General features: G+C 47.2%; 9 protein-coding genes and 2 long non-coding RNA genes across 42 annotated transcripts in view; 7 read left to right on the top strand and 4 right to left on the bottom strand.

Moving 5' to 3' along the window:
• Nucleotides 1-30: 30 nt before the first annotated feature.
• On the top strand, nucleotides 31-21,944 carry GTF2H3 (general transcription factor IIH subunit 3). Its single transcript, XM_082354006.1, has 13 exons — nucleotides 31-142; nucleotides 3,118-3,197; nucleotides 8,372-8,478; nucleotides 8,892-9,058; nucleotides 11,636-11,698; nucleotides 12,592-12,621; nucleotides 12,769-12,797; nucleotides 15,527-15,601; nucleotides 16,380-16,433; nucleotides 19,554-19,622; nucleotides 20,020-20,155; nucleotides 20,269-20,305; nucleotides 20,393-21,944. The coding sequence occupies exons 1-13, from the start codon at nucleotides 130-132 to the stop codon at nucleotides 20,460-20,462; spliced, it is 930 nt and encodes a 309-aa protein (XP_082210132.1). The 5' UTR covers nucleotides 31-129; the 3' UTR covers nucleotides 20,463-21,944.
• Nucleotides 21,945-23,372: 1,428 nt separating this feature from the next.
• Nucleotides 23,373-51,853, top strand: TCTN2 (tectonic family member 2). Of its 2 annotated transcripts, none has more exons than XM_082354004.1 (18): nucleotides 23,373-23,772; nucleotides 23,950-24,057; nucleotides 24,490-24,566; nucleotides 26,006-26,201; nucleotides 28,963-29,063; nucleotides 33,232-33,422; nucleotides 33,940-34,066; nucleotides 35,721-35,862; nucleotides 37,153-37,218; nucleotides 38,119-38,253; nucleotides 38,508-38,585; nucleotides 43,101-43,181; nucleotides 44,134-44,245; nucleotides 46,420-46,526; nucleotides 49,211-49,367; nucleotides 51,022-51,147; nucleotides 51,301-51,389; nucleotides 51,634-51,853. In XM_082354004.1, the coding sequence occupies exons 1-18, from the start codon at nucleotides 23,388-23,390 to the stop codon at nucleotides 51,753-51,755; spliced, it is 2,400 nt and encodes a 799-aa protein (XP_082210130.1). In that variant the 5' UTR covers nucleotides 23,373-23,387; the 3' UTR covers nucleotides 51,756-51,853. The 2 variants fall into 2 exon arrangements, with proteins under 2 accessions (XP_082210130.1, XP_082210131.1); XM_082354005.1 differs by having other exon boundaries at nucleotides 23,373-23,688.
• Nucleotides 51,854-54,916: 3,063 nt separating this feature from the next.
• On the top strand, nucleotides 54,917-93,256 carry ATP6V0A2 (ATPase H+ transporting V0 subunit a2). Its single transcript, XM_082353231.1, has 20 exons — nucleotides 54,917-55,258; nucleotides 61,451-61,529; nucleotides 63,525-63,622; nucleotides 65,426-65,563; nucleotides 66,580-66,668; nucleotides 67,848-67,974; nucleotides 74,684-74,766; nucleotides 76,263-76,356; nucleotides 77,089-77,301; nucleotides 79,330-79,480; nucleotides 79,758-79,894; nucleotides 80,201-80,388; nucleotides 80,488-80,578; nucleotides 81,635-81,753; nucleotides 83,176-83,386; nucleotides 83,997-84,116; nucleotides 85,448-85,567; nucleotides 87,358-87,475; nucleotides 89,369-89,540; nucleotides 90,194-93,256. The coding sequence occupies exons 1-20, from the start codon at nucleotides 55,142-55,144 to the stop codon at nucleotides 90,291-90,293; spliced, it is 2,565 nt and encodes an 854-aa protein (XP_082209357.1). The 5' UTR covers nucleotides 54,917-55,141; the 3' UTR covers nucleotides 90,294-93,256.
• LOC309610423 lies at nucleotides 68,239-74,672 on the bottom strand. The gene is made up of 2 exons (XR_014233930.1): nucleotides 73,300-74,672; nucleotides 68,239-72,659 (listed from the first exon to the last, which is right to left on the bottom strand). It is a non-coding gene; the product is annotated as an uncharacterized lncRNA (long non-coding RNA).
• A 726-nt stretch (nucleotides 93,257-93,982) lies between the features above and the next one.
• DNAH10 (dynein axonemal heavy chain 10) lies at nucleotides 93,983-242,323 on the top strand. The gene is made up of 80 exons (XM_082353905.1): nucleotides 93,983-94,457; nucleotides 96,008-96,084; nucleotides 97,679-97,861; nucleotides 101,631-101,731; nucleotides 102,846-102,954; nucleotides 106,854-106,969; nucleotides 110,587-110,803; nucleotides 112,370-112,527; nucleotides 113,253-113,483; nucleotides 117,114-117,304; nucleotides 118,408-118,606; nucleotides 122,024-122,218; nucleotides 124,778-124,948; nucleotides 126,458-126,634; nucleotides 127,449-127,574; nucleotides 128,471-128,643; nucleotides 129,241-129,392; nucleotides 135,500-135,664; nucleotides 136,292-136,499; nucleotides 138,644-138,800; nucleotides 141,873-142,349; nucleotides 142,448-142,606; nucleotides 145,036-145,152; nucleotides 145,236-145,338; nucleotides 146,156-146,334; nucleotides 149,135-149,346; nucleotides 150,363-150,516; nucleotides 152,394-152,627; nucleotides 154,677-154,799; nucleotides 157,126-157,359; nucleotides 158,880-159,103; nucleotides 164,314-164,583; nucleotides 164,730-164,913; nucleotides 166,572-166,706; nucleotides 167,871-168,023; nucleotides 170,868-171,056; nucleotides 173,184-173,330; nucleotides 173,913-174,104; nucleotides 175,730-175,848; nucleotides 177,412-177,570; nucleotides 180,497-180,632; nucleotides 182,987-183,109; nucleotides 184,542-184,676; nucleotides 184,995-185,211; nucleotides 187,646-187,765; nucleotides 188,829-188,974; nucleotides 191,220-191,372; nucleotides 193,562-193,822; nucleotides 195,288-195,460; nucleotides 196,522-196,615; nucleotides 196,947-197,114; nucleotides 197,967-198,155; nucleotides 202,975-203,146; nucleotides 206,972-207,175; nucleotides 208,011-208,091; nucleotides 210,383-210,580; nucleotides 211,125-211,286; nucleotides 213,842-214,016; nucleotides 219,548-219,729; nucleotides 221,781-221,917; nucleotides 222,973-223,190; nucleotides 224,382-224,603; nucleotides 224,785-224,932; nucleotides 226,775-227,054; nucleotides 228,040-228,269; nucleotides 229,022-229,295; nucleotides 230,803-230,907; nucleotides 231,321-231,475; nucleotides 232,048-232,202; nucleotides 233,796-233,979; nucleotides 234,593-234,793; nucleotides 235,490-235,699; nucleotides 235,833-235,928; nucleotides 236,653-236,824; nucleotides 237,436-237,567; nucleotides 237,749-237,960; nucleotides 238,052-238,219; nucleotides 240,167-240,347; nucleotides 241,282-241,427; nucleotides 241,915-242,323. Exons 1-80 carry the CDS (start codon nucleotides 94,018-94,020, stop codon nucleotides 242,059-242,061), a joined length of 14,172 nt encoding a protein of 4,723 aa, XP_082210031.1. The 5' UTR covers nucleotides 93,983-94,017; the 3' UTR covers nucleotides 242,062-242,323.
• An 808-nt stretch (nucleotides 242,324-243,131) lies between these two features.
• On the bottom strand, nucleotides 243,132-273,643 carry CCDC92 (coiled-coil domain containing 92). 4 transcript variants are annotated; one of them, XM_082353279.1, is made up of 6 exons: nucleotides 273,505-273,642; nucleotides 272,893-273,056; nucleotides 248,672-249,230; nucleotides 247,163-247,309; nucleotides 246,516-246,557; nucleotides 243,132-244,541 (listed from the first exon to the last, which is right to left on the bottom strand). In XM_082353279.1, the coding sequence occupies exons 4-6, from the start codon at nucleotides 247,290-247,292 to the stop codon at nucleotides 243,763-243,765; spliced, it is 951 nt and encodes a 316-aa protein (XP_082209405.1). In that variant the 5' UTR covers nucleotides 247,293-247,309; nucleotides 248,672-249,230; nucleotides 272,893-273,056; nucleotides 273,505-273,642; the 3' UTR covers nucleotides 243,132-243,762. The 4 variants fall into 4 exon arrangements, with proteins under 4 accessions (XP_082209405.1, XP_082209404.1, XP_082209407.1 ...); XM_082353278.1 differs by lacking the exon at nucleotides 248,672-249,230; XM_082353281.1 differs by lacking the exon at nucleotides 272,893-273,056 and having other exon boundaries at nucleotides 273,505-273,641.
• LOC309610417 lies at nucleotides 253,068-259,959 on the top strand. Its single transcript, XR_014233924.1, has 2 exons — nucleotides 253,068-257,787; nucleotides 257,826-259,959. It is a non-coding gene; the product is annotated as an uncharacterized lncRNA (long non-coding RNA).
• Nucleotides 273,506-309,398, top strand: LOC309610395 (uncharacterized protein). Its single transcript, XM_082353303.1, has 7 exons — nucleotides 273,506-273,657; nucleotides 274,951-275,087; nucleotides 289,266-289,359; nucleotides 298,834-298,987; nucleotides 304,748-304,836; nucleotides 305,358-305,421; nucleotides 305,527-309,398. Exons 4-7 carry the CDS (start codon nucleotides 298,903-298,905, stop codon nucleotides 305,742-305,744), a joined length of 456 nt encoding a protein of 151 aa, XP_082209429.1. The 5' UTR covers nucleotides 273,506-273,657; nucleotides 274,951-275,087; nucleotides 289,266-289,359; nucleotides 298,834-298,902; the 3' UTR covers nucleotides 305,745-309,398.
• Nucleotides 309,399-493,536: 184,138 nt separating this feature from the next.
• RFLNA (refilin A) lies at nucleotides 493,537-512,415 on the top strand. 5 transcript variants are annotated; one of them, XR_014233879.1, is made up of 5 exons: nucleotides 493,537-494,320; nucleotides 498,355-498,667; nucleotides 509,310-509,419; nucleotides 510,833-511,603; nucleotides 511,823-512,415. XR_014233879.1 is itself a non-coding variant. In XM_082353283.1 (4 exons), the coding sequence occupies exons 2-4, from the start codon at nucleotides 498,461-498,463 to the stop codon at nucleotides 511,164-511,166; spliced, it is 651 nt and encodes a 216-aa protein (XP_082209409.1). In that variant the 5' UTR covers nucleotides 493,537-494,320; nucleotides 498,355-498,460; the 3' UTR covers nucleotides 511,167-512,415. The 5 variants fall into 5 exon arrangements, 4 of the variants coding, with proteins under 4 accessions (XP_082209409.1, XP_082209412.1, XP_082209411.1 ...); XM_082353283.1 differs by having other exon boundaries at nucleotides 510,833-512,415; XM_082353286.1 differs by lacking the exon at nucleotides 493,537-494,320 and having other exon boundaries at nucleotides 498,177-498,667; nucleotides 510,833-512,415.
• Nucleotides 512,416-517,460: 5,045 nt separating this feature from the next.
• Nucleotides 517,461-562,500, bottom strand: part of NCOR2 (nuclear receptor corepressor 2) — a 223,504-nt gene continuing 178,464 nt past the window's right edge. For 4 of the 24 annotated variants that reach the window (XM_082353168.1, XM_082353185.1, XM_082353166.1 and 1 more), the window contains 29 exons: nucleotides 562,051-562,101; nucleotides 560,307-560,931; nucleotides 553,037-553,157; nucleotides 551,975-552,146; nucleotides 547,399-547,563; nucleotides 546,172-546,326; nucleotides 545,401-545,503; nucleotides 545,090-545,194; nucleotides 544,687-544,790; nucleotides 541,274-541,424; nucleotides 538,581-538,721; nucleotides 538,104-538,190; nucleotides 537,108-537,406; nucleotides 535,138-535,492; nucleotides 533,763-533,984; nucleotides 532,940-533,191; nucleotides 531,948-532,097; nucleotides 531,690-531,821; nucleotides 531,395-531,599; nucleotides 528,622-529,163; nucleotides 527,370-527,519; nucleotides 526,998-527,143; nucleotides 526,305-526,498; nucleotides 525,253-525,402; nucleotides 524,473-524,621; nucleotides 523,644-523,697; nucleotides 520,432-520,653; nucleotides 519,186-519,365; nucleotides 517,461-518,594 (listed from right to left, as the gene is read on the bottom strand). In XM_082353168.1, the coding sequence (XP_082209294.1) occupies nucleotides 518,413-518,594; nucleotides 519,186-519,365; nucleotides 520,432-520,653; nucleotides 523,644-523,697; nucleotides 524,473-524,621; nucleotides 525,253-525,402; nucleotides 526,305-526,498; nucleotides 526,998-527,143; nucleotides 527,370-527,519; nucleotides 528,622-529,163; nucleotides 531,395-531,599; nucleotides 531,690-531,821; nucleotides 531,948-532,097; nucleotides 532,940-533,191; nucleotides 533,763-533,984; nucleotides 535,138-535,492; nucleotides 537,108-537,406; nucleotides 538,104-538,190; nucleotides 538,581-538,721; nucleotides 541,274-541,424; nucleotides 544,687-544,790; nucleotides 545,090-545,194; nucleotides 545,401-545,503; nucleotides 546,172-546,326; nucleotides 547,399-547,563; nucleotides 551,975-552,146; nucleotides 553,037-553,157; nucleotides 560,307-560,931; nucleotides 562,051-562,101 (5,564 nt within the window). In that variant the 3' untranslated portion in view covers nucleotides 517,461-518,412. The remainder of the gene's footprint in view (nucleotides 518,595-519,185; nucleotides 519,366-520,431; nucleotides 520,654-523,643; nucleotides 523,698-524,472; nucleotides 524,622-525,252; nucleotides 525,403-526,304; nucleotides 526,499-526,997; nucleotides 527,144-527,369; nucleotides 527,520-528,621; nucleotides 529,164-531,394; nucleotides 531,600-531,689; nucleotides 531,822-531,947; nucleotides 532,098-532,939; nucleotides 533,192-533,762; nucleotides 533,985-535,137; nucleotides 535,493-537,107; nucleotides 537,407-538,103; nucleotides 538,191-538,580; nucleotides 538,722-541,273; nucleotides 541,425-544,686; nucleotides 544,791-545,089; nucleotides 545,195-545,400; nucleotides 545,504-546,171; nucleotides 546,327-547,398; nucleotides 547,564-551,974; nucleotides 552,147-553,036; nucleotides 553,158-560,306; nucleotides 560,932-562,050; nucleotides 562,102-562,500) is intronic. The other 20 variants (XM_082353183.1, XM_082353178.1, XM_082353184.1 and 17 more) reach the window with 20 other exon arrangements.
• Nucleotides 547,575-551,962, bottom strand: LOC309610388 (uncharacterized protein). Its single transcript, XM_082353282.1, has 2 exons — nucleotides 550,281-551,962; nucleotides 547,575-550,244 (listed from the first exon to the last, which is right to left on the bottom strand). Exon 2 carries the CDS (start codon nucleotides 549,625-549,627, stop codon nucleotides 548,683-548,685), a length of 945 nt encoding a protein of 314 aa, XP_082209408.1. The 5' UTR covers nucleotides 549,628-550,244; nucleotides 550,281-551,962; the 3' UTR covers nucleotides 547,575-548,682.

A 562,500-nucleotide genomic window follows, 5' to 3' on the forward strand; every position in this document is an offset into this window, starting at 1 on the left:
GTGGCTACGGCGCGCGGCCTGAGTCCAGTCCTCCCTTACGTCACTCGGAGGCGCCGGAAGTCGGGGTGCGCCGTATCCCGGAGGCCCGCTTGACTGCAAGTGGCTGTTCGCTGAGGGACACGGGCAGCTATGGTCTCAGACGGTGAGGGCCGTGCCGACGGGACCCGGACCCAGGGGCTGAGCGGACTTTACCCGGCCAGGACCGGCCAAATGGAGTATCAATATATTCTGGGGGCTGGGTGGAACTTGTTTGGTCTTTAGAGGAGTAGCGAATGTATTCATTCAGTAAATATTTTTGGAGCGCCTCTTGTGTGCCCGGCGTTATTTCATGCCCTGGGAGATACATAGAGAACGTTACAGACTCGTGGAGGTTACAGTCTAGTGAGCGAGACAGACAGTAGGCAAGTAAATAAAAATAATTTCGAAGGGTGACAAGAGCTGTGACGACAATATAAAGTGATGATGGGGTCGATTGTGATTAGGGGGTGATCAAGAAGGAGCTGCTTTCGATAGGAGTCCAGGGAAGGCCAGTGATATTGAAACTAAGACTTGAGTGACTTTATGAAGACCCTGTGGCAAGTTGAGCCACTACATTGCAATGGGAAGACGGAAAGGGGGCACCCGGGGGTAGAGGAAGATGGAGAGACTTTAGTTCACACATTAAGCTACCAGTTATAGAGCCTGATATCTTAAAGGGAGAAAAAAGAGGCCAGGGTGGTGGGAGCAGGGTGGGCTAGAAGGATGAGATCAGAGAGCTAGCCAGGTGCAGGGCCCCTGTGGGGCTTGATCTCTATTTTAAGTGTAATACAAAGCCGTTTTAGGGCTTTAAGCAAGGCAGGTTTACTATCTGATTTACAATTTATTTTTTTTTGGCCACACAGTGGCTTGCGGGATCTTAGTTCCCTGACCGGGGATCGAACCTGTGCTCCCTGTAGTGGAAGCGTGGAGTCCTAACCACTGGACCTCCAGGGAAGTCCCTAATTTATGATTTTAAAAGATTACTTTGGCTGCTGTGTGGGAAATGGACTGCGGAGAAGAAATAGGTCCTTTCAGAGGCCATAACAATTGTGCGTGCATCCTTCATCTGTTTTAATCAATATCACAACCCTGTGAGGGATGCAGACCTGGTATGGCCCCTGTCTACAAACGCGGAGGTAGAGACCCAAAGAAGGAGATTCATAGGGACATTCCATGTGTATGGATACACACCTCTCCTGACAGGCAACATTTTCTGTTTTTCTCAAGCTTGATAGTAGCAAGGAAGGCCCTGAGAGTTGGGAGGCGGGACCTAATGGAGAATAAGGCCAAAGGCTTTTGGGTAGAGCAGTGAGGGCCTATGGGAGACACAATTATTAAGTGCCTCTTCTGTGCCAGGCACTTTCTTCTGTGATTTATGCAACATTACATTATTCATTCCTCATTCTTTAAGGAGTCCACGGTTTAGAGGGCAGAGTTAGGAAGAGAGATCGGAAACACAGCTAAGTGTAAAATGAGGTAGTGAGTGCTGTCATTAGAAGAGAAGTGATGCCGTGGGTGCTTCGAAGTAGGCAGTGGGGCTTTGAAAAGCCACAGTCATTGGAGTCAAGCAGATCTGTCTTCAAAGCTGGGTGTTAGCTTTGCTACTTGCTAGCAGGCCATGTGACTTAGAGCAAGTTACTTTCTCTTGCAAAAGAGAAATACAGTATTTCCCCTAATCTAAGACAGTATTGATTATGAAATGTGCTTTTATTTTATTTAATATACCACTAAGAGAAAATAAAATGCGATCAGTCATAATGGTAAGATACCATCCTCGTCAAATGTAAAAAAAAAAGAAAAGAAAGGAGGGAGTACATCTTATAAGTGGTGAAACATAGCAAAAGATAGCAATAAGTCCCTTGCTGAGTTGTCAGCATGGGATGGGATGATAGGATCACATGTGCTGGACCTGATGCAGAGGGGCTGAGATTTCCAGTCTCCTGAGATGGGGGAGCCAGGACCTGTTGGAAGACCTAGGGAGGACTTCTGGGTAGAGAGGTAGCATTGGTTTGGGGCCTTAGAGAGTAAATAGGATTTGGGTATGTAAGCAAACATCAAAGATGGGGTGGGATTATCCTGATACAGGGAACAGGGAGCAGGGAACTGGAGGATGGAAAGTATCGGGGCAGGAAAGGCATTGTTGCTTTTTGTTATTAAATGAGCATCCTGGGTTTTTCGTAACAGTGTGTGCTTATGGGTTCATGTGTCTGTCACCTCAGTTAGAATGTAGGCTCCTTGAGGGCTTGGACTCAGTATCCCCAACACCTAACACTGGTACTTAGTGTAAATGTTTGTTGAATGAATTAATATGTTAAGTTAGCCTCTTTAGTTGTGTCTGTCACTTTGTAGAGAGTAGCCTAATTTTTTTCACAGTAAAATCTTGACATAGCAAGTGCTTTCCACTCTGGTTTTCACCTGTTTTTTCTTTTTTCTTTTTTTTTGACCTCACGGTTTATGGGATTTAAGTTCCCCGACTAGGGATCGAACCGGGGCGCTCTGCAGTGAGAGCTCGGAGTCCTAACCACTGGATCGCCAGGGAATTCCCCTCGTTTTCACTTCTTAAAGATTGGTTCCTAAGTATAATTGGCCTTGCTGCTAGGTGATTTGATGGACCTGGAGCCAAATTGATTCTGTGTCTCCCTTTAAATCTACCCCCCTGCCACCCCATGCCTGAAATTCTACTAGTGATTCTAACTACCGGTTAATCAGTGCCTTCAGTCCTTGACCAGCCATTTAAAATGCATATGTCTTTGGATTCATGAAATAGATATTTATTGATCATCCACCACATGCTAGGCATTGTGCTCGGAGCAGAGGATAAGCAGTGACAAAAGAAACAAAAATCCCCCCTCACAAAGCTTACATTCTAGTGCATGAAAGGTACAGATGTACAGAAGGCAAGCAAGAGCTTGCTAAGGGCCCCCAGAGCTTTAAATCTTTAAAAGAACTTGGCCTTGTGTTAATTTCATGATTGTAGGATGATAAACATGTAAAGGCATGTAGTGATGCTCGCTCTGGATTTAATTTACAAATTGAGAATGTTAGCTTTGTTTCACTTTTATGAGGCTAATGTTTTTTATTTTTTGTTAATATTTTCAGAAGATGAATTGAATCTTCTGGTTATCATAGTTGATACCAACCCAATTTGGTGGGGAAAGCAAGCATTAAAGGAATCTCAGGTAAGATTGCTTGAGAAGGCTTTTGGATAATTCTGGTTTGACTGAGTATATGTTTATGTTGCTTTTTTATTAAGGTATAATTTACATACCATAAAATTCACCCATTATAATGTACAGTTCAGTGTTTTTTTTAGTAAAAATTGCAGTAAAGTTGTATAACCATCACCACAATTCCATTTTAGAACATTTCTATTTCCCCCAAAAGTTCCCTTGTGCCTGTTCGCAGGCACTGCTTCTACCCCCTAGTTGTAGGCAACCACTGATCTGCTTTCTGTCTCTATATTGACTTTTCTGGACATTTCATATATCGATTCCATATAATATGTAGTCTTTTTTAAAAAAAACTTTCTGTTTTGAAATATATTTTTTTGAAATAGTTATAGACTCACAGGAAATTATAAAAGTGGTACAGAGAGGTCCTGTGTGCCCTGGCTTCAGCTTCTCCCAGTAGTAACATCTTATATAACTGTAGTACAATAGCGAAACCAGGAAATTGACATCAGTACCATCTACAGCCTTTATTCAGATCACAGCAGTTCTGCATGCACTTGTGTGTGTATGTTTAGTTCTTGCAGTCTTATCACATGTAAGATTTGTGTAACCCCAACCAGAATCAAGATAACAGAGCTGTTTCATCACACAGGAGCTCCCTGGCGGAGGCATCCTGCATGGTTGCTGTAACTTTCTAGTCCCTGGTACTAATCTACTAATCTGTTCTTCATCTCTAGAATTTTGTTATGTAAATAGATCAGACAGTATGCAACCTTTGAGGCTGGCTTTTTTTCACTCAGCATAATGCCCTTGATCCATTCAAGTTGTTCCATGTACAAAAGTTTGTCCTTTTTATTGCTGAGGAGTAGTCCATGGTGTGATGTGCCGTAGTTTGTATAATCATTCACCTATCAAAGGACATTTGGGTTGTTTCCAATTTTTGGCTATTACATAAAAAGCTGCTCTGAAAATCTATATACAGGTTTTTGTGTGGATGTAAGCTTTCGTTGCTCTGGGAAAGGTGCCCAGAAGTGCAACTGCTGGGTCGTATGTTAATCACATGTTTGATTTTATAAAAAACTGCTTTACTGTTTTCCAGAGTGGCTATACCATTTTACATTCCCACCAGCAAAGTATGAGAGGTCCAGTTCTTTGTATCTTTACCAGCATTTGCTGTTGTGACTTTTTTATGTTAGCTGTTTTTATTGTTATTATTATTATTAGCCACACCTTGTGGCATGCAGGATTTTAGTTCCCCAACCAGGGATTGAACCTGGGCCCTCAGCAGTGAAAGCACAGAGTCCTAACTACTGGACCGCCAGGGAAATCCCTCGTTAGCGTTTTATAGTTTTCATCAGACAAGTTTTGTAGATTTATACCTAAATACATGTTTTTTAGCAATTGTAAATGAGCAGTATGTTTCAAATGTTGGTTGCCACCTGTTTAATATTAGTATATAGAAATATGATTGATTTTTGTGTGTTGCTCCTATATTCTGGGACTTTGCTTAACTTACTTATTAGTCCTAGCAGTGTTTTTGTAGATTCCTTGGGATTTTCTAAATAGACAGTCATGTCATCTGCAAGTAGGCACAGTTTTATTTTTTTCCTTTCCAATGCACATACCTTTTATTTTCTTCTCTTGCTTTATTGTACTAGTAGGACTTACAGTACTACGTTCAATAAGAGTGGTGAGAGTGGACATCCTTACCTTGCTCCTGATCTTAGGGGGAAAGCATTCAGTCTTTCACTGTTAAGTATGGTGTAAACTGTAGATTTTTTTTGTAGATGCTCTTCATCAAGTTCAGGAAGTTCTCTTCCTAGTTTTGCTTGGAGATTTTTTTATCATGAATGGATGTTAAATTTTGTCAAATGATCTTTCTGCATCAATTAATGATTTTTCTCTTTAGCCTGTCAATATGGTGGATTACACTGATTGATTTTCAAATATTGAACCAGCTTTGCATTCCCAGAATGCAAACTTGGATTCAGTTTTTATCTATTTTATGATAGATGCTGGTCTATAGTTTTTTTTTTCTTTTTTGTACTGTGTCTGGCTGATTTTGGCTTAAGGGTGATACTGGCTTCATAAAATGAATTGGGAAGTGTTCTCTTCTGTTTTCTGGAAGAGATTATTTAGAATTGGTATCAGTTCCTTAAACTTTTGGTATAGTTCTCCAGTGAAATTGTCTGGACCTGGAGATTGCTTTTTGGTGAAGTTTTAAACTATGAATTAAATTTCTTTAATAGTAATTAAACTATTTGAATGATCTTTTTCATATTGGGTGAGTTTTGGTAATATGTAGTCTTTTGATTTTGGCTTTTTTCACTTAGCATAATATTTTTGAGGTTCATCCATGTTGTAGCATGTATTGGTGGTTCCTTTTTATTACGGAACAGTATTTTATAGTACGGATATACCTCTTGTTTATCTGTTCACGGACATTTAGATTGTTTCCCCTTTTTGACTATTATGAATAATGCAGGTAATTCACAAACAAGTCTTTGTATGAGCATATGTTTGCATTTCTCTTGAGTAGATAGAGACCTACGAATTGAATTACTGGGTCATATGGTAAGTTTAGACTGAAATTTTTAAGACGTTGCCAAACTTTTCAAAAGTTGGTACACCCTGGGACTTCCCTGGTGGTGCAGTGGTTAAGAATCCGCCTGCCAATGCAGGGGACACAGGTTCGAGCCTTGGTCCAGGAAGATCCCACATGCTGCAGAGCAACAAAGACTGTGTGCCACAACTGCTGAGCCCGCGAGCCACAACTACTGAAGCCCATGCGCCTAGAGCTGGTGCTCCGCAATAAGAGAAGCCACCACAATGAGAAGCCCGTGCACTGCAATGAAGAGTAGCCCCCGCTTGCCGCAACTAAAGAAAGCCAGCCCGCAGCAACGAAGACCCAACGCAGCCAAAAAATAAAATAAATAAATGAAATAAAATAAAATAAAAAGAAGTGACAAAAAAAAAAAAAAGTTGGTACACCCTTTTCCATTCCCATCAGAAATGTATGAGAGTTCCAGTCTTCACATCCTTGCTGCCACTTGTCTGCCTTTTTGATTATAGTCATTCTAGTGTAGGTGGTAATATCTCATTGTGGTTTTAATTTGCATTTCCCTAATGACTAATGATATTGAGTCTTTTGTTCGTATGCTTATTAGCCATACATATATTTTCTTTGGTGAAATTTGTATTCAAATATTTTGCCCAATTAAAAAATTTTTAAGTTGGACATTTTCTTAATGGTGTCTTTTTTAAAAATAACTTTACCAAGCTAGAGTTGACATACAATGAGCTGCACATGTTTAAAGTGTTTAATTTGTTATGTTTTAAGTGTTTAATTTGTTATGTTTTCACTTATGTATACATTCATGAAATTATCACCACAATCAAAATAATGAACATATAGATCCATCACCCCCAAAGTTTCTTCCTGTTGCTTTGAATTCATCCCACCCACCTCTCTGCCTGTCCCCTCCCGAGGCAACCACTGATCTGCTTTCTGTCACTATAGATTAGTTTGCATATTTTAGGTATTTATATATATGGAATCAAACAGTTTTTTGTTTGGGGTTTTTTTTTTCTTTTTTGGTCTGGTGTTTTCACTCAGCATAATTATTTTGAAATTTGTCCATGTTGCTACATGCATCAGTGGTTCATTCCTTTTTATTGCTGAGTAGAATTCCATTGTACAGCTAGACCAGTATATCACTGCATATTACCATATTCTCCAGGAAGACTGTCTTATTTTGAACTCTCATCAGTGGTGTATGAGGATTCTGGGTTGGTTTGTTTGGTTTTTTTTGGTACCAACACAAGATGCTCTGTTTCCTTATTTTATCTTTTGCCAGTATGATGTACCAAAATGATCTCAATTTGCTTTTCGTATATTTAATGGTCCTTTGTATTTCTCCTTTGGGGCATTGCCCATTTTTCTCTTTGCGTATTCCTTTTTTTTTTTTAATGGTTTGTGGACACTTTATATTAAAGGTTAACTCATCTGTCATACGTTGCAATTATTTTTTTCCAGTTTGTAATTTACCTCTCACTTTTGTTTAGTCTTTTTTTTGCCATACAGAAATTTTAATAGGTTTGTTTTACATTTTCAAAAATAGAGTGAGTGAAATTTATCAGTTTTATTTTCTGCCTGAAGTATTTCTTTAAGAGAAACATGCTTGATTACATGATTATAAAAATATCCACCTGTGTTTTTTTAGTAATATTAGTACTTGTCAGAATGTAAACTCCATGAAAGAAGGGGTCTTCTCCTGGCACATAATAGGTGGTCAGGATACTTAATGAATGAATTCAAAAGTTTTACAATTACCAATTTAATCAGTATTTATTAATTGTCTATTCCATGTGTAGCAATAGTTTGCTAGTAATTTTATCATAGAAGTTGTGATATATTTGCTATTCCCTGAATGTTATGCAGAAAACATTTGTGGAATATTGTACTGATGTAGAATTGGTTTCATAAGTAAAATTAGAAAACTATAGTTTTCTTTCTGTTTTTCAGGTTTATCCACATTTTTGCTATGAATATATTTATTTATGAATAAATAGGTTGTATGAATTAACAGTATAACAGCTGGAAAAATAACAGTGAAAATGAATGTCTTTGCATATGATTTCTTGTCTCAGTTGGAACTTTTGTCTTTCTTGGGTTTATATTTCAAATTGGACTGCTTTCATTTTCGTGGAGGATGGAAATGCAGCTGGTAGACAGTTATGTAAGGGAGGAGAAAAAGTAAGGGCAGTTCTCTATAACCAGTATTAGTAAAGATTGGTGCTACTGACTAAATTACATTTAGGTCAGCTCTAGCGCAAATCAGTCATCATGTTTATAAAAAAGGACCGTATCTCCTTACTTCCCCAGTTCCATCCCATCCCCCAACAACAATTCTTCCTTCATTTTGCTCTGCTCTGTGGGATCTGACCTGCCATGTGTTGTTTTTCTAAGCAAGTCAGAAATGGGCAAGTCTGTGCTGTTCAGAATCGGAAAGCTGTAGGTTTCAAATGTTTTTGCTTATGACTTTGGAGGGGGGGAGCTCCAGAGCAAATTTTTAGAAGTGAATAATTGTCTAAAATTTAAATGAAATCTTAATCATTTCAAGACCTGACATAGCTATTTGGATAGCTAATTTACCTTTCTTTTGTCTTCTGTTTTTCAACAGTTTACTTTATCAAAATGCATAGATGCAGTGATGGTGCTAGGAAATTCTCATTTATTCATGAATCGTTCCAACAAACTTGCTGTCATAGCAAGTCACGTTCAAGAAAGGTATGACCATTATGATTACTCTTCCTGTTCAGTGCTTAGGGACGCTTGGACCAGATATTACTGGGGTAGATAAATATACCTCAAATAATAAACTAGTAGTAGGTAAGAGTTTGGTATGAAGTATTTCAAGAGACTGTAAAGCATTTCAAGAGACTGTAACCCAGTACCTTCTTTATTCTTCTCGTTTTTTAAGAAAACAGTGGAATCATCAAAACATTCTGTGGTGGTAGACTCATGGTTGCCCATTTGCCTATTTTCTACATTCTTTAAAACTGAAATTTATTATGGAATCTTGAGAATCTGGAATTGGTGTGGTTTTTGTTATCTCTGCTGGATTTCATTTTGATGTTTAGTGAGGGCTCCAAGTCCTCGTGTAACTAGGCTCTTTTTGGTTTTTTGTTTTTCTGTTTCAGCCGATTCTTATATCCTGGAAAGAATGGCAGACTCGGAGACTTCTTTGGAGACCCTGGCAACCCTTCCTCTGAATTTACTCCCTCAGGAAGTAAAGATGGAAAATACGAGTTGTTAACAGCAGCAAATGAAGTTATTGTTGAAGAGATCAAAGATCTAATGACTAAGAGTAACTGCTTTCAGCTTTTTTTTTTTTTCCTTCCATTATTCCTATTTGCAAGTGGAGTTGAATGTGGAGGTCCTTGAGGCTTTGAGTCCAAAACTTTGAGGATCTCGATACTATTTACTTCCTTCTCTTTTCTTTTCTTTTTTTTTTTAAAGGAATTCCTTTATTTTTATTTATTTTTATTTATTTATTTTTGGCTGTGTTGGGTCTTCGTTTCTGTGCGAGGGCTTTCTCTAGTTGCGGCAAGCGGGGGCCACTCTTCATCGTGGTGCGCGGACCTCTCACTATCACGGCCTCTCTTGTTGCGGAGCACAGGCTCCAGATGCGCAGGCTCAGTAGTTGTGGCTCACGGGCCTAGTTGCTCCGCGGCATGTGGGATCTTCCCGGACCAGGGCTCGAACCCGTGTCCCCTGCATTCGCAGGCAGATTCTCAACCACTGCACCACCAGGGAAGCCCTCTCTCTTTTCTTTTAAAAAATCTTTTCCATCAAAGCCTGTGCATTAGTTGCCTGACCTCTGCAGCATTGACACTGTTCGCCGTCCTCTGCTTCTTAAAATACTCTGGTTTCTGAGGATAGCCTGTTGACCTATTTTTCCTCTTTTTTGGACCATTCTTTCTTCCATTTCTGACATTTTCTTCTTTCTTTTTGTTTCTTAAAAATATATACATTTTTTTATTCTGCCGGGTTATTTTCTTATTTTCTCCCTCTGCGTGTTCTCATCCACTCTTGTCATTAATTATCATTTATGTATGAACACTTCCCAGTCTTTGTCTCTAATCTAGCCTTTCTTTCAAGCTGCAAATGTCTCCACTTAAACGTCCCACAGCCTCATTAACACGGCCCAGACCAGTTTCATTATCTTTTCTCTCAGTTAGACCACCGTTTCCATTTCCTATTTCTGTCACCCCCCGGCCACCTACTTTTCCAAAATTTTCTTTTTGGACTCCTTCCTCCTCATCCAACATCTAATCAGCTATGAGATCCTATTAATCTGTCCTCAGCAGTATCTCCAAAGTCTGACCCCTTGTTACCTGCCATGTAGCGGAGCCTTGGCCGTGCTGACATTTTGGGCCGGGTAATTCTTTATTGTGGGGCTTTCCTGTGCTTTGAAGGATACGTAGCAGCATCCCTGGCCTCAACCAACTGGATGCCTAATATCCCCCGGTTGTGAGAACCAAATGTCCCCCGTGGGGCACAGTTGCCCAGGTGGAGAGCCTTTGCTCTAGATCGTTGTTATCAACTTCTTAACCGACTCCGGTCTCTCTCCGTTCCAGTCTTCCCACTCAGCCTCTAGAGCTGTCATCCTAAATGTCAGAGCTGCTGTTCCCGCCCTTAAAGACCTTTTGCTGATTCCCTGTTGCCTGCAGGCAGTGTTTTCAATCTGTCTCCTGTGTCCAAATCACCTGTGGGGAAAAGGCAATTCTAGAGACAGAAAGTGGATTAATGATTTCTCCTGGGGCTGGGGAGGAGCAGAGAGGTGATGGGAATGGGCCCAAGTGATCTTTTGGGGTGGTGGAAATGTTCTACAATTGGATTGTGGCGAGGATTTACATCCCTACAAATTTACTAAAAATCATTGACTTGTGTGCTTAAAAAGATAATCTTGTGATCTGTAAGTTATACCCCAATAAAACTGTTAAAAATCACCTGGAGGGCTTGTTAAAATGAAATACTGAACCCCACTCCATAGTTTCTGATTCAGTGGGTTTAGGGAGGGCCCAAGAATTTGTGTTTCTATTGAGTTCCCTGGTGATATTCCTACAGCTGGTTCTCGAATCATGTTTTGAGCAACCACTGGCCCCCAGGGCAAAGTCCCAACTTCTCAGTGTAGTGTTCCAGACCTTTCCTGGTCTGACCTCCCCATGGGGTATCAGCGCTCCTGGACCGGTTGCAGGCCCTGTTCGCACAGCGTGTCCATCTGGGCTCCCCACCTTCTTGCGCTGAAGGTGTAGAATTTTGATTTTTATGAGAGTGACTGTTTTTCACTCAAGTCTCCGAATAAGTTGTAAACCTCGTCCCTGCCTCCCACAGCCAGGGCACTTTCTCCAGTCCTCTTTTCACGGCTTTCCCAGGCAGGTGGGAGGTGGTGGGAAGGGCTTGGGGCCTGGCCAGGGGCCACTGTCCAGGCTGCCTGCAGTTGCACAGGGCCTCTGCTACCACTTAGGTCATTGAGCAGCCACAACCTTTCCCAGTAACACCAGGATATTTTTTATTATCTGTTTCTTATAACATAAAATTTACCATTTTAACCATTTTTAAGTGTACAGGTCAGTGGCATTAAGTACATTCACGCTGTTGTGCAAAATCACCACCGTCCATTTCCAGAACTGTTTCATCATTGAAAACTGAAACTTTATACCCATTAAACAACAACCCCCCATTCCTACCCCTTCAGCCCCCAACCACCAGGGTATTTTAAATTGAGAAAATGTTTAAAAATTGCTTATCTATGTTTTTAAACCCAGTTTGAAAATGTCATCTGATTTCATTCATGAAGAAGAATGCTTTGGTTTGAAAATGATTTTAGGTCAAGAAAGTACCTAAAAATTCCCTTTTTAATGTTTTTTGTTGTCTACAGGTGACATAGAGGGTCAACATACAGAAACTCTGCTGGCAGGATCCCTCGCCAAAGCTCTTTGCTGTATCCTTGGTGTTTTAATCATTCAGAAGGTGTTTTTTGGTAATAAAGAGATCTGAACTTGTGATAGTTCTCAGAACCTTGGGTGCCCATGTTAATGGAAGGCATGAGTATTCTAAAGTGGTAGATAATCAAAAAATAGTTTATCTTGGCTTTGACATGTTTTTAGGACAAGCTGTAAGAATGAGAAAACTCTAGTTTCTCCAGTATGTCTTGCTCATAATGCATTATTCTTCAGGATGCTTCTTTGCTTCCTATTAGACAAATTAAAAAAAAATTTTTTTTTGTCTCTCTTGTGTTGGAAGCAGGGTTTGATTTTAAAAAGCCATTTACTAACCCTGGGGCTTATTAAATGAGTAGCTGCTTCTCTACAGGAGAATGCGTTATTTTGCACACCTTTATAAGCACTTTGATTATCTATGTTTGTGTGATATTTTCTCAGTCTTAAGTAATTTAGTTTGTCAGTTTTGTACAGTATTGAGTCTGTCCAGACCTTGATTGAGGGTATCTGATCATCTGGGTATGCTTTTCAAATTCATTATCTCATTTGATGGTGTATTGATTTACTTGTGTTCCCAGTATTCAAATCCAGGACATGGTGGATAATCATAGAACAAGCAGGTAGATAATCAAAGAACAATCAAGTCTACTTATTTTAATTTTCTGGGACAAAGATCATATTTTGGTCAGGTTACAAAGCCCATTTGATTACAGAGTTAGTAATTGGAAGCTCCCAATCACTCTTGTTTTATGTGTTTATCGTGGGCCTTGGAACTTTTCCTTTTTTCAGCTGGGTGGATGCTGGATTTATTTAACTAAAATTGAGGTTATTTTTCTGTTTACTATTAGTACTTATGAAATAATATTTTTAAATTCCTTAATGCTAAGAAAATAAGACATTCATAGAATGAACAAGGATGTTAAAGGTAGGCGCCTACATTCTTCTATGAGACTGTAATCTTTATTTACTACTATAACTTTGAGGTACTGTTTAAAAATTGGTGAGAAAACCTTATATGTAATATGTTTAATAAGATTCAGTTAAATTGTAAACTGTTTTTATCTCTTTACAGATAATCAGGAAATGAAGTCAAGGATATTGGTAAGATTAAAAGATATCAAAACGATGTTTTTATACCAGCTAAAGCCAATTAGAAAACATAATGGGAAATAAGACCCATTTATAATAGAAACAATAAATATTAAGTACCCAGAATTAATTAACAAGCAATACGTAAAATTGATTATGGTGAAAAACTAAAATTCTGAGAGACATGAAAGAATTGAATAAATGGAGAGCCATATTTTTTTTCTTTTTAAAATTTGTACTTTATTATTATTGTTTTTAACATCTCTATTGCAGTATAATTGCTTTACAATGGTGTGTTAGTTTCTGCTTTATAACAAAGTGAATCAGCTATGCGTATACATATATCTCCATATCTCCTCCCTCTTGCATCTCCCTCCCACCCTCCCTATCCCACTCCTCTGGGTGGACACAGAGCACCAAGCTTATCTCCCTGTGCTATGTGGCTGCTTCCCACTAGCTAGCTATTTTACATTTGGTGGTGTATATATGTCCATGCCACTGTCTCACTTAAAAATATGGAACGCTTCACGAATTTCCGTGTCATCCTTGAGCAGGGGCCATGCTAATCTTCTCTGTATTGTTCCAATAAAATTTGTACTTTTTTAAAATTGAAGTATAGTTGATATACAATATTATTTATGTTACAGGTGTATGATACAGTGATCCACAATTTTTAAAGGTTATCCTCCATTTATAGTTATTATAAAATATTGGCTATATTCCCCATGTTGTACAGTGTATCCTTGTAGCTTATTTTATGCATAACAGTTTGTACCTCTTAATCCTTTACCCCTATATTGTCCCTCCCCTCTTCCCTCTCCCCACTGGTAACCACTAGTTTTTGGAGATCCATATTTTATTCTTTAATGTAATTTTTCCAATATTAAACTGTAAGTTCAATGCAATCTCAGAATATTATCAGATTTTTTTTTTCCTGGCAGAGTGGGGGGATTTAAGAAAGTCAACAGTTTATCGGAAAGAATAAATCAATGAGAATAGCTAGGAGCTTTCAGAAAGAAAATAGTAGGCAGGAACTTGCTCCAGTTGACTTAAAGAAAGACACACAACGTAAGAGTTGTGAGTTGTAAGTTTTATCCAGAGTCTTACAGCCCAGGAGACAGCCAGTCAGCTGTGAGGAAACTCCCAAAGAGGTAGGGGAGAAGCCAGTTTATCTATGATTTTTTTGGCTAGGAAATTCTTGCAGTCAAGCATATATCTTGGTAAAAGATGACTGCTAATCACGAAGAACAGATATCTCAAGTTAGTGATTTTCGTGCTTTTCTATTTCTTTTTTCAGTTCTTGCCTGCGAAGAGGCAAGAATCTGGGGTCATTGAAATTCTTCCTGAGATATGCATCTAACTATCTAAAGGCCTATTTATCCAAAGCACAGAGTCCCTCATCCTGAACTCCTCTCAGGGTGCGCTGTCGGTGGGCAGCTGCAGTGAGTTCCCAGTTAACCCTTGTAGAACTGGGTAGTGAGCAGTTCTCTTTGTTCTTCTTTGTGCACACTCCTTTAGGCATTAAAACACATTATAAAGCTACAGTAACTGTGGTTCTGGTATAGTAGTAGGCAAACAGATAATGGAAAAGACTAGAGTCCAGAAGCCAGGTACACAGTGGGGTTTGACATGTGATAAACAAAGCACTTCAAATTAGTGGGAGGGAAATGGATTATTCAATAAAAGGTACTGGGCCAGTTGATTGGCCATTTGCGGGAAAGCAAAGCTAGATCTCACTGCTTATACCTAAACACATTCTAGTAAAGATCAAACATTTCAATGTAAAAATTCAAGTCATAAAAGCTCTAGAAAAAAATATCTGTTTATAGTCTTGTGTTGATGAGTATCTTGCTAAGCATGATTTGAAACTTTAAAAGGAAGTGTAAGACCTCAAAAAAATAAAACCCCCAAAACAAGGATGGGGAAAAAAAAAACTATTAGGAAAAAGTACTTTCAGTATAGCTACCTGACAGGATTAATGTAATATTTCTACAATAAAAAAGAGCTCTTGAAAATTAATTTTTAAAAGTCAGGGTTGACTCTAAAGAAACAAGTGGGAAACGAGCAATCGGTAGAAGAGGAAATGAAAATGACCAGTTAGCATTTGGAAATACGGTCAGCCCTACTAGTGGTTATTCCCTTGCACCGCCCATGGGAGGATAAACTGGTACAGCTTTTCTGGAGGGCAGTTCGGTAATATGTATCAAAATTAAATGTGCAGACACTTTAGTAATCTCACTGACTATTTTAGGAGCTAATCGGAGAGTTGTGCAAAGGGTAGACGAGAGTGTTCGTTAGAGCATTGTCTAAAACCGGGGTTTGGAAACTGCTTAAGTGTCTTCTGTAGATAATAGGTTGAACAGTGGAAATCTATGAACTCAGCATGAAGGATGGTTACATCCAAATTTATTGATGTAAGATTTTCCCCCCAGATATTGTGGACTGAAAAAGCAGGTTGCAGAACACTAGATAGAGTATCATCCTGGGGGGGGTGTGTGTGAGTATATACACATGCCCACATAAGTGCTCTTTAGAAGCTATTAACAAGGGTTCTTTCTTGAGGGATAGGATTTGGGGGAGATTTTTGCAGTCATCTTTACAGTTTTAGGTATTATTAAATAATAACTTCAAAGACAAATTAGAAAGATGATATTGGTTGTAATTTGTAGTATACTGTGATGACATTTGAGTGAGAATACTAGGATGTGGCTGAAAGGTATTAACATGGATGTGATTTTTAGGTGATTAAGGCTGCAGAAGACAGCACGTTGCAGTATATGAACTTCATGAATGTCATCTTTGCAGCACAGAAGCAGGTGAATTGAGAGCCTTCTTTTTAAAGAATATTGGTTTCATAATGAAGGAGTTAATTTTATTGTTTGAATGACCTACTTAGAGAGGTATTCTGACTAGATACTTATTAAGGGATTGGGAATCTGGAATCCATATTTTGTACAATACTAGTCATTTCTCTATTTTGGGTCCTGGACCCTTGAGAATCTGATGGGTCCCCAGAAAAATATGCACTCAAACAGTTTTGCAGATAGTTTTGTGGAATTCCTGTAACCCATTTAGCCCATCCTTGGACCCCAGGCTAAGAATTCTAGGTTTTATAGTTTGCTGCATACCTTGCTTCAATTTCTCTGTCTCTTTGCTTCAGGGAGGTCTTATAAAGATTTGATATTTTTACTTTGCAAATAACTGAAGTGTTCAGATGAGTTATCACTAATACGTTTTCTTCTTTGATATGTTAAAAAAAAAACTTCCTTAAAACTTCAGTTTTAACCTAAAATGCTGCTATAGCCATGTAAAATATTCTCCATCTTGGAGTGGCAGCATGATGTAGTGAAAAGACCATGGACTTTGGGGACAGGCAGACTGGGGGTGACAGCACTGCTTCCCCTTGGCTCTGTGACCACCGCCCGGCCAAGGCCTGGGTGCTTCAGCCGTAAAATGCAAATCAGATATCTACCTTGCAGAGTTATTATGCATATTAAATGAGCCATTTTAAGAATAGAGTCTGGCATATAGTAGGTTCTCACTGTAAGGTAGTCATTATTATTCCTATAATATTTTTTAAAATGTTCATTTCAGAATATTTTGATTGATGCCTGTGTGTTAGACTCCGATTCAGGACTCCTCCAACAGGTATGTTTTATTTTATTTTATTTTATTTTTATTTATTTTTAAAAATAAATTTATTTATTTATTTATTTATTTTATTTCGGCTGCATTGGGTCTTCGTTGCTGTGCACGAGCTTTCTCTAGTTGCAGCGAGCGGGGGCTATTCTTCGTTGCAGTGTGCAGGCTTCTCATTGCGGTGGCTTCTCTTGTTGTGGAGCGTGGGCTCTAGGTGCGCGGGCTTCAGTAGTTTTGGCTCACGGGCTGTAGAGCACAGGCTCAGTAGTTGTGGCGCACGGGCTTAGTTGCTCTGCGGCATGTGGGATCTTCCCGGCCCAGGGCTCGAACCTGTGTCCCCTGCGTTGGCAGGCGGATTCTTAACCACCGCACCACCAGGGATGCCCAACAGATATGTTTTAAATGAATGCTTGGTGTTGGTGGTTATGAAAGCACGGTGTGTTCTCTTACTTATTGTTGAATGCTTTTCATCCACCAGTCTTCACACATTTTTATTTTTTAATATTTTATTTATTTATTTATTTACTTATTTAGGCTGTGCCGAGTCTTAATTGCGGCACGCGGGATCTAGTTCCCCGACCAGGGATCGAACCCGGGCCCCCTGCATTGGGAGCTCGGAGCCTTACCCACTGGACCACCGGGGAAGTCCCCACACATTTTTAGGGATTAGCCTGTATGATGCTTTAGATTAGAGCACCAACGTCTCTCTGGTTTCTTTGATATTTTTATTTACATTTTACATAATGATTTTATTGAATTTTTAAAAGTAATTCACACATTAAAATGAATTCAAGCAACGCGGAAAAGTATTTTTTAAAAGTTAAAAAAATCCCTTCAAATCCTATCATCTGAAAGTTACTGTTGTTAGTATTAGGTGAACAGCGTGACAGATCTCTCTGTACCTACAGATGGAAGAATAGATCACTAAGCAAAGAATTTTATAAAAATAGGATCATATTCCAGATCTGCGCTATTCTTTATGGTAGCCATATGGCTGTTGAGCTCTTGAAATGAGTCTGATCTGAATTGAGATGTGCATAAGTATACACACTGAATTTCAAAGACTTAGTATTGAAAAAAACAATGTAAAATATCTCATTAATGATTCTTATACTGATTACATGTTAAAATGATAACAGTTTGGATATATTGAGTTAAATAAAAATGCTCTTAAAATTAATTTTATCTCTTTTTTTAAAAATAAATTTATTTTTTGGCTGCATTGGGTTCTCCTTGCTGTGCACGGGCTTTCTCTAGTTGCGGCGAGTGGGGGCTACTCTTTGTTGCAGTGCACGGGCTTCTCATTGCGGTGGCTTCTCTTGTTGCAGGGCACGGGCTCTAGGTGTGCGGGCTTCAGTAGTTGTGGCACACGGGCTCAGTAGTTGTGGCTCGTGGGCTCGGGCGCAGGCTCAGTAGTTGTGGCACATGGGCTTAGTTGCTCTGCAGCATGTGGGATCTTCCTGGACCAGGACTTGAACCCGTGTCCCCTGCAATGGCAGGCAGATTCCTAACCACTGCGCCACCAGATGTTATTTTTAATCAAAATATGAAACTGAATTTTACTTTAACTAAAAAGGGAAAAGGAAAAAAAACGGAAATAAGACTGAAGAAATTACTAAACTTTTGATAAATGTTTTTGACCACAAGAAATATTATTTCCTAAAAGATCAGTTAAAAGCACAAAATTGTAGAAAACTTTGAGTTTAGGTTACTGCTGGGGATGCGTGGGGAAGGGGAGATACAACCAGAAAGTACACCAGCTTCAAAGGTTCTAGAATTAACCTATTTCTTAAGCTTGATGGTAAGTGCATGGTGTTTGTTGGGAATGTGAGAAGGTACAGCCACTTTGGAATACAGTCTGAAACTTCCTCAGAAAGTTAAACGTAGAATTACCAGTTGAGTCCACAATTCCATTCTTAGATATATATTTAAGAAAAATGAAAACGTGTCCATACAAAATATTATACGTGAATATTCATAGCTGTGCTATTCATAATAACCCAGAAATGGAAACAAGTCAAATGCCCATCAGCGGACGAACGGATAAATAAATTGTGGTCTATCCATGCAATGGAATATTATTTGGTCATAAAAGGGAATGAAGTACTGATACATGCTACAATATGAATGTACCTTGAAAACATTATCCTAAGTGCAAGAAGTAAAAGGACATATATTGTCTGATTCCATTTATATGAAGTGTCCAGAATAGGCAAATCCATAGAGACAGAAAGCAGATTAGTGGTTGCCAGGGGAAAGGAGGGATGGAGAATGACTGTTAATGGGGATGGGATCTCTTTTTGGGGTGATGAAAATGTTCTGCAAGTAGATAGCGGTGACAGTTGCACAACTCTGTGAATATTCTAAAAACTAGTAAATTGTACACTTTAAAAGGGTGAGTTTAAAGCACTTTTTTTTTTTTTTTTTTTTTTTTTTTTAATAGCTACTTTATTTATTTATTTTATTTTATTTTTGGCTGTGTTGGGTCTTCGGTTCATGCGAGGGCTTTCTCTAGTTGAGGCAAGTGGGGGCCACTCTTCATCGCGGTGCAGGGACCGCTCTTCATCGCGGTGCGCGGGCCTTTCACTATCGCGGCCCCTCCCGTCGCGGGGCACAGGCTCCAGACGCGCAGGCTCAGTAGTTGTGGCTCACGGGCCCAGCTGCTCCGCGGCATGTGGGATCTTCCCAGACCAGGGCTCGAACCCGTGTCCCCTGCATTAGCAGGCAGATTCTCAACCACTGCGCCACCAGGGAAGCCCAAAGGGTGAGTTTAATAGCATGTGAATTACATCTCAAACTGTTACTAAAAGATACAATGAGAATGAATAAACATGGCAAGAATAGAACTTTATCAGTAGCAAACAAACAGGAAAAATGGCTTGTACTCTTATACTACAGTCTGCAAAGGGTGAAAGGGTGTGGGCCAAGGGGAAAACACAAGATATTTGAACATCTGGAGAGGTAGCTGCAAGTTTCTGGTCCTCCCGCACTCTGGGAAGAGATTCCCTTTTAATTTGCTGTGTCGTATCTTCCTCTCCTTTTGGAGACCTGAAGAGTTGCTGGTGAGAATGACCTCCCGCTGGAAGGCTAAGCGAGTGCTAGTTTGGCTGAGAGCACTTTGTCTTGCAGGCTTGTGACATCACAGGGGGACTGTACTTGAAGGTGCCTCAGATGCCCTCCCTTCTGCAGTATTTACTGGTAAGGAAATGTCAACAGTGAACCTAATGCCTTGAGTCCAGTGAGACCCTGCTTCCTGGGGAATGAACGGGAGTAAGATGGCTGATGCCTAGTAACTGGAAGAAAGGGGCAGAGGGGTGACCTAGGGAATTCAAACTTAAGGGAGTCTTTGGACCCTGTAAGCTGTATGTGGAATGTTGTATGACTGTTGACAGAACAGTGCCTGTGTGTGGTGGTGCTCAGTAATTGTGGAATGGATAGAAACACATTTCTAATAGTCGATTTCTCATAGACTTTCAAGGAAAATCTAATTTAGTATTCTTAGTGTTTACTGGCTAATATCTGATATCTATGTCCTGGCTTCGGGTTATTTTCCCCCATGTTTTAAATAAAATTTCCTTGCTTTTTTTTTTAACAGTGGGTTTTTCTTCCTGATCAAGATCAGAGGTCTCAGTTAACCCTCCCACCCCCAGTTCATGTCGACTACCGGGCTGCTTGCTTCTGCCATCGAAATCTCATTGAAATCGGCTACGTGTGTTCTGTGTGCTTGTCAAGTAAGTTCACGTAGCGCTGAGTTTTTCTATGTTGTGGAGGAGTGTGCAGAAAACATCCCCAGCTGTGTGGCTGTTAGACTGTCCTGTTCATTTTTCGTTTTTTCAATTTGCAGTATTCTGCAACTTCAGCCCTATCTGCACTACATGCGAGTAAGTATCTTTGAGGCTGTGTGGCTGGCTTGCCCTTGATAGAGATTTAGAGCATTAAAAAGTATTTTCTTCTCTGTATTATTTCAGGACAGCCTTTAAGATTTCTCTCCCTCCTGTACTGAAGGCCAAGAAAAAGAAACTGAAAATGTCCGCATGACAGTAGAAATTGTTTCCCCATCACTTAGAGCTATTAATAGAAATTATACAGCAGAACCTTTGTTAGGAAGGCTCTGAAAAAAATAGAGAGATGTGTAAGATAAATGTTAATGAACTTTCTTACAGGAAATATACTAAAACATCATCCTCATCCTATGCTTCTTGGGGGCTGATTGATTTGAGGGAGTCATTCTATGCAATATACCCTAAAATTTCTTCTGACTGGTTTTTGTCCAGAAATGGAGGAAGAAAGCACAAATTTGTGATTTTTTTTTTTTTTTTTAATGAGATGATTGTTTGTCAAAGCCAGTCTGTCCTGATTATAAGCGTCAGAACCTACCAAGTCTAGGTTCTTACTGTGAAACGTATGACGTGAAATTTGAACACAGTTTTGGAAAAAGTGACTATTTATGGAGTAATGGCATTAATCAAGATAGAACATGTTACTTGAGTCAACACTTAACTTCGACAGTAGTCACGTAAATAAAATCCTTGTTTTCTAGATTGAGATTTAGCTCCAGATATTAGCAGATACTTATTCTTTTGTCTGACATTAGTACATGTTTGGACAGAGTTATCCAAATGATAGTTTGTCACTGAAAATCTCTAAAATCGGATTTTAAATGAGTAAGGAGAGTGAGTGCAGTAGTCTGGTGGGAACTTCTTCTTTAAGAACAGTTGTGTGAAGAGCTTATTTTTGAAAGCCAGTGTCTGGGTTCTGAGGGGGAATTTCTTGGAGAGAATGGATTCTGTACAGTGAAGTGTTGCCCCACACAGAATTCATCCCTTTTTTAATGAGGAGGGGGAAAGCATTAATACTGGAGAACTGTTCTCTAGAAGCTTTGGACTTAATACTGAAAAATTCTGTAAGTTCCAAAGAAAAATTATTTGCAACAATAAAAAACTTATTTTTCTATATAACCTTGAAGTTATTAAAAGTCCTTTTAAATTCCAGCAGAGTGTAGGAAGCGTTTTTAGGAATGGTGGCCAATTTAATTTGTTTTTAAAAAGTAAATTGACAAAGACCTATTTGTGTATACAACCTTGTATATAAATAAGATTTTAATTTTCTCTTGATACCATCTCAGAAACTGAGTCTCATTTAAGCAATTTGGTGTTTGGTTGGATTATTTCAGTCGATTTTATATTCTGGATTTACAATTTTGTTAACAAATACACAAAGATTTTGGTGATCACTTTGCAAGTATTTGCTAATCTTTAAGAATCTGTTTGTCTTTTAAAAATAATATTTAATATTTCACAGCCTAACTATGTGTAATGGAGATCTCTATTTTAAGTCTAGGAAACAAAGCATCATATATCTAAAGATGAATAATTTCAAACAAGCTGATAAGGTTTTTGTTATTACTTTTTCATTTGACATGTTTTATGAACTGGCCTAATTCTGTTTAAATTTTATTTTTAACAGTTGTGTTTGTGGTTTATTTTGTATAAATGTTTATAATAAAATAATTTAAATTTTCATATTTGCTTATTTCCTCTCATTCATTGTTTATTTCATGCTCATTCAATTCATCTTCAACTCTGTACTTTTTACCTGGATTTGGTCACATGTCAGACAGTTTTTTATTCAACTCTGAAGAACTTTAATTTCAAATCTTGCCAGAACTCTCACAAAAATATTGTTACAAATACTATACGATTATAGATTGGTATGAAATTTTTAATACAAGGTTTCTTACACACCATACATGGATTCTCTCAGTGAATTGGTTCACCACTGCTCTGATGGCTAACAAAATGAGTGAACATTTATTGAGTGCTTACTATATGCCAGGCATTAGCCTAAGCTCATTAGATGTGCTACCTCACTTAATTCTCACACAATCTTATTTGGGAGAGACTATTATCTCCTTTTTAAAGATGAGGAAGGACTTCCCTGGTGGTCCAGTGGGTAAGACTCTATACTCCCAAAGCAGGGGACCCGGGTTCCATCCCTGCTCAGGGAAATAGATCCCACATGCCGCAACTAAGAGTTCACATGCCACAACTAAAGATCCTGCATGCCTCAATGAAGATCCCGAGTGCTGCAACTAAGACCTGGCGCAGCCAAATAAATAAATAATAAGGGGCTTCCCTGGTGGCACGGTGGTTAAGAATCCGCCTGCCAGTGCAAGGGACACGGGTTCAAGCCTTGGTCTGGGAAGATCCCACATGCCGTGGAGCAACTACGCCCGTGCGCCACAACTACTGAGCCTGCACTCTACAGCCCACGTGCCACAACTACTGAGCCCACGAGACACAGCTACTGAACCCCGCGTGCCTAGAGCCCATGCTCCGCAACAAGAGAAGCCACCGCAATGAGAAACCTGCACAACAAAGAGTAGCCCCTGCTCCCCGCAACTAGAGAAAGCCCGCACACAGCAACGAAGACCCAATGCAGCCAAAAATAAATAATAATAATAAAGATGAGGAAGCCCAAGCTTAGAGAGGTTAAGTGACTTTCCCAAGGTCACTTAATGTAGAAGGACGGTGAAACTCAAACCAGGCAGTCCGACCTCAGAGCGTGCACCCTTAGTTACCGAACTATAATAACGCTTGAGATACTTTGAGGCTACCGACATAAAAAGGAATATTTTTTCAGGCAGAATTTTGATGCTTTTGCATCTCTCCTAATGCTGGGCAAAACCTCTTGTGTGTTCTTTGATAAGACCTGCTTTCGGAGTTCTGAGAGCTCTGTGTGGTACAAACAAAGCCTTCAAAAAACTGGGAGAATAATAAGAACAATTCAACAACACAATTATAGCACTGCAGCCTCACCCCCTTTTTGTCCCTCCCCCCAAATCACCATAAAAATCAAGTTTATTAAGTTGCTTGTTTACAATCTAGTGTCAGTAGGCTCGCTCTTGCATTAACTCCAGGTTGATTGAATTAACTGCAGGTTGGAGGAACTCTGGCTTTTAAAATGAACGCGGCCTCCTACTTTTTCGTGATCCTTTGCGTAGCGCGAAGGCGGCCGAAGGACTTAAGGCCCGTGGGCTGGGCAGAGATGCTGCGGCTGGGTTTGAGGGCGGGCGCTCTCTGCTGCTGGTCCAATCACGGCGCGCCGCTCCGCCAGACCGGCGGCCGATTGGTGGTTGCCATAGCTCCGGGTGTTCGCTTGACAAGATGGCGGAGAGTTAGCCGGAGCAGTGGCTTCGCGTCCCCGCGCTTCCAGGCTTCTAAGGCGGGCGCGGTCCTGCAGTGCAGGCCCAGCGAGACCCCAGGCATGCGTTTGCCGCCGCCGGTCCCTCTGCTCTTGGGGCTCCTCTTTCTGCAGAGCGTCTTGAGGCCTCTGGGGGGGGACCTGGGTGCGTAAGGCGGGGCAAGGGCCTGCAGGACCGGGGCTGAGGGAGGGGACGAGGCTTCTGAGGCCAAATTTGGGGCTCCTCCGGGACCTGCGGAAGACCCCGCCAAAGGAAGCCACCACCCAGCGTAGGCAGGGGCTCTGCAACTATTAACTCCACTTTGTCCCTTTTTCCCGCTAGTTTTCATGCCTCCTGTCATCCGCATGTCCGGCCCTGAAGTCAGCGCTTCCCTGGTTGGAGGCACCGAGGATGTGACCGTGTCCCTGACCCAGCTGCGGGACGAGATGGGTAAAGAGCCCGGCCCTTCCTGTGGGGAGGGAGGAGGTTGGGCCAGGTCCAGGCCGCCCAAGAAGCCTGGCCAGGTGGCATCCCCTGGGTCCCTTGCCGCTGTCCACTTCAAAGTCGGGATGGGGGCTACTGTGGAGCAGAGGACCGAAGGACAGGTTCAGTAAAAGCAAGCTTGAAATCTTACTAGTTAGCCTTCGCTGAGCTATCCGCTGTGCTTAAATGCATCACCTCATTTTCCTAATACGAACAGTAATACCTTTTAATCCGTTTAACAAATGAAGACACTGAAGTTCAGAGAGGTGGTCACTTGTCCAAAGTCACACAGCTTGTAAAGGGTCCAATCCTAGGCTCGGAAAGGGATTCCTGACTTAAGAGTGCACCCTCTTAGTGGCTGGGCAATAGTGCCTTGCATTCTAATCTTCTCTCCCGTAGGATTCTTGCCAGTTCCTGACTGCGGAGTGCTGAGCAATGAGACTGGAGACTGGAGTTTGACTGTCAGCCCCACTGTGGTAAGGCCAGAGGTGAAAACCTTTTGGGTAGCATCTTCGGAGGCCCACATCTGGTGTTCCTGCAGTGTTGTTCTCTCTCTCTCTTCTTTTTTTATTTTTTTATTTTTGGCTGCAACGAGCAGCTTGCGGGATCTTAGTTCCCCTACCAGGGGTTGATTGAACCTGGGGCCATGGCAGTGAAAGCCTAACCACTGGAGTGCCAGGGAACTCCCCCTGCAGTGTTCTCTCTCTCTTTTTCTTTTTAAGAACATACATTTATTTATTTATCTATCTATCTATCTATCTATCTTTGGCTGCGTTGGGTCTTCATTGTTGCACGCTGGCTTTCCCTAGCTGCGGCGAGCTTGGGCTACTCTTTGTTGTGGTGCGCGGGCTTCAGTAGTTGTGGCACACGGGCTCAGTAGTTGTGGCTCATGGGCTCTAGAGCGCAGGCTCAGTAGTTGTGGCGCACAGGCTTAGTTGCCCCGTGGCATATGAGATCTTCCCAGCCCAGGGATCGAACCCGTGTCCCCTGCATTGGCAGGTGGATTCTTAACCCCTGCGCCACCAGGGAAGCCCTGCAGCGTTCTCTTAATCGAACAAGATAGAGCTTTCTTGGGACTTCCCTGGCGGTCCAGTGGTTAAGACTCCTGCGCTTCCACTACAGGGGGCACGGGTTAGATCCCTGGTCCAGGAACTAAGATCCCACATCCCGCGCATCGCAAACAAGCAAACAGAAAGCTTTCTTAGCGCTTGGAACCACCATGAAACTGTGGACTATCAGATCTCATAGACGTCCATCCAACCCAGAGGTTCTTAGGGGTCCTTGGATGAGTTTCAAGAAGCCTGTGAACCCTCTGAAACTGTGTGTAAAATTATGCGTGTGTGCATTTTTTCTGGTGAGAGGGTTACCAGCTTCCATCAGATTATCAAATGGATTTGTGACTCAGCTTCATAAACCACTGATCTCACCCAACTCTGAGCTTATGTGTAAGGACACTCAAGCCTGGAGAGATGAAATATTTTCCATTTAATGAATGTTTTATTGAGTGCCCAGTATATGCAAAGCATCAACTCCGGAGATAAAGGATGAGAAAGACAACCTTTGCTTGCACCCCAGGAACCGGGACCTGTTTTTGTGGACTTTTTTGTGTGCATTTAATCTTCTGCTGGTAGGATGGTAAAGGTGCTAGACAAACTGAGTTACCTTATCAGACCTGTGTTCAGCTTTCTCTAAGCAGCCACAACTTGCTTGCTTTTATGTTCAGTTGAGGATTAGGAATCAGGGCTTGCATATTGCTGTAGGTTTACAGGGTAGAATTGAGCAGAGTGATGTCATCCTTACGTACAGTTCTTTTGTAAAATGAACGGAGGTTGATTGCGCGTTCCATCATGTGTTCTTATAATCATAGATGCTGTTTTGAGTCACTATAAAAAGTACAGCAATATTTCCCTTTCAGAATTCTTTGGAAGTGACTGTGAGGTTGAAGAGGGGTCTGCCCTCATGTTTGTCTAATGAGACCGATCCGTTCCCGGAGGCCCCGTGTATTGTCCAAACTCTTCTGGTTTCAGCCTCCCGTCATTCATCCTGTTTAGCACATCTACTCGTTCAAGTGGAAATTTATGCCAACTCCTCTCTGGCCCAAAATGCATCAGGCAAGTAAAGTCTCTGACTATCAAAACGTTTACTGCAAACATATTTTTTTTCTGGCCGCGCCACGCAGCATGTGGGATCTTAGTTCCCCGACCAGGGATGGAACCCGTGCCCACTGCGGTGGAAGCTCGGAGTCTCAACCGCTGGACCACCAGGGAAGTCCCTGCAAACATTGTTTGATTGTGTGTGCCATGCAATTTGTGTGCGTCAATCATGAGTGTGTCTTGCTTTCCTAAACTTATTTTCATTTTGTTTAATTTTCTTATCTTAAAAGTTCCCACTTTGTGTTATTTTAGTTAAGATTTATTGTATCTTGGGAATTCCCTGGTGGTCCAGTGGTTAGGGCTCAGTGCTTTCACTGCCACACGCCCGGGTTCAATCCCTGGTCAGGGAACTAAGATCCCACAAGCCGAGGCGCAGCCAAAAAGAAATAAAAAAATAAAAAAGATGTATTGTATTTTGATCTACTGTTTGTATCTTTGTAAGCTGTTTTAAATCCTTTTTGGGAGAAAGTAAAGTTTTTTTTCCTTGTATTGATTCCTGTGACTCCATCTCAAAACAAAACAGAAGGAAGGGAAAGACTGATGAATGAGTTTATAGAAAAACAGCAGATTTTCAGTGAATGCTTTTGACAGACAGCTGCCTTTCCCAGAGGCAACTTGCTTAATTATGCTTATAGGAGCACATTTTCCTCTCTTTAAGAACAAACAGAATAATAACGTACAATTTGCTGTTCTATACCTTTAAAAAGTAGTGTAAGTTAGAAAATTTTTTATAGGAATGCAAGTAAGTTCTCCTCATTCTTTTTCTGTTCTTTTTAATATAATATAATTCTTATATTCCTTTTAATAGCTGCATAGCATTCCCTTGTGTGGATACACCATTGTTTATTTGCTAAATAACCATTGTTTATTTAATTAAAAGTTTTCCAGCTTTTGATACTGTAACTAGTGCTACAGCAAATATCATTGTGCACATACATCTCTGGACATGAGAAAATGATTTTGTGTTACTCTCCCTTTCACATCACGGCAGTGTCCTAAGAACAGAAGATGTGCTGATGTTGAAGGGTCCACTTCGATAGGTGCCACCACCATGTCCCCTGTTGCCTGCGACAAACTCTAGCACCTCTTACCTTTATGGTCACCTGGGATGAAGGGAGAAGTGTTCCTCTTTAGTAGCAGAGGTCTGCCACTTTGAGACTCCCACAGTGCCGCTTCGCACATCACATCCTGTAACTGTGGTCCTCCTTGTGGTTTTGGAAGTTTAGAAGGATTAGATAAGTTACGGTAATGACATTCAGTGGGCTACTCTACCCTTAGTGTATTTGCTTGGAAAGATCTCCAAGATATATTACTAAATGCAAAAAGCAGGTGCAGATGGGTGCATATAGCATGGAATGAGAATATGTATATTTATATCTGCATAAGGAAATTGTGGAGGGGGACTCCCCTGGCAGTCCAGTGTTAGGACTCTGTCCTTCCACTGCAGGGGGCTCACCCATCCTTGATTGGGGAACTAAGATCCCACAAGCTGTGCGGTGCAGCCAAAACAACCCAAAAAACAAAAAAACCCAAAACTGACAGGAGGGCTTAATGGTAGCTATATCACTCAAGGCAGTGACTTTTTTTCTTTTAAAAAATATGCTTGGCTATATGTAGGTAATATTTCGGAATGTCTTTGTACAAATAGCCAAACTTAGGAAAATTAGAGTATCTGTATATTGGTCATTATGAGATGTCCACTCTGACCCACGAAGGTGTGAAAAATTTTGCACCCAGTCAGACAGAGTTCAGAACAAGAAAAAGGATGGAAGGACAGCCAGGAGGTAAGTGGTATGCCTGGTAACAAGGAAGGTAGCAAACAACGTCAGAGACATATAGATACATACATAAACGTCTGTCTATATATCACATAGCAAAACCCTATTCTAAAATGCCTTGCTTATGTCACACGGGTTTGATTAAACTGAGGGTCAGACCCTTACCCTTGTGACATGGTATGTTACTCGGACCTTCTTATTCTTTATTCCTTATAGCATAGAATGTATAATAGTTGTTCTTTAGATGCTTCAGCTGTTGTGTCATTGAAGTTGACTGTTACATAGAGTTTAAACAAATAATCGCTACATAGTTTTCCAACTATTAGTCTCTGGATTCCGAGTTAGGAGGCTGAAATGTAATATAATATATTCCTTTTCCGATCAATGTAAAGATTACTGATTTCCCCCACACCTGAACCAGAATCAGGATGTGAAAATTTGGATTCACAGTGTGGTGGGACTTGAGGTTGAGCGTGTAGCATAAATAAATGTGATCTTGTGGTCAGATGGCTTCCTGATAAGCTGTCTGAAATGTCACCTTGGCTTCAGTTTTATCTGCTGAAAGGGGTAATGAATTTGAAGTAAATGCTTAAAAGCAGTCTGTGTTATGAAAGGGATCGCTCAGTGTACTGAAAAATAAAAGCAGTGCATTACATTTATCTTAACTCGTAACTTTTAGTCACTTGGTTATCTTCAAGTTCAACTGTGACTTCTTTAATTCGTGTAACTGGCATATTTTCTTCTATTTGGGTTTTTGTTGGAGGAGTAGATACAAGCCTCAGTTATGCTCTATGCATAGCTCATTTCAGGGATTCTTCAATGTGGAATATTGGTAATGGTGGTTTGTAAAACAACGATTCAGCTTTCTTTGAATGTCAAAACTGTGGCAATGCTTTGTCAGTGTTTCACTGCTGAACTTCTCTGTTGTTTGTACTTTTCAGAGAACGTGACTGTTATTCCTAACCAGGTGTATCAGCCCCTCGGTCCTTGCCCTTGTAATTTAACAGCCGGAGCCTGTGACATTCGCTGCTGCTGTGACCAGGTATGGTCTTTCTGATTATTGGGCACGAAAGCTATGGTACCTGCTGGCATGTGAAGAGCACCAACAGTTCCCCATCAACTGCTTTTTAAAACCTTTTTAAAATACAAAACTAATGGGGACTTCCCTGGCGGTCCAGTGGTTAAGACTTTGCCTTCCAATGCAGGGGGTACGGGTTCGATTCCTGTTTGGGGAGCTAAGATCCCACATGCCTTTTGGCCAAGAAACCAAAATATAAAAACAAAAGCAATATTGTAACAAATTCAATAAAGACTTTAAAAATGGTCCGCATCAAAAAAAACAAAAAACAAAACTGAGATTGTATTTCGTGTTGCACATTGTTTTCAAATTGAGTATTTTCTTTTTTTTTTTTTTTGGCTGCATTGGGTTGTTAGTTGCGGCACACGGGCTCTCTCATTGAGGTGCATGGGCTCAGTAGTTGTGGTGCACGGGCTTAGTTGCCCCACGGCATGTGGGATCTTAGTTCCCCAACCACGGATCGAACCCACGTCCCTTGCATTGCAGGATGGATTCTTTACCACTGCACCAGGGAAGTCCTGAAATTGAGTATTTTCTTATCCAGCATGTTCAGCCTAGTTTATGGATGAAAAAAATGTATCTCTTTGGATAAAGTCCTGATTGTGATGATACTGGGAGATGGTTTTAATGTCTTATTTAGAAGCCTTTAAGAAAATATAAAAAGGAAAGAAAATACATTTTTTCAATGATTTTTAGTAAATTTATAGGGTTGTACAACTGTCAGGACAATCTAATTTTAGAACGTTTCCATCTCCCTCAAAAAAGAAACCTCATGTCCATTTGCAATCACTCCCATTCTTGCCCCTCATCCCCAGGCCACTTTTTTTTTTTTTTTCAGTTTTCACTAGAAATTAAGTTGGTTTATTTATTTATTGTGGTATAGTTGATTTACAATATTATGTAAGTTTCAGGTGTACAACATAATGATTCACAAATTTTTTTAAAAATTAATTTATTTTTGGCTGAGTTGGGTCTTCGTTGCTGCGCGCGGGCTTTTCTCTAGTTGCGGTGAGCGGGGGCTACTCTTCGTTGCGGTGCGCGGGCTTCTCATTGCAGTGGCTTCTCTTGTTGCGGAGCACGGGCTCTAGGCGGTGGGCTTCAGTAGTTGTGGCACGCGGGCTCTAGAGCGCAGGCTCAGTAGTTGTGGTGCATGGGCTTAGTTGCTCCGCGGCACGTGGGATCTTCCCGGGCCAGGTCTGGAACCTGTGTCCCCTGCGTTGGCAGGCGGATTCTTAACCACTGCGCCACCAGGGAAGCCCTGATTCACAATTTTTAAAGGTTATACTCCATTTATAGTTATTATAAAATATTGGCTATATTCCCTGTGCTGTATAGTATATCCTTGTAGCTTATTTATTTTATGCATAGTAGTTTGTGCCTCTTCATCCTCTACCCCTGTCTTGCCCCTCCCCACTTCCCTCTCCCCACTGGTAGCCACTAGTTTGTTCTCTGTATCTGTGTGTCTGCTTCTTTTTTGTTATATTCACTAGTTTGTTTTTCCAGGCCCCTATTAATCTACTTTCTGTCTCTGTGGGTTTGCCTCTTCTGGACATTGCATATAAATGGAATCCTACATTCTGTCTGTCCGGAGGATTTGTGTCTGGCTTCTTTCACTTAGCGTCACGCTTTCAAGGGTCACCCATGTTGTGGCATGCATCAGTGCTTCATTCCTTTTTATGGCTGAATCATATTCCATTGAATGGATATATCACATAGGGCTTAACCCATTTATCAGGTGGTGGACATTTGGATTGTTTTCACTTTTTGGCTATTATGAATAATACTTCTCTGAATATCTGTATACAAGTTTTTGTTTGGATGTGTGTTCCCATTTCTCTTGGTTATGTTACCTAGGAGTGGAATTGCTTTGTCATATGGTAACTGCCATGTTTAACCTTTTGAGGAACTGTTTTTCAAAGCGGCTACATCATTTCACATTCCCATTAGCAGTGTATAAGTGTTGCAATTTTCCATATTCTCACCAACAATTGTTAGAATAATCTTGATTATAGCCATCCTCGAGTGTGTGAAGTGGTATTTCATTGTGATTTTGATTTGTATTTCTCTAGTGGCAAATGATGTTGAACATCTTTTCATGGCTGTTTGTATATCTTCTCTGAAGAAATGTCTGTTGAGACCCTTTGCCCATTTTTCAATTGGATTGTCTTTTTGTTGTTAAATTATAAGAGTTCACTATACATTCTGGATACTAGTCCCTTATCTGATGTATGATTTGCAAAAAACTTCTCCTCTTGTGTAGGTTGTCCACTTTCTTGTTGGTGTCCTTTGAAGCCCAAAAGTTTTTTAATTTGATGAAGTCCAGTTTATCATTTTTTTCTTCCAGTTTTATTTAGATAGAATTGACCTCCAGCACTGTACAAGTTTAAGGTATACAGCATAATGATTTGACTTACATACATAATGAAGTGATTATCATGTTTGGTTTTTTTAAATTTTTATTTATTTATTTATTTATTTTTGGCTGTGTTGGGTCTTCATTTCTGTGAGAGGGCTTTCTCTAGTTGTGGCAAGAGGGGGCCACTCTTCATCGCATTGCGCGGGCCTCTCACTATCGCGGCCTCTCTTGTTGAGGAGCACAGGCTCCAGACGCGCAGGCTCAGTAATTGTGGCTCACGGGCCCAGTTGCTCCACGGCATGTGGGATCTTCCCAGACCAGGGCTCGAACCCGTGTTCCCTGCATTGGCAGGCAGACTCTCAACCACTGCGCCACCGGGGAAGCCCTATCATAAGTTTGATGAACATCCATCATCTCCTATAGATACAAAATTAAAGAAATAGAAAAAAAATTTTCCTTGTGATGAGAACTCTTAGGATTTGCTGTCTTAACAACGTTCATATGTAACCTACAGCGTGTTAATTATATTTCTCACGTTGTAGTTACATTCTTAGTACTTACTTATCTTATAACTGGAAGTTTGTGCCTTTTGACCACCTTCATCCAGTTCCCCCTCTCTCCACCCCACTTTTTTTGTTGTTGTTGTTGCTTGTGCTTTTGGTGTCATATCTTAGAAACCATTGGCCAATCCCAGGTCAAATACATATTTTTAATCCTTATTTTAGATTGAAGGAGAATAAGAGATGCAAAAGAGGCACATGTACGAGGACCCCAGTCACTCCCACTTTTGGATGAGTGCAGTTATTTATGTCATGGTTGGTTTTACAAAACGGAAAAGGAAAGCTTAGGGTCTATATTGGAACACTCATACTAGCAATTGTATTTCTAATAACAATCATGTTTAATTTTAAAAATACAGCACATCATAAATCTGTTCAGGTATCAACAGAAATGTCAAATGTATTCTCTCCCTCTTTCTTTCAGACTGCATCACTGTGCCCTGTTTCTAATTTCCTTCATGTTTGTTATATATGGTGTATATGTATACGTATAGCACTGACCACTGGAATCGTTTAGGATTCTGGGTCAGTGACATCTTCAGACAGCTTCAACTTACCTACCACTTTAGACATGATCAATTTTTAATTTGAATTGCCCTTGTTTAAAACAGTCGATCATTTACTTTTCTACCTTCAGTAAACAAGGGATTTAGAACGTATTTAACTTTTAGCTCTCTCAGTCCTTTGAGAAGCAAGGAAGAATACAGATGAGTAAATGAAAGCGTGAATAAAGTGACTTCTTGACATTAATTGGGTCGTGATATCACGACAGTGAGAGCTTCAAGGATTCTTATGGAATATGGACTGTCTGCCCTAACTCTAAATGTCCTTAGGTTTCTCTGGGCTAGGGATTTGAATGGTGATGACAACTGAAAATTCTCCATTTGTTGTCTATTCCATATTATCTTTTCTTTTTCTCATCTTGTTTTTTATTTGTGTGGCATATCTTTGGTCCCCAGTTAAGACGTGATTTCCTTGAAGGTTTGAAGTTCCTGACTTGGAGGCTTGTAGGGCACTGACTAAAATTTTAGCACGATTTTACTTCCTGTGAGCGCAAAGCACCCTTAGCCTGAATGCAGGCTGTGTTTGTTTCTGCTTCCTCGGCGGGGTCCTGCTGGCCTCAAGCCGCATGTTCATCACACTGGCCAGGAGATCCTGATGGCGGGCACAGGGGAAACTTTCCTCTTTTCACTTCTCCTTTACATCTTCTTTCCAGGAATGCTCATCAGATTTAACAGCGCTGTTCAGGGAGTCCTGTTTCCCCGGCGTTTTTGGAGGAGACGTTAATCCTCCCTTTGATCAGCTCTGCTCCGTTCAGATGGCACGTGGAGTCCCTGAATGGTTTCCGTTCCTGTGTGTGCAGCTTGCCAACTCGCCTTTCCTCGGGTACTTTTATCACGGTTCCGTGTAAGTGTCCAAGGGGCTGCCCAGGAGAGGGCCATGCGCCCAGGTGGCCCTAGAATATGGGCCACGTCCTTCTCAGGACCTCTCCAGAGACTCCATGCTTCAATTCCTCCATTCTAGATTCAGTTCTAGATTTCAGTTAGTAAGTTTATTTTGTGTTAAGTATTTGAAAGAATTGGAAAAGAAATTGATTCACTGAATCAATTGAATCACCGAAAAGAAATTGATTGACACCACAGATAGTCAATAGTGATTCTCTGGGTTGGCGGAAAGAGTGTGGGCTCATGGGGGACTTTAACTTTCTTTTACATTTCTGTCTTGTTGAAATTTTACAACTTTATTATTATTATTATTATTGAAGTAAAATTCATGGAACATAAAATTAACCATTAACTACTTTAAAGTGTACAGTTCAGTGGCATTTAGTACAAATATTATTTTTATAATTAAAAAAACAAAGAAAAAATTTAAAAGAACTGTTTTTAGCACATTAGTGATGGTTTCTCTCATTGATTTGCAGTTCCTCTGGACAACATGCTTCCTTTGACATGTATTTGCATACTGATCTAAAAGACTTTTCAGACTTTGGTTACAAACAAGGAGATCCAGTTATGACTGTAGATAAGGCATATTTTACTATTCCGCAGGTAATCATTTCAATTTTAATATGCTAGAGGCTTTTCTCATTTTCCCCTTCCTCTTGTTAATTTAACTCATATTACTCTAAAAAAAAAATCGCTTCCTAAGTTACTTATTTTTCTCCTATGGACTTTTCAGGCACTCAACTATTTAAGGCCTCTGGATTTTTTTTTTCCTTTTAATAGTCACTCTTTTTTTTTTTTTTAATTTTTATTTATTTATTTATTTTTGGCTGTGTTGGGTCTTCGTTGCTGCGTGCGGGCTTTCTCTAGTTGTGGCGAGTGGGGGCTACTGTTCGTTGTGGTGCATGGGCTTCTCATTGTGGTGGCTTCTCTTGTTGCGGAGCACAGGCTCTAGGCACGCGCGCTTCAGTAGTTGTGGCGCAGGGGCTTAGTTGCTCCGCGGCATGTGGGATCTTCCCCGATCAGGGCTCGAACCTGTGTCCCCTGCACTGGCAGGCGAATTCTTAACCACTGCGCCCCAAATAGTCACTCTTAATCTGTCTTTGCTAAATCTCAGAGTGAACTTACTAAATAAAGCCAAAAGACTTTCTAGAAATTTCCATGGAAGTAACTGTCGTTTTTCACTTCTATTAATTTAATAGCCAATTTCTAGTAAGCTATAAATATTTTAAAATTTGTATTTGTTTATTTTTTATTGAAATATATTTGGCTTACAATGTTGTGTTAAATATTTAATATAATATAGAATTTTGAAAAATATTTTAAGACTATAGAGTTTTATGTGAAATCTTTATTTTTTTTTAAGTTCAAAATTAGGAAAAAATATGGGAAGAAAACATGGGAGGCTAAACTATTTCTCTTTACTATCCATAGGAATCTATTTTTATTTATTTATTTGTTTTTAAATTTATTTATTTTTGGCTGCATTGGGTCTTTGTTGCTGCACGCGGGCTTTCTCTAGTTGCGGTGAGTGAGGCTTCTCCTCATTGCAGTGCGCAGGCTTCTCATTGCGGTGGCGTCTCTTGTTCTGGAGCACGGGCTCTAGGCACACGGGCTTCAGTAGTTGTGGCTCGCGGGCCCTAGAGCGCAGGCTCAGTAGTTGTGGTGCACGGGCTTAGTTGCTCCGTGGTATGTGGGATTTTCCCGGACCAGAGCTTGAACTCGTGTCCCCTGCATTGGCTGGCGGATTCCTAACCACTGCACCACCAGGGAAGTCCCCATTTTTATTTTTTTTTATTTATTTTTTTGGCCTCGCCGCTCGGCTTGTGGGATCTTAGTTCCCCGCCTAGGGATTGAACCCAGGCCCTCAACAGTGAAAGTGCAGAGTCCTAAACCACTGGACCATCAGGGAGTTCCCAGAATCCATTTTTATGGTTTTAACAAAAATCTGGTTGTAATGAGGGGGAGAACATGAAATTGAGTATAATCATGTTTCTGCAAAGTAAATGATGCAGGGCAGGGAATTTTGTTTAGCAACTATACTTACTGTGACCCCTCAGCCAGTGGCTTCCAGACTTTGCGTAGCAAGGCAGCTAGACATTTCACTAAAGTCGGTCAATTAGTCAGTGCCCTAGCCTTTGCTGAAGGTAACCCGGCAGTAGGAGCCGGCTGCAAAAAGAGTACTTTTACAAGACACTGATCTCTTTTTTATGATTAGAAGGGAGGTCGTAAACCTGTCGGGATTTCCCCTGGCCCTCAGGTATCCCTGGCTGGGCAGTGCATGCAGAATGCCCCGGTGGCCTTCCTTCAGAATCTTGATGTTCAGTGCGTTACTAGCCTGGAGGCGTACCCAGAACGAGACAGAACCACCAACGTGAAGGTAAAGAATGGCACTATGGGAGGTAAGTGACGTTCGTTCAAAATAAGAACACACACCTGAGTGTTGAGATAAACTCTGATCTCACTTCTACTGGGTCAACTTAGAATAATATTTCACCTGCCAACTGAGGAAGGTGTTTTCTTTGGAAAAAGTTCAGTGCCATAAGACAGCATATTGCATATCTGTTCTTTTTTTAAAAAATCGAGCTAAAATTCTCATAACACAGAATTAACCATTTTAATGTGTACAGTTCAGTGGCATTTAGTACACGCACAGTGTTGTGCAACCATCACCTCTACCTAGTTCCAAAGCATTCTCACCACCCCAGAGGGAGGCCCTGCACCCATTTAACAGTTCTCCCCCTTCTCCCTCCACCCTGAGCCCTGGCAGCCACTCTGTGGATTTGCCTGTTCTGGACACTTCATATAAATGGACTCATACAATATGTGGCCTTTTGTGACTGGCTTCTTTCACTCAGCACCATGTTTTTGAGACTCATCCGCACCGTAGCATGGATCAAAACCTCATTCCTTTTTTTTTGAATTTTATTTTATTTATTTTTTTATACAGCAGGTTCTTACTAGTCATCAATTGTATACACATCAGTGTATACATGTCAGTCCCAATCGCCCAATTCATCACACCACCATCCCCACCCCCCCACCCCCCCCGCCGCTTTCCCCCCTTGGTGTCCATACGTTTGTTCTCTACATCTATGTCTCAACTTCTGCCCTGCAAACCGGTTCATCTGTACCATTTTTCTAAAAACCTCATTCCTTTTTATGGCCAAATGATATTCCATCATACGAATATACTACACTTTGTTACCATTTATTAGTTAACGGACATTTGGGTCGTTTCCAGCTTTGGGTTATTGTGAATAATGCTTCTGTGAACGCTTGTGTTCAAGTGTCTGTGTGGACACACGTTCTCACTTCCCTTGGGTGGATACCTAGCCGTGGAATTGCTGAGTCACAAGGTAATTTCTGAGGAACTGCCAAGCTGGTTTCCACAGTGACTGTACCATTTTACGTTCCAGACCAGCAGCGTGCTGCATGTTGGTTCTTACACAAGAGTGACTCTCCAGATTATTTTCACTGACCTTTGAGATTCTCCTTCTCAGTTATAATTAGATGCCAAGAATAGTGGGATTCCCATTTGATGGCGTTTGGGGAGTTGGGGGGAGCTGAGTAGTTGGCATACAGGGCGGGCACAGTTACCGTATTTGCTTGGCAAGCTTTCATTCTCATAGATAAGTGTGATCATGTTAGGTCATGTACTCCTGTGGAAGTTCATTTATGTATCTTTTCAGGCATAGTTACACCAAAAGTAATCTATGAGGAAGCAACTGACCTAGACAGATTCATCACCAATACAGGTATTTTAATGTTACACTTTTATATCATTTCTATGGGAATATATGTCATTTCTTGCATGTAATATGTAGTCCCAGGGTAAAATACACTTTTATTGAGAATCTTAGGAGGTTCACAACCATTAGAAAGACATCCCACTACCATTTTGCTTGTTCCGTGTTCTGTCTTGCCTTTTTGGGGTAACATCTGTGACCTGAGCCAGACCCTTCACAGTCCTGGATGACGTGGGTTCCAGGGTCCCTCCTCATTCTCACGGCCTGTGGACCTTTTCTTAAATGTTTTTCAGAGAGTTAAAGAGTTCTTTAGGACCTAGCATTTTCACTTCTTTCTTGCTCTTCTTTTTCTGATCATTAAACTTTGCATTTGTGAGGCAGCCAAATAAGGTACGTAGAGTTTGGCCGATATTTCCAGGACTTTGTTTTTAATGAAGGATATGACTAGTGGTTCTTTTCAACGTGCTGTAATTCTAGAACTTATTATTTACTTCATCGGATATTAGTACAATGTAGTAGTGAACTATACAGCAGGCCCCTGCTCTTAAAAAGCTGACATTCTGTAATCTTTCATTTAACAAACATTCTTCCAAGCATGTGCTCTGCATCAAGCTATGAGCTGGGGACCAGGGATGCTGAACTGAAAAGGACAGAGCTCACTCAGGATATGGGGATGGTATAGAGAAGGTGGCTAATGCTGACTTGGGCAGAGGACTGGGGAAGGCTTCCGGAGGAAGTAATGACCCTGCTGTGTAAGGGAATTGGGTAGGCAGGGCAGGGGTGGGGTGTGGGGGGAAGGCCACCCAGGCAGAGAAAACCACCAACTTGAGCCCAAAGAAGGTCTTTAATTTTTTTTTTGAAGGTCTTTAATTTATGAAAGTATTCTTTTTTTTTTTTTTTTTTTTGCAGAAACACTTTTAAGTACTGGATCAGCCCCCAGGAATGTGAATGTGGAAGAACATTATATTTTCAGATGGAATAATAATACAATCAGTGAAATAAATGTCAAAATCATTAGGGCAGAAATTAATGCCCACCAGAAAGGTAACTTTGTGGAGGGCAGCGAGAATGCTTTCAGTTTAAAATATTTTCTCCTTTCTTCATGATTTTCATAATTATAACAGATAAACTAATTCAGACTTGTTTTTCCTATTTGTATTTATGATTTAATCAGAAAACAGTATTTTTTTTTTTTTTTTGCATGTCAAAATGCAATTATAAGGTAAAGAAAACACTATGGGGGATAATTTCTTTTCCTAGTGATGTGGTGACATATTTTTACTTTGTTTTATTTCTAGGAATCATGACACAGAGATTTACAGTGAAATTTTTAAGCTATAACAGTGGTAATGAAAAGGAATTGTCTGGAAATCCAGGTGAGATAGTATATGTCAATCACTGATCTTACAAACATATTTTAGTTCAACACTCCTGTGCTATAAGGATGATTATAAATAACTCCACCTTTAGTTTGTGACTCTGACTTTTTTCTTTTTCTTTTGTGATACTGTATTCTTTTCCTGATAACAGCTTAATTTTTAACATAAAGTGTTGTATATTTTAACAAGTTGTTGTAAACCTAAAACATCCTCTCTCTTTAGCCACTGGTCTTTTTTTTTTTTTTTTAATTGATGTATAGTTACAATGTTGTGTTAGTTTCTGGTGTACAGCAAAGTGACCCAGTTATACACATTTATATATACTCCCCCTCATATTCTTTTCCATTATGGTCTGTCACAAGACACTGAATATAGTTCCCTGTGCTACACAGTAGGTCCCTGTTGCTTATCTTATATATATAATAGTTTGTATCTGCTAATCTCAAACTCCTAATTTATCCCTCCCTCCCCCTCTCTTTTTTTTTTGGCTGTGCTGTGCGGCCTGTGGGATCTTAGTTGCCCCACCAGGGATCGAACCCACACCCTCAGCAGTGAAAGCACAGAGTCCTAACCACTGGATCTCCAGGGAACTCTCGTCTTTTGAAAAAGAAAGTAAGGCATTTAAAGCATTAGTAAGGGGGACTTCCCCAGTGGTCCAGTGGTTAGGACTCCACACTCTCACTGCCAGGGCCCAGATTTGATCCCTGGCTGGGGAACTAAGATCCCGCAAGCCACACAGCATGGCCAAAAAATAAAAAAATAAAGTGTTGGTAAAATTAATTTTTAAAGAAATAAGCTGCAGATGATGGGTTCCTAACCTGGAATCTGTGGAGAGACTTCCCGGGGACTGTGAACTCCTGGTCATGTTGCGCATTTTGTATTTACGTGCAAATATATCACCACCCGGGTTGTCATGTATTTGTTTATTTCTTTTGTTCACTGCTGCCTCCTCAGGGCCTAAACCAGTATGTGGACTGCACTGTTGGTACTCTAGCCACTAGCCCCACGTAGCTGCTGGGCACCTGAAATGTGGCCAGTGTCATATGTGGAAATAGTAATATTTTGTATATATTGGGTGGAATAAAATACATTATTCAAATTAACTTCACCTATTTCTTTTTTTTTTTAATTAATTAATTTTTTTTGGCTGCGTTGGGTCTTCAGTGCTGCACGTGGGCTTTCTCTAGTTGTGGCAAGTGGGGGCTACTCTTCGTTGTGATGCGTGGGCTTCTCTTCGTGGTGGCTTCTCTTGTTGTGGAGCACGGGCTCTCGGCGCGTGGGCTTCAGTAGTTGCAGCACATGGGCTCAGTAGTTGTGGCTCGCGGGCTCTAGAGCGCAGGCTCAGTAGTTATGGCGCACCGGCTTAGTTGCTCCACGGCATGTGGGATCTTCCCGGACCAGGGCTCGAACCTGTGTCCCCGGATTCTTAACCACTGCGCCACCAGGGAAGTCCCTAATTTCACCTATTTCTTTTTCTCTTTTTTAATGGGGCTACTAGAAAAAAATTTAATTTCTAAAAAATTCTAAAGATACATATTATTCTAAAATCAAATATGAGGTTTGCATTATATTTCTATGGGACAACTGTGGCTTAGACCATAGTAGGTGTTCAGTAAATACTTGTTGGATAAACCTATCATCGTTTCTTAAAAAAATTTCTCCGTCCTTTTGCTATCCTTTTTTTTTTTTGCCACCCTGCATGGCCCCGGGATCCTAGTTCCCTGACGAGGGATTGAACCTGGGCCCTGGCAGTGAAAGCGCTAAGTCCTAACCACTGGACCACCAGGGAATTCCCTTACTATTCTTCAACAGGCAGTAATTAATCATGAAGGAACAACTTTTTTACTTTTAAATAAGTTTTTATTTTGCATGATCTTCAATACTTATATATACTGATTTAATCATACACGACCCATTTTATATATATATATATTTTTTCTTTTAAATAGGATTTTAATGTACTTATTAATGTGGCGCTTGGGATTTATTGTTGGCTTTAAAAGTGGGCTCCTGGAATTTAAGGGTTTTCATTTCACTGACTTAATTTGACAAGATTTCTGAGAAACACCATCAGAATATGTGAAAAATGTTGACACTGTCATCAAAAAAGAATAAATTAAGAGCCAGAACTGATCAGGCAGTGAAACAGCTTGAATAGATACAGCCACTGTCTCTAGCGCTTTCTGAGTCAGGACGGGGTTTTCAGAGGACTATATGCCATGGGCCCTGTCCTCAAGGAATTCACTCTCTCATTTGGAATGACAGCACCAAGTTACAGGAAACAACAGTGAACAATCCAAGATAATTAATAAACGGGTGAGGGACTTCGGGACAGTTACTCCAGGATTCAGAGGAGTAGAACGTTGACCGCTCTCCCGGACTTTGCATCACTAAGGAGCAGTGTTGAGTGCCCAGCGCCTGCCAGGTTCCGTTCTCAGTGCTGGAGGAAAAGCAGTGAGCGAGTCAGAGCCCTGCCCCTGGCGGGTTTCCACGCAGGGCTGCGAGGAGGAAATTGCGCCTTGAGAAGCAGATAATTGGAAAGGGTGCTGGGGACAGGAATAACCTGGGGGAAGCCAAGGAGGAAGGCGTGAGCGTGACGTGTACGCGGGCAGGGTCAGACCTGTGGCCAGAGGGGAGGCCTCTGGTTCAGGAACGGTGGGGCGTCGTGCTGGAAACACAGACACCATGCATGAACCTCAATTGCATCCCAGTTTGTAAAAACAGCGATAAAACACATTTTTGGAGGGGACCTAGGAGGAAATATGAGTATGAACTGGATATGATATGATTATAAGGGATTATTATTAATTTTCTTAGGAGAAATACTGGCATCATGGTGATGTAGGGGAATGTTTTTTGTTTGTTTGTTTGTTTGTTTGTTTTCCTTTTTGGCTGCACCCCTTGGCTTGTGGGATCTTAGTTCTCCGACCAGGGATTGAACCCGAGACCACGGCAGGGAAGGTGCGGAGTCCTAACCACTCGACCGCCAGCGAATTCCCTGTAGGGGAATGTTCTTAATTTTGGGAGATGTGTGATGGAGGTTCTAGGGGTGAGGTGTCATGATGTCTACAACTTATTTTCACGTGGTCCTGCCCCTCCCCTCCAATGTATATGCTTTTATAATAGATAAGACATATATGGCTAAATATTAACAGTTGTTGATTTTAGGTGGTGGCTGTATTGAGTGAGGCTCACTTTCAACTTTTCTGTACTTGTGAACTTTTTCATATTAAAAAGGTGGAGGGACTTCCCTGGTGGCGCAGTGGTTAAGAATCCGCCTGCCATGGGGCTTCCCTGGTGGCGCAGTGGTTGAGAATCTGCCTGTCAATGCAGGGGACACAGGTTCGAGCCCTGGCCTGGGGGGATCCCACATGCCGCGGAGCAACTAGGCCCGTGAGCCACAATTACTGAGCCTGCGCGTCTGGAGCCTGTGCTCCGCAACAAGAGAGGCCGCGATAGTGAGAGGCCCGCGCACCGCGATGAAGAGTGGCCCCCGCTCGCCACAACTAGGGAGGGCCCTCGCGCAGAAACGAAGACCCAACACAGCCAAAATAAATAAATAAATAAATAATTAAAAAAAAAAAAAGGAATGAAGATACATTAGTATTAAAAAAAAAAAAGAATCCACCTGCCAATGCAGGGGACATGGGTTCGATCCCTGGTCTGGGAAGATCCCACATGCCACGGAGCAACTAAGCCCGTGAGCCACAACTACTGAGCCCACGTGCCACAACTACTGAAGCCCACGCACCTAGAGCCTGTGCTCCACAACAAGAGAAGCCACCACAGTGAGAAGCCCGCGCGCCGCAACGAAGAGTAGCCCCCACTCACCGCAACTAGAGAAAGCCCGCACGCAGCAACGAAGATCCAAGTCAAAAATAAATAAATAAATAAGAAAAGAAAAGCACTTGATGACATTAAAATTAAACAACAAAAAAAAGGTGGAAACAATAAACTGGATTACTAGGAGATGGATGGGAATAGGATCTAAAGAAGATCTTGAGGTTGAATTGGTTTACTTGGCAAATCGTTCCCTGAGAAGGTAACTTTGGTTTAAGTTTCCCTCACGAGCCCCTGTGATAAGTGGTATTAATCACTCAGCAAGTATGCATGAACCGGCCTGCCCAGCAGCTAATTGCTCTCCAGGGTGAGAGGTCCAAGACCAACTCCTGCCTGCTTTTCACTTTTCAGATTTTTACTTTAAAAATGTGTTCCAAAAAAATCACATGGACATCTTTGTTTTAGAATCTGATTCAGTGACAACTGAATCACTTTGCTGTACACCAGAAACTAACACAACATTATAATCAACTATACTTCAGTAAAAAACCAAACCAAACCAAAAACAAATGAAGGTGACGTCCTTTTTCTCGAGGGTATTCTGAAAAAGCTTTGCCTGCATATTTCCTTTCATTGTGGATTCCTCCTTTCCGTGATTTGATGAGGTAGCGCCTGTTGCGTTAAAATAACTTTAGAGGGAAAGGTGCTCACTCTCCTGTGTTGTTTGTCTAGGTTACCAACTTGGCAAGCCTGTTCGAGCTCTAAACACCAACAGGATGAACAATGTCACGACTTTACACCTTTGGCAATCCGGTAATCTGGTTTGGTAATATGATTAGCTCTCTGGTGAACTAGAATTGGAAATATTACCATATTTTGAATCTGATTAAGGAGCCAATTACTTTAAAGCCCAGTTTGTTCATTTAGCTTGGGGGTGGTTGTTTTCCATGCTTCTGCAGCTTTCTTTGCTTTCGTTCTTTCTTTTTTTTTTTTTTTTTGTAAAAAATGTTCACATTGTTTGCACTGGAAGTGCTGGTTTTTAGTAATAGAGATTTAAGTATGAAAATGGCTGGAGAGTCCATTGTCTTTGTAGTCATTGATTAGCCCAAGATAGTGCTAATCGGAGAAATGAGAATAGTTTCATTCCAAACTATGGAAAATCTTTGCAACAGTGGTAATTACCCACATCTGCCAGAAGGCATTAAATTTCAGGTTCAGAATAAACCCTTGATCCTGTCCAGCTATTTCGATACAGAAAGATGCCTTTTGTTCAGCTTTCAAAGGATTAGAGTAACAATGACCTCAGTTCTCGAAAATTGGAAACTTCATTTCTTTTCTGTTTTAAAATTAATTAATTTATTTTTGGTTGCGTTGGGTCTTCGTTGCTGCGTGCGGGGTTTTCTCTAGTTGCGGCGAGCAGGGGCTACTCTTCGTTGCGGTGCGCGGGCTTCTCATTGCGGTGGCTTCTCTTGTTGCGGAGCACGGGGTCTAAGCACACGGGCTTAAGTAGTTGTGGCACGAGAGTTCAGTAGTTGTGGCTCGTGGGCTTAGTTGCTCCGTGGCATGTGGGATATTCCCGGACCAGGGCTCGAACCCATGTCCCCTGCATTGGCAGGCAGACTCTTAACCACTGTGCCACCAGGGAAGTCCCTGGAAACTATTTATGCTTTTTGTTCTCTCTCTGTTTTTTAAGAAAAACTTTAACGTAAATATTTTACTTACTTTTATTTTGTAAAAATAGGAGGATAATCTTTTTATTTTATAGCTGGAAGGGGTTTGTGTATATCAGCAACTTTCAAACCCATTTTATTTGGAGAAAATGCAATATCTGGGTGCCTTTTAGAAGTTGGAATTAATGAAAACTGTACTCAGCTCAGGTGAGTGTCTCACTGATGAATTTATCTACATTTTGAGTGGTTTGCTTAAATTTAATTCACATGAATACTAACAACAACATGAATGTGAAAAATTTCAGTCTGAATAAAAACTTATGTAAAAGTGATAGTAAACAATACAAACTTCCAATACAATTTAGAGTTGATTCAAACATCAATATAAGTGAAAATAGACATTCTTGGGACTAAAGCTATTTCATCCATATTTATGCAAATTTCTCTGGGAAGTTTGTTCACATCGTTGGAACCCCATGCTTCTAGAAATAGAAAAAGGGCTGGAGCCAAGTATAATCAGTGATTAACATTTAAAGAATTCTTAAGCTGTGTTACATGATGTATAAAGAATTTTCCACTTAATTATCTGGGTGGCATTTGGAAAATTTATGGATATGCATATGCATTCTTTTTTTTTTAATTGAGGTAAAATTCATACAACATAATCATTTTAAAGTGAATAGTTCAGTGGCATTTAGTACATTCATAATGTTGTGCAACCACCACCTCTATTGAGTTCCAGAACATTTTCATCTCTGCAAAATGAAACCTGTACCTTTTAGTAGTCACTCCCGATTCCTCCCTCCCCTCAGCTCTGGCAACAGGCAATCTGCATTCTGTCTCTATGGATTTACCTACTCTGAATATTTCATGTAAATGGAATCATACACTATGTGACTTTTTATGTCTGGCTTCTCTCACTTAGCATCCTGTTTTTGAGGTTCATGCATGTTGTAGCATGTGTCAATACGTCATTCTTTCTCATGGCTGAATTTTATTCCATTGTATGGATATACTACATTTTGTTTATCCGTTCGTTAGTTGATGGATATTTGGGGTATTGCCACCTTTTGGCTATCGTGAACAGTGCTTTGAACATTCATGTATCAGTTTTTGTTTGAACACCTGTTTTCAGTTCTTTTGGGCATATATGCAGGAATGGAATCGCTGGATCATATGGTAATTCCATGTTTAATGTTTTTGAGGAACCGCCATATTGTTTTCCACAGTGGTTGTACCATGTTACAGTCTCACCAACAACGTAAAAGGGTTCCAATTTCTCCACATCCTTGCCAACACTTGTTTTTTTTTGGCCATGCCGCTCGGCATGCGGCATCTTAGTTCCCCGACCAGGGATCGAACCCGTGCCCCCTGCAGTGGAAGCGAGGGGCCCTAACCACTGGACCGCCAGGGAAGGCCCCCTCGCCAACACTTGTTATTTTCCATTTTTTGAATAATAGCCATCCTAGCAGGTGTGAAGTGGTATCTCCTCTCCCAAGTGGTGCAGTTCTTTGGGGAGCAGGGAAAAGGTGGGGGGCATTGTGAAGGGAAGAAGAGCTGGGGGTATACATGACCCCCGGCCGCTCCTGCTCGCAGGGTGTGCGGCAGCCGGAGCCTCTCCCTCGTGGTTCGTAGGATTTGTACCCTCCAGTGACGTTGCTGGAACAGAGAGGTGCCGAGTTCCAGTTCTTAACCTTCACCTAAGTTTATAGCTCAAAATTCTAACTAAATATTTAGGTTCCTTTTACTGTTGGGTCACTGTGGCCCATGAATTTATCCTGGTAACTTGATATGTGATCTACCCACCTCCCAAGTTTTGTGACACTCAAAGGAACCTGTAAACCACATGATACCAACATAAGTTACTAACATTTTAAGTCCAAAGTGAAAGATTGTTTCTGTATGTCCTCCCCTTGCTGTGTAAGTTCATCCCAGGAAGGCCGTCCAAAAGAGGTAAGACTCCCAGCCAGATCCTCTGGCAGTTTTTTGTTTAGACAGCCAGCAAGCACAGCCTGGACACTTTTTTTTGTTTGTTTTTGTTTTGTTATTTTTTAACATCTTTATTGGAGTATAATTGCTTTACAATGGTGTGTTAGTTTCTGCTGTATAACAAAGTGAATCAGCTATATGTATGCATATATCCCCATATCCTCTCTCTCTTGCGTCTCCCTCCCACCCTCCCTATCCCACCCCTCTAGGTGGTCACAGAGCACCCAGCTGAACTCCCTGTGCTATGCGGCTGCTTCCCACTAGCTATCTGTTTTACATTTGGTTGTATATATATGTCAATGCTACTCTCTCACTTCGCTGGACACTCTTTGAAAGGACTTCAGGACGAGACCTGCTGGCCATGAGCTGAGAAATGTCTTCCTCTCTTGCAGGGAGAATGCTGTTGAACTACTTGGTTCATTAATACAAGTGACTCATGTTGCAATGAGAGGCAACTCCAATTACGACAATCTTAGTGATGGCTGGCTTGAAATAATACGTAAGTGAAAGCTGCACATGTGTAAAATGTGTACCTTGGTTGCTATGATTACATAGTATCAGGTGTAGTGTTACAGCCTGACCTGACAGGTTGTCTTTCTTTGCTGTGGCCCAACGGACATTTGTTTAGAGGTTAGCTTTCCGGGCAGGAGGCTTTTCATGTCTTTTACCTCTTATTCATGATGGCTTTTTTTTTTTTTTTTTTTAAAGAGGATATCTACAGGAAGTTCAAACTGCCCAGTTGTTTTACAAGCTAACGGTCTTTGGAAAAGGAAGTCTTAATGAAGTTTGAGGATTTTCAGTGCATGTCAGTTTGCATTCCTATTTTTGATTGCCAGGAATATGGACAGTTGAGAACTGGCTTTGTGATTTACAAAAGCAATTTTGTTTCCTTAAAATAAGGTGCTAGAAAACATCATGCTAAGTGAAAGAAGCCAGACCCAAAGGAGCACATACTGTATGCTTCCATTTATATGTAGTGTCCAGAACAGGCAAATCTATAGACACAGAAAGCAGATGGGCGGTTGTTCAAGACCTGGGCTATCGGAAGGCATTGAGGGGTGACTGCTAGAGAGTACAGGATTTCTTTCTGGGGCAATGAAAATGTTCTAAAATTGAATCTGGTGCTGGTTGCACAACTCCTTGAATATAATTAAAAACCATTGAATTGTACACTTAAATAGGTGAACTATATCGTATATCTCAAAAAAGGTGTTAAAAAAGAAGGAAAGAAATTAAGGTGCAACAGAGCTAGTAATAGGACGGTCACCGAGCCCTGATAAAAAGACTTGGCAGTCCAGTGCCTTTGGTGAGAGGCATTTGCTCTGAGTGTTGGGGCCACAGGGGAATGGTGTGTGAGGAGGAGGAGCTGCACCACGGGTGGCATGTGGAACAGACTTCGCCCTGACAGGCCCGATTTCACCTCCAAATCCAGAACGTCCAGCCAGTCACTGAGCTCTAGCTCACGCACGTGGTCTAAGGTCACAGTTTGTTGTGGCTGGGCTGGAGCTAAAACCCAGGGTTCCTCTTCCTCTCCTCCCAGCCAGCAAGTCTGGTAATGTTGCTCCAATTTCTCGGGGAGTCTTGAGTGTGTAAAGGCATTGAATAGAAAGAAAGCTTCTTCTCTTGGGACTTCCCTGGTGGTCCAGTGGTTAAGACTCTGCACTTCCAGTGCTGGGGACGGGACACGGGTTTGATCCCTGGTCGGGGAACTAAGATCCCACGTGCCACGAGGTGTGGCCAAAAACAAAACAAAACCAAAAAAGTAAGAAAGCGTCTTCTTTTGCTCTCATTACTGGAGTTGCCTCTTGGGGCCTGAAAGAGCTAACTGACTCCATAGCCTCTGCTTTTCTAAGTCCCCTCCTGTCCCTGCGGCTGCTGCTGGGCCCCTCGCCTCTGCCTGGCTGCAGGAGGAGACCTCCTTGGGTCCCGTCCTCAGCCCTTCCACACCCTCCAGGGTCACATCAGCTCACTAGGCTGGAATTCGTACAGAGGGCCATCCAGAAATGTGCGTGCTCTTTCCCCACCCCTTGTGATTAGGGTCTGGACCATTATGACCCCCTCTCCCCTGTCCCCTGGGGTGGCCAGGGATCACGTAATATGTCTGTGTGCTTGAGGTGCCCCTGACCACGCTCTGACTCAGGCAGGGAGTCCTGCTGGCCACGATTTGCCAGTCCAGTCCGTGCTCAAGTCACTAGGCGCAGAGTTAGATCCTTATTTGGAAACAGAACCTGGAGGTCGGGGCTTGTCAACCCCTTGTGAACCTCTAGGCCAGCTAGGTGGGCTGTGGAGTGCCTGAGGGTTGGAGGGAAGGGGTCAGTAAAGCATCTAAGAAGTAAAAAGCATGGGAAATTTCAAGGCAGAGAACCAGAGCTGGTGAGGTGGGAAATCAGAGGTGATGGCGTTTTGTTGCCTTCAAGGTGGAAGCTGTTAGCTTCTATTTCGTGTCTAAGATGAAAATCAATCCTGATCCTGGTTGATAGAAGAGAAATGATGTTGAACACATATATCAAGGAGGAGAAAACTGGAAACAGTGTCGCCAACCTTCCAAATCCCTGAAGGAACAAAGAAATCCCCTCCAGAGTCACCGCCATAGGACTTGGCGCCATAGGACTTGCCTTCCATATCCTGTAACTGACCTTGCTGTTTTTTCCCCCCTAAGGGCCGGTTTTCAAGATGAATGAAAATTAATCTCTTATTCAGTTTTATTCTCTTCCATTTGTATTACTGCTTTGGCAACACATCAGGAAATTGCTTTTGAACTATTTAATCCGTAGTAACTAAAGTTGTTAGTATGGACTTTAAATGTCTTATACAGCTTTTACTAGAATGGTGACTGCATGGGATAAGTCTCATGGCATTTTACTGCAAGTATATTGTATTTCTGTTAAAACTCTGGGTGGATTTCAATGAGGAGCTTGGGAACTGAATCATGATTTAGGGTTTTATTATGTGGGTCAGGGATTTTAAAGTTCCAGTGATGGACCTAACATCCAAGGGAACATTTTGAACACGAGGGGTAACACAGTTACAGAGTGACATGTAACTAGAGCCTGTTAGAGATTAAAGCCTCATTCGTTGTGATTCCTATCTAATAATATTTCCCATTTTGGGAGTATCACAGAATTGTAGGAAAACTGTTATTAAATTATTCTTTCCAATATGCACAACTTAACATTTCTCCAGGTGCAGACGCCCCCGATGCAGGTGCAGACCCCCCTGTCAGCAACGCGAGTGGCATCTGCCTGGATGTCCCCGCTCAGCTGAATATCCGCATCCTCTTCTCGGATGCTGGCGCCGTGGAGGGGATGACTCAGCAGGAGATACTTGGCGTGGAGACAAGGTATGATCATATCCGGGGTAAGTGGGGTTTAGAGACAGTAAAGTTGAGGGCGCTCCGAAGAATAGGGGAATGCTAATTTAGAATCTGACTGGTTTATTTACAAATTGCAGTGATGAGCAAATGATTACATGTATAAGTGGAATATGGATAAACTGTGTTTGTAATGGAAACTCATTCTCACTCACAAGTATCCGTAAAGCTACGTATAAGGGAGTCTGCCAGGTATTTCAGGGAGTACAAAGATGAATAAGGGGCTGCTTAGTGCTCGGCATATTTTGAAATTCATGAATATCATTGGCATACTGATCGGGGAATATTGCCCAGTGGTTAGAGATTTTGGTGGCAGATGGGTGGGTTCAAATCATGGCTATTCCAGGGTGAGCTGTGTGACCTTGGACAGTTACTCAACCTCTTCTGAACTGCAGTTTCATCATCTGTAAAATGGTGATGTACCTTTACATGTCAGACCTCTTATCACCTTTAAGTGACAGGGTCCCAACTGACACTGACTTAAGCAGAAGGGGGGTTTATTGGTTCAAGTTATGAAAAGTCCATACACAGTGAGTTCATGGTTCGTGGTTCCCATGTGGTCAAGGGTCTTTCCCCCTTCATCTCTGGGTTCCTCTTTTCTTTGGGTGGGCTTCATTCTCAGGGAGGTTTTCCTCAAGAGCTGGCAAAGATGAACACCAGCAAATCCAGGCTTATATCAATTTAGCAAGTCCAGGGAATTCCCTAGAGATTCAGTGGTTAGGGGAAAAAAAAAAAGCTCTTCCAGTTTAGCAAGTCCAATGGATGGAGGGTGCCTCCTTTCCCCATCTTTCTCAAAAATGTTCTGGGAAGACTTTTATTGGTCCAGTTTTGGTCATGTGCTCCTTTCTGAACCAATTACTGTGGCCAGGGGCATAGCTCTGATTGGCCAGGCGCAGGTGATGGGCACATCCCTAGGTTCAGGTGGGTCCCTTCTCGTCCACTCAACTGAGAGTGGGGAAGGGGTAGTTCCGCCAGGGAAAACTGGGGTGCAATTACTAGAAGAAAGTCAAAGGGATGCTGGGTAGGCAGAAATAACATGGAAAACCCTTAAAAATCATTAGCTGCTACTACTGTTGTTACTATTGTTGTTGTTATTACTATTATTATAATATTGTTTGAGACAAACAAGTGATAAAACAAATGAATTTTAAAAGCACCAGTATGAAATGAGATGAGGGGGGAGGAGAGATGAAACAGAATTGGCAAAATGCTGGCAGCTATTGCAGCCTGTGATAGGGCCATGAGGGTTCATTATACAACTGTCTCTGCTTGTCTGTGCATTTGAAAATTTACATAATACAAAGGGGGAAAAAAATAGCACCAGTAGAATGGGAAACTTCTTTAGGAGAATCTCAGCTCATATTGTTGTTGTGTCAGTTACCTGATGTTCTTTTTTTAAAAAAAATCTTTATTGAATTTGTTACAGTATTGCTTCTGTTTTATGTTTTGGTGTTTTGGCTGCAAGGCAAGTGGGATCTTAGCTCCCCGACCAGGGATCGAACCTGCACCCCCTGTATTGGAAGGCCAAGTCTTAACCACTGGACCACCAGGAAAGTCCCCCGATGTTCTTAACAGACCGGAAACGAGCGGTGGATTTGTTGTCTGCTTAACCTTTCCCTCTCAGGTTCTCCTCGGTGACCTGGCAGTTCCAGTGTGGGCTGACTTGTGAGGATGAGGCCAACCTTTTCCCCATCAGTGCATCTGTCCAGTTTATTAAGATACCTGCACAGTTACCCCGTCCACTTACAAGGTAATACAGTTGCTGACCTAGGTGACATTAGTAAGAAGCAGAAAAATATATGTTCCAAAATCAGAAGTTTATTTCTTTAATTAGGTTTTGATGCTTCTCATCAAAAGCATGTGCTCTGCTGTAGCTACTGTAACTTCCTAAAATGTTTTGTAGATTCCAGATCAATTTTACAGAGTACAACTGTAACAGAAATGAGGTTTGTTGGCCGCAACTTCTATATCCGCTGACCCAGTATTATCAAGGTAGGGTAAAGCACATTTCTGAAATGGTTATCATTATGTTGTGTCAATTAAAAAACTTAAAAAAATAGTGTAAATGTCACAGAAAACTTAAAACATATAGCAAAGCTTTAAAAAGAAAACACTTACTGATCATGTTGCCACTTAGAAAGGATCACTATTTATGCTTTGGCTTATTTCTACCTAAATAATTACCCAGAAAGTTAAGAAGTCGGAACGTTGCTGAATTTGGTTCTTTGTCTTGCAGGGGAGCCTTATTCTCAGTGTGTTGGCAAGAGCTTACTGTTGGCATCCTTCGTCGTATTAGCGGTGCTCCTCAATAACCCCTGGAGTGGAGTACGCAAAGCGTGGAACTCAGCTACCACCTGACCTCTTACAGATCGTCGGCTTTTACTTCACGGATTTGTTGTCCTCCCGTGTGCCGCTCTACAAAATCTTAATAAATGAAATGTTTTATTTTTATAGAAGATTTTATCAGGTGCTCTGCAAATTTGATTCACGTATACAGCTACCCAGACGTTCAAAGCAATGCAGAAGGGGCGTCCTCACCGCGATACCAGACTGAGCAAGACGCACGAGAGGGTCAACCGTGTCAATAAATGTTATTAGGAACTTTAGTTTTTTCACAAATGATGAAAGTCATAGGAGTTTTGGTCCAAATGTTATTCGCACCACAGAGAGTCAGTCTTTTAATTTTTAACATATTTATGTGGAACCGGTTAGTTCCCACTGTTCCAAAGACAGGATTAAGAACGCATTAAAGCCTTTAAAAGTGTATATTAGTGCAAAAGTCTAAGAAAATGGATGAGGCAAGATGGGGGGGCTGCGGGAGGGGGACATGGCTAGGTAAGTAAACAGAACCGGGAGAGAACACAAGCCCACGAGACAGTACGCCGAAGATCTTGCATTTAGCAAAGGCAGGTCCCTCATGTAATCTTCAGTTTGCCAAAAAACCAAAATATGATTAGCTATAGGAATCATGGGGCCCATAGATTAAAAAACAAGCTGGCTTTCAACGAAGGACAGTTTTTCCTAGTTGAGAGAAATTCCTCTTGGGGCCCCCTGGGGGACAGACAGCACGAGGCAGCAGGGCGAGGGAAGCAGAACTGACGTCTCCCACCACAGCCCAAGAGCGGCCACACGGCCACCTCCAGTGAGGTTTCTTTGTGGGCCAGATAAATGTAGTCATCGTTTCACATGGGCTTTGTGCACCGTGGATAAACTGAATTTTGAAAAGCGGGTCTCTCCCCTCTCACTCTGCTTGATTGAATTTTGAGTGCCTCCTGACATCCCGGTGCTACCTACGTTGTGTTGTTGCATTTTGTTTTTTGTTTTTTTTTGGGGGGGCCGCACCGTGCGGCTTGTGGGATCCTAGTTCCCCAACAAGGGATTGAACCCAGGCCCTCGGCAGTGAAAGCACAGATTCCCAACCACTGGACTGCTAGGGAATTCCTGGTTGTTGCATCTTCGCTCAACATTCTTGCCCAGGGGAGTTTCAAATCTTCCTTCCCCTCTAAATCTACAAATCTAGTTCTAATTTTTCCTAATTCATATTAAACATGTAACAAATGACATAAGAAATTCCTCCCCCCAAGTACCACTGTTTGTATCACACCGTGGAAACACTGGATTTCTCCCCCCTCTGCCTCTTTCTTTGATGTGGATCTCTGTGGGTTGAGGTGATCACAACCCACTAGGAGTTGAAATTGTCTTGTCAAAGAAAACGAAATACCCAACTGATTCATTGTAGAGATTCAGAAAGTCTTTCTATGGCAGTTAGTATAACTAGCTCTGGAAAGTTAACTTAAAAATTTCCAAATGACAGGTAATGTAGCCTGATTTTGTGGGCTTTGTTAGGGTGATTTTGTACTCAAGAAGGGAAAAACTCTGGCAGTAGAACGGGATGGGGTGGGGAGCATACTATATGGTTTTGCCTTGTCTGAGCTTATACATTCATACATGCATTTGGTAAGTATTTATTGAGTGGCTACTGTGCTGGGCACTGGAGATACCAAGACAGTGTCCCTCGTCCAGTGGAGCTGTTGACTGAAAAAAACAAACAAACCCACAACCTGAAAGTTGAGAGTTCTGTTTTATTCGGGGATCTTACTGAGGACTACGGCTCTGGAAGGCAGCCTCTCAGATAGCTGAGGAACTGTTTGGAAGAGGTAAGGGAAGAGCCAGGAGTTTTTGTTTAAAAAAAAAAAAACAAGTAGTTGAACATCAAAAGATTACAGCTAATCATAAAAAAATCAGTCATCACAAATTAAGGATTTTAGTGCTTTTCTATGTATGGGAAGATGCAAGAGCCTGGGGTCATGGAAATTTTTCCTTTGATATGCATCTTAACCATCTAGGGTCAGTATCCTGTTTTTCTCCATTCTGAATCCCCTCAGGGTGAACGACTGGGGGCAGCTGCAGTGGCTGAGGGCTTGACGGCTGCAACATCCTTTGTTTACTGAAATGGCAGGCAACATTGTTTTGTCCACAGAGTTTACATTCCAGTGGGGGAAAACCCGCAATAAAAGAAGATAATGTCAGACAGTGGTAGGTGCTATGAAGAAAATAAAACAGGACTCTGGTGGAGTGGGGTGGTAGGGCTACTCTCGCTAGTGGTCGGGAACAGCCCCTCAGAGGCAGGGACATTTGAGCTGAGACTTGTAGGAGCTAATTTTGAGGTCTGGGAGAAGGGTATTCTAGGCAGAGACAGGGGAAGGGTCAGCAAGTTCAAGTGCACCGACCTGGAAAGAGAAAGAAAGGAGTAGGGGAGCAAAGGGAGCCCAGGGCAGGCAGGTGGAGACCAGGGCTTGTGGAAAGCAGAGGCCAGAGCCGGTGGGGTCTTGCTGGCCGTAGTGAGAAGTTTGGATTTTACTCCGAACGCGGTGGGAGAAGCCAGAGGATTTTCAGTAGGCTCACATCCCATTTTCGTCCTGTCAGAGATCTCTGTAGCTGCTGTGTGCAGAAGCGTATAAGGCAAGAGCAGCCTGGCATCAGACCCTGCCTTCTGGTCCGCACACAGGCCAGGACCCCAGAGAAAAGCCAGCGGCAGGAGCTAGCTGCAAACACCGCGCAGGGTGTAATTCTGTTGATAGGAAATGTCCTAACAGGCAGCTCTATGGAGAAGAAGTTGTTTAGCTGTTGCCCGGAGCTTGGGGACGGGAAGTGGATTGACTGCAGCCGAGCAGGAGGCATTCTTCTGGGGTTGATGGAAATATTCTAAAATTGATCGTGACGATGGCTGCACAACTTTGTAACTTTACTAAATATCACAAAATTGTATACTCTAGTCGGGTGAACTTTATGGCACGTAAACTCAGTAAAACTCCTTTTAAAAAGCTGTGAACAGCGGAGCGAGTGGCAGCTTTTCGTCGGAGTCCGGACAGATTCCCTGAACCGCCGCATTGCCGCCGGGTTTGCGCCGTTTGGCGCCGCCGCCTGCGCCGCCGTCGGCCGCAACTCCGGGCGCCATTGGTCGGCCGGCGAGGGGCGGGCACGAACGGGGGAGGGGGGGCGGAACCGGAACCGGCTGTAGCCAGGGGGCGGGGTCTCGAGGGCGGCTCTGGCGGCGCCTGGAGCGGCGGCCCCGGCGGCAGAACCGGGCGCAGCTGGTGCAGCCCGGAGCCCCATGGTGCTGGGCTGCGGCCAGGCCTCAGGAGAAGCCCGAGCTCCGGGCCGCCCCGGCTGACCGTGCGGGCCCGCGCGGCCCGGAGCCGCCGCCGCCCGTCGGGCCCCGCGGGGTCGCGGGCCGGCCAGCCATGGGGTCCCTGTTCCGGAGCGAGACCATGTGCCTGGCGCAGCTCTTCTTGCAGTCCGGCACGGCCTACGAGTGCCTCAGCGCCCTGGGCGAGAAGGGCCTGGTCCAGTTCCGAGACGTGAGTGTCGCCCGGGAGACGCGGGCCGCAGCTGCCCGCGGAGCTCCCGCATCGAGCCTTTCGCTCGGGCCTCCTTTCCGTGGGCGCCTGGGCTCCCATTTCCCAGACGGGGAAGCTGAGGTCCACTTTCCGGCCAGAGCTTCCGCAGAGCGGGGCCCGAGCCCAGGGTCGTCGAATGTGTGGTCCGCGGCCGCCCAGGCCGGGTTAGTTAGGAACGCTCCGCGTCGTCTTCGTCCACTCGGGTCGTGCCATCTGATGCTTCGGGGCACCGACTCTGTGTCAGGCACTGGGCTAAGCGGGAGAACAAATCTGATAGGGCCTCTTGCAGCCCTTCTGGAACTTACGGGGCAGCGGGAACGGGAGAAATATTAAGAAAATGAGTACGAAAACAGGAATATGTTTGCTATGCAGGAAACAGAACGGGGTGATGAGATGGTGCCTCAGTTGGGGGTGGTCTCTCTGAGGAAGTGTTCTTGGGCTGAGACCTGAATGGGCAGGAGCCGGCCCTGGGAAGATCTGGGGGAACAAGGTCCCAGGTGGAGGGAACTGGGAGAGCCAGGAGCCTGAACTGGGAATGCATTTGGTGTAAGCTCCTGCGGGGCGGGATTTTTGTCGTTTTTGTTCACCGATGCCTGATGACGTACATAGCACTGCCTAGGAAGGAGTTGGAGTGCAGTCAGAATTTGTTGAATGGGACCTGTCTCCCCAGCAAGTAGTAATAAACCCTTGTTCATATATCTGTTTATTTGTTTATTGTTTGTCTCCACCATGGACTGTCAACCCCCCCGGGGTGTGGGGTAAGGGCCTCGCCTGCCTTGTTCATTCCTGATTCCTGAGTACAGTCCCTGACTTTGTGGGCATTAGTATGCGTTTGTGGAATGAATGGACAAGCTTTGATTGAGTGCTTGCTCTGTTGCAGACACTGAGTTTGGTGCTGGGGACTCAGGGGGTGAACAGGGTGGACAAAGTCCCTGTGTTTTTGTTGCTCACAATGTAGGAGAGACGCACTCTGATTATGAACTGTGGTAAGTGCCGTGAAGGAAAAGAGCGGTGTGAAAGGGAGATTATGAAGCAGGACCTTAACTGAACTGGAATTCACGCGAATGAACATTGTATTTCCTGGGACCCAGCTTTCATCTCCTCTGGTTTCCCTTTGTCTTTCTGAGGGCTGCTTAGTTTCAAGAGGGAACACCCGTACCCAAGGTCTGGTGTGATCCCTGGGTTGGCCTCACAAGGCAACTGCCAGGTCAGAGAGAAACTCCTGAATGTCAGGCGAGGCTGCAGAGAGGGCCCATCTCTTCCTGGTTCCTGGAGGCATTTGGGCTTCGGCACGTGGTGCCCACTTTCCTGGCAGGTGCTGCTGTGCTGAGCTGTGAGTAAGCAACACCTGGAAGATTCAGGAAGCAGCTGTGAGAGAAATGGGCTTCCTTCTTTATAACAGGTAGATTTCTTCCATCCTGTGAGTACTCAGGCCAAGAGGCTTAAGTCAAGCTTAAATCTTAGAGGTTTGAACAAACACCCTAATTACCGCAAAAGATGCAAGTTTCACTGAGTGCCGTTACGTTGGGTAGTAGAGGACACTTGGGATTCTTTTAAACTGAAAATTGGGGAAAGAAAAAGAAAGTGCAGTTCATCTTTTTCCAGAAGTAAAATAAAGCTGCCATGTTAAAATGAGCTCTTCTTTGTGTGATGCTAGGTTTTCAGAGCTCGGGGTGGGGTGGGGTGTGTGTGTGTGTGTGTGTGTGTCTGTCTGTCTGTCTTTGGGATGACTGTCAAGCAGCACAGGTGCTAGTGCAGAAAGCTCTGTCACCTGACACTTTTTCTGCTCTCTTCTGGAATTTCTTCCTGACTTTGCGCTCACCAGGTGGGATCCCTGATGTCTGTCTTTTCTGATTTGCAGAGGCTGGAGAGTTTCCGCCTTTCCTTTTAGTGATCCTTCTAAGGGAAAGGAGGCAGGGCAGGGGTTTCTGTAGTGACAGCCAAAGAGAAGACCTGGAAGAGAAAGGTTATTTAACTCACCAGTAGGACTCAGTGAAGGGCAAGTCCATCTCACTTTTCTAAGGGTCTGGAATTTGAGGACAGCGTTCACCTTTTGTCCGTTAGCTGCTGGAGTGGGAAGATCGATGGCGTGGATACCGGTCAAAACCACCAGGCAGCCTCTACTGGTTTTTCTAGGTTAAATGTTAGTGTTACAAATGAATCTGCATTAAAATGTACTTCATAGGGCTTCCCTGGTGGCGCAGTGGATAAGAACCTGCCTGCCAATGCAGGGGACACAGGTTCGATCCCTGGTCTGGGAAGATCCCACATGCCGCGGAGCAACTAAGCCCGTGCGCCACAACTACTGAGCCCATGCTCTAGAGCCTGCGAGCCACAACTACTGAGCCTGCGTGCCGCAACTACTGAAGCCCGCGCGCCTAGAGCCCGTGCTCTGCAACAAGAGAAGCCACCACAATGAGAAGCCCACGCACAGCAACGAAGACCCGACGCAGCCAAAAATAAATAAATAAATAATTTTAAAAAAATGTACTTCATGGCGTTAGCCTGGAATTAAGGGTGCTGTTGCCTCCCTAAAAAGAAAATAGAAGCAAAACTTTATAAAAGAAACCACGCAACAGAAAAAAACAGCTAACATACTGTGTAAGATGGTGACGGCGGATGTCAGATCCAATCGTGTGTGTTGTTGCCACAGAAATTTGCCTCTTCGTGAAGATTCTATATGTGGAACCATAGTGTCCAATTTGAGTTAGTGTTTGATATTGACGGAAAAGACAGTGAAACTGAGAAGTCATGTCATTAATAGACAGCTTTTGATGGGTAGCTTCCTCTGCTCATTCTTAGTTCTGTTGAGATAGATTGTGTCTGAATCATTAGGAACTCGAAAGTGGTTACTACTTCAGATTAATATTACTTCCAGAAATGAATGCAAATGTGACAAACAGAAGTGAAATTCAAATTTTTATCTTTCTTCTGGTTAACTCTTTAAAAAAAATTTTCCAAAAACTGAACAAGAACCAAGCCTTTGGGGTAGCCATTCTCAGGTTGTTCAAGCAGCTTCATGCCAAGCTGTTTCTAATTCTCCTTTTTGGGAGTGCCCAGTATAACACTGCACGGAGTAAAGGTAGAATTCTTGCCCCAAACGCCTTTCAACATGAATGATTACTGTAATTTAAAAAATTGTGAAAGTAATATACGTCCATTGTGGGAAATTAGGGAAACATGAGATACTAATTTCCATGATCCCATTACCTAGAAACGAACACTTCACCTTTTTGGTTCATATTGTCCAATCAAACATTATTTTTCTAATAATAATAATATTATTATTGTTATTTTAATAAATTTATTTATTTTTGGCTGCGTTAGGTCTTCGTTGCTGTGCGTGGGCTTCTCATTGCAGTGGCTTCTCTTGTTGCGGGGCACGGGCTAGAGGCGCACGGGCTTCAGTAGCTGTGGCTCGAAGGCTCTAGGGCACAGGCTCAGTAGTTGTGGCGCACGGGCTTAGTTGCTCCAAGGCATGTGGGATCTTCCTGGACCAGGGCTTGAACCCGTGTCCCCTGCATTGGCAGGCAGATTCTTTTTTTTTTTTTTTTTTTTTAGCCTTTTTAAAACACCTTTATTGAGATATACTTCACATACAATAAAATTTACCCATTTAAAGTGTAAAAAGTAAATGTATGTTGTTTTTGTTTCCTAGTTAAAAACAAATTACACTATTTTGTGGGAACATTAAAGCATAATATCATCAAATAATGTCAAAATGATAATTACTCATAATTCCCCCTCTAACTAAATTATTTGTAAGATTCTATTCTACTCTAATAATTTTCATTGTACATCATCTTCAAGGCAAGGTACATAATTGTTTTAAAATACACTCAACAGCTATACCACAAGGTATGCAGTAAGTCTCTTTTTCTTCATAAAATATAATCTTGTAAAAAGTTAGCCCTGAAGCAAAATAGGCAGCCAGATCTTTCAATGCTATCAAGGCAACATCCAAGACTACAGTGATGAAGAATCAGCAAAATGGATGTTCAAATCCAAAAAGTAAGAGAAAGTACATTATTTCAAAGAATGAGGCTTCTGATTCACAGATATACATTTTGAATCCACAATAATTTATGCAAACTCAGTATATCTATTTTGACAAAACAACATTGCAATCATCTTAGCCATTAATAATGTCTCTGGACAAGGCATTGTTGAGCAGTGTTAGAAAAGCCATGATGAGGTAAAAAGAACCCTGATTTCGTGGTTCAAATTCTGGCCATACCTCTTAACCATATGTGTGACCTTGAGGCTGTCTTCATCCCTAATAATTCCTACCTCTCAGCCAAGCACTCTCTCAAATGTCATGGACACACATATCCTAGGCACATCACTGGGGGCTGGCACGGACAGCCAAACCCTTTCTCCACACACACACTGTTGGTTGGCAGGCAGATTCTTAACCACTGTGCCACCGGGGAAGCCTTCTAATAATATTTTAAAATGTATGTACATAGGTATTTTTAGATAATTGGAGCCACACTGATAATATCTTTAGTCTTTTTTCACACACAAATCATGTATGACTAATTTCCGCATTTTATTAAATATTGTTTTACAATTTTTTTATGGCTTTAAGCTTTATATGGTAAGATTTTTTTGTTTTAATAAATTTCTTTATTTTTTGGCTGCGTTGGGTCTTTGTTGCTGCGCGCGGGCTTTCTCTAGTTGCAGTGAGCGGGGACTACTCTTCGTTGTGGTGCGCAGGCTTCTTATCGCGCTGGCTTCTCTTGTTGGGGAGCACGGGCTCCAGGTGCGTGGGCTTCTCTTTGCGGTAGCTTCTCTTGTTGCGGAGCACGGGCTCTAGGTGCATGGCCTTCAGTAGTTGTGGCACAGGGGCTCAGTAGTTGTGGCTCGTGGGCTCTAGAGCGCAGGCTCAGTAGTTGTGGCACATGGGTTTAGTTGCTCCGCGGCATGTGGGATCTTGCCGGACAAGGGCTCGAACCCGTGTCCCCTGCATTGGCAGGAGGATTCTTAACCACTGTGCCACCAGGGAAGTCCTGATAAGATGTTAAGTAAAGGAGAGAGTATATGGGAACAGTGAACTTCTGTGGACCCATATTATAAACCAATGGCGGGACTTCCCTGGAGGTCCAGTGGTTAAGACTTGGCGCTTTCACTCCCGGGTCCAGGTTTGAGCCCTGGTTGGGGAACTAAGATCTCAAAAGCCGTGTGGTCCAAAAAAAACCCCCAAAAACCCACCCATCAGACAAGATCATTTTGAAGCAAATCCCAGATGTATAATTTCACTCATAAATATTTCAATAAGTATCTCTAAAAGGTAAGGACCCTAAAAAAAATCGTAACCACAATACCATTATCATACCTAAAAATTTTAATAATAATTTCTTAATATAATCAAATACCTCATCATTTAAAACATAATTTTTAATAAGTGCATAGTAATCAGTTATATTACTGAACCATAATTTTTATACAACTTTATTGATGTGTATCATAAAATTCACCCATTTCAAGTGTACAATTCGTTTTTAGAAAATTTTCTAAGTAGCGCGTCCATTGCCACAATCCAGTTTTAGACCGTCAGTCACATCATCCCAATAAGGTCCCTTATGCTCATTTACAGGTCATCCCCCTCCCTACCCCAAGACCCAGACAATCACTAACCTACTTTCTGCCTCTAGGTTTTCCTTTCTTGGACATTTCATAGAAATGGAGTCACACATTATGTGGTCTTCTGTGTCTTTCATTTACATCATGTTTCTGTACATCCTCTGTCATGTTGATGTGTCAGTTTGTTCCTTTTTACTGCTGAGTAGTGTTCCACGGTGTGGGTATAGACTATGATTTCTTTAACCAGTTTTCCACTGTTAATCATTTTTTCTCTATCCCTGAGGTTGATGCTCTTTTAGATAAATTTTTGTCCGTATCCATAGTTTGTTCCTTTAGGTTGAATTTCTTCACGGGATATTTCTGGGCCAGAGGATATTTTTCAGGCTTTTTTTTTGGTAACAGTTGCCAAATCGCTTTCCAGAAAAGATGTGTCAGTTTATACTCCTATTCAGTAGTATATAAGGATGTGCTTCCCCCCAAACCCTTGACTATCATATTTTATTTATAAAATCGAATTTATTTTTAAATTGTAGAAAATTCAAAGCAAAATTTTCATCTTTTTCTCAGCTGAACCAGAATGTAAGTTCTTTCCAAAGAAAATTTGTTGGTGAGGTGAAGAGGTGTGAAGAACTAGAGCGAATATTGGGTAAGTTTATTTTAATAACTTAAATATTTATTGTTATATAAGTAAACTTTGTTCACTTTAGAAAAATTAGAAAATCTAGACAAGTAGAAAGGAAAAAAGAAGTCGTCCATATTCTCACCATTCATGTATTCACTATTATGTAGGTTTATATATTTTTTTACTATTCATCTATAAAAGTAAGGATTTACATACATAATGGTCAGGTTATTTTTGTTATTAGCTTTGTTTCTCATTTGATGGTACTTTAACATCTTTTCATGTCAATAAACAGATTGACTCATCATTGTTTATAATGGCTGCATAGTATTTTGTGGTATTAATGTGCTATAATTTATTTAGCCAATCCCTTGTAATTTATTGTAACTTAAAAACATTGTATACACATTAATATATTACTTAAAATTATACCAGAGAACAGGGGAGGTAGGAAATGGCAGAGACATTGGTTGATAATTTCCTTTTTTTCAGGGCTTCCTTTACAGAGATCAATGTTCTCTGACTGTTAACCATTAAAACTCAGCCGTAAAACCTTTAACGTCTTAGCCTAAAATAAAATAGTGTTTATCAATTCAAACCTTGAAATTCTGACTGAAGTAGAGAGGGGAGAACGATGCCAGTAATTGTCTAAAGTACCAAATTTGTTTTTAGAGGGATGAACAGAAAAACCTGGGGGTGAGGGTGTTGAGGAGGGGAGAGAAGATGACTTTTGGAATGATTTCTAATAGCAGTTAATTATTGTGGATTTTATATTTTTTAATTGGGGATTTTTAAGATCGAAAGAAACCTGTTAATCATCTGAAGTCTAGTCCTCTGCATATTGTTTGAGGTCGCGGTTATTTGTGTGGATCATGTAGGGTAGGGTGATACCACATTCCCATCCTTGCCATATATATAAGTCATTGGACAGGTCGTATATTTGGAATGAGTTTTCAAAGGCAGGGCAGGAGTCACAACACATTAGACGTGTCCAGGACTTCCTGTAGCTTAGACTGTTTTAAAAAGAATGCAGACTTAAAAAGAAAATGAACTCTCAAGTAAATTTAGGTATAAAAAAAAGGTTAAAAAAATTTACATCCATTTCCAGAAAGCTCTTAAACCCCATGCTTCCTTTGCTATCTTATGGGTAAGACATCATCGCTTTTCTTCCTCCCTCCTCCCTTCCTCTTTCTCTTTCTCTTTCTCTCTCTCTCCCTTTCTTTCTTTCTTTCTCTTTCTCTTTCTCTCTCTCTCTTTCTAATAAAATAACTAGTTAACACTTCTCCAAAATATTATATGTGGTAATGACTTTACCAGGCATTCTGACTTTTATCCTAAGGAAAAGAACGCTTCATGGAATTGAAAATGTAAACTAAAGAAATTAAGTTTTTTTTGGCTGGTTCATTATTAGTTTCATGAATCTAGTTTTTAATGTAAGTAGAGAAGGCAGTGGAAGTTGCTCTTAAGTTAAAACATCACGGCTAACTGGGGACTCAGGAGAACCTGGCTTTCTGCCCTGTGGTCTCCTCCTTATAGAGGAGACTGATAGAGGATGTGTTTTTCCTGATGGATGTGTATTTCCTCCCAATGGCGTCTGCCGGGAGGTTGCACTGATGTCTCTGGTGGGGACGATTATAGGTCCATCATTGGATTATTCCTGCACTTCCAAGTGTGTCCTTAACCTTCTGCTTCCTTTACAGGTGCAGAGGCAGCTGTGACTCCAAAGTTCTTTAACTAGAGTTTTAGAAATGAAGGATGTGGGGAATTTCAGAAAATGTGTATCCAGGTTACTGTTTGTTTTGTCACTGCACGCTGCTCTCTCTAGGCAGAATTATTTTGCAGATCTTTGGAAACAAGGCTGCAAAAGTCATCCTATCAGTCAGTTGGGACAGGCAAGATTTTATGCATTTAGACATTAGTTTTTAGATGACCTGGGAAAGGTTGGGATGTAAAATGTTCTCACTGAGATGTCCTGTAGTAAGTTTTTGAGTCTAATTTGTTTAACTTTTATTTCCACAGCATATTTGGTGCAGGAAATTAATAGAGCTGATATTCCCCTCCCTGAGGGAGAGACCAGTCCTCCTGCACCGCCTCTTAAACAAGTGCTCGAAATGCAGGTAACTAGTTTCTGAAGAAGCGGTTTTAGGTCACTAACCTCAGAGACTGCTTATTCACTTACTTTATATTGTCTAGTGCTTTTCTGCCTTTCTTCTCAAAACCGTGGAATGAAAAGCAAAGGACCGTATTATGGTTAATTCTCAGTAACAGGTTATCTGTGATAAATTTTAACTGGAATTCAGTTTTCTTTTAAAATGTAAGACAGGGCTTCCCTGGTGGTGCAGTGGTAAAGAATCCGCCTGCCACTGCAGGGAACACGGGTTCGAGCCCTGGTCCGGGAAGATCCCACATACTGTGGAGCAACTAAGCCCGTGCGCCACAACTACTGAGCCTGCGCTCTAGAGACCGCAAGCCACAACTACTGAGCCCGCGTGCCACAACTACTGAAGCCCGCACGCCTAGAGCCCGTGCTCTGCAACAAGAGAAGCCACCACAATGAGAAACCTCTGCACTGCAATGAAGAGTAGCCCCCACTCGCTGTAACTAGAGAAAGCCCGCGTGCAGCAACGAAGACCCAACGCAGCCAAAAATAAAAATAAATAAATTAAAAAAAAAAAAGAATATATTAGAAAAAAATAAAATGTAAGACAGATGGTATTGAACAGAGACTAACAAGAATTAGGTTGTGAGATCTGGGCTCATGTGATGTGACTTCTGGGCCTGTGCGGGCCTTAGCGTGCCTCTCCTACTGCAAGTCATCGAGGCTTCAGGCCTGTGCCCTTCACGTTCTCCCCAGTTCACCCTGACCCTTCCCCCTCTAATTTTCAGAAGCTCGTGTGAAGGTGCCAGGTGGTTCCCCATGGGCAGCAAATGGGATTCCTTCTTCTGGAGTCCCCCACCACCGTGAGAGCACTGGCTTCTACATTCGCATCCCTGCTTCCCCCCCATGAGTTATCTCTTGAGGTTTTGGTCTACTCATCTGATAATTCATCACACTGGGAAATAGACTAGAGCCCTTTACAGCTCTTCTAAAACAATTAGTACTGTATAATTAGGACCATTCCATTGCTGGCTGCTCTGTTTGTTTTTCTGGGAGGATGTCATTTAACAGTTGGTATATGAATGGACTCTAGAGAGAACTGTACAGTCAGATGAGAGCAGTCATCTGGTCTGGCCTGTTTGGTGTGTCGCTTTTGATGTCATTACAAATACAGTGATTACTGGCTGCTTATCGTTTTTATAAGGCAGAACACAAGTAACTGAATGTAGCATGTCAAGTGATTTGTTTGAATACCGTTTTTATTGAGTCAGTGGGTTGTTTTACAGATTTCTGCTTCTATTGTCTTAATACTTAAGGATTGTTAAGGATGCTTGGTATATAACTAATTGTTAAAGAAGATTCGTTCTCAAGTATTTTTATGTTTAATTAATTGTGTAAGTGCAGCTGCATAGAAACTCTTAAGCTAGAGACCAGGAATGATATGTTTGGGAAAGATTATCTAAAATTTTTCTGTGTTGCAAATAAAAGGAAATGTAGTCTTGAAAAGGGAAAACTCTTTGGTGTATTGGTAATGGGTAAGCAGATGAAGGGAAACCAGAAGAGAGGACAGAACCTGAGGTTAGAGACTGGGTCCAGCCGTAGGGCTCTCACAGTCATCACGGCGTCCGCGTGCTTGCCGTCACAGGTGCCTGAATTAATACGAAGCAGTAAGTGATGGACTTTAAAAAACCCGTGCGTGTTTTCATATCCCCATCGAACTCTCATACATGATGGCTTTTTAAAACCTCTGCTGGTTCTGGGGTACCGTGAAAAGAGTGTTAGAACCAGACTTGGAAGTAACCCTGCTGCCGTTTCATTTCAGGAGCAGTTGCAGAAGCTAGAGGCTGAGCTGAGGGAGGTCACGAAGAACAAGGAGAAGCTGAGGAGGAACCTCCTGGAGCTGACGGAGTACACGCACATGCTGCGAGTGACCAAGACCTTCGTCAAGCGCAACCTGGAGGTACTGGCGACGCTCGGGAGGGAGTGCATTTCTTTCTTTCTTTTTTTGGGTGGCGCCACGCGGCATGCAGGATCTTAGTTCCCTGACCGGGGATCGAACCTGTGCCCCCTGTAGTGGAAGCACGGAGTCTTAACCACTGGGCTGCCAGGGAAGTCCCAGAAGTATATTTCTTTTATAAAATTCTCGTTCCCGTAAAGTTCCGGGTTTTGTTATCAACTCCTGTAGAGGTGTTGCTTTTTAAAAGAGATAGAGGGACTTCCTCATTGGAAGAGATACTCCTTCCTCAACAAGGAGTAGCCCCCGCTCGCCGCAACTAGAGAAAGCCCGCGCACAGCGACGAAGACCCAATGCAGCCAAAAATTAAAAAAAAGAAAAAAAAAGATACATTTAAAAAAAATGAGATACATTTTGAGCTTAGCTTTATCTTTCAGTTGGATTATATGACATTAAAAGAAGCTTTAAGCCTCTCCTGTGTTGGTTGGTTTTAACCATAACTACTTCCTATTCATGAAATGCTTTAGTTTGCAGTTGAAAAAAATCTTATGGTGGTGAGAAAAAATTGAACACTGTAAGTCGAACTCTAAAATTTAGTTTGTTTTTTTTCTTCTCAAATTGCTGAGAGTAATGGAAGTAAAAAAAAATCTGTATGGGAATAAAGAACAGCCTACGCAGTAGTACAGTACTCAGCTGAGTATCAGAGAGGGGAGAAGTATGTCCCTCGTGAACTTCGTTTCACTTCCCGTAGCGGTGACCTCTGATACAGTTACTCTGCCTTGGATTAAGGCAATGACATAAATTATAACTGTACTTTCATGTAAATGTCTTCAACTAGCTTACAAATAAGGGACAGGGAAGTTATGGTCTTTATCTGTCAGAGCTGAGTTACATGTCTGAGTTACCTTGGGGCCTTGGCACCCAGGTCTGAGTTCCCATGCCCCGCACACTTGTTTGGAAACGACTTGAGAATTAAAGTGTCACTTTCAGTGAGACACACTTGGTTTCATATCTCTTTGTAGTTTGAACCCGCTTACGAAGAATTCCCTCCCTTGGAGAACGAGTCTTTGTTGGACTACAGCTGTATGCAGAGGCTGGGGGCGAAACTGGGGTAAGTGACAGCCGGCGGGGGGAGATTTACACTGTCCTTCTTGTCAGTGGGAGACGAGCTCCGTTGAGTGGAAGGACGGCCACCGTCTGAAAGCCTGTGACGGAGTGAAAGAAAGTGAATATTTGTTTAAGAAAACACTGTACTCCTGTATTTGTTGAGTTGAATCACTCAGCTGTATTGACTTTTTAGCTCAATACGATGGGAATTTCTTCTTTCGGTATAATGAGGTGGAAAGAAGGAATTTATGCCAGTTGTGCCATTCTTCGTTACTCCATAGCCTAAAATAATTGGTCATTGAAGCGTCAAGTCCTATTTTGTTTGGTGGAAACATAGGGGCTAAACTGAGTTAGTTTATTTATTAATCGTATTTTAAGGGTCTCTTTCTACTGTTCACTCTCTCTGTTTACTTGAACTAATGGTAACGTGTTTCCTCATGTGATTTGTGATTTCTCTTTATTGTGAACTGTTCCTCCATTCTTTATGTGTAGGAATTCAATGATGTTTAGTTTGAGGCTGTATTCTTTCAGAGAGAACTTATTTTTATGTATGTCAGGTACTTGGGAGCGCTCCACCTACCGGGAATCATGTTGTTAATTTCTCAGCTTGAGTTTCTTTGTTTTTCTGTTTGTTTTCTCTCTGCCCGATGCATCCTAACACGTGCTTGTAAATTCTCAAGTAATGCTCTTCCCTTCTCTCCAAAACCAAAGCCGAAATAAACAAGTTTGCTTGTTGGCTCCTTGCAAGGTGGAGTTTTTCCTAGTCCACCCGTTCACTTAAGGTGTAGCCCTTTGTTGGGGGGCAAGAGTCCCAACTTTGGGGGGATTGGGGGTTCAGTTCCATCTCTTCACCTGATATCGACCCAGTGCCCATCTCCTGTCTCCCTTGCTGGCATTGAAACCCAAGGCCTTAAGATACCGGGTCAGTGTCATACATCAGGGCACAGCTACGAAGTCCTGTTTTATTTTTGGATTCCAAGAATTTCTCTAAATTATGGGCTCAGATCTACATTGAAGAGGATGTTTCAAAAACATTTTATCCAGCATTTCAGATATTTTGCAGTTGGAGGGCTTTGAGGATATCGCCAGCGCTTTGGCAGGCGTGAAGGTCTTCGCTGCCCTCTTCGTGCGGTTTGGTAGTCCTCATTGGGCTTACTGGACCACAGCCTTTGGTGTCTCACAGATTTGTGTCTGGCCTCATTAACCAAGGGAAAGCCGAAGCATTCGGGAAAACGCTGTGGCGAGCCTGCAGAGGGCACAGCATCGTGACGCACGCAGAGCTGGAGGGGCCCCTGGAAGACCCTGAAACGGTGAGTGGGCACCCCCTCCCTGTTCAGCAGCGGCGGACTCGTGCTGAAGCTGGAGGCACAGCGCAGAGCGGAGCACGTCAGTGAGCTGTCCGCCACGTGCCTTGCCATCCTTGGATGCGTTTGGGGGGCAGTTCTTAACATGGAGGACTCCGTCCCGCGCCGCCATAGTATGCCTGGGACGTTGCCGTGGCTACGTCGCCACCCTCCCAGCCTCAGATCCTGTTTGGGTGTCACCAGCCGTCCCAACACTGTCTGTTTTGGGGGTTTTTTTGGCATTTATTTATTCATTTATTTATTTGCGGCCGCGTAGCACGCGGGATCCTAGTTCCCCGACCAGGAATGGAACCCGGGCCCCCTGCAGTGGAAGCTCGGAGTCCTAACCACAGGACCGCCGGGCAAGTCCCACAATACTGTCTTTTATAGCAAAGGATCTCGTTTAGAATCAGGCTTTGGACTTAATTGTCATGTCTCTTTGGTCTCCTTCATTCTGGGATAATTTCTCAGTCTTACCTTGACCTTCGTGACCTGGACATTTAAAAATTATTACAGACCAGTGGTTTTTGTTTTGGTAGAATGCCCCTCTGTTTGGGTTTGTCTGATGTTTTCTCATGATTAGATTCAAGTTATGTGTCTTGGGCAGGAAGTGATGCTGCTTCCCATCAGGGGTGCACGGTTCCTTTGTCCCGATACTAGTGATGTTCACCTTGATCACTTGTTCAAGGCAGTGACTCCTAAGCTTCTCCACCGTGAATTTATTCCTCCATTTCCTTTGTATTTAGTACGTGTTTTGGGGGAAGTGCTTTGAAACTCTATAAGTACTCAATTTCTCATCAGATTTTCAGTGCATTAATTTATTTCCTGTTTTATTCAATGAGTTATACTCTGTTACTGTAATTCTTTATTTTGATATTCACATGCTTTAGATTTGGCCATTGGAGCCCATTTAGCTGGCTTTTATTTTCTTTTTACATGTTCCCGTTATTTTTTGAATGCTTTGCCTTCTTGCATAACAAGATGTCCAGATTTCATCTTGTCATTTCCCTCATGCAGCTATCTGGAATCGGCCATTTCTCCAAGGAACCTGGTTCTCTTTAGTGGAGAATGGTGATTAGAAGCCAGGGTGCGGTCTCCGGGTGTGCCCATGGTGACCGAGGTGTCGCTGTCCCCAGCTCTGTCAGTGGACGGCTGTAGGACGCACACACGCACAGGGCTCACACCCACACTCACAGCTTTATTTCTGTACCTGTGTGTATATATGAAAACTGTGAGTTTACATCCGATTCCAGTCCAACACCACAGGGTTCACTCTAAGTTTCTCTGTTTCTGTGTTTGTAACTCCTTTCTTCAGTGGTGGCAAACTTGGCTCCCATTATTGTTAATATACTTATTTGATCAGTCCCCTTCTATGTGACCAGTCTGCCCATTGATTTCCCATCTCTGCTGCCCCGCTCTTCTCTCTGCATGGAGCTCCGAGTTCCCCAGCCCCCAGCCCCGGTTGTCCCCTAGTGTGGACGCAGGGCCTCCTCACTTTGCTTGGACTCTGACTTTGCCCTGGGCCACTGTTGCCCTTCCCCTCCCCTCTCCAGGTCCATCCCCGAATGCACATCTAAGGCTTCAGGAATGAATTATTCAGGAAGGGAAGCAGGGCGGCCAAAGCCATCATTACCTTTTAAAATAGCTGTGATTTTTTTTTTTTAAAGACTTCACCATAAAAATAACTATTATATATTGCTCTAAGTGAGGATGAACTGGTCTACTAAGGGTAGAAAAGGAACTTGGGATTCTCAATTTTGAGAAAAGCGTTCGTGTTTTCTTTCCTAGGTTCGCCTCAGGATTTTTGGCTCTAAGATTAATAGTTTTGACACCTAAAGGAGTTTGGCTGTGAAATAATTTTCATAAGGTTCAGCCTAAGTAAACCACACACGTTGGAAAATCTAATCAGTCAAGCTGTTCGTTAACCATATACCTGTAATATTTTTTGTGGCTCCTGAAACTGCCAGTAGCAATATGTTGATTATCCTTCATCTGTGACCATTATGACCTCCCTATGTAAAGGTGAAGATTAAAAATGTTCTGAAGTAGCATTTACATGTTCTTTGAGTTTTTTCTTTGATTAAAAGAACATATCCATCATTCTCATGCAGAGCATTTACTCTGTAAGAAAAAATTTTTTTCTATACAATGTCTAAGCTCTTTTGTGCTGAGTTTTTACCACATTTGTTAAAGGGCATTAAATGTCTGTGAAGAAATATGGAGACATGGTTAGAGATATATATATATATATATTTTAAATTCTTTACTTTTCTTCATTTCTAATTTTTTTGTGGAAGTATAATTGGCAGATATGTATCTCTTGGAACTACAACTCCTCCCTCCCCCACGATTACAAAGGAAATGCGTGCTCGTTATTAGAAAATTGGGAACAATATAGAAAACATGAAGAAGAAAATCAGTCACCTGTAACCCTCCTGCTTGGAGAGGGTCGCTGTTTATGTTTCAGTGTGCATTCTGTTAGTCCTCGTTCTGGGGAGGATATGAGATTTGATTTGGTAACTTTTACTCGGGTTCTAGGATTTATTTATAGTGTCATGTTTAATACCTTTTGGGTCGACCCCTTAAAGTCCTTACAGACCCCAGAGCATATCTCTAGCCATTTTCTCCTCTGTCAGTATCATTTCTAGATGCCGGCCAGTCTCTCTGTCAAAGCTGGACTCAGGCAGTTTCATGTGGTTTTATGATTTGTATTTTTTATGTTGCATACATCCGTGTTCCATATTATGTCTTAGGTGCTTGTGTTCCCTGACACAGTACTATTTTTAAAATTGTTAAGGAATCTTCAAAATCAAATTCACTATAAATACCATTTCTTTCTTCCCCCTGGGTAGTTTCTTTTTTTTTTTTTAAACGCTTTTTAGACATGAATATCCTAGTTTATTAGGTAAGAATTTCACAAACATTACTTTTTTTTTTTTTTTTTTTTTTAATTTTATTTTTGGCCACGCTGGGTCTTTGTTGCTGCATGCAGGCTTTCTCTAGTTGTGGCGAGCAGGGGCTACTCTTCGTCGCGGTGCATGGGCTTCTCATTGCGGTGGCTTCTCTTGCTGTGGAGCATGGGCTCCAGGCGCATGGGCTTCAGTAGTTGTGGCTCACGGGCTCTAGAGCGCAGGTTTAGTAGCTGTGGCGCACAGGCTTAGTTGCTCCGCGACATGTGGGATCTTCCCGGACCAGGGCTCGAACCCGTGTCCCCTGCATTGGCAGGCGGATTCTTAACCACTGCGCCACCAGGGAGGTCCCCCCCGGGTAGTTTCTTCATAATTTATTTTGAAATAATTTCAGTTTACAGAAAAGTTGCCAGAAGAGAACAAAGTGTTCTTCTATCTCTTCACCCAGATTTCCCAGTTATTACCATTTTGTCACATATACTCCACTCACTCTTTCTGCATATCTATCCCCATTTTCATTAGGCTGCTTCCAGACCTTCTGCGAGGAAGCCGGTGGACATGCGTGTGTTGCCCCCTCACAAGGACGCTATTTTATATAACCACCGTACAACACTCCAAATGAGAAAAATCAACACAGATGCAAGACTTGGTCCAGTACAAACATGCCACTCAGATTCCCCGCAGTTTGCATTGTTTCCTTTCTGGTCCACTGCCCTGCCTGGGACTATGCTTTGCATTCGGGACAGGCATCACATTCTGCAGGATGACCCTCCCTTGGGGCCCATTCCGTGCTTCCTCATGACCAGGCTCGGATCACACGTTGCTGGTGGGAACACCATGGAGTCAATTATCGGGTCCTCTCAGCACCTCCCACCAGGAGGCACGTAGTATCGTATCGGCCTGGTCATGCTGGTGTCGTCCAGGTTTCTCCACCTTCATGTCACCATTTTGCCCTATTTAATTGATTAGTAGTTGGTGAGGAGGTATTCCTAGGTTACTGGGGCCTTGTTCCTCAGCAGACCTCTGCCCACCAGCCTCAGCCTCCACGATGACTCTCGAACCCATCACCTCTGTTGCGGTGGCCAGGTGGTTACTCTGTTCCCACCCTTCCTTCTGTGCTTACTAGTTACCGTTCTGCAGAAGGCAGTGCTTTCCCTGCCCTCTCAGTCACTCGCTCATTCATCCACGGACTTAGGCATTCCTATTTATTCAATGACTTGTAATCTGTTACGATCCCTTTTATTATTTATTTTAAAAATTTTATTTATTTATTTTTGGCCGCACTGGGTCTTTGTTGCTGTGCGCGGGCTTTCTCTAGTTGCAGTGAGTGGGGGCTACTCTTCGTTGAGGTGTGTGGGCTTCTCATTGTGGTGGCTTCTCTTGTTGCGGAGCACAGGCTCTAGGCGCACGGGCTTCAGTAGTTGTGGCAGGTGGGCTCAGTAGTTGTGGCTCACGGGCTTAGTTGCTCCGCGGCATGTGGGGTCTTCCCGGACCAGGGCTCGAACCGCTGTCCCCTGCATTGGCAGGCAAATTCTTAACCACTGCGCCACCAAGGAAGTCCCAGTCCTTTTTACTTTGATGCCCAAATTATCCGTGATTTGGCCACTGGGAGTCCCTTCGTGCGTGTTTCTCTGGCCTTTGGCACGTCTGCAGCATTCACTGAGCAATCCCTTACTTTCTGGCGCCACGGGATGGTCCCTGCCTCTGTCTGGAGTCAGCCATTCCTTCAAGGACCGCTGGTTCCTTTTAGTAGAGGATGGAATTTAGAAACAAGGATCTGGGTGTTTGAGTTCTCATCATGTACTGAGTGTCGTTGCTTCTGGGCCCTTTCAGCAGTCAAAACATGGACACACACACACACGCACACACACGCACACACACACACTCACAGACACACACGGAGCTGTATCCACTTCTACAGCTACCTGTGCACATTTATCGTAAAACCGTTTGTTCAGACTCTAACCTACGACTCTGGACGTCTCTTTTTCGGTGTTTTTCACTCTCTTCTGACAGTGAGAAATCTGGCTTCCCTTATCCTCAGTACAGTTCATGAATTGTGTAATTTACTTATTTATTCAATGTAACCCGTCTCCCAACCTCTCAGCCATCTCCTCCGCCCGCCACCTCCCTGGCCTCCCCCTTTCCCGGCCGCCCTGCGTCCTTGCCTTCAGGACCCAAGTGCCTCTGCTCTGCCTGAAGCTCCCCAACCTGTTCCCCATCGCCTCTGCCCCAGAGCTCAATTCTTGGATTGCTTCTCTCCTCTGTGCCCTTAGGGATCCCGAGTAACTTCATGGCTTTAAATACCATCCCCCGAATGTATACATCTGGCTTGGACCTCTCCCCTGAATACCAGACTTCTATTTAACTGGCTCCTCCATACCTTTGAAGTTTCTGGAAGACATTTCCATGTGACACCTAAAACTGAACTCCCAATCTTACCCCCCAAGACCTGCCCGTCCAGGCTTGTCTGTCTCAGTACGTGCCAGCTCAGCTCTTATCCGCCCAGCATCCAGAATGCTCCCTGTAAAACGAGTCAGAGCGTCTCACCACCACACCCCAAGTCCTCCTGTGGCTTCCTGTCTCACGGTGTCCCATCTTGTCACCCCTCTGGCCATCTCTCTTCAGCCAGGCTGGCCTTCTCGCTTCCCCTCGTCTTGCTTCTGCACGAGCTTTTCCTCGGGCTCAGGAGGCTCTTCCCCAGGATCCACGTGGCTCGCTCCCTCACCCCCTTCACTCCTCTAGGCCCAGGTGTCCCCTTCTCAGGGAGGCCTTCCCTCCTTGCCCGATTTAAAAGCTCAACCCCCAGCCTCTTTCTCCCTGTCACCCCTCCCAGCTTTATTGTCTTTATCGCCCTTATCTCCATTTGGCACATTATGTACTCTCCTAGTGTCTCTTGCTGCTAACTTGATATAAGCTTCCCTCCCCTCCCTTCCCTCCCAGGTCAGGGATTTTTGTCTGTTTTGTTCACTGCTGTATTCCTAGCACTGGGAACCAGTGCCTGGCGAATTGGCCAAAAACCTATTCAGTTCTGTTTGTAGAATATTTGTAAATACAGTCAATTGTCATTACTTGTAGTAGTTAACATTGTACGGTCTCCGTGAGAACTGAACCCTTGCTCCTAGGGGAAGCACAGGGTTAGTTCCTGTGAGTCTCTGGTCATAACGTTTTTGTCAGCCGATCAATACATAACCTTGTTTTATTTAAAGACACCTTATTTAATATATACTGTTGATTCATTAGCATTGAACTCACTGGCAACCGCACCATCACGCCTGTCTGAACAAAGCTTATGGGACACGCGTACGTGCACGTCACGGCCTTCTTGTGCTCAGGAACGCTAGACAGCTCTGAGGACCATTTTGAACAGTGAAATCACCCACAAAAAGCACAAAACTGTGAAAAACTTGGCACTAAATAGACCACAAAAAGGACACTTGTTTACAGTATGAGCTGAAATAAGGAGGCAGAGGGTCACCTTGTTTGACCTCAGCAGGAATACGCACATTGGGTGACTCAAAATTTTTGTCACTCTGCATGTCCGCAAATGAGTGAATAAATGCTTGAGTATTGATTTGGGGGTTACGAATGATTTCTGGGGTAAATTTGCAATTATGGAGTCCGCAGATAATGAGGATGGACAGTGTTTAGTGTTTGTTGAATGAATGAATGAATGAATGAATGAACTAGCTCTTTGACAGAGTGTGAGCTGCCAGAGTTTTCAAAGTTCTAGACAGAGAAGTAACAGCTATCTTTATTCTTTGTAGGGAGAAGTCATAAAATGGTATGTGTTTTTGATATCCTTCTGGGGAGAGCAGATTGGCCACAAGGTTAAGAAGATATGTGATTGGTAAGAAAAAGAAACATTTTATTTCATTTATTTCTTTATCCTCAGTAACCTAGTTTTCTTGAAATATGTCTCTGAAGAGAAAAACAGGGGTAGCAAAGGCTGCTGAGTTTCATTACATGATTTCTTTGCTCTAATACCATGTTTTAAAACGTTTAATTTGTCATCTCTCTTGCCAGTGTAGTACTTAAAATAATTTAAAAGTAGACACCATGTTAATAACATTCCCAGATTTGATTTTTTTTCCCTTGGGAATGAAGGCTCAAGTTCAACTGGCGGAGGAATCCAGTTTTAATATTTGGTGCCTTTCTGTGGCCTTTAGCTACGCGTAGGCTTATCTGTCCTCCTGGAGCGTACAGCTCACCCTTTCTCAGCCCTCTGCAGTTACCTTCTTTGCGCCCTGGGGAAGGGGGCCTGGCAGGTGGTGGAGAGGGTGGGCTCGGAGGGGCCTGCCTGCCAAACGAGATGGTGCAAGTAAAAGGCTCCCGTACTGCATAAGCCTTCGGTAAATGTGGAGCAGTATCACAGCAAGAATGGGTCTGTGACTTAGTCTTGTCACCAGTGGGAAAACAAGCAAAACCACACGAAAACTCAAAAGAATGGCCTTTTGTTTTCTTATACTCGGGGAAGTTTTAGCTGGCCTGACTTCTTGCTGGGGTAAGTAAGGGTGGGGTTTGGTTATTTCCTTCGGATTCAGCGTTCACCAGAGTTTGATACTCAGTCACTGGTGTTATGGAAAGTAACTTTAGGTGATACGTGGACTAGCCTATTCTTACTTTAATAGGTTTATATTTATTTTTTATGTAGATTAGAAAAACTATAGCCAGCACACAAACCTGTGACTTCACAGATACTGCTTAGGTTAAGGCTGGAGTAAGAATTTAATTTTAGTAGCCAGAGCTTAAAGAGGAACATAAAGCATGGCATTAAAACATGAAGGCAGCATGGGAGTCGCAGCAGCTGGGGGCGTGTGGCTGCAGCTGGGGGGCGTGGCTCTGCCTCCCCTGCGTCCTGGTGTCACACGTGGCCCCAGAGGACGTTTACTGAAGCCCATGTCAGAGGCAATGGCTAGGCATCCAGAGTTTTCTCCTCCCCCGATTTTCTCTTTTTTGTAAAAGGTAATTATCGTTGTATGTTCTTTGTCTTTGATTTATATTTTACACTTGTTTAATGATTTCCAGCCCAAGGATGGTGGTGAATTTCAGAAAGCTGGAACTGGGAATGAGCTTTTGGGAATCATCGAGGGTAGGAATGGAATGTGGAGCCAAGACAGAGTTCACTAAATCTGTGGAATTCCGTAGAAAATTTGTTGAGTGTCCGTGTGCAAGGCCTTACCATGGCTGGGTGCCTGTGTCTGCACCTTTTTCTCCCAGAGGGCTGCTTTTATTCTGGTTTGGAAGGAAATACGCCCAGGAGGTAGACTGAATGTAGCTCTAGTTTCTGACATAGCTTCTTGCAGTTCTGACAGCCGCGGCACTGTGTTGAATCCTGTCTTCTAGTTACCACTGCCACGTTTACCCCTACCCGAATACCGCCGAGGAGCGGAGAGAGATCCAGGAGGGCCTGAACACCCGGATTCAAGATCTGTATACTGTGAGTGAACCAGAAACTTGCCTCCTTATCCGAGGGTTTGTAAAACATTTACAAGTACATTTACTTTCTTCTATAATATGGAAAATTTGGGTTGTGGACAAATCAAGGTGTTTTAGGGAGTTTGGAATGGCACCTCCCTCCTCTTCGTGGGAGTTTTATTTTAGCAGCCTGTTAGAAACCTAGATGGTTTCTAAATGATGGGGCTTTAAAGAAGAGTCTGGTCATCTTTGATCTGTCGGAGTGTAATTCTTGATCAGAGAGGACAAGCGAGCCCCATTTACAGTGCTGGCTGTAATTTTACCTGCACTATTTTAATTCCCATTTCCGCTTGGGTCAGCGAGGGCTCTTGGTAACAAGCAGCAGACTCTGACCCACTTGAGTGAAAGGGGATTTCTTGGCAGGATGGGGTGGGATGGGAGTTGGTGGCTCACGGGTTTGACAGGGAGCTGGGCCGAGGCTGGGAGTGGGTAAGACCCAGGCCCCCAGCTCTCTGGACCCAGCCAGGCCATCGTGCCACCACAGGGACCACGACTTCTAACCATTTCCTGTGCGTGGGGTCCTTTCTGGAAAGGCAGCTCCAGGGCCTGGAGGAGAAGGACTGAACTTCCTTAACTGTCCCCAGAGAGGCAGGTGCCTGGAATCCGCCCCCCCATCACTGAGGAGAAAGTCCCTCAGAGGAGGTCAGGTGCCCAGTGGACACTCTGCTGAAAGTCCACGTTTGTCCTCACCCAGGTGCTTCACAAAACCGAGGATTATTTAAGGCAAGTGCTCTGTAAAGCCGCCGAGTCAGTCTACAGCCGCGTCATCCAGGTGAAGAAGATGAAAGCCATTTACCATATGCTGAACATGTGCAGCTTCGACGTGACCAACAAGTGCCTCATTGCCGAGGTCTGGTGTCCCGAGGCCGATCTGCATGAGCTGCGCCTTGCTCTGGAGGAGGGCTCGGTGAGGCGGCCCTCCCCTCCCTGCCAGCCCTTCCCCGCGGGAAATAAGATAGAGGAGGAGAGGACACCGTGTTGACTCTTTTGAACTGAAATTACGGAGAGTTGGTCCCTCGAGACTCTGTGTGCACGTGCATTTTTTTTTTAATTGATGTATGGTTGATTTACAATGTTTCAGGTGTGCAGCAAAGTGATTTGCACAGGCATTTTTAATTTGCTCTTTTGAGTAAGGAATTCAGTCACATGGTTTAAAAGTCAAAAAAAAATTAAAAAATATAAAAGACCCAGTGAAGTGGCTTCCTCCTATCCAGGGCCTCATATGTCCAGTTCCTCTGCTCAAAGGCAGCCCTTGTTTTACTTCTCTTATGTCTTTGAGTTTCTTAATCATAGATAAGTAGATAGGAATATATAAAGGGAGAGAATTCCCTTCCTTCACAAAAGATTGTGTGCTATTCACACTGTTCTTTTCTCAAAAGAAAACTTCCCTGTTTTTTTATAGCTATTTAATAACCTGCTGAATGGATGTACCATGGCTTATTGAACTAGTTCCCTGGTCATTTAGGTGGTTTCTAACTTTATGAATACCAGTGCAGTGACTAACACTTGACCTTTGACGGTTCAGACGTGCACAAATCTATCTCTGGGTAAATTCCCAGCATGGAATTCCTGGATCAGTTTTGGCAAATATTGTCAATTGTTGTATTTCTCTTATTTTGAGTGGGGTTGAATATCTTTTTGTATGTTTAAGAAGAGCCTTTGAATTTTCACTTTTTTGGTGAAGGCTGTGTTCATATGCTTTGCCCATTTTCTACTGGGTTGTTGGTCTTTTTCTTATTAATTTCCTTGGCTCGTTGTCTGTGATACGAGAACAAATATTCTCCCCAATTTGTCACTTGTCTTTTGGTGTTTCTTTCTGTTTGTTTGCTTTGGTTGTGCAGAAGTTTTTTGTTAAATATAGTTGAACCCATCCATCTCTGCTCTTACAGCCTCTGAACTTTGAATAATAGCTTCTTTCCACTCCTGGGCTATGGGGTCAGTCTCCCACGTTCCTGTGAGGGTTTTTTCTGTATCAGAACTTAGTTCTTGGAGAGATAAATTAGGAGGTTGGGACTGACATATACACACTACTATATATAAAATAGACAACCAACAAGGACCTACTGTATAGCACAGGGAACTCTACTTAATACTATGTAATAACCTATATGGGAAAAGAATCTGAAAAAAAGTAGATGTATGTGTATAACTGAATCACTTTGCTCTACACCTGAAACTAACACAACATTGTAAATCAACTTTACTCCAATATAAAATAAAAAAACAAAAAAAAATCTTAGTTCTTTACTGGAAATAGCAGGTTTACGAACTTCAAGTGGCAGTTAAGGAAACAAGTTTTCATAGGAGATTTTGGTTAATCACCTTGTCTCATTACATAATTCTGTTACGGCACAAACGTAAAACACGCAGTGCTGAGAAAGAAGGAAATACATAAATTAGTTATTTTGGAGTATGGAACATCTCTTTTATTTATATATTTTAAAGCTCTAGATGATTCTTATTTATTGAGGTAACATCGGTTTTGAGGGACACGACTAATACTCCTGTTGTGTGTGTGAGTACATATAAGTAGTCCCAGGATCACCAACATACAACTGGAATTTAGTGGTCTAGCTCTTAAAAATGTTCAAGAGGAATTTAGAGACAGCTACAGTATTACCTAACAAAACTGAAAAATAGGCAAGAATAAACCAAAACGTCAGTACGGCAAAACTTTGTTTTTTTTCTTGTCATGCCTGTCCCTGCCTGCTTCCCACCACTCAGCCTTGCTAGGTTCTTCCTTCTCCAGCACCACGGCCCCCAGGAGCCTTCCTCACTTCCTCCTGTCACTTCTGCTGTACTTGAACCTCCAGGAGGGTGGTCAGTACTTCCCCACGTGCTCAGGACCTTTGCATGGCAGCCAGCTAAGATTTGTTGAAAGAGCTCTTGGGTGGTAATTTTTTCTTTCTCTGTCTCTGTTTTTTTCATGTGAAAGAGAGAGAGCGGTGCTACGATCCCCTCATTCATGAACACAATCCCAACAAAAGAAACACCCCCGACTCTCATCCGCACCAACAAATTCACCGAGGGGTTTCAGAACATCGTGGATGCCTACGGGGTTGGGAGCTACCGAGAAGTGAACCCAGGTTGGAAGCCTGAATTTGCCAGTCTTCGTGTTTTATACATTTTATACATCACTGCTGCTTTTTTTTCCCTATAAGAATATAATAGATATTTGGAAAAATAGGCTCACTATTACTGTCTTGTTATCTTATTTAGTATAAAGTGTTAATTTTAGCCTGTCAGTTCTCTCCTGAGAATTTGGGAGAAAGTCAAGATCATTATACAGTATGTGGTCATGTTTGAATTAACTAGAATTTTCTGCCTTTGCTGCGAATCAGAAATCGCTTGCTTTTCCCGCAGCTCTCTTTACCATCATCACTTTCCCCTTTTTATTTGCTGTGATGTTTGGAGACCTTGGACATGGCTTTGTGATGTTCTTATTTGCCCTCCTGTTGGTGTTAAATGAAGATCATCCCAGACTAAGTCAGTCGCAAGAGGTAAAAACATAAACACTCGGGCTCATTATATCTGTTTGGGCAGCATTAGTAGTGACTCTCTTCTGTTTAACTGGAAAAAGAGACATTTAAAGATGTTCAGTTTTGGGCGATAACCATAACCCACCTGAGACATGGCTGCGGGGGGTGGGTGGGTCTTCACCCCTGTGTGACGGGGGCGTCTGTGCCGTGAGCTTGCTTTTGAGCAGCCCTGAGAGGAGCGGTTGAGAAAGCGCCCAGACTAAGTGGGTCACATCGGCTCGTTTTCCCGGTGGTCCTGTTTCGCTCCCCGTGCTTCGTTCCCCACAGATCATGCGGATGGTTTTCAACGGTCGCTACATCCTCCTGCTGATGGGGCTCTTCTCGGTGTACACGGGCCTCGTCTACAACGACTGCTTTTCCAAGTCCGTCAGCCTCTTTGGCTCCGGGTGGAACGTGTCTGCCATGTACAGCTCCAGTCACAGCCCAGCGGAGCAGAGGAAGATGGTGCTCTGGAAGTGAGTGTCCTGCTGCCAGACCGTGCCTCAGGCAGAGGGCAGTTTCTCCGAGTCTCCCTCCCCCCTCGCAGGCGGCGCTCACCCTGCTTTTTGTTACAGTGACAGCGTCATCAGGCACAACAGGGTGTTGCAGTTGGATCCCAGTGTTCCCGGAGTGTTCCGAGGCCCTTATCCTCTTGGCATCGATCCCGTGAGTGTCCCCACCCCCCCCCCCCCATTATCTCGGGTTCCTCGGTGCTGCCACCTAATTTTTTTATTAAAATTTTTGGCCGTGCTGCACGGCTTGTGGGGATCTTAGTTCCCTGACCGGGGATCGAACCTGCGCCCTCAGCAGTGGAAGCGCGGAGTCCTAACCACTGGACCTCCAGGGAGTTCCCAGTGCCACCTCGCTTAGACTGTCGCAGCGGTTTCTCAGACTGTTCAGCACGGTTCAGGTGGTCGCACGCGAGGGGGTGGTACTCTGGGGGTTTCTGCCTGGACACCAGAGGCTCACTGTGTGTTCCGAGTCAGGCTGGTGTACAGAAGAAGCTGACGGTCCGTTTGGGAAGCCAGGGGCAGTGCCTGAATACAAGACCACAGGGAGCTGGGGCTACAATCTGTCCTACTTCCTGACCTGTGTTACTCTAGTGAAAAGTGGCACTTCCGGAGCCATGTAATGTGCGCTGTTTCTTTGATTTCTTCTTTGTACATGTGAATTGTTTTTTTACCCTTTGATGTAGAAAGAAATAGTATGGAATTTTAGAGTGGAAAGGGAGCTTAGGCTTATCATGGTGCTTATTGCAGAGGTGGTTTGAAAGGGAAAAAGTGTGGGGAGAAGGAAAGTGAAACTGTGGCTCCAGGACCGGGGTTGCCCCTGTCCTGCCCCCAACACGGCTCCGCAGGCCGCTGCTTACGAGGCCCAGGCAGCATGTCCCTAGACCCGGGGGTCTTCACGAGGAATCTCAGCCTTAAAAGAAAAGCTTAGGAACTCCCTCGAAATTGGTTTGGAGTGATGTGATACAGTAGGGAAAAAAACTCAGTGACCAAAGTCTAGCATTCCCTAATCTGAGCTCTCCAAGGTAGCTCTCTCCTAGATGTTCATTCTCATCTCTAAACATAATCGGTATAATTTAATGTTGTTGCCTAAAGTCTTAATATAATTGGAAACTTGAAAAAACCTGACAAGTTTCCTTAAGGAACAGCACTTCTCTCCTAAGGCAGTTGAAGGAAGTTAAAGTTTTCTTTTTTGGTTTTGTTTTGTCTTTAGATTTGGAACTTGGCCACAAATCGTCTCACTTTTCTGAACTCTTTCAAAATGAAAATGTCTGTGATTTTTGGAATTATTCACATGACTTTTGGAGTCATTCTGGGAATATTTAACCACTTGTAAGTACAGATTATTTTTTAACCAGTATTTATAAGCCAAGTTTTTGGTATTTCTTAAACTTTCCTTCTTGATGGTAGACTACGTGGATCTTAAAGGCAGCCAGCATAGTGGTTTGTTGTATTAATATGATTCTGTTTTTTATTTTTATTTTTAAAAATTTTTGGCTGTGTTGGGTCTTTGCTGCTGCACGCGGGCTCTCTCTAGTTGCGGCGAGCGGGGGCTACTCTTCGTTGCGGTGTGCGGGCTTCTCATTGCGATGGCTTCTCTCGTTGTGCAGCGTGGGCTCTAGGCGGTGCGGGCTTCAGTAGTTGCAGCACGTGGGCTTAGTGGTTGTGGCTTGTGGGCCCTAGAGCACGCAGGCTTCAGTAGTTGTGGCACATGGGCTTAGTAGTTGTGACTCAGGCTCTAGAGCACAGGCTCAATAGTTGTGGCACACGGGTTTAGTTGCTCTGTGGCATGTGGGATCTTCCCGGACCAGGGCTTGAAGCCGTGTCCCCTGCATTGGCAGGCGGATTCTTAACCACTGAACCACCAGGGAAGTCCCATGATACTGTTTTTTTTTTTAAAATTTATTTTATTTACTTATTTTTGGCTGCATTGGGTCTTCGTTGCTGCACGCGGGCTTTCTCTAGTTGCGGCGAGCGGGGGCTGCTCTTTGTTGCGGTGCACGGGCTTCTCACTGCGGTGGCTTCTCTTGTTGCGGAGCACGGGCTCTAGGCGCGTGGGCTTCAGGAGTTGCGGTATGTGGGCTCAGTAGTTATAGTTTGTGGACTCTAGAGCACAGGCTCAGTAGTTGTGGTGCACAGGCTTAGCTGCTCCGCGGCATGTGGGGTCTTCCCAGACCAGGGTTTGAACCCGTGTCCCCTGCATTGGCAGGCGGATTCTCAGCCACTGCGCCACGAGGGAAGCCCCGATTCTGTTTTGATGATAAGGTTTTTGGCAGCGTCATTGATTCAGCAAATATTTGTTGAGTACATAGAAGGTGCCGGGCACTGTTCTAGGCACCAGGGATTGAACAGTGAGGAGGACAGAAAAAGGTTTTCACCCTCATGGACTTTACGCTCAAGTGAGGGAGACATGCAACATGTACATTCATGTTTATTTCCAGAGGTGATTTTTGTCATATCCTTTTTTCATTTTCTAAATCGGAAAACTTTTGTTTGTTTCTTAGAGCTGGTATATTAGGGGAAAGAAATTATGTCTTTTTTCTCTAGCTGGATCTGACAGTGAAACAAACACTAGTCATCTCTACTGTCCTCACATCTCTTTTCTTCGTGGTTACATCTGAATCGTAAGACAGATGATGTTATGCTGAGATAGACTTTGTCACAGAGAAGTTAAGATTAATTTACTCTTTCCTTTTTCTCTTAGTCCAGTGTTGTTCATGGGTTGATCAATTCCTTTTTTTTTTTTTTTCCTAGACATTTCAGGAAGAAGTTCAACATTTATCTGGTTTCCATCCCAGAACTTCTCTTCATGCTCTGCATCTTTGGCTACCTTATATTTATGATTGTCTATAAGTGGCTGGTTTATTCAGCAGAAACCTCCAGAGTCGCTCCTAGCATTCTGATTGAATTTATTAACATGTTTTTATTCCCGGCTAGTGACACAGGTGGTCTTTACCCAGGGCAGGTAAGCAGTTGTGTTTTCCACTGTGAAGAACTCAAAGGAAGTCCTCCTGATAGCCTTTTTGTTTTCATTAGTAGAATGATTAAAGGTGCTTTCCACAGGCCTCCCAGGCACCGAGGGGCTTCCTGCTCCTCTGTGTGTTATCACAAGAGGGTGCCATCCTGCTCTGAGTGCTGTCTCGGGGGCCCTGGTCAGACTGTGTGATCCAAACTCGCTGCCCCTCAGTAGCCATGAAAGCTGGTGGGAAGAGAATGTATTACTGGAGGGTTCCTGAGGGCTGTCCATCCATCCATTTTTCCAGTTGCTTTAAAATCAACCTCTGACTAAGCCGGGTCCTCAGAGAACTGGCACTTGGACCACGGCACGCTGGCCCTCTCCAAAAATGGCTTTTCTATAACTGTGCTTTTGTGTGATGCCACGCACATCAGCTGTGAGTTTAGGAAACGAAAGGAAAAGACACCCTGGCAAATGTAATTTAGCTTGCGTTTACTTTATGTTCCTTGTTAATCAATAAAGAGACATTTTACTTGGTTTTCACTAGTTTAAGTACACCAGTGACATTGTTAGCGCATCTTCACGTTTTAACCGGCTTCCTCCCCTTTTGCACCAACAGGAGCACGTCCAGAGGCTGCTTCTGGTCATCACAGCGTTGTCTGTCCCTGTGCTCTTCTTGGGAAAACCACTCTTCTTGTTGTGGCTTCACCATGGGCGCAGTTGCTTTGGGGTGAGCAGGGTAAGTGTGGGTTTGGCTGCCTGTTTGTAAATGGTGAGTGAAGTCTGTTTTTAGTTGTGAAAGGTTTTGTAAAGAAAATGCCTTCCATGGGGTCCCAGACTCTGATTTAAAAGCCAAAGCTTCCTTTATCGAGAACTTTCGCGTTGCCTGTTCTGCAGAAGCGTGGTGCAAAGAGCCTGCCGTGTCTGGGCACGGGAAACAGGTCCTCTGGTAATGAACCACAAAGCTATCAGGAGATGGAACTGAATCCCTCAGTACTGCTTGTCATAATTAAAGCATTTTTGTTCCTTATTCTTGCCTCTTGATTTTTCAAGTTTTTTTTTTTTTTAATTTAAATAACATAATTAAAGGAAATGTGGAAAATATAGAAAATAGTGCCCTTAAGTTCTCCTACCGAGTTATAACCAGTGTTAACCATTTGTTGAGTTTCTTTCCAGACTGTTTTCTTGTGTGTCTAGTTTCTCATTTTATTTTATTTTTTATAAATTGTGGTAAAATATACATGACATAAATATTCCATCTTAACCGTTTTTAGGTGCACATTCAGTGGCATTACGTACATTCACATTGTGCAGCCGTCCCCACCATCCGTCTCCAGAACTTTTTCACCTTCCCGAACTGAGACTCTTTACTCATTAATATTAACTCCCCATTTCCCCTCCACCCAGCCACTGGCACCCACTCTTCTACTTTCTGTCTCTATGAATTTGACTACTTTAGGTACCTTATATAATTGGAATCATATAATGTTTCTGCTTTTATGACTGGCTTATTTCACTTAGCCTAATGTCCTCAAGATTCCTCCATGTTGTAGCTTGTGTCAGAATTTCCTTCCTTTTTAAGGCTGAATAATATTCCATTATATGGATAGACCACATTTTGCTTATCACTTCATCCATGAATGGGCACTTGGGTTGTTTTCACCTTTCAGCTACTGTGAATAATGCTCCTAAGAACATGGGTATATAAATATCTGTTGGAGTCCTTGCTTTCAGTTCTTTTGGGTATGTACCCAGAAATGGTAATTCTTTGTTTAATTTTTTGGGAACCACCAAACGTTCCACAGTGGCTGCACCATTTTACGTTCCCACCAGCAATGCACAAGAGTTCCAGTTCCTCCATACCCTAATCAACACTTATTTATTTTCTTTTTTTTTTTGTTACAATAGCCATCCTAGTGGGTATGATATGCTCATTTTCTTTTAAAGGACTTTTTTTTTTATTCCTGAAGAACTGAATCTTTAAAAGAATGAAAGGGGTGCTAACTTTGACTTTGTCACAACCTTGTGATTTCAAAGGCACTGACTCTGTATTCTTTGGGTTGTTTTTAGAGTGGTTACACACTTGTAAGGAAAGATAGCGAGGAAGAAGTTTCTTTGCTGGGAAGCCAAGACATAGAAGAGGGAAACAACCAAATGGAAGATGGATGTAGAGAAGTGACGTGTGAAGAGGTAACCTTTTCAGTTACTGTTGGTGATGTTAGGTAAGGAGCCAGGCTTGCACAGAGATGATCGTCATTATGAGAGTGATAAGAATCATCTTAGAAAACAAAATTCAAAGCAAAACAACCGTTACTCAAAGCTTTCCACATGCTGTTCTGGTCATACAATTGTCATCATAATATAATGATTCTGGGTTAACATTTTGTGAGTTTCAGTCTTACAGTGGGATTTATAGTGTTAACATTACAAGTTGTGATGCTGAGTGACTTAAGGTGCCGTGAACATTGCTTTGAGAAGACTCTCGTCTTCATTAGAACTTGCCCATAGTTGTAAGAAAGAGACCCTGTTCACACTGGCTTCAAGGGGAATCTGCTGGCCCACGTCAGGGTGGGGCAGAGTGGGCCTCAGGAGGGTGGGGCTTTGGATTTCCAATCCCAGCAAGTCTGATTTGGTTTTTCTTCTCAAGTTTGCTTCATATTCTGAAGCCAGTTGGCCCCTTGGTGTTGGAACCGTGGCCACAGTGAACACTGGGCTTATTTTCTTCAATCAGAGAAAAGCGCCTTCCCTGCTTGTTACCATGAGGAAAAATCCCAGGGAAGTGCTGTGATTGGCCTGGCTGGGGTCACTTGCAATCCCTAGACCAGTGACTGCTGCAGTAGTCTGCATGGGCTGCCACGACCACAGACTCGGGGGCTTCAGCTACAGAAATGTATTTCCCACGGTTCTGGAGGCTGGAAGTCCAAGGTCAAGATGTTGGCCGGGTTGGTTTCTCCTGGGGCCTCTCTCCCAAGCTTGTGGACGGCCGCTTTCTCGCTGTGTCCCCACATGGCCTTTTCACTGTGTGTGCCTCTCTGGTGTCTCTTCTTCTTCTTATAAGGACACCAGTCCTATTGGGTCAGGCCCCACCCTTACGACTTCATTTAACCTTACTTACCTCCTTAAAGGCCCCATATCCAAACACAGTCACACTGGGGATTAGGGCTTCAACAGACAAATTTTGGGGGGAACACAATTCAGCCCGTAACAACTGTGCGAGACAGGGTTAGACGGCAGAAGAAGCACTTCCTCCCAAAGAAGGGAAGCACAGTCCTGGCAGACGGAACAGAGCACGTCTGTTACTCTGGTCTGCTTTATTTTCTTGGAAACTTTTTTGGCTGTCCGATGAGGACTAAACAGAATTTTTTATAGTCAACCTTTTGTAATTATTATGTAATTTAGTGTTTTAATTTGGGACAATTAATAATTAAGTTTTTAAGATCATAAAAAAACAAAAAGTGGAGCTGGAAAGAATGTGGGAGCCATCTTGCCCAGTGTTTTACAGCCTTTTCACTATCAGGGACTCTTTTATAATTTCCCCTTGTCCGACTTGTATTAAGATGCTCTTACCTATCAAACACACGCACACGTTCACAGTCTCCTAATCTTGTAGTTGGTAGATGTCTGTCTCTCATTACACGTTTTGTAATTACTAAGAGTACCTCAAGAACCTCGTTGGGCTGCCTGAGGGCCGTGGGCATTGTGCCATCACAGTTCTGGTCCAGCCTCCCTCGCCTTACGTGCAGGACCGCGGCCCGGGGACGAGGGGGCGGGAGCTCTGTGGGTCGGGGAGCTGTTTCGTGGCGGAGTTGTGAGCAGCGCTCAGATCTCGTGATTGCCTGTTCCTCACATGCCAGCACATCCTCACCTGTATTCCAGAGGCCAGTCCTTTCACTGTAACCTGAAAGTGGAGCGGACTTGTAGCTTGTGGAAGTTAGCGTGTCATGGGTGGAGTCTAACGCATGTTGTGTCATCTCTCTCAGTTTAATTTTGGAGAAATACTAATGACGCAAGTAATTCATTCCATTGAGTACTGTCTGGGATGCATCTCCAACACCGCTTCGTACCTGAGGCTCTGGGCGCTCAGTTTGGCTCACGCACGTAAGTTTTGCTTAGACCTGTAGCTCCCAAACTCTGTGTCGAGACACCCCGCAGCGCCTCGGTGAACTCATGGGGGCGCCATGGGACACTGAAAAATTTTGATGGAAAGGGCACTATTTTTCAGATCCTGTGTGAACAGGGACTGTTAAGTTGTTTGGACTTGACTACTTACTGCACTGGTCTCCTGGGTATTTCTTTTGGCCTCAGGGTGCTGTGAAAAAAATTACTGGGACACGAGGGGCTTCAAGGACCGAGAAGGCTTGGGAACGTCTGGCAGAGGCATTTCGTTCCCTCTGCTCTGACCATTATTGTTCTTGTTATTAACTGTTACTGTATTCAGCGCTGCCTTACCAAGTGTGAATGTCTAGTTATGTCAAACAAGTCTTAAAACAATGCTGATTAATAGTTTTGATGCATGGATTTCAGTTACCTGCGTTTAGTTAAGTCTCAGCAGTCCCCCAAGAACATGGTTGAAATTTCAGTTACTACAGTAAAAACTGTGTGTATGGGTACGAAGCGCAGGCTTCACTGCTGGCCCTTCAGCCCACAAGTCACTACGTAAATAACACAGACGCGCATCACGATCGGCGACCAGCCACGTCACTTCTTTCAGAGTCTGTTGTGATCGGTCCCTGTGCATCTGCTGCTTAGTTCATGCACAGACAGCAAAGCGCATGGTGGTGTTGGCTCCTTGTGGGCCAGTGGTAAACCCACGTGGCATTTAAAAATGGATCACTGAACCGAGGGAATTGGCCAACAAAGATGAAAAAGTGCAGCAGAGGAACAAACAGTGATACGCTGGAAGTGAAATGCAGACGGAATGTAGCTGGAGTTTAGGAGGAAGAGCTGACATGGGAGTGGTGACACTGGTGCCGTTCGAGAGGCGAAATCTGCAGCCAGAGGAACTTGGTGATGTACAGAAAGAAGATGTAGGTGTCCCAGAAGTGATGCCACAGGAGCTCTGGGAGGTATTTCAGGACATTGAAGGTGCAAAGCATACTGTGTTAGAAGCTGCTCCAAACTCAGAAAAGAGTAGGACAGCGTGCCAGGTATTAGAGAAGATGCTCACTCCGTGTCAAGGTGCCCAGCAAGCCCAGGTGGCGTGAGAAGGAGGCTGTTCAAGCCACCCTGACAAGTTCTTCTTACCAAAACCCCCCAGCAAGTTAAGGCTCAATGTTTCTAATGTTTTAAGAATAGATTTACTCATTTTTTTCATTTCTCTGTGCATTTATAACCAACAGTAAGAGAGTTTTTAATGTTTTGACAAAACTTTTGAAAGGTCCCAGAACAACTGTAATTTTTCCCATTGACCATTAAGGATGCATTGGACGGTCATTGTTCTGCTCCTGCATTACTGTGCAAAGACTGTGCTTGGGAAAACTACCAGATGATAGAGGTTTTTGTTGTTGTTGTTACATTGATATTTTTGTAAGCATAGCCGCAAGTCTAGAACTTGCTGGCTGGAGGGGGTCCATCATCCTCATATTACAGAGGAGGAGACTGAAGCCCAGGGAGGGTTGGTGCTGGCGCAGGGTCACCCACCCGGTCAGTTAGTAGCCGAGTCAGGACTGACGCCCAGCTTCCCGCTGCCTGGCCCAGTGCTGCGTTGGGACAGAGCCAGCCGGACCCCTGTGTGGGTCAGGATCTCTCATTGGCAGGCAGGCAGGCCTCTGATTTCTCTGGAATGTCAAGTCTTCCTCCGTGTTTGAGATGAGCAAGTTGCCGGTTAACTTTTACGTGGGAAGCCGATTACGTCTGTCTTATATGGGTGTGTATTTATTTTAGGGATAACAATTCAAAATTGTTTCAGAAGGAAACCCAGTCTAAGTAGCTAATCGAGGTGACTCACTGAAGGTGAACAGAAGTTAACTCTGCAGAATGCTTGCCTTGCAGAGTTGTCTGACGTGCTGTGGGCCATGCTGATGCGAGTCGGCCTCCGGGTAGACACGACCTACGGGGTCCTGCTCCTGCTCCCGGTCATCGCTCTCTTTGCAGTTTTGACAATTTTCATCCTTTTGATCATGGAAGGGCTTTCTGCATTTCTTCACGCCATCCGCCTCCACTGGTGAGTTTGGAATTTAGCTTTGGAACTGGTACTTAAAAAAAATCTAACACCCTCCTCCCCCAATACATACATATACGTGTAACAGTTCCAGTGATATGTGTATGTATACATATATTATTTAGGCTAGCTCTTCCCTTCCCGGGATTGGGATCTGTATTCCGATCCCCTGAGTTAAAATTGTATTTTGTTTCTGAGCTTTTGTCGCCGACACGTAAAAGCAAGTTTACGCTTGCTGAATAATTTTGTGTATTTCACACTTTCGATTCACTTTGGGTCTGACAGGTTGCTTTATCTTATTGTAAACCATATTTCTTAATGTTTTACAGTGTATATCAGATTACTTGTCTGTGTATCCAGTTACTGAGGAGGGAGAGGTTCCTAATACTCATGTGTATGTCCATAGGGTGGGAGGTGACGTGAGGTGTCAGCGTTTTCTTCATGAGAAAGGCAACAAAGGGCCAGTGTGTGTGTGTATTTTATCTAAGTAAAAGTATTTGTGCCAAGAGCATGTATGGAATGAAGCAACTTCAGACGCACAGGAACTTTTTTTTTTTTAACTTATAAATGTTGTTTAAGAAATGTAGCAAGTGTTATTCAGAATCTTTCATTAATACATGGTTTTTTGTTTTGTTTTGTTTTTTTTGTTTTTTTAGGGTAGAATTTCAGAACAAATTCTACGTTGGTGCAGGCACCAAATTTGTTCCTTTCTCACTCAGATTACTTTCTTCGAAGTTTAGCGACGACATGGCATGATCATATTGCTGTATCCAACAAGCTTTCAGATTTAAGGAGAATTATCATGTTGTAGAATTTCCTTATGTTAAATTGACGATAGGAAAAATTCCATCTTCATTAACTGCCTTATGAGATAGCCAAATGATTCTGTAAGATATACCTCTTCCTCATATGTTAAATATTTTGTAAAGTTTCTCAATTTCAGATATAGAAATTTCTTTCAGTTTTTATGATGAGCAAATATAAGTTAATGCCAAAAGTTATGTTAAAGTTATTTTTAAAAATATAGGCTTGGAGGAGAGAAGCCAGTTTTGAATGGCTAATTGAAAGTGGTCTTAAATACTTGATTCCTTTTCAACTTATTTAAAAAAAAACTAGAGTTATTCTGTCACCTGAAGTTGTCAGATAATATTTTCCAACAGCTGAAGTTAAGTAGTTTTTAAAAAAATTTAATGATGGTTAATCAAAAGATTCACATTTATTTTGCTTGGTTAAAAGTATGCAAACTTTTTTTATCGTATACTATCTAGAATTACAAGTAGAATTGTTTCTACGATTTTGTCTTGTTTTAATAATTGGAGAAAATGGGATAAAATAACATACAACAAATGGTTATCCCACTTGTATATTTTTTTAAGGACTCTTATCCTGTTATCCTTACATAAAACCAATTATGATAATTGTATGTTTGGGAAGATAAACTGTGTACTGAGCCTTAAAATCCAGTGTGACTATAGAGGATGTAATATGGATATGATTCGAACTTAGTGACCAGCTTGGCTGATGTTCCTGAACCAAAAGGGGTTTATACTGAGTGAAGGAAAGGTAAAAAGTAGTATTTTGTATATTTTTATAATAAAATATAAATTAAGATATTTTACCATGAAGAGGTTGCAACTATCCTTGAGAACAGTATAATTATAATGATTCACTTTCAGACTAATTCGAAATAAATGTCTAATAAAGGCATTTAGAGTTAAACTTTTAAAAACTATTTGAATCAGTTGAAAACCAATTCTTACTAAGCCATTAATGTATAATCTTCAGATTAAATTCATCTTTTCACTTGACATTTGAGTCAGTCCTGTTGAACATTTTGATCTGTCCTGTATTCTTGTAAATTATGTTCGTTTTTCATATTTTACTGTAATTGATTTTAGATAATTATTTTCAAAAAGAAACCTGCAGTATTTTCGCTTTCTTAACATTTTGAGTAACTCACATGAAGAGGCCCGCTTGTCTCCTTCACCTTGGCTGGTGATAGAGAGTTTAGGGTTTTCATTACAAGCTAAGATCATGGTAACCCTGAATTTAAGCGTATCTTTTCAGGTAATTTCAAGGCCTATTTGCTGAGAGGCATGAATTGAACATCATGACATAACTGTGACTCTGACATTAAACCTTTTAAATTGTAGTAAAGATTCCATGCTACTCCTCTCATATGAGATGCTGTCCCTCATAATATCAAACATAAAACGATGCTGATGAAACTCTTAAAAATGCTACTGCTGTCAACGTTAAGTTTCCTCAGAAAGGCACTTGGACACTTCTTTTGGGTGAATACGAAATCTGAATAATGCCTTCCAGGTTTCAAATGTGTCCCTCACAAGTTCTTATTTTTATTATTTTACTCCAAGATGGTAACTAATTCATCCTTAGGAAACCCACCATTTTAACTGACAAGTTAACTGACTAGTAAACAAGAGACGTACAGGATCTGCTAGAATTCTTTTCTGTCCCCATTGGCAGTTGTCACGGGGGCCACTTTTTAATTCCAGTGAACGCCTCTATCAGGGCATAGAACAGAGGGTGAAGAGTCACTTTTCAACTGAAACCTATGTAGTAGTTCTGTAGAACGTAATGGTATAAAAGACGGATTGTTAGTCCTAATTTTTGTGAAAGAACTCTCTAAAATTACAGTTTGATGGTGTCTTTTAGTCACCAAGGTAAATTTTCTTTCTTAATATAAAGCTACTGGTTCCAGTGTCATGTTACCAGAGCAGTTGCTCTGTTTTGTTTGTTAAGCTGTTTGGTAGAACTATTATGTATACAGTTCTTAAGACATAACTTCATTCCCTTGATAGCAGGCATCCAGAGGGAAAATGGTCAGTTGTCTGGATGATGCTAAGTTCATCTGTTTATTTTCCTAACACGAAAAGTCGCGACTGCCACGTCTTCCAGTTTTCATGCAGGTGTTCATCCTAACATAAAAATCCAAGGGATTTCTTCAGTAAAATAGAGTTTGATTTCGCCCTGCAAGGGTGAAGAAGGTCCTGGTGGTGATGTGATTGTGCTGAGTGAAGGAGTGCAAAGGGGGTTTGATGGGGGTCACGCTGAGCCTGTGGGCTGGCAGTTTATTGTGGCTAGGACTTTGAGGAGACTCACCCTTCACTGAATGCCACTCTGTCCTCATTTCTGGAATGCGTATTTTATAACATTCTGATCTGAATTTTCGTTCTGCAGCAGTTTAAAAAGGCGTAGACTATAGGATAGGTAACTCTTACGTTTACGAATTAAAAATTCAGACACTTCAGGGCCTGATTCATTTTGGAAAACAGAAATAAAAATAACTTCAACTGTTCTGCAGTCTGCATTTAAAAACAACTTTGTTAAAAATTTAAAGCCAGGTTTGCTTGTATGCCATCTGGTATATCTCCAGCAAGGTTATTAAGAAATCTTAATTCAAGATGATGAAAATAAGACAGTTCGGAGTAGTGATTTTCCAACAGCCAGGCCAATGATGCTGAACTTTGGTTTAGAATTTTAAGAAATACTTAGAACATTCCACCTGTTCCTTGATGGGAAAATCCAATAAGAAGGCTAGGTTCTTAGGGTCAGCCCAGTAATCTAGGGGCTTAATGAGGGAAAACGACTGAACAAGTTAAAGATCCACAGATGTATGAAGGGACAAATTTGCATCTTCCTATCAGTATTGAACTTCCCTTTACTAATGAAAAATAAATATATCTCTATTTTTGAAACGTGGGTGTTTTGCTTTATTAGGCTTTGGATTGGCTACAAAGCCGAAGAGCTCGGCTTCTCCTACTCTGTAGCCAGTGTGCCTTCTTGGGGCTCCCCCTTCCCTGATCCTGGTACACCAGAAGGAGCTTGCCCCTTCTTGGGAATCTTCGCCGTGTATTTGCTCTTCTGACGCCCTTTGATCCATAGCGACCCGAGGGTTCAGACTATAGTCCTTTTGCCTCGCGTCCAACTTTGCCTCTACCACCTCCGAGATACCGTGACCTTGTCTGTCACGTATCTTGCCACTGTTTCCTTATCGACAAAGCGGGCAGGACAGTCGCAGACACGGTGGCGGTGAGAATCACAGGAGGCCTTGCACATGCAGCACTTACAAGGCTCCTGGCGCACCTCCAGGTCTGCAGTCGGCTGCCTTCCTACACGTCTTTCCGTCCCGGGGGCTTGCGTGCGGCCGTCCAGCTCATCTCGGTCCTCCCAGGAGGAAGGGGGCGCCCATCCGGGGGAAGAGGCCCGGCCCCCCTCCGCGCGCAGGCTGGGGCGCCGTGGCCCCTCCCCAGGCGCTCCGCGCCACCTTCCCGGGTCCCGCTTCGCGCTTCTGTGAGCGCGGGACCCGGGTGCAGGGGCGCCCGGAGACCGTGGGTCCCCGCGCCCGCTGCGGCCGTTGCCGGGGCGCCCGTTGCTAGGGGCGCCGTTGCCACAGACGCCCGCCCGGCGCTCTGCTCCCTGAGCCCGGTGCTGCGGTTGCTGCCGGCTCTGCGGCGCCATGGACGACCTGCGGGTGCTGTGGATGCGCGACCGAGTGTACACCGCCTTCGGCATCACAGACCCCCAGCTCTTCGAGGAGTTGCTGAGCCGCAACGACGGCGAGGTCGAGGACCTCATCCTGCACTTCCTCAACCAGACCAGCGACGAGGAGGGCGCCTCGACTCTCTTCTTCTACCGCAAGGTGGTGCCCGAGGAAGTGGAGATGGAGATCGGTGAGCCCCGCGGCCGCCCTCCCGCCGCGCCCCCTCCTGCCCCGTTCCCGGCCTCACCACCGCGGGGACTGCAGACCCCCGCCCACCCCGCTCTTGGCCTCCCGTGCCGTCCGCAAATGCGTATTGTCGCCCACCGTGTGCAGGCACAGTCCAGCCACTGGGTGAACTGGACAAGCTCACTTGGAAAGTCGGACCTTGAATTAATAATCACGCAAACACTCATTTAGCGCTTACTCTGTGCCAGGTACAGTTCCAAATGCGTATATCAGCTATTAATCCCATGACGTGGGTGTATTGTTATCCCATTTTACAGATGAGCAAGCTGTGGCACAGAGAGGGTTAACTAGCTCACCCACACAGGTCACATAGTAAAGACTCAGAAGAATATGTGTCGCTGTCCAATGACGTGTCATAGACGGACAGAGAAGTGGCCCAGGGGCTGAGAGGGTCAGTTCATCCTCACGCTCTCAGATGGTGACAGGGTCTCCCAGAGGTGGAGAAGCGTGCCCCTTCCTATTTTCCCAAGCTCCCGACGTGCTATTATAAAGTAACACCAAATCAAGGTTTTAAAAAAATTACAGTTGATTTAAACGTTTATGTTGAACAATTTAGCATTTTAAATAAAAATAATGACAGTGACTGATGCCCAGAACCTTCTGTGGAGGTGGCTGGTCCAGCCCAGGGACACAGAGACGGCCTGGGTGGGGGTGGGGGGGAGACAGGACAGAGTGCAGGGGACACTCAGAAAGGAGACCGAGAGACACACAAGTTCTCTCCCAGTAGGAGCACCAGTATCAGTGCAGCTGTCACGGACCGGGTTTGTGTGATGTGTCCCATCAATGTCAGTCTCCTGTGCTATTGTCACATCTTCACGAGACTTCTGGATCCCCTACAGGATCTTTCACAGGGTGGGATGGCAGAGCCAGGCAGAACTTTTTTTTTCTTAAAAGGTTGTAGGCACATTTATTTTAAATGTACATTCTTTGCACAAAATAATACACATATTCACTGTAGAAAAATCCAAGCCCATAAATAAACAATAACAAATTGCAAATGACACCCAGAGGGATGACCCTCGTAACATTTGGAATCTAACTCTATCCCCCCCTCCCTTCCCCAGCAGACCTTTGGACCTGGATGTTACATTATAATAGGACCTTGAATTTAGACTCTCATGATCACCAAGTGAAATTCTGGATACAAAGATGCACTAACAGGATTGACTATTTTACATGTACCATATTTCAGTAACCCTGACTTTGTATACTTAAAAATATATATATACCAAGACCCTAAGAAATGAATGCGACTTGGCCTTCTTGTGACCTCTGAGGGCTTCTGTTAATAGTTCGTGGCTGTTTTCTGTGCTGTGTATACTACCACATGTTCAGCCCAGTGTCTCCTGGCAGGATGCCCCCGTTCTGTGTGGAATGAGATTTTAGTCTCACTTCCGAGGGTCCCCTTGCTTAATTCCTCCAAAGTGTCCTCGGAACTCCTCCGAGCACTATGTCTGTTTCTGGTCTGTCTCTAACCCACCCCTCAGCCCACCCCAACGTTCTTCCCCTCCTTTTCTGGGTCTTCTCACTGTCATCACATCTTGAGAATGGCAGTGTATTCCCTGCTGAGGATGCCGGCCCCAGAAACTCAAAGCTACTGCTCCTGGGGGCACTAGAATGGTGTTGAGTGTTGGGGGTTGGGTTCTGGACAGAGGTGGGGAGACGGGACCTCCTCCCCAACTCCGGGTTTCAAGTTGTCACTCACCCTCTGCTTATTAAGCCTGCAGACTCGCAAAGACCCTTGGACAGTTTTATTGGATCCTTTATGGGGTCTCTGGTTTGTCCAGAGGACCTGGAGTGGGGTCAGTGCATGTCCCTTCATCCCTCTTTTCTCTCTATTTCTGCCTCTCCTCTGGTCAAGACCTCTCTGCTCCTAGTTAAAAATTATTTGAATGGAGACAGATGCTGGCAGGGTGGTCTTGAGGAAAGAGGGGTGTCTAGACCAGCAGCAGCTAGTCCAAGATGCTGTTCTAATAGCTAAGCATGTGTTGTTTCTTGAAATAACAAAATGGAATCATCCTGTCCATATCACTTAATAACTTGCTTACATTTTTACACAGTAATTTTTAGAAATTGCAAAATTACACAGTAATTTAAAAATTACACGGTGTTAAGTAATTAATACTTACTTCCAGTAAGTATTACTGGAAGATGTTCTCTTAAAAATTCACATAACATAGAATTTAGAAACACAGAAAATAAAAAGTGAAAAAATAATCCTTCACTCTTCCCTCAACCCTGCTCCCATTTCTATAAGTAACCACTAGTGGTAGTTTGGTGTATATCCCTCCAGATCTTTTCTCAGATCAATCTATCTGTCTATCTATCTATCTATCTGTCATCATTTATATCTTTCCAGATAATGGTATGTATACAATGATAATATGTAGATATATATAGAGTTCCTGAAATCATAAATAAGATCACTCTTTATATAGTATGTTGTGACTGGTCCTCCCTCAAAGATATCTTGCAGAATTTTTCATGTCAGTACCTGTAGATCTATGTAACTTTATAGATGTACCATATTTTATTTATCCATTCCCTAATGAATGGACATTTATCTTTCCGCAGTATTTTATTTTACACACAACGTCACAACGTGCGTCTACCTTTGTACGCTTTCGGTATTTCGTGGGAGAGATTTCTAAAAGTGGAACCGTGGGTTAGGCGGGTGCGTGCATTTACAGCTTGGATGGGTCCTGCCAAACTGCTCTCTAGAATGGCCCTCCCAGTCCACACCTGGCAACGGTGATGAGGTGTCCATTTGCCAACATCCTTGCCAACATTGGGTATTATCATTAAAAATTTTGCCAACCCCATAGATGAAAGGTGGATGCACTTCCTCGTTCTCATGTACATTTGTATCATAATTAGTGGAGTTGAGCCTCTTTTTTTATGGATGATGGTCATTTATATTTCTTTGGGGTGCTTGTGTGATCATCCTGTGTCCTTCATCTCCCTGGAGAATTTGCACAAATCTTTCTTTCATGTCCCTTAAGGCTGTTTCCAGTAACTGGGATGTTTCTGTGGGACTGTGTGTTGGTTCGCAAACCACCCCCATACACGGAGGGCAAGGAGAGACCAGAGAAAGAGGCAGCCACTCCGGATCAGTAGGTGACGGTCTTGGGCGTGGCTGGCCGAGATCACTGCCCGCCCGCCGGCATCTAAGAGTTTATAGAGAGGCCTTCCCGGGGTTCAGGCACCCACACTGTCTGGCGGTCTCAGCCACACCTGATCTCTCCAGGTGCATTCTTGAGACGGCGCTCACGGTGGGCATGGTGGGCAGGGTGGGCATCCCCAGGACAGGGCAGGGGCAAGGGGCCTCTGATTGCCCGGGGTCAGCTCGCGGGTTGGGCAGAGGTCCTGTCTTCTCGATGACTTCCTCCAGCTGACCGTAATAGGCACGACTCTCCCGGGGCCACGGACCAACCCTCAGTGCCAAGGAGAGCAGTAGAACAGTTATGTTTCTTTTTTTCTTTTGCTTTATGTGGCTATAAAGACGCCGAGATTCCTGGCCCGTCTGAGGAGGAAGAAGAGGAAGAAGAGACCCAGTCGGCGGATAGAGCATCAGGTCTGGAATTGGGGGTGAGCGGCACTGGGGGGCATGCGTCCGGAGGGAGGGGTCCACGTGCCCAGACGAGAATCAGTTTCTGCTTTTTACTTTTGTGAAGCTGCGACTTGGTAAGAAGTACAAGGAGAAAGTGCTGGGTGTGCATAGGTTCATTTTTAACTACCTGGGGCTGCCATAACCAAGGACCACAGACTGGGTGGCTTAGAACAACAGCACTGCCTTGAAGGAGACAGTGCAGAGGCTACAAGTTCAAAATCAAGGTGTGGGCAGGCCCTGGGGGAGGATCCTTCCTGGCCTCCCCCAGCTTCTGGTGGCTGTAGGCTTCCTTGATGTTCCTTGGCTTGTAGACACATCCCTCCAATCTATGCCTCTGTTGTCACATGGCTGTCTGCCCTGTGTGTGTGTATGTGTATATGTGTGTGTATGTGTGTGCGCGTATGCGTGCATGTGTGTATGTGTGTATGTATGTGTATGTGTGCACACACGTGTGTGTATGTGTGTGAATGTGTGTATTTGTGAATGTGTGTATTTGTGTGTTTGTGTGTATACGTGTGAATGTGTGTATTTGTGTGTTTGTATGTATACATGTGTGTATATATGTATGTGTGTGTATGTGTATGTGTTTTAATATATAGCGTATGTGTGCATGTGTGTATGCGTGTATGTGTGTATGTGTGCGTGCGTGTATGTGTGATTGTGTGTATGTGTGTGTATGTGTGTATGCGTGTGTGTGCGTGTATGTGTGTGATTGTGTGTATTTGTGTGTATGTGTGTTTGTGTGTATACGTGTGTGTGTGTGTGTGTGTGTGTGCGTGTGTGTGTGTGTGAATCACCTCCTTTCTCTCATAGCAACACCAGTCATTGGATTCAGGGACCACCCTCTCCACTATGACCTGTTGACGAAAATAATAAACAATCAATAATAAGAATAGAAAAGATTTTTATTCGAGCCAAACTGAGGACTATAGCCTGGGGCCAGCTTCCCAGGTTACTCTGAGAAGCTGCTCTGGGGAAGCAGGGTTTTCAGCAGAGTTTTATATCTAGTCAGAACAAAGAACATTAAACAAGTCGGGGATACATTTCTTCAAGGTTTCAAAAAACAAACAAACAAACAAACAAAACAACAGACCAGCATGTACATATACAGCACATACAGCAAGGCCTTGGCACCTGGGAAGGGAGTCGTATTATCAAAGGAGGACCAGCGCTGGCGTCCCAGGAAGGGAGGCATTTAATCTTTATTTTTTATTTATTAAAAAAATTTTTTATTGGGGTATAATTGATTTACAATGTTGTGTTAGTTTCTGCTGTGCAGCAAAGTGAATCTGTTATACAAACACATATATCCACTCTTTTTTAGATTCTTTTCCCCTATAGGCCATTACAGAGTATTGAGTAGAGTTCCCTGTGCTATACAGTAGGTCCTTATGCGTTATCTGTTTTATATATAGTAGTGTGTATGTGTCAGTCCCAATCTCCCAATTTATCCCTCCCTCCCTTACCCACCCCCGGTAACCATATGTTTATTTTCTACATCTGTAACTCTATAATCTTTATTTTCAACATGGACATTGTTTACTTCTGGTCAGTGTGCCCTTTTCTTTAATAATGAAAGCAGATGTACAACCTCTGTTTGATAGGCCACATACAAGCTATTTAAGTTAGCATCAAATCCAAGTGAACTCACGTAGAAGCCAGAACGACTTCTCTGTGTCTCAATATGTGAACGTTTATTTTATCAGACCTCATCTTGACTAATTATATCTGCAAAGACACCGCTTCCAAATACGGTCACTTTCTGAGGTTCTGGGTGGGCACGAATTCGGGGCGGGGGGAGCACCCTTCCCCGCAGAACAGCACATAACATAAAAACACCCAGGCTTAGCGCGGTAGTGTCTCCGACAGCTCAGCCAACAGCGCACGGCGTGGGCTGTGTAGAGAAGGCTTCCACTGTGCCAGCTACAGATGCCATTTCTTTGGGCGAATCTGAGGCCCGAGTCGAGGCTTTTGCTGCTAAGGAATTGAAATGTCTACATTAGAGAGGTTGCTGTGACACTCCCGGCTGGGCCGTGACGCTCGGTCCCCTGCAGGCTTTGAGTTACTTTCCTGTAGTGATAATAGCAGCCGTGGCTACATGCGTTGACCCTGTTCTCTGGGCTGCGTTCTCAACCAGGGGTGATTTTGGCCCCCAGGGGCATTTGGTGATGTCTGGAGACATTTTTGGTTGTCACAACTAGAGGGCAGGGGCTCCTGGCATCTCATGGGTTGAGGCCAGGGGTGCTGCCAAACGTCCTACGACGCTCAGGTCTGGCCCTTACGACACGGAACGATCCAGCCCCAAGTGCCGGAAGTGCTGAGATGGAAACCCTGCTCCGGACCATCACGTCGCCAGCGGAGCTAAACAGCCCCCTTCCTCCCGAAACTCACCTTCACTTACAGCAGCAGAAGCTGTGGGTTAGACGCTGCACTTTACCAAGATCCTGAGTATTTGAAAACCAGAGGGGAAAAAGGATTGGGGCGATGTGCAGTGTTTCCTATAGTCATCTTAGTTTTTTCAGAAGAATTTATTTTTAACCACAACATAATCCCCTCCCTAGTAAAGATTGGGGGAGGGGAGAGGGAGGACTACATGTTTAGAAGTACAGACCATCCATTCTTACTGAGACTTGTCTAGGTTGGATTTTGATAAGGCAGACGGTGGTCATGAGGGCCACAGCCACGTTTACTGATGGCTTCCTGCTTCAGCACCAATAAATCCGTGATCAGGAAAGACTTGGGAGAGAGGAGGCTGCTTGAGAAAAGGGTCAGGAAACTCTTCTCTGACACAGCAAATTAACGTTCCTTCCAAGTGTATTTTTTTCTTTTCTCTTTTCTTTTTATCGTGGTAGAACATATGTAACATGAAATGCCATTTTAACCATTTCTAAGCATACAGCTCGGTGGCATTGAGTACACTCATCAGTGTGTTTTTGAGTCCAGGCTGTTGCTCTTGCTGTAATAATGCTGCTTCTCCCGGCCGTAGACTGTTTCCTCTGCCAGCCAGCGTGCCCGACACTCCGCCAACCTATAATCGAATCCTCCCAAGTCTGACCCAGTAGATGTTATTGTCCCAGTTTATGGATGAGAAAACCCATTGCAGAGAGGATTCCGACCCCACACGTTGATTTGATTCCAAAGTCGCACTGACTTTGTCCAGTGCCTTTCGAAGGAAGAGCCAAACAGTTCGGGAAAGCTCTCCCTTCTCTGCAGGCTTCGTCAGAAGCTCTCAGGGCTGTGACTGGCAACTGTGAGGTTTCCAGGTCCACGTCGATAACCGTAGACTTGCAAGGCATACATACGTTCATTTTATTTAGATTACTTTTCTTTCCGTCCCCCATCAGTTTCAAGTTTTATAGTGAAGAAGGAGTAGATGCTAACATGTTAACTATAAGTCTCATCCTAAGGATAACCCCCCCCCCTTTTAAGTAAAAATCTCAGAGAAGTCACTCATTGGACCCTGTAGCTGGAACATGCACACACACGCACACATGCATGCACGCACATTTTAAATTTCCGACTGAGGACCCATCAAAACTGCAGCACAACTCTCCTAATTATAATGTAAGTCAAGGCTTCAGTAGGATTCGTTTGTAAAAAATGTACGTTCAGCTTTTTGATTATGTGCCGATTGAATGAAATATGCTGTTGTCCAAGATGCAGGTCTGGTCTTGATGGTAGGAAAACTCATTTTCCAAGTATTTCATCTCATGCATTGAATCATGTTTTGCAGCTAAGAATTTGCAGCTGAGAACGTATTCCATACCTCAGCCTTCCACTGGCCTAGAGGGTGAAGAAATGGACCAAGAAAGGGTAGAGAACCCCCATGTCAAAGTACGCATGGCTCTTTCTCCTCTTGGGTGGGGTAATGGGAATTTCACGCCCTCGGATGAGTCTGGGTAACCGACACAGCTCATACAAGGAACGTATTGTATTGGAGTGGAGATGATAGAATCCTGTGTCTGGGGGTCCCCGAGATCACCCTCGGATTGAATGATTTGCCACAATGACTCACAGGACCCAGGAAAGCTTTTATACTCATGGTTATAGTTTATTTCAGTGAAAGGATGCAAATTAGTATAAACAGAGAACAAGGCACACAGGGCAGAGTCCAGGAGAATTAGACACAAGTTGTCCTTTCCAAGTGGGGCTTCAAGGACAGCATTCATTCTCGCAGGAGCCATGTGTGACAACACGTAGGACATTGTGCCAATCAGGGGGGCTCACCCAAGCCTTGGTGTCCAGGGTTTTTACTGGGGGTCAATCACGTAGGTGTGAAGTGCCCACAGTTAGTCTGCAGTGCCCCCCGGGCGCCCCAGAGGCCAAACTGATGCGGGGTGACCCAGGGCCCCAGGGCCCCAGGGCATTCAGCATAAATCATGTTGTTAGTGTAAACTCTGCAGCACGACCCAAGGCCCCAGGTATACAGAGCTGCTCAGATCAGCCAGGATGTTCCAAAAGCTTAGAGGTCATCACCCAGCAGCTGGTTCCGGGCTAGTCTTGAGAACCTTTGGAATGTGCAGGGTTTGGACAACCCAGGCCTGCTGAGTTACCATTTACTGCACAAATCCCAGGGAGGGAGCCTAAAGTTAGGATGTCAACACATTTGGCCTGAGCTGTGCTAACTGAAATTAGGTTCAGCTGCTCTGTGAATATGCTTCCCCACAAAATACCCGAATTCAGAACAGGTTTGTTGCAATTTGTGGCCCAGAAAAGCTCGATCTGGGCATTTCCCAGGTCACTTTATTCAAGTGTAGCTGCAGTGGCCAGTTGGTGAAAGAGTCAGGCTTAGAGTTCAGCGTCTGGGTGAATTTCAGCTCATGTGTGTGGTCTGCTGGGAAATGAGTTCAGCAGTGCATGGAGTGGAGAGCTCAAGTGTACGTGAATATTAGGTGATTTGGATGCACGGTTGTATCTCCACGTGACTTTTTTGTTCCCCGTGTTTCAGAAAACTGTTAAGCAAATCGTGGAAAAGACATATCTCCATGTGCTTCGTACTCCTGTTCCTGAGGAGTTTCTGAACCAGAATGTGGTATATTTTCTCAGAAATACAAAAGGTACCTTTCCAGCATGAGCGTGTGTGAGTGTGGGTGTGCATGCACGTGCGTGTGTATATGTCTGAGACTCATTTTTAATTTTTACATGTCCTTGAGAAGATAGCTTTTTTATCAGTACTGTCAATCCTCATTATTCACGGATTCCATATTTGCAAATTCAACGACTCACTCAAAAATTTTAAACTCCCAATCAGTATTTCGATGCTTTCATGGTCATTTAAGGACATATACAGAGTGGGGAAAATTTGAGTCACCCAACACTCATGGACCCAGCTGAGGTTGGGCAAGGCCGTGCACTGCCTTCTTATTTCATTGAATGCTATAAACAAGTGTCTTTATCGTGTTCTGTTTAGTACCACAGTTTTCTAATTTTTGTGGGGTTTTTGGGTGATTTCGCTGTTTAAAATGTCCCCAAGGAAGGTCCTGAAGCGCTGGCTAGCGCTCAGAGAACAGGAAGGCTGTGATGTGCCTGGCAGAGAAAACTCGTGTGTTACCTAAGCTTCGTTCAGACGTAAGTAATGGTGCTGTTGGCCATGAGTTCAATGTTAGTGAATCAACAGTAGTGTTAAATAGGTGTCTTTAAACGGAATCACACATAAAGAAGGTTATATACAGGCAGACCTCGTTTTATTGCGCTTTGCAGATACTGCATTTTTATTTTTTACAAACTGAAGGTTGGTGGCAGCCCTGTGTGGAGCAAGTCTATCAGGGCCATTTTTCCAACAGTATTTGCTCACTTTATGTCTCTGTGTCACATTTTGGTGATTCTCTCAATATTTCAAACTTTTTCATTATTTATTATATTCGTGATAGTGATCTGTGATCAGTGATCTTTGAAGTTACTCCTAGGATGCACTGAAGGCTCAGACGATGGTTCGCATTTTTTAGCAATAAAGTTTTTTCTTTTCATTTTTTGGCCGTGCCACACGGCATGTGGCATCGTAGTTCCCCGACCAGGGATCAAACCTGTGCCCCCTGCAGTGGAAGCGAGGAGCCCTCACCACTGGACCTCCAGGGAATTTCCAGCAATAAAGTATTTTTAAATTAAGGTATATACATTGTTTTTTTTAGACATAATGCTATTGCACAGTTAATAGACTACAGCATAGTGTAAACATACTTTTGCACTGGGAAACCAAAAAAATCCGTGTGACTCGCTTTATTGCGATATGCGCTTTATTGTGATCTGGAATCGAAACCACAGTATCTCCGAGGTCTGCTTACATTGATGGTTGATGAAAATGTTGTGACCAGAGGTTCACAGGAACCTAGACCCGTATTTCCTGTAGGAACAATGGCTCAGCATCCACTAATTCTGTGTTCGTGGTGACTTCATAGAACATAACTACTGCAAGTAATGAGAATTGACCGCATTGATATCATCTTAGTTCTATTTATAACAATTAGAGGGAGATTCAAAATGACGTCACCCTGAGTTATAAGACGAGTTTTGGTGGGCTTTCTCCATGTTACTGTGTGATTTTGTTTTATTTCATTTTTTTAAATGTTTTGGCCGTGCCTCGTGGCAGGTGGGATCTTAACTCCCCGACCAGGGATCGAATGTGCACCCCCTGCATTGCAAGTGCAGTCTTAACCACTGGACCTCCGGGGAAGTCCCGGCTGTGTGATTTTTTTTTTTTTTTTTAGACGGAGGTGCCACTCAGAAGCCAAGTTCATCCTGCAGGGTAACTTCTTGGCTGGATGTTCCCGCTGTGCATTCCCACTGCACTGCCCAAGTGATTGTTCTCTGGTCTCTTCTGACCCCTTGCTCTTCCTCTTGCCGTATTCCATCCAGGCTGACTCTCCGCTCTCTCTGCCTGCGCTTCCCCCATTTCTTCTGCCGTTGCCTCTACCTCCCAACCTGTGCATAGCATACCCTAAATTCTAGAACAAACATTCTGTTGCTTTTCTTTTCCTTTTTTGAACTTTGATGGCCCTTTGGATCCCGACCTCACCGCTAAGCTCTGAGCTCCTGTAATTCGTTCTTCCCAAGTGAGTGGGAATAAGAAGAAAGATGACAGATAGAGGCTCAGCATTAAACAGCGACTCCCGTCACAGTTCTTGTCCGGGGAGGGGCCAACCTCAGCTCAGTGCTTCCCTTTTTAAACTTTATTTATTTATTTATTTTTGGCTGCACTGGGTCATCGTTGCTGCGTGTGGGCTTTCTCTAGTTGCGGCGAGCGGGGGCTACTCTTCGTTGCGGTGCGCGGGCTTCTCATTGCAGTGGCTTCTCTTGTTGCGGAGCACGGGCTCTAGGCGCACGGAGTTCAGTAGTTGTGGCACAGGGGCTTAGTTGCTCCGCGGCATGTGGGATCTTCCCGGACCAGGGATCGAATCCGTGTCTCCTCCATTGGCAGGCGGATTCTTAACCACTGCGCCACCAGGGAAGCCCAATGCTTCCCTTTTAACAGTAATCACAACCCAATACAGTAAGTCCCCTACATACGAATGAGTTCCGTTCTGAGAGTGCGTTTGTAAGTCCGGTTGGTTTGTTAAGTCCAACAAAGTTAGCCTAGGTACCCAACTAACACAATTGGCTATATAGTACTGCACTGTATTAGGTTTATAATACTTTTCACACAAATAATACATAAACAAACACAAAAAATAAGGAAAGCAGTTTTAATCTTACAGTACAGTCCCTTCAAAAGTACAGTAGTACAGTACAACAGCTGGCATCCAGGGGCTGGCATCGAGTGAACAGGCAAGTAGAGTTACTGACTGGAGGAAGGAGAGGAGGTGGGAGATGGTAGAGCTGAAGGATCGTCAGCAGTGGGAGATGGAGGGCAAGCTGCAATTGCACTCACGCCTGACGTTGATGGCGCAGGGTCTGGTTCCTTGCTGGAACCAGATGCACGTTCGCACCTTTGAAAGTTCTCCACCTGAAGGTTCGTATGTAGGGGACTTACTGTAACAACAATAATCAGCTTTGGGCAGGGCGGAACGGCATTTACCCCGGCTTTATTACTGTTTACTCTCATCATATTTTTTTTTACAGTTATCTTTCACTGATGTCAAGCTTTCTTTTTTTTTTCATACTTAGTTTTTACATAGTTTCCCTTTAAGTAAATTTATTTCAGTAAAGAAGCATCTGATAGAAAGAAACCTATTAGGCAAAGAATAGTGCGCGTCTACACAGATGCAGGGAAAGGCATGTAGACTGAAGCCTGTGAAATAATTGCAGTTGATATGTTTGCTGTGTTTCCCAGTTAGATTGAGAGAAGGGTCCAAGGGACCTTTAAAGTGTCTACCGAGCTGATTGGTGCTGACTGATTTTTTGATCAGGGGGGTGGTGGGGAGACGGGGAGGGAGTGAGTGCACATCAAAGAAAACCTGGCCGAGAGGTGGACTGTTCCCAAACATGTCTTTTAAAACCCCACGACTTGGGAATTCCCTGGTGGTTCAGTGGTTTGGACTCAGCGCTCTCACTGCCGGGGCCCGGGTTTGATCCCTGGTTGGGGAACTAAGATCCTGCTAGCTGTGCGGTGTGGCCAAAAAATAAAGAAAAAACAACAACCCGCCCCCCCAAAAAGCCCATGACTTGAAAGGTACTTTGGTGATGAATTGGGGAGGCATGGCTGGGAGTGGGGAGACAGAGCAAGCAAGGAGCCCAAGAAACGTTTCTAGAAAATCCACAGTGTTTCTATCCTTGTTCAGCTGTAGACAATCCAACTAGATCAGCTCATGTGTGTGGCTCTTGGGTGCTGCTTGTGTGAACCTCTGAACCACAGCATGACCCTCAGCGTGTATTTGTTTCTCAGTGAGCGCATATCCTGACCTGTGCCTGGAACGTTCCTTTGTAGTTACTTGCGGAGGAGCAGCTGGTTCCCGTACACTGGGAAATGTTAGCTGTGTCCACTTCCCTCCTCATTTCATTCCCCAAATCTGTTCCTGTTTAGAGACCATCTCTGAGGCGACAGACATGAAGGAAGCTCTGGAAATTATGCCCAAAACACTGGAGTATGGAATTATAAATTCACATGTGCTTGGTCTCCTGAAGGATATTATATGTCAGGTAAGTACAGACGGAAAAAAGAATCTCAGTACTGTTTAAGAGTAAGGCCATCTGGGCTTCCCTGGTGGCGCAGTGGTTGAGAATCTGCCTGCCAATGCGGGGGACACGGGTTCGAGCCCTGGTCTGGGAAGATCCCACATGCCGCAGAGCAGCTGGGCCCGTGAGCCACAACTACTGAGCCTGCGCATCTGGAGCCTGTGCTCCGCAACAAGAGAGGCCGCGATAGTGAAGAGGCCCGTGCACCGCGATGAAGAGTGGCCCCCGCTTGCCACAACTAGAGAAAGCCCTTGCACAGAAACGAAGACCCAACACAGCCAAAAATAAATAAATAAATATTAAAAAAAAAAAAAAAGTGATATTTAAAAAAAAAAAAAAAAAAGAGTAAGGCCATCTAATTCACTGATTCCACGAAGAGGTGGTCAGCAGCTCTTAGATTCCAGGTGCTGTCATGGGCCCTGGGGACAGGGGAGCAGTGAGCAGTCCAGATGACAGCCCTGTGCTATGGGAGCTTATACTGGGGGAAAGACACCAAACACCAACACATAAACTGGAAAATATCAGGTAGTGACAGGTGGCATTAGGAAAATAAACCCTAGTAATGTGATAGAAATGACCTGTTCATGCGTGTGTGCATGCATGTGTGTGTGTGTGTGTGTGTGTGTGTGTGTGTGTGCAGGGCGTGGTGGTAAGGGACGACCTTGCTGGGGAGGTGACATCGGAGCTTTCTTTATAGACAACCAATAAAATAGCCCATAAGCAACCTTATTCACTAATGATAAGTTATTAGGGATATGTAATAGGGTGGGACTGAGGTGGTCAGGAAAGACCCCTCTGAGGAAGTGGCATTGAATTGAGGGGGGAATGAGGTGAAGGCATCAGACATGTGAGGATCTGCAGGAAGAGCATCCTGGGCAGAGAAAACAGCACATGCAAAGGTCCTGAGGCAGGAGCAGACTTAGCTTGCTCCAGACACAGAAGGATGACCAGTGCAGCTGGAGAGTAGTGAGGGAAGTTTGGAAAGGAAGGTAGGTTTGAAGCATGGGAATAAAATGATCTGGTTTGCATTTTTCTTCTGGCTGTTGTGTGAACAACATATGCAGGGGCAAGAGCGTATGGGACCAGTAGACCTAATAGCAGGCCATGGAAACGTCCAAGTGGTGGATGATGGTTGTTTAGGCTCCGGAGTTCAGTCAGGGGAGGGAGCGGGAAGCAGACAGCATCAAGAATGTGTTGGACATGGAGCCAACAGGACTCGCTGATGACTTGGATATGGAGGTTTAGGAAAGAGCATCCAGAATGATTCCTAGGATTTGGGTTTGAACAAGCAGGGAGATTTTGGAGTCATTACTGAGATGGGGGGGTGGGGTGGAGGGATCTGGAGAAAAAACCCAGAACTCTATTTTGCACATGTTAAGCTTGAGATGCCTCCTAGACATCCAAGTTGAGGTGTGAAGCAGGATGTGTAAGTCTGGAGCTCAGGGGAGAACTCAAGGGGTTCTTCCAGAAATATTTATTGAGCATTTACTGTATTCTATAGCAGTAATCAACATAGTCAAGGTCTGTGCCTCACAGACCTTACATCCTAGTCAGGAAGATTTACGTTAAACAAGATCAATGAGAAAATATACAGTATGTTAGATAGTGACAGGAGTTCAGGAGAAAGATGAACCTGGGAAGGGGGTTAGGAAATGTTGGCAGGTGGTAAAAGTAGGGCTTTTGAAATTTTGGATGGGGTGGCCAGGAAGACCTCAATGTTGTCTTTTGCTGGGACTATTGCAGTTGGCTTCTGATAGATTTCCCAGCTTCTACTTTTGCCCCTACACTATATTCTCCACATGCCAACCAGAGAGATCCTTTACAAAACGGGAGCCACTGACATGGTGTCAAGCCAAGGGAGAGAATATAGAAGGAGGAGAATGAGATGAGAGGGAAACTAGGGGGCAGGATGATAGGGGGCCAATTTATTATTTTTGAAAATTGGGCAAGTAAAGGGAAGGCTCTAACCATTTATTCTGCCTTGTCTATATGAACTGGATAATCAAATAGATAAGTGTCTCTTTATAAAAGCATTTCAGCTATTAAAAAAAGAAAGTTTAGAATGAGACTATTTCAGTAGTGCAGCTCTCAGTGTGTTGAAGGATCTAGGTATTGAACATCAATGGATGCTAAAATCAAAAAAAAAGAAAAAAAGAGAGAGGACTTCCTTGGTGGTCCAGTGGTTAGGACTCTGCACTTCCACTGCAGGGGGCACAGGTTCGATCCCTGGTTGGGGAACTAAGATCCTGCATGCCTCATTGGGTGGCCAAAAAACCCCCCAAAACCAAAAAAACACCCCCCCCCAAAAGAGAGAAAAACCAAACATTATTTGTCTCCTGATAGAAGAAACACCAATAGTCTTGGCAAAGGGATTCTGAGCCAGTCTCTGGACCCAGCTGCCAATTTGCAGGAAAAGACAAGAGGAGCTTGTAGAGTTCCACCATGAGAGTGCAGTCAGCAAAATCCAGGCTGGGAAACTCAAAACATTCTGGGTTCTTCAATAAATTGGAAGTACATGTAGATTAAAAGAGTCTTAAAAGATGTATCAAATTTTAAGAAAAACGGACAAAACTAAAAATCAAAACCCAACCCAATCAACCAACCCACCAAACAAACAAAGAAGCCAACCAACCTGTGGGCATTTGTACATCACTTTCTATGTGGGGGTAAGTTATGTAATTGTATTCAAGTGATATCATAAATTCATGCTTCCGTCAACTTGGTTTCCCAAAGACCGTGTGCTCAGTATCTTCTTTATTTTAACCTTCACACAAACTTGGAGCTCAGCTGATGGGTTAACACACAGTTCTCGCTTCCCTGTGCCGTAGTTTCTAACTCAGCTGCCCTGTGGCTGGCGGCAGCTAAAGAAATACAGTATTATCTTCTGAGTAGTCACCTCAGGCTTGGTTCAAACTCCTTACCCTTGGGCCATTCTCAGTCAAATATAATTTCTCTTTCTTTAGATCTGTGCTCTGGGCTGGAGTAGTTCACCATGTCACTGTATTGTTACTTTCTATTATAGCGTATTCAAAGCCAGAGGCAACTTGAGTGCATGAATTATTGAACATGACGTGTGATTTGCTTCTTTTTTTAAAAATTTTTATTAGAGTATAGTTGATTTACAATGTTGCATTAGTCTGCTGTACAGCAAAGTGAGTCAGTTATACATATACATGTATCCACTCTTTTAGATTCTTTTCTCATATAGGTCATTACAGAGTATTGAGAAGAGTTCCCTGTGCTATACAGTAGGTCCTTATTATCTATTTTATATAGAGTAGTGTGTATATGTCAATCCCAATCTCCCAATTTATCCCTCCTCCCTCTGCTTTCTCCCCTGGTAACCATAAGTTTGTTTTCTACATCGGTGACTCTATTTCTGTTTTGTAAATAAGTTCATTTGTACTCAGCCATAAAAAAGAACGAAATAATGCCATTTGCAGCAACATGGATGGACCGAGGAATTGTCGTACTGAGTGAAGTAAGTCAGACAGAGAAAGACAAATACCATATGATATCGCTTATATGTGGAATCTAAAAAAATGGTACAAATGATTTGATTCTTAATCTTGGCTTTTCAGGTTTTCTTGCCAGCCTTGTCCTTCAGTCAGCACAAGGATGCGAGCCTGGGATTCACATCTGGAGAAGTCTTGGACTCTTTTGAGTACAACATAGACCTACCTAGCATGCCCGGGGAAGCAATAGAATATCACAGCATTCAATTAATACGGGATGAATTTTTAATGAACATCCAGAAATTTGCAAGTAATATTCAAAGAACAATGCAGCAACTTGAAGGTAAGGCTTTATTTTTCTCCTCCTTAGTTAAGCAGGATGCGTTTACTTTAAGAAGAATTTAAGAGTTCAGGAGGTTTTTTTTTTGTTTTAATTTATGATCGCTCTTGTTTACCTGCTCGTGATATGAAAGACACCAAGCTGGACATTGTAAGAAACACAAAGAGGAATGAAGAATGATGAATCCTTGTCCTCAAGGATCTTATAATCTGGTGCCCAAAGAACTATGGCAGAATAAGGAGCTTGAGAGAGATATTAGGGTCTTTAGGGCTTGGCAGAGTGAGACCATGTTGGAGAAGTGGTGGGGGAATCAAAGAGGACTTCCTGAAGGAGGCAGCATTTGACCTCATCTGAAAGGATGAGCAAGGCGTTGGTAGGTGGAGTTGGGGAGCAAGGGCATTTCGGGCAGGGAGAATGATGGACCTTTGGCGGTTCTCTTTCCATTCATTTTGCTAAGTACTCTATGAAATTCAGTTTGCTAAGCATTCTGTATTTTCAGTCTGAAGACCTAGCCTTTCAGTATGAAAAATTCTCTTGATAATTTCCTCCACTATTTGTCTCTGTTTTCTCTTGTTAATATTCCTGTTGGATATGTGCTGTTGATTCTGTTTCCTATCTTTTCACTTGCATTTTCCATCTCTTTGTGTACTCTACTTTCCTGAAGAGTTCCTCAACTTTTACCTTCACAACTTTTGATTAGACTTTTCACATCAGCTATCATCTTTTTAATTTTTAAGACCTCTTATTTTGTGATTGTACCTTTTCCATAGCATTCTGTTCTTGTTTGATGGATGCCATGTTGTCTCAAATCTCTGAGACTAATAGTTGGGATTAAAACATTTTTTTTGTCTGTTCTTTACATTGTCTCAATTTCCTCTGAAGTCATTGTTTCTGATTTATTCTTGGACTGTCTGTTTCATGCTGGAGGCTTTCTCGAATATCTGTTGAGCTCTGGTTGTTTGTTCAATTTTTAATTTAATTTAATTTAATTTTATTTGGCCGCATTGGGTCTTAGTTGCGACATGCGGGATCTCTATCGCGGCACACAGGATCTTTCGTTGTGGCATGTGAGCTTTCTAGTTGTGGTACACAGGCTCCAGAGCATGCGGGCTCAGTAGTTGCGGGCTCAAGTTGTGGCGCACGGGCTGTATAGGGTGCAGGCTCAGTAGTTGCGGTGCGTGGGCTTAGTTGCCCCATGGCATGTGGGATCTTAGTTCCCCGACCAGGGATCAAACCTGCGTCGGAAGGTGGATTCTTACCCACTGGGCCACCAGGGAAGTCCCTGTTTGTTCAATTTTTAAATTGACATCACGTAGGTTGTAAACTCAGGACCGTCTTAAATAGCTGAATCATTTTGATCGCGCTTAACACTGGAGCAATGATCTAATTATCTAAAGTGTTTTAATTACATTCTAATGAAAGAGAATGAGATATACAAATATTAGGACAGGGAAGTACCAGGCCATATACTGATGTCTGGAGAGAAGAGCCAGCTGATTAACTTGAACATCATTGTCTGTAATCATTTTCCCCAAACTAGTGGCTGACTGACTATTTTTATTCTACTAGGTGAGATCAAGTTAGAAATGCCAAGCATCAGTGTAGAGGGAGAGGTGTCTGACCTGGCAGCTGACCCAGATACCGTGGAAATTTTGGAGCAATGCGTGATAAACTGGTTGAATCAGATATCAGTAGCTCTTGAGGGCCAGATGAAAAAGACGCCTCAGGTAATGTGTGCGATGCTTTTGAAGATCCCTGATCCAGTTCATGCTTGCTGTCCCGAGAAAGAGCCAGGAGTCTGGGGATCTGAGCGATCTAGCCTCTTTTCTTACTGTTTTGTGACCTCCTTAAAGATATCAAAGTAAACATACCCAAGATGTCATTCTTGGGCTTTCTGAGGTTAGTGTGCTAATACATGACTCTCTGTTATTGATAAAGATAATACTGTGTATGGGTCAGGATGTTTGGGCTAAAAATAAAAAAAACAAACCAACCAGGAAACCCAACTCAGCTGGCTTAAATAAGACAGAGAATTTATTAGCTCACATAACTGAAAAGTCTAGAGGCAGTGCTGGATTCAGGTATGGTTTGATCAAGACTCCGGGACTCTAGCTGTGTTGCTCTGTTAATTTCTTGGTTCCAAACTCCTCTCTGAGGGGGCTTCCTCCTCAGGCTGGTTTCCTTCATGGTGGCAACCGGTAATAGTTTCTGACCCCACATCCACATACCACCTTGTCCAGAGAAAGATGGAGCGTCTACCATTCCCGACTGGAGTCCTGAGATTCACTCTGATTGGATCATCCTAGGTCAAGTGCCCGCCCCCGAAGTCCTTGTATGGATTAGCCCCTAACTAGAGCATTTGGGAGGAGAGGCATGGATGCTGGAGGAACAACCACAAGTGTGGACTCCCCGCTAATGATGATGCTGTTTGTGTGCTCCTGTCATCTCTCAGGGGAATGGTCCTCTGGCTGAAATTGAATTCTGGCGAGAAAGAAATGCCACCCTAAGTGCACTCCATGAACAAACAAAGCTTCCAGTAGTCAGAAAAGTCTTGGATGTGATCAAGGAATCCGATTCTATGCTTGTGGCCAACCTGCAGCCCGTCTTAACTGAATTGTTCAAGTTCCACATGGAGGCCTCAGACAATGTGCGGTTTCTTTCCACGGTGGAACGTCATTTCAAAGTACGCCGGGTGCACTGCACTTTGGAAAGTCAGCTCTGTAAACTAGATTTCACTTCCTTTTGTTTGTTCAGCATTTTTTAAAAAATTTATTTTATTTTACTTATTTATTTTTGGTTGCATTGGGTCTTTGTTGCTGCACGCGGGCTTTCTCTAGTTGTGGCGAGAGGGGCTACTCTTCATCGCGGTGCATGGGCTTCTCATTGTGGTGGTTTCTCTTGTTGCAGAGCATGGGCTCTAGGCACGCCGGCTCAGTAGTTGTGGCACGCGGGCTCTAGAGCGCGAGCTCGGTAGTTGTGGCGCACGGGCTTAGTTGCTCCGCGGCATGTGGGATCTTCCCGGACCAGGGCTCAAACCCGTGTCCCCTGCATTGGCAGGCAGACTCTTAACCACTGCACCACCAGGAAAGTCCGTTTGTTCAGCATTTTAAAAATTGTAGTAAAATATATATAACGTGATATTTATTATTCAACCACTTGTAAGAGTTCAGTAGCATTAAATACCTACCCATTGCTGGGTACCCCTCATCACTATCTTTGTGCACTTTTTCACCATCCCCAACATAAACTCAGCATCCCTTTAAACAACTCCGACTTCTGCCAGCCCTTGGTAACCTCTTTTCTAATTTCTGTCTCTCTGAATTTGCCTATTCTAGGTATTTCATAGAAATGGAATCATACCATCTTTGCCCTTCTGTGTCTGGTTTATTTCACTCAGCATAATGTTTTCAAGATTCATCCATGCTGTAGTTATATGTCAGAATCCCATTGCTTTTTAGGGCTCAATAACATTCCATTGTATGTATACACCACATTTTGTTTATCCATTCTTCTGTTGATGGACATTTGGGTTATTTCCACCTTTTGGCTATTGTGAATAATGCTGCTATGAATATGGATGTACAGATATTTGTTTGAGTCTGTGCTTTCAATTTGTTTGGGCATATACCCAAGAGTAGAATTGCTGGGACATCTGATAATTCTATGTTTAACTGTCTGATAATTCTATGTTTAACCGTCTATGAAGATTCTCTGTTTAACTCCTTTCCTCAGTGACTGCACCATTTTACATTCCCACCAGCAGTGCACAAGTGTAATTTCCTTTTTCGGGATTCCCCTCCCCTCTGATTTATCATGCACAGTACCGTATTCCAAGGCCAGGAGTCATTACTCTTGTCCCAATAATGAGACCAGTAAAAGTCCTGTTTGTGTTGCTGAGAGGTTAATATGTGTGTGGTGAAGCGCTGTAGAGGTATAGGCCCAGGTCCCGAGTATCCCACATCTGCATATGTGACCTCTCTGAGCCTGTTTCTTTCTCTGGAAAACTGGGATCATGAGAGAACCTACCTCAAATGGTTGCTGGAAGGTTCAAATGAACTTATGACTGCAAAGCACTTAGCACGTCAAGAGTAGTATCGGGGAAGCAACTGTCCAACAACTGTATGAGTGGTCCACGGATAAGGATCTATATGGTCCTGTATAAGTGGTACAACAGGTTATCAAATCTGAGGGCTTGAGGTCCAAGTGGAATCTGCCATGGAGTTGATGTTAGTGGCAATATCATTTCCTTCTCTGAGATTTATTTATCGTCTCTGCAAAATGAGTGGCTTGCAAAGATCAGTGAGAGTCAAGCTTACATCACTCATGCATCACTTTTGTAATTTTTGCCATCCCTTTGTGCATCTGAAACTTACTTTTCTGTAAGTTGACTTTTTAAAAATATTTATTTTATTTATTTACTTATTTTGGCTGTGCCAGGTCTTAGTTGTGGCGTGCGAACTCTTAGTTGCAGCATGCATGTGGGATCTAGTTCCCCGACTAGGGATTGAACCCGGGCCCCCTGCATTGGGAGCATGGACTCTCACCCACTGGACCACCAGGGAAGTCCCTCTTTAAGTTGACTTTAAATTTGTACGTGTGTGTGTGTGTGTGTGTGTGTGTAATTTAGCCTCAAACAATCATACCTGTGCAGTCATGGGTTTGATATACCAGTCGTTTCTAATATGCAGTAAAATAAGTATATATATATATATTTATTTATTAAAAATTTTTTTTTCTTCTGTCATTTGACTTTTGATATGGTTTGTGGTACTTAAAAATTTTTTTTTAAAAATTAATTAATAATTAATTTTATTTTTGGCTGCATTGGGTCTTCTCTAGTTGCGGTGAGCAGGGGCTACTCTTTGCTGCAGTGCACAGGCCTCTCATTACGGTGGCTTCTCTTGCTGTGGAGCATGGGCTCTAGGCGTGCGGGTTTCAGTAGTTGTGGCATGCAGGCTCAGTAGTCGTGGCTCACAGGCTCTAGAGCACAAGCTCAGTAGTTGTGGCGCACAGGCCCAGTTGCTCCGAGGCATGTGGGATCTTCCCGGACCAGGGATTGAACCCATGTCCCCTGCATTGGCAGGCGGATTCCTAACCACTGAGCCACCAGGGAAGTCCCTATATTTTTTAAAAGTTTTGAGTGCTGTCAAAATCATGTCCCTTCCTGCTGGGGGACACATACCCTGGAAAACACTGGCACCTCTAGGTCACCTCTAGAAGACCAGCTTTGATTCATTCAGTGGCACTCTTGCCACTAAATATAGTATAATTATATATGTATATAATATGTATACACACACCACACTTCATATACACGTCTGCAAATTGCTTTATTAACTTTAATTGTAAATCTTATCTTTCCATGTCAGCACCTACAGACCTATCTTTTGTTTGTTAAACATTTTCTCCCATAATGAGGACTTTTCTAAAATTAACAAGAATGTCCTACACTGTTGGTGGGAATGTAAGTTGGTGCAGCCATTGTGGAAAACAGTATGGAGGTTCCTCAGAAAACTAAAAATAGAGCTACCATATGATCCAGCAATCCCACTCCTGGGCATATATCCAGACAAAACTATAATTCAAAAAGATACATGCACCCCTATGTTCATAGCAGCACTATTCACAACAGCCAAGACATGGAAACAACCAAAGTGTCCATCGACAGATGAATGGCTAAAGAAGATGTGGTACATATACACAATGGAGTCCTACTCAGCCATAAAAAGGAATGAAATAATGCCGTTTGCAGCAACATGGATGCAACTAGAGATCATCAAACTAAGTGAAGTAAATCAGAAAGAGAAAGACAAATGCCACATGATATCACTTATATGTGGAATCTAAAATATGACACAAATGAACTTATCTATGAAACAGAAACAAAATCAGGGACATAGAGAACAGACTGGTGGTTGCCAAGGGGGAGAGGGTAAGAGTGGGAGTTTGGGATTAGCAGATGCAAACTGTATATATACAGAATGGATAAACAACAAGGTCCTACTGTATAGCACAGGGAACGATATTCAATATCCTGTGATAAACCAGAATGGAAAAGAATATGAAAAAGAATGCAAAAAAAATTTTTTTAAGTTGAGAGACCTTAAACAGATGCCCATTTTTCCTGAAAGTACTAAAATCCAGAAATACACTTACATTTAATTAAAATACCTTTTAAATACAAAAAAAAAAAAAAAGAAAGAAAAAAAAGAAGAGGGAAATTTCCTGCACACTTCTTGCTTTCTTACACTGTTGGCGCCAAGACGAAGGTGGCTGGCTTTGCTCTCTCTTTTCCATGTGCCTCTCCGGTTAGAACGTAACACATGGATCCAGCTTTCACGTTGTCTTGGAAACAATCCCCTCCATGATGAGTGCCCTGAGGATGGTGTGGACCATCTCCCGACACTACAATAAAGACGAGAGGATGATTCCGCTCCTGGAGCGCGTCGCCTGGGAAATCGCGGAGAGAGTCTGCAAAGTGGTGAATCTTCGGACTTTGTTCAGGTAAGAAGTAAAGGCACTGTGTTTTTCTTAAGATCTTAAACAGCTTTAGCGAAACATAATTCACACGCCGTACAAGTCACCTGTTTAAAAAGTACAATTTAATGCTTTTAGTATATTCACAGAGATGTGCATCCATAGCCATCAATGATTTTAGAATATTTTTTTCATCCCAGAAAGAAATCTTTTCCCTTTAGCTTCACTCCCACCCTCCCCAACCCCGCAGCCCTGGGCAACCACTGACCTACTCTCTGTCTCTGTGGATTCGCCTCTTCTGAACATTCCTGCACGTGGAATCATACAACACGGGGTCTTTTATGACTGGCTCCTCCCACTCAGCATCATGTTTTCAAGGTTCATTCATGGTGTAGTTTGCATCGGTGTTTCATTCCTTTTTCTGGCCAAATAATACTCCACGGTGTGGATTACTCAGGACCGTCTTCCTTGGTTATCCTTGGAGAGACCGAGGCGGATTGTCCAAGGGAACCTCACTCCTGGACCCCAGAGCCCCTCAGCTGGAACAGCCTCTGAGGATCAAATGTGGAAGGAGACACAGATCAATTTTTTACTTTCTTTTTTTTTTCTGGCCGGGCTGCTCGACATGCAGGATCTTAGTTCCCCAACCAGCGAACGAACCCGTGCCCCCTACAGTGGAAGCATGGAGTCCTAACCACTGGACTGCCAGGGAATTCCGTTTTTTTTTTAACTCTCTTAAAAAACAATCTATGTAAGTGAAATAGGTACCAAAATCTCAGCATTATCATTTTACTCCGCTCTTGCTTCTGGCTTAGGACCCAAGGCCACCTGCTCCCCTTCCAGCTCAAACAGAAAGCTTACCAGGCTTTGCACATTGCAGGTTGGGGGCAGCTGCATCAAAGGTCAGCCTGGGCCGCGGCTTGGAATCCTGCCTGCAGCCCCACCAATCACATCCCTGCCAGTTTCATCAGAACAGCAGCTCACCCGGGAAGGTTTCTGCAGTGAGACCATGACATCAGAGAGGCTCCGCTCCTTGCTTAGAATTGTCCCCTTAGAAGCCTGCTTCCCCCGGGGAGCGGGGAGCGTGGCTCAGACCCTCGTGCCCATCACAGCATCTCTTTGCTTCCCAGAGAAAACCGAGCGAGCGCGCAACACAAAACCTTGGAGGCCAGGAACACCCTCAACACGTGGAAAAAGGCCTATTTCGACATCCGGGCCAAGATCGAGGCTTCAGGGAGAGAGGCTCGGTGGGAGTTTGATCGGAAACGGCTGTTCGAGAGAACGGATTACATGGCGACCGTCTGCCAGGATCTCTACGACGTCCTGCAGGTGAGCGGGGGGCTGGGGGGCGTTCTCTTCAATGCATGCAAAGGTGGTTAGAGCTGGGATTTGCCCGATGGAAGGCAGTTTGGCTTTTGACAGTGGGCCTCTCCGTGTCAGGTGGGAGGCAGAGAGGGTCTGGCCGGAAGAGAAGCCTGCAGAGCAGACACAATGTACCGGAATGTCCCAGAGCACACCTGACCTTTGCAGCTCTCCCTTGAGTTTTGTGACAGCCCTCCTTCTCCCCTTGCTTTTGGTTTCCTTTCCTTTTCTTTTCTGGCTGCACTGCGAGGCTTGCGGGGTCTTAGTTCCCCGACAAGGGATTGAACCCGGGGCCCACAGCAGTGAAAGTGCCGAGTCCTAACCACTGGACTGCCAGGGAATTCCCTTGGTTTTCTTTATCTTTTAATTAAAAAAAAATTGAAATATAGTTGATGTACAACATTGTATAAGTTACAGGTATACAGTATAGTGATTCACAGTTTTTTGTTTTTTTTTTTTTAATTTATTTATTTATTTTTGACTGTGTTGGGTCTTCGTTTCTGTGCGAGGGCTTTCTCTAGTTGTGGCAAGCGGGGACCACTCTTCATCGCGGTGCACGGGCCTCTCACTGTCGCGGCCTCTCTTGTTGAGGAGCACAGGCTCCAGATGCACAGGCTCAGTAGTTGTGGCTCACGGGCCCAGTCGCTCCGCGGCATGTGGGATCTTCCCAGACCAGGGCTCGAACCCGTGTCCCCTGCATTGGCAGGCAGATTCTCAACCACTGCGCCACCAGGGAAGCCCTGATTCACAGTTTTTAAAGGTTATACTCCATTTGTAATTATGAAATATTGGCTATATTCCCCATGTTGTACAATATATCCTTGTAGCTTATTTTAAACCTAACAGTTTGTACCTCTGACTCCCCACCTCTATATTGCCCCTCCCCACCTCTAGTAACAGCTAGTTTGTTCTCTGTGAGTCTGTTTCTTTTTTGTTATATAGTCACTAGTTTGTTGTATTTTTTAGGTTCCACATGTAAATGATTATCATGTAGTATTTGTCTTTCTCTGTCTGATTTCATTTAGCAGAATACCCTCCAAGTCCATCCATGTGGCTGCAAATGGCAAAATTTCATTCTTTTTTAGGGCTGAGTAGTATTCCATTGTATATATACGTACCACATCTTCTTTATCCATTCCTCTGTCGATGGGCATTTAGGTTGCTTCCATGTCTTGGTTTTCTTTTGACTCTGGCCACGCCTTCTCAGTGTCTTTTGCAAAATCTTCCCCCTCTGTCTTTCCATTAAGTGTTGGAATTCCTCAAAGGCGGTCTGAGACCTTCTCTCCCCTGAAGCCGCATCATCCCTGCCATCGCCACAATGACTACCCATCTATCTGCCGGTGCTTCCTGTTTATCTGAGCCCACTCTCTTTTCAATGAATGTACGCAAGGCTTAGTGGCTGATGGGTTGAATTAGCCAGCCCTTGTCTCATGAAGGTCCATCCATTCATTTACTCTCTAAATATTTATCAAGCACTCACAACGTGCCAGGCACTTGTCCTTGCTGCTAGAGAAATGATGATGAGCAAAGACCAGGGCCGGCTGTGTGACCGCAGTGCCCAGTGCAAACAGAAATGTTGACCCCTTATTCAACAAGCAGGAAAAAAATGCTGTTAAAAGTCTTAAAATATAAAAGCTTTTCCTTCTGACATGTCTCGCCTTGGCATGGCCTTGTTTGTTGGTTTGTTACGACTGTAGCAAAGTAAAGAAAAGAAAGTAAAAGAAAATTAAACATTTAAATTATTTGCATGAACTTTACGGTTCTTCTTTATATTGTGCAGCGTCAGCTTAACATGCAAAGAGAAGGGCATTTGTCTGGTGTGTGGAATCACTGAAATGACAGTTTGTATTTTGCAGCTCTTTCTTTTTTTAAATAAATTTATTTATTTATTTCTTTTTGGCTGCGTTGTGTCTTCGTTGTGGTGCATGGGCTCCTCATTGCAGTGGCTTCTCTTGTTGCAGAGCACGGGCTCCAGGCACGCGGGCTTCAGTAGTTGTGGCTCAAGGGCTCTAGAGCGCAGGCTCAGTAGTTGTGGCGCATGGGCTTAGTTGCTCCGCGGCATGTGAGATCTTCCCGGACCAGGGCTCGAACCCATTGGCAGGCGGATTCTTAACCACTGCGCCACCAGGGAAGTCCCTGTTTCGCAGCTCTTAAGTGCAGATGTAAACGCTTCACATGACTAACTCGGCTGGTTTCATTTCACTTCTTGATGTGTGCAGTTCTACCAGCGTTCTCTGCTTCAGCTCACTGATGGGGAAGGAAGGCTGAGAGGAAAAGGAGTTGTGGGTTTTCCTATCTCCATCATTCCTTCTGAGCCGTCATTTTCAGCGTGAATAGTTGGCCGATATGGTGAAGTACAGGGGTGAGAAGCAATATGGTAGGTAGGGTTCCTTGGTCGGGTATGTTTCTTAGCCTTTTTTTCTGCGTTGGAAGCGAGCTCTGTTCTGCAAGGAGAAGGTGGCCTCTCTGAGCTGTTGGTGTCCTCCTTTACTCACCGTAGCTGCCACACGCTGACCGGTACTGGCACTGAGTCTCCCTGAACTCTCGTGCATCATGGCTCCACCGGGATTCTCTGCTCATGGGACCTCACACGCTGCGTGTCAGTGGGGTGTTGTGAACAGCACACACGCAGACTTCACTTATCGCCTCTGCTCACACGTGTGCCCGATTGTCCCCGAGACTTCATTTACAAAACACAAGTTCAGAGATAAAATGATTGAGAATTTCAAGATGGCAATAGCAGAGCCTTAAACCCAGCACGGGACCCTCTGGAGCCTGGGGCCCTGTGCGCCTGCCCGGGTCCCACACCTATGAAGCCAGCCCCGTCTGTACATAGTCTATGGCTCATGGAGCTTACAGTCCAGTAGAAGAGAAACATGGTAGACAATAATCGCACAGATGCATAGCTACAGCTGAAGTGAGTGCTAGGAAAGAAGACTAGAGGGGGCTGTGGAAGTGTGCACAGGGGCCTGGCCTGTTCTAAAGGGTCGGACTTAATGAAGGCATATTTAATAATGAGTAGTAGGTACCTGGCATTTCACACTGCAGGTGCAAATGCCCTGAGACAGAAAGGGACGTGGGACTGAAAGAGGCCTGGGGTGGCTGCAAGGTGGCAGGGGGAGAGCAGTATGGGAGCACATGGAAGGAGTAGGTAGGGGCTTGAGCATGCAGACTTTGTAAGCTGTGTCAGGGCATCTGGAACGGGTCCTTCGTGCAGTGGGCATAGTACCAAAGGGATTAGGCTTTGGTGCTCCAAAGGGAGGAGGTTACCTGTGTGACCAGATTCTTGCCCGCAGGTAAACCTAGATATGCAACCCGTTGGTCATTAGAGCAATCATGAGAAAACCAAGTGGTCACCTCCTCGTGTTTTGTTTGATCGGACAGGTCCTGGAGGAATTCTACAACATATTTGGTTCAGAGCTAAAAGCAGTGACTGGGGATCCCAAGCGCATCGACGATGTGCTGTGCCGGGTGGACAGCCTGGTCACCCCCATGGAAAGCCTGACCTTCGACCCCTTCAGCATCAAGTGCTCCCAGTACTGGAAATACGTGATGGACGACTTCAAGATCGACGTCCTGGCAAGTAACACACCCTTCGATTCGATTTTGGAAGTGGATACCATGTTTTCTCCATGTTAAATCTGTTGGGTTATTTAGTTATGTTTAGGGTTTTTGTTTTTTGTTTTTAAATCATAAAAAGGGATACCTGCTTTTTGGTGAAAAATGGAAACAATGCAGAAGAGCATAAGGTAACAACGAACACTTCTCAGTGTCCTCTGTCCCCACCCCTACTCCCCAGGTGGAATACGTTTGAAGCGAGCTAGACACCGTAGAATGGCTACCAAGGTGGGTTGGGTGTATAACTGGAGAGGTTGTAGAGCGGCCGGGGTGAAGAATGGGACTTAATTCGGTAAGCAGTAGGGAGCCATTGAAGGTTGTTCACCAAGGCAGTGATGTCATCAGACTTATACCGAAGAGGGTTTTTCTGGCTGCAGCATAGGTGGGTCTGAGCTAGGGAAGGAGAGGGGGTGGGGAGGTGGTATAAGAGCTTACGGCCCTAGGTGTGGGCGAGTCGGGGCCGGTCAGAGAGAATACGACCTCACTGCCTGCGGCCTGGGCAGGATGGCCCACCACGCTCACCTTTTAAGACTCACGTGCGGAACACCACCAGGAGCGTCCCTGTTTTATGTTTTAAGTAAGTGTTTCGATAACCCCAGAGCATCTTTCATATTGTCACTGAAAGTGGGATCCCCTGCTCACTGCTCAAAAACCAATAGAGAGGCAAGGTTGGTGGAAAGGAAAGTTTGCTTTATTTTGGCTGCTGGCAACCAGGGGTGGGGGCGGACTCCTGTCCAAAGGTTGACTCCCCCCGACTGAGGGTCAGTGGGCAAGAGCTTTTATAGACGGAGGAGGGGGCTACGTGCAGAAACAGCACAGTCAGCCCTGACAGGCAGCTTTTTTATTTATTTATTTATTTATTTATATTTAAAAATTTATTTTTATTTTATTTATTTAATTTTATTTTATTTTTGAGTCTTCGTTGCTGCACGCGGGCTTTCTCTCGCTGTGGCGAGTGGGGGCTCCTCTTCGTTGTGGTGCGCAGGCTTCTCACTGCAGTGGCTTCGCTTGTTGCGGAGCACAGGCTCAAGTGCATGGGCTTCAGTAGTTGTGGCACACGGGCTTAGTTGCTCCTCGGCATGTGGGATCTTCCCAGACCAGGGATCAAACCCATGTCCCCTGCATTGGCAGGTGGATTCTTAACCACTGCACCACCAGGGAAGTCCCACCATACAACCTTTCTTGTCCAACCCTTCATTTTTCCTGGAGTTAATCATTGCTTTTATTTGCATTTGCTTGGTTAGTTACATATACACTATTAATCTTTCCAACTGCCCTAACATCTTTTTCACACACCTATCGATAGTGAGTTCCATCTGCTGAGACATATCAGTGCTACTGTTTTTCCAGAGACCTTTCTTCCAGAGCTTGCTGTCTTCCTGCTCCAGTCTAGATTGTTTGCTCCTCAGACGTGTTGTGAAGCAGTTGCCCTAAGACTTCCTATCTTCTCTCATCTGTGTTGGATCCTACTTTCTAGAGCTCACAGCTTCCTCTTTCCTTGTTTGTTCCTTTGTTTTGCTGGAGCACATTTTTTAGTAGCTTCCTGAGAAAGGTTTCATGGGACATGCATTTTTTCTGAGTCTTGCATGTGTGAATTCTGAAATAGTAGGTATGGAGTTCAAGGTAGAAAATAACTTTTCTTCAGAAATTTGAAGATGTTCTTTATTGGTTTCTAGTTTCCAGTGTTATTAGAAGTCTGATGTCGCTCTGATTTAATTTTTCTAGACTTAACCTTCCACTCTGCATAGAGTGGGCTGGGGATGGAGCTATAGAGCACGTGTCCTGAGTGGCCTAGCTGTGTGGGGTGGAGAAGGGGTCCTCTGTTTGCCCCTCCCCTTCCTGGTGGCCTGGTGCCCTCTAATGCTCAGCCTCGCAGAGGTTTCCATGGGACAAACAGGTGCCCCCCGCCTCCCCCACCCATGGCCAGCGTTAGGTAGTAATTCCCTGCCTTCTATAAGGTTAGTTACTCTCCTTCCAAAAATTCCTGAACTATCTCCTCTCCCGTTTCTTTGTCTATATGAGTTAATACTTTAAAGATTTCCTTTTCTATCATTTTGAACTAGTGGAGGAGAGAGAGCAGAAAACGAATGCTGCCGGTCCGCCATTTTTTTCTTTTAATATTTATTTATTTAGGTTACGCTGGGTCTTAGTTGTGGCATGGGGGATCTTCACTGCGGCATGCGGACTTCTTAGTTGCGGCATGCATGCTTCTTAGTTGTGGCCTGTGAACCCTTAGTTGCGGCATGCAAACTCCTGGTTGTGGCATGCATGCGGGATCCAGTTCCCCGACCAGGGATCGAACCTGGGCCCCCTGCATTGGGAGCACAGAGTCTCACCCACTGGACCACCAGGAAGTCCCCAGTCTGCCATTTTTAACTGGATCTCAGCTTCCACCAAAGCACAATGGAAATCCTTCTCAAGGCACTGATTTGGTTTTTTGCTCCTTTCTTGCCATTTTGTTATTTTTGTGGGGTAATTACAGGGTCATAAGGGTTTTTTCTGGGCTTTTTTTTTTGGCAGGTTATTGAGAAAGAAGCAAAAAATTTTATTGACGAATCTTTTAAGACACTTCGATCAGCTGAAGCAGCATTTGACATGCTTTTAAAATTTAAGCATATTCGTTCACGGGAGGCCATTAATCGACAAATGATGATGAAATTTAATGATATTCTTGCACAGTACTGTAAAGAGGTATGGCTGCTGTAGCAGTAAAAATACACTTGGCAAAATGTAACAATTGGATCACACTGTTGTCTTTCTCATCTAAGTTCAGAGAAACTGTAATTTTCCCAAAGAAGCTTGTCGTATAACCAAAATGAAGTGGGTTTGTTTATTTAGTGGAGAAATTCAGTAAGAATTTATGAAGTACAATATTGTATGCCTCACATTGTGATGGATCCTGAGTGAGTTAGTCATAATAATCATCACAGTAATGACAGTGTAGTAGTCATAGCTACCCATGTGTGAAGGTCAAGGGTGTGTTCACATACACATTCCTGTTGTAAGGACCCTTGTTATACATTGGACCCACCCAGATAATCCAGGATAGTCTCCTTATTTTAAGGTCAGCCGACTGGCAACCTTAACTCCATCTGCTACCTAATTCCTCTTTGTCAGGAATGGATCAGGACCATTAATGGGGCAGGTATTGTTTTGCCTCTGACACCTAATTACTCACATAAGAGTGTGAAATACTTATTTAAAAATGCAAGCCCAGACCATATGATCCAGCAATCCCATTTTGCGTATATACCCAAAAGAATTGAAAGCAGAGTCTCGAAGAGATATTTGAATATCGATGTTTGTAGCAGCACTATTCACAGTGGCAAAAAGCTGGAAATCACCCAAGGGTCCATTGATAGATGAATGGATAAACAAAATGTGGTCTATCCATACAATGGAATATTATCCAGCTTTAAAAAGGAAGGAAATTCTGCCATATGCTACAACATGGATGAACCTTGAGGGCTTTGTGTTAATTGAAATAAACCAGTCATAAAAAGACAAATACTCTTTGATTCTACTTATATGAGGTACCTAGAGCAAAGTCATAGAGACAGAAAGTAGACAGGTTGTTCTACTTTGTTGTTGTAGGGGCTGAGGGAGGGAGAAGTGGGGAGTTACTGTGTTTAATGTGTACCCAGAGTTTCAGTTTTACAAGATGAAAGAAGTTGTGGAGATGGATGTACCACAGCATGAATGTAGTTAATTCCACTGAAATGTACGCTGAGAAATGGTTAGGATGGTAAATTTTATGTCATGCATATCGTACCACAATTTAAAAAATATTACATGATAAATAATTATAAAACCTCAGTGGCACGTGCACATACACACACACACACACACACACACACACACACACACACACACACACACACACACACGCAATGCAGGCCTGGCCACCAATCATGTCTAGAACAGATTTCAGAATTTCCAATAGGTTGGTCAAATGATCGTACACAGTCTGTAAGTATAAGGAAGTTTGGATCATTGCATGTTTTAAACCAAACAAAAAAATTCCTACAGAGTATAGGAAAACGTAGTAAATAATAAGTAGTAAAAGCCCTATTCTGTACCTTAGACTAGTTCTTGACGTTCCATCTTCATTTCTTTAAAGATACAAATCTCAAGTTAAATCTTTTCTTGGCTCACAGACTGATGCTTATCACTTACGGAATACGTTTGATTGCTTTGCAGATTGACATCGTTAACAAAATCTTTGTTCAGAACCTTGACAACCCACCGCTGTATAAGAATCACCCTCCCGTAGCAGGTGCAATCTACTGGGAACGGTCCCTGTTCTTCCGGATTAAGCACACCATCCTCAGATTTCAAGAAGTAGAGGGGATCTTGGACAGTGATGGAGGAAGAGAAGTATGTTGCTTCTGCTGGGAATGTCACCTTTTGTATTTCACGGTTCAATTCTAGATGGGCAGCCTCCCTGGGCGCTGATCCTTCAGTCCAGGCAGCTGCCGGCATGGGGTGGGCTATGTAGAGTTGCCTGCGTGAGAAGCAGCTCAATTTCAAATCCATGTCTGCAATTTAGAAGGTCTTTTCTGCGGTCCCTGGGGACCACATCTCCAGACCTACCTATGACATCTTCCAGGTGGCAGTCACATGACTTCCCCCTGACCTTGATCTTCAGCCTCTCCAGAGGGTGACCAGCAACTTTCTGATAATACTGTCCCTCCCCCACCCATGCATTTTTGTCTGTTATATCACAGGGGGTGGGAAACCTTTTCTTTAACGGTCCAGAGAGTAAGTATTCTAGGCATTTGAGGGTCGGATGGCCCCTGCTGCAACTACTCAACTCTGCCTTTGTAGCAAGAAAGTGACCATCGATACCACATAAATGAACAGGTGAGACTGTGTTCCAATAAGACATCACTGTGGACGCTGAAATTTGAATTTCGCATGGTTGTCACGTGTCAGGAAGCACTGTTGTTCTTTTTGAGTTCCTTCATTCTTAGCTTCTGGGCTGCACCAAACCCACAGGCTGAGGTTTGTGAGCCCAGTTAATCAGCCTAGATTTCAAGCCCTACCATGGCAGACAAACCCTCCAACGTTTGTGCAAATCTGCCTGCTTCCTTTTGCAAAATGTGTTAACTGATAATTTTTTTTTAAAAAAAGAGAGGAAAAAAATGTTATTTTCAAGGACAAAATGACCATTGCCTGACTTCTTTGGTAGGTAAAGCAAAAATATCTGGAAGTGGGTAGGACAATGAAAGACTACGAAGATAAAAAGTATGAGCAGTGGAAAGAGACGACAGAACAGGTCCTGCCAACTCTCATGAAGAAGAGTCTGCTCACTAAGGTGTGTCTTTCCAGATCCACGTCCTAGATTCCGGGGCGGCCAAGTAAGGTGATGGTGGCTACTATTTCCTTGAGATGTGATGTGTTGACTCTCATGAAGTTGAGAGGTATTTCCAAAATCAAAGGCACAGAAGGGCAGAGGTTGACCCGGGAGAAGAAGAGAGGCAGAAAGGGAATAGATGGAGGAAGCAAAATGTCACCGTCAGGGAACACGCTGGGGTTAGGCAGCCCTCCTGACTCCTTGGGCAAGTGGCTTAACTCTGAGCTCCAGTGACCCAGTTTGTAAAATGAGTTGGATTAGACGATCAGAAACATGCAAAGTATTAGCTGAACCGTATATGAAACAGCTGACCGTTGATCATTTTTAACCTACAGAAAAATGTCACTTCCCTTGATTCATCCGCATCTTTAGCACAGGGTCCGGCACGTAGCAATTGCTCAGTAAATAAACACTAGCTAGGAGGTTCAAGGGAAGACCTGGGCCTGGCGGTTTTCGGTCTTCGGTACTAAAAGGAGTGAAGAGGCCAGGTAGGGCCTGTCAGGAACTGGACAGCTCGTGTCCTATTCAAAAGGGGCAGCTGCTACCCAGCTTCTGTCTGTTCTTTGCCATTTATCATCAGCTTTTCCAATTTTTCAAGGGAAACCAGATTTCTGGATTTTTACATTCAGTTGCCCAATTTTCGAACGTGGGCGACTAAATCGAATTCTTTAAAAACTCTGTTCACCAAACAAAATATGAATTCTAGCTAGTTCCGGCCAGCTCCCCAGTCTGTCAGGGCAGCAAGGACCCTCCATTGATCTTTTTCAAATTCACGTTTAACTTGGGTTGCGTTGATCTAATTCCTTCTTGGACCGCCCTTCCGACGATGTTTTATAAAAACACAGTCTCTCCCACAGACTTCTGCTGCTGGTGATGACGCCCCGAACTCTGACAGGGGGGCTGGTTTTGCAATCAACTTTTCACCTGCTCTCAGGGAGATTATTAACGAAGCAAAGTACTTGGAACAGCTGGGGTTCCCTGTCCCCGAATTAGCAAGGAATGTTGCCCTCCAGGAAGACAAATTTCTTAGGTAAAATGATTCTTCTCTTAAATCAACAGTAAACATTTTTTGTCTTGGGACCCCTTTGCACTCTTCAAAATTATTGAAAACACGCCCCCTACCCATGCCAAAGCTTTCATTTTTGTGGATTTTATAACTGCCAATATTTGCCACATTAGAAATAAAAACTAAGAAATGTTTAAAATATGTGTTTATTCATTCATCTAAAAATAACAACGATAAATCTATTTCATGTTAACCTAATAACATTTTCACTTTTTCATTTTTTAAATTAATATTTACTGGGGTATAGTTGATTTACAATGTTGTGTTAGTTTCAGGTGTACAGCAAAGTGAATCAGTTCCACATATACATATATCCACTCTTCTTTAGATTCTTTTCCCATGTAGGTCATTACAGAGTATTGAGTAGAGTTCCCTGTAAGTAACATTTTTAAATAAAAAGTAACCAATATTTTCCAAAAAAGAAAGTTAGTGGGAAGAGTGGCATTCTTTAAAATTTTTAGTCTGGTTAATGGTCTTTTGTATCCTATCTGTAAGGTTATTAATCTTTTTATGAGCTCCATTGTATTTTTCTCACGTCAGTGACTTTCCTGTAATGTGCAGGTACACGGATGGGATACAACGTATGTTGGATCATTATCACATGCTCATTGGAACGTTAAATGAGGCAGAGGCTCTCCTCCTTGACGACCATTCCCAGGAATTAGTAAGAGTGTTTAAGTCTGGATATAAGAGGTTAAACTGGAACTCACTAGGTAATATAATTCATCTATCTATTGCCTTTTAGACTTTGGGATGTAAAAAATCATTCTTTTAGATTGTCTTAGTTGAATTATAATTTTTCTATGTATGTAGATGTGGTTAACAAATACATTTTCAGCATCAGTAAAGTACACTTTGTGGAACATGGAATCCATCTCAAGGCTTTAGTTGGGGGTGAAGGTGAGGTGGACGGGGTGCCGTTTTGACATTCGACTGACCCAAAGCTTTCTCCTCCAAAAATAAAGTGACTTATACTTTTTTCCCCTAAAACTGAAATTTTTTTTTAAAATAAATTTATTTATTTTTGGCTGCATTGGGTCTTCGTTGCTGCACGCAGGCATTCTCTAGTTGTGGCGAGCAGGGGCTACTCTTTGCTGCGGTGTGCAGGCTTCTCGTTGCGGTGGCTTCTCTTGTTGCGGAGCACGGGCTCTAGGCGCCCGGGCTTCAGTAGTTGTGGCACGTGGGCTCAGTAGTTGTGGTTCGCCGGCTCTAGGGCGCAGGCTCAGCAGTTGTGGCGCACGGGCTTAGTTGCTCCGTGGCATGTGGGATCTTCCTGGACCAGGGCTCGAACCCGTGTCCCTTGCATTGGCAGGTGGATTCTTAACCACTGCGCCACCAGGGAAGCCCTAAAACTGAAATTTTAATTTCCAGATAATTACAGAGTCACACGCAGTTGCAAGAATTAATACAGACAGATCCTGGGTACCCTTTGCTTGGTTTTCCCCCAGTGGCAACTTCTGCAAAACTGTAGTGCAAACCACAGCCCAGATCTTTACATCGATATAGTCAAGACACAGAACATTTCCACACCACAGTGATTCCTCATGTCGCCCTTTTAAAGTCACACCCACTTCCCTCCTACCCCCATCCTCTACTGAACCCCTGGCAGCCACTAATCTGTTTTCTGTTTCTATAATTTTGTCATTTTAAGAGTGTTACATAAAATATTATATGACCCTTTTGGTGTTGGCTTTTCTCACCCAGCACAATTCTCTGGAGATTTTTCCAAGTTCTTGCCTGTTTCAACAGTTTGTTCCTTTTTATCAGTGAATAAAAAACTGTGGTATCAATGTTTCATTCACCTAGATATCCTAGAGAATATATAGGTTGTTTCCACGTTTGACTATTATGAATATACATTTGTGCTATAGAATCACTTGTGTACAGGGTTTTATGTGAACATGAGTCTTCATTTCTCTGGGATAAATGCCCAGGGTTGTATGGTACTTGTGTGTTTAGTCTTTTTTTTTTTATTAAAAAAACTGAAGAATAGTTGATGTACAATGTTATATAAGTTATATATACAGTATAGTATACAGTATAGTGATTCACAATTTTTAAATGTTATACTCCATTTATAGTTATTATAAAATATTGGCTGTATTCCCTGTGTTGTAGAATATATCCTTGTAGCTTATTTTATACATAATAGTTGGTACCTCTTAATCCCCTACCTATATTGCCCCTCCCCATTTCCCTATCCCTCTGGTAACTACTAGGTTGTTCTCTATATCTGTGAGTCTGCTTCTTTTTTGTTATATTCATTAGTTGTTTGTTTAGTCTTTTTTTTTTTTTTAATGTCATAGTGTTGTCCAGAGTGGCTATACCATTTTACATTCTCACCAGCAATATACATTTCACGATCTCTAGATCTTGGCCAGCCTTTGGTATTGTCACCATTTTTAAAAATTTAGCCATCTGATAGCTGTGTAATGATAGCTCGTTGTGGTTTTGCTTTGCATTTTTCTGTAATGGCTAATGATGTGTTTGTTTGCCTTTATATATCCTCTTCTTATGTGTTTGTTTGCCTTTATATATCCTCTTTGGTGTAATGTCTTTTTTTGTTCTTTTGCCCATTTTCTAATTATATCACTTGCTTTTTTATTGTTGAGCTTTGAGAGTTCTTTATATATTGTAGATACTAGTCCTTTATTGGATATGTGGTTTGGAAATACTTTCTCCCACTCTGTAGCTTGTCTTTTCATTCTCCTAATAGCATCTTTTGCAGAGCTATTTTGATGAAGTCCAATTTATCAATTTTTCCTTTTATGGATCATGATTTTGGTGTCAAGTCTAGGGACTCTTTGCCTAGCCCTAGATCCCAAAATTTTTCTAATTTTTCTAAATATTTTATAATTTTATGTTTTACAGTTAAGACTGTGATCAATCTTGATTTTTTTCTTTTTTTTTTTTGTACAAAGTGAGAGACTTAAGTTGCGGTTCATTTGTTTTTCCAATTGTTGTAGCATTGTTTCTTGGAAAGGCTAACTTTTTCCATTAAATCACTTTTACACCTTTGTCAAAAACTAGTTGAGCATATTTGTATGGGTCTATTTCTGGATTCTCTATTCTGTTCCATTGATCTATGTGTCTGTCCCTCTGCCAATATCACAGAACCTTGAATCCTTAATTATTGTGGCTACATAGTAAGTCTTGAGATTGGGTAGACTGGTAACCACTGATCTTTTTATTGTCTCTATAGTTTTGCCTTTTCCAGAATGTCATATAATTAGAATCATACAGTGTGCAGCCTTTTCAGATTGGCTTCTTTCACTTAGCAATAAAATTTAAGGTTCCTCCATATAATTGTGCATTTCTTTTTATTACCAAATAATATTCCATTGTGTGGATGTACTGTAGTTTATCTGTTCACCTGTTGAAGGACATCTTGGTTGCTTCCACATTTTGGCAATTATGAATAAAGCTGCTAAAAATGTTCATGTGCAGGTTTTTGTGTAGTAGTGATTTCTTTGTTCTTCTTTTTTTGTTTGTTTTAAAATTACAGATTCAGTTTCCTTAATAGTTATAGGACTATTCAAGTGATTATTTCCTATTGGGTGAGTTGTGCAGCTTGTGCTTTTCAAAGAAGTGATGCATTTCATCTAAGTTGTCAGATTTATTGTGCAGATTTGTTCTTATTGTTCCCTTATTATCTTTTTAAAGACTGTACATCTTTAGTGGTCCCTCCTATTTAATTCTGGATATGGTTAATTTGTGTCTTCTCTTTTTTTCTTTTCAGTCCTGCTAGAGATTAGTCAGTTTTACTGAAGCTCTTTGTTTCATTGATTTTATCTGTTGTTTTTCTGTGTTTAATTTTACTGATTTCTGCTTATCTTTATTATTTCCTTCTGCTTGCTTTGGATTTATTTTACTCTTCTTTTTCAAGGTTCTTGACGTGGGAACTTAGATCATTGATTTGAAATCTTTCCTCTTTTCTAATGTATGCGTTTGGTGCTATTAATTTCCTTGTCAGCACTGCTTTAGCTGTGTCGCACAGATTCTGATAGTTGTATTTTAATTTTTATTCAATTAAGTGTATTTGAAAAATTTCCCTTGAGACTTCCTCCATGACTCATGGATTATTTAAAAGTGTGTTGTTTAGTTTCGAAGTGTTTGGAGATTTCCCCTGTTATCTTTCTGTCATTGTTTTGTAATTTGAGTCCACTGTGGTTGGAGAACATACTCAGTATAATTTCAATTCTTTTAAATTTGTTGAGGTTTGTTTTACAGCTCAGGATATAGTCTATCTTGTTTTATGTTCTGTGGCCACTTGAAAAGAATATGTATTCTACTTTGCTGAGTAGAATGTTCTATAAATGTTGATTAACGTTGTTGGTTCATGATGTCGTTGAGTTTTTCTATATCCTTGTTGATTTTCTGTCTAGTTGTTCTGTCAGTTACTGAGAGAGGAATGTTGACATGTCCAATTATAATCATGGATTTACCTATTTCTTTTATCAGGTCTATCATTTTTTACTTCACGTATTTTACAATTCTGTTGTTTTGATGCATGCAAGTTTAGGATTGCTATGTCTTCTTCTGAATTAAACCCTTTAATCATTAAATAATATTCAACTCTCTCTGATAATTTTCTTTGTTCTAAAGTCTACTTTACCTAATATTAATATATCCATTCTGGTTTTCCTTTGATTAATGTTTGCACAGTATATGTTTTTCCATCCTTTACTTTCAACTTGCTGATAGAATTGTATTTGAAATGAGTTTCTTGTAGACAGCATATAGTTGGGTCATGTTTTTAGCCTACTCTGTCTTGGTGCATTTAGACCATTTACATTTCATGTAATTATTGATTTGTTAGGGCTCAAGTCTGTCAATTTTTTTGTTTTCTGCTTGTTCTTTTTGTTTCTCTGTTTTTCTTTTACTTGCCTTTCCATGGGCCACTGGAACATTTTCTATAATTCCATTTTGATTTATCTATAGCGTTCTTATAGCATTTTTTTAGTGGTTGCTCTAGGTTACATATACATAACATTACAGTTTACTGGTTTGAGTGAAGTATAGAAATCTATAGAATTTTTCCAGTTTGAATAAAGTATAGAAACCTTAACTCCCCTTACCCTCTCCCACTTATGATATAGTTATCTTAAATATTTCTTCTATATACATTTTGGACCACAACAGACAGTGTTACAATTTTTGCTGCAACCGTCAAATCTAAGTTAGGAAGCTCAAGAAAAGAAGGAAAAAACTATTGTATTTTCCTATATTTTTACCTACTGTGCTCGTTCTTCCTCCCTGATGTTCCCAGGGTCTTTCTCTTACTGGGTCCTTTCTATTTACAAAACTTCCTGTGGCCATCCTTTTAGCATAGGTCTGCTGGTGACGTAATCGCCTAGTTTCCCTTCTGAGAATACCTTGGTTTCCCCTTTGTTACTGTCAGGTGGAAGTAGAAATCCAGGTTCCCTAGTCAGCCTTCACTGACAGTCGAGGGGAAGCTCCACATAACTGCTGGGAGGGGTGGGGGTCCCAGCCCCCCTGCAGTCTCTACTGACACTCTGGGGTGGCAGGGGGCAGTGCTCGTTGCTGGACTGTGGAGGTGAAAGTCCCATCTACCTCCACGGCCTCCTCTGATGCCACCACGGCAGGCATAAGGGGACAGGGGTTTGGGGCACCTCACTGCAACATTCTGAGGGTGGAAGTCTAGGCCCCCTCCACCTGGCCCTTCTGGCATGGGTGAGGGCAGGGTCACATTTTTATCTGTGGTGTTTGGCTGGAGCAGAGCAGTTATTGTCTAAAATTTTGTCTTGCTAGGGTGTCCCTTTCCTGGTCCCTTGGTCAGAGAAAACAGGATTTTCTTGAGGCTTTTTTTTGGTGCATGTGTGTCTGTACCCATGGGCACTTATGGGTCGCCGGCTCCTTCAGCTCCAGGTCTGGGATATAGATCCCAGGAAAAAGATCCCAGGGCCCTCATCACCACATCATTCCTCAGATCCTGGGCTCCCCACTGGTTGGCTATCTCTCCCCATTTCAGAGTCTTACATTTGTTTTATGGCTAATGTGCAGGGTTCTTAGTTGTATTTAGCAGGAGTAATAAGGAAAAGTACATACTTCTTCTTCCTTTACTTTTAAGAATAAACAAGGCATTTATGTTATTATTTTTCCTTCTTCCTCTTTCCCTTCCCTTGCTCCAAATCTTCTCCCCTTTTTTCGTTGTCATTTCCTTTTCTCCCCTTCCTCCCTTCTCCTTTGTACAGAGAACATGTGTGTTTGGACTGTGGGTTCCAGCGTGAAACCTCTGGATTAAAAGTCCAGCTTCTACCCATGTGACTCAACTTCTCGGAGGCTCCGTTTCCTCATCTCTAAAATGGGCATAATCTTAGTACCTGATTCATAGGGCTGTTGTAAGGATTCGATCATGTAATCAACATCTCATGCTTAGGCCATCGCCCAACTGATCATAAGTGCTTAACTCAGGTTTACTATTCACATTCTTGCTGTTTACTTTTCTAAGCAACAGGCCAGAGGGTTGCCTAACTGTAGGCAGGGTTGCATGTAGTGGAGGGTTTGTGTTGCCATGGCAATGAGAAGGCAAGAGGGTTGTGCCTCCTCTTTCTCCCCACCGTGCTTCAGATACGATGATGCTAAAAAGCAAACAGGAGAAATGTATCGTTTGGTTGACCCTGAGCACCGGCTCCTGGTTCTGGTCCCCAGGGACCATGTGGATCTTTGTCACCTCAAAGACCCAAGGGCATGGAAGGAGCAGGATCCTTCCTGTGAAGGGATGTTGGCGGGAGGGGTATGGAAAGGAAGAGTTGAAAGCCAACTATCTTTCTTTTGTTCTTTCTCTTTTTCTCCGAAGGTATTGCTGACTACATAACTCGGTGCAAACAGGCCATTGGGAAATTTGAGTCCCTCGTCCACCAGATTCATAAGAATGCAGATGACATTTCTTCCAGACTTACTTTAATAGAATCCATAAATCTCTTTAAGTATCCAGCACCTAAAAGTGAGGAAGAACTCCCAGGTAGATCTGACTTCTTGTTTCTTTGATTATGGAAGGAATGGAAAAGCCTCTTGGGCATGATTGTGCACACACACACACACAGACACACACACACACACACACACACACACAGTTTATTCCACAAATGGAATAAAACCATGCCTCATGATCTCAGGCATTTACTTGAAAAGATCATGGGTAATTCTTACTTTTTGCCGTGTTTTATGTATTGCTTACATAGTTTTACAAATTCCTAAGTCTATGAAAATCAATAGTACTTTTGTCAATAACTTTGTAACAGTACAGTGAACTGTGTTTTATGGGCTCACATTTACTTGTTCAAACGGGGTATTTTAAGCTGTCTTGGACTAGTCAACAAGGAATTCAGGATTAGTTAACAAGCAATTCAAGACAAGCAAGATTGCCCAAAGGCAAAGCATGCACAAGTGGCGTTCATTCCCATGTTGTCATGTATTTTTTGCTTTGGATGTGTCTTGCTTCGGGTGGTGTTGATTTATTTTCTGCTTTTGGTCAAGATTGGAGGCTGCTTTCGTATTTGCAAGATATACAGCTAACGTTTGGGTTGCTTCTTGAGTAATGTCCCTTCCCATGTTTGTGAAGAGCTGTAACAGTTGTCTTCTACTGCAGGCATGAAGGAATTCTTTGAGCACATTGAACAAGAAAGGGCCAAAGATGTGGACCACATGGTCAGGTGGTATCTTGCCATTGGGCCTCTACTGACCAAAGTTGAGGGGCTGGTTATCCAGACCAACACGGGCAAGGCCCCCAAGCTGGCCTCCTACTACGAATACTGGGAAAATAGAATTTACGAGGTCTTGACAAAGCTCATCCTGAAGTAAGTTAATGTTCATATTGCATGTTTTAAAGACAGTGTGCATAGATTAAAATATCTTACACATATGAATAGTTAAAGAGAAGCCACAAGGTACAGAACAAAAATCAGCTGGACAGTAAGTCTGCTTTCTAGCCAAAGGGCACTCATAAGATGGAAGGCTGACTTCCTATTTTGGCTCATGTTCTTTTTTTTTTCAGTTGACACTCAATATTTATTAAATGTGAAAGTTACAGATAAAATTTAAAACCATATTTGAAAAAAGAGAACTGTATGTGATATATATATCAGACCTCTGATAGGGAGAATTTTCTATTCTGGAAGAAAAGGAAGAAATCATAAGAGAAGAGATGGACAGACGTTGGATGCAAAAATTTTAAATGTTTTTTCACAAAATAAAAGGATAGAATTGGAAAAGAATTTACAGCAAATGTGCTTTTATGCATTAACTTATGGAAATACTTTTGTAATATAATGAGAAAAGTGACTACACTACAAGAGACACAATGAGATTTTTCACAAAAATGAATTACAACTATCAAAAAATTTAGAAATTGATCCTTGTGAGTAATCATAGAAATGAATGATAAAACAACTATTAAATTAACAAATAACTTTTTAAAAATTTATTTATTTTATTTTTTTATTTTTGGCTGTGTTGGGTCTTCGTTGCTGCGCGTGGGCTTTCTCTAGTTGCGGTGAGTGGGGACTACTCTTCATTGCAGTGTGCGGGCTTCTCATTGCGGGGGCTTCTCTTGTTGCAGAGCATGGGCTCTAGGCGCGCGGGCTTCAGTAGTTGTGGCGCACGGGCTTAGTTGCTCTGCGGCATGTGGGATCCTCCCTGACCAGGGCTCGAACCCGTGTCCCCTACATTGGCAGGTGGATTCTTAACTGTTGCACCACCAGGGAAGTCCCCTGGATGTAGTTTGACAAACTTCACTTCATTGATCCTTTAAATAAATCTGTTTTCTACATATTTCATTTGCTTTTTAATGTTGCTTCTAACTTTGACTCTTAAAGCAGCCACTTAGGAATTCCCGGGCGGTCGAGTGGTTAGGACTCCGTGCTTTCACTGCCAAGGGCCCGGGGTTCGATTCCTGGCTGGGGAACTAAGATCCCACAAGCCGCCTGGCACAGCCAAAAAAAAAAAAGCAGCCCCTCATATAGGGCTACCTCCTGAGTTTTCTCTTTCTAATACACTATGTTTTCCCTTGATCCATTCATCCATTTACCCATCAATCCATCTATTCACTCATTCATTCATTCCAAGGTTTATTAGAGCCTGGACTGGACCAGATAAAGCCCCTATTTTTCTGGAGCTTCTCCATCCTCATAGGAGAGAGATGCAAGACTCAAGGAAATAAATATTCTCTGTGAAAGAAATAAAGCAGAATAATGTTCCGGGGAGAGACTGGAAGGGCTGTTGTGATTGGTTGGTCAAGAAAGGCCACGGAGAGGCCACGTTTTAGCTGAGCCCTGAAGATAAGGAGCAAGCTGGAAAGGGAGGAGCTTTCTGGGAGAAGACAAAGGCCAGTGTAAAGACCTGGAGGCCACGTGGGAGGAACAGAAGGAAGGAATAAAGAGAGTGAAGGGAGCGGGTAGGAGAAGAAGCTGAGCAGGCAGGGGCCAGATCATGAAGAGCCTGGCAGGAGCTTGCATTTATCCTCAGAGAGAGAAGAGTTACATGTTTTATACACTCTCTCTGGCTGTAGGGATTACTGAATTGGGGTGGGGGTGGGGGGAAGAGGGAGACCGGTTTGCAGGCTAATGAAGTGTCCATCCCTGTGTTGTCCCTGATTTAATCCTGGAAAGGACAGAGTCTGGTGGGCCAGGTGGCGGGGGGGGACATGAGTGTTCATTTTTCCTGAACCAGAGTCAAACAGCTTTTGGAGTTCCCATTACTAAGTATCTTCCAACTAATAGGTATTCTAACTTCCCCAAAGTAGAAATGAACTATTTGTAAAATTTGGGCCATAAAAAGGGTATATAATGAAACTCACCCCACACTGTCCATTACAGCCGTAGAATGTGCTATTCCTTGTCACAGGCTTTTTACAGGTGGCGGCTGGGACTCTAGCCATTTTCACCCGCTGTCAGATATCTTTCACGCTGCTGAGTACTGAGTCTGTTTTATTAACCCCTCCTAGGAATTTGCAGTCTTTTAATTCTTTAATCCTTGGAAACGTCCCTTTGTTCCAAACGGAAACCATTTTGACGGCGCCCGAGATCATCCTGCACCCCAGCGCAAGCGAGATTGACAAAATGTGCGTCTACTGTGTTCGAAATTGTGTGGAGATGACCAAGGTAGGGACGGAACTGTGTGTAGCTTCCCGGTTGACCCCTTGTCACAGAGGGCTGGGCCTGCCAGCTGCGGACAGCAGGTGACCCAGGAGGTCAAGAACACAGGCTCCACCGTGTCCTTTGTCCAGACCGTTTTCGTCTCTTCCTGGCTCCTCCTCTGTAAATCTCTGAAGTTTGGGGGTGTCCCAAGGCTCGATGCCGGCTCCCTTCTCACCTCTCTTTGTCTTCTTTGTGCATTCTCACAACCGGTCCCATGGCCGTTATTACCAACCCTATGGAGGCAAGCCCGCTGCATTTCCATCTCCAACCCAGAATTCTCTACTACACAACACATGTTTCTCGTCGCCTACCGGCTGTCTCCCCTTGAACCTTAGACTTGGTGAGTCCAAGATGGAATTCTTGGCTTTCCAACGTGCAGCCTGGTCCTGCCCCTGTTTTCCCTACTTCAGGCAGCGGCGCCAACATCCACCCAAGTGGTTGAGTCGAAACCCTGGGAGCCATCCTTGATCCCTCTTTTCTCCCATCCACCCATATCCAGCCCATTGGTAAGTCTGGTTGACTCGCTCTCCCAAACACGCCTCTGATCTCCCCTCTTCTCTCCTTTTCCACGTTACCAGTCCATCCCAAGTTCATCGTCCCTCACCTGGACTATTGCAGTAATGTTTCCACAGGTGGTCAGGATTATCCTTTAAAAACATGAATCGTTTCATGTTATCCCTGTATAAAAGCCCCCGATGACTTCATGTTGCACTTAGAACATAATCCAAACTCCTCATTCTGGTCTATGAGCCCCTCTGCAATCTAGCACCTGCCTGCCTTTCTGATCAGCTGCTACCTGTACACACCCCACTGTGCCCCAGCCTAATGCACCTCCAGCAGGTAACACCACTTCCTCCTTGAAATGGTGGCACTCCTGTTCCCTCTGCCTGGAACCTTCTGTCCCCCCAGACCTTGACTTGCTGGCTCCTTCGGGTCCTTCTCTGTTACATCACCCTACTCCATCTTCTTCCTAGCCCGTATCACTATCTGACCTTTTCTTATTTATTTACTTGCTTGTTCATGCTTTGACTAGCTCATGCCACTAGAATGCAGGTTCCACGACACCATGAACTTTGTGTGTCTGTTCACTCTGGAACCCCCAGCACCTCGCACAGCTCCTAGCACATAATTGGCACTCAGTCAGTGCTTGTCAAATGAGTGTCGGTTGGCAAATAACCCAAAGTTTACGTCTTACCAACATTGGGAAAATAGGGCCATCTTTGTGGATAAGAGATGTCACACCCCCTCAAGACACTAATATCTTTCTTTTCACTTGGTTTGTTCAGAAAGTCAAACATATCTCAGGCGTTTAAAAAAATTTTTTTTTAATTAATTAATTTATTTATTTTTGGCTGCATTGGGTCTTCGTTGCTGTGCGTGGGCTTTCCTCTAGTTGCGGTGAGCGGGGGCTACTCTTCATTGCGGTGTGTGGGCTTCTCATTGCGGTGGCTTCTCTTGTTGCGGAGCACGGCCTCTAGGCACGTGGGCTTCAGTAGTTGTGGCACGTGGGCTCAGTAGTTGTGGCTCGTGGGCTATAGAGCGCAGGCTCAGTAGTTGTGGCGCACAGGCTTAGTTGCTCCACGGCATGTGGGATATTCCTGGACCACGGCTCGAACCCGTGTCCCCTGCATTGGCAGGCAGATTGTTAACCACTGCACCACCAGGGAAGCCCTCAGGCATGTTTTTTAGCATAAAACTAAGTGTAGATATTACAAATAGGGAATTTCATTTCACTGTACTTGGAAATTAATGAATAAATTGCACATGTTTTATAATCTATGCAAATAGGTCATTTATTAAACCTTGGTCATATAAATTCTCTTAACTTTTAGGTGTTACATTACCAAGTCTTTGAACAGGAAAACAAAACAATTTCCAAGGGGTAAATAAATAGGAAAGACTCTTTGTGAAACATTATGGATATTAATCATAGTTTTTCATGCCAATTTATTCCCACCCCCACCATAGATGGGTTTGAGGCTTTGTGGTGAAGACTGTTATTTTATCTTCATAACTGCTTTCTTTTATTTATTTTTATTATATTTTTACCAACGCTTGTTTTAAATGAAAATAATTTTTACCTATCCTCTTGGAAAGTGTTGGAAATGCCTTTCATTAACAAAAATCTCTGCAAATAAACACTTATGGCGAGGTGATTTAAGTTGGCTTGACTGCACTATTTGAACTTCAGGATTCATATTTCATGACTGAAAACAATGAGCAAAAGTTTTAAACTAGGATCAAATTACCTCATCTATTAAGTGGAAATGATAATACAATCCATGTTCTAGAGTGGGTTGGGAGAATTAAATGGCATAACATGTAAAGCACTTAACACAGTACTTGGCAATTAGCTCTAAATAAACGTTAGCTATCAGTTTGGGTATTAGTATTACAGTGAGCTGTAGAATTAGTAATTGTTGTTATTCCCATTCTACAGGTGGCCAGACTATGGTTCAGAGATGTTATGTATAACCACCCATGGTTTGCTTGAAAGAAGAGGGGCTCTTGACTATACAGCAGGGAGACGTCCGATGACAGATTTGTTCTGGGACACTGGAAACTAATGTTGTTTTATACATCCGAACTTGGCTGTGCTCAAGCACATGTCTGATGATTGGCTGGCTGTTGGCTGGGGGGCCCTGGTTCTCCTGGGTCTCCATCATCTCGTAGGCTAGCTGAAGCTCGTGCATCTGGTGGCTGCAAGGTTTCAAGAGCATGAGAGTAGAAGCTGCTGGGCTACTTGAGCCCCAGGCTTGGACCTTGCATAATGCCACTTCCCCTATCTGTTGGTCAAGTCATAGGCTAGCCCAGAGCGGGAAAATAGGTACTCCCGATAGACCATTTTGTCAACAGACAGAATCTCTTGATGGGAGGAACAAAGGATTGTGGTGATTTTTTGCAACCTAGCACAGCTTATCAATAATAAAGTGATATCCCTTACTAGCAAGACTTATTACTGAACATGATATGTCCATAGGAAGCAAAATAGATACTAAAGGACTGTCTTTTTTCCCCCAATTCCTATTTTGCCAGAATTTTGTTCGCTGGATGAATGGCAGCTGCATAGAATGCCCCCCTCAGAAGGGAGAGGAAGAAGAACTTGTTATAATCAGCTTTTACAGTGATATTTCTCAGAACCCTCAGATAATTGAGCAGGCCGTTATGATCCCCCAAAACGTCCACAGGATTCTGATCAATCTTATGAAGTACCTGCAGAAATGGAAGCGGTACCGACCGCTCTGGAAACTGGACAAAGCCATTGTGATGGAGAAGTTTGCTGCCAAGAAGCCCCCTTGTGTCGCCTATGACGAGAAGTTGCAGTTCTATTCCAGGATCGCCTCTGAAGTGATGCATCACCCCTTGGTCAAGGATGAGCACTGCATCCGCCTTCAGCTCGGACCCCTGGCGAACACCGTGCAGGAAAACGCCAAGTCCTGGGTGGTTTCACTTGGGAAGCTCCTCAATGAGTCAGCCAGAGAGGAGCTCCATAATCTGCACGAAGAGATAGAGGTAGTGGGGCCCCGGGTTTCATGGTCGTCAGGGCTTCATTCGGTGCTGTATTTTTTTCCCCATGCTTATTTAGTGTCCCTTTGAACTCTCCTTTATAGTTCCTGACCAAAAACCTGAAGAAGAGCCCCAGTACCCTTGAAGATCTCAAGTTTGTCCTTGCAACAATCGCAGAAATTAGAAGTAAATCTTTAGTGATGGAACTAAGATACCGGGATGTCCAGGAGAGGTACCGCACCATGGCGATGTACAGTCTGTTTGTAAGTGAACTCTTTCCTTTTCTCCCTCCCTCCCTCCCTCCCTCTCTTCCTTCCTTCCTTTGTGTGTTTTTGTTTTTATTTATTTATTTATTTATATTTTAATTTTTTTGGCTGCGCTGTGTGACATGTGGGATCTTAGTTCCCTGACCAGGGATCGAACCTGTGCTCCCTGCAGTGGAAGCACGTAGTCCTCACCACTGGACTGCCAGGGAAGTTCCTATTTTATTTTATTTTTTAAAAACACAACATGATTATATTTTAACACACAACCAAAATACAAAATACCATATTAAATTGATGGCAGTAAAATATGGTATTTCATTTGCATTGCATGACAAATGGTTAACATCCTTAGTCATAAATGAGTTCTTACAAACCAGTGACAAAGACATTGATATACCACGGGAAATGGAAAAAAAAAAAAAAACGGAAGAAAATGAAATAACACAAGTGACTAGTAAGGATTAAGCATCTATGAAGATGACTGAGCTGAACAATAACAGAAGAAAAGCAATTTCTTTGTAATATCATATTACCAAAGATTAAAAATCTAACATTTATACAGTTTTAGGAAACAGACCCACATAAACACTGGGGGACAAGATTGATGAGGTCCCATCTATATATTAATAGTAGGGGAAATCTAGTTTGAACTCAAACTATAAGTTTTGGATAGCCTTAGTCCTAGCAGTTCCAATTCATTGGAATTATTTCAATAAATTAGTTGGATAAATTTACAATTTATATCTAAACCAGGTTTACTGCATAGAAAATTTGTAGTATATAGACCCACCAAAAATGACTTGCATATTAATTTGTTTCCCAATACACCCAAAAGGATGTGCACAAAATTTCTTTAATAGTTGTTTTTATTTTATTTTAAGTGAACTCTTTTCTTAAGCTTTTTATGGTTGGGTTGAATTCTAAGGCCCTTTTCAGAAAGACTTCTCAAATATACAATAAAGCCAATTGTTTATGACTTTAAGTACTAAAATTTAAATGTAAAGCATGGTTATTTAGAATAATGACAACTTAGAGATTATTTCTCGATTTTGCATGGCTCAAATAGTTTTTTGTAGACTGGTCTGTAACTGCACACTGTTTTGGTTTTCCCTCTTTCTTTTCTTTCTTTCTTTCTTTTTTTTTTTGATGTTAATTTTCTTTTATAAATAAATGGCTGTTGCAAAAATGATAAGGGGGAAGAAGAGGGGTAAGACGATAAAAGAAACTGGTAGAAGATAAGAATTCAATTGTCTTTATTTAGGGTTGTTAAGTGTGGTTTCAAAGACCTTTAGAAAGTCCGTGGATGAGTTTGAGGGTGTCTGGGATCTCCTTGAAATCGTATGCAAAATTTTGCGTGCTCTGCATCACATAATACCTAGAAAAGAATCCACTGGAGAAACAAAGTAGAAGGGAGAAACAAAGAGCTGTTATAAGCCTGCATTTGCATAAAATTTGTATTTCAGCATTTACATGGCTTGAGTGCTTTAATCACCTTCACTGAGCATTAGCCTTGGCTGAAAGCTAGAGATCCTCTCATCAGAAAATGCATAGTAGTAACAATCATTTTGTAGTGTACAGAAATAACGAATCCCTATGTTGTGCACCTGGAATTAACATAGTATTGTCAATTATACGTCAATAAAAAAATAATAAAAATGAAAAAAAGAGAAACTTTTCCTTAAAAACTATCTGTTTACCCTGAGATACAGTTTATATAACAAGGGCACATTATTTACGCTGTATTTACATGTTTTCAGAATAATAAATTAGCTCTCTAGCATCCTCCAAAGATAAAAAGAAAAATGCACAGTATGCAAAATTTATATTTTTATAATTAAAATAAAGTCAAAATTTTCAGTTCTGTCTTTTGTTTTCTTTATCAAGTAACATTATTTAGAATTCTATGTCTTAGAACTCCATTAGTGTCTGCTTATACTGTCTGTGTATCTCTTGGTTTCCTTCAAGTCATTTGTATCCTTATCGTCCTATTATTTCTGATTGAGTTCTGGACATCGTATATGAAAAATTGTAGGGAGAATTGGAGGCTCCAGATGATGTTATGTTTCATCATAGGAGATTTATTTTTGCTTATGACAACACAGCTGGGTGTGTTAACAGGTCAAGATAACCTTATTTTAATCAGAGATGAGGTTGATTTGAAACTCAGTTTTACTTTATGAAGGGCTTATCTCTCTAGGTTATTTCTCTCTCTTTCTGCCTATGTTATCTACCTCTTTTAAAAAATTATTTTCTCCTGATTTTATTTTTATTATAAATATCTAATTTGTATAATTCAACCAGCATTTGTTCAAATGACCTAGCCTGCCATTACGCAGAAGCAGAAGTCCTGGAAAGCAGAAGCTTTGACCAGAAATTTCATTTCCAAACTGCTGATCATTTATTGTTTGTTCTTTTTTTTTTTTTAGCCTTCCGATGCAGAGAAAGAACTGGTTGACAAGATTGAGAGCATGTGGTCAAATCTGTTTAATGACGCATTGAATGTGGAGCATACTCTGGGAGGCATAAAGAGAACGTTCACAGAGGTACCTTGAAACGCTTTACTTTCCGAGTAAAGATGTTGAAAAATATCCAGTGGGCTAAACTAACGCAACCCTGCTTTTCTCAGATCACTCGAGGTGAAATATTAAACTACAGACAGCAGATAGAGGGCTTTGCAAGACGTTTTTATCATGAAGGCCCTGGTTCTGTTGGTGAAGATCTTGATAGAGGTAAGGGTATTCATGTTGGTCTTACTGAGGCATTTGAATGTGTTTTGCTTAAGAATTTTATGGGAAGATGGGATGGAGCAGTGGTGTGTAACCTTGCCTGTGCACTGGGTTCATCTGGGGATCTCTAAAAACCACTTCTGCCTGGGCACCAGGTCCACAGAGTTGATTCCACTGGTCTGGAGAGTGGTCTGGACTTCAAGGTTTTTAAAAGCTCCCGTGGAGATTCTAATCTGCAGGCCAAGCTGAGACCACTTAGAGCGAGAACACTCAGGAGACAGAACTTTCTAGCTGGAGGAGCTTGCACATGTAACTGGCCCTCTGGTTTTAGTCAGAATGATGGCAAGATAAAGTCTGGTCATTCTCAATTTGTCTTCCTAGTTGGCTTCTATGGATGAGATGATAGTTTTGCATATTTTTCATGATTTCTTATTCAATTTTGTATACCTTAAAATTGTATGTATTCCAAACGAACTTATTTATAAAACAGAAACAGACTCACAGACTTCAAAAACAAACTTATGGTTACCAAAGGGGAAAGTTGGAGGGGGGAGGGATAAATTAGAAATTTGGGATTATACACACTACTATAAATGAAATAGATAATCAAGGACCTACTGTATAGCACAGGGAATTCTATTCAATACTCTGTAATAACCTATATGGGAAAAGAATCTGAAAAAGAATAGCTATATGTATAACTGAATCACTTTGCTGTGCACTGAAACGAACACAACATTGTAAATCAACTCTACTCCAATATGAAATAAAAATTAAATTAAAAAAATTGTGTGCATTCATTTATCTGCTTATTTACTAGGAGTAGACCTTTTAGCCACTTTTGAAAAAGAGCTGATGAGACACGAAAAGAACCGTCAGGAGTTGGCTAACGCTGAGAAGCTTTTCGATCTTCCGGTTACGATGTACCCAGAGCTGCTGGAAGTGCAGAAGGAAATGAGCGGGCTGAAGACCATTTACGAGCTCTATGAAGGACTGAAGGTAAGCGTCCACCCACAGACTGGGTCTCGCTGGAGGGAATGCAACTCAGCGGACTTTGAGACCGCAATCGTACAGAGCCTGGGGCAGATTTCATAGAAACTCTCACTTTGGCTCTTGGGAGGAGGTCATGGGGAGTGACTGCTAATGGGGTTTCCATTTGGGGTGTGGAGAGAGTTCTGGAACCCGATGGAGATGAGGCTGCCTAGCATTGTGAATGTCCTGGTTGCCACTGTACATGTTCCTGGCAGAAAGCAGGTCAGTGGTTGACTAGGGGTGGGGTGGAAGGAGAAGGGTGGGAGGACGTGATTACAGAGAGGCAGGAGGAGACCATCGAGGGTGATGGTGATGGATACATTCCTTATCTCGACTGAGGTGATGGTCTCACGGTATGCGCACATGTCAAAACTTACCCAGCTGTACACTTGACATATGTGCAGCTTACGGTATACCCGTGAACCCTCCATAAAGCTTAGGAAAAACAGAGAGAAAGGGAAGAGAGGCATTAGAAACGCCAAGTGTAGGTGACTTTTCCAGTGAGTCTTGTTTCGGAGGGAAGCAGGGAGATGAGGAGTGATGGGTGGAGGGGACGTGGGGTCGGGATACATTTCTTTTAAGGTGGGAGAAATTGCAACGTGAGTTTGTATACTGATAGGAGTGATCCAGTAAGGAGGGGACGCAGGTAATAGGAGGGAGAAGGTAGTCTTCATGTCTGGTGTCCTTGAGTAGGTGGGACAGGGATGGGATCAAGAGGTGGCCTCAAATAAGAGGCAGACTCATCGACCGTCATATGGGGAGGACAGAGCCTTCGCACAGAGACGCTTCTAGCGGGACATGTTGAACGTTCTGTTCTGATCGCGTCTGGTGCCCCAGGGTTGTGCACAGCAAGGTCATCAGCAGAGGGGACCGCGGGCGGGGATGCTGGCTGGTTGAGGATGGTGGAGTGGGGGTGAAATGACCCTCTAGAAGAATGGGGAGCAAGAGGGCCAAGGAGATGTGGGGTGACCGATGGTGCCCACACAGTCCTGGATTTCGACTGAGGCCGTGGGCAAGGTTGAGTTTTGAGCAATCCTGGTTGGTTGCCCGGGTGTAGGTGTTGGGTCCTGATGAACGCGGGGTTGTGGGCTTATCCATAGTTGTGGTTTTAACAGATGCGCTCGGTGGAGAGAGTGTCAGGCAAAGGCATGGAGGGTGGATGAAGGAAAGGCGTTATTATAATGACTGACTGGTTGTATATTTAGGGGTAGAAACTCCGAGAAGTACTTTAATTCCTTTATGATTTCTTTCTAATTTGTTTCTCATTAAATTTTTGCAAAAAGGAGGTAATGAATCATGGGAGTCATCTCAAAATAATCCAAAAAACGGTTGGAGCTTTTAATATCTTTCTAGAAGGCAAGAAAAGAAGAGAAACGAAAAAATGTAAATACATCATATGTAGTGCCATTTACACTTTAAAAAATTATCATACACGGGACTTCCCTGGTGGTCCAGTAGTAAAGAATCCGCCTTCCAATGCAGAGGACGCGGGCCATATTCCTGGTTGGGGAACTAGGTTCCCACATGCCGCGGGGCAACTAAGCCCGTGCGCCACAACTGCTGAGCTCACGCACCTCAACTAGAGAGCCTGTGCGCCACCACTACAGAGCCCACGCACTCTGGAGCCCACGCGCCACAACTAGAGAGAGAAAAAAACCCGCACACACAACTAGAGAGAAGCCCGCGCCCTGCAACGAAGAGCCCAAGTGCCCGCGCATCACAATGAAAGATCCCGCATGCCTCAACAAAGATCCTGCGCACCGCAACTAAGACCCGATGCAGCCAAAAAAAAAAGAAAAAAATTTTTCATACACATATTTCATCAATTAACATAATTTCCTGTCAAATATATTTCATGACTCAAGCAACTCTGTCAAGCCTGGATGTCACAGGTTGCAAATGCCAACTCTACAACATGGTAAATTTTACACAAGATTGTACTGTTTACATTAAATCTCAGGGAGCTGGAACACAAAGTCTTTTCTTTATGATAACCAAGCAGGATTATCTAAATTGTAGGTATTTTGTAACCTTAGCTTCTCTTATCAGAAAAGGACAGCGTGGGCTTCCCTGGTGGCACAGTGGTTGAGAGTCTGCCTGCCAATGCAGGGGACACGGGTTCGAGCCCTGGTCTGGGAAGATCCCACATGCCGCGGAGCAACTGGGCCCGTAAGCCACAATTACTGAGCCTGCGCGTCTGGAGCCTGTGCTCCGCAACAAGAGAGGCCGCGATAGTGAGAGGCCCGCGCACCGCGATGAAGAGTGGCCCCTGCTTGCCACAACTGGAGAGGGCCCTCGCACAGAAATGAAGACCCAACACAGCCATAAATTAAAATAAATAAATAAATAAATGAAACTTAAAAAAAAAAAAAAAAGAGTCAATTTGGAAAAAAAAAAAAAAGGACAGCGCCTGAATGAAGTACATATTTAAGACCCAAGTGACTCCCTGATTCAAAAATACCTGTTTCTGACATCCTGCTTATTCCTTTTCCCTGAAGGAAAGGAAAACATGTTTTTGGATCCTACATATCCTCGGATACAGCATTATTTTTGTGAGGGCTTAAAAAAGTTGGAATGTTCTGTTTGTGTTTTAGAGCCTTGGAATCAATCTTTCTTTTGTGAATTTGAGGTTGTTGTGGGGAGATGGGTGATGATATTTGGAGAGAAGTGAGCATGACCAAGGGTTAAGAATGCGCTCTCCCGGTCAAGCCACCTTCAAGTTTCCAAAGGGGTCTTGTTGATGGGACTATTTCTTGCCCATTTCTAGGTTGCAAAGGAAGAATGGTCTCAGACGCTCTGGATCAACCTAAATGTTCAGTTTCTCCAGGAAGGAATTGAAAGTTTTCTCAGGTCCCTCAGAAAGCTGCCCCGGCAGGTCCGAAATTTATCAGTGGCCTACCATTTGGAAGCAAAAATGAAGGCATTCAAAGACTCGATTCCTTTACTTCTTGACTTGAAGCACGAGGCTTTAAGAGACAGGTTTGTGGGAGGCGCTTTTACTTTAAAATATGTCTTTGTTTAGCTCTGATGACGAAGGACAAGATTCCAACAGCAACACAGGGCTAGAAATATGCAAGTAATATTTCTATAATACCGCTTCTATGTAAAGTTTCCATTAAATTATCAACCACAATGATTCTTCTATATCAACTCTTGCACTAGACCTGGGACTAGAGAGAGAAAAAACGGTAGATTCTCCTTTCTGACCATCTCTGTGCACAACAAAAATCAGTGATTCTACGATTACTGCTTGTATGCTGGGCACCTGGCATTCTGCCGGTCTTGTTTAGCTGCTTTATTGCATTCATCCCATATACATGGGACCATAAAAGTGGGCAAATGTGAACCTTCAACGGAGGCCAGATTGGGTCAAGAGCAGTGCTGCTTGGTACTGTGTCTGTCCTGTTCCCCCTTCTTAACTTTATCACTCTGCGTTTTTTTTCATAGTGCTCGAAACAGTGTGCGGTTACTTAATTTATAGATTTGTTTTATCGGTCACTGACTGTCTCCCCAAGTCGCTGGTAGTGTTCCCCAGGGCAGGGGCCTTGCCTCTGAGTCACTGTGAACCCCCAGCAGCCAGCCCACTGCCTGCACAGAGTTAGTGCTTGCTGAATGTTTATCCAACACACGAGTGCTCGTAATTTGCACCAGGGTCTCAGACAGGCTGAGTGATCCAAGAGAGGTTGGGATCACCCGTCTAGAGACCGTGCAGAAGCAGTTACCAACAAACGAAAAGCTGTGTATTTTCTTAGGTGGTAGTGAAGACTAGCCATCTAAGAAAATATCTTCTAGATGTTGTTTCCTGGGTTTAATTCCGGCAGCCAGTGGGATCTTGGAAAACTTTGGACAGATAATTCCAGTGATGTCCTCGTATTTCCGAATTCCATTACAAGAAGTGTTTATGATGGGATTTTATCCTGTGGTTAAAGAGGGAATAATTGAATCCATCACTAAACTCAGCAGACAGAGAGATTTTAATGTGGATGCACCTTTAGGCACTGGAAAGAGCTTATGGAGAAAACGGGCGTGATGTTTGAAATGACTGAAACATTCACCTTGGAAAACATGTTTGCTGTGGAGCTTCACACACACACAGATGTTCTCAACGAGATCGTGACGTCGGCCGTCAAGGAGGTAGCCATTGAGAAGGTAGGACTATTTTCAGTTGTAAAACGGTACAGAAAAAATAGAGAATTTTTTTTTTTTAATTCAGAGAGAAGACCCGTTTGCTCTGATACCTGTTATGTTTGAGCAAGGAAGAATGATCTGTTCTAGAAATAGAATTTCTGCCCCAGTTAAATGGTTTAGTTCTTAATTATAGTTTCACTCTTGACTTATTTATTAAAGAAATAATGGGTGTTCCAGGTAGAAAACTGAGAAAATAAACAAATCATTCATAATTCTACCACCTGAAGATAAATTATCTTTATTATTTTTTATTATTTTTATTTTATTATTATTATTATTATTTAAAAAAATATTTAATTTTTTGGCTGTGTGGGCTCTTAGTTGTGGCATGCAAGATCTTTAGTTGTGGCGTGTGGGCTCTTTATTGCAGCATGCATGCGGGATCTAGTTCCCTGACCAGGGATCGAACCCGGGCGCCCCGCATTGGGAGCACGGAGTCTTAACCCCTGGACCACCAGGGAGGTCCCTGAAGATAAATTATTAACATTTTAGGATATATCCTTTAACGCTTTATTTATTTATTTTTTTAACAAGCTTTTAAAATTTTTATTTTATTTATTTATTTATTTTTGGCTGCATTGGGTCTTCGTTGCTGCGAGCGGGCTTTCTCTAGTTGCGGCAAGCGGGGGCTACTCTTCGTTGCGGTGCGCGGGCTTCTCATTGCTGTGGCTTCTCTTGTTGCAGAACACGAGCTCTAGGCGCACGGGCTTCAGTAGTTGTGGCATGCTGGCCTCAGCAGTTGTGGCTTGTGGGCTCCAGAATTCAGGCTCAGTAGTTGTGGCACACGGGCTTAGTTGCTCCGTGGCATGTGGGATCCTCCCGGACCAGGGATTGAACCCATGTCCCCTGCATTGGCAGGCAGATTCTTAACCACTGCTACCACCAGGGAAGTCCCTCCTTTAACACTTTAAAATGCATATACAGGGAATTCCCTGGTGGCAGCAGTGGTTAGGGCTCCGCACTTCCACTGCAGGGGGCCCGGGTTTGATCCCTGCTCGGGGAGCTAAGATCCCGCATGCCGCAGCGCGGCGCAACCAAAAAAAAAATGCATATACACATATGTACACATGTACACATATATCCATGCATACACATACACACAGATGTATAAAATACATATACATGCACATCCACATACATGAGTAGTATGCCCATATACATACATGCCCACACATATATACACATAAAATGCACCTATGTACATGTACATAAATACATATGTATCACACATACATATATGCACACATGTATACACAGGCACAATATACACATGCACATACATATACCCATAATATACTTACGTACATATGCACACATATACACCACCTATATATACACATACTTTTATATACACATATGCATAAGTATTGACAGGGTGTTTTTGAAAATGTCATAAAAATAGGCATATTAATTTGTAATTTGATTTTTTTGCTTCACAGTAGAGTAAACAGAGGGGCAGGATCTCATGAGGATGTAGACTGGAGGCAGATTACAGAATTTAGACCCTGGTTCTGGCCCTCAGTAGCTGAGTGAATGTGGCAAGCCAACCCCGCTCTGAGCCCCAGTTTCTGCCTCTGTAAAGTGTGGGTAATAATAATCCCTCCCTCACTGAGGTGCTTTGAGGACTAAGGAGATCGTGAATGGCACGTGCTTACCTGTCGCAGAGCAAGTGCTCGGTAAATGATGACTAGGATTACCAGAATCTCTGCTTATTCGGAACACTGACTGGAACTCTGGGTTTGAGTTGATCCATGGCAAACTCAGCAAGTTGCTGTTGGGTTGGGGTTCTGTTTTTTCAATCCTTGTGCCTGAATCATTCTTTTCATATTCCTGGCCAGGCTGTGAAGGAAATCCTGGACACGTGGGAAAATATGAAATTTACCGTGGTCAAGTATTACAAAGGCACCCAGGAGCGAGGCTACGTCTTGGGGTCTGTTGATGATATTATCCAGTGCCTGGATGACAACACTTTCAACCTGCAAAGCATCTCAGGAAGCAGATTTGTGGGGCCTTTTCTGCAGACTGTTCACAAATGGGAGAAAACGCTTTCTCTAATAGGGGAAGTCATTGAGGTGAGGAAAAAGACACGCAAAAGATGGGAAGGAGCTGAGTCATACCAGGAAGGAAACTTTGTGTGAGAATATTTTGTGCTTAGAAACTAATGATCCTCTTTCATACTTTTTCTGTCTTTGATTTATTTTGGGGGGAGGGATGATTAGAAGCATCAGAGTTTTTATTTCAATGAATGCATTTTTAATTTCCACGACTCCTAATCAGTGCTTTTTCTTTTTTTTTTGATGTGGACCACTTTTTTATAATTTACTTTTTTTTTTTAATAAATTTATTTATTTATTTATTTATGGCTGTGTTGGGTCTTTGTTTCTGTGCGAGGGCTTTCTCCAGTTGCGGCAAGTGGGGGCCACTCTTCATCGCGGTGCGCAGGCCTCTCACTATCGCGGCCTCTCCTGCTGCGGAGCACAGGCTCCAGACGCGCAGACTCAGTAATTGTGGCTCAAGGGCCTAGTTGCTCCGCGGCATGTGGGATCTTCCCGGACCAGGGCTCGAACCCGTGTCCCCTGCATTGGCAGGCAGATTCTCAACCACTGCACCACCAGGGAAGCCCAGTGCTTTTTCATATGTCCTTATTCTTGTTTAATACTGTCCTGTTCTTGTTGCAAGAATGCTTTCACCTCTTTTATCACATTGAAGAATTTAAACATATTTAAAGCCCTTTTCTGATTTCCTTCTACTTTTTATTTTCTTAGGACAATCCCCCCCACCACTTTTTTTTTTTTTGGTGACTCTCTTTCATGGTAGGGGGTTTTTCTCTGTGTGATTTTGATTTTTCTTATATTAGGGGGTTTAGGGCTTTCTTGCTTTGTGTCCAGACCTCTGTGAGCAACCCAGGATCATTTCACCAGTTTTGTGTGGCTGCCTTGTTTTCTTCCTCAGACTGTAGGCAAGTGCCTTATACTTGCCACACCCTGAGCTTGGGGTGGGATGAAGCCAGGCCTGCTTCACTGGCTAGGAGTGTGGTCATGCATGGGCTTCCGTCACTTGCTTTTTGTCTATTACTTAAACTTTTTTTAAAACTTTTAATTTATTTTTTTTAATTGAAGTATAGTTGATTTACAGTGCTGTGCCGATTTTCTATTACTTTTTATTAGTGGCATCTGTTAGCCTGGATTTAGTACTGCTTTTTTTCTTTGTTAGGACCAACTTTTTTTAATTGACATGAAATTTATGTAACATACAATTACCCGTTTTACAGTCCACAATTCAGTGGCGTTTAGTCCATTCACAATGTTGTGCAACCACCACCTCTATCTAGTTCCAGAACATTTTCATCATCTCTAAAGAAATTCCCATACCCATTAAACAGCAATTACTCCCTACTTCTCCTCCCTCCAGCCTCTGACAAACATCAGTCTATTTTCTGTCTCTGTGAATTTACCTATTGTGGGTATTTCATATAAATGCAATCATATAGTATGTGACCTTTATGTCTGGCTTCTTTCACTTAGCGTCATATTTTCAAGGTTCATCTATGTTGTAGAATGTGTCAGTGCTTCATTCTTTTTTGTGGCTGAATCGTATTCCATTGTGTGGATGGACCACATTTTGTGTATCCCATTCACCTGTTGATGGACATTTGGGTTGTTTCCACCTTTTGGTTAATGAAATAGTGCTTCTGTAAGTGTTGGTGTACAACTACTTTTTGAGTCCCTGTTTTCAGTTCTTCTGGGTCTATGCCTAGGAGTGGAATTGTGGGTCACGTAGTATTTGGGTCAGTTTTTGCTTGGGCTTCTGCACAGTTTGTCCTCTGGGTCACAGGGCTCCAACCACTGCTCCCAACTAGAAGCTTCCTCCCTGTCCCAGGCTGGGGTGGAGAGTTTTCTTTTGCTTTTGAGTGTGGCTGTGTATTTTAGAATATTTAGCTACGCTTCCTCTATCATTCCTATATATTTGGAAAGGAGTGTATGCACTCACTCTGCCCTCTTGCCTGGAAAGTCTTTTGACCTGAGTTGGTTTAAATCTGTCCCGTGTTAAGGTGGGATTTTACCATACACAGCTCGAGGTACCTGGGAACCTGTGTTGATGGTAACATTGTGCATTTACAGGTTTGGATGTTGGTTCAGAGAAAATGGATGTATCTGGAAAGCATCTTTATCGGTGGAGATAACAGATCACAACTTCCAGATGAAGCAAAGAAGTTTGACAACATCGATAGAATATTTAAAAGGGCAAGTGACTGGCTTCTATTTTAGTCTTGAAAGAAGAACAGTGATTTGAGATACTTTTACTTACATATTTGCATGTAGTATTTTGTCTATTAGCAGCTTCTCAATTTTTTCTATCATTGTATATGAACTTAATCTCTTCAGTAAAAGTTTCTGTTTGATCTTAAGCCACTGGCCTATGGCACTAGAAGGTTTTCATATTTATTTTTCATTATAAAAGTAGTACTTGTGGGACTTCCCTGGTGGTCCAGTGGCTGGGGCTCCGCGCTTCCACTTCAGGGAGCGTGGTTTCAATCCCTGGTCTGGGAACTAAGATCCCACATGACGCATGGCAAAAAAAAAAAAAAAAGAAAAAATAGTACGTGTGTAAAAAGCTTGGGAAAATGTAGAAAAGCAGGGAAAAATGTATCTTCCATAGTTCCATCACCTTTAATATATATTTCTTTTATCTTTTTTCTATGTCTATGGGTTAAAAACACACTAATAAAGACATTTTGTATAATCCTATTTTATAATTTTCTCTTAATATTACAAGAAACATAGTTTATATTATGAAACTATCTGAGAAAATGTTTTAATGCCTTTATATGTTCTGGTGAGTGGCTTGACATTAATTTAGTTGATTATTGTCTAGTAACTGGACACCTTGTTTGAAGCAAAATTCTTTGCTTTCATAAATAATTTGTAGTTTGTGTCTAAAGTTTTTTCCATATTTAGGGTATCTTACGATAGATTGTTTACAAGTAAGTTACCCATGAAAGACTATGCTCGTTTTAAAGTCCTTCCAGAAAGGGTGGTACCAGTGGTCACTGCTGCTAGTAATTAGTGGGGTGAGGATTTTCACCCAGCCCACCTGACCTCAAAGCCCAGGTGCTTTGCTACTCAGCGATGCTGTTGTACTCTCCAGCTACGGGCAGCCAGCTCACGTTTTGGATCTCTTTTGTCCATTAGAGTTCATGATTTTTTTTCTTATCCATCTGCATAAGCTTTTTTTTAAACTTAAAATAATTACGCAACAGATACCTATTCATTATAGAAGGACTTAGACATTATAAAAAAGCAAAAAAAAAAAGAAAGAAAAAGAAAGGAAAAAATAGCTACAATCGCATGCCCAAGATAACCATTTCAATAGTTCAACATGTATCTTTCCAGAATTTGTTAATTCCTATGTAAACATATCAATAAATATGTAATTATTCTATGAAATAGGATCATTCTTTTTTTTTTTTAAATTTTTTAAAAAATTTATTATTTTTAATTTTGGCTGTGTTGGGTCTTCGTTTCTGTGTGAGGGCTTTCTCCAGTTGTGGCGAGTGGGGGCCACTCTTCATCGCGGTGCGCGGGCCTCTCACTATCGCGGCCTCTCTTGTTGCAGAGCAGAGGCTCCAGACGCTCAGGCTCAGTAGTTGTGACTCACGGGCCCAGCTGCTCCGCGGCATGTGGGATCTTCCCAGACCAGGGCTCGAACCCATGTCCCCTGCATTGGCAGGCAGATTCTCAACCACTGCGCCACAAGGGAAGCCCCCAGGATCATTCTTATCAGTATGATCTTTTAAAAATTTAACATCCTCATCATATATTTCAGTAAATAAACATCTAAATTGTCACAGCAAATGATTGACCTAATTCCCTCTCGTTGGACATTTAGGCTATTTCCTTTTCTTTCCTTTCCTTTCTTATCATTATGTTTTTGCCATTATATAGAGTGGGGAATATTCAGGTGCATACAAATTGCTCAGAGTGAAACTGCTGGCTTTATTCATCCAGCAAATGCTGATGGAGGGTCTGCTGTGTGCAGACACCGTTGTAGGCACTTGGGGAAACACTGAACAAAAGACAGAAAGATCTCTACGCAGGGCAGCTGACCTTCTAGCGGGAAGATGGAAAAAAAATAAACATCGGAGATAAGTAAGTTATGTATATATAGTACATTAGAAGGTATTTACTTATTTATTTTTAATTTTTTAAATAGATATTTATCTATTTATTTATTTAGCTGTGCCGGGTCTTAGTTGTGGCACGCGGGATGTTTGTTGCCACATGTGGGATTTTAGTTGCGGCACGTGGGATCTAGTTCCCTGACCAGGGATTGAACCCCGGGCCCCCTGCATCGGGAGAGCGGAGTTTTAGCCACTGGACCACCAGGGAAGTCCCTGAAGGTGCTTATTTAAACACTTAATGGTTTTTGCCAATTTGGCCTCCCTGAAGGTGGAGGTTCTGGTTTGTTGGGTTTGCTCTGTTGTGCCTGGACCCTGGCAGATGCCCACCTGGGACAAGAGCCAGGCTCCTGCTTCCCTGGCTTGACAGCTGTCCTCTTGACTTTGTCCAGATCATGGGCGAGACCTTGAAAGACCCCGTGATCAAGAGATGCTGTGAGGCCCCGAACCGCCTTAGAGACCTGCAGAACATCAGCGAGGGCCTGGAGAAGTGCCAGAAGAGCCTGAACGACTACTTGGATTCCAAGAGGAACGCCTTCCCCAGGTTCTTCTTCATTTCTGATGACGAGTTACTCAGCATCCTGGGCAACAGTGACCCCCTCTGCGTCCAGGAGCACATGATCAAGGTCAGCCCCCCGGGGCTCCCAGGAGAGAGGTGGCGTAAGCTCTGTAACTGCAGTTTGTTGTATTCAAGTCTTCTACACAGTTCGGTTCAACCCAGGGGTTTAAGACTGTGAAACGCTGCTGGGGTTTTTATTTGAGGCATAAATCTGATGAAATCCACTGTAGTCTGAAGTCACACCAGCACTCAGCTGCTATCTGTTGCTCTTTTTCCACAGTCCCCCAAACAACATTATTTGGAGAAACTAAAACAATACAGAAATACACAAAGACTAATATAATAAGCAGAGAGACAATACAGGATAGTGGTATAGCACATCCAGCCAGGTTTCTGAGTTCAAATCCTGGCTCTACATGGATTTGCTGTGTGACCTTTGGCAAGTTACTTAACCTCTCTGGGCATCAGTTTTCTTATCTGTAAATGCAGATAACTCCAATTATAAAAATTTATAACGATAAAGATTAAGTGGGTTAATGTTTGTAAAGTACTTAGAACAGTGCCTGCCTTACAGTGTTGGCTAAAGAACCTTATCTACCCCCCAGAATTGACACTCTTGTTACCAGTTAGTCATATTTGCTTTGTCTCTTTTTTGGTAAAATAAATTTGTAGAGATAAAGTTGACATACTCTTTATTCCATCCCCGTTCACAGTTCTTCCTCCACTTTCAAGAGGCAGCTGCTATCATGACTATGATGTAATTCCTTCCAGCCCGTGTTTTCATACTCTTATATAAACGTATGTGTATCTGTGAGCGATATTGAATGGCAGGAAACACAACAGACAAAACTGTCTCTTGTGATAGAGAGTCAGAGCTGGGCGAGGAATAATCTTTGGTCAACTAATCAAAGCTCTATATTTAGTATCAGCCCAGAGCAAGGTTTCTCAGCCTTGGCACTATTGGCATCGGCCAAATAATTTTTCTCTCTCTCTCTGTGTATATGTGTGTGTCGGGGGTGGGATGGGGGGCTGTCCCGTGCATTGTAGGATGTTCAGCAGCATCCCTGGCCTCTACCCAATAGATGCCAGGAGCATCCATCTCCAGCTATGACGACCAAAAATGTCTCCAGATGGCACCCAGTGTCCCCTGGGGGCAACATCATCCGTGGTGGAGAACCAGTGTTTTTGAGCAATTCCTTTATTCCAAATAAATAAAGCACTAAGGATCAAGTACTTAATGCAATACTTTTCCTTCGATTAATGCTGATTTCAGCTGGTCCGTATATCCAGATACCTCTCCATATCAGCATATACCCTAGAATCTCAAGAGTGTGTGTTGGAGGGAAGTCTGTCTTCTCTTTCTTTCTTTTTGTTTAATCTACCACAGAGCTTTGCATAGTTCAGGATAAGCGAAAGTACCCAATGAACGTTTGTCATTGAATGAATGGACATCTATTTAGCATGTGGTCTCTGATGCTATTGCTGGCATCCTGGCAGCACTGATGTGTGATGAGGCGCTGCAGGCTGTTCTTTGATTCCAGAACCCAGGGAAGGTATTACAGGGTGGCTTCTCCCACTGTATTGCAGATGTACGACAACATAGCACTGCTGAGGTTTAATGACGGGGACAGTGGAGAAAAACTGGTGTCTGCCATGATTTCAGCAGAAGGAGAGGTCATGGAGTTCCGGAAGATCATCCGGGCCGAGGGGCGCGTGGAGGACTGGATGACAGCAATTTTGAATGAAATGCGAAGAACTAACAGGCTAATTACCAAAGAGGCTATCTTTAGATACTGTGAAGACAGAACCAGGTAAGATTGTAAGTGTGATTGTGTGTTACTTTATCATATTTATGGTCACAATGGATCAATTTTCAAGGTTTGGAGTAGATCAACTGACATTTCAAATGAGGTTTTCTTTTCCTGCCGTAGCTAAATTAGCTGATGTATATCTGTCCTGTAAGGATCACCTCATATAGCCCGTCTCAAAGTGTGGTCCCCGGACCGGCAGCATCAGGATCCCTGGGAGCCTGTTAGAAATGCATATTCCTGGGCCCCACCCCAAACCTGCCCCAACAGAAATTTTCAGGGGACTTCCCTGGTGGTCCAGTGGGTAAGACTTCATGGTCCCAATGCAGGGGGCCCGGGTTCAATCCCTGATTGGGGAACTAGATCCCGCATGCATGCCGCAACTAAGAGTTCACATGCTGCAATCAAGAAGTCCATGTGCCGCAGCTAAGATCCTGCGTGCTGCAACTAAGACTTGGTGCAGCCAAAATAAACAAACAAACAAACAAATAAATATTAGGAAAAAAAAAAAGAAATTCTTGGGGTGGGGCCCAGGGATCTGGGTTTTCACAATATCCCAGGGGATTCTGAGCTCAAGTGTGCAGAACCTAGTGACCCACCAGAAACCAGGTGTTCATTAAGGTGGATTCTATGTGTAGGTTAATGGGCAAAGTTGTTTCTAAAGTAGTTGATGAATTTCAATCATTCTTTGATTTTTGTGGCCTAGAAGCTTCCAAGCACTGAGCTGAACCATGCCTGATCCTAGTGGCTAAGAGGGCTGAACTCAAAGCACGTAAAGCATCTTTGGATAACTTTCCAGGAGAGTTGTGTATTTGGTAGGGCCTTTATGCAGACATAAAGTCTTTATTATCATGAGAGCACCGTCCTCTTGGTTTCGCATGCTGCCTTTTTGATTTTGCAAACTGAAAATGTCTGTTTAAATAAATTATTAGAACAGAGCATAATATTTGTCTGATTAGGATCCTGCTTTTTCTTAGGTTTTGCACCATATGAAAAAATTGGTTTACTTCTTTATGTAATCAGGTGTCCATATATATATATATATACACATACATACACATTCAGTGGTGTATTGGTAAACTAGCTCTCTGGGAAAAAAAAAGCTTTGCTGTAGAGCATTTCCCAATTCCCATGGTGTAAATACTCCCGCATGTCTGATTTCAAGAAGGCTAAATGGAGGGAATTCCCTGGCAGTCCAGTGGTTAAGACTCCACCCTTTCACTGCCAAGGGCCTGGGTTCGGTCCCTGGTTGGGGAACTGAGATCCAGCAAGCTGTGCGGCGTGGCCAAAATTTAAAAAAAAAAAAAAAAAGCTGAATGGAATAATGGTAAGAAGTTTAACACCCCGCTTGCAAAATTCCTGAATATTTGTCAGTTACCTCTCATGAGCTGATAGGAGGTGGCCTTAGCCCATCATGGGCTGTATTCATTCATTTTACTAGCATTTATTGGATTCCTGCTCTGGGCTAATCACTGTGCTGATGCTGTCTCAAAACTGAACTAGACAGAAACCACTGCCCTTCAGAAGTAGAGATCGCAGAATATCTAAAAATCTCTGCAATGTTCCCAAATCGTATGAATTTTATATCTGCATTTATTCATTTTATTTGCCTCATAACTACTACTTTGCCAGGGTGTTGCCATGTGTGACAACGTGTGGTTGGTGGAAGACAGAGTTAAGAGAATGCAACCTGATTAACTGGGAAATGTCCGAGCCACCCCTTTCCTCACCTAGATACCCCTCTGCTAAAGGGAACTTGTCGCTCCTAATGAAGGGGGTGAGTCACTGAAATGATAATGCTGATTTACTTGAGCGGACATGTTTCAGCGTCACTGAGAGGGCAGGCCCAGGTGTATGTAGCTCCAGAGCACACCCGCCGTCCTGGGATTTGCCAAACACCGTCACGTTCATCTTAGCTCTGCCCTGAACCGCTTTATTTTCTCTGGTTATAGTGTTTCCAGCTCTCCTGATTTCCTGCTTCCCAGGTTTGCTGCCTTTCGCAAGGTCCATCTTTGTTCGTCATTTCAGTACCGTCCTCTGGACCTCCATCACCTTTGTCACATCTCTCTTGTGTGTCGGGACCATAAGTATACATACTATTTAGGTTTTAGAGGCACCGCACACTTTTAACGCAAGACGTTAAAGCCAAATACTTTTTATTGTTTTAAATATTCTTTAAAATTTATTTTGCCATTAATTGTCCATCATCAAGATAATGACTCGTCATTTGCAGTCACTTTTACTGGATTGGAACTTATAGCTCTGGGTCCATTATTTTTTTAGGTACGATTTAGAAGAAAAGTTTGCCCTAATGTGTTTCAAGGCACTTACCAGCTTTGGAAATTAGTATGTCAGTAGGGGAAATCCAAGTGGCTGATAAACATATGAAAAGAGGAAAGACTTCACTGGTCATCAAGGATCTGCAGATTAAGGCCGAATGAGATATTGTTTTGTTCACCTCTCAGATTGGCAAAAAATTCAAAAGAATTTAATGCCTAGCGCTGGAGAGGGTGTGGTGAGAAGGACAGCACTATGCATGGCTGGTGGGGGACGGATTGCTACAACGTTTTAAAGTAATTTGACTATTCCTATTAAAATAAACTATCAAAAAAGTGCTTTTGTACTGGTTGCCCTGCACTTGGGATTCTGGTCCGTAACAGTAGAAGCCGCTCTGACTCCTCAGGAAGTGCATAAAGCGGGGTTTCTCACCATCGGTGCTGTTGACATCTGGGCCCGGATAATTCTTTGCTGTGGGAGACCGTCCTGTTTATTGTAGGTGGTTTAACAGCATCCCTGGCCTCTAGCACCCACTAGATGCCAGCAATACCCTTTCCCCCAGTTGTGACAACCAAAAATGCCTCGAGACAGTGCCAAACGATGTAGAGAGATGTTTACCGTGGTATTGTTTGTATTGGCAAAAGAACTGGAAGCAACTTGAATAGACATGAGTGCGGAAACGTCTGCTTAAATTGCGATACTTTGATGCTCTGAAATATCGTGCAGCTTTGACGAGGACCGGGTCAGACCTATGTCCGTTGACCTAGACGCATGCCCACTAGAACCAATAGGTGAGAAAAACAAGGTGCAGTGTAGCTTGTGTTCCCTGATGCCGATTTTGGAGAAACAGCCCTCACAGCCCCTTCTCCCCATTTGTGTATCTTGAACTTTGAACAGGCTTGTATGAGAATGGAAAAGAGTGCCGAGTGACACTCAGGAAACTATAACAAGGAACCACGGGGGGGTGTGGTCAGAGATAATTTTTTTGTTGGAATTTTTAAAAATTTAAAAATTCTTACAATATGCCCATAATGTTAAATAATTTTTAAACATCTGTAAAGACACATCTTTAAAGTGATCTGGCATCTTTTACACAGTCGTGCACCTGTAACTTTTTCATGTGCATGTCTCTGTTGGCCTGGTGTTCTACTGTCTGGCCAGAAGAGTTTTATTCTCCTTTGCTTACCTGCAGCTCATACTTTGCCGTCCCTATTCCGGATCAAAGAAATAGATTTTTTTTTGAATATAATTCTCTCTGCTATACAGTAAACCCTTGTTTCTTATCTATTTTATGTATATTGGTTCGTATCTGTTAATCCCATACTCCTAATTTATTTCCCCCCTTCCCGTTTAGTAACCATAAGTTTGTTCTCTATGTCTGAGTCTGTTTCTGTTTCATAAATAAGTTCATTTGTATTATTTTTTAGATTCCACATATAAGTGATATCATATGATGTTTGTCTTTGTCTGACTGACTTCACTGAGTATGATAATCTCTAGGTCCATCCATGTTGCTGCAAATGGCATTATTTCATTCTGTTTTATGACTGAGTAATATTCCATTGTATTAGGTTGCTTCCATGGCCTGGCTATTGTAAATAGTGCTGCTGTAAACACTGAGGTGCATATATCTTTTTGTTTTGACCGCACCGCGCAGCTTGAGGGATCTTAGTTCCCTGACCAGGGATTGAACCCATGCCTCCTGCAGTGGAAGCATGGAGTGTTAACCACTGGACCTCCAGGGAAGTCCCCATATATCTTTTTGAATTAGAATTTTTGTCTTTTCCGGATATCTGCCCAGGAGTGGGATTGCTGGATCATACGGTAACCCTATTTTTAGTTTTTGAAGAAGCCTCCATACTGTTCTCTGTAGTGGCTGCACCAGTTTACATTCCCACCAACAGTGTAGGAGGGTTCCCTTCGCTCCACACCCTCTCCAGCGTTTATTGTTTGTAGACTTTTTGATGATGACCATTCTGACCGGTGTGAGGTGGTACTTCATTGCAGTTTTGATTTGCATTTATCTAGTAATTAACATTGTTGAGCATCTTTTCATGTGCCTGTTGGTCATCTGTATGAAAGAAATAGATTCTTTTTTTAATATTTTAATTTTATTGGAGCATAGTTGATTTACAATGTTGTGTCTACACAACATTGTAGTTTTAGTGTGTACAGCAAAGTGATTCAGTTATACATATACATATATTCATTCTTTTTTAGATTCTTTTCTCATCTAGGTTATCACAGAATATTGGGTAGAGTTCCCTGAGCTATACAGTAGGTCCTTGTTGGTTATCTGTCTTACATATAGTAGTGCGTGTATGTTCATCCCAAGCTCCTGATTTATCACTTCCCCACAAGTTTCCCATTTGGTAAACATGAGTTTGTTTTCGATATCTATGTCTGCTTCTGTTTTGTAAATAAGTTCATTTGTATCTTTTTAAAAAATTAGATTCCACATATGAGTACTGTCATATGGTATTTGTCTTTCTCTGTGTGACTTGCTTCACTTAGTATGATCATCTCTAGGTCCATCCATGTTGCTGCAAATGGCATTATTTCATTCTTTTTATGACTGAGTAGTATTCCATTGTATACATGTACCACGTCTTCTTTATCCATTCCTCTGTCGATGGCCATTTAGGTTGCCTCCATGTCTTGGCTATTGTAAATCGTGCAGCAGTGAACATTGGGGTGCATGCATCCTTTCGGATTATGGTTTTCTCCGGGTGTATGTCTAGGAGTGGGATTGCTGGATCATATGGCAGTTCTAGTTTCAGTTTTTTAAAGGAAGCTCCATACCGTTCTCCATAGTGGCTGTACCGATTTACAACAGTGTACAGCAGGATTGCCTTCTGGAAGAATTAGATTCTTGACAGGACCGTTTTCGGTCCCAATCCTGGGAAAATCTCGTTGAAGACATGCTTTTCCCTTAGGGTCGACTGGATGCTCCTGTACCAAGGGATGGTGGTGCTGGCCGCCAGCCAGGTGTGGTGGACCTGGGAGGTGGAAGATGTCTTCCGCAAAGTGCAGCAAGGGGAGAAGCAGGCCATGAAGAACTACGGCCGGAAGATGCACCGGCAGATTGATGAGCTGGTCACTCGGATCGCCACGTCCTTGAGCAGAAACGACAGAAAGAAATACAACACCGTCCTCATCATCGACGTGCATGCCCGAGATATAGTTGACTCTTTCATACGGGGCAGGTAAGGACCTGCTCAGGGCACTGGCGTCTGGAAACCTGTCTTCTGTCGTCCTCTGGCCTCTCTCAGCATCTCTCCTTCCTCACCCTTGCCCACCTTCTGCTGCATCTCTGTCTCTCTTCACTTATCCCCCGTCGCTCACCTTCCAGCATCCTCGAGGCCCGGGAGTTCGAATGGGAAAGTCAGCTGCGGTTCTACTGGGACCGAGAACCAGATGAGCTGAGCGTCCGCCAGTGCACGGGGACCTTCAGCTACGGCTACGAGTACATGGGTTTGAACGGGAGGCTGGTTGTCACGCCCCTTACGGACCGGATTTACCTGACTCTCACTCAGGTGATTGGCAGCCTGGCTCTCTTGGTGATCGTTCCCCTGGGGTTATGTGTTTTTCTCTAAGGGTGTCTATGGTAATGGTGATGGTGTACTGGGTTGACCAGTGTCCCCTACCCTGCCCCAAATTCAGGTCTGCTCAGAAGCTCAGATGTGATCTTATTTAGAAATAGGGTCTTGGCAGATCGAATTAGTTAAGGATTGGGGTGAGAACATCCTGGATTAGGGCCCTAATACCAGTGACTGACGTCCTTGTAAGAAGAGAAGAGAACACAGAGACACAGAGAAAGTGATGTGAAGACGGAGGCAGAGACAGGAGGGATGCGGCCACAAGCCAGGGACACCTGGGGCCACCAGAAGCTGGAAGAGGTCAGGAAGGATCCTCCCCTGGAGCCTTCGGAAGGAGTGTGGCCCTACGCACACCTTGATTTCAGACTTTTAGCCTCCAGAACTGTGAAAGAATACATTTCGGTTGTTTTAAGCCAGCCAGTTTGTGGTACTTTGTTACGGCAGCCCCAGGAAGTTAATGCTGAGAGTAAGGGATGTTACACTTTGAAAATCTATAAAGGAGTTTCCGTTTGGAATATGACCTACGTGCCGCCTTTTGGGATTGGGCTGTTTCAAGTTCAGGCGGCCCCTAAAACCACCCTCCGGTTCAATAGTTTGCTAAAAGGAATGACGGAATTCAGTAAAGCCATTATGGTCATGGTTATGGTTTTCGCAGCTAATGGGTACAGATCAAAATCAGCAATGGGAGAAGGCATAGGACAGGGTCCAGGAGATGCCAGCCTTCAGTTTCCTCTCTGATGCAGCTGTCCAGACAGCATCATTTCTTCTGGCAGCTCTGTGTGGCCGCACGTGTGAAGTCCTGCCACCCAGGGAAGCCCACCGAGCCTTGGTGGCCAGCACTTTAACTGGGGGCTTGTCATGCAGACATGACTGACCCCCTGAATGATTGACCTTAGTCCCCAGACCCTGCAGAAGTTGACCTGATGATACCATGTGGCCCAAGGCTCCCACCATAAATCACATTGTTAGCCTGTCCGGCGTGGCCCAAGGTCCCCAGATAAACAAGGGCACCCTTCTCAGGCAGGGCATTCTGAGGGCTTAGAGGTCAGCTCCTAGGATCTAGAGACAAAGGGCCAAACCTTTCTTTGGGCAAAATTAATCCTTCCCTGCACAGATGTCCGTGTTTCTGTGAGCCTCAGCTAGGCATGGTCCTCAGGGTGGGTACAGAGTCCAGCATATTGCAGAGTCCCTGGTGCACTGGTTCCTATATAATGGGGGGCGGGGTGGGGAGTGGTCAGTGAGGTCAACGGAGAAAGACAGAAAAGAAATGTTAAAAATGGTGACTGTCAGGGACTTCCCTGGCAGTCCAGTGGTTAAGACTTCGCCTTCCAATGCAGGGGGTGCAGGTTCGATCCCTGGTCGGTGAGCTGAGATCCCACATTGCCTCGGGGCCAAAAAACCAAAACATAAAACAGAAGCAATATTGTAACAAATTCAATAAAGACTTAAAAAAAATGGTGACTGTCAGAAAAGGTGAGTGTGAACTGGTCCATTGCCATTTATATATTCCTGCATAGACTGTCACAAACTGGGAATTGACACCTGTTTCTTTCCGTGAATCAGACAACGTATGTTTTGCATTTGGCTTCTAACAGGCGCTGTCCATGTATCTGGGTGGGGCCCCTGCTGGCCCAGCAGGTACTGGCAAAACTGAGACCACCAAGGACCTGGCCAAAGCCTTGGGCTTGCTCTGTGTTGTAACCAACTGCGGCGAAGGCATGGATTACAAAGTAAGGCCCTGGCGTCACTTCTGGTACGGTCTTCTTAGGCAGAGAGCTAAAAGGGGGTCAGGGTGGGAAGGCATTTCACCTCATACGCTTCCATGAGATGACATGGTGACAGCTGGAGGAACATAGTAGGAAACGTTTCACCATCACAGTCTAGGAACTTGGCTGTATCTCTTTGTTAGCAGCATGTAGAGCAAGAGTCCCAAACTAAATGCCCACTGGAGTCAGCTAGATAGTGTAAATGAATAAAGCAGCAGACAGACAATAGAGAGTGGTGGGGACTGTGGCCAACTGGAAAGCAAAGCTCCATCTAAAGGGGGAGCCGCTATTGAGCTTAGGTCAATTGTTGCCACTTGGAAAAGTGGACCCAGTGTTGTTAGATTTTCCAACATCTCAAGAGAAGCCAGAAATCTGGGTTTTTACGTTAAAATCCTTAATTTGTGAAATCCTTGAACTTAATTACAAAACAGAAATAGAGTGACAGATGTAGAAAACAAACTTATGGTTACCAGGGGGAAAGGGGGGGAGGGATAAATTGGGAGATTGGGATGGACATATATACGCTACTCTATATAAAATAGATAACTGGTAAGGACCTACTGTATAGCACAGGGAACTCTACTCAACACTCTGTAATGGCCTATATGGGAAAAGAATCTAAAAAAGAGTAGATGTATGTATATGTATAACTGATTCACTGTGCTGTACAGCAGAAACTAACACAACATTGTAAATCAACTCTACTCCAATAAAAATTGTTTTAAAATTCCTTAATTTGTGACATCCTGTGAGTGGGAGCTGGCCCACGAGAGGCCTTGGAAGTCTTGCCAGGAAGATCCACTACTGGGGTGGCTCTTCTCTGCCAATCTGATGATTGTCATTTGCTTTTTTATTTTTAAAATTTTCATTGGAGTATAGTTGCTTTACAATGTTGTATTAGTTTCTGCTGTACAGCACAGTGAATCAGCTATACATATACATATATCCTCTCTTTTTTGGATTTCTTTCCCATTTAGGTCACTACAGAGCACTGAGTAGAGTTCCCTGTGCTATACAGTAGGTTCTGATCGTCGTTCGCTTCTAATTTAGAAAATGGTATCCATACATGGATTGCTTGCAGTTTTCAAGATGAAAATTGCCCTTGTCCTGACACTTCTTTCATCCTAGGCCGTCGGGAAGATTTTCTCAGGCCTTGCTCAGTGTGGGGCTTGGGGCTGTTTTGACGAGTTTAATCGCATCGATGCCTCTGTGCTCTCAGTCATCTCGTCCCAGATCCAGACGATCCGAAACGCTCTGATCCATCAGTTAACCAGGTTCCAGGTGAGGATAAGTGTGAAGCCAGCCCAGATCATGTCCCCAGGCTGGGAACGTGCTGAAATATCAGGTGGTGGACAGTCGTCTATCCAGACCAGGTTCCCCCTAGATGAAGATTTGCCCAACTTCTGCTTTCAAATGGAGATCATTGGGTTTCTCCAAATTATCAACATCTTTGATAATTAAGGACTGTAATAGTCTAAGAACTTCAAAATAATTCCAGACATGTGATTAATAGTTATAGACGGGTAGGACAGGATTCTCAAATAAGTGATGTGTAAGACCCCCTTTCAAGGTCAAAAAATATTCTTCCCAAATTTGAGAAAAAATGACTTAAAAAAAAAAAATCAACGTTCCATTCAATCAAAATATCTTCAGTAGAAATTATCACAGCGGGCTTCCCTGGTGGCGCAGTGGTTGAGAATCTGCCTGCCAATGCAGGGGACACGGGTTCGAGCCCTGGTCTGGGAAGATCCCACATGCCGCGGAGCAACTAGGCCCGTGAGCCACAATTACTGAACCTGCGCGTCTGGAGCCTGTGCTCCGCAAGAAGAGAGGCCGCGATAGTGAGAGGCCCACGCACCGCGGTGAAGAGTGGCCCCCGCTCGCCGCAACTGGAGAAAGCCCACACACAGAAACGAAGACCCAACACAGCCAAAAATAAATAAATTAACTAATTAATTAAAAAAAAAATTAAAAAAAAAAAGAAATTTTCACAGTGAACAAGAAAATTTGCCTTCGTACCTGGTAAAATTACGGCATTGTAATGAGGAAGATTATTAAGGTTGTTATCAAAGTGAAAAGGCAAACTTAAAAATTTTTTGAGAATTTACTAATCTCTCCCCGTCCAACCATACATTTGTAGGCTCAAGTTTGGGATGTCTGTATTAAGTTACATCAGATCAAACTGGTTGAGAATTTGGAGAAACAGGATCTTATGTAATTTAGGTAGCCCGGAGTGAGTTCTCTGACAACAGGGACCAGAGTGGCTGGGCCGTTTCCCTACACTGTGATCCCAGCTTGCTCTCCTGCTCCTCCGGCCACTGTCCTCGCCCCTGCGTGCCCTGAACACTTGTCACTTTATGCCACTTGCTCCACAGACATTCCATGCCCTGGGACGCCATATGCATCCCTATCTGCTTGGAATTGTCCTTTTTTCTCCTTCACCTGAAAACTCCTGTACATCCTCCAAGGCCCCACAGAGCTTCCTTGGGAGATTCAGGACCCAAATTCAGCATCGGTTGGTGAGGATTCCATTGTGGGCGCCTCTGCGGCCCTGCACCCCACCCGCCTTCTCCCTGGACCTCAGGGCTCATGGTCAAGGGATTATGTACACTGGGTACTGTTAAACCTTAGAGGCTTCCGGATGGATTTCTATTAATTAGTTCTTGTGAAACATTTTAGGGCTGAGCTTACTACTCCCATGGGAGGCACATTGCGCCTGCAATGCGTTTGGGTTTCTAGAAGCTGTTTTGTTTTGTTTCGTGTTTTGGGCCGTGCTGCGTGGCATGCAGGATGCGGGATCTTAGTTCCCTGACCGGGGACAGAACCCACGCCCCCTGCAGTGGAAGTGCGGAGTCTTAACCGCTGGACCGCCAGGGAAGTCCCTAGAAGCCTGTGTTTTTAATTAATTAATTTATTTATTTTATTTATTTATTTTTATATTTATTTTTGGCTGTGTTGGGTCTTCGTTTCTGTGTGAGGGCTTTCTCTAGTTGTGGCAAGTGGGGGCCACTCCTCATCGCGGTGCGCGGGCCTCTCACTACCGCGGCCTCTCTTGTTGCGGAGCACAGGCTCCAGACGCGCAGGCTCAGTAGTTGTGGCTCACGGGCCTAGTTGCTCCGCGGCATGTGGGATCTTCCCAGACCAGGGCTCGAACCCGTGTCCCCTGCATTGGCAGGCAGACTCTCAACCACTGCGCCACCAGGGAAGTCCCTAGAAGCCTGTGTTTTTAAGAGCAGGCCTGTGTCTTGTCTCCAGGGGTTGATCCGGGACTCACATGAGGTACTGAGGCGTGGGTGAGGGTAGTCTCAGTGCAGAGACGGAGATGTGAGAGACAGGACAGCAGCCTTCATCTCTGGGGAGTGTCAGCTTTCAGGCTGCGCTGCCCTCTTGTCACTGAGGCAGCCTGTGCCTCCTAAAAATAAAACATCTGTCGTCTGTCTCTCTGGTGGACCACGAAAAGAAATAAAATAGTAAAATCTTAGTAGAGAGGAAAGTTAAGACAGTTGAAATTCAACTGTAGGCTAACGAGACTCAAAATATAGAGACTTCTGCATTTTGTTGGTCCATGGGGCCCCTGGAGGACAAAGGCTGGTTTCCTGAAGGATGCTGAGGTGGGATTCTGTCGGAAGGGTCCAGGGGACACACAGGCGGCCAGACCAGCATGAAGGTGGGAATGGGGAGAGAAGTGACAGCTAACATGAATGAAAATCCGCTTTGTGCGAAGCAGTGGGCTGGGTGCTCTTGAATATGTTGTCTCATTTAACTGCCACAACCTTGCAGAAAAGGAAACAGAGACTCAGAGAGGGTAAGTGACCTGTTGGAGGTCACACAGTGCCTCGAATCAACCCCCGGCTGCACACTTTCCCAACATCAGCTACTTCTCAAGTGGACAGACCCTTGATTCACATCAGAGTTTGGGGGTCGGCTGAGGCGGGCACCGCAGAACATTGAGGCCGTAAGCACGAGGACTCTGCATTTATCACCGGGAAAGGGCAAGAGACAGATGGTGGTGTCTGTCTTGTACCCATGAAAGGAAGAGCCGTGCGGCTCCCCAGGCCTCCTTGCCCTGTGGTAGGCTGGCCAGCAGCATAATCCTTCCTTCCGTCCTTTCCTCTCGTCCCCTAGTTTGAAGGGCAGGAGATCTCCCTGGACTCGAGAATGGGCATCTTCATCACCATGAACCCCGGCTACGCGGGCCGCACGGAACTGCCCGAGTCAGTGAAGGCCCTGTTCCGGCCCGTGGTGGTGATTGTGCCTGACCTGCAGCAGATCTGCGAGATCATGTTGTTCTCCGAGGGCTTCCTCTGGGCCAAGGTGAGGTCCCTTAGCGCCAGGCGTCCCTGCACCCGCCTGGGTCTGCTCGCAGACGGGGGCCCTGGGGCGTCTTCATTCCGTGTGGCTTTTCAGATTGTTTTGCTTTGTCTCTCGCCCTTTTCTCTCTCTCTCTCTCTCTCTCTCTCTTTTTTAAAGCTGGGAGTGCCTCATTTTTTTAAATTAAATTAAATTAATTTATTTGGCCACATTGCGCAGCATGTGGGATCTTAGTTCCCCGACCAGGGATTGAACCTGTGCCCCCTGCAGTGGAAGCGCAGAGTCTTAACCACTGGACCACCAGGGAAGTCCTCCCTTTCTCTCTTTTTAAAATTATAACTTTTATTTTGGAATCATTTGACTCACAAGAGATGGCAGCAGTAGTCCAGAGAGTTTCAGGTACCGCTCACCCAGCTTCCCGCAGTGATAACTTCAAAACCAGGAAACTGGGACTTCCCTGGTGGTCCAGTGGTTAAGACTCCGTGCTCCCAATGCAGGGGGCCTGGGTTTGACCCCTGGTCAGGCAACTGGATCCCACATGCAGCAACTAAAAAATAAGATCCCGCGTGCCGCAACGAAGACCCGGTGCAGCCAAATAAATAAATATTTTTTTAAAAATCCAGGAAACTGATGCGGGTGCAATGCTATTAACTCAAGTGCGGACTTTATTTGGATTCCACAAGGTTTCACCTTCTCTCTCTCTCTGGTGTGTGTGTATAGCTCTATGACATAATCACATGTGTAGAATACAGTAAGTCCCCTACATACGAACAAGTTCCATTCCGACAGCATGTTCATAAGTCCAATTTGTTCATAAGTCCAACAGAGTTAGCCTAGGTACCCAGTCGGCTCTATAGTACTGTACCGTAATAGGTTTATAATATTTTTCACACAAATAATACATAAAAAACAAGCAAACACAAAAAATAAAGAAAACATTTTTAATCTTACAGTACAGTATCTTGAAAAGCACAGCAGTACAGTTCAGCAGCTGGCCTACAGGGGCTGGCATTGAGTGAACAGGCAAGAAATAAAGATACTGTACTACTGTACTCTATACAGTACTGTAAAGTACACAAAAAAGCACAACCACTTGTAGAGGATGCACGCACGTGACAATGTACGCCAGACACGTGAACTGACGTGATCGGACATGCAAATGCACGTTTGCATCTTTGAAAGTTCGCAACTTGAAGGTTTGTATATAGGGGAGTTCCTGTAACTGGAGCCACAGTCTGGACATGGAACTGTCCCATCGCCACAGAGAAACTCCCTCGTGTCAGCCCTTAGCAGTCACATGCTGCCCCCAACTCTAACTCACACCTGCCAATCATTCTCTATCACTATAATTGCATCACTTCTAGAATGTTCTATACTCGGAATCATACAACATGTAACCCTTTCAGGTGGGCTTTTTTCACTAAGCCTTGTGCCGTTGAGAATATGTGGCTTTAAAATATATATAGAGAGAGATAACTCCTTTATCATCTCTTAAAATATGTATAAAAAGATTATATACATACATTTCCCCAGAAGGTTCTGGAAAAAGTGCAAAATAGCGAATATTTTTAAGATAAAGGATTGTTAGGTTGCTTCTCTGCAGTTTTTTGGTAACGGCTCTTATTGCCAATCCTATTGTCTATGGATTTTGAGCCAGAGTGGAGAGATCTCTGCTTCTTAGTTTCAATGAGCAAAATCCCCATGCCATCCATAGGGACCAGCAAGTTTTGAATCCTTGATGTAGACCAGGTGGATGACTTGTCCTCAAAAACAGTTACAAGAAAACTTTAATAACATGTTTAGGTCAAAGGAAGCAAATTTCTGGAGTGTAATCTCTATGATTTAAAAAGTTGTATGAATTCTGTTCTTTAAGGTGGTTAAGATTTTCCTTGGCTTTCAAGGACTGTCATCCAACTCTGTCTGGTAAGGCTGGTGTTCTTTTAAATTAGGTCGTAATTTGTCACTGTTAAAAACGGAGGACACATCCTGGTATTTGTTGGAGGCAAGATTTGCTGGTTTGTAGAGCAGCTTCATCTGAACATCTTTATGTCAGTTTTCTTTGTGTCATGAGGTTCTGGTGTTTTCAGGGCATTTTCTTCATTTATTTTTCATTGTCTTCTATCACAAAAGACTCTGGCTAAAAAGATGACCGTTCTGTATAAGCTGGCCCGGGAGCAGCTCTCCAAGCAACATCATTATGATTTTGGACTCAGAGCCCTTAAATCAGTGTTGGTGATGGCTGGTGAGCTGAAGAGAGGTTCTTCTGAACTTAGGGAGGTAGGGGCCACGTGCTCTAAGTTATCTGGTTTTTTAATTTGGTTCCTGTGTATTGAATAAATGCTGGGATGGAGGTGACGGGGAGCACAGGTATCAAGAGAAAGTTTTATTCTTAGCTGTCACTTCATTTACTTGTCTGGCCTTCATTTGGTCTCTTCTTCATTACATTGTTCTCTTCTAATTTGGCTTATTACCATAAGGTCCAGTTCAATGTCTTCATGGTGCCAATGTTTGTGATACTTAAATGATAATAATCAACCTACAATTGCACGATGATGGGCTGGAGGGGTGGGGATGAACAAAATTCTCTAGAAAGCACGAGCATGAGTTATTTCCTCTTTGCAATAAAAGCCAGAGGGGCGGTCATGTTTCTTTCACACGGGACTTACTCCAAAACATAGTCTGATCAATGCCACTCTGTGGGCAATAGACTCGTGTGTTTCTCCAGAAACTCTACTTGGAATGCTTTATGTTTTATATTTCATATAAAATTTCATTGTCTACTTCATAAGAGGATTTCTAGTCTAGCCCTGGGGGCTCTCAGAAACGTCTTTGAAGATGTCTGTGTTTCGTTCCATCCAGGATGTGGTGCTTATGAGGGCCCTTCGAGACATGAATCTGCCCAAGTTCGTGTTTGAAGACGTCCCTCTCTTCCTTGGTTTGATTTCCGATCTGTTTCCTGGACTAGACTGCCCGCGGGTTCGCTACCCTGATTTCAATGATGCTGTAGAACAGGTGCTCCGGGAAAATGGCTACGTTGTCTTGCCTGTCCAGGTAAAATGGTGCTGAGGATGAGAGTTCACTGACTTTTTCTGGGTCCTTTCCATTTTTTTTCTTTTTCATTTAAAAATAATTGTGGTAAAATACACATAACATTTACCATCTTAACCATTCCCCACCCCCATTTTCTTTTTTTGTTGTGGTAAAGTACACATAAGATTTACCATTTTATCCATTTTTAGTACAGTTTAGTCATGTTAAATATATTCATGTTGTTGTGAAAGAGTTTTGCATCGTGCAAAACTGAAACTCTGTCCCCATTAAATAATAACTCCCCATCCTCCTCCTTCAGCCCCTGGTAACCTCTATTCTACTTTCCGTCTCTAGGCATTTGACTCCTCTGGGGACCTCATATGAGTGGAATCATACAGTGTTTGTCCTTTTGTGTCTGGCTGATTTCACTCAGCATAGTGTCCTCAAGGTTCATCCATGTTGTAGCATGTGTCAGAATTCCCTTCCTTTTTGAGGCTTCCTTTTTGAGGCTCCACTGTATGGATATATCACCTTCCAAAAATGTTTTTGGCATAATGTGATCAGATAAATTAAGTATTTTGTTTTGGGGCCCAACCATCTAATCTTCTCTCCCCACCCCACCTTTTTTTCCCCCAGAGTCACACTTGAAAAAATTTTAAATTAGATATTACAAGTAAAATTTTGATCATCTGAAGCCTGTGAGATTGTATATGTTGTCTGTAAGCCATACATTATTGCCAAGGTGTTCTGCTCAGGGCGTGAATGCCCAAAGCTGCAGGTTTGGGCTGGCTGCCTCTGGACGGGCCACCTTGGGGCATCAGGCTACCCAGAGGCCTCAGGCCGGGGCAGCGGGTACTGACCACACATGAGAGATCTCTGTGCACCTTTCCTGGCCCTGGTGGTTTCCTCTAGAGGTGGTTGTTTAAAAAGATGTGTTTTTCGTGGGAATGTAGAATGGTGTAGCAGCCACTTTGGAAAACAGTCTGGTGGTTCCTCAAGAAGTGAAACATAGAGTTACTATATGATGAACAGCAATTTTATCCCTAGGTATAAACCCAAGAGAAATGAGAACGTATTTATCCACATGAAAACTTGTCCACTAACGTTCGTAGCAGCATTATTCATAAGTGCCAACAAGTGGAAATAATGCAAATATCATCAATGGATGAAGAGATAGACAAAATGTGGTCCATCCATACAATGGAATATTATTTGGCCATAAAAAGGAAGGAAGTACTGACACAGACTACACTGATGGGTGAACCTTAAAAACATGATGCTGAGTGAAAGAAGCCAGACACCCAAAACTACATACTGCACGATTCCATTTATATCATTCCATTTTTTTGTCAAGAACGGGCAAATCTATGGAGACAGACAGTAGATTAGTGGGTGCCGGAGGCTGTGGGCAACGGGCTTGGGAGACATGACGAATGAGCACAGAGGTTTTTTTGGGGCAGGGGTGATGAAAATGTTTTAAAATTGAACGTGGTAATGGTTTCACAACCTTTCAAACATGCTGAAAACCACCGAATTGTTGAAACACTTTAAATGAGTGAGTTGTACGGTGTGCAAATTCTAGTTCAATAAAGCTGTTTTTAACAAAAAGCTATGTTTTAACCCAGCTGCCAATGTTTGTCCCACAGGTGGATAAGGTGATTCAGATGTTCGAGACCATGATGACCCGCCACACGACGATGGTGGTGGGGCCCACGGGAGGGGGCAAGTCCGTGGTCATTAACGCCCTGTGTCAGGCCCAGACCAGGTGAGTATGGCGTCCTCGGGGAGGGCTTGGTTTCACGGTGAGGTCGGTGGCGGTATTTAGTCCCACTTTGCTCTCTGATTTCCTGGGAGGTTACATTTGTCCCAGACACCCCCCTTTAAACCCAGAGCATCTTTTTTTTTTTTTTAACTTTGGCCTCGCCACGTGGCTTGCGGGATCTTAGTTCCCTGACCAGGGATTGAACCTGTGCCGCCTGCAGTGGGAGTGCGGAGTCCTAACCACTGGACGGCCAGGGAAGTCCCAAACCCAGAGCATCTTAACTTGTTTTATTGCTGATTTAGTTGATATATTTTAGAAGGCAAAACAGTTAGCTTTTTGTGCATCAGACTGTGAATAGGTTTATTTGTGAAATGAGTATTTCAAAAACTATCTTATAAGGATGTTTTGAAAGTTAACTTAGGTCGTATTTTCTTGGCGTTCAGATTGCTCCTTTAAAGTCAGTCAGGACCCCCCGCCGTTATGCGACACTGTTATGGTATCAGAGTGGCCAAAAAGAGTGTCCCCTCCCCAAATGCCTTATCATCACCAGCCCTGCAAGAGCTATACTGCTCGAAGGAAGAAGTGATTTCACACTCCTAATATAGAATATCACAAAGACCTGTGGTGAATCGACGCCCTTATACTGAATATGGGCTTTCTGACTTCTCACATTTCTCCTAAGCAATAGCTGCATTCCAGAAAGATTTCAAAGCATGCTGATGTTCCAGCAAAAATCTAAATCAAGCCTTATAATCTTTGTGACTTTACCAGTTCTAGATAGGCTATAAAATCCAATCGAGTAAGTGACTGTCATTCCTTCTTCCTTCTTCCTGTGTTTCTCATGAGGAAATCAGTGGGTGATGGCTTACTGATTTTGAGAGGGTTATTCCATAGCCATCCTGTATTTCATTCTTTAATTAATTCATTGTTAGACAATTTATAGAACTGTCACGTACAGATGTGAGTATAGATATGCCACTATTATTTTTATTTTGTTAATTATAAACTATGTTCTGTGTGAACTTTAGTTTTCTGTAGATGAATTAATCCCACGGCACTGCGGGAATTTACAGGCATTATAGTGGGAAATACCCTGTCCACATGATTTGTAAAGCCAGCAACGCAGAGCAGTTGTCGTTCTGTAAATATGAGGGATTGAACATCAGGAGTTCAAAGGTTTTACGTTATCCTGGTGACTATAATCTCCTATACACTGGTTGTGAAATAGTTACATAAATGTGCCATATGCATGAATATGTAAATACACAAATATGAAATATACATGAAGGTTAGCGTCTGTTGCCCTCAGAAGTCAAAGCCGTGTTATCAGTTCAGACCTCACTTGTGCTGGGGCCACGTTCCTGGTGAAAGGTGGTTCCCTTGCGTTTAGTATAAGTCGTTAACAGAGAGTGGGAAGCCCAGTGCAGAGTTTGGATGGTTTGCATTTTAAATTTTGGATTGGATCGAAAACACAGGGGATCTAATCCCCCGCATGGGTGACCTAGATTGTTCTCCTAATGCGTTTAGTCTGCCCGAGCCACGGCTGAAGCCTCTCCTTCGATTTAGGCTTGGGCTGGTGACAAAGCTGTGTGTCCTGAACCCCAAGGCTATGAGTGTCATAGAGCTCTACGGCATCCTGGACCCCACCACCCGAGACTGGACAGATGGGGTGCTGTCCAACATCTTCAGGGAGATCAACAAGCCGACGGATAAGAAGGAGCGAAAGTGAGTATCTCTGTAGGGAGGGGAGAGCCTGGGTGGGTTCATAGTGAATTAGCCAAAGCTTACAAAGAAACAAATGATGTATAGTATTGCAGTTTCATGCTTGGAAGCAAACGGACTCAGGAGGCTCTGCTCACGAAGGGCCAGGTACCACCTCAGTGCTGTTTATGTGTTGTCTAAATCATGCTCCTTGACTGCGATGGATCCCAGCTTACCATGGAGGAAGCTGAGATCCAGGGAAGGGGAGGAAAGAGCTTGCCCTAAGGCCAGAGATTTGAACTTGGGACATCAGAGTCCAAGCCCTCAAACAGAGACACCACACCAGGCTGACGATACGGCAAGGTAAGTCAAGGAAAGGCAACAAAGCATCATGGAAAGTGCTGGAACACCCTTCAGAGCTGCACTTTCTCACCTGCAGGCGTGGCTGAGGCTGCCTGCCCTGCGCCAGTCACTGCCCACCGCGGTGAGGGTCTAGTGAGGCCGGGAGGGGAAATGCTCTATTGGAACATCCGGTAAAAAGCCTTCTCCAGTGTTAGTTGTTCCCGTGACACCTGTCAAGTAAACCCAGGGATGATCCCGATTGTATATTCTAGTCCAACCCCATTAATTAAAAAACCCTTAAATAACGAGTCTAACGTCTCAACTGATGAGTTTTGGAACAGACTCTTTTTAGCAATCCTCCCCTGATTCTGGATCAATCCAGGATTTCACACTGTGCTCGGTTGTCCTATCTCCTTGACGTCTTCTAATTTCAAGCAGTTCCTTAGGTTTTCTTTATCTTTCATGGCCTTGATGTTCTGAAAGATTCTAGGCCAGCTGCTGCACAGAATGCCCTCAGTTTGGATTTGTCTGTTGCTTCCTCGTAATTGGATGCAGGCTACGTGTCCTTGCAGGAATCTCTCAGAAGTGACATGGTGCCCTTCTCGGCGTCTCATCGGAAGCACGTGATACTGATTTGCCCCCTTATTGGTGATTTTAACTTTGATCATCAGGTTAGGGTGGTATCTGCCATTTTTCCTTCTGCAATTGATATGCAAGGTGTGGGGAGATACCCTAAGACTATGTAAATACCCTATTCCTCATCAAACCTTCACCCGATGGTTTTAGCATCTATTGATTGTAGCCTGAATCTAGTCTTCCTACGATGCTGTAAAATGGAGACTTTCTTTTGGGACAGTTGGTGAAATTTGAGCATGGATTGTATATTAGCTAATAGTATTCTATCGATGCTAAATTTCCTGATTTTGATAATTGTACTGTGGTTATATAAGAGAAGGTGCTTGTTCTTAGGAAACACACGCTTAAGCACTTAGGAATACAGGGCGTCATGTCCGCAACTTATTTTCAGATGATTCAGGAAAACAGAGAGAGAGCAAAAGAGCATCCATGGGGCAAAATTAACAACTGGAGAATCTGGTTGAAGGGCATATGGCGGTTCTTTGCACTAGTCTATTCTTGCAACTCTGTAAGTTTGAAATTATTTAAGATAAAAAAGTTAAAAAAGAATACTGGAAGAAAATAAACCAAAAGGTTAATGCTGGAAAAATCCAACTACTCATATCAGTGAATTAAATGGAAGCAATATCAAATCAGCATTCCAACACAGTAGAATCCCCTGTCCAACACAGTCTCCTTTGGGGATGGGCTTTGCTGTGACGTAACCCATTACAGCCACAGAACTGAAGGGTCGCGTAGCTTGAACACCGGAGGCCCTGAAGCCAAAGTAGATCTCCTGCCAGGACAGATGGTGTGTAAACCAGGGCTTTGCAAATGCAGATGCTCCTAGGGGCCCAGCAGGTAGCATCAGGGAGTGAAATGGGCCAAGTTACATGGTGTATTAGCTTCTGCAGGGCCTCTGTAACAAATTACCATTAACTGGGTGGCTAAAAAAAAAGACCCCAGAAATTTATTCTTCCTCATTTCTGGAGGCCAGAAGTCTGAAATAAAGATGAGGTAGCACTGCCTCTGGAGACTCTAGAGGAAGGTCCTCCCTTGCCTTTGACAGCTTTAGTGACCCCAGGCATTGCTTGGCTTATGGCCACATCCCTCCAATCTCTGCCTCCGTCTTCATGTGGCTTCCCCCGATGTAAGGATACTTGTTGGATAATCCAGGATGATCTCATCTCAAGATCCTTACCTGAATTATATCTGCAAAGACCTTTTTTCCAAATAAGGTCACACTCACAGGTTCTGGATAGACCTATCTTATGGGGGCCACCATTCAATCCAGTACACATGGATATATGAAATCCTTCTAACTTGACCATAAGAGGACTAGGTGTCCAAACCAGTGGTAAATAGCAGCTGATGCTCAGATTTAAGAAAAGAATGAGGTGGACTGGGGCACTTTGTCTTCATGGGCAGCTACTACCAGCAGCAGTGCGTTGTTCCCATGCGGGAATGCAGGTCTGTACTGTCAGACCTTCCTGTTTGCCAGGGAAGCAGGGAATCCGGATTATTGGGTCAGGTTTCCTGATTCTTAAATGTTGGTGACTAACTCAAATAGTTTATATATAATTAATTAATTAATTAGTTAATTAATCTATATTATTATTATTATTTTATTGGGTCAAACCTCTGGACCAAGTAGGGTGCTCTATCTCAGATCCTGGTTAGAAAACCCTGGGGGACTTCCTTGGCGGTCCAGTGGTTAAGACTTCACCTTCCAATGCAGGGGGCGCGGGTTCGATCCCTGGCCGGAGAGCTAAGATCCCACATGGCTCGTGGCAAAAAAACCAAAACATAAGACAGAAGCAATATTGTAACAAATTCAATAAAGACTTTAAAAATGGTCCACATCAAAAAAAAAAAATCTTTAAAGAAGAAAAAAAGAAAACCCTGGGAAAAGACGTTCAACATGAACAAGGAGGTTACACCAAGTTCCATAATTGGATGCCTTACAGGGCTCACTTTTCTCTGGTTGCCGCAGGTATATTTTATTTGATGGTGATGTGGACGCTCTGTGGGTGGAGAACATGAATTCTGTGATGGACGACAACAAGCTGCTGACGTTGGCCAATGGTGAGCGTATTCGGCTTCAAGCACACTGTGCCCTGCTCTTCGAGGCAAGTAGTAATGAAAAATGATTTCAAATATGTCTTTCTTTTAATTAAAATTTAAAATGTTTATTTTTTAACTTTTAATTTTTTATTTACATTTTTAATTTTTTAAATTTATTTTTGGCTGCTTCGGGTCTTCATTGCCGCACGTGGGCTTTCTCTAGTTGCAGTGAGTGGGGGCTACTCTTTGTTGCGGTGCGCGGGCTTCTCATTGTGGTGGCTTCTCTTGTTGCGGAGCAGGGGCTCTAGGTGTGCGGGCTTCAGTAGTTGTGGCATGCGGGCTCAGTAGTTGTGGCGCACGGGCTTAGTTGCTCTGCTGCATGTGAGATCTTCCTGGACCAGGGATCGAACCCATGTCCCCTACATTGGCAGGCGGATTCTTAACCACTGTACCACCAGGGAAGTCCCTAAAATGTTTATGTTTTAAAAAATTTATTTTACTGAGGTACAGTTGATTTACAATGTTGTGTTGATTTCTGCTGTACAGCAGAGTGATTCAGTTATACATTTATATACATTCTTTTTCATATTCTTTTCCATTATGGTTTATCACAGGATACTGAATATAGTTCCCTGTGCTATACAGTGGGACCTTGTTGTTTATCCATCCTATATATAATAGTTTGCATCTGCTAATCCCAAACTCCCAATCCATCCCTCCCCCATCCCCCTCCCCCTTGGCAACCACAAGTCTCTTCTCTATGTCTGTGAGTGTGTTTCTGTTTCGTAAATAAGTTCACTTGTGTCATATTTTAGATTCCACATATAAGTGATATCATATGGTATTTGTCTTTCTCTTTCTGACCTACTTCACTTAGTATGATAATCTCTAGGTCCATCCATGTTGCTGCAAATGGCATTATTTCATTCTTTTTCATGGCTGAGTAGTATTCCATTGTATATATGTACCACATCTTCTTTATCCATACATCTGTCGATGGAAATTTAGGTTGTTTCCATGTCTTGGCCATTGTAAATAGTGCTGCAATGAACACTGGGGTACATGTGTCTTTTTGAATTATAGTTTTGTCCAGATATATGCCCAGGAGTGGGATTGCTGGATCATATGGTAGCTCTATTTTTAGTTTTTTTAAGGAACCTCCATACTGTTCTTCACAGTGACTGCACCAACTTACATTCCCACCAACGGTGTAGGAGGGTTCCCTTTTCTCCACACCCTCTCCTGCATTTGTTATTTGTAGACTAAAATGTTTATTAAAATAGTTATAAATATAGATGATTGAAGAAAACCCAAACAAAGCAGAAGAATTTATGATGAGTACAACTCTGTTCTCTACCTGCTGCCCTCATCCCTCCTTACTGTATCCCAGAGGTAACTACATTTCACACTTGAGTTGTTTCTTCTGATGGTTACTCTACTAGTGTCTAAAGGAACCCACTTTGCGTGCTATTTCTTCCTTTATCAAGGTTACACATTATCTGTTGACTGACTGCTATGAAAGTGAGGGTTCATCTTTTATACCATCAGCCCACCTCCCCTCCATAGAATACTATACTGCTAAGTCAGTTAAACCAGTAAACATATTTACATCATTATGAATAAGGAAATACTTACTGTAGAGCCAACTAGTATACTGTGATATACTTGCTAGCAAAGCAAGAAATCCAGGGACTGTGATACATTTACATTCTTTTAGAGCCATTTTTTTTGGCTGGAGTTTATAGTTGCCTTTTTTTTTTCTCTCTCTCTCTCACTATTTGCCTTTATCTTATCTTCATTTTTCAAACTTTCTGTCATATCCTCTGAACCTGTTTCACAGCTGTGGTCCTGAGACTTGCTTTCACTCTAGCTTAATGCTAATGCCATTCTTAACTTGGCCTGCAAAATTTGTCAGTGTATGAGTATTTGTGCATATCATTATTTTATTGACTGACTGAACTGTGTCTTTTTTTCAGATAAAGAGAGACTGGTGTGTTAATATTGCTGTTAGATGCATACTTATTAAGTTTCATATTCCCTGATCTCAATTATGTTATAAAAAATAAAGAAAAAAGACTGAAAGGAAAACACTCCAAAACAGTGTTTGTTTCTTGGTGGTGGGATTTTGGATAACTTATTTTCTTCTTTATACTTTTTAATTTTGGTCAGATATTCTACAGCATGTTAATTTTCATATTAATTTTATGGTAAAAGAAACTTAAAAAGTGCTACATCAGAGAAGCATAATCTTCCCATGATAAACCTAAGTGTTCAATTAGAAACCTCATAAAAGCTGTGTTAACTGGGGTATGACTTGGGTTTTATGCATTTGTAAAAACTCTGTACAAGCAATGGCTTTAAAACATGTATTCCAGTTGTCTATAGCTGCAGAAAATACTGATTTTGTTTATTTCTCCAGGTTGGAGATTTACAGTATGCCTCCCCTGCGACTGTGTCTCGATGTGGAATGGTTTATGTGGATCCTAAAAACTTGAAATATCAACCATACTGGAAAAAATGGGTTAATCAAATACAAAACAAGGTGAAAGTTATTCCCAAAATGAACTTACCAGTTACTAGTATTGGTGGCTAGTTGGATAAACATAACTCAGAGGGATGTTTGTTGTTGAAGGCCATGACCTTGAACTTGACCTGCCCAGGATCTTGAGCACTTAATGTTATCAATAAGTTGGATAAAAACATGGAAGACACCCTTATTAGATTTCCAGATAATTCGCAGCAGGTGGGATAGGTAGTTATTTTGATAGTCTAGACCAGGGGGCGACAAATTTTTTCTGTGAAAGAGTAGAGAGTAAATAGTTTAGGCTTTGTGGGCCATATGGTTTCTTCTGCAACTACTCAACCCCGCCACTGTGGTATGAAAGCAGCCACAGTACATGAATGGGCATAGCAATGTACGACTAAAACTTTATTTACAAAAAGAGGTGGCAGGCCAGATTTGGCTTATGCGTTGTAGTTGGCAACCCCTTATCCAGCCAAGCCCAGGAGTTGGGAGACTTGTCTCTATTAGGTGCCCAGCTCCTCCTGCTTTGCTCAGTTGGATGAATACAGTGTGTGAAGGACCTAGTTTGTCATGGAATTGAGATCTGATGGTTTCAGTTGACCTCAAACCCTGTGACGTATCACATGGCTGCTCAAAAATGTGTATTGTCTTAATGGTAGGCTTCACTGAAAGCTGCAGAGATAGATGTGACAGTCATGTGAACGTTGTGGCTTGACCACACCTGGGACACCATGACCACACAGGATGCATCTCTAGAAGGACCACTAGGCTGATGGTGAATTGGAAACCAGGACATAATTACCCCAAAGAAGACCAAGGGAAACATGATGGGACCATTTGAGGCACACTGTCAAATGGGGGATGACCACCCATGCAATCCCTGGTGGTCATCAATGCCTTGGTAGGGAGAAGGACCTTCCACTGCTTTGCACTCTTTGCTCAATGACTGTGGCCATATCATTTGAACTCTAAGATAATCAGTGCTTTTTCTATCAAATGGGACCTTTTATGGCACCTCCCTCCCAGGTCAGTGAAAGCAAAGGCTTCATGATGAAATGGAAGAGCATTATAAAGGACAAATTTCTCTACAAATATATGAGTTATCAGAGTTTACTCACCTGCCAAATTTCTCATTCATCAGAAAATATTTCTCACCCCCTCTTTTTTTAAAAAACATTTATTTATTTATTTGGCTGCGCCAGGCGGGTCTTAGTTGTGGCATGCGGGATCTTTAGTTTAGGCATGCGAACTCTTAGTTGTGGCATGTGGGATCTAGTTCCCTGACCAGGGATCGAACCCGGGCCCCCTGCATTGGGAGCGTGGAGTCTTAGCCACTGGACCACCAGGGAGGTTCCCTCTCACCCCCTCTTTTTACAAGTAAAGCTTCCCACGAACTTCCATTTAAATAAAGGAACCCTTGAAAATGCTTTGAAATTCTGCTCTTTTATAGGTGGATCAAGGTGATTTACAGAGTCTGTTTGAGAAATATGTACCCTATCTCATTGATGTGATAGTGGAAGGAATAGTGGATGGAAGACAAGGAGAGAAGCTGAAGACAATAGTTCCACAGACAAACCTAAATATGGTAAGTAAGGATCTTTGTTGGCAAAAAAGAAATTCTTCCCTAAAGATGGACCCCCCCCCCCAGTGGGCTTTCAAGGGGAGCAAAGATGCCAGATGGGTAAGTTCTAACATTGCCAGCTACTGACAAGGAAGACACAATACTTCCTTTTGTGGCCCTGTGCAAGACAAGATACTGGGCTCCATCTCTTGAAACCAATATGGCGGGTCATACAGTTCCCACCGCTTTGGGATCTGGGATCCCGGGATTTATGACCAGAACTGACCCTGGTGGGGGTGTGTGGAATATATGGACTGACCCAGGTGTTTTCCTGTGAACCAGGTAACCCAGTTAACCAAGATGCTGGATTCGTTACTAGAGGGAGAAATCGAGGACCCCGATCTTCTGGAGTGCTACTTCTTAGAGGCTCTGTACTGCTCTCTGGGCGCTTCCCTGCTCGAGGATGGAAGAGCTAAATTTGATGAATGTATTAAACGCATCGCTTCTTTGCCTACTGCTGATACGGAAGGGGTTTGGGCCAACCCTGGGGAACTGCCAGGTAGGAACCAAAGGTAGCTTGTTTTCCTACTCAGAATGTTTTTGGTTAGGTTTTTAAGAGGATGTGACCTTGCTTTTCCATATGTATGCCCGTATGGGTTTTCCAGATTGTTTGCTTCTGTAGAGAAATGTGCAACGGTCAGAGCACCCAGTGGTACCCTCAGGAGACGTTCAAATGCGTGAACTGCTATAGCAGAGCCCAGCTCCCTTGGATGGCCTTTTTTGCTGAGTCTAACCTTTTCCCCCCTAGCTTAGGCGCTTGCTTCCTTCACTCTGTTTAAGCTCTTTAAAATTTTCACATTGTGCTTGCCTTTGAATTTCTTCTCCTTTGGGCTTCTCTCTTTTTTTCTCTCTCTCTCTAAAGTTCCACAGCTTAATTCATCTGCTCTATTCCTGAGTATTTGCACAGTAGACAATCATGTGTGGATTTGCGGATCATTCATAGGAGATCATTATATTAAGGTTTAACTGTTTGCATGAAAAATGTGCATCCTCAAAGAACCATATATGATGAAAATGTGGCATTCTCCAAGAACTATAGCTAACACTAGGATCCTTCTTTGTCTGTCTCTTAATGACATTTGAATATGGCTTGGCAGGGAGACCTCAGTTGTATTCTATAATCATTACCTGGGCTGTTCTTTTTAAAGCTCGAAGTAAAATGATCGTAGGTCTTTCTAGTGGAGAGTCATTGAGCAAATAAAAGATGTTGTAAAAGTCTTTGGTCTTTGTTCAGACACCAAGGGAGGAAAGGGGGGGATGGGATGAATTGGGAGATTGGGACTGACATATATACATTAATATGTATAAAATAGGTAACTAATGAGAACCTGCTGTGTAGCACAGGGAACTCTACTTCACTTCGCTGTACAGTAGAAACTAACACAACATTGGAAAACAACTATACCCCAATAAAAAAAGTCTATGGTCTTTTGGGGAGTAGTTTGCTCGTACTTTCTTGGGGCCCTGAGTCTCCTTTGGCGGCAGGCTGCGGGGGGTGCTTCCCAGCTACGCCTACCACGCCGGCTACGTGCTGCTGCCATCAGAGACGATGCTGGTCCCGGTCTGGTCTTTCTCCCTAGTTTGCTGTCATCTTGGGGACTTGAATGGCCGTGTAGACAACCCCGTTCCAGATGCCTTCTGCACTCAGCTCCAGGATCCGTGTCCCTTGACCTCATCCTAGCTCATAACACCTGGCACTGTTCTGTCTGCTTCATAAATGCATACCTCCCACTCCCTGCTTCACAGTCGGCTTCTGTGATTCCTGCCACACGTGATCCCAGTTGGCCTCGTGGGGACTGTCCCCCGCCCCCCGCCATTCTTGCTACCACCTTCTGAACCTTCTGAATCCTTTTCTGCCGCCCTATCGCTTCAACCCCTCTTGCCTAATTGCCCTTCTGTCGAATCTCTCTGAGAAAACCCAAGCCTGCTTTCTCTGCCTCTCCAGGGGCTGAGGGATACTGAGACAATCACACAACCACAAAGCCTGGCACCTCCATAAATTCAGTCTTGAACTTGAACTCCCTCTCCTGTCCCCACAGGGGCAGTTCCTCTCCCTTTTTCTCCAAATCTCCACATGGCCCTCTTCCCTCTCTCTTCAGGTGACCTTCCTTCTTCCTTCAACAGGAAAAATGGACACCGTCAGATAGGAATTTTTCCAGCCCCCATCTTCTCCTGTCTCCTTTCTCAGGGGAGAGGAGACCAGCTCCCAGCTGGACCCACCCTGTGCTTTGAGGTCTACCCCCACCCTCCTCATCAGGCTCCTGGCTTCACTGGTTTTCTCCTCTTTCTCCTGTATTTTCCATCTGTCCCTCTCTACCAATCCCATCCCACCGGCTCTTAGACATCTCTACCCAAACTGCTCCTCGCAAACTGCACATGCACTGCCTTCTCGTTGCCGGATCTGGTGACCCCTTCTGGTCTTTGCTTCCCCGACCTTGTCCCAGCATCGGACATGGTACCACTTTCTGCCTTCTTGAAACATTCTTCCTCCATCCTGCTCCATCCTGGCCATGCCTTCAAAGTCTCCTTTGTTGAGTCCCCTTCCTCTGCCCCTCCCTCACATCAGGATTTGGTCCTAGGCCCTCTTTTCACTCTTCATGAGACTTTTCACCATGTCCACAGCTCTGACTTCCAATCCCCTCCCTTCTGAGCCTTTTCCTGGGTTCCCTAGCCCAGTTATATTTAAATCTATCTATCTATCTATCTTTATCCATCCATCCATTTTTATCTATCTCTATCTACCCATATCTCTATCTACCCATCCATCCATCCATCCATCCATCCATCCGTCTATCCATCCATCCTTATCTATCTATTCAATTAAGTTTCTGTCCAGGGAGCAAATAGCATTAGTTCATTTCAAGCATGTGCCAAAGCTGATTCTGTATTTCCATGTCCACGATCGAAGTGAAACAGACCACTGTTTGTTACAGGTCACCTTCCAACCTTGTTTGACTTTCATTTTGATCCCACACAGAAGAAATGGATACCATGGAATAAATTAGTTCCAGAGTATGTTCATTCCCGTGAGAGGAAATTTATTGACATCCTGGGTAAGTGAGAACCAAACCCTCGGTTTAAGCGTGTATGGTTCTCATTCTGTGAGGAAGGGAAAAAGATCCTGAGGTCCCTGTGGTACTCTGAGTCCCACCCGGAGTGCTGGTTGGGAGAAACTGAGGAACGTGAGCCATGGGCTTTTCCAAGAGGGCGGCACTTTGGATTCCTTTTATGTGCTGCTGGCTGTGGGCATCTTCAGATGTCTGTGCCTCTCAACTCTTTCCCTGGGCAGGCGGATCCTGACAGGTCGGGGCAAGAGGTAGGGTGCTGGTCTGCTTCCCGTCGCTTTGCACAGGCTCCCTTCTGCCCCACAGAGCTGGCTGGGCGTGGGGAGGGACGAAGGAAGGAGTGAAAGAGGAATGAACAAGGCAGTGTTTTGTAAGAGATGCTGCCTTGAGAAGTTGCGTACCGTGGGCGTTGTGTATTGAGTCGTATTTTACGTGCACACCTCTGGCTATTTGGATAACATAGAGGCTGAAGCATTTCACAAAACGAATATCTGATTTTGGTTTGTATAGAGTTCTTTTAGAGTGAGGTGTACATATTTTCTCAGGAACCAATCAGGATTAAAAATTGCCAATGCAGGAGTAAGCCAGACCTGAGTTTGAGGCTTTATGCTCTCTTCAGAGGAAGTTGTGGGTCAGGAAACCAAATCCTGATAAGTGATAAGTGAGTGACATATGCAGCGGAGAAGCTGAGTTTTTAATATCCTGAGTATAAATCAGAATTGGATATTAAAACAGTTTGGGTGTTCTACACCTGGATATGGTGATGATGACACAGCTGTAGAAATGCATGAAACTCATCAAATTATACACTTAAAATTGGAGTGAATTTTATGGTATGTGGGTAATACCTCCATAAAGCTATTAAAAATAATGGTTGGGGTGCTGAGGTTCTCCTAAGATGATTTCACCCTTATATACATTTTCAAGGTCACCTCTTGGGTTTTTGCTGATGCTTTTTATGGGATTTATGGGATCCTGTGAAACTCCAGGTTGCCCAATGCACACCTTGTTGGCATTTCTGTGATGCTCCTGTTCTTTATATATTCTTTAGTTCATACGGTGGATACAACCCGTACTACCTGGACGCTGGAACAAATGGTTAAGATTAGGCAACCTGTTCTTTTGGTTGGTGAATCTGGCACCTCCAAGACAGCCACTACCCAGAACTTTCTTAAAAACCTGAACGAAGAGACTAATGTAAGTCATTATTTGTATCTGTTATCTATTACCATGTAACAAATTACCCCAACACAAAACAGCTCATACAACAAACACTATGTCAGTTTCTGCAGGTCAGGAATCTGGGAGTGGGTTAGCTGGGTGGTTCTAGCCCAGGCTCTCTCATGAGATTGCAAGGTTGACCAGGGCTGTGGTCATCTGAAGGCTTGACAGTGGCTGGAGGACCCTCTTCCGAAATGGTCGGCCTCAGTTCCCCACCACGTGGGCCTCTCCAAGGGCTGCTGGTGTCCTCTTGACATGGTAGCTGGCTCCCCCCAGAATGAATGTACAGCATAGCAAAGCAGATGCTGCAATGCTTCCTATGACCCAGGAAACCACACACCATCGCTTCTGCCACATTCTGTGGGTCACACAGAAACCACCGTGGCCCACCCTGATACAGCGTGGGAGGGGGCTACACGGTGTGGGTGCCTGGAGGTGAGGGTGCTTGGGAGTCGTCTGGAGGCTGGCACTCACATTCCTCATCACCATTTTGTGGTTTCTCCCCTCCTTCCTCCAGCCACGTGTCAAATGTGGGAGGGTCTGGGTGCCCCAGGGCAAACAGCAGTGAACAAGGCTGTTAAGGCCCGATCTTGTTAGGAGGGGAGACAAACGCGAAAATGAGTACATGAAACCTGATCGTGCAGAATGTGCCGGGTGCACCGAGATGTTATGAAGGAGCGTGGCATTTCTCCTTTCCGTGTACTCACAGTGCTCCTGCATGGCCCACCTGCTCACCATTGCAACTCTCTTGGCTTTAAACAAGTTCTACTTTATGTTTAATAACCATGTAAAGACTCTTATCTCCTCCAAGAAGCTACCTGTGATTTTCAGGATCTCCAGCTGTCATATATTTGTCCCCAGTCCGCACACTGACTCAGTTCCTTGTTAATGTTGCCCGTCATTTAAGCTCCCAATTCCTGTTCTGGCCTTCTGGAACCTCAGAGGGGAGGCAGTTCCCCACGGCTTTCCTCTGACTCTCCCTTAGGCTGGTGCCTGCAGTAGCAAAGAGGCTCCGGGAAGCCACGTGGCCCTCTGGGCCGGGGAGTGGTCAGCCCGGCTTTGCGATGGGCACGTAAGGGATGTGGGCGGGGCTGGGATGCACTGCCCACGAATGGATGGTCAAGGTCACTCACATACCGGCACGTGCAAGCATGATTTATTTAGCTCTGAGGATGCCATTGTGGAGGGCACACGAAGGATGTTTACAGCCAGAAGGACCTACCAGTTAATGGAGCAAAGGGAACCCGCGTTCAGAAGCCCCCCCACCCCCACCGTGACCCTCCCCACCGGGACTCAGCAGCCGGTGCTTATCGGCCCAACAAGACAAATCTGGATACGTTCATGACAAAGAGAAGCGCACTCACCTTCAGATGTTCAGCTCAGGTGCACCTGCACTTGTGGACACCTTGTAGAAGGGTGTTATCTAAGGCAGCGGTTCTGAAAGTGCGGTCCCTGGACCCGCAGCATAAGCATCACCTGAAAACTTGCTTAAACCCCTGGGACCTACTGAATCGGAAACTCTGAGGATGGGGCCCCATCAGGCTGCCCTCCAGGTGGTTCTGATGCATAATTAAGTGTCGGAGCCACTGATCAGTGAACTCTCACCCATCGCTCTAAGAAGGGGCAGGGGAGAAGCCCCAAGTACGAGTGTGTGAGGATGTGCGCCCCGCACAGGGATCGGGGGACCTCCCTCACCTTTCTCTCCGTGGTTACTTCCAAGGACTAACCAGTGATTGTTCATGCTGTCTTTGACTTATTTATTAAGATGTAGCAGGCATGATAGTAACTTATGTTTGAATATTGCTTTGCAATTTGGAAAACAGCTTGGTGTATTTCATCTTACACAATAAAGTCACTCTATGAAGTAGTCCAAGAAGATGTCGTTAAAATCATCTTTCAGATGAGAAAAACGAGGCTCTGAAAGGTTAAGTGACGGCTCTGAGGTCACCTGGTTAGAACTGTGCGGAGCCAAGCCCACCAGCCAGTCCGCATTGTCACACCTGGCAACCAGTTATTGCTTCATACCACCTGCCAAAAGGAAAGAGGAATTCTTGCTTTAGCGCTAAAAAATAGAATGAAGTTCAGACTCACGTTGGGTTATAAAAAAGTTAGTTCAGATACCAACGAATTTGCAGAATAGATGCTAGCTTACGATCAAACATTCCCTGCAGGCACCGTGAAAAAAAAGACCACCTTTTGGAATAATCTCTTTCTGTTTCAGATTGTGTTAATGGTCAGTTTCTCCTCCCGCACCACGTCCATGGATATCCAAAGAAATTTAGAAGCCAACGTGGAAAAACGAACCAAAGACACGTACGGCCCACCCATGGGGAAACGCCTCCTGGTGTTCATGGATGACATGAACATGCCAAAGGTTGGCGGGGTTAACGGCGGGGGCGGGGCAGTGTGCTGTGTTTGTGGCCGTGTGTGTGCGCGGAGTGGGTGAGTGTGAGAACGCCTGTCTTTATTCTGCACAATGTCTGCAGGGCCCAGGTTACGAGGAGCCAGCTGAAGGGACAATGTGACAGGAAGTGTCTTCTTAACCAGAGAGACCCTTTCCTTAGATTGTATTCCGTAGTTTCTCAAAGGAAGGAAGTAGGTAGCAAGGCAGCCTCTGAACTACATGCAGCATATGTTTGAGCGAGAGATTTCCAAATGAGCTGTACTTCAGGTAGGAATGCTGCTCTCAGCCCCATTTACATGGGAAGCATGAGGGCAGGCACTTCCTCAGGATTCCTCTGGATTTACCAAGGAAAGGGAACTTTCGCCTGCACAATGGGTGTGTTTCTGGGGCCAGAGCCTGAGAGGTGCAAAGTTTTCTTAGCACTGGGATTTAGATTTATATCTTTTCTGCAGAACCATTTTTTCGCTGAAAAATCTGTCTTCCAGATGGACTGTTTGCAAAGCCAGGATCCATCCATGCATCCATCCACACATCCATCCATCCATCCATCCATCCGCACATCCATCCATCCATCCATCCATCCATCCATCTGCACATCCATCCATCCATCCATCCATCCATCCATCCATCCATCCATCCACACATCCATCCATCCATCCATCCATCCACACATCCATCCATCCATCCATCCATCCATCCATCCATCCATGCATCCATCCGCACATCTATCCATCCATCCATCCATCCATCCATCCATCCATCCATCCATCCACACATCTATCCATCCATCCATCCATCCACACATCCATCCATCCATCCATCCATCCATCCATCCATCCATCCATCCATCCATCCACACATCTATCCATCCATCCATCCATCCATCCATCCATCCATCCATCCATCCACACATCTATCCATCCATCCATCCATCCACACATCCATCCATCCATCCATCCATCCATCCATCCATCCATGCATCCATCCGCACATCTATCCATCCATCCATCCATCCACACATCCATCCATCCATCCATCCATCCATCCATCCATCCATGCATCCATCCGCACATCTATCCATCCATCCATCCATCCACACATCCATCCATCCATCCATCCATCCATCCATCCATCCATCCATCCATCCATCCACACATCTATCCATCCATCCATCCATCCACACATCCATCCATCCATCCATCCATCCATCCATCCATCCATCCATCCATCCATCCACACATCTATCCATCCATCCATCCATCCATCCATCCATCCATCCATCCATCCATCCACACATCTATCCATCCATCCATCCATCCACACATCCATCCATCCATCCATCCATCCATCCATCCATCCATCCATCCATCCATCCATCCACACATCTATCCATCCATCCATCCATCCATCCATCCATCCATCCATCCATCCACACATCTATCCATCCATCCATCCATCCACACATCCATCCATCCATCCATCCATCCATCCATCCATCCATCCATCCATCCATCCACACATCTATCCATCCATCCATCCATCCATCCATCCATCCATCCACACATCTATCCATCCATCCATCCATCCACACATCCATCCATCCATCCATCCATCCATCCATCCATCCATCCATCCATCCACACATCTATCCATCCATCCATCCATCCACACATCCATCCATCCATCCATCCATCCATCCATCCATCCATCCATCCATCCATCCACACATCTATCCATCCATCCATCCACACATCCATCCATCCACGCATCTGTGCATCCATGCATGCACCCATCCATCTATGCATCTATCTATCTTTGCATCCAGACAGCCACCCACACACTTGTTTTTCCAGCCAGCCATCCAACTGATATATTTATTGAGCACCTCCTATGGGACTGGTGCTGTGAAGTGACGAGCAAAACGTATATAGTTCCTGCCCTCAGGGACCTTACAGTCTAGACAGGGACACAGATTTTTTAAAAAATTACAAATGAATATATAGAACTGCAAACTTTGAGAAGCCCAATGAAACTCAAACCAGAGTGCTCCGAGAGAGTGAGAGGAGAGATGAGATTTAGTTTAGATGGTCAGCAAAGGCGTTGCTGAGTTCCGCTTTATGATACCACTGTTCTTCCTTTTCTGTAAAAAAAAAATCAAGGTGGACGAATATGGCACACAGCAGCCGATTGCCCTGCTGAAACTGCTGTTGGAAAAAGGCTACCTGTACGACCGGGGGAAGGAGCTGAACTGTAAAAGCATCCGAGACTTTGGCTTTATTGCTGCGATGGGGAAAGCGGGGGGAGGCCGCAACGAAGTTGACCCGAGATTTATTTCGCTATTCAGTGTCTTCAACATTCCGTTTCCTTCAGAGGAGTCTTTGCACTTAATTTATTCCTCCATCCTCAAAGGCCATACCTCGGTAATTTGATTTTAATTAGAAGTCTAAACCGGAGGGCCATGTGTTGGGTAGAAACGTGGTAGCAATGTGTGCATCTGGCACAGCAAACACAATGCCTGCAGCCCACGGTGCTTCTAGGAGACTGTGAACATGTTTTCATTTCTTTCAAAACCAGAAGAAAGGAATCAATATAATTCAGCCTGGATTATATTCATCTTTATACCACGGCAGTCATAATATGTATGTAAGATAATATATTTAATTATAGTTAAATAAAATAATGTATAAATATAGTTTTATTTCTATAAATAACATGTAATATATATAATAATATAAAGAATATAATATATATAATAAGATATATATAAATAATGTATTTTTATGGAGGAAGGGACCCATGAAGGCATAAGTGCCTGGCGCCCATGGAAGTTGTGATGTGGCCCTGAGTTACATAGGCCACCTTGAGTGACAGCAGTGAACCAACTAGAGGACTTGGGCTCTGGAGTCCGTCCCCATTCTGCTCCTTGGGCAAGTCCCTTGAGAGCTCGTATTTCCCATCCTCCTCTGGAACAGGGAGATAATTCTGGTACCCACCTCACTTAGGTTTTGGGAGAATGAAAGGAGAAAATGCATGTAAAGTGTGTGGCACAGTGCCCAGCACATGTCCGATACTCACTAGATACTAGTTATTCCTGTTATCGTTGTGATTTACGTGACCCCCATGAATGGAACCCGTTCATTTAAATAACGACCTTCTGATCCCGGCATTTGCCTTCTAAAGCAGGCTTGCACACTTAAAGTCTTGAAGGGCCAGTCGGGAAATGTAAAGGTGTGGGATCAGTGGTCACCCGGCGTGTTCATGCCCTGCGTTAAGCCATTCGCTTCCAAAACAGTGAGGTCTGTGCTAGTCAAATCAACCTCAAACTGAGGGCTGGTTTGGGGCTTTGGTTTCATATCACGTTGACTTGTCAGTTAATGTGAAAATCTAGGGAAACAAAAGCAGATCAGATGATTAGTTTATCTGGTTCTTTAATTGTTTTCTTACCTCCTCTCAAAAAATTATGGTAAAATTCATGCAACATAAGATTAGCTATTAAAACTATTTTAAAGTATACAGTTCAGTGGCATTTAGTACATTCACAATGTTGTACAACTATCACCACTGTCTAGTTCCAGAATATTTTTATCACCCCACAAGCAGTTATTCCATCCTATCCTTCAGCCCCTGGCAACCACTGATCTGCGTTCTGTCTCTATGGATTTTCCTATTCTGGAAATTTCCCATTAATGGAATCATACAATATGTGGTCTTCTGTGTTTGGTTTCTTTCATGTTTTCAAGGTTCATCCATCAGTGTAGCAGGTGTCAGTGCTTCATTCTTTTTTATGGCCCAATCATATTCCATGGTATGGATGGACCACATTTTGCTTATCCATTCATTCACTGATAGAAACTTGTTGGGGGGGGGTGTCTTTTCATTCTGTAGGTGTTTCATGAGAGCATTGTGGCTGTAAGTGACAAGCTGACATCCTGCACGTTGGCACTTTACAAAAACATTGTTCAGGATCTACTGCCCACCCCATCCAAGTTCCACTACATCTTTAACCTTCGAGATCTCTCGCGGATTTTTAACGGTCTTGTCCTCACTAACCCAGAACGGTGAGTTTGTTTTCTCTCACTAAAATGTGTCCCATCAGTACGATGGGTTTTCTTATTCTTTTAAGACAGGGGAGCTATCAAGGAATGTGGTGTGAATCCATGTATCAATTAATTACCCAGTGTCTTTTCGTTTACGTCAAACGAAGAACAGAGTCAAATGCTTGCTTAAGACCTGATGCCTCTTGAGCCCTTGAGTTGAAGGCAGGTGGAGCCAAGAGAGGCAGATGTGTGGCCGTGTGCACAGGTGTGTGCAACCCCGTGGTAGGACTGCTGTGACAACCATTTGTTCTCAGTTCTAAAGGTGAAATTTGCCCGCGTGGAGCCTTTCCTTCATACAACTGAATTGTTGCCAGTTGCCAACTGGTTCTATTATCAATATATGTGTCTTTGGGAGAAGTTAAGCACGGAGGACAGAAGGGATTTTAGTCTGGGTCTAGAAGTTGACTCGAAAGCTAGACGTATTTGTGTATTTACATTAATGTAAACTTTCATCTATGTAGATTTGCAGGGATGCTCCAATTTCGTGGATTCGTGTTATGAATCCACAAAATACTGAAAAACGAATTAGGAACTTTCCCTGTACCCACACTGCCTCTTGGGTGCCCTTGAAGGTTTCAGAATGGCAGTTCCGGAGAGAGCAGCTCTAGGTATTTAGGGTGGAGTGAGAGCTCTTTGCCAGAAACCAGAAAAAGACCCAGAACTGGGGTCAGATGGAGTTGGTTTCTTAGAAAAAGGAGCTGCCAGTGGCTCTGCTACTGATTTTAAATTCATAAATTCCAGCAAGTAGGAGTCCTGTCAGGTTCTCAGGTCATTTACGTCACTTATAGACAATGTTCTTTTTCTTCCCTGCAGTAGGATAAGTTATGAATGACAACCTTATGGTCTTTACACTTAAATTGTTAGCTTGCATTAAATTTCAATTAATGTGAAACCAGGGGGGAAAAAAGCCTATGGGAGTGTTGTCCTTTTCTGCACCCTGTGTACCCATCTGAAAATAGTAGCATTCAGCCTGCTCTTCTCTAGATAACTTTGTGGCTGGTTTTGCCCCTTCCATCCTGTAGGTTCCAGACGGTGACCCAGATGGTGAGAGTCTGGAGGAACGAGTGTCTGAGAGTCTTCCACGACCGGTTAATCAATGAAACAGACAAGCAACTGGTCAGTACATTGAATAGGTACCAGCAAATGCAAAATAAAACCTCTAACCACAAAATTCTTCTCTGGATGAAAAGAAAAAGTACAAAACAAAAAAAAACCCAATGTGTTTTTTTTCAATGTATTTTTTGTATGGGACACTGCAGGAAAATAGAGACTAATAATGAAAGTCAACAGGTAAAGGAGGGTGGATTATTAAGTACCTTGCAGCCAATGGGGAGAAAAATCGAATGCAAATTACTTCAGATAATCCTAGCATACACTCTTTTTCTGACAAGTCTTAGCACGTCTATGGTGTTGAGTTTGGCTTCCTGAAGTGGTCTTGTATTGTCAGGTCGAAGAGCACATAGGCAGCTTGGTCACGGTACATTTTAACGATGACGTGGAAGTGGTGATGAGGGACCCCATCCTGTTTGGAGACTTCCGGATGGCTCTGCACGAAGAGGAAACGCGCATTTATGAAGACATTCAGGACTATGAGGCAGCCAAGGCTTTGTTCCAGGTGCGGACAGGGCTCACCTCTCCCGGGAGCGCGTTGCATGGGTGCCCAGGAGGTGGAGCAGGAAGAACACCCGTGCCTCTGTCTCTAGGTTCAGAATGTGGGCTTGTGTCTGATCCCGTGGTGTCCATGTCCAGTGGTGCACGGGAATGGTCTGATGAATTTGTTCAACACACAGACCCCTGGGGCCCATCTTTGTGCGTTTCCCTTCATCAAGCCCACGAAGGGTGCCAGGGTTCCGATGCACAGCCAGCTTTGGGAACCACTCATCTGACCCCCAAACATTCATCTTCATCTTAATTCACGAGTCGAACCTTGTAACTAGCATTGGCTTGCTGCTGGCCAGTCACAGACCAGCAGATCGAAATCTTGATCGTAAAAGCTAGTCTCTTAAACCTGAATGACTGAATAATTTCAACAATTATAGACATTCAGAAAAATCTCTCCTCTGTTCTTAATCACTCTGGCACAAAAGGAGAGAGTCTGTCTCTTAAAAGCCAGTGATTCTTTTTTTTTTTTTTTTAATTAATTTATTTATTTATTCTTGGCTGTGCTGGGTCCCCACCCCTGTGCGAGGGCCCTCTCCAGCCGCGGCGAGCGGGGGCCACTCTTCATCGCGGTGCGCGGGCCTCTCACCATCGTGGCCTCTCTTGTTGCGGAGCACAGGCTCCAGAAGCGCAGGCTCAGCAGTTGTGGCTCACGGGCCCAGTTGATCCGCGGCATGTGGGATCTTCCCAGACCAGGGCTCGAACCCGTGTCCCCTGCACTAGCAGGCGGACACCCAACCACTGCGCCACCAGGGAAGCCCAGAGCCAGTGATTCTTAAAGAAAAAAATTTTTTTTTCTCAAATTCAGGAAATTCTTGAAGAGTATAACGAAAGCAACACCAAAATGAGCTTGGTTCTCTTTGACGATGCTTTGGAGCACCTGACCCGTGTGCACCGCATCGTTCGGCTGGACCGAGGCCACGCCCTGCTGGTCGGGGTCGGGGGCTCCGGGAAGCAGTCTCTGGCCAGGCTGGCTGCCTTCACAGCTGGCTATGAGGTGAGCCGAGCTCCCCTCCCACCCCCCAGGAATGGGTTTGGTATGCCAATTTCCGCAGTTAGTAGCTCCTGCAAATATTTGAGCTATCTATAACAGATCATAACACGATGTTTTCATAGAGTATAAAGTGTTTTTGTTGGGGTGGGAGGTTGATATTATTTTAACTGAATATTTGAAGCATCTAACTATTGTATTGTGTTTGGAATGAAGAATATGTCAAATCAAGTTCGAAAGTCAAATACGAGCAAATCCTGGGACCTGTGACCTGTGACCTATGCTCGTGTAGAGGAGGGGTTGCCCTAAACCTCCATGGACCCAGTGTTGAGGGTCGGCAATGTATCAGCACAACCAGCATGCACGGTTCTGGGACATTCTTAGAATCTTTAAAAAAAAAAAAAGTTTTATTGAGATACATTTCACAGACCATACAATTCATCCACTTAAGGTGTACAATTCAATAGTTTTATAAAAATATGTTCAAAAGGTTGTGAAACCATTACCACATTCAATTTTAGAACATTTTCATCATCCCAAGAAGAAATCCCAAGCCCTTTAGCTGTTGCCCTCTATCTTCCTGTCCTTCCAACCACCCCAGCCCTAAGAAACCACTAATCTACTTTCTGTCTCACTCGACTTTCCTATTCTGGATTTTCATACAAATAGAATCAGAGCATGTGGTCTTTTGTGACAGCTTCTTGCGCTTAGCATAATGTTTTCAAGCTTCATCCATGTATCAGTGCTTCATTCCGTTTTGTGGCTGAATCATGTTCCCTGTGTGGTAGACCACGTTTCGTTTATCCATTCATCTATTGACAGTCATTTGGGTTATTTCCACCTTTTGGCAACTATGAACTACGCTGCTCTAGGCATTCATGTACAAGATTCTGTGTGGACATATGTTTTCATCTCTCTTGGGTGGATACCTAGGAGCAGAGTTGCTGGGTCATAACAGCAATTCTCTGTTGACTCATTTGGGAAACTGCCAGATTGTTTTCCAAAGGGGCCTCACCATTTTATATCCCCCTAGCACTGTATGAAGGGTCCTGTTTCTCCACACCGTCCTTAGGCTCTTACAGATAGTCCTGCAGTGCCCACAGGTTAACTCGCCCGCCTGGCCCATCACCCTGGAGACGTGCACCGTGCAATGAGAATCAATTTTGAAGAGGAGTCGTCTCCACAACTCACCCTCCCACACGGTCCTTAGTTCTCTGGTATCCGATCCTGTTCATTACTAGGGTCTTGCATTATCCTCAGTGTCTCTGTTTTTGCTGAAAACTAGCCCCAGGTGCCTTGACCGCCCCCCCCCTCTGCCCCCCGGCGTGCCTGCTCTTCCTGGGCAGAACAGGGTCGTTATTCAGCCTCAGTCATTACCAGGCGCTCAGCTACCCCTGATGCCTACCCCGGATCCCTTTGATCCATCCTCTCGGAGGGGATACCTCTTGTTGGGTTTCCGTAATCCTTCTACTCGCATTAGAAGGTGTTCTTTTGCACAGACTGTCTTATTCGTCTTCTCATGTCTTCTGGAATCAGATTGAACTCAGCATCATTATCATCATCACAGAGTGATCACTGTTGTTGTGGGATCACTGGTCTCTATATACACGTAATATGTCCTCATCGCAGCTATTCGGAAAATGCAGGAACATCCAAAGAAAATAAAGATCATCTGTAATCTCACCACCTAAGGATTACCACTGTTGGTTCCTAGTAACATTTTGGTGCATATCCTTCCAGAATTTTCCTATGAGTCTACAAATATATTAACTTATTACTAGCAATGGGTTAATGTTATATGTAACTTTTTCTTAAGAGGGTCTTGTAAAATTTTATTTTCAAATTATATTTTTCAGAGTATAAAAATACTATATACCTTTTCCACTTAACATGTCAACATCCCTTGTCATTTGACATCTTTCAGAATCCAAATTTGATGAATGTGTAGTACAATATTTTAATTAAAAATTCTTCTTTAGTTGGACGTTTAGAAATATTACAATTTTGCAATATTATATAATTAACATCTATATGGAACTTTTGTAATCTGTTTTTTTCCATTTAACTCTAGATCACTGACATCTTTTAAAGTCAATAGCTATATATTTGCATTTTCCTTTGAAACACTGCACAATGTTCCCTTGTGTAGATGTGCCACACATAAGCCTCTCTGTTGGTGGACATTTAGCCTTTTCCTTGTTTTGTTATTATAAACAGTGCAGTGATGAACATTCTTGTTCTTTGCACATCGATCAGTTGTGCAAAGAACACAACTGTTGTTGTTGTTGTTTCCATGCAAACATTTTCTTTTGAAATTGGGAAATTGGAGGGTTTAAGGGTATATGTTTTTAAAAGACTTTTGATCCATGGCACCAGATTTCACATTAGAAAGGTTGGACCTGAATTCATGGTGGAGTTTGCCTCCTTGAATCAGGAGTAAAAAGGACCTAGGGAATTCCCTGGCGGTCCAGTGGTTAGGACTCAGTGCTTTCACTGCTGGGGTGTGGGTTCGATCCCTGGTCAGGGAACTAAGATCCCGCAAGCCTTGCGGTGTGGCCAAAAAAAAAAAAAAAAAAAAAAAGCCTGGAGATGGAGGACCAGAGGAGAAGCAAAGGATTTTTAATTTTATCCATAACTTTGCTAAAAATAGTTTTGAAGCAAATATGACTTTTGGGTTTTTAGCAAATGTTAAAGATGGGTGGGGGGTACAGTGTCATTCTATTATTCACTGTATTTGGTTTATTTTTAAAAATGTCTTCATTAATAACCAATCAGTCCCACAACAAAGGATTAAACTGATTTATGCTACCAGCAATGTCCTTTTCTCCCTACTCTGCCAACACCAGGTATTGTCATTCTGATATCTGCCAGGGTTACAGGTGAAAACTATTATAGTTCAAATGAGAATTTATTTCTTTAATTAATAGTGCAGTTTGAATATCTTTTTATACGTTCATTAGATATTTCTCTTTTCCCTTTCGTGAGTTGCCTCTTTATATGCTTATTGATTTGTTAGAACTCTTTATATAGAAGAGCAGTCACGGTTAATTCAATGAATCTAGCTTGCAGTATTTCACAAATATTAACCTTTGGTTGAAAGTATTTCTAAACTAACTTGGTTGATGTACCTTTAAAATTAGATAAAATATGTAATCAAAATCATCCATTATTCAAATGTAATTGTTTTACTATTGTTTCCTACATTTTTCTGTAGGATATAATGTTACCCTCTGGGCAAGTTGACTTTTCTGTTGATTAGCCCTGGTAAAACTGATGCATTTTTGGGACTTCCCTGGTGGTCCAGTGGTTAAGACTCTGCGCTTCCACTGCAGGCGGCACAGGTTCGATCCCTGGTTGGGGAACTAAAGTCCCACATGCCATGGTGCATGGCCAAAAAAACAAAACCAATAACAAAACAAACAAACAAAAATGGATGCATTTTCCTTTGAGGTAGTGCTTGTGCATCTTGGGCTCGAAGAATGGCGGAGAGGATGTCGGGGGGAAGAGGAGGAGGAGTGGGATATGTTGGGCCATCCCTGTGTCCTGGGAAGTGGAGGGGCAGTTGGGTAGGGGGACCAGAGAGAGCTGTTCATGCCAGGGGTGCCGGGACCTGCTGAGGGGGCGGAGTGAAAGCTACCCTCGGGGAGGATGAACCGGGTCTGCAGGCGGCAGGTAGAACTGGAGACCTGATTATATGTGGCTGAAGGGCTTCCATGTTGCCCTGAGTTTGTGCCTGTGACTGTGTGAGAGGGTGTGCGGGTGTCCACGTGTGTGTAACCGTGTGTGAATGTGTGTGAGGGACTTTGAGTGTGAAAGTGGGTGAACATCTGTGTGTGTGCCCACGAACATGGAAGTGTGTCGACTGAGCGCGTGTTTGAGAGTGACTGTGAGTGTGAACATGTGTGGGTGTGAAAGTGTGTGAGTGGCTGCGTGTGAGCGTGTGTGAGTGCCTGTGAGTGTGAAAGAGGCTGTGTGTGTGTGTGTGTGAGAGAGAGACTAGAGGTAGAGGGGAGGGAGGAAATGAGGGATCTTTCTGTTACCATAAATCTGAGCTTTTTCTAAACCGTTGGTCGCAGTTAAACTTCTACACGTGTGAGCCGGAGGAAATGCTTGAACAGGAAAGACTTGGCTTACATTTGTGTCCTTATTTCCATTTTAATCTATTTTGTGTGTAATAGGATTTTTGAATTTAAGATTTTTAAAATTGCTTCTTATTCGGTTTTTTTTAACACATCTTCCCACAATTTATCTCGTTTTAAATAAGTTCGCACAGTGACTGTATCCACAGCCGTTCCCTCTGTTGCTTGGCTCACCCTCTGCCTTCCCTCCCTCCCAGTAACTCAAATGGCTCTTTTGTTTTTTTGGCCGCCCCATGTGGCTTGTGGGATCTTAGTTCCCCGACCAGGGATGGAACCCGGGCCATGGCAGTGGAAGCGCCAGGTCCTAACCATCGGACCTCCAGGGAATTCCCATCAAATGACTCATTTTAATGACTGAGGGTGTCCTTTGCATTACCCCCACCCTTCTTTTTGCAGCCATATTCATAATCCGTCTGGACGGGCCTTGTTCCCTGCATAAGCTCTCACCCCGCACACGTGTGCGCCCGCACAGAACGTCCACTGTGGTTTGTCTGACAAAAAGGGATGTCAGTTTTCTGTGTCCTGCGTTTCTCACTCAGCCGTATTTCGTGAAAATGGCCCAGGTCATCCAGATTTGCTGTCGCTGGTCCCTCTGTGACGGCGGCTCAGCCCGAGCTGCGCTGCCTGGAGCCGTCCTCTCCCTAGGGCCGGTGGTCTCACGGGGATGCTGTGCTCCGTGTCGGCAGGTGTTTGAGATCCTTCTGAGCCGCGGCTACGCTGAGAGCAATTTCCGGGAAGATCTGAAGAACCTTTACCTGAAACTTGGCATTGAGAACAAGATGATGATCTTCCTGTTCACGGATGCGCACGTGGCCGAGGAGGGTTTCCTGGAGCTCATCAACAACATTCTCACCTCAGGTACCGGGACGCTGGTCTCGCACGGGGTTTGCTGGTCTCCGCTGCTCAGCTTTTAGCGGAGGCCGTCCGATAAGCGTTACCTTTTTAAAGCACTTCCTACCTGCAGAGGAGGCGTCATTCAGGCTCTCACAGGTGGGTAGGCGCAGCACAGGCCAAGGGTACAGTGTGTACGGCGGGAACGTGGTGAGCTGGTGGACGGGACGCAAACCAGGTGAAGGGGCCACACCGCGCAGGGCCTTGTGAGCCATTTAAAGGAGATTGGATTTTATTCCGGGTGCAGTGCTGTGGTACAGATTTACAGTTTTATTTATTTTTGTTTTATTTTTGGCCGTGCTGCATGGCATGTGGGATCTTAGTTCCCCGACCAGGGATTGAACCCATGCCCCCTAGGGCCTTGGAAGCGAGGAGTCTTAACCACTGGACCACCAGGGAAGTCCCCAGATTTCCATTTTTAAAAGATCCCTCTGGCTGCCCTGTGGGAACTAGATTAGAGATGCATTAGACCCCGAGAGGGCAGCCAGCTTGGAGCTGCTGCCCAGGTACAGGTGAGACATGACGGCGACTTGGACGAGGGTGGGGCAGTGGGAACGGAGAGAACTGGTGGATTCTCGAGTTATTTTGGAGGTAGAGCCAATGGGACTTGGATGGACCGGACAAGGTGAGGAAGAGAGCGTCAAGCATGATTCTCGGGTTCCTGGCTTGAGTGAGTGATGAGTGGCTCCGTTTACCGGGGAGGGAAGACCAGATCGGGCTTATGGAGTCCACTACACCTACGGGCTGTTAGGTAGTGTGTTTGTTTTCGAGCCACAAGAAGGGTGGCTTAGACAGCAAACGTCTATTGTCTCACGGTCCTGGAGGCCAGGAGTCCGAGATCAGGGCGTCGGCAAGGCTGGTTCCTTCTGAGGGCTTTGAGGGAGAATCTGTCCCACGCTTCTCTCCTGGCTTCTGGTAGTTTGCTGCCCATCTTTCACATTCTTTGCCTCATAGATGCATCACCCCAATCTCTGTCTTCGTGTTCTCTTGTTGTTCTCCCTGTGTCTTTCTCTTTGTCCAAACATCCACCTTTTAGAAGGACACCCATCATATTGGATTAGGACCTACCTTAATGACTTCATTGTAACTTGATTACTTCTGTAAAGACCCTATTTCCAAGGATAGATGGGTCTGATGCTCAGAAGAAGGGCCTCAGGCGGAGATGTCAATTTCAGAGTCACGGGTCTGTAGTTTGTAAAACCTTGGGGATGGATGGAATCATCCCGGGGGAGAGTGTGAGAAGCAAAGCGAGTCCAGGACTGAATTCAAAGAGGAAGAGTGAACCAGAGCAAGAGAACGCAGAGGAGAAGCAGGAGCAAGTTCCTCTTTATATCTTGGAGTCCACATGGCTGTGATTTATTACAGCAACAGGGCACGCAGCACAATCGGCACAGGGAAAGGCACGTGGGGTAAAGTCTGGGGGAACCGGGCACAGGTTTCCAGAGCCCCCTCCCTGGGGTGTCCCACAGGACACACTCAGTCCCCCAGCGAGGAGTTGTGACAACACGTGTGAAGTATCCTCAACCAGGAACACCCAGTAGAGACTCAGCGCTCAGGCTGTTCACTGGGGGCTGGTCAGGTAGGCACCTTCCGCCTGGCACATACCAAATTCCAGATTTCCAGGGGGAAAGCAGGTGGTCAGCATAAACCGCAGTTTGTACCACCAGCTCAGGCATGGTAAGCCCCTCTGATTGGTGAATGGTGGTAGGAACCCTCGTGGAGTCTAAGTTCCCAGGAGCCAGCCAAGGGCCAACACTGAAAGCAGTCTTTTGTAAGGGGAGCAGCCTCGGGCCTGCTGTGTTAGCTCTTTTCTCAGGGAACCCATCTGATACTTAATAAAAATGTTTTGTACTAATTTGAAATGGTACAAATAGTGAACAACAAAAAAACAAAAAACCCAACAAAAACCCCAAGGCCCAACTAGCCAGAATCTGGCTGTTTCTCGTCCTGAGGGGGCTGTCCCCTGCCCGTCTCCATGTATTTAGTTATACCATAACTCTCATCAGGTCTAAACCTTGGAGTGTGTCGACTCTTAGCCTCTCCCACATTTGCGAATGCTTTTTTGTCTCTAAAGCCTGTCACTTCCCTTGTGTTCCCTTTACCATCTAAGCCAGACCCTCGTCGTGGCTGACCTTGACTTTTTGCAGACATCTCCGTATTGCTGTTCCTCCTAAGATACCACTCTCTGCGCATTGCACTTGTTCTTTCTTTGCTCCGGGTCTCCGTGGACTGACTTCTCCTGTCTCTGCAGCCTGGCCGCCTTTCTCTTCTCATTTTCCAGGTCTACTCTTTGCATCCTGCCTCTGCATCTTGCCCATGCCTGGCACACTCTCTCTCTCCATCTCTTTATCAGCCTCCATGGTTGCAAGTGACAGGAGCTCAACCCAAACAAGCTTACGTAAAATTCGGGAGAAATGAAGGAGATGGTATTGATTCTTGGAACTGAAAAAGTCCAGGTTGGATTCAGGTGCTCAAATGAAATCATCAGGAACTGGTCTCTCCCTCGCTCTTGGCTTTACTGTTTTTCTTTTATTTGCATTCTTGGGTTTTCCCAAAGTAGTTTTTAAAAATGGCACTAGAAGCTGCAGACTTGCATCCTCCTTTCTTAGCCCAGTGAATGAGGGTTTCTCTTTCCCAGGAGTTGTGGCCAAAGTGCCTGGCAGGGCTCTCATTGGCTGGCTCAGATCACATGCCCATCCCTGAGCCAGTGACTTTGGCCGGGGTCATGCAGGGTTCTGATTGGTCAGGCCTGGGGTAGTGTCATGACTACCCAAAACCACATCCAGACTTAGAATGGATGAGAAGTGATTCTCCAAAGGAAAAGAGAGGCCTATGACAGGAAAGGGGGGAATGCATGGGGGCTGGGGGCAAAATCAACAGAACTCCACTTTCCAGTCCAGCACCAAGGAAACTTTCCCCCCAGTTTTAGCTCTAGTGCCTTGCAGGGTCACCCTCCAAGAAGCCTCCTCGATGGTGCCAGTTTCCTGTCTCCTGAATGCCTGGGGCACCTACTGTCTAGGCTATTGATGTGGCATTTAGCACATGTGTCCTTGGGTTGGCAGCAGACTTTTCATACATGGGTCACAAACTTGTAATCCGGGATGTAAATGTCAGCCCTGTTCTCTATCTGTCAACCCCACTGCAGGGCTCGGGGTGTATTTTCTATGAAGACTGAGTAGGGTCCGGTGGGTCCATTTAATAGTACCCCAAAGGATCGAGGGCAAATAGCTCTGAAGCTCTTATGCTTTGCTGCAGAATGAAGGCTTTGCCTCTCCTCCTTGGCACTGGTGACATTAGGGGAGGGATCATTCTCTGTTGTGGAGGCTGTCCTGGGTATTATGGGATGTTTAGTAGCATCCCTGGCCTCTACCCACCAGATGCCATTAGTACCACCCCCCGCGACACACACACACAGCAACACACACACACACACACACACACACACACACACACACACGTTGGGACAACCAAAAATGCCTTCAGACGTTGCCAAATGTCCCTTGGGACGGGCAGAGTTGTCCCCAGTTGAGAACCCCTGCTCTGATGCTCACGGTAACCCGCCCAGGTAAGCAGGAGGCATTTGTTATTTCCATTTCACAGATGAGGAGATTGAGGCTCAAAGGGAATTACACACACGGCAAGTGAGCCTTGGGTCTCAGAGTTGGGACCCAAGCCCTGCTCTCTGGACTCGGCATCTACTGCTCTTTCGTGACGCTGTGCTTCCTGCCATTTCAGTGCCTCGAGAGATAATAACCCTGGAACTTAAACAAAATCCTGGCCTTTGTTTTCTAGGAATCGTGCCCGCACTTTTCCCAGAAGAGGAAAAGGAGTCTATCCTCAGTCAGATTGGACAAGAGGCTTTGAAGCAAGGGATGGGCCCGGCCAAGGAGTCCGTGTGGCAGTACTTCGTGAACAAGAGTGCAAATAACCTGCACGTCGTCCTGGGCATGTCGCCGGTGGGGGACACCCTGAGGACCCGCTGCAGAAATTTCCCAGGTGCCCTTGAGCAGAGCCTGCAAATCCGTTTTACCCCTTCAGCAGGGTGCGTGCCTTAGGGAGGGAATGACATGTGAGGTTCCACCAGCAAAGTGACCCATGCCATGGTCATTAGGTTGAAATGTGGGCCCTGCCGTGTCGGATGAGCCCCGAGTGGCCCCTCACATCTGCCAGCAGGCTCTCGTGTTGCCGCTGGGTGGCTGTATCCTTCTGACACGAGGAAATGCTCACGGTCCCAGGTGCAAGGCCCATAGCGAGTGCAACGTAGCTCTCCGCGCCCTTCCATCTGGGAAAATTCTGGCAGCCTCATGGAAGATGCAGTACCTGCCCCTAGAACAGAGGGAGGCCGTTTTGCTCCCCCAGCGGACATTTGTCAATGCCTGGAGACATTTTTGGTTGTCACAACTCTGGTGGGGGGGGGGCAGCCACGTATCCAACTGGTATCTAGTTGATAGAGGCCAGGGGGCTGCCAAGAATCCCACAGTGCACAGACAGCCCCACCAGACAGGATTATCCGGCCAAGTGTCGGTAGTGCCGAGGTTGAGAAACCCTACTTTTGATCATTATTTTTGTTTATTTACTTATTTTTTAAAATTTTTGGCCGGGCTGTGCGTCATGCGGGATCTTAGTTCCCTGACCAGGGGTCGAGCCTGCGCCCCCTGCATTGGAAACGTGGAGTCCTAACCACTGGACCGCCAGCGAAGTCCCTTGATCATTATTTTTGGACCTGCCCAGCTCGTTCACCAATGTGTTGGGTACCAAAGACGGTATCCGTGTTGTCGAGCATCTCGGAGTTGCAGAGCGATCATCTCTTTTGTTTCTCTTTCTTTTCAAGGTCTAGTAAATAACACTGGTATCGACTGGTTCATGCCCTGGCCTTCCCAAGCTCTGCGTGCAGTGGCTAAGTCATTTTTAGGTAAGTGACAGCTAATGTGGGGACCATGTTAACAGTATAACAAAGCAATATGTTATCCTTTTTCTGACTCTGAATTTTGGTCCAGTAGATTCTGTCACCATTAACCCCCATGGCCGTGAATGGTGTTTTAGTTTGTTAGTGTGTTTTGATTTATATTGTGTCTTAGTCCAAAGAGATTTCGGGGGTTTTACAAGGACAACGTAGGATAAAAATTGATTAGGTATCATCCAAAGTAGGGGTCAGCAAACCCCGGCCTGAAGGCCAAATTCAGCCCACCGCTTGTCTTGGTAAATGCAGTTTTATTGGAACACACGTAATAAACATACTGTCTATGGCTGCTTTTATGCTACAACCACAAAGCTGAGTAATTGCCACAGAGACTCTACGGCCCACACAGCCTAAATATTTACTGTTTGGCTCTTTACAGAAAAAGTGTGCTGATCCCTGACCCCAGGGATGCCTGAAGGACCTTTCGGTAAACTGATTATCCATCAGGGCTGATTTTGCTCTACAGTTTCCAAGCCCTGAGGCCTTGATTATTAATTTTAATCTTCAAAATAAGAAAGCAAGTCAATTTATCCTCAGGGAAAAACTTTTTATCTGGACCTAACTTGAGCAGATTTATGACACTGGGTGACCTTGTAAATAGCATCAGCCTTATAAATATGTATTCAATAAATAAACAACTAGTCCCACTTGATAGGCAGATTGCAGTCTTTTGGGGAAGAGCCCTAAGAGATTGACTCTTTCCTGATGATATAACTCAGGGATCAGCAAACTTTTTCTGTAAATGACCGGATGATAAACATTTTCAGCTTTGCAGGTCATATGGTCTCTGTTGCAACTACTCAATTCCACCATCGCATCAGGAAGGCAGCCCTAGGCAATATGTAAATGAACGGGCATGGCTGTGTGCCAATAAAACTTTATTTACAAAAACAGGTGGTAGGCCGGATTTGTCCTGCAGGCTGTAGGTTGCCAATCCTGATATAGATGTGCCTTAGCTTTCATAGGCTTGTTAGCCACCTCCGTGCATTAGCACTTAGCTTTGCTTTCAGTATTCAGTGATTCAGTATCATAAATAATGCTGCATGGAGTTTGCTCAGAATTTTTTTCCTTAGGTTATATCCCTGGAATTGGGATGACTGTACCCATAAGTATGGATATTTGTGAGGCAAAGCTTTTCATGCATGCTGTTAAATTGGCCCATGGCTGTGGTTTGCTAATCCCTGGTATAATTCAAGATCAAATATGCAGAATCTGGATGAATGCATGCTTTTGGTCATACTTCCTTCATTTTCTGCTTTGAGGTGAAAGTATTTTGCAATCTGTGAGATAATCCAAGTGATGTGGTTTTGGCACTGGGAGTGATTATTAATTCTTTCATCAGACTTACAGGAAGACCTACCTTGTGCCCAATATGTGCTGGGTACAGGGGATACAGCAGGGGCACTGAGCAAATTTCTCTCCTGGAATCTCAAGCCCCTCCTACCACACTGTCTTAGCCTTCCTACCAGTAGGGACAGAGAATTGGCTTTCTGTATTCTTAGAGAAATTGCCAGAGCGTGGATCAGTATTGTGGTCCAGAAAAGCCAGTGACAAGTGATAACTGCTCTTTTCTATTAAAACATTTTTATATCGTATTTTATTGTGGTAAAATGTATATAATATAAAATTTGCCATTTTAACAATTTTTAACCATTTTAAGTGTGCTCTGTTACACTAATTACATTCACAATGTTGTGCAACTGCTACCACCATCCATCTCCAGAACCTTTTTCATCTTTAAAACTGGAACTCTGTCCCCACTGAACACTCACTGCTTGTCCTCCCAGACCTGCCCCCAACCCCTGGTAACCTCTAATATACTTTCTGTCTCTACGAATTTGCCAACTCTAGATATTTCATGTAAGTCAAATCATGAAACATTTGTCCTTTTGTGTATAGCTTCTTTTACTTAGCGTGTTTTCCAGGTTTATTCATGTTGTGGCATGTGTCAGAATTTCCTTCTTGTTTAAGGCTGAATAATCCATTTACGGACAGACCATATTTTGTTTATCTATCCATCTGTTGATGGACACTTGGATATGGTTCCCACTTTTGGCTACTGTGAATAGTGCTGCTATGAACATGGGCGTCCAAGAATCTCCTTGTGTCCATTTTTCAGTTCTTTTGGGTACAAACTTAGGAGTGGAATGGTTGGGTCACATGGGATTTCCATGTTTAACTTTCTGAGGAACTGCTCCTTTCCTTTCTTTATGAGCCACCCTTTTCCGTTCCTTCCTCTTCAGGGACTAATCCACTGATCCCAGTAGAAAATATGGAAGATCTGGTAGAACATGTTGTTTTGGTCCACGAATCTGTGGGTGAATTCAGTAAACAATTTCTACAGAAACTGAGGCGCAGCAACTACGTAACTCCCAAGAACTACCTGGATTTTATTAACACGTATTCAAAATTACTGGATGAGAAAACTCAGTATAATATAGGTAAGACTCGGGAATGGGACGGTTAACAGGAATTGTTATTACTTACGAATAAAGATTCAACTGCTGATCTTTTCCTTAAGCAGACATTTCTTAGCAAGATTGGGCATACTCAGGATTGAGGCAAAGCAAAGCACATTTTGGATTTTGCATTTCAGAGTGATTCGTCTGAGTGGGCAGGACCCTGGCATGCTTTTATTTTTGTTTTTCTGTGCTGGGCCATGCACTTTCTTAGCTCTAAATTTTCATTGCATTAGAGATACTATTTGATGAGGGCAACGTGCTCTGTTGGAAAATGTTTTTTAAAAATGCTCTGGCTCTGGTTGTTGTCCAAACAAATGGTTATTTTCAGAAATACATTCATTTTGGAAGATGCCATCCCCAAATGGCAATGGAGGTACTGATAGATGCTTGACATCTCATGAAAATGATTTTTTTTTTTTTTTTCTGGTGAGCCCAACTTGGACGAATCGCACTGGAATGCTTGTCTGGGTGTGTTGGGGACAGCGCCCCCTGGAGGGTGAATACCTGTGTTCTCTTTCCTCAGCTCAGTGCAAGCGTCTGGAGGGGGGGCTGGACAAGCTGAAGGAGGCCACCGTCCAGCTGGACGAGCTGAACCAGAAGCTGGCCGAGCAGAAGATCGCGCTGGCGGAGAAGTCGGCTGCCTGCGAGGCCCTGCTGGAGGAGATCGCCACCAACACGGCCACAGGTGAGTGCGGGTCCAACTCTGGGGGTCGGGACACCCCACGCCCCACCCCGCCAAAAAAACCCCAAAACAGGACAGAGCTCCACTGGGGGACATTCCTGGGAAGCCACTTGTAGGAACTGGCATCTTTTTTTTTTTTTTTTAACATCTTTATTGGAGTATAATTGCTTTACAATGGTATGTTGGTTTCTGCTGTATAACACAGTGAATCAGCTATACGCATACATATATCCCCATATCCCCTCCCTCTTGTGTCTCCCTCCCACCATCCCTATCCCACCCCTCTAGGTGGTCACAAAGCACCGAGCTGATCTCCCTGTGCTATGCAGCTGCTTCCCATTAGCTATCTGTTTTACGTTTGGTAGTGTATATATGTCCATGCCGCTCTCTCACCCTGTCACATCTTACCCTTCCCCCTCCCCATATCCTCAAGTCCATTCTCTAGTAGGTCTGTGTCTTTATTCCCGTCTTGGAACTGGCATCTTTTGACCCTCCCATTGCTATTTTTTTCTGAGTTGGCGTCAAGCCCCCTATAATAGGCACTAAGACGTTACCATAGGCAGGACCCACAGCTGGTAGCTTGACGATTTGCCAGGATGAGGAAGAGTCATCTCTTTACCCTCAATGAGCTAGTGAACTGGGTCGGTTTAAATGACCTTGGCCTGAGCATCATTCACTTGGGACTTTCTTGGTTCTAATGTGAACCTGTTTCCGGGTTCTTTCTTGGGCCCCTCACCTGATCTTCCTGGCCTGGCGGCTGCTCTTGGTCTGCTTCCCTCCTGCTCTAAGGAATTGGCTGTCTTTTTATTTATTTATTTATTTGGTTGCGCCGGGTCTTAGTTGCGGCACAGGGGATCTTTGTTGCGGCATGCGGGATTTTTTTTTTAGTTGCGGCATGCGTGCAGGATCTAGTTCCCTGACCGGGGATCGAACCCGGGCCCCCGGCATTGGGAGTGCGGAGTCTTAACCACTGGAGCGCTAGGGAAGTCCTGGAACTGGCTTCCTTTACATGACTCTCACACAGGACAGCTCCGAAGCTGCAGCTCTGCCACGGCCCCTAATCCTTCTCCCTGGGTCTTGGGGCTCCCGTTCCTGTCGCCTCTCAGAATCCCGTGTTCTGATGCGTCCTCCCCAGCTCGTCCTCGGATTTCTGCAGAAGCCACTCAACCTTCCTGCCTCTGGATATTCTCTTCCCAGCGCATGTTTGTGTCGCTTCTGTGTACGACCTTGGTTCAGTTCAGTTCCAGCTGTATCGTGTCAGGCCCTATCCACAGGACCCATTTTTCATTACTCTGGTCACAGCACCCCAACTTGGCTTTGGCACCCTGTCTGCTCCTGACCCGCAGTCTGGGCTGTCGGGTTGGGCTTGTTCCAGCCCTGGCTGGATCAGTTAGACCTTCTCCTGGAGTTCACATTTTGAATCGGCCAACCTGAACGCTTGCTTGTTGACTTGTGAGGCTGAGTCCCGAGAGAACGCCCCATCAGGGAGAGACTGCTGAATTCAGCATACGTTTATTGAATACCTACTGTGTTCGTTTCCTAGGGCTGCCATAACAAAGCACCACAAACTGGGTGGCTTAAAACAACAGGCGTTTACTTATTCTCTCACGGTTCCGGAGGATAGAAGTCTGAAATGAAGGTCTTGGCAGGGCCCTGCTCCTTCCAAAGGCTCTAGGGGAGGATCCTTCCTGGCCTCTCCCAGCTTCTGATGGTGGCCCACAATCCTGGGCGTTCCTTGGCTTGTAGACGCATCCCTCCCATCTCGGCCCCTCCATTGTCACGTGACCTTTCCCCCTCTATGTCTTCACATGGCCTTCTTATAAGGACACAGTCATTGGATTTAGGACCTACCCTAACCCAGTATGACCTCGTGTTAACTAATTACATCTACAGAGACTCTCTTTCCAAATAAGGTGACTTTCTGAGGTTCTGGGTGGCCATGAATTTTGAGGGGGACACTATTCAAGCCAGTACACCTACTACGAGCCAAGCTTTGTTCTAAACGCTGGGGTCACGGCCCTCGGGGAGATGCTTACGTTCTAGTGAGTGGGGCCGATCAACAAGCCAATGATCAGATGAAATTTCAGATTGTGATTAGTGTCATGAAGCAAATAAACAGAGTGATGAGACTGAGAGTGACCTCAGGGGAGGGTGGCTTTTGAGCTGGGCTGAATGAATGTAGGAAAAGCTGATGAAGAGCCAGAGAGATGTCAGTGAGCCAGAAAAACAAGGAGGGCAGCTCTGATGTCCTCAGCTAACACTGGCCAAGCAGGGCTGGAGGCTGTCTTGTGGGATGGAGTGGGGCGGGGGGAGGGGGACACAGGCGGGCCAGTCAAGGAGGGTCAGAGTCGCAGCAGCTGTCCCTGTATTGGGGACCCCAGGCGCCGTGAGGACATCTGTCCCAGTGGGAACGCCCAAGGCCGCCATATTGGCCGAAGCTCATTCAGCACCCTCCGCCCAGCGCCCACCTTTGAGGGCTGCGCTGCTTTGGCTCAGGAGCGGTGGTCCATCCTCCCCATGCCCCAGGGGCTTCGCTGACCTCCCCCTCCCCCCCATAGCGGAGGAAAAGAAGAAGCTGGTGGAGGAAAAAGCCGTGGAGATGGAGGAGCAAAACAAGGTCATTGCGGCGGAGAAGACTGAGGCCGAGACGGCCCTGGCCGAGGTCATGCCCATCCTGGAGGCCGCCAAGCTGGAGCTGCAGAAACTGGACAAGTCAGATGTGACCGAGATCAGGTAATGGCTGGCGCTCTCCCAGCGTGCTTGGCCACCAACGTCACTCCTGACAGTGATGATGAGATAATCACGGTTGTTCGGCATTTCTGCGCCGGCCGCTGTGCCAGGAGCTTTCCGTGGTGGGGATTGTTATCGTCTTCATCTGCAGACGAGGGACGTGGAGCCCAGGGAGGTGAGCTGACTCGCCTCAGGCCTCCCAGCCAGTTGGTGCCATGGCCCACTGGCCTTGAACCCCGGCTGACTCACAGAAGGAGACTGGGTTCCAGAAGGGGCTGGTGGGAGAGCTGGAGCCTTGTAAGTCAGTCCTTTTTACGGGAAGGACAGAGGAGTGTCTGCCCTAAAAGAGGCAGGGCCCTGGATGCAGGCAAGGTGTGCCGCAGGCTGAGAGCGGATGGGAGATGCCCTCATCCATTTCTAGCCAAATGATAGCCTTTTACAGGTGGGGAGAGTAGTGTTTTTTGTTTGTTTGTTTTTGGTTTTTTGCCCTACAGCGTGGCTTGTGGGATCTTAGTTCCCTGACCAGGGGTTAAACCTGGGCCCCGGCAGTGAAAGCGCTGAGCCCTAACCACTGGACCGCCAGGGAAGTCCTGGGAGAGTGGGTCTTTACTGTGGCCCCAGACATTCTGCAAAGCAGTCTGTAAAATGACTCCATCCCCCGCAGCCAGAGGGCCCATTTGCTGTCCAGAAGAGGGGTCTGGTGTGGAGCTTTCTCCCCTCCCCCCGTGGGGCGTGGTCCCCCCAGGGCACCGTTCGTGGATCTCGCTGGTAAGTTTAGCACCGCTAGTGAAGCCAGGAAGAAACGGTGTCCCGTCTGCCCTCTCCACCATCCCCCGCCCCCGTCATCGTGCTGCCAGGCCCCCCACGCGTGTCCCTGCATTAGGAGCCTCAGCTCTCTCCTCACTCCCCATCACGGCCTCATCTTCAGAAGGGGTTCCATCCTTCTGGTCCCACAGTCAGGTCTCCTGTGAGAGAGACTCCTGTCTCCAGGCTGGAAGCTGACCCTGCGTTTTGTGTTCCTGGCGGGATGGTGCTGCATCTCTGAGCTCATCTCTTTTGCTAAGGGCCGAGCAACATCCCTTGTCCAAGGTTGTGCTCTGGCTATTGGCTCATTTGTGAAACATGTGGATTTGAACAGAACGTTCAGCCAGTTCCAGGGCAGGGGGCCCGAGTAACTCCTGGGGGGTCATCCAGAGCTGCTGCTGCTGTTAGCAAGAGGTCATGATTTCAGAGCTTTGCAGTGTGATTGCAATGAAGGTATAAGGATGGATGTTTTAAAACTGCAGTAGCACGCACTGGAAGTTTAGACTGAGTTGTGGGAGAGACCCTCAACATGCACGTTTCCAAGGGAAACATCCAACCACTGGTTATACAGATTTGGGGCACTACTCCCAGGTCAGCAGCATAAAAACATTCTGAGAGCAGAGAGTTGGGAAGAAGTTTTGAGTATTTATTTGGAAAGAGTATTTATTTAATCCAAGAGTGGATTTCCATGGGACCACATGGAGCGTTTGATATGTGTCCCCTGCAGTTAGATGGGGTGCCTGCATCACCCCCGAGAAAATGAAACGGCCTATGGCCCAAAAGGAGAAATTTTTAAAATGTAATTATTGGAACAGGTAATATGTTGATGCATGGCTTTGCTTCTTACTGGCTGTGTGACCTTTGGCAAGTCACCTAACCTCTCTGTGCTGCAGTTTCCTTGTTTGTAAAATGTGGATGATAATAATTGTCCCCATGGCATCGGGGTTGTTACGAGGATCCAGTGAGCTATTACATAAAGAGCTCTCAGAACTGGGTTGAGCACAGAGTCAGTGCCATGTAAACATTAGCTAGGGTCATGGTTCCAACATCAAAATGATGTGCTATGAAAAGCTCCCTCTCACCTGTCCGCCATCAGCTTAGTTCCCCTCACCACATGACAGGTAACTGTTGCCATTCATTTCTTACATATCCATTCAGAGAGCTTTTGTGCATGTTCAAGGCAACCAGATATGCAAGTGTCTCTTCAGTTCCCGACGTTGGACTCTAAGGGTTGTAGAACAAGGGATACTTCTGTAGCCTTTTTTCTTTCCTTTTAAAATATAATTGGTAATATACTATACATATTTTTCTGCATCTTGGTTTTTTTTGCTTGAGACCTTGGAGATCTTTTGCATGTTGTTATATGAGAACTTCCTCAATATTTAAAAATAGCTCATCATAGCCCATTGGATGGCTGTACCATCATTTATTTAATCAGCCTCAATTTATGAATTTTTAGCTTATTTCCAGTCTTTTGCCTTTACAAACAGTGTGGCAAAGAATAACCCTGCCTTACTTCACTATGCACAAGTCCACTGGAAGGATACATTTTCAGAAGTGGAATTGCTGGGTTCCAAGGTGTGTGTGTTTATAATGTCTATAGCTGTTGCCTAATGCCCACCCGTAGGTATGGAACGGATTTACACTCCCAATGGCAATACATGCGAGTACCTGCTTTTTCATGGCCTTACCAACAGAGGGCGCTACTAAACACATGGATTTTTACTTGTTTTATAGATGGAAAATGGTATTTGTGTAGTTGTAATGTGCATTTCCCTTTTGATGAGTGAGGTTGGCCTTTTTTTCATATGTGAAAAATGTGTGTAAGAGTCCTGTGTATTTCATTTTCTGTGAACTGTTTATGTGCTTTGCCCATTTATCTTTTGGATTATTGTTACTGTTGCTTTTTTTTTTCTTATCCATTTCCATGGGCTTTTTATTTAATGGGGAGACTAGCTTTTTATCCATGATGTGAGTTGCAGATAGTTTTCCCAGTTTGTCATCAGCCATTTGACTTTATTTAGGAGGTTTTTGTGTGTGTTTGTGTTTGCCTTGTATAAATTTTTAGTTTTATATGGCAGATTTCAGCAATATTTTATTTTGTGGCTTTCGCTATTACCTCATACTTAAAAGGCCTTGCAACTGGAAGATTGTAAAATAATTTCCCCATGGTTTCATCCTGTACTTTTATAGTTTAATACTTTTATAGTGTTTACATTTAAGTCTTTGATCTCTTTGGGATTTTTCTTTGGGTTTAATGAGTTTGGATCCAGATGACTACAGTCTGGCTTTGTTTAGGCCATTTGGATGTTAAGAGTGATGAGCCAGCATTTAGGTCTTGACAATTTTATAATCCTTTAATTCTTTAAATAACACTTCCTTTCTGTAATACTCAATCCCCTTTGCAGAAATCATTAAGTGTTAAGGCAGGAAGATTAGGAGTAATGAAGATTAGCGGTGGATGTTTCTCTGGAGTATAAAAGGCTCCCTTTGTTACTGGCCTGCAATTTTACTTTTCTTCCTTTCCTTCATTCAGTATCATTGGGTGCCTACCGCCCGCCCACCCTATGCTGGCACCGGGGCTGAGAGGCAATGGGCCAGGCAGGGAGTCTTCACCGCATGGAGCTGACGGTCTGGGGGAGGCACGGGTGTGCACATGGGAATCTCACGTGTACAATAAAATTACCCAGGAGGAGGTCAGGAAGGGAGGGTCTTTGTTGCTATGACTGTGGATAATGGGGGACCTGAACTAGTCTGGGGGGTAGGTAGTCAGGGAAGATGACCCCCAGGAAGTGACATTTAAACTGAGACGTGGGATGGAGGCTGGAGCGGGGCTGGAAGGAGCTTGACTCGGGGGGAAAGCGGAGACGGTCAGAGTGTCTGGGGTAGAGTGAGGGGGTGGGGAGTGGGGCTTGTGATGGGTATTCTCCTCCAGCGAAGGCAGCATGGCGTCACCTCTGTCTGTCTGTCTCTCTCTCCCTGAGTTTCTTTTCTTTTCTTTTTAAAATTTATTTATTTATTTATTTTGGCTGCGCTGGGTCTTAGTTGCGGCATGTGGGCTCTTAGCTGTGGCATGCGGACTCTTAGTTGTGGCATGCAGGATCTAGTTCCCAGACCAAGGATCGGACCTGGGCCCCCTGCAGTGGGAGCGTGGAGTCTTACCCACTGGACCACCAGGGAAGTCCCCCCCTGAGTTTCTTTTGTGATAGAAGAAAGGAATCAAATGAAACAGAAACGCTTTCATTTCTCAGACTTGTAACTTTACTTTTTCGAACCCCTCGGTTATCTGGCACCACAACACTGTGTTCTGGATAAACGAGGTTCCTGGGCATGGTCTGTAAACTGGTAACAGAGAACTTCACTCAAAGGATTTGGGAGCTGAAAGGTTCCAGTTCCACTTCCCCATTTGATAGATGGGAAAGCTGAGAACCCCGGACCGTTCCTAACTTTCCGGAGGGCTCAGGACGCCACCCCAAGGCTTTTTCTGACTTGTGTCTGAAAACATCTCACTGATGATGATAATAATAATAATAATAATAATAATAATAATAATAATAATAATAATAATAATAATAATAATCCCTCCTTCTCAGATTATTCAGAGAGCAGTGGCCGGGGCCTGACCTTCATGAGCCCTGAAGGGAACCTTTTAAAAACAGTTGACAGCATGCCTGCTTTCGTAAGCGCCTAACGCCGCATAATTGAACCTTTCCCTGGTGACTCAGGACCATTACTTTAATCGTCGGGCTTTGTGCTGGAGTCATTGCCCTGGCTTGTCCCTAAGCTGTGTGGCTCCTCAGGCAGTGGGTGGGGGTCCCGGGGTCAGGAGGGGTCTGGGGGTTCAGAGCCTCCACACTGCTGGGCGGGTCAGGTTGTTCTCTCTCTGTGTCTCCCTCTCCCTCCCTCGGGGGCACTCTGGCCTCTCCCCAGGCTGCGCCCTGCTCTCCAGGGGCTCTTCCTTTCCCTTCCTTTCCTTTGCTTTTTCTTCATTGTTTTCCTTGTTCTTCTGTCTCCACGGCTTTTATGGCTTTTATAGATTTTGCCCGGCGCTGGTAGCCCGCCAAGCGGGCCCACTGGGTACAGTCAGTGTGCGACTCGTTCCTTCTTGGGTCTTTACGCTGATGCAGCCTTTCCGTCTCCTGATCCTTTTGGGTTTCCAGTTCTCCAGAGGGTCGAGGGTGCTGGACATCCGAGTGTTGGAGCAGCAGAGTGATGGTCTAGCTTCATCAAAGACAGAGACAACAGCTCCCATAGCCTGAAGGATGCCAGGGTGCGGGATGGGCTATGTGGACACAGGCAGGCCATCCCAACACTTGAGCACTGTTTCTTTGCCTCGTAAGTGGAAAATAGGATGATGATGATAGTGATAATAATGACAGCGGCTACCACCTAGTGTCTGAGCAGTCACCCCAGGGTGTCACTAAAAACACAGACTCTCAGGCTCCACCCTGAGCTGCTGATTGAGGGGTGGCCCGGGTTTGCACTGAATGACACCCTGCTGTGTTCCTGGCGCCCAGTCCGATTCCAGGAGCCCGATCTGGCACATGATGGATGAGACCCAGTCCCTGCCCTTGGAGAAGCCCACCCCCAGGAGCGCAAGTTGGTGTTGGGACGTGGCTTCCGTTGTTTCCACGCAGTATCGCATCCGAGAAACGACTCACCATCTTTCGGGAACTCTCCTTCAGGCCAGGTCCTGCGTCTGATCCACGTGTGCGTCCCTTTCTCCCCAGGTCATTTGCTAAGCCCCCGAAGCAGGTGCAGACGGTCTGTGAATGCATCCTCATCATGAAGGGGTACAAAGATCTCAACTGGAAAACCGCCAAAGGCATGATGTCCGACCCCAACTTCCTGAGGTCTCTGATGGAGATTGACTTTGATTCAGTTACCCAGAGCCAAGTTAAAAATATCAGAGGTGAGTGTAGACAGATGTAGGATTGTCAGCCTGGCGGCTCAGTCTCTGGGGCCGGGAGGGAGAGCGAGGAGGGGGCTTGTCGCAGGCAGACCCGCCCATCGTGGTCAGATGGTGTCGCCGTGGCGTTGCCGGTGGAAGAGGCGGGATGATCGTCCCCAGAGGAAGACAGCGGCAGGGAGGGTGGTTGCTGGATGGGCAGTGGCGGTGGATGCCCGATGAATGTGTGATTCAGCAACGGGTCTGGTTTTCCCTAGTAGGATACGTGACTGTCTTACGGAGCCCACCCTGCCTCGTCTCCTGTGCATCTTGTCCGATGGGCGTAGTGGTGCCAAGAATTGGTCTTACGGGCAGAGGACTTGAATAGACATTTCTCCAAAAAAGATACACAAATTGCCAATAAGCATATGAAAATATGCGTAACATTAGTCACTAGGAAAACGCAGATCAGACCACAATGAGGTACTGTTCAGACCCACTGGGATGGTATCATTTAAACAAAACCACACAAAACTACAAGTGGAGGAGGGGAGGATATGGAGAACTTGCAACCCTCGTACAGTGTTTGTAGAAATGTAAAATGGTGTGGAAAACAGTTTGGCAGCTCCTTAGACAGTTAATCATAGAATTACCATGTGTCCCAACCACTCCACGCCTATGTATAGACCCCAAAGAATAGAAAACAGGTATTCAAACAAAAGCTTATACACAGATGTTCCTGACAGCACTATTTGCAATAGCCAAAAGGTGGAGACAACCCAAATATCTATCAATGGATGAATGGATAAACAAGAACAAACATATCCACACAATGGAATATTATTCAGTCATAAAAAGGAACAAAGTGCTGCTGTGTGCTACAGCATAGATGAACCTCAAAAGCATGATGCTAAGTGAAAGAAGCCAGGCATAAAAGGTCACGTATTGTAATTCCATTTATATGAAATATCTGTAGGTAAATAGGTAAATCCACAGGGATGAAGAGCATATTAGTGTTTGCCAGGGTTTGGGGAGGGGAAATGGGTTGTCACTGCTTAATAGCTATGAAGTTTCCTTCTGAGATGATGAGAATGTCTTGGAACTAGATAGAGGTGAGGCCTGCAAAATCTTGTGAATCTACTAAATGCCACTTTAACATGTTTATTGTTTAACATGTTTATTTAACATGTTTAATTGCACACTTTAACGTGTTCATTTTATGTTATGTGAATTTTACCTCAATTTTTTAAAATGGGTATTCGGGGAAAAAAAACAGAATTGGTCTAACCTTGACTTCCCTTGTGCCTTTTGCCAGTATGAAGTCTTCTGTAGGTCCTGGAGGGTGGGTGAGGAGCGGGAGTGGCACCACCCACCCCATCCCCCCATTTCAGTTACAGATGCCTGCATTCCCCCTGAGCCTGATTCCTGACCTGCCCCAGAGCTTAGCCAGTGAGAATGATGTTCGTCTTTTTCAAAGGCAGTAAAAGTTCATCGGGTCACTGTTTATCACGGTGGTTTGTTCGGAACTTGACCATCAATGCATTTTTTCAGCCACTTAAAAAAAACAAAACAAAGCTAATCGAAACACAAAGGATAACAGCAACTACAAAAACCCAAGGGACTCTCTTTACCCGATCGTTGGATGGGCTTCCATTTATGTGAAGTTACTCCCAGGGTGAGGGTGCAGGTGGAGGTGATGGTGCCCTGTAATAACCTATGAACCCCAGTTAGCTGCCAGCTCTGAGCCACCTTGGTGCCCAGTTGGGGGGTCCCCACTGATGCCCTGGGTCCCCGGGGGCTGCTGGGTGTCACACGGAAGTTCCTGTGTCATAGGATGTCCTGGGCGGCAGTAACATGTGCCCCTCACTCACATCTTAAACATCCACTTACACAAAATTCATTCGGGGTTGGACCCACCTGTTGTCCGTGGGAAAGCTGTCCGGATCCCGCTCACAGGCTTACCGAGGAGAAGGAACTAGTTACACTTACTTTGTTAGTAGGCAGTTTATTTCCCATTTTATTTTCCCAAGACGAAGCTCACCGCTCATCGAAATCATTGCGTCTTTGACCTTTAGGCCTCTTGAAGACCCTCAATACCACGACTGAGGAAATGGAAGCCGTGAGCAAGGCAGGCTTGGGGATGCTGAAATTTGTGGAAGCTGTGATGGGCTACTGTGACGTTTTTAGAGAAATCAAGCCCAAGAGAGAAAAGGTATTGCCCATCTGTAAGACCTGCACACTTCTGCCAAGAGATCGTTTTGGAGTCAGAATGAATGTGTCCACAGCTTTACTGGGGAAATTCTGGCAAGGTTCTGATTTTAAACTGCATAAATATTTTTTCCCCCAGTAAATAATAACCCTGAATTATAGCTCTCATTTAGATGTAATGTGAACTGACAGAACCAAAGTCTGAAAGATTTTTGAAGAAAAGAGGGTAAAATCACTCTCTAGGGCTAAAGCAGAGTTTCTCACCCTGGGTGCTACTGACATTTTAGACTGGATCCTTCTTTTTAGGGGGGCTGTCCTGGACACTGTAGGATGTTGAGCAACATCGCTGGCCTCTACCCACTGGATGCCGTTGTCCCTTCCCCCAAGTTTTGACAACCAGAAATGTTTCCAAACATTGTCATGTGTCCCTTGGGGGGAAAAATCGGTCCCTGTTGAGAACCACTGGGTTAAAGGAACATGCAGAAGACACAATACAAAGAGAATTGTATGAGGTTGATTCTACTGTTTTGAGCCATATTTTGACATTGCTTTGTAAGTCAGGATTTTATCACTCAGAAAACTTAGAACCCATAGTAGGACCAATACAGTCTTCAGTGCATTCTTTTGAGTTTTTGGCTTAGAATCACAGGGTCCTCTTACTGGGACCTTAGTACACACGAAAATTAAGCCGTCTGCTAACTCGGATGCAGGACGTCTTTTTTCTAATGGGATGTAGGGCTTTTGCATCAAACCACTGAAGAAGTCACTAAGAAAAGAAGCCGTGTGCCTCGCTATGACATAGGGTGGCCCCAGAGGGTAGGGACAGCATTAGAAATGCAGGTGGAGGACTTCCCTGGTGGTCCAGTGGTTAGGACTCAGCACTTTCACTGCCGTGGGTCCGGGTTTGATCCCTGGTCGGGGAGCTAAGATCCCACGAGCCTCACGGCATGGCCAAAAAAAAATTGCAGGTGGACATAAGCCCAGGTGTGAGACTGACTGTCTTATCCCCACCTCACGGCCGTCCTTTTCCCCGTCGTTCTGCGAACTGTCTTCACGTAGGTGGCCAGGCTGGAGCGGAATTTTTACTTGACCAAACGTGAGCTGGAGAGGATCCAGAATGAGCTGGCAGCGATCCAGAGAGAACTGGAAGCCCTGGGGGCCAAGTACGAGGCGGCCATACTGGAGAAGCAGCAGCTGCAGGAAGAAGCCGAGATCATGGAGAGACGGCTGATCGCGGCCGACAAGCTCATCTCGGGGCTGGGGTCTGAGAATGTCAGGTCAGCCTGGGTGACGAGCCTTCCCGCTAAGCAGCTCTAAGCCAGACTTTGTGGTTTGTGAGTGAACAGCCGCAGTGCAATTTCTCGCCACGTGGAGTCTTTATTCCACGCCGCATTTTGAGCTGAAAACCGTGTGAAAAAGTTCTGATTTTACTATTATCATGTTTAAAGGTGGCTAATGGCCATTTTATAGATTCTTTTAAAAATAGGTATTCAGTGTTATTTACTGAGTGACTGTTAAGGGGAGGCCTGGCAGCGGTGGAGACAGGGGGAAACCAGTGACCTAGGGCCTGGGAATGTTTGCTTCTTGATGACCTTTAACCCCAAGTCCCTTCTGGATGGGTCTGGAGGAGGAGCCCACTTCTGTCTCTGGACCCTTGTGGCTGGTTCAGTCCTGAGCTTCAATTTTCAATAGGTGGAGCTGTTTGATGCTTATGGGCAAGAGGCCCACTGGGCCATAGCTGGTCCACTGGATGTGACAATAGTTTCTTACCTGGCGCCTGTAAAAATGGTATAGAAAACACTGGAAAATATTGTTTGCTTATGGGAAACAAACCATTTTCAATATGTCTATTTTTTTGTTTGTTTGTTTTTGTTTTGGCCGCGCCGTGTGGCATGTGGGATCTTAGTTCCCCAACCAGGGATCGAACTCTTGCCCCCTGTACTGGGAGCACGGAGTCTTAACCACTGGACCGCCAGGGAAGTCCCTCAATATGTCTAAAACCTAGAAGACTTTGACCATTTACCAGAAGAGGCCAAATGAAACACCTGATTTCTTTTATCTTAGACAGAATTTTGTCACCAAGCAGGACTAGGGCTCGTGCTCAGCTGGGCGTGTTTTTAAGCTATTGATCAGGCGTTTGGAAACAATGCGATTACTATCTAATACGTATCTTTGAGACAAAATGCAGCCCCCAAACATTTATCGAGGCCTCTGTTAGGTGCTGGGATCTGCCGAGCTCTGCCGAGCTCTGGACTTGAACAAAGCCTTTGAAAACGTTGGGTTCACTAGGCAGGGAAATGGCAAAGTGAGCTGGCGATCTCTGTCCTCTAGAAGAAAAGAACATCTCAGAAAATGTTTCCTTCTGGCTAGCCCCCTCCCGGCCGTGTGTCAGGCTGGCTCTTCTAGAAGGTTCCTTCGGGTTGTGCCGGAATGTGACTGCTCACGGCAGCCCCCGCCTCCCACGCCAGGTGGCTGAACGATTTGGACGAGCTGATGCACCGGCGCGTGAAGTTGCTGGGCGACTGCCTGCTGTGCGCAGCCTTCCTGAGCTATGAGGGCGCCTTCACGTGGGAGTTCCGCGACGAGATGGTCAACCACGTGTGGCAGAGCGACATCCTGGAGCGGGGGGTCCCCCTGAGCCAGCCCTTCCGACTCGAGAACTTGCTCACGGACGACGTTGAGATCAGCAGGTGAGGGCGATCCCGGGCTGGGAGGACGGCGGGGCACAGAGCCCGGGGGGCATGCGGCTGACCCACCTGCACAGAGACGGCAGGGAGCACTGCCCGCCCAGCTCCCCTGCCTCGGAGGCTCCCCGTCGGCTCACAGCTCGGCCAGAAAAATCCCCACCTCCCCTGTCGCTGCCCCTTCCAGGTGGGGCTCCCAGGGGCTGCCCCCCGACGAGCTCTCGGTTCAGAACGGCATCCTCACCACCCGGGCCAGCCGCTTCCCCCTCTGCATCGACCCGCAGCAGCAGGCCCTCAACTGGATAAAGAGAAAAGAGGAGAAGAACAACCTGCGGGTACGGCTGCCCCCCCCCACACCCCCCACCCCCCACTGCTCCACATCCTCGCCCTCCTGCTGTCCTTGGGGCCCAGCCTGGTTCTCCCCTGTCCCAGGCCTCCAGCAAGGCCGAGCTGAAATGCCACCACCCTGAGGCCCCAAGCAGAGCCCTCCCCTTCCTGGCCCGCCCACCCTGTTGAGTCTTGGAGGGCGGCTTGAACCACCTCGGATTTGACTCTGCCCTTTGCCTATTCATTGCCCTGTGGGTCCCCTGAAGGCAAAGACGGTGCTCTGTTCATCTTTGCGTTCCCCCTACGCAGTGCAGAGCCAAGTGGCCTTAGATGCTCGGTCACTTTCATTTTGGGGGGCAGGGGAGGGGCTTGATTGAGATATAATTCATCTACCATACAATCCACCCATTTGAAGAATACAGTTCAGTAGCTTTTAGTATATTACACATCGAGTTGTGTAACAATCACCAGGATCAGTTTTTATCACCCTCCTCCAAAAATGCTGTATCCTTTAGCCATCACCACCCCCAAAACTTCCATTTCCCCTCCTGCCCCCTAACCCCCAGCCTCTGACAACCACTAATATATTTTCTGTCTCTATAGATTTGCCTATTCTGGACATTAAGTATGAGTGGGATTGTACAGTATGTGGCCTTTTGTGACTGGCTTCTTTCATTTAGCATAATGTTTTCAAAATACATTTTCCCTGCTTAGGCGAATCCAACGTTTTCAAAGGCTTTGTTCAATTCCAGGGCTCAGCAGAACCCGGCATCTAACACGGGCCTCGATAAATGTTTGTGGGACACATTCTGTCTCAAAGATATGTATTAAGTACAATACTAATCACATTGTTTCCAAATGCTTAATCAACACATATTGTAGCATGTATCAGTCCTTCATTCCTTTTTATGGCTAAATAATAGTCTGTTGGATGGATGCACCACAATCTGTTTACCTACATATCAGTTGATGGACATTTGGGTTGTTTCTACTTTTTGGCTGTCATGAACGGTGCTGCTGTGAACATTCATGTGCAAGTTTTTTGTGGGCATGTGTTTTTAATTTTCTTGGGTGAAATTGCTGGGGCGCAGTTACCTTTTAACTGAAATAATGAACAATTCATGATTTTCCATTTTTATCTTTTCCTTGTTTTTTCTGGTCCTTGCTTCCAGGTATGTACATGAAGGTAGGGGAAGCATCCCAAGGTCGGGGGAGGGGAACATCCACCCCCAAAATTCACATATAACTGTAGTGGGACAGATATCATCAGTGCAGGAATATTCCTTGACGTCCCTCTTCCCTGAGCCTTCCAGAGAGTTCTGCAATTGCCAGACCTCTCCTAGCCCCAATCCTACTCCTATCCCCATCCTATCTCTTAAAGAGGGAGGGTTCAACTTACGGGGTGAGAGGCTAAGTACATCAATGTAATAAAAGAGGGTGGAGAGGAAGGAAAGAGGAGGTCCCAGGGGCTGAAATAGAGGAAAAGTTTTTACAGATGTTTTGAGAAAAGAGATAAGACAGCAGTCCTAAGGTTTGGAGAGGAGTGAACTTTTTTTTTTTTTTTTTTGTGGACTCTGTGTTTGGATCCTTTTTGAGGTCTTCTGAGAGATGTGATGAGATTCTCTCCTAATCACTTTTGGCTACTGACCTGTGCTTTTTGAATGAGAGGCTGCTCAGAGCCCGAACCTCATGGTTTATACGGGTTACATGCCCTGCTTCTCTCCCTGTTCTGTTTTCCCCTCTGCCTCCCTTCAAGGTGCTGACATGTCCCCTGCCACCTCCAAGGATTTGTTTCCCCTTGAATCTGGCGAGTGAGCTGATTTTTAGCATCTGCCTCCTCTCCCTTCCAGGTGGCTTCCTTTAATGACCCCGACTTCCTCAAGCAGCTGGAGATATCCATAAAGTACGGGACGCCTTTCCTGTTCCACGATGTGGATGAGTACATCGACCCTGTGATTGATAACATCTTAGAAAAAAACATCAAGGTCTCCCAAGGACGGCAGTTTATCATACTGGGAGACAAGGAAGTAGATTATGATTCGAATTTCAGACTGTATCTGAACACCAAGCTGGCCAACCCCAGATATAGACCATCCGTGTTTGGGAAAGCCATGGTGATCAATTATACTGGTAAGGATGTACAGAGCCTTAGTGCCGAATTTTAGGTGGAGACCACAATCTGAGCTCAAGGCTTTCATGGGACATCACTTCATTTGGTGAATCATTCTCAGAGTCACATCTTTCATAGTCAACCAATCAGTTCTTTTTGGTTTGCTTTCTGAGGCTGCACCGTGCGGCATGTGGGATCTTAGCTCCCCGGCCAGGGATCGAACCCATGCCTCCTGCATTGGGAGTTCAGAGTCTTAACCACTGGACCCGCAGGGAAGTCCCAACCCATCAGTTCTTCATGAGGAAGCCACACCACAAGGTTTGGGGGCCTTTAGAAGGCAATGAGTTATGTGTCTTGAGATGTGCTGAGTCTGGACCACGGGGCTCAGACATTCACCCTCGGAGTGAGGTGAGACCCCTTTCTGCTGCAGCAGGTAGTTATACTGTATTTGTGTATTTAAATACACAGTATGATTTTGGATCTCCCTCTTCCTCTCAATTGAATTCGGTTAGGAATTGAATGCCACTTCCCACATTTTCTAGGGTGGTCACACGGGTTCCTAGGTAGGTTAATCAGGTTTGGGTACGCGTTAGGAAGTCCCCTGGCGGTCCAGTGGTTAGGACTCGGTGCTCTCACTGCCAAGGGCCTGGGTTCGATCCCCGGTTGGGGAACTAAGATCCCATAAGCCGCGTGGCTTAAAAAAAAAAAAAAAAAAGTTTGGGTATAAACCCGGATGTCTAACGAGGGTCCCCCAAGATGTGGGCGCCCTGGGTTTGACTTCAGTGCGTCTTCACACTTGCTGCCCACTACTCCAGGTAACCGCATCTCTGTTTTGTTCTGGCCCGTATTTCTCACCTGGGGCTTCGGTGGGAGAGCGAGTCCTCGCGTTCTGGGATGCTGGGCCCGCCCTGCACTTGCCCCAGGCGCTGCTGTGTAGGGAGACGAGACGGTGCCCAGGCTGGCAGGGGGACGCGGTGCTGAGGGCCTCCCCTCGCCCCCCCGCAGTCACGCGGAAGGGCCTGGAGGACCAGCTGCTGGGCGTGCTGGTGGCCTGCGAGAGGCGAGAGCTGGAGGAGCAGAGGGGGCATCTCATCCAGGAGACGAGCGAGAACAAGAAGCTGCTCAAGGACTTGGAGGACTCCCTCCTCCGGGAACTGGCCGCCTCCACGGGGAACATGCTGGACAACGCGGAGCTGGTGCAGACCCTGGAGGAGACCAAATCCAAAGCCACGGAGGTACGAACCGTGCGGAAAGGTGTACCGGTCCTGGCCACGGAGGCCCAGGGGCGTTCCCAGGGACCCCTGTGCACCCACTCAGCCTCTCTTAATTGAGAGCGATAGAAAACCTGGGCCTACGTGGCTTAGGTCCAAAGGGAACTCATCGGCCTAGAAAACAGAAAAGTCGAGGGATGGCTTCAGGCAGGGCTGGATCCAGGACTCCAAGCATATCATCCAGGGCTCAGTTTCTCTCCATTTCTGGACCTTCTGCTGTGTTGGCTTCATTCTCTGCCTCCCTGTGGAGCCAAGCTCCCCTCCTGGTCACAAGCTGGGCCTGGCTTCATGTCCACTGAGGTTCAAGTCCAAAGAGAAGAATGAGAATCTTTTCCTGTCACTGAAGTCACGTGCTCACCCCAAACCACTCCCACGGGCTGGGGATGCCATGTGTGGATTCGCTGGACCTCACTCACCTGATCCCCTCCTGGCCTCGGGGTTGGGCCCCACATGTGAATGAAAGGAGGAAACTGTGGGTCTCTAGATCAAACTCAGGGACTGTTACTAGGAGGAGGGGGCAGGGGGGCAGGGGGGTTCTAGCCACAAATATCTACCACATCTCGCGAGAGGCTGGGGGCCCTTCCTGTCAGCGCTGCATGGGTTTCTTTGCTGCCGCCCTCCCCCCCCACCCCCGCCCTCTGCCTTCTTACTTTCTCGCCCATCTCGTACGTCTTCCTGGTTTCGGCTGTAAGTGGCAACGTGTGCCTCTTCTTCAGGTATCAGAGAAGCTCAAGCTGGCGGAGAAGACAGCCCTGGACATCGACAGGCTGCGGGACGGCTACCGGCCGGCCGCCCGGAGGGGCGCGATCCTGTTCTTCGTGCTGTCGGAGATGGCCCTGGTGAGCTCCATGTACCAGCACTCCCTGATCGCCTTCCTGGAGGTCTTCGGCTTGTCACTCAAGAAGTCGTTGCCTGACTCCATTCTTATGAAGCGATTAAGGAACATCATGGACACGCTGACCTTCAACATCTATAACTATGGCTGCACAGGTGAGCACCTGCTCGCACCGATTTAGGACCGATGCACTCTGTGCGCGTCTGTCTGTGTGTCCAAATTTCCTCTTCTTATAAGGACACGAGTCGGATTGCATGGGGGCCCTCCCTAACAGCCTCATTTTATTTTTTAATTTTTTTAAATTAATTTTTATTGGAGTATAATTGCTTTACAATGTTGTGTTAGTTTCAGGTGTACAGCAAAGTGATTCAGTTATACGTATACGTACATCCACTCTTTTTTAGATTCATTACAGAGTATTGAGCAGAGATCCCTGTGCTATACAGCAGGTTCTTATCAGTTGTCTATTTTATATATAGTAGTGTGTATATGTCAATCCCAGTCTCCCAATTTATCCCTCCTCCTGCCCTTTCCCCCTTGGTAGCCATGAGTTTATTTTCTACATCTGTGACTCTATTTCTGTTTTGTAAATAGGTTCATTTGTACCATTTTTTTTAGATTCTACATATAAGCGATATCATATGATATTTGTCTTTCTCTGTCTGACTTACTTCACTCAGTATGACAATCTCTAGGTCCATCCATGTCACTGCAAGTGGCATGATTTCGTTCTTTTTTATGGCTGAGTAACCTAATCAACTCTTAGAGGCCCTGTCTCCAGCTCTGAGGTACTGGGTATTAAGGCTTCAACTTATGGATTTTGAGGGGGACACAGCTCAAAACTGTGTTGGGTAGGAAACAGGTTGAGGGCTATCCTACAGGGCTCACTTAAGTAACCAACCCTTCTAACACATATAAGGTAGAATTCAAATCACACATTTTGACTTACATGTTTTTTTTCCTTCTGTTAAAAAAAAAACAAAAACAAGAACTCTAGTGCTTTGCGTCTTCCTATCCATAAAGAGTGTGTTGATGGCACAGGCTTACTCTGCAATAGAGATCGGCCAAATCTGTCCCACCGCCTGCTTTTGTAAATAAAGTTATATTGGCACACAGCCACACCCGTTTCTATACAGATCGTCCATGGCGGCTTTCACAGTACAATGGCAGAGTTGAGTAGTTATGACAGAGACTGTCTAGTCTGCAAAGCCAAGTCGATTTACTCTCTGGCCCTTTATAGAAAGTTTGCTGATACCTCTTCTCCACTGTAAGAACTTTTGCTTTGAGTCAGGCAAACGACCAGCACTTCATTCAGAAGGTGGCCCTGAACCTCCATCATACGGTCCTTCATCTGCTTGGGGGGGACCCCCCCCTCCTCTTCCCACGAGGGCGTGGTAAGTGCCGCCCGGAGACGTGACCATTTCAGGTGCGTACGAGCGAGGGTCACTGCCCGTTGCACTTTTGGGCATGACGTGTCAATTGAGCTCATAGTTTTTGCACGCAGGTGTTCACGGACACCAAATGCAAAGATGGCTAAATGCAACTAACTGTGCAGTTGAGGTGCTTCAGTTCATTTCTCTGAAATTTAAGCATGGTGTGCATAAGAAACCCTGTGTTTAAATGCATTTGTTTTATCCAGACCCGTCTGTTGTTTCTCTTCAGGGTTGTTTGAGAGGCACAAGTTACTTTTTTCTTTCAATATGACTATCAAGATAGAACAAGCAGATGGGAGAGTCCCCCAGGAAGAATTAGATTTCTTCTTAAAAGGTAATGAATTTACCTCGTTTCATGCTTCCCAACTCCCTGGACCCACGTTGCACATGTGTATGAGTTTGTTCACCAAAACAAACAATAGCAGAAATTTGCCTTCCTTAAAACTTGGCTTCCAATAGCACTGCTTTAGTAAATATCTCAGTTGACTGTTCCAGCCTCAGAGATAGTTTGAGTTAACTCAGAGCAGCCAGCCTCTGCCTTAAGGCTGCCCTGAGGCTGGAAGCCATGCAGAGCTTCCTGGCTGGAGTTACGGACGGTGACAGGGGAAGCCTAACCCTCTTCTCTTTCCAGCCCCCTTTTGAGAAGTGGATTTTCCCCCAAAGTGAGGGAAGCCCAGGAATGGAGCTGCTTACTCTTCCCCGTGTGTTGGTGTCGGCTGTTTACTTCTCTTATCCTGTTGTGATTAGGAAACATTTCCCTGGAGAAAAGCAAACGGAAAAAACCCTGTGCTTGGTTGTCTGACCAGGGATGGGAAGATATCATTCTTTTATCAGAGATGTTTCCAGACAACTTTGGGACTCTTCCTGATGATGTGGAGACACATCTGACTGTCTGGCAGGAGGTGAGCAAGTGTTCTCTTTCTCCTCCTTCCCTTCCCCGCATGTCACTAATCTCCACACTTAATCTGTAGCCTAACTCCCTATGAGTGTGAAGATCTGCCTCCGAGTGGCTCGTGCAGAGTGTAGCCAATGCCCTCTAACTCCCTGGATGGAATTCTCCTTTATCTAGTTCAGCTAGTTTTGTGGGAGAACTATCCAACTATCTCTCCATCTGTCTATCTATCCATTTGTCCATCCATCCATCCATCCATCTGTCCATCTGTCTATCTATCCAGTCATCCATCCATCTGTCCATCTGCCTCTATCTGTCTGTCCATCCATCCGTTCAAGAAACTTTTTGAGCATCTGTGGATGGACCATGTCCCTTGATGGGCAGTGGGAACTCAACAGTCCATAAGACTCAGTCCATCCCTTCCTAAAGTTCAGAGTTTGGGGGGTAGAAAATGACAGATCTGACTAGACGTGGCCTGTAGATTTCATCCCTTTACAGGGGCTCTTGGGACCTTCACATAAAAAGGGGGGCCTATATCATTTCTCAGTTGACGCCAGCATGAATGTTCTTTGCTTTTCCCAGTGGTATGACCTGGATTCACTTGAGCAGTTTCCATTCCCCCTGGGTTATGATGACAACATCACCCCTTTCCAGAAGTTGCTTATTTTGCGCTGTTTCCGTGTGGATCGGGTATATCGGGCCGTGACCGACTACGTGACTGTAACAATGGGAGAGAAGTGAGTTGCTTGTGTTTGCTTGGCCCTTTCTGTGGGGTAGAATATCTAATGTCACCCCTTCCTGGACTCACGGATGGCAGTGGGGGGCCAGCTCCAGCGAGGGCTGCCTTTGAGCATGATTTGGTAGCCACTCTAGAGCAACGCTGTTTAAGAGAAATACAGTGTGAGTGACATACGTAATTTCAAGTCTTCTGGTAGCCACATTCAAACAGAAGCAGATGAAATTAATTTTAATGACAGTTATCATAAGCATATAAAATATATATTAATATATAATAATATACATATAATATTTACTAATAATAAGTAACTGTATTTAATTATTAAATGATACAAATGAACCTATTTACAAAACAGAAACAGACTCACAGACATAGAAAACCAACTTATGGTTACCAAAGGGGAAAGGTGAGGGGGAGGGCTATATTAGGAATTTGGGAGTAAAATATACACACTACTATATATAAAATAGATAAACAACAAGGACCTACTGTATAGCACAGGGAACTATACTCAATATTTTGTAATAACCTAGATGGGAAAAGAATCTGAAAAAGAATATATATATATATAATCACTGAATCACTTTGCTGTACACCTGAAACTAACACAACATTGTAAATCAATTATACTTCAATTAAAAAAAGTAAATTTATAAAAAAGGAAACAGTCAAAATTAATTTTAATAACAATCATCATAAGTTATATATATTAATATATCATATAATATAATATAAATAATATGTATTAATAATGAATTATATTTAACTCAAATATTAAAATATTATCTCAACATGTAATGGATTGAGATATTTTGCATATTTTTTTGATATTAAGGCTTTAATCTCCTGTGTGAATTCACAGGTACAGCACATCTCAGTTTGGACTAGCCACACTTCAAGTGCTCAATAGCCACACGTGCCTGATGGCTCCCATATTGGTAGCTCTGGAATTGAGGGCGAAGCCGGATGGGTAACTTAGGGTGACAAACTCAAATCTGCCTCCACGGCCGGTGGGTGATGGAGAGGACTGAGCGTGGCTGGGCGAGCACTGGGGCCCACTGGAGAGGTCAAGCCCTGGCCAGCAGCCCCTTAACTCCTGCTGACTGATGCCAGGTGGCGGCGGGGACCCAGATCTCTGACTCTTCAAAGGAAACTAGAAATTTGGATTTCTACATGATATCTCCCAATCGTTATGTGCTGGCAACTAATTTTTTAAAAATCTCGAGATGCAGGCCATTCAGGACACGCCTGTGGAGCCGCCGGTGTGGGACCTCTGGGCTCAGTGCCCAGGGCACGTCCACCTGGAAGGCCGGCTTGTCAGGAGGCATGCAGCTCAGTACAGCTCCTGAACCACCCAACCTGGATGTACCGGGCTCTGCAGAGAGGTCCCCATCACCCAGGAGCTTATTACCGTCCAGTGAATGAGATGTGTGTAAAAACTGGATTCCAAAACAAGGCTGAGCAAAGAGCCATACCAGAGGAACAGTCAGAAGGTTCTGGACACTGGGAGGAAGAGCGCTGGTCGGACTGGCCGGCCCCTGCCTGGTGCTGTCCTCCCGGGAGCGTTTTCCAGTTGTGTTTCTTTCCCCAGGTACGTGCAGCCTCCGATGATCAGCTTTGAAGCCATCTTTGAGCAGAGCACACCCAACTCGCCCATTGTGTTTATCCTGAGTCCTGGCTCTGACCCTGCCAGTGACCTTATGAAATTAGCCGAGCACAGTGGTTTTGGAGGGAACCGCCTCAAATTCCTTGCCATGGGTCAAGGTCAAGAAAAGGTAAATTGTTGTTGGAAGGAACAAGCTCTAAATGTGGGTGAGGTCACCGGCCCTGTTAGGAATGAATTAACGAATGTTTGGCTTTAAGCTAAGAGTGCCGCCCCACACACACAAGTGCCGTGCATTTCCGGTCTACGGAGCAGTAATCAAATGTCACAGCGATGACAGTGTGAACAGCAGTATAGTTCTAGAGCTAACCTGCTGTGATTGCCCAGCCTGGTACCGTCGGTATGTTCTGCTGCTTCCAAAGCCCCTTCACATCCAGTCTTTCTCTCCCTCAGCCCTTGCAAGAGCCGCGTTTTGGATCACGGCTGTCACTGCCCCAGTGGCAAGGCCAACTGGTCAGGGGGCAGGTGCCACTGTGTCCGAGGTTGGAGCTCTGGGGGCTGAGGGAGGCCAATGAGTGCAGCCCAGCGGACCTGGGTGGCCCCGGAGGAAGTCTAAAGGGTTGCTTCTTCAAAGGCTCCCTCTGTAGCTCCTGGACCGCTGGCTCCTCTGTGGCTTCTGCTGCAGCGGCCAGTAGTTTCCTGGTGCCTGCAGCGGGTCTCTGGGAGAGCACGGGGTGGTGTGGCAGTGGGACGCCGACTCTTCCTTTCTGTCTCTGTCGGAGCAGGTGGCCCTACAGCTGCTGGAGATGGCGGTGGCTCGAGGGCAGTGGCTGATGCTGCAGAACTGCCATCTCCTGGTCAAGTGGCTGAAGGATCTGGAGAAGGCCCTGGAGAGGATCACCAAGCCCCACCCCGACTTCCGCCTGTGGCTCACCACGGACCCCACCGAGGGCTTCCCCATCGGGATCCTGCAGAAGTCCTTGAAGGTCTGGCTGCAGGACAGACAGACATGCCCACGGCTCGGTTCCTTACCTCACTCCCGTTTTGCTGTGTGCGTGTGTGTGTTTAGGATAGAGTTGGGACCCCATGGACACCCCTCCCCTTTCCCAATTCCATTTCTCCCTCTCCCGTCAGAGGGAAGCACTGTCCAGAATAGGGTGACAATTATTGGGTGACAGTGACGACTCCCAGGCCCGTCTGTATCACTTCTGCGTGTCCTCAAAACAATTTCTGGGTTAGTTTTCATGGACTTCACATTTATCCTTTTTAACTCTAATGATCAGCCCTCCCACAGCCCGCAGAACTGGAGTGCTTGTGTGTGTAAGTTTCAAGGAGTTTACGTGCCCTGTTTAATTTAGTCTCTGGGAACATTTTGGGGAATGGTTTCGTCATCTCTCTCTTCCTCCAGGACAGGGAGAGGGAAAAATTAGCTACTTCTATTTTACATTTGAGGATCCCATGGATCAGAGGCGGTTGAAAGAGCCTTCCTGGGGTCGTTTGATGAGTCAGGGCAGAGCTGGAACAACGTCTAGTTTTTAACTCATTCACGTGGGCCCTTGGGAATAAGGAAGATGGCTTTGCAAGGACGGAGGGAAAGCCAAAACGTCTGCAGTCTGCACACTCTTCAGAGCCCTGCTCGAGGGCCTGGGGTTTCCGTCACCATCGGTCTTTGCTTCCGACAGGTTGTCACCGAGCCACCCAACGGGCTGAAACTCAACATGAGAGCGACGTACTTCAGGATCTCTCCTGAGATGCTGGACCAGTGTCCACACCCTGCTTTCAAGTCCCTGGTCTACGTGTTGGCGTTCTTCCATGCTGTGGTGCAGGAGAGGAGAAAGTTCGGGAAGATCGGGTGGAACGTGTACTACGACTTCAACGAGTCTGACTTCCAGGTGAAGAGGCGGCTACTGCCTGTCCCCGGGGACACTCCCTCCTTAGTTGTTCCTGCCCACGTTTTCAGAAAACAGTCAGAACGCGAATGACTATGGGTTTTCGGATACCCAGGCCTGTTCCTCCTCTTTTCAGGTCTGCATGGAAATTCTGAACACATACTTAACAAAAGCTTTCCAGGAGCACGACCCTCGGATCCCGTGGGGCAGCCTCAAGTACCTAATCGGGGAGGTAGGAGCACCCCGGGCACCGTCTGCAGGCCCCCGGGGTGGGCTGGGCTGTGGCCTGGTGCCCCTGGTCCATGGCCCCCGTGCCTTCTGCGACTCCCCTCTTGCTCCTGCTGCCCATCAGCTGAAGGCCCCTGGGTCTCTGTGAAACACCCCCCCGGCCCCGGTTCATCACCCTGTTATTCTTTGTCCTAAGTGAGTGACCTTCACCTGGGAGTTTGGACTCATCGCCCTGGGGACTTATGTTCCTTGCTGAGGATGCCTCAGGCATGTCACTGGAGCCCTGCTCCTGTTCAGCGGGCCTGGAGGTCCACTCTGGAGGCCACGACCTTATACAGCGCTCGTGGGAAAGCTTCCCCGGAGGCCTGTGTGTGGCTCAAACAGAGACATCACTGTTCCAAAGACAAAAGCGGCTGCTGGCTCCTTGGGTTGTTTTGTTTGCTTGTTCGCCATGTTTTGGGGAGTTGGCCAGTTGCACACTGGCTCCCAGCATTTCACGAGGACTGCTATCACCTTGGGCTCTATGAGTCTGCACACAAGCCCTCTTGTATATAGTGGCCCAAAGGCTGTGCAAGTCAGCACGGTTTGAGCTGTACAGTGGCCGGGCAGCAGGAGTCTCACTAAGGGCGCATCCGGGCTTGACCCTGGATGATCCGCTGGGCCCGGGGCCTCAGGGCCCACCCCGTAGGTTCTGGGTCCTGGCCGTCTCTCACTCCCTGTAATGTCAGGTCATGTACGGAGGACGGGCCATCGACAGCTTTGATCGGCGTATCCTGACCATCTACATGGATGAATACCTGGGAGACTTCCTTTTCGATACTTTCCAGCCATTCCACTTCTTCCGGAACAAGGAAGTGGACTACAAAATCCCCACGGGGGATGTCAAGGAAAAATTTGTTGGTGAGATTTCTCAGCCATCAGAAAGTATGTTACATGTTTTATTCTAAGGGAGCCCGTACATTTCAGCTGTTCTGGTTTCTGTGGTTGGCTTGATGGTTCTTCTGACCCCTTTCCTGGTGGGACTCTTTGACTGCTCTGGGGTGTTTTCTTACGCCTTTTAGTGGGGCCCAGGGGGCTCTTCCTAGCCTCAGAGCTGATGGAGTTAGTTCAGACTTCCTGTCCTGGAAGGATGGTAAATATATCAGAATCTCCCTGGAAGGGCAGAGTGGCCCCTGGGAAAGTCACTGAGCCATTTTCATAAAAGATACACGTAGAGGAAGTTCCCTGGTGGTCCAGTGGTTAGGACTCTGCACTTTCACTGCTGTGGGCCTGGGTTTGATCTCTGGTTGGGGAACTAGGATCCCGCAAGCCGCGAGGCATGGCAAAAAAAAAAAAAAAGATGCACACAGAACTGTGTTGGGCGTGGTGGTGTAGAATTCTTATTTTAAAAGCATGTCACCCTCTCAGAGGTGGAACGTAGTCTAACGTGTGTGGGGACGTCGAGGCTGTGGGCCCTCAGCAATCGGAGGTGGCACGGCGGTGTAACCGCTGTTTGTTCTCTCCCATTACAGAAGCCATTGAGGCCCTCCCTCTGGCCAACACGCCTGAAGTGTTTGGGCTTCACCTCAACGCTGAGACTGGATATTACACTCAGGCAGCTCGAGACATGTGGTCTCACCTGCTGGAGCTGCAGCCTCAGACGGGTAAAGTCCCCTGCAGAGGACTGTGGTCATCGGACTGGGGACAAAGGGCACTGGTGCCAAGTGCTGCTTCGGGTTCTGATAGCTTCCGTACTGTTGGTGCCCTTCTGAGAACCAGAGGCACAGGCTGCCCCAGTCCTGCACTCAGGTGCCTTGCTCTCTCTAAAAAGTGTCCTGATTTCAGGGGAATCCAGCACTGGCATCAGCCGCGATGAGTACATTGGCCATGTGGCCCAGGACATAGAAAACAAGATGCCCAAAGTCTTTGACTTGGACCTGGTCAGGAAGCACCTGGGGACGGCCGTCTCCCCCACCTCAGTGGTGCTCCTGCAGGAGCTGGAGCGCTTCAACAAGCTGGTCATACGGATGTCCACGTCCCTGGCTGAACTTCAGAGGGTAAGCCTGTTCCTCAAGTGCAAATTCCTGCCTCGGTGGAGTGCTGGGTTTCCCGCTAGTCTCGCCTGACTGCTCTTGATTCTATAAACAGGCCTTGGCTGGAGAAGTTGGGATGAGCAGTGAATTAGATGATGTAGCCAGGTCTCTCTTTCTCGGGCAAATCCCTAATATCTGGAGAAAGCTTGCCCCTGACACCTTAAAGTCCCTCGGAAACTGGATGCCCTACTTCCTGCGGAGGTTCAGGCAGTTCATGACATGGGTGAGTGAGAGGCAGCGGTCTGCTTGCTGGTTCAAGGCTTGGCCTGGACCCCCTCAAACCACTTCCCGACTCCCTCTCCCCTCCCCAGCGGTACCTCTGTCAGGAGCTGATTGGGTGCTCTGGAAATGGTCTCGGACTCTGCAAGCATATCTGTTTTTTTTCCTTTTCTTCCTTCCCCCCTCCCTTCCTTCCTCCCTTCCTTGGGGACTTCCCTGGTGGCGCAGTGGTTAAGAATCCGCCTGCCAATGCGGGGGACACGGGTTCAAGCCCTGGTCCGGGAAGATCCCACATGCCGCGGAGCAGCTAAGCCTTTGTGCCACAACTACTGAGTCTGCTCTCTAGAGCCCTCGAGCCACAACTACTGAGCCCGTGTGCCGCAACTACTGAAGCCCATGCTCCCCAACAAAGAGAAGCCACCGCAAGGAAGAGTAGCCCCTGCTCGCTACAAATAGAGAAAGCTCACGCACAGCAACGAAGACCCAACCCAGCCAAAAATAAATAAATATATTTTTGAAAAAAAAGACTGAAGCATACTATGCACAACTTGATTTATCCATCTAAGAGTCTATCTTGGCAATTGTTCCATCTAAGCACATCTAGATGTCATTCCTTCTAGGCTACTCCATCTCACAGATATCCCGTATCCTTTCCCCTGATGGATATTTAGGTGGTTACCATTGTTTTTTTGTTTTTTTGTTTTCTTTTTGGATTTTTTGTTTTGCTAGTACGAACAACATTCTGGTGCACATGCCTTTGGAGACTCGTATGAGTATATTCCATGGGTACAATGGAAGAGTTGGATCCGAGTGTGTGCATTTTAAATTCTGACAGCTCTTGTCAGATGGTTTTCTGGAGAACTTGAAACCACAATGTACGAGAATGATTATTTCCTCACCCCTCTGCAACATGGTGTGTTCTTAATATTTTGGATCTTTTTCTCCTTCATAGGTAAACAATAATATCAACTATGTTGGTTGTGTATTTCTTTAATTATGGTGAGGCTGAGTGTATTTGACATGTTTATAGACATTTTGTATTTTTCTGTGAACTGTCTTTGTATCTTGATTTCATTTTCATCAAGTTCTCCACCTTTTTAAAAAAACTTATTTATTTATTTATTTTTGGCTGTGCTGGGTCTTCGTCGCTGTGCGTGGGCTTTCTCTAGTTGCAGTGAGCGGGGGCTACTCTTCGTTGCTGTGCGTGGGCTTCTCCGGTGGCTTCTCTTGTCGCAGAGCATGGGCTCTGCGCATGGGCTTCAGTAGTTGTGGCACACGGGCTTAGTTGCTCCGCAGCATGTGGGATCTTCCCGTGGGATCAAACCCGTGTCCCCTGCATTGGCAGGCAGATTCTTAACCACTGCGCCACCAGGGAAGCCCTCAAGTTCTCCACCTTCTAAAATTGATTTTTAAGAGCTCTTTGTACAACAAGGGAATTAACCCTTTAGTCTGCTGGTGTTGCAGATATTTTCCCAGCTTGCCTTAAGCTTTTTGATTTTGTGGTATTTTTTCCATAGGAAAGTTTTACATTTTAATGTAGTCAAATAGATCAGTCTTTTCTTTTATGGCTTCTGGGTTTTGTATTCCCCACTTCAAGATTCTGAAAACATTCATTGGAGATTTGATTTGTACTTTTGTGGTTTATTTATTTATTTTTGTTTTGTTTTTATTTTTTTGGGCTCGCTGCGCGGCATGTGGGATCCTAGTTCCCCGACCAGGGATCGAACCCACACCCCCTGCAGTGGAAGCGCTGAGTCTTCATGTGGTGTATTTTTTATATTTAAATCTTTGCTCCACCTGGAGTTTGGCGATCCAGCTTGTTTTTCCCAGTGGGCTGCCAGTTGTCCCAACACCATCTTCCTGCCCCTAACGTGAACTACATCTTTTGTCAGCTTTGACCCTGGCATTGGATGGCAGCCCCAGGCTCTCAGCAGCTGCCTTCTCTCTCCAGGTCACCGAGAGTGAGCCCAGTGTGATGTGGCTCTCGGGGCTGCACATCCCAGAATCCTACCTCACGGCCCTGGTGCAGGCCACCTGCCGGAGGAACGGCTGGCCGCTGGACCGCTCCACCTTGTTCACGCAAGTGACCAAGTTCCAAGACGCAGACGAAGTGAATGAGCGGGCGGGACAAGGTACGGCCAGCTCCCTGCGGGTTCACGGCCTCTCATGTAGGGCCTCCCTCCCCAAGCCACCCTCCAAAGGGCTGAGCACAGTGTGGGCCCGGAAAGTCAGACTGCTGCAAATACTGGCCATGTTTGGGTGCTGTCCACGTGGGGCTTGACGTCTCTGAGGGTGAGTCCAGATGTTTCTCATCCAGTTTTTCCATTGAGATGTGGGCTGATGTCAGGGGAGAGCTGAGCCACACTCGCCCAGCTTGACTGTGGGAAATGGGCTCCTAGGTTAGAAAGAACTGGATCGCCAGGTGGCTTCCCTGCAACCCATGAGGGCCCAGGGGCATGGGAGCCAGAGAGCAGGATGGGCTAGGTGGGAACCGTTCAATTGCGCTATAACGTCAAGTCCCTTAGACACTGGTTACTGAGTGTGTGAACTGCGGCTGGAAACTGTGGTTTCCCGGGGGGTCGTGTCTTAGAGGACATCTCACTGCAAGCACAAAAGCCCTCTTCAGCTAGCTTAGGGAGAGGGGCTTTATGGTGAACATTCAGGAGCGCTCAGTCCCCTTTGGAGAAGGCCAGCGAGGTCTCAAAGGGACTGGCAGTGTTGGGGTGGCCATGGTGCCAGTTGACTCTGGGGCCCGAGGCCAGTTAAGTCTGTGGGCCTTGATGCCACATTGCTGGGCGGAGGCGACCACCCCTCTTCCATGGGCTGTGGCCATATGGAGGGTCACGGGGTCTCCAGGGTGTCCCATCTGGGCTCTACAAAAGGAAAGTGGGCGGGGTAGAAATGGTGGCCACCCGTTTTGGGAAAAGGCCGGGGCTGTGTCTGGGGAAGGAGAATCAGTTAGTTACCCTTTTGTTTGTCCATATGCGCATCTGCTAGAGCTGCCGCATGCACGGCAGAATGACACTTGCCTCCGCCTAAGTCCGCCTCTCTTCCTGATGCCTCTAGGATGCTTTGTCTCAGGACTCTATCTAGAAGGCGCCGACTGGGATATAGAAAAAGGATGTCTTATCAAGAGCAAATCCAAGGTGCTGGTCGTCGACCTGCCGATCCTGAAGATCATCCCCATTGAAGCCCATCGCCTCAAACTGCAGGTGAAAGGCCGACGCCTGCCCCGTTTCCCCTCTTCTCCTCTGACTGGAGGTAGACACCAGGTGGTTTCCAAGAGTCTTGCCTTTTAGCACAGGGGCTCTTAACCTTTCAGGGCTGGGGGAAGCCTTTGAGCCACGTCCCGGGGAAAAATGCACGCGTGCGCATGCGTGTGTGCAGAGCCTTCCGGGGGCGGCACGGGTTCAAGGTTGGAGGCTGTGGTCCAGCCCAGCTTGAGGAGCGACTCCTCCCTTCTGGTGAAATTCTGCGCGCATTGCGTGGATCAGAAGGTAGTTACCTCCGGTGTGGATGGCAGGCGCACCTGCGGGACGGCCTGCTCTGCCCGCCGACCCCGCTTCTCATGGGTGTCAGCAGAGCCCGGCACCTCGCGGGGCCCCTCCGCACCCTTAGCGCTCAGACGAGCCTTCGCCCTCCCCGGGACCCGCGCTCCCCTCTGCCCGCACCGGCACCTCACGCCCCTTTCCTGTGCAGAACACTTTCCGGACGCCCGTCTACACCACCTCCACGAGAAGGAACGCCATGGGGGTCGGCTTGGTTTTTGAAGCCGATCTCTTTACCACGAAGCACATTTCTCACTGGGTCCTGCAAGGGGTGTGCCTCACCCTGAATTCTGATTAACCCTCTGGGTGAGGAAAACGGCACGAGATTCTGTCTGTGGCCGGCAACGGATGTGCTGGGAATTCGTGAAGACGCATCATCTGCTGTCACTTCTTGGGGCCTCTCGAGGCAGGAGGGGGGTTGACACTGATTTTTTTCTTTCATTTGAAATCAGCCATTTATATCTCTTTCCACATAAGTTAACCTGAATGGTTTTATTTTTTCAAATTTAAAAAAAGGATTCTGTGGTATTCAAAAAGTAAATTCAAAAAGAGCATTTTAAGACGTGTCGAATTTGCTTTTCCTTCTCAGGGGAACCACTTAAGCAAAACTGCCTGGCATGTCGATGGCACAAGTGAGAATTCTAACGTGAACTGTCGAAGGTGGTTTTTTGATAGTCCAGGTCTGTTTCAGCAGACGCCTCTCTGGAGCGAGGGCTGCGCGCTGGGGCGCGGGGTAGAAGGCCTCGGCTGCTGCGCGGAGGCAGCAGGGCCCCCTTCCCTGGGCTGATGAGGCCGGAGTCACCCACACCCTTCCAGAACTCTCCAGCCCGGCTCCCCGGGCGCTGGCCTGGCAGCGTGTGGGTGAGGGTGCTGAGCCTGGTGTTTTGATTCCTGCGTGAGCTCCTGCCCCCAACCTGCCTGGGGCTGTGAGGGGCTGCGTGCAGATGTAGACCCTGAAGGACCGGCGGCTACCGGGCGTCCCTTCCTCCTGCGCACCTGGGGCTACTCCGGCCAGGCCCGGCCGGGGGCGAGGAGCGGCTTTACCCTGCGAGGGAGGAACGGGGCTGAGCTGAGCGCTGGCAGGACACGAGGGCGAGGCCAGTCACGGGGACAACTGGCTTTTGCTAGAACCTCCGAGGCGCAGAACGTTCTAAGGGATGGCGCAGGGCGGTGAGACACGGCAGGGGACGCGTCGTTCCGGAAGTGAACCCCACCCCGGGACGCACCCCTGGGTGAGCCCACTGTCTGGGCAGCAGTTACTGGGGGCGAGGGGCAGGAGCGGGTGCTATTTCTTTCCCTCCCACTGTCCCCCCCCCCCACCAGGCCCGCCCTCGGGTGGTTTAATAAAAGACACAAAACAGAAAGAAGGCAGGTTTAGAAAATAAAGTTTGTTGGGATCTTGAACATTTTGGATAAAACTAACAGAAAACAACACACATTCAGGTCGTGGTGATATGAGTGACGTCATCTTATTTAGTTCCCGTGACTTAACAGACATCTGCTCGGTTATCCGTGCCGCCCCCGGGGGAGGGTGTGTCGGGAGGTTACGGGGGTCTCCTGGAGGGCGCAGGGCTGCTCCGCACAGGCCGCCCTGGAAACGGGAGGGATGAGGTCAAGGTCGTTATGTGTTGCTCCGACTTTATAATTGGGCGTGTGACTATCTGATGTCGTTAACGTCGAGCAGCGACGCAGCCTGCGGCCCGTGCTTTGTCCGCGAGCGCGCTGAGGTTCCGCGGAGCGGGGCTGGAAGCAAGCGAGTCGGCGCACAGGTGTTCGGCCGCAGCGATTAGTAAATACGGATTGCGCAGCAGGGACACGATCGTGTTTTGGCGTCAGTCAGAGGGCAAGAGGAGCAGGAGGAGAGGAATCTGTCGACAGGTGCGGGAAAATGTGGCATGCACGGGAATTTAAAGAGAAAAGGGACAGAGGAGGCGCGGCGGCGCTTTCCCCGGTAGCGGCCACAGTGCCCGCAGCGCGCGGTGGAGGGCCGCGCGGGCCTTCACACAGTTCTGTCCGTCCCTGAGGGCTTCCTCACCACCTTGCCGCCTCCGTTCACCTGGTCCACCGCCAGCGTCTCCACCTCGGGCGGGGCCTGCGCCGGGGTCACGTGGTGGATGCGGTGCGCCACGCCCACGTGCGCCTTGTGCGGCTTCTCGCGGGCGGGGCTGGGCTGCTCGCCGGCGCCGCGGTCCGAGGCGATGGGGGGGATGACGAGGGGCCGCTCCTTGATGAGGTGGACCTCGGCCGACTCCCTGGCCAGCAGGAACGGGGTGGGGTCGGGCATGGCGTCCACCGGCTCCCGCAGAAGCAGTTTCCGGCTGTCGGCCCCGAATCGGTAGACATCCTCGAACTCCGGGTGCAGCGGGGCCGAGAGGCTCTTCTTCATGCGGCGCCGGGGCGTCTCGGGCAGCCTGTCCTTGGGAGGCGCCGGCTTGTAGCTGGCCAGCGCGGGGCTGCCGGCCGCGCTGCCGTCCGCGGTGCCGCCGGAGCTCAGGAGCTTCCTCTTGGTGGCGTGCAGCTGCGACGTCAGGTAGGCGATGGTGCCGGCGCGCTGCTCCAGCTCGCTGGTCAGCACGCCCAGCTTGTGGCTCTTCACCTTCAGCTCCTCCAGGTACTTCCTCTCGCGCTCCTTGATGGTGTTCTCCAGCACGGCGACCGCGGCGTTCTTCTGCTCCAGCTGCTTCAGCAGCTCGTTGTTCTCCTCCTCCTTCAGTTGCAGCTGAGCCTCCAGCTCTTCACATCTTTTCTTGAGTTCGCTGCTTCTAGAAGATCCGTCTCCTGGAAGGACAAGCCGAGGGGGCGGAGTGAGAACCCGAGGGCAGGGCGGCCAGGCCCTGGGGGGCAGGGAGACCTTCTGTGCAGGGATCGCCTCCCCTCCCCACGGTGGCGGTTCTCCTGCCCAAGATGGGTGCGGTGCCCACAGGCCACACGGAGGGTAGGACCCCCATCGCTCATGCCACCTCCGTGTCCTCTCCCCCGAGGAAAGGGTGGGGGATCAGGTGGTCTTTGAGGCCCCATCCAGCTCTCCAGCTTATTGCATAAAAGGATGTCTCCAAATTTCAAAAATGCTGACGTTAAAATGGGCAATTTCAGAGTATGAGACCTCTCCAAAGGCTTAGGATTAAACTGTTAGCAGAGCCATCTGTCTGCTCCATTCAGAGCACGGTTTGGAAAGGCAAATGTAGACTTTCTTTATGTCTAAAGCACCAAAGCTCTGAAACTGCGGAGGAGACTGGATGCCAGGCTGCCACCTTTCCCCCGACACGGGTCCCCTCTCTGCGTGTCTCAGAGCACGGCATCCTTGGGCCTGAGCTCAGGCCCTGCCTTGGTCCTTGGCCTGCCCCTAATACCACACAGGCCGCCCTTCGGCAAGACTCTCCCTGGCTGTGCTCGTGCCGGTGCAGGGCGGCTGAATGGGGCTGGTGGTCAGGCGGGAACGCGTGTGTGTGGGCGCCTCTCGGATGAGGATGCGGGTTCGGGGGTGTTAGAGGAGCCACTGAAAAGCTCCTCTGAGAGCCGAGTCTGTGTGTGCTCCTGTAAGGCAGTGCTTCCCACCACTGGGCAGGGCACCAGGCCCACCTGAGGGGCTTGCGCTCTGCCCCCCACAGGAGATGCCCCGTGCCAGCTGTTAGCGCGAGCCCCTGATGAGGGGCCGGGTTGATGGGCGGGTGGCCTTGGGACTCAGGGCTGAGAACCACACCTGGAGGGGATATAGGGCAAGAATGGTGTTTCTACAGATTAGCCTGGGCCCAGAGGGGACAGGAAGTAAGGACAGCCTGATTTTGGTGGCATGGATGGCAGGGGTGCGGGCTGGAGTCCCCGACTGGAGGTGGACATCCTGCTGTCCTGAACCCCTGGACGCCCAGTTCCTGGCCTGCCCCGTCCCCAGGCCCCTCCCCCACCACACACAGGAAAAGGGGGTCCTGGCTCCCGGAAGGCACACTTAGGAGACCTGGCACGGGTGACGCAGATGGAAAGTCAGTGCTGGATGGTGCTCTCGGGCCCAGGGGAACGGTCACGAGGACCTGGACACGCTCATGAATAGTTAACTGCTCGTGTGAGGCCTGTTTAGAAAAAAAGTCATCTCGACTCAAATGCGGTTTCTACACTTTTAAAAGCCTCACCCTGTTCTGGGGAGCAGCTATTTGGGACAGGCCACAGAGGCCCCGGCTTCTGTCTCCTCTGCCCCAGCTGCCATCAGGCTGATAGCTTTGGGGGTCCCTGAGGATTCTGGTTTTGGGGGAGCATTTCTGGGACTACAGTCTAGAGAAAGACCTTCAGCGCTGCTCTGGGGGCCCCCCAGTAATGTGACCCCTCGCTCAACCAGTCTGTAGAGAGCACACACTTTGTGCCAGGTCCTGTGCTAAGCTCCACGGACACAGAGGAGGCGGCACCCCGCTCCGTCTCCTCTTTCCTTCGGTTTAAATCACATCTATTTCTTGATTACAGAAGGGACACATACTCACTGTAAAAAATCAGAAAACCCAGAAGAACACAGAACAGGCATTCCAAGTACGTGTGTCAATCAGAAGAAAATAAAAGCACTCACTCCTCCCGCCCTACCGACAGTCCCTCGTCACACGGAGGGGTCCAAACTGCCCTCCCACCTTTTCTCAGAGCCCTGGTCACACGTGCAACTCTTCACAGCAAGTGTGTTTTCTTCTACGTGTGTAATTAGTGAAAACAGGTGGACCAGCATGTGCCTCAACAGGAAACAACACTGGCATCAGCTTTTGGGAAGGGAGTTCTTACCTGTCTGATCCGAACTTTTAAGTGTCAGCTCATAGGTTAAATCTGAAAAGGAGATCATATACGTTAATTCTGTATGATCACAGTATATTTCAAAACCTTCGTCAACTCTGAAAACGCACAACCGATTCCCACGATCAGCCTGCGAGTCCTGCCCGAACAGGGCAGAGTTCGGCAGCGTTAGAGGCAAGCGTGAGACAGCAACTACCAGCGGCCACTGTCTTGCTAGGGTTCAGAGGGGACCCTCCTTTCCCCTAATACACACTCCAGCATCCACAATTAGCAGGCAGCTTGCTCTGTGTATTACACTTTGGGCACTGGTTCCAAGACGCACTGTAAATTCTAGCCATTGCATTTGGATCCTTCAAGTCCTCAGTAAGCTGAGAACTGGCTTTACAGCTTTACTCTCGGTGCGTGTGGCCTTGGCAAAGAGGATGAAGTAACGCATTCAAATGGACTCCAGGGATGATAGGGTTAACCAGAGAGAGAGAGGAGAGAAGAATAAGACCCCCTTCCCACTCACCCGGCACAGCTTTTGCGCCAGCCAGTGTGAGATGAGCTCGACGACAGGTCCTGCTTTGCTCTACAGCCCTGGCAGGCCTGGGACTGTCCCCCGCCCTGGTCCCCGGAGCCCGCTGGGGCCCCCGTACCTGTGCAGTGTTGCTGCAGCCTCCTGATCTCGGCGTGCAGCCCCTTGAGCGTGCTGGCGTGCTCCCGCTGGAGGAACAAGAGGTTCTTCTGCGCGCTGTGCAACTGGTTCTCCAGGTTTGTGGTTGCCATGCTGACATCCAGATGACCTGCGGGGGACACAGGGCCTGGTGGCTGTCCCCGACAACGAGGGTCTCGGGGTGGCGGGCTGGAAGAGGACGCCGCCTGCCGCCTGCCCTCCTTGGCTCTGTGGGCTGGAGGGCAGTGTGAGGCCCCGCTCCGGATGCAGAGGGCTCCCTGATTCCAAATCCTAGGCTCTCCATGGGCTACCCGACTTCAACAGACTGAGACCGAAATCTCTCGGAGGTGAAGCACCGGCTGCCTCCTCTCAGGAGAACTGGGCGCGGGGAAGTGGAATCTAGAGCTGGCAGGCCAGGAGGAGGGGGAGGACGAGCGTGGCGTTTCAGAGGGAAGCCCCCCTGGACCTCACAGAGTTGAGAGCCCCCCAAATCCTTCTTTTCTCGGGAATTTCCTGAGAACCATCTCACGGGGCCACGTGGTGGCTGCAGGAGTCTGGAGGCCGCACCCAGACCCTGCCATCCCCCACCACCCCGCCGGCTTCCATCCTCCATCAGCCACTCGCTCAGGGCCTTCACTGTGACTCGAGAAATGTGGTGAAGTCAGTCGGCCATTCTGTAAAAGCTAGCCCAGTAATTCAAGACGCCTTGCACGGCACTGAAAAAGGCTGAGGATGAAATGTGGATTATTTGCCTATAAATTATTCCTCTGAATACAGAGCCTCGGTGCCTTTTTCCTAATCTGCTGGGCCAACGAGTGCCCCCAAAGGAAATACCACCTCTCAGAGGGCTTCCGGTGGGTGTGTGGCAGGGTGGCACGAGGGTCTGCTCTGGAGGTGGCAACACGCCGGGCGACACCAAGCACTCTCTGTTATCTGTTAAGTCCCGCAGCTTACAGATATTTACACCCCAGCTCTGGAGCTAAGAACGGCGCGTACCTGGAACCCAGGGCACGCGTTTTCATTCACACAAGGAGGCTGAAGGAGGAAAGGAAAGTGAAGGAGTGCAGAGAAGGACGGAGAATGTGCCAGACAAAGCCTGGGTGAAGAGTGCACACGGACACGTCCTGGAAGGGACACACCTGTCAGGGGAGAAGCTGGCGAGAGAGAGCTGTGACTAAGAAGAAACAGAAAGCGCAGTTTCGGGTGGGAGTGCTCACTGCACCTTATTACAGGAGGTGATCTGGCAAAGTGTATCTGGAGCCTTAGAATTTATCTTCCCTCTGACTTAGCGGTTCCATTTCTAGGAACCCACCAGAGGGAAATAATGACCTCTGTGTGAGAAGATGTAGCTAGGAGGACGGTCATTACAGTGCAGTTTACAGTCAGAAAAGCCTGGAAACAACTCAAAATCCAGCAAGAGGGAACTGGTTGAGTAAATACAGGATCATTTCTATGGAAGGAAGATCAGACTTCCCCAGGCCTTGAGCTCTACCTAAACTCTGGCTGCAGGCCAGGCCAGAGCTGAGTTTCCATCCATCAGAGCTTTCCTCAGGGGAGCTGACAGCAGCCTTTCCACAGGAGCGAGGAAGGTTTCCGCCCCCGGAATCGTCTCCCTGCTGTAGCCACAAGTTCCTTGTATGAGGCCGCCGGGCCAGACACTAATTCTAACTGGAGCCCCACGGTGCCTGAGATCCCGACCCTGTGTGGTCAGCACGTGGCCTTGGGAGGAGGACGCTGGCCTAACAAAGGAGCCAGCCCACAGCAAGGCAAGTCCGGGGCGCGAGCCGTGAAGGGCTGCAGAGCGTCCGAAAGCTGGACAGCCTCGACATCAAACGGAGGCAAATGCAGGACCGCTTCTGGAGCTTCTGGTAGAGATGCCCACGTTTACTTCTGCTCAGCAAACCTGAGTCGGTCACTCTGGCATCAATTCCGTTGTCTCACCAGGAACGTCAACTCCTAGGCGCTACAGTGGGCTTCGCAAGTGGCAACGCCAGAGGAGATGCCTTGTTCTCCTCTTTAAAAGGACAGACCCAAATCTGCGCTCCTGGTGGCTAATGGAAAAAGCAGAGCCTGTGTTTTAGGGGTTTGCCATTGACGAGAAAGAACAATTTACATTTGATCCAGAACTTAGTGGGTCTGGAAGGGTAAAGAACGAGCCGGGTGTACGGTCGCCCCCTCACTGCCCAGCGGCCTGGAGCATCCACCGCTGCGTCTTGGTGACCCTACTTGGAAAACAGTTCTCAAGTCCACTTGCTTTTCTCCGTCTCTACACCTAAGCCACACCACCCTCACCTGAATCGCTGCAGAATCCTCCCTCTGTCCTCTCTCGCCTCGATTCCATCCCCACATCGTAGCAGAGTGAGTTTAACAGAATCTTCGGGGGTGCCCACGGCTCTGAGTGGGGCTGGTCCACATGGGCCCGGGCCTGGCCCTGTGCCCTCTGTGCTCAGCTGCTCAGTGAGCCTCCAGGGCCTTGGCTGGGCCTCGCCTCCGCACCCCGGGGCCTTGTCTTGGGCTCCTCTGCCCAGAGTGCTCCTCTCGGGTCCTCCCTTGGGCCCACCGTTCCCGTGAGCCGACGTCTGTGTGTCCTTTACTTCTCGGCCCAAGTTCACTTCCTCCCGGAAGCCCTGGCCCCCAGGCTGGGCGAGGTCACGCACTCTAAGCCTTCATGGCCTGCCCACAACTAGTTAACGGTCTCCCGCCTCCACGGGCAGACTGCAGGCTCGGTCACCGCTGTACCCCAAGCCCTTGCACGGTGCCTGGCACCCAGGAGGCCCACCGCCAGCACCTGCTAACCCAGTGGGCCCCAGCGCCGGGTTGTCCAGCGTGGGTGCGGCACCAGGGGAGCTTGAGGCCTTCAGGGCTGAAGAGCCTTTGTTTCCACGAGCTTCTGGCTTAACTTACAGGCATGCCTTGCACAAAGAAAGCATGATATACTAAAACTGCAGAACAGTTTCGTCCAGCACTGATGGTACAAAATGAGGTGTCCCCGAAACCAGAAATAAATATGTGTTCTATGATCTACCATGGGGGCAGGGAGGGGAGTGGAAATGTGGCCTCAGCAGGCACCCCAGTCCCATCACAGTTTAGTATTAAATTTTATTTGTAACAAATTTAATATGATTTAAATAAGTATTCACATTCTAACTGCCTTGGTGAGTCGGCGACTTGAATGGCACTAAATCTGTAATTCATTAATTCACCGTCATAACTACAGAAATAAAAGCGTGCCCTTGAAGCTTCCCATTAGCCTGGGCAGGCAGTCTGGGGAAGAAGGAACACGAGGTGAATAGAGGAGCGCGATTATATAATGTGCAAAGCCGGCAAGTGAGCTTTGATGGCTCCGTTTGGAGCCCTGACAACCAGAGGACAAGGGTTTTTCAGCCCCGTGATATTCCATTTGGAGGTTGGTCTCTCTTCTTCCACACTCTATGCTGACTTAAAAGGCCCGGAAGAGGAGACGCCATCTGTGTGGGGCGTTCTCTGGCTGTTGGATATACATGCACGAGACAGGTCCACTTAGGTCCAAGGAAACAAGTCACACCTCCAGATGGGATCCAAATTACTGTAGGATTTTCTCATCAGCTCAAAAGGGTACACAGTATCACTGACTTCCTGAGGACAGGGAGTTGCTGCTGCTTAAAAGAAGGTGATGGTTTAATGTCTTCTCATTAGTTACTGATGACATGGAATCACTGCAACGACTTAGTCCTTCCCAGAAGCTGACGTGAATGAAGCTACAGAAGCATCCTGTTTAGGCCAAGGAGACACAGCTGAGAGATGCAGATACTATGGAGGAAGGGATGGAGTTCATCCTGGGAGGCTTGATTCAGCATCTCTGGCTATGGGAGCCGGGGACATGAAGGAGCATTCACGACCCCTCCCTGAAAGGGTCAGCGTGATGGGTGAAGGTAAGATGCAGGCGTCCGCTGCAGATGAATAATGCATCCTGCTTGAGTAAAAGGCACTCAGGCCCTCTCAGCCGTGTGTCAGCCAGTAATGCAGGGCGACACCCATAAAGCGTGGCTGACGAAACACTGCGCTTTCCCTGTCGAGAGGGCATATACTACATGTTGTGGGCTCTTTGTGTTGCAGCTTTTTGTCTCGAGGCAATCCCATTTCGTTTCTCAGTGTTATCAGGCGCCATCGGCAATTTTACAGTTATTTGCTCGGTCAAAGCCAGCCTGGTCTGGACACGGGCCCTCTTCTCTCCCCGGAGATGCAGCCCTCACTGTGGAGGATGGGGTTCCAGCCACGGCAGCAGCCAGAGGGCAAGCCCCACTCTGCCCGCTTCCTCCCATGGAACCCTGGCAGAAGCAAAGGGCACGGGCATCTCAAAGCAAGACCACCTGTGGGGCAGGTTACCTTGATCGTGATTCGGAGGTTAGGCCACATCTATGTTTTTTCCCATGGCAAATTCATTAGAAATTAAATTTCTGTGAATTTACTGTTCCCTCTATACGTTCAGAAAGTTAACACTTGAAAAGGGCCAAATTCTATAGAGATTGGCACCTGGCCGAGATGGCTTCCCGGAGCGGGCAGGGATACTAACCTCACCTTGTGGTGACAACATGCTTTTAATGACGGTTCTCAGAGAGACGTGAGGACCCCGACCTCACTGGGTCTGCTCTGTATCCGCATGAGGACAAATTGCCTGTCAGTAGCTCATGTCCAGTTCTCAACCTAATTCAAAGTAATGTCCTTTCCTCCCTTTTGGGGCATTAATGTATAAATGATGACGTCATGATCTTATTTAGGGACCACCTCCGCTTGCGCGAGCACGAAGTGCTTCCCCATCACTTACGTCGTTTGTTCTCACAAACACCCAAGGAAAAACAGGAACGTCCTACCCACAAGTGAAAACATAAATCAAGAAATGCTGCATCTGAGCCTGGAGGCTGCTCCTAGCCCTCAGATCCTGTGGGTGAGAATCTTGAGGGCGGGGGTGGACTTGAACTTCAGGCAGAAATTCAGATGCTTCCCACAAAGCATGCACCCGCTCTCCAGCGCTCTGAAGCTGAGGGGGCAACGAGCGCCATCCGCTGCAGCAGCCTCTTGGCGGGAAGGGACGCAGCGCTCCCCCAGCGGAGCACTGGACGAGCCTGGAGGAGCACCTCCCTGCTCACGGAGGTGGGATCCACCGCTCCCTACGCCCCAGGTGGGACAGTCAGCGACCGGGAAGGCTCTGCTGACCACCCAATACGGCAGAAAGACTCACCAACAAGTCTTGCTTTTTTTTTTGGCCACGCCATGCGCATGCGGGATCTTAGTTCCCGCTGCCTCGTCCCTCTGATGCTCTTGGGGTCAAGCCCCATGTTCCCAGTGGCCCTGCCTGCTCAGCTGCCCACCCCTGCCCCGGCCTCGCCCCATACCACCTACACTGCTGCCCTCTCACCCCTGGCGTCTGCCGCAGCCCCAGCACGGGGCCTCTGCACACCGGTTCCCGCGATCTGCACTGCTCTTGGCAAACCACCTCCCGCCCCCCCCGCCTAATCAGCCCCCATTCTCCCTTTGTGTCTGAACTCCCGGATTACATACGGGCTTCAGTTACTTTTATACGGCTCCCCGATGGTACCGACTGGAGATCTCAACAAGGATTACATGGCATTAATCAAAAAGCACTGCAGCAGCACTGATTTGAACATGACCTCATCCTGTAATTTCTTCACACGCCAGAAACAATGTTTTAAAGTATCCCTGGACCACATTTCTTAGACTAAAAGAAACGGAATATCTTTGATAGGAAAAGGTCTCACCATTTAAAAATGGGACACTTCTTTGTTCCTGGGCAATCAAAAGTAGACTTATCTTTTCTCTCAACACAAAGCTCGTGGAAATAGGGTAATAATTTTAGAACCTGAAAAAAAATAGTACACCCAGTACTCACGTGGTGCTGTGAATTAGTTATAACAAGCTATTTTAGATTCTAGTCGTGAATAAGTTATAAGCCATTCACATCTGGTTCTCCTGCCGCGAACCGTCAGAATGACTGGCGTCCCACTGCCTCTGCACGTGCTCGGCAGGGCCTGGGACCCGGCAAGCGGCTTGTGCACAAGGACCTCTGTGGCTTTTTTGTGGGAACTTTCTGTGTAGCTCTGGTGTCCTTTAGCTGAAGCACTGTCATGGAGTAAATGAAGGTTGGCCAGAGGACAAAGGCAGCAAGTGTAGTGATTAAATGTAAGAGGAGAAGAGATGGTTCCCAGCAGGGAGGTGGTGTCCTAAGTGGATTCATGGACTCAGGAAATGTTGAGGGTGGCAGAGACCTTCAAAATCAACTATTCCAACACCTCTTTATTTCAAGATCAAGAACCTGTGGCCCAAAGAAGATTTGCTTAGCACAATGGGATAAAAAAAAGAGCAGAATGGCCAAAGTCTTGAGGTGCTGGAGCGTTTGGGGTTAAATCTGAACCCTATCTTGTCACCTAAACCATCGTAATATCTAACTTAAAGGGTTAAGTGCTAAATGCAATCACTTATGGTGTCTGGCATGTAGTAAGTGCCCAATAATTGTTAACTATATTATTTTATGTAAATATTGATCAATATATAAATATTGTTTACTTAGTCCCACACTAGGGTATTTCCTGAACATTATCTAAGTGTGGAAATGAGCTAGCAAAGGATTCCAGTTACTTCCAAAGAGGGAAACATAAAAGCAAACAGAAGCATTTTCTGCTGGCCTTTTCCATTTTCACTGGAGAGGAGCCATTCAGGGAAGCGAATAAAGAGAGTCAGGCAGAATCAGGCACCCTAAGGGACAGTAAAACCTACTTCCTGCGTTGAATCAATCTATAGTACTCTACGAGAAGCTAAAAAAAGGTCGAAGGCTAATTAGGCCGTCAACTCTCAATCCAAAATACCTGCTTGTAGGAAAGGAAACTTACCATCTCTGAAAAATGAAGCCTGATGTTACTCTGAATTCACAACAATCCTAGATAAAGAAACTGTTCTAAGTTGCATGACCCCGTTATTTCTACTTGCACGTGTATTTAAGAAGTTCAGCTGGTAAGTTATTTGAGAATCCCAAAGAGTTAGGACACTAAGAAAAAGGACAGCATTTCGAGGAAGCGTAAGCACTCAACAATCACTCCAAAAACATTCTGGTAAAAAGAATGAACACCATTAAAAAGTGGAAGTAAAAAAACGTTGAAAGCAAAAGATGCGATTATTTTTTTAAAGTGACAAAAAATCGTGTTTAGTTATCATTCTTAAGCAACTGGGATATTTTTAAAACTAATACAATAGGCGGGTCAAGAGCTCAGCACAGGAGTCAGAATCCTGGGCTCCAATTCGGACTCAGCCACGTTCGAGCTGCAGCCTCTCTGTGCCCTCACCTTTTTCTCCCATACCATGAGGAACAACAACAGTACCTACAAGACATAGTGATTGGGGGGATAAAATGAGCTATCTTAGATAAAGCACTTAGCATGTGTCTGGTCTACTGTGATAAAGTGGTAACTGAACTAAATTTGCACTCATCCAAATGCGGAAACTTTGGATGGAGATGTTTTTGGGGTCCTGTTCTCTGTCTGGGTGGGCAGTGCACATCATCTTTTAATAGGTGGTCTCTGAAAGCTAAAAGAGGAGAACGCCAGTAGAAACCAAAAGAAGAAAAGCATCTTTTGCAAGATAACCACCTCACAGAGTAATCTGAATGTCTGCCAGTGAGGAGTTAGCGTGGCACATCTGAACTATGATATCATTAAAAATGATAATGTGGATCTATATTTATTGACAAGGAAATACATCTATAATAGGTTAAGTCAAAATAGTATATTAAAAGCTGTATATATCATATTTTTGTAGATGCAAGTAGAGAAAAAATTCTAGAAGTATACACAATGAAACATTAAAAGCATTTATCTCTAGATGATGGATTGTGGGTGACTTTTACTTTTTAAAAAATTCAATTTTGGTATTACCTAAAGCTTCTTTAATGATGAAAGTATATTAGTTTATAGTCAGAAAAAATATAAAGCAGTTTCTCTTAAAAAACATAACCACTAACTATCCACTAGCAAAGTGGTATCAGATGTTTTAATGATGTTGTTCCAGGGTAGTCTTGGGATGCTTTACCAGAACCAAGAAGAATTAACGGGAAGGCAATTTTTATAAAAGCAACAATTTAGTGTCTCCGAGATATGCAGAAAATGATCATGACGAGCCCTTGAGTACCTCCCCACCCCCATGCATTGTACATTCCTGTAATTCTGACATTATCCATCATAAAGTATAAGGCTCATCAACAATTCTTTAGACACTGACAGCCATTTCCTTCTGAAAGAATGTACAGCCTGACATTAAAGTTGTAATAGATGTGATTACAGGGATCAGCAATTAGGGAAATACGATATGTGGTTGTCTGGGAAGGCTGCAGTCACTGGAGGCGTACGTGATGGATTTATGAACCGTGTTTCTCTGCAGTCTGATTATCTCATACTTTAAGAGTTTCTATTTGACTTCTATTTAAAAACCATGTCACGTGTCTGTATACTGGTAGGGGCTCGGTCCCTCTGTGTGAAAACGTCTCAGGAAGAAAGCAAGTCTGTGTTTCAGGTTGTCTAAAAGTGCCTCCGAGTGGGCTGTGGGCAGGTAGAGAAACACATGCACTCCCACGGTCTGAAATCATACAGTACCTTCTGGGAGTGCCCAGGGCCTCCCGGAAAACTGGGCGACTTCATGGCCAGAACGCTCATGCCCTGTGGCAGACCCCACCCCAGGAGGCAGACGCACCAGCACCCCATCTCCTGGCCGTGAGGGGCTGCCATCCCAGGCATCACATCAGCACACAGTCGGCTCGGCACTTCCTGTTTCAGGGAAGTTGCTTCTAGGGCAGGAGGTGGCCAGGTGGCCGGTGGGTCTGTGGTGGCGCCGCTTGGCCCTTCCGGCTCTGCCTGCATCCTCCTCCTGCCCTTTCTGGGCAGCCTCCAGCTGACTGCCCTGCCCCCCGGCCCTGGGAGCACCCAGATCGCCTCATTTCAGAAGCGAGAGCAGGAAACATTTGCAACTAAAGAGAGATGCCATTTGTGAGCTTCTGACAACCTTGTCATTTACCAAGATGAGCCTGAGCCAATAATTTAGGGACACATAAAATCTCACGACTTACCACACAAATAGTTCTACCGAGTGGTATCTGCCTTTAAATGGAAAGGAAAATTAGCAGGTCATATCTGATGAGTGTTTCCATTTCTACATCTGACTGTGATTACTGCAGATTTTAATTGTCTGCTGGTTGATAACTAAAAGGTGTGGTGACCCAAATGCCAACCTGTCCTTTTACACTGATGAGATAGGAGCTGCTTCTTAAACCTTAGTGCCTGATGACCACTATCCTAAATTGTATTTCCGAGGCTGAGATGTGTGCACTTGCTTTAAAAATCTCTCTCTATGTGGTTTGCCAAACAGATGAACCATTTCAATTGATTTAACTGATAGGGCTTCTTTTATCCATTTTGTGGGCCTAATTACAGTATAGGCCCACAAAAAGAAGGAAAGGTATTCTTATTATTATTACTGGCCGCACCATGCGGCATGCTGGATCTTAGTTCCCCAACCAGGGCCAGGGATCGAACCCGTGCCCCCTGCATTGGGAGCATGGAGTCTTAAATCACTGGACTGCCAGGGAAGTCCCCGGAAAGAAAGGTATTATTAACCAAAGCTCTATACACTTTAATTTAGCCAAACTTTTCCTTTATTACTTACACTAAAGTAAACTAGTCGGTTGTTTCATTAGTGCTAATAGAACATATTTAGCTAAACTCTCACTAAGCATCTAAGAAGATGATCACTGATAGAGAAAAGAGACTTTATCCTCGTGCTAGTCTGGAAAGAACCCTGCCCGGTCCCAGCCATGTCATCTTGGACAGCATTACAATTTGGCTAGGCAACTGAGCAAAAACAAGACACCTCCCGACTTGCCCTTCTACAAAATGGGCCCACACGAGTTATTTCAGACAAGTTTAAAGAAGAAGGATAGTAGAGAGCTTTGAAATCATTAAAACAGTCCTAAATTGACAGTAGTCAATTCAGCGACTAAAGGAACCAGGGCCAAGCATTCAGTTTTAGTAATTACATATCCTCTGGTGATCAGTGATAAAATATTTTTATGGGACTTTTTCCCCTATAGAATAACAGCTGGAGTACAGATATTTTTAAAAGAAGATAAACCTATGCTTTTCAAAAGGCATCTACCTGGATCTTCGTTTCCTAGAACTTTTTTGATGGCCGCAGCACGTCCGCCTAAGGACGCTTGACCTCTTGATTGTCCATCGACTGCTGCGACAGTCCCGACATAGATTAGCCACATCTTTCAAAGCTTCCTTTCTGTGAGCTTCCTGTGCCGTGTAGAATAAATGAGGCACGTTTACTGATGACATTTAGGGTGACTCCCATAAAGTTCTCTCTACTCACAATGATTCTTTATTGTGTCAGGGATCGGGAGAATTCCCAGAATCCTATATTCCACTTCTTTAGTAAGTCACGCATTGAGTTCCAGGGGAGGAGAAAACCTCCCCACAAAAGACTGCTCTATTCACAAGGTCTGGCGTTTAAAACGAACAAGCAACACTGAGATCCAGATGAAGCTGACAACAGTGAGAATGACGCAAGGTATGCAGGTGCCGTGCAGGTATGCAGGTGCTGTGCAGGTATGCAGGTGCCGTGCAGGTAATTCAGGGTTTGTCTTTGCAACCAAATTTGGATCGTATTAGATAAACGAGCCATTAGTACATTAGCCCAGTAGAAATAACTAAAAACAAATAAAGGTAAAATAAGAGGGAGGGCAATTGTATTTCACAGATTACCTGTCAGCTATGGGAGGACAGCAGAAGAAATTGGGGAAAGAAAAAAATCACTGCATTTTATATTCATTTGGAATTTCAAAGAAGGGGATGCAATTCAGTATTTTCTCATTCTTCCTGTCCTTGACCTTGACACTATTTTTCTTTTGCACTTCTGTTGCTTTTTCCATTTGCATGACAGCCTTTGTTTTGTTTTCCTCTTGTATTTGACCTCATACTCCCACAATGGGATTAATTACAATCATGAAACTCTTTCGGGGCCCACTTTAATTTAGATACTTTTAATAATAAGCACACGATGTATCCATATTTTTGGAACTTGGCAATTTTGGTTGAGAGTGCCCAGATTTTCCATTTGAAGTCCAAAATCCTTAGGCTGGGTGTTTCAGCTTCTTCTGGTTGATCTGATTCTGGTGGTGTCTATCAGGCAGTTGGGAGCCAGTGGAATTTGTTTTTCCTCCCATTTTTCCTAATGGGCAGGATGGTCACCTCAGATCACACGGTTTCTTGCTGGTTGTGTGGGAGGGTGTGAAGCAGCTTCCATCTCAGTGAAACATCCGCGCCAAGATGCTTTTCCGCTGGCTTTCCCCTGCTTTTCTAGCGTGTGACCATCGCAGTTTAAAGTGAGCTTGCTGATGGAGATGGTGTTGGTGATAGATCTGTTCCATCTCCCCCACTCTACCCTGACACAGCCTCTGGGTCGGTCTAAGGCACTTGGGCAAGAAAATACTCAAAGGCATTTTTTTTTAATCGTGAAAAGCTGAAAATCATTCATAAAAATCAACATTACGGCTATTATTTACCAAGTGTCTGTGCCAGGCTCATAGGTTAACCACCTAATTCTTGAAACAATCACACAAGAGAGGTACGATACCCATTTTTTAAAAACATCTTTATTGGAGTATAATTGCTTTACAATGGTGTGTTAGTTTCTGCTGTATAACAAAGTGAATCAGCTATACTTATACGATACCCATTTTTTATGGAACTAAGGTTCAGAGGAGTAAGACCTTTGCCCAAGTGTACATGAGGTACATGAGCCACATGCAATCTGTTTCCAAAGGCTGGCACCTCCTCTGCCTCCAGACGTGTGGAGTTTGGAACCAGAAGGTCTCATGACAGCTCTGGGAGAAGATGTCAGTTCTGGGTGCTCTCTGTACCCTGTGGAATGTTCCGTCCCAGTGTGGCTGCTGCAGAATGCAGCAGCAGTGACGATGCCAAAAGTGACAAGAGTTGCCACTTACCTAGCGTACCGTGTGCTCGGTACTGTGCTGAGTGCTTTCCGTGCCTTCTCATCAAATCCAACAGCTCTGAGACAGGTACTTACTATCTTCCCAACCTTATGCACTGAGGCATAGAGAGCTCAGAGCCTTATGGAGATCACACACAAACTGGGTATTCTCCTGGTGCTTTGGAGCTCCCTCTTCCCATTTCTTTTTAAGGAGGGAGAAATTGTGCTAACGTAGGTCTACACTTTTATTAGGAAAGATCTAACCCTTGGCTCAGAATTTCTCTTGGCTGAATCTTAAAGCATCCAGTGACAAGACTTTACCAAGGCGTAACTGTCTCCATCGGCTGCAGTCCAGCTGGAAGTAAACTGCAGAGGTGAGCTGTACGCAAGGACGCGCCAGAGCGACGCAGCAGGCAGGGATGAGCCCCCGGGCTCTGGATCCGGAGCCAGGGTGCCGCAGTGTGATTCCTAGCCCTGCCACTTATTAACGATGCGCCTTTGGGCGAGTTACGTGTAACTGCCCAAATGGGAAAACAGCCAAACGGGAAAACAGTACCTACTTTATTGGGGTCGTTGTGAAGATTAAATGAGTTGATCTACAGAGGCGCTATCCGGGACGTCCCTGGCGGCCCAGTGGCTAAGACTCCGTGCTTACAATGCAGGGGATACGGGTCTGAGCCCTGGTCGGGGAACTAAGATCCCACATGCCACGTGGCAAAAAAATAAAAATAAAAATAATAAAAAAATGAGGCGCTGGGCTTCCCTGGTGGCGCAGTGGTTAAGAATCCGCCTGCCAATGCAGGGGACACCGGTTCGAACCCTGGTCCGGGAAGATCCCACATGCCGCGGAGCAACTGGGCCCGTGAGCCACAACTACTGAGCCTGCGCTCTAGAGCCCACGTGCCACAACTACTGAGCCCGTGAGCCACAACTACTGAAGCCCGCACGCCTAGAGCCCGTGCTCTGCAACAAGAGAAGCCACTGCAATGGGAGGCCCGCGCACCGCAACGAAGAGTAGCCCCCGCTCGCCACAACTGGAGAAAGCCCGCGTGCAGCAACGAAGACCCAATGCAACCAAAAATAAATAAATACATAAATTTATAAAAAAAAATAAATAAATAAGGAGGTGCTATCCAATAGAACTTCCTGCAGTGGTAGAAATAGTCTCTTCTCTGCTGTCCAGTGAAGCTCATGGACACATGAGCCCTTGATGTGTAGCTGGTGTGTATGAGAAAAGGAATTTTTCACTTTATTTATTTTGATTTGAATTAATTCAAATTTAAGTTGTCCCACGTGGCTAGGGGCGACCATATTGGGCGGCGCAGATTTAAAGCGTTTACAGCTGTGCCTAGAGCTACGCGCTGGCTGCTGTCGGTGCTCCGACACGGAGAGCCACCCCCAGGCGCTCCCTGGCTCGCAGCTACGCCGCTGTGGAGCCCGCGTGGCTGCTCTCCGCACTGCAAGAACGCTTCAACTGGACTTTATTCTGTCACTATCGTCCTCCCATCCCATCTTGCGTCTTCATAGCATTTATCATTACCTAAAATGAGGTCATTTGTTGCTCTTTCTTACAGGACTAGAATGTAAGCTCCATGAGAAGAACAAGGGCTTTCTGTCTGTCCCCTGCTATGATACCAGCACCCAGGGAAGGCCTCCCTCTAGTAATCTGAGGTGGCCCTTTAAGAAAGCGTTCTCTCTAGTTGAGAATTAGTGGTAATCTCACCCAGTCTCTGGTCTGACACCCACCCCCCGCCCCCGCCCCGGCAATTACGTAGTGTAGTTTGTATTAGTGACATGAGAGGACTTCGAAATACTTCTCTGACTGGCATGGGAATAAGGCAGAGGAGGAAGGAGAGCTAGTTCATGCATGTCTTTGGGAAGCTCGCAAATAAAAAGGCCAGAAAACTATCAAGCCATGTAAAAATGAAATACAGTTTAATTTCAGTGGGAGGGAAAGTGTGCACTTGTTCAGGACATTCTGCAGAGCCTGTGACACATGGGATCTCACTGGGTGCAGCTTATTTACACCTGGACAGTTATTCCTGTTAGGGGCCGACTGTGTGGGTTCCTGGTGCTGACATGGGCACCAAACCCAAGAGGTGGCTCTGCCAGCGTGAACTGGGCTGGCTTTGCGCTTTCTCAATTTTCAGTGGTGGCAGAAACTCAGAAATTCAGGAAACGCGCATGCCGAGCTCTGATGCTTTTCCTGGTCAGTGACAGAGAGAGAAAAAAGAGGACAATGCAGCGACTTTTCCATAAAGCTAACTTTATTCAATTCAAAGGACAAGTCTTTATTTTCATTTTAGAACCTCCCAATTAAAAAACGCACCGTTCCATGAATTCTACAAGCCTAGAAACCACTCGAGTCACCAAGAGGTTATGGTGATGGCCAGGAGTTTAACATCATCATTGATTTTGTTTTTTAATTTATCTTTTGGAGTTTACGAGGCACATTGCAACAGGCCCAACAACCAAGCTTCCTTTTACATATGCACCTCGAGGTTAAAGGTCAAGCCGGCATATGTTCTAAAGTGCTAGCTGTGTACTCAGTCCTATGCCTATAGCTTATTGGGGATATAAGACTCAGCCACCAAAGTACAAAGAAAACAAAGTATAATTAAATCCTCCTGGGGATGCTCAGTAAGGAGCTAGGGGAAGGGTAACCCATCACAGCACCTGAAGCTCTTTCTCAATTACCTGCCTGCCTCTCTTATGAGGCTTTGTGAATTCCCGGCAGGTGGGGACCATGCCCCAGTCATTTTAGCGTTCCTGGTACCTTACACATTGCTGGGCACATGGAGGTGCCTAAGAAATGTCGAGTGGCTAAGGACTGCAGTGACCAAGATGGTCTGAAGAGGCTGGGACTGGAGCTGATCCTTAAGGATGGGCAGGGTTTACACAGGAGGAGGTTAAGTGAGAATGAAGTTTTGGAAGTCACAGTGAGACCATTACACTGTCTGACATGGAAAGAACATTCTGGGGAGTGGTGGAAAATAAAATCAGATAGAAAAGCGAGGACTGGATTTGAGTTGCTTATTAAAAGCCGCTCAGAATAGTTGAGATGAAAGAGAGAGGAAACGCGAAAAGTTGAGCTTTTACCCATTAGAGCCAAAGTGCTACCAGAGGAATTGAGTCTGGTGGGGATGATGCAGGGGGAGGGGAAGGGAAGTGCAGCAGCAACACAGCCTGAAGCTCCAGGAAATCAGCATAAACATAGTAAACAACAGAACTGCCTCGTACTGAGGGCTCACACGCCGGGAGCACCAAGCTACGCATGTTATAAGCACTCTGACAACGAGAAGTCCTCCTCCTACTTCACACATTAGCAAACAAGCTGAAAGGGTTAAAGGACTTCCTTAAAGTCTCAGCTAGCAAGTGGCTGGGTGGGGCTTCATCCCAAACCAGGCTGACTCCACCGCCTCGCCCTTAGCCATGAACTCCACTGCTCTCCCCAGGTGAAGGTGAAAGGCCTGCGTGCCTTATGGAGCCAGAACGTCCTTTGCTCCGTATTCTACTTGTTAAAACGCCTCTTCCGCTCTTTTCTGCTCCTTTCCCCATATTTCAAGTTTTAAGCTTCTCCAGTCTACTCTTTTTTGCTCAGTGCTAACCAGGAGAATTCCAGTGCTTATTCTTGATGCTTGTGAAAAAAACATCTCAGAATAAGAGAGAATGTTTCTTCGCTCCTAAAGCTGCAGAAAAGCAGACACTATTCTGGGTTAAGAAGCTAGTTCTGTTAAAGAACCATAAACTTACTCTGCTATTCAGTGTGGAAACGTGTGTAAAGATATACACTTCTGTTTTATTATCAAACAAGTATTTTAAGACATTTCAACTTCAGAGATTATTGCTGACTCATTTAAAATGTAACTCAATTTCTAAAAGTTTGCTTTTCTAATTGGTTGCCTTACTTGATAATTTATCATCGTAGTAATATAATTTAAAGAGATATCCGGGCTTCCCTAGTGGCGCAGTGGTTAAGAGTCTGCCTGCCAATGCAGGGGACATGGGTTTGAGCCCTGGTCTGGGAGGATCCCACATGCCGCGGAGCAACTGGGCCCGTGAGCCACAACTACTGAGCCTGCGCGTCTGGAGCCTGTGCTCCGCAACAAGAGAGGCCGCGGTAGTGAGAGGCCCGCGCACCGCGATGAAGAGTGGCCCCCGCTCGCCGGAACTGGAGAAAGCCCTCGCACAGAAACGAAGACCCAACATAGCCAAAAATAAATAAATAAATAAATTTATAAAGAGATATCTGTTTTGAGGATACAGAATTTTTTAATTTTTAAATTTTTTTAAAAAATAATCTTTTATTATGAAAACACCTTTAATCCCCCCTTTTTCTTACATCTTTATTGGAGAATAATTGCTTTACAGTGTTGTGTTAGTTTCTGCTGTATAACAAAGTGAATCAGCTATATGTACACATATATCCCCGTATCCCCTTCTGCTTGAGCCTCCCTGCTCTAGAAATTTTAGGGCTTCCTGGTTAGAGGAGAGGCTTGGGATTTCGCTCTTCATACAGGAGGTTGAATTAAGTGCAGACACTAACACATTCTTTATTCAGATGGAGTTTGAGTCTGCCCGTTCAGATCAACAACTGGTGTGACAACTCGGATGGCTACCAGCATGGGGAGGAGAGAGAGAGGAGGACAGGGGCTCCTTGCTGAGATAACTATCATCCAGCAAAGAGTGGCAAAGGTAACGCCCATCGGGTCTTGCTGAGGAGCTGGCCTGCTTCCGCAACCTGACTGACCTGCTTGGAATACCCTCCACGGAAGGTTTTCGTTTTCCTCAGAGAATCTACACAGTCACTGTTCTACAGCTGCTGCAAGATACAGTTGGTTATATTGGTCCCGAGAATACATGGAACTGGTGTGTGAATTTTATGACTTGAGACAAGTGTAGGCTGTCAGAACTTGAGGGGGGGCATCTCGCTGGTGAACCCCATTTGCGGGTCTGACTGAGTTAGGCAGTGGTGCCCCCAGGGAGACTGGAGGTCTGGAGACACTGTGGGTTGTCACAGCTGGGGAGGGGGCACATCTGGCACCTGGTGGGTAGAGGCCAAGGGTGCTGCAAAACAGCCTACGACGCACAGGAGGGCCCTCACGATGCAGAATGGTCCTGCCCAATGTCTCAGCACTGGGTCAGAGTCAACCTAATCTGAGGCAGGCCTTTTTGGCCTTCTGACTTGAGGTTTACGCTGCTCTCCTTGGGTTTCTGGGATTGCTAGTAAACCGTGGGTGATGGAGTGCTCAGGAGGGACAGGTCCCAGCCACGTGCAGCCTCCTTCCTATAACAGAGGGCTCCTGACCTTGGAGGAAAGGCAACCATCAGTGAGAGACTACCAGGTTGCCTGTTGGAGAGGGTTTCTTCTCCACGTCTTCAACTCTTGGTGAGGCAGGTGTGCAGAAAGGCACCGCTTTACCGGCCTCACTGTCCTGGGTCAGGATATGTGAATCTCCTTTCTTTTGCTCAGAAGAAAAGGGGCTGCGGGTAGAATGTGTCTAAGAATATAATCATTTTCCTCCTGTTATCGGATGGTATGAGATGTTGCTTTTCCTCTGTGAATGCTTAAGTGAACTGAGAAATGGAGAGGGTGAATGTAAGAGGATTCTTAAACCCCCAAATAGGGACTCCAGATTTACGGTTAAAAAGCTGGATATTTCTGCAGACATTAAATGTATGTATCGAAGTTGACCCAATATACACTTTCAACAGGAGTACTCTGATCTAAACAATCAGGGAACCTCTAGGAAATGATGATGTTTAAAGGCTGTAACATTTCTTGAATGCAAAGGAATTCCTGTTTTTAAGAGGACCACTAAATACTTGCATAAATCTTATGAGGCTTCTAAAGACTCCTAAGAAATTTATGAAATCATACCAAAACTCTTAATATTTTACATGTACTGACACTTTAAGAAAAGAGTTCCAGGCTGGGAGAAATGAAAGTACAGGCTCCACGGCCACCCAGGAAACCCTGTTTATGAAAAAGGGCCATCATTTCAACTTCGTAATTTGCAGAAATATGTTGGAGAAGTTAAAGAAATGTGTTGAGCTGGTAATTTAAAAAATGGTTTTCTGCTTGGAAAAGGTCACTTCCAAAGTAAAAACAATTACTCAGGTTATAAAATCCCAGTTTGGAAATAAGATACAGGTGCAAACTGAAAAGCTATTTATCTTCTTTAAAAAGCTTCTGTACTAAGAACAAGAAAGAAGGTATTCCAGTAGAACATGGAAGACACATGAAGAATTAAATTATTAAAACACTCTTGGGGCAAATCCTTTCGCATATTGTTTAGTGACTTTGGGGATGTAAATGAAGGTTCTGTTTCCCTCTGCCGGGGGATATAAAGGATCACAGTTCACTCTTTCACTGAAGAAAACACCTTTCTCTGAGCCCCTCTGAGCAAGGCACCTCAGAGGTCATCTGGGAGACGGCAACGAATAAAACAGATGTGAACCCGGCCGCCACAGACCTGACAGGGGAGGGACAGACGATCCTACACATATCAATTCATACCAAGAAGTGGGATTTCTGCCAAAAGGCTACATTAAACTGAACTTCCTAAATTCCTTACCGACCATGATTTAAGAGTGGGTAAACCTAAACATGAGCATACAACTAAAATGAGCTATAACGTAAGAAACTGGTACCTTTATCATTTGCTTTTTAAAAATCTCAGACAATATTACATTGTGTTAGCCTATGAAACTACTTGCATTAGCTGAGTAATGTTTTAAGATGCCATACACTTCTCTGAAAAATTTTTAGTATCAACAACTGCATTAGTTAGTGTAAATTACATGTTATTTTCTAAAATCCCTAATTCTCTTTGGACTGATAGTGAGGTAGTTAATAATTTATATTTACCTGAAGACTTGTAAAGAGATTAAAATTCAAATAGGAAAAAACACACCTTATCACCTCACAATCCCTGTGAGTCATCTGCTAGGTATTTTTGAACACTTATTCTTAAAGCCCAAATTAAGAAGGTAAAATCAATCGACATATATAATGGGCATCTGATATGTCTGATAACATTTTAAAACCACAATTTAAAATCTCTAAATAATATACTGTCATTTAAATATACTGTTTGGAACCATGTTATGTATGTGTGAATCGAGGTATATTTAAGTTAATCAGTAAAAACTTGTGTATAATTGAGGAGAAAAGACTAGTAGCTCACAGAAAAGAAAATTATTCTCTGGTATGCAAACTGTTGTCAACAAAGAAGGATCTGTATTCGTCTTGCCTCTGTATGGTCTGTCCAAAGGCAAGACATATTGCCCCCAGTGCAACATGTGATCCTGCTTTTCCTTCTTACTCTTTTTTTCTGAGTCTCGTTCTGACTGTGGTCAACTGTGAAAACAGCGAGGGCGCCTCACTTGGGGAGGAACTCACGTTTCTAATGGTCCTCGTGTTACCCTACGTTGGGGCCATTTTAGAAACATTCTCCCTTTGATGAATACCACGGTGAAGGCTATCTTTGACGAGGCATCCTTTCCAGACTGACCAGTTCCTTCTGGCAGCTCTTATCCATGCTGTACTTGTCCCAGATCAGGTCCTCCATGGTACAAGGTCCTTTGGAGGCTGGCAGGGAGTCCTTGTAACCAGACATTTTGGCATTCCCCAGACAGCGCCTTAGTAGCTCCAAAGGATTTAATTTCCTCATCTTGTTCCTGTGCCCATGGCCTTGTACATGCACACGTAAGGGGATGCTAGGGATAATTCGACAGGAGTGGGACGCTCCAGTTTCCCCAGTGTAGTTCAACAGCATTGTATGAGCTACGTTATTTGTCAGGCTCACATCAGGGGGGCATGTAGACAAAGAGAGCAGCTTAGCTATCCCCTTTGGGGGGGTGGCATTTGTAAATATATTCAAATTTGTCTTATTCAAACAGGGAGATGATTTTCATGTGACCATTTAGTAATCTCGCCAGATGTAGAACATACCTATGTACCAAGGCTGACAAATGACCATCAAAAAGACTCCTGAAATGTTTTATTTCTGGATTTGGCACATTAAATGTGTCTACTTATAATTGGCGTCCACAATTTACAGGTCAGATTGTAAATAAAGCTGTAAGGCCCTACACATTTGCTATATCATGCAGAATCAGAAGAGGTGGTTAAATGTCAAGACGAAATTGTGAAAAATAACCTGGCAGGATTATGCAAAAACTGGACGGAAGCAGCCAGATGCCCTACCTATACATTGTGAACATGAGAGCTTTAACAAACAAAAAACTGGGACCTTCATCTAAAAAAGTGAGTAGGCTTATGAGACTTCCAAAGGCAGACTTTTAATGTGCTAGATGAAGCTGTGCTCTGTCACTGGGCAGCACTGGTAAAGGGTGTCGACGCATTGCATGCACAAGCGCAGGAAGCCTGGGTGACGAGGTTCACGTTAGGGTTCAACAGTCTGCGCTGTCACGCCAACCTTCCCGCAGGGATTTACAGTTCTGTGGGCGACCAATACGAACGTACCAAAGCCTCACAGCATCTCTGGTAGGGAGACACTGGCCTCAACTGCTTAACAACTTCTAACTTCACTCGGTTTTCCTCTAAGGCTCAGAGATGTGGATAATCTGCTTCCCACTTGAGTTTCAGACTTGTGATGATAAGCTGCCCAGGAAGGTCCAGTCCCGGTGGCCCCCGAGCCTAGGTGGGAAGGCACTCTTCTCCACCCGCAGCCTGCTGGGGGGGAGAAGTCAATGCACCTTTCCAGACTCAGTCAATGATCATCCTAAACTGCTCTGAGTTCCATCCTACAACTGTGGATGAGACACGAGAACACCTCCTAACTGTCTCCAAGAAGGTCTCACCTCTGGCCATATTTGTTCCAACTTAGATTTTTATTTTGTCTTCCCCCCAAAACTCTGCCTTTGTCCTCAAACAATAAAGTTGGGCTTTGCTCATCTCTGAACCAGGTCCTAATACCACAGCCTTACTATACTGAGAACACTGCTTCTGTCAAAGACTGACTCCAGCACTTTCTTGATGGGAACTAATTGCTCACTTGAAACCCATCACACAATGCAGAGGCTGAGAAGGATGACACAGCCTTTCTCTCTGTCATCAAAGACTATGTCCCCGCCTCCCCTGACCCGGTGCAATAGGGCATGTCTGTGAGCAAGTATCTCAGTGGCTGAAAGCTGCTGCTCTGTTCCACCAAGATTTTCTTGTCTGGTCACCAGGACTTAACCAAAAGATAAAGATGACTCACTATCAAAGACAAGGATTGACCCCCTCCTTGGAAAGAATAGGCCCTACCTAATAACCTCTGCTATGTACTTGTCTATGGGAACAGAAAATTAAAAAACAACAAAGCCTTTCTTCATCTTTCTTGTCAACGTGCAAGACATATTTCTAAAAACTGGATCTGCTCCCAAATGCCACAGCACTGAGGGAAAAATAATACCAGTGCCCTTTACCTGAGTTGACACTTGTGACAGCTGGAGAGACAGGGGCAAAAAGAAAGCCTCCTTCAATGTCTGGAGTATGGCAGGAATCTAACCTCCTACACTTGATCATCGTAAAAAAATTAGATAGAAACCATTAGAAAAATATGGCGGTCCCTGGATTATTAAGCCACGACAGTGATGGAACTGTACCTTGGGGAGCTAATGTTTTCACACTGACGTTGCACCAAAGATGGCCCTATAAGAGTATGGTGCCACTCATTTCTAGGTGGAATGTGTAACTTTAAGAAAAACAGTACTGTAATAATACTGGGAATTATAATTTATACGTGGCAGCAATGTGTGAGCAATGTCACATAAGAAATGCCTCATAGGGACTTCCCTGGTGGTCCAGTGGGTAAGACTCTGCACTCCCAATGCAGGGGGATCGGGTTCGATTCCTGGTTGGGGAACTAGGTACCGTATGCTGCAACTAAGAAGCCTGCATGCCACAACTAAGACGTCTGCATGCCACAACTAAAGATCTCGCGTGCCAGCAACTAAGACCCAGTGCAGTCTAAATAAATAAATAATTAATTAAAAAAATTATTTTAAAAAATGCCTCATAAACCCTCTCACCTACATGGTAAATAACAGGGGTCCAGGGTGCATTTAGAAGTAGGGTGGGAAGGAAATCTCAAGAGCAAAGGATAATGGATCCTATACTATCTAAATGTAACATATTAAGTGTTGTCAAAGAGGCAACAAAGAGAAACATTGTAGCAGCAGAGTATCACATGCCTAGAATTCCATTTATTAAAAGTGTTCTTCTTTTATCTCTCCTTTATTGTAAACTTTAAGCATCTCCGGCTTATTCTTTTGTGCTAGCGGATGGAATTTCACTGCTCAATCCTGAGAATCTGGCTAGGAGAAAGAATCTTGAAAAGAGGAGAACACTTATTCCCTCTTCCCTTACAGCTCCAGAGGAGTAGAGACTTCTTGCTTCAAACAGTTATTTCTGATAAAGTGGTAAACCGGGATAATCACAAAAGTATTCATTTCAGTCTGCTCCCCAGTGTGGAAACTCACATAAAAACATAAACTCCTGTTTTCTGATTAACAAAGAAGTCTTTTAAGACATCTGTGAGACGCCTTCACAGAGCATGGTGAGGACCTGTAAAATGTAACCTTTCACTTCTAAAAAGGCCACTTTCTAACTGGTTGCCTTACTTGATAATTTGTTGTTCTGCTCATAATATTTAAAGTAGCATCTGTGATTATTTTTTCCCTGAAGGAATAAATACTTGTAAGATTTCCTTATTTTATTTTTTGGTTTACCAGAAGAACTTGGTATTCTTCTCTTTTCCTTTCGTGCGTAAAGTATAAATAAACGATGCATCTCTGGTTCAAACAAAATTTTAAAATCTTTGTCTTATTTAAACTATCACACCCAAATTCAGCTGGTGGATAAGAGCCACAAAAGTATGGGACAAACTCATCTGCTAAAGAACAAAAGGGAGGAACTATGTTTTAAAGGTTTTTTTAAAATTAATTACACGTATATATTAATTCAGAACTGTTTTTTCGCCCCTCTAACTTCTTCCTAAATTGGAGAGGTCAGAATCTGGTTTAACTCAACTGGCCTCGTTACCATCATGTTCCACTTAAATCCTTGTGCAGACAGCATTTGTTGGGTTCTCTGCTGTTTACAGGAAGCTCTGCTCTGCTCCTGGGCCACAGACAAAGAGTCCTATCCCCACTTATCCACTTAATACATGCATTGTGATTGACAGTCAATAGCCTAATCTTTGTTATAACAGATAGAGCATCATTCTTGTGGTTGATAAATTATCATTCCCAGACTTCTCTTAGTACAAATGGGACACGTCTTTTTCTTCTTCAAACACAAAACTCCAATCCACCTAATCTTTTCGGTCCACTATAATGCTGCTTCTCCTCAGCTGTGTTTTACCTGCCAACATGCATTTAAAAATGAGGTAGACAAACTGAAAAAAGTCCAATGCAACTTACTGTTAGTGGATATGAATGGACTTCTTGCTGTGAAATTTGAGTCATGTTTGAGCAATGAAATAAACAGAAACTAAAATGCACAGCAAGCAAAAGAATCAGCCCTTAATCAGTATCTTTCAAAAAATAATTTCAGCTAAGAAAAAAATCTATTCACCTGCACAACCTGCTGACTCTCAAAAGAATGACTGACATCATTCCATTTTTAAAAAAGAGCTTAAAAAAAAAGACTCCTCTGCTTGCCTTCATAGAAAAGGGTAATTTTCTTCTTGATTAAATGTTTATTACAGAATATAAAAGCCAAAAGAAGAAATACAAATCAGCGTAATTAAGAAGAGTCTTTTAAAATAAAACACTGAATGTGAGGGTGCTTTATTACCTGTAAAGCCCCACACAAATGCAAAGTAGGATTAGAATCACCTCTGATATCAGGGTGGCCTCTACCCCAGTAAAAGTCTTCCTAGGGTTGAAGTAGGTGTCTGGGATGTTGTCATGCCCACCACTGCAGAAGCCAGAGTAAGAAATAAAAAAGAACCACAATGCCCTCCAATTCAGTTGCCACTGGAGTCCCTCAGCGCCCCCCCTCACGAGGCCTCTCCCACGCTGGTGTGATACCTCCTAGTAGCCATTCCTGCCCAGCGGGGGACCAGCTTATCTGGAAACTCTGCAGGGAAAGAGCAGCCCCTTTTGTCACTGGAGGTTCTAATCATAAGCAACTTGTGCTTTTATGTCAAAGTGAAGTCTGTCTTCCTATAAGTACTACTTGTCTTCTTTGAAACTCGGGGAAATATAAAATCCCTTTGCTGCATGACAGACCCTGAATACTTGAAGACAATTAGGACACACTCACTTCCCTACCCAACCTTTCTGCAGGTTTAAATGTCAAAGCTGGCGATGTGAAAATTGGTGTCACTAAGCTAGTACCTACCTAACTAGTCTGGAACGTCAATCTGAGTCAAACATTTATTGCACCCTTGGTGTGTGAAGCATATAAAGGCGCCTAGTTTCTGCCCTTTAAGGATACCCAATCCAGTAGCTACAACTAATCTTAGTTAATAAACATAGTGTGCCCAGTATATCTTAAGAACTTTTTATGGCTGACCTTGTTCCAGATAAAAGAAAAAAGGCTCATGTCTTTTCTTGCCAGAAATATAAGAAAATTATAAATATAATATAAAAATAAGTATTTCTTAAAAGCCTCAACACTGTTAACATCAGTATTGCTGCAAATGCACTCCATCAATTAAGTAATGATGATGTTAAAATGAATTTATACAACGAATGACAGATGAAAGAGTTAAGCGCCCACATGAGTGATTTTCTGTCGTAAGTAAAAGGATTCATTTTCTAAAAAAAAGATTTAACAATAAAAATATCTAATTTCCAAGAAACCTGTTTGTTAGACTGTTGTATTTACATGTGCTACAGTAAAAAAAAATCTGATACACACAAATTACTGTCTGGTACTTTAGATTTTAAATATACCTAAACTGAATTTACTGAGTAATTATAACATGATGCAGAAGAGCAATAAAAACTATTTTATTTTAAGGTTTTCCAATAGTGTGTATGTATACGTAAACACATGTGTATATACACATAAACATACCACAAGCTTTAAAACCTTCTCCAAAAATATTTCACATAAGATGAACATTTAGCCAAAAGAAATAAATTCAGAACATCTTTGGAGGTAAAAGTCACTTTAAATGTTAGCATTCTTTTCCTTACAATTCAACGGCAAGAAAATGCAAGGGAATTCTTGACGGTGCAAAACAAAACAAAACTCATTTAATAAAACAATAACAATGCTCTTTAAATAAACGTCAAACTTAAAAGTATTAAAACGTCAATTCTAGCTTTAACACTCTTACAGGTAGGTTTCTGGAAATGTGTAATATATTACCGTATGACAGCCTGGCAGCTTGTATTTTGTTATAAGACCGATTACTGCAACCTAAATTACACAGCACGATCATACTTCCTCTCAGGCCACTTCATTTGCATAATTGGAATAGATCATACGGCTCAATATCAAAGCTTGAAATTAATACAGGTCAGCATGAAAACGTAAGTTAGATAAACTAGACTAACTCGCTGTAGCAGATGGCAGCTCTGTCGCCAAGCCTGGAGCTCTGCTGCATATTTGCATTATGCTCAGTTTCATGAATCACAAGCAAATCGTTATCTAGGGTAAACTAAAGCCCATATCAAAGCTTTAGAGAGGGGCTGTAAAGATAGAGTACTTACGTAAAGGGTTATCAGGACAGAAGACAATGCAACTTATCTGGGAGGGTCTCTAACGTCCACGGGGTGGTAAAACGCATTTAAATAGGCGATGTGGATTCAGACGGCCTCCTCCCCACAGCATCCCAGACAAAGCAGGGCCAGGCCCTCGGGCGCTCCTGGTGCACCTGCAATGCGGATCCCTCACGCTACAATCCCACCCCGGGGCTGGCAGGAGCGGCCCCTGGGCTGCCCTCTCCTCCCCCTTCGGATTGGCTTGGGTGCGCGGTGGGGACGGACTGCAGCCTCGACTGGAGCCCTGGCAAGGGCATCCTCCTCCCCATAACGGGCTGGAAGACCCTGCAGGCAGCCGGCGCGGGGGTCGCTGCGCCTCACTTTTGCCCTCTTTTCCACCTCTTGGTTTTTCCCCCCGAGATGTCTCCGCAAGGGGACACCCTTCCCCACCCCATGGGTCGGGAGGACCCCTCCCCCTGCAGTGAGGGCTTTAAAAATTATCTAAATGAGTTTCTGCCGCGACAGGTGCCTCCGCCCCCCCGCCGGCGCCCGCAGAGCCTCCCTGCAGGTACCGCCAGGTGAGCGGGGCTGGACTCGGTCACACCTCGGGCCCCGCCTCACCTGCGGGCGCGGCCGTCGCGGTCCTTCAGGCGGCTCCCCCACTCGGCGCGGTCCTCCGGGCGGGCGGCAGCGGGGGCCGGCGGTCCATGGGCGGGGCGGCGGGCGGGGCTGGCTCCCGGCTCCGGCCCTGCCCCGGCCCGGCCGCCGAGGGAGGTCAGTGGGCACCGCCCGCCGAGCGCATCTCGCCGGCTCCCACCCGAGCGCTCGCCGCGGTGCACGCTGGGAGCGGGGGCCGGGGCGGCGAGGCCTGTCCGCGCTGACCGGGAGGGCGGCCGAGGCGCCGGCGCGGCGGCGGGTTTGTGTCTGCGGGGAGGGGCGGGGGAGGCCGATCGATACTCACTTCCCGGGGAGGGGGCGACGCCCCCCTCCCGCAGCTGTGCGGGGTTGGGGAACGGACCGAGGGGAAGGGAGGGTCTGGCCGGTGGGACGCAGGCGCAAAGCTCAGGTGCGGCCGCACTGCGGTTGCCCGGGGTAACGCGGGCCCGGGTGGGGCGCGGGGGAGGAGGAGCGAGGCGGGCGAGCGGGAGCGCGCGCGCGCTGGGCGGTGGGGGTTGGGGGGTACCCGGGACCAGCCTGGGATTGGGGGGAGGGCACGCGCGGGCGGCCGACGGGGGCGGGGGCAGGGGAGGGGGGAAGGGGAGCGGGCCGGGCGGCGCGCATGCGTGCGGCCCCCGCTCCCCTGGGGCTCGCTGGCCTCGTGCGTGCGCACGCGCGCTGTCCCCCGGAGGCGTCTGGGTGTGCGGAGCGCGCGCGCGCGGCTTGGAGGCGCACCTGTGAGGTGTCCCTTGAGGAGAGGGAGGGTGGGTTCGCGGAGTCCGCGGCCTGGGGCGCTTCAACCCCTCACTTGGAGTGAGTTGTGGGGCGGCCGGGCTGCAGTCTCTTTATTTCTTCTCTGAATCAAGGCGGGGGCGGGGGCGGGGGGCGGGGGCCGGGGAGTGGGCTCGGGGTCGGAAGAAGGATGAGTGGATTAAAGAGAAGAAAAACAACCCATCACTTAGGATGGGCCTCGAGCCGGGGCGGGTGCCCGGGCATCGGTGGGAAAGGTCAGAGCAGCTCCGCGCAGCCGGGCGGCCTGGCGGCCACCGGGCCGGCCCCGGGGAGGGCAGCCTGGCCTTTGGCCTCGGCGAGCCGGCGTGGGCCCGCAGTGCCGGGGAGCGGGGAGCGGGGGTTACAGATGGCGGCAGGGTGCGCGGCGGCGGAGGTGCAGCGGCAGGGGCGAGGCCGGGCGGAGGCCCCGCGGGAGCCGGACTCCCGAGCCGGGCTCCATTGTTGTTGGAGCCGAGGGAAGGGGGAGCAAAACAGCTTTAGAAACCCGTGAAGCCGCGCCTTGGAGCCTTTCCAGGCGGGTCCGCGGAGAGGCGGTAATGGCCGCGCCGTGGGATCAGGGAGCCAGGCTGTGCCGCGGAGAAGCTTGGCTGCATGATGTGATGTTGTGTTTTTTTTTAGAGCGCCTCGCGTCCCGGCAGAGCCAGCCGAGCATCCTACTCAGGTGATGAGGAACCCTCCCGGCACCCAGCGCAGATCGCCGCTGCCGCTGGACGCCTCCATTGTTTGACCATAACAAGGGCCGGATTCTCACCCAGGTAAACTGGATGGCAGCGCCGTCGAGCTCCCTCTCACCTCCCACATCCAAAGGAACCTCCTCTCCTCTTTCAGGACTTTACTCCAGTTTTCTCCCTGTGCCCTGCTTCTGATTAACTCAACATATCCACCTCCCAGACATTTCCCCATCTGGCTTAATCTTCCCGCATCTCTCTGCCAAGTCACCTCTCATTTCCCTCAAAACTCAGCTCCTTTGTGAAACCTTCCTTGCCGAACTCTAGCAACTAAATCTCTCTAGGAGGAGCCTATTCCGGACTTTTCTAGTTGATAGTTTATTGGTTGTCTTATTGCAACAAAGGAGACTAGATGTTTTTTAAACATTCTGAGCTATTGTTTTTTTTTTTTTTTAAAGGAACGTTTTGTGATAGTTTATTGTTTTAAAAGGATCGAACTGTTTTTGTTTCTATAGTTTGTCCTTTTTTTGAGGGGGGGGCCCTACTTCCTTGATAGGATGCACAGCTTTTTAGAACAGAAAAATGACCTTCTTGTTCAACCCACAGGTTAATTTAAATTTTAAAAATTAGTTTTAAATTAGCAAAGTAAAGCATTTTCTTTGTAAAAATTAAAACATCACAGAGATGGGCTAAAGTCTTTGACTACAAACCTCTGTCCCCAGAGATAACAGCTATTATGTTTGGTGTGTATCTTTCTAGGTCTTTAAAAATGTTTTTACGATCTACAAAATGTGTGTACTTGTATTATCTTTGACTGTTTTAACAAGTACAAGTGTACTCTAGCTTTCAGTTTTAGCATATGATGCATTCACTCATTCTGCAGAACTGCTGCATCATGTTCCATAGTTTGAGTACACCATAGTTTATTTAGCCATTTCCTGGATTGATGGCAATTGATGTTTTAACTTTATACTTAAACAGCTTCTTTGGTTGTGGTTCTCTAGTGAAATGAAATTTTAGTGAAGGGAGCACAAATCTACACTAATTACAGAGCCTAAGCTTTTATGATGGAAGTTCTCTTTGGTTCAGAAATTTACATGTGGGAGCCTCCACCCCTCCTCCCGTTGTAATTGTGACTCTACTACTTTCAAGTCCTGTGACCTTGGGGAGGACATTTAATTACTCTAAGCCTCAGTTTTCTTTTCTACAAATGGTGATAATACCTGCTCTATCTATTCCACCAAGTTCAGTCATATGATGTATGTGAAAGTCTTTGTAGAGTGTAAAGTGGTGTATAATGTTGATTTTATTGGCCTTTGTGATCTGAAGGAATTTTTAATTTACAATATAATTTATATTTTCTTTTTTGACCAGATATGTATATTACAGAATACTACAGATAGCCAACTTTGAATGCTGTTTAATTTCTGATTTTGCTATATTTTTACCAAGTACTGTTAATACATTAGACTTCTGAAAGAGTATTTTACAAAGCACATTTTTCATAGTGCTTTACATACCTTAAAAAATAAGGCCTAAAAATTAGTTGCCTGTGAATAAAGTATCAGCAACTTGAACACTACGCAAAACTCTCATAATATGTAAACAGAACTTACTTCCTAGTGATGTAAATTTGTGTATGTGTTTTTCTGAAGCAGCAGCAGATTCAGGTTAGTTTTTATGTCCTTTGAGTAAAATGGATTCTTACAGAGTTTGCAGGCAGTATCAGAGTTTTAACAGTAAATATTTATTGAATAATGTGATGGGTATTGTTTTAAGATGTAAGAGATACCATTAGGGGCTTTGTAGGTGTTTTTCTTTCATTCATATATGCATGAACGTCTGTAGTGTGGCCAGCAAAATCAACTTGACCCTGTTCTCTTGTAATTGATCTATGGGGGGAGAGGAGATCAGAAATTAAACACAATCACGCAGCTGCATGTAAAATCATAAACTGGTATCTGCTATGAAAGTGAAGTAGCATTGGCTATGAGAGAGTATAAAAAGGGGACCAAAGTTTAGATTGCAGAAAGAGGGCCTAGGAAAGACTTTTTTGCAAAAATAAGATTTGAGCTGAGATCTGAAGGGTGAGTAGGCGTCAGTGTAGAATGAGATGGGGGATAATTTTCCAGGCAGGGGAACAGCCTGTAGGAAGACCCAGAAGGGGGGAAGCGTTGCCCATTCCGGGAACTGAAAGAATGACGTGTGGATAGATTATGGTGGATGAGGGGCAAGTGTGGCTAGGCAGGGGCCAGATCGTGTAGGGTCTTGTAGGGCAGGTTAAGGATGTTTTATTTCACCCTGAGTGAAATGGGAAACCATTACAAGGGTTCGGTTTTAAGTAGGGGAGTGACATAATCAGATTTGCATGTTTAAACAACTACTCCAGCAGCTGCGTGCAGAATGTAGGGGTGGAGAGTCGAAGTGGGGGAGACCAGGTAGGCCATTTCAGAGGCCTTTCTAGAAGAGAGGTGGTCTTTCCCTTCCAGTTCACCTTGACTTCAAACTACCAGCTAAACTAAGGTCAAGATAGGTATTTGATTTTAAAAATAAATAATTGATTTTAAAAATAAATAATTCTTTATTTCTACAAAGTAAGCATAAAAATGCACTTTTTTTATGCGAAAGGCACACACTATGTTAAACTAATTATTCATACTACGCTTAACAGAAAAGTATCAAGAGTCAAATTAAAATTTGGGATATTTAACATGTTTTTGGTAAGTTTTGTCAAAGCAGGAATACGTGAAATAAGACTGAGGTGAGGCTCTAAAATGAAAAGAAGGGAAATACTTGTAGATGCTATTGGCTTAAAAAAATGAGAATAATAGAAAAAACATTAGACAAAAAAATCGAGAACGTGACTGGGCACACAATGTGTATATAAAATTCATAGCTTTCTGAATACTAAAAATAACCTGGCAGAAACTAAGCGGAAAAACAACCAAAACAGCAGGCTCTGTTCACAATGCAACAAAAAACAAGAAACAGGTAAGCACAGCCTCATCGAGACAAGTGCGGTCTGCCTGGAGGAGACCAGAAAATATCCTGAAAGATAAGACAGAATGTCTTAAACAGAAGGACAGGCCGTATTCCTGGATGTGATGTTTAAACGTTATAGAGATGCCCTTTTTTGGGTGAACTGGACAGAATAGTGAGTAATGAGGTGGGACAAACCCTATCTGATTGTTTAAACATATTGTAGAATCATGTTTGTTCTGTACAGGTCACTGGAACCTATTCAGCACCCCAGAGATAAACTGTATATGGGAATGTAATAAATGACCAACCATCATGAATGCCCTTCAAATCAGGAAGAAGATATGGAAGTAAATATTAAACATCTGGAAAAAGGAGTTATGCACGCTGAGGTGGACAGAGCACAGGCTTTGCAGTCAGACAGACTTGAACTGGATTATTTTAAGTGAGGAAAATAATACCCACCGTGCAGCTGTTGTGACAGAGAGAGATACAGATCTTCGCACCTATGGGGCCCTCAAATCTGTTGCTAGTTAAAATCAATGTATTAGACTATGTACACATTTAAAACTTCTTTAAGAAGAAAGAGAAAACAAAACCCTAGGATCAAAAACTAAACCACAAAGTAGGAAAATACTTATGACAAATATAAGTGAAGAGTTAATATCTTCAACCTTCAAAGAACTCACACAAATCAATGAGGAAAATCATGAAAATCTACACGTGGTTGCAGGATGTGGATAGATAGTTCACTGGATAGAAATATATTTTGTTCAACATTTGGAAAGATGTGTAATCTCACTCATAATCAAATAATTGGTAATTACTCCTATAGAAAAGTAAAATTCTATTCTCAGTAGCAACAAAACCAGAAAACATTTAAGAGTAAAACACAAATGTACAAGAGCTTTATGAAAAAAGTAAAAACCTTTACCTGAAGAATTTAAAAGCTAACCTAAATAAATGGGCAGACATTACATGTTTCTGGAAGGGACGGCATTTTTGTAAAGATTGCAATACTCTACATATTAAACTGTAACTTCAGTGTTATTCCAGTTGAAATCCCAGTGAGACTTACTTTTGGACACTTGATAAATTGCTTCTAAAATTTGTCCAGAGGACTAAATGTGCTAGAGTGGCCAAGAAATTGTTCAAGCGGAAAAATAGTGATGAGCGATTTGCCATGCCAGATATCAAAACATACTGTAATGGTACAGTAATGTAAATGGTGAGCACAAGAATAGACAAGTTGGTACATGGAACAAAGTAGAATCCAGTAACAGACCCATATATATATATAGGAATTTATTGTATAATAAAGTTGGTATTTTGAAACAGTTGGGCAGTGGTTGGTTGATGCATTGTATAGGGAAAAATGACTATTTGGAAAGAAAGATTCTACTTCCCCATATTCAAAAATGACTTTTATTTGAATTAAAAAACTAACTCAAAGACAAAAACACCTATAAAAGTACTAGAAGAAAATATAAGAGAATTTATTATGTTGGAGGATGTATTATGTTGGGAAAAATGTTTTTGGGGTAGACCATTTAGGTAAGACCAAGGCCCAAAATCATAAAATAATGATAAGTTGGAACATCATCAAAGCTGATATTTCTGTGTGACAAAAAAACATCACAAGGTGACAAGACTGGGGAAAAAGTTTTGGTAACATGTATAAACAAAGGATAATAGAATTGACACAATTAAGAAATGAATGGAGGATATGAATAGTTCTGAGAGAAATGAAAATATCAAAGCAATGACAGGAAATTCAACCTCACTTGTGATTAGGGGAATGGAAATTAAAACAGTGAGTTTTTTTTGGGGGGGTGTGTGGCTCTCAGGCTAAAATTTAAAAGCTACCCAAGGATGTAGAGAAAAATGTACCTCGTATATTCTTGGGAACATAAAATTGGTTCGACCTTTCCAGATGACAGTTTGCTCAAACCTGTCAAAATTTTAAAAACACCCATATGCTTTCATCTAGCAGATGCACTTCAAGGAATTGATGATATTCTAATAAGAAGATACAAGTTAGTTTGAATGAAGTCTGTCGCAGCATCAGTTAGAATGAGGAAAAGCTAAAGATGAACACAAAAAATTTGGTGCCTGTATACTATGGAATGTTATGTAGCTTTTTAAAAGAGAGGTAGATTTGTATTTATTGACATAGCCTGGATAGATGTCTAGAATATATTTTTGAGCAGGTTTAATTCCGTTTTTTTGTAAGATACAAAACAAAATAGTGTGTGTGGTTGTGTGTGTGTGTGTGTGTGTGTTCTGAATAAAAATAGAGACAGATCTAGAAAGATATGTGACTACTTCTGAGGGGAAGAGAATAGGGGAGACTGAATTTTTATTTCTGGGACTGATTTTATATTTATTTCACAATGTTTTGGATTGTTGCAGTTTTTTTTTTTTTTACAATGAGCATTTACTTTGTAATGAAGATTTTATAATTTCTCACTTAATATAAAGGCCTAAATTTAGACTAAAAAATTTTTAAGACCTAGGACTTATGAGGATGTAGCAAAAATGTCACACTCTGATGTTACATTAGACATATGTATCAAGAGCCTTAAAAGTAATCATATTCCTTGATGTAGAAACCACCTAGGAGCCATCAAAGGAATATTTTTAAATACAGAGAGGCTTTACATAGAAAAGATATGTATTGTGGAATTATTTTTAAGGGTGCATTTCCTATAATTTTAAGGGTTAAGTTATGGTACATCCACTGGATAATATACTACTGGCCGTTAAAATATTTATGAAGAAAATGTATTAGAGTGCTTATGACAATGTTGAAGGAAAATCAGGATGCAGAATTGCATACGTGATATGATTAAAACTCTTAGTTAAACAGAAGTCCCAGCAACCCTCCACAAAAACCTATGATGGAAAAATGTCTAGAAGAAATTAAATGAAAATCTTAAAAGTTGTGGATTTTGGGTAGTAGGATGTTGGATGATTTAAACATTTTTGCTTTTTTTATTTTCCAGGATTATATGTTATTACATCTATAATTTGTTATTTCATTTATTTTGGAACATTTATTTTTAAAAAGTACATCATATCTAGAACATGTGTTAGCTGCATGGTTAATAGATATGTGCCCTTTAAAAAAATAGATTTGTCTTATATATTAAAGTGTCCTCTAAAATGTTCTCTAAAAACTAATATCTAAACATTTTTTGAGTGATACATTTGGAGTAAGTGAATGAATTTTGTCGCTTCCAACTTTTGAAGGAAAATTGCTTCTTAGCAATATGCAGAATAAAAATAGTACTCATTTCTTGTAACTGTAGAATAAATGCAGAAACTTAAAACATGGGCCATGGAATTTCCTAGTTTGACTCTTGTTAACTCTTTGTGTTCCTAACACACAGATCCAGTCACAGAGCAAGTTGCATTTAACTGAGTCAGGATGAGTAGGACTTAGCCAGCTGGACCAAGGGCTAAAGCATTGAGAGCCTGATTATTATGCAGGGCCTGCAAGTGACTCGGCAGAGTGGAGCTCAAGGTACCTCGGGGTATGCAGTGTAGGTGAGGCTGAAGGGGTTATCCTAAAGGCATGTGCATTTGTTCCCTTGCCAGGGGTTAACTGTGGACCTGCGGTAGGTTCTGTGGACGTGGAGTGGCATGTGGCTTAGTAGAGGACAAAGCCGAGGAAGTGTGATAGTGGAGAAAACGTTGCGGACATGGAAGGACTCTGGGGGCACATAAGATGGTATCCTACATAATCCAGATTTGAGGGTAGGGGTGCAAGTCAGGGGAAGCTTTCTAGAGAAGGTGAGCCCCGAAGGTAAATGGCGGGAGCATCAAGTGTGAGGGCCCAGAGTTCAACGGAGCGTTGCGGGGGCGGGGGGGGCGGGGAGTGGTTGAGGCCTAGCAGCAGACAAAACCTGGCGAGTCTGAAGAAGTTTGGTTTGGCTGGAGCTAGAATTGGAGTGGGCAGCTGTGAGAGATGAACCAGGAGAGGTAAATAGTAGCTAACACTGATCAGAGTTTAAAAGCCTGGGACTTCCCTGGCGGTCCAGTGGTTAAGACTCTGCGCTCCCAATGCAGGGGGCACGGGTTCGATCCCTGATCGGGGAACTAAGATCCCGTATGCCACATGGCCAAAAACAAAGAAACAAAAAATATATGTATGCCGTATGAATAAATTTGGAAGTTACACTGAGAATTAATGGAACCCATTGAAAAACTTTAAGCAGGGTAATAAACAATCCATTTTGCATTTTAGGAAGATTACCTTACAGTGGATAATGGATTAGAGGAAGGCAAGCCTGGAGGCTTTGTAGCGTTCCAGGGGAAGATGGTGGCCTGAATGACAGCTGAATGTAGGTGAGGTGGGTGGATAAATTCAGGAGGAATTGAGGAGATAGAGTGACAGAAATTCGTGCGCGGGAGGAGGGTTGATGGTAACCAGGTTTCTGACTTAGGCAATTGAGAGACTAGTGGACCCATTTACTATAGTTGAGAACAGAGCTGGCTTTGGTGAAGAGATGACAGATTTTTGGACATGCTGAGTGTATAGGGCTTGTAGGACATGTAGGATCTTCCTGAGAGAATTTGCAAAGAATGATTTTATGATGCAGATACATGCTTTGTTATATGAATGACTGGGTGCTGTGCATAAATCCATTATTAAAAAATCAGTGTTTCTGTGTGGTAAATTTTTCTTGGAATATAATTACATATCTGTATATTGTTTAAGATTGGGATATCTGTCTAGTTTAGACTGGACTGTTGATGTCTTTTATATGGAGTTAAGACTGCATGACCCTGACTTTGGGTAATACTGTGATTGCCTTTTGGGCTAGACTCTGACTCTTTGAGCAGGTGGTGGTCCTATAGTCAGTCATCCTGTTGTCAGTACTGCTGAATAATTGGAGCGATTTCTATTGATGTTTCCAAACTGGTCGTTCCACACAGAGGTGGGCCAGGACGTAGGCAGAGGGGTGCCCTAGGTCTGCATCCATCCACAGGTGCCCACCTGGCCATTAGAAGTTGACTTAGTCCATTTGGGCTGCTATGACAAAATACCATAGACTGGGTGGCTACAACAACAAATATTTATTTTTCACAGTTCTGGAGGCTGGGAAGTCCAAGATCAAGGTGCCAGTAAATTGAGTGTCTGATGAGGTCCTGCTTCCTGGTTCATAGATGCCATCTTCTTGGTGTGTTCTCACGTGGCAGAGGGGCGAGGGAGTTCTCTGGGGTCTCTTTTATAAGGACACTCATCCCGTCGTGAGGGCTCCACCCACATGACCTAATCACTTCCTAAAGGCCCCACCTCCTAACACCATCACACTGGAGTTAGGGGACACAAACATTCAGGCTGTAGCAGAAGTATAGATTGAGGTTGGAGAATCATTCACAGTGTCCTCACCACACAGCTGGCATGGAAACCGTGGATGGGTGAGATTGTGTAGACCAGAGTGAGGAGGAGCCCGGGGCAGAGCTGGGGCATGAGCCATCAAGGAAAAGGTAGGGGAGACCTTTACATTCTCAAAAGAATTCATTAGAGAGGAGGAGGATGTCTTAGAGAACATTTGGTTAAAAGAAAGAAAATGCATTTGAAATGGCTTAAGTGAAGGGGGATTTCTGAGGAGGCTACCGTGGCATCCAAGGCTGTTTCTTGGCTGAGACCCAGTGGTGGCTGGAACGTCGACAGGAGTCAGTGCAGCTGCTCTCTCTGCCGTTGTCCCTCCTGAGTCACGGTCCCTGCCAGTTCACTCTATAGACCCAGACTTCCCACCTCCCGAGTCTAAACTCTCAGGGAAGAGCATCTGATTGGTTCAGCCCAGCTGATTGGGTTCACTGTTGCAGGGCCTACAGGGGCAGATTCGCCAGGCGGTGAGTGCAGAGGAGGGGCTCAGGAGAGGGCGGTTCCTGGCAGCTGAGGAGGAAGTTCGCAGACCTGGCAGGGGCAGTAGTTTTAAATGTTCGCAGATGTGATAAAGGGATAAGGAGTGAAACTAGATTGGGCAAATCAAAGTGTTTAGCCTAAGTTAAAGAATTACCACAGCTAATCCAAATTGGGAGAACTGCAAGATGGATAACCAGTGGCTATGGTGGATACTCATTTGGACAGAAGTTGGAAGAAGGGAGATTTTCAAAAAAATGAAGTTTAACTTTGACGTTATCAGAAGAATTCAAAGTTTGATTTTAAAAAGCAGTCATTTGTGTTGCTAACACGAAAGCATTTCTACAGCTTTATTCTGACTCTAGAATATGCATTGTCTCTTGTGTCACCTGATATAAGAAATTCAGTAAAGCTATTCTAGAGCTCATTTATTTTTCATAACCTGCAAGTTCATAAAATAATCATAGCTTATTTCCACATCTTATTTTGCAGCGCCTTCCACAGTATTGTGACAGATCTTGTGAGGAAGCCCTTATTAAAGCCAGAGCAAACGTCTGTCCCAGAGAGGTTAGGTAAATGATAAAACAATTCATTTGCCTCTTAGGTAAATGATAAAACAATTCATTTGCCTCTTAGGTAAATGATAAAACAATTCATAAAAATAACCTGAACCCCTTTCCTTCAGAGTAAACCCCATTATGTCCCTCTGGCTTTCAAAATTATTTTTAGATGTGCGTGTCAAACGTGTAGGATTAAGCTTGATAGGATTTAAGAATATTTCAATGATTCAAAATACTTGGCATCGGCCGGCAAACATAAGTCAGGTTTTTAGTTAACCAATATGCAGTAACATTACTTTATCTCTGTATTATGCTAGGATTAGGACCTTGTGATAAGCCCCCAGACTCACAATTAGGATCAGGGAACCTGCAGAAAGCAGGTGGTACAGATCTTCATGCTGCGTAGCAACGAGTTAGAGGTAGTAATCCACTGTGAAATTCGTTTCAGGTTCTAATGCTGTCGTGTAAATGGCCGTGAAGATTTCTGAGCAAGTGTTTGAGCGCCCTCTGGAGGCATTCTGCACGGTTAAAACGCAGCTCCTACAAAAGGTTCTCTTGAACAGCCCGCGTTGAGAACGCGTGGACTGGATGGCTGGCCTGGGGGGGTGTAAGTGGGGGGCAGCGAGAGCCCAGCTGGAACCCACGGCAGTACTGGTGCTTAGGGAGGAGCGGGAGTCTCCAGCAGGCTGAGAAGAAGACCGTACGTGGTGAGAATGGAGTCACAGAAGGCAGTGTCCTGCGAGAGGAAGAACGCGCCGGGAGGAACTTTAGTGGCAGGAACTTTAGTGGCATAGTGATGGGTGGAGGAGTAAGTAGGAAGTGAAGTGATAGAAGTCGGGAAAATAAGTCTTGAAGAAGCCTGGGTGGGGAAATGGAGAGAGAACATGGCAGCTAGAGAAGGCATAGGATTGAATACTGGTTTTCCTTAAGACGGAAGAGGCTTTGCGTTGGTTTAAATGCTGAGAGGAGAAAATAAGCAAAGATCAGATGAAATGGAAAGATGTGTAGGGTGGGGAGGGGGAGAGAGTTGGATTTAAAGCTCCCAGCCTGGGAGACTTGTTGGGGGAAGATGTTGCCTTTTATAGGGACTTTATATGGCGAATTAGTGATTTTCAGTTCATTGTGGGGTGATAGGGAAATATTCCTGTTATGAGAGAATGTGGAATTGTCGTCATGGAAATGGTTCTCATTCAAGCCAAGCAGGTGGTTGAGCTAAAAAAAAAAATGGAGTCAGGATGTACCTTTAAGCGGGCACTTGTGTTTAGAAAGAAGGAATAAAAGAAATGGTCAATGCCTTCAGCAAGGCCTGAGGAGAGGTGAGAAAGTGCAGGGAACTGGGGACGGAGGAGACGCGTGTAAACTAGAGTCAAAGAGTGAAACAGGAGCAAGGGTCTGGTCTTGAGCTCTGACGCGGAGGGGAATGGTTTTGTTTGTTTGGTTTGTTTTTTTCTATTGTGTTTGGCTGCACCACACAGCTTGCAGGATCTTAGTTCCCTGACAAAGGATTGGACCCCGGGCCCTCGGCAATGAAAGCCCGGAGTGTCCTAACCACTGGACTGCCAGGGAACTCCCAGGGAACAGTTTTGCAGAAGAGGCGTCATGGGGGTGGGGTATAGAAGGGGGAGTGGGTGTATGGGGGGGCAGGACCAGGAAGTGTAGAGGTCTGCGGGGAAGGCCAGCAGAGAAGGTGGGGAGAGGGCAGTGGTTGTAGCTGGAACAGACGGTGAGCTTCTCTGTGCTCACCCAGTGAGAGCCCTAATCAGCAGTGACTGTGGAAAGAGAATTATATTTGCCTTTCTGCTTTTACAGGTATAAGATTTAAATCTTGTACAACTTCTGAACTACCTCCTATTTTTCTCAGATTAAGAATCTGGCCAAATGGGAGAGAATGTTTGGATCTGTTCCTGACATTCGTGGGGACTCTTGCACAAGGAGAGAGTAAATATGACCAATTTTTGATTTATTTTTCTGACAGATGTCCTTCAAACATACAGGACCATTTGTAGCCTAAATAACATGTTTTCCCTTCTTTTTGGTAAAACTAATAGGATGGCTAGTAGAAGTTGTTTGGCTTCATTTTTGTAAAATATTACATTAAGAAAAAATAATAGACTCCTAATTCAGGAGTACCAAAATTACAATATGTTTAAATTTGGGAGGTGAGGGTTGATTTCTAACTTCAGGCTGCTCAGTTTTGAGTAGTAAGGCATAATATTTAAGTGTAAACTTCTGCAAAGGGCAGGTGGGCAGGTTCCAGCTTACACCCAAGCATGTCTCCTTCCGCGGGACTGGTTTGCAGTCCTTAGAAGGCCTCAGCACTCAGCTTCGGCGGCCTTTACCATGCCACGTATCAAACGTATTAAAAAAAAGTACCCACATCCCACATGAAATTAGCTTATTCAAAACTGTGAGTTAAGCTTCATTTGACTAGTTGTAGACATTAAACATTTATTAACTTTGATTTTATGATTTTCTTTTCATATTTTACATCCAGTAAATATTTTTTTTCAGGTCTCAAACATTTTCATAGACCATTGAGATTCTCATGAGCCCTAAGGCCTGTGCCGAAGGAGCCTAGGGGATGAGACCCCCCTGTTCTGTTGGGATGTCTAGGCACGTCTGGCTGGGGTGGACTTGCCAGGAATCTGTTTGTTGGAGGCACCGAGCTGCCTCCTGGGAAAACTCCATCCTCAGGGAAGCTGAAGTAACTGTTTTAGTTAGCAATTTTCTGTTGGAAGGAGCAGAGATCCATTCCATTTTAGGAAACGGGATATGGCGTACGGATGCGCCTGGACCAGAAAACTGTCGTTAACTAAGGCAGCTCAGAGACAAACAGTCTTTCCTATCGACAGTGGGGTCTCAAGGCAGCTGTCTTTCCTTTGTGTCTTTTTCCTCTTGCTGCCATCTGGTGTTTTCTTTTTTCCTATCCCATCTATCTTTTCTCTCCCTTACTTAGAGATTCTACTTCCTCATGACTTTGGTTTGCTGTGATTGCTCATGACCGCTCCAGTTCCTTTGTACATAGTAACCTTTCAGCTTCATCTCTCCTGGCTAATCACCTCATTTTCAATATTGTTTAGATTCCTGAGAGAGAGAGATTAGGAATACAACTTTGTTGCAGCTTTTACTGTTATTCCAGGCCACAGCAGAGGTCACTGTTAAGCTCATGGGTCAGGTGTCTGCACTTAGTCTAAGACGCTGTGGTGAGGTGAGATGGAGTGGTTATATGGTCTACAGCAGCTGGGCCTATCCTTAAAGCTGAGGCCGTTCCCATTTGCAGGATTTGCAGGCACCATGATTGGCATGTGTAATTCAGCAAGGAAGAAAAAACCTGGCCCCCTCTCAAAACCATTTGAAATTCCTGCCCTTTAAAGTATATCCTATTAACAACCTTCATTCTGAGTCAACCCTTTGTTCCCATTTTAGAAACTAAAATCCCTAAATATATTGAAAGCATTTTCATTTTTCCTTTTTCTCCCCATTTGATTCAGTCTCAGATGTTGCAGGGTCACTCAGGGCAGTCTGTAGGATTCCATTTCTCATGTTAGTGGTTTCTGCTGAAATGATAGAGCTGCCTCAGATAGCTGTTAGCAGAGTTGGCTAACTCCAACCTCGTATCATTTGCATCCTTCCCCCCAGATATCTGGGGAGCTATATAGACATATAGTATATAGTAACTTAGCACCGTCCCTAGATTCCCCAAATTTAGGAGAATATTGCATCCTAATGTTAACATGGCAGCAGTTTGATCCCTAACTCCCTTAATGTGTTATCACTTCCCAAGGAAAAGTGATGTTCCCCGAACTTTAAAATAGATCTTGGGATCTATACCCAAACTACTCTTAGCAGTTTTAGAATATAGCAGAGAGGGGAGGAAGTAGATGGAATAAATAAAATAATGATAATGATAGCTAATCTTCGTTGAGCCCTTAACATTTTCTAGGCACTATTTTATAAATTTATTTATTTATTTAGTTTTGGCTGTGTTGGGTCTTCGTTTCTGTGCGAGGGCTTTGTCTAGTTGCGGCGAGCGGGGGCCACTCTTCATCACGGTGCGCGGGCCTCTCACTATCGCGGCCTCTCCCGTTGCGGAGCACAGGCTCCAGACGCGCAGGCTCAGCAGTTGTGGCTCACGGGCCCAGTTGCTCCGCGGCATGTGGGATCCTCCCAGACCAGGGCTCGAACCCGTGTCCCCCGCACCGGCAGGCAGATTCTCAACCGCTGCGCCACCAGGGAAGCCCCTAGGCACTATTTTAAATACTTGTCATACGTTAATTTATTTAACCCTTAAACTACCTTATAACGTTACTTTTCAAGGTCAGGTGCCTTTTATTATCTCCATTAACCGCACTCTTAACCTCTTAGGTGAAGGTTGCACAGCTAGTGTATGGTAAAACCAGGATATGAACTCGTTCAACCTGCCTCTAGTCTCTGCTCCTTCAGCAGCCTCTCACCTGGAAAATAAGTGAGAAAAACAGTATTGATTTTAGACTCTCTAGGGTTCCAGCCAATCTGAGTCAGTTACTCAGTATCCAGTGTGAACCTAAAACTCAATTTGAATAAAGTTCCTATCAAGAGGCTACTTATGATACTAGAATTCCTATATCTTGGAGGGAAGTTGTGCAGGCTTGCCTGGAATTTCCTTTCTAGAGTTTCTCAGGCTTTCTCATCCTCTGTTTGGCCCTACAGGCCTTGAATTCCATATTTTTATATAAATCCTAAATATAAGTGGGTCTACCTATCTTCTGAGCTGGGAGCCCACATTTATAATAGTTCTTCGAAAAACTTTGTGATCCTAAATTCTCCATAATACAAACCTTCTACTTTTCTCTCTGCATGTTTCTAACCCAGCAGGATCCCGAGGCTTTTGTTGCCCTTCAGCCACTGTGGGCCCTGCCTCTGCCTCTTCTGGAATGTCTTGGGGGTTTTGACTTCTGTTACTGTGGTAAGTGTTCCCCTTGTTTGACTGTTTTCCTCCATGGAGAATCGCCCTCAACTATTTCTAAACCGAAACTGTCTCTGGAGTTTTTTCTAAGCATGTTCCCTTTCGGACTCAGTGAGGAAGAAAGTCTCCCTATCTCATGATTTTTCTTAAGCTCTTGCCTCTCTCTGGCTTTGAGGTCTCTAGGCCTTAGACAACTTTCCTTAACTCTGAAGACAGCAGAAGCATCTTTGTCCCATCTGGAGTTCCTCTTTGTACCTCTGGAGTTTGATTTTCTTAATTTCATGTAAGCCATTGGTTATTAAAGCTTCACTCTCTCTCTTCCATTTTCCTTTGCTGTCCTGAAGGCCTTCTGGACCAGAAACCTGCTTTTTAGACTGATGCCCTCCTGGTTTTCTTTCCCATTGGTCCTGTCTTCACTGAGATATCACAACTTGTTTTTAAGCTGAGTTTGTTGCTCCATAAGTTTCTGGTGTTTTCTTCCAAAGTCTGAACAGCAGCTTTCTCCTTAAATATGAGTTCCTGAAAGTCTTCTTACCGGGGACTCTGTTACATCAGTCTGTGCAGACACGATTCTGAGAGCAGCATGTTTCCAGCACAAGCATTTTTTTCCTTCATTTTCTTTTGAGCCTTTGGATTTGTGATCATTTTTTAATAGTTTTTTTTTTCCTTCAGCTTGACTCAAGAAGACAACATATATTTTACGTAGAACAGGTATTTGTTCCTCTTTATTTGGTCATTGCTGAAATCCAAAATACTCCAGTTGAACCCGCAGTCTGGATCGCTGTGGTTCACGTTCAGGATAAAACTTTACGTCCTTGCCACGCAGAGCTGGGCAGCAAGAGGAGGGAGAGCCCTGTCTCAGCGGTTGCTGGCCTGGGGCACGTGGCTTCTCACCTTTTCTCCTCGCTGCCAGAGGTTGAGTTCTCAGCTCTGGGCCTCTCCCTGCCCTGACTTCACGTCCCTCCTGCACGAGGAGAACTGACTCAGTGAGATAAAGGACGTTTCAGTGGCCTCTGTCCTAGTGGGCGTAGTTACTGGGCACCGTGAGAAGGTTAAGCCTGTGGGGAGGTGTGGTGTCTTTCTCTTTCCTGACTCTGCTTGGCAGGGTGGGAAGGCTGGGGCTGCTCCTGACCAGCCCAGGGGAAGAGAGGCTGCTCTCCTCTCTTCCTCCGGGTGCTGGATTGACTTCCAGGCCACGGCCCTGTCTGGAAGCCTGGGCGAGTCTACCTGTGGGCATGGCGGCAAATGATCTTTCTCTCTTCTCTGTCCCTTTCTGGCTCCATTCTCTCTGGTGCTGACTTGGGTCCCCTCAGCCAGCCTCCTTTATTATGAGTAGTAAGACTTGAGATACAGGCCTAGTAGTTTATGAATTCCTGTTCTGCCCATAATTACTTTGGTCTCAAGCTCAAGGTTACCACTAACAGAGGGAAAAGGAGTTCTCCATGTGATCTAGCCCCGCTGTGGAATGCTGCATCAGGAATGGGGTTCACAGGCCTAGCTAATGATGAAGTATTCATGTGTTTTGTATTTCTGGTTCAGTCCTATGCACATTTCTGCCTAGAGTTCCTGGAGGTGAGGAGTGTTCGCTGAGACCACTGGCCACATTTGTTAGTAGTCTTTAATAGCGTACGTTTCCAAAATGCCACTGATCACCCTCAGGTGCTAGTCCTACCAAGCCAAAAGCCTGAACGCTGAAGTTCTGCACTGTTTTTTGTAACCATTCCCTGGCTCTTTTTGAGAGCGGGGTGGTGATGCATTTCTATCCATGCTAATCCTGAATTCTGATGGCCATAGCTTATGCAGTTGTAGGATTATGGTTATCTCTGTATGGCTGTAGGAAGTTAGCTGCTCTCGCAGTTCGTGCTTCCTGAGCGAGCCTGCTCCACAGATCTGTCACGCCCATATGTACTTACCTTGGTTTGCCAAACAGAACAAGTTACAAGTTGTGAACCAGGTATAAAAATAGCCAGAATCTGAGATATTTAAAGTAGTCAAATTCATAGAAACAAAGCAGAATGGAAGGGGGAGTTGTTCAGTGGGTACAGAGTTTCAGTTTTGCAAGATGAAACCTCTGGAGAGGTTTCACAATAATGTGCACATCACATACTTAACACTACTGAACTCTACACTGAAAAATGGCTAAGACGGTACATTTTATTATGTATTTTTAACCACAATTTTAAAAATGCATAAAAAAACCAGAATCCCAAATCTCTAATTTTCTGACCTGCCAACTGCTGTTATACTCCCAATCCCAGCGTCCCCGGGGACAGTCCTGTTAAAAATCCCCTTTTCATTTCCGTCGCCGTCTCCTGGGCCCAGTCTGTGTGTATCCTTCCTTTAGCTGGCCAGGCCCTGTGTGACCTTCAGGTATTTCCTTGGCTTCTCCCTGAGGGTGGCTTGAGCTTTCTAGTCTCTGGTCCTTTTTCTTCTAGGCCCGAACATGGATTTTGTCCCTGTAGGTCTTACTCCTCCAGCAGTACGAGGAGGAATCAAGTCTGATAAACGAGAGTCATTCTCGCTGCGCATTAGAGCTCCTCTGACCTGAGCCTGCTGTGCTTGCTCTCCCGGCCTGGCCCTGCCCAGCTGCTGCGGGCCTTGGAGCAGGGAGAATCCCCTGGCCCAGCTGGGAAAGGCTGGTCCCCTGAGGAAGACAAAGCCAATAGAATCAGCCCAAGGGAAGGGACAGGAAAAGGCAGGTTATGCAGGCAAGGGTACACTGTCTTACAGGCTGTAGTGCTTACGTGCATCGACTCTCCAAGCATCCCGAAAAGCTTTTGTTTTCAGTCCCCCCACCCACACCCCCCGCTGCTTCCCGGTCATTGCTGCTCCTTCCTGGGGACAGAATGAGGCAGAGGCCCTAAAGCCCCGTGATGAGAGCGAGCGTGAGCATCTGTATGACTAACAGTGGGTCTGACCGTCCATTTCCTGGATGAGTGAGTTGAGGCTGAGAATGAGTGACCTGTGGCCACACAGCTGTTCAGTGTCAGATCAAGAATTTGAACTTAGAACTTCTTACTGCAAGCCCCGTGTTCCACCCACCAAATTATTATGACTCCTAATGTATATAGATGTTACACATTTACTAGATAGATAAGGTAAACTTGGGCCTTATATGTGGTACTCACATAGGGGCCATCAGTGAAGCAAATCACATTCTGTCCCATTCCTTGGGCGTTCCTGTGTACAGTGTTGAAGAGCAGGAAACAGGTGGTGGTGGAGTCCAGAGTGTGAGGAAATGTCACTGCAGTCGGATGGATTTTAAGACAATCCTATGAATAGAGAGTGAAGAAAGAAAAACTGCTGGGTAGAAGCGGGAGGTGCAGGAGATAGACACGAAGGTGTGAAAGCCGCGTTTGACTTGGAGCAGAGGAGGAACCGTAATTACTGGGAGACACACTGTCGGGTCTTGGGAGGCCTCTGCCTGTGAGATGACCCTCTTGGCAAATGAAGGAGTGTGTCATGCACTAGTCAAAATAAGGGAAATAAGGAAACACATTTATTTGGCTTCAGCCAAGCTGTGGGCACTCTGATAAGTACTTTCACACTTATTATCTTCTTTAATTATCACAGCAAAGGGTTGTAGACACGATTATCCATATTTTTACAGATCAGTCTTAGATCAGCCGGGGTCACACAGCAAGCGGCAGAGCCAGGCCCACGCCCCGCTGTGTCATTCCATAGGTCATTTTTGTGGGAGGACTGCGCTGGAGGGAAGCTGAGGAGAATATACCTATGTCATCCTTTATCACCGTAATCACACAGTCAGTTGTCCTTCTCAGACTTCCTTCTCAGACTCAGAAGAAAACGTGGCATCACTCCCTCCATACTTTTTGTTGCCCTTCTCCAGACCTAATTTCATAGTCTCTGAGATAATTTCTAGTTAAAGAAAAATCAGGCGCGGTTTCTTTTGTCTTTTATCTTTTTTCCATTAGGAGTCATTAAACCAAGTCACACGAAGAGCAGTTGTCCCAAGGACAGGAGGAAAGCAGCTCTCTTCCCTATGGATCATTAAAACCCAGAGCCCAGATCCTTAGCCATTGAGAACTTTATTAGGCGCGAGGTCAGGGAACCTAGGACTTTTAGCGTGTAAGGCCTCAGGACGTGTGGGCAGGAATAGGGGGCGGGGAGAGAGGAGCCCACAGACGTGGGGCCCCAAGTAGGAAACGTGGTCGGGGTAGGGATAAGGTGGCCTCCCTGGGAGATCCTGGGCGAGCGGCTGCGGGAGCCAGTGTCAGGGGTTCTCTTCTAGTGCTCAGGGGTCACACTGGATTGGAGTCTTTTCTCACCAACTGGTGGCAGGGAAGCAGAGAGGAAGGCATCAAAAGTGATGTAAAATCCACTGTTGTCATAAAAGTTGAGTTGGAGACTCCTGCTCAGAGTCAGAAACTCCTTTGACTGACCTAAAAAGTTGACCTCAATACCCTCGGGGAAATTGTCCCTATAAATTACTGAGGCAGCTGATTATCAGTAGTGGATTCAGGATGTGCTGCTTGAGCGCCAGGTCAGGGAGTGTTGGAATAGGGGTTAGGGCAGGTTACTGAGGGGATGCCGCGTGAATGGCAGCCAGTGGCCGGTGACTGATGGACCGTTTCACGAGCCTGCTTTGAGGCCACTGTGGTTTTCCGAAGCGTGTGGTGCTCCAGTGAGTAGGTGCAGCGCGTGCGCGCCTGAACTGGCCCTTAGGTGGATAGAAGCCTGGACCGTGCTCTCAGGCTGGGCGTTCTGGTGTAGAGGGATTTGGCCCCAGGAGATTGAGGCCCCGGAGAGAGCTGTGTGCTTGAGCTGCTGTAAGCGAGGCTCCCCTCTCAGCTTGGACTGCCTCCAGCGTCCCGTTCCTGAAGTTAGCCCGGGAGATGAGGAAGCCTGCGTCCTCACGTCTGTGAGTGGGAAGCACACCTCAGGAGAGTGGCCCCGCAGTGGGGCCTTGCAGGGGGTTGTCAGCGAGGGCAGATGAGGTGTGGGGAGCGGACTAGCTGGAGGCCTTTGTGGCTGCCGTAGAGTGTTGGGGGAAGCGAGCCACCAAGGTGAGAGGTCTGGGACCTTACAAGGTGGTCTTCCCTGTGCCCCGTTACCGTGGAGGTGGCCCGGGGCGCGTGCAGAGGGACTGTAATGAGGCAGGCGGCCCCGGTAGCTTGAGGAGTGAGGCATTGGGAAAAGTGGGGGAAATAGGAAGGGCCTTTCGGGCAGCCAGCCTGGGTGTCTTCCAGGCCGCTGATATCTTCTATTCAAGGACCGATGGTGATGTAGGAGCAAAATAGAGTGGGTTTGGCATTCACAGTCCTAATCGATGCGTTACAAGTGGCTGCTGTATTAAGTTATTCTGAGACAGATAGCTGAGCAAAGATGAGGTGGATTGGGCCTGTGGAGCTTGAGTATCTAGGTCAGCTGTACCCTGTTATGTGTGGTTTAGACTGGAATTTTCTGAAGGTGTAGTGAGATTAACAAGGAGGTAGATGCTGCCTCTTGTGTGTGCCCAGGTCCCTGCAGCACACGGGGGTGGGGGGGGCGTGGCCTTGAACTTCTTAGCCCTGTTCCTCTGCAGCATGCAGGCACCAGGGACCTGAACAGCCTTTCCATTTATTGTTGCCGAGGCCTGTAGAAAAGGGCCAAGCAGAGGTTCCTTAGCATACCACTGCCAAATTAATATCTGAGTGAGTTGATTTGTGGGACTTCCTGACGGTTTGTGAGGAGGAGGAGTGCCTAGCCATGCTGAGGACATGGTCCATGTTCTGTCTCTACGAACAGGGACATCCATTATGTCCAGGGGGAACCGTATAGGATAATAAGAATCACAAGGCCTTGGAACCGAAATCAAGGTCTTAGAGGAACACATTAGTAGCTTCTGCCTAATGGGATAATTTCTGAATCCTTTATAAAACGTCTCTCTGGGTAAAGAGTTATTTCTTGTGGTGTTCATCTTTTAGTCTTCTCATGTACAAAACTTGACTTTGGGGTTATTGTAGAGGAATTTGGAGAGTATTTTTCTTACAACCAGAATAATGATGGCTGATGATGGAAATTACTAGCTATAAGTAAGTGTTCATCTTAACAGTTTGTTCACATACTTTCAGCTTTAAAAAAAAGTCGGTTTGAGATGGAATCTCAACCCCTTTTTGGTCTTTGTATCCTTTTACGCTTTAAGAAGTGTTACTTAAGGACCTCAAAGAGCTTTCTGTCTGTGTGGGTTATGGGCATTGATACTTATAATAGAAATGAAGACTAAAACTTTACAAAAAAATTAATTAAAAAATAATGACAAACTCATTACACATTAACACAAATTACATTTCTATGAAAAATTGCTATTTTCTAAAATAAGAAAACATTTAGTAGGAAGAGTGGCAATATTTACATCCGCTTCTGTGTTCAATCTCTGGCAATATGTTGTTTTAGCTGAAGTAGATGAAGACATCCAGCCTCACAGACAAGAGAATTGAAAAAGGGATTTCAGTAGCCTTTTCAGGTAATTGTGAGTTCATTTGTGACACGATACCAAAACTTGACAAGTGGTAGGTTCCTACAGGTTAGTTGCCATGTGCAATCCTATCAGTGAACCTTTTGTACTGTGCTATGTTAAAATCCCTGGTCTCTTTTGTACTTTGAATAGATCTTTTACCCACAGTGATTTATTACCCGACACATTGGTCATTTGGGCAACATTGGTTCACGTTTTGCAGATCCTAAAAATGTTCATGTGTTCCATTATGTGTAATATCGGAAGTTCACGGTTAGTGTTGCTGTCAGTGTCATCAGAAAAGTCTTCACGTCTCAGGAAGCTGGAGAGCTCATGGTGACAGGAGTTTTCCAAAATCCCAATTTTCACTTGAAAGCTCGGATTTGACAGTTGGCAATAAATACCATCAGTTTCCTTTTATCTGAGATGTCTGCCCAGCACCCAAGTCTGCATAGCAAGTGTGTAGCCACTCAAGTAAAAATGATGTTCTGTTGAAAAGAAGAGGCGGTTCAGCTTGCAGCTCGGGCAGTTAAATTTATACAAGTGCTTTTCCTTTAGGCAACCATTGCACTTGGGTATGCGACCTGGTATGCTTCCATTTTAATCTAGAATATAAATATACATTAAAAATATATTTGTATGTATTTCATATCAATGTAATAAGTAATAAACATAATATGTTTAACATAAATGTAATAAATATAATAAAAGGGTCTAGATTTAATAAAATTATTTTTTTATTGCTTCTTCAAGGATATTCTTAAGTGAAACTGTTGCTTCCTGTGAGCCCCTGGAGGTGAAGAATACCTTGACTACCGGTATCACTTGGTGCCTCTGCCGTAGGGTTCCGTGTGAGGAGCCTAAGGAGTCGGCAGTTTTACCAACCGGCACTTTTGCATCCTCCATGCAAACGTCAGCACAGTGAAAAGAGCAAACAGCATCTTACTATTATTTTGAAAGTCATTTTGATCTTGTTTTATAAGGGTTTTGGAACCCCCAAGAGTCTTGGTTTTTGAGAACTGCTGCTCTACGACAGTAACTGGGAAGAGCTGAGCTTCCCGAGGTTGGACAGTTGTTCAGTGTCCCGTGCTCACAAGTTGGGTTTTTTTGCAAGAGACTCAACTTGTGGCTGGTGGACTGATTTCAGCCTGCTGACGTTTTATTTGTAGGAATGAGTGCTTTTAAGGGGAGTAGGTGGGAGGGACCCCCAGCCCCTGATGTCTTAAGCCGGACAAGAGCACACGGTTATATTCCCTGCCGGACCCCAGAAGGCACCTGACTTTTCGCGCCTGGCTGGAGCATGGTTTTAAGGCGAACGAGGCCGTTTGTCAGGCTCTTGGCTTAGTGTGTTGTAGGAGAGGCCTTGAACCTGGAGTGAGTGAGGAAAACAGAATGTGAAGGATGTATTTTAGAGCATACTGTAACATTTCTGTGCGTAGCAGGGACAGAGAAGAAGGAAGAGATGGATACCACGGCAAACCCAGCTTACTCTGAGCTAGGAAATTGGATAAAAGAGGAATTTTTAGGGAAAAGACTTTCTTTGTCATTCTGTAGGCAGTATTTATTAGCATCTTCCCCAACTCAGGAGGGGAAGGTCTGGGGACTCGGTTTTCACTGTGGGAGGATAGAGCACCCTGATCTATTGGCCCATCAGCGCTGCGTAGACAGGGAGAGGTGATCCCGAACAGGAAGTGAGCGTGCAGTCAGGAAAGGTATGGACGCTGGGAGGCGACAGGTTGACGGCTGAACACTGCAGGTTCCTGAAGCCACCCTCCAGTAAACAGCATGCCTTCCCGATGTTCAACGAGTTGAGGGAAGGACGGGGGGAGAGTTTATGGAGCCTAGGCTTGTGCACTGTCTCATTTCATTTTTGTAACAGCCCCGAGAGATAGATATGAGTATCATTTCTCTTTTACGTTTGAGGTAATTGAGTCTTAGGCTTAAGTGACTTGCTTAAAGTCACACTGTTGGGGGAAGAGCTGGAAAGTGTGTTTTTTGCAGGATAACAAAGGTTGGCAGAAAGTGCTGCTTCTCGGGCTGAGAGGCGGCTTTCAGGGGGCTGAGCGTTGGAAGGAGTGGGGGCAGCTGGGGACGCGGGACTGGCGCTGCACGGAGACTCATGCTCTCAGGATCGTGCTGTTGGATTGACGGTAGGTTTCCGTAGGCTTCGACGTGTATAGAGGAAGAGTGGAATCTTCTTTCTTTTTGGAATGTTTTCTAGCGATCAGGACTTCTGGGTGAGGCTGGAGCTTTTTCATATTCTTGGCCCGTTAGGGGACATGTAGTCTTCCGACTGCTCTAGCAGGTGATCCCTTGGCAGGGTTTATGATGATTTCGGGAGATGTGGAGTCACGGTTGCAGTGGAGAGGGAAGTGGCAGGGACGGGTGAGTGGAGTTTGGTATGCTCCCCACCCTGTTCCAGGCTGTGACGCGCAGGCAGGCTCTGTCTTGGTCCCGTGGGAATGAGCCACACTCCCTCACTGGCCAGGCTCTGAGGGGGATTCCTACGGCTGAGGTGGCCACGGCAGAAGCTACAAATCAGTTAGAAGGCCTCCCCTCTCATTTCCAGACGGAACATCCTTTTCCACTGCTGCCCACTCCCCTTTGATTTTGAACCTTAGAGTTTTATTCTAAGGAAGTGTCCTTTCACATCATAATCTGGTAGAGGTAAGAGAGAGGCAGAGCCCCCCTTTTGCCTTCCACATGCTGAACCTGTGCTCCTAGGCTCTGTCATCCTGGTCGTCTCTAGACACTTGCCCTTCCCTAGGCCAAGACCCTCTGTCCTCCTGCCCTTCCTGGTTAACTTGGTTCGTCCTTTCAGTTTCAGTCTAAAAGTAGAGTTTACCAGAAGTCTCCCTTGTCACGAAAGACTAGTTAGGATGCCCCCCTTCGTGCAGCTGTGTCCGTGGGGCCTGGTCGGCCACAGCACCACTTGCACGATGCTGGGCCTGTCTCCTTCCCCTCCTAGACTGTAAACCACACGAATGCAGAAGCCATGGCTGTATTGTTCTTCATAGGATCTTCCAGAGTGTAGCCCACTGCCTGACAAATGCTGGGTGCTAAACGTTTGTGGAACGTATGCCTGCATGCACGCATGTGCTGATCCTGCATCTGAGTTCAGTTTCCAGGGCTGTTGCATCAATGACGACTTTCTTCTAGGCCTGCTTCTGGGTGAGCTGGATTCTCTTGAGTATCATTTATAAGTCAAACACTAAACAACATGGCATGAACCAACATGTGTTAGGGCAACTTGGAACACAGAGATCTTCCTGTAAAACACTTCCCAGTAATGAAGAGAACTGGAGGTTGATTTGGAGTCTTTATATTTCACAGTGACTAGTCTAGGGCATCATCTGAGCTACGGCACTTCGGTTATCTTTGAGGATCTTCTCCAGGCCCCATGACACAATGCCTGCTCTACAAGTGGGGGAGACGAGTCACATGGCCAGTGCAGCCCACTGCAGTTGGTGGTGGGGTTTTTGGTTGAGGCTGGAGACACAGGAATGTCTTCTTTCCTATTCTGTTTCATTTTTATCTTTCCCAGAAAGTGTGCCCTTATCCCTTCGAGTGACAGAACTATAAACCACATGTTCTGGCAGATCTGGTTCTAGATAGGAAGTTAGTTTGATCTCTGTTGACATAGATTTAACTGATGTATTAAAGAGTCTGCTACTCTAGGGTGGGGTTATTTATATTTAATGCTTTATCGGAACCGTAATACTGTAGGAGGACCTGCAGCAGAGCACACGACAGCAGCCGGCCTGGTGCGTGTGTGCAGTCTGAGGGCGAGGCTTCTGGCTGCCAGTGCCTTGGCGAGCGTGACTGGGTTTCTCTCCTGCTGGGTCAGGGTGGTTAGTCTTGATGTCACATCCAGCCGGTACCGAGTGTGAGCCAGATCCGAGCCAGCGTTCTGGAGCATCTGCTGGGTGCCACTTCCCGACCTGCGCCTCTGTGCTGGGTGGTTGGTTTTCCTGAGTGCAGCCACACTGGCGCCGCCCGTCGGCCCAGCACCGGGGCCTGTGGGACAGAGACGCTCGGTGTCCTGCTCTCCCGTGCTTCTGTTCGTTCTCAGCACCTGCCCTGTGCGGCCTGGGTCCTTCTATTTTGCAGGCATCGGATCATTTTAACAAGAAATCTGTGAAAAACTAGTTCACCCTTTCTTCCTACGCAGAATCATACTTTGGGGACAGCTGTGTAAAAGAGAGTAACACGTGAAAGGCGTATACAGAAGTAGGTTAAATAATCCTCTTTCAAAATCCACATTCAGAATCTCCCTCCCCAGCACAGTGACATGAGCTTCCTCCCAGGGTGGAGGGACTGTTATCTGCAACAGATTCAGGCCGAAATTTGGAGAGAAAATCAGCGTCCCCTCCCCCCCCCACCTCCGGTACCTTCCTCTTGACCTTTGCCCTCTGCAGGTATGACCCGAGTGGGCTCCTCTCCCTGCAAGCATATCTGCCTGCAAGGAAATTCAAGGCTACTGCGGCAGACGCGGTGCCTCAGTCCAGTAGTAGTGTTACCTCCTGAGCACAGTGGTGGTTGAATCTGCGTCTAGAATTGAGAGCTCTTGGCCCGATCAGCCCTCAAAGGGCAACAGCTCCGTCTCCCAGCCCATTAATCCTGTGCCTCCGTTTCCAGATGACCCTTTCTGTGCCAGGGCCCAGAGCTTTTATTCTCTCAGGACATAGTTTCTTTGTATTTAGAACTCATTTTTTTACTTCCTCGCATTTCAGCCACAGTTGTTTATTAGCTGATCCCTCACTTTTAGCTGTGCCGGGAGATAGGTACAAATTCAGGTATTGTTTGGTGTCACAAGGTTTAGATGAGGCAAAGCTGCTAATGGACAAACTACAGGGAGAGAAGAGGGCTCTTTTCATGGAAGGTGGGGACTTGAGGCAGATGGGCTACTTGAAGCTTTCTTCCTGTCACTTCTCAGCCGGATTCTAACCTTCCTGTTTGAGAGGTTCTCCTCAAATATACATTGAAGGCTTGTACTGCTGAGGGTGCCCCTGAGGTCTCGTGGAGAGATGGGACATCGCCCGTGGCAGTGCCAGGTGACCTCAGTGCAAGGTTCCTTCCTCCTCAGGTCTCCCAGGTGGCCTCACAGTCAAACAATGGGCTGTCCCCTTGAAAGCCCTTACGGGACATTGGATAGGAGACATCGTCTTGAGTGAGAGAATCTTGGGGACATTGTGCCCTTGGGATCTGTAGAATTCTGTGGCATCTACCTGCTCGCTGGGTTTACAGTCTCCTTTGTATGTATGGAAGCTGTGAGGCAGATGCTATTTTAGGGAAGGCTACAATGAGGATCATTGGTGGTGGTTTGTCCTTCTTTTGTTTTTTGGTTGGTCACATGGCAAATTTGCTGGAGGTTCTTTTGCTTGAGCTTTTTCCTGCAGAATGTAGCTTGCCCTCATGCGGTGAGACTTACATGTGTGTCCAGGCATTTTACCTGGAAGGAATGGCAGTACCTGACTCCTCGTCCAGAGAAACTCTGGCGGGAGTTCATGTACGACAACCGTAGGAGTTTCACATCGCTGAGCTTGGTGTTTCCACCCTTCTGAGCAGCGTCAGCCTCTCCTGAGGCCAGTCTGGACAGATGCCTTGACCCTCACTGCTTCATTTCTGAGGGAGGGCACCAGGAGAACCACATGGCGTCTCGGTTAATTAGCTCAGGAGGGAGGGAGGAGCGGAGCGCAGCACTGCCCCCTGTGTGCCCTGCTTGTCACCATCACCTTCCCTCTGCTCTCCAGTGACATCTGCGGTGCACATATTCTCACGTGCTCAGGATTGATGGGGGAAGTCACAGCCATTGGAGGATTGCATCTGTTTAGTTCAGTTTCACCTCTGTGCAATGTGCCGGGTTCTGGGATCAGTTTCTCATTGCAAGAGGAGCAGGAAAAGAATGTTTTCCCAACATTAACCAGTTTTGTTATCATGGAAAATTACAGACATACACAAAGGAAGATAGATTAGCTTATTCATCATTTATCCATCACCTAGAAGCAACAGTTACAACAGTCCTCCCTCATTTGCTTTGTCTGTCGTTTTTATTTTGGCCAAAGCATTTTAAGACACATCTCAGACATCATGTCCTTTCATTCTTACAAACTTCAGTATAAATCTCAAAAAATACATTTGTTTACACAACTGCAAAGGCATTATCACACCGAATACAGTGAGCAGTGTTCCTTGTGTAATCTGATACCTAGTCCCTAATGGTGTTTCCCCAGTTGTCCCGCTTTAGCAGCTGGCTTATTTGAATCAGATTCCGAAGAAGGTAGGTCTTCAAGTTACATTTGGCTGTTACGGTTGTTCTATCTCAAGTCTTTGTAATCTAGAGCAGCCCTCCCCCACCCCTTTTTCCATGCCATTTACTTGTTGCAGAAATGGGTACCTGTCCTGTGGACTGCCTCACATTTTGATATTTTTCTGCTTGTATCCTGGTAGTTCCTCTAGCCCTCCTAGTTCCTTCAAATAAAAATGAGTCCTGGAGGCGTGTCTGGCAGGAATGTTTCAGGTGACGCTGTGTGTTTCCTGTTGCCCCTTGGAGTTACGCTGACATCATGGATCGGTGGGTTCAGGGGTCGACAGCCAGATCCTCAAAATGTAAAACGTTCTTGATCAGCCTTTCATCTGATGTTTTCACCCATTTCTCACCGTGGTCTGAATCAGGCATTTCGTTAGGGTTGCATGTTTACTAGCTGGATTGTTGCATCGTCTTGAAAGATAGTTCATAGACGAAGGATTTTTCATTCTTTCCTTTTAATTGCCAAGTGTCAAAAAAGGTAAAAGTTGGCATCCTATAACTTTCAGTTTAGTCTAGTGCCTTGAGTCTGTCTCTCTGCCTCTGTCTGTCCCTCTTTCTTTTTCCACTCCTCCCCAACCCTTGTCGTCGTTGTGAACTCGGGGGTTTTGTATATTTAGTGTGTTTCGGTGGATTGAATTCATTATTCCTTCTGATGCTTAGTTGTCCCATTTTTGGCCAGCAGGAGTCTCTTCATGAATTGGCATCTGTGTTCCTTTGCCATGACTCTCTTACATCCTGGCATAACAGGGTGTCCCAGGCTCACTTTATAAAGGCTGCTCTGGCCTTGAGACCAGGCGTTCTGCAAGGAACCCTGTGCCATTTGGTGGAAAAGGGTCTATAAGGGAAGGGACCATTGCTGTCTGTTGTCATTGCTTCCAGGCCTTTTTGATGGACAGCCTTAAAAAAAAAAAAGACATGAATTCAAACTGATGTTTCTAAGTCAAATTTTATGTTATAGGATTTTTTTCCTTACCTTTGATTTTATATTTGTATCTCATTTGTTTCACCTCGAATCTTGGTTCCTTAACAACATTACCGTAATGACTTATTTGCATTATCCTACTTTATAAAAACACCACTGTTATTATAACTAAGTTAAACTATTGAAAGAAGTTTGACTTCTTTGCAGCTTTATTTATCAACAGAATGTCCCTCTGAGTGTGTATGATCAGTCTACTGTACTCAGAAGTCATTTGTGGATATGTCACCAACTTGAAAGTTAAGGTTCATTTTCTTCATTTTGTTTTCAAAATTTAGGGATTGCTTTTCTTGTTTATTTAATTTTATTTTTTGAATATATAAACATTCATATGTCTCCAAAGTCAAAACTGCATCACAAGTTACATTCAGAGAAATTTTACTTCATCCTTTTCTCCTTCCTCTCATTTAAATTCATTTTGTATTAAACAGAAATAGACTCACAGACATAGAAAACAAACTTATGGTTACCAAAGGAGATAGTGGGGGTGGGGAGATAAATTAGGAGTTTGGGATTAACGTATACACACTACTATATATAAAATAGGTGAACAACAAGGATCTACTGTATAGCACAGGGAACTATATTCAATATCTTGCAATAACCTATGATGGAAAATAATCTGAAAAGGAATATATATATGTATAACAGAATCGCTGTACACCTGAAACTAATAGAACTTTGTAATTAACTATACTTCAATAAAAAAATTCATTTTGTATTATTCTTCTCCATGTTTACTTTTATACGTCATGTAAAGAAATATTTATATAATTCATATTCCCCTCCTTTTTTGCACAAAAGATAACATGTTTGAGCTATCGTTCTATGCCTTGTTTTTTTTTTTTTTTTTTTTTTTTACTGAACAGTGTTATCTGGGTTCACTCATATCAGTACATCATGCTCTTCCTCATTCCCTTTTTTAAGTGGCTAAGCAGTAGTTCACTGAGTGAAGTCCCATAGTTGATTCAACCACTCCCCAGTGGATGGGCCTTGGGTTGCCGGCAATTTTGCTGTGACAAGTACTGCCTCAATAAACTGGGCCATCAGTCATTCCTATTTTGCAGTATATCTTGGGATAGAGCTCTAGAAGTGTGATTACTGGGTCAGAGGATAGATGCATATATAATTTTTCAGACATTGACTATGTGTTTTTGCTGAAATTTTGGTTATCTAGTTGAATTTCATTATTCTAACACTTCCATCTAGAAACAGTGAAATTTATTTTGCAATTTTAATGTTGAAGAAATCTCCTCAATCTCTCATGTACCCTATCTTTGTATAAAACATATTATGGAGAGTGTTATTTTAAGATCTGTTAATTTCATTAATTAATTGAAGTATCACTTAGTGAGTATAAAGTACAGGACATGAAAAGGTGGCTAAGGCATCCTAAACCTCAAAAGATTTCAGATTGAATATTTTGGAATTTTCTTCTGTTTCCTCTCCTTCTATTTGGTATATATTTTGTCCCATGTTGGTTATCAAAAGCCTGGTAATAAGGCACTGGAAAATGTACCTTTATCTGCTGTACCAGAAGAAAGCAGGCCATGTCTGCAGGAGAGAGGAGGTGTCATCAAGTACTCTGTAGATGCATTCAACAAATACTAACCGAACCACCTCCCCGCCTCCCCTTTGCCAGAATGTAACAGCGAGCAACATACAGAGTTCTTCCCTCCTGGCATTTATAATCTAGTACGGGACACAGAACAAAAAGCAAGGAACAATAAGGTAATTACGAGTTCTCTGCGCTTTGAAGGAATCAAATAAGAGGTTAAAATAGAGCCTTAGCCAGGGGCCTTCTTTACGTAGGGGAGAGGCGGCTGACACACCAAGCCACGCGTGAGGTCGGGGAGCTTGGGGGCAAGGTCATGCAGGACCTTGGTTTTTAGGTTAAGGATTTGGATTTTAAGTACATAAGGAAACCATGGAGGACAATTAAGCAAGGGAATGACATTTGATGCTGTCATATATTTATTCTTTCTATGGATTGGGAGGTGACTCAATATTACGTTTCAGCTCCAGAAGCAACATTTTCCCTTCTGAAGTTCCAAGTGGAGCGCGTTTTCCTTCTTGTGCCTTTATGCAGGACAGCTGCTTCTCATACTCACATGCAGGTCTTCTGAGGGTTTCTTTTCTTTTTCAATAGTATTCCCTTGATGTTGCTCAGATAATTACAGTAAGTGGTTGTAATTGGATTATGTACTTGGGCTATGAACAGGAGCATGATATCTACAAATTCTCTTCTTCAGACCTGCAAATCCAAGAGACACGTCTCTCTGGAAGATAAGAGCTCCTTCCTCACGATCAAAAAAGGTCTGTGTTACTGCTGTCACGTTTATAAAATTAATTATGGAATCCATAACAATTTTCTGGACAAGAAAGGCATTTTCAGTGTAAGTATTTATGTTTCTGTTACAGAAGACTGCTGGAGTGACACCTGCGTAGGGAATCCTCACCAGGGAGGACTGACACACCTGGACCCAAGGCGCTGGCTTCCTGGGAGGCTCCTGTCTGATGTGCAGGAGGCAGGATGTCATTGTGACTCTGCAAGGGGAGGCTCCTGGCGACCGAGACCAGCACGCAGTATCGCACCCTTGGCTACAGGGGACGCTGTGCAGGCCTTTTCCTACAAGTGAGAAGCACGAGATTATTCTGCAAGAGGAAGATTCCAGGGGCTTAAAAACGCAAAGGTTTCTACCTTGGGAGCCCCTTGGAATGTTGGCAGCTCAGGATCTCAAAGGAAGTTCTGTGTTAATGAGTTACAGAGTTCACGTGGAAGTAAATGTCACTTTCTAATCAATAATAATACCGAGTGAGGAGCACTATGCAGGGAGAAACCTTCCATAGAAAGACAGGCAGGGAAAAGCGTAGGCCGACCTTAAACCTCCCGAACAGAGCCAGCCTGAGATAAACACCAAAATGGCCAAGTGAGAGACTCTGTGAAATAGCAGCCCTGGAACTGTAGTAGTTGTGAGGAAATCTTCTCCGCTAAATCACGATACCAAATAGGAAACATGATCTACAAGTGCCCCATGTGTAGGGAATTCTTCTCTGAGAGAGCAGATCTTTTTATGCATCAGAAAGTTCACACTGCTGAGAAGCCCCATAAGTGTGACAAGTGCGACAAGGGTTTCTTTCATCTGTCAGAGCTCCATATCCATTGGAGAGACCACACGGGAGAGAAGGCGTATAAATGTGACGATTGCGGGAAGGACTTTAGCACCACAACAAAGCTCAATAGACACAAGAAAATCCACACGGTGGAGAAGCCCTATAAATGCTACGAGTGCGGCAAAGCCTTCAACTGGAGCTCACATCTTCAGATTCACATGAGAGTTCACACAGGTGAGAAACCCTATGTCTGTAGTGAGTGTGGAAGGGGCTTTAGCAATAGTTCAAACCTCTGCATGCATCAGAGAGTCCACACCGGAGAGAAGCCCTTTAAATGTGAAGAGTGCGGGAAGGCCTTCAGGCACACTTCTAGCCTCTGCATGCATCAGAGAGTCCACACAGGAGAGAAGCCCTATAAATGCTATGAGTGTGGGAAGGCCTTCAGCCAGAGCTCGAGCCTCTGCATCCATCAGAGAGTGCACACCGGGGAGAAGCCCTATAGATGCTGTGGGTGTGGGAAGGCCTTCAGCCAGAGCTCGAGCCTCTGCATCCATCAGAGAGTGCACACGGGGGAGAAACCTTTCAAATGTGATGAGTGTGGGAAGGCCTTCAGTCAGAGCACCAGCCTCTGCATCCACCAGAGAGTGCACACAAAGGAGAGAAACCATCTCAAAATATCAGTTATATAAAGCGTTTTGCTAAGAGATAAAAATCTTAAAACCCATAAGTGCCACTAGGAAGGAAACCCCTGTAAATACCTACATTGACCCAAGAAATTTTTACAGCAAGCCCCAGCAGAACATTGTTTTCCAAGAGGCATGTGTGAGGTTGATTTTTTGGATTCATGCCAAGTGTGTTCCACAGCTTGACTTTGAATCTGGAATCCCTCCGCGTGTTTGCCCAGGACAGGCTGTGAGGTCCCAGTCGTGGGTGTGCATTTCCTGGGATTCTGGCGCGATGCCTCCGTAGTTGAAACACTACACAGGAAACCGTGATCCTTGCCCAGCCTCCTGAGTCACCTTCTGTCTACGCTTTACCTAAAAGTTGCCCCAGATACTCCCCCATTTCGGGAGCTCATGACCTTCCTTCTCTTGATCCAAGCATACTGGTGAATGCATTTGAAAACGGCCAGCTCCCACGAAGTAGTGTTCTGGTATTTCTGAGGTTGCCACTCGATTCAGCCTCTACGTATCTGTCCATATATCCCGTTACTTCTGAACTCACTTTACCTGTATATCCTCAAAATACCCATAAATATCCACCCCTTCCTAGATGGCATTAAATTTCATTTTAGATTTTAGGTGACTCATAATTTCCATTTACTTTGTCTGTTGGCGAAATCATTGGCAGACATACATGCCCTTGAACTTTAATTTTGTGAATTCTGCTAATCACTGTGTCTCTTTGTTAGTCAGACTTAATTTTCTAGTGGCTACATCACATATTTTTAACTTGAATTTTTTTGGAAATAGCTGAATGTAAATAGGGAGGAAGAAGCAAGCAAAGTTAGAACTTTTCTCCATCCAGAATTGCCCTCTCAGGCTCCTTTGGTAACAAGGGGAGCCCCTTACTAGCTTGGGGAGACCATAGGAGAAGCGGATGGTAGGAGGCCTCACTAATAATAGTCTCTGATTCTGTGATTTTTGGGCAATAATGTGTAGGAGTCCTTGATACCTTTTCATTGAGGATTACATATCAGTTCCTTTGTAGGCATGAACTTTCTTCATTCATTCAACAAGTATTTATTGAACACCTCCTGCGTGCCAGGCACCGGGAATACCACTGAGTGAGACAGACAAGGGCCCTGCTCTCGTGGCGTTGCCTTCTGGTGGAGGAGACAGATGATAAGCAAGTAAACAAATAAATAATGTAGTCTGAGGTAGTGATTAAGTGATACGGAGAAAATAACCTAGGGTGATGATTTAGAGCAGTGGGGGTGGGGCGGGGGGCAGCGGTAGGTAGCGGGCAGGGAGGCCTTTCCGGGGGCGGCACAGGGGCGGCTGCAGGGGGGTCGTGGTCCCGCCGGGGAGCTTCCGGAGCAGGAGGTGGCGGCCCGGCGGTGAGGGTAGCGAGCAGCGGGGAGGGGGAGAGATACTGAGTTGCTCAGTATCCTGACATTTATAGGCCTTTTTTTTTTTTTTTCTTTTTTTTTTTTTTTCTGGCTAGATTGGTATTAAAAACTCATGTGGAGGAACTCAAGGAATGTTTAGAAGACCAAAAGTCCCCAATGACAACAAAAAGCAACTAATTTTTAACTTTGTTTCCCTTCTCATTCCTGTTTTCGTTGATTTCCCACATGTAGTCCTTTTGCTCAGGAAGTCTTTGGGGGAATTTAGGCTCTTTGAAAGCTCTGAAATGGGTGATCAGGTTAGCGGTCTGTGTCCACTGTCTGAGAGGCTGGAAAATGAACTACCCGAAATAGTCATCGAAATACTGAAACGAAGCTTGATTTTCTCTTCATATTTGAATTAATTTCTTCTGTTTGACTGGAAGGGTTTTTTGTATAACTAAAACCTCAATGCATAAAGGAGATTTAAAAGGAGCACATAATTTACTGGGTGAGCCATGAAACTGGAGGTGGGATTTGGGGGTAAATTTGTTACCATCTGAATTTTCATCCAGACATCTCTGTTAACAAGCCCTTGGGAAGTTGCTTCTCATGTTTCCTCATTTTCGCAAAGAGAGGGCTGGCTTAGTTATTTGATAAAGTCCCTTCCAGGCCTGAATTCCTCGACTACGATTTACTGTAGTGTCTTAACACACTTCCGTGTCACAATAGCGTGGAGCATTAGAGAAAAGCCTAGACTTTTAGTTGATAGAGAGCCAGTTGAAATATCATTGATAGAATTTTAGGTTTAGGAAAAATTGGTTTGATTTCTAGCTTTATTACTGTTAGGTATGTGAGCTTGGGCAAATCGCTTAATCTTTGAGTCTAGTTTTCTCACTTACAAAATGAGGACATTAGGCTAAATGATTTCCGAGTTTCCAGCTAGTCCTAGAGTTCTATATTTCTACATAGTTGAATTATTTTATCATGCTGTTGCTGGGGAATATGACTAACACTTTTGAAGCTACTAATTTTATGTCGAGCTTTAAAGTCCATAATTGTTATCTTTGGAAAATATTATTTGACCTACAGTATGTCCAAATCAATTTAATAAAATCACTTTATAACAGGGTTCTGTGCTTGACATGGTTGTGTGAATTCAGTGGTCAGCGTGTGTCTGCGTGTGTGTGTGTGTGTGTGTGGTGGCTTGTGCATTATGTCTTGGTGACCATATAATAAAGTGAGGGGGCGATGCTGTTACTACTTAAACAAGGACAATAGGCCTAAACTGGGACTGCCCCAGCAAACCAAGTTGCGAGGACCCTCTGGCCCAGGGGTCAAGCGGTTGACAAAGGAGTCGTGAGGTCTGGCAAACTGGAGAAGGCCTGCCCTCCTGAGAGGACAGCGCCTGCTCAGTGGTAGCTGTTTGTTTCCATGTGGGATACAGGCTTAAGGGCCCCGCATCATCTGCTCTTCTAAGGAAAAACCAACAATCCAGATTTTTACATAAAATTTAATGATTTTTAAAGGTTGGCAACGAATTCATGTTCCCTGTGTGACCCATTTTGGTCACTTGTATTACCTGCATGGTGCCCACAGGCTTTCCTTTCACTTTGCAAGCTGTGCTCTGGTCCCTGATGGCTGTTGCCCGCCCATGCTGAGGCCTGACACTTCTCAGCTGAGCGGTGGTGGCCCAGACCCCGCGCACCAGTCTCTGACAGTGGGTCTGGCGTCCACCTGCTTCTCGGGGCGAGTCTAGGCTCTGCTTCCACGGTTGAGGCGGAAGCCATCCAGACGGCCCTTTCGATGTGAGTGGGGTGGGGCAGAGACCCCACGTGGGTCACACGTGGCTCAAGCTCTCCCACTGGGTCACTCCTGTGCCTGCTAGGAGTTAGGGTGTGAGAGAGAAAAGCCAGGGCTGACTTCACAGTTTCTAAGGGGAGCCCGAGTAAATGGCAGATTGTATCTTTACGGTCTCTTACCTTAAGGAAGAACTCTTTCAAGAAGTCAGCCCAATAGCCTGCAGTGGTCTGCTCTAGAGAAGGTGGGTGCCCAGGCCAGTCGCGGGCCATCTGGAGGAAGCTTTGGGTGTGTCTTTGGTGTTGCGTGAGGCTTGGACACGATGCCTTCCAAGGGGCCTTCCACCACTTAGTTCAGTTATTCCCCCCCCCCCCCAGATTTAAAATTATTAAGCGAGTCTTTCTGTGCAACCTGCTGTTATCCTCAGGAATTTGAAAATCATAGGTGAAAGCAAGTATCAGCCAGATGGAAAAAGTACTCAATGGTAAAATCAAACCCCGAGGAAGAGATGAGAAAGAGGTTGATACCATTACAGGGCAGGAGGCAAATATAAGTAGCACTGCCGAGTTGGTACATGGATTGAGATAGAGAGGGATAGGAAGCACGAAGGTGATACAGCACTTACTCTGTGACCTTACTCAGTTTCTTCACTTCTCTGAATCTCAGGTTTCTCATCTGTAAGATGGTTTTGAAAATACCTAACCTGTGAGATATTTGAGAAAACTAAGTAAACACATATAAAGTGCCTAGCCTTTAGTAATGCAACAGAAAAATTATTATTAATCCCAGGTGCCTGTTAAGGAAGATGAATCGTGTTATTTGGAGTTCTTTGGTTCTGCTGAGCCCCGTGGGGGGTTTGGACATCTCAGTTTGGGGTGGGACCTGGATAGGGCTGAATTGTTCCACATGGTGAGAAAGCGAAGAACTGCAGTCTCCTGGGATAGACTGAGACAAGAAAATACAGAGTAGACTTGGAAAGCGAGTCGAAGAGAGGGACCCAGCGGAGGAGAACGGTGTCAGGTTGCACACTTTCCTGTATGAACCCCTATGACCACAGAATCCCTCCCAAAAGGCTTGGGATGCTTGGTCTGAGTGGCTTTCTTATGGGAACTGGTGGAAGGGCCAGGTGCTGTGTCCAAACTGAAGTGGGCAGAACACGTAAGTACAACACTTTGAGAGACGCTGGGGCCCGGAGAGGGCGGCCCCGAGACGTACACCCCAAGGACCGCGCAGAAATTCTGGGAGAGCTTCCGGCTCCCACAGGCCGGGGTCCCCCAAACCCTACGGGCAGGGAGGCCTCCGTGTGTTACCCCTGGGTTCCCACTCCTGGTGTGCATAAGGCAGAGTATTTCTGAGGTCAGAAGGACATGAAAACATTAAAAAAAAATCATTCTCATGTTATATTTTAAAATATTAAGAGGCACACGAGCAATTCCAGAGATTCCAGGGCCTTGTGTTTGTTAAACGTGTCAGCGGAGGTCTCGGTGGAAGGTGACGGTTCAACCAAAGTGATTTTATTGTTCAGATGTAGGTATATGCAAATAAAATACATTTTTAAAGTAAAATAATAGCATATGTAAGTTGCTCTTACTGATTTTCAGGTGAATTTACACACTTTATAGCCTGTTTTGTGTGTACCCTGCCAGTTCTGCTCCCTCGATGCCACTTCTGAAAATGGGTTCACTCAGACTCCCCTCCTCCTTTGTAAAGCTGGCCCTGGCCCACATCTTCTCTGCATCATGAATTATGGTAGGAGTGCCATGTTCGGAGAGCTTTTCAACCTAGCGTCTGTAGATGGGTTTCAGAGAGGTCCAGAACCTTCTTAAAGTGTATGCAGGGTTTTGTGTATCTGTGGGTATAGACATTTTTCTAGGAAGGTGGGCTTTCCTATTTAATTTGGGACTCTAATGGATAAAGAACACTGATTGAGCCACACGATTATTCATTGTGCAGGGACCTTGGGCAAAGGGGCATCTAAGAGGTCAGAACAGTGGTGGGTCACTGGGACAAACAGAGAGCAATGGTGTAATGAGTGGAAAAAAAGTAACCTTGTGCTGTGTTGTGAAGAAAGAAGAGGCTGTTGGCATAACATGAAAGCTGTGTGTGCATGTGCTGTTACACTGGGCTCAGTGCAAAGCCGTGTTACAGCATAGTGTGCTCAAGAGAAAAGTCCTGTGAGCAATGTGAGAGAGTCTGTGTGGGTGAGAACAGCTGGGTCCTTCAGAGGGACTGGCTGGAAGTGGGAAGAGTCAGCTCCATGCATGGAAAGTGCTGGAGCCACAACTGAGTCTGGCTCTCGGTTGCAGGGAAGGCAATTCTTGCTGTAAAACTGGAGCAAGGTCCCCAGTGCCTGTGTGGGTTGTGTTTAGATTCTCAAATAAACCTATTCACATCACTTGGTGTCGTGTCCTTCTGTGTTTAATTTCTGTGTCCCACTTCACTTGCTTGGCATACAAAATTAAGGAGATATCTCCTTATTAATGGTTAAATCAATCACCTTGAGCCTTCATCCTGTCTGTCCCCAAAATATCCTTTTTACCCTGGCGTTCCTCTGCCCCTGCATGCCCCCCCCACCCCTCTCCCTTTCTGAGATAAACTCAAGACCCACAGGGACTTAGTCCAGAGGGTAAGTCCTGCCTCTAATGTCCTGTGGGGAAGGAGCTGGAGATTTCGGCTGGTGACCAACAGGCCACACAGTGTCACTGTTAACAACAGGTCATGTTTGGAGAGGAATGAATTCTCTACGTATTGCATGCAAAGACAGCTCACTCGATCCAGTAAACATCAGGAAAAGAAAAAAGTATAAAATAAGATGGCAGGAGTGAATTTAAACATAGCATTCATCATGGTAAACGTGAATGGGTTAAGTTCTGCTGTTTATGGACATTTTCAAGTTGAATGATAAACTTCACCACAAATATGTGTACACGTTGATTACAAGAGACCACCTACAATACAGAGGTGACACAAAATGTTGAAAATAAGGGAATGGAAAAACATACCAGGAAAATGCTAACAGAAAGCCAGTGGTGGCAGCCTTGCCAATGAAAATGGAATGCAAGGTAAAAAGCATCAATTTATCGGAGGAATAATTTGTCAAGGTAAATGGTTGTGTACATTTATTCAGCTAAAAACATAGCTTTGAAAGATAGGGTTTATGTTTTTAGAGGTACAACGAGAAATTAATTCCCAACCACAACAGAATATGTTAATCCTCCTGTCTCAGAAGTCTGCAAGTCAACTAGACAAAGAAAAATCAACCAGCACTGTTAACAAACTTGATCTGTCAGCTGTCTATGAACTCTGTGCCAACAAACCCTCTTGGAGCATTCATAAAAACTGACTATGTTTCATGCCAGAAAGAAAATTTCACCAGATTCCAAAATGCATAAATCCCACAGGCCACATTCTCTGACTATAACATCATACACATCAAAGTTGCTGAGAAAGAGACCAAAATCCTATCCACTTGGAGATTTAAAAAAAGAACGAGCAAAACATCCCCTTTCCCTCAAGTTGACAGCTAAAGAGGAAATCAAGACCAGTAAAAGTGTTTAGAGATGAATGGCAGTGATGGTATCATGTAACACATCTCGGATGAGACCAAAATGAGTAAAACTTTTTATAGACTTAAATTCATCTATTAGATAAGAAATATTAAAAGTAAACCAAGCCTTTGAACTTACATACTTGATCTTTATCAAGACCATTATATGTTCTTTTCCTCTCACCTATCATTGTGCTGAGTCATTTTGAAAAATAAGGATAACACACAACATGTAGGACTGTTAGGTCCCCAGGCAGCTGGGGCGGGCAGAGGGGGTGGGGTCCCTGCGTCCTGGGGAGTTTCCCTTAGGTAAGGTTGCTTGATAAAGTGCAGAATGCCCTGTTAACATTTGAATTTCAGATATTTGACCTACTGATGCTAAAACCTATTCATCGTTTATTCATTGTTAATCTGAAGTTCCGTCTAACCAAGTGCCATGTATTTTTTTCATTTGCCAAGGCTGGCACACCTGCCGGAGGGAAGGATGAGAAGGGGCTCTAGCGTTCAGGGAAGGGATGTCATAGGGGGAGTGCAGGAGACCCTCATTGGGGTGGGTGGGGAGCCCTTTGGGCTGCACAGGGAGCAGGGAGGCCGTGCTGGTTTCTACAATAAAGAGAGGTTGCACGCCCTGGTGACATGCTCCCCAGGGAGCGGGGAGAGGGAAGAAGGGCCTGGGTTCACAAGAACAATCCGATCCAGGGCTTCTGGGCACCTGCACCTTGGGAAAAGTCTGTGTGGGGCTCAGGAACCAAGGCCAGGGCCACCCCAGGCCACGTGGACCACTTTCCCCAGGGTAGACACATGGAACTGGACCGACTTGGGGCCAACCATCTACGCCAAGGTCAACTCTCGTCCCGGCGCTGCCCTGAGGTGATGGGACGCAGCGAGAGCAGTAGTCTGCAGAGCCCGCTGGGGTACAGCTCTTGGGGGCTGGTCTGGGTTTTCCGGGATTCTCTAAGTCTTAACGTTTTGGAATTATTCAAAGGGGGATGAGGCGGAAATCCTAAGAGGGAGATACTAGGCTTTATGTGCCCTGTAGATGCTCACCTGATACTGTTCACACTGTAGGGTTCTCCTGGATCTAGTCGCTTACCAACAAAATACCATCTGTGCTGTGCTCAGAGCTACGTAAATGAGAAGAATCAGCGGGGCCGGAGGGCGGTGGTACCCAAACACCACAGAGGTTTGGCTCCCTGGATTCAGGGGCCCTCCACCATGTCTAAGTGTGACCTCAAACAAGTTTATTCACCTCCAAGCCTCAGTCTCCTCATCTGTAAAACAGAACGAATGACTGAGAGTGTGTCCCTCATAGGATGGTCCAGGCCTCAGCTCAGTGCCTGGCACAGAGCGGGTGCCCACCGTGTCGAAGGGGCAGCGGTCCCTGGTGGTGTTTGGATCTTGCAGAAAGGATGGCACTGCCCATCAGAGCTGGGCTGAGCCAGCACAGGGTCTGGCGCCCCTGGCTGTGCGTGGAAGCGATGGTGGTGGCAGTGGCATTGGGCAGAATACAGAGACACCCGGCAAATGAAGCTCCAGTGCTCCTGGTTCTGGGGCCTGTGGAGTCAGACTGGAAGCAGCTCCCCTGGGTGTCCAGCTTGCAGACGGCAGATCACGGGACTTTGCAGCCTTCCTAATCCCCTGAGCCTATCCCTGTAAAAAGTCTCTTTCTGTACATCTCTCTCTATTCTGTTGGTTCTGTTTCTCTGGAGAGCCCTGGCTAATGCAGCCCCTAATTTGTTTGGTGCTTGGAGCAAGAGTACAAATGGGGACCCACACCCCATGTGTTTGCTCCTTTAAAAGTTAGAAATCAAGCTAACGAAGTGTTCAGTAAAATATATTCTCTTCTCCTACTGAAAGCCCGCTCAGCCTTAGAGTTCCATGCTGGCCGTGGTGGTCCAGGAGGGTGGACACCCCAGCCCACGGTCCAAGTGCTGTCCATTCCCTACCTCCACCCCGGAGCTGCCCCTTTGTGGGTCCTTGGGCTGGGGTATCTCTAGCAGCAGCTCGCTTGGAGGGGGGTGCACAGGAAGAAAGGCTCACGTAGACCCTGAGAGCAGGCCTGGGCTGTTTGGGAAGGAACATCCGGTGGGGGTGTGTGTGTGGATATTTGGAGCACGGTGTAGAGGCAAGGCTCCAGGTGGGCACATCCCCGTGGCCCCCGAGAGGGTCTGAGTGGGACCCTCTGAAGCATGGGGCCCAGGGCAGGGGCCCCTCCTGACCAGGTCCAAGGGCCGTCCAGACCATGCACCTGCAGAGATTGAGTTATCGACAGTATCAGGTGAGACCAGCCCAACGGAAATTTCTGCCCCGTGTGAATAAACAAAAATAGTATTTATAGAACAGTCATTCTGAGGAGAGGAAGGACCAGAAACCAGAGCCCGTGAACTCCAGCCTTCAATCACGCATTAGGGCATTTGCCAGTCGGTATTCTCAGGTCTTTTCCCTATTTCCCCCGTGTTCTGATCTCACGTCGGCCAAGGTGCTGACCTAACTCAGACCGAGTGTGAATAACTCTTTCCAGCATTAAGAGTTTCCATCTCAGCGGAAGTGCTAATCAAGATCCTCAAGAGATCCTTGGGCTTCGAGATGCCTGGGAAACACAGATTGCTGTCAACCTCACGTGCCCAGCGCAGGGTATCCTTGGAGGCTCGAGAGGCCGCTGTCCTCAGGGACCCCTGCAGCGAAATGGCTTGTGAGACTCATCAGCTCTGTGGCATCACCTGAGGTCTCTTCTCTCTTCTTTTTCGCACACTCTCAGAGAACATGCACAGAATAGGGTACAAGTCCCCCAAAGTCCTCGGGCCCCTCTGATAACTGCCTCTGAGTATTGACACAATTTTAATATGCAGACTGATGGGGTGAAGCAATCACTCGGATAACCCCCGCGAATATGGAATAATAAAATAGATATGTTGCTTTGGAATTAATTATATTTCATTTGCCTTCATGATTTAGTTTTGAATAATCAAATTAGCTGACATTCCTTGGGCAAACGCAAGTTATGTAGGTGATTGGGAAAGAGCCAATCATTTGATGGAAAAAGCCAACCTGGGGTTCATTTTATTTTATTTTTTTCTGTGTAAAGAATAGTCATCTAGAAGTTGCTGATTCACTCATGGATAGTTGAATATTAATCATACACTGAAGAGTTTATGTTCTCTGGATAGTTTGGGGTATTTTTTAACACCAAAAAATAGTAAGAGATGTTCATTTTCCTTTTTCAAAACAAAAAAACCTCTAAGACCAAAGAACAATTTGCTTTGTTATTTACTTTTTACTGGAAATAGTGTGGCTATTGCCCTTATTAGAGTTGATACATCTATTTATTAATTATTGAAGTATAATTGACCTGCAACACTATGTTAGTTCTAGATGTACAACATAATGATTTGATATTTCTTTACATTACAAAATGATCACCAGGATAAGTCTAGTTACCAGCTGTCACCATACACAGCTATTACAATGTCAGCTGTAATCTCCATGCTGTACATTTCATCCCGGAGGACTCATTTATTTTGTAAGTAGAAGTCTGTACCTCTTAATCTCCCTCACCTATTTCTAGAGTTGATATATTTTAGAACAAAATTAATAAACCTGCTGAGATACATTTTATTAACATGGCAGAGTCAAATGCCAAAGTTATTTTACATAAAGAAATAAGAGCTGCTGAGCATTAAAAACCTGACAGTTCTATGCTGCATGACTGGAGAGGCCAAAAATTAAGTCCTTGATTATTTGGGGCCCACCAAGTAAAAATGGAGCCATTTCGCTTTGGAAAATGAAGCAGTGATGTGGCTTGAAATGCACAGATGGCCCCCTCTAGTGGTCAAAAGGGGCGGGTCAGGAGCTGTGATACAGGTTCCTTGTGATTATCCATCCGGGTCCCCAATTTCCATGCAGCTTTCTAAACATTTTTACCCCTGGGAGGGGAGACCCCAAAACTGCCATCCTCCACTTGTTCTCTGAATTACTTTTAAAAAAGATAGCAACCACTATTAATGTCATATAACTTCATGGTCCTAAGTTTTAACCCATTCTCTCTCTGACTTATGCCTTTCTTATCTAATTTAAATGTTGAACCTCATGCCCCAAATCCATTTACTTTGTTTCATATGTTTAGTTAATTCTAAGTTCTGTTAATTATATCTAGGCTTGTCCTTCAGTGATCACTGGTTTAAAAGATCAAAAGATACAATTAATGCTAAGACTGTGTGCGTGTGTGCATGCGTTTACGAGAGGTAGTATTCTATAAAAAAATAGAAGCATTATGTGATTTCATCAGGCAATTTCTCTGAGATAAAATGAAAATTGATAGTCTAGCATATACATCATTGAGTTACAAACCATTACTTCACTTGTGCTGTGGCTTGAAAAAGTGGGTTTCCTTCCAAGGGCTCAGATCATTGCATGTAAATCATACCACGAATGACAATGTTTTTAAAAAACTCTTAAACAACTGCTTGGTGAAGCATGCCAAGAATCGTCTCTGATAAGACAGCCTATTGATAATGCAATTCTTTTGGCTCTAAAAATCCCAAGCATGTGTGTCAGCAGATTAACGTTATCTTCCCTTTTCATTTTCCTGTAGGGCTCATCAATGACCATTATCTGACCAAAGAAAGTTCTGCTAAAAATATAAGAATGCTAAAAAGTTGGTTAGATGGCACAGCAGCCCAGGAGGGCAGGTTTTAGTTTAGAGAACAGAAAAGCTTTTGAGGTTATGGGTGGTTAAAAAACATTCCTTCTTTGCCTCCTTTTCTCCCCCTCCAGTCAACAATATATGGAACTCATGAACCACCTTTATAGTTTAGAAGCTGATATCTCTGTCTTAATATACTTATCATTGTCATGGTCATAGTAATTCAAAGGGAAAGAGATATTCCACCCTCATTTTATGCATGGGACACTGGAAAGAGTGTTCAGTGACTTGCAAAAGTGAGGGGGCAAAGCTAAGCAAGAAACCAGGTCTCCTGGAATTACCATACTATCTAGCAATCCCACTTCTGGGTACATACCCAGAAGATTTGAAAGGAGGGACGCCAACAGATATTTGTACACCCATGTTCATAGCAGCATCATTCATAATAGCCAAAGGGTGGAAACAACCCAAGTGTCCATTGATGGATGAACAAATAAGCAAAATGGGGTTTATCCACGCAATGGGCTACTAGCTTTAAAAAGGAAGGAAATTCTGATGCATGCTTCAACATGGTTGAACTTTGAGGATGTTATGCTGAGTATCGTACAAATATTGTGTGATTCCACTTACATGAGATACCTAAAGTAGTCAAATTCATAGACAGAATGTAGAAGGGTGGGTGCCAGGGGCTGGGGAAGGAGGAATGGCGGGTTAGTGTTTAATGGGGACAAAGTTTGTTTTGGGGAAGATGAAAAAGTTCTGGAGATGGATGGTGGTTGCACAACAGTGTGAATGTATTTAATGCCACTGAGCCATACACTTAAAAATGGCTAAAATGGTAAACATGATGTATATTTAAACACAGTGAAAAAAAAGCAACCAAAAAAAGGAAAGGCATCTTGGAGGAATATTTTGAATGCCGAGTCAGGAAAAAAAAAAAAAACAAAACCCATCACAGTGGGAGTAGATTTTGAAGGCACTTTACCTGGCTTTGATCCTGGTCCCCTATTTCCTAGCTTCGTGATTTTGAGCAAGTTCCTTGACCTCTTTGTGCCTCAGATTCCTCATCTGTAAGATGGGAATAGGATCTGTACCTATTGCAAATGGCTCTTGTAAAGCTGAAGGGAGATGAATACAGGGCCTCGCAGAGATGGAGCATTCAGTAAATATTGGCTGTCATTACTACTATTAGAGAGTTTAACCTGGCCAAGGACTCGCTTCTAGTAAATAGCAGCACCTCCTGCAAAAGGCATGTCAGCCAGTCTTTTCCACCATCTGGGTGCACACATCACACATCATGTTATTTGTTGGATTGAATTGAAAGCAAAGTGCTACCATCTTTGGAGGGAAATCATTGCAGCTTAAGGATAATCAGAAAATGCATTTAAGAAATTTAAAGGTGTTACAACATTGCCAATGTTCAACTCTTCCTATAAGTGAAATTGAAGGATGGATATATATGATTTTCAAATAAAATAAAAGTACACTCAAAGCAAACACCTCCACCAGGTATCCTGAATCTCAAACCGCTGCTCTATCAGTTAGGGAGTTACCTCCTTCACCTGGACAGCTAGTTGGGCCACCAGGCAGCTCAAGCAGGTGAACTTTCCTTGAGTGAAAGGCGCTTACTTGCTAAGGGCTGAAAATACAGAGGATGATATCAAACATGCTCCTTACTACATTTATTTAGCCTAGTTGGAGAGAAAGACTTCCAAACAAATAATTATAGCACGGGGTCATAGAACACCTACAGAAGAAGTAGGATCAAGGTACAGCGTTAGTGCAGAGGTAAGCATGAATAACCTTATCTAGGGCTGTGGATCCAGGAGAGGCTTCCTACAGGAGGGCTTTAAGGGATGCATAGGAGTTTGACAGGTACAATGAGAAAGCATACTCCAAGCAGAGGAGATAGAGTACCCCAGTGGTTCTCACAGTTCATCATCCTTCAGAATTACCTGGAGGACTCGTGAAAAGAGATCACCGAGCCCCACCCCGATTTTCTTATTCCGTGGGTGTGGGGTGGCACCTGAGAATTTTTGTCTCTATCAAGTTCCCAGGGGTTGCTGATGCTGGGACCATGGAGACCTGTTGACCACACTTTGAGAGCTGCTGATTTACGTGACGACCTGGAGCATGAAGTTACGACGTGCGTTTGGGAAACTGTAAGTAAGACGTTACTGCTGGAAGTTGAAGCATCTGGATGATATATTTAGAGAGCTTGGGAGAGGCCTTAAGTGCCACGGAGGTGTGCGCAAGGGAAATAAAGAAACACACAGTTGTGTATTCTGGCCGCAGCAGACACACTATGCTGTAATATTCGATCCTGACAATGACTCAGGAAGCAGGTGTCATCATGCCCATTTTACAGACGAGGTCATCGAGGGGCACAAGGTTAACTGGAGAGAGAGATGTAGGAGGCAGAAGACCCTGGACTTGGTGGCTGATGGCACGTGGCGAGCAGCATCTCGGTCTTGACTTTGGAGGTAGTTACTGGGGAATGACAGTGACCAAGACAGGAAGCCTGGGGGGTGGGGCATGTTTGCAAATATTCTGTCTAGAATTATGGGAACAGGTAAAGTCCCTCCTTCTCACAGGCACCTGTCCTCTCCCTTTGCATTACTTGCTTCCTTGTTAACTTTGTGTTTTATCTTATCGTTCACTCATTCTCTTTACCCTTCCCTTCTGATGAGATGCTCATCACCAGATTACACATTATTAACAGATTTTCTTCATCCTCATCATGGACTTAATTTTTTAAAGGAAAAATATAACAATGGGAGCAGACAAGGGAAAAGGGACAGAACTTTCACTCACTGTTGGAGTTCAAGCTCCTTGAGAGAGCGTGTCTCCTTTTTACTATGAAACACTTCGAAGAAGGAAAATGGAATAACTGACACCCATACATCCATCACATGGATATAACAATTATTAACATTTTGCAACTTTAGCTTCATTTTTTCCCCCGGAGTATTTTAAAGTGTGTTTCAGACATTATGACACTTCACTCTAAATACTTGAATATGCATCTCTGAAAATAAGGACGTTTTCCTATTAACCACAGCAGCACCATCATACGTAAAGATGAACAGAATTTATTCAGTCATCTACTGCTCAGTCTATATTCAAATATCCCCCAACGTCTTTCCACCCAAGATTTTATCATATTGTTTTTCAAACATCAGACAAGTGGGAAGAATTTTACAGTGAACATCTATATACATATCCACCACCACTAGTCCTGCAATTAACAGTTTGCTGTTTGCTTTATCATGTATCTATCCATCTAGCCATCCTGCTGTTCGTCCATTAATCCATCTTAGCTTTTCAGGGCATTTCAAAGCAAGATGCAGATCTCAGTATTCTTCTCCCCAAACACTTCAGCATGGGCATCATTTATAAGATTTAGCATCTTTTTGTTGTCGTTTTTTTCCTTTTGGGGTAAAATTTACATATATAATGATAGACACCCATTTGAAGTGTAACATTTGATGAGTTAAGACAAATGCATACATCTGTGTAACCCGAACCCCTATCAAGTTACAGAACATTATCATCACCCCAGAAAGTTCCCCCAGGCCCCAGTCAAGCCCCCCCAACCACAGGCAACCCCTGTTCCAATTTTTCCTACCATTGCCTCTTCTGGAACTTCAGTTAAATAGAATGTACTCTTGGGTGAGCCTTCTTAATGCAGCACGATGTTTCATACTCATCCACGTTGTGTGTGTCTCAATAGTTTCCTCCTTCTTATTGCCGTGTATTATCCCATTATATGGATATACCACCGTTATTCGTTGGTGGACCCTTGGGCTGTTTCTTTTTTCCGTCGCTAATGAATAAAGCTGCAACGGACATTTGCGTACAAGGTTTTTGTTGTTGCTGATTCTCCCAAATGCCTCTTACTGCTGGTTTGTTTTATTTTATTTATTTATTTATTTATTTTTTGATGTGGATGATTTTTAAAGTCTTTATTGAATTTGTTACAATATTGCTTCCGTTTTATGTTTTGGTTTTTTGGCCCCGAGGCATATGTGATCTTAGCTCCCCTACCAGGGATGGAACCTGCACCCCCTGCATTGGAAGGCGAAGTCTTAACCACTGGACCACCAGGGAAGTCCCTGCCGGTTTGTTTTAACCACGATCCAATCAAGGTCCCCACGTTGCAGTTAGTTGGTGGGCTTTTCAGGCGGGAGGGATCCCGTTCCCTGATGTAGCCACGGTTCCTGTTACCTGGTTGGCGTGAGGAGGAGCTAAGTTCTCCGAGTGAGCTACTGAGCCACTTGCGTTGACCTTGGGTTCCTCACGGGAATGGTTTCTCTGCGCCCCTGCCTATGGTCAGGAGGAAGAAAACCCCCAGGTGGGAAATCTCAGAACTCCGTAATTGAACTCTTTTCTGTGATGTACTGTCATCCTGTGGCCACAAGAGGGCGCTTGCTCGCTTTGAATGATTTAAATTCGTCAGGCCTGGCAAGCAGGGACAGAATGTCCTTCTAGAAAACAAATCTTCTCAGATTTTCCGTCCGTGTTTTCTGTCCTGCTGAATTCAATGGTGACGTTTGTTCAGTTGCTCAATGAGCATTTACTGAATACCCACCACGTCTGATTCATCGGGCTAGGCGCTGTGGGTGGCAAAGAAATGAAACGTTTTCCTGGCTGGGGGTTCTCCCGCCCCCATAGGGAAGGTAAGGCAGCCACAGCACATCTCAGCGCGAGCTTGAGGTCAGAGGAGTCAAGCTCAGACATGCAGGTGGGTGTGAGCTGGCACTGGGGATGTAACAGGATGTCATGATGTCAAGAGCAAAGGTGGAAAGGCCGGAAGGTTCTGGAACATAGGATGTGTTTAGGAAGGCTGGAAGGGATTAGGTGGCCCAGAGCTAGGAAGTCTGGAACGTATCCACTGTTCTGAATGCCACGGGGGAGTTTTCAGTGGAGCAGGGACTGGTGGTGCTGGTGGATTGGAGAGGAGAGGGGGCAGAGGGGGGGAGCTGGGGAGAACAATTGGTCCAGTTGGAAGTGATGGGACTTATGTTGGGATGACATGGGGAGAATGGCTGAGAATCACCTCTGAATTCTGTAGGCGTGAACAAGACCACCTGGGAGAGTAGAGAAAGAAGGCATGTTCTGGAATGCTCTCGGAGCACTCTTACTTTGAATATTGGTTTTTAAATATATGGGTTTTTAATATATTGCATTATATTCACAATACTCTTTCACTCAGATGGTTTCAAGTGGTGAGATGTTTTGCCTGTTAAAAAAAAAAAAAAGAGTTATTCTGGGGAGTTCCCTGGTGGCCTAGTGGTTAGGATTCCAGGTTTTCACTGCTGTGGCCCTGGGTTCAATCCCTGGTCAGGGAACTGAGATCCCGCAAGCCGTGTGGCACAGCCAAAAAAAAAAAAAAGTTATTCAGACACTTGTTCAATTAGTACAGAAGACTTTATTTAGGACTGTAGGTGTCAAGACTGTCTCAGTGACAGAGAGGCCAGCCTCACCTCTGAATACAGCAAGGACAGCTGGGGAGTTATAGTCAATGACGGGGCGGGTCGTTGGATAGAAGAGGAAACATCAAGGGCAGGGATTCTTGCTAAACCAACTTAGAGGGATTCTTGCTGAAGGCAGGACAAGGCGATCAGATATCAAGGGTAAGAGATCCTTTCTAAAGGGACTCAGCAGGATCCTTGCTACAGCCAGACCAGCAGACAGAAGACAGGGCCCATGGGTGAGGCCTGGGGAGAGGAGGGATTAGGGGAGCCGGACTCAGGTTTCGAAAAGGAGAGCCTCCATGTCCTGCCTCAGGCGTTACCCAGATCTCCTCTAAATGCAGATTGCAATGTGTAAAGTGGGAAGTATTTCTCAAGTGGAAAGTCTGTATTTTCTAAAAGTGGGAGGTATTTGTAGTATTTAAATAGGAGCATGATAGTGGTGAAATGAAGAGATACATGCATTTTAAGCAAGATGAAACCTGAAATCATTTTCATACAAATAGAAAACCTTCTTGACATTATAAGTCAGTGGGAGAAGTCTGTTTGATTTACAAAAATAAATGAAGCGGCAGATAAAGAAAGGATATAAGTGAGCTTTCATTCATACTTTTGAAAGAGATGGTATTAGTGAGTGAAAATAGATGTATTAAATAAAATGAAAATATAAAATGCTTTTGGTCCATTGAAGTAAGGTGGTATCTTTGGTCATGACTAGATCCCCAGTTAATAGGCTGATTTGTACACACATACACCGATTTACATAAATATTGATCTTTCCCCCAGCACACCTTACTAAGTTTAAGGTACAAATGTTTCCCTGAAAATTTATATATTTTTCCCCCATTCTCCCTTAGACTCCCCCTTTTCATCACCAAGGGGCAATTAAGTGCGTGGGTTCTGGCTTCAAATCAAGAACCACCTCACACTGGCCATGTGGCTTTAGTTTACCCTACTGTGTAATGGGGGTAATAATACTGCAGCCTCTCAGGAGTGAGGCAGGGCTGGCACAGCTCCTGGCATCCACCCAGGCACGGTCCATGTTTCTGGTTGAGACAGTCTTTGACCCAAGTTTGGTGTAAGATGGAAGTCCAGCCAATTCACTCTGCTTTGTGAACTGAAAGAGAAATCACTTTTCCAGCTTGCCCACGAAGTCTGATGCATCCCTAAACTTCTTGTATTACGTGGTTAAGGCTGAGTTAGCCGCACGCCCTTGATCCAAGAAAATTCAGAAGACCCTGTTTAATGCTTCTCTTTTATGGGATCGCCCAACTTTAAAAATCCATTTCTCCCTTATATATAAGCCCATGATGTTAAAAGTGGAACAAGGTGTATACACCTAGGAAACAAGTTCCATCTTCAACACAGCGCTTGCAGAGATAGAATTAACTCGGAAAGTGGCTGGGAAATTGGCCCTGGAGCCCACAGTCGGAAGTGGTCAGCTGTGGTTCATTTCTCTGTGCTGCCCACCCAGCAGCCCCGTGATTTGGCCCTGGGGGCGTTTGCAGCAGGGTAAAATGACCTTACCCTTTGTTCGAAAAACACCCTCACCCATGGAACGGTTTATCGGGGGGATAGAAACTCCGAAAGAATGAAAGAGGGAAATGGATGAAACCAAGCAGATTTTTTTTGCTCCTGGTGGGGCAGGAAAAGGAAATAAGAACCAAAAGTTCGTATCATTTTACCTGGGCGGCCAGTCCTCCGACACTGGGATCTGTGTCGCACCCTCAGGGTTCAAGGTCCCAAGCAGGGGTGTCTGTGTGGCTGCTGTATTTTCAAATAAGGTCACATCCACAGGTTCACGGTGGGCATGAACTTGGGGGGACACTGTTCACCCCAGCGCAGTACCTAGGTGGTCACAGCTCGGCCACGTGCCTGCACCGGGGCTACCAGGGAGCAGGAATACCTGCGTCTCCAGCTTTGCTAACACAGGTGGGCCTGTCTCGAAGCAAGACCCACACGATGGGGGCACCCCCAGTAGAAGGGAGGCCTGGATGCCTGACAGTGGAAAAGGGGGGGCTTTTCCCAACTGTATGACCTCATTGCAGTAATGAGGTTACACCAGCTCCGTCAGCATAAACCTACAAGTTAGCAATATCTTAATTCTTAATTGTCTCCTGTTTCTGCTTTCATTATCTTTTCAACCATCAATGAATAGAGAGTGAATTTATTAGAATTGATGGATTCAAATTGAAGTGAATCTTTCCCCATATCAGGGCCCTCAAGGCAACCAGGACATGTTTCTCTTCTATGGTGGGTATCCTAGAGTCGCCTGATTGATAAGAAGTTCTGTCTTTGCCCTCATCGGGGGCCAAGAACTCTTCTTACAGAAACATTTATCTCCATGACGATGAACACAGGAGATGGCCCTGAGTATCGGCTCTCAGGCATTTCTTCTTCCCAGGCCTGCAGATTTGCAGGGGGTTCCCGCATCCCTAAGTATGACCATCAGAGCTGCCAAGAGACCAGCTCCCCTTCCTTAGCACGTCCTACGTTCACAAAGAGCAGAGAGCACCTAAGTCAAGGACAAGTCAGGGGCTGCCCTCTCCGCCCCTCCCTGACCTCTGCCCGGCACACTGTGCGGCCGTTCAGAAGAGTAATACCTGCAGCTCGCTGTGCACAAAGCAGTAGCCATGCGAGGGATACGGGCACCCGGCTGGCTGAAAACACATTCATGCCCCTACCTAATCACCACGAATCGTACCCAAGGTCCTTGGCGTGACTGAGGGAAAAGGCTCTCGGAAAACCAGCACTCCAGTCACCTCTATCTGAGCTTGTAGCCAGGATCCCAAGTGATCCAGGAGGCTGCCCAGATGCCTCAGGCAAAGGCCACCCCCAGCCTCAGCATTTCGATTACTGGCCACTGTCGTCCTGAGATGCCACGGGCCTGAGGGCCAGCCAAAAGGCTTTATTTTCAAGTGTGTGTGGTTTTTGTGTTTTGCATCATTAAGTTGAAGAATGCAACAAGACAAAAAGATAAGAAGCTGCCAGTATATCGTGTTACCTGAGGCCGGGGTTTCTCAGCCTCAGCACCAGTGGCATTTGGGACGCGTCGTTCTTTGCTGTGGGGCCATCCTGAGCCCTTATAGGGTGCTGAGCAGCGTAGCTGCCTCCGCCCGTGAGAGGCCCGGAGCATCCTCCCAGTTGTGGCCACCAAAAATGTCTCCAGACACTGCCCCACATCCCCTGGGGGGAAGGAGGGGGCACAAAATGTCCCTGGTTGAGAAGCACTGCTCTGGGCCGTGGGATTGATCAGGATTCTACCCTAGAAACAGGAGCGGGGCAGAGCGTATGTGTGCACGAGGCATTTGGGAGAACTTCTGTGCTCGTTTGCACAGGCCCTGCTTTCTCTCCGTCTCTGCTGCCCGCTCTCATCAAGGGACAAGACAGGCAGATCAAATACATTACCAAGTCGCTGTGGACGACAGCCCTGCCCCAGACACAAAGGAGCCTGACTTTCTAAAGCACAAGAGAAGAAAAAAGAGCAGCTCTCCATGTTCCTTCATTCATATTTTTCTTGTGGATGCCTCAGTTCCTCCATGAAACTTAAATACTAGGAGAAGAGCAGAATTCAAGCAGCATTTGAAGTCAGGCCCTGTTACAGGTTCTCTGAAAAGATAAATGAGCAAACGAGACACAAGTCTGCTCCCGGGGTTGGGGGCAGGGGACTTGTCCTCCAGCGGTGATGAGCTCGGTATTATGTATGATACTATAAAATTACTGTGCAGCCGCTGCTATCAAACTATTCAGCTCTCCTCCCAAGCTTTTACATCCGCGTTTTCTTTTATCTCTTTTCCTTGGCTTCACATTCTAGGTTTGCAAAGAGCAGAGAGCACGTAAGTCAAGCACACCGTTCTGTGCCTCTCAAGCGCCTGAGGAGTGACCTGGGGCTCCTTGGTCCTGGGAGCCGCCACACCTGAAGAGTCGGGGAAGCTCTGCTTCTCTGTAACCTCCGGAACCGGAAGTTGTATCTGGGCTTCACTTGGAGGCCGAGTGTGCGACCTTTCCCACACCCTTCTGGAATGGATCACGCGTTGGGGGATTTTTCAACACGTGGGCGAAGTAAATAATTGTGGAGCCGGATTGGAGATGGTTTTGCAAAGTAGGGATTTCTCCCCTTGTAGGATCTGAAGGATCTTGTCTCCTGGTGGCTCCTTTACTCCAGGACCCAGAGAAGGACAAGATCGGCATGTAGTTAAGTTTGGCACGGACCTTTGTGAGTTTAGGTCGTAAAAACTGCAGCGATAGGGTTTTGATGCTGCAACTCCAGTATTTAACAGGTGAAGGCAAAGAGCTGGCCCTGCAGCTCTCGGGGGTCTAAGGAATGACCAGCAGCTGCTGGACGCGACTCAGGCAGCAGGAGGCGGAGGGCTGCCCCCGGGCCGTGTGCACGGGGCTGTCCGTTTCCTAGGGCGTCGCGCACACGCACGCACACGCGTGCACGCGCGACCACTGTGGAGACGCGCGCTCAGACCTGCCTTCCAGAAAGATCTTGCTCCGCTGCAGCCTCCAGCTGTTACATGTGCATCTAGGCTCCATCTTTGCTTTTGAGCAGAGGCAGCCTTCCAGGCAGTGCCTGAGCGTGGCAGGGACCCAGGGCTGGCCATTTCTGCCCCACGCAGGACCTCCCTGATAGGCAGTCTTTGCTCTGGAGCCCCGGTAGGTTGGCTGAGACCCTCAGATCTGCCCAGCCTGGTCCTGCTTCCTCTCCCCTTTGTCTGTCCCAGGTGTCACCCCCCAGTGAATCTCTTGCCCTCCTAACTCAGCATCCACTTCCGGGAGGACCCAATCGACACAGTGCTTCTGTGGTTTCCTCCTGGGGATGCGTGATTAAAAATATTCGGAGCTCCTACTGGAGAGGGCGCTGTGGAACAGTTTTGAGGGGAGGGAGGGATTGGAGACTAATCCCCGGCTCAGAGGTGACCTCACTTATCCTCTACCTCATGGCTCGTAGGGCAGGAGGGGATGCATTCACCCCTGCTTTCCAGATGCAAAATCTGAGAGCGCAGAGATTTCGCTAACTTGGCATTTTACAGACCAGGAGGCGGTGAGCTTGCCTCGGGATCTGGGCTTGGGTAGTTTAGTGAACACAAGAGTAGGCTGGCCTGTTTCCAAAAGGGAAATGCTCTCTCTCTCTCTTTTTTTTTTTGGTAGATCAGGATCCCCAAAAGGACATCAGGAGGCAGAGGGAAAAGCCTCTCTTTGTCTTTTCATTTCACGCCGGCAGCCCCCCTTTTCGGGAGCTGCTGTGAGAAAGTAAAAAGCTACTGCAAAGACCCCGTCTTTGCGTTTGCAAAAATGTCCAAGGTGCCAGCTGCCCTGGAAAAAAGAGTTTTGAAATAAGTGTCCTCCGCAACTCAGTCCTTGAATTGCTTTTCCTTAAAAAAAAACCAAACCAAAAAAACCGTCTTGTTCTTCATCTGTTGTTTAACAGGTTCACATGAGGCCAAGGGGCAGCAGAGCCAGACATCCAGTCTCTTCCTTCTAGCATTTTCCAGTAATGCAGCTCCTTCATGCTATTTCTGAACCTCCCATGCTTTATGAGCCCTTGACCTCATCCCTTTCATCCATGACAGTGACCAGCCTCCTCTGAAGAGCCAGAAAGTTTAGTTAAGTATCATTCCCTGACCCTGGGTTGTTGGTATGAGTCTCCCAGAAAACTGTATGAGCACTGACCCCTAAAGCCATGCTGTCACCTAAACCTACCCCCCATCCAAGTCACCTCCCTAACAGCCATCCTTCCTTCTTCCTTGCTAACCCCAAATCCTGGTTTTGTTTGGGTGGCCAGTGTCCAGCCCTGAGATAGGATGAATCATGACTGAGATAAGTCAGTAAGTCCATGCTGTTACCTTTGACAGTGATTGGTCAGTGGGGTGGGCATGTGACCCAGTCTTAGCCAATGAGACATAAGGCAAATTCTGATGGGAGCTTACGGGAATGATTTTCCTTTAGGACACAAGGGGAGAATAGCGTCGTTCCCATAACTTCAGCTACCACTTAAGCTCTAAAGAATCTCCAAACTAGGTTGAGCCATATGAAATTGCTGATTTTGACCTACAAAGAAATGACAGTTTTGGACAGTCCACCCTAATCATCTCTGGCCCAGAGGAAATAGAATAAAGAAAGTAAAGTAATAAAAAAAGAATGTAAGAGCTATGGAGGGCAAAAACAATCCAACATAAGGATGAGTGGAGAAATCAACAGTGGAACCAAAAATTATTCAAAGTTGGAAGAAACTTTCCTGGAGATGGAGGAAGTGCTGAATTTCAGCTCAAGAGAGTACGCTATGTTCCTGGTAAAATTTAGACAGTTTGGTTGATGCTAAAACTACTTGGGTTCAGTTAATGAGCTTTAAGTTCAGTTAAATGAGCATTAAGGAGAATGAATTTTTCAGGCATTTGGGCATGAAAGGTAATAATATTTAGAAGGGAAAATAGGACCTTAGACTTCTCCACATTAATATTCAGTGCTAGAAAATAGAGGAGGCATATCTATTAAATGCTTTATTCTCCGTAACACTTATCACTACCTAACATATTCTGTATATCTGATGATTTCTTCTGGTTATTGATTCTCCCTGCATTCGTATGTAAAGGCAACATGCTGTCTTTTTCAAATATTGGAGAAGTCTAATGATTCTGAGGTTTTATTTCCGTTTGAAAAAGTTATTTGAAGATAAAACCCAGCAATGAAAACACTGTAGCAAAAGGATTCATACAATATCAGTGCAGGAACACAGTGGAGCAATGTTTACCAAACTCCAAAGAGAAGAACTGTGACTCAATAATTTTATACCCAGACACGTTGTCCTTAGCTTATAAAGGCAACAGAAAAGTGTTCTCAAGCAGGGCATATTCTTATTGAAATCAAAGCAACCAAGAAATAAATTGAGATAAAGAACTCAGGAATGGAGAAAATACAGTTTCACAAATAGTGGTAAGCACTGAATCATCCACTTAAATAAGAGGTTTTTTTGGGGGTATTATGGTTATTTTGGAAATATTTATAAATCTTGACAAAGCTAAAAAATACAACCAACAACAATTAGAGGTTGGAGGAAGGAAAATGGGAGAGGGTTAAAAAGTGTTAATTTTTTCATTGTTCAGAGTAGAGTTAAATGACACTGCCTGTCAATTCTGATACCAATTCCAGTGTGTTTGTGTGTGGGTTTTGGAGGGGTCCTCATACCAGCAAGCAAGTCCCCAACACCAGCTGGGTGTCCTACAATTCAGCTCAACTCTGACACTCTCTACCTGGAGACAGCATCAGATCCCACAGGTTAAGCGCTCAGCCCCACAAGACTGCCTCCCCCGCCCCGCCCCCACCACACACACACTTCAGATGTCAATCACAAGTCCAGGTTGTCACCTGTGCTTCTGACCCGCCGATTATAGATTGGAGATTCCAGTGATCCCCTCTTTGGGTTTGGTTAATTTGCTACAGCAGCTCCCAGAACTCAGAGAAACATTTTACCTACTAGATTACCAGTTTATTACAAAGGATATAATTCAGGAACAGCCAGATGGAAGAGATGCATACAGCAAGGTCTGGGGAAAGGGTGGGGATCTTCCATGCTCTCTGGGCATGCAACTCTCCTGGCATCTCCACATGTTCACCAACCTGGGAGCTCTCAGAACCCCGAACCCTGTCCTTCTGGGTTTGTATGGAGGCTTCATTATGTAGGCATGATTGATTAAATCACTGGCAGCTGGTGACTGACTCAACCTCTAGCCCCCCTCCTCTCCCAGGATGGATGTGGGAGGGGGTGGGACCGAAAGTTCTAACCCTCCAATCACGTGATTGGTTCCCCTGGCAACCAGCTGCCACCCTCAGGTTCTTTTCAAAAGTCACCTCCTTAACATAACAAAAGACACCTTTATGGCTCTCAACACTTAGGAAATTCCAGGGGTTTTAGGAGTCGGTGCCAGGAACAGGGATGGAGACCGCATATGTGCATGTGGAAAGCTGAATCTCAGCCCTGCAGTAACATGATGGACAGCCTTTGGCAAATTATTTTACCTCCCATGGATTCAGTTTTTTTTTAAGTGAAAAAATATTTGCCTCCTTTATTGATGTCATGGGAGGAGATGAGATGTACAGACAGTCTGAAAAGTAACAGGCGTTGTGAAATGCACAAGGGGCCTCCAAATGTCATTTCCCCATGTCGAGGGCCCTACAGACACCTCACTGCTTCTGAGGTGCCCTTGGCCATGTAAATATTGCCTCAAGCTTAGAAAACACCCTCCAAACTCAGAAATCCCTCTCTCAGGGGCTCTGGTTGGGAGCCTTTTCATGAATTGGATTCTACAGTCCTGGTTTTTAGTTGAAAATCCTTAATGGAAGATCTGAAATATAAGAGGAGAGGAATTCCTAGGATGCTCACCCTCCAGAAAATGAGAAAGCCCTGTAAACTATTGATGAGTCTCCTCCCAGCTTGAAAAGTCAATGTCTCTTCGACTCTAGAAGGCAGAGCGGAAACAAGTCTTTGCCTTAGAGGAGGGAGTAGAGGGAGAGCTTACAGGTGAGAGAGTAGAAGTGAGCAAAAAAGCCTTCTCTCAGAAAAACAAAGGCAGGTTACAGAGGAAGGAGAGAAGGGAAAACACCCCATCTCCTACTCTGAACAAGGAAATATGATAGAAAACGTTCCCCATGATGTGTCAGTTGAGAATAAACTAGATCCGTTCCACATTTCTCTCTTCTCCTCCTTCCTTTGTACATATTTCCTGTGCAGACAGCTTCAGGAGACATTTCCTGGGAAGGTTATTTCTTCAAAGCCTCCCTCCCTCCCTCCCTCCCTCTCTCCCTCTCTCAGCTAGAATAGGACGAGGCTGGTGACATCGCTATGGACAGCGTCAGCAAGGGGGCAGCCAAGTACAACACATATGACACGAGGACCCTTTCTATCCTCAAGCAGGCAGGGCAGCCATACCAGCCACTTCTTTTGAAGGGTCCCTCTCTGTTTTGTTTTGTTTTTTGTCCGGGATCAAGATGTTTCCTGTAATACACTGGCCTATTTTTAAATCCATTTTCCATTGGCTGGGCATAAAGAGTGGAAAAATATACTGAATTGTGGAAAGAAGTGGGACATAGGTATAAATGTCAATGATGGGGTTTTACAGGCATATGGAAATCTCCCCTTGACAAACCACTGTGATTATTTTTAGAATTAGAATGGGTCTTAGGGTGGCTGGAGAGAAGGAATGGAAAAAGACCGTCCCAACTGTTACCTTACAGTTCAAACCAGAGGTATGTTTGCCATCCTTGATGCAGCAGTTACAGAGGCTGATCACCTGCCATGGATGAGTGTGGCAGTTGCCACAGGGAATATCGAGGTGACTGAGACACAGTCTGTGCCATCAAGAGGGCTCCAGCTGATTAGGGAGGAGCCAACAGCTCACAAATGGCTGTAAAGGAAAGTTAAGCCCGTCACCGTCACCAGGAAAGTGCACACCAAGTGTTAAGAGGGAGACGTGGCATTCTGCAGGGGGTCAGGAGATGATGCTTCATGGAGTTGGTTCAGAAATGACACTTAGCACCTCTGCATATGTTTCATTGGCCAGAGCAGCTCGTGTGACCAAGGCTGTTATCCATGGGGCAAGAAAATACAATCCTCCCTCGGGGAGGGACAACAGACATTTTGGAACAATGATATAGTTTGCTGCAGTTGGTGCGTGGAGAGCACTGATTGTGTAGTTAGAGTTTAACCTGCTGTTGTAAGTACCAGCTGATTTCCTTAACGGGGGCCTCGGGATATCCTAAGTAAACCAACTTATAAGTCCACTAGGAGAAAAATCAATTATTTACCAGGAAAGCGATGGACAGACCTAGAGAGTAACAGTGGAAACAAAAAGACATGAACGGATAGAAAAGATGTTGGGGGGGTAGAACTGAAACCCAGCAGGACCCTGTGGGGCCTTCCTGGGGAGAGATACACCCCCATGTCCCCCCGCCTCTTGTTTGTAGAAAAGCTTTAGCCTCTTAGGCCTTCGCGGAGCTCCAAAGAGCAGATTTAATCAGAGAAGTGAGAAATGATGCAGAAACAAAGGAAGGCAGTCAAGCAAGACAAAATAATAATAGTTTAGCCAAAAAACAAAGTCAAGAACCTTAAGTTCCTCTTCAAGGACTATAGATAATGTCCTGAGGCATATCCTTGAGTTGTTTTGCAGATACTAAAACCCCCAGCAGGTGGAGGAAGTTAACTGCTTGCTGACCAGTGGCACTTAGACCCCAGACCATTGGAAGCAGAAGGTTGATGATTGAGATTCCTGAAACATCATCCTGTTACCTCACCACCAAACAGAGAATTGTGCATGAGCTGATCAGTCACCCTACAACCCTCACCCCTGGTGTGCCCTTTAAAAACCCTTCCCTGAAAGCTATTGGGGAGTTTGGGTCTTTTGAGCATGAGCTGCCCATTCTCCTTGCTTGGCACCCTGCAGTAAACACTGTACTTTCCTTCGCCACAACCCGGTGTCAGTAGATTGGCTTTGCTGCTCTTCGGGTGAGCAGACCCAAGTTTGTTCAGTAACAGGATTAGTTGAACTAATTAACCTATTAGAGTTTTAGGAACTTGACAAAATGATTCTGAAGTTTCTTAAGAAGAATAAAGACAAGGTAACTGGGAATTTTTGATAAAAATAATGGGAGGGGGCTTCCCTGGTGGCGCAGTGGTTGGGAGTCTGCCTGCCAGTGCAGGGGGCACGGGTTCGAGCCCTGGTCTGGGAGGATCCCACATGCCGCGGAGCAACTGGGCCCGTGGGCCACAGTTGCTGGGCCTGCGCATCTGGAGCCTGTGCTGCGCAACAAGAGAGGCCAATAGTGAGGGGCCCGCGCACCGCGATGGGGAGTGGCCCCCGCTTGCCGCAACTAGAGAGGGCCCTCGCACGGAAATGAAGACCCAACACAGCCATAAATTAAAAAAAAAAAAATAATAATGGGAGGGGACTTACCCTACCAAACAGTAAACATATTATAAAGCTATAATAATTAAAGAGAGTGGATTTAAATCAAGAATAAATATGAAGATCAAGGGACAGAAGAGAGAACTCAAAAACCTATCACTTGATATGTTTAATTGCATTAAAGGAAGCACTCCCAAACAATGGAAGGGGGAAAGCTTGATTAATAAATAGTTAATGAATAGTTTCAGGAAAAATGGACTCTGGGAAAAAAATCAGTTAACGGTCTCACCTCATCCCATATTCCAAATAAATTTTAATTGCATCAAGGAAATACATATATAAATAAAATGAAGAATGCATTAGAAGAAAATATGGGTGATGGTGTTTAGGTGCTCTCTGAATAAGGAAGTTCTTTCTTTCCAAGTATAAAAACAATAGAAAGAAATCCCTAAGGAAAGAAATTGATTGACCACCTAAAATTTAAAATTTCCATAGATATATGTATACTTTTTTCCTATAGAAAATGAAAAGCCAAAAATGAACCATGAAAGTAAATGCTTGTTCAAATATTTTAGAGTCATAACCTTAAATGCACAAAGTACTCAAACTAATAAGAATAGGACTAGGATCCTAAAAGAAAAATGAGCAGAGACTGTGAATGGACAATTCATGGAAGAGGAAATGTAATTAGACAATAAACACCCCCTTGGTATCCACAGGGGATTGGATTCCAGGACCTCCTGTGAATACCCAAATCCACAGATGCTCAAGTGCCTTTATAAAGTGGCATAGTACTTGCACATAATGTACGCACATCCTCCTGCATACTTTAAATCCTCTCTAGATTACTTACAATACCTACTACAAAGTTAATGCTATGTGGGCTTCCCTGGTGGCGCAGTGGTTGAGAATCTGCCTGCCAATGCAGGGGACACGGGTTCGAGCCCTGGTCTGGGAAGATCCCACATGCCACGGAGCAACTAGGCCCGTGAGCCACAATTACTGAGCCTGCGCGTCTGGAGCCTGTGCCCCGCAACGGGAGGGGCCGCGATGGTGAGAGGCCCGCGCACCGCGATGAAGAGTGGCCCCCACTTGCTGCAACTAGAGAAAGCCCTCGCACAGAAACGAAGACCCAACACAGCCAAAAATAAATAAATAAAGTAAACAATGCCTTAAAAAAAAAAATTCTTTAAAAAAAAAAAAAAAAAGTTAATGCTATGTAAGTAGTTGCTGGCAAGTGGCAAATTTGAGTTTGGCTTTTGGGAACTTTCTGGATTTTTAAAAAAATAGTTTCCATCTTCATGGTTGGTTGAATCCACGGATGCAGAATCCGCAGATACAGAGGGCCAACTGTAATGCAAATGAAAAATTGAACAAATTGTCAGCCTCAGCAATAACAAAAGAGATGAAGATGAACAGCATGAGACCACATGTTTTAACTTATTAAATGCAAAGCTGGGAGTCTGTGTGGGAAAGGGGCTGCCAAGGGCATCTATGTTTATACCTTCTACAGGGAGAACTTGGCACAAGCGATGGGAAGCCTCTTTGACCCAATAATCCACTTTTAGGAACCTATCTGGTGGGTCGCTGGCTTTCAACTATTTTTTTTTTTTAATTTTTATTTATTTATTTATTTATGGCTGTGTTGGGTCTTCGTTTCTGTGTGAGGGCTTTCTCTAGTTGCGGCAAGTGGGGGCCACTCTTCATTGCGGTGTGCGGGCCTGTCACTATCGCGGCCTCTCTTGTTGCGGAGCACAGGCTCCAGACGCGCAGGCTCAGTAGGTGTGGCTCACGGGCCTAGTTGCTCCGCGGCATGTGGGATCTGCCCAGACCAGGGCTCGAACCCGTGTCCCCTGCATTAGCAGGCAGATTCTCAACCACTGCGCCGCCAGGGAAGCCCTGGCTTTCAACTATTTATCCTCAGGAAATAATCAGAGATGTGGCCAAAGATTTGAGCACGAAGAGGGTTGTTATGCCAGTCATCATAGTGTGAAAACGTTGGGGAACAGATAAAACGTCTAACGCCTGGGATTTGATTAAATAATCTGGGGCCCAGCCAGGAACTGAACGATACGTGGCACATGAAAAACGATATTGTTGAAGTAAAGATCTCCCGGGGGCTGCTTGTGAAGGGGCAGGGAGCATGGAATAGTACAGTTGGAATAGGTGCACGATGCAGAAGGTAGTAATGTCCCGCCGGTACAGCACTGAGTCTTCCTTTTCCTGTCCCCAGCCCTCCAATCCTTTCGAGAGGCAGCCGATGCCTCCTTGTTCTTTTTTTTTTTTTTTAATGTTATTTATTTATTTATTTTAATTTAGGCTGTGTTGGGTCTTCATTTCTGTGCGAGGGCTTTCTCTAGTTGCGGCAAGTGGGGGCCGCTCTTCATCGCGGTGTGCGGGCCTCTCACTATCGCGGCCTCTCTTGTTGCGGAGCACAGGCTCCAGACGCGCAGGCTCAGTAGTTGTGGCTCACGGGCCCAGCTGCTCCGCGGCATGTGGGATCTTCCCAGACCAGGCCTCGAACCTGTGTCCCCTGCATTGGCAGGCAGACTCTCAACCACTGCGCCACCAGGGAAGCCCTGCCTCCTTGTTCTTACTATACTTTCAGAGAGATTCTGTGCTGGACTGTTAGCTGGAAAGGCCAACTGGGTGAAGAGATGTGATTTCCGGATAGGGAAAATCTGAGGATGTTCTCAGGTTGAGGAAAGAAACCAGCAGGTTGCGAGAGGCTGAAAAGAAGAGAGAGGGTCTCTGTATGGCACACGCAGGAGAAAGGAGAAAATAGTGTGATACTGTTGTTGCCTTCACACAGCTGGGGAGGGGCGGAGGAGAGAAGATGTGGAGAGAGTGGTGGGGACGGAGGCTGACGGGAGGCGACCTCACAGTTCAATGTGTGAGTGGTTGGACACACTATAATAAAGGAACAAATACTATTCCATTGCATGTATACATCTTTCTCTCTCACAACTTCTTTATCCGTCCGTCGATGGACACTTAGCTTGCTTCCAAGTCTTGGCTATTGTAAGTAGTGCTGCAATGAACATTGGGGTGCATGTATCTTTTTTAAAAAATTAATTAATTAATTAATTTGTTTTTGGCTTTGTTGGGTCTTCGTTGCTGCGCATGGGCTTTCTCTAGTTGCGGCGAGCGGGGGCTACTCTTCGTCACGGTGTGCAGGTTTCTCATTGCAGTGGCTTCTCTTGTTGCAGAGCACGGGCTCTAGGCGCGGGCTTCAGTAGTTGTGGCTCGTGGGCTCTAGAGCACAGGCTCAGTAGTTGTGGCTCACGGGCTCAGTTGCTCCGCGGCATGTGGGATCTTCCCAGACCAGGGCTCGAACCCGTGTCCCCTGCATTGGCAGGCGGATTCTTAAGGAAGAAGTCCCACATGTATCTTCTGAGTTAGAGTTTTCATCCTTTCCAGATAGATGCCTAGGAGTGGGATTGTTGGATCCTATGGTAACTCTATTTTTAGTTTTTTTTAAGGCACCTCCATGCAATATTGCCATTGGCAGCAACATGGGTGGACCTAGAGATGATCATACTAAGTGAAGTAAGTCAGACAGAGAAAGACAAATATCATATAATATCACTTATATGTGGAATCTAAAAAAAAAATGATATAAATGAACTTATTTACAAAACAGAAGCAGGCGCACAGACATAGAAAACCAGCTTATGGTGACCAAAGGGGAGAGGAGGGGGGGCAGATAAATTAGGAGTTTGGGATTAGCAGATGCAAACTACTATATATAAAATGGATAAACAACAAGGACCTACTATATAGCACAGGGAACTATATTCAATATCTTGTAATAACCTATAATGGAAAAGAATCTGAAAAAGACTATCTATCTATCTATCTGTCTCTAATCTATCTAAATCACTTTGCTGTACACCTGAAACTAACTCAATGTTGTAAATCAACCATACTTCAATTCAAATTTTTTTTAATTAAACAAAAAGAAGCAAATACTGATGTCTGAAACAACCTGGATGAACCTCCGGAGAATTGCACTTTGTGGAAGAAAAAACAGTCCCCGAAGTTTGCGTACTGTATGATTCCATTTGTATGATATGATGGAAATGGCAGAAATATAGAAATGGAGACGGGATCAGTGGTTGCCGGGGGTTGGGGGTTGGGGGTGGAAGGGAAGAGAGGGTGGTTATAAAAGGGCAACGTGTGGGACGCTGTGCGATGGACAGATTCTGTATCTCGACAGTATCAGTGTCACTCTCATGGTTGTGACACAGTCTTGCAGGAAATTACCATAGGAGAAACCAGGTAAAGGGCACTAGGGAATCTCTGCATTAGTTCTTCTGTGTGGGGATCTACAGTTATCTCAAAATATAAATGTTTAGTTAAAACATTTATGTGTCAAAACGGATGCCAGTTCTGAAGTTGGAAGTGTATTTATTCACTTATTTTTCATCATGAGGCTGTCTCCTCTCCTTGGTTGACGTTTTTCAGAGGACTGGATTTTTCATCCTTTAATAACTGTGGCCCTTGAGAGAAGCATGTCTATTATTTTCTTCCATTGGCAGCAATACCAGGAGCCCCGACTATCCCAAGGAAAGACAAGTAGCTCAAAACAAATGAGCTCATGCTCAGAGAGAGATTTATCTGCCCCCAACCCCCATCTCCCCATCTTTCATCTGTTATTTTTAAGATAGAGATGTTGAAACATGATATAGTAGAAAGAGAACATGAGCTGTGGGGTCTGAGCATCTGGGTTTGATGCTGGCTTGACTGGCTGAACAGAATCAACCTTGCTGAGCCTTGGTTTCCTCATCTGTAAGATGGGAATAAAAACAGCACCTATCTGTCATTGAGAGCATCTAACTCAGGGGCTGACTAACGATGGTCTTGGGGCCAAATACAGCCTGCCCCCCCCATTTTGTGAATGCAGTTTAATTGACATGCAGCCGTGTCCATTCATTTACTCAGCGTCTGCGGTGCTGTCACACTCCTAGGACAGAGTTGAACAATAGTGACGGAGACCGACTGGTACACAGAGCCACTTACTGTCTGTCCCTTTAGAGAAAGAGTTTGCCAACCGCTGATCTAAATGATTAATGTATGTACGTGGAAATGCTTAGAAATGTCAGAGCGTTGGTCAAAGTTGTTGTCATTATACGTCTCTAACAACAGACCTCTTTCCCTGAGGGGAAAAAAAAAAATGAATAGGCTGACTCTTCTCACCCATGGCCAGTCTGAGCAGGTAGATTTTAGAGGAACTTGGATAACATGACCCCCTGATAAGAGTCTCATACTAGATGTTATTAATAGTTTTCCTTGCTGGAAACAGAATTTTACAAGTGCATACATTATCTATCTATCTATCTATCTATCTATCTATCTATCTATCTATCTATCTTTCTTTCTATCTATCTATCTATCTACCTATCTATGTGTATATGTGTATGTATCTATTATACGTACATAGATTTAGATACACGCATAGATACATATATATGTGTGTATGTATATATATGTATATATACATATCTATCTATCTATATGTGTATGTGCTTGTAAAATTGTGTTTCCAACAAGGAAAACTATTCATATATATACGCATACACACATTGACATATATGTATATGTATATGCATGTATATACATATGAGCATATGTCTATTATGTACATGGATATATGTGTATGTACATATGTACACATAGACCCAGGGAAACACCCTCCCTCTGCTCTAGATGAACCCCCCCACCCCATCTATATTCTTTTGAATCACCCAGTGTTCTGAGTTGGAAATTCACTACCATTTTTAGGATGAGGGTTTCTCTCTCCCTCCATTTTTAGGATGAGGGTTTCTATCTCCCTCCTCACTTTTGGAGGGTTTTTACAGATAAATGAACTTGGGTCTGTTTGGAAAGAGAAGCTACCAGGGCAGGAGGGTTTGGGACCTTCATATACCAGCCCCCACCTCTTTCCTATCACATCGTCTGCCTTTGGTCATCATGTTTTCTCTGTTGGAAGAGTCTTTGGATTCTTTTCCTATGTTAATTAGAACATTCCAGGAGACTTGGAAATGGTTTCAGGAAGGAACCTTTGCATATCTGGGGGTCTAGTCAACAGCGGGGAACATCCAACATTATTTATTCGGAACCTTATAACGCATAGAATTAACATTGCATATTTTGAAGAAAACCTTAAAGTCAGATTTCTGCCCAGTGTTTTGAGCATTGAGAAAAGCAGGAGCTTTTGGCTTGGGGCACTGAGCTGAAAGCCCTTGCCTCTCCTCACAGCCAATAGTAAATCTTTCCTAGAAGTCCCAGTGTGAGCTGGTTTCCAGCCGTTGGGGTGATCTTAAAATAGATTGTTAGGTGTAACATAGAAGTAAAAAGCTGCATTTCTGGGAAAGTTGGAAGCACAAGGGAATGCTACGTTGACTGAGACAATTAAAGAGGAATAGAGAGAAAGCAGAGCAGAGCAGGGCGTGGATGACGGGGCAACCTAAGGCTACGTCTCCCTGGGAGTATTTGTCTTTACGTGAGATCATGGACGGCTCAGAGAAAGAGCTGGATGATGATGATGGTGGCGATGATGATGATGATGATGATACTTCTTTAGCACGCTTAGCGGCCCAAGACTCTGAAGCACTTCTACATATTTTGTAGCAAAACCACGTTTCTGTGATTGTGGTAATAAAATTCTACGCTTTATATATATATATTAAAAAATAGCCCCACTTTTCTGGCGTGGCTCTCACCTGTCGCACCTCTTCTTCCGTCTCCCCTCCTTCACATCTCTCAGCATCCCCTTTTCAGAGCAGCCTTGCTCCATCCCCTAGACTAGGGCGATCCCTCTGACACGCCGCTCTTGCCACACCCTGCAACCCGTGACAAGTGGGAATAATCGGTTTATTCCTCCCATCTGAAAGCTCTGGGGGCACAGACACCCCTATGTCTCCCTTGTCTCCATCTATCCCCGTGGTCTCCCACTCCACGTGGCAAAGAACAGGTGTGCTCCCATCAGGAATGTTTTAGTGAACGTGCAAATGCAGGAAGAGTTAGAAATGCACCAAGGTCTCTCTGTATAAGTGAGCCAAGAATACGGACAGGTAATTCACAAACCTACACCATGGAAAATATGGAAAACACCTTTTATAAGGTCAACCTAATTTGGATTCAAAGAAATGCCGGTTAAAATCACGTTTCACCTGATCAAATAAATACAGAAGAAAATAAAATAAAAGGCAATACTGTTGCAGTGTATGAGATTCTAATGAAAGAGTGTTCTTTTTGATCTGAACTTTGGAAACAATCTAGCAGTAGGTATCAGAGCAGTGAGGAAGATAATAGTAATAGTAATTAGAGTAACGATCCCAACCATAAGAGTTCACATTTGTTGAGGGCCTACTCTGCTCTTTGTAGCGTCTTATATATAGCACATCATTTCATCCTCACAATGTAACAATCCTATGGGTAGGCCTGTTATTATCACTCCCATTTGATAGCTGAGGAAACAGAGGCAGAGGGCAGTAATTTGCAAGATCACCCAGCTGGCAACTGAGGTGAGATTTGGACCCAGGCAGTAGTGCAAAGTCTATTATACTTCACTAGCCCACGTAAAAGAAGGTTTATGCCCTTTGACCTTCAAATTTCACTTCTGGGAGTCTAGCTCAAGGAATTATTTCTAAATAAAGATTATCAAGCACACACGTTTGTAGAAGTATTATTTATCAAGATACCTGTTCCATGGATTATTCTGTTGTCATTTAAAAAGGTGTTTATGATGGATAGATATTAAATACCACAAAAATATTTTTGACGAAATTTTACGTGGTAACAAATGCAGACTTGTGCCTTTTATGACCTCAAACTGCATACTAGCCACCCTAGCCATAAAACTTAACCTAAAAAATATAATATTAAGGGGCAAGAGCTGGATCTCCATAGCACGATCATATTGGTAAAAAAAAAAAAAAAAAAAAAAAAATCCCACCCAGCGACACCTACAAGAGACTTGGAGGAAATTCACCAGCCTGAGAACTAACAGTGATCGGACTTACGTAGTGACTAATCGGGCAATTTCCATTTCTTCTTTGCACTTTCCTATAAGTCTCTAGGTTTTCTTTCACAAACCTCAGGACTTTTATAATTTTAAAAATGACTTGGGCTTCCCTGGTGGCGCAGTGGTTGAGAATCTGCCTGCCAATGCAGGGGACATGGGTTCGAGCCCTGGTCTGGGAGGATCCCGCGTGCCGCGGAGCCTCTGGGCCCGTGAGCCACAGTTGCTGAGCCTGCGCGTCTGGAGCCTGTGCTCCGCAACAAGAGAGGCCGCGATAGTGAGAGACCCGCACACCGCGATGAAGAGTGGCCCCCGCTTGCCACAACTAGAGAAAGCCCTCACACAGAAACGAAGACCCAACACAGCCATAAATAAATAAATAAATAAAAACATCTGATTGTCTTTAAAAAAAAAAAAAAAGACTTAAAATCAAGAAAGACAAGGATTGTGGGAGGAGACAGTTTGGGGGAAGCAGAAAGAAAATTAAGTTAAACCTTGGAGGAAAACGGATTTACGGATATTTCAAGCAAAGTTGAAATCCAAAGAGGTTGAGGAGATGTAGATCTTGCTGAAAATGTGGGTCTAGGAGAGGGTGTGGGTCACTTTACCTGAAAGGCTTTGTGTGTTGAGCAGTTCACTTTCTGGTTGATGGCTCACTGCGATGTCCCGCAGGGCTACTCTTGGGAGAAATACCCCAGCAGTGAGAAAAGCCAGGAAAAGCTTCCCCCCACCAAACAGGCAAAAAAGAGCAAACGACCATTTTTAGAAGGTGAATCTGTTGGACACCTGCTAACCCTGTAAAAGAGGGGTACCTCCTGTGTCTCCACCTACAACTCACGACACGGCAGGAGAGACAGATATATATTCAGAAAATTGTCATACATTATGGCGAGGGCCATCACAGAGATTGCACATGTAAGATAATTTTTTTAATATGCAGGATATGGTATTGTCATTGTCATCTTCGAGTGGTCTTAACAGACAATTAGCCCCTCTCTGTACTTCTTTCCAGAACAAACCAGGATAGCATTTCAACTTTTTTTTTTTTAAAGCCCATGTTATTAACTTTAGTGGATGTTTTCCAACTTTTAACAGGCTGATGAATAGCAGTCCCCTGGAGTGGGTCATGTGAGTTAACGAATTCATTGTATAATTTGTAAACACTCCATCTTCAGAGGGTACATGGCTCATTTGGGTCCCTTAAACACAGATGCTGAGACAGCCCTGGGGGGCAGATAGTTTATCCAGGAGGTGATTCTGGGAAGCACATATGAGGGGGCTGGGAGGGGAGAAAACCCCCAAATGGATGCGTTAAGGAGGTGGATACGACTGTGGGTAACTGGGGCTCCGTCCCGCCAGGGGTCCCCTTTAGAAATGCATGGACCAGCCTCAGAGTTGTTCCACTGAGAGGCAGGCAAGCTGGGCTATTTATCCACTGACTCTCACTTTTTAAATTTTTATTTTATTTTATTTTTGGCTGTGCCGCACAGCATGTGGGATTGTTACCGAAAGCTCGGCCTCTCTGTGCACCGGTGCCGAATCAAATCCCGGAGACAGAGTTTTGGGTGAAGTAGAAAAGGAGAGCTTTATTGCTTCTGGTAAGGCTTCTGCCTCGAAAAACTGTGTCTCCACCCCAGAGGATTTGGTGAAGGGCTTTATAGCAGCGTTCAAGGGTGGAATCTCTGACAAGATCAGGGTGTCAGCAGGGCCTGCCCTCCCTTCATCTTGTCACACAGTGGTCTCTCTTAATCTTGATGAGCTTCTCTGGTCCCTTTAATCTCGCCTCAGGTGGTTCCTTGGCTGCTCCCCCCTTGATTAGCAACTGTTCAAATCCCTTTGGAACTCAAGGGGGTCATGGAGGCTGGAGTCTTGCCTATAAGAAATGGTGGACAAAAGGAGGCCTCACTCGGTTTCAGGGTCTTAGTTCCCCCACCAGGGATCGAACCCGTGCCCTGTGCAGTAGAAGCATGGGTCTTAACCACCGGACCGCCGGGGAAGTCCCTCATTCTTTATTATTATTATTTTTTTAATTTATTTTTTTTAAATATGTTTTTTTTAAAGATCAGAAGTATCTGTTATCACTTGGAGCACAATTTTCCATTAGCTTTTTTTTTTTTTTTTTTTAATACTTTATTTATTTATTTATTTATTTATTTATTTATTTATTTATGGCTGTGTTGGGTCTCTTAGTTTTCGTGTGAGGGCTTTCTCTAGTTGCGGCAAGTGGGGGCCACTCTTCATCGCGGTGCGCGGGCCTTTCACTGTCGCGGCCCCTCCCGTTGCGGGGCACAGGCTCCAGACGCGCAGGCTCAGTAGTTGTGGCTCACGGGCCCAGTTGCTCCGCGGCATGGGGGATCTTCCCAGACCAGGGCTCGAACCCGTGTCCCCTGCATTAGCAGGCAGATTCTCAACCACTGCGCCACCAGGGAAGCCCCTCCCTCATTCTTTATTAGTTACGTTTGCTCTGGAGGCGTTAAATCCCCAGCCCTTCCAGGCGTCCCTGGGGACAGGCTGAGCATCCCCCAGAGTAAGCTCAGGGTGGGCGAGAAGGGGAGAGGCAGGCATTTGAAGAGAGGAGCCGCCTGCCCGCGCTGGAAGTGCTCATTACAGCTGCAGGTAAACTCAGGTGGGCCGAGGGGCTCCGGGCAGCGTCTCAAAGGGGCTGTGACCCTTCACTGGGAAGCACCGACCTCAGTGCTGAGCCGTCCACCAGGGCTTTGGGTTGGGTGCATGGACCTTAAGAAGTTTCTGGGCTAAAATTAGCATGGCCACGCTCGGTGAAACAGAAATGGGAGCTTTGGAGAGCTCGCCGAGCTGTGCGTGAGTGGGGATGCAAAGTTAGTAATATTATTCTTTAAAATATTTATTTATTTATTGGGTTGCACCAGGTCTTAGTTGCGGCTCGCGGGCTCCTTAGTTACTTTTAAAGATCAACTTGGCACGTGGCTGTTCTCTTCTCTGACTGCTGACCTGGGGTGTACGGGTTCTTATCAGGCACCTGCCCTTGTCAGGATTCTGAAGGTCAACCCACGATGCTGGCTCAGGCACATGGTCCCATTTATAACTGTCAGAGTCAGGTGGTGCCTGCCAGGTACTTGCCAGGAAGTATGACGTTGAACTCACTGCTGTGCCACATCTATGGGGAACTTGGCTGAGAACAGTCTTTATGGAGGGCTGACCTGAAGGGCATGTGGTCCTTCCATTCCTCTAGACTGGGGGTTGCATGTTTTTGCTGTAAAGGGCCAGATGGTAATTTTATGATTTTTGAGCCACATAGTCACCTCTATTGACCAAACAGTCAACTACTCACCTCTGCTGTTGTAGCTCAAAAGCAGCCACAGACAATATGCTAAGCAATGGATGTGACTGCGTGCCAATAAAACTTTATTTATAAAAACAGGCTGTGAGATGGATTTGGCCCTTGGGCTGTAGTTTGCAGACCCCTGCTCTAGACAGTCTGAAATCTAACACTGGATGGATTAAGGCAACCAGCAGAGTGCTTTCCGGGGACTGACATGTGCCAGCTGCTGTAGAATTATCTCAGATGACCTAGTGTAGGGGGTTACTGTATGTTAACCTGTAATTAGTGCCTTGACAATGGTGGCGTTGCTGGAGAAGCTGCCCCACCAGAGTCACCCTGTGTCCAAACTTAGAATGTTTGGGATGACGTCAGCCCTGATATTTTGGGTTGTTTTCCTTGAGAACACCTGAGAGTGCTGAGCAATTGCCCCCATCTTTTGTTAGGGACACCGAGTTAGGTTGTATAACCAGATTTTCATTTTTACTGTAGCTTCTAGAAAAATCTGAGTCAAATTCGTGCTTCTGCTTGTTCAAATGTGCAGGGCAATTTGGGCTACAGTCTTGAAGGAGCCTCATTCTTGGACCAGGTCTCTTTTTCTTTTCCATCTTCTCATAATCCACCATGATGAATTGTATGTTGTCTCATAAGCTGCCTCAAATCCCTTTTGGAACAAGGCAGGAAAGAAAACAAGAGAAGGGAGGGGGGGAGGGAGGGATACCCCTGAGGGTTCTGGGTCTGGATAGCATATTTCTCTTTCATGCCCCGCTAACCAGTTTGAGTTTCCGTTCGCTTCACCCAGGAAATCTGGTCTTTTACTAGGTTCCTCATTCTACCTATTTCTGGGAATTCCCAAGGAATATTAGCAAGTGCCACGAATCCTTCCCTGCGGACCCCGGGGCTTCTCTAAAAACTGGGACTCTGCTCTTTAACAGGTCTTTTCTCACCATCTCGCCCCTTGGTTGGGGTGGCTGAGGGCTCCTCTGCCTGGCCTCTAGGATTCCCCGTTGGTAACCAACTTGGAAACACTTTATGGGCCACGCTCCCTTCTCCGTGTCACTTCCCTGCTCCCCATCTGGTGCTTCCTGGGGTCACCTCCCAAATAAACCATTTACATTCACCTTCTGGCTCTAGGGGAGCCAAAAAGAGAGGGAGAGTTTGCAGATGGACACAGCTCATCGGATGGAGTGAGGTTGCAGGAGAGGCCGAGGGAGGCTTGGGGTCAAGGGTACAGGTGGGCCACTTGCTTTTGAGGAGGGACCCTCAGGGTTAGAGAAAAGAACGCAAAGATGGTTGCAGGTATAGGTAACTTGAACGCAGAGAAAACTGAGATAAGAACTTCCAGGGAGAGAAATCCAGTGGGATTGATTTCTTTTCTTTACCCTCTTAAAAAAAAAATCACAATCAAAATAATGTATGCACATAATTTAAAAAATCAGAGTCTAGAATAGTGTTCTAGTGGTGAGTGACAGCTCCTTGCCCCACCTCTCACTTGGCCTCTTCTAGCCCTGGAACTGACCTCTACTGAACAGTTTTGGGTTTTAGTTCTGGTGGGTACCCCACGCCTCTGAATGACAGGCTTTTGTGGTTTATTTTGGGTTTACCAACTTCCAGCATCGTCTGTTGTCTCCCTGCTGTGCTGGCTGGTGTAAGATGATGGAGCAGGCAAAATTATAAGATGGGGCCAGGATTCCAGCCCCTGGTGTACACACACCTTCTCCCAGTTATTCAAAAACGATTATGGGCCCAACTGATGTAATTAAGGTCCCCAATCAATTGACTTTATATTAGGGAGATAGCCAGGTGGGCCTGACCTAGTCACAGGAGCCTTTTACATCTGGGTCTAGAAATCAAAGACAGAGGAGGTCAGAGATTCAAAGGATGAGGGGGATTTGATGTTGGAGAAGGATTCTGTTGCTGGAGATGGAGGGGACAGTGTGGCAAGGAACTTTGGGTGGCCTCTGGGAGCTGTCAGCCAGCCACTAAGGACATGAGGACGTCAGTCCTACGAGCCCAAGGAACTGAATTCTGACACAGCCACGTGACCTTGGTAGAGGACCCCAAGTTCCAGATGACAGTGCAGTTTTTTGTTTTGTTTTTTTAATTTATTTGGCTGTGCCGGGTCTTAGTTATGGCACACGGGATCTTTAGTTGCGGTATGCGAACTCTTAGCTGTGGCACGTGGGATCTAGGTCCCTGACCAGGGATCGACCCTGGGCCCCCTGCATTGGGAACACAGAGTCTCAGCCACTGGACCACCAGGGAAGTCCCAGACAGTGCCGTTTTGATTTAAGCCAAGCGAGATGCTGAGCAGAGACCCCAGCCTCACGGAACCCAGACTGCCCACCTACAGAGCTGTGGGCTAATAAACGTTGTTTGAAGCCACTGAGCTTGTGATACTTTGTTACTCAGCGTAGATAGCTAATGCAACCGGTGTACGATGGTGTGAGGCTTGAGCTCTGTCTCACCACTCCTCATCATCCCTGTGCCTTTGCCAGCCTGGCTGTTGCTACCGTAGTCCCTCTGCTGGCCGCTCTGCCATGTTGAACCATGACCTTCCATGTCCTTTTCTTATTCCAGCCACCACAGGGAGTGTCATTTCAGCTCCCCATTTTGTAAGCTGCAGACATCTTCAGCTTTGCAGGCCATCTGTTCTCTGTCACAACTAAACTCTGCCTGTATAACAAGAAAGCAGGCATAGACAGTATGTAAAGGAACAAGCGTGACTGTGTGCCAATAAAACTTTATTTACAAAAACAAGCTGTGGGCCCTCCTGCCCACAGACCCCATTCACTTCCGGTCCTCCGTCTGATGAACCATTCCTCTCACCAGAACAAGGCTGCTAACTTTGGTATTCTTTCTGCTCCAGCCTTAGGAGTCTATTTCCAATTTATAAAAAGCAGATTTCTGATTGATGTGTCGTCATGGGATGCCCTGGGAATATCTAGGCTTATCTCTTCTTGTCACTGACTTTTAAAATGCTTCGGTTCTATTTGATTCCATTCACATGAAAGGTAGAGGCCCCTTGGAGCAGGAAGATGGTGACACAACTCCATCCTTTATAAACAAATTCAGGTCTCATTCAGCCCATGCATCGCAAGTCAGCGGTCACAGCTGGAAGCATTTTCCTGGGAAATGCAGAGTTGTCAAAGGCATTTATCTGGTATTTTATTGTAATTGGTTAATTTATGCTTTATTTACCTTGTGGATATGATCTGAAAGTTAACACTGGGGAACGGCTGCCTTTTTCTGTTCCACATTGTCAGGAAAATGTATGTCTCGTTGGTTAAAAAAAATTTTTTTTTTAATGAGAAATGGAGCTTTGGAATAAATTTTCCATTGCTCACAATGAACCCTCCCCCAAACACACACACACCATGGTCTGTGTTCTTTTAAGTCAAATAAAACTAGTTTCTGCCGAGAACATCCAAATGTTTGACCTTAGACGGCAGAATTTGGAACTAATCTTCCAGGATCAGCGCAGCTGCAAGTCAGGCCAGGAGCCATTGGAATGACCCACCTCGCGGCTGGAAAGCGCTGATTCCTCGGAGGAAACTAACGGAGACCCGGTAGCCCGGCTGCCTTGTGGACGCCGTGAGCCCAGACCTGTGCCTCATCCTTCCCGCACGCGGGCCCGCAGATGGGAAAGGCACCCCCTCCAGCCTCCGTCAAGGAGCTGCCGAGGAGAATTTGCATTTAATGCCGCTCATCGTTTCCAATTGTTCTCCAAATAAAACAGGCCCCAGAGCTGAGGCGAATGCCTTCGAAGGCACTTTTCCACTGGGTATGGGTCCAGAATAAATAATAAAGAGAAATCTGCCCCTCCAAGCACTTCTTGGAGATAGCTTTTAATTCAGACCAGTTGGAAGCAGAATGGAGCAGGGCGCGTCAAAACCGAAGGCAGCCTTGCTGCCAGCCCCGCCCCCGCCATGGCCAGATCCCCCTGAGAGCGTCGTCTGTTACCCCGTGATACAGCGCAAGGGCTGTCTTTCTGCTCTTATCCCTCTCTTCCTCTCCCCTCTCTTTCTCCAGCTCTCCTCTCCCTCTCTCCCCCTCCCTCCCACCTTCCCCTCTTTTTCAGCGACAAGCCCTTCCCCTTTAAAAAAACAACAACAAAACTTTTTATCTTGCCATAATGATAGACTGCAGAAAGTTGCAAAAATAGTGTAGACCATCTGGTGTACCCTGTACTCAGCTTACCCCTATAGTTCCATCTTCCATAACAATAGCACATTATCAAAACCAGGACATCGACCCAGGTACAATGTCTGTGTCTAATTCCATGTCGTTAAGCCTCTCATCTTCGAATGCTCACTTTTTCATGTAAGTTTATTCCATTTTCAGGATTTTTTTAAAAAAACATTAAAAAAACCCCACATTTATTTATTTATTTATTTGGCTGCGCTAGGTCTTAGTTGCAGCACGAGAGATCTTCGTTACCGTGTGCGGGATCTTTAGCTGTGGCACGCATGCGGGATCTATTTCCCTGACCAGGGATCAAGCCTGGGCCCCCTGCATTGGCAGCGCGGAGTCAACCACTGGACCACCAGGGAAGTCCCTATTTTCAGGATTTTTAACTTGCTCAAAGAACACGCATCTAATATTTATATTCTCCGGGGGCTGGGGGCGCTGTCTTTTCTCATCTGCTCACTTCCGGGGCACCCCAAGGGGCCTGGACCCTCCTGCAAGGCACTCCCACGGGGGGGATGAATTTGTAGCCTGTGTTCCTGATCTTGCTGGGCACCCTTGGAAGTGCTCTCACATACCTTGTCTCTTTCAGTCTCCATTTACTTTCATTTAATAAGTGAAAGGAGGTGAAATTGAAACGGGCCCACCTTGCTCCTGGTGAAGAGCTCTGATTGCAGGTTTGATGAGAAAGCTGTTCAAACCGTGGCCTGAAATGAATTTCGTGGACCACCTGCATGCATCTGCCAGACGAGCAGCCGCCCGTGAGGTGTGTGATTGCAGGCGAGTTGCACTGCAAGCTACCAGGCAGGGGCTCCTGCCGGTGCTGAGGAGAAGCTCAGCCTGGTCCTGAGGCCACATGGGGACTCCCGGTTCTCACTCTCCTGTGACCAGGTGTGAGTGGGGCTCCCCCCACCAAGCAATTCGCCAACTCTCTGACACCAGCTGGGTGTCCTGCAGTTGAACTCACATTCCCACTCTGTTTACCTGGAGACAGCATCTGATCCCACAGGTGAAGGGCTCAGTCCCCCAGGACTGCCCCCACCCCAGCTTCAGGTGCCAACCACAAGTCCAGGTTGCCACCTGTGCTTCTGATTGACTGGCTATAAATCGAAGGTTTCCACAAACCTCTTCTGAAGTTCAATTATTGCTAGCATGGCTCAGAACTCAGGAAAACAGTTTACTTACTAGATTACTGGTTATTATCAAAGGATACGACTCAGGAACAGCCAGATGGATGAGATGCACAGGGCAAGGTCTGTGGGAGGGGAACTCGGAGCTTCCATACCCTCTCTGGGTGCACCACCTTCCCGGCACCTCTGTGTGTTCACCAAACCCAGAAGTTCTCTGAACCCCGTCTTTTTGGGGTTTTTATGGAGGTCCATTACACAGGCATGATTGATAAAATCATTGGCCATTGATGATCAGTTCAACCTCCAGCCCTTTCCCCTCCTTGGATGTGAGAGGTCAGGAGGTGGGACTGACAGGTCCAACCCTCTAAGCACATGGTCGGTTTCCTTGGCAACCAGCCCCCATCCTTAGGGGCTTTCCAAAAGTCACCTCATTAACATAAACCGTGGTCAAAATGGGCTTGTTAAGCATGGCAAAACAGGACTTCCCTCGTGGCACAGTGGTTAAGAATCCGCCTGCCAATGCAGGGCACACGGATTTGAGCCCTGGTCCAGGAAGATCCCTCATGCCGCGGAGCAACTAAGCCCACATGCCACAACTACTGAAGCCCATGCGCCTAGAGCCCGTGCTCTGCAGCAAGAGAAGCCACCACAATGAGAAGGCCCGTGCTCTGCAACGAAGAGTAGCCCTCACTCGCCGCAACTAGAGAAAGCCTGCGCGCAGCAACAAAGACCCAACACAGCCAAAAATAAATTAATAAAAAAAAAAATTCTAAAAAAAAAAGAATAGCAAGACAAACCCTTATCTCTCTTATCACTTAGGAAATTCCAAGGGTTTTAGGAGCCCTGTGCCAGGAACAGGGCGAAGATCAAATACGTATTTCTTATTATAAATCACAGTACCACGAGGTGGAATCTACCCTTTTACATTCTGGTGAGGAGAAGGTGGGTCTGTGAGTTCTCAGGAATTCGAGTGGGTGTAGCTTCGGGCTCCTTCAACCTTTAACAGTGGCCTTTATCTTTGAGTGAAGCTTGGGGCAGAACGTAAGAAGACAGGACTGAGGACCTGACCTGAGCAGTCAGGCAGATTCAGGGAAGGCGCTGCGGCTGCTCTCGGCTCCTTTTCCACTGGTCTCTGTGTCCTTCACTGGGAATTAGCCAGAGTCAGCTGGGGTGGGCTGTGGGGAAGAGGGATGCCTCATTCTTCCATGTCTGTGGGGCTCAGGGGGCTTCTGACAAGGGGGAGCTACAGAGGCTGGAGAAGCCTGCGTGTGATTTGTCCCAAATCGACCTTTCTGGAACATTCCGCTGCAGTGCGTGGAAGGATTTGAGGTTTTCTTTCTCCTCCTGAACAGTCTGTATATAAAAACGAAGGAGACCAGGCTACTGGGGAGACAGTGCTTAATGGTCTGAAAATAAGCCCTGGTGTTTTTCTTGGCTGGGGTGAGAATGGTTACCTTGATTGGAACTGACCTTTCTGAGGCACATTTCAATCAAGGCTGCCCTTTTCGGGGTGGGGCGAAGGTGAAGAGATGGACCCGATCCCCCTGCGTACGTTATAAGCACCCCAATCCCTTGTGTGCACAGCCCACGGAGAGCATGACATCGAATATGAATTTTTGCAAAAGACTTTATTTCAACGGATGATTCTTCAGAGAATCCATCTTTCTTTACACTTTCGGAATTAATCCATTGGTTTTAAGTAACACGGTGTAAAGCACCCAGGAAATAACAGCTGTAAACAAGCCTGGGATTTGGAAGGAAAGGCTTTGGTGGGTGGATTGGCATCTCCTAAAGTCTAAGGTCAGAGATCCCGCACCGGGATGCCAGCAGTGGGAGTGACGTGGAAGGGCTGGGTCTGAAAAGTGTCAAAGCATCAAAGTCAGGGGGAGTTACAGCCACGTGACCTTGTGTGAGTTACTTAACCTTTCTCTTTCCTTATCCGTAAAATGGAGTGCGAGAGCCAGAATAACGCCCCCTCCCACAAAGATGCCCCCGTCCTAATCCCTGAACCCGTGATGATGCTAGATTATCTGGCAAAGGGGAGTTAAGATCACAGCTGACTTGAAGGTGGGGAGGTTATCCTGGATTATCCGGGTGGAACCAACAAAGAGGGAGACAGGAGAGGAGCTTGAAGTGATGCAATGGGGGGAGGAACCAGCCCACCATGGCTGGCTTTGAAGACAGAACAAGAGGCCATAAGCCAGGGGAATGCAGGTGGCTTCTAGGAGCTGGGAAAGGCAAAGCTATGAATTCTCTCCCAGAGGCTCCGGGAAGGAAGGTATCCTGCTGACACTGTGATTTCAGCCCAGTGAGACCCGGGGTAGACTTCTAACTACAGGACTACAAGATAACACATTCTGCTGTTTTAAGCCACTGAGTTTGTGATCATTCGTTACAGCAGCAAAAGGAAACTAATACATGGGGGATAATCACAGTAGCTACCTCTTAGGGTAGCTATGAGTATTCAATGAATTATTACATGGAAAGCACTTGGAACAGTGCATGGGTCCATATCACATTGGTGATGGTGATGATGGAGAAGATCATTACTACTGTTATTGACCTAAATATACTTATCTTGAGGGATGCCCACATTTGGAGTGTGAAGAGGAAGGGAGAGCCAGAGTGGGAAGAGGGATGCAAAGGAAAACCCAAAGGATGCAGAGTCAGGAGCACCGCAGGCAGGAGCAGGCAGTGGTGATGCCCAGAGCCGAGTGGTGCGGGAGGTGTGACAGCAGAGACACCAGCGGCCTCACCTAGCTGGGCGTGGTGGAGAGAGCCCTGGAACAGGAGCCCGGCACTGGAGCTGTAGAGCTGGGCCATCCAACCTGGAAAGCACCAGTCACACGTGGCCCTGGAGTGCTGGAGAGGGGGCCCGTCTGAGTCTGGATGGGCTGCAAGTGTAAGGTACACACTGGATTTCAAACACCCAGGACACAAAAAGCATGTAGACGATCTCATTAATAATTTTTTTTTTGGCTGTGTTGGGTCTTCATTGCTACGCGCGGGCTTTCTATAGTTGCGGCGAGCGGGGGCTACTCTTCGTTGTGGTGTGTGGAATTCTCATTGCGGTGGCTTCTCTTGTTGCGGAGCACGGGCTCTAGGCGCGTGGACTTCAGTAGTTGTGGCATGTGGGCTCATTAGTTGTGGCTTGCGGGCTCTAGAGCTCAGGCTCTGTAGTTGTGGCGCACGGGCTTAGTGGCTCCGCGGCATGTGGGATCTTCCCGGACCAGGGCTCGAACCCGTGTCCCCTGCATTGGCAGGCATATTCTTAACCACTGTGCCACCAGGGAAGCCCTCATTAATAATTTATATTGATTACATACGTGTTGAGATGGTAAGATTTTGGATATATTGAGTTAGATGACACCTATTTATTAAATGAATCTCACCTTTTCTTTTTTTCCTCTTTTCAAAATGTGGCTGCTAGAAAATTAAAAACCGTACCGGTGGCTTGCACTAACACAGCACTAGAATGACTATGCCGCCAACTATGGCTATGACCTTGGGCAAGGCTGTTGTTCTCTGTGGGTTTCTGTCTCCTTGCTTGTAAAAGCAGGTGACTCCAAGGGCATCCTGGGGTTTTGTGGCCAGAAGGTCGCTGGGAAGCATAGATGGAATCATTTTAGCAGAAATGTATGTTGCAAGGGACGAGGGCCGAAGAGAGGCAAAGGGAAACCGAGACCAGGACTGCATTTCTGTGAAGGCTGACGACGCAGGCTGGGAAAGAGGCGGGGCTGAGGATCATCGCTCGTGCTCTTGCAGAGACCTGGGTAATTTATATCCAAGGAGCAGGAACAAATGTAGGGGGAGAGATGAGATCGACAGGAGAGAGGGTGAACTGATGGAGGAGCACTGACCGAGGGAGGCGAGAAGAAGATTTAAGAGCTGGGCAGGAGGTAACCTTGGAGGGAGCTGGGCAGGAGGTAACCTTGGAGGGAGCTGGGCAGGAGGTAACCTTGGAGGGAGCTGGGCAGGAGGTAGCCTTGGTGGGGGGGAGCCGGGAGAGAATGAACAGGTGAGAAATAAACTAAACAATTAGCACACTCACCCAAACCATGCCTCAAAGGGCAAATGAAATAGAATTGGGTGCCTGCAGGGTGAGACAGCCAACAGGTGCTGTGGCAACAGTCAGGAAGCGGAGAAAGTGTTTGCTGCAGGGAGGAAAATTAGAGCTGCCAGAAGGAAAATGAATGCAGTCGGGCAGAACGCATCCAGAGGAGTGGAGCGCGGCTCCCGCAGGTAAGACACAGGCCACCTGGGGCGGCATTTTGAAAGGCCTCAGATGCCAAGATAAAGGAAACTGCAACCCACATTCCAAAGAAATGCAAGATCAAGGACAAAAATATGCGTGTTTTGCTCTCTGACCCTCGTCAACCTATTTTTTTCCCAGTGTTTGTTCCTGCCAAGCCAGAAAGGGGTCATATTCTCTTAATTCCCCCCAAATCTTTTGGGGCTGGAGCATCCTTTGCAAATCATCAATTCCCATATCAGGGGTGAGAGGTACTGCCAGAACCCCATCTCTAACCAATACATAGAGAGAGATTTGCATCTCCTGTTTGAAATCTTACTTCCAGCCTCTTCTTTGTCTCTCTCTCTCTCTCATTTCTTTAGGTACAGTGTCAAGGTATTTATTTATTTATATTTTTTGGCCGCACTGCACAGATTGTGGGATCTTAGTTCTCCAACCAGGGATCGAACCCACATGCCCGCCAGTGGAAGCGCAGTGTCCTAACCCCTGGATCGCCAGGGAAGTCCCCCTGCTTCATCTCTTAAGTGCGCTGTGAGAAGTCACCGTTTTTCTCATATTGTTCCAGCTTCAGACAGAGGCTTATTAAAATCGCCACCATTGCTTTCTTATTTTTGACCCTATTACTCATTCCCGTCTGCCCCTGGGGAAAGCACTTCATCTTTGTCTCACCTGGAGGAGGAGAGGGGCGTGGTTGGTTCCACCATCCCTAGGGTTACCTGGTGGGCTAGATCAGAGGCTGAACAACCTCCCGTGACATGACCGTCTCTTCCATTCTCCTGCCTCTGTGTGGAATCTCCTTACATTTCCTTAATTGGGGGAACCAGCCTTCTAGCCGTATTAACACCGTATAACAATCCTTCCCAGCTGGGAGTCTTTTCTTCTTTCCTTCTCCAAGAAAGACAGGAAAGCCCCAGCCTTATTTCTTTTCTGCTCCTCAGAATCCAAACCCCATCTTTCTCCTGTTGCCACCAAATTAAGGACAGACAGTCTGTGTTCCTTTTACTGGCTTCAGGCCCATCACTCTGGCAAATAAGATCTTGGCATTTCAGGGGCCAAACCTGGGAGGTTTCTTTTCTCTACCCGCCTTCACCCCCGCACCCCCGACTCTTTAGAAAAGTCAGTCTCTGAAGTATTGATTTTCCAGCTATTTTTAAGTTCAATCAGATTGGATTTCGTTTCAGGAAATACCTCACGCATTCTGTCCCTCTCTTTCTCCCCACTGTTCTTCTTTCTCCTCTCTGGTGTGGCTCAGTCTGCTTTGGCTAAAGAGACCAGCAGTCAAACTGAAACAATATACTACTTGGAGCCAGGCATGTAAAATGAGGACGCTTCTCTTTCCAAATAAACCTCGGTGCCCCCAAATGGAAAAATCCAGCTCTCAAAACATGAGCCTGTTGGCTGCTCTCTGGCTGAAAGGTGCTGTGTGTGAGTTAGGGAAAGAATGAGTTTTATTTTGCAAAGACCGAAGGTTCTTTTGGAGGTTTCTTTTGCCCTCTATGGGGGAAATGGATGCTGAAAGCCAGAGACAGGCCATAACAGTGGCACCTGCGTTTGGATCCTTGCTGGATTAGGAAAGGCTCTGACACGTGTTGTTCATGGAATCCTCACACTGAGAAAACTGGACCACAGAGGGTTAAATGGCCAGTGTCACATGGCAGTACGCAGCAGTGATGGCACCAGAACCCAGGGCTTCTGGCATCTAGGCACACCAGCCTGGGCTATCTGGACTCTTCCATGGGAGAGGGAAGAAGAAGAAAGAAGGTTTCTTGAGATCTGGCTCATGGAGTCTGGTCCAGATGCCCTGGCCTGGATCCCCCTGGTTATTTCTCATATTTTGGTGCTGCCCCCGGTGTCAGCCCGGAGGCATCCACAAGCAGGCATTACCAACTGGCCTTTCTGATGTTTGCTTTACCTGCCTCTGTGGCTGGCTCTGTGTATGGGAAGGCTATCCATCTTAGATCTTGACCCTGGCTCTCTGATGTGAGGATAAGTCTGTTGTCTTTGTCTTTAGAGGGTGGGTAAAGCTGTGTTCTTCTTACCAACCTGCCGGGGCTTCACTTCGGAGTAAAGCCCTTGGAGTGTCCCATCAACTCCCCGTAATGTGTGAATTTTTGCCCTTGGCTTCTCTGTAAGGGGCGGCTGTGGTTCCACTCGGCACTCTGACCCGCTGCTCCAAGGTCCTAATTTCCTGCCAGACTGAGGTCCTTCCGCCAACCTCTTGCTTCTTGTCTCAGGTGTTGTCCTTGCTAATGAGACCAAAGGAAGTTGTCTCATATTCTTCATCTACCTGCACCTCTCGGATGCTGGCATGTGGGCTGGCACGTGGGCTCTGCTGGTGCTTGGCCTACTTTTGGCTCACTGTCCCCCTCCCCCACCTCCTGGATCAGTTTGTCTGCCTGAGACTCCTCCGCGCCGGGCCACATGGCATTGCCTTTAGGATAAACATCTCCGGGTGACACAAGATTGATGCCCCCTTAAAGACTTCCTGTGGCTCGCACAATGCTCCCTTTGTAGGAATTCATGTTTTAACCGCAGGGCTACGGCTTGCTGAGACTGAGCTGCTCCCTACTGAGACCGTGGGCCCCCTCCTCGCCCCAAAGCTTTCAAGATTCAGGAATTTGGGCTGCCGTTGGTGCCTGCTTCCCTGCTGAGTTTCTGCTCTGAGCCGATTGCTACTGAAGGCTGCCTGGACGGAGTCCAGATCGGAGCCCTGAGCTGGGGTGCTCAGACCCCTTACAAAGGACTCTCCCCAGGAAGGCCATCCAAGGCACAGTCCCCGATCTCCTAATTCAGAACCAAGAGCCCTCACCTGCATTAGCCCCAACTCTGCTCAAAGCTCCAGGGACACACACAGCTTGGACAACCCCCATTAAGCAGCCTGGACATCAACATCCAGGCAGGGAGTTGGGCCATTGCTTCTCCATTTTACACGGAAGATGTCTGAAATGTACATTTCACCTTATACACAATCAGAAAATTCTCTGGTGGCCTCTGTGAGGCAGAAGGTCCCTATGGGCAAGGGCAGGTGCCCCACTCCAGTGCTGGGACGGGTGGCAAGGGGCGCGGCTGTAAGATGCAGGAAAGCAGAAAGCACTCACTAAATTCATCTCCTTTGTGCCCAGAGCTCCCTTGGGAGCTGGGTCCCATAGGAAAGCTGACTCTGCTTCTACCCTCTGAAACTCCTGAGGGTCCCTGCTAAAGATCAGTTGCTCAGTTATCGCATAGTTATAAAGTTAATGCGTGCTCACTGCAGAAAATTCAAAAGGGATAATGGAAGAGAAAGATGATAAAAATGGTCAGTAGAAGTCATCTCTCTGCCAGTCCTCCCCTTAGTCACACCCGTAATTAACTTTTTTTTAATCGAAGTGGAAGTCACATGATGTAAAATTCACCATTTTACAGTGAGCAATTCAATGGCATTTAGTACATTCACAGTGTTTTGCGACCAACACCTCTATCTAGTTCCAAAACCTTTCCATCACCCCAAGATAAAACCCCATACTATGAGCTCTTTGATATTGTCCCTCCTGGCTTTTTTCCACCTGTCTATTTTAATTAGTTAATACTGTTTCCAAGATGGCACCTGATTTTATCACTTAGTTGTTTTTTTTTTAACACAATTAAAAAATTTTTTTAAATTTATTTTTGGCTGTGTTGGGTCTTCGTCGCCGTGCACGGGCTTTCCCTAGTTGTGGCGAGCGGGGCTACTCTTCATTGCGGTGTGTGGCCTTCTCATTGCGGTGGCTTCTCTTGTTGCAGAGCACGGACCCTAGGTGCGTGGGCTCAGTAGTTGTAGCACACGGGTTTAGTTGCTCTGCGGCATGTGGGATCTTCTCAGACCAGGGATCAAACCCGTGTCCCCTGCATTGGCAGGTAGATTCTTAACCACTGTGCCATCAGGGAAGGCCCTGTCACCTAGTTTTAAATTTTGTTTTATATCAACATTATTGCACTATAATTTACATTTAATAAAATGTATCCATTTAAAATGTATAGGGTGATGGGTTTTAACAAATGTATATACCCGTGTATGTTACAAGTGTGTACAACATGTGTAACCTCTATCCCAGTCAAGATCTAGGATATTTCCAGCACTCCAGAAAGGTCCCTTGAACCCTTTTTTGGTCAGTCTCCCCTTTATCCATTCTAGGAAACCACTGTTCTGATTTCCATTTCTATTAGTTCTGAAGTTCTAGAACTTCACATAAATGGAATCATCCAGTGTATTTTCTGTTTTGTTTATCATCTTTCGCTCAGCACTATCTTTTTGAGATTCATCTATGCTGCTTCATGAATCAGCAAGGCTTTTCTTTATTGTTGCTCAGTACAATTCAATGGTATGAATAAAAAAATAGCAGTATGAATAGAAAATTTTATGAGTAGACAGTTTATTCATTTGTTCTCCTATTGATGGATGTTTTACTGAGTTCTATTACAAATTTTCTCCATGTTTTTAATAATCTCACAGGCAGTTTTTAATGCCTGTCTCATGTCGTTGGTTGGTTCTAACAGTTTCCTGAGCAGTTTTATTATTTGTGGGCAGTTAGGTTCTTCTGTCGGGACGAACATCCTTAAACACAAAGTTTTGTCTAGGATAGATGCTTGGAAGCGAATGGCCAAATGGAAGTCAAGAACAGTTTAAAGGCTCTTGACACACACTGTCACATTTCTGTCTCGGCGCCCCATGTCTATATGAAGAACCTGTATATGGGGTGGTCATGTGATTCAGTTCCGGCTGATGAGTTCTAAGTGGAAATCCAGTGGAGACTTCTGGGATTGTTTTGCTTTCCTTATATAAGTACCGCTCCTCTTCCTCGCTATTTTTTTTTCATTTTGCTTCAACTGAGGGCTTGAGGTTGGAGGTGGAGCAGCCACCTAGGGGCCCTGAAGGGATGTTTCCCAGTAAAGACGGGGAAGCAGAAGAACATTCTATCTGAGAGGCTGGGCATCTTCCACTGGCTTCAGAGGCCAGATCTGGGGCCAATGAATGGAAACTTCGATAAAGAAGATATTATTTGTAGAAAGAAGTTATTCCAATTAGGAAGTCAGTGAATTCCTTTATCAATGGAGATATTCAAACAGGAATGGAACACCCATTTGGGGAGAATGTAGAAAGGGGTACAAGCATAAGATAGTGTAACCCCTGACGTTCCTCGTACTCTGAATTCAGTTTTATGACCCAGCGCTAAAGGGCACATTTTCTGCCTTTTTTTTTTTTTTTTTAATTATTATTTATTTATTTTTTATTTTTGGCTGTGTTGGGTCTTCGTTTCTGTGCAAGGGTTTTCTCCAGTTGCGGCAAGCGGGGACCACTCTTCATCGCGGTGCGTGGGCCTCTCACTGTCGTGGCCTCTCTTGTTGCGGAGCACAGGCTCCAGATGCGCAGGCTCAGTAGTTGTGGCTCATGGGCCTAGTTGCTCCGCGGCATGTGGGGTCTTCGCAGACCAGGGCTCGAACCCGTGTCCCCTGCATGGGCAGGCAGACTCTCAACCACTGCGCCACCAGGGAAGCCCTCTGCCTTTTGATTCTGTCAAAGCAAAGTGGCCATGAGACTCCTAGAGTCCCTCCTCATGTTAATAAGGAAGTTAGAATTCATCTTATTCCTTATAAGACTCCAGAAAGTTGATGTATCCTCTAAAATTAAGCCCAGATCCCCCCCCGAGTCCCCAGGTACACACTCATCAATCTTTCTTCTGTGGTTTTATTAGAAGGTCTTTCGTGTGTATTAAAAATGCAAAATATCTACCCAATGCCAAATTCCAGAAATGCACAAACATGAAAAGTTTTAGTTTTTAAAGGTTTCTTATGACAGCTGCCACAGTGGTCATTAATATGTAAATTCCATTGGCTGAGAAGGTTGACTTTTGGTCATAAATCCCCTCTTTCCTCCTGATAATCCTGTCTGACTCTCCAGCTGTCTAGACAATGGAAAAATTAACACCATGAAACAGAATAGTTTAAAAACCCTTGGAGCCAAATACTTAGAAACAAATTTTAAATCCATGGTGAGACATGTGAGACCAATTAGTTAATTATTCAAGGAATCCCTCCGAGTACCAACCTTGACTAATAATAAGACCTTACGCTTGAATAGCCTTTTAATACTTTGAGAAAGTAGTTTTCCATACGTTATCCTCTTTGATCCTTTGGAATATGTGACTTTATTTCCAAGGTTGTAAAGACCACCAAAATGTGACATCCCAGCTCTCTGGCATTACCATCACCTTCTCTTCTTTAACAAATTAACTCTTCGAGAAAATGCAACCTCAGCTCATTGAGATAGGTCAATATGGGACCTAGTTGAGAGAAAAGATAATTATGCATACATCTTTTTTTTTCTTAACTCTTAAAATCCTTCACTGGTTTTCCATTGCTTTGGGATCAAAACTCCCCCAATTTTAACATGATTACCAAGACCCTGCATGATTTGGCCACAGTCGACTTCTCCCCAATCTCATTTCTTGCTAATTTCCCTTGACCCATTTTCCCTCTGTCCAAACTGGCCTTTTTAAGCATCTTCCAGTGATGCCTCCCCTTTGACTTGTCCGTACCATCCTTCTGTGCATCCCTTCACCTGGTAAATACCTACTTATTAAAAAGTCACTTCCTCAGGGAAAGACTCCTCTCTTTTCTTCCTATACCGTAGTAGGTCAAGTTGCCTTGTTATACATCTTCACAGAACAATGTTCTTTTCTTCCAGGATAGAGGTAAATAAACTACAGCCTTTGGGCCAAACCTGTCCCTCCATCTGTTTTTGTAAATGAAGTTTTATGTGCACACCACCATGTTCATTGGTTTATGTATTGTCTATGGATGTTTTCTTTTCTCTTTTAAAATAATGTTCCCCAGCTTTATTGAAATATGATTGACAAAAATTATATCTATTTGGATTGTATAACGTGATGTTTTACTCTTCGTATATGTTGTAAAATGAGTACCACAATCAAGCTAATCCATCACCTCAAATAGTTACTGTTTTTTTGTGTGTGTGGTGAGAAAACATGAGATCTACTCTCTTAGCAAATTTCAAGTACACAATACATTATTATTAGCTATAGTCACCATGCTGTGCATTAGAGCTCCAGAACGTACTCTCTAACCAACATCTTCACTTTTCCCCATCCCCTGGCCTCTGGCAACCATCATTCTACTCTCTGTTACTATGACTTCAACTTTTTCTTTAGATCCCACATACACGTGAGCTCATGCTGTCTTTGTCTTCCGGTGCCTGGCTTATCTCACTCAGCACAATGTCCTCCAGGTCCATCTCTGTTGTTGCATATGGTGGGATTTCCCTCTTTTTAAAGGCTGAGTAATATTCCAGTGTAATATATATATATATATTTCCCCCCCCCCCACATTTTCTTTATCCATTCATGCATCCATGCACACTCAGGCTGTTTCCATGTCTTAGCTACTGTGAATAATGCTTATGGTTGTTTTCTTGCTACCATGGCAGAGTTGCAACAAGGACCGTGTGGCCTACTTACTTACTTACTATCTGGCTCTTTATGCAAAAATTTGCCGACCCCTGCCTCAGAGCGCTAATCTTGGTTTGCAATGATACACTTGTTATTAAGATTATGTGATTACCTGTTACATCTTCCAGACCGTGGGCTCAGAATTTGGCAGTTACTCAGTAAATATTATTGAATGAAAGGAAGAAAATGAATGGAGAAAAATAAAGAGAGGAATTTTAAAAAGAGAATAAAAGGAAGAGAGAAAGAGTAAAAAAGGAACAATGGTTGGGCATTATTATGATTATCTGTGATACTAAAGATCCTCATCTTTGGAGTTAGGTAGTCATGCTCTCTTTTCATGAACTCTCATTCAGTGTTTCCGGCTTCTTTTTTTGGGCTTCACGCAAAGCTGTCAGCAGGATGGCCTGAGGTCAGGATGGGATTAAACGCCAGTGATTGGGTCCAGGATTGAGGGTGATATGACTGCTACCCATCTTGGTTGGGCCTGTTCTCAGGAACTAACTCACCCATCACACGGATTTTTCAGGGATTCAGCTCACCATGTCCTCTTTCCATCTGGAAAAGTGTAAAAAAAATTCAAACTGGGCCATGGTATACTAGGTAAAGCTCTCCCATCTTCCAGAAGGACCGGCTCTTAGTCTGTGGAACTTCCAACCCACTATGGGCAACAGAAGATGGTTAACACTGTGGAGGCAGTTTTAAGACCTACTCGCAAAAGCTCTGACACTCCTTCCATTGAGAGATGGGGTCCAGGTTCTCTTCCCTTGAAACTGGGTAGCCTTGTGACTGCCTTGACCCATAGGCTACGGTGGAAGTGACTCCATATGACTTACAAGGCTAGGTCATAAAAGGCCATGAAGCATCTCTTTTGTTCACTGGAACACTCATGCTTGGAGCCTGGAGCCACCACGGAAGAAATCTGGTTTTCCTGCACCTGCCATGCTGGGGAGACCTCATGTGATCATCTAGTTGACACTCCATCTGAGTCCAGCCTTCCAGCCATCGCCACCAAGATGCGGCATATGAGTGAAGCCATCTTGGACTTCCTGGACCAGCCTATCAGCCAGCTGAGTACCACTGAGTGATCTGTCAACACCATGTAGAACAGAAGCATCAGCAAGCCAAGCCCTGCCTGAATTCCTGCCCACGGAATTGTGAGATACAATAAAGTGGTTCTTATTTTAAGTGGCTATGTTTTTGGACCCACTTATTACGCAGCAGTAACTCACTGGCAAACACTACGACTGAGCTAGTGACAAAAAGGTATCTCGTGAAGGTTGGTAGTTTATGGGAAGCCCTTGAAATGGCCTTTTTGCTCCCCATGCATTTCTGGATTGGCAGGGCAAACACTTTTATGCTCATTTTTCCAGATGAGGAAATTAGCACAGGTTAAATCACTTCAACAAATGTATTGGGGACCTACTATGTGCATTGTTTTGTCACTGTACAAACTACAAAGGTACTTTGTTTTATAGCTGGTGGGGAGACATATGAACCTTTTAAAATAGCTCTCTCTTTCCAGGCTTCCAGAAAGCTGTGACTTTCTAACATTTAAGTAGAACATGGAGAGTGTTTTAAAGGAAGTTTCCAAAGACTGGACAGGGCTGTATTCCTGGTGGTGGCTGCCAGGGAACACGTGATGTGGCGAAGGATGAGTTTGACAAATATATGGAACAGTATTATGGGGCCAAGCTTCCGTTCCAGAAAATAGCAAATGTTGGCAGTACAGAGTTAGGCTCTACCCTGACTTTCCCCATCTCCACCTCTTTCCCTCCCTCCCAAAAGACTCTTATCCTATTTTGTGTTTTTAACAAGGAAATGAAAAGAGCTGGCATGAAATGAATTATGTCTTTCCCATCATACACTTGTCTTCTAGTGGGCAGGGGCCAGAATGCATCACACTGATATGTCCTTGTTGAGATGCCCTGTGTAAGTGGGTGATGGGGGGCCATGAGGGCCAGTGGTTGGTGGTCTGTGAGTTTCCATGAGGGTCCGTGTTTGGAGGCTTATGGTGGGTGGTCCATGGTCTCAGGGTTTGGAGTATGTGCCGATCTGAAGCAAATGTAATAACCCACCTCAGGGCAGTCATATACCCTGTTCCTCCCCTAAAACACAGCACCCTTGACTTAAGTCTGAGGGACAGTTGACCAAGGGGCAAATGTGGATACAGTTCCTGGTTCCCTGGACACCTCAATAAGAATGGATACCCCTTAAGTCCATAAATCGTGATGAAGGAATTTTGCCAAAGGTCTAGAAACAATGGTCATTTTTTCACAGCTGAAGTATCTGATGGAAGACCCTTGAAAAATGGAGGCATCGTAAATTCCCAACAGGAGGATAATTTTGCAACAATAGTTTGGAGCCCAAAGGAAAAAAAAAAAAAAAAGAAAGAAAGATCTGGAGCTAAGTGCACGGGGAGTTGGCAGGAATGAAGGCATAAAAATTCAACCCGAAAAGGCCACTGGAGTTTTCCAACCAGAGAGTGATTCTGAGCCGAAATGAATGAACCAGAACTAAAAGTCTCAATTTCCTTCCTGCATTGTAGGAAAATTGGGAATCTCAGTCCTCTCTGGGTTCCAGTGGAAATAATTGCCTGCTCCCTTTAAGATGGTGAAATGCAAATCTGGACCATTTCGTGCGCAGGTATTTCTCTTCCGTCTCCTCCTATAACTGCTCATCTCGGTCTTTTCCAAGGCAGGCATCATCCCCCCTTCTCCACGGTCATAGGACAATTTTGTTTTAAGTCCCATGAAAGTGACTTTGGTATTTGGCTTAGAAAAAAACGGCTTCTTTAACTCAACTGGAGCATTCCCCAGGACAGCCCCCGAGTAAGTGTCCGAGGAAGGTGGGTCTCTGTCTTGACCCCCAAGCAACACAGTCCTTCCCCCCGTCGGATATGACAGTATGGGGCAGACCCACAGGACACGAGATTTGGGGTCTGCTCCCAGTCTTGCTGTTAAAAATGCCTTATCCCTCATCTGACTGATGTGCAGGTAGGTAAGGTTAACAGAGGAGCGAGCTTCATGTTCCTGGGAAGAACAGAATTTTACAAACCCCAGGCACCATGATTAGTTGCATTAAGGTGGGAGCCATGCATGGCAGGTGTCACCCCGGCCCCCTATCCCTTCCTCCTGGAATCTCAGGCCATGTCGGCCCAGGGCGGCAGAGGGCTCCTTCCCAGCCTCTGAACGTGGTCCGAGGTGCCTAGAGAAACAGATCTTTGAAAATAGAAGAGGACGGAAGAGATTAAAGTGCTTCTCTGGGACAATTAATGAAGCCCTGGAAGAATCAATTTGTCCCCAAGCCTTTGAAGCTGGCTGTGACAGAGGAAGCTGAGATTCTGTTTTTCCAAGTAGTAGGAAACCACTGTGCTCTTTGTGCCTGGTCTGAAAGGCACTGTGCTTGGGAGAACAGAGGAAGGGGGGCAGCTTCTGCTCAGGGGACCAAAAGTAAAGCTCCCAGAGGGGATATTTCACGGACGCTGTGGGGCAGGGGTTGACATGTGTGCTTTGGGGCTGCGGCTTTTAAACGGTGTTCTGTGAGGGTCCTAGGGTGGAGGATGGTGTTCTCTGGGGGCCAGCAATGCCCTGAAGCTTGGCCCGGGGCGGGGGCTGCCCTGGACCTGGGATTTAGGCAGCCAGCTCGGGCCATGCCCTCCCCTCCGAGGGTGCAAGTACAGGGCTGGGCATGAGAGTGAGCCCCTCTCCTGCCTCACCCGCATCCCAGCCCTGGCCGCAGACAACTCCTGGTACCCGGGACCCCAGGATCCCCTGCCCAAGTGGCCTGAGCCTGGGATAGACCACCTTGCTGGTGTCTGGTCCTCAGACCCGAGGGGTGGCCAAGAGGCAGCTTTCAGGGGGCTGTGCGTGGGGCTGGCTGTGCAGGCTGGGGCTCACTCTGAGCGTGCAGAAGGCTTCTTGCAGTGCAGAATATATGACGTATACACACCATTCGGGACAGGTGCACACCGTGTGCGTGTCTGTGTGTGTCTGTAGTTGAGAGCATATCCTTCTATTCCCACTTTCCTCATTTTAAAAAAATTTAGATCAAGAGTTGGGTTTTTCTAATGCCCTGTTGGCATCTTTGGAGATCATTATATGCATCACAGTGGTTTAAAAACTGAGCAGGTATTAGGATTAGAGTTGGATCTACCAACATGACCAGGGGTAGAAACACCAGAAAGCAGTTTGAAAGATACTGAATATCACCCAAGATGCAATGTGCTGCTGTTGCTACAGTTATTCCCTTGGTCATGAAGGAGAACTCTTTTCTTGAAGTTTCTTTAACTTTCCACAGTGGCATCCCAGGAATTCAGGTGTGGAATGCTGTTTGTGCACGGTCTCTGTCCTTCCCACTGGCGTCCTAAAATGGGGTTGAGGATTTTGTGTGGGTCCAATAAGCAAGCGGTGCCTCAGCTTTTGTGTCCCATGTCCCTGCACCATTGTGGTGTCCAGCGGGGCTCCTAGTCTTTAGGCTCCAGAGAGAAGTGAATCCTACAAAGGAAGCCTGAGTAGTCTGTTGGATAAGGGGTGTATGGGGGAAGAGACTTGTGTGTGTGTTTATGTTTATGTATGTGTGTATGCATGTGTGCATGTGTGCATCTGTATATGTGTCTGTGTATATGTGTGCATGTGTCTGGGAGTGTATGTGTGTGTGTGTGCACACATGTGTAGGTGTCATGAGGTTTGTGATCGCTTGTCACAATCCCTAAAATCACAGATTAGACCATTCTGGAGGTGGCGTTTTAAAGACCACCTTATCTACTTCCTCATTTAGCAGCTGAGTTCCAGAGTGAGGAATTGATTGTCCAAAGTCACTCCTGCATCAGACCCCAGGGCCCTTACCCTCCAGCCCTGAGAGAATCGTCACCATCCTTCACACAGCATCTACAGTTGAAGAGCGTAGTTGACATAGTACATCTCAGGAGTAACTTTTTTTTTTAAATTTTATTTTAAATGATGTGTGTGTGTGTTTTTTAATAAATTTACTTATTTATTTTTGGCTGCGTTGGGTCTGCGTTGCTGTGCGCGGGCTTTCTCTAGTTGCGGCAAGCAGGGGCTACTCTTCGTTGCGGTGCGCGGGCTTCTCATTAAGGTGGCTTCTCTTGTGGTGGAGCACGGGCTCTAGGTGCACGGGCTCAGTAGTTGTGGCGCATGGATGCAATGTGCTGCAGTAGATGTGGCTCGTGGGTTCTGGAGTGCAGGCTCAGTAGATGTGGCACACGGGCTTAGTTGCTCCACGGCATGTGGGATCTTCCCAGACCAGGGCTCGAACCTGTGTCCCCTGTATTGGCAGGCGGATTCTTAACCACTGTGCCACCAGGGAAGTCCCTCAGGAGTAACTTTTAAACTTACTAGGACTCTGCTTTGTTAATTTCCCAGACAAATTGGCTTATGTCCCTTTTGGTTGCAAGTGACAGAAACCCCCACTGGGTTAAGCACTAAAAATACTTTCTTGGGGCTTCCCTGGTGGCGCAGTGGTTGAGAGTCCGCCTGCCAATGCAGGACACGGGTTCGAGCCCTGGTCTGGGAAGATCCCACATGCCGCAGAGCGACTAGGCCCGTGAGCCACAATTACTGAGCCTGCGTGTCTGGAGCTTGTGCTCCGCAACAAGAGAGGCCGCGATAGTGAGAGGCCCGCGCACCGCGATGAAGAGTGGCTCCCACTTGCTGCAACTAGAGAAAGCCCTCGCACAGAAATGAAGACCCAACACAGCCAAAAAAATAAATTAAATAAATAAATAAATTAAAAAAAAAAAAACTTTCTTGACTCATTTGTCTGCAATTGCTGACTTTGGGCAGAGTTGGAAATAGGGGTCTAAACAATATCATCAGGATGTAATTTCTGGCTCTCTCTTTCCCTCTAATTCTTGGCCCCATCTCTTCCATGTTGAGTCCATCCTTGAGCTCTTCCTGTTGGCCACTGGCACTCTCATCTCTGGCGGTCACAAATGGCAGCCCCAGATCTAGTGCTTTAAAGAAAACAAAGCAAACTCCTTGGTCCCAGCATTCCCATCAACATCCCAGTGGCTTCTTATTGGATCTTAGTCACATGACCACCCCCTGAACCAATCACTGTGGTCCTGGGTTCCTGGATCCCCGCATGGAACTCCATCTGAACCCATCGTTATCTGAGTTAGTCAGGGACTGACTCCCTGGAGGGAAATTGAGAGCCTTTCCAAAAGAAAATGCACAAAAGCTGGGCAGCAAAAATAGCAGATGTCTGCTTGACCAAATCCTATTATGAAAAATAAGGATATTTAAAGACTCTCAAATTTGCCTAAACCTGGGGGCACCCCAGGCCTTTGTTCATCGATACATCTTCACAAATGATGACCTTGATTTTCTAGTTCTGTAAGATCTATCCCATGTCTCCACATTCTTTGAAACTTATAAAACCTTTACACATCCAGGGTGGGGCCCAAGGGCAAAAAAAATTGCTTGTTTAATTAAATCAATTACTTAATACTCTAAAGCTTTATGATGATGTAAAGCACAAGTTTTATATACAGGACGCAAGAAGTTTTAAGAGACTCGACTTGTGTTCCAAATTAAAACAATGTTAAATTCTTTAGTAACCCTAGCAGGGGAAAAAAAAAAAAAAAAGAAAGAAAGAAAGGAAAGGAAAAGAAAACCCCCCTTATTTCCAAATCACTACCACTGGAATTTTAAAAATTATTTACATACTTAGCCGTGAGTCCCTTTATACATGATGGGTTTGGCAGGAAGGCCTGAAGCAATAATTTAAAACAGAGGTTGGGAGTGTGTATAAGGAACTCCCCCTCTTTTCCAAAATAAATGTACCATCAGATCCACCGAAGAGGTTACTTTTCCTAAGAAAAGACTGCAACTTTGGGAGCCGGGGACATGTAGGTGCTGTTTGAGGGAAGCTGACAGCACAGTGTGCTTACCTTCTGTGGATTCTAGAATGACCTAAATGGTAATTCCTTGATGTACAGTGGAAAGAAAGGCCGATTCCTTGTCCCAGATCATTTCCTTTGAATCTAGGTCGGACTTACATGCTTAAATGGAATTATGTATACATGGCAGCGTTTTGTGGTTTGTTTGTTTAAATTCACCAGTCATTATCTACTGAACTTTATATTGAGTTTTGTTCTAAAATACCAAGAAGACTCCATTCTCTGCCCACAGATGTAGACATCCCAAAGGTGACAAAGAACCTGTCACTGGGGAGGGGGATAGATCACCAGGTCCCCTCCAGCAAGGGAAGGGGTCAGTGTTGAATGGTTATTTGGGTTACATGGAAATGTATTGGAAAGGCTCTGCCAGCAGGGAAGGAAGAGATAGGGTCTAATCTCAAAGCCCCTGAAATGTTCCTTGCTGCCTCTCGCAGTGAACATCTGTGGGTGATGCTGCCGGAGCCCCACCTGTGTCTCTCAGTTGGTCATCAGCTCTGCTCACCGTCCCGCTGCCACTGCCTGAAGCCTCTTCCCTGAATCCCGGAAGGGAAGGTCACTTTGCCCACCTAACAAGCCGGAAATGCTAGGCCATCACCAGCCACCCCGGAAGCCCTCAACCAGTGGCACTGGGCAATTGAGGTATAAATTCTCAGTTCCCTCCCTCCTCAGGTGGCCTAACCCTTCTTTCAAAATAAATAAATAAACTTTTCTATTTTGGAATAACTTTTTTAGACTTACAGAAAAGTTGCAAAATAGCACAGAGAGTTCTCGTATACTCTTCACCCAGCTTCCCCAATGTTGAAATCTTACACATTTATAATACAAAGATCAAAACTAGGAAACTGACGTTGATATGATGCGATTAACCAAACAACAAACCTTATTCCATTTTCACAAGTTTTTCCACTAATGTCCTTTTTCTGTTCCAAGATCCCTCCCGGGATCCCACAGTGCAGTGAGTTGGGGGGGGTCTCTTTGGTCTCCTCCAACCTGTGACAGTTTCTCTCTTTCCTTGCCTGGCCTGACCTTGACATTTTAAAAAAATAATAAATTTATTTATTTATTTTGGTGGCATTGGGTCTTCGTTGCTGTGCACGGGCTTTCTCTATTTGCAGCGAGTGGGGGCGAGCGGGGCTATTCTTCGTTGTGGTGCGCGGGTTTCAGTAGTTGTGGCTCTCGGGTCCTAGAACGCGGACTCAGTAGTTGTGGCACATGGGCTTAGTTGCTCCGCGACATGTGGGATCTTCCCGGACTAGGGCTCGAACCCGTGTCCCCTGCATTGGCAGGCAGATTCTTAACAACTTCACCACCAAGGAAGGTCAGACCTTAACATTTTTGAAGAGCACAGGTCAGTGATTTCTGAGAATGGCCCTCAGTTTGGGTTTCTCTGATGTTTTCCCATGTTTAAAACAGAGATACATTTAAATTTAAATGTATTTAAAATGTACATAACTTTAAATTTAGAGATTTAAAATGAGATACATTTTATTTTTATTTATTTAATTAATTTATTTTTTAATTGGCTGCACTGCGCAGCTTGCGGGATCCCAGTTCCCCGACCAGGGATCAAACCAGTGCCCTGGAAGTGGAAGCGTGGAGTCCTAACCCCTGGACCGTCAGGGAATTCCCTAAAATAAGATATATTTTAAAATGAGATACATTTTTGGCAAGAATGCCCCAGGGGTGATGTCGAGTCACTCTCCACGGCATGATGGCCAGGGCAAATGCTGTCGATAAACCTTCCTACTAGTGATGTTAACCTTGTTCCCTTGGTTAACGTAGCACCTGTCAAATTTCTCCTTTGAAATATCACCATTTTCCCTTTACAACGAATACGCTCTTGGGGGAGACCCTTGAGGACCTTGCAAATATCCTGTTTCTCCTCAAACTTTGGCCCAGTGATTTTAGCATCCATTGATGGATCTTGCCTGCTGCAGTTACTAGTGTAGTTTGCCTAATGGTGATTTCGTATTTCCTTCATTAATTTACTTGGAATTTATGAATGTATTGTCTAACTTTATTTACATAATTATTTCTTACTTAATGTCGTACATGTATTAACTGGAGTGTGACTTTAAGGAAGAGTTGTCTCTTCTGGGATGGGTTATTCTGGGGCATGTGCTTTGCACCACTGCCCGGAAGTTTCCTCGTGGGCTTGAGCTCCGTTGCCCACAGTGGTAGCTTGAAATGACTGATCCTTCATTGGCTTTCTTTCCTCTCCTTCCTCACTCCCTAGTGCCGCTTCCTGCATCTTCCAAATGACATTCCTGCCCTCAAATCCTGACCCAGGGTCAGCTTCTACGACAGCCCAAAGTAAGACAGCTTCTCTCGAGGCAAAAACATTTTCTCCCCACTGACTAGATGGGACAGGTATGAGAGTGACACCAGGAAGAGCTGTGGTTAGTTGAGCAGCTACTCAGTGAAATCGATTAGGGTAGAATCATGAAATCTGCATGAAACCCTGGACTCCACTTATTCCCCAGCTGACCACTCTTTTCTCTGAATAATCTGGTTAGTTAATTCAACTTTCCCTCCTGGTTTGCCTAATGAATGCAACCTAACATTATATTTTAGAATCTTTGGAAGACACCCAACTGAATGTGCCAAAGAAATGGGATTCTTTCTGCACAGGCAGATGGCAGCACAAATTTGGCTTCCTGTGGGCAGCCCTGGGTTCCCACCCAGCTGGACACTTAGACTATTTTCTGGGAGAACCAAGAGTGTTCAGCAGAGATAGATGCAGAGTTATGGATAGCCAGAGGACCTCCCTTCTGTTACGTTTTAGGCAGTCAACTGGTTGAAAAAATAAAAGGCTTCAGAGCTAAATGGAGGTGATTAGACCTCGCACCTGGCTAGAGGATCCCTGGATGTAAGAGATTTTGGAATCAGGTCTGGTGGCTGATGTTCAGAGACGTACTGCATCTTCACCTTTGGCTTCTAGAAAACCTGGCTGGCAGGGGAGTCAATGTGCTGAGTGCCATAGTGTTGTTGAACTTGGGGCATCGACAAAGATTAGGCTGGCTAGAGAGTCCCATGCCCCAGCAAGGTCACTGGGGGTTGGTGAGAACTTAAGTCAGGCACCTCACTGTAAAGGGTCAGGGACGTGGATAAAACAGCAGGTGATGCAGACTCCCCCTGGTGCCTTTTCCCAAGGTTGATATTTGCATGGCATTTTAAAAAATAAATTTATTTATTTATTTTTCTATTTTTGGCTGCGCTGGGTCTTTGTTGCTGTGCGCAGGCTTTCTCTAGCTGCAGCGAGCGGGGGCTACTCTTCGTTGCGGTGCGCGGGCTTCTCATTGCAGTGGCTTCTCTTGTTTCGGATCATGGGCTCTAGGCGCACAGGCTTCAGTAGTCGTGGCTCGCAGGCTCTAGAGTGCAGGCTCAGTAGTTGTGGCGCACGGGCTTAGTTGCTCCGCGGCATGTGGGATCTCCCCGGACCAGGGCTCGAACCCGCGTCCCCTGCATTGGCAGGCAGATTCTTAACCACTGTGCCACCAGGGAAGTCCCTGCATGTCATTTTAAATGAAAAATACTATCGAGGGAAAAGATACTTCAAAATTTTTAGGTTCGTAGGAGTAATAAGAGAGGGAAAATGACGATGCAATGAGAAATGCAAATCTAGTACAAATTCACAATCCATTATCCAAAACCTCTGTGTTACCCAAATCGAGTGTGTTTAGGAAATCGGAATTTGTTTGGAATTTTGAAAAGTAATCTGTTACATATACTGCATCTTATGGAAACCCCCTGCCAGCAGGGTTTGGGGAAGAACTCTGTAATAACACACTATTTTCTGCAGTAAGTTGTAGGAATAGTCACACTAAGCTGGATAAAGATCACATCACCTCATGGTGAGTCAGCTCAGGTTTTGCTGCCAGAGGAGTTATGAGAACACTTTTGGTGTTCAGACCTGTTTGGATTTCAGATTTGTGCGTAAGGGGTGGTGGACCTGTATCTCCTTTCCTGACGTTAGAAATGAGGCCGACCCCGAGAAGCTGACGGTATGATTCCTCCTTTGCCGGAAAAGTTTGAATCAACATCTTTGATCGAACCGAGCGGAATCTGGTATAAAACATTGCTTCCCTGTTTCTTGGAAGCCAAGTTGTGCTTTTGGGGAGAGAAGCAGGAATGCCTTTGTGGTAGGTGATGTGGGTGAGCTGGAGCGGTACATAACCAAAAGTCAAAAGTCATCGTGGGTTTGTCCTCCCTCCTCCCCAGGGTCGGGCCAGATTCCCTGGAGCTGGTACAACCCCTCCCTTTGTCATCCCTCCAGCTCTAAGGCATCCAAGGTACCCCAAAATGGCCCTGTTTCCTTGGAGGGTGCCTCAGAAACGGAGAAGCGGTTTGGCAAAGAAAGAGATACTTCACTGCAAGGAAAAATATACACCCATTGTCAATTTATTTTCATTTTAACCCCGCAATCCTCTAAAGGGTGTGCACTGGGGACTAAAATTCGTTCTGCACCATTTAGAGAAGAACTGACTTGAAACATATAAATGGGACTTTGAAAATATAATGGAACGCAGATCCTTCTCTTGCAGAAAAGACATTTTAAATAAGAGGTCTTTCAGGTTCCCCCTCTTCCCTCCGTTTGATTTATAGGTTTGTGATTAACCATGACATTGACCAGTGAAATCCAAAGCGGACGCCGCTGGAGGTTCATCGGGGCCAGACGGGCAATCTTTTCATGGAATCAGCAAGTCAGTGCTTGTATTCATTTCCTGCCTCGGCTGTAGCAAATTGCCACGCACTTAGAGGCTTAAAAGAACATAAACTTATTATCTTGTGGTTCTGGAAGTCCAAAGTCTGAAATGGGTCTTACTGAGCTAAAGTGGAGGTGTCGGCAGGGAACTTCCTTCTGGAAGTTCTAGGGGAGGGTCCATTTCTTGCCTTTTCCAGCTTCTAGAGGCTGCCCCATTCCTTGGCCCCTTTCTCCATCCTCAAAGCCAACAATGGCCATTCGAGTTTTTCTCACACTGCATCCCTTTGACCGTCTCTTCTTCTCCCCTTTTCCACCTTTTAAGGAGTCTCGTGATTACATTGGGCCCAACTGGATAATCCAAAATAGTGTCCTTATTATTATTTTTTGGCCGTGCTCTGCAGCATGCGGGATCTTAGTTCCCTGACCAGGGGTCGAACCTGTGCCCCCTGCCTTGGGAGTGCGGAGTCTTAACCACTGGACCGCCAGGGAAGTCCCAATAGTGTCCTTATTTTAAGGTCAGCTGATTAACTACCTTAATTCCATGTGTAACCTTAATTCCTCTTAGCCATGTAGCCTAACAAATTGACAGGTTCAGGGGATTGCACCGTGTACATCTTTGGGAGGCCGTTATTTTGCCTCCCCAAGGTGGGGTGAGAAAGTCACACAAGAGGAGTTGAAAGCTGTGGGCAGGGAGGAGAGAGATTACTGGGTACCCAATAAAATTCACCATATTAGTAGCTAACATTTATTAAATGCTTACCATGAACTTGGCCTATTACACTTTATCTCATTTAATTCTGTGAGGTGGATACTATTATTATACCCATGTTACAGAGGGGAAAAACAGAGGCTTATGAAATCAAATGAATTAGCTAATTCAGTTTTAATAGTCACATGTGGTACATAGACAGATGAATGGATAAAGAAGATGGGGTACATATATACAATGGAATACTACTCAGCCATAAAAAAGAATGAAATAATGCCATTTGCAGCAACATGGTTGGACCTAGAGATGATCATACTAAGTGAAGTAAGACAAAGAAAGACAAATACCATATGACATCACTTATATGTAGAATCTAAAAAAAATGATACAAATGAGCTTCTTTTAAAACAGAAATAGACTCACAGGCATAGAAACCAAACTTCTGGTTACCAAAGGGGAAAGTGGGGGAGGGATAAATTAGGAGTTTGGGATTAACAGATACACACGACTGTGTATAAAATAGATAAACAACAGGGACCTACTGTAGAGCACAGGGAACTATACTCAATACCTTGCAATAACCTATAATGGAAAGAATCTGAAAAAGAACATATATATGTCTATCTATGTCTATATATTATAACTGAATCCTGAAACTAATACAACATTATAAATCAACTCCACTCCAGTAAAATAAATAGTCACATGTGGCTAGAGGCTACCGTAATGAACAGCATTTAATTAAATTAAAATGAGCATTAATTAACTAAACTGTGGGCTAGCCAATGTCTCAGGTGCTCCATACACAGCCCAGCACAGGTACAGAACATTTCCATTCCTGCAGAAAGTTCTACCAGGCAGCGCTGCTGGAGAGGATAAATGTCTTTCCCAGCATCACGCAATTAGAAAGTGGGAGAGTCGGGGTTTGAACCCAGTGTCTTTGGCTTGAGAACCTGAGCTTGGAACCACCATATTATAGGGACGCTCAGCATCTGCTTGTGTCTGCGGGGGGTTGAAATGCCTCGTACGTTGGGTACACCTTAGTCCATCCTCATTTAACCCCTTCCTATGAACACACGGTTTCTGATTCAAATGCTTTTGTGACATTTTTGTTCAGCACTTAAGTGCATGCACCTGCTCAAGTTGACAGCGGAAACCAAATGTGCGTCACCCGAGGCCGTTCTGCTTCCCCGTTAGCTGCGTGGCACAAACTGGGCACCACTGTCTTTCCCCTGCTCTTTTTTTTGTGTGTGTGGGCGCTCCAGTACTGGCTATTGTCAGGTGTTTTTATTTTTATTATTTTTATTTATTAATTTTTTTGCCACACCGTGTGGCCTGTGGGATCTTAGTTCCCCAACCAGGGATTGAACCCGGGCCCCTGGCAGTGAGAGCACGGAGTCCTAACCATTGGACCGCCAGGGAATTCCCCTCCCCTGCTCTTTCATTAACTTCCCAAGGGTGGGCGGAAGCCTTCCATGGGGAAGGAGATAGAGAGCCGTGAAGGATCACATCAAAGGAAAGAAGTTTTCCTCAGTCTCCTTGCCCTGCAGCGTTTGCTGCGTCAGAGGTGCTGGTCTGCTGGGCCCAGTGTGGACACTCATCCAATTTTCCTCCGACTTTTTCTGTGGAAGTTTGCCAAGAAAATGACCTGTTTGGCTGTAAGAAGAGTGACAGTTCATATTCAGCACTCAGCGCTGTTGCTCTAAGTGCACCCAGAGAGGAACCTGTCACCCCCCACCCCCCCGAGGCAGGGACTGTTAATTCCACCTCCAGTTCCCAGATGGAGACACTGAATATTTCAGCACCTCCCTGGGGTCACAGCCAGGAGTGACGGGGCAGCATTTGAACCCGGACCACCTGGCTTCAGGTTCTGGGCCCTTCACCCTGTGCAATCTTCTCCTTTATGTCCTGAATGTCAACCCAGAGGTCATTTTCTTTCCTTTCCGAAGTGCCTGTCACTTGCCGATGGAAGCAGAGGGCCAGTCCGCCTGGCGCAGCGAGGAGACTCCCTCTGCAGGTGAGCGGGGCTAGAGAAGGCGTGGCTGGCGAGCCCAGGCCTGTCTACTGTCGCAGGATGCTCCCCCCCCACCCCCCCGGGTCTCTGCCCTGGGCCCCTGGAGGTCTCCGGATAGGAGCAGCCTAATCTGTGCCAAGCTCTGGGTTCCAGGGAACGGGGTCGATGTGTTTTCTGAATCAAGAAGGAAAACCAGAGCCAGAAGGAACGTGAGGAGCTGTGTCCCACCTAGCCCCTCATCCTCAGAGCCGCAGACAGCGGGGTCCAGATAAATACAGACCTCATCAGGAAGCTCCCCGGGCTGGGCCGCCCAACCCCAGGGCTCCCAGGGACCCGACCCAAAGGACATGCGTGTTACAGGCACCTCCTGCTGCTTTGGCCACTGGCTTCATTACCATCACCTGTTCTGCAGGCCTTTTGGATATTCCTCTTCACTCCAAGAAAGCTCCTTTTGTGCAGCTGCGAATTCCCAACCACATGGGCCAGTGTACAGAACAAACAAACCGGCTAGAGGCAGACAGAACTTTCCAGAATTCCTGGCCTGGCGAGACCAGCCTCCTCCTGAGCGGTGTGGTGTGTGCTACATTTCACAGTTTACAAAATGGCTTTTTTTTTTTTTTGGTTTTCACAGGGAAGTTTTTCCTAGGAAGGTTTGAGAAAGATAAATGATGCTCCAGGAGAACTGAATGGAAAATGTTCACTCGACTTTCTCAATTGCCTCCGGAGGCCCAATCGGGGCTGGCAAGTCCCTGCGGGCAGAAGGACAATTGTCCAACCTTCAGGGGAAAGTTTCCAGTTGCCTGATGGGAACTGAAATGCTGTCAAGAAGGACAGAGAAAATATTTATTTTCAGCCTAGGGCAAAAAATTTTTAATTCATAAATGTGTGAATTCCAGAGTCACAAAAGCAAAGTGTAAATTATTCAGGATTGTCTGCATTCTGCAGATGGATTGTGCAATAAGGGTGTTGAAACCAGAATGATAGGAATGAGAGAGATGTAGTTTATCATATAAGAGTCATGCTAAAATAAATACCGGAGAGGGTTCAGGGCTGGTTAAAATGAGACGCAGAGTTCTACCATGTGGCCACCTGACACTGACACCCACTGCTGTTTCCACTTCTCCCTCTTGCCGTGTTTTGGCTCTGCTTCCATTTCTGGTATTTTCTTTCGGTTCATTTACTGTTCAAACAGCCCTCAACTTTCCGGTCACTTTCCATATTTAACTTTAACCCTTTCTTCCCCCATCCGTTAATCTGAAAAACGCTTCTTTATTGCCCTTTTTCTACTTACGCGGAGCTGATTTTTTTTTTTTTTAATCTTAAAAGATGTCTTTAACCATTAAGAAATGTATAAAAATTACAAAGAATTAAGAGGAAAGCAAATCCACAGAAATGGTCGAGGTCTCATGTAATTCCTGCTTACATTAAAAAATCCTAAATTTTATAATGCTTGAAAATTCAAACAGTACAGAAAAGTACAACATGGAAAATGAACGCCTCTCCTCTTTCCTGCAGCCCCTCCTTCCTTGAGCTGCCCGATTTAGCAAATTAAGATACAGGATGCCCAGTTAAATCTGAATTGCAGATAAACAATGTTTTTTTTTAGTATATCCCACATATTGCATGGGACACACTTATGCTAAAAATTTTTTTGATCTGAAATTCAATTTTAACTGGGCATCCTGTATTGTGTCTGGCAATCCTATTCCTTCCCCGCCTAGACCCTCTCCCCAAAGCACATCTGTGGGGTAAATCCCTAGCAGTAGGATTGAGGGTCAGAAGAATCTAGCTGAATTGAGACTGGGTTGGAGGAATTTCCTGGAGTAAATTGAGCACTGCAGTGACCTTCATTCTGCCTGTCTTCCTCAGGAACATTTTTGCAAGTGCTGGCAACAGCTGGATCCTTGCAACAAAGGAAACAATCAACAAACTGAAAAGACAACCTACGGAATGGGGGAAAGTATTTGCAAACCATCTATCTGATAAAGGGTTAATACCTAAAATATCTAAAGAACTCCTACAGCTCAATAGCAAAAAACCAAATAACCTGATTTAAAAATGGGCAAAGGTCTTGACTAGATATTTTTCTGAGGAATATATACAGATGGCCAACAGATACAGGAAAAGATGCTCAACATCACTAATTATCAAGGAAAGGCAAATTAAAACCCTGATGAAAAACCACCTCACACGTGTTAGGATGTGTATTATTTTAAAACAAAACAAAACAAACAAAAAACAAATGTTGGTGAGGATGTGGAAAAAAGGGAACCCATGTGCATTGTTGGTGAGAATATAAATTGGTGCAGCCACTATGGAGAACAGTATGTAGGTTCCTCAAAAAATTTAAAATAGAACTACCGTACGATCCAGCAATCCCACTACTGGACATATATCCGAAGGAATTGAAATCAGGATCTCGAAGATGCAGTGTTATTCTCATTCTATGCTCAGGGCAGCATTATCCACGATAACCAAGATATGGAAGCAACCTAAATGTCCATTGACAGACAAATGGATAAAGAAAATGTGGTGTCTAATTCGATGAAATAGTCTTCAGCCACGGGAAAGCAGGAAATACTGCCATCTGTGACAACATGGATGAACCTGGAGGACGTTACCCTAAGTGAAATAAGCCAGATACAGAAGGACAAATACTGCATGATACCACTCACATGATGAATATAAAAGAACAGAACTCAGAAGCAGACAGTAGAATAGGGGTTGCCAGGGGCTGAGGGGAGGAGGGAACAGGAAGGATTTGTCAAAGGACACAAAGTTTCGGCTATAGAAGATGAATAGTAAGTCCTAGGGACCTCCTGTACACCACAGTACCTGTAGTTGACAACACTGTACTGTATGCTTAAAATTTTGCTAAGAGGGTAAGTTTAATAAGTGTTCTTATCACACACCCAAAATAAGAGATCAGGAGGACACTCTTGGAAGTGATGGATATGTTTATGGCATTGATTGCGGTGATGGTTTCAAGGGTGTGTACTTATTTCCAAAATCATTGAGCGTGGACTTAAAGATGAACATTTATTTATTTATTTATTTATTTATTTTAACATCTTTATTGGAGTATAATTGCTGTACAATGGTGTGTTAGTTTCTGCTGTATAACAAAGTGAATCAGCTATACATATACATATATCCCCATATCCCCTCCCTCTTGCGTCTCCCTCCCACCCTCCCTATCCCACCCCTCTAGGTGGTCACAAAGCACGGAGCTGATCTCCCTGTGCTATGCGGCTGCTTCCCACTAGTTACCTGTTTTACATTTGGTAGTGTATATATGTCAATGCCACTCTCTCACTTCGTCCTAGCTTACCCTTCCCCCTCCCCGTGTCCTCAAGTCCATTCTCTACGTCTGCGTCTTTATTCCTGTCCTGCCCCTAAGGATGAACAGTTTTTTAAAAAGGGAGCAGATCATATTTAAGTGAGCGAGTGGGATAGGAAGACAGTCACAAGACGGGCAGCGTCTTAGGAAATGGATTTTATTTGGAGTCTAAGGTTTGAATGATATTGGCCATGTTGAATTCATGAAAACATTGTCTCTTGCCGAATCTTATCTCGAAACATAAGGTTTATTATTTATTACTCGAAGAACTGATATATTTAAAATTCTCATCAGTGCTGGAATTTGATCATGCTGGTTCAGTGGACCAGGGAAGCAGTGTTTCATTTCCGTCTTCTCTCAGTTTCCTCCCAATCTCTGGATCCCCTCTGGACATTGGCTAGTAGTTGGACGTCATTATCGTCCCGTTCGATCTGGTGTTCTCACCACCTGCTCTTCCAGTGGTGGGTTTGGCCCATGTATTTACACACCTCCCACTGTTTGTTTTCAGATTAAATATGTGCAAAAGAAGCAAAGGCCATTCCTTGTTTGCTTTGCCTTGTGAAGCCCGGCCAGGTGAAGGGATGGACAAACGAACCTGAATGCACCCAGTGCCCCCCCAACCTTCCCATCACCGGGGCCCTCTGAGAACCCTTGGCCCTTAACCGTGCTTTTCAAACTTTCTCAGTAATTGCAGTCCATTTTAATATTCCAATCCATTATGCTCACACACATGTACAGAGGTGAGAGTCAAAATATTTAACATCTGGTAAGGCCAGGAGGCTGACCCATCAGAATTTGGTCTTAAAGCTGAGCCAGGTTTTGGAAGCCCCCTGCTGTGCCAGAAGTTAACCCTTTTGTTGCTGAATCTGAGTGAGGTTGTGGGGAGAGGGTATGCCCAGGCAACAGGAGGGCACGTGGGCAGGCAACAGCTATCTCCCAACCAGTAGAAATGCATTTTGGTATTTTAACCACGGGTAGAGTTGTAGTGCTGAATGCAAGCTGGATCTCAGCTTTGCATATGTATAACTGAAACAAAAATTCCATCAAGCAATATTTACCTTTTCTGCTGTGACACTCTCTGACGTGTTCTGCTTTATTCTGTTTTGTTCCATTCCATCCCACCCCAACCCATTCTTTCATTTAAAAAGATGCTGACCCAGAACTTCTAAATTGATTTCACAACCCACTGATTGGTCACGACCGAGTTTGAAACACTTCTCTCTTCTGGTAGCTCTCAAAATTCCCCATGCCTAAGAAATAGCTGGGAAGCTTGTTACAAAGGCAGAGTCCCCATTCTAATTCTGCTCACCTGCAGCCTGCATTTCAGAAGTCCCCAAAGTCCCCAAAGTGATGCCAAGGAGGAGGGTGGCTTAGGAACCACTCGTGCAAAAACACACGTCCACATGTGTGGACCAAGTCCAAGTCCAAGCTCGCTCTGCTTGCCGCACGACAGGCCAATAAACCAGGAGACGAGGTGTTGAGGCAGGGAATAGCAACTTTATTCAGAAAGCCATCTCCGAAAAGATGGCAGACTAATGTCCTAGAGTACCATCTTATCGGGGTCTGGATGCTAGTTTCTTTTATGGAGCAGAGACGGGGAGGAGGTGAGGAAGTAAAGTAAAAAGGCCATAAGTCTTGCAAAACATCTCCTGGTTTGGCCAGCCTTGGGGAGGGGATGTGTTATTTCTTCTTTCTTGCAGCCATTCACAGGTAAGCAGGGTCAGAATGTTTCCCTGTGAGCTGAACAAATGCACTTTAGGTTAACTTTTAGGCAGAGGGGCAGGGTTCCCCAAGGGAGGCCATTATGTATGCCAATAGCTATAGACAACATCATTTTAACGATTACAGTAACAAAAGCAACAGAGCAAAGGTTAAAGTAAACAGATCCAACATGGAGTCAGATTTTGTTCTTCCCTGTTACACACACTGGGATGTGAAACACACACACTTTTCTGGATACTCTATGTTATTCGATTTATCTATGTGTCCAATCTGTATCAAAGCAGGGAAGGTATTTTTAGTTGCAAACAAGGAAAACTCAAAAGAACTGATTTTAAAAATGCAATGAATTTATTGACTTATAATTGAGAAGTCCGGGGCTTCAGGCAAGGCAGGATCTCACAACCCAGATGACGAAGGCAGGACCTGCCTTCTCTCTCTGCATTTACTGGCTCTGCTTTCTTTGTCTTGGCACCACCTTGGTTTGAATCCAGGAGGTTCCAAGGTTACATTCTTCCTTGGTCATATCCAACAGGAAAAAGAGAGAGTCTACATAAATAGGCATTCCAGAATTAGGTGAAGTTGTCCTTCTTTGATCTGATTTGAACCCAGCACTGGGGTAGGAGAATGGAACATGCAGACTGACTTATGCTAATCAGATGTCACCCTGGAGGTGGGGATAAGATCAATCCCACATAAACTCTGGCTATTCAGGGTGCTCTTTGGGAATGGGAAGGGGAGGTTAGATGCTCGGGATGGCAAGGAATCAACAATTGCACCTCCAGGGACTTCCCTGGCAGTCCAGTGGTTAAGACCCTGTGCTTCCAATGCAGGGGGTGTGGGTTTGATCCCTGGTTGGGGAACTAAGATCCCACATGCCACACAGTGTGGCCAAACAATTAAGAAAAACACAATAAACAAACAAAAAACAATTACACCTCCATTTACTGAGACCACACCCTTTTGGTGATTACAACTTTGTAGTATATTTTACTATCTCATGGCTGTTCTTTTACAATTTCATGGCTTTTCATTTTAGGTGAATTTTAGCATCAGCCTTTCAAGTTATATTATGAACCCTCTTAGGAGGTTGCTTGGAATTGCATTGAAGTTCTGGATTAAAGTGGGGGTGAAATCAACATCTTTACAATGTTGAGCCTTTTTACCCAAAGAACAAGATAAGTCTTTCCATTTTTCAGGTCTACTCATTTTCTCCAATGAAGTTTTATAAGTATTACCACATAGATCTTGGGTATTTCTTGTAACTTTATGCCTCAGTATGGTCTGCTTTTTGTTGTTGACATGGATAGATCTTTTGGCCCCTGACATTGTGTAATTGATTGAGGCTGCCATAAAGGAAAGTTACTGGTGTTTGTGTATTTATCTTGTATCTGGACACCCTACGAAACCTTCTTAGTTATAACACTATTTCAGCTGGTACTTCTCATGGGAATCTTTGCCCCCTTTCTCTCCTCAGATGCTCTGCAGTTTGGCTCAGTCTCTTCTCTCAGGAGTGGTTTCTTTTCTTTTCTTTTTATTTTCATTAAATTAATATTACCATATTGCTTGCTCTCCCAAATTTTATTTTATTTTATATTTATTAATTTTTATTGGAGTGTAGTTGCTTTACAATATTGTGTTAGTTTCTACTGTACGGCAAAGCGAATCAGCTATATGTATACATATATCCCCTATTTTTTGGATTTCCTTCCCATTTAGGTCACCAAAGAGCAATGAGCAGTCCCCTGTGCTATACAGTAAGTTCTCGTTAGTTATCTGTTTTATACATAGTAGTGTAAATATGTCAATCCCAATCTCCCAATTCATCCCATCCCCCTTCACCCCCTTGGTATCCATAAGTTTGTTCTCTACATCTGTGTCTCTATTTCTGCTTTGCAAGTGAGTTCATCTGTACCATTTTCCTAGATTCCACCTATAAGCTATATTATACGATACATGTTTTTCTCTTTCTGACTTACTTCACTCTGTATGACAGTCTCTAGGCCCATCCACATCTCTGCAAATGGCAGATAAGTGGTTTCTTAATCCTCAGTTCCCTCCACCTCTTCTTAGAGCTTGTCTCACTTTACTCTTCCTGCTTCATCCTACACCATACGGCCCCTACCAGAACTCCTCCATTCCATGAGTCAAAATCATATTCAACATCTTCAGGTTTAATGGGTAGTATGAAGTGGACATTTTCCCGTAAACCTCTCTTAATATATAAAATTCTTTGCGGGATACCACTGAGGGCTGTTATTTACAAGCTGCCAAACTTTGGGTAATAATTGTTCTCATACTTGGCATCAAGTTTAACTGCCTAATGGAGCCAGTGGAAATACCACTGTGTGTCTGGAGAGAGAAACTATTTCAGGGGTTGGGGGAGGGTGTAATTTGGCCCTCCTTGTTAAAGCTCCAATAAATATTCTCCTGCCACTGCTTTTGGAGGTAGAGAAGCATCCCCCCCACCTCAAACTTTATTAGATTTTTAAAAGATTGCATATTTTACTCTCTGCAACAGGTCAGATAGCATAAAAACAGGTTGTTAATCGCAGCAGTTCAAGTAACAGAAAGATGTTAATAATCCCCTTACCCTTCATCTCACCCCCACCCCACAGTTTAGCGTGTGTCCTTCTATGCCATGTTTGTACATAGGGGCATGTTTATTTTTTTTTAATGGAAGTATAGTTGATCTACAATATTGTGTTAGTTTCAGGTGTACAGCAAAGTGATTTGGTTATACATGTATATGTATATATCTGTATTCTTCTTTCGATTCTTTTCCATTATAGTTTATTACAAGATATTGAATATAATTCCCTGTGCTATACAGTAAATCCTTGTGTTTATCTGTTTTATATATGGTAGTGTGCATCTGTTAATCCCATGCTCCCAATTTATCCCTCTCCCCTTCCCCTTTGGTAACCATAAGTTTGTTTACTATGTCTGTGAATCTGTTTCTGTTTTGTAAATAAGTTCATTTGTACTGTTTTTTAGATTCCACATATAAATGATACAATATAGTATTTGTCTTTCTCTGTCTGACGTACTTCACTTAGTATGATCATCTCTAGGTCCATCCATTATTGGTTTTGATTTTTTCTTTTTTTTTATTACATCTTTATTGAATTATAATTGCTTTACAATGTTGTGTTCATTTCTGCTGCACAACAAGGTGAATCATCTATATGTATACATATATCCCCTCCCTCTTGAGCCTCCCTCCCACCCTCCCCATCCCACCCCTCTAGGTGGTCACAAAGCACCAAGCTGATCTCCCTGTGCTATGCAGCAGCGTCCCACTAGCTATCTATTTTATACATGGTAGTGTATATATGTCAATACTACTCTCTCTCTTCTTCCCAGCCTCCCCTTCCCCCACTGTGTCCTCAGTTCCGTTCTCTATGTCTGCGTCTCTATTCCTGCCCTGCCACTAGGTTCATCAGTACCATTTTTCTAGATTCCATATATATGCGTTAATATACGGATATATGGTATTTGTTTTTCTCTTTCTGACTTAAGTTCACTCTGTATGACAGGCTCTACGTCCATCCACCTCACTACAAATGACTTACTTCGCTTAGTATGATCATCTCTAGGTCCATCCATTATTGGTTTTGATTTTTAAAAACAAATGAGAGTATACTATTCACCTTACAACCTGCTGTTATTTTTAAAAACTTTAAATTTTGGAATAGTTTTAGATTTGCAGACAAGTTGCGAAGAGTTCCTGCATAGCCCTCACCCAGTTTCTCCTATGGTACATTTGTCAAAACCAAGAAACCAACTCCAATACATTACTATGAACTAATCTCCACCCTCATTCACGTGTCACCCATTTCCCCCCAGTATCCCCATCCAGGGTACCACACTGCATTCAGTCATCATGTCTGCTTAGTCTCCTCCAATCTGAGACAGTTCCTTAGTCCTTCTATGTCTCTCATGACCTTGACACTTTTGAAGAATACTGGCCAATTATTTTGTAGACTGCCCTTCAGTGGGTCTTTGTCTGATTTATTTCTCTTGCTTAGACTCTGCGATAGGTTCGGGGGAGGAAGAACACACAGGCAAATTCTCATCACATCATATCAGCAGTACATGCGATCAGCCTGTTGCTGATGAGGTTAACCTTGATCACATGCTGATTGCTTTTTAACTTGGTATATCAGTTACCTCTTCAGGTCAACACATGACCCTCATGCATTCTTTTCAACAGCTGCATAATATTCCATAGTGTTGATGAAACAGGGTTCATTCAAGTCTTCCAAAGTTCTCATATAAATGTGAAAATAATGTGAAAACTCTCAACTCGATACCTGGATAAGAGTGATTCCCAATAGGTGTGTTGAACTGGGAAGACACCCGTATGTTTACTGTGGGTGAGACTTAAAGCTGGGGAGGTCCCAGTGCAGGGGGAAGCGCTAGATAGTAGAGGGAGCCTTCAAGGAGGGGAGGGTGAGTCAGCAGAGGCCAGTGGAACCAAGTGGGGAACGCTCCAAGAAGGACGTAAAGGACTGTAAGAATGATTGGGCCATAGTTATGGCTTTAGCACAGATGAGGAAAGAAAATTATTATAAGTGGTGGGATGCAGAGAGGGTCAGATGAGGCCACGGTGGACCACGGGGAAGACTTTGGGAGAGACCGGGTGAAAAAGCCCATTTTGATCCAGGCGCAGGAGGTAAGGCAGCGACATCTTCGCTAAAGGGGCAAACAGAAGAAGGAAACTTTGGGAGCCGGGAGGCCTCTGTCTTTTGTCACGTTACCGTGTACCACCTCCGAAGGGATACGCCAACCTGCTGGAACATCCCCTTGGACAATGCACATGCTACTCCCGGTGGGTGGAGGGTAGGTCCTGCAGAAGTGACGGATCCAGATATTTTCCAGAAGTTCTTTGTTTCGTGTGGAGGGCTGGCATTTCCCCTTTCTTTCCACTAGATGAAGGCCATCTACCCTCACCCCTTCGGAAATCTGGAGCCTATATTCCAGCGTAGCTTTGTCATTGAGACGTCAGTGTTTGCATACACACTCGACAGTCACCCAGCTTTTGAAAATCAAAAGTTGAGGGTCACTGCAATTTTCTCTTTCTCAACAAAAGAGGTGCCTTGGATGTCTGTGGCTGGGAATTCCCTCCGCCAGCCCTGTAACTGCTGCCTGATTCCCTTTCTTCTCCACCTGCCCCCCACCCCTCCCGTCCCAAGCAGACAGAAACCAGATCCTGCCCCCCTGCACAATGAAATTTCAAATCAGGAACGCACGAGGCTTCGTCTAAAAGGTAACTGATGTCAGAGGAAGCCAATTCAATTTCCTCCTGGAGGACAAAGCCGATTTCAGACCTAATGATTGCATTTTTCTCTAACATACTAATTTCAGAGATGTTTCCCCAGGCGGACCCAGAGTCAGCCAGCCTTTCTGACATGTGGTCGGATCTGTCAGTGGTGCTGCTGCTTCCCTGCAGTGGTCCTGCAGACCGCAGCCATCAGAAATACATCCTGCTTTCTTAAAATGTTATGTTATTCCATTGGGCTACTCCACACTTAGCAATCTGACTTTATCAAGCAGCCCTGACATTAGCAGTTGCTAGTAGCAGCTTCAGCCGTTCTTAGAGTGCCAGCTCTCACCCCACCTGTTGGAAGGAGAGTGGCTGTGTCCCTTTCAGATGTTTTGATGAGAATGTGATGATTTTATAATCAGGTTAACTGATTCTTTTCTTCTTCTCTTCATTGAGGTGAAATTCACATAACATAAAATTAACCATTTTAAGTGGAATAATTCAGGGGCATTTAGTACATTCGTGATGTTATCTAAGCATCACCTTTATCTAGTTCCAGTACATTTTTGTCACCCCAGGAGAAGACCCCATACCCATTAAATAGTTGCTCTGCATTCCCCTCTCCCCCAGCCCCTGGACACCAACAGTCTGCTTCCTATCTCTTTGAATTTGCCTATTCTAGATGTTTCATAATAAAGGCATCATACTGGGACTTCCCTGGTGGTCCAGTGGTTAGGACTCCATGCTTCCACTGTTGAGGGTCTGGGTTCGATCCCTGGCAGAGGAACTAAGATCCCACAAGCTGCGCGCGTGGCCAAACAAAATAATAATCAAGAAAAGGAATCATACAGTATGTGACATTTTGTGTCTGACTTCTTTCCCTCAGCATGATGTTTTTGAGGTTCATCTACGTGGTAGCATGTGTCAGAATTTCATTCATCTTTATGGCTGAATAATATTCCACTCTATAGATAGACCACAGTTTATCTGTTCATCCATGGATGGACATTTGAGTTGTTTCTACTTTTTGGTTATTTTGAATCAAGCTGCTATGAATCTTTGTACACATATAATTGTTTGAGGAGTGAGTGATTCTTGAGACAGAGGGTCAGCGAGACCACTCTCTCCCCAAGGAAATGTTCCCATACTCCTTTCTTTTCCTGGTGGCTTCACACAGTTTTCTGCATTACTTCCATGCGTGGCCATTTAGTGGATTATTAGAGTTTTCTAAATAATAGTAATGCTATTAATCAGCCTCTAGAATAATCTCTGCTCATTGCCACCACCGTCCATGTTAATAAAATACTTCAGTGCTAGGGACTTCCCTGGCAGTCCAGTGGTTAAGACTTCGCCTTCCAACGTAGGGGGTGCGGGTTCGATCCCTGGTTGGGGAGCTAAGATCCCACATGCCTCAGGGCCAAAAAATCAAAACATACCACAGAAGCAATATTGTAACAAATTCAACAAAGACTTAAAAAAAATACGTCAGTGCTAGGAAGATGCTTGGAATCGTTATGGCGGTGTACGTAGCTTATTGTTAGACAGACGGGCTTAGGTTAAACTCCTGGCTCTGCCACTTACTAGCGAGGGAGCCTGAGGTGGACCACTGAACAGCCTCACCAAGGTGTTCATGGGTAACTGAAAAACGAGCATTAAAAATAACACCCACCTCCCCGCATTCTTGGGAAAGAGCAAATGAGGTGAGGAATATAAAATACTGAGGACAGTCCTTGGCACATGGCGAAAGCTCATCACATGGGGGTTACTTTTCTTATTATTTTGTAACAGTGCCAGGTTCAGTGGTGGGACCTAAGCGTGCTGAGTGCTATTCCGGGCTAGCTGTGAGATTTTGCACAAGTGGTCCTGTGGTCTAGGATTTAGGACTGATTATGGGATGATATGGTGACGTATTTGGAGATTCCATGAGATGTTCTGCGTCTTAAGAGATCAGCTGTCCATTTCTTTGGAGCAGTCTTTCCATATCACTGCACGGGAAGGAGATGAGAGAAGCCCAGTACGAGCTCTCTCGCTGTCTGTCCGTATCTTTCTGTGGTGTCCATCTGTCCATCTCGGTCTCTCCTGACTCTCTGGCTCCCTCTTTCAGACCCCCTGCTGAATCAGCCTAAACTTTCCCTGGCTCCACATTGCTTATATGTGACACCAATCTCTTCTAAACACAGGCAGAGTTCAAAATCTGTTACAGAAACACCCAGAAAGTCTGTATGTGGTTACCTCTGAATCGAGCCGAGTCAGGAATTTGGGCCTGTTTTTGTTTTAACTGTATCATTATTGGTGTTTGATCAGATACACACTGGCAAGGCAAAGCTCTGTGTGTCCAGGCAAAAGACTAAAAGAATCGGAAAAAGGTGAATTTCACATGTTTTGCATTTAGAACAGGTAGTTTCCCTAGCCTGCAAAGAAACTGAGCATTGAACTCATTGGCATGACAACACTTTGTAAGGTGGGGTAGATGGGAATGTGTCACTAAGGAAGATACTTGAGGCAGAACATATTGGTTTTCAACCCAACAGCCGTGTGCCTCTTCCATGCCCACTGCTCCCCCGCGCAGATGTGGGTAAATCCTGATCCGTTGATGCAAACATGTGGCTCCATCCCTTTTTCCTGTTTCTGGCTTAGACATGGACATGTGACCAGTTCTGGCCAATGAGGTCTGAGAAGTCTCCTGGCGGCTTCTGGGAAAGGATTCTTAGCTCCTATAAAGAGACACAAGGAGGAGATAGCCCCCTTTCCACTTCTGGATGTTGTGAGTGGACGTTTGCCTGGAGCTGTGGCAGCCACCTTCAGACCATGAGGGGTGCCATTGAGGATGACAGTAAGAAAGATAGGAAGAACCTGAGTCCTCGATGCCATCAGTGAGCTGTTGAATTAACCAGCCCTGGAACCACTCTACCTCTGGATGTCTTGTTAGGGGAGATGATCAATGTCTTCATCATTGAAACACTTTGTTTGGGCTTCCCATTGCTTCCAAAGAAGCACATGCCAACTGATTCAGTGACTGCAAATCATGTGGAATAGAAGTAACAGGTGGGACAACTGGTTGACCAGTTGTGTCTAGGTAAAATACCATACCAGTTAACCCATTGTCACCTGCCTCATCAACCTGTGCCTATAGAATGAGAAGTTCCACTGCCTTTTTATAGCCAGGTCACAAGCATGCATCTTCTCCAGCCTCCTTGAAGGAAATGAGCTTCTTCACAAGGACCCCACGGGGAGTTTCAAGAGGAGTTCCCCACAGAAACAGCAGAAAGGAAGAAGTCACTCAGTCTCTTCCTCAAACCTTCTCATCTGAATGCCACCTTCTCTGTTCAATGGGGGCAACATAAATACCTGCAGCATGAGATTGTTCTGGGGAACGAATGAGCTAATAATGATTGTTAAGTGCTGAGAACACTGCCTGGCACATAATAAGCAATCAGTAAGCATGGCTATTGTTATAATTAATTCTTCTTCTCTTTGACAGGCGATGTCTTAAGCAGGGAGGCATTTAGCTTACACATCACACAGTCAGTCTGTAATGTTTGAGGGATGTCTTCTAACAGGACTAGAGACCTTGACAAAGGAGGGGAAAAGGGTAACGGGACAGGGAGAAGAAAGAGGGAGAAGAGGTGGAGAGAGAGCAGGAGGGAAGGAGGGGAGGAAGAAAAAAGCAGCCAATGTCAAGGAGAGGGGGCAGGGGGTCCACAGGGACCATCATGCCCTGGCTAGCAAAGAACATTCCCAGGGGGGAGGGGGGCTGCATTCAGATGTGGTCATCACTGATCTTTACTTCCTGATCAATCAGCCCCTCACTGGGTTCTTGCCCTAGAGACAGCCGGATGTCCTCTAATTGGGAGCAGCTGAGACCCAACGTCTTTTGCAACATATATTGTTTCCAGGGCCTCCTTCTTCCTGTGGCTTCTGTTTTTCTTATTAAATGCTGCTTCTAAATTTGTAGCTGAAAAAAAAGACGGTGAGGTGGCCAGGGAAAGCATGTGTCCTCCCAGCCCTGTGCTTGCGCCCTGCAAAGGAGAGCAGTAGGTCTCTGCGTCCAGAGATGCTTTCTGGCCATGTAGTTTACAAATGGCCTGGCACAGGGAGCTGGGCCTTTCATCCAAGTGTCCAGATTAATGTTGCCTCTGAGTGTTTGAAGGAGCCATGAGGTCTGACTTACCCACAGCCCTTTCTTTCTGGCTGAACCCCCGTAAGTCTCTCTCTGTCGTTATATTTGGGGAACTTCTCAACAGGAAGAGAGAAGCCCGTTGTCAAAAATTCCGTGAATTGATGTCAGCTCAGCAGCCACGAGGAATATTGGGCCACATGAGGCATGTTCTGGGACCCCAACATCTATCCACCATTTCCTGAGCTGGAAAGTGAAGGGAACAGGAAGGAATTCACGTTCTCTGCCAAAGCTCAGAGGCTGCAATGAGGTAAAACGCACCAGCCACAACAGGGGAGACGGCCTAGAGGCTTGGATTTCCTGCTTGTGTCCTGGGAACACATCCCCTGAAAATCTAGAACCCCATGGGCAACCTAGGGTTAATGCTACAAGCCCCAGGTCAAGCATGTGGCTTTGGTGTGCCCTGGGGAGCTTGCAGCTGGTCTGTGAGGGTCATCCAATTCCCAGCAGTGGCTATGTCTCCACCCACATGGAGCTGTCACACTTAAATGTGAATTCTCTGTCCTTTCCAAGCTCAAGATCAAGGGCCTCCCCATCTCCCTCCCCCAACCTGTGGTTGGTCTAAGGTTAACCTCGGTATTGATGATAAGGCATCATTTGAATGACTCTGGGAAAACTGTGAGTCAGTGACATCTAGTTGCCTACCTAAATAGCCATTCTTTCCTTGTTCCTCAGACAGAGAGTCCGGATAATGTGCCCAACCACAAACTGCATTTCTTGGCTTCCCTTGTGGCTCAGTGTGCCCTTGTGACTGAGTTCTGACCAGTGGAAGTGAAAGTGTGGCATGACACTTCCAAAAAATCTTCTTCTTTTTTTTTTTTAAACATCTTTATTGGAGTATAATTGCTTTACAATGGTGTGTTCGTTTCTGCTTTATAACAAAGTGAATCAGCTATACATATACATATATCCCCATATCTCCTCCCTCTTGCATCTCCCTCCCACCCTCCTTATACCACCCCTCTAGGTGGTCACAAAGCACCAAGCTTATCTCCCTGTGCTACGTGGCTGCTTCCCACTAGCTATCTGTTTTACATTTGGTAGTGTATATATGTCCATGCCACTCTCTCACTTCTTCCCAGCTTACCCTTCCCCCTCTCTGTGTCCTCAAGTCCATTCTCTATGTCGGCGTCTTTATTCCTGTCCTGCCCCTAGGTTCTTCAGAACCATTTTTTTTTTTTTTTAGATTCCATATATTTGTGTTAGCATATGGTATTTGTTTTTCTCTTTCTGAGTTACTTCACTCTGTATGACAGACTCTAGGTCCATCCATCTCACTACAAATACCTCAGTTTCGTTTCTTTTTATGGCTGAGTAATATTCCAATGTATATATGTGCCACATCTTCTTTATCCATTCATCTGTCAATGGACACTTAGGTTGCTTCCATGTCCTGGCTATTGTAAATAGTGCTGCAGTGAACATTGTGGTACATGACTCTTTTTGAATTATGGTTTTCTCAGGGTATATGCCCAGTAGTGGGATTGCTGGGTCATATGGTAGTTCTATTTTTAGTTTTTTAAGGAACCTCCATACTGTTCTCCACAGTGGCTATATCAATTTACATTCCCACCAACAGTGCAAGAGGGTTCCCTTTTCTCCTCTCCAGCATTTATTGTTTGTAGATTTTTTGATGATGGCCATTCTGACCAGTGTGAGGTGATACCTCATTGTAGTTTTGATTTGCATTTCTCTAATGATTAGTGATGTTGAGCATCCTTTCATGTGTTTGTTGGCAATCTGTATATCTTCTTTGAAGAAATGTCTATTTAGATCTTCTGCCCATTTTTGGATTGGGTTGTTTGTTTTTTTGATATTGAGCTGCATGAGCTCTGCTTGTAAATTTTGGAGATTAATCCTTTGTCAGTTGCTTCAGTTGCAAATACTTTCTCCCATTCTGAGGGTTGTCTTTTCGTCTTGTTTGTGTTTTCCTTTGCTGTGCAAAAGCTTTTAAGTTTCATTAGGTCTCATTTGTTTATTTTTGTTTTTATTTCCATTTCTCTAGGAGGTGGGTCAAAAAGGATCTTGCTGTGATTTATGTCATAGATTGTTCTGCCTATGTTTTCCTCTAAGAGTTTGAGAGTGTCTGGCCTTACATTTAGTTCTTTAATCCATTTTTTTTTAAAATTTTATTTATTTATTTATTTATTTATGGCTGTGTTGGGTCTTCGTTTCTGTGCGAGGGTGTTCTCTAGGTGTGGCAAGCGGGGGCCACTCTTCATCGCGGTGCGCGGGCCTCTCACTATCGCGGCCTCTCTTGTTGCGGAGCACAGGCTCCAGACGCGCAGGCTCAGCAATTGTGGCTCACGGGCCCAGTAGCTCCGCGGCACACGGGATCCTCCCAGACCAGGGCCCAAACCTGTGTCCCCCGCATTGGCAGGCAGACTCACAACCACTGCGCCACCAGGGAAGCCCTTTAATCCATTTTGAGTTTATTTTTGTGTATGGTGTTAGGGAGTGTTCTAATTTCATACTTTTACATGTACCTGTCCAGTTTTCCCAGCACCACTTATTGAAGAGGCTGTCTTTTCTCCATTGTATATTCTTGCCTCCCTTATCAAAAATAAGGTGACCATATGTATGTGGGTTTATCTCTGGGCTTTCTATCCTGTTCCATTGATCTATATTTCTGTTTTTGTGCCAGTACCATACTGTCTTGATTACTATAGCTTTGTAGTATAGTCTGAAGTCAGGGAGCCTGATTCCTCCAGCTCCGTTTTTCTTTCTCAAGATTGCTTTGGCTATTCGGGGTCTTTTGTGTTTCCATACAAATTGTGAAATTTTTTGTTCTAGTTCTGTGAAAAATGCCATTGGTAGTTTAATAGGGATTGCATTGAATCTGTAGATTGCTTCGTGTGGTATAGTCACTTTCACAATGTTGATTCTTCCAGTACAAGAACTTGGTATATCTCTCCATCTGTTTGTATCATCTTTAATTTCTTTCATCAGTGTCTTACAGTTTTCTGCATACAGGTCTTTTGTCTGCTTAGGTAGGTTTATTCCTAGGTATTTTATTCTTTTTGTTGCAGTGGTAAATGGGAGTGTTTCCTTAATTTCTCTTTCAGATTTTTCATTAGTGTATAGGAATGCAAGAGATTTCTGTGCATTAGTTTTGTATCCTGCTACTTTACCAAATTCATTGATTAGCTCTAGTAGCTTTGTGGTAGCATCTTTAGGATTCTCTATGTATAATATCATGTGATCTGCAATAGTGACAGCTTTACTTCTTCTTTTCCGATTTGGATTCCTTTTATTTATTTTGCTTCTCTGATTGCTGTGGCTAAAAATTCCAAAACTATGTTGAATAATAGTGGTGAGAGTGGACAACCTTGTCTTGTTCCTGATCTTAAAGGAAATGGTTTCAGTTTTTCACCATTGAGAACGATGTTGGCTGTGGGTTTGTCATATATGGCCTTTATTATGTTGAGGTAAGTTCCCTCTATGCCTACTTTCTGGAGGGTTTTTTATCATAAATGGGTGTTGAATTTTGTTGAAAGCTTTTTCTGCATCTGTTGAGATGATCATATGGTTTTTCTCCTTCAGTTTGTTAATATGGTGTATCACATTGATTGATTTGTATATATTGAAGAATCCTTGCATTCCTGGCATAAACCCCACTTGATCGTGGTGTATGATCCTTTTAATGTGCTGTTGGATTCTGTTTGCTAGTATTTTGTTGAGGATTTTTGCATCTATGTTCATCAGTGATATTGGCCTGTAGTTTTCTTTCTCTGTGACATCTTTGTCTGGTTTTGGTATCAGGGTGATGGTGGCCTCGTAGAATGAGTTTGGGAGTGTTCCTCCCTCTGCTATATTTTGGAAGAGTTTGAGAAGGATAGGTGTTAGCTCTTCTCTAAATGTTTGATAGAATTCGCCTGTGAAGCCATCTGGTTCTGGGCTTTTGTTTGTTGGAAGATTTTTAATCACAGTCTCAATTTCAGTGCTTGTGATTGGTCTGTTTATATTTTCTATTTCTTCCTGGTTCAGTCTCGGAAGGTTGTGCATTTCTAAGAATTTGTCCATTTCTTCCAGGTTGTCCATTTTATTGGCATAGAGTTGCTTGTAGTAATCTCTCATGATCCTTTGTATTTCTGCAGTATCAGTTTTTATTCCTCCATTTTCATTTCTAATTCTACTGATTTGAGTCTTCTCCCTTTTTTTCTTGATGAGTCTGGCTAATTTTGTTTATCTTCTCAAAGAACCAGCTTTTAGTTTTATTGATCTTTGCTATTGTTTCCTTCATTTCTTTTTCATTTATTTCTGATCTGATCTTTATGATTTCTTTCCTTCTGCTAACTTTGGTTATTTTTTATTCTCCAAGAAGTCTTCTTAAAGAGAGCTGACTCAGCTGGGAGGATAGCCCTTTTTGGTTTTTCGTTCTTCTTATTTCCTGGAAGGTAGTCTTGATGGCTGGAGCTCCAGCAGCCATCTTGGACCATGAGATGACCTTGAGGATGGAAGCTACAGGCTGGGAGAATGAAACAGAAATATAGAAAGAGCCTGAGTCTCTGTTGGCATCATGGAGCCATCATGCCAGCCTTTGGCTGCCTATTAACAGGCTTCTTTTAAGTGACGAAGAAATAAACTTGTATCCTGTTCAGTCCACTGATAGTTTAGATTGTCTGTTATTTGCAGCCAAAAGTATTCCTAATTGATATACCTATCAATTTCCTCTCTCTTATCCAGTTGCCACTGTGCATGGAATTCACCTACCAGAGATGCATCCGTTTGTGTTAAGCTTGCCATTTATGGGCACATCAACTCATATTAAAGTAGAAGCAGGGGGACCGATGAAGTTCATCTTTGAACCTTCTGAGTTTGGGTCTCTCCTTCCAGGCTTTGGTCTCTTCCCTCTCCCCCAGCTTTGGTTTGCTTTTAGTTTGCTGTCAAGTAATTTTCCCCCGGCTGATAAGTCATTACATCTTATGGGATATTTGGTTTCAATCAATTTGTCATTCCCTACTAAGTCACTCCTATTAGTGACAAACTTGTCATTATAGCTCCAATCTTGAAAAAAAATTCTTCTTTGGTTCAACATCCCTCTACAACGATTGCCTCATTTCTCTGCTCCTCTTTATAGCAAAAATTCCAGAAAGATTCATCTGTACCAGGGCTGTCTAGCTGGATAACTCCAAGAAGCAGCATTCACATCATGGCCTATATTAAGGGCACCTCTGACTTGTGCAGTGCGCAACTTGCAGATCTGCACATCGGAGTTTTGGACTATACTCACTGCTTCCACTGCCTTAACTACCAGGCTCTTTTGAACCTAATCTAATCAGACATTTGCTTCCACTACTCTAGATAAACAGCTCTTGTCAAGGTTCCCAGTGACAACCATCTTACCAAATCCAAAGGTAAATTCTCAGTCCTCACCTTACCTGATTTAGCAGCAAGCAGTGTTTGTCAATCACACCTCCTTCTTAAAACTCTTCCTTTCCCTGGCTTCTGGGACTCCATTCTCTTGGTTTTCTTCCTACTGCACTAGTTATGACTTTTCAGCCTCCTTGTCTTCCCCAAACACGACTGTTTTGTTTATTGCTAAATTCTCAGCACACAGAATAGTGCCTGGCACACAGCAAGCCTTTGATCAACATGGCAGGCATTGAATGAATGAATGCGTAGGGGATTGTATCTAAAGGAGTTAATGTCAAATAGTGGAATTTCAGGCACTGTGAGAGGAGTGCTGATATTTGGGGGGCAGGATAGTTATTTCTGCTAACTTCTAAAACATTATAGAGGTGGGAAGCCACAGGAAGTTACTTTTTTTTCTTTGCATAGAATAATAGGTCAGTTCTTGTGTCTTAGGTGCTGCGTTGAAAACACAGGAGATACATTATTCACAATAGCCTGGCTATGGAAACAACCTAAATGTCCATCAAGGGATGAATGGATAAATATAGAGAAGATGTGGTGTATATACGCAATGGAATATTATTCAGACATGAGAAAAAAGGAAATCCTGTTGTTTGCGACATCATGAATGGACCTTGAGGGCATTACGCTGAGTGAGATAAGTCAGACACAGACACAAATGCTGTATGATCTCACTTATATGTGGAATTGAAAAAAGGTGAACTCTATGAGTTTTATGAAACAGAGGGTAGAATGGTGGTTACCAGGGGCTGGGGGGTTGGGGGAATTGGGGAGATGTTGGCCAAAGGGTACAAATTCCCACTTATAAGACAAATAAGTTCTGGGAATCTTACATACAGCATGGTGATTATAGTTAAAAAGATTGTGTCATATACTTGAAGTTGCTAAGACAGTAGATCTTAAAGGTTCTCACCATGAAAAAGAAATGGTGGGAATTCCCTGGTGGTACAGTGGTTAGGACTCTGCATTTTCACTGCCGAGGGCCTGGGTTTGATCCCTGGTCAGGGAACTAAGATCCCACAAGCCGTGTGGGACGGCCAAGAAAAAAAAAAAAAAAAGAAATGGTAATTATGGGATGGGATGGAGGTGCTGGTTAATGCAAGTGTATCAAATCAACACATTGTACCCTTGCATTACATTGGGCTCACCCAGATAATCTTCTTATCTCAAGATCCTTAACTTAATCACACCTGCAAAGTCCCTTTTGCCACATAAGGTCCATGCACATTGCCATTTACAGGTTTCAGGATTAGGATGTGGACATCTTTGGGGCCATTACATGTCTGCCACACTTCCTGATCCTGAATCTTTACTCCAGTGTCACTTTCTCAGTGGGGCTTGTCCTGACCAGCCAGACCCCCTGCTCTACCTTTTCTTCTAGCAAAGTATGTAATTGACTACTACCTTATGTATATTGGTATATTGCCTCTTTCCCCCAATAGAATGTCAGCTCCAGAAGGGCAGGGATCTTGGTCATTTTCTTCACTGCTGCCTCTCCAGCACCCGGCATATAGAAAGTGCTCAATAAATATTGGTTAAATAAATGATAGAAAATAAATAACAAGGGTGTGGAGAAAAGGGAAACCTCCTATACTGTTGGTGGGAATGTAAATTGATACAGCCACTGTGGAGAACAGTATGGAGGTTTCTTAAAAAACTAAAAATAGGGCTTCCCTGGTGGTGCAGTGGTTGAGACTCTGCCTGCCAATGCAGGGGACATAGGTTCGAGCCCTGGTCCGGGAAGATCCCACGTGCTGTGGAGCAGCTAAGCCTGTGCGCCACAACTACTGAGCCTGTGCTCTAGAGCCCGCGAACCACAACTACTGAAGCTCGTGTGCCACAACTACTGAAGCCCGTGCACCTAGAGCCCGTGCTCCGCCACAAGAGAAGCCACCACAATGAGAAGCACGCGCACCGCAATGAAGAGTAGTTCCCGCTCGCCATAACTAGAGAAAAGCCTGCGCGCAGCAACGAAGACCCAATGCAGCCAAAAATAAATAAATAAATAAATTCATTAAAAAAAAAAAAGTACAAATAGAACTACCATATGACCCAGCAATCCCACTCCTGGGCATATACCCAGAGAAAACCATAATCCAATAAGACACATGCACCCTAATGTTCATTGCAGCACTCACTATTTACAAGAGCCAGGTCATGGAAGCAACCTAAATGCCCATCAACAGACGAATGGATAAAGAAGATGTGGTACATATATACGATGGAATACTACTCAGCCATAAAAAGGAATGAAATTGTGCCATTTGCAGAGATGTGGATGGACCTAGAGACTGTCATACAGAGTGAAGTAAGTCAGAGAAAAAACAAATATCATGTATTAATGCATATATGTGGAATCTAGAAAAACGGTACAGATGAACCTATTTGCAAAGCAGAAATAGAGACACAGTCGTAGAGAACAAACATATGGACACCAAGGGGGGAAAGGGGATGGGATGAATTGGGAGATTGGGACTGACATATATACACTACTATGTATAAAATAGGTAAGTAATGAGAACCTACTGTATAGCACAGGGAACTCTACTCAGTGCTCTGTGGTGACCTAAATGGGAGGGAAATCCAAAAAAAGAGGGGATATATGTATACATATAGCTGATTCACTTCACCTGTACAGCAGAAACTAGCACAACGTTGTAAAGCAACTATACCCCAATTAAAAAAAAAAAAAAAAAGAAAAAACAGCCAACCCTCTTTAACCTCAATACGAGCCCCACAAATGGAAATTGCTCATAACCATTAAACTCGGTCACGGGACTGACGCAGTTGACCAGCCCTTTTAGCCCTGTGTTGGGAGACTGAGAACCTCACCCAGGGGGGTCCCAGGCTGCCACTGAGGCACAGAGGGGTCGCAGTAGCGCAGCTGACGGAGGCTCGGAGGAGCTGAACGAGGGCGCTCTTTATTGAAACAGACTATGAGAGTGATTATTTAGTGTTTCCCACGAGCACGCCAGCTCAGTCCCCCGACGGATGATTCCAGAACCCCACAGGCTTGTGCCACTCTGGGATGCACGCTAGCCTTGGGAGCAGTAGCCTGGGTGGCCCCGCGCAGCTGGCCTGGGGTTCCTGGCTTTCTCTGGTTCTGCTCTTTCTAACCTCCAGCTTGTGGCTTGGGACCTTTTTCCACTTTTCCAACGATAGTACCAGGAAATTCCTTGTACTCCGGTGATGATGTGCTGCTTTCGTTCAGGAGGCAACCGTCCCCACTTCTGCCGTCTCTGGAGCACTTGGCTATCTTTTAAGATGGAATCTGTTTTATTAGTCTTAACCTTGTGCAGTGGTTTCTTCCAGCCCAGCGCTAGACTGTCAGGGAATCCTACAAAGGTTTGGTGGAACTTCTAGGGAAAGTGCCTGCTGCTGATAGAATAATGCAGTGCCTTGGCCAATTGGATTCCCAGAAATGCACCCTCTGACAGTGCTTCCCAGCCACTGAAGAGCGGGCGCTGGGGGCTCAGCCTGCAGCTGAAGCTGGAAAAAGAGAAGAGGAAAAACGGGAGGGAGTAAGGTGGGTTCAGGGGTTCCTTTTCTGCATGGTTCCAGGAAGCTAGGTTTGGGTGTATCTGAATGATGTGGTTCATGTTCAAATCAGGAAAAAACCCAAAAAACAAGCACCCACAGTGGAAAAGCACTAGAAAGAAACAGTGAACTCTTCTAATGAGAAACCCACAAACACCCTGAGAATCCATTTCACCCTCCCCAAGCCCTGGTTCATCATTTTGCTGGCTTTCAAATTCTGGGAGTGGTGAAAACCGTCACAGGATTGGGAGGTAGGATACCCAGGTCCTCACTCAACTCTGCTTCAAAGAGGAACCGTGTGATGTTGAGGAAATCACTTACCCTTTCTGGAATCTCATTTCCCTCATCCGTACAATTAAGGGCAAGTAGTCATTCCAGCTTCTGAGGATATGGGGAAACTCAAATGAGATAATATGCAGTATTATTATATCATCATCACAATTGATGTGATTCCAGTTTCGGAGATGGGGAAATGGGGCTGGCTGGGGAGAGAGCCTCAGAACTTGGTATCCTGGGTCTTCATTCTAACTTCCAGAAGTCTTGCTGCTTTCTTCTTTTAAAGTGTCTCATCTAAGTTAAATTTAATTTAATACATTTAGGCAGTTGTTTAAAATTTGGAAAAGATTCACCAACATAGCAGAACTTTCATACCTAAATCAAATAATATCTACTTTATAAAAGTTTAATTTCTCCAGGAGCACAACCTCTAACTTAGGGAGGTTCATGTCTTTATAAAGATGCAGTCATTACTTACCAATTTGGATATTAAAAAAGAATTCTTAACTAGGGAGATGTTTAAAATAACGATTGCGGGGTGTTAAAATACAGAGCTGGTACGTTTTTTTCAATGGAGGAGGCAACCCTGTGGCTGGGGGAAAGCAATGTTTTACCACTGAGCGATCCAACTGGAATCTGACCCCCCATCGCTCCCCGCATCCCAAATCCATGCCCTTCATCATGTGCCTTTGGAGTCCCTCTTATAAAGGCCGTGTTTATCATTTGGAGCTTTCTGCTCTTGGGTAAGACACTTACCTACTTTGGGATGTCTTCCCATCCATGCAGTGAGGACAATAAAACCAACCCATAGCAGTGTTGTGAAGATTAGAAACAATATACATAAGTGCCCAATATGGTCCCTGTGTGGCAGCCAGCCCCTAGTATAGCCCTGATGATCCTGGCCTCCTGGTGTTCCCCTCTCACCCCGAATTGGGCTGGGCTGTGTAACCAATGCAGAAATGTCGGTGTGTGACTTCCAAAGCTAGTTCACAGAAGACATTGCAGCTTCCGTCTTGTTCTCTCTTGGATCATTTTCTCTGGGAAAACCAGCTGCCATGTCAGGAGGACACACAAGCAGCCCTTTGGGCAGGTCTACATGGGGAGGAGCTGAGGCCTCCTGCCAACAGCCAGCACTATTTTGCCAGTCACATGAATGAGCCAACTCGAAAATGGACCCTCCAGCCCCAGTCAGGCCTTCAGATGACCACAGCCCTGGCCAACATCTTGACTGCAGTCACACGAGAGACCCTGAGCTAAGTCACTCCCAAATTCCTGACCCTCCCAAACTGGGTGAGACAATAAGTATTGATTGTTATTCTAAGTTACTAAGTTATGGGGTAATTTGTTACACAGCAATAGGCACGTGGTATCATAAATTTATGTTTATATAATAAATGAGTGGTAATACTAAGTGTTTACTGAGTTTCCATTATGTGCCTCACATTCAATTTGAGGTTCTAGAAATGAATATACATCATCCCTTCCCTTAAGACGTGTTTAGATCAGCTAGGGAAACATTAATGGGCTACAGGGTGGCCACAGGTACCATAGGTACTGAAACCTGCCCCCTGGAACTATTGTTGAAGGAGAGTCCTCTGAAAATCCCAAATACAGGAACTATAATACCTGAATTGATTTTAATGTTTTTATGCGATGGCAGTGTGTCTGCTTTTCTTACAGAAGAAAATTAAGAACAGAATTTCCTTTTATTAAGCAAATGCTGAAATCCTGCAATCTGACCAGCACAACATCTACCCGCAGTACCTGCTTGGGGGCGATCGGTAGAGCTAATGAGGCTGATTTAAAGGATGCCCCTGAGTTTGAATTATAAATGAGAGATGTGCTTAGGCATGTGTGCGGGTATAACCTCTGTCACCACCAGGTGGCGCCCTGGAGGTCTTGGCTTCCTCTTGGGGCTGTTGCCATCGTGAGTGGCTCTCTGGGTGTGGATTTGGTTGGGTTAGCTTTTTTTTTTTTTTTTTTTTTCTATTTGGCCATGCCGAGCGGCTTGCGGGATCCTAGTTCCCCGACCAGGGATTGAACCTGGGCCCTCGGCAGTGAAAGCATGGAGTCCTAACCACTGGACCACCAGGGAAGTCCCATGGGTTCGGTTAGCTTTGGGGGGGGGGAGTCTCCAGACTCAGTTTCCCTGGAGTTGGTTTTGCTGGCTTCTGGAGGTTCTACTTCCAGAGGTTTCAATAATAATAACAACAACACAGTGAGAAGACAGCCCTTTGTAGACCAGACACTAATATACATAACACCTACTATATATTATGTAATATATATAATATAGTACAGTTGACCCTTGAACAAAATGGGTTTGAACTGCATGGATTTCTTTCAATGGTAAATACCGAGGAGCAGTGGATATGAAGGCCAAATATAAGTTACATGCGAATTTTTTTTTTTTTAATTTATTTATTTATTTATTTATGGCTGTGTTGGGTCTTCGTTTCTGTGCGAGGGCTTTCTCCAGTTGCGGCAAGCGGGGGCCACTCTTCATCGCGGTGCGCGGGCCTCTCACTATCGCGGCCTCTCTTGTTGCGGAGCACAAGCTCCAGACGCGCAGGCTCAGTAATTGTGGCTCACGGGCCTAGTTGCTCCGCGGCATGTGGGATCTTCCCAGACCAGGGCTCGAACCCATGTCCCCTGCATTGGCAGGCAGATTCTCAACCACTGCGCCACCAGGGAAGCCCACATGCGAATTTTTGACTGCGTGGAGGATCCGGTGCCCCTAACCTCTGCGTTATTCAATTTATATGATATATAATATTTAGCATAATGTACTATATAATTATATATAGTAGGTATACTATATAAAATTTTATATATGCTGTATAAAGTATGTAATATATAATATGTGCAATATGTAATTTCTGAATCATATGGAATTTTTATTATATTCAGTTTTTTTCACATAATATTAATTTATTAAGGCTTTTTGTGTCCTTAAATATTCTTTGGAAACTTGATTTTAATTGCTATATAATATTCAAGCACATGGATATACCACATCTTATTTATCTACTCTTCTTTTTTTGGGTTTTGAATTATTTCTCCCTTTTTAACATTACTATGTTGCAGTATAAGTCACCTACGTGAACCTTTGCTTACATCTCTGATTATTTCCTGAGACTACATTTCTAGAAGTGGAATTACTGGACCAAAGGGTGAGAACACTTTTAGGGCTTCTGCTGTTATCAGGTTTTTTCTAGTGGAGAGGCCAAATTTATAACCCCACCAGTATGAGTACCCATTTTTCTGCATCCTCACTAACACTGGTTTTCTAAAAATTATTATTTAAAAATTTTTTTCTCAGTTTGGTAAGCTTTTTAAAAATGTTGTTTTACTTGTATGTCTTTGTATATCTTTAGTTACACAGGCAAACATTTTTTCATTCACCTATTAAGCATGTGCCTCTACGAAGGTCTTTTGTTCTCTGTTAGGGTGATTACCTGTTTTCTTGTTTGTTTTTAAGAACTTTTTATATATGAAAGCTATTGATCATTGATCCATCAGCAGTGTTGCAAATATTCTTCCTCAGTGTGTTTGCTTTTAAATTTTATTTGTGACACACTCTGATGTTCAGAGGTTTTGCTTTAATGTAGTCAGATCTATCAATCTCAGATTTCTTTCATTGTTTGGTGCTTATTCTTTTGCATTTACTTCTTTCATGCATCTGGATTTTATTTTGGTTTATGATGTTGAGGAGTCAACATTATTTTTTCCCCAAATAACTAACCAATTGTCCCAGCACTAGTGACTAATTCCTTCTATCTGTATTGATTTGCAATGCTACATTTATGGTATATTAAACTTTTATACGAGCTAGATCCTAGTACATATAAAATAAACAGTTTTTGTACTGTTTATTCCTCTGGAGAGATGTTTTTAATATACAGAGTGGTCCATGCCATTTTGCTTCCACGACACTCCCAGCTCACCTCCGTCAAGATGAAATCCAGACTGCCTGGGGCCCTCCCCTCATCCACTAGCCTCCCCTGCTCTGTAGCTCTGTCCTCCCAGGGGGGCCCAGTGACTCCATGATCCACCCACTTCATCAGACCGGGTCCTTTTTCCTCCCGCACCCCTGGACCCCACATCCAACCCCTCCAGTCTCCACTCCACCATCCTTGGTGCGGCCACCGGGCTTCTGCCCTGGAAATGGCAGCATCCCCAACCCCCCTTCTACCTCCCTCCAGTCCGTCCTCCACAGGCAGCCACATCCATCTTTTTATAAACAAGCATCATATGTGTGCTTCCGCCTAAATGCTTTCCTTGAACAGAGCCTGGCAACAGTGAGTCCCCACAGGAGAAAGCACGTGGCCCCAGGCAGTGCCCTGCCCACACCACCATGATCAGTGAACATTCGTGAATGCACGCTGGTGGGACCTGTGTGGCAGGACCTGAGTTTGCTCCAGGGTGCCAGCTGTTCAAACACCCCTGCCCCATGCTCAGGAGTCTTCCCCTCCTGGAAACGCCCCCTCCTCTCTTCCTGAACACACACTCACCCTTCCGGACTCAGCCCTGGCTCTCACCTCTCCAGAGGCTTTCCTGGGGTAACCTGTGTCCGCCCTGTGCCCCTGGGGCCCGTGTGAGCTTTGGTTCACTGCTCTTACACGTTGGTGTAAGCCCCCGAGAGAGAGGCCTGTGTTTTCCCAGCCATAGAGAGGAGTGTCCTGGCATGAACCCCAGCTCCACTATCTATGGCTGGGTGACCCAGGGCAGGTTATTCAACCTCTCTGTGCCTCAGTCTTTAAAAGGACAGGGATAACAGTAATTACCTTGAGGGGTTGTTGTGAGGATTAAATGAATTAATACCTGCAAAAGGCTTCAGACACTGCCTGGGATTGCTAAGTGCCGTGTACACTTGGGGTATTCTTCTCTTTTTTTTTTTTTTATCAATTTTCTTCTTCTCACATCTTCAGGGCAGGTGTATGTATGTAGGTGTTAAATAAGGGGAAAAAGGAGGGCAGAGGAGGAACAGGGGGACAGGAGGGAGGCAGGAGGGGTGGGGGGTGTTGGCCTTCCCTGACCACCCCCCGAGGCTGCCCCTGTGTCTCCTCCCCTGGCTGGTCACCCTTGACGCCCTGTACTATTAACTCCTGCATCTCATTCCCTTGTGGGAGACGTCGTCCTCCCCGTGTCCTCAGCCTGGCTGCCATGGGCACTCCATAATGTCTGCTGCATCGAAACGAAGCCAAGAACGGAGGGACCACGCGTCCAGTGGGGGATGCTCCCTGCTGGGGACGCGCAGTTTGGGCCCACTGTCTAGGATGGGCGGCCCGGAGAGCACAGGACAATACCAGCAAACACGTTTAAGCTCTCGAGGTGTGCCACGCCCTGGGTTAGTCCCTCACCTGCTTTATCTCATCCAATCCTCACGACAACCCCAAGAGGTGGTTATAGGCACAATCCCATTATACAGATGAGGCAACTGAGGCACAGAGAGGTTGAGTAACTTGCCCAAAACACACAGCTAGCATGTGTCAGAGCTGATATGCTGAAACTCTTCCTTTCCAAACAATGCAGGACACCTCAGTCGTGTAGACCTACCAAGGCAGAAAGAGAGCTGCCCCCCTATCCAGGGCGTCAGGATTTTCCTCCGAGGTGGGCTTTGAAGCCAGTGCAGCCTGAAGCTTTGAGGGCCTCTTGCCAATGCCTTGTGGCTGTGTGGAGATCATAATAGTACTTGGGGTCCATTCTCAATAAATGCTCCATAGTATTTATACTATATAATAGCGACTATACATTGGCTACTATTGGCATGATTTTTATGAGATTAAATGTTCTCTGGAGAGACCTTTCACTCACAGAAGACACTCTGAGATGATCATTTTGTCTTTACAAGTAAAATGAACCTCTGGTGATGTTCTTTCCAGAGAGAAACCCCTAGCTCCAGCCTTCAAATGCCTCTTCTCAGCTAGTTCCTAGGTGAAAGCATTGTTTTCTTTCCTTTGCACTTTGCAAATGAGCGATATCCCTTCCCTTGCTGCCTAATTCATGCCCCGTTTCAAATTGCCTGGGTTCCACATTCCAAGCTGTGTTTCCTGATACTCATTTCACCCAACGGGGTCTGTCTAGACCCCAGGATTACTGAGAATGAAGAGACAACCCTGAATTTTTTTTCACCTCCCTCTGAAAACCCCACAGTCTTCCTACGTGCTTTTGTGGTCCATTCAATTCTGGCTCCCTCCCGTATATTGAGGGAGAACTTACTAAAGAAAAATCATTGGGTTTTTTTGTTTTGGGGTTTTTTGGGGGGTTGTTGTTCCATTCTCAGAAAGCATTTGAAATCCACTCTGAATCTCAAGTGTGTTTTGAGTTGTGTTCAACTTTTAACGTTCTGTGAAAACTTGGATTTAATTAGTTTCTCTTGCATTCTGAAATCGTGTGATACTTTTATTTTTTGTTTCCTGGACCGAAGCCTTGCCACATTCGTGGAAAAACTGAAGGGGGGGAAGGTTTTCTCGTAAGAATTTAATGTGAAATGGATTGAAATTGTTGCTTGAGGAGAAATGACTGATTTCTGGCCTCCAGGCTGGGCCTGCAGGGCAGGGTGCTATGTCTCCACCAGCAAGCTGCTTGTGAATTAGACTGGAAACATTTAGACCCCAAAGTGAGACTTGTCATGTGGTCTGAGGTAGCCGACACTGGCGATCCTTGATGAGCCCAGGTGGCTCAGGAAGAAAGCATCACCTGGTTCAGACACCCCTGGGTTCAAATCCCACCCCTATTGCTTACTAGCTGTGTGACTTTGGGCCAGTTACTTATCCTCTCTGATCTTCGGAGTTCTAATTTGTAGAAAATGAAAATAGGTGGGAAAGTGCTTATTGGTGCTCTTAGGACACGGGAGGTGAGCAGCGAGTGCTAGTTTCTCTCCGTCCTGTTGGGAGGTATCTCCCTTACTCAGTAGAGTCTTACCAGAATTGAGCCATGGTGGTCTGGGAAAGTGAGTCCTGTTAGAAATACTGGGAATGTAGGTTTCTGTCCTGGCTTTAATGCTAAATGGTTACATATTCTTTGATGAGCCATTAACCTCTCTAGGCTTCAGTTTTCCCATCTGTAAAATGAGAACAATACTGTCATTCTGACTGTCTTATTCAGCTCAGGCTGCTATAACAAAATACCACAGAGTGGGTGATTTAAACAATAGACATTTGTCTCTCACAGTTCCGGAGGCTGTAAGTTCAAAATCAAGGTGCTGGCAGATTCTGTGTCTGGTGAGGACCTGTTTCTTGGCTTGTAGACAGTTGCTTTCTTGCTGTGTGCTCATATGGCCTGCACTTGGGGGCCTGGGGAAGAAAGAGGAAGACAGAGGAAGTAAGAGGGAGAAAGAGGGAGAGAAATTTCTCTCTTTCTCTTTTTATAAGGCCACTAATCCCATCATGAGGGCCCCACCCTCATCCAACCCTAATCATCTCCCGAAGGCCCCACCTCCAAATACCATCACATTGGGAGTTAGGACTTTAACATACAATTTCTGGGGGAACACAAACATTCAACCCGTTATACTCACTTTATAAGGGGCTACAAGAAAATAAGGCAATGACTTTTGGAAAATAAAGTATGATAGAAAACCCACTGTTGAAGGCAAAGAAAAGTATCAGTTTCCTAAAGTGTTCTGGATACCCACACATTATAAATTTTCTAAAGGCACTCATTTTTGCTGGAATGGAAATGAAATATGTTGCTCTTGATTATCAACCCAAATATCCATCATCCGTCCATTGGTGATGCACGCCCATCAAGCAGCCTGGGGTGTGTGCCAGCTACTCGGGGAGCATGAAGACCCACACCATCCATGCCCCCAGCCTCAGCCTCTGCAGCCAGGCTCCCTTCTGCAGAGACACATGTTCCCCAGGGAGTCCTGGGCTGGGAGCCTGACTAAGGAGGAGAGAAGGTGGCTAGTCGGCTGGTTCAGAGGTGGTTCCTCACCTCACCTGGTTCCAGAGGAGCGTGTACCAGAGTGACCAGCTCCAACGGGAAGATCTATTACTGGAGGTTACTGGGTGGACCCGCCCTGACTGCACGGCCCTGGAGAATCCTCCAACAGAGAACGAGAACGGGGAAGAGGGGACAAACCCAACCCAGTGATGGGGCCAGCCTGAGCCAAGATGGTGCTGGCTGGGGAGGGCGCCACCAAGGAGTACGGAACAAACGAGAAGCTTGCAGCTGCCACCAAGCTGTTGTGGGTGTGAGCACGCTGTCCTTCTGGTGACACACCCTTGGGATCCTGTGCATATGGATTATGGATGTCCTGAGGGGTGCAGTTTGGGGCTTCTGTTTGAGATTTTTTTTTTTTTTTTAATGGAACAAAAAATACCACTAGCTTTGCCTGCAGAACCATCAGAAGTTGGTTATGCTGACAGGAACGGGATCCCAGAATAGGAACCAGCTGGAGATTCATATGGAGAAAAACAAAGGTCCCGGTGATTTTTCTTTTTTTTCTCCTAGCATGCTAGCAAAACAAACAAACAAACAAACAAACAAAAGGGGAAAAACGCATCAGTGCACTATTGAGAAACAAAAGCTAAAAAGCATGTAGAGTCAAAGGGACCAGCTTTGCCTTCCTCACTCCTGAGGAATTAGAAAGAGTTGCAACAGTCCTGACAACTAGGAATATGGACTCCTGCCTGGCAAACCCAAGGGCAAAAGCATCAATGGCACCATCAAATGGCAAAATGGCAGGGCTGAGCAGAAAGGCAGTAAGTGGGTCCCACTGTGGCGTGGTCATCTCAGTGACTTAGGGCTATTTCTGACCACGGAGAGGGTAGCTACCCCCAGCTGCACAGAGGTTGTATTCTGGAGGTTACCGTAGACATTTTGCACCTCATTCCTCCATTAGAACCTCTCTTTCATGCCCAATCCAGCACTCGAATTCCCAGCAGTGAACCTGGCTCGAGGCAGAAGTGGGCGGGTGGGTGGTGGTCATCACTTCTGGGATGTCAAGTGAGAAGAAAGGAATGGCGAAGACAGGAATAGTGGTGAGAGTGCTACCCTTGGGGGCTTGTAGATTTTTATGCACTCTGTCTCGCATTGGAAGGACTTCAGATTGTTTCAAATTATCTGCGAATAAATTTCCCTCTGGATCGTCAGACAACCAGGCGGCAGAAATGGAAGATGCCTCCTCAGCTAGCACAGCCCCTCCAGGAAAATCGCTGCCAGACGTGGGGAACTTGGCTCCAGGTTGGGTCTTAACAGCCAAGGCTCGGGCTTATGGATCTGAAATGAAGGTTCTAATAGCAACTACCCAGGTGAACTGGGAGGGGGATGAAAAAGCCAGCACCCACCAAATGCCAGACCTGAGCAGACATTTGATCCAAGGAAAGCACCAGAAAAGAAATCCTATATTTGATGAAACCATCCTGCAATGGGAAAGATGGGGAAATTTACCCCCAAGAAGAAAAACACACTTTTGAAAAAGATTTTCTGCAGGAAACAGAAGTGAATTGTAGAAAGCCTCTATCTTGGCTTCGCCATAAGTTGAGGAACTGAGATTTTAAAATGAGGTGAACGTGAGATGACAGGGCACTGGATTGTGATGAAGGGGGGCAGGCAGAGATGAGGCAGAAGCAGTAAAGGATCTGGGTGTGTCTAGAAAGATCACGAGGGAACTAACAAGACACCCAAAGAATGGACATTGACACCGGAAGCAGCAGGAAACAGTAGAAAATTGAATCAGTGATGCTCAGGAAAATGGGGGAATCTCATGGTTATTGGCCAAGATCCATACTCCCATCTCCTCCACACAAACAGAACCTTTATTACTTTATCTTCCTGGAGCCCTGTGCACTTCTGGGGGGCAGGCACCGGCCCCTCTGAGACCCAGGAGGTGAATCTTTGTTGATCTACGCCAACCACGGGGGTGTCGTTCCCCTTCGTCAATGATTGTCTTAAGCCTGGTCGTGGGTGCCCAGCTGGCCAGTGACTCATGAGGTGGTCTCTGCGGGGGATGGTGGAGAGGGATGTGAATTAGGAGACCACAAATGTTCCGATTGTTTAAGTCACTGGTAGGGGGAGTTTCTGCTCCCTGTCGCTAAAAACACCCATCTAGGATAAGTTCAAGGAGCTTCCCTAAGTGCAGGAGGAAAGAACACACGCAGAGGAGGTGATAGGATATGAATGACAGAAAAGTGAGTCAGGTGATGAGTGATGGATGGTCCTGAGGAAGAAACCAGAGCAAAACCCAGAAAGGCCCAATAGAAGCTGAGAAAAGATCCCGGGTTGAAGATGACGTCAACGTCTCGGACAGATCCACAAGAGGAAGACAGTGACACACTGGGAAAAGGACAAAGGACACGGGCAGACGCCACAGAAAAGTGCTGTTCAGATGGCCCATGCACTTGTGAAAAGATTCCCGGCTGCCCTCAGAGTAAGAGAAAGGCAAATTGGAACCAAGACTGTGACGTCATTTCCACACCATCAGTTTGGCAGAGACTGGAAGTGAGAAAGCATCCTGTCGGCAGGGTGGGTGGCAGGGGTGCTCCGACACCGCTGGCGGGAGAGTCAGGGACTTCAACCACACGTGGGGGGCAGTTTGTTAACATTTGTCAACATGATGAATGCACACATCCCTCCTAGGAATTTATCCCACAGAGACATGCACCAGCAGAAAATGAGGATGGATAAGGCCGCACAGGGCAGTTTATCCCTGATATAGCAGGATATTGGCAACAACCTCAAGTCCATTCACAAAGGGCTGGTTCCATAAACTACATTCCATTAAAAACTAGAAAACTTTCTGTATATTGGTGTGGATAGATCTCCCAGATAGAGTGTTCAATTTAAAAAGCAAGATGTGCATAGCATATTGCCATTTGTGAAAAAGGTGGAAAAAAAGGCACACATATACACACACATGCACACATACACAGGTATTCGTATTTGTTTGTTGTTATGGACTGAATTATGCTCCCCCCTCCTCCAAATTCCTATGTTGAAGCCTAACCCCCAATGTGACTGTATTTGGAGAAAGGGCCTTTAAGGAGGTGTTCAAAGTTAAAGCAGATCATGAGAGTGGGACCCAATCCAATAGGACTGGTGTCCTTATAAGAAGAGGAAGACACCAGGGATGTACACGCACAGAAAAAGGCCATGTGAGGACACAGTGAGAAGAAACCTGTCTCCAAGCCAAGGAGAAAGGCCTCAGGAGAAACCAGCCCTGCCCACACCTTGGTCTCAGACTTTAGCCTCCAGAATTGTGAGAGAACACATTTCTGTTGTTTAAGCATAGAACACATTCTGTGACATTTTATTATGGGGGCCCTAGCAGACTAATACTTTTGTATGAGCACGAAACATCTCTAGAAAGATACAAAAGAAACTAATAACAGAGGTTCCCTGTGAAGAGGGCAACTGAGTGTCTGGGGATTAGGAAAAGAGGAGTGATTTCTCACTGTATATCCTTCTATGATCCCTTTCATATTAAAAAATATAAAAATAAATTACCAGTAAAAAAAAAACCCACTTGGAACAAAAGAAATTTTTCTTCATATGATAAAGATGATTTATCATAAGCTTAATAGCCGGCATCATATTAACCGTTGAAGCCATGGAGGCATTCCCATTAAAAATCAGGAGCAAGACAAGAATGCCTGATATTGCTGCACTATTTAATGTTCTAGATAAGCCAAGTAAGCCAATGCAATAAGACATGAATATTAGAAAGGGGATCAAGTGATGGAAAGGAAGACACGTGTCATTATTTGCAGAAGATAGTGTTTATTACTATTATTAATATTACTTTGCTCTATGATGGCTGCAGTGCATCTTGTATGTATTTTTGTGATTTAGGTCAATTTTTTTTTAAATTTTATTTATTTATTTATTTATGGCTATGTTGAGTCTTCGTTTCTGTGCGAGGGCTTTCTCTAGTTGCAGTGAGAGGGGGGCCACTCCTCATCGCGGTGCGCAGGCCCCTCACTATCGCCGCCTCTCTTGTTGCCGAGCACAGGCTCCAGACGCGCAGGCTCAGTAGTTGTGGCACACGGGCCTAGTTGCTCCGCGGCATGTGGGATCCTCCCAGACCAGGGCTCGAACCCTTGTCCCCTGCATTGACAGGCGGACTCTCAACCACTGCGCCACAAGGGAAGCCCCGATTTACGTCAATTTTCTAAGGGGATCTTCTGTCATTCATTAATAAGCACAGGTATAGGAAGGTGAATACAGGCGACATTTAAACTGAAGCAGCTCTGAATCTTATCTTTATGTGTTAACTGCAATAATCCTTATTTGGGGGAATTTTGAACAGTGCTTTTAGGAGGCCATATTTATTTTTTTATTTTTTATTTTTTTTAACATCTTTATTGGAGTATAATTGCTTTACAATGGTGTGTTAGTTTCTGCTTTATAACAAAGTGAATCAGCTATACATATACATATATCCCCATATCTCTTCCTCCTGCGTCTCCCTCCCTCCCACCCTCCCTATCCCACCCCTCTAGGTGGTCACAAAGCACCCAGCTGATTTCCCTCTGCTATGCGGCTGCTTCCCACTAGCTATCGATTTTACATTTGGTAGTGTGTATATGTCCATGGCACTCTCTCACTTTTGGACTTGAGGACATGGAGAGGGGGAAGGGTAAGGTGGGCCATATTTATTTAAAAAGAGTGTTGGAGTTAAAGGGTGATCTCACAGGAGGCTGGGCTGCGAGGTGGTTGGGAGGAGGCCTTTTCTTGACTGCTCGCCTGTGAATATCTCCCACCTCTAAAAGGCTCTCAACAAGCTGGAACCTGAGTATTATATGCAAGGTAATTGGCTGTAATTAATTCCACAACCTTGGGCCCCTCACAAGGCCGCCTTGCCAAATGAAAGCAGAACACGCAGAGGCAAACTCTTCCCTCCACCTAACTCCACGAAATGGGACTAGAGCCCTTCTGACAGTCGGCTCCCACTGCCAAAAACCCATTGACAGGCCGTGTAATAAAGCGCCCTCGCCAGGGAAGCCCTGGCACAGGAAGGGAGGGCTGACACCTCTCTTCACAGTTGCTGTATCCTTGCTTCCCACGGGCCCAGCTGTGCAAGCCCCGCTGGGGCCCAGTTGGCCAAGCCATTTCCGTTCTTTCTTCACTTTGCTCCCAGTAGAACAAAGCAGTGACCCAAGGGCTTTTTTCCAGTTATTGATTCTCATGATCTGCTGGGAGAGGGTGGCACCCGGGGTTGGGGGGTGGATGTCTCCATTCTCATTGTTCCACTCCTGTGTCCCAGCCCTACCTGATCAGCCTCCCAGGCTGCTGATGCCAAAAGACGGCAGTCAAGTTCCCCCATGATCCATTCTACTCATGGGAACCAGAAAGATCTTTCAGAAACATAAATCGCATCAACCTCTGTTTAAAATCTCCCACGGGCTTTCCTTTGCTTTTAGCATCAAGTCCAAACTCCTCTCTGTGGTCTCCAACGCCCTCCCTGCTCTGCCTTTGCCTGTCTCTTCTATTTAGTCTTGCATCACTCACTCTAAGCCACTGGCCTTGCTGTTCCATGATTGCAGAACGCTTGTCCCTTCACTTCCTGTTCCCTTTGTCTGAAAGTTCTTCCCCTAGGGCTCTACAGGGCTTGCTCTTTCTCACTGGAAAAATCTCAGCTCTGAACCTGCCCTGAGTTCTCTACCAATGGCAGACCTCTCCCCCTTCCATATCATTTATTGGTTTACATATTTATTTCCTGTCCCTCACCCCCACCCCAAGAAGGCCTCTCCCATGAGAGCAGGGCCTTTGTCTTGATCACTGCTATGCTTGGCACAGAGTAGGAAATAAAAAGACATGCTTAATTATTTTAACTGATTAAGAAAGAAATAGATGACCAAGGACTTAGTTTATGTATCAGTACAAGATCCAAACAGGTGGGTTTACTTTGAAGGTAATGGAGCTTAAACTTCAGGCTGCTCATGCAAACATCTCCCTGCCCCAAGGCCCTGGATCTAGTTTTTAATTTGCAATTTCATTTTTTTTTCTTTTAAAAAGTCCTCTGAAATTGTATAAGCTTCAGACTCCCCCAAAACTGGATCTGTTCCCGTCATCAAAGGTAGTGATGGATTACAGGCCGGATGCCTGGCTGGGTAGTAAATACTGATGGTGGTAATAATAATAACAACAACCAACAACAACAATACTAATAGCAGCCTGGGTAGTAGTAATAATAACAATCATAGAAGTAATTGTCATTTAGCAAACACTGTGCCAATCATAACCGATTTTTGAGGTATTATTTATACCCATTTACAAGATGAGGAAACAGAGGCTCCATGGGTCAAGAATCATGCAAAGCAAGCTCAAGTTGGCCTGAGGCTTAAGCCAGTTCTCATGGCCACAGCTTGGACTTCATCAAGATGGCAGAGAAAGTGGTCCACGTGAGCTGACCTTTAGGAAGCGTTTTTTTTCCAGATTCCCGAATCCCATGGGCTGAGTTGAATTTTGCAAAAAGGCCCTGGCTCTCTCTGCTCGGGGCCGGTCTCTCCTTTTCTTTCCTGGTTAGCCCTGCAAAGCTATGTGTAGGCAGGGGTGGAATTCCACATGTGTAGATCTTCCATCACGGTTTTTAAAGTACAGGCAATCCTCATTCGTTTTTTCTATATTTGCGAATTCTCCTACTCGCTAACATCTATCGGTCACCCCCAAGTCGATGCTCATGGCATTTCTCTCGGCCATTCGCAGGCACACGCAGAGCTGCCCGGAGTGCGTGTTCCAGCTGAGGGCAAACGGGGCAATTCTGTCTTCTTGTCTCACCTCCTGCTATAAACCAGCATCCTTTTTGCAGTCTGTGTAGTGTCACATCTTTTGCTTTCTATTGGTGACTGGTGTTTAAAATGGCCCCACGTGTAGTCCAAAAGCACTATTTAGTGTCCGTGAGTGCAAGAAGGCTGTGACGTGCCTTACGCAGAAGATACCTGTGTTACATAAGCTTCATTCAAGCGTGAGTGACAGTGCTGTGGGCCGTGAGTCCAGTGTTAATGAATCCATAATATATAGTTATTAAATCATCTTTAAACAGAGACATACTGATTGGTTGATGAAACGGTTGTGACCAGAGGCTCACAGGAACCCAACCCCGGATCCTCCCCTAGGAGCAGTGGTTTGGTACTTGCTAATTCAGTGTCTGCGGTGACTTCATAGAACAGAACTTCCAGGAATAATGAGAATCAACTGTATTTCTTTTATGCCCCCAATCGAATTACAGGTTCTCTGTGAGCCTGAACCGCAGTTTCTTCGGCTTTTGGATGCCTGAGCGCAGGGTCAAGTTCGAGGGTTTAGTGCTCAGTAAACCCTGTTACTGACAGTGGGGTGGATCCTTGGGCCCCACAGGTGCCCACGACCTCCAGGCAAACCTGTCGGAGTTGAGATTTGAAGGCTGCATGTGGCTTGGTTTCTGGAATGGACCAGAATATTCCATGTCTGCGAGAGGCCCTCCTTCCCTCGGGGCTCCAGCGTCACACACCCCCCACCCCACCCCACCCCCGCTAAGAGGGAAGTGATTACACAGCATACCTGTGGCTGATGCCGGACTGTTAAAAGCCTATAAAACTGAGGCGAGACTCGCTTTGCAGCGTTTGCTGCAGGCCAATTTAGAGACAGACCCTTACTGTTTTGAATCAAATTCCTGTTAAAAGCGTGCACTCGAGTGCCTTTCCCTTATTTCCTCCCTGCCCCTGGCCCCAGGCCTCTCGTTAAACCCTCCCCCCAAACAGCCTGCCTGGGTCCACATCCTCTTTTTATGGGACTTTCTCCTTGCAGCTAAGGGCTTGCGTTCTCGCTCTTGTTCGCAGTGGGCTGCCAGGGGAGGGGGCCCGGAAGGGGGCAGAGGCTGAGGGAACCCGCCCGGGCCATGAAACCAATGCGTCCCTCCCGTTTCTTAGGCTTGGCTTCTCTTTTGCCAGCCCAGCTGGGGATGCCAGGTCAGCTTGTTTACAAGCAGAGGTTGGCAGGCTGCAACCTTCCTTCTGGTGGGAGGGAGCGGGGGGTGGGGGGGAGCTTATCAAAAGCTGGGGGGAGACTTGGAGGCAGTGAAGTTGAAGGGGGAGGGAGGAGGTGGGGAAGCCTCATTCTGGGAGCTGGAGTTTCCATTCGTCCTTGGACGGAAGGACCTGTGCCTTCAGTGTGTGTGTATGTATGTGCATGTACGTGTATGAGCGTGTATGCTCATGTGTGCATAGGTGTGCATGTGTGCGCACGTGTGTGCATTCAGTGTGTGCATGCGTGTGTGTGTGTGGGTGTTCAAGTGTGTCCGCACTGTGTATGCGTGAGCGCGTGTGTATGCACGCATGTGCACTCCTGTGTGTGCAATGTGTGTGTATGTGCGTGTACGTGTAGGTATGTGTGTGTGCTCATGTGTGCAGCGGTGTGCAGTGCACGCACGTGTGTGTGCCTTCAGTGTGTGTGATTGTGTGTGCACTGCTTGAATGCATGTGTGGTATGCAATCCTGTGTGTGCATGTGTGTGCATGTGCCTACACGTATGCATGCGTGTGTGTGTGTGTCTGCGTGTTGGGCGTGTTGCTGAGGTAGAGCCAACTTGGGGAGCAGCCGTGTGGAGCGATGGGAGAAGCGTGGTGGACGCAGGGAGTTCAGCCACAGAAAAGAAAGTTGATAACCAAAGAATTTTGTCTGGATTCTTACGGGGCAGGGAAAGAAAAGCACCCCATGCTGTGGATTCTACCTTCCTAATATAAAATAGAGACCAAGGGGTCCAGTTTCATAGCCAGTGGGCTGGGCCAATGCCTATGCAAGATACGGCTTTCCCAGAAACTAAAGTCATAAAGAAACATAGAATGATTCTCCCCTTTCTATCCCGAGTCTCCAAGCCCCATGGTGTGGTGTGGCCTGTCATTCCTCGGCAAAGTCGACCCTGGTGGACAGCTCCTGGCCATTCAGGCTAATGTCAGATTCAGAATGCGCCTCAATGGCTGATAAGCCTTATTTGCTCTGTCTGTTTGTCTAGACCCCACTTAAGAATCCTTTGGGAAGATAGTTTGTGAGAGATTGGGGAAATTTTAATATGGACTGGGTATTCGATGCTATTAGGGAATTATTATTAATTTAGTTACGTATGATAAAGGAGCTGCAGATGTGTGGGAGAATCCTCTTCTTTCTTCTTAGAGATACATGCCACAGTATTAAGGCGAAGTGCCATGTAATTTATCTGTAATTTACTTTAAAACGGTTTAGCCGGGAGAGAGAGGCAGAATATAGAAAGCAGAATGTTAACAACTGTTGACTCTGGGTAGTAGATGTATTTCTGGTTTTCTCTGTGCTTGAAAATGTTCACGGTAAAAAAAAAATTTTTAATGCTTTGGGGGGAAACGGCTTAAAAAATAAATCTAACATGTTGCATGAAAAAAATCCTTTGGGGTTTTCTAAAGTAGAGCCTCAAGATCAGAGAAGCTTCTGGTATCTCCTGGCGCCAGCCTGGCATTGAGGCAGGTAGCAGAAGAATCAGCTTTGGGCACTAGATCGGGCATCTGGGGCCAGCGTGGACAGCTAGCACGGCCTTGCTTCCTGATCTCTTTTGCCTAAACACCTCCAAAACGTTGGGTTGGCGTGAGCTAGGACGCTTGTTGACCTCGAAATTCAACACAGGCCATAGCCCGCTCCATATGTCCAGAAACCATTTCTCCTTAGACTACAGTATCACTCTGCTTTGGAAGTTTGATCTTCCCCAGGAAGCCCGATCCCCGATGGAATTCACTGGAGGAAGAGGCTGCCTTTTATCAGTCTTGACCTGGCCAAGTCCAAGCAGAATGCTGGCAATGAACTTGCTATGGGCCAGGGAGACAAGCATCATCACATTCAACCCCACCCCGACCCTATGAGGTTGGTGCCATTATAACCCCCACTTTACAGATGGGAAAACTGAGGCCCCGAGAGAGCATTTACTTATGTGAAGTCCCATGGGCAGGTGGAGCTGGCATTCACCTGTGGGATCTGATCTGTGGGATCCAGAACCAGCCCTCTTACTGCCAAAAATGTATGGTGGCCGTCATGGCAGAATCCGCGCAGGGTCTGTGGCTTAATTGCCATGGAATACTTGTGTCATTTCTCATTGGACTTTCTTATAATACAGTTTCCTTGAGAGCTGGAACAGCATCTTCTCCACAAAGCAGTCTGCGCCTTCGGGCTCCTGTCTGCCCTATTTGGTGCCCCTCCTTTTTCCCCCAGACACAGGAAAAGGAATTAAATCTCCAGCAAGTTTGGGAAACTCCTCTGTATAAGACACACACCTTCCTCTCACAAAGGCAAGCCCTCTTCTTGCTCTTTTGTCACTTTTTCTCCATCTTAAGGCTCCCATGGTTATTTCTTTTAATCTGCTCTTGCTTGGATAAAAGTGTTCTGGGGTAACAGGCGTGGAGCACATAAATGTGCTTTGTTTGGGGGCCCCAAGCCCCCACGGAATGGCTTGGGATCTCCCCTACAATCTTGCGGATTCCCACGTGCCCCAGAACATAATACACGTGCAATCAATACATTTTGATTCATCTCCCAAGACCTAGTACTTTGCATACAAGCGGGCTTTCAAAAAATATCTGTTGAAGCAACACCTATTGTTAAAATGCCTGACAGTAGAAAGAATCATCAAGACGGTGTCTCTCTCAGACGCCACCCTGGAGACAGCATGAAAATCTGAGACCATCTGTCGGGCTTCTGGAAGGGCCAGGAAAAAAAAGCCAACAATTTTCCTGAAATAGTACAAACAGGATTTCCTGGAGGGAGCCAAGCCGGAGAGCAGGCTGTATTTTGGAAAAGGAAAGTGCAGCCTTGCTTGCCATTTGGGGCTGACTGGGTTGATTTCTGCCGGCAGCCGTGGAGACTTCCCATGCCCTGTGTGGCTCCCGGTCATTCAGCGATGACCTCTGAGCGGGTGGACACAGGAAAACTGGTGGACAGTTCATCCACCTAAAACGGCCTGGATGTGAATATCGATAAAATTGTCCTTTACTGCAGATCTGCCTGCGTCTGCCTCGGTCCCTCCTCCCTCTCTGCAGCCCCGGCAGAAATGAGGTTACACAGCTGGGGTTCAAACCCAGGCTCTTCCAGTTACCAGATTGTGACCTTGTGTGAAGTACCCCTTCTGTGCCTCAGTTTTGTCCTCTGTATAATGGCGATTAGAGTAGCGTCTGCCTCATAGGGCTGGCTGTTGAGGGGATGAATGGAGCTCATAAAAAGAGGCGTTTAAAGTAGTGCCCGGCACACTCCGTGTCTGCTGAACGCCAGCTGTTTGTATTTCCACAGCCATGCTGCACCTTCAGCCGCCCTCAGAATCACTCCGCCCCCATGGTTCCCGATCCAGCTCCCCATGTCACCCGCCCTCTGCCTGCTTATCCACCCTGAAGCCCCGGCGTCTGCTAACCACCCAGATCTAAGAGGCCAGTGTCTGAGTTTCCCGGGAGCTGCTGTAACAAATCACCATCGACTTGAGGGCTTATAACAGCAGAAATGTCTGCTGTCACAGTTCTGGAGGCCAGAAGTCCAAAATCACGGTGTCAGCGGGGCCGTGCTCCTTCTGAAGGCTCCAGGGGAAAATCCTCTGTTGCCTCTTCCAGCTTCCAGTGGACCTGGGAGCTCCTTGGCCTGGGGCTGCATCCCTCCCGTCTCTGCCTCTGTCTGCACAGGACCTTCCCCTGCCCCCCTCTGTGTCCCCCCTTGGTGTCTCCCTTCTCTCCTCTTCTTATAAGGACACTTGTCATTGGATTTAGGGCCCACTTGGATAAATTAGGATCCCCACATCTCTAGATCCTTCACTTAATCACATCTGCAAAGACCCTTTTTCCAAATAAGGTCACATTCACAGCTTCTTGGTAGACACATCTTTTGGGGAGGCCACCGTTCAACCCACTACGGCCATCAACCTCCAGCTCAGGAATGTCGTTGGAACCCATCACCTTCTCTCCACCCCAGTGGACACCAGTTCAGACCTGATCTTCTCTGTCTGAGCCTCTCAGAACTCCCCACTTTTTCGTCCTGCCTCTAGCCTCTTTCCTTCCAAACCATCTTCCAAATTTTGGAAGCTGTGTTTCAGTATGGCAGCCACTAGCCACATGTGACGATTGAGCACTTGAAATGTGTCTAGTTAGACTTGAGTTGTGCTATGAGTGTAAAGTACACATTCATTTCGTAAACTTAGTATGAAAAAAAATGTAAAATACCCAATAATATTTTCTTTATAGATCATGTATTCAAAGTGATGATATTTTGGATACATTGGGGTAAATAAGATACATAATTAAAATGAATTACACCTGTTTCGTTTTACCATTTTTTAAACATGACTAGAAAATTTAGAATGATAAATGTGGCTTGCCCTATATACCTATTGGACAGCACTGGTCTGAAGTGTATCAGTCTCTGATTGTCTATCCATCTGTATCAGTTTTCTATGCCTGTGTAATAGGCCACTCCCACAACTTAGTGGCTTAAAATAACAAATTTCTCGTGCTTTGGGGGGTTGGCTCAGAGATTCCCTGCTGGTTTTACTTGTGTTCACTCAAGTGCATTCAGCTGGACGATCTGCTGGGCTGGAAGGTCCAAGATGGCCTCACTCATGGGTCTCACAGGTAGCTGGCACTGGCCTTGGGTCTCCATCATGTGGTCTCCCATCTTCCAGTTGGCTAGACTGGCTTCCTTGCATGGCGCTCTTAGAGTAGCGTTCCAAGAAGACAGGAAGCTGCAAAGACTCTTAGGGCCTAGGTTCCAATATGGCATCACTTCCACCAGATCCTGTTGGTTAAAGCGCGTCCCACGTCCAGCTCAGATTCAAGGGAGTGGAGAAATAGACTCTGCCTCTGGGAAGGAGGAGGGACAAAGTCACACTGCAAACATCGCAAAGGGGCATGTGCACTGAGAGGCGAAGAATCTGCGGCCACTGAACAATTTACTGCCTGGTCTGTGGTGTCTCTCTCCACACAGGATCCAGCCCATGCTCTCTGTGTGGCACAAGAATGGCAAGCTCGGGCCACTTTCAGCCAACATCTGCCCTGGACTCTCTCCACCAGAACCTCAAAGAGCCATCTGGTCAACTACACGCACTGATACTTGCCGTATGTGAACAAGAGCCGAGCTCCTTCTCTGGGGGCCATGTCTGAGGACAAGAGCAGAGGCGGCTCTCTCCATTCCTCTCACCCACACAGGGTCCAAAGGGTCCAACGTGCAGTTCCCATGATTCAGGCACATTCGTGGCGTTTTCTTTTCCAGTTGCTTCACCCACACAGGTGCGCAGCACGCCCTTCTCCTCTCCTGGCTGGAGAGGAGCCCGGTCTCCTGCAGGGAGACGCAAAGACGTTTGATAAATGCCCACATTTGCAAACTTTCAGACAACAGTCCCTTCAGATTTGCTCTAGAATAAACACAGTGGCGGGCTGGGTTTTCTTGGGTTGAGCAAAGCAAAGTTTGTTGCTTTTGAGTTGGCTTCAGGCTGTAAAGAAACACAAAGGGTCCAAAGTTCTGTCCCCGGGATTGAGGCACATTCCGGGTTTTTTCCCCCCTTCGGATCACTTTATCAACAAGCCGCACGCACAGTTCCTGCTTTATTTTCTCAGGTGTCATGTAAACCTATCAGACTTCTAATAAGAAGGGAGCTGGCAGCCTTGCCTTAAAAAAGCACCCCCAACCCACCTTCACATACAGGGCTTTTCATAAGAGGATGAAGGTTATTGATGCAGCGTCCAGACAGACCAGCCGGCGAACACTTCCAACTCAAAACGTTAAAAAAAAATCACTTCTTTTTCTTGGATCAAGCTGGGCAAAGGAGGGGCTGAGGCGAGCTTTCAAGAAGATTTTAAGAACGAGCTGGCAGGATGTGGTGGTTTATTCTTCCAGGCAGAAGGACACACAGGAGAAGTAGTGTGATGGTATGAAAGGGCCAAGAGGAGGAGGAGGGGTGAAATCTGGGGCTGGGTTTCAGAGCAAGGGAGTGGGAGGGGCCTGATGGCTGGGGGTGGGGCTCAGGGAGGCGAGATGGCACAAAGGAGATGAAACAGGATCCAGAATCAGGCAGATTCATTCATTCAGACCAGGGATCGGTGTGCCAATCACCTCTTATGCACCCCATTGATGAAGGAGGGATCCCCGGCCCTAAATGGTATGAGGTGGTCAAACACACGACACCTGACCTTGGACAGAGGAGGTTGGCAGGAGTGTATGAACCGCACTTATTCACAGCCTCATGGAGAAGGATGCCACCCCGCACGCAGGGGCAGCAGAACCAGCAAGGGCTGCGGGTGGCAGGCTTCCTGGTAACAAGAGGATGAGATAATCCATAGTTTCCACAGGAGGATATGATGGCTTGTTTGAGTCACTTCACAGGTTGATCAGGGGTGAAATCCATCAGGTTGAGGACCAGCTGGCTGGGTGGGGAGTATATCTGGTTAAGAGCAGGGACACGCAGGGCTTTGGGGCTCTGTGAGGTTCAAAGATGTCAAGGAAGCACTTGAAAATTTAGGTCTTACAAACACTGTCAGCAAACTTTTTTCAGTAAAGGGGCAGCAAATAAATATTTTAGACTTTGAGAGCTGAGAGACACAATCTAGGATAAAATGCAGGTTCTTATATAATAAGAGATAGAACACATTTCCACAAATTTTTTATTGATAAAATTAAAAAAATAATCATCACCGTTGAGTACAATGTTTTATGATAACAAATCTACGAATGAGAAGAATGGAGTTCTTTTGGGGGGAGGGATAACATTTTGTCCAATTGGAGTACAAAATTAGTGTTCCCTGTCACCAGATTGGTGGCAAATGTTCATCTGTAAAATCCATCCTTAGCTCACAGGCCATACAAAACAGGCAGTGGGGCAGGCAGGCTGGATTTGTCCTGTGGGCTCTGCTTTGCTGACCTCTCAGATAAATCTTTACCCTATGCTGGGTGCTGCATTAGGCTACGGATGGATGAGGCAGGAGCTCTGTCCTCAGGATGCTCACAGTCTGATTAATGGGATAGACTCACAAGTAAAGAGCAGGGACAAATCAATATGGACAGTACTATAATGCAGATGCATTGGCATCTCTGCTTAGGGGATCCTAATGCTTCTTGGTGATATCAAAGAAGGCTTTCCAGAAGAGGTGATGTTTGATGAGGGGAAGGCATGCACCCAAGACAAAGTGGGGGAAGGGAATCTAGGCAAGGGGCTGTCTTGTGCAAATGTGAGAACGAATGGGAAAGGCTGACCCACCTGGGGACCTCTGGGTCTTCAGAGAAACCACAGCCTCTGTGGAGAAGTGGGATGAGGGCAGGAACAGTAGGAAAGGCCTCTTGTTGGGGGGGCCTTAGGGATACACTGGTGTTTGTACCCCTTCGGTGATCCACACCTGTGCCTTAGAGAGTACACACTCACAGCTGTGAGAAAGCCAGACTGCGAGCGTTGAAGACAGAGGGATGTTTCTACAATAACCCAGGGAGAAATGAGGAAGGCTCGTCCCGATGGGGGCGGTGAGAATGGAAAAAGAGGTGAGATCAGTGAAGGTTTACAAAGTGCGACCAACAGGAGAAGTGTTGCTGAGGCTCTGAGGGCCTTGGAAGGGGCAGGTGAAAGGTCCGAAAAAGAAGAAACTGAAGCAATGAGGGGGCAGGGAGGCAGAGGTGATGGCCACCAGGGGGACACTCCAGAGGTGGGACAGGTCTGGATGCTGACCCAGTCAGGAACGTGGTCTCAGGAAGGAGATGCTGCAGCAGATCGGAAGGGATGAGAAAAAAGTCAAGGAAATTTGACCTGAGACTTTTAGGTGTTTGCTCACGTGCAACAGAGAGCTGACGTAGCCCAGCACAGTGGAAGGAGTTGGAGGTGGGACAGATTCTAGGCCAGGTACTGAGCTTATTTTAGCTTTCCTGTTGTCTACTGCTGCGTAACAAACATCCCCAAGTTTGGTGGCTAAAAACAATTTGCTATTATCTTCACAGTTCTGTGAGTCGCCTGGGCTCACTTGGGACACACTTCCCCAGATATTCATGTGGCTCCGTCCTTTGTCTCTGGGCTCAGATGTCACCCGGAGGGGGCTCACTCTGACCAGCCCCTCCCTGCCCTACCCTGTTCCACCCCAGCCCTTAGCCTTGGCACTGCAATCTCATTTCCCCTGCCCCACGTTTTCTTGTTTCATTGCATTTCATCACCTTCTAACATGTAAGATAATTTTTTCATGAAGTAATTTTTATTTCCTTAGTTCTCCTCACTCCCAGGATACTAGCTCCCTGAGAACAGGGATCTTCGTCAATTTCATTCATTGATATATTCCAATGCCTGGCGCCTGAGCAGCGCCCAATAAACATCGGTTGAATGAATGAATAAATCCCCTTGGTTGCAGCCCACCTGTCACCTGATCAGAGAAGCTGTCTGTGGCCCTCCCACTGAAACTCTCTGGCATTCAAATCCTTCTAATGAGATAATGAGGTATTTCATTGTCTCCTGAGAGGTACTTACTGCTATCTAATAATGATCCTGTTTATTGATTTACTGGTTTACTGTCTGTTCCCCTTGCTGGAATGTGAGCGCCATGATGCCAGGAAACTTCAGGGTCTGTTCAACATTGGATTCCTAATACAGTGCCTGGCACATAACAGATGCACAATAAATATTTTCTGGAAGTTACTGTTGAATGCCCTGTACTATCAGCCTGCCTCCCAATAAACCTTGAGACTATACTCTCAGCCACACCTAATACAGGGCCTTGTGTACACAGGCTCTTGGTCAATATTTGCTGAATGAATGGTATTTCTGTTTACCTACCTGGAGACAGAGCTGGGGTGCAAAGGTGTCAGACTCTCTTTCAGCATGATGGGTGTTTCGGATCAAGGGAGGACGAAGGCAGGGATGTGAGGCGCCCAGAGCCCCTCCTGCCTGGCCGTCCACAATGTTGCTTTTCACGTCTTTCAGATGCAGCCGTGTGCCAGCCCTTAGGAGCAGCTGGGCGGGGCCTTCCCTCACGGCAGGACCCACAGTAGAGCCTTGTTTTCCTCTGTCCTCTGCCTGAACCCTGCCGGCTGGGCAAAGCCCTCCCCGGGACCTGGCTCGGCTCTGTTGCAGAGACTTAGATACCCGAGTCTGCTTTCTGTCTTGTGGCAGATTCGTGGGAAGTGACGTGTGGCTGGGAGTGGTTGGATCATCACAGCTCCCAAGGACAGTAAGTCGTGTTTCCCTGAAGATGCTGCTCCGCACACCAGTTATACCCAGTTCCCTACAGAACCTGCTCATGTGCGCCAAACACTCCCCTTTTCATCTGAAAGAAGTGTGACTCAGTGTTTAACATTCAGCCAAGAAGCCACCTCCTCCAGGAAGTTGTCCCTGAATGCCTCCCACTAACCTGCATTAAATGCCTCTTTTACGACTTCTCAGGGCCTGCACTTCTCTAGTGGTTGTGTTCCACTGGATTATGAGTTCCCCCAGACAGGGCCTGGGATCTCCAGCCCCTGGTACAGCAGCCAGCATACAGCAGGCATGCAGTGATTGCTTGTGAATGCACGAATGAGTGAATGAGTGCGTGAAGCTCTTGTAGCAGCCATATTGGCGTATTTTGGGGGGGCTTTTGTTTGCCAGTTTGTTCTACGAGGGCTGGTCGTATGGTTTTTCTGGAATCCTTTAGCCCAGTGGTTCTCAGCTGGGGGTGATTTTTTTTACTCACCAGGGGACATTTGTCAATGCCTGGAAACGTTTTTGGTTGTCACAACTGTGGGGGGGAGGCATGCTACTGACATCTAGTGGGTGGAGGCCAGGATGCTGCTAAACATCCTCCAATGCACAGGACGACCCCCACCTCAAAGAATCACCCGGCCCGAAGTGTCAGTGACGCTGAGGTGGAGAACCTCCACTAGCCATTCTGTCCTTTCAATTCTGAGGTGCCCAGGTGAGACTGGTCCCAAGAGATAGATGACATCACCAAAGTCCTGGCAGAATGAAGGAAGGTGGCAAGGAAAGGATGACTAATGCTTGTGCACATAGCTGGCTTATCCTTTTTGTGTATAACATTTCCAAGTAAACAAGCTGTATGTTACAGAACCACCCCCCCGCCACCACTTATTTCCTAGAGTCCTTGTATCAGTTACACAGGCTGTGTAACAAAACATTCCAAAACATCATGGTTTGAAACAACAGTCGTTTGTTATGACTCATGACTCTGTTGGTCAACTGGGCACTTCTGCTGATTTGGGCTGGGTTTAGCTGACCTCTGCTGCTGATATGGGCTGGGTTTAGCTGACCTCTGAGTATCTGTGAGCAGCTGATACATCAGCTGGGGGTTGGCTGGTTGAACTTGGCTTCAGTTGGGATGACATGATTCAGTTCCATAGGTCTTTCTTCCTCCTGCAGGCTAATACCATCACTTCTACCGTGTCCTGTTGGCCAAAACAAGTCACATGGCTGAGCTCAAATCAAAGGGAGAGGAAATACACTTTACTTCTTGAGGGGAGAAGCTGCAAAGTGACTTTGCCAAGGGCTGTGGATAGGGAGGTTTGGATAGGAAGAGCTGTTTTGTCCATTCCCACCCCAACTCCTAACTTCCCTAATTCTGCTAGCAGTCTAGGGGTGTGCTGAGCCACCCTTGAAAGTGGCACTTACATTTCCTCAAGCCTTTGATGTATTCTATTAAATCATGACGAGTATGATTCAGGCCATCATGTAGACATCTGACCTCCTCCCTCCCCAGATGAAGAATCCCACCTAAACACACACACACACACACGCACACACACACACACAAGACATCTCCACCTGTCTGGCTGGGCATAACTCAACATATCCCAGAACGAAGTCATCAACTTTCCTGAACTTCAATTTCAGTTGATGGCATCACCAGCTACCTACCCAAGCCAGAAATATCAGAATTATCCAAAACCCTTCACTCTCCTCTAATCCCCACCCCCAATCCAGCCTATATCCAAGCTCTTCTAACTTTACCTCCAAAATATTTTTCTAACCTCCTTTCTAACACTGCCCACATTTGGAAACCCTTCAGCCTCTCAGCTGGGCATAGCAGCAGCCTCTTAACTGTGTCCCCACCTCTAGTCTTGTCCCCTTCCTCCCACACCCTGCATTAAATCAGTAAGCCCATCCTTTACGCCAGAGAGACATGCATGTAAGACACACCCTGACAATATCACTTGATAAGAAGTAAAGACTTTTATGATGTTACTTGGACTTACAACCAAGAATGTCTGCATCGTGTCCTGGGAGCCACCTCTCCTATCCATGGGTGTCGTGCCCTCGGGCTGCTATACACTTAGGATACACATAGGTATCAGAGAAGGAATTAACATCAGCTTTGTTGTTAGCTGAGTCAGTGCTTGTGATCAGATCAGCAGCTCCTGCTCCCTTGGAGGGAGGGATGGAAGCGGGCCTGGGGGGGAGAGGCTGCAGTGACCTCCTCGCCTATCTCAGTCCTCCATCTGCCACTTACAGAAAAATAGCCAAACTCCGTAGCCCTCTGTGCCAGTTACTTTTGCTACATAACAAACCACCCCAGGGAATTCCCTGGTGGTCCGGTGGTTAGGACTTGGTGCTTTCACTGCTGTGGCCCGGGTTCAATCCCTGGTCAGGGAACTAAGATCCCGCAAGCCGCTCGCTGTGGCCAAAAAAAAAAAAAAAAGGACCAAACCACCCCAAAGTTAGTGGTTCAAGGAATTAAAGGGAAGATAGCTTACTCCATGATATCTGGGGCTCCAGCTTGGGGGGACTTAAAGTTTGGTGGTGACTTGATGACTCAGGTCTGAAATAACCTGAAGTCTTGCTCACTCACGCCTCTATGAGTTGGCGCTGTTTCTTGGCTGGAACCTCAGCCGGGACTATGAGCTGGGACACTTTTACGTAGCCTCTCCACATGGCTGCTCGGGCTTCCTTACAGCATGACAGCTGGTTCCCAAGAGCGAGCATCCAAAGAAAGCCAAGTGGAAGGTGTATCCTTGACATAGCCTTGGAAGTAAGAAAGTATCACTTCCGCCAATATAAGAACTCCTGATTTTCAGATGGGCATGTGGCCATCTGAAATAAAGACTACATTTCCCAGCCTCCCTTGCAGTTAGATGTGGCCAAGTGATTAAGTTCTGGCCAATGAGATTCAAGTGGAAGAATTATGTGTAATTTTCACGAAGTATCTTTCAAAGGAGAGGGCACTCTGATATTTGTTCTTTCCTTCTTGCTGGCTAGAATAAGGATATGATGGCTGGAGCTTAAGCAGTCATTTTGTATCTTGAGGAAGAAGTCCAGTGCAAAGAATGGCAGAGAAACAAGATAAGAGTATAGGTCCTTGACATCAGGGGTAACTTAGCAATCCTAAATTACCTGACTGCAGATTTCTATTATATGTTTATATTATTAAAGGTATTGTTATTTGGAATTTCTTTAACAAATATCTTAGAGTGTAAAATTTGCAAGTTAACAGGGTAAACCCTCTCTAATTAATCTTAATGCTATAAACTTGGCTTAGAGGTATATGCTTTAGCATTTGCACTTGCTGATGCTGCTTCTATGGAAAAAAAAAAAAAAAACAACTCTCCATCTTCTGGATCTCCTTATCAAGCACCCCAGAGAGTTACCTGAAGGGGGAAGGGTAGGTTTTGGGGCCCTGAAGAAGTCACCTGATTTGCTCTGAGCTAGGCTGGGGACGGAACAACTGTGTCCTGAGCTGAAGCCCTGCCTTCCTGGGGCTTTGCCCAGGCTGCTCTAGAGACGTCGGCCTCTGCCCTGCAAACAGAGACTGTCACCTTGTGTGACGTGGCCCGGTGCAGAATACACACCGCCCAGTGGAAAGTCCTCCGAGGTGGCACCAGAAATCTATCGACTTCAGCAACTTCTAAACCCAGGCCAGCCAGCTGTTCCAAGTTCATTTCCGTCCCCTCCACAAATAAAGCTTCCGCCAGCTTCCCTCCTATATATAACCAACCACAGATTCAGATCAATACCCCCATTTGCCTCTCAGGCCCCGGGAGAACACACAGAAAGTGGAAAGTCATGTGCCTGGATTCGACTTTCTCTTGGGCTTAGAATCCAAGTGACCCTCTTGTCTACTTTACGTGGCTTTTCTGACCTTCTTATTCTTTTTCATTTTCAGAGGATAGTGAGGCTGTTGAGACCAACCACGGATAATTCAACAAGGGATGTTAAAAGGCTCTAAGAACAGCAGGTGCTGCACTTATACTCAGTACCCACTTTCAACCAAACTGTGTGCATTTTCTGAGGCATTTCTTCTGGCCGAAGAACTGGGGACCGGTCTCACTTTTCCCCTTTGCGCCATCACCCACTATCCACGTTCCCTCAACCCACAAAGAAATGTTTTAGGTGAATATAGTTCTAGGTTGACATTTGGGATCTGAGCCTCATTTCCTTTGGCTTTGAATTCCTTATTAACTCGTCCACGAAACCCGGAAAAGCAGGTCCAGTTAAAGAAAGATGTGGCTTTGTTCTTCCTCTAAGCATTGTTCTTCTTTCAAAGGAAATGACAGGCAACCTCCATAAGGAAAATCAGAAAGATTCATGCTAAACAAGAATTTAACACCACCAATATTCGGCTTTGGATACCATCCTTGTCACTTGGATATTTCAATTGTCTGTTTAAACTGAAGCTGATGTACATTTTTAGAAATATTTAAAGCTTTTGTTTTGTTTTGTTTCCTCTCTCTCAATGGGTTTAAACTTCTTAAGGACTAATAAGTCCAACTTGGGGAGTCCAGTGTTTATGAAGTCCAAATGAGCATCCTCTATAACAGTAGCTCTAAGTAAAAATCTTTTTGATCTGTCAAAGCTGTTGGAAGGGAACTTAAAGGCATATTTTCATGGTTAAATTACTTGAAAGGGGAAGCATCTACAGCAGGAAAACAAATCCCCAAGTTAATAATTTTCCGACATTCCTCTTTGCTGTGCTAATACAGGAACCACTAGCTACACGTGACTCTTTACATTTAAATTAAATAAAATTTAAAATTCAGTCCCTTGGTTGCACTGGCCATATTGCAAGGCCTCAAGAGCCATAGGGAGCAAGTGGCTACCATAGTGGACGGCACAGAGGTAGAATATTTCCATCACTGCAGAAAGTTCTATGGGTCAACATTTGTATATAGACACTCCTCCCATAACCAATTTTTCCTCCCAATGATTTGGTGCTAATTGCATTCTTCTAGAACCTTCCATTCAGGATTAATTAAATCCCTTACCATGTAAGCTCTGGATCTTCATGCAATTTGGGCCACCTAAGGTGGCCGTGGAGGAATTTTACGTCATCCCACTGATAGATGGATCAAGGTGCAGGAAGTGTCACTTCCCCGGCTGTCTAAATTTTAAGATCTACCTCACAATAAAAAGTCTGTAAGTGAAAAAAAATGGAGTGATACACACCAACATTTCGACTATGAATATCTCTGGAGGATAGTGTGGGAACCTTATTTTCTTCTTCATGCTCTTCTGTATTTTTCAATGTATGATTTCCATGTATCGCTTTTAAAGTTAGAGAAAAACCGATAGCTTTTTTTTCTGTTTTTAAAGGATGAAATAACCTATAAAATAATAAATCCATACTTTTTGAACAAATATATGAAGTCTTTTAACTCAAACAAGTGTTTTCCTTCAAAAGAATGCCCTTGGATTGTTCTATGCTTATTCCAGCAATGGCCCTACTATTAATATTATCTTTATAAATTCCTTTTTGAGGCAGCCTATAAATTACACATGAAAATCAATCTTATAGAGCTATACCTGCTTTAATAATGACATCATTAACAAGATAAATTACCACACTTATTCACTACACTGAGCTCTGAATTACTTTAGGCTGTTTGCAAAAAACTGAGTCCACCTTCAAAAAGGTTGAAGATTTGTCAGACTCCCAAAATTTTCACAAGAATAGAGAAAGGGTTTTAAACATTGTTCCAAAAAACGGTGGGTGCCAAACATCTGTTTCTTTTCTTTCTCTTACCCCTTCACCTCTTTACTGTCTGTGGAGAACATAACCTTGTAAGAAAATGTCAAAATATTCACAGGCCCCCTTTTCCAGAAATAACATTTCTTACTGTCTTCACTGGAAAGTTGTAATCTCTTCCCAATGGGTCAACAGTTCCAGGGAACCTTCCCTGTGTGCATCAAACTCGCGTCTGCCAAATGGAATACAAAATGAGCTGCTTAGGAGGGGATTGAACAACAGACCTCAATCAGGGTCAGAGGATGCAAAGAAACAGAGATGCTTTCCTGTCTGGGCCCATGCGCGCGCACACACACACAGTGGGATACACAGGAGCAACCTGAGAATATTAGCTTGGAAGGATCCCCAAGCTACTTGGGTCCCTGGATTGGAGGAAACGGATCTCTCCTATTTGTACCTCCTGGTTTGGGATCTACTAAATCATTTAATTTCTGTCCCAAAGGAGTATTTATCAGCAAGTTTTGGCCCTATCCAAGAGATAAAAACATTCAGATTATCCCTTGTGCCAAAAGCTTATCCACCCACAGGGATTTTATAAAACATTCAAAAACCTACTGACAGAATACAAGATCTGGTAAGAAAGTCCTATTTTCTTTTCCCTGGATTTTTGTCTTATTTTGACCTATCTTGTTGTGTCTATTTTTAATTGAAAACCAATATAATGATAACATTAATATAGAAAAGCCACAATAATCTGATCACCATATATAAAACTAATTTTATTTGGGGACATTTTCTTTCACTCACTATGAAATAATAGTGTCCATAACATTTTCTATTCATACTTTTTAAAACTATTCATACATTTTTAACTTGGCATGGCAAACATTTTCCCTTGTTTCCACATGGTCTTCAAAATGACCTTATATGGCTCCATAATATTTCACCATGATGCTAGACCATGAATTATGAAACTGTTCTTCTCGTGCAGATGGTTTCCAAGTTTTTACTTTATAGATGATGCTGCATTGAACATACATTTTTTTTTCTGTTGCACAAATTGAGTCTTTGTGGGTAATTTTTATATAAGAACAATGAACTCTCAAAAGAGGGTCTAATTCTTGTTTATATGGTATAAGTTTGGCAAGTCTGTAAGTTCTGTGCAGCCGATTTATTGTTTATTTCCTTTATTTATCCATGAACATGCAGATCTTTAAACATACTCCCTCTTATTAATTTGTCCCTGTATTACTACTAGTTTTTATTCTATCCATTTTATACTAACATTATTTAGTTGATAGTTTATGAATCCTTATCTTGATTTCATTACAAACTATAACTTTTAATATAACTAATTTTTATCTTGATAAATATTTTGCTTTATACATTACATTATTGAGTATTAATCCCTTTTCTTTTATATGAATTTGATTGAAAATCATTTGCCATTATATTCTGCCTTTCTATTTGCTTTTAGTGTCTCTTGTAAACAACCTGTTTCAAACCCTATGCTTCTAATGAATGAATCTGGACTATTTACATTTATTGCTATAACGGTTTTGCTTTTCTTGTTGATTAATTGATTTTGTTTTCTCTTAGTTGACTTCTTCAGTCTCACATTCTTAGAATGATTTTTACTTGTGAACTTTCTGTTTTCAATTATAAATAGTATGTTTAAATGGCAAATACCTGCATTTGAACATCACCCATAAGAAGTAGGCTCTTTTTTGTTCTCAGCTTTTCCCATTGTTGGTTTAGGATTTGGCTTTTTTTGAGTCTAAGTCAGTTATGACTCATCCATCCACCTCTTGACTTCCAAAATGTTCTTGCTGTTCCCTCCTCCCTTCCTTGAAGGTTTAAGATTCTAAAAAACCAAAACCAAAACCAAAACCAAAAAACTGCCTTTCTAGTAGTTTTAGTGAGGTTTTGGGAGGGAACAAAGTTAGATGTATATGTTCCATCAACCATCTTAACCCCAAAGTGCTTCATCCCAGTTTACATTATTCTGTCTAAACTACTCTGGTCTTCATACACACTTTTCTAGCACAGCAAGAGTTTTAAAAATTCTTTTCCCCTTTCTTTAGTCCTTGGAGTTCTTGACAATGTCTTCTCCATTGATGTCTGACGAAATGGTACTTAGGTGGTAAATTTTGTGAAAGTCTGCTAGGGTAAGAATATCCTAACGCAGTCACATTTGAATAATGCAAGGCAGACCACTTTCTTAGCTATCGTCACTTTCTTTGTTTTTTGTTTTTCTTTAATGTTTTTGAAGATTGACTTTTGATTTGGTCATTGCAGCAGGAGGGTCCCCAGAAATATCCTGCTTTGGACATCTTTGAGAGAAATCTGTCTTTTCTGCTTGGGAGGTTGAAGAACTTTCATCCTTTCTCCTGTTCTTATCTCTGTAAATTTCTTCCTGAATCTTTGTCTGTGCTTTTAGGCTCTTCCATTTTATCAGTTCTCTGCATCTTTGGTCTCATGTGTACTGTTTTCTGTAATGATTTGAATTTCTTTATTTTGGGAATTCTACCCTGGTCTGCTCCTTGCCCCGCTGTGATCATATCCTTGTTGATGCAGCAGTGGAAATTCTGTGCTCAGGGACTAGATTAGGTAAGACATGTACAGCATTTAGAACAGTGCCTGGCACACAGTCAAAGATCCTGAAAGGATTATAATTCTTTCCTAAAACTGTTGGGTCTTCACTCTGGAGGATGTCTGATTCATGGGTGGATTGACCTCTGGGCATTTTCTGGGTCCTTTCCCTTCTTTCTTTTCTTTTTTCTTTTACTAAAGAACCTTTTCATTAGGGCCAGCTTCCCCACCGCCCCCCGCCCCATATAGTCAGATTTCCTTGTAATCAATATGCTGATCCCACAAGACCAGTTCCACTAGGGCTTGAGTTGGATTCTTCCACATGCTAATTTGATGGAAGGTCATTGGAAGGTTTGGGGTTGGGAGAGGGTTTGCTGAGGTGCTGAATAGCCAGATCCAGGTCAACCTGAGATCTGGAAAGCCAACCATGTGGGAAAACTGGAGATCCCCTCTCCTCTCTTCTTTCTTTCTTTTTTTTTTTTTTAATGAAGTTTAATATTCCTAGCAATCAGAGTATTCTTTTTTTTTTAATTAATTAATTAATTAATTTATGGCTGTGTTGGTTCTTCATTTCTGTGCGAGGGCTTTCTCTAGTTGTGGCAAGTGGGGGCCACTCTTCATCGCGGTGCGCGGGCCTCTCATTATCGCGGCCTCTCTTGTCGTGGAGCACAGGCTCCAGACGCGCAGGCTCAGTAATTGTGGCTCACGGGTTTAGTTGCTCCACGGCATGTGGGATCCTCCCAGACCAGGGCTCGAACCCGTGTCCCCTGCATTGGCAGGCAGATTCTCAACCACTGCGCCACCAGGGAAGCCCCTCCTCTCTTCTTTAATGCTGTTGCTGTTAAAGGTTTGGAGCCTGAGACAGGTTTTAGCAGAGACAGGATTCCGAGCAGGATAATTCTGGATGTGAGGATGGAGAGGCAAGCTGGCTTGGCCATATTTCCCTCTTCCCTCTTCCCCTTACTACCCCGAGCTTTGTCAGAGAGACCAGTCCCCAGAGCTGAGGCTGATATCCTTATCTTGTCACAACTTGATTCTCGCTTTTCCAACATGAATCCCATGTCACAAATAGGGTTGACAACACCCATGCAACAGAACTACAAGTGAGCCTAATCTTGTGTCGCTGGGACGGGTAGGATTGTTCTGGCAGAGCCACGTTATTGTGATGCTTCTGCTAATTTGCCTCAGACAGCTGGGTGAAAGCCAGGACTCCCACGTGGAAGAACTGGGTTTGTGGGAGGTGTCTATTTTCATGTCATTTGCATACATTTCAACTCTGCACCTGGTACTCACTCAGTATCACTGCACCTATGTGCTAGGGGCTCCACACATGTTTCTGGAAAGAAGGGAAGGAGGGGTTTTTTATTTCTCTGTTGTCTTCATTTCCTCAAAACACTTCTACATATTTTATCTCATTGGATTGTTGCAAGAGGAAGGAGAAAGGATGATTTGTCACCAGCCTTATTTTATGGATAAGGAAACCAAGGTTGAATGGCTTGGTGATTCGTCCAGAGAAGCAAAATAACCAACACCAAAACCAGCCAGGAAACTTGATGCCACTTATTGCAGATTGAAAATGGGAGCCTCATCTATGCAGGGAAACGTTCATGTTTTTCGAATGTGCTTTCACCTGTGTATCTCAGCGGCCCTCTTGCTAATTCTGTGGAGGAGGGGGCAGGTGTTGTCACCCTGCTTTGTCTTGGAGGGACCTCCAGGCCGCCATGTTGACCTGGGAGACAGGTCTCAGCTGGGCTCAGAACCCTCGGCTGCCCTGCCATGTGTAGCAGAAGCTTGCATAGCTCATTAGTCTTGGTGCCAACACAAAAACCGAGGACTTTCTCCGCCAGAACCGCTGGAGGAAAAACACCCTCCCCGTTGGCTGGGGCTCCGTGCCTGCCCTGCACTCTTCCATGGCGGGAAGGTGAGGAGGGCCTTGACGTCAAGCCAGCACCACTTCCTTCCCTTGGCTTACCCAGCTCATGTAGGAGAATCTTGGTTTCTTCTCTATCCTTTTACTTCCTGCCTCTATGGCATTGATTCTCAAAGTATGGTCCGGGGAACCCTTGAGGGAACTCTTTTCTGGGGTCCATGACGTCAGTGCCATGTTTGTAAACGTGCTAAGAGAATTGCCTACGTTGTGCTCATTCTCTTATAAGTGTGCACTGGAGCCTTCCAGAGGCTGCACAACACATGCACGATTATCTAAGAAGGCTGTTACTATTCTGCTTTCTCCTTCCAACAACCCATCTGTGTGTGGCAGGATCTTCTTCATGTACTTCAACCAAAACAACGTATCGCAACAGATTAGATGCAGAAGCAGAGGTAAGAATCCAGCTTTCTTTGGATTCAAGAAATTTAGATTTTCTTTGGGTAGAAAGAAATGAAAGACATTAAAGAGCTTTGCAGAATGTAAAACAATGCCACCCTTCTCACTGCAGTTTTTGTTTTGGAAAAACTTATTTGTTCTGAAAAAAAAGTATTATTTGTGTCAACATGCAACAGATAGGTTATTGTTATTTTTACATGAATTAATACATAGGGTTTTTTAAAATTTCTCAATTTTAATTCTTAATACAGTGAGTATCAACAGACACAGTGCACGTAGAAAACAAAAGCTCTTTGGGAATCCTCAGGACGTTTTAAGAATGTAAAGAGGCCCTGTCTATTACTGCCCTAGGGCTTCCATAATGGATTGCCACAAACTTGGTGGCTGAAAACAACAGAAGTTTATTCTCTTACAGTCCTGGAAGCCAGAAGTCCGAAATCAGTATCACTGGGCCCAAATCGAGGTGTCAGCAGGACCTTACTGCTGGCGAAGGCTCTAGTGGAGAATCCAGCTTTGGTGGTTCCTGCTGTTCCTCGGCTGTGGCCACATCACTCCAGGCTCCGCCTCCATCTTCACACGGCCTTCTCTTCTCTGTCTCAAATCTCCCCAGGACTTTCTCTTATAAGAACAATTGTCACTGGATTTAGGGTCAACCTGGATGATCCAGCCTGATCTCATCCCAAGATCCTTAAATTAATTACATCTGCAGAGACCCTTTTTCCAAATAAGGTCGTATTCACAGGCTCCAGGGGTGTGGATGTGGACACACCTTTTGAGGGGCCCCTGTTCAACTCGGGATGCCCTCATCTGCCCCTCATCCTCTCCCACCCTCCATTTGTTTTTTTAAAAGACAGTCAGGGATAAAGATCTCACATCCTTCATAGGATCAACAAGCAAGAATTCAGCTCCAGGCAAATTTACATTTTCCCCATGCCCCTGCAAAATATGTGTGATCCTTTGGCCATCTACTCTAACTCTGGCTTCCTTAGAATTTGTCTGAAAATACTCTTTTTTTTCTCCCCTCATTTCTGAAGCTGCAGTGGATGGTGAAGTGAGTGGAGAAACCCTACTGTCTGTCTCACCCTCAGGAGCCTGCTTGGGCCACTTTGCCTCTAGGCAACATCTGACTTTCTCTTATTGAAGAAAAAAGAAAGATGACCCAGAAGTTTCTCCAAATATCAAACTCTGTCCACATGCAGTTAGAGTGGCTTAAGTAACGGAGGGTCAGAAACATATGGAGTAAATTCCTTTTAAAATAAACATGGGTTTTAGGAATAGTGGATTGGAAAGAGACTCAGGGCATTGAGTTTTAGGTTTTTGCTAGCACCCAAAGTGTCAATCAGGATTAGAACTAAAAATCAGCTGACTCCTTTCCCACTGTTCCATGGCATAATTTATAGCACAAATTCTGGCATCAGCCTCCTTGGGTTCAAGTTCTAGTACTATCCTTTGCTAGCAGTGTGAGCGTGGGAATAGAACTGAACCTCTCTGGGTGTCAGTCTCCTCATTTATATTGTGGGGAAACGAATTATTACCTCCCTTGTATCGCTCAGGATATGCTAGGTTATGCTGCAGTAGCAAATGACCCTAAAAATCTCCGTTGCTTACAACAAAGGATTATTTCTCGCTTTTACCCCACGTCCTTCTGGGGAGGCAGAGAGTTTCGCTCCATTTCATCCTCAATTCAGGACCAGGCTGATGGAGCTTCAAGCTGAAACATTACCAGCCTCCTGAAAGAGGGAACAGATTATGAGACAAAGCACGTACTGTCTTTTAAGGCTTTCACCTGGAAGTGAAACACATCCCTGAGAATCACATTTCATTGGCTGAAATGTGTCATATGGCCACACCTAAGTTCAACAGGGTGGGAATGTATTGTTCTTCCATGGAGGGGTTGGGGTGAGGGTGTGGAGTGAGGGAATTGGAGGGAGGAGAAGCATGTATTACAATCATACACTTTTCCATTGACCTTACAAGCTGTGGTAGGGGTCACATGAGATAATAATGCATGCAGAGCACTTAGTACCGTGCTAGCACAGAATCAGTGCTCACTGACTATTATTACACTCAGATCATGACATTACCCCCAGGTCAGTTTGCCCTCCATCATTACCCAGTGCCCTAGCTGAGGGCTCACTCTGTGAATTTTCTTTCTTCTGATAGTAAGATACAAGAGGAGAAGGGGGGGAAACATCCATTTGGTGAGCTGGGTGGCTTTCTATAGCTGGGGCAGTACAATGGAACTCTTTGTCAGTTCTACTTTTTTGGTTGTTGTTTACAAATAATTAAGGGGGGAATTCCCTGGCGATCCAGGGGTTAGGACTTGGCGCTTTCACTGCCGGGGCCCAGGTTCGATCCCTGGTCGGGAAACTAAGATCCTGCAAGCCGCGCGGCATTGCCTAAATAAACAAACAAACAAACAAATAAATAAATAAGGAGCCTCCTGAATGAAGGTGAGGGGGCGGGTATTTACTCCACACACACTTTTCCATACTGTGCATCTCTTTATTTATTTTTTAACATCTTTATTGGAGTATAATTGCTTTACAATGGTGTGTTAGTTTCTGCTTTATAACAAAGTGAATCAGCTACATATATCCCCATATCTCCTCCCTCTTGCGTCTCCCTTCCACCCTCCCATGTGCATCTCTTTAAAAAGCAGACTCTCCTTCATTTCTTTGAGACCCAACATCTCACCCAGTATCAAGCATACAGTAGCTGCTTGATCAGGGTTTGTGGGATGAATGAATAAATGGATGAATGAATGAATGAGTTAGTCCTAGGAGTGTGCTGGTAAAATGTAGTTGAACAACTGGCTCTGTTGAAAAAAAAAAGAAAAGCTTTGGTTGGTAGCATTTACCAATTTCCATGGTGTCAACGCTCTCACCATGTGACTGATCTTAAGGTGCCCATGAGATGTCACCGCGTGTGGCATTGGGAGAGGCACAGGATGGCCTTCACCAAGCTACGGGTGCCAGCTTTAGCACACCACTGATTGCCCTCCGTGACACCCTTGCTCTCTCTCAAGGAAGCACTCAGTGAATCTAAAAGCAATTCATTCCATTTTTGAACCGTTCCCATTATTACCAGACACTTATATAAAATACAGTTGACTAATGTCTTCCTTGGAGTAGAAGGATTCCTCCCTCCTTAGTGCAGAAAACTAGAATCAAGAAGGTATGTAGATTGTTTTGCTGTGTGACTTCAGACAATCCCTTTACCCTCTCTGGGCTCCAAGGCATGAGAATGATAACATGAAAGTTGCACAGGCTTGACTTGGCCCAGAGGATAAATGGCAGCCTGCTGGATGGTCTGTGGGAGATGCTTTTGGTTTGATTCTGAAACATGCCCAGCTTGGGCTAAGGAGGACCCCCTGGCATGGAACTTTCTCTCCTGAGCACATCCGTTGTCACCACAAACCAGAATTGTCACACGTGCTTACAAATCCTTCTACAAAAATTCCAAAAAAGCCCAGCCCAGAGACCGAGCAGCAGGTAACCAAGAAAAACAATAATCACCTTATTCTGGAAAGTTCAAATGTGGACCAGAGCCTGTACGTACGATTTTAGGGCAATGAAAGGAATGGAAAATTTCGCTCACTCACGTCTTTTTGTGAAAGCTCTCCTGGCGCCATTGTTGGCTCCAGAGGGGGGGGCCTTGTCGTGCTGCAAGATGAATGTGAAAACACGCGCAGCCCTCACTGGCTTCCTAATCTCCACATATTACAGATGACGGATGATGGTTGGATTTCATCCATGGTCTCTGCAGGCGCCAGACAGCCATGCTGGCTCTCCAGTCTGTCGGCTGTTGGTGAAACTCAGGGGTGCTCTCAGCACCCTCCCTGGCGTGTGAAGGGGACCTAGTTCTCCCTGGAGGGGGGGTCTGTCTGTAACCTTGGTAATGAATGCCAGGCTCCAGTGGGGACAGCTGAGTTTCCTAGTCCTCGGGGAATGAGTGAATTATCAGGAGCTGTGGGCCTCCTAGTGACTTCTCTTCCAGGGGGTCCACTCTTAGGTTTCCTTCATCTTGTCCCCCTCATCTGTTGCCCCAGACATCAGTCCTTGGCATATGGGCTGCCTTATAGGTTCATGTCCACCCTTGCTGCTCTCAGGAGTCATCTGGGACTCTCTCCCTCACCCCTCACATCAGGAAACCTTGAACGTTTTCTGTCGCACATCTCCCTTCTCCATCTTTCCTGCTACTACCAGAGTAGCAGGTGTACAAGGGACAGGGCTCCTATTCCACTGTGAAAACCCAACAAGGAAATCGGGTTTCTTACCCATCTATGTCACACACAGACAAAGCTATGATTTTTCACCAAAGAGCAGCTTTGGATGAACTGGCAACTGCTAGATTTAGAACCTCAGCATAAGCCCAGGGGATTTGGAAATGAACTTGCAAGTTATTCTTCTCTGCCCAGGAGACCCCAACAAATAGAAGCATTCACTCCTAGCCCTCTCCTGAAAGCCACCAACACTGCTCACCAGGGTGGCAGTGACAGCCTCCCCTTAATCTCCCCACTTCCTCTCTTGCTCCCACAATCCATTTATTCTCCTTCCAACCACTAGAGTGACCTTCAAAAGACATAAATCAGAACAGAAAGGAGGCCAGAGTAACCAAGTGTCCCCTGGGGGGCATGATCACCCTAGATGAGAACCCCACTCAATGAAATGTGGTCTTTCCCCTCTTTTTTTCCTTTCCTCATAGCAGTTACTATCGTCAGTAATTCTTTTGTTTATTCATTTGTCTTCTGTTTATTGTCTGAGGAGGTTTTAAAGCATGGCTGCATATTCTTCGACATCCTTTCCTTTCCCCCCCTCATCCCTTCAAATCCTTCTCCTGCCTCCCCTGCCTTTTCCTTCTCTTAATAAATGCAGAGAGAAGTGATGGGATAAAGCAAGCTGAAGACCAGAATTAAGGCTCAATCTTTTCTGTACCTCCTGACCCTTCATCTCAGCTCTGTGCATGGGTTAGATGAACAGGTCTTGAACCTTCCAAAATTAACAAACCAACGATGCTATGCTCCATTCCAGTGATGCTCAAACTTGAGTGTGCATCAGAATCCCCTAGAGGGCCTGTGAAAACACAGATTGCCAGGCCACGCCTGATTTTCTGACTCAGCAGGTCTGGGGTGGGGCTAGAGAAGCTGCATTTCTATCAAGTTCCCAAGAGATGATGCTGGGCTGGGGACCACATTCTGAGAACCACTGGCCTGTTTTAATGCATAAGTATCAATGGTTTGCTTGCTGGACTATTCCTCAATCTTAATTGCCTGCTTAATTTGGAGGTGGGGGGAGCATTCGTAGGATAAAAGATAGCAGCCTCGGGACTATGAATGGAATTGCTGTGCTATTTTCTTCCCCGTGGGTGAGAACTGAGATGCTGCAGGAGAGGGGCAGCCTGGTGGGGGTCCCTGTCCCTGCTGTGCCAGAGGAAATACCACCCATGGCCTCACCTCCTTGGTGAGTGGTGCCCGACAGGCAAGGGCTCATTAGCAGGCACAGTGATGGGTCTCGGCTGGCCCCAGCTCTGGAGAAACATCCCAGCAAAACTATACAAATGTGGGAGCCTGTAATAGACCTGGTTAATTACGCTGCCATTTGAAGGAACATAATCTTCCTTGCAAACTGGAAAAATTACGGGTTACCAGGCTGTCAGAGGTAGCTCGGGTGAGCTGTCAGCCTGAGCATGAGTGACTTTTTAATTGAAAAAGGTTTCTGTTCTGCTTGCTGGGTCCACTGTTCTCTTTTAGAAGGGTCATGTCACTCTGCTGGGACTCAGACGCCATGCAGGGGGGTGGTGTTAGGAATAAAGTGGGCTTGTATCAGCTCACAAACAGCAGCAAATGTCAGGGCATGGGTGAATTATGAGCTATTCCAGGAGATATATTTGTTTTCATTTCTAACCCCAAAGCTAATTGTAAGAAATGAAATTCGTGTTTGTTTTTCTTTAGGTATGCTTGATTTTTTTTTAAACATCTTTATTGGAGTATAATTGCTTTACAATAGTGTGTTAGTTTCTGCTGTATAACAAAGTGAATCAGCTATACATATACATATATCCCCATATCTCCTCCCTCTTGCGTCTCCCTCCCACCCTCCCTAGCCCACCCCTCTAGGTGGGTATGCTTGAACTTACAAGTCTTACGACTTGGGGAACTAGGTCAACCAGACTTTGCATATGCTTACACCTTGGTTGAATAAAGCCTTTATTTACATCTCTCCCCACTTCTCTCCAAAAAAGAATGAGACAGCTTACAGCAAAGGATATCATTAAAAAAATAAAATTTAAAAGATTAGTATAACAGAAACAGCAAGCTAGGTCTACTGAAAGAGGGAGTGACTATGCCAACAAGGTTTAACAGTTTCTATGGTAAAGCATATGATTCAGCCCTGAGCTTCCTGGTATCCAGGTCAAAAAGGGAAACACAGGAAGTCTCATCTCTCTCATTATAGAAAGAAGGTAAACAGCAAATCTTTAGTTTATTTCGGATACCAAGTTCTGAAATAAATTTCTTACATTGGGCTTCATATAAAGGATATCAAGTTACAGTGCTCTTTACAACCATTTTAGAGCAAATGCAAATATAGAATTCCCATGATGGTTTCTTGAAATAATCTTGGATGAAAGCCAGTATGGTGAAGGTAATTCTTCAAGGAGCTAATCTGACATGGTGCATGTGTGAAGACTCCTTGTGACCTCATTTGATCTGAAAATGGATCCTTTCTGAGGAGTGGAGGAATGATATTAATACTCCAGCAAACCGTGCTACTTCAGCTAGTTTAGTTGCAAAGAAAAGGGACCCACACTGGCTTTCTCAAGTAATGACCATTGCAAGGCTACAATAAATGCTTAATGCCTTCTAAATGCTTTTCATCACAATTAAAGTAAATCCTACAAGGCCCTATATGATCAGGCCCTGTCTGGGGCAATTCCTGCCTCAGGGCCTTTGCACCTGCTGTTCCTCCACACAGAACACCCCTTCCTCAGTTCTTCAATTGCTAGGCTCCTACTTATTCTTAAATCTGTGCCCAAATGTCCCCTCCTTAGAGAGGCCCTCCCTGACCACGTAATTAATACAGCCCTTCTTACCTTCAAGCCATTCTCCATCATATTACTTTATTTCATTTTGTCTTCATAGCAGTTGTCACTCAGAAATTATCTTGTTTACTTGTTTATTTTCTGTCTCTTCTCCTCATGAGACCCAGGATCGTGTCTCTTACTCCAGTGCCCTAAACAATGCCAGGCAGTTAAAACATGCCTAAAAATGATGTGTTGAATGAATGAATACATAAACATACAATGGATATTTGGTTGTCTCATGCCCAGAATGTGAGCCCTGGTCAAGGCTGTCATGTAGAGTTGTAGATGTTGTACACTGCACAACTGCAGGAGGTGCTGCCACTTATGTACGGCACTCCCCTTCCCGAGACATTCACTGTACACCTTACACAGCTATGTGCAGCAACCGTGGGGTATTGGGTCCTCTTGGAGATGGGAACTGGAAAGCCCTAATTCCCAAGAAGGTGCAAAGACCCCAGCTGCGGGACCTGAGGCTCTTCCCTCCAGAGCACATCCACTGGCAGGGCTCAACTACTCTCTTTGTTTCGACTTTTCCCTCTGGGTCTTCTTGTGTGTCCTCTCTCTGTCATTCAGACAACCTGGACTTCTATTCAGGTGATCTTGGTTATAGCTTTGTCTTGCTCATGGCTCTCTAGCGCCCCTCCTGCCCACATCTTCTCTCAACCTCGTGCCTTTTTGTCCCTGTCACCAGTCACCCAGTCCTCTCTACATTCCCAATTCAGATTCCCCAGGGGGAAAATCGTTTTGGTCTCATTTATCCTATTTGGGCAGAATCTTCATGCTCAGCTTCCTCATTGGCTGCCAACCAGCTAATGTCTTGGCCACTGACACTGAGTTGTCACCTCTGTCCAATCAGCTGCACCCATGAGGTGAAAGGTGTTTGGTACAAAACAGGCTCTGCCCTGGAAAAGGTCTGTAGGTGGGGCAGCCTCTCCCTCCTTGAATCATGGGGCACATCATTGACTCGGCCAGCCCCACTTCACCTCCCTAAGGAGAGCCAGGAATAGGCCATGCAATGACAGACAACAGATCCGTTTGTCTGAAAACCAAACTGACTAGGGGCAGGGCTCCTATTCCATTGTGAAAACCAAGCCAGGAAATTAGACTTCTTACCCACTTCACACACAGGCAGAGCTATGAATTTTCACAAAAAAAGCAGCTTTGGATGAACCAGCAAGTACTAGATCTAGAACCTGAGCATCAAGCCCATGGGATATTTGTTTACAGGTTTTCTCAGAAGGAGACTTTTGAAACCAACTTGCAATTTATTCTGCTCTGCCCAGGAGACCCCAACAAATAGAAGCATCTTGGTAGTAAGAAAGCTACTTTCCCCTTCTGAGCCTCAATTATCCCATTTTTCAAATGGGCATAGCCACCCTTGGGCCCATTTAAGAAAGCTTGGAGCCTTTGAGCTGGGCCATGAACACAGATCCACAGCCCTGCCCCAGCTTCAGTGACTGCCAGGGACAAACATTCTTAGGAAACTACAGTCTCTCCTGCTGTGTCACAGTCCTCTAAAGTGGCATCCTAAAATCAGGTCTTATGGCCTATTCAGAGTGAGGACTTTCCTATGATTCCCTATGTTAAGCCTGAGAAAAGGGAAGTCCAGAGAGGTAAATGACTTGACCAGGGTCACCCAGCATCCACGAGGAGGCTCTAGTCTCCCCTCCTCTCTGAGCAGTGTCCTTTTCATGACGCCATACTCTCTTTCTCAGGTAAGCTTTCCTGAGCACTTCCTCTAACTTCCCAGAGATGGGACTGATGTTGCTTAGCCCTACAACACCTGGCATTGGCTTCCAAATGATGGTTAAGGTTGGTTGAAATGAAACCAACCAGACTATTGCCTTCTCAAAGCATTTCAGTGATAGCACATCCCTACCTCAGGGCCTTTGCATCTGCTGTGACTTTTGCTTGGATAGTCTCATGGCTTGCTCTCTGACTTTATTTTTCTGCTCAAATATCATCTCCTTAAAGGGTCTTTCTTTAACCTTCTTATTTAGCTAGCGCCCATCATGCTTTCTTCCTTCACCGTGTTTAGCTTTGCGTGTCGGCTGTCTATTACCTGATGTTATAATATTTATTTCTCTGTTTGCTCATTACCTACCTTGTCCACTAGAATGTCAACTGCATGAGGGCAGCTGGGACATTGCTTTATTCTCTCCTGTGTTCCCAGGTCCTTGAACAGTGCCTGACACAGGACAGAAGTTAATAAATGTTTATTGAATGAATGAATGCCTAATCAATATTTATTTCCTCATTTGGACTTTCTGTTGAAATAAAGAGAAGGGTCCCAGCTGATTCATCCAATGACAAGGCTCTGTAGGGTGACTGACTTGCCCCAGTTTGCTTGGACTTTCCCGGGCTTAGCACTGAAAGTCCAGTGTCCTTGGTCTCTGGTAAACAGGGAAGGTCGCCACCTAAGAGCTATGACTTCATTAGCCCTGTCATCCACGCTGTTAATAATAGCAGCTAACTCTTCTAGGGCCCTTGCTGAGTGCCAGACTTTGCTCTATGCACTTCACATAAATCACTTTGTGAAATCATCATGGCAGTTCCATTTGGCAGCTGTGGAAACTGAGGCACAGAGAGTTAGGTAGTAGGGAGAGGCTTTGAGTCCATGCACTTCACCTCCCAAGTCCAGGCCGTTAGCCCCTCTTGCAGCCAGCCTCTTGATCAGGCACTCACATCCCAGCTCTCCACCCCACTGGCCAGAGAGAGGACCCCAAAGAAGCCGACCAAAGCAGGGGGGCCTGTCAGCTTACAGCTCCTGAGGCCCCTGCGGCTGCCAAGACTCCTGCGGCCCATGAGCTCATGCCTATTTCGTTTTCATCACCCTGGTTCCAAATGAAGTTGGTATAAATATATGCCTGTATAAATAACTAACTAAAGTGCATAAAGTAATAGTAAGTGGCACAGACCATAAATAATTCTGCAAAATGGGGAACCTGGTGAGCGGTCAAGAGGACTCCTTTGAAAGCTCAAACGCTGACTGTAAATGCCAGGGAGCAAGTTGATGAGCTGAGAATGAGCCTGCCCTCCCCTGGCTTGGAACGGCTCCCATGCTCCCATCAGGATGGGAGACTGTGGCAGGGCGCCCCGCCAGGAGCTCGCCCAACCCGCTGGGGTGGTCTCCCCGGGGAGACAGCCATCGCCTGGGTCTGGGAGCCTGGGGATGGGACAGAGCAGGGGAGCTTGTCCTTCTGCTTTCCTCAGAGACACATCTTATTCAACATATCCTTTTTATACTTGTCCAGGTCTGAGCTATGTGAGTATATTACCTGCTCAAATAAACTAAGAATTAAAAACAAACACACAAGAAAAACTGCCCTATGCATCTTTCTAACTGCCCCCCAACACACACACACACAAAGGAAGTAGTCTTGCCCTTCCCCAAACTTTCCAAGTCCTTGGGCTTTTTTTTATTAGGGATATTGAATGTTCATACCCGTCAGTGCACACCCGGAAGGCTGGTCCAAATGAAAAGGACCAGCCATACCAAGTGTTGGCAAGGATGTGGGGCAACTGGAACTCTCCTCCAGTACAGGTGGGAATGGAACATGGTGCAGTCAGTTTGGAAAACAGTTGGGCATTTCTTAAAATGTTCAACATACACATACCCCATGATCCAGGCATTCTATAAACGTTCACGTATGTTCACCAAAAATCACATACTGCAACATGCAGAGCAGGACTCTTTGAAATGGCCCCGAGCTTGGGGACCGTCCAAAGATCAAGCAACAGGTGAACAGGACAAATGGGGTTTCTATGTGAGGTGCTGTGTGTGAGACCGACAAACGTCTGCTACACACAACATGGAAGAATCCCAGACACGATGTTGAGCAGGACAGGGCGGGGCACGTGCCTCTGATTCTTTTTATGTGGAGGTCGGAAGCCAGCACGCGTCCCCGCAGAGTCAGGAGGCGAGGATGGTGGTTGCGTTGGGTGTACGTTAGAACTGGGACGGGACCCAGGGAGGGCATTTGGGGAACTAGGAAGGTGCTGGTCTTCCACCTGGGTGCTGGTTACATGGGTATGTGCACGTGATGAAAATTCAGTGAACTGTATGTATCTGATTTGTACACTTTTATGTATATCGTATGCTTCAATTAAACGTATTTAAAAATTAGGGAGTGTGGGGCTTCCCTGGTGGCGCAGTGGTTGAGAATCTGCCTGCCAGTGCAGGGGACACAGGTTCGAGCCCTGGTCTGGGAAGATCCCACATGCCGCGGAGCAGCTAGGCCCGTGAGCCACAACTACTGAGCCTGCGCTCTAGAGCCTGTGCTCCTCAACAAGAGAGGCCGCGACAGTGAGAGGCCCGCGCACCACAATGAAGAGTGGCCCCCGCTTGCCACAACTAGAGAAAGTCCTCGCACAGAAATAAAGACCCAACACGCCAAAAATAAATAAATAAATTAATTAATTAAAAATAAAAAATTAGGGAGTGTGAAAAGAGAGAGACCCAGAGCGCTGTGGTGGCCCAGTGCTGCCGCGTGACTTGATTTGGGGTGATGTCCCCTCAGCCTGCTTTTCATTTACAGATATGAAAGCAGCTCATCTGTCTTCCCTTGGGCCTCAGGGGAAAAGTTTCCCTTGTCTCCACGTGAAATCTGGCATCAATTCTAACAAAAGCTGGCACGCTGTATGGGCCTGAAAGAAGCTCCCATCCCCACAGTGGCTCGGATGTCCCAGTGTTGGACAGCAGCGATTGTTTGGCCCCAGTCATGTCCTAGCTGGAAACCGCTGGCTGCTGCTCCCTCTGTCCCCTGGCCAGGGGTGGCCCAGCCCAAAGTCAAGGACAGAGACGTTTTTAGAAGAGCAGCTGAGAAACATTTTGGCAGCTTCTCGGGGTCTGCTCAAGCCTTTAACTTACCTCATGGTCTAACTGGAAGGTATTTGCAGCCCATAAAATTGACATGAGGCATCTTGTTACCAGTGTTATTCTTGGACCAAAACTTCGTTTCGAAGGCACTTGAGACCCAGATATAGAACCCCCCAGTTCACGTGTCTTTCTCCAGCTAGTGTGGGGAGCATGTTGCAGGGGCGTTACCTGGATGGTCCACAGGGCCAGGGATTCTCAGGGCACATACAAATTAGCTCAAGAAGATGCATTGCGGAGTTTGCCTATTTTTAGGTGTGCAGGAGCTCTCTGTGGTCCTGAGCCTTGATTAGAGTCAGCCTAATCTGTTTGAGCGCAGATCCAAAGGATGAATAGAAGGTACTAGTGATGAAGGAAAGAAAGGGCATCACCAGCAGAGAGATTGGCATGTGCAAAGGCCCTGTGGCAGGAGCAAGGAGGAAAGAAGCCCAGGGTGGTCGGGGCACAGGGGGTACACAAAGGCGGGTGGGGGCCAGACCCCACAGGGCCTTGCAGCCACATTGAAGAGTTTTGCTTTATCCTAAAGTCAACAGAAATCATTGAAAGATGTGAAAGGAAGACAGAGCTGGTGTTGAAACAGTGTGAACATGATCAGATCTGCTCTTGGAAGGATCCCTCTGCTAAATTCCCACCATCTGCGAAGCTGCTCTGGGCTGGAGGAAAGAAAGGTGTACAAGACCTGGCCTGTCTCTCAAGAAGTTCACAATCCGGGTGAAGAAACAGAAAAGAACCCTGTGAGGGAACACATGACAGGGCAAATGAATAATCTAGAACAGCACTGTCCACTGGAAATATAATATGAGCCACAAATGCAAGCCACGTATTTTAAATTTTCTAGTAGCCCCACTTTTTATAAAGTGAGAAGAAACAGGTGAAATTAATTTTAATAAATTTTTTATTTAACACATTTTCATCAGTATATTTAACACATTTTCATCTCAACATTATTAATTGATACGGAACATTACTATTATTATTAATGAGATATTTCACATTTTTTCAGATTACATCTTTGAAATCCAGTGTGTGTTTCACGTTCATGGCCCACCTCAGTTTGGACTGGCCACACTGTGAGTGCCTTATAGCCATGTGAAGTTAGTGGCTGCAGAATTGGACAGTGTGGGTCTAAGCGATGGGTGTTTGTTTGCCCTGAACACTGCCTCGGATGAACCCATCAGGCAGGAAGGATGTGAAAGGGTAGGAAAGATTTTCCCAAATGGGAACGGTATAGGACAAAATGTTAAGTGAAGACACAGAGGCCAGGCTGTCGTGTGGGAGAGTGTTCACAGCACTGTGGTTTGTAGCAACCCCAATCAGAAACACCCTAAATGTCCATCAACAGAGGAACAGAGGGATTGGTTGGTGGATTCATACAAAGGAATACTAGCCTCCATACCCATGTCGTGGCTAAATGAAAAACGCAGAAAATAACAAGTGTCAGTGAGGGTGTGGAGGAGTTGGAACCTTTGTACATTGCCGGTGGGAATGTAAAATGGTGCAGCTGATGTAGAAAATAGTCTGGCAGTTCCTCAGTGGGTGAAACATAGAGTCACCATAGAACCCAGCAATTCCGCTCCTGGGTGTATGGCCCAGGGATCTGAAAACAGGTGTTCTAACAAGAACGTGTACACAGATGTTCATAGCAGCATTATTACCAATAGCCAAAAGGTGGAAACAACGCAACGTCCATCAAGAGTTGGATGGATAAAGAAAACATGGTCCATCCATACAGTGGAATAGTATTCAGCCGTTAAAAGGAGTGAAGCACTGACACAGGCCACCACATGGACGAACCTTGACAATGTTGTTCCAAGTGAAATAAGCCAGACTCCAAAGGCTGCATATTACACGATTCCATTTATATGAAATGTCCAGAACTGGTAAATCCATAGAGATAGAAAGTAGTTTGGTGGTTGCCGGGGGCCGGGGGAGGGTGGAATTGAGAGTGACGGTTTAATGGGGACACGGCTATGGGGTTTCCTTTTGGGGTGATGAGTGTTCTGGAACTAGATAGAGGCGGTGACTGCACGCCACTGTGAAGCTACTAAATGCCACTAATGGTGAATTGTACGTTATGTATATTTTTAAAGGCTAAAAAAAAGTGTGTGGGAGGGTGATTACTAGAGCTACATTTCACTGAACATGAATATATTTCAAAAGAACCTTGGAAGGAAAAACCCAGCTGCAGGAGAACGTGGAGCAGACACTGCCGACAGCAGCCCGGATGTCCTCGGCCCCCCTGGGCCCTTGGTGGAGGCACAGCTCCCACCCCTGCCTGCCGCTCCCCCCGACCCCGACCCAGGCACTTGCGACCCCTCCCCGAGGACTCTCTCTGCCTGCGGGAGTGACCTTCCACCTTGAGGGGTGGGAGGGGATGTGTATTCCAGCATCCCCGCCCTCAGCGGACGCCCTGAGAGTCGCTCTACACACTCAGAGCCCCCCGGGGACCCAGCCCCATCTGCCTAGCCGCCCCTGGGCTCAGCCTTCATTGCCTTTCCTCCCACCCCAGTCCCTCCCCGGCCTCCCTGTCCTCACCTCCCACGTAAACTCTGCACCAGATCCTCTCAGCCTCTGCTTTTAAGGGAACCCAAACCTAAACGAACGCCCATGATATCATATCACACAGATAAGGTTTTAAGCCACGCAAAACAGTACTCTAGGTATTGCTTGGGGGATACACGCACAGGTAGCAAAATGGCTAAGACACGTCTGGGAATGTTCAACCCCCAATTCAGGGCGGTGGGCACGGCCAGAGAGGGGGAGGGGCAGGTAGGCTGGGGGTGCCCTCTGAGTAGGGTGCCCGGAAGGTCTCAAGTGATTTGAAATGTTTTGTCTCCTAAACATGGGTCGTAGGCACAGAAGGGCTCGTTATGTATATATTTCTTGAATGTTTGAAATATATCATCATCGTTGCAGAAGGAGGCATGAGGTAGGTGTATTTGGCAGTCAAGGAGTAGGAGGGGATGGGGGCGGTTTAAGTAAAGAAATGCTGGACGGACGATGAAGCCGAGTCTGGACTCTCGTCCTGGTGGTGACGGGGAGGCCAGGGCACACCACTCTTTTGCATCTTTCCGCTTGTGATCCGAGGACCCAAGGCAGTGAGGAGGAGCCGGGGCAGGGAGGCCACCGTCACAGCTCGAGTAAGTCGGCATCGGTGGGAGCAGAGTCAGAAACACAAAAGGCCTGGGAAAAGGCAGGAGCCAGCGGTCAGCTCTACTCACGGGGGCTGGGAACCAGCAAGCGAGGAGCTGGGGCTGCATGTCCGGGTGACAGGTGAGCGGGAGGACCCCTGCAGGGCTCTGGACCCCCAAAGGGTCTTGTTTATTTGAATCTGTCAGAGAAGAGGGCTGGGGTAGGTTTGTGCAGGTCCACACAGCGTTTGCACTTGCTGGGGAGGAGGGCGGAGGCGGGAAGCCTTCTGACCTCAGCACGTGGGATTTCCAGGTAACAACCGGGCTGTGTGCGCCCCAGCTCTGAGCCCCCTGCAAGCCAGCCAGCCCCTGCCTACAGCACGCGTGTGACCACCATCTCCAGGACCGCAGAGGGTGCCTGCCAGAGGGGAGGAGGGACTCGCTGGTGGCGGGCTCTTGGCGGGGGCCTGACTCAACCCTCCTCAAAGCCGTCCTGTTCTGGGGCTCAGGCACTCACGGGAGATCTTAGGATGCGCTGCGTCCTCACTCCACCCTGCCGGTGGATTGCGTTAATGGCTCCCATTCTTCATCTCTCTTTGTAGCCGCACTCTGTGCTCTGGAACTTATTTTCCCAGCTTTATTGGGCTTTATTTCAGAGTACAGTTTGATAGATTTTGGTAATTGTATACCAAATTGGCATCATGACTTAGAGCTTTCCAGTCACCCCCAAAGTTCCTTCGTGCCCCTTTGCAGTCAAACCTCATCCCTATCCTCCAACCCCAGGTGATCTCTGATCTCTTTCTGTCACTATGATTTTGCATTTTCTAGAATTTCATATAAACAGATTCATGCAGTATGAGCCTTTATGGACTTAAACAATTAATCTATTTTTTTCCAGCTTTGTTGAGGTATAATTGGCAAATAACCGTGGTATATATTTAAGATGTACCATGTGATGCTTTGATATACATAACACATTGTGAAGTGATGACCTCATGAAGCTAATTAACACATCCATCACCTCCCGTAATTACCTTCTTGTGCATGTAGAAAGAACTCAAGATTTACTCTTAGCAAATTTCAAGTATACAATACAGTGTTATTAACTATAGTCACCATGCTGTACATTAGATATCCAGAAGTTATTCATAACTAAAATTTTGTACCCTTTCACCAATGTCACCCCCTATTCCAACCCCCAGCCCCCGACAGCTACCATCCTATTCTGTTACTATGAGTTCATCTGTTTTAGATTCCACATACAAACGAGATCATACAGTATTTGTCTTTCTGGGTCTGACTATATTTCACTTAACATAATGTCTTCCAGGTTCATCCATGTTGTCGCAAATGGCAGGATTTCCTTTTTTATGACTGAATAATATTCCATTATATGTATTTATACCAGGTCTTTATCAGTCAACAGAAACTTAGGTTGTTTCCAGATCTTGGCTCTTGTGAATAAGGCTGCAATGAATGTAGGAGTACAGATAGCTCTTTGAGATACTTTGGATATATACCCAGAAGTGGGATTGCTGGATCATAGGGTAGTTCTATTTTTAATTTTTGAGGACCGTCCATCCTGGTTTCCACAGTGACTGCACCAATTTACATTCCCACCAATGGTGTGCGACGGTTCCCTTTTCTCCACACCCAGCACTTGCTATTCCTTGTCTCCTTGATAATAGCCATTCTAACAGCAGGTGTGAGGTTATATCTCATTATGGTTTTGATTTGTATCTCCCTGATGATTAGTGATATTGATCAGCACCTTATTATATACCTATTGGCAGTTCGTATGTCTTCTTTGGAAAAATGTCTATTCAGAGCTTCTGCTCATATTTTAATCAGTTTATTTGTGTGTGTGTGGTTTTTTTTTCTTTTTTTTTTTTTGCTATTGAGTTGTGTGAGTTCCTTATATATTTTGAATACTAGCTCCCAGTCAGATATATAGTTTGTAACTATTTTCTCCCATTCCATGATTTGCCGTTTCATTTTGTTGATTGTTTCCTTTGTTGTACAGAAACTTTTCGGTTCATGGATTGGAAGAATTAATATTGTTAACATGTCCATACTACCAAAAGTGATCTATAGATTTGACACAATCCCTTTCAAAATTCCACTGGCATTTTCACAGAAAAAGAAAAAATAATTCTAAAATTCATATGGAACCACCAAAGACCCCGAATAGCCAAAGCCATCTTGAGAAAGAAGAACCATGTTGGAGGCATCACATTTTCTGATTTCAGATTATATTATAAAGCCATAGTAATCAAAACAGTACAGTAATGGCATAAAAACAGACCCATAGACCCTTGGAACAGAATAGAGAGCCCAGAAGTAAACCCACACAAATATGGTCAACCAATCTTTGACAAGGGAACCAAGAACACCCAATGGGGAAGGAATAGTCTCTTCAATAAATGATGTTGGGAAAACCAGTTATCCCCGTGCAAAAGAATGAAATTGGACCCGTATCTTACACCACACACAAAAATCGACTCAAAGAGGATTAAAGACTTAAACATAAGACGTGAAACCATAAAAATTCTGAGACAAGGATTTGAGTACCAGGGGATAAGGATTTGGGAGGCGAGCCCAGGAAGAAGCCAGAGGAAAGTGTGGGCAGTGAGATGGGGACCGGAAGCCTGCAGGAAAGGATGCATTTTCAGGCAGGTCACTGCTGGGCTACTGAGGTTCAGTACCCGTTGGGGAGCCCTGGACGCCAGGGTGGAGCATGCCTTAGGGCCACCCCCCTGAGGGCTGCCCTGGTCACACCGTTCCCTGGGGGAGGGGCACGAACTCCCCGGTACTTCCAGCCCAGGAGCGCCGAGGGCAAGAGTATGCAGCATCAGAGCAGCTGCTCCCCTCTTGGTCCCCTTCTGTCCCTGGAGGATGTCAGTAGGGAAGCACCAGGATGCTGAGTAGGTGGGAACCCCGCTTGGGCCGCGGAGTCCTCAGGCCCCATCCCCACCCCCCTTTGTCGCCGTCTGATATCTTCAATACCCGATTTCATGAGCCCCACGAGGCCTGCAGGAGCCTCCCAGGCTCCAGGCAGGGTGGGGTCTAGGCCTGGTGCCCACGCACCTCTGGGCCCTCCACCTCTACCCCAGCTGTTCGTGCAGCGCGTGTGAGCCCAGCGGCTGAGTTTGTCTCTGAATCAGGTGTTTGACTCACTCACAGTGATTGCGGCTGATAATTCCTGAGCTGACACACATCCACTTGGCTCCCAGGCCTTGTTTGGTTTGCACCCCTCGTTTATTATCTATGATAGGTTGGAGCTTAAGAGCATCAGGGCTGCCTATGGAAAGCCCTGGTCCCTCCTGCCCTGGGATCATCTGGGTCCCCAGGGCTCAGGCTTTACAACCTCTGCTGCTGGGTTACCACCTCCCACGTGGAGCCCCTGCTGGTCTGGAGACGAACTGATGGACAGTTCACCAGCACGGTCCAGAGAGCGTGCTGCCAGACCGGGCGGGGCTGGGTGAGTCACGCTGGACCTTGCTTGGTCATCCAGGTGTCAGGGCTGGCCTGTCCTGGATCATCCTGGGGGGTGGTGGGGGAAACCCCCCAGCAGGGCCTGTCAAGGGTAATAACCCAGCAGGAGGGTTTATTTGCCTTCTCTGCACGAGATCCGGGAGGGCAGGGCTTACACCCCAGCAGAGCTTGCTGCCCGGGGGCCTGTCCTCCTGGGGGGGCCTCCTGCCTCTTGGAAGATAATCAGCCTTGATGGTTTGGGATGTTACCTTCCCTAAATGCGGGGCTCTCATTGTCAGAGTTTAACAGCAAACGAAACCAGGGTTTCTCAGAAACAGTCACTGCAGGGGAGCAGATGACTTCAGGTGGAAAATTGAACGGACTTAAACGAGATTGAGTCACATCATGAGAAAGTTATCCCCCCTCCAATGCTCTTTAATCCAGCTGATTCTTACAAAGAAAAAAAACTCAGCCTGGCGCTAATGAGTCTTGCCTCTCTAGCACTTCCTAATTTTCTTTTTTTTTTAACAAGAAAGGTTAGGCTTCAGGCTGCAAGTCTTACACAGTCCATCCACGTGGTTAGAATTTAATAACCTTGTTTCATTTTCATCGAGTTTACTTTTGCAGTTGTGTGTGCATGGCATGGTTTTCCATTTAGAGGATTGATATGAAAAAAAATTTAGATTAATTTATTTTACTTTATTTATTCTTACAGTGAGTCCTTAATATACTTTGTAAATAATAGTATGAATTGGGGTCTACAGACTGAAGCCCTGGGCCCAATCCAGTCTGCAGCCTGTTTTTTGTCAATAAAGTTTTATTGGCACTTAGCCGCACCCACCATTGACACATCATATTGCTCTGGTTGCTTTAACAGTACAGCTGCAGAGTTGAGTAGTTTCAACGGAGACCATCCAGCCCACAATGCCTGAGATATGCACCATCTGGCCCTTTATGGAAAAGTTCACTGATCCCTGGTATAGGTGGTACACTGATACAGCAAGAAATTTGGAAGTGATAAACAAAGGGCTAAAATTTGGAAATTATTGATGAAACTAAGTGTGAATTTCAAGGCCTTGGGTAATCATAGAAAATTATCAAACGTCTGCTTGTCTGATTACTTATCACCCTGAGATACTGCTATGATGACCACATGAGCTGGAATTCCATGTGTTACGTATCCTTCCCTGGTTCTGGGCAGCTGGTATTGGGAACAGGGGTGTAAATGTCCAATTTCTTCTTCTCTTTTCCTGTCTGGTTAGACTTTAATTTTCTCTACTAACTTAAGGCTCTAGACCTATGCCTGGTTTCCCATTTAGTCCTCTGGTAGCTCTGAGCAATCCTCTTTTCCCAGTTAATTATTTAATTACAGTATCTGCCTCCCATTCAATAAGCATTTATTGAGCTGAATTCTGAGTTGGAGATACAAAAATGAAAGACACGACGTATCCTTGTGGACAATTCACACCTTGTGGAACTCACCACCACCACAGTCTTTACCACCATCACTGCCACCATCACCACCATCACCACCCCCATCAATCACTATCACATAAATGAGCCAACCTGAAATTGCCTCAATGCTTGAAATACCCCAAGGGCACCACAAACAGCGTTAGAGGTAAAGCTTCTCAAGAACATTAGGGAACCCCTATCTTGCCAAAGCACCAGCCCCCTTCTGCAATGTCCATTAGGCTGGAAACAGACAGGTCAGGGCTGTCCCCTGTCAGGAAGATAAATCTTCTTACGGCTTTGCTCAACTTCTCCAGGAAAACTATTTGTGGCTTAGCAAGTTGTATTTTATATATATAGTTTTATAAATTTATTTATTTATTTATTTATTTTTGGCTGCACTGGGTCTTCGTTGCTGCGCGCGGGCTTTCTCTAGTTGTGGCGAGCGGGGGCTACTCTTTGTTGCTGTGCGTGGACTCTAGGTACACGGGCTACAGTAGCTGTGGCATGCGGGCTCAGTAGTTGTGGCTCACGGGCTCTAGAGCACAGCCTCAGTAGTTGTGGCACACGGGCTTAGTTGCTCCGCGGCATGTGGGATCTTCCCAGACCAGGGCTCGAACCCGTGTCCCCTGCATTGGCAGGCGGATTCTTAGCCACTACACCACCAGGGAAGCCCCTGTATTTTATATTTGAGTGGCCCACAAATACATTTTCTAAAACTCCTTTTTCCTTTTATGTATTTGCTTACCCTAATTTAGGCACTTAGAAAAGACCCAGAATTCAGTGAGTGAGTCCCCGTCAGGCACCAAGAATAGAAGCATGACCAAGGCTCAGAGGGCTCTCATCATCCAGATGCCAAGACAAACACACTCGTAGCCATTGCCTGGGAAGCGGTGGCTTGTTCAAGTGCCAAAGGCGGGGAATAGGAAAGACAATCAAGAGATCAGCATAGAGAGCGATTTCCCTCCCCAACTTCTCTGCCAATAATGCCCGTGGCATTGCCAAGTGCTCCTCCAGTGGGCAGAAGACCTACAGACTACATCAGGGCCCTTTTTCACCAGAGGTCGAACCGAGATCTAGAAAAACAATGGCAAGGTCTGCCTCAGGCAAGTCTCCATCTCCAAAGCGGAAGCCGTTGGCTTAAGCCAACCGTGTTGGCAAAACCTTGTCTGGGTGAAAGGTACAAAGCCAGGAAAGAAGGATGATGAGAAAACCAAGTCTCAGTGCCTGCTCAGGGATGCAACGTCATGACCTAAAATTATTCAAATTTAAAAGTTTATTTTTTAAAAGTATATAACAAGTCTTGGACTTGAAACCAACCAGAAGACCCCTTATTTTATGTCCGCAACATATGGCTTAGTACTTTCTACAGGACTCATTCTCTTGCCCTTGACTCATCAACATGGTAGCTACTGGCCACAGGTGGCTATTGAGTACTTGATCCACACTGTAAAGTACATCATGTTTCAAAGGCTTAAGATGAAAAAATAATGTAAAGTGTCTAATTAATAATCTGTCTACATTGATTACATGTTGAAAGGATAATAGCTTAGATGTATTGGGTTAAATAAAATATAATACAATGAATTTCCCCTGTTTCTTTTTATCCTTGTTAATGTGGCTACTAGAAAATTTAAAATACACACGTGGCTTGCATTTGTGCCTTGCATTTTTGGCTCTTATCCTGTTTCTATTGGACGGTGCTGTTCCAGAGCGTCCTTCCTCCATCCTTGGTGGGTGAGAGGTTTCCCTTCTGATGGATGCACATGAGATCCCATTCTGAATCCACCCAGTGTGACCACAGACAGATCCCTTAACCTATGTGAGCCTCGCTTTCGTCATCTGGAAAATGGGTATTATAATAGTGTCCACATCAGGGAGCTGTTACGAGGATTAAAAGAGGTGTTACATGTAAAGTGCTTAGTGCCTTGCCTGCCATACTGCAAGCCTTCAATAAAGAAATAAAATGTTATTTTTCATCTCGAGCCCCCTTCCTTTCACCTACTCTTAAGTCTGACTCCTTTTACGTTCCTTCAGAGGTTGGTTTTCTTTCTCATCCCTCCTTGGTAGCACCTGGTCCTCTTTCCCTGTGAACGCTTCCATCTTCCAAGATGCTTGGTCTCCCCCAGTTCTCAAGGGAAAAATACCTTTATTTGGACTTGTTTTTACTACTTACTGTCCAATTTCTCTCCTTTCTTTTGCAACTCACATGAGTGTCTACATTCCGTTCCTCTACTTTTTTTTTTTAAGACTTCATTTTTTTTTTAGAGCAGTTTAGGTTCCCAGCAAAATTGAGGGGAAGGTACAGAGGTTTCCCATGTGCCCCCTGCCCCACACAGCCTCCCCGTTATCAACATCCCCACCAGGTGGTACATTTGTTACAACTGATGAACCTACATGGACACATCATTATCACCCAAAATGCATGGTTTACGGGCTTCCCTGGTGGCGCAGTGGTTGAAAATCTGCCTGCCAATGCAGGGGACACGGGTTTGAGCCCTGGTCTGGGAAGATCCCACATGCCGTGGAGCAACTAGGCCCGTGAGCCACAACTACTGAGCCTGCACGTCTGGAGCCTGTGCTCCGCAACAAGAGAGGCCGCGATGGTGAGAGGCCCACGCACCGCGATGAAGAGTGGTCCCCACTTGCCGCAACTAGAGAGAGCCCTCGCACAGAAACGAAGATCCAACACAGCCAAAAAATAAAAAAATAAAAATAAATAAATAAACAAAATGCGTGGTTTACAATTACAGTTCACACTTGGTGTTGTCCATTCTGTGGGTTTGGACAAATGTATAATGACATGTATCCACCATTATTGTCTCATGCAGAGTATTTTCACGGCCCTAAACATCCTCTGTGCTCTACCTATTCATCGCTCCCTACCCTCTAACCCCTGGCAACCACTGATCTTTTACTGTCCCCATACATTTTCCTTTTCCAGAATGTCATAGAGTTGGAATCTTCCAGTGTATAGCCTTTTCAAATTGGCTTCTTTTACTTAGTAATATGCATTTAAGTTTCCTCCGCATCTTTTCATGGCTTGATAGCTTGAAAGCACTGAATAATATTCCATTGTCTGGACGTACCAGGGTTTATTTATCCATTCACCTACTGAAGGACATATTGGTGGCTTCTAAGTTTGAAAGAATAAAGCTGCTATGAACATCCATGTGCAGGTTTTCATGTGGGCGTAAGTTTTCAACTCCTTTGGGTAAATATCGTGGAGTGCGATTTCTGGATGGTGGGTTCGCTCCTCCACTTTTGATCCATCTACCCCTTTCAGGATCCCTGGCAAACCCAGCTTCTGCTCACGCCCTCGGGCCAAAACCATCTTAAAACGTAGCCAGTGACTTTTATCTCACATGCCTCTTGCCCAGTCTCATCCTTCTCAACCCTTTAGAATAAAAACCAAAACATAAAACAAACTTAGGGATGCTCTTTTTTTTTACATGTACTTTTTATTACGGCAATCCAGCTTTCTCCCAAAGAGTATCTGAGAGGTTGCATCTTCCTGGAGATGGGTGGTGGAGGCTGCTTCTATCTTCATCTCTAACCTCCTTGCATGTGGGGCATGAGGACATTCCTGTTTGCAGATAGCTGTTTTTATTCTGGATGGGGCCCTTCCCAGTGGCCTGGAGGCAAGAGGTGCCCTGTGGGGGGCAGAACCCCATCCTGGAGACCCTCCAGCCCACGGTCCCTGGAGAGCAAAATTGGCATCTCCAGTCCAATCATTTTTTTCTGCCACATGTGCTAAGCAATAAACAGCTCTCTGGGACCGAAATAAAAAGGTCTTTATGGAGAGAACAAACACAAGTAAATGCCAGAATGCAATTTAAATGAATAAATAAACCCAATTCCAAAGGCTGCAGGCCACAAGATTACAGCAAGACAAGCCAAGCAAGTTGGTTTCTCATGAGTTGGCTTCTTAATGTGAGGGAGAAAGAGCCGTCCCAGGCCCTGTCAGCAAATCCCAACATCTCCAAATCTGAGGGTCCCAGCCCCCTAAGAAATGAAAGCACACAGCACCAGTTTTCTCAACCAACAACTAGCCTTTCAAATTTTGCATTTAGAAATAAAGGCAAGTTGAATCTCAGAGACTCGGGGAAAGAGGGCATTCCAGCCTCGTGGAGGCTGCAGGGGGGATGGGGGCCTGGAAGGTGATGCTGGCCCCAGTGGTGCATCTTGTCATCTCAGGAACCCTGCCTTGGATATCCCCTGCCGGTATGGGGAGGGGGCCCTTTCTTGGTCTCCATTCACTCCATCAATATTTATTAAGCATTTTGGGTGCTGGGCAGTAGACAGGGAAACTCACAAGGATTAAACACCATCCTTGCCTTGCAGGAGCTCTCCGTCTGGAGAGAGAAGCAGAATCACCATCAGCTTCTAAGACGAGCTCCCAAATGAGTGAGTGAGGTGGAGGTGGGGGTCACTGGGAGAGAGGGTGAAGGGGCAGTGAAGACCACCCGAGTTCTGGGGGCCAGGTCAGAGCGTGGCCGGACTTGTGCTGTGAGAGAAGAGAGGCTGAGAGACACTTCTTGGGTGGGGAGGTGTTGGGGATATTGTGACATAAACCAAAGAGGCAGGATATGGTGGGTCCGGAGGGACTTTGATGCCATTTTAAGAAGCTGGCTCAGCATCCAGCAAGTGATAAGAGAGTCCCTGAAGGATGTGCAGTCCATCCTGGCATCTTCTATGAGTCACTCTGTGTGGTGGAGGGTGAATTTGGGGGCTTGGTGACAGAGACTGCCAGCTGCCCCTATATCCCTGCGCTCCTTTCCTTCCTGGGTGCCCCCCCCACAAGACTACATTTCCCAGAACCCTTTGCCCCATCAGTGGGGTCATGTGACTAGTTCTGGGCAGGAATGATGCCAGCACTTCCAGGCCTGGCCCCTAAAACGTCCCTAGAGAAGCGCCAAGCACTTTCCAGTCTCCCGGCTGAACACAGAAAATCCAGTGGAGGATGCTGGATGGAGCCACAGTATTGAAGGCATCTGGGTCCCTAGATCACGATAGCAAAGACCAACCTATGTCAGCGTGCGTGAGCAACACATTTTCATTGCTGTCAAACCACTTCGATTTTGAAATTGTTATTGGAACAGTGAGCTAATCTCATATGTCATCTGATTCAACATCTGTGATTGAGACATAGTAGGAACCTAAGTCAGCGGATGGAGACAGGGATGAGAAGGAGGAACAGATTAGGCAATAAAATGATCACCACCTGATAATGAACGAGACACGGGACATGACGGAGAGGGAGCCACAGGTAGCGTGGGGGCTGGAGGACCGAGAACCCAGGAGAAAGAAAAGTCTTGCCAAGGAAGGTGATGCATGTAAATTCACACTTGGTGAATCTGCGGGAACCCCGTGAGGGCGCCTTGGAGACCAAAGTGAGGAGTTTGTGCCAGACGTAGACAGATGGCACCTGGGGCCAAGAGAGAAGTTAGACAAGCATGAACAATGCTGCGGAATGGTTCCAGCCGTCACAAGGGGTATTAGCAGACACCAGTTACTTTCCTCCACCTGGTCCCCCCCAAAAATTACAAGGAATACTGTGAACAAAAAAGAAAATTCACATAGGGTCCCTAATCTCTAGAAGTTTAGATTCTTAAGAGTTGGAGTCGGTCTTTGGCAAAAACCCCACTTTGTTTCACCAGCTAGAAAAACACGAGTTAAAAATGAATGTTCTCAGCTGAAGCAAAATTTTGAAGAGAGAAAAAGTCTAGAGCTCTTCCCCCAGCTCTTCAAACGCTCGCCTGGGGCACCTTTCCTAACCTGAGGGTGGGTAGCAGATCCTCAACCAGCCGAGATCTGGGAAGTTGCTGGTGTGGTCGGCGTCTGGTCTGCCCTGCTCCAGTGCAGAAACAAAGTGGTGTTTTTTTGAGGGCAATGGGGCATCTTTGCCACTCCAGGCCATCAATTACACCTCTGGTTTGAACCTACAGTCTGGCTTTTCGGGGGGCGGTGGGAGCTGTGGCTGCCAGCTTGAGGAGAAGCCCAGAATAATAGTATCTGTGTCTTTGCCCCAGACCTCCCACCCACCCACACTGGGCCCTTGTGCAAGAGAATTGGAGCAAAACCGAGAGGCAGGGTCCCGGGCCTCGGGGGCCGCTCTGGACTCCCTGAAATCCTCACACTATTTTTCACACACTGGGGGATCGGTTAAAATCCAAAGTCAGTTTTTCCAAGTTATGCTTTTTCCCCCTCACTTTAACCTTATTCGTAACTCCATGGGCTTTTTAACCTTTGTGTGGGTACGGGTGTGTGAGTGTGTGTGTGAGTGTGTGCATATATGCATGTGTGTGCATGCATGGCTAGGCCTGTCTGCACACACATATTACAGGGGAATCAGACAGAGAATAGGAACTTGGGGACTTAGCACCATAGAGAATTGTAAGTAATGAATTCGTCTCAGTTTCCATGGCCCTCTGGCACTCAACAAGGATAAGTTGGAAAAACTGGTTGAAGTCGACACTATATCATTCTATAGTAAAGAGGAGTTGTGATGGGTTAACTGTGTCCCCCTCCCCAGATTCGTAGGTTGAAGTCCTAACCCCCAGCACCTCAGAATAGGACCTGATTTGGAAATACGGTCTTTACAGATGCAATTAGTCAAGGTGAAGTTATACTGGAGTAGGGTGGTGCTAATCCAATATGACTGGTGTCCTTATAAACAGGGGAATTTGGACACAGACATGCAAACAGGGAGATGGCCCTGTGAAGCCTGCAGTTATGTTGCCACAAGCCCAGGAACTACCAGAAGCCAGGACAGGAGCCTGGCACCTCCAGTGGGAGCAGGGCCCTGCCAACACCTTGATCCCGGACCTCTAGCCTCCAGAACTGTGAGACAATAAATTTCTGTTATTTAAACCACTTAGTTTGTCATTGTGGCAGCACTAGGAAACTAATACAGGAGTTATGTTGTTGATGTTCAAAGGTGAATCATTAAAAAGGCATTTCTTGGGACTTCCCTAGTCACTCAGTGGTTAAGAATCCGCCTGCCAATGCAGGGAACACGGGTTCAAGCCCTGGTCCGGGAAGATCCCACATGCCGCGGAGCAACTAAGCCCGTGCGCCACAACTACTGAGCCTGCGCTCTAGAGCCGCGTGCCACAAATACTGAAGGCCGCGCGCCTAGAGCCTGTGCTCTGCAACAAGAGAAGCCACTGCAATGAGAAGCCTGTGTACCGCAACAAAGTAGCCCCCGCTCGCCACAACCAGAGAAAGCCCGCATGCAGCAACGAAGACCCAATGCAGCCAAAAATAAATAAATTAATAAATAAATTTTTTTTAAAAAAGGCATTTCTTTTTGGTTTCTTGGGATGCATTTTATGTTGTTTTTCTAACAGACTTACTTTCCTTTTTTGTTTGTTTGTTTGTTGGGTAAATGTAGACAAACAATGAATCTGCATTTCCTCACAACGCACTACAACTGTATCGTTTCTTCCTTCTTCTTTCCAGGGAAGAAGGAACTTTCTTTTATTTTTAATTTTTTTATTGAAGTATAGTTGATTTACAATATTGTGTTAGTTTCAGGTATACAGAGAAGTGATTCAGTTATACAGATTATTTTCCATTATACGTTATTGAATATAAGTCCCTGTGCTATACAGTTAATCCTTGTTTTTATATATAGCAGTGTGTATCTGTTAATCCCAAACTCCTAATTTATGCCTCCTCCTTCCCTTTCCTGTTTGGTAACCATAAGTTTGTTTTCTATGTCTGTGAGTCTGTTTCTGTTTTGTAAATAGATTCATTTGTATTATTTTTTAGATTCCACGTATAAGTGCTATCATATGATATTTGTCTTTGTCTGACTCTAGATCCACCCATGTTGCTGCAAATGGCAATATTTCATTTTTTATGGCTGAATAATATTCCCTTGTGTATATATATATATACCGCATCTTCTTTATCCATTCATCTGTCAGTGGACACTTAGGTTGCTTCTCAACCCTGTTATCTTTCATTTGATTTTTGAAAAAATTGAAACTAGAGATGATCAAAAAGATTTCAAGATGAATATAACAAAAGCCACATGCCTGCCACTGGCTTAAGAAAGAAAACATCACCAAACAAACAGTTGAAATCCTGGTGTCTCACCAGAGTTAACAATTATCCTGAATTGGGTGTTAGTTAATCCTATGCATTTTTTAAAACATTTCTACATATGGATGAACATCTCCTTAAACACTATACATTGTATGTGTTTAAGCATATATATATATACATATTATTATATATATACATATATAATATGTATGTATATGTGCTTATATATATATAGTACTGTATCTATTCTTCCATGACTTGTATCTTTGACTCAGTATTGTCTTTGTAAGTTCATCCACGTTGATACATGTTATGTTAGTTCATTCATTTTCACTAAGTACAATATCCCCTTGTTTGAACGTAGTATCATGTATTTATCCATCCTCCTGTTGGTGGATACTTAAGCTGTTTCCTGGTTTGGTTTACTGTGGTTTGGTTTGTTTTCCTATCACGAACAAAGCTGCTAGGAATACTCTTATCCGTGTCTCCTAGTTTCTCTAGGGCAGTTTTTTTTTCAAAACGAGGGTGGTGCCCATTAATGAGGATTGAAATCAATTTAGTGAGCCGAAGTCCGCTGTGCCATGAAAAAAGGGGACAAAGTATTAGAGTGCATCACACATAGTAAGACTAAGCATGGATTCATGAAACTTTATATCAGAAATGTGTGTGTGTGTGAGTGTGTGTGTGTGTGTGAGTGTGTGTGAGTGTGTGTGTGTGTGTGAGTGTGTGTGTGTGAGTGTGTGTGTGTGTGTGTGTGAGTGTGTGTGTATGTGTGTGTGTGAGTGTGTGTGTGTGTGTGTGTGTGTGAGTGTGTGTGTGTGAGTGTGTGTGTGTGTGAGTGTGTGTGTGTGTGTGTGAGTGTGTGTGTGTGAGTGTGTGTGTGTGTATGTGTGTGTGTGTGTGTGTATGTGTGTGTGTGTGAGTGTGTGTGTGTGAGTGTGTGTGTGTGTGTGTGTGTGAGTGTGTGTGTGTGTGTGTGTGTGAGTGTGTGTGTGTGTATGTGTGTGTGTGTATGTGTGTGTGTGTGAGTGTGTGTGTGTGTGTGTGTGAGAGTGTGTGTGTATGTGTGTGTGTGTGTGAGTGTGTGTGTATGTGTGTGTGTGTGTGTGAGTGTGTGTGTGTGAGTGTGTGTGTATGTGTGTGCGCGCGCTGCCTGGTTTGAGATATAGAGTTCCTAAATGTGAGTCATGATGAAAAGTTTGAGAAAAACTGCTGTCTTAGTTCAGGCTTCTATAACCAAATCGACTGATTTTACAGCTGGTGACACTGAGTCTTCTTAGTAACATACCTGAAGTCTTAAAGCTAATAGACTACAGAGCAGAGATTGTGAAGCTGAAGGGTTTGTCCTCAGAACCACATTTTGACCATCAAGACATAGTGCTTCATGGGGTTGCTTCCTACTTTATAGGGTTGAGGTGTTTGGTTTTTTTTAACATGACCAAGGAAAACAATGAGGCAAATGTGGGTTAAATATGTAGTTTGGACAGGGATAAAGAAAGTGTTCATGAACAGATGAATGGATAAAGAAGATGTGGTATATATATATACAGTGGAATACTACTCAGCCATAAAAAAGAATGAAATAATGCCATTTGCAGCAACATGGGTGGACCTAGAGATGATCATACTAAGTGAAGTAAGTCAGACAGAGAAAGACAAATACCACATGATAGCACTTATATGTGGAACCTAAAACCTGACACAAGTGAATTTATTTATGAAACAGGAACAGACCCACAGGCATAGAAAACAAATTTATGGTTACCAAAGGGGAAAGGGGGTGGGAGAGGGATAAATTAGGAGTTTGGAATTAGCAGATGCAAACAACTGTATATAGAAGAGATAAAAACAGGGACCTGTGTATAGCACAGGGAACTATATCCAGGATCTTGTAATAACCTATAAGGAAAAGAAAAAAAAGAAAAGATAACAGGATTGAGAATCTGATGTCCATTTCTTTTCCGGCTGCCGAGTTGCCATTTTGCCTGCAGTTTGAGTAGTTTCTGCTGCATTCCAACGCTTATTAACTAAGAATTTGCTCCAACCCTTTATAAAATCTTAAGTTACAAACGCTGCGTGGAAGACACAGCGAGTGTGGCAGCTCCACCGTGTTCAGTTCACTGTCTATGTTAAAATGCAGTAATTTATAAGGGAAAATCTGCAGCACGCCCCTTGGCCCTGGGCCCATAACTAAGAAAGACTGCTCAGAAACATGCAGTCTTTAGTGCTTTTAATGGCCGAAGGAATGAAGAGGAGAGGGGGCTGGGGGAGGGACCTCAACTTAAATTTACTATGACTCTGCCCCCACCCCTTTTCCCTCCAAGAAATTCTTTCCAGTTCTCTTGTAAAAGGCTTCATGGTGAACCAATGAATAGAGATCCCCGAGCAGGCTGGCCTTTATAAACAACACCACTAGGTACTGTGCAGTAAGTTACTGACTGAGCAGCTAAAGCACCTGAGAAAGGGAACAGGGAGGAAAGTGTGGCTATAATTGGGTCTCCTTGGAGAGCAAATTAAGGCAGGAGGCATCACGTGATGCACTGACCCAGCTTGGGAGGATTCTGGAATGTTTCCAAGAACAGAAATAAGGCCCCACAAGTGTGGAAAACTAGGGGGTTAGAGAGTGGATGTAGGCAGGAATGATCTCGCTTTTAACCGGCCCTGTCTCTGCTCCCATCTTTCGCTGGCTTCTTTGTGGTCGGCCAGAGCAACCCACAGGAACGCCACAATTTCCCTAGGATATTGCTTGGTCTCTTTAGCACACATCTCTGAATGCTGGCCCTCCATCCTGCCTCTGTTGCCCAATCTGGGAGAAAGCAAAGTCAACCCTCATCCTACTGGAAATCTGCCTCTGCGGTCCTGTCTTCCCAGGCGGGTGATACGAGGAACCTCGACTCTCGGAGGCCCCGTCCTCGCAGGCACAGACCCTGAGACCCTGGGTTCTCGCCCCCGGTGACCTATCTCAGGCAAAATATTGATTGTGCTGGAACTGTCACATCAGCTCTGGGACAAAAGCTTTGCCTCCATAACGGGTTGAACTGGGGCCACGACCTCCATCGAGGTAAGAGGCAGGAGAGGTTGGGGTCCCTAGAGAGGAAGGTGAGGTGGACACACAGAGCACGGAAATGGCTAGGAAAGGAGATTTGAGACAGAATGCCCCGCCCTGGCAGGATGACCTTGGCCAAGTATAACCTTGGGCGTTTACGGTACGCCATGCCTCCGTTCCCCTCCTCTGTACGTTGGGACAATAATAGTACCCGTCTCAGGGGCCGAAGAGGATTAAGTGAGATCTCGGACTTGAAGCCCTGAGCAGAGCACTGGGGTGTAAACAGGTGCTCAGTAAACACCAGCTTCATTATCGTTGGAAGAGAACAGAGGGGCCCCGGTGGCTGGGGAGAGGCTGGGCAGCACCAGGGCCAGCAGGGAGTGGGCCCCTCACACTTGAGTCTGCGCCCTGAGGCGGGAGTGGGGCATGCCGTTTTTCTCTGCATCCTCTTTCCCCTTCGACACAGACCAGCGTCTGACACACACTCAAGCTGCATCGCTTTGGGCTCATTCCAGAGCTTACCTCCCAGGAGAATCCAACTCCCTGAGCACCGGCATAAAGAAAAAGGTCTAGGTCTTTCTTTCTGCACATCCTTCATCTCGAGAGCGGACGCACTAATGTTTCCTCCGCTTAGCAGCCCAGGTTGCCCTCTAATCCTCCATATTCGTTCCTGATGGGCTGTGTTTGGGTGGACGTGAGATTCAAAGAATCCAGCTATCAAATTGCTGAAGTACTGAGTGGGGCTGGGAGGCAGGGGAAGGAGGTAGGTGGGGCAAAAGTCAAAGGTGCTACCATTTCTCAGCCACTAGAGCGATTAATGTTAAAAAGATGTGAGCAGCTGGAACGCCTGTGCTCAGCTGGTCGGGATGCAGTCCCGCTGGTAGGTGTTCACCCAAGAGAAATGGAAACACATCCACACAAAGGCTTACACCTTTACGCCTAATAGCGCCACACTGGAAACAACCCAAATGTCCACAAGTCGGGACCCACTTAAACTAAAAAAGTATTCATTGATAATCTGAAATTCAAATTGAACCGGGCGTCCTGTATTATCTGGCAACCTTCCTTCAGAGGCACCCACGGGACCGCTGCCAGGAGGTGGTATTGGGGGTGAGGGGAGGACCCACAGCAACACATTAACCATGATGTAGAGTTAATATTTGTTGGGCATTTAGTCTGTACAGTTTGTTCTCTTGGTTAAGAACAGGGGCTGCTTAGCTTGGAATCCCAGCTCTGCAGCTTTCAAGCTGTGTGACCTTTTGGTGCCTCTGTCTCCTCATCTGTGAAATGGGTGTAACCTCAGCCTCATAGGATTGTTTTGAGGTTTAAATGAATTGATACAGGTCGAGCACTTGGAATCATGCTTTACATGTAAAAAGTGCTCAAAAAGTTCAGCTACTGTTATGGTTGTTGTCAGTTTCTTGTTAGCCTAAGAAAACCGGTATCAATAAAAGTTGCTTGAAGTCATCTCCTTAAGCCAGGAACCAAATTTAATAGAGAAGAGTGGAGGAGGGGGATTTTTGCCTGGGACTTTATGTTGAAAAATGAAACAAGGTGATAAACGTTTACCAGATGATGATTGTACTAATGCACTAAGACTTAAAAATAACAAAGGATAACTCAACAGGGGTTTGGAAGGGGGTGTGATTTTTCTGGCAAAATCACGTGGGTGCAGAATAAAATGTCCTTCCCTTCAGCAGCCTCCTAGCTGGTCCCCCTCCCCCGCCTGCTACCTCTCCTCTCCTGGAAGTGTGCATCGCCACTGCAGCCCCAGTGCCTTGTAAAACACAAATCACTTGTGTCCTTCTCCTCCTCAGAGGCATTTGGAGCCACTGGCCTACAGGAAAAAAATCCAACCTCTAGCATAACTCACAGGACCACAGTCTTGACGAGAAGAGATAAAAAGCAAGACAACAAACCAAAATGACAAAAAGTGATCTGGGTAAGAGAAGGGGATGTTTTAAGAAAAGGGAAACTACAATGACTATTTAAAACAGTGTCTTGGCGGGACTTCCCTGGCGGTCCAGTGGTTAGGACTCAGTGCTTTCACTGCCGTGGCCTGGGTTCAATCCCTGGTCGGGGAACTAAGATCCCACAAGTTGCACGATGTGGCCAAAAATAGAAAAAAATTTAAATAAAAACCAGTGTTTTGGAGAAATCAAAGGAGAGACAGCATCTGAGACAGAGAATGAACAAGGGTTTGCCCAGATTGCAGAAGGAAGAGATAAACAGATAAGAGGATGTCGGTAGAGATGGATGACAGTATCTAAGTAACTGGCAAAAGTACGGCCGCCAACAAAATCAGATATGTCGGTCAAAACTGGTCTTTGAAAGAAAATCTCATGATGTTTGAAAATAGAAATAATATTCTAAAATCACAGTTTACATACAGACAAAAACTGGGAACTTGTAGCAGAAAGTGGAAACTAGTTTAATGTTCTTTGTCTCGTTTTACACAGAGACCGTTTCATTCCTGATCTTGATAATTACAGAGAGACTTGAATCCTCTTTATTTAAAGGCTTACATTAGTGTAACCAAAACCGTTTGACATCTTTCACATCACTAGAGGGAAAAAGAAGACAGTAGTATCCGTAGATAAAGGGTATTAAAGAGTAGAAATTGCAAAGATGACTGAAACAGAACCTAGAACAAGAGGAGAGAAGAGAGGTAGTGTGTATTCATTGTAAAAATAAATACAAGTTGGTTCAGCCACACAAAGACAGACTCTAATGCTGATTCAAAAAACAAAATCCAACTGCACGCTATATAAAAGGGACATGCCTCAACAAAGTGACACGGTGAGGTTAGAAATACAGCGGGACAAAAATGTGAGGGGACAAATGCGGAAGAGAGAACAGGATTGGGAGAGATGGAGGGACACAAAAACAAGTAAAGCAGACGAGGCACTGAATTCTTCAGAGGATGGAGACTTTTCAAGGGCAAAGCCTCAGGTCGGTCCCTCCATATTGATAAAATCTCTTAGCACCAAATAACCCAGCTTTGGGTCACACTGCAGAGAAGATAAAGCTGAAACCAGCCTGAAATTTGATCTCCATCCTTTCCTTTCCCTCGCCCTCCCCAACCACCACCCCCCCCACACACAATTCCCTGGTCCTCCGTTCTGACAGTGAGCTAAATATTTTTCAAGAGTCTTTTACTCAGAGACCTCCCTTTCTCTCTCTCCAAGGAGCTGATATTCAGAAATCATTCCAGGCATTTGGAATTCAGAACATAAACATCTCCGAGGCAGCCCCAGGCCCCAAACTCCCCAACACGCCTTGTTTTCTCCCTGACACCTGTCTTCATGGTTCACTCCTGTTTTCCCCAAGCTGTTGGCTCTCGTCCTGTCCCAGGCATGTCATGCTTATTCATGAAGAGGCAGCTTTCTCTGGGGATCAGAAATAAATTCATCCTTGTGTGCATTGTAGGAAACCAGCCAACACACCATTTGGGGATTCGAGAACGCTGACGTGTTCAGCGGTACAGCCTTCCTTTCACAACAGCCAAAAAGTGGAAACAGCCCCCATGTCCATTGACGGATGGATGGATAAACAAAATGTGGCCCATACGTGCAATGGAATATGATTCAGCCATAAAAAGGGCTGAAGCCCTGACACGTGCTACAATATGGACGAACCTTGAAAACGTCATGTCCTGTGAAAGAAGCCAGACCCAAAAGGACAGAAACTGTATGATTCTGTTTACATGAAATACCCCAAATATGTAAATTCATAGAGACAGAAAGTAGATTAGAGGTTGCCAAGGGCCGGGGGAAGGGAAAATGGGGAGTTATTGCTTAATGGGGACAGAGTTTCTGTTTGGGATGTTGACAAAAAGAAATAGATGGTGGTGATGGTTACACGACATGTGGATGTGTGAATGCCATTGAACTGCACACCTAAAAAGGATTTACAAGGTAAATTTTATGTCATGTGTATTTTATTACAATTTTTTTAAATGGGAAGAAAAGTGGCCTTTCTGCTCTTGGTGTATGGAACTCCCCGCTCCACGCTGGGGACGGCCCTCAAGGAAGCTGGGTGAACAGTGTGTAGTTGTGACGGACATGCTATCGGCGCTCCACCCCCCACCCCCTGCCCCAGGCACCCCTTTGATGGGCATCTGCATGGGAAGGACCCCTTCCCCCTTCCTGCCTCCCTCCTTCCCTCTCTCCTTTCTTACTTCTGTCCCTCCCCTTCTAATGTTTTTTTTTCTCCAATATTCAGTTGACAAAATGTAAAATCCACCCAAGTAGCGCCCGTTCTCACACACAAAGTGATGCTTTATGGAGCCCTCCGTGTGTGGCTGCTGTTCACTGGGCACAGTGAACACATTTAACCCCCCAGCAGCCCTCACGGTAGGTACTGTCATTGCTCCCATTTCACAGATGAGAACACTGAGGCTCAGAGCCAGCCAGTAAGTGGAGGCGCTGGCTCGTGAACCTTGCTGTCAGGCTGCTGTGTCTTCTCCTGGTCCCTGTCCCTTTCTGGTCCCTGCGTTAGTGGATAGATTCACCACAGACCTGTGGAGACCAAGTGAGAGCACGCTGTTCATGGCGTGCTTTTCCCACTAGGCTCTGAACAGAGGCAGCCTTTTCTGATCTCCCTTCACTTCATTTCCTCCCGGGAATGTCTGCAGGCACTGAAGGAGAGCAGAACCCCTTTCCTCCACCCCTCGAGTGTAAACATTTCAGCACCACGCCGCCAGAGGAGAAAAAAAAATCCCCACCTCCTGTTAAAAAACCAGAAAACCAGGCCGTGGAGAATCAAAGGGAGCTTTGTACCGGGAGCCACCGTGGAGAGGGGAGATGGGGGCCCTTCCAGGGCCAAGCCTCACCCCACCCCCGCCCCCGTAAGACTGGAATCACAGCCTGATGGCTCAGGAGAACAGGCAGGACCAAAGCCGGGAACAACTGTGGATCCAGCTCTGAGCACTGAGATGGGTCTTTCCTCACAGGCAGGGCTGAGGTTGCCAGCTGGGGCAGAGGGCTTGGGTTCTGCTACAAGGGGTCGAACTTGCTTAATTGGGGCCCCCAGAACAGTGAGTCTCCCCTTAATTCTGTGGTGGCAGCTCCCCTCACCCCACCCCATCCCCTGCCTGCTTCTTTATCTCAGGTGGCTTGAAAACAAAATAATTTTCATTTTAAGAAATAGAGGCCTGTGAAACTTTTGTGGTGGAGGGAAAGTGGGCACATTTAGTCAAACCTATAGGCAGGGGTTTGGGGGCTTTCAAGAGGTTGGAAATCGCCATTGACTCTTCTGTCCCCCTAACCACACACTTCATGGGGGTCTCTTCACAGTATAGACAGAGAAGGGTGTGGTGGGCTGGGTTCTGGGTAATTCTGTAGGCGCTGTGCTCACGACTCTGGGAATTTAACACCAGGCACATAAGGCGCTCTCATTATGAACGTTCCCTGAAGATTCGAATGAAGTAGGGGACACAGGACACCACCAAGTCACGCCCAGCTCCCAGGGGACTGATCGCAAGCTAGCATCGTGCTTCAAAGGTGACCGTACACGCCGTGTATTGAGTGCCAGCCAAGTGCCAGGCACTTACAATTATTAGAAGTCGATTCATCCCCACCACAGACAAAGGAGGCAGGCACTGTGAGCACCCGTTTTACAGATGAGGAAACTGAGGCACAGAAAGGTTAAGTAACTTGCCCAAGAACACATAGATAGTAAACCGTAGATATGAGATTCAAAACCAGGCAGTCTGGGAGCCCGTGCACGAAAATCCTGCATTACACGTGCGCCCAAAATATTGATGCTTTCAGACAGAGGAAAGCATGGAGAAGCACACCCCCCTGGGCAGACAGACAGACATGCAAGCGCACACACTAATTAAAGATTCCTTCATTGGACAACCTGCATGGCAGGAGCCCAGAGATTCTGCTGCTGCTGCTTGTTTTTTCATTTTATTATGTCTTTTAATTTTAGCATAGGTTAAGACTCACAAGAAGTTGCTAAAAAAAAAAAAAAAAAGTACGGAGTCCTGCCTGCTCTCCCGAGTGCCACGTACCCTTCACCCAGCTTCCCCCAGTGCTGACCTCTGACACCCAGAGCACGTGTCAGTGTAGGGAATCCACACAAGTAAGATGCTGTGAACTCTGGCATAGACCTTACTCGGATTTTAGTTTTTAGAGGAGTGAAAACATAGTAAAATAGCTCAGCCTTTTGGTTTGAACTGAGAAGGCTGGACTCACCGAGGGTCGCAATCTGAAAGGATTTTAAGATTTAGCATCTCTACAGGTGTCATTTCACAGAGCACCCCGCTGCGGGCTCAGGGCTGGGAAAACAGGCTAAATCTGCCCTTCCCTGGTCCAGGGACTCAAATCCTAGGCTGGAAGGGGAGAGGGTGCCAAGGGCCTCAGGGCAGCAGGGAGCAGACCCCGCTCAGGATTCGAACCCGCTTCCTGCCCACAGTCTGTTCAGGGCATCCCCACAGCAGTGGAATAAGAGCCTGGGGGGAGAGCGAGGGCCAGGAGGTGGCAGCTGGGTGTGGGGCAATCCCACGAGGCCCAGAGCTTCACCTGCTGCCTCCAAACCCTGGCACGGAGCTGCGAGCAAACGATCAGTCTAGGGGGAAGGAGGCGCGCCCTGGGGGCACACCTTCAGCCTGAGCCGTTTCCTCTGGATTAAATCTCGAAAAGAGCTTTTTCAAAGGTGAAGCGTGGGCTTCCATGGTGGCGCAGTGGTTGAGAATCTGCCTGCTAATGCAGGGCACACGGGTTCGAGCCCTGGTCTGGGAAGATCCCACGTGCCGCGGAGCAACTAGGCCCGTGCACCACAATTATTGAGCCTGCGCGTCTGGAGCCTGTGCTCCGCAACAAGAGAGGCCGTGATAGTGAGAGGCCTGCACACCGCGATGAAGAGTGGCCCCCACTTGCCACAACTAGAGAAAGCCCTCGCACAGAAACGAAGACCCAACACAGCCTAAAATAAATAAATAAACAAATGTGGGGTTTAAAAAAAAGGTGAAGCGTCATCTGCGTATAATGAAATGCACAGATGTGCGTTTGACACTCGTCTACACCTGGATCACTAACATCCCAATCAAGATCTAGAACATCCCGTCCCCCACCCCGCAGAGAGAGTCCAGCCTCTTCCGCTTAATCCCCCCAGAGGTAACCGCTAGGCTGACCTCCATCACCTAAGCCTGGTCTCATCCGCTCTAGAATTTCCCATGAATGGAATCACGTGGTGTTTTTGCATCTGGCTTCTCTCCCTGTGCCTCGTGAATCGGACACTCATCCGCGCCGTGTGCCTCCAGTTCGTCGGATCACTGGCTAAGGCCTTCATTGTATGAACGCACCGCCGGTGGTTTATCCATCCACCTGCTGATGGATATTTGGGTTGTTTCCAGATTCAGGCTGTTACAAATAAAGCTGCTGTAAACATTCACACACAGAGCTTCGCGTGAACACCCACGTTCCGTTCTCTCGGGGCATTACCTGGGAGTGGAGGTCCGGGGCTTGGGGTGGGAGTGTGTTGAACTTTGATGGAGAGCACTTTGGAGGGAGCTGCTCTTAGGATCCCTACCGCTGTTCTGAGCCATCCCATTCGTGGTCGCTTGTCACAGCAGCCCCAGGAAAACGAATACAGCCAACCTTTCCAAGGAAAACCGAGGCCCAGGACAGGACGTGACTGGCATGGGGTGTTCCTCTTGCAGCCCGAGCGAGGACAAGTCCGCGTTTCAGCCCTTCACGCAGACCTGGGGGAAATGCAGACCCGCCCTGGGCCTCGCGGAGGGTGTCTTGGCGATCGGCCAGCCGCTTTCCCTCCCAGCTCAGCTACAAGCTTCTATCAGGCGCTACTCTGTGCTCCATCTGAGCAGCTGAGCCCTCGGGAGGGCTGGGGAACATTGATTCAGGCATCAACAAACCTTTTGGAGCAACTCTCTGAGCCTCCGGTGATGCAGAGATGAATAAACTACTGTTTTGTCCCGTAGAGCCGGTAGCCTGATGGGCAAAACAGTCGTAAAGAGACAACGAGAGTTAGGATACTGAGTTCTAAGCACCGTAAGGAGGGTGGGTCCTCACTGAGGTCGGGGAGACAGGGGCCGTAGAGGTGACAGTGGGGGAGGGAAGTGTTCTTTGGGCTGAACCTTAAAAGACCAGCACCGATTACCCAGGTGGGTGTTGGGGGGAAGGGACTGCCAAGATGGGGAAGAGCCCGTGCAAAGGCCCAGAGGCTTGCCCAGGGGACCGTGAGAGGAAATAACAAGCAATGGGTCAGCGGAGGCCAGATCACGCAAGGCCTCACCTGTCATGCCGTGGAGGTGAGACACTGAAAGCCACGGGGGAACTTTGAAGACTTTAAGGAGGAAACTGACATGCATAGATTTGCTCTCTAAAAAAAGAAAATCACTACAACACAAAACAAAACACCGGGATGACAGAGTAGAGGGTGGCAATATAGGGTAGTGGTTAGAGCGTAGGCCTGGGAAAGAGCCTGGGTTCACATCCTGGCTCTGCCCCTTGTTATGTGGTCTTGGGCGAGTTTACTCTCTGTGCCTAAGTTTCCTTCCCTATAAAATGGGGATAAAATTAGTCTCTATGTTATAAGGTTAGGAGGAGGCTTAGAAGAGTTAAAACCTGGAAGGTTTACCTGGCACACGGTAAGAGGTGAATAAACGGGAACTATTTAGGGAGGGGAATCAGGGTCATCATCCAGGTGAGGTGTGAGGGCTGGAGCTAAAGCAGAGGGTGGGTGTGCAGAGGAGGGGGCCTGGACCTGGTCTGGTGATGCCACTGACCTAGGAGGCCAAGGGGAGAGACAGGAGCGGGGTCTCTGACAACCCCTAGGTCTCCCTGTTGGCCACACTGCCTCCCCCGCCTGATCCCAGAAAGTCTGTACGGAGCTCCACACTTCCACGTGGGCCAGATTCTGTAAAACCTTGGGCAGCCATTTATTGAAAAACGAAGAACCAAAAAAAAAAATAAAGAAGTCATCAGAATCACCCACTCCCCGTTCTCAGGAGTGAGCAGACCCCGCCTCCAGCGACCAGGAGCCCAGCGGTGATCCAGGCCCCTCCAGCCTGTTCGCTCTGCAGAATCCTGACACATCCCAGCCCAGTGTCGGCTGCCTCAGCGTGGGCCTCACGTGGGCAAACGGACGGGTTTGGAAGAGCGGGCTGGCCGGGTTGAAGGGATGTTCAGCCCTTCTTTCTCCCACGTGGGGACTGGGAAGGGGAGACAGTGCAGGGAAAGTGGGTTCCCACGTGGAGAAATAAAGATACAAAGATATGGCCATCATCTCCACCCTCCCCCTGCCCCCAACCACATCCCATCCTCCAGGAGTTCCTGGACCAGGCTTCTGGGAACCAAACAGAGTAAGCACAGCCTACATATTGATTACATCACAGAGAAACAGAGGTAATTCCTTCTGTGTGGAATCTAGGAAGCACGAGGTCAGCTTTCTTGAAATCATGACCCATCATCTTTGTCACTGAGACCCTGGGTCAAATTTTGGAGGCGAATCGTGTTTCCGTGATGCTTGGGACTTTGCATTTCTTGGGGCTGGCGTGTGCACTGGGGCCGTGGTGAGTGGGTAAGGATATCCTGTGCTCCTGGGGGCAGGAGAATGGCTGGAACTTGGCACGTCCTGAACCTGCTGGCAAGAAGAATCTTTGTTTTATCTGCTTCAACGAAGCCCTCGTGAAGAAAGTCCTTAAGCTCTTTCCAAACTGCTGTCTTAGCTCAGGACCCATATCTCTACCTCCTTTGTGTGACGTTTTCCCTATTAAGGGATTTCTAATGATTTTTCCCTTGTGAACATCTTCAGAGGGGCTCCCTATTTTATGCATTATGTTGGTGTATGTCTGTCGATGTTCCTTCCAATGGTTTGTCTGCTGTAGAGGGTGAGCTCAGATCTCCCTGGGTCATCAATAACAATATTAATAACGAGGGTAGCAAACATTTACTGAGCACGGACTTGGAGATGCTCCCAAGAGAACCTTCCCATCATCCCCACTGACACCCCCCCTCCCAAGCCACCCAAATAAATCTTAAGTATCAACAGTCTGCTTGTTGTGTGTGGTAGGATGAATAAAGGCCCCGCAAAGACAGCGACATCCTAATTCCCGGAAACGGATGAGCAAGAGGGCCGGGCGGCTGGCGCAGCTTTGAGCAGAGGCCAGAGCTGTAGCCTCAGTCAGAGCACGAGGGTGGGACCACATCCTGCAGGGCCTTCTGGGCGTAGTAATGACTTTGGTATCACCTCTGAGCAGAGCAATGTAACCCTGGTGCTTCGCATAAGTCCAGGCCGCTGGCCATGCGGCAGATGTTTAAGCAGATAAATATATGTTTGGGCAAATAGGACATTGGCAAAATGAAAACTGTTCAAAGGCCAGTATGAGCAAAGGCGGCAGGAGATGGGAGGGGTTTCTTTCTTTTCCTGCTCCTCCTAAGGCCCCGTGTTAGCCTCTTAGGACGGCTAAGTTACAACGAGGCAGCTTAAGACAAAATTTATTTTCTCACAGTTCCAAAAGCTAGAAGTCTGAAATCAAGGTAGTGGGTAGGGCCACTCCCTCTGGCCTCCAGGGAAGGATCTGTCCCAGGCCTCTCCCTCAGCTTCTGGTGGCACCGGCCATCCTTGGGCCCCTCGGCTGGTAGGCACATCACTCCGGTCTCTGCCCCCATCTGCACACGGCCTCCTCCTCTGTATGTCTGTCTTCTGACCTTCTCCTGAAGATGCCTGGCATTAGGGTTAGGCCCACCCCACTCCAGGGCGACCTCATCTTTGCTTGATCACATCTGCAAGACCCTATTTCCAAATAAGGTCACACTCACAGGCCCCTGGGGTTAGGACCTTTCTCTGGGGGGACACAGTTCAATCCACTACAGGGCTCTTCTTTGCCTATTATTTGTCTCCCTCTCTGTGCACGTGTATGTGCACGTGTGTGAGTGTGTATTAACTCATGGGGAATTCATCTCACCAGCTTGCGCTTCCAAGAACCTCAGTGTTTTGGTTTTTGTTTTGTTTTTGTTTTTTTGGCCATGCCTTGCGGCATGCAGGATCTTAGTTCCCCGACCAGGGATCAAACCTGTGCCCCCTGCAGTGGAAGTGCAGATTCCTAACCACTGGACCGCCAGGGAAGTCCCCAGAACCTCAGTGTTTAACTGGGCTGCATTTCTCAGACGCCCCGGCCACAGGAGCTCACACTCATGGATGCCGTCCGGGCTGCCAGCCGCGTCACAGGACCTTTCCTTGGCATCTCCTCCCGTGGCCAGGAGTGCGCCGGGCCACCCGACCTCTCCCGGTCTGAGAGCCACGGCTCCGGATTTCTTTTTGCTCATTCCTTTCCCGGAAGACACCAAGCCCATACTTGCTGTCCTCAGGCAGGGCTCAGAGAGCGTCTCTCTGGTGCTGCAAAGAGCTCCTTTCCCCACCAGCTCCACAAAGGGAGGATTCAGAGCTGTGGAGGTAACCAGACAGGTGGAGCGTGTGATCGGGCTGTGGGCAGGAGGATGGCCCAGTTCACAGGGCGGATGGCAATGAGGTCAGATCTGCAGAATCCAGAGGAGCAGAGAACAGGGAGCCGGGATAGTGGTTCCCCAGGACCTCCGGGACACGGTCTCCCCCGGGAGGACAGGGACCCAGCCCACACCAGGGCTCCACACCATGGAATAAAATCATCAGAGCTTCAGGACTCACAACCGGGGGCCTCACAGCCGATGGGGAGGCCCAGGAATGCTGCGGTGAGTTCTGAGGGCACCCCCTTCCTTCTTCCCCAGAAGCTAGTGGAGATAAAAGGCTTAACCCCCCTCCTCAATTAATAAAGACCCTCTTTGATGATTATCTTGAAGGATCCAGACACTCCCTTTCACCATGACTGCTATAGACTGAATGTCTGTGTCCCCCCAATGCTCATAGGCTGGAACCCTAACCCCCAATGTGATGGTGTTAGGAGTGGGGTCTTTGGGGTGATTAGGTCATGAGCTCTTTGCTTTAGAACATCGTGGTGCTTTCCTGTTCTCACTCTGGGCTTTGGCCAATAGAAATGAGGTAGACGTGATAGTGAAGCAGTTCCTGGGCCAGACCTCAAGGGGTCTTGCAGGTTTCCACTTGCAGAACATGCCCAGGCTAGCCCACCAAGGTCAACTCCCCACCAAGGTCAATCCAGAGCAGCCAGTGGCCACCTGACCTCCAGACACGTGAGCAAGCCCAGCCAAGATCAGCCAAGTCACTCAGCTGGCCCCTCTCTGAGGTATTGTGGCTGATTGTTACGTGGCCCAATAATCCATCAGCAAATGACCCCGCAAGACGGCAAGATCTAAGACAGCCCGCCCCCTTCCCCATCACCTCATCCTCCATGGTATCAGAAATGGAAAAAAAGAATAATAAGAAGAAAGGGAGATAAAACAAATGAAGGGTTAATCAAGATGACATATTATATGACACCATTTACATTTTACCCAGCTGTTCTGTCTCTCTGCCTTGAGACAAAAAGATGAATCTTAGTTCATCTTTAGGCAAAAGTCATCAGTGGTGATAAAAGTCCATGTGGAGGGTTCTCTGGGGTTACTGACGGGGAGGAGGCTTGAGGGAACCCTCTGGGTGACATCTACATCTGGACCTGGCCGGCGGTCACGGAGTGTACACGTATGTAAAAATGCACAGAGCTGGACATTTGAGATGCGTGCTCCCTACAGGTGAAAACTGCACCCCAATAAAAATGAAGATGCAAAGAAGTGATGCGTTCTACACTCAGAGCCCATTGAAGAGCACACGTTAATAAATGCTTTAGTAAGGGAAGGAATTGAGGGGTGCCCGCTGCTTCCTGGGGTTGCCTGAGGGGTGAGCTCTGGGGCCTCTGAGCCTCCGGGCGCCCTTTCTGGCTCCCCTGAGCAAGTGTGTCCTCAATGTCCTCAGGTTTGTCCCAGGAGGAAAAATACCCTGTGAGTCAGCCCTGCCGACTCAGCAGAGGACTCTCCCCGCCACTGGTCACCTCATTTTACCCTTCCTCGACCACGGGCGGGGTGGGACAATGGCTCCTCTTGTATCTGCGCCCAGCAGGGGAGCCACACCCTCCGTGGACTTGGGGGTCCAGCCCAGCTTCTCCTGCCTGAGTTCAGAGACCCCACGGTAGGGGAGTCCCCCAGCCAAGCAAGTCACCTGCTGCCCAAGAGAATGTGCAAGTGTCCCGCCCGCCTCTGTCCTGCCTCTGTCACTTGGCCTCCATCACTGTAGTGCCCCAGAGCATCTGGTACCCCTACCCTCCAGTTAGGACTGCTGAGTGGAGTAATTGCCAGAACGGATGGTGCTGGAGAAGGCTCGTGCCACGGCGGGGGTTTGTGACCCCCTCTCCTGGAGCGCCCACGGCAGCCGGGGTCCCCACATGGCCTGCCTGTGTCCAGGTATCAGGGTCACGTGCTTTCCTTCAGCCCAGGTGGGACTGAGAGGCAGTGGCCATGTCGGGATACCCTCCTGTACCTCCAAACTCCAGCTGAGCCTCCCCCTTGGTGGTGGAAATCTTGGGGTTCACCCTAAGGCAGGTTGAAAAGAACCTTCTGGAAGGCATGCTCAGCATCCCCTCACCACCCAGCCTGGAGCCAGGCATGAAGAGTGATGGCAGTCAGAGCGGCAGCTGCTGTTGAGCTGACTTTGAACTTGAACTAGTTTTGAAATCCAGCTTGTAAATCTCCAGCTCAGCCTGGGGGACTCACTTTCAGGTCGGGGTGCAGAGTCTGCAGGAGAGGCCCGGGGTTCCCAGCACAATGCGGCATTGACAGGGCGGCGTCGGGAGTGCATGTGGGCCCGGGGACCTGGTGCTGTGGACGGTGCCAGAGGGAGGGCGCCGTACATCTGGAAAGTGTCAGGTTTAACGCGCGAAGCCACGGGCCCAGGTCAGCTAAAAGTACATGTTTGCTTCCAGCCGCAGCTGTGCAAACTCCCGCCGCTCGGCTCTGCCGGGCTCATGTCAAGTTCCCTCAAAGACAGTGGTCCCTTTGTCAGGTTCCATCCCAATCCCCCTTGTCAAAGTCACTGGCCTGCCACGGGGCCCCGGCCGCAAACAGCTGTGGGGCAGCATCTGTCTGAGGCTGCATTCATTCCGCCTCGAGAAGGAAAATATCGTCATTTAGAGGTGCACGTCTGCAGCTCCTCCACCAGACATCACCCCTCCCCGCCCCCAGAAACCTCCGTGTCCCAGCCGACTTGCACCCAGCCCCAGCACAGAGCACATCCGACTCTACCCCTGGGGACTGGGTCCTTTGGTTCTTCATGGCTGTTGCTTGGGAGATCCTTTCCCTGTGGATGGCGTTTGGGAGGCTGATGGGAACGCAGTGTGTGTGTGTGTGTGTGTGTGTGTGTGTGTGTGTGTGTGTCCGTGGACCACATTCATGCTTGAGAGGTGGGGGTAGATTAGATGCCACCTGCAGACAGCCAGTGTCTTAGCCTGGGTTCAGTCCTAAAGCAGAGCTTCAGGCTTGCAAGAAGGTGGTTTGTTTGCACAGAACTGAGGGAGCAGGGCAGGAGGGATCCCGTCCTTATCAGCCGGAGCTCTGTCCTGTAGGACATTCTTATGAGATGCAGCCTCACAACTGTCCCCCGGGAGGATGGGAAGGGGCAGCGTCCCTGCATCAGCAGCTGTCCCCACTGGTGACCCCGTGGATCCGAATGCCCCACACTCTTGGGTTTCAAATGCGCAAGGGCCAGGCAGGCCCCTACACGTGTGAGAACCCCCAGGGAAGCATCCAGAGGTCTGAGCAGTGCCCTGAGGTCGGAGCAGCCCCACTGTACCTGCGCGGAGCTGGGCGGAGCCTGTGAGGTGATGTGATGGGTTGAGGTGATGGGAGGTGGCAGAGAAGAGGGGTGCAAAGCAACCAGCTTGGGTCACGGTGCCTGAGCCCGCCTGCCCTGCGTCATCATGGGATTCTACCCTTCCCACCGCTGTAGCCCATTGGGAACATTGCTATGAAGTGACCAAGTGCTTGGCCCTCTTCAGCCAAAGGGCATGGGGTGCTGGGGCTTCCTAACTTCAAACCTTCTCCCCAGGAGGACTGAAAAAGCTTACTCTCTTGGTGAAGAGAACCAGACACCAGTGGTTTCCCAACTGGCTTAGCCTGGAAGGAAATTGGCATTGCGCATGTTTAATCATTTTTCAGGTGGAGAGAACTTGGCACTGTCGACAGCCAGTATCCTGGGGTTCTGTCTGCTTGGTGGGGGGGGCGGGGCTGATCAGTGGTGCCCCAAGCTCCATTCTTCCTCTAATTAACTCAAGTTACAATTACCATTGACCCTTCTAGTGTATCCATGTGATGATGGCAATAATAATAATAATAATATCAGCTAACACTTATGTAGCACTTACAGAACGCTTCTGCACCAACCACCGTTCTAGGTACTTTTCACATACCAGCCCACTCAGTTCTAACAATAGCCCTATGTGGTAGATGCTATTATGATCCCCATCTTACAGACAAGGAAACTGAGGCTCAGGGACGCTAAGTAACTTGTCCAAGTAATGACTAGATGTGGAGTCGGTGGTAGAGGCAGAATTCAAACCCAGACTCCTTAGGTAGAGAAGGCATTTGTTAAAAATCAAAAAGCTATTATATAGGGCAGTTTTAGGGTTAGAGGAAATAGAGCAAAAGTACAGAGTGCACCACCTACCCTGTCTTCTCCCCACAGCCTCCCTTGTTATTAACATCTTGCACTAGAGCAGTACCTTTGTGACAATCGATGACTCAATATTGGCCTCTTATTATTAACTAAAGCCCGTTAAGGTTCACTCTTTTTTGTTGTATGGTGCTACGGGTTTTAACAAATGTATAAGGTCGTGTACCCACCTTTACACTATTATACAGAATAGCTTCACTGCCCTAAAATTCCCCTGCGCCCCACCTATTCATCCCCTCCCCCCAACTCCTGGCAACCACAGATCCCTTTACTGCCTCCATAGTTTTGCCTTATTCAGAGTGTCATATAATTAGAATCATATCATAGATAGTCTTTTCAGATCAGCTTCTTTCACTTAGTAATACGCTTTTGAGGTTCCTCCATGTCTTTTTTGTGGCCCGTTTCTTTTCGGTGCTGAATAATATTCCATTGTCTCATTCACGTCAACATTTTTATTAGTGATTTTTCACAAGACCTTCAAAGATGTGCTGATCACATTAAAAAATGATACGAAGCTGGGAAGAACAGTCTGATGAATGATGTAATGTTTTGGGCAAAGCATAATAAGATGACTTGTACAGAGATCAAACCACATCTTAAAAAAACAGAAGGACTGGAAATGGAAGATATGAATTTATAACAGCACTTGTGGAAAAGACAGAACTTAGTTGACCTTGAGCTCAGTATGAGTTGTTAAGTGCCAATATTCACTGAACACTCACAATGTACCAGACACTCCGTTAAGTATTAATACTTTACACAATTATCTCATTGTATTCTTCACAATGATCCTGGTTATTTCATGCCATGCTTTGCACAAGAGTTGCATTCATTGCATCTCCTATGGAAAAAAAAAAAGCATATATATCCATTTTTCTGTAAAGAAACTCCCAGGAGGTAGGGTCCAGTCCTTCTGGAATGCAATAATGTTTTCTATCATTTTTCTTCAATGTTTCTAACATAAGGATTCAGTTTAATTCAACAAACCTTTATTGAGCATCTACTATGTGCCCGGCATTTTTCCAGGGGCTAAGGATTGATTGGTGCATAAAACAGATAAAGTTCCTTCCTCCATGGCATTGCCGGCTAATAGCGTGAGAGACACAAAACAGTGAACCTCATAATTTTAGGTGGCGATACATTATATGGAGACCGCAAAGCAAGGTGCCCGAATAGAGTGACTGGGGGAGGAGGGTGGGGCGATTAGGCAGAATAATCAGGGAAGGCATCCAGAGGAGGTGACATCTGAGCAGAGCCCTGAATGGTGAGAAGAATCCAGCTGTTGTTTCCAAGAAAAACATTTCCTCTCCCTCCACTTCCTCTTTGATTAGAAGCCTAGCCACAAAGGGTGACTATAGAGAAGCGACTTTTTTGAGTCCGGGCAAGAGGAGAGATTCTAAGGAGCTTCCAGATGTCCAGCTGGCTTCAAAGTAGAGTCTTCCCGGGGTCCTTGACCCTGGCAGGTGCCAGGAGTCTCACTGTGGGCAAACTCTAGCGAATGTACAGAAAGCAAATCTGAAACGAGGGTATTTTCTTGAACTTGGATTATTTTTGCAGCTCCTGAGTTTCTTTGTACGTTAAGGAACCCTGGGAAATTATTTGCTTAACAAGAGCGTTCGGTATTTTTCAAAGTCTGTTTTTTTAATAAGCTGCTTTCCCTTTGCCCTGGCTTTTCTTCTCTTTGTTTGGCTTTTGAGCAAAAACTTTCTACCCACTGTGATATTTTACCCATGAATAGCTAAGTAGGCTGGAAAAACAGTAGTAGGAAATGCAGTGGATGGCCAGAATCAGGGTAAACAGCAGCCTGGGAACCTTCCAGAAGAACCAGGATCAGCATTCCAACCTCAGCTCATGTCAGCAAGTGGCTCCAAAGCCAAAGTGGCTTAAAGTTCCATGGAGGGGATCCCCCTTGCAAGATGCCGCTTCTCTAAGTCCCTCAGGTGGGGCGTGGCAATTGCAGAGGCCTGGCTTAGCACGTCCTGTAGGGCAGGGGTCCCCAACCCCTGGTACCGGTCCGCGACCTGTTAGGAACCAGGCCGCACAGCTGGAGGTGAGCGGTGGGCTAGTGAGCGAAGCTTCATCGGCTGCTCCCCGTTGCTCCCCATTTTTGCATTACCTGCTGAACCATCGCTCGCATTACTGCATGAACCATCCCCCCCATCGCTCGCATTACCACCTGAACCATCACTTGCACCCCCGGTCCATGGAAGAATTGTCTTCCACGAAACTGGTCCCTGGTACCAAAAGGGTTGGGGACCACTGTTGTGGGGAACAAAGAAGGACACACACTTTGGAACCATCTGCTGGGTGAAGCTGGTGATAGAGCATCTTGTATCCTCAGTCACCTGAGGGACAGTGGCTGATCCAAATTCACCCAGCGATACTAAATCTCGCCTGCAAGACTGTGACTTGAATTTGAAAGTATTAACATAAGCCCTTGGAAATGGCAACTAAACCCTTGAACTTTTTTTGCTATTTATTTATTTATAAATTTTTATTGGAGTACAGTTGATTTACAGTGTTGTGTTAGTTTCTGCTGTACAGCAAAGTCAATCAGTTATACATATATCCACTCTTTTTTAGATTCTTTTCCCATATAGACCATTACAGAGTATTGAGTAGAGTTCCCTGTGCTATACAGTAGGTCTTATTAGTTATCAGTTTTATATCTAGTACTGTGTGTATATGTCAATTCTAATCTCCCTCCCTCCCCCACTTTCCCCCCTGCTAACCGTAAGTTTGTTTTCTGCATCTGTGACTCTATTTCTGTTTTATAAATAAGTCCATTTGTACCATTTTTTTAGAGTCCACATATAAGTGATATCAAGATATTTGTCTTTCTCTGTCTGACTTACTTCACTCAGTATGATAATCTCTAGGTCCATCCATGTTGCTGCAAATGGCATTATTTCATTCTTTTTAATGGCTGAGTAGTATTCCATTGTATATATGTACCACATCTTTTTTTTAACATCTTTATCGAGTATAATTGCTTTACAATATTGTGTTAGTTTCTGCTGTACAACAAAGTGAATCAGCTATACATATACATATATCCTCATTTCTCCTCCCTCTTGCATCTCCCTCCCACCCTCCCTATTGCACCCCTCTAGGTGGTCACAAAGCACTGAGCTGATCTCCCTGTGCTATGCAGCTGCTTCTCACTAGCTATCTATTTTACATTTGGTAGCGTATATATGTCAATACTACTCTCTGACTTCGTCCCAGCTTACCCTTCCCACTCCCCATGTCAAGTCCATTCTCTATACCTGCGTCTTTATTCCTGTCCTGCCCCTAGGTTCATTAGAACCATTTTTTTTAGATTCTATATATATGTATTAGCATACGGTATTTGTTTTTCTCTCTCTGACTTACTTCACTCTGTATGACAGACTCTAGGTCCATCCACCTCACTACAAATAACTCAATTTTGTTTCTTTTTATGGCTGAGTAATATTCCATTGTATATATGTGCCACATCTTCTTTATCCATTCCTCTGTCTATGACATTTAGGTTGCTTCCATGTCCTGGCTATTGTAAATAGTGCTGTAATGAACTAAACCCTTGAACTTAAAAAAAATGATCAACTCTGAACCACAAGGGCTGTGAAAAGGTCAAATGTGAAGGGAAGGATGTCAGTCATGCTTTTAGACAATTTTCTTGGGGGAAAAAACATAGAAAGTAAAAGAAAAAAATCATCCTTGGTCATTTGTCTGCTCTAAGCATTAGAGCAGTTACCACACTTTGGTAAATAAAAATGAACTTAGCTTATTTTTCGTTTTTATCATTTTAGATTTATTTTTCAAGATGAAGTTCCAATCAAACCTCTTTTTTCCTATTTATTTATCATACATTTTTTTTCCTCTTGTTTTTAAAATATGGAATTTGTGGCCCCCATGTCAAGTGGCTTGACTTCAGATGCCCCTGTTCCATTACCTGTTACCTGTGGGAAATGAAGCCCTTCTGTCCTTCCTTTCCTGGGCTTGTCCACTACCCTGGTGTCACAGGGAGAAGCATTTCATGCTCCTGGGTGGTGTCCCAGTAGCTGGCCTCTAGACACCACTGAGTGGAGAGCTCCTTCTTCTGGATTCTTCTGTGTGAAGGAAAACCCCTACTTCTCACCTTCTCCATCTCTTTTGTATGGGTCAGGATAGGCAGTGTTAGCTGCTGTAACAAACAACCTCCACATCTCAGTGGCTGCAGAGCCGTCAGTCAGCAGGCTGTCCTCCACACAGTCACTCAGGGACCCAGGCTCCGTCCATCCTGTGGCTCCTCCCTCCTTTAGGTCCTTGGAGTCCTCTCCATTCAGCCAGTGGCTGGAGAAGGTATGGTATGCAGGAGAAGTTCTACAGACTGGGCCTAGAAGTAGCACACGTGGATCCCACCCACATTCCAGTAGCCGGAACTCAATCCTGTGGCCACACCTAACTGCCCAGAAGCCTGGGGAATATAGTACAGCCTTGTTCCCTGGAAGAGGAGTGGAACTTCAAAACTAGTGAGCGTTAGCAATCTTGCCGCACTTAACCTACTTTCCCCTCTTCTTTTCGATATCGCCTCCCTGTTCTTGTTCATCTCTGCTAAACACTGGTGTGTCTGGCTCAGGCATCCATGTTCACCCCGATGTAGCAGGTAATCCTTACCTCTTCCAAAACCTCCTAGCGTCAGTTTGCCAACTTGCTGATCCCAAGTGTCAGAGATGTTCTTTAAGTTAGGCTAGAGTGCAAGTTCGTTCTTGTGCTCCACGTGGGCACATGTGTGTGTGCAAAATATTTATCCAACCTTTGCAAAATATAAACAACATGGCTAGTTGCAGAGAGACACGGTCTAGTTTGAGAATCCATCCATCCATCCATCCATCCATCCATCCATCCACCATCCATCCATCCATCCATCCATCCATCCATCCATCCATCCATCCCTTTGTTCAAACAATAATTAGTGAGCCCACAGTGTACAGAGCATTGTGGTAAGTGCTGCGCAGAAAGGGGGGGGAAATTTACGAGGCATGCTCTCTGCCTTTGTGAAGTTTGTAATCTAATTGGGGAAATAAGAACTAAACACACACGAAGCCAGCCAAAGTGCCAAGTCCACACATGCAGAGACAAGTAGGGATCATTCAGAAGTGAAGGTAACGTGGGCCTTCTTTGCACACACCCCATCTCCCTCCTCCCCCCATGTGCACACGATGCATCGATTCATTTTTGTAGGCAGTGGCTTTCTTGCCCACCCCCTCCATGAATTTTCCTGTCCTTTTCCTCCAGTCCCTCACAACTGGTCTCTTTCACTTTTCCCCTTCCATCTCTTGTGTCTTGTCTCCCTTTCTCTGTTTATTTTCCCCCAGTCTTCTCTCTGTGTCTCTCTCTACATTCTTCCCTTTACAAAGAGCACCTTGAGTTTGTGGTGGCCTCAGGGCCTTTGCACCTTCAGTGTCCTCTCTGAAGAATGCCCTTCCTCAGGCTCTACTCAGGGCCAGCTCCTTTCACCATTCAAACCCACCACCCAAGGGGCTTCCTTGACTCCCCTCACCACCCCATCAACAGCAGCTCCATACTGGTTATTCTCTATCCCACTGCATTTGTATAGTATTCATAAGTCTCCGAAATTATCTTGATGAACTATTTTCTCTCCCACCCATCTCCAGCCCCGATTGGAAATTCCATAAGGATGGGGACCAAGTTTGACTTGTCCATGGCTGTATCCCCGATGCCACACATACAGTAGGTGCTCAATTAATAACTACTGATTGAAGGGATAGCAGACAAGAGGCCCTCTCCCTTTCCCTCAGTGTCTCGGGACTGAACCGGGAGCTTTGCTGAGCTCTCCGCCCACAGCCATGCCCTCCCTCAAGTCTGGTGCCCAGACTCTGCCTCCCCGGAGCCCCCGGGCATCACGCCAGGAGCCTGGAGCCTTTCCTTTGCTTCCTACTCGATGCCCTTGGTCTCCACTTTCAGCCGCAAACCACACAACCAAAAAATCTGCCCGGACTTGTGTCTTCCTTGAGGAATGAACAGAAACGGTATTTGTTTGCCCTTCTCTACAGTGTGCTCACCCCGGGGCCCTCGCTGGGGGGATACAGGGCCCCTGGCAGCTTTCCCTCAGTCCCTCTGAGGTGCAGAGAAAGAGCTCCGAGTTTGGCAGGAGCTGGTGAAGAGTTTGTTCTCTCCTCTGCACCCCTCTCAGTTACTCTGGCTTCCCTTTGGCTCTACCCAGGCTAGACTTAGTCTTATGTATGTTTAATGTGCACAGATATCCTGTCTGCTTCGTTATTCAGATGTAGCTGAGAACGACTGTCCAGTTAAAGAGTGTTTGCCATACCGGCTCGTGAAAAGCCATAGTGTTTTTTGGAGGACTTTTTTCTCAGCGTAACAGCTTTTTCATCCCCCAAACCCTCTAAATCAAGAAGTGATGTTTTGGCGTCATGGACCCAGGCACACATACCCGCCAATTCACGTGACATCATGCTTTCTAGTCAGAGAAAATCATTTGAAACCCATTTGGATGGTGTGCCACATTTGGAAAACCCCAAAACGTTTTGCCTTGCGTAGATTCACCAAAAGAGAGGCGTGAAGAAGGGGCCGCCTCCACAGCTTTTAGTCTGCTGTGCGTGTGGGCCCCGGGTCCACATGTGTCAAACCCTAGAGATATTTGCGTTTACTTTTAAGTGCAGCTTGTGAGCAAGACAACCGTGAACCCTTAAATTGAAAAAATGGTAACAAAAGTGGTACAGAAAGATGAATGTATTGGGACTTCCCTGGCGGTCCAGTGGTTAGGACTCTCCGCTTCCATTGCAGGGGGCGCGGGTTTGATCCCTGGTCGGGGAACTAAGATCCTGCATGCCGCGCGGCACGGCCAAAACAAACAAGAAAACAACTGGCCTGAACGCTTTGAAACTGTCAGTGTCTAGACAGACATAGAAAGGCAAGGGATTATTCTAGAAGAAAGGACAAAAGAGAAATGACTATTGAGGGTGTGAAGTGACTCATGCTCTTGTCTGAAAATGATTATCAAAGACTATAAAGATCTGAGATTTCACCTTCCCAGCCAGCTAAGAAGTTAGTCTGCCACTGTCGCCTGGGCCCTGGCAAAACACAGGAGATTGTGGGGTCAGAGACAGAGGATGCTGTGACTCACAGCCCTCGCAGTGGACAGAGTGCCAGCATTTTCTCCTGCCATTTTTCCCGAGCCCCAGGTCCCACAGGGCCACGCAAAGAAGGCCAAGTGACACCCGCCCACACAGTGCCTTGCATTATAGCAGAGGAACCTTGAGGTGAAGGAACCCGAATATTTTATAATGGACAGTAAACCTGCCTGATCTTCCCCCGCCCGCCCCGGACCAGAGGGAGATATTATCTTTCTTATACTGGACAGTAAGCATGCCTACACTTGGCTTTGGAAGGACACACTATCTCTACCTTTCCAGACAAAGGGCAGCCAGGGCTTCTGCTCCCAAGATGTGCCGAAACACAAGAGACCCCCAGAGAATTGACCCCCAGCAGTGACAACTAAGAATGTCGTATGCTTGGGCGCCAGATTGAAAAAGAAAGCAGCTTTCAAGGACATCGTTGGGATAATTGGGGGAATTTTGATATGAAATCAAGGCTATATAATATCATTGCATTAACAGTTGAGGTGTGGAGGAGAAGGGTGTTTGGGCTTTCATGATATTATTCTTTCAACTTTACAAAACAAAAATTGGAAGGGGACACGGCTTCCCCAAGAACACGCAGCTGGCCCGGGGCACCCCCCCTCTCATGACTTAAAGGACTGTGTTTTTACTACACTCTGTCACTGATTTTATCCCTGCCCTGCCTTAATTAAGTGCTCTGAAGACATAAATAGGTTTTTTGTTTACTCAAGCTTGGGAGAAGCTGGCAGAAAAGGCCTTTTCAGCTAAAAGCTCGGTAAACCCTGAAGGTGTGAACTAGTAAGTTAACAGCTGCAAAAACCCTTTCAGCTGTGGGCGCCTCTGCATGTGGCTGTGAAGTGATGCAGTCGACCCCCTTCTGGAAGGAGAGAGGGGAAGAGTAGCAGGAATACCAAGCTGGGAAGGCAGCCCGCAGACCCTTAAAGCAGAGTTTTAATGATCTCGCTCAAGACATTGAGAATCCTGAGGCTGGTCCAGACCCACGCATTCAGAGGTCAGCAGAAGAACGCAGTCCCGGGTCCAGATCCACTCTGGATGCATTTTGTCCTCACTTCCCTCTCCTAGCGGGGCAGGTTGTCAAGAGCTTGTCCTGGCGCGGACCTCGGTCCCTGCCCTCTGTGCACGGGCCTGAGGGTGGTGAGGCCAGAGCAGGCCCTGACCCCCAGACAGACAGCTGCTGCAGAGACAGAGCCGCAGGCTCAGAGGACGCACTAAAAATGAAGAGGTGAGTCACTGGTGAAGCTATGTCCCGGCGGGGACACCTGTGGCTTGTGCTGAGGACTGAGCAAGGGCGCTATGGAAAACTCTCAGGCCAGAGGGCCAGCAGGGGTGGGCACGGTATCCACTGGCCGGGCCCCAGGGCTGGGCCTGGCTGGACTCACAGCCCAAATATCATCGTCATTGTACGGGACTGGGCCTCTCACTGAAAACCTATTCCATTGGATCCCATGCCCTTGGGAACAAATCTAATGGGAGAAACACACTCACAGACAGAGAACAGACTTGTGCTTGCCGAGGGGGAGGGGGGTGGGGAGGGATGGAGTGGGAGTTTGGGGTTAGCAGACGCAAACTATTATGTATAGGATGGATAAACAACAAGGTCCTATTGTATAGCACAGGGAACTACATTCAATATCCTGTGATAAACCATCATGGAAAAGAATATTTAAAAAGCATGTATATATATATATATGTAAAACTGAATCACTTTGCTGTACAGCAGAAATTAACACAACATTGTAAATCAACTCTACTTCAATAAAAAAAAAAATCTAATGGGATTTGTCCAGAGTTTATGATAACAAAGCAACTGTTTCTCACCTCTCAGCCCTCTGCCTCTCTGAACTCCAGTTGAAGTCCTGGTGGCTACCTTCAAACACTAAATAATGTTTGATTACTGTTATTTCCTGGATTCCCTAAAGGTAGACAATATCTGTGCACTCTGCACATAAAAGATAAAGACTTGGGCTTCCCTGGTGGCGCAGTGGTTGAGAATCTGCCTGCCAATGCAGGGGACACGGGTTCGAGCCCTGGTCTGGGAGGATCCCACATGCCGCGGATCAACTAGGCCCATGTGCCACAACTACTGAGCCTGCGCGTCTGGAGCCTGTGCTCCTCAATGGGAGAGGCCGCGATAGTGAGAGGCCCGCGCACCGTGATGAGGAGTGGCCCGCGCTTGCTGCAACTAGAGAAAGCCCTCGCACAGAAACGAAGACCCAACACAGCCATAAATAAATAAATTAATTAATTAATTAATTAATTTAAAAAAAAGATAAAGACTTAGCTCACATTTCACCTCCTTCTCCTTAAAAAAAAAAAAAAATATATATATATGTGTGTATGTGTATGCGTATGTGTGCTTATATACATATATATTCAATATATTGATTATATGTTGATATATTGATTATACATACACACATATAAATTTAATATGTTAATTACTTTGGTCACTTTACCTAGAGAGGAAGTGAGGTGCTATGATTAAGAGCAGGGGCGGGCCAAGCCTGGAGAATTTTCGCTGGCACTGTGCCGAGGGCTCAGCCTGGCGCTGGCAGGCCTGGAAGCTGACTCTAGTTATACTTATATTTAATCCCAGTAGATTTAATCCTCAGTTAATCCCTTTATTAACATCCCCGCGTTACGGACGGGGATGCTTAGGCACAGAGAGGGCATGCAAATCGCCCAAATCACACGGGGCTGGGATTCAAACCCAGGCAGCTGAGCATGCCGACAGCAAGAAGATCCCCTTTCCTTCGAATGGGAGCTCTCCTGGGGGGTGGGCAGTATTTACAGCTGTGACCATAGCCAGCGGTGAGGAGAACCTGTGCCCCACGGGCCCCATCGCCCCACCCAGGGGTGCACCCCATTCCTGCCAGCAAGAGCTCCCCATCTGGAATTTGATAGAAGCTCCTGAAATAAGAGCAGACCTCTCTGATCTGCCCGCAGGCCCTGCATTCTCATTGGGAGAAGAAGGGGGCTTTTCGGTGGGTTTTGACTTTGGCCCCTGCAAAGGGACAGCTCCTTGTTTCAGACAGACCCTTGAATGATAACCAAGACAGGTCCCAGATGAGGATTTTAAGAATGGGCTCCCGGGCTTCCCTGGTGGCGCAGTGGTTGAGAGTCTGCCTGCCGATGCAGGGGACGCGGGTTCGAGCCCTGGTCTGGGAAGATCCCACATGCCGCGGAGCAACTCGGCCCGTGAGCCACAGTTGCTGACCCTGCGCGTCTGGAGCCTGTGCTCGGCAACGAGAGGCTGCGATGGTGAGAGGCCCGCGCACCGCGATGAAGAGTGGCCCCCGCTTGCTGCAACTAGAGAGAGCCCTCGCACAGAAACGAAGACCCAACACAGCCATACATACATACATACATACATAAAAAGAATGTAAGCAGACAAGAATAGCATTAAAAAAAAAAAAAAAAAGAATGGGCTCTGCTGTGTGAGTTTAGGCAAAACGCTTACCCTCTCTGTGCTTCCATTTCCTCATCGCTAAATGTGATGTAATTCTCCATATTCTGCTAATTTTTCCAGAATATGATGTCAACCATTGAGGAACTATGGGGAACTATACAGATCCGATTAAATAAGCCAGCCACCACCTCCCCAGGGACTGCTATGTGAGCGACTAGGGCCCTTCTGGGTGCATCGCGTAAGTACAATTACTCAGATTTCTGTGTGTGGCGTGCACAGCCCACCAGGAAACAGGATTGCCAAGCCCTTTCCTCAGGGGACTTCCAGTGCAGTTGGCAAGAGCAGGAGGTGCTCCGTGAACAATCACCATGTCACATGAGCAGGATCTTTGCTTTCAATTCAGCCTTGCCCTTTGGGGTCTTCAACGTGCTCCCCAGATGGGCCATTTGCTTCGGTACTTTCTGTGCAGGTCACAGAAATGCCTGTTTGTCAGGCATTGGGACCTCAGTCTTGCCTCCCCCATTTCACGATACATTAGGACCCATTGACAGCTTTCCCCCACGTCCATCCTCGCGGCCTCCACTCTGCCTTTCTACTTAGTAGCTGTGTGACCACAGGCAAGTCACTTAACCTCTCTGAGCCTCCATGGACTGATCTCCTTTATTTTAAATTAGAAGTAATACACACGCATCTGGAGTGTCAGTGTAGCTTCTGGGGTTCCAGGGTGAGACAGTGTGTGAGCAGAGGCCTTTGTCAGCTGTCCCTGAAGGCACAGCCCCACTTCATGAATGTTCTTCACTGCTGCTCGGAACAAGTGGCTAATGGCTCTCCATGAAAAAGCCTTTTCTCCTCTGTGCCCTTCCCCTTCATCCTCTGGCCTTTCTCTCTCCCCCTCACAAAGCAGCCTGGGAAAGTCCCCCTGATGCTGGGGTGCTGGGTGAGCCCCATGGAGCTTGGGACCATTCTAGGTCACCTTTCTTAAAAGCAGGTGACTCCACGAGCTCCTGAACGAACGTCTCCCATCCCGGGAGTGTGTGGTATAGGGGGGGTCTCCCCTTCTCTCCAGCACGGGACACCCACTGCAGGATCCCTTGTCGGGGTACCCTAATAAATTCTTTTCTGTTAAATATCGACTTTCTCTGCCCGACTCTTCTCAGTCTCCACTCTCCTCTCTTTTTTTGGCTGCACCACGTGCCATGCGGGATCCTAGTTCCCTGATCGGACCCGTGCCCCCTGCAGTGAAACGCAGAGTCCCAACTACTGGACCGCCAGGGAAGTCCCTCCACTCTCCTCTCTGTAATCCAACTTCGGAAGCAATTTGCATCAGATCATTCCTAAACTCTACAGGCTCCCCATCCCCTGGCAGATAAAGTCCAAATACCTTAGCCCCACGTACGGGTCCCTGCAAACCTGATCTCGCCCTCCGCCCACAGCACCTGGTCCAGAGCAGGCACTCGGATCTGCAAAGACCCCGCCCTCCTTCCTCTTCTGGCCTCATGTTACAGAGGTTCAAGCCCCCTTTCCTCCAGAGACTGGCCAAGACAGCCCCCCACCCACCGCTAGCTCCTGGCTCAAGCTAACTTATGGAAATTTCGGCTTTTTCTCCCCTCTTTGACATTTGCGGACCATCTGACACAGTGAGAAACAGAAGCTTTTACAGTACCAGCTTTCAGTGGATGGGCAGCCCCCAGCCGGTGGCAGTGGATCCGAATAGGTCAGAGGTCATGGTCACTGCGGTCATTTGTGTGGGACACTATGACATTTGTAGTGCGGTCATGTTTTTCCTGCTGCTGGGTGTAGACACATCACCAGCGTTATTCCATTTCAGGGGAAGTTGTGTGGGGGCTCAGGGAAGCTTCCAGAACCTGAGTGGGCATGGTCATGAAGGCACCCCTGATAAGCATGAATGGCACAAGGGGACCAAGATTAGGGTGAGGAGAGTAGGGCCCTCACCTAGAGTCCAAAATTTAAGGAAATGTCCCAAACGTGGAAATCGCGACACGTACTATATTTTACTGCAGTGCTGTAAAGGCCAAAATTAAGGCAAAAAATTCCAGATGATCAAAATAGCAACATTTTAAATAAAGTCAAGATGACACTTCAATGATGCAACCCTGCCCCACATGCCTCCCCCTAATTCCCCACCAGCCTTCGGTGGATGTTGCTGCCAGACTCACTTCCCTGGGCTAAGAAGTAATCCGTTCTTATCAAAGAATTTCCTCCGGGGCAGCCCGGCAGTGAGGGCAGTCTCGCTTCTGGGGGCTTGAGTGAGTGAGCGTTTGGGAAGGAAATGCATCTTAACGTGCTTCTGTTCTGCAAATCACAGCCCCCGCTTTTGTCCTGTGAGATGATAAGTCACCCACGTATTTCTGGTCACGGAGCCCAAGGCTGAGGAAGAATTGAAGAATTGAATTCTTGCCTAAGAACTGAAGCAAACGGAGTCAGTTGTTCTGTGTTGTGTTTTGTTTTGTTTTTTTCCTCCAGAATGCTCCAGATATTCAAAGCTCTGGCTAATTCTGTTTGGGCAGTAGACTTCCCATGGTCTTCCTGGTTGATATGGAAATGGGCTGCAAATTCACGTGATAACATGTCCTTCTGTGTCCCCCCCAGCACTCTTAGGAAGCCCCCCAACCCTTCTGTCCCTTCCTGGAATGCACCTCATTCTCCCTACGGAGAGCACCTTTGTCCTTGGTGTCCCCCCGCCTGGAGGGCTAGTCCTCTTTCTCCAGCTCACGCGTGGCTGTTCAGGACTCATCTTAAAACGCCCCCTCCTCAGAGCGGGCTTTCATGAACACCCCAGCAATGAACTGTCCCTCTGATGATTCTTGCTGGCAGTGCCTTGTCAATGCCCTCCTTGAAACTCACGGCCTTTGCTTCCTGGTGTGTTTTCCCCCCTCATCTGACTGGGCGCCCCGGGGCCAGGCTATCTTACTTGTGGGCGGTTCTGAGGTGGACCCAGCCCTGGGGTCACAGTGGCGGCTTGATCGGTCCTGATGGAATGACCGTGCTTTAGCCTGGTGCCCTCAGTTTGGGGGTGTCTGAAGAGCAGACACCAAGGGGAAACCAAACTAGTGTATCTGTCCACACCCTCACACCTTCCCTGCCTCCTCTGCTGCCTTGGCTAGACAATGAGCCTCTCCCACATTCCTGCTCTTTTCAACGCAACCTCTAGGTACCCCTGGATTCCCTGCTTTCAGAATGGAAGGCTGGATCACCTGGGGGGGGTGTCTCTGTGGGTGGATGAGTGGGTGGGAGCTGGACTGGACCTCCTTGTCAGTCATCTGAAGAAAGGGAAGCAAGTGACTTCTCCCTTCCGAGGAAGGAAAAGAAGGGAAAGATGGGAGAGACTCCGTCAGTGAGCAAGAACCTGCTTGGAAGAAATTGGGGAAACAGCCAGATGCTGGAGGATTCAGGAAATGTTTCTAATCTCCCTGTCACCTGCCCCAGGCCCATTTCCACCCAAGGCTTTCCACCCCAGAGGCCCAGTATGTTGGCCTTGGGTACCCAAATGATGGAGACACAAATACCCCGGGACTATTGGTTCGTGTTTTAGAACATCAACAAAGGGGCGGACCGGCCCGTTGGAAAGGGGAGCTAAGGAGCTGGTCTTGAAGCTTGGGGAGCCTTGAAGCCTCTGGTTTCCGCCCCCTCCCTTGTAAGTTACAGATCTTCTAAAACAGAGGTCTCTGAAGATTCTTTTATTCGGACTTCAGTGAGCTGGAGAAACCTCGAAAGGTCACCTCAGACATTAGTACTCCTACTACTGTTACTTGGGATGACTTGGGGGCCCCACGAGTCACCCCTTGGTGCTGCCGCTGGGGTGTTTATTCCGGAGGATTGCCGGGCTGTGCAGTCGCCCCGGGCGCGGGCTGGGGGGTGGAGGCGCCAGACGGGGCGGTTGCCCACCGCGGCGGAGGCCGGGGGCGGGGTGGGCCGGGAGGAGGCGCGGGGAGGAGGGAGGAGGAGGCGCCTAGAAAAGGAGGCGCGGCCGGGAAGGTGCGGAGAGGGCCCGGCGGCGGGCGGCGGAGCGCGAAGGCGAGGCCGGGCCCGGCGTGGCTGGAGCGCGGCCAGCGGCGGCGGGCGGGCGGCAGGCCCGGCGTGGCAGCGCGGAGGGGCAGCTGCCCCGAGCGCACGGAGCCGGGCGCCCGACCGCCGGCCCCTGCTGGGCGTGGCGCGCGCGCGCGGCCCGGCCGGCCGGGGAACCGGGGACTCGGGCGGGGGGGAGCGGGTGGGCGCCGGGCCCGACGCACCGCCTCTCGGCTCTGCCCGCAGGTCCCCGGCGCGCAGCCCTCGCCCCGCCGCCGCCCGCCCCGGGCCCCGGAGCGCGGTGGAGGAGCCCCCCGAGGAGCCGGGGGCCCGCGCCCGGCGCCCCCCCGACATGGTGGGCCACCTGCATCTGCAGGGCATGGAGGAGAGCCGCAAGGAGGAGAGCCGGGAGGCCTTGCTGGACAGCCCTGACTCCGGGCTGCCCCCCAGCCCCAGCCCCAGCCCGCCCTTCTACTCCCTGGCGCCTGGCATCCTCGACGCCCGCGCGGGGGGCTCTGGCGCCTCCTCGGAGGCCCCCGGACCCGGCGAGGCCAAAGCGGTAAGCACGCGGCTTCGCGCAGAAACCGGGGACAGAGCCAGCCCCCCGGATGGGGTACTTCAGGAGCCGGGACTGGGTTCCCCCCGCCATCCCCCCAGCCAAGAAGGTGGCCCAGTGACGGCCACGCTCCGCAGGTGGGGATCAGGGCGCGTAGGTGGGGCTGGTCCAGCCTGACCCCTGCAGCCCTCTCCCTGGCTGTGGGCCTAAGCAGTGATCGTCTGTCTTGCTGTCAGCAGTAAAAGAGCAGGGGTTGAGGACTGTCCGAAATTCTCCAAGAGGTTGGCTTCAGGCTAGGTGAGCTGGAACCCCTGGCCGAAGCAGTGGACCCAGGTTCCCTGTTTACTGCTCTCCCTGTGCTGCCAACGTGAAAGACTTTTTTTTTTTTTTAACCAAACGCAGACAGGAGCCCTTCCTTCCCGGGATGTTGAGGGATGTTGACGTGGAGCTGAGGCGGTGCCTGGGGAAGGCTGGAACCCCAGGTCAGGAGACGCAGGAGTTTTACCTCTTGCCAGACTTAGTGGGGCCTTCAGGTGGACTCCGGGGGTCACCCAGCTTGGTGGCTGGGCTGAGACTGGGTTCCCCGCACCCCTTCCCCGGCAGGCGGGAGCCAAGCGGGCGGGATCGGGCGCCTTTCGACTTGAGGAAATGACAAGTTGAGATCCGGAGGCTGCCAACAATCCCAGTGGCATTTCCCCGTTCTTGCGGCTCTCTGCACGCCTTCACATTGTTTCTGCCGGGTGTCCTAGCACGACTCCAGCCCGGCGCCGCTTTCCTGGGGCCCCGGCAATGCCCACCTGGTACCTCACAGGGCAGTAAATGCTTCCCCCCAGTTGGAAATCCTCCCATGAGCAGAAAGGAATGGTTCCCCTGCCTCCAGGCCTATTGACGGGAATGTCACTGGTGTCTCCCTTGCTCCTTGGTCCAGTGGGTCCCAAACTTGAGTGGGCACGGGACTCTCTCAGAGACTTTTTTTTTAAGTATTTATTTATTTAGCTGCACCAAGTCTTAGTTTCATCGTGCGGACTCTTAGTTGCGGCATCTGGGATCTAGTTTCCCGACCAGGGATCGAACCCAGGCCCCCTGCATTGGGAACGTGGAGTCTTAACCACTGGACCACCAGGGAAATCCCTCTCTTGGAGATCTTTAAAGAATACCCACGCCCACCTCATGCCTCCAGACAGTCTCATTTGATTGGTAGAGGCTGCGACCTGGACATCAGGGTTTTTAAAACCTCCCCAGGTGATCCTCATGTGCAGCAAAGTTTGGGAACCGCTGGCTTAGACCAAAATCATGCGTTGAATTTGAACTTTGGTCCCTCTTCTGGGGGCTGGGGGTAGGAGAGGTGTTCTGGACTTCCAGGGATTGATAGATGTGACCCAGGCTGTTGGCAGTGAAATTGATCCCACTGTCTGAACGCACCAGCTTTCCTGCAAGAGTGTCTCAGACTTGGCACAGTTGAATGGAAGGGGGTGGTATTTGGGCTGTTGCGTTGGGAATAAATCCCTGTGGTGTCCTACACGGTGGGGCTTGGAGAAAAGGGACAGGGAACCAGCCTTCCCCTTTATTCTTTGGATGACCTGGAATCCCCCTTCTAGAAGGTTTTCTGGATGCTTTTCCTGCCGGCCAGGCCAGCCAGGGGCAGCCGTAAGAACAGTGTGCCTGGCTTACTTGTCTTGGCTGTCCTAGTTGATTTTATTTTTTCCCCCTCCTTGCTAACTAGATGCCAGGTATGGAACTGAGCTGTCTCTGATCTTTTTAATTTGGCTTGAAGGCAAGACCTGGGGCTGTTTCCGCACAGGTAATGATATCTGCATTTAGATAGCCTTCCCAGGTGCTAGGAACTGTCCTAAACTCTTTACTTGGCATCAACTCATTTCATTTTCACAGTAGTCCCAAGAAGTATGTAGGTGCTCTTATTACACCCATTTTCCAGAGGGGGAAGCTGAGGCACAGAGGTTAGCGACTTGCCTAAGCTGATAAGTGGCGGTGCTGGATTAGAACCCAGGGAATTGGGCTCTGGTGTCTCTACCCTTGAACCTTGCATTCGAGGAGGCTGCCTCCACCCCCCGCCCCCCGCAGGTTAACTCCTGTTAAACGTTGCTAATCTGGTGTTTAACAAAACCCTGCTTGCGGGCGACTCACTGACAATGCTTTCCAGGCGCAGATGTAGGCAAAATATCGGCTGCCCATCTTGCACAAAGGGACAGAAACCTCTCCTGTGTCTTGGAGTTGATGGTTTCAAATGCCCGAGAAGAGGCTGGCTGCAGGCAGGGCCAGGTTTGCTCTGGCACCCCCTTAATGGCACCTGTCAGACCATGTGGGCCTGGGGTTCAGCCTGGGGTAGGCATCTTTGTTCTGATACCCAGTTTCCAGCACTGCCTTCCTGGTCAGCACTGGTGGCACACACCCCAGCCAGGGGGATGAGCTGCAGTTCTGTCCCCACCCCCCTGGCCACTGAGGTCCTCACGAGCTTGTCACCGTATTTATTATGTTGGAAGCGCATGTTAAATTTGCTCACCCTCTAGAAAGAGGTTCCATTTCCCCCCACTTTGTTTTAATAAGCTGGACTTAACTTCCGGACAGTACCCCGTGGATGTAGGGTAACTGGCTGGCTGCGACATTGCCCCCCAAGATGTAAACGGCACTGGGGAGCAGGCTGGGTATGAATGAATCCCTCAACCCCACCCTAACTTGATCATAGGTTTTTTTCTGGCCCACTCTGTGGACCAACGATGGTACCGTTCCTGGTAATTCCCAAACCAAAGGAAGATCTAGGAATCGGTCATTCGTCCCACCGGTACTTATTGAGCACCTACTGTATGCCATGTGCTGTTTTGGGCTGTGGGTGGCATAGTGGTGAACAAGATGTTCAAGGTCCCTGCCCTCGTGGAACTGGCATTCTAGTGGGAGAGACAGTCACCAACTTAAACATGTGATAAAACACCAGCTGGATTGTTCAGTGCCCTTAAGACAAAGAGCTGGGTTCGGGTAGAGCTCCTTTAGACTGGATGGTCAGGGAAGTGACATTTAATGGAAACCGGAAAACATGAGAGGGTGGCCTTTATGGTCATAGGGCTGAAATGTGCGTTAGTCCAAGGGAATGGCAAGTGCAAAGGTCCTGAGGCGTGGTTGAGTTGCAGCCATGAGGCTGGTGGAGGGCAGTGCAGGGACTTGTAGGCTAAGCTGAGGCCAGAAAGTAAAATTCCATTTGGTCTTTCCAAAATGTACTTGTGACTGTTTTATTTTTATTTTTTAAAAAGGCCTCATGAGCTCCCAGACCCTCCAAATTAGAAACCCAAATCAGAGACTTGACTGAGAAGTGCCTGTGCAGAACAGGCTCTGTGGGGGGCTTGTCTCCCTGCAGTGGGACCCTGGTCGCCTGCAGGACACCGGGACAGCCAAGGCCGCTTGCTGGGCCAGCCAGGGTTTGCCTGTCAGCTGCATTCATCCCACAAATATTTAAGCCAGGCCTGGCTAGGGATACAGCTGTGAACAGGACAGCCGCTGGCTGTGTCACCTTTGAGCTCTCAGGGCCTGGACCTTCAGCTCCAGATTGAGGGAACACCCCATGTCCTTCCTGCCCGCCTCCCCGTCCTGCCTGGTGGAGCTGTGGGACTTGGGGGGGGCATCATGGGGAGAGGTCGTGCCGCCAGGAAGGATGAGTAGGTGTGTGTGGCAGACACCCATCTCCCCAGGTTAACATGGCCCGTTCAGGGAACTAACCCTGTCCCCTCTTATCACCCTCAGGGAGAGCACAGATGGCATTTGGGGTCGCAAGTCGTCTTCTCTGGGGTGCACCTTTGAGGGAACAGCCACCGCTGGGGTGGGTGAGATGAGGACAGATCACCCATCTGTGGCAGATGAGGGGCTCGGCCCTCCGTGGAGTGGTGACTGGAGGTGACAGTCTGAGCTGTTACCCCCTCAGATGTGGATATGGGTTCTCTAGAAGCCAGTGGCCTGGGCCCCATCGTGCCTTGCCCCGTCACCCCCATCTGATCTCCTGGGGTTTGTTTACACATCGAGTGTATGTCTGAGTGGCACACTGGGGAATTTCCCTAAGGACGAGGTGCTGGTTCCCCGGACCCAGATTCTGAGGGAAGCCCTTGGGGCCGGATCCAGGTAGAATTGGTGGTGGGGAGTGGGTTGTCTTTGCCCATCCTCGAAAATTTCCCAGGGCTGCCCAGCTCTTGGAAATCTTTGTCACTGCCAACTCTTAGGATCTTGGCTGTCACCACCCCTGCCCCCAACCCAGGACACCTGGATTTTCTCATTTTTCTCTGTTTCTGGTCTATGATGGTGAAACCAAGGGTGAGGGCAGAGAGGGAAGGGAGTTAGGAATTTAGGGAGTTAGTGCCCAGGATTAGGAAGGATGGAAGCACAGATGGATGGACAAGTGGATGGATGGATGGATGAACGGATGGATGGATGGATGGATGGGTGGATGGGTGGGTGGATGGCTGGATGGATGGATGGGCAGATGGAAGGATGGACAGATGAACGCGTGCATGGACAGAAGGATGGTTGGGTGGATGGATGCACAAATGGATGGGTGAATGGACAGATGGATGGATAAATGGACCGATGGATGAATGGATGGATGGATGGACACACAGATGGATGGATGAATGGATGGATGGATGGATGGATGGGTAAATGGACACACAGATCGATGGATGGACAGGCAAGTGGATGGACGGATGAAGGGAAAAATGGATGGATGGGTGGATGGACAGATGGACTGAGGAGATAGAGGTCAGCCCCATGGCCCCCTTGCAGGCTCACAGGTGTGTCCCTGACCAGCGAAGGTGCCTGTGAGCAAGCTCAGGTGCAAGAGAACCAGGTGTGTCAGGCCACGGAGGGAGAAGCCTGTTTGCTGAAAGGAAGGCCGTGAGGAGCCAGAAACCCTGGCGCCTCCTTTCAGCCCCCCTCCGCTTCATCCTGGATGAAGTGGCCTCCAGGGGAAATTGAGCAACGTCTCTGACAGCCTTGCGTCTCTGTGAAAGGCTCATCTGAGTGAGAAGTTCTACCTGTAGCTTTAGTGTGCAAAGAAGACAAATAGGCCCATGCCCTGCCAGGTGCTCTGGGGGCGAGGGAGCAAGCAGGAGCCACCTTCCTGGGAAAATGCCACTAGGCGGGGACTGACAGGGACTCTCCTTGGGGTGGGCGTGGTCTGTCCTTTGCGCCCTTGGGACTCCTGGCCTCCCTGCTGTGGGGTGGGGGAAACAGATATGGTACAAAGAGGCCTGAAGTCTGAGAGCCAGGTGTCAACAGGGCCATATTCCCTCCAAGGCTCTAGGGCAGAATCCATCCCTTGTGTCCGTCCCAACTTCTGGTGGTGGCCGGCCATCCTTGGCGTGCCTTACCTTGGAGATGCACCCCTCCATCTCTCCCTCCGTCCCCCCATGGCCTTCTTTCCTCTGTGTGTCCCGTGTCCAAAGTTCCCTCTTTTTATAAGGACACCAGCCATGTTGATTTAGGGCCCGCCCCCATCCAGTGGGACCGCATCTTAACTTGATCACATGTGCAAAGACCCTGTTTCCAAAGAGGGTCACATTCACAGGTCCTGGGGATTAGGACATGAACATATCTTTGTGGAGGCCGCAAACCAACCCACCACCATCCTGCTGGCTTGGGTCCATCGGGCACCCAAGGGCATCCTGGGGAGCAGGCCCGTCCCTGAGCCCTGCCTCCGACCTGTGATGTATGGGTTTGCTCAGTTTCACTGCTCTGAGTGCCAGACCCTGCGCCTGCGCTTTTTGGGGTCTCCGGGGCTCCCCGAGCCTGGCCCACTCGCCGCCTCTGTTGTGCCGTGTTGTGCAACGAGCCTTTTGGAGCCCTTCCCCTCACCCCAGGATTTGCCACCAATACCCAAGACCTTTCATAAAAAGGATGAGAATTCTTGGGGCTTAAATGTCCCTCCTTGGATCACTTTCTTCATGCGTGCAGGTCAGCGTCCACCTTAGCCCAGCATGGGAGCTTTTGGTCTCAAATCCCAAAACACGCCGAAGATAATCAGTTTAATTCCAATCGCGATAGAAGCCATCCCCCGCCAGTGAGGTCAGTGGCCTGAGAAAGGCTGTTTCGGCCCTTACAAAGGTTCCCTGTGGCTTTGGTGAGGACGCCCCTCTCCCATGTCAGTGTGGGGTCTCCCCGGACCCTTCCTCCCGCCACTTACCCTCCGCTGACGGGGGCTTGATACTCTTTAAGCGGAAGGTTCTGTGGGTCACACGTGGCTTCAGCCACGTCCCGTGCGGTGGCAGGTGGGGGACCGCCGTGCGTCACACCGCTGCGCCATCCCTACCTGTCACTGCCAGCCAGGCCCGGACCCCCGGTGGGGCTGGGCTGTCACTGCGCGGCACGGAGCTCTCACGACGGAGCACTTACCTTTCTTTGCCGTCCTGTGGCCCGTGCCCTGCACCGCAGCCAGGAAGGGGAGCTCCCAGACGCCGGGGTGTATTTTTACTTCCAGGCGTGGACTATGTGTCCTCGCCCGGCGGCTCCAGGGAAGACGCATGAATCACTGGGTGAGGCGGGTGGGGCGCGGTAGGCGGAGGGCAGCCCACTGTTCTCTGGGTCCCACTCTCTCAGAAGCCCTCCCTGGTCCCTACACACACCCCCTGCCTGCCCAGGAGACCAGGGAGCCGGACCAGCCCCCTCCCCAGGCTAGCACAGGGCTCTCCCGGTCCCTAGAAGGAGCTGGGGGCTGGAGGCTGGCCCAGGCGTGTCGCCATCCCAGGGTGGGCGTGTGTGGCGTCTGGGAGTCCGGGGTCCGGCCTTCAGCTCTCAGCTCCCCTGTGCCTTCCCCTGCCCCTGCAGCCCAGGGCTGCGAGGGGCCCCGAGGACACCAGCCAGCTTGCGCCCGGGCATCGGCCTCATTGTACAGACGAGCAAACTGAGGCACGGTGAGCGGGTGGCTGGCAGAGGTGGGTTTCTCGACGGGTCCTCTTCAGAGGGAAGCAAGCACCAGGGCCTTCGGGGAAGCGAGCTGGGATGTGGCTGACCCAGGGTTGGGGGGCGGTGAGGGGAGCAGGGTGCCTGGGAGCTTTCTTTGCTCCAGTGGCCCAGGCCAGGCCATCAGGTGCAGCGCCAGCAGCAGGGGGTCCCCTGGGCGCTGGAGCCCAAGCCCCGTCCCCGGCCCGCCCCCCACGCTGGAGGCTCCGATGGGAATGTGAGTCCAGCGTGGCTGGAGGGCCGCCCTTGCAGGGCCAGCGGTGTGCCTTCCTGGCCGGCTCCCGGGGCTGGCTGGGCTCCGCGCGCGGCGCTGCCATGCTGATGTTAAAACACCGCTGCAGCCGCAAGACTCGGCTCTGAGCTTCCGGAGCCCGGCGGCTGTGGGCCGGCCGGAGCTGCCTCTGGTCCCTGGAGCCCTGCGGGGGCAGCCTCAGGCCTCGGCGGCGACTGCCTGAGCTGTCTCATCGCCCCCGGGGCCCCTGGATGCCAGCCTGCGTCTGGATTTTCAGAGGCTTCCTCTCTCTCTTGTATCGTGTTCCCAGGTGGGGCAGATTTTAGCTGTTTTTCCACCAGGGCCCTTTGGAAAAGGGTGCCCAGAGCTCCAGCTTCCTGGCCTAGTCTGTGAAGTCAGCCTTGTCCCCTCTGCTGGCAGCCAGTGTGGGGAGCGAGATCCGGCCAGAATGGGGCCCCAAATGTGCACTCGGGCCGCGCCAGGAGGTTCAGGTGGACCCGAGAGGGATGGTGGTACCCAGCTCTGCACCGAAGGCTTTTCCTCCCAAGGAAGTCCTCCCTGCTCATGAGCTTGGGAATTGTTCTTTCTTGGGGGTGGAGGTGGGGGTGGGAATGGGGGTGGGGGTGGGGGGATGGAGACCAATAGCAGGCTGCCCCTGCCACCTAGAGACACCTCCCCAAACCTTAGCACCCATGTCCATAGCCCCTCGCACGCCTGCCTCATCCTCTCTCCCCTTCAGTGCCCACAGGAAGAGCCCTGGGAGGCACTGTGCCTCATCCGACTCACACAGGGCCTGGCGCACAGTAGGTGTTCGGCGCACAGTAGGTGCTCAGCAAACCCCTGCACACATTTGGCAAAGTGCCATACTTCACACTTCAGATAGTCTTGCAGGGAGAGAGTCTGATTTTTATGAGCATCAAGTCATGGAGTTTCACAGCTGAGGCCAGTGCTGATTTCACAGAGCCACAGAGGATGCCAGAAGTGCCTACATCTTGTCACTGTTTTATTTTATTTTCTTAACTTTTTTTTTTTTTTTAAATTTTTGGCCACGCCGCGCGGCTTGTAGGATCTTAGTTCCCCAACCAGGGATTGAACTCGGGCCGTGGCGGTGAAAGTGTGGAGTCCTAACCGCTGGACCACCTGGGAATTCCCATCACTGTTTTATTTTTTAATTTAAAGCTCCTGAATGATGTGCACTTGCTTCTGAAAGGTAGGAGCAGGGTTGTCTCAAGGTTAAAAAGGGTGTGGATTGTACCTCTCTCTCCTGAGAGGACCCCCCCCTCAGCACCACCCCTCGAGCCTTTGTGAAAAGCACTCAGAAAACAAGCCTTTTCTCCGTAGGCTTGTATTCTTGAGACTTTTATACAAGACTTTTATGTGGCGCTTGCTCCGTGCCGGGCACTGTCCCACACATTCACACACTTTGAATCATGGTCCTGACTGCAGCCTGGGAGGCGGGCGCTCCTGTTGCCCCGCTTCGGGGACCGGGAGGCTGCAGCCCCAAGAGGGGAGTTGTTTGCTGGGTCACGTGGTGTATTAGCTTCCTGTCGCTGCTCTAACAAATGACCCCACGCATAGTGGCTTAAAACAACACAGATTTAATATCTTACAGTTCCAAAGGTTAGAAATCTAAAACAGCTTTCCCGGGCTAAAAGCAAGGATTTTGGCAAGGCATCCTCTCTGGATGCTCTAGGGGAGAATTCTCGCCTTTCCCACCTTCTAGAGGCTGCCCACAGTCCTTGGCTCCTGGCCCCGTCCATCCTTAAGGCAGCAGCGTAATGTCCTCAATTTCTTTCTGACTCTGACCCCCCTGCCTCCCTCTTTCACTTATAAGGACCCTTGTGAAGGCACTGGGGGCCCACTGGATACTCCAGGACAGCCTTCCCATCTCAAGATCCTTAACCACATGTGCAAAGTCCCTTTTGCCCTGTAAGGTCACACATTCCCAGGTTCTGGGGATTAGGACGTGCACATTTTGGGGGCCATTATTCCACCTGCCGTGCCCAGCAAGGGAGAGGTGGGACAGCTTGATGACAGCTGCTGGGGGCCTATGGAGAACCCCGTCTTTCTCCAAGTCTTAGATCTTTTCTTCCTGTGGTCCTTCCTCGGCCCCTGTTCTGGGGACGCTGTGATCAGCTGAGGAGGGGGCTGCGGTGAGCACGTCCATAGGCTGATAGCAGATTTGAAGACAGGTGTGGGCCTGGCCCAAGGGCTCACAGGACGGGGGGGAGAGGTGGAAGGGGAGCAGGGCACTGCTTTGCACGTGTGAGGTCCTGCCTTTGGACAGCATGGGGTCTGCGAGGTGCCAGGCCCTGGGGCCAGAGAGGTCATCAGGTCCTGAATCTTAAAGAGCTCACGGTCTGGGGGTGACACACAAAGGGGTCGCAGCAATGGAGACCAGCAGGTGGGAGCTCCAGGAACCCCTCAGAGGATGTTGGGGAAGACAAGGGAGCTGATGCCTGAGTTGTCACCCTGGACGGACCAAGTGAGAAGGAAAGGGAAGGACGTTCCTAGTACAGGGAACAGCATAAGCCAAGGCACAAAGGCAGCCTGGGCTGTGTCCAAGGCGAGTGAAAGATAATATGGGCAGAGGCCTGTGTGGGAAGCGCCCTGTGTGTGAGGTCAAGCTTGCTCTGAGCAGGAGGTGACAGGACAGGTCCTGGGGCTGCAGCGCCCGTCCTGTGGGCCTGAGAGGCAGCCGGGGAACATGGGTGAGGGCTCAGACTCTGGAGCCAGACCGCCAGGGTTCCAACCCCAGCTCTGCCTCTTCCTAGCTGTGTGGCCTCAGGCAAGTTACTTAGCCACTCTGGGCCTCAGTTTCAGCATCTATAAAATGGGGATGCGAGTAACAGCTCCCTCCCGTGATCGAATGTATGGATACAGGGCGTGCTCAGAGCAATGACTGGCGCGGTCGGCGCTCAGAAAGCATAGCTGCTGTGACCGCTCCTCAGCCGGGCAAGGACAAGGAGGGCCTCGTGAAGGAGTGGAATGGGGGGCCCACAGCCATGCACCACGAAGGGCCGGGAACTCTTCCCTCGATGAGCACGGTTTTCAGTCCCTCGCAGAGCTCCGACCTGCCGTGTCACCCAGGGGCGCAGCTTGCGAGGCTTAGGCCCAGGGGCTCCCTGAGAGGGGTCCCAGTTCTACAGGGCTCTGAGCCTGGCTCCTGGGGCTCGGGTGGGCTGGGCGTTGTAGAAGGAGGCCGTTACCACGTCCCCTTATTGAGATGCCCAGGAACTGAGGGGCAGGCCGGTGGTTGGGTGGGGAGCCGTGGGCATCAGAGCGCTTGGATTCCACAGAGGGACGCTGGGGTGGGCTTCCCGATGGACCCCGCAAAGCAGGCTTCCAGAAAACCAGGACTGGAGTGGTGTGGGGCAACCCTAGTGCCCGGCGGGGAGCTGAGGTTGCAGTGCCAAAGGGCTGCTCACGTGACCCTGTGTCCCTGGCTCTCCCCCACAGCCCCTCCCCCTCCCCCCGAGCTCCCCGGCGCGCGAGATGAGGCCCCGGATGCTGCCCGTGTTCTTTGGGGAGAGCATTGAGGTGAACCCAGAGCCCACGCCCGAGATCCGGTGAGTGGGGCCGCGGGGCCGGGTGGGGCGGGGCGGCCAGGCTGGGGCGCTCAGCAGGCTCCCTCCCTCTAGGCAGCCCCTCGGCGCGCTGCTCCCCGAGGAGGCACGGCCATGATTTGAAGAGACTCTGTCCCCAGGTGGCCTTCCCTGCCACCTCCCCAGCCCGTCCCGGGCCCACATGCGACCATTTCCACACTGACCTTCACCCCCAACCTGGCTGGTTTTTATTTTGAATTTGCCCCTTTATCCCCCGGGGAGCCATTGCCCTGAATGTGTATTAGGTGCCCTCCCACGCATAGGACATCTCAGGTGGCACCTGCACTTCTGAGTTAAGGCCACCCCACCAGGAGCTTTCCCCCAGCCGTCTGCCCCTCCTCGGAGGGCTTCGGGGATCGGGCTTCCAGAAGGTGGAGTCTAGGGTCCATGGGTCTCACGGATCCAGCTCAGGATGGATTTGTCCACGTCGCCCCGGCCTGCCCAGGGGTGTGGGACCCACTACCTCCTCCCGCTCCACCTCTGGATAGGGTCCCAGGAGACAAACAGGTCCCCTTTAAAGGTTTTTCTCCCCAAAGAGCTCTCCTTTTAAGTTTTTATTACAGAGGCCCCAGCCAGGGTGGATGCGAGCTGCCTGGGCTCTTGGGACCCCTGCTTCCCTTCCCACGCGGATCACCTGTGGGGTGCAGTGGGGAGGGAGACAGGTGAAGTCCCCACGCCCCTCCCCGGAGCTTTTCCTTCCGGTGTGATGATCTGGGAGCAGAGCTGGGGGCGCTGACCAGTTGGTCACTCGTAAGGAGTGTCACTCACCTAGAGGTGCTGAGGCTACTTGGGGGGAAACTTATTTTGATAACATTTCAAACTTAAGGAAAGTTGCAGGAAGACTACAGGGAATTCCCGTTAAACAGATTCATTGGCTCTTTCCACTTGGCCCCGTTGGCTAGAATATCTGCTCACTGTCTCGTTCTACATAAACGAAACTTTCTTCTGACCCGTTTGAGAGGATGTCAGTGACACCGTGACCTTGAACCTCTAACTCCGGCTGGTGTCCTTCCTCAGAAGAGGGACATCCTCTCACATAATGACAGTGCACTTGCCGAAATCGGGCCAGCTAAAGCTGAAACACGACCACTGCCTGGTCCAGTTCCGCCCACTGTTCCCAAATGTCCTTTTATGGCCTATTTTTATCCCAGTTCAGGATCCAGCCAGAGTCACGAGCGGCATTTAACTGTCCTGTCTCTCGAGTTTCCTCCAAGCCAGCTGGGTCCCTCAGCCCTCCCTTGCCCTTTAGACCTGGGCGTTTCGGAAGAGCCCAGGCCGTTCTGTGTTCGCACTGCCCCGCGACCACGCAGGACAGTGACCTGGTTGCCCCGTGCGGGCCTCACCCCCGTGCTCCCGCCCTCCCCCCCTCCCCCGCAGCTGCAATTCTGAGGTCAAGTACGCCTCGGAGAAGCACTTCCGGGACAAGGTCTTCTACGCGCCGGTGCCCACGGTCACGGCCTACAGCGAGACGATCGTGGCCGCGCCTAACTGCACTTGGCGCAGCTACCGCAGCCAGCTGACCCTGGAGCCGCGGCCGCGCGCCCTGCGCTTCCGGAGCACCACCATCATCTTCCCCAAGCGCGCCCGTAGCTCCTTCCGCACCACCCTGCACCTCAGCCTGGGCCGGCCCCGCCGCTGGTTCACGGCCAGCGTGCAGCTGCAGCTGTGCCCGCGCCCCGGGCCCGGCCTGCCGGGCCCCGCGCCGCTCTGACCGGCAGCCCGGCCCCCGCGGCGGCCGGAGGACGGGCTCCACGATCGGGAGGGACCCCGGGCTGTGTCTTGCCCGCGCCGCATCCGCTTTCTCAGCACCTACCCGGTGAGGCAGCGTGGGCCTGGCTTTCCCGAGGAGCACGGGGCGGGGGCAGGTGGGTAGGCGGTGCCCGCCCCGACGGCCTGGGAGAGAAGAAGGTGTGTGTCCCTGGCTGCCCTTGAGGCGGGGGACACCCCCGAACGCCGGCAGGACAGAGGAGTCCGTCCCAGCCTTGGCCGGGGGGCTGCCCACCAACCCCGGCTCCCAGGCCACGTGGGAGGGAAGAGGGGTGCCATCCAGACACCCGCCGCCCCTGGAGGGGGCTGTTTCCAGAGCAGGCCTCTCAGATGTGTGCAGCTGGACGCCCAGAGCCATAGCCCAGCAACCTCTGGTGGACGGTGAGCCGGGAGGCTGGGCGAAAGCCGGAAACGCTGCCAGGGCTGGTTGTGGGTTGTGTGTGGGGAGCGGCCTGGAGGAGCCCTGCCCGCGCTGTCCCAGTGCCCGTGCCCCAGTGCGGAGGATGGAGGGCGTAGCCCGTCTGCACCGAGGCCTTTGAGCTCTGTGTCCGGAGCCTCGCCCGCAGGGCGTCCTGCTAACCTCTGTCCTGACACCTTCAGGACCAGGACTCTGGACCGTCAGAGCCCTCAAGCCAGGTGCCAAGGAGAGGTGTCTAAGCCATTGGAAATGACCACCACCACCTGCCCGAGGCTCCCGGCCAGCTGTCAGCTTTCAGAGATTCCGTGGGGTCCAGCTGCCCTCGCTCAGGCCTCCCGTTCCTACAGTGATGACGCTGCAGTGGCCAGTGCTGCAGGGTTCACCGCACACGTGCAAGGTCAGGGGAGGAAGACGGGGGACCCTTGTGCTGCCTGGGAAGAGCCAGGATACGTGGGTGCTGGGGCCACGGCCTGGGGCTGCCCGCCACCAATGCCCCAGAAGCCCCCAACGTGGCCATGGAGATGCCTTCAGACCTGACTGGACCCAGCAGGTGGAGGCTGCCCGCCACTGCTCCGGCATCCCCCCAAGACGGGGCTTTAGCTCCCTCGCTGCGGGGAGGGGCGGCTCGGAGCTAACGTTCAGGAGACGCGAAGTGACTGATATATTTTTATGTATCTACAGACTGTGCAAGTTCTCGCCACAGAGATGCTTTCTGATTAACAAAGAAATAACTTAAGAATCGATTGATTATCTTAATAAAATGTGCAGACTCGAAGAGACTCCCTCTTCCGTGTTTCTGAGACCCTCAGAGCCCACCGTGGGTGGGACTGGTCTTCATAGGCCCATGGTCCCTCCCCCCTGCTCACAGGGGACAGGGAGACACTTGGAAGGCTCAGAGAGAGCCCTGTGCCCCTCACCCCATCCCTGTAGACAGCCTGAGTGCGCCAGCTTCACCCAGGAGCTAGGCAATAAATGCAGAGGCCCAGGGCCCGCGCTGGGACTTGGGTCTGACTCCAGGAGGGTCCCGGGAATCTGCACGTTTGACGCTCCTGTGCTTTGCACTCCGCACGCCAGCCCTCGGCACCTGCAGACGCCCAAAGCCAGCTCTGTCCCCGGAGAAGGGCCCGGGCTGCCTCTGCAAAGCAGGTGGCCTCGGCCTTGTTACACCCTCTACGTATCTGGTCCACATCCTTGGAGGGGCCTCTGGGGCCCCAGACTGTGAGTGAGGAGGACATTCGGCAGCCTCGGGGCAGTGTCCTCGAGTGGGAGAGTGCGAGTGTCTTTGCAGGGGCTCCTGCCTCGATGGAGGAGGATGTCTAACAGGGCGGGGCCAGGGTGAAAGCCAGGAGGGCGGGGCCAAGGGACAGGGTCACGTCACTGAGAGGAAGAACGTGGAGGCCTCGGCTGCTCAGCGCAGGCCAGCGGGGTGCAGACACAGCCTTGGGAACTCCGAGAGCGCAGCCTGTGTAGAGAGGGGCTTCTGTGCAGACACACGCTGGGGGTCGCATCGCCGGCACCAGGCAAATTCAGCTGCACGAGTTGGCTTTCCAAGCACAACCCTGATCTCCCCGCTTGGAAAGAAAAATGGGTTGGGCTTCCTGACACGTGCAATTATGGTGCCAACGAACCCGGTGACCTTGGAGATGTCTCTGGGGTTGCCCTTCGAGAAACAACTTCTGCGGCGTGCAGTGAGCTGATGGCCTCTAACTAGAGCTTTGCAGCAGCTGCCAGCCTCCTCCCGGGCGCCCCGCCAGTGGGAGCGTGGTGGGACGGAACCAGCTGACCGAGGCCCAGTCCCTGCCAGGCCCTGCTTCCTGTCCCTTTTGTCTTTCACCAGCATCACCCGATAGGCCTCGTACCCTCCTGACTCCATCCTAGCACTCCCCGAGGACCCGGGCAGCACATGTCAGACAAGACTGTCTCCTTGGATCATGCAAACGGCTTCCGCCTTCCCTGATGACCTTGGAACTCCAGCCTGTCTCCTTGTACGGCTGGGGCTCCATGAGGCCCAACCTGGGAGGAAGAGGACGTGGGGGGCAAGGGCTGCGGCCCGTCAGGCCCCCAAGTGCACCCCGGTTTCCCTCTGAAGCAGCTGTCCGTCCTACGGGAACCCAGAGGACTTGGAGAGCCGGCAGAAAGAGGTGCCAGCTTCGTCTAGGTCCTGTCCCAGCCCTTGGGATTTCCACCCCCAAAATAAAGAGCCTGGAGGCCAGTGACCCCGCTGCCCGGCTCAGGGTGCTGCCTGCTGAAGGCCCTTCTGTCCTCACTCCCCAGATCCAGACGCACTGGGCAAGGGGGGCAGAGGTCGCTCGCTGAAGCCCCCTGGGAGGGGAAGACCAACATGGGGAGGGCACGGTGGCTGGAGAAAAAGCCTGTCGCTTAACTTCTCTAAGCATCTGCAAGGCAGGCACATGGCCTTACCTGCCTGGCGGCTGGGACAGTGAGAATCCGTGCTGGTAAAGCTTGGGCTGCCATCGAATCAAGCCGGGACCCTGCTGGGGGTGGGTCAGGGTCATCTCTCTCGAAGGGGCAGAAACCCTTCCCAATGTCGGGGGCCGGCTCTGGCCCCAAACACCCATCCTGAGACCCCCTTGCTCAGCGTCTTCTGCTGTCGCCCCGGCCAATCTCTGGGCTCATCTCTGGGTTCACACTCGCAGGGTGTGAATCAAGCTCGGCGGCCTCCGCCCCACAAACAGGTGCCCCGTCCGTCCGAGGTCTCGTCTCTCCTCCCCAGAGTAGCCTTGGTGAGAACAAACAACAGCCCTGGCGGCCGACACGTACACGGAGCGCTGCCTTTGTCTGCAGACGGCTTGGCCCTGCTGTCAGAATTTTCTGCAGTTAATCTTCCCAGTGAGTCTGTGAGGTAGCTGGTGAGACATTCTGATGAGGAAGCGGGACCTGGCTGAACCCCGGAGGAGAGGGGGGGGTGGTGGAAGGACAGCCCGTCACGTGGTTGCCACAGCTAAACCCTCCCGGCTTCCTGGAGAAGCCATGAAAACAAATGCGGCTCCTTTGATGGCCCTCCTTGGCCTTCTAAAGGTGGAATGACCAGGGGCCCCTCCCACCAGCTGCCAGCGATCAAATCAGTTTATCCCCGTAATATGCAAACGAGAGTCACTGTTGCAGGACCACCTGGAGTTTTTCTCTCTTCTCTCTCCTTTCCTCGCAAACCCATTCTTTCTTTCTTGCCTTGTCCCACTGACTCCTGCACAGGCGAGTAAACCGTGTCTCTATAGAGCTACACAGCCCATCTCTGAGGTACTCCTCACAGCAATATCATTATCCTATTTTACAGATGGGGAAACAGGGGCACAGAGGGTTCAAGTGGCTTGGCCAGGGTCACGTGGCCATTACGTGGCAGCTGGCTCCACAGTCTGTCTTTACCCGCGTGCTGCACACCCCCCTTCTCGCCTGCCCCATACGTGGCCTGGCCCCATCCCCACTCCCCGAGGCAGTGGGGCTCTGTCCTGGCCTTCTCTGCCGTGCCAACCCCCATGCTGGCCCTGCTCTAGCCTCCTGGCCTGTTTCTCCCTCAATGCACCCAGCACCCTTGTGAGCCAACAAGACCCAATTTCAGAAAACCAGCAAATCACCTTACTGGGCATTGGCTGTTCCGTCTCAGAAATTCCAGGGCCTCCACACTGCCTTATGTCTAAGCCACCCTGGGCTCCTGAATGCCCCCGGCTGGGTTTCACCTCCCAGCCTTTGCCCACACAGGTTCTTTCCACTCAGCCTATCCCCTCCCCAAGAACCACCACCTCCAGGAAGCCACCCCGACTGCTCCAGGTTAGCTGTCACAGTGTCTGTGTCACCTGGCCCGAGATGGGCTTGTCTTGAGCCAACCCTAGTGCTGTAGGGACCAGCCCGTTCCTGACCCCGCTGTGGGCGGCAGCTCTTCGGGTTGGTGGGCCGGGACTCCCTCTGCAGAGCCGCTTGTGCCCTTACTGGAGAACTCTGGCCAGAAAGAAGTGAAGGGACCAGGTTCTAGCTCTGATCTTGGGCACCACCCTCACCATCATAGTGAGGGCTGCAAGTCACTGGCATCAGAGACACCTGGGCCGCTGGATGAAAACACAGATTCCCAGCCCCAATCCTGGGCCTAGAGAATCATTCCTATCCTCTGGGTGGGGCCCAGGAATCTGTATTCTAACCAACGTCACAATGTTCTAGGACGCGGGGAAATTAGCCAGCAAGTGTCCTGCGCTTTGCAGATCACGTTCTCATTTTCTATGGAACCAGATCCTCACAGCGTCAGTTCAGCTCAACAGTCGCCAGGGGCTCAGTCAACAACAGAGTCAGGAAGAGAAAGGCAAGAGCTTTGCTCTCGAGGGGTTCTGTCCAGTAGCTTGCAGGGTGTTTGCAAAGACCCAGAGGAGAGAGAAGATGGGGAGGGATAATGGGTTCTTAGAGGAGGGAATGACCCAGCTGGGTTTTGAAGTATGTGTAGGAGTTTTCCAGAGAGAGATGGGGATCAGGGAACAGCAGGGGCCTCCATTTTAAGATGGAGCAGTAAGAAAACCAAACAAGATGGGGGTGGGATGAACCCTTTGCGGGGGGCTGAGGACTGGCTGGGTGAGGTTGGAAGAGAGGGTGGACCCTTCACAGGCACCAGGAGGCCGTGAGCTCTCCCTACACCCCACAAACATCACTGTGTGGGGGTCTGTGCCACTGGCCCTCAGAGAAGACAGAGGTGCCAAGTGGTGTCAATTCTGAGGCCATGGAGACAGGGGGATGGCAGAGATGAGCCTGTGGGCTGACACTTGTGTCCCTCCCACCCCCGTATCACTCTGGTCTGACTACAGCTGAGGGAAGTGCCATGGGATGCTGGGTGGCACCAGCAGGCATGGCCAACCCCTTGTGGCTGGTGTGGCCAGCACGACCTGACCCATCCTGGATTCCAGGTGGGGGCTGGCCTGCACCCGGGACCAGAGGGAGGCCCCGGGCAGGATAAGACTGTTTTCTGGCCCAACACTGCCACCTGCCTGTCAGTATCAGTACTACAGCCCAGGCGCCAAGCTGAGCCCTGTGGGGCTCCAAAGCCCCCTGCTCATTTCACTTCACAGCACAGGTTCGCAGGGTAAACTTGGAGCGCCAGGGAGGGTGGGCAGAGTCCCCTGAGGACGCAGATCTCTCCGCATGCCCAGGTCCACACCCTGGGGAGACGAGGTGCTGGGCTGACCACCAGTTCACAGGTTGGGCAGGGGATGGGAATTTCTGCATCCAGTGGGTCTTGGTTCTCTCCTCCACTGCTCCCCACACCCCGCCCCGCCCCAATCCTGCATGCACGTCCATGGCAAAGAATCGCAGCCTCTCTGGAGCTCCGGCTCTGCTCCTAAAGGAACACAGCTCGTGTCTGAGACACGTTCTACCAAGACTGCAAGACGCCAGTTGGCAGCTGCCTCAAGACCCAAGCTGGGAGGGAGGGTTGTTCTCTCTTCTGCCGCGTATCCAAAGCAGTGACGGCAAAGGGTCTGTTTGTTCCCTAACATAGTGTGGGCAGGAATAATTTTTAAAGTATTTAACAGTTAAGAGCTGATGATGGCCTTCTTGGATACCGTCACCACGGCTGTGAATATCTGACACCCTCCTCGTGGGTGTGAAAATTCAATACTCTCACCAAGGGTGGGACTGTTCAAGGTCTGCACGGTGACATCCTTACCGTGGGCGTAAATATTCGCCTGCAGAGGGGAGAGACTGGTGAGTCAGGGGATGTGCCCTTGTCCCCCGCAGGGTTACACGCCCACCGTTCCCCCCCGACCCCGGCCCCGTCGCCTGTCCTCCTGGCTGCCGGGGCCAAGATAGAGAAGGAGCCTCTGTAACTCGAGTATAATTCGCTTTTTAATGAGAAGAACGTGTGTAAATGACAGGACGCCACCGCCGTGCGCAGATGGCGGTCACAGAATCCCCTTCAAACTCATTCTGCCCAAGGAAGGGAGGGAGGGAGGACGCAGGGGGGCTCGAGAGCTGGCAAGCCCCTGCCCCACCTCGGTCCTGCAGACTATGGGGTCACCGACTGTTGGCCTGCGCACGCCTCTTGAACGGTAAGCAGAGATCGAAAGCACAGCAGCAATAATACTGGGTAAGTCCTTCCTTGCTTAAAACATCTGAATTAATTCATTGAAGGTATCAAAAATATACCCTGTAAACCAATATATCATTTACACCTGCCTTTCCTTCCCACCGCTGCGGCAACGATGTATGAAAAAAACAGTCCAGTTCCTCGGAGCAGCCGCTCACCCCAGGCCGCACCCGGCCCTGTCGCCCGCCCATCTGGCCTGACTTGGTTTCCAGCGATCTCGTCGGCTGGGGCAGCCCGTGGGGACCGGGACAAGAGCGCTGGGGCCTGGACAGGGCCTGTGTCCGTCTGTCCAGAGTGCTAAGCGGGATGGGGACGGAGGGCGGGTGCGGGGCCTGCTAGCTCAGTTTAGACTTTGGTTCCAAATGCGTTAGGTGGGGAGGCAGTGGCGTGGGAGGTGCGTGGTCGTCCTGCTTTGGGTCCCTGGCCGCCCCGGCTGTGCGCGTGTGGCCGCCACACGCCTGCCGTGCCCCCTCCCCGGCCCCTCCCCTCCCGAGCACCAGGTAAACATCCCCTGAGTAAGGTCACTGCACAGGGCCAGCCGGGGCGGGAGTCGTAGTTAAGGCTTTAGACAGGCAAGGATGCCGGCTCTGGACGGACGGACGGACAGACGGGCGCACAGGCAGACTCAGGGGCTCCTTCCTCGGTGGGGGGAGTCGGCAGCCGGCCGCTCGCCGGCCCACCCCGTTCTGAGCCTCACTCGCTGTCGGAGAGCGTCTCGTACTGCGAGCAGAGCAGCGGCTTGGGCTCCTCGTCCCAGGCGTGATGGGGGCCGGCCAGGGGCCCGCTGCCCGCGGGGAGGCCAGGCGGGGGCGGGGAGGCCATGACCCCCGCCTGCAGCCGCATGATCAGGGGGTTGTAGGGGAACGGTGTGGACCCTGCGGAGAGAGCGGGAGAGAAGCCCCGGGGCCCCCGGTGAGCCTGGCGGCCCCCAGGGGCCCACCCACCTGCCACCCCGGGAGCTGGGGCCTCGGCCTCCTGCCTCCCCACCCCTTCTATCTCCTGGAAGCTTTCTCAAACTGCCCGCCTGGCCTCACTTCCAGCACTCCCGCGCCATTCATGCCCGGCAGCCTGTCGCCTGGCCGCCTCGCTGTTCCTGCCCTCGCCCCCCTGCGTCTGTCCTGCAGCCAAGAGCTCTCTTGAACCTGCGGGAGATCACGCACCTCCCCCAGGGACCTCCTCGCACTCACAGAGAAGTCGGGGGCTCCCCTGAGACCCCCCCAAGCCTGTGGGACCGGCCCTTGCCCACAAGCCTCTCTCTTCACTTCCTGAATCCTTCACCCTCTCTCTAAATCGTGCCCTTTCCCTCCACCTGGGCCCTTACGAGAAGCATCCTGACCATCTGCGAGCCCCAGTCCAGCTGGCCAGGGCCCTGGGCGATTGTCTCAGAACAGGCCTGACCACGCGCTCCGCAAACAGTAGGTGCCCGGGCAGCCGGCCGGGCCCACCTGCCCGCCCCCGGTGCCCACCTGCGGACGAGGGCCGGTCCTCCCACACGCGGTTGGTGAGTGGGGTCCGGCGGTTGCAGTCTCCCTCCGAATGCACTGAGGAGACGGAGGGTGGCCGGTCCCCAGACGCCAGGCCTGGGGCCGGGGACTTGGCTTTTCGGCTGCTGGGTCTGCCAGAGACTTTGGCCTTCCCGCCACCACCTGCAGGGGGACACATGGGAAGGGGCCGCGTTGGACTGAGGACAGCGCTCACACTGTAGGGGTGGGGGGTGGGTGAGGCCCTGGACCCCTGCTTCCCGGGCCCCCCAGGGAGGGAGAACAGCAGCCCAGCCCCCTGGGAAGCCAAGGAGGTCGACCAGATGGCCAGACCCAGCCATGAGCCTGGATTTGGAGGGGGTTTCTACTAGGGGAGTGGGTAGAACTACTTGCAAAGCCCCCTCAGGCTGCCCTGAGGCCCCCTACCCGCCAGGGGCTAATACCTCAAGCACGGAGCCTCAGGCCTCTGGCTTGACCCTGACCATTGCCCCAGGACTGTGCCGGGGCTGGGCAGGCTGTAGGCCCTCTGCAGAGAAGCCAGGGCCCCTGAGGCCAGGCCTGGGCCCTCATTAAGTCCAGAAACTTCCTGGGGCCACAGTGTCCAGGTCAGAAAAACGGCTCAGGAATGGCTTGAGCCTGGCCCTTGCTCTGACACGCAGAGTGTTGGTTAGGGACCCAGGGCAGAGGGCGAGCCAGCCTGTCGGGTTTCCCTGATTCATCTGAGTTTGGATCTGGCACACAGGCACTGGTCTCCTCCCCATCAGACCCGAGGGCCAGCCGTGAACATGCTTGGTGGCCGCAGCAGACACTGGCCCACTGGCCCGGCTGCCGTGAGCCCAAGGGCCCCTCCTGACCCACACAGAGAAGGGGGGTCCTCACTCCAGCCTGATCTCCCCCAGGAGACACGAGATGGGCCAGGACGCGGGCATCCCGGGACGAATGTCCAGCAGGGGAGGAAGGCAGGGCAGGGCTCGGGCAGCGGTGTGAGTGTTTTTAGAAAAGCGGCAGCTCCTTCGGGCCCAGTGGGCGAGGGCGGACCGGGGCCACGCAGACACCTGGGGGTGTCCGCCCAGCTTGGGGTTAGCCAACTCCAGGACCACGTCAAACACGCACAAAAATAAGAGTCACAAGCTCCAAAGCTGGAGGGGGGTTGGTCAGAGGAACGCGGAGGGAGGCGGGAGGATTAATGACACCGGGGTGGGGACAGACGGGGTGGAGGAGGCCTGCAGACCTGGCGAGGTGAGCGCGTGTTCCCTCCGTCCGTCAGCAGCGGTTACGGGCATAGCAGCGGGCAGGCTGGCACTGGCATTCAGAGGGTTAAAAGCATTGGCGCTGAGCGGGTGCTCCTCCCACTGATCATATTTACCCATGAGCGCCTTTCTAATAATGGCCTCCAGCCCCATGTTGGTGCTGGCATGCTCCTGCACCGCCTGGCTTCTGCAGGTCATGAGGCCTGGGAGAGAGACACACACACAAAGGGGGCCGGAGGGGCCAGAGGGACAAGGGGGAGAGAGGGAGAGAGAAGCAGAGAGGGAGAGAGGGAGGAGAAGAAAGAATACACAGTGAGCACATTTTGGCAAAGCAACGATTCTTGATTTCCCTATCTTCCCCCCTGGTTTCCGCTGCAGGGTGATGGGGGCGGGAGAGCTCCCTCTGACTCGGGCTCTGGAAGCTCTCAGGAATTCCCGGTGGGGGAAAAGGTGGGCTTGGGGTGGTTAGATGACCACCCCCCAAGCCTCATTCCTACTCTGCCCTCTGGGAAATCAGAAGCCCCTTCTGGATCCCTAACCCCAGCTGGGGCTGCTTCTTTTTTAAAAACTCGAGTGGTCTTAAAAAGGAGCGGGGAGCGGGATCAGGGGGTCCCCGTATTTGGGGAAAGGGCTGCTGGGAAACTAAGTCAAGCCAGAGCTCAGTGCTGGGCGTTGGGGGGTCCACCCTGGTTCCCGGGGGCTGCTGGGAGGAATGGAGGACCAAGGTGACCAGACGGTCCTCTGGCCGCCCCTGCCTGCGAGGCCTGGGACCCTCAAGCCCCCCGTCTGCCCCCGCAGCTGGGCCTAACTCTCCTCCCACCCCGTCTCCCCGCCCGGGAGCCACAAGGAGAAAGAGGTGCAGAGACGGACGGTGGAGGGGGGGGATCGCAGCCATGCAGTTACGGTGCGTGCGGGGGTCAGGGCGGAGCTGGAGACAATCACATGGCCGCCCCCGGCCCGGCCACCCGGCACCAAGCGGTCCGATCGACAGCTGTCCCTCACGAATCCTTCCAGACACCCACTTCAAAGTCACGCCAGTTATGCCTCTTTTTCTGTTTACCAGGTTTTCTGTCCCTCTCTTGTTTGCCTGTGAACCATTCTGGGGACGTTTGCAAACCCTGGGGAATGTGCCTCTTTTGGGCATTTTTGTTAAACCAGAACTTGCTTCCAAAAACCTCCGACGAAGCTCTCTGCCTGCCACTGGGCAAAATTTTCATGGATTTTAAAACTTCCACTCTGAGTCAATTGTATGATTACCAAGTGGCCAAACAACGGGTCTTGCTGACCCCTAACTCGTCTGTAAAGGGGACCGATGGTTACTGGGAGGCTCGGAGCAACACGGCAGCATCTAAAATCACATTTCTAAAGCAACTATTTGCGGTCTACGTTTTCATTTTCTTTCCTTCCTTTTGGTTGCAAACTCATGCACAGCCACAGGACCCCTTGACAGTTTTGTAGCTGTGTCTTGGCCACGCTTCATCAGCACTTAAAAAAAGTCATGTCCGTCAAGAAAAAGCAAAATTTCCAGCAGGGGTGAGTGGGGCGGGGAGTGGGGGAGAAGCATTTATGATCCTACAAACTAAGACACTGGGAAGTGGAAAAAAAAGATGCGAGGGACACAGGTCATGATGGCTCCTTGGTAGGTCAGCATCCTACGATCACAGACGTTACTGAACCTGCCACCCAAGGTCACGGGTCCATGGTCTGTCAGTGCCAGGCAGGAAGCTGACCGACTCCAGTCCTAAAGCAGGAGCTAATTAAGCAGCAGAGACCGGGGTCTGGGGAAATTTTGTGTGTGTGGCCTAAACTGCTTTGAAAAAAAAGTTGAATCTAATTTATATGCAAGTTCCTTGTACCGCATGAATTTCTACACACACGTGCACCTGTGTCGGTGTATGAGCATCTCTGAAATGAAAACATGAAAACATTCATTTCTGTCCATCTTGTTGTTTTGACCAAATTGTCTCCTCCCTATTGCCTGAGGCTCAGCCAAGCCCCCAGCGTCTAGTCTCTGGGTGGACGGACATTACCCAGTTGGGACCCCCATTTAGAGGCCCTGTGGCCCCCCGATAAAATCCAGCGGCTGCCTTTTGCTCAGCACATTCCCAGAGCTGTGACGGCCCTCAGGGAAGGTCAGCGCATCCCCCCAAAGACGCCTCGTTCCTCCCCGCACCGGGCAGGCCTCCGGCGGAGGGTCAGCCCTGTCTGCTCTGGCTCAGCCGCTTCACACCAGACACCAGGTGCTTCCCCAAAGCCCCGTCCCAGTCCTTCTACAGAGGCAGCAGAAATGCACAGTGTAACCCCACGGGCTCCAAAACACCATAGAAGGCTTAAGTTTCAGCGTAAAAACGTGTGTGAGGGCTTCCCTGGTGGCGCAGTGGTTGAGAATCCGCCTGCCAATGCAGGGGACACGGGTTCGAGCCCTGGTCTGGGAAGATCCCACATGCCGTGGAGCAACTAAGCCTGTGCGCCACAACTACTGAGCCCGCGTGCTGCAACTACTGAAGCCCACGCACCTAGAGCCCGTGCTCCACAACAAGAGAAGCCACCGCAATGAGAAGCCCGCGCACCGCAACAAAAAGTAGCCCCTGCTCGCCACAACTAGAGAAAGCCCGTGCACAGCAACGAAGACCCAACACAGTCAAAAATAAATAAATAAAATAAAGTTATATATAAAAAAAAATGTGTGTGAATTTTACACTCATCTCTGGAATACATCTGCACTGTTTCCCCAGCTCCCTGGATGGAATTTTCAAGTAACACTGACGCTCTACCTATAGAAAGTGCCCACGTGGACCACGTGCACACACAGGCCCACTCCGCATCCACACACTCGCATCTCCAGCTGAGACCCCAACAGACAGGTTCCGGGTGTTGTGTGTGATGCTAATACTGTACTACATGCACCAGGAGGCCTTGAATTTGAACTCCAAATAGACACTCCTTGCCAGGCCCCGCCGGTCTTTTGTGTGTGTCTGCATCCCCACTGCAGAGGAGGGGACACACTTGAACTATGAAAGGCCACCTGTCACCATGGCTACGGCTGACGTGAGGCCCAGTGACCTCCGAGGCCTCACTCCCAAGTCTCCTTCCAGGTCCAGACACCCAGCTTGACCTCCCTGGGCGCACAGTGACGGGGGAGGGGGAGGGAGGGGACGGGCTGGCGGCCGAGCAGCCCGGGGTGAACGGTTACCTGCTCCGGTGATGGCGGGCATGTTGAAGATCTCCGTCCCGGGCTGGCCAATATCTGGAGGGGGACGACGAGATGGGTGAGGCCTACGGGTCCTGGAAAGCACCTGCCCCCCTATGTCCCCTGTCTGGTCTAGGCAAGGTGCACCACCTGGGAGCTTGCGCAATGCAGACAGATTTAGCAGGGCTGGGGCAGGGCCTGAGAGTCTGCGTTTCGAGCCAGCTGACCTGCGTTTCGAGGCTACTGACCTACTGGCCCAGGCACAACACTTGGCAAGGTTCCGGGCTTACCAGCCTGGGCCGCTGAGAGTCTGCAAGGCTGCGACTCCAGCCCCAGAAAGAGAAAAGCCTCTGCAAGGTCCCCAAGCTCCCCCGCTAACGAGCTTTTTGAGGCCGGGGATGTGATGATCCCTCCTTCATTGGTTCACCCACTCATGTGTTCTCTTGAGCATCTGCTATGTGCCGGGCACTGTGCTGAGAGGGTGGAGCTAAGCTAGGATTTACGTCCAGTAACCACGTAAATGGGGAAGACAAATCACAGATGCGAGGCGCATCGTGCATGGGGTACACACGGGGTCCTTGTAAGGGCGGGACCCCGAGCTCTGGCGCCCAGTACGAACAGACCCGTGCGTGCCAACAGTCCCTGAGTGCCCGCTGTGTGCCGGGCATCATGCTGTGACAACCCAGCAAATGCCTACGGGAAAAAGAGGGACAACACGGGCTCCTTGAACGTGAGGTGACGGGCCAGTGGGAGAGGTGGTCGGCGGGTCCACCCGGCTGTGCTGACCCCCAGCCCCCGGCAGCCCCGCTCCCGAGGAGGGTGGGCCCCTTACTGTATTCTGGCTCGTTCCGGTTGTGGGTGTTCAGCTTCTTGTTGATCTCCTGTTTCTTAGATTTGACCATGGCCGAGTTGCTCTCGGTCAGCTTGCTGAAGAAGGCCGGCGGCTGGCTGGTGTTGCCTGGGGATTTGGAGCCCATCCTGCTGCGAGGATCAGACCCCCCAGGTCAGTTCACTTGGTGCTGAGCTTGCACACCCTTGATGATGGGGGCTCACCACCTGAGCTGCCTTAGAAATCCAGAATGAAGCTTCTCCCACCTCGTGCTTGCTTCCCCCACTTCTTAGGGCCCATGTCTTCCGAAATCCCCTCTGTCATCCACCTATCCTTGGGCTCAGGGTGTCTCTGCAGAGCCCCAGCTGCCCTGGTGGGCCACGCCTGTCTACCTGCAATAGCCGGACTCCCGGAAAAGAGCCTCGGGAACCAAAGTGGGCTCAGACCACATCTTCCTCTGAGGTCAGGGGGCCTTTCTCTCCACCTCCATCCCCTGCTCCCCGGAGCCCCAGTTTGGTCCAGCACACTTAGCTCTTTATTTCTCAGATCCTCAAGTGCCGGCAACAGGGGCCGGGCCTGAGCTAAGAGACCCCAGCCCAAGGCTCAGGAAGCTGCCGTGGAGGTCCACCAAGTTTTGACCTTGTTTAGCAGGTCTGAGGCCCCCCGGCTGCACCCCAAGCCCTTGCCAAGCCCCCAGCTGCACAGCGGTGGATCGAGGCCACAGGGGGGCAAGGGCCCGAGCCCTGAGCATCCCCGGAAGGGGAGGGGCCGCCGTGAAGGTACCTGGGCTCCGCCTGCTCCCCGTCCCGGTACAGCAGCGGGTACATGGTGCTCCGGGGATGCCCGGGCTCTGCCATGCCCTCCGGCGGGGACACAGGTTCTATACCATCCTCACTGCTGCCCAAGGCTGACGTCTTGCTTGGCTCTGGAGACCTGGGCGGAGAGAGGGTCCCTGCGGTGGTCAGAGCTCAGAGCTCTCCCTCTTGAAGAGGGCGCATTCCTTCCTCCACTCCCCGCTAAGCCCTGCCTCATTCTAAACCAGGGGCTAGCACGCTTTTCCTGTAAAGGGTCAGACAGCAAACGTTTCAGGCGTTGTGGGCCACTTGTAGTCTCTGCTGTATATTCTCCTTCTTTAAAAAATAACCCTTTAAAACGTAAAATCATCTTTAGCTCACGGACCATGCAAGAACAGCCCGTAGGCTGAATCTGGCCCACGGGTGGCACTTTGTTGAACCCCTGCTGCACCCCGATGCCAGGGACCCCACTCTTCCCTCAAAGACATGCTGCTGTCTTCCCAACTCTGTGCACCACCCGGAATGGCTCCTTCATCCTAGAGCGGGGGTCCCTTCCCGTTCCTCTCCTCTCTGACCAGGGAGCCCCCCAGGGGTAACCAGGAGTGCAAGTGTGTATGTGTCCGTTAGGAGGCAGCTCTCAAATCACATGGCTCTGCTTCGAATCCCAGCTCCGCCACTGACTAGCTGCGTCCCTATAGGCAAGTGAATTCACTGCTCTGTGCCTCAGTTTCTTCGTCTGTGAAATGGGATAACGCTGCCTACACTTCCTAAGGTTGTGGTGAGGATCCTGGTTAATATGTGTGAAGTATTCAGCTTGGTGCCTGAAACCCCCCCGAGTGTGGCATATGTAACACCTATTGTCCAGTTGCGCCGTGACCTTGAGCAAACTCCCCGGTCTCCCTGAACCTCGGTTTCTCATATGTGCAATGGCTCCAGGCGGGCCTCGCACTTTACTGGGCTCAAGCTTCCCGCAGCACACACCTAACAGAGCCCTGTCGGTGGTGACCAGCAAGGGTCACCCTGTCTCCCACCGCCGCTCACCTCTTGCCCCCTTCACTGTGGGGTGAGCCACGGGCCGGGGCGCCATGGTCCGGGGCTGGGAGGTAGAGGTCGCTGGGCGGGCGGCGAAGGTCCAGGACGGGGCAGCTGGCTCCGGGGAAGGAGTAAAGGGGGGCAGGGAGGGGCGCGCTGAGCTGCTGTGGGTGGTGCCGCGTGTAGTCCTGCGTGATGACCTCCTGCAGGCCAAGGGTCAGGGGACAGGAGCAGGGTCAGCGCCAGCCATCTGCCAGAACCTTCCAGGCGGGGTGAGGGCTGGACTGAGCTTTGGGGGCAGAACCCGGGGGCTTGGTCCTTGGCTCCCCGGGGGCTTCGGGCCTGCCCACACAGCCTCAATGCCCCCAAGTGCATGGGGTGGGAGCATTGGCCCAAGTCTCAAAGTGGGCCCCCAGGTGGGCCGGGTTCCCCTGACCAGCGTGTGTAAGATGTGGATCGCGGCTGGGCTCGTGCACCTGAGGCTCCGTCAGCTGGATGAGGGGGCGGATGTAGCACCTGAGTTTGAGACTCTGGGACCCCTGGCACGGCTTGCCCTCACCAACCCCCAGATCCCTGGCTCACCTCACCAGGACTCAGTTTACCCATCAGACGGTGTGCGGACCCTCCCCCACCCCTTCCTCGGGGCCGGGTCCCACCCCAGGTACAAAGGCAACGAGGAGGGGGCAGAGGAGGGGTAGTTACACTGATGTGCTGTGCCAGCGTGACCACCCGCTGGTGACCTTTGACCCCTGGGGTGGTCTGGAGCAGCGGGCTGGACGAGGGCTGGCTCTCGGGCAGCGGCCGCAGGTGTGGGAGGTGTGCAGCCTCGCCGCTGAGCTTCCCCGGGCCTGCGGGCAGAGCAGAGCAGGTCAGGGCGTGGCTGAGGTGGGCGAGGCATGCGCCTGGCGGGGCTCCTGCCCTCAAACCCCGGCTCTGCCCTCTGAGCTGTGGCGCGAGGCCGATTCCGCCACCTCTGAGCGCCTCAGTTTCCCCATCTGCGCGATGGGGTGACAACCGTCCCTGTCTCACATGCGGGGGGGCGGGAGGGGGCTCGGAGGCAGGGCGGGACCCTACCTGGCTGCTTGTGCCGCAGGTCCCCTTCCAGGTGGCTCTTGTCGAGTTCCTCCAGGTGCTTGGGGAGCCCCTTGTCATGGGTCAGGCTGGGCGAGCTCACGGGGCTGACGGGCTCCACCCCATCAGGGCTGTAGCCGCCGCCGTGGTAACCTGAAGCCGGGTGAGGCCGCGAGTCAGGCCAGCGCCAGGGCCCCGCTGCCCCTCGCAGCCTACCCTCCCACGCTGGCGGGGTCCCCCAGGCCGGGGGTGGGAGCTGGGGCGGAGGGAGAGAGGGAGAGAGCCAGAGTGGGGTCTGCTGGCCGGCCAGGGGTGGGGGCGGACTGAGAAAAGAGGGATGGGGGCTGCAGGGAGAGAGGGCTGTAGAGAGAGCTGGACGCAGAAGCAGCGCAGAGAACACGACGCACAGGCAGGCAGGCGGGGGGTGGGGGGGGGACGGGGAGAGATCCAAGGAGAGGGAGAGCTGGACAGCAGCACAGGTGGGAAAAGGGACGGAGACAGAGCCCGGTGGTGCTGGCGGGCCAGGGGTGGGGAGAGTGAGATGGGGCGGATGAGTCTCTGCGAAGGGAGTGTAGGGGCAGCGGATGGGCGGTGAGGGAGTGAGGCCGGTGAGGGCTGGGGCGGGAGCGACACTCAGGTCCCAGTGTCCCCGCCGGGCCACAGCCCCGCTCCAGCACGGAGGACGCCCCTTGTCCCCGGGGCTGCTGGCTGGCGGGCCGGCAAGGGGAGCGTGGGGCAGAGTACCCCCAAGACTCCCTCACGACCTGGGCAGGACGCAGGGGGCAGGTTCCCAGCTCCTCCTGGAAAGTGGCGGCGCTCCCCCCCTCCCCGTCTTCTCTCCGCCGTATGCCGGGGGCTGGGGGGCGGGGAGCGTCCTCCAGACCACACACAGCAGCAGGCGGAGGCATCGCCTGCGCCCCTCTGCAGCCCCGCTCCCCAGACAAAGGCGCAAAGGGGAGATGGGAGGCGCGGCTAAAGTCAAAATCACAGATCCATTCATTAAAGGAAAAAAAGCGAAAATCCAAAACAACACAAAAAAATCATGATAAAACGATGTGCGAAGGATGAGGCTGCCGCCCGCTCGGAGGGCGTGTGCGCGGCTGGAGGAACCATCAGAGCGTGCAACCGACGAAGACGACTTTCAAAACAAAATACCAAAACCAACGAAAAATGGGGGAAAAATAAAAAGCAGAGATCTGAAAATATCTTTAGGCCACAAGACGGAGCGGGTGGGCGGCGGGGCCAGAAGTCTTACCATCGCGAGGGGAGTCGTTGGCCAGCGAACCTCCTTCTCGCGGCCCTTTATCGTGAGCAATTTGACGCATGATTATCGCGTCTATGAAGGTGGCCGCTGTCAGGGTGGTCTTACCCAGAGAACGGAGTTCCAATTCCTGGATGGAAAAGGGTTTACTTTGAGTCTTTTCCCGGTGCAGGTCCGAGGCCGAGGCGGGCGGCGCTGGCTGGTCCGGGCTGGCGTGGTGGGGCGTGAGGCCCTTCGCCGGGGCGCGGGCGATGGCTGCGTGGCCGGAGCCAGGCGGCGCCAGGGGCCGGGGCTCAGAGCCCTTGCCGGGGGAGGACGCGGGCTCCAGCCCCGCGCGGGCTGGGGGCTTGGCGAGGAAGGTGTGGCCGGCGTCCGCTCGGGGCCGCTCGGGCCGGGTGACCCGCGGGGCCTCCTTAGGCAGCAAGACAGGCTCCAGGAGGGTGGGGTAGACCCCGTCGAGGGTGCCACCCAGTGGGCAGTGGGTGGCGGGTGGGAATGTGGCGGCCGGGCGGACAGGCGAGGAGGTGGAGGTGGACCTGGCGGAGGAGAGAGGGCGGGTCAGCGGCTGCGGGAGCCACAGCCGGGGCCTGTGAGGCCGAGGCAGGTTCACTCCCTCACTTTGACACCCTGCGGAGTCACCCCTGCCCGGAAGAGCTCCCACGCTCCCTACTGCTCTCAGAATAAACGCTGCTGACCGTGACCTGCGAGCCCCCGTGCCACGTGGCCTCACCTACCCCATCCACCCGTCGTCCATCCAGCCCATCAGCTTGTCAGCCCAAAACTTTTTACTGAGCACCTACTATGTGTCAGGCGCTGTTCTAGACACTGGGGTACGGCAGTGCACAAAACAGACAAAAGCGCCATACATTCTAGGTGAGAAGACAGACTATGCGCGTGTCAATGTGATAACATGATAAATTAAACCCCTATCAGCACGGCAACTGCTCGAAGGTGAACGAGTCTGGGTTACGTTCTGCTAAGAGAACGGCAAGGGAGCTCTTAGGCAGGGCTCACGGGGGACTCTCTGAGGGGCTGGCACATGCGCTGGGGAGGAAATGAGTGAGCCACGTGGAGAGTCAAAACACTAAGGGCAAAGGCCCGGAGGGCGGGCTAGGGCGGGTGGTTAGAGGACAGGGCAGTGGGGCCCAGCTCTCCCACCTCCGCCATCAGGGGCCACACAGGGCTCCCTGTCGTCCCCTCTGCCTGGAGCGCTCTTCCTCACCCCAGCGGCTTATGGGTCTAGCCCATAAGCCCTAAGAGGGCACTGCGTGCGTCAACCATTACCGTGTCCCCCATACCCAGCACAGGGCAGGAGACCCACCGCAGGCCCACCAGGAAGAAGGAATGAACAGATGCACTCTCTCTGACCTTCACAGGGTCAATGTAATTATCCCTGCTCTGCAGATGAGGAAACAGGCTTGGACATGAGCTGGCCTGACCCCATCTCTTGTGGCCTCTCTGTCAAGCCAGGCGTTTCCATGGGGAAGCCTTGTGCTAATCCTCTCTCCCAAGGGTCTTACTCAGCTGCCATTGGGAAAGGGCCTGATGTTCCTGCTGCAGCTTCGCACCGGTGGTCGCTGGTGGGAGCTCTTGCCTGGGTACCCTGCTCTGAGAGTCAGGTGCCCCTGCTCTGCGTACCTGCTGGGGACCTGACTCAGAGGGGACAAGCCTCTGCTCTGGGAAATGATGTCATTTTTCATAATTGGAATGGTGGTGGGGAAGGTATGATTTAGAGCAGCCAAATGGAAGGACACTTGCATGAATGGATACTTCATTTTGGAAGAAGCAGCCGCCTCCAAACTGTCCTTGGGCAGGGAGGGGTATTGGGGAAGCTCCCTCCCCCATCAGGCAGCTCTGCCCACAGTCCTTGGGTGGGAGGTGGGTCTTGGGCCTGTTGTGATAGGAAGTGGACTCCGGGGGGTGGGGTGGGGGGGACACGTATCGGACCTCTGCAGCTTCTCCCATCCTCACGGAACCTCTGGACTTTGTCCGGGCAAGAGAGACACTATCTCCTCCCTGTAGGGCCCTGCTGAACCCTGGGAGGACCAGGAGAGACTCTCCTCACAGGCTCACTCTGTCTCTCCCTCTCCACTCCGCAGACTCCATTCCTGAACTCGACAACCTACCCAACTACTCACCCGTCCACCCACCCAACTCATCATCCATCTACCCAATGAACCACCTACCCATCTATCCACCCACCTCCCTACCCCAACCCAACCACCCATCCATCCACCTACTCAACCCATCATCTATCTACTCACCAATCTACCCATCTATCCACCTACCTGCTCACCCATCTAACCCAACCTCCATCCAATTACCCACCCATCTATTCATCCACCTCCATCCATCCACCTATTCACCTAGCTCTCTAACACAACCATCCATCTACCCACCCACCCACCCACTGTCATCTATCCATCTACCCCCCCACCTGCCCATTCATCTAGCCCCGCCACCCATCTATCCACCACTGACCCACCTATGCATCTACCTACTCACCTGTCATCCATCCACTTACCCACCCAAAATCTATTATCCACCCAGCCAGCCATTCATCTATCCACCCACCCATCCAACTAACCCCATCACCCATCTATTTACCTTCTCACCCACCTAGCCAACCATCCACCGACCTGCCCACCCATCGCTCACTCTCCCGTGTACCTCCCAACCCCTCGGTGCACTTGCGCATGCCCCCAGCCTGTATCCAGCGACCAGCCACCCGCCCGCCTGTCCCCTCCCCTGCGCCAACCTGGCCCACCTCAGGACCGTGGGCGTGCTGGGCTCCACGGAGGTGACGATGTTCTTCATGCCCGTGTTGTGCAGCACGCTGGGCCTCTGCTGGATGGCGTCCTGGGTCCGGGGTGAGATGGGCGAGTGCTGGTGGGAGTGGGAGTGGGAGGCGGGGCGGCTGCCGCCGCTCCCACCCCCGCCGCCGCCGCCGCCGCCGCCGCTCTGCTCCGTACCTGGTGGAAACAAGCCGTGGGGTCAGAGGGACGGGCCACGCGCAGCCGCAGGGACCCCCGGGGTGCGCGCTGGCGGCTCCGACGTCCTACCGGGTCTCCAGATGGGCGCGTGCTCCACCGTGGTGGCGGACGCGAGGATGGACTTCTCCCGATCGCGCTCCCGTTCCCGCTCCCTCTCGGACGAGGCCGAGGCCGTGGGCTTTGTCAAGTGAGTGGGGCCTCCTGGAAACCCAAAGGCCTGCGGCTCAGCCCCGGGGACAGGAAGGGCCCTGGACTTGTCTTCCGGGGTGGAACAGAGAGGGCAAGGCATCTGCCCGAGGACGCCCAGAACGGGGCTGGGGGCGTCACCTGGGGAGAGCGGGGAGCTGCTGAGCCGGCTGCTGAAGTGCTGCGGTGCCGTGGGGAGGTAGGCTAGGCGGTCCATGGCGGTGGCCGGAGTGCCTGGTGTCGGGGGCACCAGCACAGGCAGGTGTGGCACTTGGGACAGGTCGATGATGCCTGGGAGAGAGGAGGTGGGGCCGGGCTGCAGCGGTCGGGGGAGGAGAGGGGCCAGGCTGCCTGCTGGCGGGACCACCCCAGCCGGTGGAGCGCCGCGCGTCCTCTGAGAAGCAGCGCGGCCGGACGCTCCCTCCTGGGTCCCCGCACCGGGCCCGCAGGACCCTTCTCTGAATGCCGGGTGCTCGCAGCACCCGTCCCTTCGCCCCCAAACCCTGAAGTGGATGTGGCTTGCAGCTGGCACCCCTGCATACCTTGCTATGCCCATTTTGCTCTTTTTGTGTGCGCTCGGTGTGCCCTTTCTGCCTTTGACCCTATGCAGTCGGCTCCTGGTATTCAGTCCCCACTGTATGAAATACCTAGTGTGACCGATTTTACCAACTGGACCGTAACTAGTGCTTGGTTGTTCCGGAAGAACATTCCAGAAGTGTTTCCACAAGGCGACTGTAATATGCATATGCAAAGCAACCACGGGCTGGTTTCGAGTCAAGGGAACCTGAAGTTCAAACAGCCTCACATTTCCATCTTTTTTTTTTTTTTTTTAAACTCCAAGGACTGCACATACCAAGAGGACACAAGCACATGCACAGCCCGTGTGTATGCGTCCAGGACACACACCACACACAACCCTGCACCACCCGCCAGGTCTGTGTGCGCTCTCAGCGCAGTGATACCACCCGAGCCTCTAAGGCAACTGCTCTAGCCACCTCGGCAAGGACAGACGTGCACGCGTGGGCACGCACGTGTCCTGGGCTCTCAGGACCCCGGGCAGACCAGGAATAAGGCCAATTCTGGGTGGCGGGTTCTGCCCACCCGCGTGCCTGGCAGCGCTCTGCCCCACCCACCTCGCGGGCCGGCGGCGTAGTTGAGCGCCAGCGAGGACTCGCGGGGCGACAGGCCCCTCAGCATGTCAGCTCGCTGGGCCATGGCGGTGGCCGCGTTGTGGTGCATCTGCTGCGAGGTGATGTAGTCGTTGATGATTGTCTGGCGGTTCTCCAGTGCCGCCGTGTCGGGGTAGCCGCGGATGAGGTAAGGCGGGTACAGGTGTGGGTAGGTGGGGTTGGGGGCCAGGTGCCGGGGCAGGTAATAGGCAGCGGCTGCCGGGAGAAGGGGAGCAAGGTCAGGCCGGCCCACACCTCGGCTGGGAATACCCCCCACCGCCGCCTGTCTCAGTGCCCTCACAGCTTCTCCCAAACACCCCCCAGAAAACAGAACTGAGAGCCTAGAAGGAGAAAAACCCTCGCTGCGCCAACACACATGCGGGTGCCTCTGATTGATAATGTTCTTTGGACGGAAATTCCCCCAAACACAGGGCATACAAAATGGGGATCACTAAAATACCTAAGGGCTGCATCTTTCTAAACAGATTTTCAGATCATGTCCATCTGGGGAACGCTCACCCTTGAGCCCTCTTTTGATACATTTGCAATTTTAAAGGCACTGATAAGTCCGCAGGAAAAGAAAACCACTGAAAAACGTTTAACCCAGCATGTCCCTCAGACCCCTAAAAGAAATTCTGTTTTTCACCTAAACTGTTGACATGATTACACTGTTGGGTCTCCTCCCCACCATGCCTCAGTTTCCCCACTTAGTAGCGCCTAGTTGATGCCTGAGGAGCCCTTGGGCTGACACTGACGCCGCGGGGTTCTATGGGTCCGGGACAATCACCTGCATCCAGAGGGATCCCACGGGGGATGGAGGTGGGGTCGAAGGCCAGCGGGATGTGGCCGCGGTACAGGTCCACGCCACTCACGCCCCGGAGCAGGTGCTCGTAGGGCGACATGGGGTGGGGGTGATGTTCAGGCACGGTGCTGTGTGGGGACTTGGCGATCTCACGGGGCGTGGACGTCAGCTTTCGGTCCTGGGATGCCTTGCTGGACGAGAGGCTGCCTGTGGGGACGGGCCAAGTGGGGATGGCATCAGACCTCTGTGCCAGAGGTGTCCCAGCCCCCAACACGGGGGCTGCCGAGGCTAGTGCTTATGGGAAGCCATTTGAGGCTAGGGTCTCTGGGATCCCAGGGACCAGGCCTCGTCATCCATCCATTTGCGTCTAGTTCATTTTTCCTTTTATTTATTCATTCACTCACTTGCTTCTGTTTTTTAGGTCTTTTACAAAGTTCATTCTTTCTTTCTTCCCTTCGTTCCCTTTCTTGTGCATTCCTTCAATCAGCCAAAAATATTTGTTAAGTGTCTACGACATGCCGAGCACTTTCTAAGAGCTAGGGCGCTGAACAAAACAGAAAAATCCTGGCCCCTGTGGGGCTGACATTCAATGCAGGAGACAGATGATCAACTAGTCATCGAAAAAGAATTTCAGAGTAATAAATTCTCTGAAGAAAATTTTTAAATGTGACAGAATGTGACCAGAATAGTGAAGGGGGGGGGGAGGGTGGTCATAAGAGACCTCCCTGAGGATGTGACATTTGAAGAGAGTCCTGAAGGGCGCATAAGAAACCAGTTAGGTAAAGATCTGAAAGGCGGGTGGCGGGGTTGGGGGGGGGGCGCGGATTTCAGGCAAGGGAACAGCATGTGCAAAGGTCTTGAGCAAAGAATGAGCTGAGTGTGGTCAAGGAAGAGAGATAAAGCGGCAGATAAAGGAATTTGGCAGTAAGATGGAAAGGTGGGTGGGGCGGGATCCTGCAGGCTCCCAAGGCCATGGTGGAAAAGGGTGATTTCTTTCCTAAGTGCAGTGAGAAGTCACTAGAAAGATTTAAGCAGAACAGTAGCGTAATCTGATGTAAATATTTCAAAGAAGTATTCAGGCTGCCGTTTGGGGAGCAGATTATTAGCAGGACAAGAGAGAAGTCAGGGGAGCCAGGTGGTCTGGAGGTGGCCGGGAGATGGAGAGAATTCTGAGGATGGTCTGGAGGTAGCACCCACTGGTCTGGCAGGTGGAATGGATGTGGTGGCCCCGAGGTTGCTCCTGAGCTAAGGCGTGGGCGGTAAGGCAGTTTCAGAGACCGGAGCCCAACGACGCCCCGCCCACCCCGAGGCCCCGCCCCACCCCGTGGCCCCGCCCCACCTCGCGCCCCGCCCCACGCACCCTCCTGCAGGCGCGGGGTTGGCTCCCGTGTGGTCACCGGTGATCCGCGGGGTAGGTGGCTGGCGAAGGGCGCCGCGTGGTCCTCGTAGGTCAGGGGGCTCTGCCGTGGCTTGCCCAGCTCAGGCACGATGACCGGGGCCCCCCGGGTGATGGAGCCCCCCGAGCTGCTGACGGCGCCCGGCCGGCTCTTCAGACTCTCCTCGTAGCAGGCGCGCTCCAGCGCCCGGGTGTCGGCCATCACGTCCAACGGGTGCACCGCCGGGAACGTCCGGCCGGGGCTGCCGATGATGGAGCGCACGTCGTGCTTTTTGGAGCCGGTGGAGGACGTGCTGGTGTCATACTTGAGCGGGGTGCCCTGAGGGGCGAGGGGGGGATGAGCACCAGCTACACAACCTCTCTAAGCCTCCGTTTCTCAGCTATGAAATGGGAGCGACATCTCATGCCTCCAGGGGCGGGGGAGGAAGGGCTTTGCTAAGCCTAAGATGAGTGCACACCTGTCCCTGCCCTGCCCACCCCTGTCCTGGACCCTGGCCCCCGGAGCCACCTGGGGGGCTGCAGAAGGGGGCACAAAGTTCAGAGGTCAGCCCTTCCTGGAGCAAGTGGGGGAACCTCTGTTGGCCCTTGGGGTTCGCTGGAAAGAGATTTAACACCCCCATGAGGGCAAATACCTTCTTCCTGTCAGTCTGGGACCCTCTGCGGCCCACCCAATGTCAAGCCAGAAAAGCCAGCCGCAAAATCCAGTTCCACCGCCCTGAGGCTCAAGTCTTGGAGGTCAGGGCTGAGGTTTATGCTTGCTCTATGGCCAGAAAGGGCAGCTGAAGAAACGGGGGTCATCGGCGAGCTGCAGCCCGGCCGCCTGGGAGAAGACCCCACCCTGTCTACGCAGGCCGGGGAAACCCAGGATACGGTGGGCTCTGTGTCTTTGCCAAGTAAGAGAACTCTGCTTTTATCCAGGAATGTTTTAATTACTTTAAGAAGGGGAAATGCCCTTATTTTAAAAAGAATATTCCAGAATCAGACTGGCCTCCCTTTTAGATCCATGGGGGACTCTTGCCAATGGCTTCACAACTGCCCAGAGGCTGAGAGCCAAACCCGTCCCCTGGCCTTCGACGATCTTCCCACCGCTCCCGCCTTCTCCCGGGGCACCTCTGTGCCGTGAGCCAACTGTAGGCCTCCTGGACACCCTCCCCAGTCCCTGCCACCTCACAGCCACGCAGCCCCCGACGGATCCCACGCTCCTTCCTCATTCACATCAGCCACCTCTGACCACGTGAAGAGACAGTGGTCCTTAGGTGGTTTCCACCGACCAGCTCCTCACACGATCAGAGCTCATCTTCCCCTACCAGGCTGGGGCCTCTGGGGGGCCAGAGCCACGGGGCTGGGGGTAGGGTGAGGTGCAACATGCTGGTGGGAGGAGTGGATGCCAAGAAGCAAAGACGTTGCAGATTTGGGGGCATCTGGATTTGAGATGCACAACTGCCATTTACTTGCTGTGTGACCCTGGACAAGTTGTTCAACCTCTCTGAACCTGTTTGCTCACCACTAAAATGCGGACAGTAAGAGAACTACCTCAGAGTGCTGCTGTGAGGGTTAGATAAGTCATGATGTCTTATGGTCATGGATCAAGGGTTCGATCCATGACCGGCGTTCATTATTACATCTAGCTCTGGAGTTTGGCAAGCTTCTTGACCTCTCTGGGCCTCAGTTTCTCCACCTGGAGAATGGGGATGATAGGTATGACTCTCCTGGGCTGTAAATACAATTGAACGAGGTCATGGATATAGTATAACGGCCCTGGTATGGAATCCGGAATGTACGTGATGACGGCTCAGTGATGAGCAGCTGTGTGATCTTGGGCACGGCACTCAGCAAGTCTGGGCCTCAGTTTCCCCATTTGTAGGGGCCAGAGCGGAGCCCATCAGCACCCGCCGCCCCGATCTTGGCCCAGCCGCCCAGCCCTGCGCCCGTACCTGCGTGATGGAGCCCTCCTTGAGCGGCCGCGGGGCCAGGGGCAGTTCAGGCGTGCGCCGCAGCTCCTCCCGTGGAATCTCATGGATGGAGCGGCCGGCCTCCTTCACTGTCGCCACCAGGCCCTCGTGGGCCGGCTTCAGCTTCAGGGGGCCCAGGGCCTCCAAGGGCCGGGCCTTGTAGGCCTCGGCCAGGTCCCGTGGGGGTGGGGGGGGCGGGGGCGGCGTGCCCTCACGCTTCAGGAGCTTGGCCTCCCGACGCTGGTAGTCTTCCTGGGCCTCCACGTAGGATCGTGGGATCCCTGCCAGGGAGGACGGGGCGCTGACCCTTGCACCTGCACCCCACATCGCCCATCCTAACCTGGGGCCTCCATGCTGGCAGATTCTGGAGCCAGACTACCTAGGTTCAAGTCCTCACTTGCTGTGTGACCTTGAGCACATGACCTGACCTCTCTGAGCCTCAATTTCTTCATATACAGAATGGGAGTAGTAACTGAAACACCTCACCAAGTCATGAACATTCAGTGAGATAATATAGATAAAATGCATAAAATGGGGCCTCACAATAGCTGGCTTGCCACTGACCAGCCAGGAGAACTTGGGCAGGGTATCTGACCTCTTTCATCCTCCCACCAGTTGTATCTTCCTCTTGGAGTCTGTTCCATAAGATAATATATAGAGAGCACTTGGGGTAGCACCGAGCGCAGAGTACAGTAGATGCTCAATAAATGACATCTACAAAGTTGAGGGTGATGGGTAGTATTTTGCTTTCTCTTTTTGTTTTCAAATACATAAGGAATGCCTTGCTCTGCCTTTCAACCTGCACACATACCTGTCATGTACACGTGTATTACGTGCCTTTCCACACACCTGGGCACCCATGGCACTCTGGTATGCCTTCCCTCCCCCGCCCACGCTGACTGTAAACCCGAGGGCTTGTTGTAGCTGCCGCGAGGGCGTGGTGGCCAGGGGGCACCTGGGGAGCAGAGGGCAGGGTACCTTGCGTGATGGAGCCTCGGATGTGGTGCTGCTCCTTGAGGTGGTGGGGGCTGTGTCGCTCGGGCGGGATGGCGCGGCCCATGAGACCTGGGGGGGGAGGGCAAGAGCATCATCGCGTGGCTCCCCGGGCCGGCCTTGGCAGTGACGAGCCAGGGTCTACAGCGCCCCCTCCCAGCAGCGGGCCCCTCCAGCCACTTGGTGTCGGTCCCCATGATGATAGTGGTGGCGGCATAGGACCACTTCCCGGGCCCTGTGCTACCTCCAGATGGAGTTTCAGAAAAACCCAGCCTCAGTTTTCCTATCTGTCAAGTAGGGCCAACCATCCCATCTCCTCCCTCCAGGGGGAGCTGAGAGAGAGAAATTCTCTCCCTTTCCTGCCATCACCCAGCAAGTAGGGAAGCCCCCCCGGGGCAGGTCCTAGGCCCTCCACTGGCCCTTCTGTGCCCCCTGGAGTAGGGAGCTGGGCAGGGCACACACCTTCGATGCTGGCTGAGGAGATGGCCCTGCTGACACGGCCCTCCATCATGTCATAGGTGCGCTTGGGGGCGGCCGTCTCGTGGGGAGGTCCTGAGCTGCTCCTGCCATCCTCCTTGGAGCACTGGGACACGGACATGCCACCTGGAAACCAGACCGATCTCACGATGAGGGGCAGCCCCAGGGCAACTGTGTGCACTGGGCCTAGGACCAGCAAACCGGCCGGGCCCAAGGGGCAGGAGTCAACAGCCTGCGGTCCAGCCCAGGGCCTGTTCTGCTGGCAGGTAGGTGTGTGCCTTTGACCACGCACGGGTATGTGAGTCTGTGCACAAACACGTCCACTCGTGGGAGCCGACACGTGACGTGAACATGTGTAACCACGTGCACGTGAGCAAAGATGCACCAGCCGAGTGTGAACATGCAGGGTTACCACAACCATTTGTGTGTGTCACTGTGGGTCTCTGTGTGCGTGCATATGTGTGAGAGTGTGTGTGTGTGCGCACCTGGCCACTGAGAACAAAGTGAGGCCACATGCAAGAAACTATGTGCACCTGTGTCCACGTGGGGAGAGTGTGTGTCTGCGGGGGGGGGGGGTGGGGGAGGGAGGGGATGAGGAGTGTCCACACCCGAGGCGGCCTCGCCAAGCCAGGCTGAGCCCAAAGGGCGAGCACCTCAGGCTGGGCACGCGGGCCCCCGACAGGCCGAGGGTCTGAGCAGCCAGGAGGCGAGCCCTGAGGAGGCCAAGGCTTGGTCTCGCCCATCAGGCTGGGGGCTCCTCGAGTGGAGGCCTCTTCTTCCAAGGGTGGCTGAGTCCGTGGGTATCAGAAGCAAGTTCCCGAGAGCCCCGTGCCTGCCCCTTGGGATAAAGGGCGCGCTCGCTCTCCCAGGATTTCCAGTCATGACCCCATGGGATCCTCAGGGCATGAGCTACTCCAGGGGCTGCAAACTGGTGGCCAGCGGATAGACCGCGTTGCTGCTCCAAATTTTGCTCAAAATTAATTGCTGATGTTTAAACACTGAGAGATTTCAGATAAAAACAGAGAGACTAGAAGTCTGGCCAGCGAGCTCACACTCGTTACAGGGCAACAGTCAGCTATCAGAGAACAGAGGCGGGGCCCCTGTGGACACAGCCATCACTCTCCGGGTCCTCCCCGCCCCCTACTGCCTTCCACCTGGCCTGCGGCCCTCACTAGTCCCAGGAAGCACGTGAGAAATTAAAGGCCTTGATTTACACCCATTCTGCAGATGACAAACTTAAGGCCTGTAGGGGCTCAAGAACTGATCTGGAGGCCTGAGCTGAGATGCCACCCAGGGCTCTGATCACAACACCTCGACTACCAGCCTCTCCGTCTGCCCTTCCAGGGCCCCTGACCATCCCCCAGGGCCCTCAGCCGGGTACCGAGGTTGGCACAGAAGACGCAGCTGACACCCTGTCCCCAAGACCGTCTCCACCACTTGGCAGCAGAGAGAGGCAAGTGCCTAAGCCCCACGGTACCACCTCCGCTTCCCGGGACCTGGGAGGCGGGAGGGCAGTCGGGCCAGGCGGAGGCGGAGGGAGAGGAAAAAGCGCCCGCCGCCGCCAGAGGAGAAGCAGTTTGCAGCCCTACAGCTGCCAGCCGCTGAGAGGGGCGCCCATTAGCAGCTTTTATCTCCGTGCCCCTGGGTGCCCGAGGCTGCCGGGAAATTCACATCCCAGCCCTTTACTTCCTTAACTCCTTCCAGGCGGGGCTCCCTGGCTGGGGAACCAGAGAGGGTGAGAGGAGTGAGGAGCACTGAAGTGGGGGGCCCAGGGCTCAGGGGGGTGGCGCATCACCCTGGTCATCGCCCCTTCCTGCCACCCACAGCGTTTGCCAGGAGCGTTGGGCCAGAGGCATGGGGGAGTAAGCCTGGGCTTCTGCTCCCTGGGCCTGTTCCCCTACTACACATCTAGCAAGGCTGGCCACAAGTTTGCTTCCTAAATTGTAAAGAACCGGGCAGAGGTGGAGACAGCTAAAGCCAATCCTTACCTGCTGCTGGCTTACATACCTGCAGGGATGGGGAGGTCACCCCTTCTCCTGGTGTCACCCCAGCCTTGCCTCCCTGTGAACCCACCTCAATGGGCCAAACACCCCCGCCCCTGCTCCCCCAGTCCCAGGCCTCCTTTTCTCTTGAGGGGCCAGGAGGGTGGACACACAGAAGGACCACTGGACATCACTGCACCTCAGCTCCCACATCCGTGAAATGAGAAGACATGCCTTCGCCCTGGCTCTCAACCACACGAAGCTGACAGGAGGGCAACACACTCCCACAGATTCGTTTTCTGAAGACATCTGGCTGCCCTTTAACCCCAACCATGTTTTCTGGACCCTTCTCTCTTGACCAACTCCAGAAACACCAAAGTCTGGGGTTTGGTGGGCAAGCCACACTGGATGCGGGCAGGTTTCCGTGACTCAAGATTAACAAGGTGACGTCCCATGTGCATCCTGGGTGGGCGTCCTGAGAGCTCTCTGAGGGGGCTTCATCCACTGGGCCCCCAGCATATAGGCGGCCCCCAGTAAACACCAAGTGACCAGATGACCAGCCACCTCCAGGTCACCACTGGTCCTCTCACCTAGAGGGTCCTTCCTGGGCATCAAAGATGCCCGAGGATGGGAGGGCCGGGCCAGCCCCTGCCCGCCCACCAGCTCCTGGCAGCCATGACGGACGACGGGACTCACCCTCGTAGGACAGCACGTGGCCCTTCTTGCCCTCGTAGATGACGTGGCCCTTGGGCAGGCCGTCCTCCCGGCTGCGGTCCAGGCGGCTTGGGCTGTCCTCACCGATGATCCTGGTGATGGTGCCCTTGTACAGGACGTCGGCTGGAGTGCCCTGGGGGTGCGGAGGGGGTGAGTGCCCGCGGGCTCCGGCCGGGGACCCCCACGCTCGCCAGACACGACCCAGCACGCGTACATGTGCGCCTTCCAAATCCACACACAGGCACACGTGTCCACACATGTACTGCTTCAGAAGGGCAGAGCCCACCGGAACACAACCACGCAGAACAAAGCATCAGTGATATTAATAATAAGTGCTGAACACTTTCTATACATCGACTCATTTAACCCTGGAAATAACCCTAAGTCAGGTACTATCGTGCCTATTTCAGATGAGGAAACTGAGGCACCAAGAGGCAAGGTGACCTCGCCCAGGGTCACCTGGCTAACGAGGGGCAGAGCCGAGACTGGAACCCAGGCAGTCTGGCCCTGGAGTCTGTGTTGCAACCTGTACTGTATGAATTTTACTTTCTCAGAGCCTGGACGCTGGGATGTCAGCCACGTGCCTGTGACCACATGTCATTCCCAAAACCAGAATGGGGACTCAAATCAGGGCAGGACACCAGAAATCTTAGCTCTAACCCAGGGTTTCTCAACCTCGGCACTGTGACCTGTGGGCCAGATGATTCTTTGAGGTGGGGGCCAACCTGGGCACCGTAGGACCTTTAGCAGCACTCCCCCCTGGGCTCTACCCACTAGATGGCGGTAGTGCATGTGACCCCCAATCTGCTCCCCCCAAGATGTGACAATCACAAATGTCCCTAGACATTGCCCAGTGTCCCCTGGGAGGCAAAATTGCCCCCGATCAAGAAACAGTGCCTTAGAGCTCCCTGTTGGGGGCTGTATTCAGGCAGAGAGAAGATAGCCACGTGGGGTAGTGTCCTGCCTTCGACTTCCAAGAACACGAGTCGGGGGTCAGAATATGAATCTGGAGTCAGACTGCTGGAGGGCAAACAGCAGGTTTACCAACAAGTTGCTGTGTGACCTTTGTCAAGTCACTTTGCCTCTCTGAGCCTCAGCCTGTACATCTACAAAACGGAGACAATCTCTGTATACGATCCTCAAAGGCACCCATCACAGACAAGCTGTCCCCAAATCAAGACGTCTCTCTTCTGTTTCTACGATTCCAAGAGCTGACTGAGAGATGCGGCTCCAACTGCGCGCCAAGCCCTAGGCTGGTGCACTTCGAGTCTCCCCCTGGGAGCTTCTCTGCCAAGAAACATCCTTCTGTGGGGTAAGGGCAGCAACTGGCACCCCTGGCTTTCATCCCAGATCCTGGTCTGCAAGCAGGGGAAAAGCAAGACACCCTGAATCCAGACCGGTCTCCCGAGACGTCTCAAAGCAGACGCCCTAGATAGGATCCCTTGGCCACACTTTAAAAGGCTTGTGCACAAACAGTGTAGAATAAATGGGCTTTAGTTTGGGTGATAGATAATTCAGGGGCGGGAAGCCACCTCTCTCATCAGGAGAGCCCACGGCAGGGGAGCCGGCAACTTCCCATCAGGAACGGCTCCTCCAGGGGCAGCTGATAGAAGCCCATCCACTGTAAGTCTGTGTGTATGAGTTTGTGTATGTGTGTGTATCCGTGTGTTCCTGAGTTTGTGTGTGTGTGTAAGCCTGTGTGTGTCCCATGACCAGATTTCATCACCTGGGAGTGAGGCTGTGGGGAAGTCTGACCCTCACACATCTGGCAGCTGCCAGAAACAATCGCAAGGCTGTGAATGACCCACATGGCTTGGGTCACGGCCACCTGAAACTGGAGGCAGATGGGTGCCCAGGAGCCTTTAATCCCTAACACCTCTGTGAGGATGACTCAGCAAGAGACACTTTTAGCGAAGGGAAAACTGAGTCAGGGAGCGTCGATCCCCTGCCTGAGTCAGCATGTGGTGGGGCTGGGACTTGAGTGTCTGCAGCCCGGCTTTGGGCCCAGGTACCTGCGCAGCTGCCTTCTAAAGCTCATGATTTCAAAACCAACAGGTTTTAGAGAAACATGAAGCATCAGGGGCTCTCCTCTGTGGTGTGATCTGAGGCCACTGGAGCCAAAGACACCTCCCTATGGGAGCCTGTGGCCTGAAGTTCCACCATTCACGTGCGTGTGTGTGTGTGTTGGGGGGAGGGGTTGTGCGTGTGTGTGTGTGTGTCCAGGCTCCCCTTCCTCTGGCACAGCTGGCACAAAACGCTGGGTCCACTGCTTACTGGCTACACGACCTTGGGTTTAATCTCTGGGCTTCGGTCTTCTCATCTGTAAAATGGGCTGACCTGGACTCTGTGCTAATGTAAACCATCTTGTCTGGAGCGGGTGGAAGGGCAGGAAAAGAAAGCCCGAGGAGCTAAGGACCCCAGGAAGTGGGGGGACCGCCCTCTGTGGTCCACCAGCCAGGGAGGAAGGAGAGGGTTAAACAGGCCCTGTGTACACTAGGAGCCCCGAGCTCAGTTCTGAACCCCCAGTCCTGACACCGGAGGGGCAGAGTGGTCCCTCTGCAAACCCTTGGATGGGGCAGATGTCACCAGCCGATCCCACACTCCTTTCTGCGGAGCTGGATGTGGCCGGGATGCCAACTCCAGCCGTCAGCCTGTCAACACCACGAGGTCAAGGTTGGCACCAGAGGAAACCTCTGTTCTCCAGGACTGAAGTCACAAAAGCGAGGGTTATGGCAGCACGGGGGGAGCCACAGTGGTGTGGGCGGGCTCAGCGGAGCTGCAGAAGCGTCTGTCCACTCACCCCCTTGAAGGCGGGGCGTGTGCAGACTCCCCTCCCTCACTGGCCCCCAAAACTTCGCTGACCTGAACGCCTCCTGTTCCCCGCTCCAGGCACCATGGACACTCGCTGGTCCTGGTGCACACCAGGGACCCTCCCACCTCTCCGCCTTTGCACATGCTGTTCCCTGGGCCCGGAATGCTGATCCCTGAGATTCCTGCAGGGCTCACACCTGAGAGGTCTCCCCGGCTCGCCTGTCTCTGTGGCCTCAGCGGCCCCAGCCATTCTCAATCGCAGTGTTCTACTCAACTCAAAGCACTGGCTACTCTGAAATCACCTGCTCGGTTTTTACCTGTCTGCTTCCTTCTGCTACCCTGCCAGCTCCTTGGGGCCCTTGAGTTTTGTGTTTTGCTCAGCACCTAAAGTCCCAGGTTCCCAGGCTCACGGAATGAGTGGGCACCCCCAGGAAGCCGCCCCATCTACTGAGGCAGATGCTGAGCAGAGATGCTGGGGGAATGGGTGGGCTGCCCACTGCTTTGTCCACAGTCAGGGCCACATCTGGAGACACCGCTTGCTAGTCCCACCCTGGTCCCTCGTGCCACGGCCCCAGGACACCTACATGGGTGATGGAGCCGCGGTACGTGACGGGGCTCTCGGAAGGCACCCGCGTGCTGGGGATGCCCTTGGTGATGCTTCCTCCTGGAACGGAGCCCAGAGACGTCCCTGGAAGACACGAGACACGGGCTGAAGGGGTGTCTGCAGCCCCTCCCCAGGCCCCAGTCCCAGAGCCAACCAGACTGTGCTCCTGGTGACCCACAAGTCTGCCCCACCTCCAGTGTCTCAATGCAGAGGGTCCCCCTGCCCCCAAATGGCGAAGTAGACAATTGCGAAGAGAGGCTGCTGGACCCTCTGGGAGCTGCAGCTTCTTAGCGGGTTTTGGGTGAAGGGTCCCATTCCTGCCTCGACCCTCCCAGCGATGCAGGGGCAGCCGCCGGGGGTGAGCCTAGCTCACATGCCCTCACCTCTCAGCACGGACGTCTCCTGAGCCGTAGGTACCCCCAGGCTCTCCGGTGGCCCAGCCTGGCCCCGTGGGGACAGCTGCTCCTGCTTCACTCCGCTGAAGGGCGCTGGAGATGGGCGAGAGCAGTGAGCCGAGCCTCTGGGCAGGGATTCAGAAGGATGGCCGCCTCCCTGCCCTGTCCAGGGGCTGAGGGACCTCCCCGCCACGCTCGGGCCAGAGTCCCTTAGGGTGAACTGCCCTCCCTCAAGCCCCCAACACAAACAGTGGGAGCCAAGCCTGGGCCATCGAGGTTGAGGGGCCCTAGATCCTTACCCAGCTTCTTGGGGTCCATGGTGAGGGGCAGCCCCATGGTGATGGGGCCCACGGGGGCCTTGGCATGCTCTGAGTACGGGACGTGGAGCTGCACAGACATTCCCTGTGGGAGCAGAGGTCGTGGGGTCACAGAGGCCTCAACCCGCTTTTACGAGGGCCCAAGAGGAGGGGAGCCTCAGGATCACACACGGGTCCGAGAGGCCTGGGGCCTGAGTTCCGGCCCTGCTGCTCCTCTGAGCAACCATGAACAAGTCACTGCCTCTCCTGAGCCTCAGTGCCCTCACCCGTGTGGCGGTCACCATGACCTGGTTTAAAGGAAATGGTGCTCACAAGCGTCTGAGCAAAGCACACGCCTTGCCCCCGCCCTGCGCCACATGGGGGCAGGTCGGAGAGGTGAAGGGGCAGGTGGACCGAGGCTCACCACGTGCCAGGGCTGTGTGTCTAGTGCATGCGATTTTCTGTTTCACAGAAGGGAAACCGAGGCACAGAGAGGTTAAGTAACTTGCCGAGGGCCACACAGTCCGATCGCAGAGCCCATGCTCTTGCATGGCCCATGGAGCGACCTCCCAAGGTCCTGATGCCTGGGTCAGGCACGGGCAGCTCTGACCCAGCCCCTTGGGTGCCCAACCCCCACCCAGACACCATCAGTCCCAGTGATCACCCCCACCCCGACTTTACAGAGGGAAAGACCAAACCCCTGAAAGAGGAAGGGGCGTTCTCCGGGCACCAGGTTGCACAGTTGCTTCTGGGGGGCTGCCCCTCCCACCTCACCTGGGAGATGGCACCCATTTGCCTCTCAAGGACGCTGGGGTGCTTGGTGGAGGAGATGAGGGGCGGCGGGTTGGAGATGGTGGGTGGGCGTGGTAGGACGGGCCGGGCGCTGTCATGGAGGCCCAGGGGCAGCGGGTGACCTGCAGGGCACGTATCTGTCCATCACAGGGCGCCAGGAGCGTTCAGAGGCAGAGCCCCCAGGCCACTCCCCACCTCGTCCCTGTCCTGCCCAGGTGGGTGCCCGTCCATACGTGCCCCCACTGCTCCTCCCGCCTCTGCCTGATGAGCCGTCTGCATCCTTGGTTCAGACACCACTACCCCAGGGAAGTCTCCCTCCACGCCCCCCAACCCAGGCCCTGGTCCAAGCCCCTCAACTCTCCCCCAGACTCCTTAACTGGTCTCCCCGTTCCCCTTTTACCCTCCAACAGTCCATTCCTCTCACAGGAACCAAAGGGATCTTTTTGGAAAGTCTACTAGTTCACATCCTCCCCTGCTATGAACCTTCTATGGCTCCCCACTGCTCTCCCAGGATAAGGTCTTAGCCTCTGACACAACTTTCAGGTTCACCTGACCTAGTGCTTATGGTCTCCCCAGGCTCATTGGGCACCAAGCTTCTACCATGGCCGCCTGATTCAGTGTCTCAAGCTTCGCCTGCTCTTTCCTGCCTCCGGACCTTTGCACATGCTGTTCCCCCTGCCTGGCATGTCTTTCCCTGTTCTTCTCCTGGCTCTTTCGGCCCACTCATCCTGCAGGATCAGTTCTGCTTAGGATGGCCTTTGCTGACATCACAGTCCTTACTGGCCCCTGGCTACGCCCCTTTGATTGCTGGTGGGGCCTGGCAGGGCTGGAGAACCCAGGAAGGATCTCGAATCCAGCTTGACTAGACTTGTACATCAAAGCAGGCCCTGCCCTCCTCACACTTTTCTCTCCACCTGCCCGCTGTCCACCTCGAAGTCCATGGTGGAACACAGAGCGCCCACTCTCAGCCTGCCCCTCACCGGCTCAAGCACCTCCTAGGGCGCCCCAGCACCAGGTGCTTCAATTGCAATCCTGTAGATTTCTCACGTCTCACCGGAGCCCCCTTCCCCTTCACCGACCAGATCATCCCTCCCGCCAGGACCCTGAGAACCTTCTGCATGCAGTTCCGAGTCAGTGCACACAGTTGGTGCCCAATGATTGCATGCCGGCTGACTCGGCAAGGAGGCCAGGCTCGGGTGAACTACTCACCAGGCGGTGCGTAGGAGAAGGCCAAGGGGTCAGGGGCGTGCGGAGAGGCCTTGATCACCTCGCGAGGGGGCACAGGGAAGGGCAGGCCTGACGTCCAACACGAGGGATCCGTGGGCAGCTTCTGGCCCTCAGCCGCAAAGGCCGGGAAGAACACGGGCTTCTCTGCTGAGGGGCAAGGCAGGGCAGTCAACCACACCCGGCCAGACCTCAGGCCCCCAGCCCTGGCTGCCCTGCTCAAACAAGACCCCCTGTGCCTTGCAGCGCCGGCCTTGGCCAGGGGAAGGTCCTGGCCAACAGTGATGGAGCCCCACAAGTCTGCAGACCGGGCACCACGCTGACTCCTGTGATGTCCTGTCAAGCACGGATGTGCCTCGGGCTTGGGCTGGGCTTCTCGGCGGTCCCTGATTCCAGCGCTGGAATCCCACAGGCACTTGCCCGGCACCAGGTCAGCAAGGGGCCTGGACAAACCTCCAAACCAGGGGGCGGCAGATGGTGGCACGGGGTCTGCCCACCGCCCGATTCTGTGTGTACACTTGTGCTGGAACGTGGTCACGTCCACCCGTTTATTTATCGTCTGCAGCAGAGCTGAGGAGTTGCGACAGAGACCGTCTGTCTGGCCCACAAAGCCTAAAATATTTACTATCTGGCCCTTTCCAGAAGAGGCTCGCTGACCTCTTCAGATGACGAAGGCGGTCAGAACAGTTTGCTATGATCTGCGTACGTGTGCTCCCGCCAGCACGGCTACGGCCCAGATGCCCGGATGACAGCGTGCACACGTCAGCCCGTGCGCCGAGCGTGTCCCACGTCCAGGGGCTGGGCTGGGCGTTTCGAAAGCGTGAACTCAATGAGCCTCCTTGCAGCCTCGGGAGAAAGAGAGCGGCTGGGCCCAGTGTGCGGAGAGGGACCGGAGCACGGACGCATCGACAGACTTATCTAAGGTCACCAGCAAATATTTGGCCAAGTCAGGATTTGACCACTGAACCTCCCGGGCGCTGCAGCTGCAGATAACATGACGGTGGAGGGAGCCCTCCCACGGGGGTTCCAACTAAGTGCTCTGCGTAGACTGACTCGGTTATCCTCGCAACACCCTTCAGAGAACTGATGAGGATTATCCCCAATTTGCAGATGGGAACACGGAGGCTCAGAGAGGTGAAGTCACCTGGTCAAAGGCCCACAGCCAGCAAGGGGAGCTCTGAGCCCAGGTGGATGGGCTGCAGGCTGTAACCTTCACCTTTGCCACACACACTGACCACAGCAAGAGGAGCAACAATTGGCCCTGGATTCTCAGGCCTGGGGACAGCCCGCAGACACGGCCAAAGGCCAGGCCGTCTTCACGGTGTTCTCCCGCTGGCCACTCACTCTGCTGAAATCGGTCCTAAGCGCCAAACCTCTTCCTGGAGAATTGGTGTCAGGCTGGAGGACCCATGGTGGTGGTGGGGGGGTGGGTACGGTGGGGAGGGAGAAGTAGCCAGCTGATAACAACGTGGGAATGCCAGGCCTGGGATGGGAATGGCAGGCAGGTGTCATCCCTCGGGCCACCTCCAGATGACAGAGGGAGGCTCTGAAGAGCCAGCACGGCGAGCAGGCGCGCGCTGGCAGCGCTGAGAGCCACCTGCTGTGGGCACAGCAGGGGGGGTGGAGGCGTGCGTGCCACACAGCCTCTGCTTCTCTCCTGGGAGACGGCGCTCCCCCCGGACCTGTGCGCCTGCTGACGTGGGGAGCCCGCAGGAGGGGCCGCAGATGCGGGGAGTAACCCGGGGCGGGGATTCTCACGCTCAACCAACCCCCAGTGGAGGCGCCCCCCCAGGGCCTGCACCGGGCCCGGAAATTCCGCGCACGCCCTGGACCTCGCTCGTCCAGCCACCCGACCCCGCGCGTGCCTGGGCTGCTCTCTCCAGCTCCGCTCCGGCTGCCGTGGGTGGCGGCAGGGGCGGGGGGTGGCCTCCGGTGCTGGAAGGGAGATCTGGGGCCCGGCCAGGATGGGCCGGCAGCCGAGAGCTTGGAGAGACAACCTGTTCCTCCGGCTGGGCCCAGGGAGCCCGAGGGATGGGCCGGCGGAGCAGCTCCACACAGGAGCCAGGCGGTAGGGGAGGCTCCTGAGCGACCAGAGAGGTCGGTCGTGCTGGGTGTCACGTTCATGCACGTGCCTACGGGTGTGCTAGCTGCAAGGCAGGCCTTGGTGCCTGATGCCAGGTGCCCCATCTCCTGTGTGGAGCGATTCCAGGACATGGCGCGGCCCTCCACTGTGCCAACAGGCTGAATGCCAGACTCAGAAAGCACAGGTGGTGGCTCACCTTCTCCCAGAACAGGGCCTGTGACCCATCCCAGCAGGCCCTGCCTGGCCCTGTGTGGTGTCCAGCCACCCAAGTATGGCCCAGCCCGGCTCAGATCTGGCGCCGGCCAAGGCTGTTTGGGCCCCTGACACTGCCACGCAGCTATCCGCCCTGGGCTGGTGCCCCAGCCCTGGAATGTCCTTCCAGAGCCAGACCCCACGTCTCACACTACACTCTCGTCCAGCGAACCCCAGCCCCACCACAGGGAGTCCCGGTCCCAGCGTAGGTGGCTGGCAGGGTCCCAGGAAGAGGCAGACGTTCTGCTTTCAACCCCACACTCGGGTTCATCAGCAGGTCCCACTCTTTGCCTCTGAAACAAAATCCCAATGCCGCCCTTCATGGTCACCCGCACAGTCCAGGCTGCCACCATCGCTGGCCGGGAAAAGCACCGTGGCCTCTTGCATCTGCCCACAACTCCCTGCCGCCCTTCCTCCTCAACAACGGCCAGAGAGGCAGAGAGAGAAGAGATCTTTCTAAAATAAAAATCAGATTGCCTGACCTCTCCCCAGTCCCCTACACACACACACACACACACACACACACACACACACACACACACACACACACCCTTAAAATTCCTCCAGCAAAGGCTTTTTCTGCACCCAAGACAAAATCCCCACAGTACCATGGCCTACGAGGCCCTACGCGATCTGGTTCCCCATCTCCCTGTCCCACCTCCTATCCTACCCCCTCCCCAGCCACCACGACCTCCTGGCAGCTCCGCCAACACACCAAGCTTGTTCCCGCCCCAGGGCCTTTGCACGTGCTGCTCCCTATGCCTGAACGCCCTTCCCCCCGATCTTCCCACGACTGCCTTCTCCTCTTCACGGAGAGCCTTCCCTGAGCCCCTCATCACTCCTTCTGCTTTGTCTCTTTCGCTGCATGAACCAGCCGAAGGTCATCTTGCTTCCTTACGTGTCCCCCCCGTTTAACGTCCTCTTGCACAAACAGCAGCTCCTCGGAGCGGGGACTTCATCCTGCTCACTGCCGAACCCCCGCTGCCTGGCACGGTGCTTGGTGATCGTGGGTGTTCAACCAATGTCCTGGCCCCGTGGCCACAAGCTGGCCTGTGCACCAGCCAGGATGCACGCCCGCCCGTGTGGGTGGCATCCCAGACTTCCTGCAGCAGGTGAAGGCGGCAGGCAGGGCGGGCTGATCAGCGGGGGAGTGTCTGGCGGGCCCTGTCACCTGTGAAGTGTGGGGCTGGCCTCCTTCGGGGACAGCCCTGCTCTTCGTCCTCCGGCACACAGCACCGCCCTCAGGTAGGCTCAGGGCCGAGGGCCGCCCGGCTTTCTAGAGAAGGCGGGACGCAGTACCAGAGGCTGCCGGGGGTGGGGACGCAGGTGGCCCCGGCTGCCCACACCCGTCCCTGGGCTGCGTCGGTCAGGGAGGACGGCCTGGGGTCCTGCTGCCCTCAGACCCCTAGAGCAGCCCGCAGGAGCCTGGGCTAGCCCAGCGTCGGGGGAGCCTCTGGGGGGTCAGCCCCCGGTGCCTGAGATGTGCCAGGCTGGTCTGGGACGGGTGTCCCTTTGGGACACAGGCTTGAGACTTCTTGGGCCCGGTGCGGGGGTGGGGCAGAGGCAGAAGATCCAGAGAACGAGAAACCATTGCCCCACGTGTCTCCTGACCTTGAGCTTCACGTGGTGACAATAAAGCCTGCCCCGGGCAGTTGCTGCAACACAGCTGCTCAGGGAATCACCCCACTGTCTCCCCAGTGAACCCAGCGGCCTCGGCCTGGAGTAAGGTCAGGGTGAAAGCTGGAGGGGGCAGTGTTTCCTGCCCAGGCCCCAGAGTTGCTGCCAGCCGGTGCTGAGCCCCATGGTTCTAGAAGCTCATGTGTAGACTGAATCACGTGGAACCAGAAACTGAGCCATAGACATGTTTTCGTACATGCACAGCGCTTTTGAAGATTTTGAGAAGTTGACAATGTTGAGAAATTCGAAGATTTCACATGAAAAGATGGATTTCTAGCTTCTCTGGAAGAACAACCCCAGGCCTGTATCGCCACATGGTGACTCTCGGCTGAAGCCAATATGCGCCCACTTTAGAAAGAACAGGAGCCTCCAACTGCCCCAGTGCCCCCCCCCCCACTGCCTCACTCCCCCATGTTTCGCTCATTTACTTCGCCTGCCCGGCCACTGCAGCCTTGGAGTCTGCAGCAGCTGCTCTGCACACAAAGGCCCCTACGCCCACCCACCTGCCCCCTCTCCCCCATGCTCCCGGGGCCGCTGGCACACACTCACCCTCCTTCTCAGCAGCAGGCACAGGGCTCCTGCTTTTGCCTCGAGGGCTGCTGCCGGGCTGCTGGGGGCTGCCGCCCTCCGGGTGCAGGTGCTGCGCTGGCGGAGGAGCAGGGGCAGCTGGCTTGGGGGGAGCCGCGTCCTCCCGGGGGGGCTCGTGGGCTTTGGTGACCTGCTGAGGGAAGCCGGGAGGAGTGAGCATCTTCACAGGCCGTCCGTCCACAGCTCGCAGAGACCAGGGACAGCCTTCCAGGCCCCCTGCGTGGGACCAGCCTGGAAACTGAGGCCCGGGGGGAGGCAGCGACGTGCCCAAGGGCACGCGGCTTGAGGGCCAGGAGGGTAGGGCTTTGCGCAGAGTGTAGGGGGTGTGCCCGCCCATCCCAGCTGCCCGGCCGTGGATGGGGGAGCCCCCGTTACCCTCCCCACCAGCCCCTTCCCCCTTCCCCAAATCGCTCCGGGTCTCAGAGGGATCGGGGCTGTCCAATGGGACCGGGCCCGGCCTCGGGGAGTGGGCAGCGCAGCTTGGCGCACCTTGTGCCCCTCACTCGGAAAGCCCTGGTCCGCTCAGAGTCTTTCAGCCCAGAGCCCCCAGCTGCATTTGAAGGCCAGGCCCACCTCCTCGGAGAGGGATGGCTTTGGCCACGACTGAGCCATCACGAGTAAGGGGCACCTCTGAGGGTCCTCCTGCTTGGCCTGGAGAAGAATCTTCCAGCTCCCCTCTTTCCCCCAGCGAAGGGCCTCTCGGTAACTGTGGGGCGCCACCCTCCGCTCCGAGGAGCTGTGACAGCGGGTTGGGGGGAGCTTTCTGCGAGGTCTGGGCGGCTCTGGAGAACCCTCGGCGGGCGGGGGTGGTGAGAGAGGCCAGGGCGGACACCCCGCCTGTCTCCACGGGGCTTTCCCCAGGGAACAGGAGACGCGGGCAGAGCCAGGCTGCAGGTGCCGGCGCCCTGCCTGCCCGGCCAGATCTACCGTCCCCCCAACAGGAAGTAGAGGTCGCAGGGGCTCGGGGGCCGCGGCCTGGCTCGGGGGGAGTCCTGGGGCGCGGGAGGTGGGCCCGGGACTCACAATCGGGGGGATGGCGGCCGCCCGCTGCTTCAGCTGCTTCAGGTCCAGCGGCTTCTGGGGCGAGGCGTTGGTCCTGGCGTCGCTGGTCGGGGTGAGGAGGCTGGGCCGTGGCGACAGGAGCCTGTGGGGGAGACCAGCGTCAGGCCCACGGGCTCCCGGCCTCCTGGCTCCAGCCTGGATGACGGGGCCGGAGGGGCTGCCAGAGAGAGGCGAAGGTCCAGGATCACGGGGCCCAGGAGACCTGGGGTCACATGGGGTCTCCTCCCTCCCTCCTCCGGTCCATGAAGGCCCCACAAGGGGCCAAGACCCCTCCCACCCCAGCCCAGAGGCCCAGCCAGGATCAAACACTCTTGAGACAGCCCAAGGCAAGGAAAGCCCCAGAGAAACCCACACTCAGGGCCCGCACCACGCTCGGCCCTTTGGAAGCTGCCAGAAAGGCCAAGAATCAACCAGCTTAAGGCTTGGGAGCTTGGGAGGTTCAGGGAGACTATCCATCACCCAAATAGGAGAGGCTCAGGGGCCAGGGTAGGGCCTGGGGCATGGCGCTGAGAGGACCTTGCTTATTGGAGACCGGAACTGGGGAGCCCCCACTCAGCCCGAATGCAACCCGAGATAATGGGGATCTCGCCTGACGCCGTTTGCTGAGGCGCTAAAGCAGGCGGGTACAGGCTCTGCATGGAGGGGCTGGTCAGCGTGTACGCGGCCCGCCCGGCAGCCCTAAGTGGGGCTGTGGTGCTGAGCAGGGCCTGCAGGTGCCTCGTCCTCTAAAGCAAGGTCACGTCTGTCTGCTGCTGACATGCAGAATGGGGCAGCGCACCTGCACAGGGTGCACGGTGTGTGTGTCGGGGTGGGGGGGGGTAGTGGGGGAGCTGAAACACGGTGGGATGCCGGCGACAGAGTCACTCCAGTGTAGAGCTGCAGCGTCTGGGACACCGGAGCAGAGCCTGCCCTGGGGTGTGGCTCCAGAGCTGCTCATGGGTGTCACCTCCTTCAGGAAGTCTTCAGGGATTTCCAGAATGCGCCAGAACTGACCACAGTGCCCTGCCACAAATCCCTGTCTGCCTCCCCAGCTGGCACGAGGGTCTCTAGGGCAGGACTGGGTCTGCTGCAGCCTCAGAACCCCTCACCCACCCACCGGGGCTGCCTGGTTCCTGCCCAGCTCTCGGTTCCTGCCTGTGACCCGCAGTTGTTGAATACACAGCAGGCCTGGTGTTGTGCTTGGGGTGCGTGGTTGGAGACCCAGAATCCAATGTCTGCTTGCAGGGCACCAGAGCCGGCTAGATGATCAAACGGTACACACAAAGGCATTGGCCGTGGGCTGGATTCAGCCAGAGGGCAAAACGAAGGCAAGGTCCCCAAAGCCAGAGGGTCCTGTTGGTACAGCCCTTAGTGTGTACTGTGACCATCCTGGCTGATGCCACAGGCAGACTGCAAGCACAGCCACTGCCTTCCAGGTAAGAGCCATGACCACCAGGATGCAGCTCACGCCGCCCAGTGCTGGCTGCCAGACGCCCAGCAAAGAGCAGACCACGGCTGCTTCCTGCAGGTGGAGCAGGACGGACGGGTGACGTGCCGCTGAGGTGCCCTCTGCTCTCTGCAGTGAGACCATGGCCGGTGACCGGGACCACAGCCCGTGACAAGCCAGTCCCGAGGGCGTTAACCCCCTGCCCGCATCTGCCACACACTCAGCCGAGCAGAGTCAGTCTCGGCGACGCCCACTGGCGCTGCCCGTGGCATGCAGGTGGCGCCGGGCGCAGAGGTCGGCCTGACTTCTCCGTGCTCAGCTGGTCTCCAGGGTCCTCCCGACCCGGCTCACCCTCCCTGCCGTCCTCACCTCTCTCGACCTCTCCAGATCCTGCTTGCGCTCCGAGGACCACCTGAGGCCTCTCCTGCTGTGGCTGCCCGTCCTTGCTCCCCTGGACTCAGGCCCAGCCCCATTTTGCCCACCACCCTCGGGCCAAGGCACCCTGACCAGGTCCGAGAACTGATGTCATCACCCGTCCTGCATTCCCCACCTCCAGATTCAACTGTCACCAAACACTGCCCCACACGCCCGTCGCAGCTAATTATCAATGTCCATTTAAACCAACTTGCATTTGTAGACTTAAATTTAAAATGAATATACTGCAGCCACTTTGGAAAACACTCTGGCGGTTCCTCAAAAGGTGAAACAGAGTCACCGTAGGATCCGGCAATTCCGCTGCGGGGCATATACTCGAGAGAATGCAGACACACATCCACACAAACACTCGTTCACACAAGATCACAGCAGCCACTATTCACAAGCGCCAAGAGGTGGAAACAACCCAAATGGCCAAAAACAGATGAATGGATAAACAAAATGTGATATATATATATACAACGGAATATTATTCAGCCACAAAAGGATGAAGTGCTGACACAGGCTACAACATGGATGAACCTCAGAAACATGATGCTGGGTGCAAGAAGCCAGTTGCAAAAGGCCACGTACGGCACGGTTCCATTCATACGAAATTCCCAGAAGAGGCAAATCCATAGACACAGACAGAGAAGACAGATTAGCGGTGACCAGGGGCTGGAGCTGGGGGATGCGGAACGACTGCTAATGGTCTGGGGTTTCTTTTTGGGGCAGTGAAAACGTTCTGGAATTAAAGAGTGGTGATGATTACACAACTCTGTGAATGTACTGAAAACCACTGAACTGTACACTTCAATGGCTGAATTGTATGGTTTGTGAATTATGTCTCAATAAAGCTGTTACAAGGAAAAGATAAAGAATATACTATTTGCCAGCCATGAAGTCAAGGGTTTGTTATATTAACTGTACTGTTTCTACAAACAATAAAGTAATAATGTTATACTATTATTTGCTGTATAAATTACTCTAAAATGCAGATTTTAAAGTTAAAATATAAACTTTTATGTTTTTGTAAATATAATTTTATAGGGACACAAAATATGCTTTTATAATACATATAAAATAAGCAAAGTGTTTGTGTCTCACTCTGATTGTCAGCGAACTAGGACCTCCTACTCAGGCCTGTGTCCTGCCTTGGTTTCCCAGTGGCTTCTCGTCCAGGCAGGGGGCAGTCAGATTGGAGCGGGCAGGGGTCGCCCCTCGACTGCTCTCAGCAGGCACCAGCTGGGGGCGGGACGAGCACAGAGGTCCAGACCCCTCTTTCCTGAGTCCCCCCCTAACCCTCACCCAGCAAGGCAGGAGCTCAGTGGGGACTGCGGCCATGGGCACAGCACTTCACAGCTGACGAGATGACAGCCTGACAGCTCACAGTAAACAGGGCGGCATCCAAGAACAAGGGTCTGGATTCAGATCCTCAACAAGCCCAAGGGTCCTGAGCTCCCCCCACCGGGGAGCGGGAAGATGCCTGGTGCTCACGTGGCCCCCAACCCCCCTCATCCCACATCCACGGTGGGCGAGAACCACCTCCAGGAGGCCTCCTCGTGGCAGCGCCCTCCCTCTGTTCTCTTTCCTTTGTTTTCTTGGAAGACAGGGCTTTTATTTTCCTCCCTGGAGGCCTGGGCAGGGTAGGGGCTCTCGGAGCCTGGCACTGTGCACGTGACCCGGGACAGGCGGGGGAAGCCAGCAACTTGGCTGAGAGCAGCCAGGGCCCCGCCCCCCACCCCGTATTCAGGGCTCTGGCTCCCAGTTCAAATCCCACCTTTGGCCGTATGACTTAACCAGCTGTGCCTCACTCAGTTTCCCCCCATCTGTAAAATGGGTATGAGAACAGTTGCTCCCTCCGAGGACTGTCCTGTGGGTGGAACACGGGAAGCCCCGAGAACAGCGCCTGGTGCTGAGCGGCTCGGGCACCTTCCCATTCCTGTGGTTTTCCTTCCCACCCTGGAAGACCAGGGCTGGGGGAGGGGGAGGGGCCACAGGGGACTCTGGGTCCTGCAACAGTGTGCCCCCTCTCTGCTGAGCCCCCCCCTTCCCCAGCTTTCTCATTATCACTGGGCTGGGATAGGTGGGACCGTGAACAGTGTCCACACAGACGAAGTCATGTTACTCCCCTGTGCTCCCAGGGTAAAAGCGCACTCCTTCCCTCGACCCCTGGCGCCCTGTGGAGCCAGGTTGGGCCGGGTCCCTGCCCACCTCTGTGACCTCCTCTCCTGCCTTCCCCTCTTCCCCTTCACTCGCTCCGCGCTGAGCCACAGGCCTCTTTGCTGTCTACTGAACATAAGCTCATGTGGCCACAGGACCTTTGAACTGGCTGTTCCCACTGCTGGCTTTCCCTCCATGTCTCACACTGCGTGTTCTGGTCATCCTGCAATGTCACCTCCTCAGACAGGCCTCCCTGACTGCCCTTCTCACTCCCCCCACCCCCAATCTCTCCACCATCCACTTATCACACGAGCATTCCCTTCATTCCATTACCGTTCCAGTTCCGCACTAGTCACTCTCACTAAAACGTAAGCTCCCTGGAGCCAGGACCTCATCTGTCCTGTGCCCGGCACCCCTCGAGCCCAGGATGGCGCCTGGCACACACTGGTGCCCAGTGAATCGTTTACGGAATAAAGAAATAAAGGAGAAAATGCTGTTACATTCTTTCAAAGTTCCAGGGGCTCAGCAGAAGACGCCACATTCCAGCCTCCTCCTGGCGTGACCTCTGGGGAAGCCTGAAGCAGTTCCAAAGGAGGGCAGTTCCAAAGTGCCAGGCTGGCTCGTAACTCCGTTATCCTGACAAGAAGCCAATAAGCCGGGATACCCACACCCATCTTATACGTGAAAACACTGAGGCCCGGAGACGCGACTTTCTGAAGGCCCAGCCCTGCCAGAAAGTGCCCAGGCACCTTCTCTGGGAAGTGGAACAGGCGGGGGCCGGCAAGCTCAAGGCTCCGCAATCGAAGCCAGTATCTCTGGCTGTGGGCCAAGAAAACTCGCAGGTGGAGCTGCCTGGCAGAGAGTGGGGGAGAGAAAGAGCAGGATATGAGCTTCCCTCCCCAGGTCGTCCGGGCACGGGCCAGAACGAGAAGCTTCTTGTGTCTGTCCGGGGACGCCCAGTTCACTGCGCCGGGACTGCCAGGCGGGAGGGAGGGCTGTGGGCAGGAGGCCAGGACCGGGGGTCGCCTGGGGGCCCACCCATCCCGCCGGCCCTCCCGGGAGGCGCTGGTTGCCAGGGCACGCTCTGACGCGTCTCGCCTGCGTCCTCCGGCGCCTGCCTGGCCCCGTGTGGCTGTGGCCGGGGAGGGAAGAGGTCAGGAGGCTGGCCTGAGTCCAGCCTCACCCTGAGGCCGGGGGACTGGCCTCGGTCACAGAGGGTGTGACAAACCAGGTGTCCTGACTCCCAGCCCAGGGCTCCTGCTCCCGAGGGATCGAATGCTGGACGCTCAGGCAGGAAGAGTGGATGAAGCCAGACCCAGCTGCGGGGGGGAAGGACACGTCCCTGGGCGGGGCTGGGGTGGGGAGCAGCTGGAAGTAGGCTGCGGGGCTTCAGGCCTGGCCCGAGAGGTCCAGGCGGGCTGTCGGGATCCAGGCCAACCCAGCGAGCTGTCCAGCCCGTCAGGCCGTGTGCACCCAAAACACACACTCCGGGAGGCCGCTTATCAGCGTGGCTGTCCCATGAGCTCAGCACTCTTCCCACTAAGAGCAGAAACATGTGTTTCCATGACTCTGTCCCCGCGACCAGCAGGAGCGGGGTGGGGAGCCGCCCGCCCTGACCCCATTACCCAGGCGCAAAGAGTGAGCCGAGTGGCCAGACCCTGGCCCAGGGCCCTCCCGGGCAGACCGAGCCGCCACGAGCACTGTTTTCCAAGCTACGCCCTCTGGGCAGGAAGCTCAGGGCCTCTGCGCCCTCAGAAACCTGTTGGCCAGGCCTTTGCTCATCAAAGGGCCACACAAGCGGGGTGAGGGTCCCGCCAGGGACCCCCGGACGCAGGAGGCAGAGGACGACGTGGCTCACCAGCTTTTGTGGACCGTGTGGGGACCCAGAGAGCCCTGACCAAGTCCGAGTTTCATACGAAACGTTCTAGAAGTTGCCATTTTCGCATGCCCCAAGGTGAATCATGGGGCAGAGGAAACGGCTCCTGGTGAACAGGTCGGATTTGAAAGTCAGATTTTCCTCCCTCTCGTGCTGCCCAGAACTTTTCCGAGAGACGTGAGAGGAGAGAAAACAGACTGCACTGTTTTCAGTCAAAATAAAACTGGCCGGCCTGCCTCACTAAATTCTTCAAGCCGTCCAGACGTGAGCGGGAGCTGATCTCCGCAGCTCTGCCCTCCACTGCCCACGTTTGGCCCTAAGTGGGGTCTACGAGCTTTGGCTCTGGTCGGGGGTGTCGGGGACCCTCCGCGGGCAGAAGAGGAACCAGCAAGGATCCCGGAATCTGCCACTTTCCCCCGTGTCCACCGTCACCAGCCTCACCGGCCCCTGGGACGTGGCCGCTGCCGCCTTCCAACCCGTCTGTATCCCTGTGACCCTGTGGCCCCCGTTAACCCCCCGCCCCCTCCCAACACACAGCGGCAGGTTTCAGAGCCTGAGACATACCCCAGCTCTCTCAGGCTCTCTCCCTCTGAGGACAAAATGCAGCCGCCACTCAGCCAGAGGGGTGGCACGAGGTGGGCTGGTCTGCTGACCCTGCCTCCTCCCAAGCTGCCCCGCCCCACTCCACCACTCAGGGCCTGGATCACGCAGGCTCAGCCCCACCCCGGGGCTTTCGCACTTGCTGTTGCCACTGTGTTGAGGGGAGAATTGCGTCCCCCAAGATACGTTCAAGTCCAAACAGCCAAGTACCTGTGAACGTGAACTTCTTTGGAAACAGGCTCTTTGAAGATGTGACCAAGTTAAGATGAGGTCCTTAGGGTGGACCCTCATCCAGTGGACTGGTGTCCTTAGAGCAAAAGGGAAATTAGGGCACACAGACACACAGGGAGAATGTCACGGGACCACGGAGTGATGCGTCTACGAGCCAAGGACGGCCGGCACCACCGAGGCAGGAAGGAGCCTTCACACGGCGTGGCCCTGCCGACGCCTTGACTTGGGGGTGGTCCTCTGTGGCGGCGGCTCCGGATGCCAATCCACGCTGCCCAGCACACTGCCCCCTGGCTCTCCCTGTGGCTCCTCCTTCCCTGTCCAGGCTCAGCTCAGAGGCCCCCGACACCGCCCTCTCCCACCACGGAGCTCCTGCGTCTGGACCACTCAGTGGTGGCCTCCCCTCCCTCCGAGGCAGGCGTGGAATTGGCCTCGTGCGCTGCTGTCTCGGTGTACAGGGGGTGATCAGTAAGCGTTTACGGAGGGAGCCGACGACGCCGCCGCCACCCGGCCGGCCCACTCACCTGTTCTTGTCGCCGCCCTCGGGCTCGTCGACCTCGTCGGCGCTGCAGGTGGCGCTGGAGTCGCTGTCCTGGGGGGCGCCCGAGCCCTTGGCCGCGGGGCCCTTGCCCCCAGGGCCGCCGCCCTCCTTCTTCTCCACCTGGAGCGCGCCCTCGGGGGCGGCCTCGGCTGCGGCCTCCGTGCCCTTGACCTTGGCGGGCCCCTCCTCGGCGGCCTCCTCCTTGCACTCGCTCTTGATGGGCTCCGAGGGGGGCGCCTCGCTGGGCTCCTCCGTCTTGCCCACGTCGGCTGCCAGCTCTGGGGCCGCAGGGGGCTTCTGCTCCTCCCCTTCTTGGGCCGAGGGGGCGGCTGCGGCCTCTTCCTCCTTCTCCTCCTTGGGGACCACAGCAGGGGCCGCGGCAGGCGAGGCGGGTGCCGGTGGGGACGCGGGCGGGCAGGCGGCTTCGGGGGCCGGGGCGGGCTCGCTGGGGGCCGGGGCGTCCTCAGGTGGCGGGCTGGGGGGCTCAGGGGGTGGCGCATCGGCGCCCGGGGTGGGCGGGGGCTTGGGCCCGTTCTGCGCGGCGTCCTTGGCGGCCTCGGTGCGGGGCGACGGGATGCTCTCGGTGTCGGAGCTGTTGTTGACAGTGGCTGTGCGGGGACAGTGAAGATGGGGTGAGCGGTGCCGGGGGCTCAGGGTGGAGGCAGGCCCGGCCCTCCCCACGGCCCCCTGACAGCCCCGACTGCACACCCCGGCTCCAGGCAGGGGCTCAGGGCGCTGCGACCCCATCGCTTGACACCACGCAGCCCTAAGCCTCCTACACCCCTGGGCAGCACCCCCCCCGGCCCCTCCCAGTGCCCTGTCCTCCTCTGGCCGCCCTCTCCACCTGCTGACCCTGGAGCCCAGCAACCTCTTAACTTCCAACCCCCGGGTGGGCGGCCAGCACCCCCCAGAGTCAGGCTGGGGGCAGCCAGGGCTGCAGGCCTTTGTTTTGGGGTCTCCTTGTTCTCATCTGGGCTGCAACCCTGGCTCTGCCCCGGCTGGTGGCCTGGCCCTGGTAACACAGGTGACCTCCCAGCCTTGCTTTCCCCATCTGTAGGGTGGGGAGAACAGTTCCCACCCCACAGGGGCTGTGACAGCACAGGATGACACCTGGTAACTGTTTGCTGTTGTATCATCACTGCTGTCATCGTAACACGATGACATAAAATGGGGCCAGTGAACTCGAAGGAGCCCACGGGGAAAGGGTCCACAACGACTGCATCCCCCAGCCACTTCCCACAGGGCTGGTGCACAGCAGATGCACAGTAAGTACTGATCGAATGACTGAACGTGTGTACAGATGAAGGGAGAGGGGACCTCAGCTCCAGGCAGGCCTGGCTCTTTAGGCTTAACAACCGCTCCTGTCACTTCTTGGGTTTCAATTTTCCCCATTTTCTACAAAATGGGGACATCCGAAACCCCCCTCCTCCACACTTCCTGTTGGGGAAATCAAACTGGGTAAGCGTCGCAGGTGAACACACTAATGAAAAAATCAACCAAGCAGTCAAGCTGAGCACACTAATCTGCAGGAGTGAGCCTGGGAACAGCATGGGGAACAGACACTGCACGGAGGAGGGGGGACAGAGGTGGCGGCAGCACAAATGTTCACAGGCAGAGGCGTGCTCACAGAGGTGGGGCCCCTTGTAGAGAAAAGGCCCCCTTGGGATGCCCCCCGCCCTGGTCAGGCCCTACCCCCGCCCCCGACGGCCAGCTGGCCACATTCGTACCTGGGCCACTGCATTCCCCTCTGGGTACCTCGTTCCCAGAGGCATGTAAGGCTGGAAGGAAGTGAGAGAAGGGTTAGAAGCGAGGTGGCATGAGCAGCATGTGGGGTGGGAGGAGGTTCTGTGGCCAGGCAGGGCTGGGAAAGGGGCCCAGGGCCCAGCAGACAGCAGGAGGACCTAAAGCCCTGTCCCAAGGGCCCTCACCCCTGAACACTCCTGGCTGCCCTCGGACAAGTCACTGGCTCCTGGGTCCTGGGGTGGGAGGTGCTGGCCTCAGAGGTGGGCAGAGCTGGGGGAGAGGCCTTTGGGGCTGCCCGGCCCTGTCTCACCCCTCAGACGCAGAGCCAGGCCAGCAGGGGTTGCTGGTGCCCTGCACAAACGCTTCCCTCAGTTTTCACTGCCTCCAGACCCCCGGCCTCTCCCACTTTAAGGCCCAGCGCAAAGGCCATCCCT

This window comes from Balaenoptera borealis (genome assembly GCF_965194805.1).
Source record: "Balaenoptera borealis genome assembly, chromosome: 14".
NCBI classification, from domain to species: domain Eukaryota; kingdom Metazoa; phylum Chordata; class Mammalia; order Artiodactyla; family Balaenopteridae; genus Balaenoptera; species Balaenoptera borealis.

Bases quoted from the DNA above. Each gene is read 5' to 3' on its own strand.
- ATP6V0A2 (XM_082353231.1), top strand. From the start codon at position 55,142: ATGGGGTCCCTGTTCCGGAGCGAGACCATGTGCCTGGCGCAGCTCTTC. The intron at 65,564-66,579 runs GTACTGGCGACG...ATCTCTTTGTAG, and splicing joins TCGTCAAGCGCAACCTGGAG to TTTGAACCCGCTTACGAAGA. The intron at 87,476-89,368 runs GTAAGTTTTGCT...CTTGCCTTGCAG, and splicing joins GCTCAGTTTGGCTCACGCAC to AGTTGTCTGACGTGCTGTGG.
- LOC309610395 (XM_082353303.1), top strand. From the start codon at position 298,903: ATGCACGCATGTGCTGATCCTGCATCTGAGTTCAGTTTCCAGGGCTGT. The intron at 298,988-304,747 runs GTGAGCTGGATT...CCCCTTTGCCAG, and splicing joins TCTTCTAGGCCTGCTTCTGG to AATGTAACAGCGAGCAACAT. The intron at 304,837-305,357 runs GTAATTACGAGT...TCTCTTCTTCAG, and splicing joins AAAAAGCAAGGAACAATAAG to ACCTGCAAATCCAAGAGACA.
- CCDC92 (XM_082353280.1), bottom strand. From the start codon at position 247,292: ATGGCAACCACAAACCTGGAGAACCAGTTGCACAGCGCGCAGAAGAAC. The intron at 246,558-247,162 runs GTACGGGGGCCC...TCTCCTTTTCAG, and splicing joins GCTGCAGCAACACTGCACAG to ATTTAACCTATGAGCTGACA. The intron at 244,542-246,515 runs GTAAGAACTCCC...TTGTCCTTCCAG, and splicing joins TAAAAGTTCGGATCAGACAG to GAGACGGATCTTCTAGAAGC.
- TCTN2 (XM_082354004.1), top strand. From the start codon at position 23,388: ATGAACGCGGCCTCCTACTTTTTCGTGATCCTTTGCGTAGCGCGAAGG. The intron at 24,058-24,489 runs GTAAAGAGCCCG...TCTCTCCCGTAG, and splicing joins CCAGCTGCGGGACGAGATGG to GATTCTTGCCAGTTCCTGAC. The intron at 51,148-51,300 runs GTAATACAGTTG...AATGTTTTGTAG, and splicing joins TTACCCCGTCCACTTACAAG to ATTCCAGATCAATTTTACAG.
- RFLNA (XM_082353283.1), top strand. From the start codon at position 498,461: ATGGTGGGCCACCTGCATCTGCAGGGCATGGAGGAGAGCCGCAAGGAG. The intron at 498,668-509,309 runs GTAAGCACGCGG...TCTCCCCCACAG, and splicing joins GACCCGGCGAGGCCAAAGCG to CCCCTCCCCCTCCCCCCGAG. The intron at 509,420-510,832 runs GTGAGTGGGGCC...CCTCCCCCGCAG, and splicing joins GAGCCCACGCCCGAGATCCG to CTGCAATTCTGAGGTCAAGT.
- GTF2H3 (XM_082354006.1), top strand. The intron at 11,699-12,591 runs GTATCCTTGGTG...TAAGAAAATAAG, and splicing joins CCTCGCCAAAGCTCTTTGCT to ACATTCATAGAATGAACAAG. The intron at 15,602-16,379 runs GTGAATTGAGAG...TGTTCATTTCAG, and splicing joins TCTTTGCAGCACAGAAGCAG to AATATTTTGATTGATGCCTG.
- LOC309610388 (XM_082353282.1), bottom strand. From the start codon at position 549,627: ATGTCCTGGAATCGCTCCACACAGGAGATGGGGCACCTGGCATCAGGC.
- DNAH10 (XM_082353905.1), top strand. From the start codon at position 94,018: ATGGACGACCTGCGGGTGCTGTGGATGCGCGACCGAGTGTACACCGCC. The intron at 94,458-96,007 runs GCGCTTACTCTG...CTGCTTATTAAG, and splicing joins ATCACGCAAACACTCATTTA to CCTGCAGACTCGCAAAGACC. The intron at 171,057-173,183 runs GTGAGGTCCCTT...CTATCACAAAAG, and splicing joins AGGGCTTCCTCTGGGCCAAG to ACTCTGGCTAAAAAGATGAC.